Source organism: Lutra lutra, chromosome 17 (assembly GCF_902655055.1).
Source record: "Lutra lutra chromosome 17, mLutLut1.2, whole genome shotgun sequence".
NCBI lineage: Eukaryota > Metazoa > Chordata > Mammalia > Carnivora > Mustelidae > Lutra > Lutra lutra.
This window is the reverse complement of record NC_062294.1, coordinates 18,237,304-18,736,530: the sequence shown is the minus strand read 5'-3', so window position 1 is coordinate 18,736,530 and position 499,227 is coordinate 18,237,304. Positions and strand designations below refer to the sequence as shown.

The 499,227-nt window shown below is 49.8% G+C and overlaps 30 protein-coding genes, 5 long non-coding RNA genes and 1 other non-coding gene across 101 annotated transcripts; 18 read left to right on the top strand and 18 right to left on the bottom strand.

Moving 5' to 3' along the window:
• Positions 1 to 2,407: 2,407 nt before the first annotated feature.
• Positions 2,408 to 16,408, bottom strand: LOC125088857 (uncharacterized). Its single transcript, XR_007123799.1, has 3 exons — positions 15,085 to 16,408; positions 6,561 to 6,709; positions 2,408 to 2,431 (listed from the first exon to the last, which is right to left on the bottom strand). It is a non-coding gene; the product is annotated as an uncharacterized LOC125088857 (long non-coding RNA).
• Positions 15,070 to 22,923, top strand: PDP2 (pyruvate dehydrogenase phosphatase catalytic subunit 2). Of its 5 annotated transcripts, XM_047710410.1 has the most exons (4): positions 15,070 to 15,207; positions 16,446 to 16,579; positions 18,890 to 20,708; positions 20,744 to 22,923. In XM_047710410.1, exon 3 carries the CDS (start codon positions 18,944 to 18,946, stop codon positions 20,537 to 20,539), a length of 1,596 nt encoding a protein of 531 aa, XP_047566366.1. In that variant the 5' UTR covers positions 15,070 to 15,207; positions 16,446 to 16,579; positions 18,890 to 18,943; the 3' UTR covers positions 20,540 to 20,708; positions 20,744 to 22,923. The 5 variants fall into 5 exon arrangements, with proteins under 5 accessions (XP_047566366.1, XP_047566365.1, XP_047566367.1 ...); XM_047710409.1 differs by lacking the exon at positions 15,070 to 15,207 and having other exon boundaries at positions 16,435 to 16,579; XM_047710411.1 differs by lacking the exon at positions 15,070 to 15,207 and having other exon boundaries at positions 16,562 to 16,697.
• A 664-nt stretch (positions 22,924 to 23,587) lies between these two features.
• LOC125088858 (uncharacterized) lies at positions 23,588 to 26,301 on the bottom strand. The gene is made up of 2 exons (XR_007123800.1): positions 26,107 to 26,301; positions 23,588 to 24,557 (listed from the first exon to the last, which is right to left on the bottom strand). It is a non-coding gene; the product is annotated as an uncharacterized LOC125088858 (long non-coding RNA).
• Positions 26,302 to 37,771: 11,470 nt separating this feature from the next.
• On the bottom strand, positions 37,772 to 47,333 carry CDH16 (cadherin 16). Of its 2 annotated transcripts, XM_047710227.1 has the most exons (18): positions 47,160 to 47,328; positions 46,117 to 46,174; positions 45,749 to 45,832; positions 45,177 to 45,332; positions 44,969 to 45,107; positions 44,457 to 44,615; positions 43,510 to 43,706; positions 42,793 to 42,915; positions 42,434 to 42,584; positions 41,985 to 42,212; positions 41,828 to 41,904; positions 41,564 to 41,752; positions 41,223 to 41,461; positions 40,512 to 40,645; positions 39,498 to 39,734; positions 39,247 to 39,354; positions 38,898 to 39,014; positions 37,772 to 38,131 (listed from the first exon to the last, which is right to left on the bottom strand). In XM_047710227.1, the coding sequence occupies exons 1-18, from the start codon at positions 47,309 to 47,311 to the stop codon at positions 38,034 to 38,036; spliced, it is 2,646 nt and encodes an 881-aa protein (XP_047566183.1). In that variant the 5' UTR covers positions 47,312 to 47,328; the 3' UTR covers positions 37,772 to 38,033. The 2 variants fall into 2 exon arrangements, with proteins under 2 accessions (XP_047566183.1, XP_047566184.1); XM_047710228.1 differs by lacking the exons at positions 37,772 to 38,131; positions 38,898 to 39,014; positions 39,247 to 39,354 and having other exon boundaries at positions 39,581 to 39,734; positions 40,512 to 40,686; positions 47,160 to 47,333.
• Positions 47,334 to 49,835: 2,502 nt separating this feature from the next.
• Positions 49,836 to 53,181, bottom strand: RRAD (RRAD, Ras related glycolysis inhibitor and calcium channel regulator). The gene is made up of 5 exons (XM_047710243.1): positions 53,023 to 53,181; positions 52,384 to 52,768; positions 51,650 to 51,723; positions 51,314 to 51,518; positions 49,836 to 50,491 (listed from the first exon to the last, which is right to left on the bottom strand). Exons 2-5 carry the CDS (start codon positions 52,751 to 52,753, stop codon positions 50,214 to 50,216), a joined length of 927 nt encoding a protein of 308 aa, XP_047566199.1. The 5' UTR covers positions 52,754 to 52,768; positions 53,023 to 53,181; the 3' UTR covers positions 49,836 to 50,213.
• A 2,232-nt stretch (positions 53,182 to 55,413) lies between these two features.
• Positions 55,414 to 60,602, bottom strand: CIAO2B (cytosolic iron-sulfur assembly component 2B). 5 transcript variants are annotated; one of them, XM_047710249.1, is made up of 6 exons: positions 60,255 to 60,602; positions 60,016 to 60,095; positions 59,666 to 59,790; positions 59,164 to 59,209; positions 55,564 to 55,668; positions 55,414 to 55,455 (listed from the first exon to the last, which is right to left on the bottom strand). In XM_047710249.1, the coding sequence occupies exons 1-6, from the start codon at positions 60,394 to 60,396 to the stop codon at positions 55,429 to 55,431; spliced, it is 525 nt and encodes a 174-aa protein (XP_047566205.1). In that variant the 5' UTR covers positions 60,397 to 60,602; the 3' UTR covers positions 55,414 to 55,428. The 5 variants fall into 5 exon arrangements, with proteins under 5 accessions (XP_047566205.1, XP_047566206.1, XP_047566207.1 ...); XM_047710248.1 differs by lacking the exons at positions 55,414 to 55,455; positions 55,564 to 55,668 and adding exons at positions 58,494 to 58,704; positions 58,936 to 58,975 and having other exon boundaries at positions 60,255 to 60,473; XM_047710250.1 differs by lacking the exon at positions 55,564 to 55,668 and having other exon boundaries at positions 60,255 to 60,583.
• Positions 60,603 to 65,877: 5,275 nt separating this feature from the next.
• On the top strand, positions 65,878 to 71,538 carry CES2 (carboxylesterase 2). Its single transcript, XM_047710236.1, has 11 exons — positions 65,878 to 66,033; positions 67,022 to 67,163; positions 67,764 to 67,897; positions 67,979 to 68,237; positions 68,495 to 68,593; positions 68,859 to 68,999; positions 69,127 to 69,207; positions 69,459 to 69,603; positions 70,018 to 70,155; positions 70,666 to 70,738; positions 71,186 to 71,538. Coding segments are annotated over exons 1-11 (1,401 nt in total). The 5' UTR covers positions 65,878 to 66,031; the 3' UTR covers positions 71,373 to 71,538.
• LOC125088787 (uncharacterized) lies at positions 67,112 to 72,109 on the bottom strand. Its single transcript, XR_007123786.1, has 3 exons — positions 72,097 to 72,109; positions 70,637 to 70,925; positions 67,112 to 67,209 (listed from the first exon to the last, which is right to left on the bottom strand). It is a non-coding gene; the product is annotated as an uncharacterized LOC125088787 (long non-coding RNA).
• A 4,664-nt stretch (positions 72,110 to 76,773) lies between these two features.
• Positions 76,774 to 88,669, top strand: CES3 (carboxylesterase 3). The gene is given in 13 exon segments (XM_047710256.1): positions 76,774 to 76,903; positions 77,979 to 78,183; positions 78,287 to 78,425; positions 78,592 to 78,725; positions 79,162 to 79,315; positions 79,419 to 79,523; positions 80,097 to 80,201; positions 80,572 to 80,709; positions 85,445 to 85,525; positions 86,579 to 86,726; positions 87,372 to 87,521; positions 87,673 to 87,751; positions 87,856 to 88,669. Coding segments are annotated over 13 exon segments (1,716 nt in total). The 5' UTR covers positions 76,774 to 76,821; the 3' UTR covers positions 88,052 to 88,669.
• Positions 88,670 to 91,908: 3,239 nt separating this feature from the next.
• LOC125088529 (translation initiation factor IF-2-like) lies at positions 91,909 to 100,809 on the bottom strand. Its single transcript, XM_047709747.1, has 4 exons — positions 100,714 to 100,809; positions 98,208 to 98,465; positions 92,928 to 93,131; positions 91,909 to 92,415 (listed from the first exon to the last, which is right to left on the bottom strand). The coding sequence occupies exons 1-4, from the start codon at positions 100,807 to 100,809 to the stop codon at positions 92,251 to 92,253; spliced, it is 723 nt and encodes a 240-aa protein (XP_047565703.1). The 3' UTR covers positions 91,909 to 92,250.
• On the top strand, positions 95,516 to 177,559 carry CBFB (core-binding factor subunit beta). 2 transcript variants are annotated; one of them, XM_047710253.1, is made up of 7 exons: positions 95,516 to 95,519; positions 110,853 to 111,108; positions 111,335 to 111,421; positions 116,233 to 116,349; positions 147,046 to 147,162; positions 159,438 to 159,533; positions 175,300 to 177,559. In XM_047710253.1, exons 2-7 carry the CDS (start codon positions 111,031 to 111,033, stop codon positions 175,366 to 175,368), a joined length of 564 nt encoding a protein of 187 aa, XP_047566209.1. In that variant the 5' UTR covers positions 95,516 to 95,519; positions 110,853 to 111,030; the 3' UTR covers positions 175,369 to 177,559. The 2 variants fall into 2 exon arrangements, with proteins under 2 accessions (XP_047566209.1, XP_047566210.1); XM_047710254.1 differs by having other exon boundaries at positions 159,438 to 159,564.
• Positions 177,560 to 184,139: 6,580 nt separating this feature from the next.
• On the top strand, positions 184,140 to 214,237 carry PHAF1 (phagosome assembly factor 1). Its single transcript, XM_047710238.1, has 16 exons — positions 184,140 to 184,433; positions 190,731 to 190,813; positions 195,764 to 195,847; positions 199,603 to 199,646; positions 203,027 to 203,106; positions 203,378 to 203,472; positions 204,104 to 204,201; positions 204,288 to 204,400; positions 208,477 to 208,610; positions 209,042 to 209,125; positions 210,440 to 210,522; positions 210,904 to 210,947; positions 211,418 to 211,461; positions 211,613 to 211,671; positions 212,245 to 212,317; positions 213,057 to 214,237. Exons 1-16 carry the CDS (start codon positions 184,370 to 184,372, stop codon positions 213,141 to 213,143), a joined length of 1,269 nt encoding a protein of 422 aa, XP_047566194.1. The 5' UTR covers positions 184,140 to 184,369; the 3' UTR covers positions 213,144 to 214,237.
• Positions 214,129 to 217,587, bottom strand: B3GNT9 (UDP-GlcNAc:betaGal beta-1,3-N-acetylglucosaminyltransferase 9). Of its 3 annotated transcripts, none has more exons than XM_047710233.1 (2): positions 216,919 to 217,587; positions 214,129 to 216,585 (listed from the first exon to the last, which is right to left on the bottom strand). In XM_047710233.1, the coding sequence occupies exons 1-2, from the start codon at positions 217,115 to 217,117 to the stop codon at positions 215,345 to 215,347; spliced, it is 1,440 nt and encodes a 479-aa protein (XP_047566189.1). In that variant the 5' UTR covers positions 217,118 to 217,587; the 3' UTR covers positions 214,129 to 215,344. The 3 variants fall into 3 exon arrangements, with proteins under 3 accessions (XP_047566189.1, XP_047566191.1, XP_047566190.1); XM_047710235.1 differs by having other exon boundaries at positions 216,953 to 217,048; XM_047710234.1 differs by having other exon boundaries at positions 216,923 to 217,046.
• A 1,079-nt stretch (positions 217,588 to 218,666) lies between these two features.
• TRADD (TNFRSF1A associated via death domain) lies at positions 218,667 to 228,628 on the bottom strand. 3 transcript variants are annotated; one of them, XM_047710242.1, is made up of 5 exons: positions 228,607 to 228,628; positions 220,984 to 221,142; positions 219,866 to 220,143; positions 219,579 to 219,783; positions 218,667 to 219,473 (listed from the first exon to the last, which is right to left on the bottom strand). In XM_047710242.1, exons 2-5 carry the CDS (start codon positions 221,132 to 221,134, stop codon positions 219,163 to 219,165), a joined length of 945 nt encoding a protein of 314 aa, XP_047566198.1. In that variant the 5' UTR covers positions 221,135 to 221,142; positions 228,607 to 228,628; the 3' UTR covers positions 218,667 to 219,162. The 3 variants fall into 3 exon arrangements, with proteins under 3 accessions (XP_047566198.1, XP_047566196.1, XP_047566195.1); XM_047710240.1 differs by lacking the exon at positions 228,607 to 228,628 and adding an exon at positions 224,369 to 224,494; XM_047710239.1 differs by lacking the exon at positions 228,607 to 228,628 and having other exon boundaries at positions 218,667 to 219,113; positions 219,147 to 219,473.
• On the top strand, positions 223,954 to 228,222 carry FBXL8 (F-box and leucine rich repeat protein 8). The gene is made up of 3 exons (XM_047710237.1): positions 223,954 to 224,580; positions 226,188 to 226,384; positions 226,919 to 228,222. Exons 1-3 carry the CDS (start codon positions 224,425 to 224,427, stop codon positions 227,889 to 227,891), a joined length of 1,326 nt encoding a protein of 441 aa, XP_047566193.1. The 5' UTR covers positions 223,954 to 224,424; the 3' UTR covers positions 227,892 to 228,222.
• Positions 228,371 to 233,637, top strand: HSF4 (heat shock transcription factor 4). Of its 3 annotated transcripts, none has more exons than XM_047710229.1 (13): positions 228,371 to 228,931; positions 229,606 to 229,714; positions 229,805 to 229,932; positions 230,033 to 230,157; positions 230,427 to 230,502; positions 230,618 to 230,682; positions 231,206 to 231,308; positions 231,577 to 231,704; positions 231,825 to 232,052; positions 232,576 to 232,681; positions 232,807 to 232,872; positions 232,990 to 233,059; positions 233,324 to 233,637. In XM_047710229.1, exons 1-13 carry the CDS (start codon positions 228,809 to 228,811, stop codon positions 233,473 to 233,475), a joined length of 1,479 nt encoding a protein of 492 aa, XP_047566185.1. In that variant the 5' UTR covers positions 228,371 to 228,808; the 3' UTR covers positions 233,476 to 233,637. The 3 variants fall into 3 exon arrangements, with proteins under 3 accessions (XP_047566185.1, XP_047566187.1, XP_047566186.1); XM_047710231.1 differs by having other exon boundaries at positions 231,563 to 231,704; positions 231,929 to 232,052; XM_047710230.1 differs by having other exon boundaries at positions 228,790 to 229,121.
• Positions 233,638 to 234,188: 551 nt separating this feature from the next.
• On the top strand, positions 234,189 to 237,862 carry NOL3 (nucleolar protein 3). 4 transcript variants are annotated; one of them, XM_047710245.1, is made up of 4 exons: positions 234,189 to 234,423; positions 236,700 to 237,002; positions 237,291 to 237,632; positions 237,717 to 237,862. In XM_047710245.1, exons 2-4 carry the CDS (start codon positions 236,708 to 236,710, stop codon positions 237,722 to 237,724), a joined length of 645 nt encoding a protein of 214 aa, XP_047566201.1. In that variant the 5' UTR covers positions 234,189 to 234,423; positions 236,700 to 236,707; the 3' UTR covers positions 237,725 to 237,862. The 4 variants fall into 4 exon arrangements, with proteins under 4 accessions (XP_047566201.1, XP_047566200.1, XP_047566202.1 ...); XM_047710244.1 differs by having other exon boundaries at positions 234,193 to 234,367; XM_047710246.1 differs by lacking the exon at positions 234,189 to 234,423 and adding an exon at positions 234,461 to 234,616.
• Positions 237,863 to 238,260: 398 nt separating this feature from the next.
• Positions 238,261 to 245,974, bottom strand: MATCAP1 (microtubule associated tyrosine carboxypeptidase 1). Of its 9 annotated transcripts, none has more exons than XM_047710596.1 (8): positions 245,808 to 245,973; positions 243,770 to 243,993; positions 242,624 to 243,249; positions 242,398 to 242,541; positions 242,020 to 242,152; positions 240,760 to 241,065; positions 240,563 to 240,660; positions 238,261 to 239,638 (listed from the first exon to the last, which is right to left on the bottom strand). In XM_047710596.1, the coding sequence occupies exons 3-8, from the start codon at positions 243,191 to 243,193 to the stop codon at positions 239,474 to 239,476; spliced, it is 1,416 nt and encodes a 471-aa protein (XP_047566552.1). In that variant the 5' UTR covers positions 243,194 to 243,249; positions 243,770 to 243,993; positions 245,808 to 245,973; the 3' UTR covers positions 238,261 to 239,473. The 9 variants fall into 9 exon arrangements, 8 of the variants coding, with proteins under 8 accessions (XP_047566552.1, XP_047566553.1, XP_047566555.1 ...); XM_047710597.1 differs by lacking the exon at positions 245,808 to 245,973 and adding an exon at positions 245,191 to 245,733; XM_047710599.1 differs by lacking the exon at positions 245,808 to 245,973 and adding an exon at positions 244,396 to 245,169.
• On the top strand, positions 245,695 to 246,908 carry LOC125088952 (uncharacterized). Its single transcript, XR_007123821.1, has 3 exons — positions 245,695 to 245,731; positions 246,355 to 246,604; positions 246,713 to 246,908. It is a non-coding gene; the product is annotated as an uncharacterized LOC125088952 (long non-coding RNA).
• On the bottom strand, positions 246,306 to 251,749 carry EXOC3L1 (exocyst complex component 3 like 1). Of its 5 annotated transcripts, none has more exons than XM_047710587.1 (14): positions 251,608 to 251,749; positions 251,257 to 251,350; positions 250,870 to 251,045; positions 250,572 to 250,791; positions 249,424 to 250,036; positions 249,223 to 249,340; positions 248,962 to 249,087; positions 248,760 to 248,860; positions 248,442 to 248,552; positions 247,381 to 247,510; positions 247,136 to 247,258; positions 246,903 to 247,058; positions 246,687 to 246,811; positions 246,306 to 246,585 (listed from the first exon to the last, which is right to left on the bottom strand). In XM_047710587.1, exons 2-14 carry the CDS (start codon positions 251,300 to 251,302, stop codon positions 246,396 to 246,398), a joined length of 2,235 nt encoding a protein of 744 aa, XP_047566543.1. In that variant the 5' UTR covers positions 251,303 to 251,350; positions 251,608 to 251,749; the 3' UTR covers positions 246,306 to 246,395. The 5 variants fall into 5 exon arrangements, with proteins under 5 accessions (XP_047566543.1, XP_047566544.1, XP_047566546.1 ...); XM_047710588.1 differs by having other exon boundaries at positions 251,257 to 251,409; positions 251,608 to 251,746; XM_047710590.1 differs by having other exon boundaries at positions 251,257 to 251,310; positions 251,608 to 251,732.
• Positions 251,101 to 259,863, top strand: E2F4 (E2F transcription factor 4). Of its 2 annotated transcripts, none has more exons than XM_047710594.1 (10): positions 251,101 to 251,330; positions 253,917 to 254,026; positions 254,168 to 254,329; positions 254,658 to 254,701; positions 255,442 to 255,503; positions 255,723 to 256,020; positions 256,512 to 256,706; positions 258,521 to 258,568; positions 258,775 to 258,819; positions 258,924 to 259,863. In XM_047710594.1, the coding sequence occupies exons 1-10, from the start codon at positions 251,301 to 251,303 to the stop codon at positions 259,037 to 259,039; spliced, it is 1,110 nt and encodes a 369-aa protein (XP_047566550.1). In that variant the 5' UTR covers positions 251,101 to 251,300; the 3' UTR covers positions 259,040 to 259,863. The 2 variants fall into 2 exon arrangements, with proteins under 2 accessions (XP_047566550.1, XP_047566549.1); XM_047710593.1 differs by lacking the exon at positions 251,101 to 251,330 and adding an exon at positions 252,856 to 253,476.
• Positions 259,864 to 260,030: 167 nt separating this feature from the next.
• Positions 260,031 to 264,655, top strand: ELMO3 (engulfment and cell motility 3). 4 transcript variants are annotated; one of them, XM_047710585.1, is made up of 20 exons: positions 260,034 to 260,331; positions 260,460 to 260,500; positions 260,582 to 260,654; positions 260,864 to 260,914; positions 261,104 to 261,273; positions 261,360 to 261,459; positions 261,563 to 261,714; positions 261,806 to 261,884; positions 262,022 to 262,072; positions 262,161 to 262,283; positions 262,381 to 262,512; positions 262,617 to 262,718; positions 262,809 to 262,917; positions 263,026 to 263,162; positions 263,259 to 263,422; positions 263,532 to 263,644; positions 263,759 to 263,863; positions 263,972 to 264,054; positions 264,146 to 264,232; positions 264,321 to 264,655. In XM_047710585.1, exons 1-20 carry the CDS (start codon positions 260,254 to 260,256, stop codon positions 264,531 to 264,533), a joined length of 2,163 nt encoding a protein of 720 aa, XP_047566541.1. In that variant the 5' UTR covers positions 260,034 to 260,253; the 3' UTR covers positions 264,534 to 264,655. The 4 variants fall into 4 exon arrangements, with proteins under 4 accessions (XP_047566540.1, XP_047566541.1, XP_047566539.1 ...); XM_047710584.1 differs by having other exon boundaries at positions 260,031 to 260,331; positions 260,864 to 261,273; XM_047710583.1 differs by having other exon boundaries at positions 260,123 to 260,331; positions 260,864 to 261,273; positions 263,532 to 263,599.
• A 2,292-nt stretch (positions 264,656 to 266,947) lies between these two features.
• Positions 266,948 to 281,973, bottom strand: LOC125089620 (F-box/LRR-repeat protein 20-like). 8 transcript variants are annotated; one of them, XM_047711950.1, is made up of 8 exons: positions 281,861 to 281,973; positions 277,970 to 278,071; positions 269,754 to 270,746; positions 268,389 to 268,610; positions 268,115 to 268,258; positions 267,689 to 267,906; positions 267,475 to 267,606; positions 266,948 to 267,287 (listed from the first exon to the last, which is right to left on the bottom strand). In XM_047711950.1, the coding sequence occupies exons 1-8, from the start codon at positions 281,882 to 281,884 to the stop codon at positions 267,029 to 267,031; spliced, it is 2,094 nt and encodes a 697-aa protein (XP_047567906.1). In that variant the 5' UTR covers positions 281,885 to 281,973; the 3' UTR covers positions 266,948 to 267,028. The 8 variants fall into 8 exon arrangements, with proteins under 8 accessions (XP_047567906.1, XP_047567909.1, XP_047567912.1 ...); XM_047711953.1 differs by having other exon boundaries at positions 266,948 to 267,185; XM_047711956.1 differs by having other exon boundaries at positions 266,948 to 267,149.
• Positions 281,974 to 281,996: 23 nt separating this feature from the next.
• Positions 281,997 to 284,770, top strand: TMEM208 (transmembrane protein 208). The gene is made up of 6 exons (XM_047711969.1): positions 281,997 to 282,116; positions 282,736 to 282,831; positions 283,887 to 283,946; positions 284,025 to 284,161; positions 284,328 to 284,412; positions 284,512 to 284,770. Exons 1-6 carry the CDS (start codon positions 282,111 to 282,113, stop codon positions 284,647 to 284,649), a joined length of 522 nt encoding a protein of 173 aa, XP_047567925.1. The 5' UTR covers positions 281,997 to 282,110; the 3' UTR covers positions 284,650 to 284,770.
• A 115-nt stretch (positions 284,771 to 284,885) lies between these two features.
• On the bottom strand, positions 284,886 to 300,911 carry FHOD1 (formin homology 2 domain containing 1). 2 transcript variants are annotated; one of them, XM_047711930.1, is made up of 24 exons: positions 300,632 to 300,911; positions 292,897 to 293,003; positions 292,468 to 292,532; positions 292,075 to 292,142; positions 291,896 to 292,001; positions 291,724 to 291,818; positions 291,345 to 291,456; positions 291,166 to 291,260; positions 290,909 to 291,052; positions 290,650 to 290,795; positions 290,309 to 290,566; positions 290,163 to 290,186; positions 289,733 to 289,786; positions 288,737 to 288,852; positions 288,046 to 288,650; positions 287,565 to 287,720; positions 287,158 to 287,340; positions 286,948 to 287,067; positions 286,709 to 286,870; positions 286,108 to 286,298; positions 285,823 to 286,015; positions 285,579 to 285,741; positions 285,303 to 285,503; positions 284,886 to 285,229 (listed from the first exon to the last, which is right to left on the bottom strand). In XM_047711930.1, exons 1-24 carry the CDS (start codon positions 300,830 to 300,832, stop codon positions 285,147 to 285,149), a joined length of 3,648 nt encoding a protein of 1,215 aa, XP_047567886.1. In that variant the 5' UTR covers positions 300,833 to 300,911; the 3' UTR covers positions 284,886 to 285,146. The 2 variants fall into 2 exon arrangements, with proteins under 2 accessions (XP_047567886.1, XP_047567887.1); XM_047711931.1 differs by lacking the exons at positions 289,733 to 289,786; positions 290,163 to 290,186.
• SLC9A5 (solute carrier family 9 member A5) lies at positions 291,183 to 322,384 on the top strand. Of its 7 annotated transcripts, XM_047711943.1 has the most exons (17): positions 301,068 to 302,642; positions 305,645 to 305,947; positions 308,145 to 308,308; positions 308,499 to 308,577; positions 308,859 to 309,036; positions 309,604 to 309,824; positions 310,052 to 310,254; positions 310,473 to 310,562; positions 310,655 to 310,725; positions 311,434 to 311,563; positions 312,051 to 312,139; positions 312,301 to 312,427; positions 316,602 to 316,772; positions 317,273 to 317,342; positions 317,997 to 318,131; positions 320,249 to 320,294; positions 320,927 to 321,069. In XM_047711943.1, the coding sequence occupies exons 1-17, from the start codon at positions 302,450 to 302,452 to the stop codon at positions 320,934 to 320,936; spliced, it is 2,280 nt and encodes a 759-aa protein (XP_047567899.1). In that variant the 5' UTR covers positions 301,068 to 302,449; the 3' UTR covers positions 320,937 to 321,069. The 7 variants fall into 7 exon arrangements, with proteins under 7 accessions (XP_047567898.1, XP_047567899.1, XP_047567896.1 ...); XM_047711942.1 differs by lacking the exons at positions 301,068 to 302,642; positions 320,249 to 320,294 and adding an exon at positions 291,183 to 291,295 and having other exon boundaries at positions 320,927 to 322,384; XM_047711940.1 differs by lacking the exon at positions 320,249 to 320,294 and having other exon boundaries at positions 301,074 to 302,642; positions 317,276 to 317,342; positions 320,927 to 322,384.
• A 4,385-nt stretch (positions 322,385 to 326,769) lies between these two features.
• On the top strand, positions 326,770 to 337,586 carry PLEKHG4 (pleckstrin homology and RhoGEF domain containing G4). Of its 4 annotated transcripts, XM_047711932.1 has the most exons (26): positions 326,770 to 326,865; positions 327,061 to 327,112; positions 327,492 to 327,566; positions 327,740 to 327,838; positions 328,012 to 328,122; positions 328,426 to 329,136; positions 329,290 to 329,385; positions 329,463 to 329,586; positions 329,674 to 329,767; positions 329,854 to 329,928; positions 330,007 to 330,123; positions 330,286 to 330,384; positions 330,476 to 330,624; positions 330,767 to 330,905; positions 330,998 to 331,114; positions 332,730 to 332,912; positions 333,173 to 333,687; positions 333,763 to 334,009; positions 334,679 to 334,768; positions 334,852 to 335,073; positions 335,167 to 335,337; positions 335,417 to 335,594; positions 336,013 to 336,129; positions 336,274 to 336,510; positions 336,596 to 336,711; positions 336,883 to 337,586. In XM_047711932.1, exons 6-26 carry the CDS (start codon positions 328,626 to 328,628, stop codon positions 336,886 to 336,888), a joined length of 3,603 nt encoding a protein of 1,200 aa, XP_047567888.1. In that variant the 5' UTR covers positions 326,770 to 326,865; positions 327,061 to 327,112; positions 327,492 to 327,566; positions 327,740 to 327,838; positions 328,012 to 328,122; positions 328,426 to 328,625; the 3' UTR covers positions 336,889 to 337,586. The 4 variants fall into 4 exon arrangements, with proteins under 4 accessions (XP_047567888.1, XP_047567889.1, XP_047567890.1 ...); XM_047711933.1 differs by lacking the exons at positions 326,770 to 326,865; positions 327,061 to 327,112; positions 327,492 to 327,566; positions 327,740 to 327,838 and having other exon boundaries at positions 327,851 to 328,122; XM_047711934.1 differs by lacking the exons at positions 326,770 to 326,865; positions 327,061 to 327,112; positions 327,492 to 327,566; positions 327,740 to 327,838 and having other exon boundaries at positions 327,851 to 328,182.
• KCTD19 (potassium channel tetramerization domain containing 19) lies at positions 337,539 to 365,697 on the bottom strand. Of its 3 annotated transcripts, none has more exons than XM_047711938.1 (16): positions 365,551 to 365,629; positions 361,859 to 362,155; positions 350,504 to 350,654; positions 349,316 to 349,507; positions 347,959 to 348,036; positions 346,001 to 346,211; positions 344,658 to 344,818; positions 343,246 to 343,349; positions 342,616 to 342,758; positions 342,329 to 342,412; positions 341,947 to 342,061; positions 340,925 to 341,549; positions 339,471 to 339,662; positions 339,139 to 339,293; positions 338,708 to 338,809; positions 337,539 to 337,758 (listed from the first exon to the last, which is right to left on the bottom strand). In XM_047711938.1, exons 1-16 carry the CDS (start codon positions 365,560 to 365,562, stop codon positions 337,645 to 337,647), a joined length of 2,736 nt encoding a protein of 911 aa, XP_047567894.1. In that variant the 5' UTR covers positions 365,563 to 365,629; the 3' UTR covers positions 337,539 to 337,644. The 3 variants fall into 3 exon arrangements, with proteins under 3 accessions (XP_047567894.1, XP_047567893.1, XP_047567892.1); XM_047711937.1 differs by having other exon boundaries at positions 337,540 to 337,758; positions 347,959 to 348,090; positions 365,621 to 365,697; XM_047711936.1 differs by having other exon boundaries at positions 337,540 to 337,758; positions 347,959 to 348,090.
• An 81-nt stretch (positions 365,698 to 365,778) lies between these two features.
• Positions 365,779 to 412,946, top strand: LRRC36 (leucine rich repeat containing 36). Of its 5 annotated transcripts, XR_007123995.1 has the most exons (16): positions 365,779 to 365,860; positions 380,483 to 380,610; positions 383,131 to 383,323; positions 384,332 to 384,428; positions 387,129 to 387,217; positions 395,569 to 395,696; positions 397,671 to 397,716; positions 402,036 to 402,476; positions 403,052 to 403,341; positions 405,706 to 405,871; positions 406,829 to 406,974; positions 407,762 to 407,885; positions 408,585 to 408,699; positions 410,702 to 410,868; positions 411,119 to 411,261; positions 412,767 to 412,946. XR_007123995.1 is itself a non-coding variant. In XM_047711947.1 (15 exons), the coding sequence occupies exons 1-15, from the start codon at positions 365,791 to 365,793 to the stop codon at positions 411,133 to 411,135; spliced, it is 2,217 nt and encodes a 738-aa protein (XP_047567903.1). In that variant the 5' UTR covers positions 365,779 to 365,790; the 3' UTR covers positions 411,136 to 411,279. The 5 variants fall into 5 exon arrangements, 4 of the variants coding, with proteins under 4 accessions (XP_047567903.1, XP_047567904.1, XP_047567902.1 ...); XM_047711947.1 differs by lacking the exon at positions 412,767 to 412,946 and having other exon boundaries at positions 411,119 to 411,279; XM_047711948.1 differs by lacking the exons at positions 411,119 to 411,261; positions 412,767 to 412,946 and having other exon boundaries at positions 403,106 to 403,341; positions 410,702 to 411,032.
• LOC125090038 (U6 spliceosomal RNA) lies at positions 396,907 to 397,013 on the top strand. The gene has a single exon (XR_007124149.1). It is a non-coding gene; the product is annotated as a U6 spliceosomal RNA (small nuclear RNA).
• A 2,555-nt stretch (positions 412,947 to 415,501) lies between the features above and the next one.
• Positions 415,502 to 419,210, bottom strand: TPPP3 (tubulin polymerization promoting protein family member 3). Its single transcript, XM_047711968.1, has 4 exons — positions 419,003 to 419,210; positions 416,409 to 416,602; positions 416,140 to 416,293; positions 415,502 to 416,038 (listed from the first exon to the last, which is right to left on the bottom strand). The coding sequence occupies exons 2-4, from the start codon at positions 416,594 to 416,596 to the stop codon at positions 415,850 to 415,852; spliced, it is 531 nt and encodes a 176-aa protein (XP_047567924.1). The 5' UTR covers positions 416,597 to 416,602; positions 419,003 to 419,210; the 3' UTR covers positions 415,502 to 415,849.
• Positions 419,211 to 420,112: 902 nt separating this feature from the next.
• Positions 420,113 to 437,949, bottom strand: ZDHHC1 (zinc finger DHHC-type containing 1). Of its 8 annotated transcripts, none has more exons than XM_047711959.1 (13): positions 437,664 to 437,947; positions 433,804 to 433,922; positions 431,690 to 431,736; positions 430,096 to 430,338; positions 427,005 to 427,180; positions 425,344 to 425,445; positions 424,862 to 424,986; positions 424,605 to 424,763; positions 424,207 to 424,319; positions 421,230 to 421,312; positions 420,896 to 420,989; positions 420,678 to 420,756; positions 420,113 to 420,585 (listed from the first exon to the last, which is right to left on the bottom strand). In XM_047711959.1, exons 3-13 carry the CDS (start codon positions 431,696 to 431,698, stop codon positions 420,302 to 420,304), a joined length of 1,467 nt encoding a protein of 488 aa, XP_047567915.1. In that variant the 5' UTR covers positions 431,699 to 431,736; positions 433,804 to 433,922; positions 437,664 to 437,947; the 3' UTR covers positions 420,113 to 420,301. The 8 variants fall into 8 exon arrangements, with proteins under 8 accessions (XP_047567915.1, XP_047567916.1, XP_047567914.1 ...); XM_047711960.1 differs by lacking the exon at positions 433,804 to 433,922 and adding an exon at positions 431,510 to 431,614; XM_047711958.1 differs by lacking the exon at positions 433,804 to 433,922.
• On the top strand, positions 435,416 to 447,833 carry LOC125089631 (uncharacterized). The gene is made up of 7 exons (XR_007124001.1): positions 435,416 to 437,052; positions 437,269 to 437,572; positions 438,426 to 438,669; positions 439,221 to 439,377; positions 440,378 to 440,540; positions 446,791 to 446,907; positions 447,295 to 447,833. It is a non-coding gene; the product is annotated as an uncharacterized LOC125089631 (long non-coding RNA).
• A 1,852-nt stretch (positions 447,834 to 449,685) lies between these two features.
• Positions 449,686 to 455,417, top strand: HSD11B2 (hydroxysteroid 11-beta dehydrogenase 2). Its single transcript, XM_047711966.1, has 5 exons — positions 449,686 to 450,113; positions 453,505 to 453,717; positions 453,845 to 454,030; positions 454,138 to 454,275; positions 454,459 to 455,417. Exons 1-5 carry the CDS (start codon positions 449,849 to 449,851, stop codon positions 454,878 to 454,880), a joined length of 1,224 nt encoding a protein of 407 aa, XP_047567922.1. The 5' UTR covers positions 449,686 to 449,848; the 3' UTR covers positions 454,881 to 455,417.
• A 470-nt stretch (positions 455,418 to 455,887) lies between these two features.
• Positions 455,888 to 495,114, bottom strand: ATP6V0D1 (ATPase H+ transporting V0 subunit d1). The gene is made up of 8 exons (XM_047711967.1): positions 494,897 to 495,114; positions 470,425 to 470,596; positions 461,841 to 462,019; positions 460,444 to 460,523; positions 457,043 to 457,120; positions 456,723 to 456,899; positions 456,547 to 456,624; positions 455,888 to 456,445 (listed from the first exon to the last, which is right to left on the bottom strand). Exons 1-8 carry the CDS (start codon positions 495,024 to 495,026, stop codon positions 456,284 to 456,286), a joined length of 1,056 nt encoding a protein of 351 aa, XP_047567923.1. The 5' UTR covers positions 495,027 to 495,114; the 3' UTR covers positions 455,888 to 456,283.
• Positions 495,115 to 495,867: 753 nt separating this feature from the next.
• On the bottom strand, positions 495,868 to 497,814 carry AGRP (agouti related neuropeptide). Its single transcript, XM_047711970.1, has 5 exons — positions 497,771 to 497,814; positions 496,819 to 497,316; positions 496,573 to 496,705; positions 496,321 to 496,406; positions 495,868 to 496,106 (listed from the first exon to the last, which is right to left on the bottom strand). Exons 3-5 carry the CDS (start codon positions 496,700 to 496,702, stop codon positions 495,924 to 495,926), a joined length of 399 nt encoding a protein of 132 aa, XP_047567926.1. The 5' UTR covers positions 496,703 to 496,705; positions 496,819 to 497,316; positions 497,771 to 497,814; the 3' UTR covers positions 495,868 to 495,923.
• Positions 497,815 to 499,227: the final 1,413 nt, after the last annotated feature.

Genomic DNA, 499,227 nt, shown 5'->3' with positions numbered 1-499,227 from the left:
AAAGAGTCTGGGGTAGAGGCAGATGTAGAATCGGGGAAGGTCCCTGGGGGCTGTGAATGAGCACACAGGAGTGGCAGCAGGGAGGAGGTGGTGGCCAGTGTCCAGGAAAAAGGGGACAGGATGGTAGAGGTGAGGAGCAGGGGGCTAGATGAGAGAAGTTTAGGAGGTGGAGCCCAAGGACAGGGTTTGGCTACAGGGAAGGAAAGGGGACCCAAGGGTAGGGCCTCCACCTGGACTGGGGAGCCTGGGCAGGAGCTGACCAAGGTGAACGCAGCATTCCCAGGGCCCTGGAGGAGAGTGCTAGGAATTAGTGGAATGTTGGGGTCTTAGCCAGGAGAAAGGTAGAGAGTTGGGCTGCGCTGGCATATCTTAATTCAAGGTGATTGGTCTAGAGGCTGCCCCGGAGGGGTACACACGAAAGAGGGGGCCCAGGATGACCGGAGGAGGAACAGGAGGGAACCCTGAGCAGGAGCCGCTGAGAGGTGGGAGAAAAGCCACAGAATGGGGTCCAAAACACCAGGGGAAAGGGACCCACTGGGGGCTGCTGAGGAGTCTGAACGGGGCTGGGGCCAGGCCCGGCCCTGCATTTATAGGAGCCTGCGAGTGGGCACTTCCTTAAGTTTGCACCCTAAGTGCCTCCTTGCCTTGCCCTAGTCCAGCCAAATCTGGAGGGCTCCCTAAGCAAAGCCCCAGCTATAATGCCAGATGATGTGTCTGGGAGGTGTTTGTAACCCAGACAGATGGGCAGGGGGTTGAGGACTGAGGGGAGGTGACAATTGGGACAGCAACTGTGAAGCAGAGAGATACACTACTGAGGGGGCACTGGGTCAAGGCCTTTGGAGAGCTGGGTGGGGGCCTGTCTGAACACCGGTGGGAGGGAGGCTGAGCTGCAGAGATGGGAGGGGCTGCTGGCATGTCTGTTTGCTCACTCCACCACAGCTCCTGTCACTGTCACTATTACCAGACCTGTGTTACGGGGTACTTCTGAACTTTGGGTGAAGCCACAGGAAAAGGGAGGAGTTGGGTCTGAGATGTTTAGCTTCAAGCCAGGGGTGTGGGGAAGGGAAAGCCTTGTTCTGGTGGGCCTTCTCACTCCCATGCTCAGGACGAACCTGTCTCCAGAGTGGGCCTGAGGCTGGGGGACAGAAGGGACAGGACCCCTCGATGACAGGCCAGGCACCCCTGGCCTGATATAAGGGCCATTCTCTTCCTCTGTATTGCCAGAGACCGTCTGAGGACGGCGTTTGCTTAGCGTGAACACAGGCAGCAGCAGAGAAGTAATGTTAGGAAAGCTGCCTCCGAAGGCAGGCCAAGGGCCCTGGGCAGGTGCCTGACTCTCTCCTGAGGATCCAAGAACTGTCTTCACCCCCATTTTACAGATGAGGATGAGGCTGAGGGAAGGTAAGTAGGCAAACAGCAGAGTGGGATTTGAACCTGGATCTGTCCTGTAACTCTCCAGCTCTATGCCACAGCAACTGGGCCCAAGGGAGGGAGTGGTGGGCATGGTGGTGGCCATATGGAGTTGGAACAACAGGCCGATGCTGCTGGCCATGCCAGGGACCTTGGCCAGCCCCTCCCAGGGATGGTGGCACGACAGGCTTGGCACCATAGAGGACTTGAGAAATGGGAGCTGGTTTAAGAGTAATTATCCCAAGGCAGCCAAGAATCCTCACCCATTAAATCCTTCCCCTTAACTCATTTTTTAAATATAAAACTATTTTAAAATCAAAAGTAGCCTCTTTATAATCGCAGCCCAAGATCTGACCCTTTTACCTCCAAATGGGGTGCCCCAGCAGGATCCCAAAGGCCTCCAGCAAACCTAGCCTCAAGGGACCCAGGACCGTGTCCTCAATCCTTAGCCAGGGCAAGACTGCCTCCTGGAGCTGGCGCAGGGCACATTTGGAGCGTTGAAGATGAGATCGGCTCTGCTTGCTCCCAAGATCCCAGAGAGCCCTCCCTGGCAGCCAGGGTGGCCCTCAAAAAGATCTGGGTTGGTGGACCAGGCCAGTGGCCACAGCTTGCTGAATCTGTAGTCTAGGGGCACTGTCTTCCCTCCAAACCTGGAGGAGCCAGGCCCTGGGTCTCAGAGCAGCTCTTCTCTGGACCTCAGGAGATAGGGCGGTTGTAAAGACCTGGCCCCCTGGGGTTCTGTCTACAGAGGACCTGCTCCCAACCTGCGGGGTCCCCACAGGGCTAGCCAGGGACACCCATCTGCCAAAGTGCTTGTTTACGAGGAAAGTGGCCTGTGGCCTGAGCAAAGTTTGGGAATACAGACAGAAATGGATCTGAGGGGGCACCTGGGTGGCTCAGTGGGTTAAAGCCTCTGCCTTCAACTCAGGTCATGATCCCAGGGTCCTGGGATCAAGCCCCACGTCAGGCTCTCTGCTCAGCAGGGAGCCTGCTTCTCCCTCTCTCTGCCTACTTGTGATCTCTGTCTGTCAAATAAATAAATAAAATCTTTTTTTTTAAAATGGGTCTGAGGTGATGGTTGCAAGGTATGCTGACGGCACTGCTGTCAGAGTTCATGTCTGGGAGGGCGCCCCACTGATGTCCAAGCTGAGAGGTCCTGGAGCAGGACAGAGGCTTTCGCCGCAGCTGGGGCTGGCCTGAGGATGGGGTCACACGACAACATCTGCCCAGCCAGGACACCTTAGGAGTCCCCCATGTCCATGGCTCACAACATCAACTCTGAGCTTACTTTTGAAGGAAGACTAAACTGCTGGTTGGTCATAATTCCGAGGGGAGTGGGCAATGTGATTCTGGAGCCTGGAAGGTTCTGGTATTTGTCCTGCAGCCAGAGGCAGGGCCTGGGGCATGCATCCCTTTTGGAGCCTTTTCTGCTCACAAACTTGGGCAGATGCATGGGCACCTTCATACCTGGGCATTGTACCACATGTCACTCAAGTCCTTGGAAGCTTGTGTTCTCCTCTGTAAAGCAGAAATGATATAATGTGAGTCACATATGTAATTTCAAGTTTTCTAGCAGCTCCATTTTCAAAGGTAAAAAAAGGGGGGTGCCCCTTTTTTTTTGGCTCAGTTGGTAGAACGTCAGACTCTTGATCTTGGGGTTGTAAATTCAAGCCCCATATTGGGTATAGAGATTTAAGTAAATAAATACACTTTAAAAAATAAAGTGAGGAAATATTAATAAATAAACAAATAGTAAAAAAGAAGTAAGTATATTTAATTTGAATAATATATTTAACTTAATTATGTCCAAAGTAATTGCCATTTCAACATGTCATCCATATGAAAAAAATAACGAGATATTTCACATTGCATTTTGTGCTCAGTTTCTGACATCCAGTGTGTACTTTACACACTTACAGCATAGCTTGATTCAGAGTAGCTACATTTCAAGTGCCTAAGAGCACATGTGGTCAGTGGCTACCACATTGTATAGCACAACCCAAAACGGATGTTTCCCTTTGCAGGGACGTCTGCTAGCAAGGTGTCCAAATAGGCCCTCCAGCTGAGCCGGTAGCCAGGCAAGGTGGTGGCAGGAATGAGCCAGATCTGCTCCAAGCCTCTGTCCTCCACAAGGGCAGTTTCAGAACATTTGATGCCAAACTGGCTCCCTCTGTCGGGGCCTGCCACCTCCAACCTGGCTGGCCCTGCCCCAGGTCACTCTGCAGGACCTTTGCTGTTCCTCCAGGAGAAAAGCCAAGACCCTCAGCGAGGAGCTGACTACAAGATACCATCAAGAGTGGGGGAAGGTGGTCGTGTCCCCGAGAAGGGTACTGGCTTGGTTGAGGAGACTTGATCAGTCTGAGAGGGCTTCCTGGAAGAGGGGTCCAAAGCCAAAGTAGTTGGCATCCCAGCAGAGGCACAGAAGCCTCAGCAGTAGTGAACATTTACCAGACCGAGAGGAAGGCCTGTCTATGACCGAGCATGTATCAACAAAAAGGGGATGTGTGGCTGGGGCCACAGGGCTCCCCAGGCTATGGAGGCCTCCAGTGCCAGGGAGAAGTTGACCTTATATATCCAGGTGGCGTGAGGAGCTTCTGGAGGTCTGGAGCAAGAGGGGGGCCTCCCAGATTAGAGGAAGAGGACGCTCTCTGAGGCTCAGAAAGCACTAGGCATCATTTGGCCTGACTCCACCTTCCAACACAGGCTCAAGTGCAAATTCTGACAGGTATAATTCATCAGGCTCTCCCGCTGCCCCTCCTCAGCCTGGTGGAATGGACGAACACCTGGGCCCTGGCGGTTCTTGGCTTGGCAGTCTCTGAGTCTAATCTAAATCCCTTTAGTTGCAATTCAAATATTTTTGTCTTCAGAGGCTTGGTAGGGTGAGCAGGTGGCTCTTCGGTCCCCCTGAGTTGTTCTTTTGGGACAGGCATTGTGGAAAAGGTAAAGGAACACAGGGCTAGAGGGTCATCTGGGCTCCCAGGGGTCCCTCAGGTTTTTAGGAAGGAGCTCTTCCTCCTCCTCCTCCCCCTCTCTCAGCTCCTGCTGTGAGCGGCAAGTCCTTGGTTGCTCTGGGCATGGTGCCTCCAGAGGGCACACCATCCTGTCTCTCCAGCTTCCCAGGCCTCCCCAGGGAACTGGGAAGCAGGTCCTTGCTGCTGCTGCTACTGTACCCACATGTTCAAGAGTAGAGTTTGAGGGTGCCTGGGTGGCTCAGTGGGTTAAAGCCTTTGCCTTCGGCTCAGGTCATGATCTCAGGGTGCTGGGATCGAGCCCCGCATCGGGCTCTCTGCTCAGTAGGGAGCCTGCTTCCCCCGCCCTCTCTGCCTGCCTCTCTCTGCGTACATGTGATCTCTGTCAAATGAATAAACAAAATCTTAAAAAAAAAAAATAGTAGAGTTTGGAGGGTATAACTTTTTCAGCTTGAGGAAGCCATAGTAAGAATCAGTAAGCTGCTCAGAGACTCCCAGAGGATCTGCACCAAAGGATTTCCTGTTCTGACCCCTCTATACAGACAGAACAACTGAGGCCCAAAGAGGGAACAGAGTCTGTCGAAGTGAACTGGGGGGAGAGCTGGGATTTATGACTCCTGGTCCAGTGCTCTTCACTCCTCAGGAGAACATTACACAGCAGGAAGACCCATACACAGAATAAGCATGTGCTTGCCTGTCATGGAGCTCGGAATCTCGCCACTGGAGCTTCAGTGCTCAGTTGACGTGGTCCCCTGATGAAATGCAGTACCACCTTCTGGGGGAATGATTTTATTATCTCCCTTTCAGTCTGCCCTGTGACTTCTTCTCTGCATCTCAGTTCCACATCTGTACAATGTGTCAGCAGGAGGGCTGAGGGGTCTAAGGTAAGACTTGAGGGAGGAGAGAAAGCAGATTTCCCAGAAGTGGAGGTGAGCTGTGGCTGAGTTGGGGGCCAGATGACAGCTCTGGATCTCAGGATGTGGGTCACCCCCTGTGCCCCCAAACTACAAGGGGCCAAGGTGCTGGGCCCAAACCAGCAGGGACAGATGAACTGGAAGTGTCTCCCAAACCCCCCAGACCTATGCATATCAGTGTAATGGGATTACCTTGGCTGAATTTCCAGCCAGCCCAGCTAATGTGGGCTCAGAGCTTATCTGAAATGGTTTACAGGAAATAAATACATTCCCTGTGTTTCACATATCGAAGTCCATGAACTATGCCCAATACAACAACGGCATCTGTACTTCAGAAGTCAGTGCTTGGAAATGATTTCTCTCCTAGGAGAGCAGAGCTCTAATGGTTTAATTTCAGGCAGAGGCAGGTGAGCCGAAAAGATATTTTGGGGGCAGCCAAGCCTTTGAAGCCCTGGCCCCAGTACTAAATCTAGAAGCCTGTGGTTTCTGGGGGCAGCAGAGGGGACCAGGAGGGAAGCTCTTCCCTCTTGTTACTTCTTGGGTCTACTAGGTGCAGAGCTGCTCACATGGACCCTATGACCCCAGGTTGGGGGTAGGGGAGCCCTCCGTCAACCGGGCTACTTTATCTGGTGCCAGTGGTGGCTCCAGCAACTCCACGGGCTCAGATCAGGGCAGCAACAGCCAGCTCTACAATCTTGGGGGCGCCTGCTTCAATCTCAGTGCCCCCTGAGGTTAGATGTCACACTGAGGAAAGAAAGTCAGGTGTCTGGCAGTAGGCAAAAGCTTGACCAATCTCAGCCGACTTTCCTAAGCCTTTATTGTAAGCTGAGACCCCCAGAGATGGATCCTCAGTGCCTGTAGCCCGTAAGACTTGGAATGTCAGGAAATGTCAGGCTTGGGATTATTCACACTGACACCCAGGAAAACCGCGGTTGCAGCCACAGGAACAGAGAGATAGGGATGGCTGATGTTTAGGGCTCTGCTAGCAGATCCAGAATCCATTACCCCAAAACCTTTTCAGTTTAGCATAATTTCAGACTTCAGAAAAGTTTAAAAAAATAATAATACACTGAATATACTGTAGACTTGTCAACAGACCCCCCCCATGTTATCGCATTTGCTTTCTCCCTATCCCTCTTTCTCTCCATATATATGAATTTTCCCAGTGCATTTCCTAAAAATGAGGACATTCCATTATGTAATCACAGTATGAGAATCAAAAGCAGGAAATTAACATTGTTATGTTACTATGACCGCATCAACATACCTTATTTATATTTTGCCAATTGTCTTAATGATGTCTTTTGTAACAGCAATGACAAAAACTCCCAGATCATGTACTCCATTCGGTTGTCCAGTCCCCTTAGTGTCCTTTTCTCTGGACAGTTCCTCCATCTGTCTTTGCCTTTCATGACACTGAAACAGTCAGAGAGGACAGGCCAGTTAGTAGTAGAAAGTCACTCAGTTGGGTTTGTCAGATGTGTCCTCAAGGAGACTCGGGTTATCCACTTTTCACAGACTGAACACACCTATGGAACTAGCATCCAGAGCAGCAAAGGTATGTTTCCAGCATTCCCCAACCCCCATGTCTTCATCAAGTTCCTACCTCCCAAAACTAATCACCATCTTGACTTCTAAGAGCATAAATTACATTTGTCTGGTTTGGGTTCTTTTTTTTAAAGATTTTATTTATTTATTTGCCAGACAGAGATCACAAGTAGGCAGAGACGCAGGCAGAGAGAGAGAGAAGAGGAAGCAGGCTCCCTGCGGAGCAGACAGCCCGATATGGGGCTCCATCCCAGAACCCTGGGATCATGACCTAGCCAAAGGCAGAGGCTTTAACCCACTGAGCCACCCAGGCGCCCCCATTTGTCTGGTTTTGAACTTCAAATGAAATCATTCATTTCAGAAACCTTCCTAGCTTCTGACTTTTTGGCTCATATTATGTTTGTGAGATTCTCGGCACCAACTTTTTTTTTCAGAGCCTACTTTTTATAATATAAATGCAATACCTCCCATGATGAGCCTTCAATGGAAATAAAAGAAAATACAATTTATCTACGTACCTGATTTTTTAAAAAATCACTTAAATGCCTTAGTTGTAATATAAAGGACAGCCCTTTATATTAAATGTTTATATATACAAATAACATACTTTTCAATAAAATAATACGTGTATCAGGAATGTAAATGCTAGCTCACAAGGATGTGATGAGATCTTTTGAGGTTTATACCCATATACAGAGGCCTCACAACATGGCAGCTACAAATTCATTCCAGGTAGAGGGACATGAGTATTTTGCCACCATGGTGTGATTTTCCTAGATGGTGAACAACTCCTATATTTTTCAGAACAGACATGAAAAGATTCCATCTACTCACTGAATTTGAAAAGCATGTTTATCCACTGTACAATGTTTCATAAGTCATCATATTTTAACTCATAGGGGGTGAAATTTGTCTCACAAGATTATGAGAACAACCCACAAATTAGACATAATTGGTAAAATTCCAAACAACACTAAGTACAATAATTTGTTTTATATTAAAACTGTGCAAGCATTACTCTGTGTTTCTAAATAAAATGGAACCGGGTTGTATGAAGTGAATAAGTCATGGGGATAAAACATAGAGGACAGGGAATATGGTCAATGGTATTGTAATAGTGTAATATGATGACAAATGGTCCTACACTTGTGGTGAGCATAACATAATATATGGATTTGTCCACTGTGCTGTACACTTGAAACCACTGTAACATTGTTTAGCAACTATACTCCAACTGAAAAAAAGGAACAAGGCTGTAGGCTCCAAAGAAGATAAACTGATTCTTTACCTGTCTAAACATCCAGGTGAGACATTCAAAGGTAGGGCAGGACTCGGACAATTCTTTGTTGTGTCTAACTGCTCTGTAGGATTTCTAGTACCACTGACAACCCCGAATGCCAGGAGTCTCCCCAACCATGTGATTGGTGCCTCCGAGATGCCCTAAATGCTCTCCAAGGTGGTCCCATGAGTGGAGGACACAAAAGAGGAGGCCATCTGGAGGTCAAAGGACCACAGGGAGAGGCACCTGAGTAGGTGAGAGGGTAGAGGGTTGGGCATGGCCTGAAGAAAGTGGGGGCCCAGGTGAGAGCACTAATGAGGGGTTCTAAGGGGCCTCTCCAAAGTCAGCTCCAGAGAGAATAGGTTGCTTTCTAAGGATGGAGGGTTGCAGACCCCATGTGAACTTTGCTGCCTCTCACCCAGCTCTTCCCTCAGAGGATGCCACCGGATCTACACTTCCCTGGTTATCAACTACTCTGGGCCCCCTCAAGGACTGCACCCAAGCCACACACTGAAAGGATTATGGGATCCTCACATTGGTAATTAAGTACAAAAACAGTGCAAGATGTTACTAAAGTGGTAGGTAACTATAAAGAAGGTAAACATAATTCTGATTTCTCTCCTCACACTTATTTCAATAAAATATTAACTAACAAATTCTTTTAAGGCACCTTCCTTTGGATCTCCTCTGAGACAGGCTCCATGTGCCTGTGGGGTGACCCACCAGTGAACACAATCTATGAATTAACTTTTTAATGAATAGACTCATTAAATTAACTCATTTCATTAATTGACCCACGACCTTTTGAAGTGGGTACATTCTTATTTCCATTTTGCAGATGAGACACTGAGGATCAGATTGATGAAGACACTTGCTCTAGGTCACATGGTTGGAGCTGGGGCCAGGACTGGCCTACCTTGAGCCAAGACTGTGCACCACTCTCTAGGCCCCTTGAAAGGCATTGGTCAGGGGATGCCTGGGTGGCTCAGTCAGTTAAGCCACAGCCTTCTGCTCAGGTCATGATCCCAGGGTCTTGGGATCAAGTCCTGAATTGGGCTCTCTGCTCAGCAGGGAGCCTGCTTCTCTCTCTACTTCTGACTGCCACTCTGCCTACTTGTGTGCGCTCTTTCTCTCTCTCTCTCTCTCTCTCTCTCTATCTGATGAATAAATAAAATCTTAAAAAAAAAAAAAAAGAAAGGCATTAGTCAGCCTCCCCACTGATGACAGTTTTGTGGAGGGATGTATATGCATGTAGACACACACACACACTCTCTCTCTCTCTCTCTCTCCCTCCACCAGCTCTGGGAAGTGAGAGATGCTTAGGTGCTTCCAGCAGTATGTTTACGCCCCCTTGTGGCCACATGTGAGGCTGTAGCTCGGTCTAGATTGACTAGTCCATTCTAGTCAATATCCACCAGCAGGAGCCCAGCCTAGCTACTTAGCTAGCTAGCTAGCTATGCTAGGAAAGAACCTTGGGAGCGAAATGGGGGAGTAACTCTTGTTAAAATATTTAAAATATTGTGGGGCGCCTGGGTGGCTCAGTGGGTTAAAGCCTCTGCTTTCGGCTCAGGTCATGGTCTCAGGGTCCTGGGATCAACCCCCACATCGGCCTCTCTGCTTAGCAGGGAGCCTGCTTCCTCCTCTCTCTCTCTCTGCCTGCCTCTCTGCCTACTTGTGATCTCTGTCTGTCAAATAAATAAATAAAATCTTTAAAAAAATTTTTTAAATATTATTGCTGCTGTTTGTGCTCCTGCTTTGCTGGGCACCCTAAGCTCTTGCTTCCTCTGCTGTCCAGGGACTCCCGTCCTGGGTGGAGCAGGAAACTGGTCAGTGCCACCAAGCACCACTGGGCTATTGGGAAAAGGGCATATAGAGGCCTGAGGCAAAGGCCCCACTGTTCATTAAAGGTATGGAGGATTGAGGAGGGCATGCCAGGCAGGGGAACAGCGGGGGCTTTGCCTTGGAGGTAGTTACATGAAACTGAAGTTAAGTGTGAAAAAAAAAAAAAGCTGAATTAATTTTGACCCAGTCTCCAGCATAGCCTGGGGATGGGGGTGCCCTGATTACAGTGATGGGTCCTAGTTCTTCAGACAGAAATAGCTCCAGAGCCAAGGAAAGGAGGACAGCTCTGCTTCAACACCCTCACATACTCCTTTTTGCCCCCATTCCATAGTCACTATACAGCTAGGAGGAGGGATATGACCCTGCAACAAACATGTGAATGACTGCCCCCGTTGAGCAGATGGTGATACAGAGACTCTAAATTTGACTGATATCCCTTGCTCAAGTCATGCATCCAACTGACGGCAGTACTGGGGTTCTCATGTCTGCCTGACCCATAGCCCAGCCTCTGAAACCACCACATTACCTGGGGTACCTCGTGCTAGAAGAGGCTCTTGTCTTTTGGAAAAGCAGGTATAAAAAATGCTCAAACAACTTCATAAATGAGCCCTGAGGTCACAGTGCCACCCTGTCCCTAGGCAGGGAAGAAAAACTACCCAGTCCTTGGGTTCTCAGCCTTCTACAAAAAGTAGGGTGTTGAAGTGGAAGTTTAGATTGTTGCTATTGGCCGATTAAAGTATCTTTGGTTTTCCATGAGTGTGTTTGCAAGGCACTAAGAGACCAGGCTCAGAAAAGACACATATGTCTTTTCACATATGTCATGGAGATGAAGGCCCAATTTAAATTAGTCTTTACCTAAAGATGCCTAAATAAGGGGTGCCTTGCTGGCTCAGTCAGTAGAGCATGTGACTCTTGATCTTGGGATTGTGAGTTCAAGCTCCACATTAGGCCTAGAGCTTACTTAAAAATAAAAATAATAATAAGATTGACTAAATAAAATGACAGTATGGGGAGAGAGTAACTGTCTTTCCCTCAGGGGAACTCTTCCTCTGGCTTCAGAGAAGCTCCAACAGGCCCCTTAGGCTATTAAACATGGATAAAAAGCTTCTAGAAGAGTGGCTTGACTGTGAGTCCAGAGAGCAGGGCTTGGAGCCTTCTTAGCCGCAAGCATGAAAGTGGGACCCCTGGGAACCTGGGTAAGTCAATTCAGGTCTCTGGACTTCATTTTGCTCTTCAAAGAACAGCTATCTGAGCATTTCATAAAGTAATGTGTTCTGCCAGATGTGACTAGATTTATAGCAAAAAGGAAGACCATGGTGAAATATTTAAAATTGCTCCAAGAAAGTTGGATGAATTCCTTTTACTGCATGATTTCTCAGTGCCTTGACTAAGTCAGTGTCATTGTGAATCTGTTCCAGGGGTGGGTAGTACAGATGGGACTCTTTATCTCTTGGAGCTTTTTCTGGGATGCTGCTCCACGAAGCACACTTTTAGAAAGTGAGATGCTTTCTCCTGTTCTTTCCAGCCCTGGCACAAGGGTTAAAGATGGAGAAGGCAGGCCCTGCCATAAAATTCAAGTCCAAGACCTTTGTCCTTGCTGTTTTTTCTTCAATGGAATGCTCTCTCCCAGATAGGACAGGCTTACTCTCTAACTTCCTTCAGGTCTCTCTCCAAAGCCTATCTTATCAGAGGAGCCTTCCCTGATTTCCCTGTATAAAACAGCCTTGGGGTCTCTGGCCCTCTCTCCAGGTGCCTCCATTGTCCCAAGGCAGCCCACTGTGCCTTCTCCTCTCCCAGTCCTACATGTAAGGGTGTAGGACAGACATTATTGGGGATTTTACTGATTATTAAATAACGTGATGCATGTCAGAAAAGAAAAAGTGTATAAAGAAACAAATGGAAAAGGAAAAAATGTGAAAGTTTCATGACCCAGAGATAAGCATTGTTAACAGCTAGGTGTGGGCCCTGCTGTTCAACTTTTCTCTGCACGCAAAGATATAGGCACAAAGGGAAGAAGAGTAGGAGGAAAAAATGCATAAATAAATGTTATTATCACACACACACACACACCCAGTTGTAATCTGGCTTTTCATCTGATGTTCTCTTCTGTCCTAGCTAATAGCTCCTTCCTGGCCTTTCCAACCACACACTTAGTGTCTTGTTAGATGTCGGCGGGGGGGGGGGGGACCCCTGCTCAGGTGACACTGTACCCCCTCACCCCTTAGCCTAGGTCACTGTGTCCCTCAAGGAATTGCCCCTGGGGCTGAAAGGGGTGCTCCAGGGCCTTGGGGTGGGAGCCCCACAGGAGCAGCACAGAGCACCTGTTGGGCACCCTTAGTTTCTTAGGGAATTTCACAGGGTAGCATAGGCTACCCGCAGGGACATTGTTTGCTGATGGAGCCTACTCCACACCCTGCAGCTACAAGAGAAGGCACGAGAAGCATGGAGGGGCTCCAGGGCTGTCTTCCAACTCCCTCTTGCTTCCTCTTACCCATACCAAACCCCAAGAGCGGTTCTTCTGCTCCACTCCAAACTTACTTTCAAGAAAAGATATGAGTCACTGGCAACTTGAAGTGCCAGTGCCAACTACCAGGCCCACAAAACTGCCCCTTCCAAGCAAGGAGTTCTACAGAGGCTCAGAGAGAAGAAGTGACCTGCCCAAGACCACTCAGCAAACAGGAACAAGAGCTGGGCCTCAGGCGTAGGACTCCAGGATGATGGAAAATTCTGGGCCTGCTGGTGAATAAGTCTGAGTCAAGATGGCTGTGGGATGGTGGTGGCCAAGGGACTGATTGTTTTGGGGTTACACGAGATGACCTCTGGCCTAGGTCATCACAGCCTTGGGTGCAGCTGATCCACCAATCAGGTAAAAGAGATTGATCTGTGTTTGGAAAAGCCTTCAAGAGACAGAAGTACCAAATGAGTTTTCCCCTAAGGGGTCTGCCCGTCTGCCTCCAGGGAAGGCCAATCTTTAGCTTTGGCTCTACTACCTAGGAGCTTAACACAACCACTTTGAGGCTTCCTGATAACCTGGTGAGATCTGTTGCTTCGGAGCAAGTTTGAGGAGAGGGCTGAAACAAGACCTGTAGTTTTAAAAAATTCCCAAGCCTTTGTCACTAGTGTCCCCAAGACTTGCTAAATATGTCCTTGAGTTTGCTACTCTGTATGGATTGTTAACCATTCCCTCTGAAGGAGAGAGGGCCCTGTGTGTGTGTGTGTGTGTGTGTGTGTGTGTGTGCGTGCAAGCACACACGTGTCCATGTGTGTGGTCAGTTTGGGAGAAAATGGCACCAGGAAAAGCCACCTGCTTGGACAAATGTGGTGAAGCTGAGTTACTTGATTTGGGATGGCACCAGTCTGGGATACAATTGTCTGAGAGCACAGATGTGCTCAGAGCAGTGGGAAGCTTTTTCTGGGTTTATTCAGATGTGCTGAGGAGTGATGATGCCTCAGAACCTCTCCACAGATAAGCGCATCTACTCGCTGGCAAAGAAGAAAGATACCTGAGGTTTCTACAGATTCTCACAGATATCAGGCCTAGACGTCATAATTTTGGCAGTTGGGGAAAAAAAATGGCTGTACCATTTCAGTTCCCCCGACACAACATTATCCTCAGATCCAGCTTTCCTAACATTCCGTAGAAACTCTTATCCGTGTAGCTAGCAACTCAGGGAATTTCACCAAAATCATCCAAGATATCTAACTCCCTACCCAGGTCAGGCTGTTTTTTAAAATACAGTTTTGCTGCTGCTGCTTCTCCTTCCTCTCCTTCTTCTCCTCCCCCTCCTCCTCCTTTCTTCCCCTGATTATACAAGATAGGCCAGATGGAGTGATATATATGTATGCTTACTGTAGAAAATTCATATTGGGGTCTCTTGGGTGGCTCAGTGGGTTAAAGCCTCTGCCTTCAGCTCAGGTCATGATCCCACGATCTCTGCTTAGCAGAGAGTCTGCTTCCTCCTCTCTCTCTGCCTGCCTCTCTGCCTACTTGTGATCTCTGTCAAATAAATAAATAAAATCTTTAAAAAAAAAAAAAGAAAGAAAATTCGTATTGTTTACCTTTGACTGTCTCTCTCTCTCTTTTTTAAAGGTTTTATTTACTTATTTGATAGAGAGCACACATGCAAATGTGGGGAAGAGCAGAGAAGCAGATAGAAGGAGAGGTGGAGGGAGGAAAGGGAAAGAATCTGAAGCCCACTCCACACTGAGCACTGAGTGTAGAGACCAAGTTGGGGCTGGATCTCACTCTGATCACGACCTGAGCAGAAACCAAGAGTCAGATGCTTAACGGACTGAGCCACCGAGCCACCCCTACCTTTGACTATCTCTTTAAGATAAATTAAAAGAAGTAGAGTAAGTGGATCAAAGATCTGTCCATTGGGTAGCCTCAATTTACACTCCCAGCTGCCTAGATGGCAATGCCTACCCACCAGTATGAAGTACTCATCATGTTTTAATGTTTGTCAGGCTGATTGACAAAAACCAGTATCTCATTTTAATTCATTTGCTCAGTTTGGACTGAGGCCGAGTATTTTTACATTTCCTCAGAAAACGATAGCTGATCTGCTGCTCTTCCCTTCTCCAATTTTTAGTATATGTGCTGCCGAAGCGAGCACTGCTCTTCCCTTCTCAAGGAGAGTAAGTCCTTTTCTTTCATTTGTCTTCTTATAAGGCCTTGAAACAAAGAACCACTAGGAGACTGGCTGGAGTTCTTGGGCTGACCATCGTATGTCAGTGACTGAGCTACTAGCTATAACCCTTGTAGGAAAGTTCCAGTGCACACAAAATTATCAAGGGTATATTTTTATTTTGGAATTGTTGTTGTGTGTGGTAACTTAGAAAAACTCTGTGGTTTCAGAGTTAACAGAGTGCTATAATTTTTCTCAGGAAAGTGTGGTAGGGGCAGCCAGCTGTGTGTCTCCAGCAGTCACCTCAGGCACCCATAAACACCTACAGATGGAGTAATTAAGCTGTGTCACCCTTTGTCACCCCAAATGAATTATCTATATGAAAAATAAAAATAAAACTGCACCATTTCTTTAGAATGCCTTGGAGCTACTTTTAGTTTCAGTCTGAGTCTTCTCAATATCCAGGAAGAGAGATAATGCAAATTCTGACTTACAGATAAAACTTCCGGAAAGGGCCAAGGGTGAGTGGCAGTATGTCATACCAGAAGTAAGTCTGACAGGAGCTGTCTGATGGCACACACGTCCTTGGGTCCAGGTGGGCTGGCCAGGCTCTCTAGGTAAGCCGGCATGTCTTCCTTCCCGAAGACCACATTCTCAGGGCTCTCTAAGTGGCCTCTCTGGTCATCTCCTAGTTTTCTTTCCTCCAGGAAAGGATTGCACTTGCTTTATGACAGTTAGTAGAAGAGTTTGAGTAAAGCCATTAGTAAGCAAATGGGATAACCGGAATCCCACAAGGCGAGGGACTGAGGGATTATCTGGTATCTTGGTTCTCAGCCTTTCTCAACCTACCAACTGCTAACCATTCCGGGTAACTGTCAGTGACCAGACCAATGTAATTGTCTTTTGAAGGCCCAATGGTCCCTAGGGAACCAATGAAGACTGTAGAGCAGGAATTTAAGTTTTAGAAGTGTCACTGCATATTCTATGGAAGAAAAGCTGCTAAATTGTTAAGTGGAAGGTAGAGAGCCAGATGAGAGGATTGGAATAGGGCCCTGAAGTCGCTGGAGACAAATGTCTGGATTGGAGAGATACTTGGGAGATAAAGCGAACGGGATTAGATAACTGACAGGAGAGGGGGTGGAAAGAGGGAGAGTAAAGACTCAAGACTTCCAGGGGCACCCAGGTGGTTCAGTCAGTTAAGCCTTCGAGTCTGGGTTTGGGCTCAGATCATGCTCTCAGGGTCCTGAGATCCAGTCCCAGTTAGGTTTCCGCGTTCAACGGGAGTCTGCTTAGGATTCTGTTCCTCCCCTCTCCCGCTACCTCTCTCTCTCTCTAATAAAAATAAATAAAACTTTAAAATAAAAAAAGACTCCCAGGCTTCTGGTTTAGGCTTCCACTGGGAAGACAGTGGGCCCATTACTGTAGGTTAGGGCAGGAGAGCAAGCGCAGGCTTGGCAGGAAGGCGTACCTACCGCCCCCGCGAAGGAGGTGTACAAGTGGTTGAATATAAGTCTGTGGCGCCTGGGAGAGGGGTCTGGACCGGTCGGCAAAGCAATGGAGAGGAAGCCGTGAGGTATTATTAACAAGAGTAAGAAACTGAAGAGGCTTCTCGGTTTGGGGTGTGCAGAGTGTGGGAGGTAAAGTGGTGGGGTTCCAGCCGGGCGCTCAGCCCACTCAGCATTCAGAGCCCAGGAGACTGGTGGGGATGGGTGGGGAGGAACCGGATTTGGTCCCTCCTGCCCTGCTCGCCCCCTTGTCCTCATCGGCTATTGGACAATTCCTCTGTCCGTCAAGAGCCCGCCTCCGCAGGTGAACCAATAAGAGCCGGCGAGAGGATGCTTCCTTCTCCATCTAGATCTGCACAAGGGGCCGCTTCAAGGAGGTGAGGCTGGAGGAGTGGCAGCCGCCGCACTGTGCGCAGGCGCGGAACTGACGGGACGGACCCGGCGGCGGTGGCGCAAGCTGGTGAGAGGAGAGCGAAAGTCCGAGGTAAGGAAGGGGGGCGATCGTGGGATGCGGACTTTTCCTCCAACCCCACTGGGTGTCGCCTGCGCCTGGCTCACCCCGGCCCGCAAGATCGGATCAGGTGATGGGGTGGAGAGCCGAGGTGAGATGAGGTGAGGGGGCGGACCCGCAGCTACGGTCACCCCACCGCGCGCACGCGCCACGTGGGCTCGCGGACTTGCCAAGGACCCTTGGCTTCGGACCCGGGCACCGCACGAGCTGCTTTAGCCCTTGGAGCACCCCTGTGAGCTAGGCGCCTGACTGAATTTGCCTGTTTCGCAGGCTGAAGCTGGGGCTCAGGGACGTGGCCGGTGCGGGCTTGAGGGAGATCGGGCTCGGTGGACTCCGGAGCCCGAACTCTTCTTTATGAGGCTGTGGGTCAGAGACTTGAACTTGGGACCTGTTTGGTTTTTTGAGGGGCGCGAAATTGTTTGGATCCCGGCTGCGGCGGACCTTCTTGGGCTGGAAAGGGTTGCCTGGTTTCTCTGCAGGGCCCTGGAGGAGTGGGAGGTGCCAGGCGCCCTCTGTACTCCTTGACTTACCACCGCGTCCCCAAGTTCAGCGGGGTGGGCTGAGGGGAGGAGGACGATCCTCAGTTCTGTAAGCTCCCAGTGCCTCAACAGACAAACTTGTGGAGGGCTGGTCTTCTGAACAAAATCCGAAAACACGTGGGAAACGCTCCTGTTAGGTCATCTGAGAAAATAAAATAGAGCAGGGTTTTTTTGGTTTGTTTGTTTCTTTGTGTTTTTTTGGTCTAAGAAAAAATGCCATCAGAGTCTGTTGAAGCTGCTAGGAAACTGTTCCTTTCGTGTCCTTGGGGAGGCATGTGAATCTTGTGGAAATCAGTTTGGCAATATGAGTCTACACCCTTTGACCTACTGATTCCGGCCTTTGGGAAATAAGTAGGTTAAAACCTAAATAGGGAAAAGGTTGGTGTGCAACACAGTGCAGTTTGGTGTTCATAAATGTTAGCCAGTGGAAATGATCTCTAAATCTACAACAGTGGAGAACAGTTAAGTAAATTGAGATTGTTTATGCCAAAATGGGGTATTGCACATGCATGGAATGTAGTATTGTGAATAAAATACTCTTAAAAAGAAAATCACAGTGTAAGTTGTGGTTTCAACTATATAAAAATGTATACAGAAGGACTAGAGGAGTCACCTAATGATAAAAGTAATTACTACCTTTTTGGAGCAGAAGAGTCATATTTCATTAAATCCTCAAAAAAACCTCATGAGGCTAGTGTTCTCATCCCACCGTCAGACAGCTGGAGCTCAGTCAAGTGAAGCAGTGTATCTGATGTTAGAGAGCTCATGTCATACCTAGTTTGCTCTTGGGCCTTTGGCAATGCCATGTCGACCGGTAGTTGAGGGCCTGTTGTGTACCTTGTGTAGGGCTGGGCCCTGGAAAGCCACTGGTGAGTAAGGGAACCTGGGTTCCTGATTTCATGGAGCTTATAGAACAGTGGAAAAGCAGATATTTAAATAAACACTTACAATCTGCTGGGGGAAGTGAACATGGGAGCTAGATCCTGGGCTCTGGCAAGGGCAAGGATTCGGGAAGGAAAAGAAAAAGAAGGAGCCCCTGCGTCAGTTGTGAGGGATGAGTGAGCCCTGTGGGGAAGCCTTCAGTGGCTCTCTAAGAGTGGAGAGCATATAAAAACCCTGTTTTCTCCACTTTCTGGAATGTTACTTATGTGTTGTAATGGGAGGTAGGGCAACTTACTTATGTATTTTGAATTTAGTCAACTCTTGAAGTTTAGCTTAAACTGCATTTGTTCAGGATGGTAGCACATGTTTTCAGAAGTCATTGTTTGTTTGTTTTTTAAGATTTTATTTATTTATTTATTTGACAGAGATCACAATAAGACAGAGAGACAGGCAGAGAGAGAGGGGGAAGCAGGCTCCCCACTGAGCAGAGAGCCCGATGTGGGACTCAATCCCAGGATCCTGGGATCATGACCTGAGCCGAAGGCAGAGGCCCCAACCCACTGAGCCACCCAGGCGCCCCCAGAAGTAATTGTTTTTAAGAAATTGAATTTGAGGGACGCCTGGGTGGCTCAGTTGGTTAAGCAGCTGCCTTCGGCTCAGGTCGTGATCCCAGCGTCCTGGGATCGAGTCCCACATCGGGCTCCTTGCTTGGCAGCGAGCCTGCTTCTCCCTCTGCCTCTGCCTGCCACTCTGTCTGCCTGTGCTCACTCTCGCTTCTCTCTCTATGACAAATAAATAAATAAAATCTTAAAAAAAAAAAAAAAAATTGAATTTGAGCTTTCTTCAACTCTTTAATTTTCAGGTCTAAAGAAAGCCCCTTTTGCTGAAGGAACACATTTGCTAGTATAGTTTCATAATGCCAAGTACTTTGCCCTTCTGGATCTTAAAAAATTCTGCAAGGAGCGGCATTGCCACGTTACAGGGGGGCAAACGTTTATATTCAAGGTGGGCCTCAAATGGAAATGAAGCAAGTTGGAGACTCTTTTCCCACCTACCAAACACCAGAAAAAGCAGTGTCCCGTGCAGTGGCTTCACTCTGCAGAAAGCCTTCAGACATACATCAACAGAGGAAGATGACTTTCAGTTGCAGCTCAGCCCTCAGCAGGTAAATGAAGTTCTGAGAGCCGGCGAGTCCGCCCACAAAATTCTTGACCTTGTCAGTGGAGTCCCAAATTCGGTGTTACGGTTTGAGAGCAACCAGCTGGCTGCCAATTCCCCAGTGGAAGACCGTCGAGGTATCGCTACCTGCCTGCAGACCAATGGTCTGATGTTCGGCATCTTTGACGGACATGGTGGCCATGCGTGTGCTCAAGCAGTGAGTGAGAGGCTCTTCTACTATGTGGCCGTGTCACTGATGTCCCAGCAGACCCTGGAGCGGATGGAGGGAGCTGTGGAAAGCATGAAGCCCCTGCTGCCCATCCTGCATTGGCTCAAGCGCCCAGGGGACAGTATCTACAAGGATGTCACGTCCGTGCACCTCGATCACCTCCGTGTCTACTGGCAGGAGCTGCTTGACCTGCACATGGAAATGGGACTCAACATTAAGGAAGCATTAACGCATTCCTTCCAGAGACTGGATTCTGACATCTCGCTGGAAGTCCAGGCGCCCCTGGAAGATGAGATGACAAGGAACCTTTCACTCCAGGTCGCCTTCTCTGGGGCAACAGCTTGCATGGCCCACGTGGATGGAGTTCACTTGCATGTGGCAAATGCTGGTGACTGTCGGGCCATCCTTGGGGTCCAGGAGGACAATGGCATGTGGTCTTGTCTACCCCTCACCTGCGACCATAATGCCTGGAACCCGGCCGAGCTGTCGCGGCTGAAGAGGGAGCACCCTATATCAGAGGACAGGACGGTCATTGTGGACCACAGGCTGCTGGGCGTCCTCATGCCCTGCAGGGCCTTTGGGGACGTCCAGCTGAAGTGGAGTAAAGAGCTTCAGCACAGTGTCCTGGAGAGGGGCTGTGACACCGAGGCCCTCAATATTTACCAGTTCACCCCCCCACACTACTATACTCCCCCCTACCTGACTGCCAAGCCTGAGGTCACCTACCACCGGCTGAGACCCCAGGATAAGTTCCTCGTGCTGGCCTCGGATGGTCTGTGGGACGTGCTGGGCAACGAGGAAGTGGTGAGGCTGGTGGTGGAGCACCTGGCCGAAGCAGGTCGGCACAAGCCAGACCTGGCCCAGAGACCTGCCAACCTGGGACTCATGCAGAGCCTGCTGCTACAGAGGAAAGCCCAGGGGCTCCACGCAGCCGACCAAAACGCGGCCACACGTCTGATCAGACACGCCATAGGGACCAATGAGTACGGGGAGATGGAGCCTGAGCGGCTGACAGCGATGCTGACGTTGCCAGAGGACTTGGCAAGGATGTACAGGGATGACATCACTGTCACGGTGGTGTATTTTAACTCAGACTCAATAGACACCTATTACAGGGGGGGTTGAGAGGCTCCCGTCTGGCCAAGGTTAACTTAAATGCTTTGCTAAGACATTTTTCATTTATCCTTAAGCTGGCTCTTCAGACCTTACTGTTAAAAAGGCAGGCAGATGTCGCTTGCTTAAAAATAGACTGACGTGAGCGAAAAAAACCAGCCTTGGTTTAAAAACAGTAGCAGTAAAAAAAAAAAAAAAAAAAAAAAAAAAAAACAGTAGCAGTGATTTCATGTCCCCGTGTGTTTTGGTCACCTTTTCTAGGTAGAGAGGGCCAGAGCGTGGAGAGCATATGGGCTTGGGCCCATAGCCAAAGCCCTTTTATAAAGACACTGTTGTTAAACTGTCAGCCTGAGCCTTCCGAGGGTAGGTTTAATCATCGTTCTGAGAATGTGAAGAACTTCAGGATTTTCTGAGGTTATGCTGCAAAATCGGCACACTTGGCAGTTTTCCTCAGTTCACAGTCGTGGACAGCTAGACTATGAAGGAAGGTTTTGTTTAGTTTTTATTTTTAAATTACTAAGACCTAGGTTTACAAAGCATATTCTAGAATACTTTTCTATGCAACATTCGAACTTTTTTGTGTGACTCTACTTGTGATGCTACACCCTCGTTGTGTTTTAGTTTGGCCTAAAACCGAGTCCTCAGAGTTGCAAACGGGCCTGCTTGTAAGCATGCTTGGAATGACTCGTCTTGGTTTTCAGCCGAGAGGGGTGAGGGTGGGTAGGCCTCTGCACCAGCTGAATTCACTTGTGCAGCTGGCGAGTGCTTCTGCTGTGTCTCACCCCTTGAACCTTGAGCCATACTAGGAGGTAACTTCTGTCTAAGCCTTAATTCCTGGCCTTCCCTGCATTAATAAAATACCCTCCGGGGCTTACCCTCTGGACAGGTTAATTGAGAGCACTTAGCCTTTCTGATTATACCTCTCAAACGTTCTTCTGTGAATTCCACCTAATCCTCCTACCTTTGCTCTGCTGACTGCCTCGCTCTGCAGCTGCTGGCTGCGCGGTGCTGTCCCGGAGGAAGGCTCCCTCTCCATAGGGTTGCAGGGAAGGAGAAGATGTGATCATGTACTATGATAGTTGGGACAGGTCAGTGGGCAGGACTGGCACGTGCTATGGATTTTGGACTTAAGACTAGACCTGAGCCTGCACTGTGAAAACACAAAGGATTTGAGAAGTCACAAGCGAAGGCTGCCTGTTCACCTCCTGAAAGGCGGGAGGGAAGGGGGAGGAGTGAGATTGGTCAGACAGGACACTTGCCTGGAGACTGTGGGCTGAACGGCCTCAGCTGCTCCTTGGGGAGCAGACCATATTTAGTATAGGAGTCGGGGCAAAAATAAAAATGTGACCCGTAATGGCTTCTGTGGGCAGCACAGTCTTCGTGTTTATTTCAAATGAAGCCACGTGCCTCCTTTCTCGGGGAACGAATTTCCTGTTCTCGTGAATGGCGGTGGCATTTAAACAACAGGAAGTGTATCCCTAAACAGAAACACACATATAATCCCACAAAGCTGACCATTCTGTCTTCCCACGCTACATTGGTTGAACCCTCTCTTCGTCTCCACCTTGTGCCATCCACTGAAAGAAAAGAGAGTTTGACTTTTCGTGTCCCAGTGACATTCATTCACGTGTTGGGGGACTTCTAGCTGGGAGACATTCCTCTGTCTGCTTTCCAGTGTAACTTTTTGGTGACAGGGGCTTCGTCTCTACTCAGTGCTTCAGCTTTGGTCATTCTATTCCAAAACCATTAGTGTTCCTTTTGATCTCCTACATCTTAATTGAGAAATGAAACGTGAATCACTGCTATTGTGCTTGCAGGAAGGTTTTTGCTGGAGCTGAAGACTGCTTGTCTGTCATCCTTTGTTCTTGATGCCAGCTCAACCCTGGCCCACCTCGGGACATTTACCGTATTACCCCGACTGTCTGAATCCTGTTTGGGAGCCTAGCGTGGGTCACAAAATATATCTGATGCAGTAACTCATGGGACAGCTGAGAGGACACAGACTTCCTGCCTGCTTCTCCAAGCATATCTGTGTTCTCTCTCTGCCTAGTATATTGCCCGCTTTCTAGTCGGTATATTGAAGTGGAAAAAAAGGCTGATTTGTTGTCTGCCTTTTCCACAGTGAACTCTCTCAGGCTCTCTCAGCTCTTTCCCTGAATGCTCCAAAGAGAGCCTCCTGGTTAAGCCCCAGCCCGACCTAACTTCTGGTGTTACTGGCCTTTCTGAGAAAACATAGGCTATTGCTGGAGGACACTGGAATTTGAGAGGGGGTTGGTGGTACTTGTCAGTCTTCCAAAGCATTTATCATTTCTTTTATGTGAAGCTTTCAATTTTGAGACATCTAAAACGAACTAAGAAATAAGATGGACCATTTAATATTTTGGATATAACTTGAAGATAGTATGCTTTGGTTCTTTAAATTGCGTCTTAGTTTAGGTAAGAAGCTTTGGTAATATTGGCATAATTTAGATATTGTTTTAGGTATAAATAATACAACCCTGCTGATTCCGGGGATTGGTCAAAATAGAGAAGATGGTATAGTTCTAGATTCAAATTAGAATGCTAGGTCAAGGGGTGCCTGGGTGGCTCAGTTGGTTAAGCAACTGCCTTCGGCTCAGGTCATGATCCTGGAGTCCCAGGATCGAGTCCCACATCAGGCTCCCTGCTCAGCAGGGAGTCTGCTTCTCCCGCTAACCTCTCTCCTCTCATGCTCTCTCTCTCATTCTCTCTCTCTCTCAAATAAATAAATAAAATCTTAAAAAAAAAAAAAAAGAATGCTAGGTCAAGTTACTTAGATTCAGTTTTTCTGAGGTAGTATTTGTAACAGTCAAGCTAATTTGTTATTTTTTAAAAAGATGATTTGTTGGGGCGCCTGGGTGGCTCAGTGGGTTAAGCCGCTGCCTTCGGCTCAGGTCATGATCTCAGGGTCCTGGGATCGAGCCCCACATCGGGCTCTCTGCTCAGCAGGGAGCCTGCTTCCTCCTCTCTCTCTACCTGCCTCTCTGCCTGCTTGTGATCTCTCTCTGTCAAATAAATAAATAAAATCTTTAAAAAAAAAAAAAAAAGATGATTTGTTAAAATGAAAATGTGAACTTTGAGGTATGTTAATATATAAACAGTTTTCCCAGAAGTCGGATTGGCCTAAAAGATCATTTGCATCAGACACACTGGGTAAAAGTTCAGTTTAGACACAACTAAGCTGCACCTTGTGTATGTCAGTGCAATAGAAACAGCTTGAACTTGAGTCAACTAAAGAAGAGAATAATGAATTGTATGGAACAAGAAAATGTGTTCAGAACGAGTCTGGCTTGACTCTTTGGTCTCTCAGTTCCTGGTAACCTATCTTCACTTGACAGCTCTTGGGAGAACTCTGCTTCCCAGGTTAAACCAGAGGATCCTGGAATGGAGCCATCATAGTTTCATTTTAAAGTGGTGCATTTGTCTCTGAACATGACTCCTTCCCCTGGCAGAAAAAAAACCCTGGTGTAGCTTTGGAGCTGGGCTATGAAGACTGGTGCTTCTGTCATCGTGTGGACTGCCTGGTGTATCACTGAGCGGGAACGTGGGCTGCTGTGCCATCATCTCCTGAGCTGGCTGAGCCTCTGTCCCTTATACCTGGGGCACCTGCTGTGTAACATGCTTCCTGGAAAATAATTCTTATCAAGCATTGACTTGGAAAAATGATTAACCCTGTTCTTTCATATTTACTGACATTTGTATTTTAAGATGTATAGCAATGTTCTTACTGGACATTGATTTTCTAACTGTTAGAGATGTTTAAATGAAACTTGTCAATAAAAGAGGCTAAATGAAATTTGGTGTGTTTTGGTTTGAATAATAATTTCCTTCGGTCCTTAGGGTACTGGATAGACCTGCCTTTGAGTCACCACCCTTATCTGGCCAGGGAAGATTTTAGTCTGTTCAAGGCTCCCCCTCCCCCACGCCCCAAAAGAAGTTTTCTGTGCAAATTTTTTATGGCTGCTGACCACACAGGAAGTCCTCATTTGGTGTTAACTCTGTGTGCAGGGACCTGAAATGAAGGAAAAGGAAGTGAAGGCTTGTGTTGTAAGGGTGTCCACACACCCAGTGCCAAGTTCTGCTGGGGTTTCATATTATTTAACTGAGTTCATAAAACCAGCTTGTGTTCAATGCAGAGCCAGCGTTAGGGAAAATTTCCAGGCAGTTACCTCCAGTGTTGAAGAGCCCCCTCCTTCCCATTCCTACTCCCTGAGCTCTGTCTTCCTGCCTCTGAAGAGAGGAAGCTCCTAAGGACTGCCCCCCCCAGCCCCCGCAGGGTGCTTCTTGAAAACAATCCAACTATTAAGTCATTAACACTTCAGTGTGGGCTAGGTTGGTTCACCTGGGCTTGAAGAGAAGCAGGTTTGCTGGAGGGAAAGGTGGAAAAGGGAATGTCTGAGGTCTGATGAAGATAAGAGGAGGAGCTATTTCCCTCTTTAATATCACAAAACTGAAAAATTTGCCCCCGACACTATGGTAGGGCTGAGATTTGAACCAAATCCACAGTCCATCCACTTGTCCCAATAATGACCCCTTCAAAAAGGGAACATAATGCATGAAAACTCTTTCATTGCACAGTTTCAGCCCAGGGTGGGTGGGGATGGGATGGAGAAGTAGGTGGTGCTGAAAAGAAGCAAATATACTTAACACATGTGTTCCAATATTCCGTCATTTTGGAACATGATAAAAATACAAGGGGAAAAAATACAAGGGAAACGGAGAATTAAATTTTAAAGATTGAGCTCTTTGGACTCCTTCCAAGGGGAAGAAATAAATTCATGTCGTTTCCTCCATATCTAGAGTTTTTGTTTTTATTTCACTTGATGCTGTTAAATCCCCTATAGTGGTTCCCAGGCTCGTGGCCCTCTGAATCCTGGGTGGCCAGTGCTCCAAGCAGCTCCCTCTGGAACGGGTGAGTCCCTACCAGACTTCTATGGGTCAGAGTGTCTTTGTTCCACGAGCCCTTGACCTTATCTGTCCTGTATGGGAAACTGCCTAGCTGCAAGGAGCAAGGCGGAAGTAGGCCAGGACACATTCCTTTCCCTCATGTCTGGAAAAGTGGTCTGTGGAGGGACTTTCCTAAACCTGCTCTGTCCCACGTCTTCACTCTTCCTGCCTTTCCAGAATTCTGGAAAGACCTCACTCGCCCAACCTCATCCTCCCTACAACAGATGAAAAGAAAGAACGTCTGCCACCAAATGCTGCTCTGTCCGGTCCACCCTGCACACACCTCATGCCCTGGGTCCAAGGCTCCGGGGATGGCCCCTCCCAGTGGGGGGCTGAGAGGTGTGACCTTGGGCACAATGGCCATGAGGATGGGCCAGACAGAGCAGGGAAAGGAGCATGAGGAGTGAAGAACAGGGGTGGATCTGGTCCAGTGGGTCTGAGGACAGACTCTGGGGTCTTTATGGAAGCAGGGATGAGAGTGCAGTGAGGGTTGAGGCGGGAGGTAGCCAAATGTGGCTGGGTGGGCAAGGGGGACGCCTTCGGGTGGTCTCCTGGGAGAGGAAAGCGAGCGCAGCCAGGTAAGGAGCGCAGAGCGGACTGTGGGCGTGGCTTACTCGCGGTCAGCGGGAGGTGCGGTGGGCGTGGCTTTCTCCTTGTCCGCTTGGAGGTGCGGTGGGGGCAGCACCGCAGACCCCACCGCTCCCCTTCACTTCCCCTGCAGCGCTGAAACCAGGTGCTTTGGGGCGTTGGTTCTTGTTTTTCTCCTCTCCACTCCACTGCTGTAACATCAGGCCTGGCCCCCTGTCCTGCTGATTGTAGAATGAACGAGGAAGGATGGGGGGATTGACAGTGGGAGGGATGATTGGGGGGAGGGGGGAGCAAATGAAGAGGAATCAAAGAGAGGTCAGAGAAGTAGTAGCAAAACCGTGAGCGGTGGTGTGAAAAGGTGTGAGAAAAGGGGGTGAGGAGAAAACTGGTGGGTGTGGATAGACGAAAATGCACAAGTGATTTTCAAATCATCGCTAAGGAGAGGCAAGGAATTCTCATGTGGAACTCAGGACACAGGGTGGGCCTGGATGGTGGGGGCTAGCTCTGTGATACGAGGCGGGCTGAGCTGCTGGGATGACCCTTCCTCTGAAATAATGTGGCGTGGTGGGTAGCGGATGGGGAATGTCATGGAGCTCACAGGTCCTTGGCTTGTAGGAAGGGAGAGTATCCCTGGGTTCACTTGGGGCTCCAGCGGCTTTGCTGACTCTAAACTGGACTTTGGCACGGAGGGACGGAGGAGCCAGCTCTTTTCTGAGCTCTGCCTGGTGGTTGGTCACTCAATCCGGAGGAGGACATGACAGGAACACCAATGGGGAGCGCTCGCGCCTGGCACCGCCTGTCCAGGCTCTTTGCTGGGGGATTCTGCCCAGAAGCAATGTGAGACAGGAGTCTGCCTCTAGATGTCACCATCTGGCCATGTTGGTGCCAGCCACAGCTGGAGGGAGTGGGAGGACAGCATGCCTGAGAAGAGACCCTGAGGCATGGTTCTGCCAGAGCAGGGGGTCCCTGGGACTGCAGCCTGGGACACCCTTCAGGGAGCCTCACCAGACCCTGGACTTCCCTGGGGCTGGAGTGAGTGTGGGGTAGGAGAAGGACCCTGTCCTGTGATCGCTTAACCCTGCTTTGTGGGGATGGGGAGGCTGAAGTCCCAAAACAGCCAGAGCCAGGTGGTGGCTGTAGGTGGTGGGGGATCAGTTGCCACCTTTTCCAGTCTCCCCCAGTGTGGGTGCTCCCCTCTGTGGACTGCTCTACACCTCTGAACCCTTCCCACCTCCTCTTCCTGCTCCCTGAAGCTGGGCCCCACAGCCAGCTGCCCAGCTCTGGAGTCCACTGCCCCATCCCCTGTCCCAGCCCCAAGAGCAGTTCAAACCACCTTTACCCGCCCCCCCGCCCCCACCCGCGGTCCCCAAACAACAGCGGCCCCCTCCTGTCAGCTCCACCCAGCACACAGCAGCGGGAGTGACCAGAGTGACCGTGGTCAGACTCAAATATTATGCATCACTCATCAGCTCCACACCTTCTAGGCTCCCCCTCACTCTTGGGAGAAACCTCAGAATCTTCCTCCCCAACTTCCTCCACTCCTCCCCAGGTGTCACACAGGAAGAAAGAAGTGAGGAGAGAGAAAAAGGCCTTTCTTCCACAAGCCGAGGTCACCTCTTCCAAGAGTCAGGCTGCCCCCTGGTCACCCCTGGGAGGGAGGCTGGAACCGTCCCCCCTTTTGCTCCTTGTTGTGATTTTAAGGATGACCACAGATTCTTTGCCACCCCTCCCATCAGGCTGTGGGGTCTAATTCTCCTCCTCTTGAATCTGGGCTGAACTTAGCACTGTGATACTAGGGATTGATATTCGTGTGTGGCAAAGTCTGGATAACTGGTCAATCTGAGAGATGGCTGTGATGGTTAATTTTATGTGTTAACCTGACTGGTCTAAGGGATGCCCAGAAAGCTGGTAAAATATTATTTCTGGGTGTGTCTGTGAGGGTATTTCCAGAAGAGATTAGTATTTGAAACAGTAGACAGAGTAAAGAAGTGGGTGGGCATCAGCCCAGGACTGGCACAGAAAAAAGAGGCCAAGGGAAGAAAGAGAAAAATGTGCTGTCTGTTGAGCTGGGACATTCACTTGTGCTCTGGGACATCTGGCGCCCCTAGTTTTTAGGCCTGTGGACTCTGACTGGAACTTAGATCATTGGCTCCCATGGTTCTTTGGCTTTGCACTGGAACCACACTGCTGCCTTTCTTTGCCTCCAGCTTGTAGAGATCAAAGCATGTGGAAGAAAGGCCTTTTTCTTTCCTGCATAAGCACGTGAACCAATCCTTCATAGTAAATCTCACGATTATATGAAGCAAGTATCATGAACCCATTCTACAGATGGTGAAACTGAGCCTGGAAAAGTAAACCAATGTGCTCAAGATCACAAAACTAGTAATGTGGAGCTGAGTTTTGAACCCTGGTATCTGACTTCAAAACTTCCTCTTCACTTTCATGTGATTGCCTAAGCGTTCATGTGATTCTGTTGAATATCCACTCATCTGATTAAAAAAAAAAACAACTAACATGCCCTCTTTGCTCCCTTAAATTAAAGTCAGGCAGGGAGGAGTGAGCTATCTGTGGAAGCATTCTAGCAGAAGCTAGAGGAACGTTTGGCAAGATGTGAATTGGATGGACGGTCAGGGGTCACACCCTGAGGCTGGGCCTCTGCCTCTGCCTGGAGCAGGGCTGTGTGGGTGCAAGACAGGACGCTCTGTGTAGGGCCTTTACTTGTGTTCCCAGTCGGCCTGGCCTATGGGGTTGGGAGGGCAAGAGCAGGTGGAAACTGGGGGAGGGGTTGCTTGCCTCAAGCAGGTGGGAGGGACCCGCAGATCAGAGCCTCCCTGGCTTTCCTGACCTCGGCACCCTGGACTGGTCTCCAATCCCCCTCCCTGCCCTGGGCTTGGCACCTCTGGCTTGGGGGAGAGCCCAGAACTATTCTGCCACACAGTGAAACCTGCTCTCCTGCCCAGCACCTGTCAGAATGTATCAGAGAGAGAAACAGAGAGAGAGAGAGAGAGGGACAGGACCAGGCAGCTGCAGAAGGGGGGTTGGACAAATATGGCCATGACCCTGGTGTCAGTAAGAAAGAGAAAGTGGACACCGCTGACATGGCCTTGCTCAACATACTGGACAAAGAGATTCTGGTGCAAAGTTGGGTGGACTTTAAAGTGACAGTGAAAAAAAGTGATGGTGGAAGACCTTTATTATTAGACGGGAAATTGCTAAATGGAGATACTGTAAGTTGGGGGGTAGGGTGGGAAATCACATTATGAAACTGAATGTACGGTGTGACCTCAAGCTGAAATCTTTCCCCAACCCCCCAGCCCTCACACACGCCCCTCCACCAGCTCCCTCGTGACTTAGCCCACAGGACAGGGGCTGGCAGTGGAGGAGGGGACTGTGACTATATTGGGAAGGGGATGAGATCACCCAGAGGCTGGCTGATTTAGAACCGGGTAACTTTTTCCACCCGTATGGCTCTCAGAGCCTTCTGCACTGGCTCATAAACCTTGGCGCCAGCCTGCAGGGTAGAGGGGAGCCACGATCCCCTCCCCAGGGGAGGAGATGGTGGTTGAAGCTAGATAGGGGACAGGTGCTAGGCTGAAGTTAAGATAAAAATGATAGAGTGTGGGGCGCCTGGGTGGCTCAGTGGGTTAAAGCCTCTGCTTTCAGCTCTGGTCATGATCCCAGGGTCCTGGGATCGAGCCCCACATCGGGTTCTCTGCTCAGCAGGGAGCCTGCTTCCCCCTCTCTCTCTGCCTGCCTCTCTGCCTACTTGTGATCTCTGTCAAATAAATAAATAAAATCTTTAAACAAAAAATGATAGAGTGGGCCTAGTTGTGCCCACGGCCCTGCTGGGATCCTACAAAAGCTTTGCTCCCAGAGAGCTGAGTGTTCTAGCACCACCGGGGACCTTTGTGGGCATTTCGTGGGTGCAGGAATATCCCAGAAGGTGGCGAGGGTGACCACCTTGTGGCAAGCTGAGCCAGGTCCCCTTGGGTCCAGCTGTAACACCTTGTTTTGTCTTGTGATTCCTATTTGCCAGCCTGGCTCTCCCCACCGAGAAGACCCCACCCCCACCCTACCCCCATTCCTGGCCAAACCCAGGGAAAACCCTGGTTGGGGGTAGCTGTGAAGAAAGAGGCCCAGGCTGGGAAAGCAACCGGGTTCCAGTTCCAGCTCAGCAAATAACTAAGTTCAGTTCACTTCCCACCCTTGACCATGGTGCCCATCAGTCACCCTCAAACCTGTGCTCCAGCCTCATGGAAATGTCACATTATGTCACAGCATGTCCCAGTCCTCTGAGATTTTGCCCATGCTGTTGTCCCACCTTGGTTATCCTTTCCTACTCTGGCTGCCTTTGTCAACTCCCACCCCCCGAGCTGGGTCAAATGCCATCTCTCCCCCAGTCAGTGTCCACCACGCTGGCTTATCCATTTCCATTGGGGTTGACCCTGAAGGCAGGGGCTGGTTCCAGGGAAAATGCTCAGACATGTTGGATGAAGAAAGGGGAGGAGCCTTGGAAGGGATGAGGGGTCAGAAGAGGACCAGCTGTGAGCCCAGCACCGTCCTGTGCCAGGGCCTCGAGTGGGACCTTGGGGCCTCAGGACCCTCACCCATAGCAAACAACAAAAGCTTATGGTTTGAGGCACCCTGACCTGAGCTTTGCAGGCAAGGAGCAGGAGCTGGACAGAACCAGAATGAGCCAGAGCATCCCCTCCTTAGCCCAAGCCCTGGGCAGCAGGGCCAGGAATGGAATTCTCCAGTTGGATGGAGTTTTTCCTGGAAAATCCCCACAAGCCCTTCCAGAAACATGCTTTTGTGCCTGACTCTGACTCCTTCAGACTGGTGGGTAAGAGGCCTGTTGGCAGGTGGGCTATACAGACAAGGCCCTTGCCTTCTCTGGACCCCTGGGCTTGCACTCTGGGACAGCCGAAATAGAGATTCACACATCAATTGAGCACCAACTATCAGCTTCAGGGATTGAGGTCCCTATCATTGAGAAGGATGCTGATGCTTGGAGATGCCAAGCGACTTGTCCAAGATCCCATGGCCAAGTCAGGATCTGAAGCCCACCTCTCGAGGGTTGGCCTGCATACGGCTCCAGTCCCCACACCCCATTCAGGATTCCTGAAAGGGCAGGGTGAGCCTGCAGACCAAGGATGCCACTTCCAGCTCAGTTCCATTTGAGCAAGCCTGGCCTGGCTCCGTGCCTGCCACTCTCAGAATAACGCTGGTAGTTCTGGGCATGGATCACTGGCCATCACCTGAGATCTATTTCTGTCCTTCGGGTAACAAGGAAGTCTCACCTTATGCAGTAACCACTTGGGACGAGGGTGGAACAGGTGACCCCCAGCCCTAGCTGACCTTGCTGCCCTGTTGGGAAATGACCCCAGAGGGGAAGTGGGAAGCCTGGATTAGCCACTCTCCCTTCTTCTCCCTTCCCAGTCACTTCCCAGAATCTGGCTTTCTACCCCATCTCCTCTTCCCCTCTTCTTGGCAGTCCACACCCCCTGCACACACACACACACACTATGACCAGGAGGCCAAGAGGATCTTCATTTCTCCTCATGACCCATTGCCAAATCTTTCACATCTGAACAGCTGGAAAATTCCTCCTCACATCTAACTGTGGAAACAAGCCCATTTCCTTAGGTTCTAACCGGAGGGTTCTAGAATCTGGAGCTATCTGGGGATCCAGCATGCAGAACTTGACCTTCGGTATCTGGGACCCTGAAACCCTACAGGGGCAGGGGTTGATGGCATTTGAGATGACAGAAGCTGCAGGCATATCAAAGACATTCTGAAATGTCAGGTACAATCTCAGGAGTCCAGAATACAGAGAGGAACACCCCAGCCGAGTTGGAGGAGCTCCTTTCTACCGAAACCAGTTGTGTTCCTGGAGGAATATTATTGCCCAAACTCAGCAACATAAATCAATTTTAAATAAAAAGACTGGAAGGAAACCTGATTTAAAAAATGTTACTGTAACAACAAAAACAAGAATGACCATCGCTGTAATGACAACATAAAAAATAGTCGTTCTTCCCATTTTCTGAGGGCGCCTGATGTGCCAGCCCCTGCGCTAAGTAAGCGCTTTGCTCATACTATCTCAGTTAATCCCTGCAACGTGCTCTTCTCTCCACAGCCCTAGCCAGCGGCCTGCAGGGTAAGCCCAATAAATGAGGTTGGATTTTGCCAGATTTGCAGCTTTCCCAGAGGTGGATGGACAAGCCATCAGCCCAATACACAGGGGATGCCATGCTTCCCCCAACAGGCAGTGCTGGGTGTCAGAGGGCGGGGCTGGCCCCCAGAGGCTGCCTTCCAGGAGCCAGCCAGGCCCACCAAGCTGACCGCAGCCCCCACTTGGCCCTACTCCTGTAGGCACTGGGGCTTGAAATAGTGGCCGTTTGAGAGCTGACAATCAAAGGCAGCTAAAAAAAGTCCCTTCAGTCTGGGCTCTGTCGCACACGGCTCTTAGGGCCTATTTTGGGGGAGAGGGTGCCGACGTGCCAATGGAAAATCCATGAGGCGGGAGTCTCCAGGGTGGGGGACCTGCGTGCCTCCCTCTCCCCATCCTGGCCGCCCACCAGAGCATATGTGCGTGCACACGTGCGCGCGCACACACACACACACACACACACACACACACACACACACACATCTGCAGCCCTCAGGCCGAATTCCTTACTGGACTTTGTTCTTACAACAGCCTAGGAAAGGGATGAAGAAACTGAATCTCAGAGAGGGGAAGCAACTTGCATAAAGTCACACAGCCGAGACATGGGCAGGACTGTGGCTGACCTGGGCTTCTGCAGCTCACGGTACAGTGCTCTTCTCCTAGAGGAAGCCCCTGCCTATGAACTCACCAGGGAACCCAACACATTGTCTTCTGGGGCATGAGAAACTCCGGGCTTGTGTCTTATCATTGGGATTGGGTAGGAAGCTGAGGACAACCTGTGGGTCTTGATGACCACATGGGAAGATGTCCCCCTGGAAGTCCCACTTCTGATGGGACCTTCTGATGGGACCTCTGCCGGGCTGTGCAGGCAAGAGGCAGCTGCTGCAGACCTTGTCCCAAGTCCATGTGACCATCTCACTGTCCCCCTACCCAGGCCCCCAAAGCTGGCAGCCCCGGCCAAGTTTCCAGAGAATGTGTCAGATAAGGGGCTGGTGCTCATGACTCCCTCCCACCCAGCCACTATCTCTGACCCTGTGGCCTCCACTAAGTAGGTAAGAATAGCAACAACCCCTGCGACTGGGCAGGCACACAGGGACAACACAGCGACATCTTCAGGCAAGCACCAGGCCCCCTGAGGCAGTAGTTCTAGCTCCATCCAGCTCCCCTCACTGTCCTGGGCCCGAAGTCCCACAGCATCTTAGGAGACAGGGCCAGGCCTCAGCCTCTGCTGCCTCAGTGGATGGGCTGTGGAAGGCAGCTTGTCACCCTCCGCTGAGGAACCGTGTGACCTGGAGCTGCACACTCGTCCCTCTCTGGGTCCAGAAGCAGGACAAGGTGGCCGAACGGCCCCCTGGAGACTGGCAAACATCCCGCAAGGCTAGAGCCCTTCGTTGTCCTGGTAACCACAGCCTGACCCGGCTGTCAAATACCCCCACGAACCCTGACCCTCTGACTTCCCAATCAGCGGGGATTTGGATGGAGTAACGCTGTGGGAGTCCCTAGGACATGATTACAAGGTAGGGGGGCATGTTGTGACTGAGTCCCCTCTTCGAGTCTCCCTATGACACTCCTGTGGGTGTGCTCCACTGTGTCGCACGAGTGTGCGAGGGTGGCAGAATCACTCAGAGAGAAGAAGCTGTTGTCATAGAATCCAGGGTGAGCGTCACTGTGACACCAGAGTGAGGAGATGTAGGGAGCTTGGCGTCCAAGTTCCTGAGTCACTGTGATACCTGGGGGGTAGCGGGGAAGGAAGCAGCCCTCTCCCCGCCCCCACCACCGCGTCAGTGGCCCCTGCAGCTCCCACAGCCTGACTCACTGCGTAGCTCAGACCTGGCCCAGGCCCCTCCCCACAGCCCCCTTGCCCTCTTCATCTTCCCCTGGAGCCTACCTCCTGCCAGCCTCACCTACCCCCCCCGCCACCCCCCAGTGATCCAAGCAGTCTTGGGGAGAGGGGCCAGGGAAGGGGAGGAAGGTAGCGGCCGGGTGAGTTCCGGCACACTCCCACACTGTGACACCATGCAGATCAGACTTTAGTATGAACTTACACACCCACAAACATTCACACACACACACACACACACACACGCATGCATGCATGCATGTGTGTGCACTTGGTGGAGTGACAGGGCCACCAAGGGGTCCCTAAGCTCAGTCTCTCAACACTAGCCCTGCCAGGTAGGCCCCCCATAACCCTTGAAATCCTTTGGATCCTCCCATATCTCTTAGGTCCCCTCATTAGAAACATGCTATCCCAGGGGCGCCTGGGTGGCTCAGTCAGTTAAGCGGCTGCCTTTGGCTCAGGTCATGATCCTGGGGTCCTGGGATCGAGCCCTGAATCGGACTCTCTGCTCAGTGGAGAGCCTGCTTTTCCCTCTCCCTCTGCCTGCTGCTCTGCCTACTTGTGCTCTCTCTCCATCTCTCTAATAAATAAATAAAAATCTTTAAAAAAAGAAAAGAAAAGAAACATGCTATCCCATAGCAGCAGGACCTCTGGAGGTGTGATCAGAGGAGGAACTGCCCTGAGGCCCAAGCTAGGGTCCTGGGATGGATACAGGTAGGTGTGGGTGGTATCAGAGTCTCTGAGGTCCCCAGACTGTTTCTCTGTGAGTGAGGGCCAGACTGACTTCTAGGCCTCTCCCTTCAAGAGCCTTAATCTCTGGGGCTGGAAAAAGTTTAAAAATATCCTCATGTTTACATTCTTTCCAAGCCCGCCTCCCAGTCCTCTCCTCAGTGCTGGGTCCCTTTGATCCGGTCCTGTGCCTCTGAAAGGGGCCTGGGAGAGGGGGAGCAAGAGCTCCCCACTGGGGCAGACCCTATGACTCCCTGAAGCTCCAGACAAGTCTGAACCCCGTGAGACCCCTCAACGTCTCCGCAGAGAGAACTTTAGATCTGGCAAGGAGCCAAGGCTGGAAGGGGTGTCTTGCCCAGGGTCACCAGCAGGGCCATGTGGGGGCTAGAGTTGGGGTTCCCCTTCAAACTCCCTCCCAAAAGCCTGGACCTCATGGGGCCCCTGGGGAATGTGGGAGTAGGGGGCTGCAGTATGGGCCCCCACAGTCTGTGTAGCAAGGAAAGTCATGTGTACTCAGCTCTTGTTGTGGGCCTAGTGCTGTGCTAAACACAGTTTAGTGGAGATCATCTCATGGAGTCTTCTCAACAACTCCATTTTTGTGAGTCCCGTTTTATTTTTATTTTATTTATTTTATTTTTTTTAAGATTTTATTTATTTGAAAGAGAGAGATCACAAGTAGGCAGAGAGGCAGGCAGAGAGAGAAGGGAGTCCGATGTGGGGCTCGATCCCAGGACTTTGAGATCATGACCCAAGCCGAAGGCAGAGGCTCAACCCACTGAGCCACCCAGGCGCCCCAAGTGAGTCCCGTTTTATTAACAAGTAAACCAAGGCTCAGAGAGGTGAAGTGACTCGTCTGGGAACACACAGCAAAGATGAGGCAGGGCATGGACCCCATGTTTCTCTATCCACACTGAGCTCTCAGTTATTCCTCACCTTGGCTTAGCAGCTAGGCCCTGCCTGCAGAATGAGGCCTGCCTCCCGAGGGTAGTCTCTACGAGCACTCACTGACCCACGGCCAAGTCCACAGACCAGTACTGGCCCTGTGTTTCTGACCCTCTGGGACCCAGGAGGAGGCCTGCCCCCTCTCTGATCCTCACTTTCCTCTATAGAATGGGCTGCAGATCATGGAGAGGCTTCTGTCCACAGACTTTCAGGGAAAGTGAGCCTGCATCCCTGGGGATTATAGACCTTCTGGTCAGCACCAGAACTGACACAGTCAGAGGGTGGCCTGGGGCCTGGAAGCCAAAGCAAAAAAGGCCTCAAGCTGGGGCAGATGCTTTAATTTGCCCTGTCATCATCCACTCCTTCCTTTGTTGGTACCCCACCGACCTCTTTACCAACCCATCCACCTATCCACCCATCCACCAACCTGCCTGCCCACTCATCCACTCACCCACCATCCACCTTACTACCTGTCCTTCCATCCAGAATAAAGACCCAGAGAGTGGGGTGACGCCAGGGTCCCAGCTCAGGTGCTGTTGGCTGGACTTGGGAAGGTCCCTTCACTTCTTCATGATTCACTTTCCCATTTTTACAAGAAGGAGCTGGCCTGTTGATCTCTAAGCCCCTTCTCAGGGATCTCGTGGGAGCAGAGGCCTGCTGAAGGCTGTGGACACTTGAGAAGTAATTCTAACCTCGGCCAGACAGTCCCACCTTGCACTCTGCTTCCAAGACTCTCAGCAGCAGCCCTTCACCTCTCTGACTTTCAAGAAACTCCAGGGGCAAATGGGGCCAATAATCCTGCCCTCACAGGTTGGTGGGAAGATCAGATTAGATGCTACCTTTGAAGAGCTTTGCACCCTGGAGATTTCTAAGTGGATGCAGGCCGAATAGAGGATCCTGGGAGAGGGGCAGGAAGCTCTGCTTGAACCGCAGTAGTTAGCAGAACCTCCAGTTAGGGTGTGTGTGTGTGTGTGTGTGTGTGTGCCACACACCCTGGGCTCAGGATGGGGAGGACTGGCCTCAGAGTTCATTCTTGGGCTGGGGATCCTCTGTGAGTCTCTCAGACTCTCAGACCAACCAGGATGCCCACCCCATCTCTCTTGGTTGGGCTTGGCCCCCATCCCACAGAATCTGCCAGGAACAGAGAGATTATCTCCTAAAAATAGGGTCTGGGCCCCACAGAGGTTGTTTTTCTCCCTTCCCCGTGATTTACCATCATCAGCTCAGGGTGCCTGGGACAGCAAGTCCCACCCTGGCTCCCCAGAGACCGTTGGGATGGGTGCTTGGAGGATCAGCGTGTATTTAGGGTCAGTCAAGGGTCAGGGATTGGAGCTCCGCCCAGGGGTGTGGTCAGGGCTCAGCAGAGCACGGGGTCATGGTTTAATCTTGGGTCAGGGGAAAGGGTTCACTAGGGGCAGGGGCAGGGGCAGCTCCAGGGTGAGCCATGGGGTTTCCTGCCCATCTGAGTGATTCCCCCTTCTCTGACTTTCTGCAGACCCTGCCCCCATACACTCACCATCATGTATATGAAATCCAGAGGTGCCCTGGGGCCTGTGCTGGGGTAGAGGGACCCATTCCCAACCTCACCTCTCCTGTTTCAGTCCGATTAGACCCTCATGATTCCCATGCAGACCCCTCTTAAAATTATGGGACCTCTGCCCACCCACATGCAGGTGACCCAAGCAAATACAGCAGTGTGCTCCCACATAAGCACAGGAGCCCTCCCCTAGCAAACAGTTTTCTGTGTCCCGGAAAACACAGAATGCACTCTCAAGGACACCGTCCTCAACTTGACCCATCCAGGGTCTGCAGCCATGGTCTCCAAATGCTCAGAAAAACGACCCACCGTGCTCCAACCTCACGTTCTCACCAAGAAGCAACGTGATGCCCCCATATCCCTCCTCAAAGGGGACCCAGGCTTGTCCCTCAAGCCCCTGGACCCTCTGCACAGTAGGAGATGTGAAAGGAATGAAGGTTGACACGAGTAATGCACACATGCACGTGACTTTGAGTAGCAGGCACAGCCCCTGCCTGCTCTCTGAGACTTTATTGGTGTACAAACATGGCCCCATATGGAGCATTCCCATGGGCAGCCCATCAAGTCAGTATTCAGGCTCTACAGACTTGTCTGGTGATGTTGGCTCCACCCCAGGCAGGGGAAGGGGCTCCAATTCTGTCCTAGCCCCCAGTGATCCATAGTGCTGGGCCCTCTCCCAGGGGACCCAGATGGAGGCAGAGGCCAAGCTCCTGGCTGGGGCTGCCTGGACCATTCAGACAGCTGCCTTCAGGGGCACGCTGTCCACTGGCTGATCTAGATCCTTCTTCCTCGCCAAGGTCAAATGAGTGAAGATGAGGATGAGGAAGATGCCTGAGGGGCCCAAGAAGGATGCATCAGCTCTCAGGAGGAGCCATGGGATTTGTTCACCACCCTGCTGTTGCTATTGGTTTAATAAGGTAGTAAAATTTCCTAAGCAGCATCTTCAATGCTGGGTGCGTATGACTGTGGTCCTGGGCCCAGAAGAAGCCTGACTGCTTGGACTGTGGCTATCCAGAACACCCCAGCCTCCTTCCCCTTCTCTGGAGAACAGTTTGGTGGAAGTCATCTGGGAGCCACTGAGCTGTTTCCATAGACTCAGGAAGCATTGTGCTAGAACCACCACCACCACCACCACCAACAAAAAAAAACAGCTAAGGGAAATCCAGAGGGCCAAAGAAATCAAGGGGACAAAGAGGGAGGCTTGGACTAAAAGGATTAGGCTAGGAAGACCTGGGCTCTGCCACGTTCTGGTTGTGTGACCTCAGATGAGTCACTTGACCTCTCTGAACTTCAGGGACCTCATCTGGAAAATGGAGAGATGCCACAATCTACCTCACAGGAACCTCACAGGGTTGTGAGGACTGACTCTGATAATCCTATATTACACAGTCAACGTATAATCACAGAAGAGCAAATGCTGTCATCAATCATGATGATGGTGAGTAGGATAGCACGAAGCAGGAACAGATGACTCGGAGAGCTGTGGGGTTCCTGCTCCAGCCCGGGGGAGCCCCGCAGGACAGGGCACTGTGCACCCGGAGGCTATAACTCCGAGCATCCACCATTCTCCCCTGCTAGCGAGCCCAGCACCCATTACCTATCGCCATCAAGGTGCCCACGAGGATGCCCACCGCCGACAGCTTCGAGGGCATGCCCTTCATGCGGCCCACCTTGCGCATGCACTGCCCCTCCACGTTGCAGCGACACACAATCACTGGGGGACAGGGGACAGGGGAAGGTAAGGGTGCTGGGGGCCAGAGCTCCAGCTGCTCAGAGGCTCCTGCGCAGCCAGCTGATAGACGATTTGGGGCACAAGTGTGTATTTATGTGTGGGGGTGGGCGCCTACTCCTCTGCATGCAGTGCCTCTGTGAGCTGTACCCAGCCCCTCTCCCTGCACCCCAATGGTCGCCTCAGGAACTGCAGGCACACAGCGCCCCGACCTTACCTCGGACCAGGAGCTGCCACGTCCCAGCGTTGTGGCTGACAACGACCGGCACTGTGTGCTCACGTGGCTCCACCCAGTGCAGGGCCAGGGTGAGGTAGGCATGGGAACCTGCGGGACCGCAAGCAGTGACCCTAGTCCCTAGTCTGGGCAGGCCCGAGGCCCAGCCCCACCACCACAGCACAGGGCCATCTCAGGGCCATCCCCCCGCCTCCCGCCTTGGCCACGGTCTCCCGCCTTTCCCAATCACACACCGTTGAGAGCCTGGAGGTGCCAGTCCCGCTGCACAGTAGGGTTGGGGCCAAGGGCAAAGCTGTAAGGACCATGCCCACCAGCCGGGTCAGGGTCCTCTCTGGGTCCACTGATAACCACGCCATGGTCCTGGCGGGGCGTGCAGAGGTGGCGGGTGGGAACAGGGTTCAGGGTTGGGGCAGACGGGGCCTTCAGGAAGTGGATCACGAGGGTTGCAGAGGTGCTCAGTGTCGGCTGGTCTGCGGAAGAGGCCGTGCGAGCTAGTCCCAGGCCAGGAGACCTCACCCTGCAGCATCTAGGCCACACCAGCTCTACTCCCCGCCCCCCTCCCCCCGCCACCCCAGCCTCATCCTCGCATCTGTCTCTTCCTCACCATGCACCTTGTCCCCTTTGCTATCCAAATGGCTTCCAGGCCTTTCTGTGCCTTTCTGGATACCCTGCTTGCCCTCACCGCCCCCCGCCCCACCCCAGCCACCAGTGTCAGGGCCCAACAACGTGGAGATGCCCTGACTATAGGGGTACTCGCTCTGCTGGGTCTGTCATGCACCACGGGACAGTCCAGCCCAGAGCAGAGCTGCCTCCCTGATATACCCATGCCAGGGCCAGCTTTTCATCCAGTCAGTGTGGCATTCAGAGTCCTCCATACCTGGCTTCAGTGGCCCAGCCTGGCTTATGTCCTGGCCTGCAGAGACACGGCCCCCGGCATTCCTTCCACCTGCCTGGCCCTACAGCCTCTGCTCCTAGCCTACATCTGAAGCCAACACCTGAGAGGCCCTCCAGGGCCGAGGGGCAGGCTTGGAGGATTGTAAGTGTCCAGTGAGGAGCGTGGTCTGAGAGGGGATGTGGATGCCAGGCATCTCAGAGACAGACGTTGGCCCCAGCCCTCATTCCTCTTTCCTGCCTGGGGCAGAGTGGATGCCAGGAAGGACCCCAGAAGGAAGCTCAGCCCTGTCCATCTCTCTATCTCCCCAAGACTTACTGTCCCTCGCGGAGGCCCCACGAATGTCCGGCCATACCTTCGTACTGGGCCTCCACGAGCACTGTGTACATGTCCCCAGGCTGGGCGCCCTGCAGGGGCCGGGCTGTGCGCACCTCCCCAGAGACCTCCTTGATGCAGAGCCAGCCCTCTGAGTCATTGAGCAGGGAGAACCTGAGGCCCAGAGAAGATGTGGGGGTGGGGGCAGGGAGGCACTGGGACCATATATGGGGTTTTACTCAGAGACACCACCCCACCCCCGGGCCATGTGACCTGCTCAAGTTCCACATCCTCTCTGTGCCTCAGGGGTGACAGAAGCACCCAGGGTGCCCAGTTTCTCTCCCCATCTTTAGGGACTTGCTGAGGGACAGGGCTTGAATCTTGGATACTGTGTGTGGGGGGAGGGGAACTATCAGAGCCTAATGCAACTCCACTAGTCTCAGGTCACCCCCTAAAGGGACAGGATGGGGGCAGGGAACAGAACTTGTCTGCGCTGCAGTATGGGTGAGGGATGGGGTGGTTGGCATCCAGGACAGTGCAGGAGGCAGCCTCTGAGCTTGCGTGGAGTCTTAACTCTCCGCTCCGTGCCCTACCCAACTCTTCCAGCTCTGACCCACCCTCAGGACTCACAACCTCGCCATTAGCATTGGTTAGAGGAACATTCCAGGCCGTAGATAATGTGAGGCCCTGGAGGTCATCCCTGGGGAGCAGGGGAGGTCCAGCCCACCTAGGGGCTGGGCTTCTGGCTCACCTGAGGGGACTGCTTACGGGTTCTGAGGGTTGGATGGTCAGCAGGAGGGAGCCAGCTGGGGTGCTGACTGGAACACTGGCCTCGTAGCTCTGGTCCAGCCTGGGGGGTGGCACCGGCTTTTCCACCAGCACAGTCACTGTGGCTGTGGCTCCAGGGCCTGGGCCTGGCCCCACCAATTCTGCCACGCTCCGGACCACTACCACCAACCTGTGACTGGAAGCTGCCTCATAGCTGAGGTTCTAGAACCAATGGGGTCCGGGTCACTGTTTTGGTCCAGGGCACACTTGTGTATTCACGTGGGTATACCCACATGTGCCCCTTCCCCAGCCCCAGCCCCTTACCTTGAGGAGTCGGAGTTGGACATGACTGGAGTCTGGCTCCCAATCCAGGCCAAAGGTCCCCTCCACATCCCCTGCCTCAATGGCAAAGTCCATGAGGCGGAAGGCAGGTTCAAGGTCAGCATCAGTGGCCATGAGCGTGGCCACTAGAGTCCCTGGCTCTGCATCCTCAGGAAGGCTCACAGGCTCAATCTGGAGAGATGCAGAGGGGCTGTGAGAGCCCCTCATCGGTACCTTCCCAAGGTCTCCTCCCCTGTTCTTGCTTACCTGGGAAACAGTGAACTCGGGGGCATGGTCATTGATATCTGTGATTGTGACAGCGACCTCACACGTGCTGCTGAGGCCTGAGGCAGGAGAGGGCATGTTGGAGAGACCAGGAAGGGAACAGAGAGGGAGAGCGCCTGGGTCAACATCGGGCACTTACCACCCTCAGCTCCGCCTTGGTCAACGGCCTTCACTCGAAGCAGGACGTTCTGGCCAGCCCGGAGGGGGGCATCCCCCAGTGTCACACTGCCTGAGGTGAAGTCCAGCTCAAAGGCTCTTCCATCTGCTCCCTCCTCAGGCTCAGGGTTCAGCAGCTGATACACAATGTGGGAATTGGGGGAACCGGGGGCATCCATGTCCTCTGCCAACAGCCTAGTCACCTTGGTGCCTGTGAAGATAGCACCCACCTAGGTGGGACCACAGCCCAATCTGGAAGCCCCATTCCACCCACTCCTCTGTAGTGCTGGACCGAACCTGAGCTCGTGGGAAGGTAGGGGCATGGATGGAAGGGCCCGAGGCTGGCCCCATCCCAGAGAAGAGCAGAATGGGACGGCTCCCAAGGACTCAACCCTCCCCCATCCCCATGGGCTGTCAAGACGCATAGCTCACCTGGGGGGCTGAGCTCAGGAATGCTGACTGGGGAGTTCCGCGGAGAGCAGACAGGTGCATTGTCATTGTCGTCCATCACCACCACTTGCAGCCCTAGAGGTTCTGTGTAGTCCTCACAGTGGGTGTTCTGAGCCCGCACCTGGAGCAGGTACTGAAGTGGGCAGTGGGGGGCTTCAGATGAAGGCCAAGGGCAGTTCCAGCCTGGCTGGGGTCTGCGTTCCCTTCCGGTGGCCAACTCCAGCTTTCTGGGTGCCCTTCCACTGCTTCAGTGCCTGCGGGGGATGTGACACCCCCAGAAGCCAACCGGACAGTGACCGGGCACCCCTCAGCCTGCCCTCCTGGCTTCCCCCTCATCTCACCTCAGCCTGGGTTTCTCGGTCTAGCTCCTCGGTCACGTAGACTTTCCCTTCTGTATCCACATCAAAGGGGCCAGGGGGCTGGCTCTCCAGGTGATAATGTACATCTCCCCCATTCCAGTGTACCTGGGAGGGGGACACGGAAGGAGGGCACCCCGGGATGAGGGACAGGGGCTGTCAGCTCTTATGCCACAACTCGTCCTGCTGCTGGGGGACCTCAAGCGAGTTGCTCTCTCCCTGGAGCCCAGGTAGGGTCCTCTTGTTTGCCACACTTGTAGCAAGTCCCTGGTGGCCCTGGTCCAAGCCTGGTCCCCGCCCAAAGTGCCTCAAGGACCAGGCTGTATTATTCTCTGCCCTCCCAGGCCAGGCCTGACCCCAGGGCATTCCTCGAGGAAGTCTGAGACATTCCAAACCTGGGTGACAATCCCCATGGCAGCAGGGAGGTGGCAGCTGTTCTCCCTAAGGAGGCCTGGGGCAAGGTCAGGTCAGGGCCCAGAGCCACACTGGCCAGAGGATAATAGGTGAGGGGCTGTGGCCCTGGTCCCAGGGCCCTGGAGACCCTATTCCATGATGGGAACCAATGAGGACAGTAGAGGGAGGAACATAGGTAGGGGAGGAACAGGGGTCAAGCTGGGCCTCAGACCCACCCCCCAAATCTTGAGACTCAGGCCCAGCTGTACCAGCCATGGGGTGACTTCAGCCCCTGGAAGCCACACTCACCTGGGCTATGGGGTGTGGGTATGGAACTTTGAGATTCTCTGGCACGTGGACAGGATCTAGGGGAACCCAGGTGTTCTCTACTATGAAGACATCTACGGTGGCAGTGGCCTGGTGGCCCGAAGCCTGGTCACCCATGTCCTTGACCTGTACCAATAGCTGGTAGAGCCCTTCCGCAGCCTGGCCTAGGCTGGTGCTTCCTAGAAGGGGCAGGGTGGCCAGCTGAGCAGGAGTCCAGGGCTTCCTTCTCAGTGAGTAACAAACACAAAGCCAAGCATATGGCAAGTGTTCAGGTGCCCTCTGGGCCCAAGGGCAAGAGGGACTTTGAGCACCGGAGTGAGCACCCAAGCAGGGCTTGGAAGTTGCAAAGTCATTTCCATATCTATGCACACGGTGAATGGCTGATGGACTGGATGACTAGGAGGAGGGTGATGGTCCATGGGGGGATGGGGAGATGTGTAGATGACCGGCTGGATGAGTGGATGGCTGGCTAGGTAAATGGATGGGGAGTTGGGTGTGTGGATGCATTCGTTTGGAGAGCTGTTTGAGCAAATGGGCAGTGTATGTGGTTGGGTGGCAGATGCGTGAATGGGAGACTGGCTGGGTGGGTATATGGCTTTTTCTTTCCATCCCCAGCCTGTGCCTCTGGCCTGAACTCCCTTACAATCAGTCCAAAGTTCTCCTGGCAACATCCTAGGCTATAACCCCCCAGGTCTCTCCTATCCTTGCCCCTTAGGCTTGGGGGTCCAGAGTGTAGGGCTGAGGCTACTCCGTTCATACAATTTTTTCTCTCCATGCATGGTTCAAGTCTTTTGCTTTGCCACTCTCCATCTAGAATGCTCTTTCTTCTTCCTCTCTCCAGCTCCCACCCCCCTACCATGGCAGCTCACATGCCGCCTTCCTCAGCTTTCCCTGACCCTCTCCCCTCATCACACCCAGCCCAGGCTCACCTTCAGGGCTGAGGGCCAGAGCCCCCAGCTGAGGCTCCAGCTGGAACATGTGTGGGGAAGGCTGGGCTGGGGCCTGGTTCAGGATGTAGAATCGGAGATCTGAGTTAGCTGTGCCTGGCTCATCCTCGTCCGAAGCCTCAAGGAAGAGGAAGGGGATGCCTGGTGTGTGTGTGGAGAGGGCAAGCCGTAATGGGTGCAGGGGCGTGGGGAGAGTTTCCCCTGCCTCCCCCATCTCTCCCTGGTGCTTCCTTCCATATCTATCATTGTGTCAGGAAGCTGGAGGTGAGCCACAGATTTTCAGCCAACTCTGCAGGGGAGCAAACTGAGGCCAAGAGTGGATGGGACTGGAGGACTCTCAGTGGGGTGTGGAGCAGGATGGGACAGAAATGGGAGGGGGCAGCTTGGCCCCTGGCTGCCCTGTCCTTATGCCGATGGCTGGCCATCTCTTTACTCTCTGTTCTCTCCTCAGGGCCCACCTGACCTGTCTTTCGCTGGTGGCCCTGGGCACTCACCAGGCTTGGTGCCCAGGCTCAGCTGAAATTTGTAGACGAACTGAGAGAAGTGGGGCACCTGGTCATTCTCATCCTTCACATTCACAAGCACAGGCTGTGGGCCCCACAAGACACGTCCATCCTCAGTCTCCAGGGTGACCTGGAAAGGAAGGGTTGTCAGCGCCCCAGCCCACCTACACCATTCTCCCCGACACTGGCCCGGTCATACCTGCAGCTGGTACTCCGACTCTTCCTCTCGGTCCAGGGCCCTGGTCACCAGCAAGAAGCCAGACTCTGGATCCACAGCAAAGAGGCCCTCAGCTACCATGCCTGGGGTCCCCGACAGCACAATCTTGCCCTCTGTTTCCTCAGGGGGCAGTGGCAGCTATGGAGGAGAGCAGAAGTAAAGGCAGTGGGAACCAGGCCTGGGGGATGCCCCTCCACCCATTGGCCCCATTTTATATGTGGGGAAACTGAGGCTCAGAGAGGGCTAGCACTTGCCTGAAGTCACAGAGCCAGTAAATCACAGGACCAACATTCAAAGCCAGAGCCCTTTCTCCTGTACTTGATGCGCCCCAGTACTCCCCACCCTCCTTTCTAAAGCTTGAAACCCCACCACCAATAGTTTATTAAAACTCTACTTTCTACTGGAATTGACATTTTGTTAGTCTCTCACACTATATCACATTCTGTTTGGGAACCAGGATTGAAAGAAAGGCACAGCAAGAAAGAGATAGAAATGCTGGAGGCAGGGGAAGCGTGACCTGGGGCGAGGGCAGCCCACCCAGTTCTTAGGCTCACCTTGATCAGGTACAAAGGGAAATTTCCACCATAGTTTTCGGGGACTTCCACATTCAGTTCTGCATACCAGTCCTCGGGGAAAACCTGAAGGAGGATTCTCTCCTTGTCTCCAGGCTTTACCTTCCTATCATGGGTGCCCAACAAGGAAGTGGAATTTCTGCCCCTTCTAGGGGCCTGGCCATACCTTAGCCCAACCACCTTCTGGCCTTTGACCTCCTGATCCCACAACGAGATCTATAGCCAGCTCTGCACACCCTCCCACAACTAGTCCCTTCCATGGTCAGTGCAACTGGTCCAGGTGGAATGGGAGAGAAGGGTGTCAACTCCCAAGGCCGGGGTCTGAAGGAGACGAGTGGGACCCAGCTCACCTGGGCTACGGAGAGGCAAAGCAGCAACAGCCAGGCAGGGACCATGGTCAGGATGGGCCTGAGGGACAGGGTAGTAAGTTAAGGATCCAGCCAGGATCGGTGGGCAAGGATTCCCTCCCAATACTCTCCTCCTAGAAAGTGTCCCTCCCTTCGCTCCCACTCAGCCCAAGCCATGGCTTCCACGGGCCCCACAGGGTGCAACTGTCCTTTCTTCCAGCCTTTTCCAGAAGCTGGACCTCCTGCTACCTGTCACTATGGGAAAGGCAGCCAGGTCTCCTCCTGCCCCTGTCCTTCTATACTCTCAGAGCTGCCCCTCCCCATCCCACCCACTTGGACATTGTTCCCCACCGTCATCCTTGTCCCCTGTCTCAACCCATTCCATACCAATAGCCAGAGGGACCTCAAGACAGATTGGCCTCCTCTTCCTTCCCTTAGAGGAGTCCATGGGTCCCCATCACCTGCAGGGTTGAGGCCCATCCAGCTCCTCAAGCAGGCCCACCCAGGCCCCCAGGCCCAGCCATCCTGTCTCTTGGTTCTTGCCTTCTCAAGAATCTCCACTGGAGTTTCACCTCCACACTTTTGGCTCCTTCCTGACATAGCCTCCTCAGTTTGTACGGAGATCCCAAATGGTAATTGCCCAGCTGCCCCAAATATCACAAAAGTCTGAAGCTGGAAAGACCCTGACGACTCTGAGGGTCATTTTCTGCAGCCACCTCATGCTGGAGGCGAAGCCTGAAGGGCAAGGCCCGACCAAGGTCACACAGGACTTTACCACAGGACAATTCCTCCTGGAACAGAGGACCCACGGTTCAGGGTCTTGCGCCCTGTTTTCCCACCCACTGCCATCCTTCAGACACAGAGTCCCCTCGGGGAGGGAATCCTGCCCTTGTCTTCATATTTGCCAGCACACAGCATGGAGCTGGGCCTGCAGAGCAATGGACAACCACTCCAGCCATTCCTGGCAATTCTTCCCCTGAACGAAGGCTGGATAGGACAGGGTTATTCCTTCACCTACCACCGACCCCAGCCTCAGCCCTGCTCACCCCTCCACTCCAGGGCACCCTCCGGTGCCTAAGGCGGGCTCCCTTGGTCCAGCTGCCAGGTGAGAGGGCTCCTTCTCCAGGGAGTGCTGGCCAGGCCGGGATGGGTGGGGTAGGACAGGGCGGACACTTGAGCAGGTAGGCGGTCCAGCCATGCTTGCTCAGGAATGGAAAACACCACTGGGCCCACAGCAGCAGGCCTGGCCGTGCCCAGCCCCCCAAGTTACTCATTGACTTTGGAAAGCTGGGGGCTGCTCAGCATCCGTGACTGCCAGCCCCAGGAGGTGGGGAGATCATTGTCCTGGCACCGCTCCTGTTCCTATACAGCCCAGTGGGGACTTCTTGGCTCTCAGGCTTGGACATGACTTCTTTTTCTGTGGTTCCAGACTCAATCGCACTTCTCCCCTGTGGATCAGCATATGCAGCTCTACCTTGGCCCACTCTGTTGCTTTTGTCTGGAATGCCCTTCCCTCCCTTCCTCTGTCTAGTGAGCACCTACTCAGGCTTCAGTACTCAGCTCAAATGTTCCCTTCTCCAAGAAACCTTCTGGGGCTCCCAGGCTGGTTCAGAATCCTTTTTTTGGGAATACCCTCTACTCCATGCCTTGTGCTACCACAAAGCAGAAAAGACACCAGATTGTCATTGTCAACTCTTTCATCAGACTGGAACCCCTCCAGGGCAGGTCTCAGGAACCCGGTAATGACCTTGCCCTCCCTTGGCCTTGCCAGCTTCTAACTTGATCAAAAACAAGGAGCTGGAGGTTCCACATAAAGGATAAATGAGCATGGCCTGAACTGGGTATTTGGGGCTCTAGACCACTCACCAGTGGGACCAGTGGGTGGGAGGCACAGCAGCCCGTGAGATCTCCTGAGGCTCCCTGAGGGCTCGCACCGGCTGCTAACACAGACAGCCAGGGACAACAGCCTGTCTCGTGCCTCTGAGAAGGAAGAGCAGATTGAGCCAGCTCAGGTGAACTTGAGAGAATCGCAGGGCTTGCCAGAGGCCCCCTCCCCCACCAAGGGCAGCCAAGTGGAGCCAGGAGAAGCTTCTGGGGCCTGGGAGTCCCACAAGGGGAGGGGTGTGTGGGGGAAGGGTCAGGGATCCCGTTGTCAGTCCATCCTTGTCCTTGGAGTTTCCCATGGTCTTCCCTGAGTCCTTCCCACCTCATATCTGGAGGATGGGCAGGGACCCCTCAGCTGCCTCCAGCCTTGTCTGCCACAAGCTCAGCGCACCTGCCTCAGGGCCACTCAGTCTCCCCAGGCACCTCAGCCTGGAGCAGGGCACTGTGGGGTTGTTGAAGGGGTCTCATATGGGTTGAGCTCCTACCGTGCACCCCGTACTGCTCTAAGCACATGCCTTCATTATCCCCCCCACCTCCATTCTGAAGGGGCACTGTCCCCATGTCACACCCTAGGGCACAGAGATGCTGAGTGGCTTGCCCAGGGTCACACAGCCAATAAATAGCAGGGCTGAGAAGGCCTAGATTCTTCTTTAGGCCTCAGGACATTCACCTGCTCTGAGAAAACCATGCCTTCCACATGCCTCTAAGTATGTTGCAGACTGGGAATGGAGAGCTGCAGCAGCTTGGAGCAGTTAACATTGCCCTGGGGGGTGTGTGGGTGAGTCAAGAGAGGTCCTGCACCTTGAGGAGTGGCTTTGACATCTTCTGCCATTGAAAACTGCCATCAGTGTTCTAACCAGGTTGCAAGAGCTCCTAGGGGTCTGTGGAGTAAATACGTTGAACCAATGAAGGAAATGTATGGACCCTTGCCCAGAACCTTCTCAGAAACTGTCCCATGCCTCACCACAGGCTGCCTTCGGTTCTGGAGACCAGCAGACATATATACCAGTCCCTACTCAGCCACTTCCACCTGTGTGACCGCAGACAATTGCTTCAGTTTCCCATGTGCCATTGCTAAATGGAGCTATTCCTTCCCGAAACAATATGGGGAAAGCCCCAGCAGTCACCTTTGGCGGGTGTGGGTGGCAGGGAGACAGGTACACCTCCAGCTATCAGCGAACATACACACATTCCCACACAAATGCAAGGCCTCTCATTCTAGGCAGGGAGGGCCCCGGAGAGGGGTTCCTGCCAAGACCACATTACCCAACATTGAGCATGGGAATGCTCTCTTCTGGCCCCTCCCAGAGGAGAGAACAGTGAGGCCCTTGCTCGGTAACCCAGCCCCAGCCACTCACCTCCTCCTTTCCCACCTGGGGAGTCTCAGAAGTATTCCATAGCTACCCTACCTCAGCAAATTTCCAGCCCCTCGGGAGGAGGCAAAATGGAGACACCAGCCCAGAAGTCAGACCCAGGGTTTTTGTTTGGCCTTGAGACTGGGGAAGGGCATGGTCCCTCAGACAGCCTAAGTTTTCCTTATATATAGCAGGGTGACTGAACCCTTAATTAGCTAGGCAATGCCAGGCCCCAGGGCAGGAGAAAAATCTGGAGAGCGGGCTGGAAGGGGCTTTTGTCTCCTCCTACTGCTTGGATCTCCCGTCAGGTCACAAGCCACACCTGCCCCTCTGGTGCATCTGGCTAGATCGGAGCCCAAATATTAGGAGAGTCAAGGCCACACGCTAGGGTAGGGCAGTGAGGCCCCGTCCCTCAACCCCAGGAACGCCCCCTACTCTTACAGCCCCCTTCGGGAGGGAAACACAGAGTCAACAGCTCTGATCTATCAGGAAATAGTCTTTATTACAAAAATTTGCATGTAAACAAATAAACACTGCACTGAACAGCCTCCTCTCAGAGCATGCACACCCCAAGTGTGCAGAAAGATGGAGTTCCATCCCCACACACGGGCCTGCCCCACAGGCTGGGCTCGGGCTGCTGCTTGGGACACATACACACTGGCCTGTACACGTATCACTGTAGGCCCAGCCCTTGATGGCCCGTGGGAGCTGCCTGGGCAGCACCATCTGTCTGTCTGTCCATAACCATGAGGTGGGGTATGCCCAGAGTCTGAGCCAGCCCTGAGGCACCTAGGGCAGTTGGGTGGGCCAGCCCACCAATCTGTCCACTTGTATGCACAACATGGTATGGGTCTGTGGAGTCTAGAGCACCGAGAGATCATGGCAGGACTTGGACTTGGCACGAAAGGCCATCTTGCGGCTGTTGCGTGCTACGATGCGGCCCAAGAAACGCTTTGCCTTCTTGCCAAGACTCTCTCGCCGCCGGGTACCTGCTTGTCGACGTGCATTGGCCTCTTTGCTGTCCCTGCGCAGGCGTATCTGGCGCACGACACCCTCGAACAAGGCCTGGACGTTGTGGTGCAGCGCCGCTGATGTCTCAATAAACTTGCAGTCGAAGACCACGGCACAGGCCCGGCCCTCTGGTGGGGACAGGGATGTCCCGGTTAAACTCTAGCCACCCCATAGCAGCTACCACTCAGGAATCGAGGGGTCAGAGATGGAGCCCTGGTGGTCCCCAGAAACACAGACCCCAGCTCCCCTACAGAGGATCCAAGGCATTGTTGGGTCACCCAACTGGCTGAATGTGCCCACCTTTAAGGAGCTCACAAAGGCTCACAAGAGGAAACTCATTTATGGAAATAATTTGAAGCCTGATATTCAAATGGCAATGCCGTAGCAGTCAACACAAGACAAGGAGAGCTTTGATGGGGACCTTAATATTTCATGGTTTGATGTTATATTATGATGAATAACCAGTGAAATTGGGAGGAGGATGTCACCAAGTCACTGCTAGGTTCCTCTGAGGGACTCAGTTCTGGGGGTCACAGAGGAGAATACTGAGCCCAAGAGGGGCAGATCCTCCCCAGAGTCAAGACCATGCCGAGACCAGCCCCAGCCCTGAATCCATGCTCTGACCTCCCTAGCCCAGTTCCCTGCACTCTCCTCACGCCTCATCTGTCAGGCCAGGGCCAAAGGATACAGGAGAGGAGGGCCCTGAGGTGGCCCAGCTCAGTGCCCAGCAGCTTCCTCCTCCCACCCCCAGCGCATCTGGTCCTTCCCCCCAGGCCTCTCAGCCCTCTGGGAGTCCTGTGGGAGGGCAGCAGCTTTCCCCCTCTCCCCGTCAAGTATTCTTCCTGAACATTTTTAGCCACTTATGATCCCCAGGGACTTGAGCTGAGCCAAGACTTAATGGACCACAGACCTCAGGATGTCCCTCCCTTTCCGACCCACTCCCTGCTCACCATCCAAGGAGACCTCTCGAGAGCGCACCAGGTCGCTCTTGTTGCCCACTAGGATAATGGGCACGTCGTCCATCTGCCGTGCCCGCCGCAGCTGGACCCGCAGCTCTGAGGCTTTCTCGAAGCTTTCCTTATCTGTCACTGAGTACACGATGACGTATGCATCCCCCATAGCCATGCAGTGACCAGGTAGCCAGCGGCTGCTATCCTGGGAAACACATACACATGCATATCTACCAATTGGTCTCATGCCCAGGCTACAAGGCTGTCCCTCTAAGCAGGCCCCTAACCCTAGGTCAGCTCTCCCACCCGGGGCCTGGGTCTCAGCCTGCAGCCTACCTGCTCCCAAATGTCATAGACCATGAGTGATGCCTCTTCTCCATCCACCACGATGGACCGATCATACGTGTGCCCTAGGCAGGAGACTAGCAGTCAGGTTACCTGCTGGTTGCCAAAAGCCACCCTCCCACACCATGTGCCAGGTTTCCTATTTTGGCCACACCCTCCAACTGCACCAGAGAGTCCTCCCTCCCCACCCCCCAACCCCCCCGCGCCAACTTTTCTCTCCACTGATGGTCACTGTGTAACAAAGAGATGACAGGCTGAGAAGCAGGATGTAGAGGACATGGTGTGCCTGACCTCACCTAGACAACTCTTCCCCAAGCTGGCCATGTCCTGGGTTGCCCCTCCTGTGTTCCCCGCCCTCCTGTTGCATGGGCCCCAGGGTAGCTCTGACCATAGCAGCCTAAGTTAGAATAGTGACTGTCACATTCTTTGGGAGCCTCGGTCACCTAGGGCTCTTCTCCTAGAAACTCCCTCTGGCTGTGTTCCTGCCACCCCTGGCAAGGAGGGCTGTCCTATCCCCATCCTACAGAGTTGCCTCAGGTACAGCCTGGGACTGCTACTCTGGGCATTTCTTCCCCTACCAAGGGCTGGAGGTCCCTCCTCCCTTAGTTTCCCCATCTGTGAAATGGGTAGGTAAGGCATGACTCTGAAAGTGCCATGATATGCGCTGCTTTGAATTCAGGTCCCCAGCCCCGTCTCCCCTCCCTTAAATAGTCCCAGCCCCTCACCTGCGGCCTCTGCTTCAGGCCCATCCTCTACACCACCGAAGATGCGCGCCAGAGCGCTCTTGCCCACGCCAGGCGCCCCCAGCAGCAGCACCTTGTAAACGCTCTCGTCTGAGTCGCTGCCCCCTGAGCTGAGCGACTCGGAGGAGCCCTCGGGCCAGTCGAGCGCCGCACCCTGGGCCCCGGTCCCCGCCGCGGCCGATGCCAGAGCGCTCGGAGCCAGCGCCGCCTGCAGGTCACGCTCGTCCACGGGCATGCTTCGACGGTGCAGCGGGGGCGCGGGGCCCCAGGGTGTGCTGCCTCGACGGCGCTCGCGCTCCCTGCCCCCGCCGCGGCTCCCGCCGGCTCCGCTGCCGCCGCCATTCAGAGTCATGGCGCCCGACGCCGTCTGAGGAACGGGAGTGGGGACGGCAGAGTCAGCCGTGGGACAGACGGTATGGGAAGCTGGACCCCGGGCGCGCCTGCCTGACGCCGGGCTCAGGCTTGACGCTCGGGCCGGGCCGAGGACCTGCGTCAAGGACACAGCGGTCCCCTCCCAGCCGTGGAGGTCCTGGCGCCTGACTCGTGAGTCACCCTCCTGACTCGTCCATCCGTACCTCGGACGGTGCGACCACCTGCACCCCGCTCCGCCAGGACACTCACCCAACCGCACACGGACACGGTCAAGAGAAGTAGGTTCCAGGCCTCGACACAGTCCCCTCGAAGACCCTGGCCCGGACACCCAACGCTGCCGCAGCCGCCGCCGCCTCCTCAGTCCGCTCTGGGTCCCGGCTCCAGAGTTGACTATTTAAGTGTCTGCCCGCCCCCGCCCCCACCCCCGCCCTCACCCACGTCCCGGCTGCTGCGGGGGCTGACGTGTCGGTCCTCCTCCCCCTCGGGGGAATCCCCCGCCCCCCTCCCAGGACCTCGCACCCACCGAGACCCCGCCCCAACCGACTGGACAGACAAAGCCCGGGCAGAGCATGTGTGGTGGAAGGCAGGGAAGGAGGGACCAGGAGGGGGACTAGGTTGAGTGGTATGTGGGAGGGGCTTGGAGTTGGGGGTATCAACATGGCTGGGGTCAAGGGGCAAAGCCCGACAAGCCAACTGTGCCAGCTCCCCTCTGGGGAAGAATTCGTTCTGGCCCTTTAACAGTGAATTCTTCCTTTGCTCTCCCCCAGCCCTGGCCTGCAGCCCAAGCAAGCCGACCAATACAGGCTGGACAAACTTCACCCTTCTCTGTTCAGGACACCCACTCCCGAAGGGGCCCATATATGAGCTAGAACTGAAGGGTCCTAAATCTGAGCTTCAAGTCTTGGCGCCAAGTCCTGCCTACTCCCCTCCCTGCCCTGGGGAATTGAAGGTTCTACCTGATGAGCCTGCCCTTCAGGGTGAGGGTTAGTGTCACCATGTGAGCTTCTGGGAGCACGTGGAGAACTTTGGGGTAGGGGGTGAAGGAAGGGAGGTGTTCTGGCAGCATACTGCAGGTAGAGATGCATGCTTGATTTGGGGGGAGGGAATAGAGGTCCAGAGAAGGGAAACGATGAACTCAGCACCACCTCACCTCCCAGCACCCTCCAGACAGCTGCCAGCAACTCTGCTAAAAATACCTGGTCCTGGCCCTTCCTGGCCTTTCTGCTCCTGGTCGTTCTGCTCCTGGGCTGGAGGTTGCCCAAAGTTGGGGAAATCCTGGCAGATAGGTGTCAGATGGCAGTAGGAGTGGCTAGGGGTGGGACTGGACCAGGGCTGGATCCAGCTGCTGTAAGTCTTCAACGTCTGTTTCCTTCCCTCTGGTCCCAATGGGCCTGTAGTTCAGGGCATATGCAGGGCCTGGAAGTTCAGACTCCCATCTAGGAGCATAGATGTAGAGTGCAGCTGGGGCAGGGCTGGAGCTGGTGGGTGGGATGAGCCACCATGTGGAGTCCCCATTGCCCAGAGCTCACCTACCCCTTAGAACTAGGGTGGGTGCCAGGGCATAGAGGGGAGGAAATATAATGAGGGAGCTTGGTTTCTAGACCTGTCTCTGCCTCCAGGCTTCTGTGTCTTGCCTCCTCTCCCTGCGTCAGGGTGCCCAGCTATAAAATGACCTGTTCCCTCCCTGACTCATGTCTGGGTGTGTGAGGATGGGGGGCGAGGGAGGCTATGAGGTGCTTTGTGACAGGGATCTGTTATCAGACTCTGATGTTTAATTGTGATGAGTGTGGTGGGGGTGGGGGTGGGGTGGGGTGCCCATTCTGGCTCAGGTGACATCACTGATGGAGATCCTGGTGGGTTGTGGTAGGTTGCTATGGAGACCTGAGTGGGGATCTCTGGAGGCTCTATCAGTTTCCTTGGCAACATCTCAGAGGGCCTTGGGATGAGGAGGGCCTGGCTAGGTAAGTAGGAGGCAGTTCACACAGGACCCTCTGGTCTTGAGATCCTCAAAGTAGGCAGGGGCTAGACATAGGGGTGACCGGGCCACTATTGTTCCTCCCATGGTCCTGTGTTCTTGGGGCCTGGGCAACCCCCTGCTGGCCCTAGCTTCCTGGATGAGATCCAGTGGCAAGAATCTCATCTTGGTGGGTGGAGCCTCCTGCTAGGACACAAGCCTCAAAAGCCAGCAAACCACTTCCCATCAGGAACCCTGGCCTGGGCCGTTTATGACCCCTCCTACCCCTGAAAATAACTCCCCAATGTCCAGCAGAAGATAGGTATGTGGCATAGCTGTGACACTTCCCAGCAGGGAGCTGTGCGAGGAATTAGGGCTGGGTTTCCCCTCCAGTAACCTGAACCCTCGACTTCAGCAGTGTTTCTTCATTGCCAAGGGAACTGCATCCACACTGGGCTAGTCAGGCCCCAGGCATTCCCCAACAGGCCAGACACACCACAAGCCTAGGTATGGCCAGGGGCCCCAGGAACCAAGACCAGGACATGACCTTGAGACATCCCCACTCCCACCTCCTGGTCCTCCCAGCTCTGTGGGCTGAGCTTGGCTGCCCTGGAGCAAACTGAATCTGTCCTATTAACACACCTAGTAACAGCCCAGGCTTCAAATCCCAGCTCTGCCACTTACTAGCTGTTTCTGTCCATTTATTGTGGGTGAGCCTCAGCTTCCTCCTGTGTAGAACAGAGATAATGTTTGTATGGGGGTTGTTGTAAGATGCAAATAACAATATGAAATGCAGAGGTAAAATGCTTGGCATATAGTCGTATCTCAATACGAACACTTTTAACATTCTTGTTTGGATGGGACAGGTTGAATGAATCTGTGTCCCCCTCCTGCTGCTTCTTTCTTGCTTCTGTTCCATTCTCTCCAAAACAGTGGTTTGCCTAGGAGAGGGGCGATGCAGATACCCTTCCCCGCCCCTCCATACCCACCTTCCCTCTGTGGGATCCCACACCTTTCCCCCTCCCTCTAGTAACAAAAATTTGCAAAGAGAACTTAGCTGGGTTTCAGTATCCCCAGCCCTCCTCACACAGCTGCTATGCCCCACTTCCTTTGTTCTAGGGCTCATTTCATTCAGGAGTACCTGGCTGCCTCAATCAGTAAAGCATATGACTCTTGAGTCGTGAGTTTTGAGCCCCACACTGGACATGGAGGCTACTTAACAAAAAAAGTAAAAAATTAAAATATAAATAAATAAATAAATAAGGCTCCATTCATTCATTCATTTCATTCATTCATTCATTCATTCATCTCATTGACCTGTACTTAGTACCTACTGTGTGTTAGGCCCCTGTGCTATGGGCATGATAATAAGCACAAATGGACATAGCTGGGCATGTTCATACATGTCATCTAATCCCTGGGCCAATCTCTCCAGCTATGATTTGTTGTTCCCATTTTGTAGACAGGGTAACCAAAGCCTGAGAAGTCACGGGCCAGAAATAGCAGAGCCAGACACACCTGACAGAGGGCTTCAGAGACCTCAAAGCTCACCCCATCTCATACCCATATACAACAGATGGAGTTCCAGAAAGTTCCCTGGGCCCTAACCCAAGATTCACAGATGGTGTCCTTCCAGGCAGCCAGGGGCCACGCACAGATGAGTCAAGACTGACAAGGGGACTATCTGATATGCCAGCTGTGATATGAACAGCTTGATATCCCTTGTCCATCATGGCCTGGCTGCCGGGAAGGCCAGCTGAATCACTCAGTGACACCTACGTCCCTCCATGACCTCCCACCCCAGCAGACTTTAGACAGAAGGGGTAGGCAGTGCAGAGGTACACACATGGTGAAGCCCACATGTGGATATAGGTGGTCGGGAATGCTCCCTGGGCCTGAGGGACCCTGGTTGGTCACCTTGCCTTTTCCCTGGTAATTGTCACAACTATGCCCACATTACACATGAAGAAACCAGGGAATGTGGACTGATGACTTCATCTGTCTGAGTGTGGGCAGCCAGATCTTGGTCACTAGGTGGCAAAGCCCCTCCTTCCTGGAATGGGGGTTGGCAACTGTGGGGGGGAGGGTGGGAGCCTAGGCCCTTCCATCCAGGCAACAGCGCCCCCTGCCAGATGAGGAGTATGAGCCAAACTGCTTACGTTCCTCTTTACTCCCTGACTGGAAGTCTTGGGGTGAATTATTTCAGAAGCTTGTTTCCTCATCTGTGAAATAGGGATAATAAAGGGTAGAAACAGCCACACAGGGCTGGGTGGAGGACTGACTGACTAGGTAGTATATGCAAAGCTCTCAGCTAGTGCCACTCTCAGGACAGGCTCAATATTTGTCAGCAGACCCTCAAGAGATCTGCAAAGAGCCTCTGAAAGTCTCTGCCCACAATCACACCGGAGCTTTTGCAGGGATGAAGTGGCCAAGGCAAGGCTTCTTAATATCCTTTGTATCCTCAGAGAAAGAAACTGAGGCAGGGAATCATGGCATTATAGTTCCTAACTGGCTGATCCTAGATCCAAGCCCCATGGACCATGCTAGTGACAGACTGTGCTTTGGGAACAGGGTTGGGGGAGGCAGAGGCCCAGACCCCAGCATCTGAAGTGACACACATCTCTGGGGATGCTGGTGGAGGGGTGCTTCAGGGTCCTTTCAATAAAGAAATTGGCTGTCATGCCCTGACCAGAGGGACCAGACTGGGCATCACCAACAGTGAGACAAGCGGGCATTACACAGCTACTGGTGGATGCTAAAGGATACATAGGAAATTCTTGAGTTAATAAACTCAAAACCTGAACTCAATCAATTTCCAGTTAATAGGAAACACAGCCGACAAAGAGAAATCAGATTGCAGGACTTCTTCAGGACAATCATCTTTCAAAAAAGTCACTGTCAAAAAAAGATCAAACATGGGGGGTGGGGAGACAGTTTTAGAAGAGGCTAAAGAGAGATACCAATGCACATGAAGTTTCACTGGAGCGTGATTTTTTTTTTTTTTAAATAGGCTCCACACTGAGTATGGAGCCCAATGCGGAGCTTAAGCTTATGACCCTGAGATCCAGACCTGAGCTGAGATCAAGAGTCAGACGCTTAACCAACTAAGCCACTCAGGTGCCCCAAAGCCTGATTAAAAAAAAAATTACCAACTATGAATGACATTTTGGGGATATTCATAACAACTGGATATTAGATAGTGTTAGGAATTTTTCTTTTCTTTTTAGATTTTATTTATTTGACACACAGGTAGAGATCACAAGTAGGCAGAGAGGCAGGCAGAGAGAGAAGGGAAGCAGGCTCTCTGCTGAGCAGAGAGCCTGATGCGGGGCTCGATCCCAGGACCCTGAGATCATGACCTGAGCCAAAGGCAGAGGCTTTTTAACCCACTGAGCCACCCAAGTGCCCCGGAATTTTTCATTTTTGGGCCAGATAACAGTACTATGGTTATAGTACTCTTAGGAGACCAGGTTGAAATACTTAGAAGTGAAGAGTCATTTATCTGCAGTTTACTCTCAATATATTTATAGTATGAGACCGGTGATATAACATATTAACAACTATTCAATATAGATGATGGGTATACAGGTGTAATCACTACACTACTCTCTCAAAACTCTCGTATGCTTGTAACTTTTCGATTGGAAGAAATTTTTAAAATGCACTGCATCTCATCCACTCAGCCTGTAGAGGAACTTGCACTCATGATCACCATCTCCTCTCAAACCTGGAATGACCAGATGAAAGATTCTGAGACACACTGGAATGAATATAAATTAAGGGTTTATTACAAAATGTAAAGTGTTAGTTAATGACTTGTCAGTGATTCAAAAAACAAGGCCATGAGCCCTGGGTGTGACTGGGGGCAAAAAAGCCAGGTTCAGGAGCGGGCTGACAGGCACTGGTCACAACCTCCAGCAGGTGGGTATTCTCTAGAGCAGCTGCTACCCTTTCCTTATCTGCAAGCTGCTTGTTCACTGGATGGAAAAAAAAGAAGGCATGGGGAAGGAAGATCAAAGCCAGGCTCTGGCCACTGTGCCAGCCAACCCCACTTCTAACCTTTGCATATATACATACACACTTGCACCAACCTCCTGTCACCTCCTTCCCGTGACCCCAAGCCTCGACCAAGCCACCCAAACCACCTGAGCCAACACCTACCCCCACCCTATTAGGATCCCTCCCACCTGGAGGCCCGTGTCGGCTACCTCCTGTACTATCAAGTCTGACACACCCTGGTGCTGTGTCCTTAGGCGAGGGAGAGAGCAGGAAGGGAGAAACATGGTAAGCACAGGAGACTTAAGCCAGCTTCACTCTAAGCTGCCGCCTCCCCTGAGGAGTCACCCACCCAGGCCCCCTCCTTCCATCTTGCCCTGCGAACCACCAAGGCAAGAGGGAAGCCTCAGGGCCAATGCCTCAACATCGGCCACACTCACCTGCATGCTCCGAGGCATGAGTTCCTGGTGTAATGTGCACATCCATCTGGGAGGGAGGACAGGTGGGGCCTGAGCGTTTATCACCTGTCTACCCCCCTGACCCCTTCCCCCCACTCACCACCTTCCACTGATCCTACCTCCTAATGGTGACTGTGGACTCTGGACCTTCCATACGCCCCAAACCCACCCAAAGCCACTCCATCTCTACCCAAAGAACTGGCTGCTACGGTTTGACTTAAAGGCCTGCCTGTGCCCTATCCCTGCTCCAAATTTAGCTACAGCTTCCAGTCCCCTTCCTGCCACACTCACTACTTTTCTGCACTTTCCACCTCAGGCCTTTATCCTTGTTGTCCCATTCAACGGGAAAGGCTCCTCCCAGTTTCATCATTGTTAGTTGGGATCCTTGCAGGCCTCACTCTGATGTCCGTGTTCATGCTCTCGGAGGCTTCCTCAGTAGCACAAGCTCACCCTGCCCTATCCATGGGGCTCAGTTCCAATTTACCTTGAAACGCTGGGAAGGGATCGAAGAAGCTTGACTTTGATGGACAGGCCGATAAGAGTGGCCATGCTGCAGTGTGGAATGGTGGGTGTGAAGGCCACAGCCACCGTACTCTCGGGGTCGCTCACCTGGTTGGAAGAATGAGATCTCAAAAGGACTGCCTTCTCCTTCGCCTTAGTATTTTGCTTCAGGATAATCGTCTAGCCTCTATAGGCCTGTTTCTTTATCTATAAAATGGGCACAGCAATCCCCCCCTTCCGAAGATATCCTGACGAGTCCGTAAGCTCCGGAAGTCCGTAAGCTTTCTGACTCTTCCGACCATCTGCCCCCCTAGGACGCAGGCAATGACTCACCTGAACCCGGACTTGCTCCACTACGTTCAATTCTTCCAGTGTCAGTGGATGCTCCGGGTCATTGATAGAGCGAATCAGATGTGGCAAGTGAAGGAAAAGGGACTGTGTGCGCTGGCCCACTCAGAACCCTCAGCGGGGAATGCCCAGCCCCGATACAGCTCCACTAACTACTGGACAACATCACTTCAGCCCCCTCCCAGGCCCCAGAGAACCCGCCCCCGCGCGGCAGCGGCGGATATCGAAGATCTCGCGCGCGTCGATGCTGTCTGGAACTTGCTCGTCCTCCTCACCCGCGGTCACCGGTCGCTCCCCAGAGCGCTCGTAGATGAGCGGGTTAGCGTTCTCCAGGAGGCCGCCCCCCATCCCACCGCCGCCCACCATCGCGAAACTGCTGCCGGCCGCTGTAGGCGTGCACTTCCGCTCCGGCCGGAGCACTTCCGGGGAAACGGGCAGGGGGCGTGGCGTGGCGACGGGGTCGCTAGAGGGACAGGCTGCCCCGTCGGACCTCAGCCTGGGGTTTGCGGGGAGCGGTGGTCTCGGCGCCTTCTGTAAATTAATCCGGGAACGCGCAGACTGCCCCGACGAATACACAGAGAAGCCACTCGAACGGTACGGGGCGTTCGAGCGCGTAGGTGCTGGACCGCGGAGGTCACGGGCTGGCTTTCTTCGGTCAGGCGTATCTCCGGGCACCACTCCCTCCAGGAAGTCGGCCCTCAGCCTGGCGCGTCGCCGCGGGCCAAGTGTCCTCTGTCCTGCACCGTTTACAGCGTTTCGGAGCCTCTAGGTGACGCTCCTGCATCGCCCGTTCCACTAGGGCCCCAGAGTGCCCGCGGAGTCCCTAGCACATGGACCAGCAAGCCCACTCTGTAAACGTTGCCAATCTGTCAGTAAATGAGTTTGAGCTCGATCTTTGCGGAAGGTGGGGGGAGGGAAAGCCATAGGATTGGGTTGAGGTGTCACAGTCATGGGTGCATTGGCAGGCTGTGGCTGAGGAGGGAGAAGGCCCACAGAGACCCTCAGATTAGGGAAAATAGGGCATGAGGGACCTTGAAGGTGGACCCAGAAACTGAGTCCTGAAAGCAAGGAGGAGCTCTCAGGATGGGCAGTCACACCTCCCTGCTTTTCCTCACGCAGTTCCCCTTCACCCTGAACGAAGGTCGTTCCCATTTCTACATCTGTGGGAATCCTGATGGCACACCTCCTCACGGAAGCTCTCCCGGGTTCCCCAATCATAGCTTATTGCTCCTGCGCTCCAGAGCCGAACACCCTTATCAGGCCCGTGACCATGAGGACAGCGAACCCAGTGACTCCAAATTTGAGGAGACGGTTGTGGGTATTGTGGAGGAGCTGCAGAAGCCTCCAGCCCCTTCTGAGGAAGCCCCAGAAGCTTGGTTTTTGTGCCCGCAGGCACTGGTGTTTGCCTGTTCTGTCTCAACCCCCTTTCCCTTCCCAGCTTGTCTTTCCCTTCCCAGCTTGCCCCGCCTACTCCCAGCCAAGCCTAAACTCCAGACCTGGTCAGGACACTCCCTGAACTGCAGCAGGAAGGGCCCCTGGGCAGTCTTTGGGTGAAAAACAGCGGTGTATTGCGAGTAGACAATGCTGCTGGGACCGACTTTGCCTGCGGCTGAACGCTGTGGTCTGTGGGCTCCTGCTTTTCCTCGTCCTGGGCCAGGGTGAGGCTCTTTCACGGGGCGGCAAGGACTGTGGGTCATCTTGCCAGATTCCTGCAGAGGCAGGATGTGAAGCTGCCGGAGGGAAGGCCCCAGGGAGGTGGGTGAGAGTGGAGAACTATAGTGTGGGAAACTTGCACATGACCCCAATGCTTTGAAAGCCCTAGATGGGCCCCCTGAGGTGCATAGGTCATGTAGTACGGAAGGTCAAGGAGACCAGAACTCTGAGCACAGCCTGGCGTGGTAGGTGGAAGTGGGGGTCGTATTCAGAGCATTTCCTCCTTAGTGTTTGTGGTAGAGCTAGCACTGCCTGTGAAAATAACAATAAGAATCTTCCTGCCGCAGTTTGGCCCTGAGTGTTGTGCCTTGGCTAGAGGGATGTCCTGGCACCCACCGAGTGTCCTTCCAAAGGGGCCCCAGTCAAGATTACTGGCTCTTGGGGAATCTGGTTGCATAAGCCCCTACCCTTGCATCCTACAGCCCATGTGTTGGAGAGACTGTCATATCCTTCTGTTCACCCATGCACCATCCTGGTGAGGGCGCTGTTGGCCTTCAGAGCAAAGGTGACTGCACTTAGTGTCAACTTCCTGGCTCCCCCTGGCTGTTACCAATAGCTTAGGCTATTCCGGCACCATGCCTGAGGCCTCCACAGCAACTGTGTCCCCTCTTGACAGTGTGATCCTCCCACCCCAAATGGCCCAACCATGAGCCCTGACTGTCCTTCCCTTCCCAGGCCAATTTACTTGGGAGACATCTGCATTAATCCGTTCCGCATGGCCCACCCCAGAGGCTTCCGCCCTAGTAGCCACTCACCAGGCTCTTAGAGGTCACCAAGACCCTCCAGCAGGACGATTTGCTAGGCCTTGCTGATACCTCCATTTGAAAAATGTTTAATATTTCAGATTGGACCTATGTTCAAAAAGGAAAAATGGACAAGGCGTTAGAGGGCACAGGTGATATGTCTGACCTTCTCCTGTCCCATCCTAATCCTGGCTCCTTCACAGGGACCATTAGGATCCCCAGGGCCTTCTACACACCACTCAAGAGTTTCCTCAAGAATGAGTGTGTGCCATCCTTGGTTTTTCACCTAAATTATCACAAACTCCCCTCCCTTTCTGGCACACAACTTTTCCACTCCTGGACATAGGGGGGCAACTTCCCCACACCTGTATGTGCTAGAGCTTTTCGTTACTGTTCATGCAAGGGTTTCTCTTCAAGGAGGAGGTCCTGATGTAACTGGCTATGATCAGGGACATCAGGTTGGTCCTTTGCCATAACAACCTTCAGGCATTGGAAGCCAATGGCCACAGTGAGTTACATGGACAGATAACCCAGCTGGCAAGGAACTGTGTGTAGATAGATGTTACTGGGGAGAGGGGTGGGCCTTTGACTTGGAAAGACATTGCTCGGTTACCCTCTGTGGAACCTGTGAGTGGCTGTTGACTCTGACCAAATCCACCTGCTATGGCATCAGGCATGGCCTGATGTGCATCAATGTACATCAGTGTTGACCCAATAGGTGATCTGAGCAGGGAATGGGCAGGCGAGCTGGGAAGGGAAAGGTGGGTCTGGCAGGAGAGTGGGACTTAACAGGCAAAACCCAGTGACAGGCGGGCACTGGCATGGCCACTTCCCCTTTGCCAGGGGGGCCCCCTTGGGCTTCCTCAGAAGGGGGCTGGAGGCTTCTGTCACTGTGTTCTCTGTCCTCATGGTCAGTGGCCTGATAAGGGTGTTCGGCTCTGGAGAGCAGGAGCAATAAGCTATGATTGGGAACCCGGGAGAGCTTCTGTGAGGAGGTGTGCCATCAGGATTCCCACAGATGTAGAAAGGGAACGACCCTTCGCTCAGGGTGAAGGGAACTGCGTGAGGAGAGGAGGGAAGTGTGACTGCCCATCCTGAGAGCTCCTCCTTGCTTTCACGACCCAGTTTCTGGTCCACCTTCAAGGTCCTCATCTTCGTTGTCTCTGGTCTGTGGGTAGTATAGATCCTGAAGCTGGGTTTTTTGTTTGTTTGTTGTTGTCTGGTTTGGTTTTTTACCTTCTTATTATGGGCCCAGGCTCAGATTGGCCAAATTCTACAGAAGCAGGACCTGAAACCGCAGAAAGAAAACTTCAGGCAGGCAGGAGCCAGTGGAGGACACCAGAGGAAACTGGGAGCCTGACCACTCACCTCCCTGCACCCTGAGGGATGGAGAGGGTTGGGGCTGCCCGCAGCCACACAGCACCAAAGGGTTTTCCAGTCTGTGGTAGAACAGTATAACACATAAGCTTTTTTTTTTTAATTTTATTTATTTATTTGACAGACAGAGATCACGAGTAGGCAGAGAGGCAGGCAGAGAGAGAGGAGGAAGCAGGCTCCCCACTGAGCAGAGAGCCCGATGTGGGGCTCGATCCCAGGACCCCAGGATCATGACCTGAGCCGAAGGCAGAGGCTTTAACCACTGAGCCACCCAAGTGCCCCAACACATAAGCTTTTTAAGGCTCACCCATGTCGACGTGTTCAGTACTTTTTTCTCTGTATTGCTGGATGATATTCCATTGTACAGATGCAATACATTTTATTGCTCCGTGTATCAGTTGATGGACCTTTGGATTGTAAATTATAGATAATCCTGCTATGAGCATTCATGTGCAAGTTTTTGTGTGGTTGTATGTTTTCAGTTCTCACAGGTTTATACCTAGAAGTAGAATGGCTGGCTCATAGGATAAGTCTATGTTTAACTTTTTGAAGAACTGCCAGATTGCTTTCCGAAACACCTGTACCACTTCACCTTCTCACTAGCGAGGTGTGAGGATTCCAGTTTTTCTATGTCCTTACCAACGTGTGTTGTTAGCAGAATCTCTTACGTGAATCTCTTTGAATCTATTTTCCTTGTAATTTTGTTTTTCCATGGAAGAAACCAGTTCAGTTCTGGAGAGGATCCCAGAGTTTGGGCTTTGCTTATTATATCCATATGGCGTCTTTAAACTATTTCTCTGCCCCTGGCATGCCTGTAAACTTATACTCATTTATTTGTATTCTACAGGCTTGATCGGATTTCGGTTTCAGGTTCTGCTTTGTTATGTTTTGGGGCAAGACTACTTTGTGTAGGGCTATGGACTTCCATTAGAAAACATACATTGTCTGCTTGTCTTGCTTTTTGTGGCAAAGTAAGTTGTTTGACGTCACAGTCAGATTTCCGCAAATGTTTCTCTTAGCATGAATGAGGTGAACTTTTCTTCCTTAGCGTATGAGCCATTTATTAGTATTCCTTACTCTGTCCCTCATTATTTCATATTCTTTAACCAAGTATGCGTAGCTGGCACATTTCTTCGTCTTTTGTAGAAATTCTTTGTGTGTTAAGAATATCACCAGGGCTCCTTGTGTCAGGTGACTTTCAGTCCCTTCCTCCCCTCCCTGATTCCCCTAGTAAGGCAGGGGTGTTTCTTACCTTCTAGTTACAGTGGTGCCTCGCTTTTGTAGTTCTCCTCACCATATCATCACTCTTGGTTTGAAAGATGCTCTCTCTTTAGTTTTTTAAGATTTTGTTTATTTATTTGACAGAGAGAGATCACAAGTAGGCAGAGAGGTGGCAGAGAGAGAGAGGAGGAAGCAGGCTCCCTGCTGAGCAGAGAGCCCAATGTGGGGCTCGATCCCAGGACTATGGGATCATGACCCGAGCCGAAGGCAGAGGCTTTAACCCACTGAGCCACCCAGGTGCCCCTGAAAGATGCTCCCTTTATGTCATTTCTTGCCACCTAGAGCATGAGATCCCTAAGGACAGGAGCCTTGAGTGTCCATTTCCCACAGTTCTACTGCCTCATGTGACCCACACAGTTGAGAGAAAGGATACTCCCACCCCTTCAAGCTTATGTGACCCATTTGTTTGAAGCTCCCGGGGCTAAACCGTGGTGCCAGGTCCCTGGAAGCCTCACTGAATGTGATGGGAAAGGCTGGGGCCAGACCCAGGGAAGAGAGTGGGGGGAGTGGGCGGGAGTTGGGGGGACAGTGCACACACAGGGTTAAAGGCAGGAAATTTGTAAAGCAAGTGTTTGTAGATCAGAGTCCCTTGAGCTGAGGACAGGAAGCGTCAGGCAACATCAGTAGCCTGGGAAGGCCGCTGCTGGATAGACTCAACCCTGGTGTCTGTTTCTATGCTCACAGGCCAGGATTCTGCCAGCCTCGTCCGGACCACACACACAGGGCAGGTGCGAGGGAGCCTCGTCCATGTGAGAGACACTGATGTGGGGGTCCACACCTTCCTGGGAATTCCCTTTGCCAAGCCGCCTCTAGGACCCCTGCGATTTGCACCCCCCGAGCCTCCCGAACCTTGGAGTGGTGTAAAGGATGGGACCTCCCACCCAGCCATGTAAGTGGGGAGTCCAAGGAACTCCAGTCCCTGGGGTGGAGGGTACCTGAACCCCAGGCCAGGCTGCAGTTGTCATTTCATCTAAACCCCCACGGCCAGTCTCCCCTCTGAGTTTGGTGGCTCCCCACATGCATTTTTCCCATGAGCATGCAGATGCTTGGAAGGGTAAAGTAACTTGCCCAGGCTCTGGGCTTGGTACTTAAAACAGGGATACACACCTGCCTCACTTCTAGTCATGTCAGGAGTTCTCTGCCACCAGCGGAGGCTTGGGTTGGCTCCATGAACCCTGTAGGAGCCCTTGACTCCAGCAGCAGATGCTGAGATCCCTGAGGGGTGGACGACCCCCGCTGTTTACAGTTACTGGGCTAGGGCCAGGGCCAGCTGCCTGGGGCCAAAGGGCATGTGTGTGTTCTTGCATCTGGAAACAGTGGAAGAGATGCGGTTCCCTGAGAGCCTGACTTGAGATGAAGGCTGTCCCATTGCCCTTCTTCTTCTTTTTTAAAAGATTTTATTTATTTATTGACAGAGATCACAAGTAGGCAGAGAGGCAGGCAGAGAGAGAGGAGGAAGCAGGCTCCCTGCTGAGCAGAGAGCCCAATGAGGGACTTGATCCCAGGATCCTGAGATCATGACCTGAGCCAAAAGCAGAGGCTTAACCCACTGAGCCACCCACGCGCCCCCCGCATTGCTCTCCTTACAAGGAATTAATCTCCATTCGTTCGGGCAGCACACAGATGTGGGCTGCTCCCTGGTTCCACGCTGGTCCAGGTACAGGAATACAGTGGTGAATGTCAACATGTGCAGCCCATGGCTCTCACAGAGACTCCGAAGAGTCGAGATTTCCCAGCCTCGGGGGGATTGGTATCTAGGGCCTTCATGCCCTTGAGGCCTCCCTGGAAGACTGGGCTCCATCCCCTGTGGGACTAAGGGCAGCGGGGAGAAAATCTGGGCCCAGGATCTGGTTTTGACCATGGCACGGCCCTACTAGGTGTCTGCAGAACATCACAGTCTTGAACACGATGGCTCTGAAGCTGATTAACTTGAGCCTGCCCTTGATCTCCGTGTCCGAAGACTGCCTGTACCTTAACATCTATACGCCTGCCCATGCCCGTGAAGGCTCCAGTCTGCCGGTGAGTGCCAAGCCCCTGCCACCTGGGGGGTGAGAGCATGTTGCTTCTGCAAGAAGATCAGAAGGGACAGGATCAGCCTGGGCCCCCTGCAGTGTGACCCTGTTGAGAAGCCCCTCACCACTGGGTCTAAGAGTGTTTCTTACCCAGCATGAGTGCTGACCCTTGGGCCTGGGGTCAAAGAACCCTGGCTGCTCCCAGAGGTCAGAAGCTGGATGGACCCAAGACTCACCCAACCAACTCATGCCCAGGAGACCCACTCAGGGGCTGGATCTGTGGAAGCAACGAGAATGGAGAAACTTCAGTAATGCACCTGTGGGATGATCAGGAAGATGCCCCTTTCTTCCAGCTCAGAGAGTGCCAGGAGAAATGAAGCCAGACTTCGGTACATAGGGTGGGACCCAAAGTATGGGAGATCTAGTTTTCCTTATAGAAATTATGTCCCTTTCAGTCTAAGTCATGAAGAAGGTCACCCTGTCCTGCCTGAGTTCTATTTATGTGGCTCGGCACTTAGAGCCAAAGTGGTGGAGAATCCAGCTAGCAGCCCCAGTGGGGTCTGGGCAGGGTGGGAGCCACATGGTGTCTGTGCCTCAATTTCCCCAGGTGTTGGTGTGGATCCATGGTGGCGGGCTTGTGATGGGCATGGCTTCCATGTATGACGGCTCGGTGCTGGCAGCCTTTGAGGACGTGGTGGTGGTCACTATCCAGTACCGCCTGGGTATTCTAGGCTTCTTCAGGTGAGACTGGGGCTGGGCAGGGCAGCGCTGGTGGAGAGAAGCCAGGACCGCCCTGTGACCCCTGTTCTCGCTGCCTCTCAGCACTGGAGACAAGCATGCCCCCGGCAACTGGGGTTACCTGGATCAGGTGGCCGCGCTTCGCTGGGTCCAGCAAAATATTGCCTCTTTCGGAGGAGACCCTGGCCGTGTCACCATTTTCGGCCAGTCCGCAGGTGGCACAAGTGTGTCCTCCCATGTTGTGTCCCCCTTGTCCCAAGGACTCTTCCATCGTGCCATTATGGAGAGTGGTGTGGCTCTGTTGCCCGGCCTCATTGCTAGCTCAGCCGATGTGGTGTCTGCGGTGAGTGCCCCCAGCTGCGGGAAACCAGACCACTGCCTCATCTCAGACCTCTCAGCCTCCATCACTCTGCTAAATGAGGATGACGAGGGGCCCCTTCACGGGCAGGACTGTCTAGGCAGCCCCTCTGGCTGAGACCTCTGAATCCACACCTAATACCTTGTGAGATTTGGGGTGCACCTCCCCCCAACTGCAACCCTGGGCAAATCCCTCTCCCCTGTCTGGAAGGATGAGGCAGCCCCTGCCTGGTCTCTTTACAGATGGTGGCCAACCTATCTTCCTGTGGCCAGGTTGACTCAGAGGCCCTGGTGGGCTGTCTGCGGGGCAAAACTGAAGAGGAGATTCTGGCCATCCACCAGGTTGGGCCAAATGGACATGTGTATGGCAGAAAGGGACCGGTGGGGGTGGGGAGCAGGTCCTTTACATTCTCTGGGCAAGTTACTCCATCTCCACACCTTGGTGTCCTCACAGCCCTGGGTGGGAAGTTGAGGCCAGACCATGCAAAGCCAATGGAGGATCTCTTGGGGGAGGGGGTGTGAGCATCCTGGATGAGCTAGGAGGGGGTGAATGGGACTCAGAGCCCATTAGAAAATGTCTGGGACCTCACTTTGTGGACCCTCTCAGCCCTTCATGATCATCCCTGGCGTAGTGGATGGGACCTTCCTGCCCAGGCACCCCCAGGAGCTGCTGGCCTCCGCTGACTTTCAACCTGTCCCCAGCATCATTGGTGTCAACAACGATGAGTATGGCTGGATCATCCCCTCGGTGAGGCCCAGCCCCAAGCTCCCAGGTGCCGGGGGGCACAGGGCAGGAGAGGGGATTCTGGCAGGGCTCAGAGCATCATAGCTGTAGGCCCACCCTTCTCTCAACTGGAGATTCCCCCACTACCCAGGCCATGAGCAGCTCTGATACCTGGAAGGAAATGGACAGAGAGACCGTGAAGGCCATTCTGCAGCAAATGTTCACAATGTTGGTGAGGCTTCTGGGGTCCTGCCCAAGTGGACAGGGACTCCTCTCCTGTCCAGAAGAAAGGGAAAACCTATCCCCAAGATAGCTTGTCCATGCATTGTCCTCCATGAGCAAAGGCTGGGGTCACCCCAGAGCTTGGCCTCTTCCTCCCCATTCCCTGTACCATCCCAGGATCTATCTTCCCAAACCTGACTCTGCAGCCTCCCTGCTGCTGCCCGCTGCCTGACCTGCCTATTTCTGATCCACCTGGGCTAGATGTTGCCTCTTGAGTCTGTTGACCTGTTGATGGAGGAGTACATGGGGGACAGTGGGGACCCCCAGACCCTCCGAGCTCAGTTCCATGAGATGATGGGGGATGCCATCTTCGTGATCCCTGCACTCCAAGTAGCCAATTTTCAGCGTGAGTACATCTATAACTAAGGCCACAGCAGTGAGGGGGCAGCTCTGTGGGTCCCACGTGAGGTCTGTTGGTGTCCAGGTCCCAACCCATGCCTGTGTATTAGGTCCCTAGGTGCCAGGCACTTAATGTCCCTCATCTCAGTAAATCCTCGAAGCTAGTCTAAGAGATGGGCATTTTCCCCACTTTACAATGAGGACCTTCAGTGACTTGCCCAAAACCACATAGCTAGGAAGTTCCAAGGTCATCATTTGAACCCTTGTCCTTTCCACTGCTCTTGCTCCAGCCAGAGGCTCCCTCACCCCACTGTTCAGATTTCGACCAGCTTTGGACCTAGCTATCTTGTCACCATGGGTGATGCAGGAGAGCCCCAGGTAAGGGACCACCATGTCACAGCCTGTGCTCCCCACCCTCTAGGCTCACACGCCCCAGTCTACTTCTACGAGTTCCAGCATCGGCCCAGCTTCCTCAAGGACATCAGGCTGCCCCATGTGAGGGCAGACCACGGTGATGAGTTACTTTTTGTCTTTGGAACCATCTCTTGGAAAGGTTACAGTGAGTGTTCCTGGGCGGAGTCCCTCAGAGACTCCTTGTTTCCAGAATGTGGGATGGGACCTTGCCTGGGTCCCTGCGTGAGGGTGATTGTCCTCTCTGTACAGATGAGCAAACTGTGGCTCAGAGAGAGGGTGAAATCAGGTGCCCAAGATCTTACAGCTAGAGAGGCTGAGCTGGAACTCGCTTCCCTCCACCCCAGACCATCCCAGCCGTGGATGCCTGGCAGGGGTGCAGAGGAGGGTATTTTGGAGGCATATTTGTTTCTTAAGTGACTTCCTGGTGTCAGAAGGAAGAAGGGATACTTTTTGGTCAGGATTGAGCCTAGTTGGGATGAGGAGAGGGCCTGGCACCCCAGGGCTGTGGGGGGAGTGGGCAGAGAGCCAGGCCAGGGAGGGCAGAAGAGGACCCAAGGAAAAGCTGCACATGGGCTGGTGAGTGTGGTGGGGGCTGACCCGTGTGCTGGACTGGGGTTGACCCCCACCTAGACCCTTGTCCTCTTGCTCTCTGTAGTTGAAGTCACAGAGGAAGAAAAGCTGTTGAGCAGGAGAATGATGAAGTACTGGGCCAACTTTGCTCGAAATGGGTAAGATGTCATACCCCACCTCAGCTTCGGGGGTGGGGCTTGAACCCACTCCGGGGTCCCCCTTTTCTGTTGTGATCTCATTAGCGTACATGTATCCTTAATTGCAAGGTGGCTCCTTCCCCAGTTCCAGGTCCCACATAGACCTGGGGCCTTGTGGGTGCGGACGCTCTGTCCATCTCCAGGTGACCTGGAAGAGGGGGACAGTGCCATGTTACCCACAGAGCCTCTCTGATGGGAAGCAAAAAAACAATCCAGGTAACCCTGCCCCCTGGTGACACTCTAGTGGGAGGTAATTTCTTTCCTAGATTTAGAAACATCCCCCTGTCACTCCCTAACCCCACCTGGCCTGTTGGATGCCTCACCTGGCACCCATTTGGGGTGCCAGGCCTGGGCTCAGTGGGGCTCTGAGTGACTACCCCCTGCCCTGCCGGGAGGGCATGTCTACAGGAACCCTAATGGCGAGGGTCTGCCACACTGGCCCGTGTTGGACCAGGAAGAGCAGTCCCTGCAGCTGAGCACACAGCCTGCAGTGGGCCGGGCCTTGAAGGCCCACAGACTTCAGTTCTGGACGAAGACCCTACCCCAGAAGATACAGGAGCTGATGGAGACAGAGGAGAAGCACACAGAGCTGTAACTCCCTGTGTCTGGGGGTGAAGGGCCAGGGAGGGGGGGCTTGGGTATAGGTGGGGGTCTGCTGAATATACCCACGCACACCCACTGAGGAGCCAGGAGCTTTTCCTTCCTTCCTACAGCCATTCATTCATCCTGCCAGGCAGCCAGCCAGCAAACATTTATTAAGAACCTAGTGCATTGGGGTGCCTGGGTGGCTTAGTTGTTAAGCAACTGCCTTCAGCTCAGGTCATGATCCCAGGATCAAGCCCCACATCGGGCTCTCTGCTCAGCAGGGAGCCTGCTTCCCTTCCTCTCTCTCTGCCTGCCTCTCTGCCTAGTTGTGATCCCTGTCTGTCAAATGAATAAATAAACTCTTAAAAAAAAAAAAGAACCTAGTGTATCATGTTAGTTGCCAAGCCCCCCCATAGGTCCTCTCGTGTTAGACACACTCAGTGAATCCCCCACATGAAGCTGTGAATGAGCAAACCTCAATGGAAATTCACCCCGGGCTGAGCCTCAGGTCCCATCCCCTTTTCCTCCCCTCTACCCCACCCCTACCCTCCCTCTCCTCTCCCTTTGAAGAAGGGTTCTTTGGGAAATGTTACCCACATCTGGCTCTCAGCGAGCTCCAGGGGCTGTCATATCTGTAAGGCGCCAGTAGAAAGCCTGGATGCCAGGAACCCAGGAGTTCTGAGATCTTGGCCACTGGGGCCACCAAGTACTGAGGACAGAGTCCCCATCCCCACCCATTGTCCCTGGGAGTAAATGTCATCTACCACTGACATTTCAACACCCAACCAGTCTCTTACCTGTGTCCCATGAGGTGACCGACTCCATTTTTGTAAGAAGACTGAGCTTGTCCCTGGGCCCCTGGAGCCTGGACGAGCTGTTTGGGGGCCAGGAGAGCCAGCTGGGTCCCTCAACCTACCACAGGGTTGGGGGGAGGGGTGCGGGGGGGAGGCAGCGCAAACCTTATACAATTGTAGCACATCCATCCAGATCATCATCCATATCTGCGAGATGGTTCCTGGAAGTTGGATTGGGAGACCAGAAAGTCCAGAATAAGGGACTCTTTTGTTTCCAAAGTTCTCTCCATCCAAGGAGGTGTCTTCTCTTGCCTTTTGGAATTCTCCTTGCCAGACATGCCCCCCACCTTGCTGAGCTTCCCCCAACTCCCCATGGGCATCCACATGATTAGTTTTCCTGCTTACCCCATTGCTTTCCCTAAACTTTTCCTTCCCTCACCTTGTACACCCTCCCTGCAAAGGAGTATGCAGTATTTGATCTTCGCAGTATTTGATCTCAGCGCACAAAGATACCGAACTATGTTCACTCTGCCTCTTTGTTTCACCAAAGCACTTTTTCTCTGTCTCTCAGAGGCTGTATCCTTCTTCTCATAGACATAGGAGTCCTGCTATGCCCCCGCCTCTGACCAACTTGCCCTCTCCAGGCACTAGATTTTCCAGGAGGAAAGTCACCTTCTTTCCCTCCACTGCATGTGAGCCCAACCACAGAGCCTCCTGAAGAGGGGCCTGAAGGATGGAGACTGGCCACCAGATGGCAGACAAGGATAACCTTAAAACTAGGGAGAGGGAGGCGCTTTCCTGTTAGCAGCCACTGCTGTATAATGCAGCTCCTGCATCCTGGAAGCATTTACTGAGCACCTACAGCATGCATGCCTCTGTATGTTTTTCAGTCCTGCAGATGCACGATATACTTTCCAAAAGTGGGTTCCCAGTATTAGTTTCTTAGTCATCTTATTTTTTAAACAGTTTTATTGTGGAATAATTTACATATAATTAAATTCACCCACTTTAGGTGTATGGTTTCACAAAGCTGGCTAAATATTGGAGACATACAACCACCATCACATCAAGTTTTAGACTATTTCTCTTTTTTAACATTTTTTTAATTTGTCAGAGAGAGCACAAGCAGGGGGAGTGGCTGGCAGAGCAGGCAGAGGGAGAAGCAGGCTCCCCACTGAGCAAGGAGCCTTACGCAGGACTCCATCCCAGGACCCTGGGATCATGATCTGAGTTAAAGGCAGATACTCAGCCGACTGAGTCTCCCAGGCATCCCTCAAGTTTTAGAATGTTTCTGTTGCTCCAAAGAGTTCTTTCGTGCCCATTTGCAGTCAGTCACTGCCCTGACCCTGGTCCAACATAGCCACCAAATTGCTTTCTGTTGCAATAGTTTGCCTTCTCTAGAATGTCATAGAAGTGAAATCATTTATTACCGGTTTCTGTCACTTAGCATAATGTTTCTGAGATTCAACCAGTGGTTTCCTTTTTATTGCAAAGTAGTATTCCATATGTGCCATGCTACATTTTTTCTATCCACCAATTAATGGATGTTTAAGTGATTTCTATTTTTTGGCTATTTTTATTAAAGTTGCTGTGAGGGGTGCCTGGGTGGCTCAGTGGGTTAAAGCCTCTGCCTTCGGCTCAGGTCATGATCCCAGGGTCCTGGGATCGAGCCCCACATTGGGCTCTCTGCTCTGCGGGGAGCCTGCTTCCCCCTCTCTCTCTGCCTTCCTCTCTGCCTACTTGTGATCTCTCTGTCAAATAAATAAATAAATAAATCTTAAAAAAAAATAAAGTTGCTGTGAACATTTTCAGACAGGTCTTTGTGCAGACATGTTTTCATTTTTTTTTTTAATTTTATTTGTTTGAGAGAGAGAGAGAGAGAGAGCACAAAAGCTGGGGGCGGGGGAGGGCAGAGGGAGAGGGAGAAGCAGACTCCCAGGATCATGACCTGAGCTGAAGGCAGACACTTTAGCGACTGAACCACCGGGTGCCCAGTGTTTTCATTTTTGGGGGGGAAATAGCTGAGTGGAATTGCTGGGTTATATGGCAAGTGCATGTTTAACTTTTTTTTTTTTTTTAAGATTTTATTTATTTATTTGACAGAGACCACAAGTAGGCAGAGAGGCAGGCGGGGGGGTGGGGAAACAGGCTCCCTGCTGAGCAGAGAGCCTGATGCGGGGCTCCATCCCAGGACCCTGAGATCATGATCTGAGCCGAAGGCAGAGGCTTTAACCCACTGAGCCACCCAGGCACCCCGCATGTTTAACTTTTAAAGAAAATGCCGGGACGCCTGGGTGGCTCAGTGGGTTAAGCCGCTGCCTTCGGCTCGGGTCATGATCCCAGCGTCCTGGGATCGAGTCCCACATCAGGCTCCTTGTTTTGTGGGGAGCCTGCTTCTCCCTCTACCTCTGCCTGCCACTCTGTCTGCCTGTGCTCGCTCTCTCTCTCTCTCTCTCTGACAAATAAATAAATAAAATCTTAAAAAAAAAAATAAAGAAAATGCCAAGCTGTCTTCCAAAGTGACATGTTTATGCCCCCACCAGCCATCTATGGGGATTTTAATTGCTCCCTAGCCTTGTCCACACTCGGTCTTACCCGTCTTCCACCATTGATTAATTGTAGCAGGTGTGTAGTGGTATCTTAGTGTGCTTGTTCCCTGTTTCAGTGTCTTTCTCTGTCTCTGTCCCTGGCTCTGTCTCTTTCGATTCCTTGTTCCTGCTCTGCTGCATGTACCAATGGATCAAGGTGCAGGGTGAGAGATGGGCCCCACTTGAGAGGCTGCCAAAGACAGTCCAGGGAGGTGCACTGGTTATTTTTCACGGAGGGAAGTTTGACCCTGGGCCTCTCCAGCTCTGAATGCCAGCTGGAACCCCAGGAGAGAATCTGGCATCTTGTCTAAGCATGACCCTCACCCAGCTCCTCACTGAGCCAACACTTCTATTTGAATCAGTAAATACTTACCAGAGCCTCGCACTCCCACACATCCCCCACACCATGCCGACTCCTGGCCAGCCATGCTACTGACACTAAGGCCCAGAGGTAAGTCCTGCCTTTACTTGGGCTAGAGGCTGTCCCAGAGAGACGGACCCCCTGACAGACCGCCCGGCCTGTGGCAAGAACAGGCTTCCATGGGTTCTGGTTCCGTGTCTTGTGTTTTCACACATGTAATCTCACACCCTGTGAGGTGCTTCCTAGGATCATCACTGTTTCACAGATGACAAAACCAGACCTAGGGCTCTGGGTAAAAAGTGGCACAGCTAGCCCTCGGCAGGGCCCGGATTTGAATGCAGGAGGTCTGGCCCTTCAACTACATCATCCCGGGATTCGGAGTAGGATTTGAGTTGTGAATAAGAAGCTTCCAGCTCCTCTTACTCCATTCTCTCTGCAGACCTCAGAACCTCCTGCCAGGAGTCCGGGGGCCCCTTGAGGGCAGTGCCCCGCTTCTTCCCTGTTTCTTGGGGAGCCTCAAGAGAGGGGGGCTGACAGGAGAAAATCACGCCCCAAATACACCCTGGGCATCCTTGGACCTGGAGCCCCATGGCAGGGCCACCTAGGCCCAAGGTCCTGAGGCTTTACAAGAGTATCAGTGCAGCCAATAGAAATGAAAACCTAGGAACTCAGAGAAACTGGTACACTGGTGTCTGCGGCAGCATTACTCAGAATAGTCAAAAGGTACAAACCACCCAAATGCCCATCCTTGAATGAACAGAATAACAAACTGTGATAGAGCCATACAGTGAAATATTATTATTCGGTCAAAAATGGACAGAAGTACTGATACGTGCCATAATTTGAGTGAACTTCAGAAACATTACGCTAAGTGAAGGAACCTGGACACAAAGGGTCACCTATTGTATGGTTATTATGGGCTAGATCCTGGATAGGGAAATCCAGGGAAGCAGCAAGCAGATGAATGGTTATCAGGTTATCAGGAGATGGGGGAGCGTGTAGCAATGGGAGTGATTACTGAACAGGTATGGGATATTTTGCAGAAGTAATGAAAGAGTTTTGTAACTAGAAAGATGTGGTATTTGCACAAAATTGCAAATACACTAAGTGCCACTGAGTTATATACTTTAAAATGGTTAATTGTATGTTATATAAATTTAACCTCAATTTAAAACAAAACGAAACAAAACAAATAATATCACCTTCAATTCCCTGTATCCAACATCAGGGGGCTCAGGCACCCCCTTGACAAGTAGGACTGGACACTAGCCCCTGCCCCAAGCCATGGGCTCCCTTGGAACTGCAGCACGGTCCCTGGCCACCATTCCTTTGGATATGGGTGCTGTGTGTCTCTTGCAGTGAGCACACAGGACCTGGTGGAGCTCACTGGGTCAGGAGAGCTGGAATTTGAACCCAGGGCTTCAGAGCTCCAAATCTCAGGCTCTTTCCCTTCCCCCCATGCCCGCCGCCACCCACCCACCCCACCCCACCCCCCGCCCCTGGGGAAATATCACAACATCCACCCCCTCTGCAGTGGATCTCTGAACCCTCCCTCCCCAACTTGGGTAGAGGTACTGGGTCCTAGGACTGGCCACCAGCCAGATGGGGAGGTCCACTGAGGTTTTTATAACATAACCCTTCAGAGATTGGTTGTGCCAAAGGGTGGGGCCTTACCACACCTTCCACCACTTCTGCTCCCAGTTAGTTGTGAGGAGCATGGGGACAGTGGTACAGAGTGGGTCCAGGGTCCTACCCTGGGTGGCCTGGCTGCTCCTGGTGTTCCCTGTCACAGCCACTGGTAAGACATGCAGGCAGAGCCTACCCAGGTGGGAGCTTCGGGGTTACTGAGAGGACTTGGGTGGAGGGGACAAGAGGGAGGTAGGGACGGGGAGGGGTGGGCAGCCCGCTCGGGGAAGAAGCCCTCAGTTCCGAGAAATGGCAGGGGTTGTACTCATCATCTCTGGGCAGATCCGCTGCCCTTGCAGTCGTGTGTGAGCTCCAGAGCAAACCTCCAGAGGACATGTTCGTCCTTATGTTTTCAGGGCACCCAGGATTTGATTAATCAGTAAGACACAGCCGTAGGAATGAGGGTCAGGAAAGATTTCCCCACAGCTCTAGAAACAAGCAGTGTGCAGGGAAGCACTGGGTCAGTCAAGAGGCAGAAGAGGGGAAGGGAAAACGTGGGCAAGAGCCTTTATTGTTTGCAGAAGGAAGAAGCTAGGTGGCTAAGCAGGTTCTGGAGAGGCTAATTCAAATATTCTCGGTAGGCTCTGGGGCAGGGGATGTCCTTCCTTATCTGGTATCTGGCCGTGGTGTGATTAGGGTAGGGGTTATTGATGGGAAATCTGAGAAACCCAGAGGAGGTGGCTGGGGGCTCAGGCTCTGGATTGGTTGGTTTGCATCTGAAAGACACCTTTCCGGGAGTTGTTTATTAGCTCTAAGAACTGGCCAGCCCTGGAACGTGCACAGTCCCTCCAGAGTCTGCAGCATCAAAATAAAGAAAACAAAATGATGTGGTTATTACACTTATTTAGCAGATGAGAAATCCGAGGGTGAACGGCTAGCCTGATGGCCCAAAGCCCCATGGCAGGTCTGTGGGTCCCAGGAGAGCCTAGTTCGCCCTCCGGGGACTCGTTGGCCTAGAGGAGACTGGCAGAACTTCGAGGCGGGAGGAGAAAGTGAGGGGTCATCCTAAGGCCCATCTCCCAGGCTTGCTGGGAAGGCTAGTCACAGCGCTGGGTGCTAAGTGCTCAGAACATAGCTCACAGAGCAGGTACTCCAAGAACCAATGTTTAGTGAGTCCATTCACCTCCCTCCCACCATCACCTGTGGAGGCTGCAAACTCATTCACTGGCCCTCTGTCCTGTCCTCAGGGCCTGAGGTCACACAGCCTGAAGTGGACACCATCCTGGGCCACGTGCAAGGCCGGCAGGTGGCCGTGAAGGGCACAGACAGCCTGGTGAATGTCTTCCTGGGCATCCCGTTTGCCCAGGCACCGCTGGGACCTGGCCGGTTCTCAGCCCCACGCCCAGCACAGCCCTGGCAGGGTGTGCGGGACACCAGCACTGCCCCTGCCATGTGAGTAGCCCCTTGCAGGTGGACAAGCTGGTGGGTGGCAGGGGTCTGGATGTCGGGGCTGGTGGGCTGACCCCCTGGCCCTCGGGCTCATCCCTGGCTGCAGGTGCCTGCAAGACCTGGAGAGAGGGGAAAATAGCAGATTTGTGTTGAATGGAAAGCAACGGCTCTTCCCTGTTTCAGAGGACTGCCTCATCCTCAACATCTACAGCCCAGCTGAGGCCGCTGCAGGGGCCGGCCGGCCGGTGTGTGGCCCCGAAGGCCCCGTCTGTACCTGTAGCTCCGCCTGGCCTGTCCTCTCCCCAGCCCTGTTCTCATACTGCCACAGGGGTCCCAAGAACACCCTGGGTTGATGGGAGGGCAGCTGCTGTCCCAGGAGCTGGCGGTCACTGCCCCATGACCTCTCTACAGGTCATGGTGTGGTTCCATGGAGGCTCTCTGGTGGTTGGCGCTGCCACCTCCCAAGACGGGTCAGCCCTAGCTGCCTACGGGGATGTGGTAGTGATCACTGTCCAGTACCGTCTGGGCTTCCTCGGCTTCTTCAGGTGAGGTGGCCAGCCCGGGGGAGCGCCTTGCTGGCACTGGGCAGAGACCAGCTTGGGAAGCCCGTCAGAGAACTGGGGTAGGGGTGCAGAGCTTGAATGCAGATTTCTCATGCAAGCGGGGTGGCTGGAGAACAAGGGCTCCTCCCCCATGCCCAGAGTTATACAGAGAACTTGGTCCTTTGGACAGGAAGTGTTGACTCCTGACCTGGCGCCAGGATCCCAGCAAGGGATGGGGGCAAGGAGCACTGAGCTCTGGCAGGCTGTCCAGCTGGGCACACCCACACCACAGGCAGGGCAGGGGGCTCCTGAGCCTGCCTCCTACCCAGGCCAGACTTAGGGAAAGGGGAGGGTCTGCCGTCCTGAGGGTTGGTTAAAGGCTGAGGACAAGCCAGACAGCCTACCCTAATGACTGCCCCCAACCCCCCCGGCTCCCTAGCACTGGCGACGAGCATGCACCCGGCAACTGGGGCTTCCTAGATGTTGTGGCTGCTCTGCAGTGGGTGCGGGGGAACATCGCCCCCTTTGGAGGTGACCCCAACTCTGTCACCATCTCAGGCACCTCTGCTGGCTCCTGCATCGTCTCTGCCCTGGTGAGTCTTCACAGGGGGCCAGCAGCCATATCTCCCGTGGCCCCAGACCTCCCAGGGTCTCTGCCCACCCCTGACAGCCCCCTGTCCTCCACACGGCACCCAGGTCCTGTCCCCTCTGGCCACAGGACTGTTCCACAGAGCCATCGCACAAAGTGGAGTCATCACCACCCCAAGGTTACTGGATTCTAACCCAAGCGTCCTGGCTCAGGTCTGCATTTCTTTCATTCTCTTTCACCAACATGGGCCAGCCCCAGCCCACCCTGTGCTTGCCCTGAAGTCCCAGAGGGTGTCACTGGTAGGGAGCTCCCTACCTCTGTGCCTTGCTTTCCAGTGCCTCCCTTCCCACTGACACCCCCCAGCCCGGCACCCCTATTGTCCCCTCCCTGCCACACTAGCCCTGCTGGAATCCCTCCTCTCTGAACCCTGTCTCATTTCCTTACTCACTCTGAACAGCTCGACTGAGCCCGCTGCCTCTGGGAATAGAGTTAACTAGATAATGATACCATTCTCAGAGGGGTAAGGGGACTCGGCTACCCACATGAATAATGACAGTATGATGCAATGGGAGACACACGGGGTGCCTGGGGACCACCCAAGCTGGTGGGCAAGGAAGCCTTGGGTTCCTTGGGTTGATGGCAGGTCTCTGGACAGTCCCGAGGCCTCATCTCTGACATCACTGCCCATCTTTCCTACCGACACACCCTGTGTGTACAGGAGGCAGAGGTCTGGAAGGTGGGGGTTGTTGGGGGAGGGAGAGGCAAAGCTCTTGTCTGTCCCCAAGGGCTTCGCAGACTCCCTGGGCTGCCGCTCCGCCTCCTCGGCTGAGATGATGCAGTGCCTTCGGCAGACGCCAAACGAAGAGCAGATCCTAGCGTAAAGACGGTATGCCCACCTCTCAGAGGGCGGTGGCAGGCAGTGGGACAGAGGGGTCCGTCCAGCTCTCGTGGGAGCCGAGAAACTGTCAGCAGTCTGGGGTGAGGCTCAGGGCAGCCTTCCCCTGAGGGGAAGGCTCCCCTGGCTGTGGAAGGCCCAGCCAGGCCTGGGAGCATGAATGGAGGGCCACCTCTTCTAGAAAAGAGGTCTGCTTGGAAGCATCCTTTGCTTGGGCTCCCTATTCCTCCTGGTCCTCCAACCCTGGTGACCTCTATCTCCTCTAAGGCTCAGCCACCCAAGCATGCAGCTGGGTGAGCCCCAGATGCCATCTTTTTAGGGCATAGGCCTGATTGGGAAGACCTGTGCCTTGCTTTCTCCTGCAGAACATGACAGCTTTCTACACTGTTGATGGAACCTTCTTTCCCAAGAGCCCCATGGAACTCTTGAGGGAAAGACACTTCCACTCTGTGCCCTTCCTCATGGGGTTCAACAATCATGAGTTTGGCTGGCTCCTCCCCAAGGTGAGTGTCATCTGGCTCTTGTGCTTTCAAGGCCCTGCCACAGCCAGTCCTCTGCTGCCCCAACACCATCACCGCAGCCTGTGAGCTGACACTCCCATTTGATAGGTGAGAAAGTAAAGCTCAGGGAGGGTTATGGGACTTGCTTAAGGTTACCCAGATTAATTTTCCAAAAGCAAATGCTTGGGGACGAGGCTCTTGCACAAAGTAGCCTTCTGGGCAGCACTGATTCGCAGCATATTCTTGTCTTGGTGTCTGGTTTATACATCAAACTCTATGAGACTGGTTAGTATGTCTCTGTGCCTGGGAGTCTAATTACCTGAGACTTTCAGGTTCCAGATAACAATAAGCCAGTGGGGGACATCATGGCCCAAGTGCCTTACAGTCCCTTCCAGGTGAACAGAACTCCCCACACAAAGTGTTAACATGATGCTTTCCTTCTGTGCTTCTTTCCTATCATTCTCTTTCTTCTACCCATCTTTATGATGATGGACTTTAATGACTTCAAAACTTACAAAGGGAGGGTCTCATTGTAACATTCCTTAATTTCCAAACTTGGGCACTTTCTAGTTTTTATGACCGAAGCAAATAAGCCAGTGAACATCTGCACGTCCGTAGCTTTTGTCCTTTGATTTCTTCCTTTGGAATTCCTCTCCAGGAAGGACATTTGGGTGTTTGCTGGATGACAGGCTCATGCAATCTTGACACTCAAGGACAAAACTTCTAGAAGTTTCCAGGCCAGGTGTGGGGGAAACAGTGCCCTGGACCCTGGCAGTCAGCCTTGGCCCCACAACGTCAACTTAGAGCCATGAATTAAATGGTGAGAAAGAGCCAAGCTGGCTGGCTCCCAAGGCCCCAGGCAAGCCTCCCTGGTACAGAACCCTGTGCCTGGGACTTTGTAGCCACAGATGCTTCTCAGGAATTGGGTGGCTCAGGGCACTGCTCACCTTCTCACTGGTGCAGGCATTCTCTTCACTCTCCTTGTTATCTCTCTGGGCACAACTGTATATTTCTCAGCCAACTAGACATTTACTGGATGTCCATGGTAGAAGCTTTAGCCATGGAAAGTAATCCAGACCCCTTATGGAGCCCTCTCCAACTCTTAGGCATTGCCACTGGCATAGCACTTGGCGAAGTTGCTACGCCAGTTTCAGTTGCGGCCGGCAACTTGAGTACCCAGGTTTTGTTGCAATTTTACCAGCATTTGCAGACTATAATTTTTAAAATATCAACTTTATTGAGATGTAATTTCCATACCATAAAATTTACCCTTTTAAAAAGTATATAATTCAGGGGCGCCTGGGTGGCTCAGTGGGTTAAGCCGCTGCCTTCTGCTCAGGTCATGATCCCAGGTCCTGGGTTCGAGCCCCACATCGGGCTTTCTGCTCAGCAGGGAGCCTCCTCTCTCTCTGCCTGCCTCTCTGCCTACTTGTGTTTTCTCTCTGTCAAATAAATAAATAAAATCTTTAAAAAAATAAAAAAATAAAATAAAAAGTATATAATTCAGAGGGCTTTAGTATATTCACAAAATTGTGCCACCATCACCACTATCTTATTCCAGAACCTTTACATCACCCTAAAATGCAGCCCATACCTGTTGGCCATCACTTCCCATCCCACCTCCCCCAGCCCCTGGTAACCACTAATGTACTTTCTGTCAAATCTGTGGATTTGCCTATTTTAGACATTTCCAGCAATCTCTACACAGGAAGTGGGGCTCAGACTCACAGACCTGAGATCAAGAGTCACGTGCTCCACCAACTGAGCCAGCCAGGCACCCCCTAGACATTTCAAATAAATAGAATTCTACAATGTGTGGGGTTTTTTGTCTGACCTCTTTCATCTAATAGGATGTTTCCAAGTTCTTCCATGTTGTAGCATGTATCAGCACTTCCTCCTCTTTTATGACTGATCGGTGCCTAGTTTGGATATAGTACGATTTGTTTAGCCATTCATCAGTTCATAGGCATTTGGGTGGTTTCCACCCTTTTGGCTATTATGGGTAATCCTACCCTGAACATTCATGTACATGTATATGTTTTAATTTCTCTTGGTTATTTACCTAGGAGGGGAACTGCTGGGTCCTAGAGGAACTCTGTTCAATTCTTGGAGGACCCATCCGTCTTCCAAAGTGGCTGCTCCATTTCCCATTCCAATACTCATTAGTTCTCATTATAGTCATCCTAGTGGGTATGAAGTGGTATCTCATTGTGTTTTTGATTTGCATTTCCCTGATTACTTAGGATGTTGAGCATCTTTTTATGTGATAATTGGCCATTTTTATATCTTCTTTGGAGAAATGTCTTTTAAAATCTTTTGCCCATTTTAAAATTGCATGGCCTTTTTATTGTTGAGCCGAAGAGTTTTCCATGTATTCTAGATACAAGTCCCTTATCAGATATATGATTTGCAAATCTATTTTTCCCATTCCATGGGTTGTCTTTTCACTTTGTTATGGTATCATTTACAACACAACAAACCTTTCATTTCGATGACTTCTGATTTATTTTCTTTTGTGCTTGTGCCTTTGGAGTAATATCTAAGAAGTGATTGCTTAATCCAAAGTCATTGAGATTTACCTCTATGTTTTTCTCAAAGAATTTTATACTCTTAGCTCTTATATTTAGGTCTGTGATTCATCTGAAGTTAATTCTGTATATGGTTCAAGTTAGTGATTCTTTTGCGTGTAGTTATCCAACTGTTCCTGAATCATTTGTTTAAAAAACTTTTCTTTCCATATTGAAATGGAAAGAAAATAATATTAATATATAATATTAAATTATTTCATTAATTTATATGTCTATCCTTATGCCAATACCACACTATCCTGATTACTACAGTTTGTACTAAGTTTTGAAATGGGGAAGTGTGAGCCCTCCAACTTTCTTCTTCTTCTTTTTTTTTTTTTTAAAGATTTTATTTATTTATTTGACAGAGAGAAATCACAAGTAGGCAGAGAGGCAGGCAGAGAGAGAGGAGGAAGCAGGCTCCCTGCTGAGCAGAAAGCCCGATGTGGGGCTCGAACCCAGGACCTGGGATCATGACCTGAGCTGAAGGCAGCGGCTTAACCCACTGAGCCACCCAGGCGCCCCTCTTCTTCTTTTTCCAGATGGCTGCATTACTTTGCTAGAGTTACAACAGAGGACTACAATGTGGGGCAGGGTGGGGCACTTAAAGAACAGAAATTAATTGTCTCACAATTTGAGAGGCTAGAAGTCTGAAATCAAGGCGTTAGCAGGATTGGTTCCTCCAGAGTACTGTAAGAGAATCCATGCCTCTTCACTAGTTTCTGGTAGCTTCAGGCATCCATAGCTCTTGGTTTATGGATGGCATTCTCCCTCTGTCTTCACATAGTCCTCCCTTTGTACCATCCATCTCTGTGTCTGAATTGCCCCTTTTTACAAGGACACTAGTCATATTGGACTAGGACCCAGCCTAACGATTACCTTTGTAATCATCTTGACTACCTCTCTAAAGTCCCCATCTCTAAATAAGATCACATTCTGCAATACTGGGGGTTATGATTGCACATATCTCTTTGTGGAGACCCAAATCAATCCCTAACAATTGTTCTGGTTATTCTGGGTCGCTTGCATTTCCATATGAATTCTGACCAGCTTGTCAATTTCTGCTCAAAAAAAAAAAAAAAAGGTGGCTGAGATTTTGATAGGGATCATGCTGAATCTATAGTTAAGTTTAGGAAGCATTGCCATCATAACAAGATGATGTCTTCCAACCCATGAACATAGTCTGTCTTCCCATTTACATAGGTCCTCTTTAATTTCCCTCAATTATATTTTTGAGTTTTTAACATACAGGTCTTGCACTTAATTAATGAAGTGGATTTCCATGTATTTTATTTTTGATGCTATCGTAAATGAAATAGTTTTCTATACATCATCTTCAGATTGTTCATTGCTGGTGTGTGGAAACACAACTGATTTGTCTGTTGTTCTTGTAGACCATCATTTTTTTTTTTAAAGATTTTATTTATTTATTTATTTGACAGACAGAGATCACAAACAGGCAGAGAGGCAGGCAGAGAGAGGGGGAAGCAGGCTTCCCGCTGAGCAGAGAGCCCGATGCAGGGCTCGATCCCAGGACCGTGAGATCATGACCTGAGTTGAAGGCAGAGGCTTTAACCCACTGAGCCACCCAGGCGCCCCTAGACCCATTTTTAAGACATTTGCACCTTTAGCTACTGTGGCCTTTAGTTTAGTCCTTTACTTTTTAGTGCAATTAATATCCTCTTTTGGGTATACAGTCTTTGTGTTTACTCATCTGTGGGTTTTCTGTTCCTATTTTCCCAAAGATTAGCAAAGAGCCTTGTAGCCATGAAACTAACTTCAATAACTAATGTTTCCGTAGTGTTTACTGTATGTCAGGGTCCTTATATTTGCAACCTTGGTGTTCATAATCCTGTGAAGCAAGTTATTGTCATTTCTTTTTCACAGATTAAGAAACTGAGACAGAGAGCTTAAGTAATAGGCCTGGGTCACGCACCTAGAAAGTAGCAGAGCTGGGATTTGAACCCAGAGACTATGCCCTTAAAACTGTAACATATAAAGACAACATTTCACTTTAAAGACAGCATTTTAACTTCCCCTGTGGGCCCTCGTATGACACCTGGTCACACTTGGCTCTGTTCACAGGGCCGTGAACACCTGTCTGCTCCTGGTTTTGAGTGGAGGGTGGGCGGTGATAAGACTGTGATGAGAGGACCTTGATGTTCCCACAGGGCTGGGGTTTCCTGGATAGGATGGAACAGTCGAGCAAAGAAGAAATATTGGCCCTAGCGAGACCCTACTTGGCCGATTTGGTGAGTCAAAAGGGAGAAAGAGGCAGTCCAGTGGTATCCTATCCAGAATAGTAGGGCACCCTCCTCTTCCTCCTACCCTCCATCCCCCACAGCTACCCCCACACTGCCAAACCCCTTGGTTCAGCTGCTGAATTTTAGTTCCACCTAGAAATCCCCTTGGACATGAGTCAATGTGGTTCTCAAAGAAAGATGATGATCATCATCATCTTCATAGACCACCCCCTAATGAGCCCATACTGTGTGCCAGAGACTGTCCTGTGCTGAGTCCTAGGACACGCATTCATCTCCTTCAATCCTCATTATAACCCTGTGAAATAGAAATTTTCATTATTCCCATTTTGCAGAAGAGGAAACTGAGGCTCCAGGTCTCACAATAAGTAAAGGGCAGAGGCAGAGCTTCTGCCAGCTCTGTCTGATCCCAGAGCTTCCGCTGTTAAGACCATCCTGTCAGAGGTGGAGCCACTTGGACCTGAAGTCCAGTCACAACCCTGGCTACTTGTCCACAGTTAGCCTTTGAGCCCATTTCTTCATCTGTCAACGAGGATAAACTTCCCACCTGAGGAAACTGGATGCCGTATTTGAAAAGTCTGCCAGGAAGCTAGTATTCAGAAGGTGCTCAATCTATGCATATTTCCCTCCCTTCTTCAGAACCCTCAGAGTCCTCCCCATTCATACCACCTCATCCCTGTTCTCTGGAGCTCTGGGGGAGCCCCCATGACTTGTTCTTTCACTAACTTCCTGGTTAAGTTCAACCGGTCAGTCCCTGAACACCAGAACCCTTAGCCAGGAACATCACATGAGCTGCCAGGCAGCTCTGCCAGGCAGGAAACAACTTTCAACCTATTGGAGATCACACAGCTAAGCTGGCACTTTGGCTCCAAATCTGACCTGATCCTGCCCAGACACTATCTAGCACCCCCACGGGAGGCAGGGGCACCCAGCACATGAGTCCTGGGATATGAAAGAGGCCATGCTGGAGGGTTTGGGGCTTCTTGGGAGGGTCTGCTGGGGCCATGGGACCAGAGCAAGCCTGAGCCTGGACTTCTGTCCCAGGATGTGCCCCCTGAGGTGATGCCCAGCATTATAGACGAATACCTAGGCAGAATTTCCGACAGAGAAGCCAAACGCAATGCTTTCCAGGAGTTTCTAGCTGACATGATCATCATCTTACCTGCCGTGAATTTCTCTAGAAGCCTACAAGGTGAGCCTATCCCTGTTCCCCTGCCCCACCCTTCCCATTTTGGCCCAGGAGCTGGGTTATCACAGGCTACATGGCCCACACCAGGCTGCTGCCCCCATACCCCGCTTCCTCCCCAGGACACAGACATGACTCTGGCAGGTCACTCTGCAGGCCAGTAAACCAAGGCTCAGAGAGGTGCAGTGACTCATCAAAGGTCACCCAGCAGGGCTCATCACCAACTCTCAGGGATTCACCTGACTCATGAGTGAACTTTTCCCACATTCAGCACTTCTCCTGGGAAAGAAGTCTTGCTTCCTCCAAGCCTGGTGGCTAGTCCCTGACACAGCATTAGAACAGCTCCAAGCTCTTATCTTCATGACCTTGAGCAAGACGCCTGCCCCCTCTGTGCCTTAGCTTCCTCATCGGTAAAACGGCGACAGTAACAGTCTAATTGGTATGTTGCCAGGAGGGTGAAATGAATGATGACACAGAAAGCGCATGGCGTGGTGAGTGACAACCAGCAAGTACTCAGCACGTGCTTGCTGACAGTGAAGTTGTCACCATCAGAACCGTTACTGGATTGGTGTTACTACAAGCCCAGTCTGCCAAAGGCAGGACCCCATCAGGCTGAGAGTACCTAACCCTGAGGCAGCCCTCTCTCCACAGATTCCGGAGTCCCCATCTTTTTCTATGAGTTCCAGCATCGACCCAGTTCTTTCGCGAAGATCAAGCCGGAGTGGGTGAGGGCTGACCATGGTGCTGAGATAGCCTTCATGTTCGGGGGTCCTTTCCTCATGGACGAGAGCTCCCTGCTGGGTGAGGACACAGAGACAGGCAATCCTTGGGCTACAGGCTCCAATGGGCTAGGCTGGGGCTTGTAGGCACACACGTCTCCAGTCTGCACTGGGGACCCTTGGGTCCTCTCCAGGACCCACCTGACCCCGATCCAGGTCTGTTTCTCCCATAGCCTTTCCAGAAGCTACAGAGGAGGAGAAGCAGCTGAGCCTCACCATGATGGCTCAGTGGACCCAGTTTGCCAGGACAGGGTGAGTGATGGGCAGGCACACCTGACTTTGGGCCTAGATGACTCGCATCTTCCCCCAGTGGATAGTGCGGGAGGCCTTAGCCTTCATTCATTCCTCCCTCCCAGGGACCCCAATGGTGAGGGGCTGCCTCTGTGGCCCTCCTACAACCAGCTGGGGCAATACCTGGAAATCAGCCCGACACCACGAGTTGGCCACAAGCTGAGAGAAGCCCGAATGCATTTCTGGACCGAGACGCTTCCTGCCAAGATCCAGCAGTTGCAGCAAACACAGAAGGGCAGGAAGGCCCAGGGGGAGCTCTGAGGGGTGGCACAGTCCCAGCAACGCAGCTTCTTCCTCCCTCTGCTAAGAAACTTTAGCTTAAAGCAAGCTGATGTACAGACATGTCCCTGAAAGAATCAGTCCCTCCACGACTGGCATTGTGCTCTGTTGAAATGTCACCTGCTGCCTTCTGCAAGGGCCTTTGTACAGACTCTTCCGTCTTCCTGAAGTGCCTTTCTCCCTTACTTCCTGGTTAGTCACAGCTTATTCTTCAAGCCGGGGATCCCCCCCTCCTCCAAGAAGCTTTCCCTGCCTTCTTTGGGCCTAAGTCTGTGTCCATTACTGTATAGTACACCCCAGACTAGCACTGTCTGTGTCTCTTTCACTTCTCTGAGGGTGGCAGTCAGCCTGACCCTGCTCTGTGTCTCCCACACAAGGGTCAGGCAGGACCTGGAGTCAGAGATGTCTGATGAACGAGTAAAAAAGAGTATGAGAATGGCGGCTGCTGGATGTGAAACCAGGCTCTTCAGCCACCAAAGCTATGCTCAGGGGTGCCTGGGTGGCTCAGTGGGTTAAGCCTCTGCCTTCGGCTCAGGTCATGATCTCAGGGTCCTGGGATCGAGCCCCGCATCAGGTTCTCTGCTCAGCAGGGAGCCTGCTTCCCCTTCTCTCTCTGCCTCCCTCTCTGCCTACTTGTGATCTCTCTCTCTCTGTCAAATAAATAAATAAAATCTTAAAAAAAAAAAACCAAAACTATGCTCAGTCCTGCACAGATGTCCTCCTTGGCCAGGAGGATGGATGGACAAGGCAGTCCTGGGGTATAGGGGAGTCCTGAGACCTCAGGGGATCCAGCCTAGAACAGATCTTACCCTCCCAAGCAGCAATCACCCCCAAAGCCTGACTCAGGTTGAGGGAAGTCACTTTCTCTGTGCTGTGCACACCTGTCTCTTGCATAAGACAAAACAGAATCCAGCTAGGCCAGAGCCTGACTCTTAGGATATGAGATGTGAGATTACCAGCCCTAGCACTTCGACCCTTGCCTGGGCTCCTCCCTCCCCTCCCAGATGGGGGAGACCAACATCTAGCGGAGCTCAGCACAGTCCCCACAGCACCTACAAGGACACAGGAGAACAGGTTGGAGGAGGGTGTCTGGACTAGTGCATCAGTCAGGCTGTTGTCTCAGAGAAAAGAAAAGACCTACCCACTCAGGCTATAACAGGTGAAAAGGAACCAGAGATTTTTGAGTGAGGACAAACATTTCTTTTTTTGAGGACCAATGCCCCATTCCCTTGAAACATCTGGATTTTAATACATACCACAAAAACTTTCCCTGTCCCCACTAGCTCATCCTGCAGGTCCAATCCCACATATACGCTTCCTCAGTCAAAATTCCTGACTGCTTGGGGCACCTGGGTGGCTCACTGGGTTAGGCCTCTGCCTTCAGCTCAGGTCATGATCTCAGGGTCCTGGGATCGAGCCCCGAGTCAGGCTCTCTGCTCAGCTGGGAGCCTGCTTCTTCCTCTCTCTCTCTCTGCCTGCCTCTCTGCCTACTGTGATCTCTGTCTGTCAAATAAATAAATAAGAAAAAAAAAAAAAAGTTCCTGACTGCTGAGAGTTACATGAAAAGCACTTGCAGTTGGGACCAATGCTGTTCAGAGAAGTCCATTTCGGGCAGGAAGGAAAGACACAAAGCCAGATGGGCCCTGAGTCATGCCGCTCCCCTGCTCAAAAGCTTCCAGTGATTCCTTGCCACCCTTAGGGCAAGTCCAAGTTCTTCACCTAGCATCCAAGGCCTCCTGTTCCCATTCCCTTCTCATCCCCTGGGAAGTTTGTACCCACAAGCCAGTAGAGAGCCTGATAAATAAACAAGCCCCAGTCACCACGTGCCACTGGGGACACAGAGGACAGTAGCAGGAGCAAGGCATAGGCCAGCCCTGACTTGGGGGACATGGGAAGGAAGAAGGACATCTAAGCCAAGACCTGGAGGACAAGCAGAGATTTCTCCAGGGTGCAGGCTGCAGCATGGCCTTGAGGGATGGACAGCAGCGGGAAAGGGTGTTCCTGGCAGAGGGAACAGCAGGCACAAAGGTCTGGAGGCTGAAATGTACTAAGGAAACAGTTCAAAAGGCTGGAGAGGTCAACAAAGACCAGTCTCTGAGGGGCCTTGTGGGCTACAGTGAGGGTGTGTGCTTGAGAGGAGTGAAGGACCTTGGAAAGGCTTTAAGCAGAAGGTGACGTGAACTGGTTGGGGGTGGTGGTGAACTTGGGCATAGCGAGAACAGGGAGGGGACCAGTGTAGGCTTCCAGCTAGGTGGAAAGGCACTGGCTGGCTCTAGATTTAGAGCAGACAGATAGACCTGCTGACTGATGGACACAGAGGTGAGGGGCTGCCTGGAGGCGAGCAGACCCAGGCTGGGAATCAAGGGTCCAGATTTGACCGCGCTGAACAGGGAGTCTGCTTCTCTGTCTCTGCTGTCCCTCCCCACCCCTACTTGTGTTCTCTCCCTCTCTCTCTCAAATTAATTATTAATTAATTAATTAATTATTTTAAAAAGAGAAAAGAACTGGCCAAGTTGCTGTACAGCTGAGTGGAGTAGTGTATATGGGACAGGCCCCCATGCCTGGCAAGTAGACACACAGTCTTATCTGCCTTCTCTACCACCCTCTCCCTCTCCCTGTCCTCCATTCTCTGGCTTGCCCCTTGCTTTGAGGGACACAAGTTTAGTGCATTAAGATAAACCAACCTTGTCAAATCCTAGGCAAAAGAAACAAGCAGCTCTGTCACCTCCCTCAAATGGGGCTCCTTACTCCTATTGATGTGGCCACACACAACCCGTAGGGTAAGCTGGTAGCGTGAGGTAATGAGGAGGGGAACGTGGTCCAGAAAAAGGATCATGGAACAGACCAGACGGAGCTAGAGTAACCCCTGCTTCCTTGGTCCTGCCTTCCCTGTCCTCCCATCCCTAGTCTCTTGAACCGCACATTGATGGTGTGAACTCTCCACTAATGTTTTTTGTTTGGTGGGTTGTTGTTCTGCCGTTTGCTTGTTTGTTTGTTTAAATAGGCTCCACACCCAGCATGGAGCCCAACATGGGGCTTGAACTCACAACCCCGAGATCAAGACCGGAGATGAGATTAAGAGTTGGTCACCGAACCCAGGTACCCCCTCCATTACTGTTGTTAAAGAAAATATGAAAATACAGAAAAGTAAAAGAAAAAAAGCAAGGTCACTAATAACTGCAACTCAGACGTCATTTTGACATTAATACTTCCTGTTACTTTAGACATCTTTGGAGTGTTTTGGTGTGCACTCTCTATGGCCAATATATAATTTCAAATCCTGCCCTTTTCAAGTTGTTAAACCACATCAGCCTTTTCCCAAGTACTAATAACAACGAGTGACATAATGGGTTTTCCCTGTTTTAAGTGCTTTCCCTACATTAGCCCATTTAACCCTCACTACAACTGTATGAGTTAAGTACTACTATTATGCTGCTTTTACAGATAGAGTAACCAAGGTTCAGAGAAGGCAAGCGATTTTCCCAAGGTCACACAGCTTAAGATTGGCAGTGCTGGAATTCAAACCCAGCAGCCTGGCTCAGAACCACCACATTAAGCCATCTACTGCTATCGAGTCTTACAGAACATACCATTACTGACCGTGTAACCAAAATTATATAATGTAGATATAACACCCCTTCCTCACCCATCCCTTCTGGTCATGTTGAGGGGAGACTGTTGCCAACAAGGCTACAGGATAGTCATCACATATAGAATATTTTTTTTTAAAGATTTTATTTATTTATTTGACAGAGAGAGATCACAAGTAGATGGAGAGGCAGGCAGAGAGAGAGAGAGAGGGAAGCAGGCTCCCTGCTGAGCAGAGAGCCCGATGCGGGCCTCGATCCCAGGACCCTGAGATCATGACCTGAGCCGAAGGCAGCCGCTTAACCCACTGAGCCACCCAGGCGCCCTAAAACAACTCCAACCCAGTACTATAGTCCACATGGATAGAGCTTTGGGGAAGCACAGAGGGGAAGTGCCCAGCAGAGGGGGCACCACTTGAGCAGAGCCTTAAGCATGAGTAGGATTTTGCCAGGCAGAGGACAAAACATTTGGCAGAAGGGACAGAAGCAAAGGGGCTTAGAGGTGAGAGGGAAGGGTCCATGTGTATCTGGAGGAAAGGGTGGCCAGAAGACTAGAGGGAGAAGGTCTGGGGCAGTGCAGGTTGAATCTGGATCTTATCCTGAGCACAGCCGGGCCCAGGAAGGTTTTAAGGAGGGGAGGGAAATGGTCAGGTTTCTGTTTTCTCTCAATCCAGTGTGGAGGATGAGTTGGAAAGGATGTAAAGAGGCTGGGGCAGTGTCCTGGCCAGAGGTGGTAATGGCCTTTGCAGGGCACCAACTCTGGAAGAGAGGAAGAGGGCTATTTAAGAGCTGTTTGGGAGGCAGAGCAGAGACTGAAGGGAGGAAGGGGACATGAAAGACAGGGAGGTGCTCAGGGTACCCAGATTTCTGGCTTGACAACACCAACAGGGTCTCCAATAGGAGCAGGGAGCCTCTCCTGCACAGACTCATGAGGGTAGGCTCCAGGCAGAGGGGAGACCCAGGGGAGCCAAGCCGCCTCCCACCCCTGGACCCTAACGCTAGTGAAAGCCACTCGAACACAGGCAGATACGCAGACACACACACACACACACACACACCCCACACACACCCCTAAATTTTGCGTTTGGCTCTATTCCCTCAACTGCGGAACCTGGGTTTGCAATCATTCTCCCCTCTATGGCCATCCCATTGGGCCCAAACTCACACGGTGTCCGCAGGGATCTTCAGGAGGCCTGGGGCCGACCGCTTCCATGTATCTCAACACTCAAAAACAATACAAGTGGCTGAGCTTCCGGGAGGACGGTCTGTACCTGAACTTGTCTGCGCCAGTGCACGCGCGCAGGGACGCTCTGCTGCGGGCGAGTGTTCATCTCCATGTGCGCCGCCCCTTGCTCAGGCCTTGGCTCTCCCCTCCCAGGTGATGGTCCGGTGCCCAGGTGATGGTCCGGTGCCCAGGTGATGGTCCAGTGCCCAGGAGTCGCCTTCCTCGTGGGCTCCGCTTCCGCATACTGTGCCTATGAACAGGGCGCCGGCGAGAAAGTGGTGCTGGTGCTGCTGCAGCCGAGGCTCGACCTCCTGGGCTTCCCGAGGTAGGCGAGGCCGGGGACCAGCACGAGGAACCAGGGACCCGGCATCCTCCGAACTCTGGCTCAGGGAGGAGGAGGTGCGGGCCGGATGGAAGGATAGGGGAGGGGGCCGTGGGGGCGCGGCTGTGAAGCGTGCGTGCTGGGGCGGCGCCTAACTTCACAGGATGCTCCAATGGAGAGGGACCTAACTCTCGGGAAAGAGGTATGGTCCCAAGACCGGGTGTCTCAGGGACGCGCCGAGGCTAGGCGAGGCGAGGCGGGGCCAGGCAGAACCAGGCAGGATCCCCTGAGCAACCAGACGGTCGGGGCTTCCGGACCCTGATTATCCCAGAGGAGATGAGATGCAACAGAGGCAGGAAGAAAGGAATGTGGAAGGTCGCAGCAGAGGGATGCAGGAGGCCAGATGGGCAGGATGGGGCAACTGGGTAGATGGGTGGGCAGAGCTGATAGGAAAGGCCCCTAGGGCTGGGTGGATAGTGCGGGGTGAGGGACACCACCGCTCCATTGACCAACCATAAGGCAGTTCCTAATCTAGAATGTTCCTCGAAATGAAAGCCTTTTGGTATGGAAGCAATAGTGGAAGGAGCAGGGTGGGATGTTAGCATTCCACGTTCTTTTCCAAATGTCACATCCTATTCTGGCCCCCAGACATTTCACAGATGAGGAAAAGGTGCTGAGTTGCCAAATGATGAAATACTGGGCCAAGTTTGCCCATACAGTCTGAGTCTGGTCCCCTGACATGTCTGGGCAGTCCTCCTGCTCAGTGCTGGACCCACTGACCAGCTGCTTAGGTATTTGTCCCTGTGTGTCCCAAAGGAAATGCATGATCAGCCCAAGCAGACTGCCCCCTCTTCCCCAGTCACCAGGTCTTAAATGTCCCTAGAATGTGTTTTTCTCTGTCGCATGACCACACTCCTCATTCACTCATGTATTCATAATGCTCTGCGTTTTGCCCAGCCCTATACTGGGAGCTGGAATTCAAGAATCTTGCAGACATGACACACATCCTCCAGCTGCTTGTTAATGTTATAACAAAAACAGTAAGTTGCTGTACTGGGGGGAGCAGAAGGTGCTTTGAGAGCACGGAGGAGGTGTCTGACTAAGCCTGGATGGGAAGGAGCAGCTTCCTGGCAGAGGTGACATGTGGGCTGAGCTTTGGCTAGTCTTGTGACTATCTCCACATTCTCTCTTCTTCCTATCCATCTCCCATATGACACTCAAGGGATCTTTCTGAAATATCATCAGACCAAATCACTCACCTGCTTAAAACTCTTCATGGCTTCCCTCTGCCCCCATACTAAAGCCCCAAACCTCTTAGCCTCTTGGCATGAAAATCTCCAAAATCTTTACTATGACATCTCTCCACATCTTCCCTTCACACACCCCCATGTTTTTCTGTAACCTTATAATTGTGCTTCCTCCAAAAGCCCTGATCTTTTGCACATACTATTCCCTCTGCCTGGAAGCCCTTTGCCACCACATATTTTTTTTTTTTTCTTAAAGGTCTAAATATCATCTCTGTAAAGACTTCTTGGACCCCAATTTCCAAAGAGAAGGTGAATCAGGGAAGGGTAAGAGAAGGAGGCATGGTGAGGACAAATGAGACTGCACCAGCATTGCAGACCTGAGAAACAGAGGCATTTCTGAGGCTGGTTATGCAGGGAGGGAGTCTGAGGGATTGTCCCTCCACCCAAGCCTTGGGGAGACTGGCCATGGACTCATTTGAAACAAGCAACCTGCCTTCCCCAACGTAAGCCCTGCAGAGGCTCCATCCTACCTCCTGCCAGAGCTAGAGCCTTAGCCTGTTGTTTGGGGCCCTGCACTCCCTTCTTCAGCCTGACATCCCATGATGCCCCAGGTCTCACTGATGCCATCAGGTTAAGGCCAGATCCTTTTACTGCTGTGCTATGCCCCACTACCCAGCCTCAGGGCAAACCCTACTCTCCCTTCTCCAAATCCTCCCTACCCTTCGAGGTCGACTTGAAGCCACTTCTTTTGGGAAATCCACCCAGACTGCCACTGCCCCTAGCATTGAACCCAGCTTGTCATTTACCATTCATCCTGCTCAGCCTTGTGCCTGTTCATATCACATTAGCCTGAGGCCTTGGGCAGGTTTCTTATTACATGGAGTGAAGCTTTGACAGCTTAGGATCTTCTCTCCCTCCCCTACTCACCTCCCCTCCAACCCCCCCCCCCCAAAGCCTGGACACAGGATTGGTCCTCAATAAAAACCTGTTGACTTGTGGCACCTGGGTGGCTCAGTGGGTTAAGCCTCTGCTTTCAGCTCAGGTCATGATCCCAGGGTCCTGGGATCGAGTCCCGCATTGGACTCTCTGCTCAGCAGGGAGCCTGCTTCCCCCTCTCTCTCTGCCTGCCTCTCTGCCTACTTGTGATCTCTCTCTCTCTCTCTGTGTCAAATAAATAAATAAAATCTTTAAAAAAAAAACCTAAAAAAAAAAAAAAAACCCAACCAAACAAACAAAACTGACTTGACCTGACCTTCTCCATCTGTAAAATGGTTGAGTAAAGCAGATGGTGTCTTGATTTGAGCCCTCAGAGGAGGGTGCATTGCTGCCTGCTCCTCCTTGGGCTGAGTCTGCTTTGCTACACTCAGTGACAGGGGCTATGGCAATTTGCCTGGATTGCAAAACATCCAGCTTTTTAATTGTCTCAAGTATGCCCCTCAAGGACATCCATACTCCATGCTCACTTGTCCATGGGTTTAGATTTTTGTGCTGCAGTCAGACTCCTCACTCTGGCCTCTGCTACAACTGGATCTGGGCATACCCCAACCTGTACCACAAGTTTTATTGGTTTAGTTTAGTTTTTTGTTGGTTTTTGGTGGTAAATATATATATAACATAAAATTTGCCCTTTTAGTCATATTTAAATGCCCAGTTCAATGGTATTAAGTACATTCATATCGTTATGTAACCACTGCCACCATCCATCTCCAGAATTTTTTCATCATCCCAAACTGAAACCCTACATCTATTAAGCACTGACTCCCTATTTCCTCTCATTCCCAAACCTTGGTACCCACTATTTTACTTTCTATCCTGTGAATGTGACTATCCAGGTACCTCATAGAAATGGAATCATACAATATCGGTCCTTTTGTGTCTGGCTTATTTTGCTGAGCATACTGTCTTCAGAATGCATCCAAGTTGTAGTGTGCATCAGAGTTTCATACCTTTTTAAGACTGAATAATATTCCATGCTATGTACACACCATATTTTGTCTATCCATTTATCTGTTGATGGACCTTTGGTTTGTCTCCACCTTTTGGCCCTTGTGAGTAATGCTGCTATGAACAATGCTGCTATGTAGTGTCCCACAGGTTTTATGCCCCAAACTACAGTGTTGCTTAGTCTCTATTCCTAGGGCTTCCGGAGTTCCTGAGACAACTAGAAGCTGCAGAGAGTGGTGGGGGGCAGGGGTCCCCAATCTTCCATGCCCCAGCATCTAAGCCCCGAAAGCAAAGGAACGGTTGGAAAAGGGAGACAATACCCCTTTCCAGCAAATATTTATCTTCACAAAAACCCTGTCTCGGATTTTATTACCTCTATTTTACAAGGGTAACATTTTATTGCCCCTATTTTACAGATAAGGAAACTGAGACACAAGACATAAAAGACCTCGCTCAAGGTCATGACCTAGTAGCGGCAGAGTGGGAATTTGATACAGGCCTGTCTGACCCACCCTGTCGCTTCCATCCAAACCTGGAGCAATCCCTGAGGGAGGATGGCCCCTAGAGGAGGTGTGGCAGCCCTATTCTCAGGGGACACATAGGCAGCAGAACATCCCCACCCACCTCTAACCAAGGGACAGTCAACCAAACAGCCATTCAGTGGGACCCTGAGTGAGAGCTAGGAGCTCAGCCCCCTGGAAGGTGGTCCTGGGCCACCCGGGGCACAGCTCAGCAGGGACTAGCTGGGCTTGATTCACTTCAGAGCCTGCAGGATACCCTGACCTGGAGGTCCCAAGGTCTGACTGCAGGTTAGTCCAGGCCTGCTCCTGAAGGTCTCTCTGTTCCCTCCTTGGGCTCTCTTGCATGTCTGGGGAAGAAATGTGCTCCAAAGAGCCACCTGCTCAGAGGCTATTATCTCCCAAATCGGAGGGTGTGCCGCTGAGGAGGAACTAGGATTCAGTCAGGGCTCAGGCAGGCTGCCGCAGATGCCAGGCTCATAAAGGGCTCCCAGGGATACCCTAGGACCTTCTCTCAGATTTGGAGCCTGGAGGAATTCCAGTGGGCAACCAGGATGGTTAGCTGGCCCCCTGCCTCCCGCAGTCCCTGCCCCACACCCACCCTGTCCTCTCAGGAAGACGTCCCTCTTCTTGTCTACTCCTCCTGAGGTGGCACCACTGGATGAGGGAGGCGGGGAAGGCTGCCTCCCGGCCTGCGTCCACCTCAGCTTCCTGGCTGCACCCGAGTCTCCGACGGCCACCCAGAGTTGTTCCTAAAGTCTCTGCCAGGCCCCATCCCGCAAGGAACGGTGCACAGATCTTGGTGAAGTCCCCAGGACACTTGGGTGGCTTTTCCCTGGGTTTACCGCGGCGTGCCAGGGCCGCCGCGAGGGCGAAGGCACAGCGGCGCAAAGCCCGCGTCGGAACAGCGCGCACACGCGGCTGCCGCCCGCCCCGCGGCTCAGCTCGGGCTGAGCCTCACGCCTCGCTCCGGAAGCGGCGCCCCTTCCTCCCCTCCGACACCCCGCCTGCCACTTCCACCCGGCCAAGCAGCAATTACCCGCGAAGGCGGCGGAGGGAGGGCCAATTAGTGCGGAAGACGCGGCGGATCCGCGGTGCCCCCGCCGACCGCAGCCCCCGCAGCGCCGCCGCCGCCGCCGCCGCCGCCGCTCTCTAGGGCCCAGCAGACAGCGCCGGCGGCCTAGGAGCCCCGTGGGGCCCGCCGTCGCCTCCCGCCAGCGGCAGTGATAGATCTAGTCGCCTGGCTCCGGGCCAGAGCCCGAGCGGACGCGAGGGCGCCTGGAGCTGAAACTCACCGCGGTGGCGGCTTGAGGACGGGGTCGGGAGTCGGGGGCGGCAGCGGAGGGGGGTCTCCCTCCCCCGAAGGGCTCCTGCGCCTGTGACGGCCCGAGCCCAGGCGCCAGCCAGCAGTCTCCCGGCGGGCGGGCGGCGGGCGGCAGGCGGCGCGGTGGAGCGGAGCGGTCCCCGGTGTCTGGCAGCCGTGGAACGGGTGAGTTCTGCCCAAGCCCCTTCGGTCTCGTGGCTCTCCTGTCTTCGGGCTCTCCAAGGCCCCGCTAAGGCTGCCCGCGCACAGAGCAGGTCCCTCCTGGTGCCCCCATGCTGGCTCGTGCCCACCCCCCGGCCGGGAGGTGGGCAGGAATTTGGGCAGCGCAGGGCCACAGGCGTTCATCACCGATGAATGAATCATGGACTTTCTTCCTTGGGTCCCGTGCCGTGACTGGCCACCTGTAGGCTCTAGAAGACCCAAAAGGGATCAATCCTGCCTTCCAAGAGCCCACAGGCTGCCAGGGGAGGTGCTCCAAGGGCCTGGCCAGGATCCCAAGTTTATAGAAGCTCTGAGGTCCAGGGAGGCATCAGGTGAAGGAAAGATGGCCTGGAAGAGGAGCAGTACCGTCAGGTGCCACCACTTCAAGGCTTTGTCTTTCCCAACTGAGCCCTTTCCAGCCCAAGCTGGACATACTGGGGTCCTGCAGTGAGGGACAAAGTAAGCTTATGCCCAAGACACGCTAGATGAGGCTGAAGTTTCTAGGAGAGAAGATGCAGCAGGGAGGGTTCAGGAGGAAGGTTCACAATTCTTCTGTTTCCCCCATCAGTGCCACAGGGGGCTGTGTTAAAGGTGCTGAGGCTCCTGACCAGTGCTGGATGCAGTGGCATGGGGAGGGCAATGCAGAACCAATGAGTCCTTCGTGGGAGACAGCAAGCAAGTTCATAAAATAGTTGCACAGGACTAGGTGACAGATGAGGGAAGGGGAGGTAGAAGTTGAGAGAGACTCCTAGATGTCCTGTTTTTCTAAGGAGTTTTAGACAAAAGCAGAGGCCTGGTCTGACGACTCCCTCTCCCCTATTCACTGGAGGGCTCCTAGGGCACTCTGGCTGAGTGGTCTCCTACCCAGCCCAGCCTGGGGCTGGCTTTCCCCCACCCCCAGGGCCTGGGGGACCTCAGCCCCTACCCACCAGATCCATGAAAACCCCAAGGGGATGTGCTGTCCATGGTGGGAACATAGGCAGGGCCCACTGTTGCTGGGGAAACCTCTTCTCTCCCCAACTCCTCCATGGAAAGCTGATCAGGACAGGACTCTAGCCTCCTACTACTTACTCTCTAAAATCACATTGGTAACTCCGTGGCCACAAGGAGATGGGTTTGGGCCCATTGGTCTGTTGGGATAAATGGGGAGAGGGGGAAGACTCACTTGAAGCCTGAAAGAACTCAAGATCAGATGGTGTCACAGAGCAGAGTTCAACATGCCTCTTTTCTGACGAATTTGGAAACTGAATATTCCTGTCTTTGCCTATTCTTCTATGGGTGTCCTCAGGCAAGCCACTTGCCTCTCTGGGCCTGGTTCTCCTCATCCGTACATCTGGTAACAATCCCAGGAGGACCGTACTCCAGCCCCAGTCCCCTCCAGCTGTGGCCCAGGACTCATCCCTTCCCAGCTTTTGGCCACAGGTACTGGTGGAAAAGCATGCCAGTGACCTCACCAAGGAGCCACTGCATTATGGACCTACTGCTAAGGAGCAAGAACCCTTTTGAGGGGGAGCCTGGAAGTGGAGGAAAAGCCTTTCAGGAAATAAGCAGCAGTGGCAGAAAAATTCATCCAAAGCTGATGGAGGCTCCTATGGCTGATTTATGTCTCTTGACTAAGGAACAACTCTTCTGGCCTGGAGGAAGGACTATAGCCTCCAGATCGTTCCAGAAACCCCAGACCCAAGACTGAACCTCTGGCTCTGTTGCTGGGCATCTCCACATCTGCCAGGAACACCACCATCAACTTGCTACTCCTGAAACATGGAACTCTGCTGTGCCAGGAAAGGCCACCAATGGACAGGGATCTTGAGTTTTAATACAACTGTTCCTCTGCTGTGTGACCTCAGACATTCAAGTGGCCTCTCTAATCCTTCCTGCCAGGAGAAATCCTAACTACCTAGCCTTTAGGCAACCAATACATCTAAAATACTCAGCATATCTGGGAAAAGAATAATTTTTTTTCAAACAGAGAGGATGCAAACATACCCAAACAACTCTTGGTAGTGGGAGTCTAATGTGAGAAGCATGGAAACAGTCAGGAACCCATTGTCAGGAGGAGGCACAGGCCTCCCTCCCTCTCACAGAGCCCAGGTAGGGCAAACGGAAGAGCTATTGCAATGTGCACCTCCAGGGGGCACCACTTACCTGGTTTACCGCGTGAATGAGAGCCTGGCCGGAACCTCGGCTCCAGCTCTGCCTCTTCTGGGCTTGCCACCCACACACACCCTTACACCACACATGCCTTTCACTGGGACATTGCTTGGTCACCACCTAACCAAAGCATCCACACCGGGCAGTCTTTGCAGCCCAATGGACTCCCGCAGCCCATCCTCGGCTGCCTTCAGCTCCCAGAGCTGGTGCAGCCAAGTCATTTGATGCTAAAAGAAGCCGAATCCTTTGAAAGATCTTTGCACACAGCAGCCCCAGAGCCTCAGGAAATCCCCTTCCAGGGCCACACCTTGATTCTGTCATTGCCCTTCCCCTGGCTCAGCTACAAAAGGAGGCAAGGCCCAGGCAGCTACCCTCTGCTATGGGAGAGCATGTGCTCCTTTTCTAGAGTTCCTTTTCTGGCCCCTTCTCAGCTCATTTTATGGTATTTTAAATTGACCTTGTATGAACTCAAATTGTTACCCTGTACTTTCCTTGACTGCCAACATTTATAGTTGGCTTTGTATCAAAGTATGGAGTTGGAAAATCCTAGAATTTCAAAACCAGAAGGGACCTTTAAGATTGCCATAGCCACTGTTCTTTGAGAGCTTGTAACTTTGTGCCAGGCACTAACCCAGGTATCATCTAGTGTTTTTGCCTGCCTAATACATCCGTTCGTGCAATGTTACCCTCTCGACAGCAGCTCAATGTCCACAGGTCAGGGATGAACAGGTAACCCAAAGTATTAAAGTCTATTAAAGTCAAACCAAGATTTTTTTTTTAAAGATTTTATTTATTTATTTGACAGAGAGAAATCACAAGTAAGCAGAGAGGCAGGCAGAGAGAGAGGAGGAAGCAGGCTCCCTGCTGAGCAGAAAGCCTGATGTGGGGCTAGAACCCAGGACCTGGGATCATGACCCGAGCCGAAGGCAGCGGCTTAACCCACTGAGCCACCCAGGCGCCCCCAAGATTTTTTTTTTTAAAGATTTTATTTATTTATTTGACAGAGAGATCACAAGCAGGCAGAGAGGCAGGCAGAGAGAGAGGAGGAAGCAGGCTCCCTGCTGAGCAGAGAGCCCGATGCGGGGCTCGATCCCAGGACTCTGAGATCATGACCCGAGCTGAAGGCAGCGGCTTAACCCACTGAGCCACCCAGGCGCCCCCAAAGTCAAACCAAGATTTTTGTGGGAATATCGGGAAAGAACAATTTTCATCATTGGAGGGTAAGTCAGCATGTGAATAAAACTAAAACAGAGAAACAGAACCAAGAGACCAAGAGAGACAGAGACACAGACAGACAGATTTCTGGTGCCAGTGCTTGAACACCTAGATCCAGCCATGTCTGGTCACTTATACACCCAGAGTTTTCCGCTAACTGAGCTAATACCTTCCCTTTTCTATGTAAGCCAGTTTTTAAAAAATATTTATTTGTTTATTTTAGTGGGGAGGAGCAGAGGGAGAGGGAAGAAAAACCCAAGCAGACTCTGTGCTAAGTGCGGAGCCTCATGTGGGACTCGGTCCCACAACCTTGAGATCATAACCTGAGCTAAAACCAAGAGTGGGACACTTAACTGACTGTGCCACCCAGAAACCCCTGTGTAAGGCAACTCTAACTGGGTTTCTGTCACTTGAAACCAAAACAGTCCTGACAGAAACAAGTAGATGCCTTTGTCCTTAATTTACGGATTAAAAAACTGAGTAGCCAGCTAGCTCTGGGATCTTAGACAAGCCATGAAAGGTCTCTGACATCAAGTTACTCTAACAAAGAATAAAGAGACTGAATTTCTTTAACTTCAGGACAACTTTGCTCTTCTGGGATCTCTCTCTGTGCGTCTTTCTGGCCGTTTGCCTTTAAATAAGGTAGTCACTTATTCTGAATCCCAATTTTCTGAATTGCAAAATAGGACAGTAATTCCTTTCCTCCTTACTGGGAAGGAATTTAGGAAAGTCCAATGAGAGAGTGTTTGGAAATTTACTTTTACTAAAGCAAAGATTACACAGTGTCCGTATTTTACAAGTGAGGAATCTCAACTCATACCAGACAACCACTGATGTCCACAAATGGTTCATGTCTCTTCCAAAACAGTTTTTAAAAGTTTTTTAAAAATAAAACTTAACAATGGGGCACCTGGGTGGCTCAGGGGTTAAAGCCTCTGCCTTCCGCTCAGGTCATGATCTTGGGGTCCTGGGATCGAGCCCCGCATGGGGCTCTCTGCTCAGCGGGGAGCCTGCTTCCCCTCTCTCTCTGCCTGCCTCTCTGCCTACTTGTGATTTCTGTCTGTCAAAAAAAAAAAAAAAAAAATCTTAAAAAAAAAAAAAACTTAAAACAAGAGCTCCTGCTTGGCTGGCTCAGTCAATGGAGTATGTGACTCTTGATCTCAGGGTAATAAGTTTGAACCCCACACTGGGTGTAGAGATTACTTAAAGATAAAATCTTTAAGCATCTGGGTGACTCAGTCTATTAAGCATCTTCCTTCAGCTCAGGTCATGACCCCAGAGTCCTGGGATCAAGCCCCACATCGGACTCCCTGCTCAGTGGGGAGTCTGGTTCTCCCTCTAACCATCCCACCTGCTTGTGCTCTCTTTCTTCCTCTCAAATAAATAAATAAAATCTTTAAAAACATAAAATAAAATCTTTAAATAACTAAATAAAACTTTGCAAGACCTTAAAACACATTTATAAAGTGACTTCCCCACAGCGCCTCATCGTCCAGACTCTAAGTCAGGTCGCACCCAGGTATACTAAGGGAGATGGCCCTGGGTGAAGCTCTGTTGGGAATAACTCTTTGTCACTGTCACAGGGTCAAGTTCTCTAGGAAGTTTTGCTTGCAAGATGTTTATTAAGGAGTGCCTTTGGGATCAAAACATGTTGATGAAAGAGGAAAAAGCAAAATTGGGTAGAGGAAGAAGTGAAGTTATACACCACCCAACAACAGCTTCAGGTGACTCCCCAGGGAGCCTGAGAGTTCATATGGTCCACCAGCATTGCTCTGCTGGGCCTTTATACACCCATCACTGGGGCGCCTGGGTGGCTCAGTGGGCTAAAGCCTCTGCCTTCGGCTCAGGTCCTCTCAGGGTCCTGGGATTGAGCCCCGCATCGGGCTCTCTGCTCAGCGGGGAACATGCTTCCTCCTCCTTCTCTCTCTCTCTCTCTCTCTGCCTGCCTCTCTGCCTACTTGTGATCTCTGTCTGTCAAATAAATAAATAAAATCTTAAAAAAAAATGTATACACCCATCACCAGTCATTGGATATAAGGTGCCTAGAAAGGAAGAATGACTTGCAGGTAGCTCTCTGTAGCTCAGGGAATCTCAGAAAGGGCTGAGACCAATCCCAGCTGCTCAGGTAACAAGTTCTTCACTGAAGAGGGATCTAGGTGCCTCATCTCTGTGTCCATCTCAATCACTAACACTACCTAAGCTGCAAGGCATTCTGGGAGTTCCCCTGGGGTAGGAGGAGCATCAGGTGGGCTAGGGAAGCTATCAGGTGCCTTTGAGGAGGTTGGGTCCAGTCTCCATCAGGCATTGGTGTGTGGCAGTCATTCTCCCAGTGTCGTTCTCAGAGGCCTCTGACCCCACATTTTGTTGTTTTTTGTTTTTTTAAGATTTTTTATGTATTTATTTGAGAGAAAGAGAGTGAGCATGAGAGAGACAGAGAGCACAAGCAGGGGTAGGGACAGAGAGAGGCCCAACGCGGGGCTCAATCCCAGGACCCTGGGATCATGTCCCTAGGGCAGACGCTTAACATACTGACCCACCCAGGTACCCCTGACTCCACATTTAATGAAAGAGTATTTAAAAAAAAAAGAGAGAGTATTAATTTGCCTGGTTGAGAAAGGGAGGGAAAAAAAAAAGCTAAACAGAGGAAGCTAGCTAGGACTAGAACAGTCTGAAGCCAGACAAACACATTGCCCATTTACCCAGAAGTATCATCTAGAAGATGAGAATTATTGTCTGCTTTATTTGTCCCTCTTGTGTTCCTAGAGGGAAGGCAGGCTGGTGAGGAGGCTGTGGGCTAGTAATTCTGTCTGTCTATTTGCAAGACACTATTACAACATGATGGGAAACCCTGCTTGCCAGGATGGTTTAGAGCTTGGGAAATTTGGGGAAGAATCCAAGAACAGGACATCATCAGCACGGAGACAAAAGGAGAGAAGGTAAAAGAGAATGTATTTGGATTCCAGAGTCGATAATGAGCCAGAAGTGAATGTTGAATTATTCAACCTCCTTTATTGATCCATTGATCTCTATCTGCAGGTCTTGGTTTATTCTTGGTTGGCACTTCCTGTGTCTGAGACACTGAGAAGAGAAATGGGGGAGGAAGGATTTTTAAGACTCAAGAAGAAAGAAAATTCACTGCCAAAGAGAAATTTGGCAACAGATATCAGAAACCTTAAAATGTCTGTACTTTATGACACAATGGTTCTACTTCTGGAAATTAACCCTAAAAACACTATCCAAAACTTTTAAGAAAAGTCCTTAAGCACCACGATGTTCACAGAAGCCAATTTTATACCAGCGAATAATAGGAAACAACCTGAATAAATGCCCAACACAGGAGATCAGCCAGGATGTCATTAGGATTTTTATATGATTACATGAGAAGATATTTATGCCATAAGGTTAGATGATAACAGTATCCAAAACTGTTCCTTTTTTTTTTTTAAGATTTTATTTATTTATTTGACAGAGAGAGAGAAGGAACGAGAGAGGAAACACAAGCAGGAGGAGTGGGAGAGGGAGGAGAAGGCTTCCCACTAAGCAGGGAACCCTATGTGGGGCTCAATCCCAGGACCCTGGGATCATGACCTGAGCTGAAGGCAGATGCTTAACGACTGAGCCACCCGGGTGCCCCCAAAACTGTTCCTATAGAACACCATAACTATGTAAAGAAATGTAGATGGAGAAAGGCCAAAGAACATATGCTTAAATGTAGCAATGATTCTTCTGGAATGGTGAGACTCTCTTTCTATATTTCCTAAGTTTTCTACAAAAATATGCGCAAGTTTTAAATAATTTTTAAAAAATGGAAGGGTGGGGCAAGAGACACCCGTATGAAGGCTGCACAGTAGTAAAATGAACACAAATTAGTGGGGAGCCAAATCTTGCCAGGGTGCTGCTATGTCCTATGTGTGCTGACCATCTCCCTGATTCGTCTATGTGTTGTATGGACCCAAATGATAGAGTGAGGGACGCTGTGGGTAGTGAGTCTATGGAGGACAATCAAAGGTCCCTGAACTTGTATTTAAAGAAAAAGTGTGAGTCTTCACAGAAGAGAAAGGGGAGGAAGTCATGCTAGACAGAAGGTACAATAAGAGCAAAGGCAATGAGGCATGTGGAAATGTAAACAGGTCAGAACAGCTGGACTATGGTGGCCAATGATGGGAGATGGAATTGGAAAGGAAAGGAAGTTGTGAATGCTGGGCTGAGAGCCCTAGCCTTCCTGCATAGACAAATCAGAGGCTTGGGGGAGGGGCTTGGGGGGATGGGCAGTGCAGTTAGGGCTCGCCCCTGCCATTCTCTAGTCCCCTAGTCTCCTCTGTTTCCCATCACCAGCCAGAAACTCAGAGAGCAGGGGAGGAGAAGGGGAGCAGTCCCAAATAGCCCTTGAAGACTGGTCAGCCTGGCCTCCTGACCCCAGTCTGGCCCTCTTCCCAGTATGCGAGGCTCGGTCCCCATCCCCAGGCATCCAGACAAACCCCTCCGCCTCCCACGACAAAGAGGCTCGCTTGGAGCCTGGGCAAGATTTGCAAACGTCAAACTTGTAATTACAAGGATGAAATCATCTGGTTCCTTTTAAGCAAACGGGTTTATTGATCCCAACACTGAAGAAATGCTATTCTAGGGAAACTTGCTCCTCTTGATTTTCCTCTCCCTCTGGGATGGCTGGGCTGGTGGGGGAGGGTAGCAGGGGAGCCAAGAAGGGGGAGAACCTCCTGGGAGGGGAAATTCTTAAGGGCTTAGGGGTAAATTTTACAGTGTAGATAAATTATATCTCAAAAAAAGAATTCTTTAGGGCCCAGGAAACTGCCTGGCGGTTTGGGCAGATTGAGTCCCTCATCCTGGACTTGGTCCCTTCTCCATCCCCAAACTAGAAGCTAGGTAGAGCTGGGGTGTTAGGAGCTGTGGCAGCCACTGATTTCCCTTCTTTCCCCTCCCACCGTCAAGTCTCATTTGCGGTTCCAGATCCTATTTCAGCTTCAAGATGGCACAATATTTCCTCAGTAACTGAAAGGAAACTCTTTCCTTAGAAAAAATGTACTAGAGGCTCAGGGGCCTGGGAAGACCTCACCCTCTGTATGAGGCGAGGCAGATGTGGGGAGCTGCCAATACCACACCTGGATAAAGCCATCCTTTCTGCTCACTTAAGGAGGCAGGATGTCTAGTCTAGGCTTTGACCTTCCAAGCCAACAAAGGACAAACAGATGGGCTCAGGGGACAGGAATGCATAATCATCGAGGTCAAGAAACACATCCTGCCACAAGGCCCACAATAGGATCCCTTCATTCAGCCTGTCGGGGACCCTTTGGGAACATGGTAGGGTGCTCCAGGAGGAATGACCTCCATTTGCCACTGTCCACCAGCTCGCAGTTCAGCCAGAGAGAGGAGCAGTACTTTCAGCAGCTCCACCAGCAGATGTCTTAGGGCAGAACAGTTAAGAGCACAGCCCGGGGATTGCTAGCCCTTCTGAGTATCAGTTCCTTCATCTGTAGAATAAGGTCAATCATACCAAACTTGTGAGGAGTGAATGAAGATGATATACCCCGATGCCATTTTGTTATCTCTACTGAGTCAAGGACTTGTCACTGTCCTATGATCACTTATTTATTGTTTCAAAGCCTCTATTTCCTCATCTGTCCAATTAGGACAAGAAAACTTGTCTTAGAAAGTGGTTCTCTGAATTAACTGAGATAAGGGACATAAAAGCATCCAGCTTCACAGGTGAGCCGAACGATTGAGGGTTCCCATTCCCTGCTCAGTGTTACTGCGCATTCTCTGCCCATCCATTCAAGATGGGTCAGGGAGTTCCGTAGGAGCAGCTATCCACCCAGGAAGATAGGAAAAAGAGGCCCTGGGCAGGCTGAATCCTTAGGAAAGGAAGGATCCAAATGACAGGGCTTCAGAGACAATTCAGCCTGGTTTGGGGTGTTTCTAGGCAAAGAACGGACAGCCACAGGCTTCCATCTATGGACTAACCCTACTAGAGCTGGCTCTTAGCAAACCCCTCCATGGGTCATGGCTGGACCAATCCATACCCAGCTGGACAGAAACACAGAGTTAAATATACCTGACACGGGTGATATTTTCCATTATTAATTTCCTTTCATCTAATTTTTATTTTTATTTATTTATTTTTTTTTAAATTTTTTTTTTTTTTTTTTTAATTTGACAGACAGATCATGAGTAGGCAGAGAGGCAGGCAGAGAGAGAGAGGAGGAGGAGGCAGGCCCCCCGCTGTGAGCAGAGAGCCCGATGTGGGGCTCCATCCCAGGACCCTGAGATCATGACCTGAGCCGAAGGCAGAGGCTTTAACCACTGAGCCACCCAGGTGCCCCTCTAATTTTTAAAATAAGTGAAAAAAACTTGCGCAACAACAACAAAAGGCATACAGAGGTCAGCCGAGGAGATGGCCTCCTCCAGCCTGCGGCTGGTTTCCCAGTCGTCCTGGCTGGTTGGATGCCAGACAATGCCGAGTGGGTTATCCTGTGGCCTGGAGTTGCCAAAGGCTGTCTGTGGTGCTGCTGTTCTGGATCTGCCTGGCAGGCTTTCTCAGCCCTTTCCCTCAGGACATAATTCCCCACCCCCATGAGGCTGACGGTTCATGTACTCTGCCCCATTCTGTACTCCCACCCCTCCACCAAGATCAGCAACAAGTTCATGGCCCTACCTGGACACACCGAGGAGTAAGAGTGCTGCCTTGTGGATCATTCTTTAGAGGCAGAAATGGAATTTTTTTTAAAAGATTTTTTACTTCTTTACTTGACAGACAGAGATCACAAGCAGGCAGAGAGGCAAGCAGAGAGAGGGAGAGGAGGAAGCAGGCTTCCCACCAAGCAGAGAGCCCAATGCGGGGCTCGATCCCAGGACCCTGGGATCATGACCTGAGCTGAAGGCAGAGGCTTTAAACCAATGAGCCACCCAGGCGCCCCAAAATGGAAAATTTTATACTAATGTCTACCTTAAAGGAATATGAGGGTGTCGAATGGTGTGACATGGGATATACTATATGAGGCTGCCCATCCCAGTTCCCCTAAGTGCTGATGGGAGAGCATGTGACATAAGCTGGCCCATGTCATCATATCAGCCTGCACGTGGTGATTTGGTAGAGGGAAGAGTATGTGACACAGACTGGGCCAATCCAAGTCCTTCCCAGAAATTTTATGACTTGGAGAAGTGGCTGCTCCCATCCTTTGCCAGGAAATGGACACCATAGAAGGATGCTTGAGAAAGGTAAGCAGGTGAGAAGAAATGGAAAAACGGGGGGGAGAAACCAGGAGACTATCCCTCCCTCTGTGTGATTTATTTACTTAAAATAAAATGAACCCCTTTCTACCTTTAAATTTGTTTGAATTGGGTTTCTGTCACTTGCAATTGAAAGAGAACCGAAGTGGGGGGAGCAGCTGGGGGGGTCGGGAGAGGGGGGTAGGGTTATGGACATTGGGGATGTTATGTGCTATGGTGAGTTTTGTGAAGTGTGTAAACTTGGCGATTCACAGACCTGTACCCCTGGGGATTAAAATATGTTTATAAAAAATTAAAAATTAAAAAAAAAACCTAGAAAAAAAAAAAGAAAGAGAACCGAGGGACTATTTAGAGATAGATGGAGGCCCAATGGTAGTACTTGGTGACATCCACATCTGTACCCTTTCTATTTGTGGCACACTCATATATTCACACAGGTTTGATGTGGGCCAGGCAAGAATGCCCTTGGAGAGGGTTGATTCTATATTTGCGATTCAGAAAGTGTGTTTGTTAAAACCACCAGCTTACACATTTGACTTTGCTGAAAACTCCCTCCCTGACCTTGGGCAACTGATCCATCTCTGGATCTCAGTTAGGGTGACCAACCATCCCAGTTTGCAAGGGGCTGAGTGGTTTCCTAGGATATGGGACTTCCACTGTAAAACCAGGACAGTCTCTGGAAAACCCAACACTTGGTCACCCTAGCTCAGTTCCGCATCTGCAAAACTGAGATTGAACTAAGCAGGGGTAGGAAATTCTGCCAAATCCTGCATTCAGGCCAGCATTGTATCCTCATAGTCCTTTGCAATATGGCCAGCTACTGTCAGTCAGAGTTGGCACCTATTTGCCATCCTTGCACTGAGTTTTTGACACGCTGGAATTTTAAGGATCAGAATTTATTGAGGATCAACCTTTAGTCAACCTCTGCCATAAATCCTATGTCAAACTCTCTCCAGTTGGGCCAAATGACTTCCCTAAAACTTGCGGATCTTTTTTAGGGTTTCATTGCACATTTGGGTAAATAGATGGACTGGCATTAGGTTTACATACAATTCAGCTTTTCTTCTTTGGAGACTTGTTTATTGAGTGCTCATTATGTGTTGGACTCTCACGCTAGCCCTGAGAGCTTGTGTCTGCATTTTGCAAATAGGCAAACTGAGGCTGAGCGTCCAGGGCTCGTTTCAGGCTCGTGTAAACAGTGGAGTGAGATCCCAGACAAGTACCGTATGACTCCCAACAGCTTTCCACCACGATGTGGATTCAGTTAGATTCTGTGGTCTCTTATCACCTTTAGTCTTTGCTAGGAGCAGCCTACATCCCTCCCCGTCGGTTTTGGGACACAAAGTCCCCAAGGACCCAAGTTTCTTCACGTTCAGGTGACAATCTGGGGTCACTCCGAGCAGCTGAGGAGCCCCAAAGTTCCATACAGTCGACAGAAAGGACCAGCGCGGGCCGCTCCCCGTCTCTAAGGTCCGGGCAGATGCCCGCAGAGCGGGTCTACACAGAGCAGCCCTCGGGCAGCTAAGGGAGCGAGAGGGCCGTACAGCGGGAGGAGCTCTGGTTCGCCGCAGCCCAGCCGCCCCACAGGCGGGCGGGCGGCGCATGCGCGGCGCGGGTCGCAGAGTTGTGAATGGTGCGTTTTGTTTGCCGGAGTTTGGGGCGGGCGGGCGCGCGAGGAGGAGGGGTGGGGCCGACCGGGGCGGGGCGGACAGGCGGGCTTGCGAGGTGGGCGGCGAGAGGAAGTGGCGGCGGCGGCGGCCGGGGGCGGCGAGTGCTGGGTTCGCGCGGGCGGTAGGCAACGGCTAAGGCGGCGGCGGCATCTCAGACTCCCGGGAGCGGGAGCCCACGCGGGCGGGCGCCTGAAACAAAGGAAAGCCAGAGTCGGGGCGCCGCGGGTGGGCGGTCAGTCGGTCAGCGTGAAGCCGGCCAGCGGGTGCCGCGCAAGCCCGGAGCCCGGTCGGCCGGCGCGGCCTCAGGGCGGGAAGATGCCGCGCGTCGTGCCCGACCAGAGAAGCAAGTTCGAGAACGAGGAGTTCTTCAGGAAGCTGAGCCGCGAATGCGAGGTGAGGCAGGCGGGCGGCTTGGAGGCCGCAGCGCGCCCCGAGTGGGCCCGGGCGGAGAAAAGTTTGGGCGGCGCGGCCCCGGGCAGCCCGGCGGAGGTGCAATCTCGCCCGGGCAGCCGCCAGCCCGCAGACTCTGCTTGCCCTTATCTGCGCTGCGCGGGACGGGCGGGCGCGCAGGCGGCGTCGCGGATTTGGCTCCTGATTTCGGGCCGTCTCTGCCTTGCAGATTAAGTACACGGGCTTCAGGGACCGGCCCCACGAGGAGCGCCAGGCGCGCTTCCAGAACGCTTGCCGCGACGGCCGCTCGGAAATCGTAAGTCGGCGGGGCAGGGGCGCGGGGGGCCCGGGGCGCGGGGACCGAGGCGCGCGCGGGTCACTTGTTGCGCGGGGGCCGCCGCGGCCCAGGCCGGTTCCGGACCACGCCGCGGACGCCGCGACTCCCGGAACTGAGCGGGCGCCGTCTCACTTCCTACTCGGGATTCAAAATGAGAAACCAGACACTGGCGGGCCGCGTCCTCGCGGGGAGACGCTTCCCTGCGGCTCTCTGCGGGCGGGTTGTGTTTCCCAGACGCGGCTCGGCAGTTTGCCGCGAGTAGAACTCACACCCGAGCCCAACTAAACAGGGAGAGGTCTTTGTACGGGCTGTGTCACTCATTAAGGGGTAGGGTATTTGTAAGGGAGAAAACACCCATGCGGAAAAAGAATGGGGCTTCATTCAAAGATCTGATTCCTGGGCGAGAGTCAGTTTCTCAGGACGCTAGGTTTGTTGTTAAATCTGTATGTGAAGCTGTTTAACCGCCGGTATAGCTGAGAAGCTTTATACCAGTTCTCTATTGTCCTAATAGAGACAAACAAGCCCTGAAGACTGAGCCATCTTATTTTCTTAGAATGTTAAGGCTCAGGAGAATCAGAAACCATCATCTTTTTTCAAACCTCAGAAACATATCCCGTTTAGTGCCGCAGTTCCTGAAGAATCGCATGGGTTTGTGAAACCCACAGTTGATCTTGAGGCCGTGTTTTAGGTGGTGGATTCAGTGCTTCACCTTCACCAAACCTTACCTTAGGGGAAAAAAAGCTCAAGTGTCTCATCATCTTTTTGGTTTGTCTTATTGGAGGTGCTAACGAGGGGGGAATGAAAAAGCCAAAGGTAAGTAGGAAAAAGCTAAAGAAAAGAGATCTTACTAATTAAAAAACAGAAGAAGTGGAAGTGCTGTCTAATGGAATGCTGTTATCTACTCTGAACTGGGCCCATTGCATTTGCAGAGACTTGAAGCAATGGTGGAGTTTGAATTTGGGTTAACAATAGGAGGACATAATGGAACATTTGCTCCCCCCCCACCCCTTATGGAGAATATATCTTATTGAAAAACAATTCACATACCATAAAGTTCTCCCTTTTCATCACCTAAATCAAATTTATTTTTAAGAATATTTTTTCTATTTAAAATGAAGACTTTTTAGAACTGTATTACAGATCATGTGAAGATACTGGCTAAATTTATTAGGAGCTCTAGAATATTTGGTCATTAGTGTCTGTTATGAAAGTAAAACACTTCCAAGTTTCTGGAGTAGTTATAATAGTTACATGATTAAAATGCCTAAGACATACTTTCGGTTTTGGCCTGAGTGATAGAAGAATCATTCATTAGTTGACCCAGTGATATATTATTCTTTGTCTGGGCTTCCTTTTGCAAAAGGTGGGTGGTATATCTATCCAGTGGATTTCCTGGAGTTAATTGATGTAAGTGTGAAAGATGAGGTACAAAGTACTTCCTGATATTTAGAGCTGAGGGTTTTTTTTTTGGGAGGACCTATACAGTATAGTTATTAGGTTGTTTTCTGTCACATCGGGGACTTTACTAAGTATAACTGTGAATTGGGAGTATAATTTAACCCACAGTAGATCAGAATTGCTATATTATAATATTATAGTAGTATTATAGGTTGCTTGTACTTATCATAAGTTTCTTTCCAGGGATAAATCAGACAGACTTTTTAGGCCTTTCTCTTTTCCAGATATCTGAGCCTATGAATTTTAATAAGTTCTTAATATCTGACAAGTATTAAAAGTTAAAGGAGGGGGTCTTGGGCGCCTGGGTGGCTCAGTGGGTTGAGCCACTGCCTTAGGCTCGGGTTATGATCTCAGGGTCCTGGGATCGAGTCCCACATCGGGCTCTCTGCTCAGCAGTGAGCCTGCTTCCCTCTCTCATTCTCTCTCTCTCTCTCTCTATCTGCCTGCCTCTCTGTCTACTTGTGATCTCTGTCAAATAAATAAATAAAATCTTTAAAAAAAAAAAAAAAGTTAAAGGAGGGTAGGTTGAGTTTTGTGTAATATTCTCACTTAATATAGCATACATGTCTTAATTTGTTGAATAATGTAATTATTTGTAATTTGGGAAGGAATTTCACATTTCCTCCTTTTTCTAGCCCCCCCCCCTTTAATTCAGTATTCTTCACATTTAAATTACAGGATCCCTAGCTCCTAGAGGGTGCAGACCACATTAACTCTGGTGTATACATTAATATACTCCCCTCTAAACAGGTACTCTGCATAACGTCTTTTGTATCATAGCTACTTGATTAATTGAATTTAGAGGTTACCTAATATAATGCCTAAAATTTGTCTTTTTAAAAAGTTAGGAACAGGCTGTGGTTTTCACTTATTTGGTTGTGGAAAATAGGTGTGGAGAAGGTATTATTTTGACTCTGTTTTGGCAGCAGCTATATACAGTAAAAATATGTGTAATTACCAAAACTGTTATCAATCCCCCCCTTTTTACTCTTTTAATTTTGAACATCTCCTTAGTGTATCATTGAGACTAAAGAATTTATTTTGTATTTAGATAGATGTAATCATAATTATAAAACTTACCCAGACTCCTTATCATAGCATGAATAAAAGTGATTATGAGTAAGGGGTAGAATCTATTTGGTCTGTTTTATTCCTCATGTAACTTTTATTGTGGTAAGAGTGCTGGAGAAGTCTTTAACACTAATGGTAAATTAAAGAAAAGAATTCAGGTACGGTGATGACTGTGACAGCAGTAAAAACCATATATTTTTAGTCCTGAAGATGGAAGGATAAAGGTGTGTTGAATTGGCTTAAAGTGTGTTATTCTGCAATTTGTGAAACCTGTAGAATAATCATTGGGACAATCTGGAAGTCTTCCATAAAGACAATGATACCAGTGTAAGCATTTTTGTGTTTTTGAACAGAGTTTTCCCAATTGTTATGTGTGTGTAGATATTCCATTAGAAAAAGAGTTCTATGGTCAAATTTGTGAAATGCTATTGTAGAATGATCTGTTTTTACCACTTCTCCTCTCTCAGAGAGAGGGATCTTGATGAGATAATGGGCATGAAGTGATGAAGCAGGAAATCTCTTCTGAGGTTGGTCTTCAGACGGGAGGTGAGGTAATAAGATCTGTAGGTTGTTTTTACTTGCACAGAGCTGATTTGGGGTACACAGGGAGTGGAAGGATTTATTACTAGGTGAATACTAAAGAAACATGCCCTGGGGATTTTGACATAAGGCATTCATTCATGGGCTGAATCTCTTAACTGCCACCACTCTACACTGAGAATTTATTTTATTATCTAAGGCTGAAAAAGTTAGCTCTCTTATCCAGCTCAGAACTATTTCTCTTATTTAGCAAATACTTAAATGGCATTTACATGGTACTATTATAAGCACTTTACAAATACTAATTAGTAGGGAAACTGATGTACAGCTAAGTAAATTGCTTCATCCTACAGCCTAGGCACTGTGCCTTCTAGCGTCTGCTTTTCATTTTAACTATTGTTGGTTCATTTCAGTATACTTGATTGTTTTTTAAACTTGGTATTAATGGGGAAAGATTTTTTTTAAAGGTTAATGTTGTAATATTGATGTTTTTTCAGTCCCCGTTCATGTAAAATACCACAAGAAAGAGTATCCCTGTTAATTAGGTAAATGGCATCAAAGATTTCTTTAGGTTGGCAGTTAGGTTGGCAGTTGTACCTACAATACCAATAGTAGAAATAAGAAGAATACATTTTTATCTCTAAGGAATCTAAGCTGTTAATCATTCAGGGGTACTAGTGGATGGTTCAATCAGCTGATGGCTTTAAACAAATTGCCCAAAATGTGAACCCCTTGCTTTCAGATGAAGACTGTTTGATTGGAAACAAAGTATGTTGTGGAACTTTAATTAGTAAAATAAAACAAACCAAAACCTCTCATTTCAACAAAGAAAGTTTACATTCAGATGATGAACAATGTTTCAGGGTTTTTTGTTTTTTTTTCCAAAATGCTTTTTTTGCTTCTTTCTGAATTTCCCTTTGGAAGAGGTACAATGCTAATTCCATTTTTTACTTGGAGGAAATGTAGTTAAATTGCTTATGGGCTACACAGAACTCTTTATCGAAATGGCTTTAGATTGTTCTGTCTGTTGAACCGTGCATCCAAATTTTATTATAAATATTAAATGAATACTCTTTTATATAGTCAGATCCAGTTCTCCTAAAGTTAAATTTCAGAAAAGAAATATATATATATATATATATTTTTTTTTTAGAAAACAAATATTTTTAAATCACCTAAGGTTTTAGAGAGATAACTACTGTCACATCATATTGCTAATGTATCATTTATCAGAAGACACAGTCCTGTGCGTTTTTAACATGGGCTTGAGAACGCAGTATTTCATTAAACAAGGGAAATCAAGAGAAATTAAAATGTCCCATTTATACAACTTGAAGTTGTGGTATGCTTTAAAATTCAAAATGTATAGATCTTTAGTGATTTTCACATTTAAAAATAGAAGTTTTTAAATTCAGAGATGATGTCTTCTGGTTAGACATTAGCAATGCGAGATCCTAACGTCAGCAAAAAATGACCTGAAAGAAAGTATTGATTCCATGTCTGATTTTATATTTAAGCAGCCAATGGCGAAGGTCCTCAAAATGGAATCAGATGTTTGTAACTTAATACTTAAGAAAAATGATGAGTGCATGTTTTTTTACTTTTAAGTATTCTCACTGCTGCATCGCTTAAGACAGAAACTGATGTAAAAATAAATGACTGTCTGCATAATTTATGTAATGTCCTGCTCCTGATCCTGTTTGTATTGATTTTTCTAAAAGGCTTTTGTGGCCACAGGAACCAATCTGTCTCTCCAGTTTTTTCCGGCCAGCTGGCAGGGAGAACAACGACAGACACCTAGCCGGGAGTATGTCGACTTAGAAAGAGAAGCAGGCAAGGTAGGAAACATTTCTTTGCAATTTGAAATACTGTGGATTGTTTTATTAGAGATCATTGGAAGATTTACAGCTTAACGAAGAGATCACAGGTCTGATTATACACACATATGGTCAGGTGTGTTTTCATATTACAAGGATGTAATACGATTTTTTTAAATAACTGTCAATTTTTTTTATGTCATTCCATTACTAATTTCATGTATATAATATTCATCATAGAAACTTCTAGCCCTTAAAGAGTAGTGTGCTTTCTTACATGTAACATTTAAAACTTATTTCTTTTGAAAGTATTGACAGAATATATTTTGTTTTGCTAACCTAAGTGACTACAGTGCTTTAAAAAAATAAAATTAAGAGAAAAATGGGAAAAGGCTCTGTAGGCATAATTTAATAATATTTAGAAATAGCTCATGGGTAACTTTCTACTTCTGTTAATACTGCAAATTTAATTTTCATTAAAAAATAGTGTGAAAACTTGAACTTGGAAATAATTTTTTTGTTTTGAGGAAAAGCTGGGAAAACAAATTGATGCCTTAAAATTTTTATGTTGGAAGTTTAGGTTGAAGATAAGAATTGTTTAAACTGAGAGCTCTATTAAAGCCTAACTTAAATGTATTACATAATTTTGGTGAAATTTTAGTGAATAATGGATTGGTTCATCTTTTAATGTAGAAGTTGACTCTTATGGAAATAAAATACTTAAAGAAAAATATTTTTTGGCCTCATTTTATGCTCAGTATTTCTCCTATTTCCTTTGTGTTTCTATGCCTGTTTTTATGAACTTGCTCACTTACTCTTCTAAGTGTTGTCATGAATACCATAACTTCTCACTTTACTTGCAAAACATAATACATAAATAATACAAAGAATTTTGTATGAGTCTGTATTAGGAAAAATATTCCTGGTTTTATATATATACACAATGAAGTTTTTTGTTTAAACTTTAGGACCTAAGATGGGTTGTTTGGTTTTTTTCCTTAAGATTTACTTATTTTAGGGGTGCCTGGGTGGCTCATTCGTTAAGAGTCTGCCTTAGGCTTAGGTCATGATCCCAGGGTTCTGGGATCTAGCCCCGCATTGGGCTCCCTGCTCAGTGGGAAGCCTGCTTCTCCCTCTCCCACTCCCTTTCTTGTGTTCCCTCTGTTGTGTTCCCTCTCTTGCTGTGTCTCTCTCTGTCAAATAAATAAACTCTTTTTAAAAAAAGATTTATTTCTTTGTTATAGAGAGAGAGGGAGGGGGGAAATAATCTCAAGCAGACTACTAGCTGAGCAAGAGCCCAACCCAGAGCTCAATCTCACAACCCTGAGATCATGACCTGAGTCAGATCCAAGAGTCTGGTGCTTAACTGACTGAGCCACCCATGCACCCCAGGGTTTGATCTTTTGTGGGTGACAAACCAACTAATCTTTGGAGAAGGAGAGGGAAAATAGACTATAGAATTTTTAAAGTGAGTCATAAGGGATTTGCTTTTCTATGTATTAGCTTGCTTGCTTGGAAGATTAAAAGCAAATGTTGCAAGTTTTACTATTTTGTAATTCTTATATATAAGGAAGAAGTTGGGAAGTCATTGTGGGATTATGCTTTTTTGGTCTGTTTTGTGCATGTATGTGTAAGTGAATGAAGAAATTATTTTTCTCCTTGTTCAGAACACTTTCTTAATGTTTATTTAACATGGTGGCTCAGATACTACAGACATAAACCAAAAAGTTTTTTTTCTCAATTTTAATGCTAAACTACTTTAACACTTCAAAGTGCACATCTCAATGTTACTCAAGTCTTCCAGTATTCAATAACTAATAAATGGGTGTTAACTCTACTAGAAAGTATGTTTGCTTAAATTAATGTAATGATAACTGTTTACCAGATCGAAGACCAGATTACTCTTGGACTTAAGCCATTGACATTTTTTTAGTTACATGACCACCAAAACCAAAAACTTTGTGTGACTTATTTTAGTGTTTAGAGGGTATGTTTTCAAATACACCTGGAAAATTGATAGAACGGATATAAGTGAGTTATCAGGAAACTTTTATTAATATTTGTTTTAGAAATTTTTTTCTGTAGAAGGCCATATATCAAATATTTTTAGTTTTGCAGGCATGTGGTCTGTGTTGCAGCTGCTCAGGTCTGCTGTGAGAGTGGAAAAGGAGCCATAGACAATATGTAAACAAATGAATGTGGCTGTGTTCCAAGAATAGTAACAGTGGCAAACTCAGTATCTTTGCTTCAGATTTAAATCTGCAAATGTTTATTTATTTATTTTTTTTTTAAAGATTTTATTTATTTATTTGACAGAGAGAGATCACAAGTAGACAGAGAGGCAGGCAGAGAGAGAGAGAGAGAGAGGGAAGCAGGCTCCCTGCTGAGCAGAGAGCCCGATGCGGGACTCGACCCCAGGACCCTGAGATCATGACCTGAGCCGAAGGCAGCGGCTTAACCCACTGAGCCACCCAGGCGCCCTAAATCTGCAAATGTTTATATGTAGATCCTATACTTTCTAAATACACTTTTTCAACACCTGTGCCATATCAGGAGGATCCAGAGGAAAGGAAAACCTACCTGTTACGGCACAAAAACAAATAGGAAACTGCTAGTATATTGCTCTTTTCCAGTGGGATAAAGGATACCAGTGAATTTAGACAAAAGGTACTGACCCATGTTTTCTCAACCATGGAACTCCAAGCTATGGAGTCTCGTATTTTTCTTCCTCCTTTTTTATGGTTCTCTTTTTTTTTTTTTAAAGATTTTTATTTATTTATTTGACAGAGAGAAATCACAAGTAAGCAGAGAGGCAGGCAGAGAGAGAGGAGGAAGCAGGCTCCCTGCTGAGCAGAAAGCCCGATGTGGGGCTCGAACCCAGGACCTGGGATCATGACCTGAGCCGAAGGCAGCGGCTTAACCCACTGAGCCACCCAGGCGCCCCTTTTATGGTTCTCTTTCTGATAGTTATTAGCTTGTATTTCTGTCCTTCCAGGACTAGAAGCAAAGAATAATCAAAGGGATTTCTCCAAATGTTAATAGTTTGCTTCATATTTTGGATCTCAGATCTGCATCTTTTCTTCAACATGTTCTCAGCCTAGTCACTTTCTGAAGCAGCTTAGTTCTCTTCTTCATTCACACCCAACTTTGAGGAAACTACTGTTAAGGCTTTGGAGTTAGGCATAAGTAAGTCCTGGCATCATTCACTACTATATAACTTTGTGCAAGTCACTTGACCTTTATGGTCCTCAATTAGAACATGAGGTTAATGCATACTTCCCAGGGTTTCCCTAGTGATTAAATGAAATAGTGGATGTAAAGTGCTTAGCCCAGTACCTGACACAATTGCTGAAAAATGCATTCATTTGGAAGGTTTTTGTTGGATACCTGTTGTGTATGCTGAGCATTGTCCTAGGCATTTGAGATGCATCAGTGAACAAAACAAAGATCCATCCCTAAAGGTTGTTTTATGGAAGGAGTGGAGGTTAGACAGTATTCAAAATGAATAAGAATAAGGGTGGTCAAGCACCAGAAATGTTTGCAATTTTAAATAGGTTGGTCTGGGTAAAGAAGGTCATTTAGAACAGAGACCTAAAGGAGGTTAGGGAATGATGAGCCATGTAGGTATCAGGGGAAAGACAGAGGGTTCAGTCACTGTGAAGGTCCTAGAGTGTGAGCATATTCTGTGTGTTTGATAAGTAGCAAGCAGCCCAGTGTGCCTGGAATAGACTGAGCAAGGAGGCGGGTAACAGGAGATGAGATCAGGGACATAACAAGGAGCCAGTTTATGTGACCTCACAATCACATGGATTTTTATGGTGAGTGAGATGGGGAGTAGTTTCAGGGTTTTGAGCAGTTGAACAATATGATCTGCCTTGGGTTTTTGAAAGGATCACTCTAGCTGCTGGGTTAATAATAGGCTGTAGGAGGGCAAGAGTGAAGTAGGGAGACGAGTTTGGCTGTTGCTGTGATCTTGGCGAGAGGCTAGGGTAGTAGCAGTGGAGGTGGTGAGAAGTGATCATAGTCTGGTTATATTTTGAGATAGAGCCAACAGGATTTGCTTATGGATTGGATGTGGGGTGTGAGAGTCAAGAATGACTCCAGCGTTTTTGGCAAGAGCAACTGGCAGTATGGGATTGCTGTCATCTGAGATAGGAAAGACTGGGTGGAGCAGTTTTGAGGAGCAGTTTAGGACATGTGTGTTTGTGGTGGTGGCTTGTTAATGCACTTCTGTTTTCTCACCGCCCACCCTTTACTTCGTAAGTTAGGGCACTGCTTTCTCATAAGTGATTCTTGGTCTGCTTATCCCAAAGGTTCAGTGGCCCGTTAAAAAGAATCAACTTTATTGAAGTATACTTTACATACACTAGAATGCACCCATTTTCATTGTATAAATTTGAGTTTTAACAAATGTACACACGCATGTAAACACTGCCCACAATCAAGGCAGAGTCTTGGTCACCGCCAGGAATTCCCTTGTGCCCTTTTACAGGAGTAGGGCAGTGGTTTGACTGGATGGTTCTGGCTCAGGGCTGGGACTGAGCAGTCTCTGGAGACTTGACTGGAGCTGAAGAATCCGATTCTAAGCTCACTCACGTGACTGTTCGTAGGTGGCTTCACTTACTAGTCATGTGTGCCTCTCCACAGAGAGAGAAACAGAATGAAGTCACCATGCTTTTTATGACCTATTCGCCAGTCACTTGTGTTTTACTCTTTTCATTAGAAGGGAGTCACTAAGTCTAGCCCACATTTGACAGGGAAGGAGGAGTATTTATTCACATACATGGGTGTGAATACCAGGAGGCTGGGATCATCGGGGCTATCTTTGAGGCTGGCTGCTGCAATATTCACTTAAATTTAGTGAATTCTGAAAATATTGGAATGCTGATAGGAGACAGAACCTGCATATTCTCTTTAGCTGTATGATCTAAGAAAGTTGGCTCAGCAAAATCAGTCCTTTTATTCATTCATTCTGCCTGTGTGTTTATAGGAATATATTTTTTTAAGGCATCTAATTTTTTTTTAAAGATTTTATTTATTTATCTGTCAGAGAGAGAGAGAGAGAGCGCGCGCCCAAGTAGGCAGAGCAGCAGGCAGAGGGAGAAGGAGAAGCAGGCTCCCCGCTGAGCAGGGAGCCCGATGCGGGGCTTGATCCCAGGACCCTGGGATCATGACCTGAGCTGAAGGCAGCTGCTTAACCGACTGAGCCACCCAGGAGCCCCAAGGCACCGAATTTTTTTTTTTTAAGGTTTTATTTATTTATTAGAGAGAGAGAGCACAGAGGGAGAGGAAGAAGCAGATGCCTGCTGAGCAAGGAGCCTGAGATCATGACCTGTGCTGAAGGCAGCTGCTTAACTGCAAACCAGAGGTCTTCAGTAAGGAAGTCCTGTTAATGGATAACTGATCATAAATAGGTATTTTATGTAAGATCAAATCAGAGCACACAAGTTTATACCATCTTTAAAATATATTTGAGGGGTACCTGGGTTGCTCAGTGGGTTAAGCCTCTGCCTTTAGCTCAGGTCATGATCTCAGGGTCCTGGGATCGAGCCCCGTATTGGGTTCTCTGCTCAGCGGGGAGCCTGCTTCCCTCTCTCTCTGCTTGCCTGTCTGCCTGCTTGTGATCTCTCTCTCTGTCAAATAAATAAATGAAATAAAAAAAAAAATTCCAAATATATTTGAAACTTTCGCACCCAGGTTTCTAATGAGCTGTCTGCATTGGCTCTGACAATCTTTTTTAGAAGAGGTTTAAAATAAGGGGTGCCTGGGTTGCTCAGTGGGTTAAGCGTCTGCCTTCAGCTCAGGTCATGATCCCAGGGTCCTGGGATCAAGCCCCATATCTGGCTCCCTGCTCAGTGGGAAGCCTGCTTCTCCCTCTCCCACTCCCCCTGCTTGTGTTCCCTCTCTTGCTGTGTCTCTCTCTGTCAAATAAATAAAATCTTAAAAAAAAAAGTTTAAAATAACACAACGTCGTAGAGAGAGTTGTCAAAAGGCAATCATAGCTATTTTTTTTTTTTTTTTAAATCTGGAAATGGGAATCAGAATGTCTGTCCTATTCATATACCTCATGGTGAGGATTAAATGAAGTACCTAGAATATGTGAAAATGCCTTTTAAATTGTAATACCCTGTCCAGAATGGGCTTTTTGATGGTTTTGTAGGGTGAAATTATAGGTAACTTAATTACGGAGTTTCGTGCTGTGCTGTGCCTTAGGTCAGCTTCACTTGTAGCTATACAGTGTTGGACACCACGTATTTCCCAAGTGGTCCATCCTGGTGTATTTTAAACCCTGACAGCCAAAATGTTTGTAGTTCTTCCTGAATCTAAACTGCTTTTCTCTCATTTTGCTTTGAGAAGACAAGGAAAGCAACCAGTTGGAATTTAAGTCATTCTTAGTTAAATTTTTGTAGGCCAAGCAACTTCCAGTTCTTTGATCTTTCCTCTTAGGACCCATTTCCAATTACTTTTTATTTCAAACAAATGCAAATGATTATGGTTCACCAGAAGTTATTAGTCTTGAATGTTCAGATTAATGGTTTTTGCATGTATTCTGTGTTTTGTAAAGCCTGGGTTAGGGTTTCAAATTAATTGTATGTGATTATTACATGATCCTAGTTTTTGAGTATAAAGATAAAGGATATAAAAAATATTTTATAAACTGAAAAAATGAACTTTACAGTGCTACTGTTTATCATTTTTTCTATAGAAATTGAATGTACTATCTAGTGTATTACGTTGGCCCCAGAGGGAGGTTAAACTTTTTAACAGTTGTTGCATTTCTATTTTTTTTTTTTTAAAGATTTTATTTATTTATTTGACAGAGAGAGATCACAAGTAGACGGAGAGGCAGGCAGAGAGAGAGAGAGAGGGAAGCAGGCTCCCTGCTGAGCAGAGAGCCCGATGCGGGACTCGATCCCAGGACCCTGAGATCATGACCTGAGCCGAAGGCAGTGGCTTAACCCACTGAGCCACCCAGGCGCCCTGCATTTCTATTTTTAACTTCTGATTTTAATTGATAGTCAAATAACATTACTAGCAGACATTGAGAAGTAGTTATGAAGTATATGTTATTAGAGCAGATACTTTTTTTTTTTTTAAGATTCTATTTATTTATTTGACAGATAGAGATCACAAGTAGGCAGAGAGGCAGGCAGACAGAGGAGAAAGCAGGCTCCCCGCTGAGCAGAGAGCCCGATGTAGGGCTGGATCCCAGGACTCTGAGATCATGACCTGAGCTGAAGGCAGAGGCTTTAACCCACTGAGCCACCCAGGAGCCCCTAGAGCAGATACTTTTAAGAAATTTTGTTGTTTTATTTTCTTCTCTGAACTTTTGTACTTAAAACCAAAATCTTTTATCATTCATTTTCCTGAGCATAAATAGAGCAAAATTTAACAGCATTTGATTGAATGAATGAGGATGGACTCTTGTTTTAAATGGTTTTTCCAAAGGTCTGTGATTCTGGTGCTTATGGAGCATTTTGCTTACTTGCCTGCAGGATCTTTGTCCCAAAATAAATATTGTGTCTGTTTATATACCATCCACAATTTGGCAGGGTTTAGAGGATTCCTTGATGTTAGCTTTGAGAAATCCCTATTCAGGCTCAACCAGTTCCTTCTCCTCCTCAGACAGCCTAGTCACTCCAAATAAAAGATAGCTGTGGTAAAGTTTTGGAATGTGATTCTCCCCCCCCAAATTGAGACTTAACAACTAGTTTGTCAGATCTAGATTTTAAATATCTCTATTCAACTAAAATATGAAGTATATTTTCCAGCTTTTAGTTACTGACATTTTAGTGCAGTGGAATAAGTAATGTTTTTTGTTTGCTTCTTTTAAAGTAGACTTTTTTTTTTTTTAGGATTTTATTTATTTATTTGACAGAGAGAGATCACAAGTAGATGGAGAGGCAGGCAGAGAGAGAGAGAGGGAAGCAGGCTCCCTGCTGAACAGAGAGCCCGATGCGGGACTCGATCCCAGGACCCCGAGATCATGACCTGAGCTGAAGGCAGCGGCTTAACCCACTGAGCCACCCAGGCGCCCTAAAGTAGACTTTTTTATTTATTTATATTATTTTATTTTTTTCATTATGATATGTAATATGTATACTCTTTAATCCCTATTGTCTATTTCACCCAAACCCTGCCCCCCGTCTTTTTTTTTTTTTAAAGATTTTATTTATTTATTTGACAGACAGAAATAACAAGTAGGCAGAGATGCAGGCAGAGAGAGAGGGGGAAGCAGGCTCCCCGCTGAGCAGAGAGCCCGATGTGGGGCTTGATCCTAGGACCCTGGGATCATGACCTGAGCCCAAGGCAGAGGCTTAACCCACTGAGCCACCCAGGTGCCCCTGCCCCCCTCATCTTTGATAGCCATCAGTTTTTTCTCTGTAGTTAAGAGTCTACTTTGGTTTGTCTGGTTTTCTAAAATATACTTTAAGTATACTATAATATTTTACTTCTTTTTTAAAAAAAGACTTTATTTGAGAGAGAGAGAGAGATCATGAGATGGGGGAGGGTTAGAGGGAGATGCAGACTCTGCTGAGCATGGAACCTGACATGGGACTCAGTCTCATGACCTCAGGATCATGACCATTGCCAAAGGCAGATGCTTAACTAACTGTGCTACCCAGGTACCCCTTATTATATATATGTACCTCAGTACCAACTGAAAAAACATCAATTATGAGGGAAAATGGGAAGCACTGAAATTAAGATACGGCAATCCTACCCCAAAATCATAGTTGATATAATATTTCAGCAGTCTTTATCCTTGAAATCTTTGAATTAATCATTAAAAAAATACTCGGGTAAGAAGCAGAAGGAAATCTCTGCTTAGCAGGGAGCCTGCTTCCTCTTCTCTCTCTGCCTGCCTCTCTGCCTACTTGTGATCTCTCTCTCTCTGTCAAATAAATAAATAAAATATTTAAAAAAAAAAAGAAGCAGAAGGAAGCAGGGGAAGAATTAAGGATTTTCCTCAGACATATTATTTGTCTTTTTTTTTTTAAAGCATTTTTTTTTTTAAATTTTATTTATTTGACAGACAGAGATCACAAGTAGGCAGAGAAGCAGGCAGAGAGTGAGGAGGAAGCAGGCTCCCCGCTGAGCAGAGAGCCCAATGCGGGGCTCGATCCCAGGACCCTGGGACCATGACCTGAGCCGAAGGCAGAGGCTTCAACCCACTGAGCCACCCAGGTGCCCCTGTTTCTGTCTTCTTTAACTTGGAGTATATAATTCAGATAAGGCCAAAACTAAAATTTTACCTTTATGCTAAAAGGTAAATCCGAGCAAATAATGTAATTCAAGAGAAGGGAACTCATGATCTTCAGATACCTTGGAGGTACATTTACGTATAAGCAAATCGGTGTAACTCTAACTGGAAGGTACTGACTTTTAAACTATCTTGTTTATGTGTGGAGTCAGTCAACTCTCCCTCTTGGATTTAAAAATATTGAAATAAAACCTTTTCTTTAAAAATACAAGTGTATTGGGGCACCTGGGTGGCTCAGCGGGTTAAGCCTCTGCCCTCGGCTCAGGTCATGATCTTGGGGTCCTGGGATTGAGCTCCGAATCGGGCTCTCTGCTCAGCGGGGAGCCTGCTTCCCCCTCTCTCTCTGCCTGCCTCTCTGCCTACTTATGATCTCTCTCTCTGTCAAATAAATAAAATCTTAAAAAAATATATACAAGTGTAAGGCTGACAGTTCTAAACTTTATAATTCAGTTATTAAAATATTGTAGTAGGGGCGCCTGGGTGGCTCAGTGGGTTAAAGCCTCTGCCTTCAGCTCCGGTCCTGATCTCAGGGTCCTGGGGTCGAGCCCCACATTGGGCTCTCTGCTCAGTTCTCTGCTCTCTCTACCTGTTTGTGATCTCTCTCTCTCTCTCTCTCTGTCAAATAAATAAATAAAATATTAAAAAAAAATAAAATATTGTAGTAGGTGGCTCAGCCAGTTAAGCATCTGTCTTTGGCTCAGGTCATGATCCCAGGACTGTGGAATCCTAGGGAGTGCGAAAGGATGGTTTTATTAAAACATGGGGACAGGATCTGTGGGCAGAAAGAGCTGCACCAGGGTCATGAGGAGTGGCCAATTATATACTTTTAAGTTAGGAGGGGATTAGGGATAGTGTCTAATTTTTGAATTTTTGAAAATTTTTTTGGAATTTTTGGAACCAAGGAATTTTTGAAAGCAAGCTTTCCAGGACCTTGAGGGGGCTAGCTATTTTTAGGAAAAGGTCATTTATATGATCTCACTGATACATGGAATTTAAGAGAAAAGGCAGAGGATTATAGGGGAAGAGAGGAAAAAAGTGAAACAAGACGAAACCAGAAAGGGAGGCAAACCATAAAAGACTCTTAGGAAACAAACTGAGGGTTGCTGGAGGGTGGGGGAGTGGGGGTGGGCTTTGGGGAAGGGTATGTGTTGTGATGAGCATTGGGTATTATATAAGACTGAATCACAGACCAGACCTCTACCCCTGAAACAAGTAATACATTATATGCTAATTCATTGAATTTAAATTTGAAAATAAATCTCTTTTTTAAAAAAGGTCATTGGGGTGCCTGGGTGGCTAAGTGGGTTAAGCCTCTGCCTTCAGCTTGGGTCACGGTCTCAGGATCCTGGGATCGGGCCCTGCATGGGGCTCTCTGCTCAGCGGGGAGCCTGCTTCCCCCCTACCCCTTGCCTACTTCTCTGCCTACTTGTGATCTCTCTCTCTCTATGTCAAATAAATAAATAAAATCTTTAAAAAATTTTAAAAAATAAATAGGTCATTTATTACTGTCTAATAAAACCCTAGCCATGAGAGTCTTCAAGATGCATATCAGTGGGCCATATGCTTGGAGGGTGATTGCCAACATGTATCTGCGTGGGGGAGGACAGTGAGATAAAGGAAATTCCCAAAGGAATTTTTTTTTTTTTAAGATTTTATTTATGTATTTGACAGAGAGAGATCATAAGTAGAGGGTCAGGCAGAGAGAGAGGGGGAAGCAGGCTCCCCGCTGAGCAGAGAGAACCCGATGCGGGGCTCGATCCCAGGACCCTGAGACCATGACCTGAGCCGAAGGCAGAGGCTTTAACCCACTGAGCCACCCAGGCGCCCCCAAAGGAATTTTTTTATGTTAAGACCTATTTTATATAGCATTTACTTATTTTATTTTATTATTTTTTTAAAGATTATTTATTTATTTATTTGACAGAGAGAGAGATCACCAGTAGGCAGAGAGGCAGGCAGAGAGTAAGGAGGAAGCAGGCTCCCCGCTGAGCAGAGAGCCCGATGCAGGGCTCGATATCAGGACCCTGAGATCATTGACCCGAGCCGAAGGCAGAGGCCCAACCCACTGAGCCACCCAGGCACCCGACTTTTTATTTTATTTTTGAATTTTCTGCACATCTTGTTAGTAATTGCTGAATGCTTTTTTTTTAAACCTGACTTAAAGAAAAATGTGTTATCTTTTTTTAAAAAGTTTTATTTATTTAAACTCTGTAGGCTCAAACTCAGGACCCCAAGATCAAGAGTTGCATGCTCTTCCAAATGAGCCAGCCAGGTGCCCCTATTATCTTTCTGATCTTATTGTTATTGACTATGAAAGGATAGAGAAACTGGAGATAAATAGATAACTTTGTATAAGGGAGAGGCAACAAAATTAATTGTCAGTATAAAATTTTTAGAATAAAAAGATAAGCAATGTAGACATTGATGTACTTTATGAGTACACACACAATTTCCATCTATCTACGAAATCTTTGCACAATCATCTAGAAAACAGTAATCATACTGTACAGGTGGTGATCATGAAAACTCTTTTTCATTCTTATAGAACAGTTTGAGTGTTTTATTCTAGTAAAGACATTTTGGGAGGGCAGAAAGTTTACAACTATCTCAGAATCGATGGGACTCGCTTTGCTACTGTGTACATTTATTTCCTCATTTAAGAATTAGAATAATAGCTGAGCAATATTCTATTGCATATATATGCCATTATCATTATCCATTCATTGTTGATGGATATTTGGGCTGTTTCCATAATTTGGGTATTGTAGATAATGCTGCTGTAAACATGAGTGTGCATGTATCCTTTCAAATTAGTACTTCTGTGTTCTTTGGGTAAATACCTAGTAGGGCAGTTGCTAGATTTTAGGGTAGTTCTATTTTTAATTTTTTTTTTTTTTAAGATTTTAGTTATTCACTTGACAGAGATCATAAGTAGGCAGAGAGGCAGGCAGAGAGAGAGGAGGAAGCAGGCTCCCCGCTGAGCAGAGAGCCTGATGCAGGGCTTGGTTCCAGGACCCTGAGATCAGGACCTGAACCAAAGACAGAGGCTTTAACCCACTGAGCTACCCAGGCGCCCTATTTTTAACTTTTTGAAGAAACTTCATACTGTTTCTAGAGCGGCTGCATGAGTTTGTATCCCCAAAAACAGCCAAGAGGGTTCCCCTTTCTCCATGTCCTTGCCAATACCTGTTGTTTCTTGTGTTGGCGATTTTAGCAGAGGGGAAGTGAATGGGGAGATGGGTTAAATTGGTGATGAGGATTTAGGAGTGCATTTGTTGTGATGAGAACTGGGTGTTGTATGGAGGTATTGAATCACTGTATTGTACACCTTAAAGTAATAGTATATTGTGTGCTAACTGGAATTTAAATTAAAACTTTAAAAAAAAGAATTAGAATAAGAGCAAACACTTCTGTACACTGGCTATATGCCAGGTGCTGTTTTAATGGATGCATAGGTAACATACAGTGATACTCTTATAATTTCCATTTTACTGGTAGGAAAACATTTGTAAAATTTATTTATTTATTTATGTTTAACACGGGTATATCTGTTGTCTTTTTTTTTTTTTAAGATTTTTATTTATTTATTTGACAGAGAGGTACACAGGAGACAGGGAACAGAAGCAGGGGGAGTGGGAGAGGGAGAAGCAGGCTCCCCGCTGAGCAGGGAGCCTGACAACATGGAGCTTGATCCCAGGACCTTGGGATCTTGACCTGAGTTGAAGACAGATGCCTAACCAACCGTGCCACTTAGGCGCCCCAACCTTTGTAAATTTTAATAGTGTTTAGCTTGAGCAGGCTCAGAGACTTTATTTCTCTGATAACACTTCTTGTATACTTAGTTTTCTACAGAGGATTAAAAGCCCTGGCCTTGCTAACAAATTTTTCATGTTAGATTATAGACTATGGTAAGAGTTTAATTACTATTACCTTCTTTTTTTTTTTTTTTTTAAAGATTTTATTTATTTATTTGTCAGAGAGAGAGAGCGAGCAAGCACAGGCAGACAGGGTGGCAGGCAGAGGCAGAGGGAGAAGCAGGCTACCCACAGAACAAGGGGCCCGATGTGGGACTCGATCCCAGGAAGCTGGGATCATGACCTGAGCCGAAGGCAGCAGCTTAACCAACTGAGCCACCCAGGCGTCCCCTATTACCTTCTTTTATGAGAGTATACAGTGTACACATTTGAAAATTATTATATCATAAGCTTTTCAGTTTAGGATCAGTCCGTACAAATGGATGTATATTTAGAAACCAAGGATTTAGGGGCACCTGGGTGGCTCAGTGGGTTAAGCCGCTGCCTTCGGCTCAGGTCATGATCCCAGGGTGCTGGGATCGAGCCCCGCATCGGGCTCTCTGCTCAGCAGGGAGCCTGCTTCCCTTCCTCTCTCTCTGCCTGCCTCTCTGCCTACTTGTGATCTCTGTCTGTCAAATAAATAAATAAAATCTTAAAAAAAAAAAAAGAAACCAAGAATTTAAAATAGTACTTAAAATGTGCCTTTTGGTGCTTTAGTACTCTGGAGCTGTGCTATACTGTGTGGCTGAAGAAAGAAAAGGCCAGGTTAGGGAATGTTTGACAGGTTTTTTGTGTGTGTGTGGATGAAAACCTTTTTTCCATGTGTACAACCACTACTGAACCCTTTTGTGTTTTTATTTTATTTTTTAAAAAGATTTATTTATTTATTTGGCAGAGAGAGACACACAGAACACAAGCAGGGGGAGTGGGAGAAGGAGAAGCAGGCTTCCTACTGAGCAGGGAGCCCGATCAGGGAGCACACTGTGGGCCTTGATCCCAGGACCTTGGGGTCATGACCTGAGCCGAAGGCAGCTGCTTAATTTTTAATGACTGAACCTCCCAGGCGCCCCCCTTTTGTGTTTTTAAAACTTCAAATATAAAGGCAGGTTAGTCTTCAGATTAAAACAGAAGGATAGGGACGCCTGGGTGGCTCAGTTGGTTGAGCAGCTGCCTTCGGCTCAGGTCACGATCCCAGCATCCTGGGATCGAGTCCCGCATCGGGCTCCTTGCTCGGCGGGGAGCCTGCTTCTCCCTCTGCCTCTGCCTGCCACTCTGTCTGCCTGTGCTTGCTCTCTCTCTCTCTCTGACAAATAAATAAACAAAATCTTTAAAAAAAAAAAAAAACAGGATAGCTTGGAACATGTGACCAACATTTCCATTAGGAAAATTTAGATGTTTTTCAAGCAAACAAAATATTCCGCCTGTATTAAATAATTTTTAATAAGTATCTGACCTCACTTATAGAACTCTTTTGGAGAATCCTCCAGATTTTTTAGGATATTGCTTATTCATGATAGCAGCTTTTCAGTCCTGGCTTGCCATTCCTTTGCTATCCAGAACGTGTCTCGGTCATTTTGAAAATTGAAATAAAATTCACTTAACAAAATTTGCCATCTTTCCCAATTTAAAGTGTACAATTCAGTGGTATTTAATATATTCACCATGTGCATCCTTAACCACCATCTAATTCCAGAACATTTTCAGAACTTTAGACTATTTTATTTTTATTCTTTTTTTAAGATTTTATTTATTTATTTGACAGAGAGAAATCACAAGTAGGCAGAGAGGCAGGCAGAGAGAGAGGAGGAAGCAGGCTCCCTGCTGAGCAGAAAGCCCGATGTGGGGCTCGAACCCAGGACCTGGGATCATGACCTGAGCCGAAGGCAGTGGCTTAACCCACTGAGTCACCCAGGCGCCCCTTTTTATTCTTTTTAAAAAGATTTACTTATTTGGGGCAGGGGGCAAAGAGAGAGCATCTTCACGAATCCGCTGAGCTCAGAGTCCGACTCAGAGCTCATGGGGCTGGTGCAGCTTGATCTCACCACCCATGAGATCATGACCTGAGCTGAAACCAAGAGTTGGACACTTTATGAATTGAGAGCCACCCAGTCACCCAGAACTTTAGACCGTTTTAAATACATTTTGAAAATCTGCAGACCAGTTTTTAAGGTGATCATCACCAGGCAGTGTGGTAGATGATTTCCATTATCACTGATTCTCTTAACCCTGCACTATATAGTGAAATCTTTTATTTGATTTTGGAACATATTTGGTGATAGCTTGATTTTACAGCTCAGGAACCTGAGGCCCAAATAAATAAATCTTCAGAAGTCATGTAATCTGTTTCCTAGGTAGAGCCAGGATCCAGACCCAGGTCTTTTTTACCCCAGAATCTGTGTTGTTTGCAACATACCACACTGCTGCTAATAAATAATCATTAGGTAAGTTCCAGAAACTCCACATCCTACCTTCTAAGGGCTTATATTACTTTAGCACACTGAGTTATTCTTTCCATTACTCTGAATAACCACTAATATTTTAATGTGGTCCCTTTAGAACTTATTTTGATGACTTCACAACAACCTTTAACCTTTTTCTTAACCTTTTCACTTGATTTGTTTTTCTATTAATAGTGCGAATGATGTTCACTATGAACAATTGTGCTGCTAGACAATTACACATAATTCTTCTGTATTAATAGTATATTCACGGGGCACCTGGGTGGCTCAGTTGGTTAAGCATCTGCCTTTTGCTCGGGTCTATCCCAGGGTCCTGGGATCAAGCCCTGCATCAGGCTCCAAGCTCAGTGGGGAGCCTGCTTCTCCCTCTCCTGACCCCCCTGCCTGCGCACTTGCTTATCTATCAAATAAACAAATAAAATCTTTGAAAAAGGAAATAGTATGTTCATAATTTAGTACAAGTTCCAGTAATTCTTACAGAGTTGACTCGAGAATGGATTACAATAAACAGCATGTGCCCCTTTTGTTTCATTACTGGGTTGTTTGTTGTTGTTGTTGTTGTTGTTGTTGTTGTTGTTGTTTGGTCTTAAGTGAAGAGTTTTGTCATTTAATAAGCTTTTAATTGAAATTGTACTACTTCGGTCAGAACATTCCAGAACTCTCTTAAACATGCATTGTCATGCATTGTTTATTTAGTTTTATTTTATCATTTTGATTTTTTAAAGATTTTATTTATTTATGTGAGAAAGAGGGAAAGAGCATGAGAGGGGAGAAGGTCAGAGGGAGAAGCAGACTCCCCATAGAGCTGGGAGCCCAATGCGGGACTCGATCCCAGGACTCCGAGATCATGACCTGAGCTGAAGGCAGTCGCTCAACCCACTGAGCCACCCAGGCACCCGCATTGTTTATTTTAAATCACAGAAGGAAGATGGCAGAACTAGTAAATTATTTGGGGGGTAGGGAAAAGTATTCATATATATTCTATAATCATATAGTGTTCATGATATTTATTTTTCTGGGTGCTGTAGATTTAAGAATTAAATTGAATATCCAGACTCTGTTTGTTCTTTAGGGAAATAGTCTATTAACACACTCCTTGAAATGTTAGAAAATATTAATAATGCAGTTCATTAATGCCACGGTTGTTTAAGTGAATGTATAGTCCCGAGTTCTGGATGCTAACTTCTGCCACCTAAGTTTATGACCTACAAGTGAATTATTTAATATCTCCTACTTTATATTAATTTTTTTAATTTATGTAATCTCTGCACTCAATGTAGGGCTTGAACTTATGACCCCAAGATCAAGAGTCACACTCTACTGAGCAAGCCACCCAGTGACCCCAATATCTGTCACTTTTAATTTCTTCAATTAAGAAATGGGTAAAGAGAATACTGTTACGCTGAAAAGAAATTAAAAAAAAGAAAGAAAGAAAAGAAATGGGTAAAGGACTCAAATAGACATTTCTCCAAAGAAGATAAACAGATAGCCAATAAGCACATGAAAGATGCTCGACATCACTAATCCTTAAGGAAATACAACTACAGTGAAAAATACTACCTTACACCCATTAACAGGGGTACTATCAAAAAAACAAAAGGTGTTGATAAGGATGAAAAACTGGAATCCCTGAACAGCGCTGGTGGGAGCGCAGAAGAGTACAGCTGCTGTGGCAAACAGTGTGGCAGTTCCTCAAAAAATTACAAAGAGAATTACCATGTGATCCAGCAATTCCACTTTGGCGTACACACTCAAAAGAACTGAAAGGATCTCAAAGACATATGTATACCCATGTTCATTGCGGCATTATTCACAGTAGCTAATAAAACATAGAAACAAAAAAAAATAAAAAAAAATAAATAAAACATAGAAACAGTCTAAGTGTCCATCAACAGATGAATGGACAAGCAAAGTGTGGTATATAACATACAAAGGAGTATCACTGAGCCTTTTGAGGAAGGAAATTCTACAATATTCTACACGATGGATGAATCTTCAGAACATTATACAAAGTGAAATAAGCCAGTCATAAAAAGACAAGTACTATATGATTTCACTTATATGATGAGGTACTTAGAGTAGTCAAATCACAGAGAGTAGATTGGTGGACACCAGTGGCTGGGTGGAAAGGGGAATGGGAAGCTGTTGTTGAACGGGTTTAGAGTTTCAGTTTTATAGAATGAAAAGAGTTATGGAGAAACTCCTGTGAAAAGGCCATAGACTCATACAGTAGAATCAGAAAATACAGAGCAGCCCAATCCCAACCATTATTTCTCCAGATCTCCAGCGAACTTTGAACACTGGCTCACACTGTGCCACATGCCCCCAAACCAGTGTGAGCTTTAGGTTTTCTATGGCCTACTCATGACTCCACTCACAAACTTCCCCAGAGGGGCCCTTCATATTTGCAGGGAATCTGAAAGTCCAGACTTGACTCCGAGACTCTGGTCAGCTTATCTCCTAGGAGCTTTCATGTTAAAAGTGACGTTTACAGTCCTTTACTGACACTTCCATTGCTTCTTATGTTCAGTCTTCAAAACTAAACAATGCATTGTTTTAGAAATATATGCATAGGGGGATGCCTGTGGGGCTCAGTGGGTTAAAGCCTCTGCCTTTGGCTCAGGTCATGATCTCAGGGTCCCGGGATCAGCCCCATTTTGGACTCTCTGCTCAGCAGGGAGCTGTTTCCCTTCCTCTCTCTCTCTGCCTGCCTCTCTGCCTGCTTGTGATCTCTGTCAAATGAATAAATAGAATCTTAAAAAAAAGAAATATATGCATAGGAGAAAACATACATGCTTAGGAATAAAATGATAAAGTGAGGGAATAAATATAATTGAATTATATTGAATTAATTGAATTGGTTTTTTTGTTGAGCTTTAGGAGTTCTCTATGTTAATTTTGGATATGAATCCCTTAACAGATAAATGATTTGCAAATATTTTCTTCCATTCAATGGGTTGCTTTCTTACTCTCCTGACAGCATCTTTATTTTTTTAAAGATTTAATTTTTTTTTTAAGTCATCCCTACACCCAATGTGGGACTCAAACTCACGATCCGAGATCAACAGTCACATGCTCCACCACCTGAGCCAGCCAGGCGCCCCAGTCAGTAGTGTCTTTAGAAGCAGAAAAATTTTAAATGTTCATAAAGTCCTATTTGTGTATTTTTTATTCTCGTTATCTGTGTTTTGGGGGTCATCTCCAAGAAATCATGTCAGGGGTCGCCTGGGTGGCTCAGTGGGTTAAAGTCTCTGCCTTCGGCTCAGGTCATGATCCCAGGGTCCTGGGATCAAGCCCCGCATCGGGCTCTCTGCTCAGTGGGGAGCCTGCTTCCTCCTCTGTCTCTGCCTGCTTCTCTGCCTACTTGTGATCTCTGTCTGCCGAATAAATAAAAAAAATAAATTAAAAAAAAAAAATCATGTCAGACCCAGTGTTGTGAAGCTTTTGTCCTGTGCTTGCTTCTAAAAATTTTATGATGTCAAAATAAGAAAAAAAGGGGGTGCCTGGGTGGCTCAGTGGGTTAAGCCTCTGCCTTCGGCTCAGGTCATGATCCCAGGGTCCTGGAATCGAGCCCCGCATCGGGCTCTCTGCTCGGCAGGGAGCCTGCTTCCCCCTCTCTCTCTGCCTGCTTCTCTGCCTACTTGTGATCTCTCTCTCTCTGTCAAATATATAAATAAAATCTTTAAAAAAAAAAAGGCAGAAAAATTTTAAATGTTCATAAAGTCCTATTTGTGTATTTTTTATTCTTGTTATCTGTGTTTTTGGGGTCATCTCCAAGAAATCATGTCAGACCCAGTGTTGCGAAGCTTTTGTCCTGTGCTTGCTTCTAAAAGGTTTATAATGTCAAAATAAGTAAAAAAGGGGTTGCCTGGGTGGCTCAGTTGGTTAAGCGTCTGCCTTTGGTTCAGGTCATAAGCCCAGAGTTCTGGGATTGAGCCCCATATCGGGCTCCCTGCTCAGTGGGGAACCTGGTTCTCTCTCTCCCTCTGCCTGCCTTTCCCCCCCGCTTGTGCTCTCTCTCTCTTATCTCTGTCAAATAAAATAAAATTGTTTTTAAAAATAAAGGTAAGGGACGCCTGGGTGGCTCAGTTGGTTGGACGAGGTGCCTTCGGCTCAGGTCATGATCCCGGAGTTCCCGGATCGAGTCCCGCATCGGGCTCCCAGCTCCATGGGGAGTCTGCTTCTCCCTCTGACCTTCTCCTTGCTCATGCTCTCTCTCATTGTCTCTTTCTCAAATAAATAAATAAAATCTTTAAAAATAATAATAATAATAAAAATAAAAATAAAGGTAAAAAAATAACATTTAAATTAAAAAAATTAAGTTTTGGGGTGCCTGGGTGGCTCAGTCATTAGGTGTCTGCCTTCGGCTAAGGTCATGATCCCAGGGTCCTGGGATCGGGCCCGAATTGGGCTCCCTCCTCAGCAGGGAGCCTGCTTCTCCCTTTTCCACTCCCCCTGCTTGTGTTCCCTCTCTTGCTGTGTCTCTCTCTGTCAAATGAATAAATAAAAATCCTTTAAAAAGTTTTAAGTTTTGGGGCGCCTGGGTGGCTCAGTGGGTTAAAGCCTCTGCCTTCAGCTCAGGTCATGATCCCAGGGTCCTAGGATTGAGCCCTGCATCGTGCTCTCTGCTCAGCGGGGAGCCTGCTTCCTCCTCTCTCTCTCTGCCTGCCTCTCTGCCTACTTGTGATCTCTGTCAAATAAATAAATAAAATCTTAAAAAAAAAAAAAGATTTTATTTATTTATTTGACAGAGATCACAAGTAGGCAGAGAGGCAGGCAGAGAGAGAGAGGAGGAAGCAGGCTCCCCGCTGAGCAGAAAGCCCGATGTGGGGCTTGAACCCAGGACCTGGGATCACGATCTGAGCCGAAGGCAGCGGCTCAACCCACTGAGCCACCCAGGCACCCCAATAAATAAAATCTTTAAAAAAAATTTTTTTTTAAGTTTTATAATTCCAGGTCTTACATTTGGGTTTTTAATCCATTTTGACTTAATTTTCATATGTAGTGTTAGGTAAGGGTCCCGTTTCGTTCTTTTGCATGTGGATATCCATTTTCCCAGCACTGTTTGTTGAAAAGACTGTTCTTTCTCCATTGAATGGTCTTCACACCCTTGTCAAAAATCATTTGACCATATGCAGGAGGGTTTATATGTAAGGAATTGGAGGCTTATTATCAAATTTAAATAATTTGTATCAGACACGTTGATGGAGCAGTATTTAAACACAGGTTTAATCTGATTCCAAAGCACATTTTTTCACTCTTCCTGTACTGTCTTGGGGCTAAGAATAGTGATAATATTCCTTTATTTTAAAAAATAATTACAGTTGGCTCAGTAGAGCATGTGACTCTTGATCTCGGGGTTGTGAGTTCAAGCCCCACATTGGGCATAGAGCTAATTTAAAAAATAAATACATTATGGGGTGCCTAGAAGGCTCAGTTGTTGAGTGTCTGCTTTTAGCTCGGGTCATGAACCTAGGGTCCTGGGATCAAGCCCTGCGCTGGGCTCCCTGCTTGGCGGGAGGCCTGCTTCTCCCTCTCCCACTCCTCCTGCTTGTGTTCCCTCTCTCGCTGTGTCTCTCTCTGTCAAATAAATAAAATCTTTAAAAACAAATACATTAATTAATTTTAAAAAGAAAATAATTATAGTTGATTCTCATTATTTATGGTAGTTATCTTCTATAAAGTGGGTGCAGACACTGAATTAGTATTGAACAGTTTCTACCAGAGATGTCACAGAGTTAGGATCCTGCAAGCCCCTGGTCACAACATATTCCTCAGTCACCCAATATCTAATCTTGTTTCATGTGTGTTTCTGTTTAAGGACAACTTGTTTAATATTTATTATTGATTCGTTAACATTGAACACAGTAAAATGTTGGACAGCTAAGTTATCTCTAACCTTTTGCCATAATTAAAAGAAAAACCCTTGGGGCACCTGAGTGGCTCAGTTGTTAAGCATCTGCCTTTGGCTCAGGTCATGATCCCAGGGTCCTGGGATCAAGCCCTGCATTGGGCTTCCTGCTCAGCGGGAAGCCTGCTTCCTCCTCTCCCACTCCCCCTGCTTATGTTCCCTCTCTCACTGTGTTTCTTTCTGTCAAGTAAATAAGATCTTTAAAAAAAAAATTGTATTAAAAAAAAACAACCCTTATGAGTGAGCATCCTTGTACTTTGCTTACATTTGTGATTAAATTTTAGGATATATTCATAGGCATGACATTGTTGAGTCAAAGGAAAATTCAGATACTGCTTAAAAAAAAAAAAATGCCTTCCCAGAATTGTTAACCAGTTTAAACTCTCCCTGACAAAGTAGTAGAACCTTGGTTTCTTGCCTCGTAGACATTTTTTTAAAAAAATTTTGTATTTGTTTAGATGTAGTTATCTTGTTTTAATTTAATAGATTAGATTGTTATGAACATTTTTGACCATTTTATTTATCTTGCTTTATTTTTAAGATTTTATTTATGATAGAGATAGTGAGAGAGGGAAAACAAGCAGAGGGGAGATGGAGAAGGAGAAGCAGGCTCCCCTCCAATCAGGGAGCCTTATATGGGGCTCAGTCCCCGGATGCTGAGATCATGACCCCAGTCAAAGGCAGACACCCAACAACTGAGCCACCCAGGTGCCCCTTTATCTGGTTTAAAACTCATTTTTTTTGTTTGTTTTAAATTTTTTTTTAAAAGATTTTATTTATTTATTTCACAGACAGAGATCACAAGTAGGCAGAGAGGCAGGCAGAGAGAGAGGGGGAAGCAGGCTCCCCACTGAGCAGAGAGCCTGATGTGGGGCTTGATCCCAGGATGCTGGGATCATGACCTGAACCGAAGGCAGAGGCTTTAACCCACTGAGCTACCCAGGCACCCCTGTTTTAAATTTTTTTTTTTAAGATTTTATTTCTTTGAGAGAGAGAGAAAACACACAAAAGTGAGGGCAGAAGGAGGAGACTCCCTGCTGAGCAGAGAGCCCAACATGGGCTCAATCCTAGGATCCCAGGATCATGACATTTAACTGACTAAGCCACCCAGGCACCCCTTAATTCATTTTTTTCCAAATGTTTAGCCAGTTTTCTCATTTCCACTGGCTAAATATTCTTTTACCATTGATTTGAAATGTTGTCTTTTTCATTTATTAAGGACTTGTAGGGGCGCCTGGGTGGCTCAGTCATTAGGTGTCTGCCTTCGGCTCAGGTCATGATCCCAGGGTCCTGGGATCAAGCCCTGTGTGGGGCTCCCTGCTTGACTGGAAGCCTGCTTCTCCCTCTCCCACTCCCCCTGCTTGTGTTCCCTCTCTTGCTGTCTCTGTCAAATAAATAAATAAAATCTTTTTTTTTAAATAAATAAAATCTTTTTTAAAAACCCCCAAAACAAAATTCATTCTTAGTTGATACTTCTATTGCTATTTTAAAATAGCTTTTTTTCCCATCTTACTTTCCAAAGAGTTGCTATTGTAATAGAAGAAAGTTGTTGGTTTTTGTATATTTTTATAACAAGTCACTTGACTGAATTCATTATTTCTTTTTTTTTTTTTTTTTTTTTTTTATTTGACAGAGAGAAATCACAAGTAGGCAGAGAGGCAGGCAGAGAGAGAGGAGGAAGCAGGCTCCCCACTGAGCAGACAGCCCGATGCGGGGCCTGAACCCAGGACCTGGGATCATGACCTGAGCCGAAGGCAGCGGCTTAACCCACTGAGCCACCCAGGCGCCCCTGAATTCATTATTTCATTTAGTTTTTCAGTTGAGTATTTCGGATTTTTTTTTTTTTAAAGATTTTATTTATTTGTTTGACAGACAGAGATCACAAGTATGCAGAGAGGCAGGCAGAGGCAGGCGGGGGTGGGGGGTGGGGAAATAGGCTCCCCGCTGAGCAGAGAGCCCCATGCGGGGCTCCATCCCAGGACCCTGAGATCATGACCTGAGCCGAAGGCAGAGGCTTAACCCACTGAGCCACCCAGGTGCCCCGAGTATCTCGGATTTTTCAGGTAGATAATCTTCAGTCATTTATATGCAAGTTTATTAGAACTGCAGTCTTTTTTTTTTTAAGATTTTATTTATTTATTTGGCAGAGAGAGATCACAAGTAGGCACAGAGGCAGGTTGAGTGGGGCGGGGGAAGCAGGCTCCTTGCTGAGCGGAGAGCCGGATGCAGGGCTCGATCCGGGACCCTGAGATCATGACCTGAGTTGAAGGCTTAACCCACTGAGCCACCCAGGCACCCCTGAACTACAGTCTTTAAAAGGATGTTGGAAAGCTGATGGATTCAGACTTCTTAAAATTTTACTATCATTGATATATTCCATTTACCTTCAAAGTTAAATGAATCCTACTTATATGTAAGGGGTGAATTTGATTTTAATTCTTATAGTTCTCTTTTTGTGTATTCAGCCCTTATTAAAGACTGTTAACTGATGTGGGAGTCTTTGGGTGGTAGGATGTACACCTCTTTAAAATTCCTGGTATAGTCCCACTGCCCTGGATGATAATAACTTATACAAAATGATAGGTAGTAAACGTTTGTTAAATAAGGTGGATCTTTTCAAATTGAGATTAGAGGGAAGCTACAAGAAACCATTTCTAAATTCCCCTTCTATTTCTCCTCTTCTATTAATCATTATTCAAATATTTACTGAGGACTTAAGAGGCTGGTTATTCCCTCAACTATTTTCTCTAATAACTCAATTTCTAGGTACAAGTCATAAGTGTTTAAGCTCTAGCAATTTACTACAGAGAAGTGAAATATTCCTTCCAATCAACATGGGTTTTTGAGGGTGAAGTATCTGTTTCGGTTTTTGTTAAGAGCTTTGATACTGGGACGCCTGGGTGGCTCAGTTGGTTAAGCGGCTGCCTTCAGCTCAGGTCATGATCCCAGTGTCCTGGGATTGAGTCCCACATCGGGCTCCTTGCTCGGCAGGGAACCTGCTTCTCCCTCTGCCTCTGCCTGCCTCTCTGTCTGTCTGTGCTCGCTTGCTCTCTCTCCCTCTGTCCCTGACAAATAAATAAATAAAATCTTAAAAAAAAAAAAAAAAGAGCTTTGATACTTAATTTTTGTCTATTGATTTTATGGCTTAGCACTCCTGTGCATGGGAATGTTGTTTGCAAATCTGTTTTTCTATTTTAATTATCTTAAAATTATTTTCTTTAAAGTCACCTAGAAAAGGTAGCTCTTTCTGCTGTTCCATTGTAGCCTCAATTTCTATTATCAGCACAGCTACCTAGGTGCTAGAAACACTAAACTTCTATAAATATGTTCGTATTGTAGAAGAAAGGGCAATCGAGGGTGCCACTTCCCTTTTTTTTTTTTAAGATTTTAATTAATTAATTTATTTGACAGAGAGAAAGGGAACACAAGCAGGGGGAGTGGGAGAGGGAGAAGTATGCTTCCTGCTGAGCGGGGGAGCCGGATATGGGGCTCTATCCCAGGACCCTGAGGTCATGACTTGAGCTGAAGGCAGAGGCTTAACTGACTAAGCCACCCAGGCGCCCCTTGAGGATGCCATTTCTTATTCCAAATTTAGATATTCTCGGAATAAGTAGACTCCAGACTCTCAGAGATAGAACTCTTTAGTGCACGTTGGTAAATGAGAAGGCTGGGTTCTCATACCCTTTCTCTGACATTTACATTTTAAAACACAGGTTAACAAATTTTTACTTATTTAGGAAATTTGGCCCATTTACTAAATGAAGGGAATTTATCATCTCACAGGCTCTGTGCTACAAAGATCTTGCTGCCTCTGAGGGAAGAGGAAGAATGAAGTTTTTATTGTCACGATTGAATCGTTTTTGCTTTGTACCCCCTTTTGAGAATCTGATGAAAGTGGTGAACTTCTATAGAAAAATGCACATGCGCTCAAACCCATACATTTTTACATAGAATTTCAAGATGTTTCTAGTCTTTTTGGAACTTAGCCATAAACCCAAAGTCCCGTAGGTTCTTTGAACTCCAGTTAGCTCTTACCTTAAATAAAAGCATTGCTAAAAGTTAAGAGTGACGTAAGATCCTGTAACACAATACTTAGCTATCTGATGAATCCAGTGCAAGGGGAAATTTTTACTTGGGGGCCTATAACTTAACCTTTAGCCACTAGGTTCCTTAATGTTTTTCTCTCTACTCACTGATAATTCATAGCTGGCTGGCTTTGCTGGGTTCTTTTCTTCTACCCAGCATATAAAGGTTGGATTTCCTCACAGTTCTTCCTGGGCCTTCTTCCTTTCTCCTTCTACTTACTGCTTGGGAGGAATCTCTTCCTCTCTCTTGGATTTAAATACCACTGTATTATTGGTGGCTGCCAGATTTGCATCATCAGTCCATATCTTCTCAGAGTGCTAGAATCCTATATGCAACTGCCTACTCAAAAATTGATTTCTATATCTTATAGATATCACCTGTGTAACACCTATCACCTATAATAACTTTATTGAGGTGAAATTCATATGCCATAAAATTCATGTTTTTAGAGTGTACAATTCCAGGATTTTTAGCATATTCACAGGGTTGTGCAACCATTACCACTCCTGAATTCCAAAACATTTTCATCACCCCCAAAAGAAATCCTGTACCATTAGCAGTCACTCGTTGCCCCCTTGCCCCCAGGCCTTGGCAGTCACTACTCTCCCTTCTTTTTCTCTCTGTATTTGCCTGTTCTGGACATTTCAAATAAATGGAATCCTGTAATATGTGGCCTTTTCCTCGTTTCTTTTCAGTTAACATGATGTTTTCAAGATTCATCCATGTACCATGTATCAGTATTTATTCCTTTTTCCTTTTTTAAGATTTTTATTCATTTATTTGACAGAGAAAGACACACTGAGAGAGGGAACACAAGCAGGGGGAGTGGGAGAGAGAGAAGCAGGCTTCCTGCCAAGCAGGGAGTCCGATGTGGGGCTTGATTCCGGGACCCTGGGATCACGACCTGAGCTAAAGGCAGATGCCCAACGCCTGAGCCACCCAGGCGCTTCTGTTTATTACTTTTTATTTTTATTTATTTATTTATTTTTTAAAGATTTTATTTATTTATTTGACAGAGATCACAAGTAGGCAGAGAGGCAGGCAGAGAGAGAGAGAGGGGGAAGCAGGCTCCCCGCTGAGCAGAGAGCCCGATGCGGGGCTCGATCCCAGGACCCTGGGATCATGACCTGAGCCGAAGGCAGAGGCTTAACCCACTGAGCCACCCAGGCGCCCCGATTTATTACTTTTTTTTTTTTTAAGATTTTATTTATTTATTTGTCAGAGACAGAGGGAGAGAGAGTGAGCGAGCACAGGCAGACAGAGAGGCAGGCAGAGGCAGAGGGAGAAGCAGGCTCCCCGCCGAGCAAGGAGCCCGATGTGGGACTCGATCCCAGGACGCTGGGATTGTGACCCGAGCCAAAGGCAGCTGCCTAACCAACTGAGCCACCCAGGTGTCCCCGATTTATTACTTTTTATATCTGAATCGTATCCCAGTATATAGATAATGCCCCAGTTGGCAGTACATACGTGTTCTTTTTTTTTTTTTTTTAAGATTTTATTTATTTATTTGACAGAGATCACAAGTAGGCAGAGAGGCAGGCAGAGAGAGCGAAGGAAGCAGGCCCCCTGCTGAGCAGAGAGCCTGATTTGGGGCTCGATCCCAGGACCCTGGGATCATGACCTGAGCCGAAGGCAGAGGCTTTAACCCACTGAACCACCCAGGCACCCCTACATACGTGTTTTTGCTGAAGCTTTGCTGCCACAGTGATGAGGTACTTAGGGCTACAGAATGTGAGAATAAGGTGCTATTATGTATCATTTGGACTGAATAGAACCTAGCACTTAGTGATAATAAGAGCTTGATGTGATTAAAAAGTATGTAATACTATTACCTTATTTCCCCAAGAAAACACAGAATGTGGTGCTGTATTCACTTTTCACTTTGTGTGAAGTCTCACATTCTCGGACACTTTACTTTTGGAAAGATAAGTAGGCTATTTTGTTGTTTTTGTGTGTGATTAGCTGAATCTGTGTAATACCTTTAAAGACTTTATGGAATACATTTTGTATAAAATGTTTAATTATTCCAGGGCAATGGGTTTAATCCTGAGGTCACGTTCTAGTAATATATTTTCTTTTCACTGTTAGAAATAAGTCATCATTATTTTCAGTGAAGGTACTTTAATGTTTAAATGGCATTTTTAAATTACAAAATGGCAAACTGTTATGAGACAGGATTTTATTTTCTTCATACTTTGAGGTTAGGTATTCATGAATGTATGAAAGCCCCAAACATTTGAAGATCTACATATAAAACTATTTATTTGAAGGTGAACATCTAAATAAACCACCAGGATCATCTAAATATTATTTTACATATGATTCCAGGCATAAGCCTTGACTAAGAATTGTAATCACTTTCTGAATCCATTTAGGAATTTACCAAAACAGATAAATGGTTGTGGTGCCTGGGTGCCTCAGTCAGTTAAGCATCTGCCTTTGGCTCAGGTCATGATCCCAGGGTCCCGAGACTGAGCCCCACATTGGGCTCCCTGCTTGGTAGGGATCCTGCTTCTTCCTCTCCCTCTGCCTGCCACTCCCCCTGCTTGTGTACTTTCTCTCTCCCTCCCTCTCTCTTTCTTTGTCAAATAAATAAATAAAATCTAAAAAAAAAAAACAAACCCAGATTATTGGCTTTCTTTGTCATGAAGGAACTTTTATAAAGAAGTAATAAATGGGCTTTAAAAAAATTCAGTAATTTCATAAGGAAAATATTTTTGACTATAGAATTAATATGAATAAACTGGATTGTGGAATCATTAACCCTCAAAGATATAAATTCCTGATGAAGAACGTAGACTCTGATCTTGAAGGTAGAATAGAAGAACTCTCTTCATGATTAGTGTGAGAATTTAAACTAATGAAGTACTTGGTAGGTGAAATGTTACACCCTCACTGTATGGCACCCTACCCCTGCTAGAAAGAGTAGGTGGAGATCTTGATTACAAGATGTGTTAAGTGGACTTATATTGATAGATGGTGAGGAGGGATATTGTTTTTAGGTTTTGTGAGGTGTTGAAAATGAGATCGTCTTAGTCACTTGTTTGATGAGGTACATATTAGTGGAGTTTTAAATTCACAATGTGGAAGAGAATGAGTACTTATCAGAACAAAAGGAAATGTGTGGTTAAACGGTTTCAGCTGTAACTGTAGACTGTTTCCCTTGGTCCAAATGGGAGGAGAAATGGAACCTTATGTTTTGGGCTTTTTTCCCATTATAAATAGAAATTAGTTCAGCCTGGAGCCTTTAACCAAGAAAAAAAGCTGTGTTTAGTAGTAGAGGGGAATGATAAAAATGTGTATTAAGATGGCATAAATCTTGTAGGTTTTATTTTACAGGTGTCTCAGTTGTCGTTTTTGAGCATATTTACAATTATTGATAGTTATTCTTATTAAACCTCTCGAAAAACAAGAATGCCCCAATATTGTTGAACAAACTGCTGAATCGAATAAAGAAAAAGGTGATGCTTCCAGCTTTTCCTAAGAGTGAAGACTGTCTTAACCAATTTTATATAATTACAGTAATAAATAATGCTAATTTTAGCTCACAGAAGCTCTTGGATTATCGAAATAAAATATATTTGATACAGACAAATGAAGAACTTTATTCATAAAGATACAGTTGATAACCTGGAGTTTTGAAAAATCATGGAAGTCCTGCTTTCTCTGCATTTAAAAAATCTTATTAAGGCATTAAATGATAAGAATCTGTGCTGGTTTTTATCCTGAAGTCCATGTTAAATGAGGTCGAGAAGACCTTTTTTTCTAAAGTTACTATTAGGATAGTGTAGTATTAGGAAAGTGGGGACTGTAGAAATTGTAATAAATTTCTTATATTTCTTACTGTATCATAAAACTTTCATCCTGTGATAGCATTTGCACCTTTCCTTCCTTGATGGATCCTTAATGGCTCTTGAGAACAGTTATATTTTCAGGCACTATGGGAATTTGGTGATTGAAAATGAAACTGGTCTGAAATTAGGAATTATACCTAAAGTGACTTTTGCTTTAGAATTATTTATATTTATTTGACAAATGTTGTATCACTTATATTTCTTTGGTTAAAAGCAGTAGAAATCAACTCTGGCCAACTGAAGTAAAAAAAAAAAAAGAAGAAAGCAGCATTACTTCATGGGAAGCTATGATGGAGCTTATAAAACTGAAGGGAACTATGAGGAACCTGACCCTGATCCAAAGTGGGGATCCAAAGTAGAGGGAAACTGTGTGTGCTTTCTTTAGGGGCTGGTGAATTCCAGTTTTCTATCTTTTTTTTTTTTTTAAGATTTTATTTATTTATTTGACATAGAGAGATCACAAGTAGACAGAGAGGCAGGTAGAGAAAAGGAAGGAAGCAGGCTCCCTGCTGAGCAGTGAGCCGGATGCGGGACTTGATCCCAGGACCCTGAGATCACGACCTGAGCTGAAGGCAGGCAGCTTAACCCACTGAGCAACCCAGGCGCCCCCAGTTTTCCATCTTTATAGCTTTTTACCCAAGGTTAAAAAATCAAGGCAAAGTACCTGATTGTCCTAGCTTCAGCTGGAAGAACCTACTTCAAGTATCATTTTACTACACTTTTTACAAAATCTGCATAACTTTTTTTTTTTTTTTTTTTTTTTTTTTTAAGCTAATTTGAGGGGCATCTGGATGGCTCAGTTGGTTAAGCATCTACCTTCAGCTCAGGTCATGATCTTAGGGTCCTGGGATTAAGTCCCATGGCAGGCTCCCTGCCCACTGGGGACTCTGCTTGTCCCTCTGCCTTCCCCCAGCTTATGCTCTCTCTGTCTCTCTCTCACTCTCTCAAATAAAGAAATAAATAAAATCTTAGAAAACAATTTGAAAGAATTGTGATAAGAAATAAAGTCCTTTTTTAAAAAGATTTATTCATTTTAGAGAACGAGAGCATGAGCAAGTGAGAGGGAGGGGCAGAGGGGGAGAAAGAGAATCCCAAGCAGATTCTCTTCTGAGCCTGGAGCCTGACGTACTGCTCAGTCCCACAACTCTGAAATCATGATCTGAGCCAGAACCAAGAGTTGGATGCTCAACTGACTGAGCCACCCACATGCCCCTACAATTCTTAACTTTATAATTGTATTCATTTTTCCCCCTAAAAAACCCACAGGTTTCCTTAGTAAGCTTATACTTCATTTCTTATGTGTGTGTTGGCTTATCATTGGTTTTTGTCCTTTTTTTCTGTGTCTTAGGTGTATTTGAAGGCTCCCATGATTCTGAATGGAGTCTGTGTTATCTGGAAAGGCTGGATTGACCTCCAGAGACTGGATGGTATGGGCTGCTTGGAGTTTGATGAGGAGCGAGCCCAGGTAGGGTGACGTCAGGCTCCACTGAGCACAGTCCCTTTCTGTACCACTAATCTTGCCTTCATCTGTGTATCTGTTTTACCCCATCTTTAACAGTAAGTATAACAAGTCATGTTCAAGTAGTATTGAAGAATTCTAAAGATAAATGTTGAGACCCATTTTGGTTCAGGTTTGGGGAAGTTTTTCCTTCAGTGGTTCTAAATTTCATTGGATTATTCCTATCTGCTCAGTGGGGCACTTCCAAGTCCAGTACATGGTTCTGTTTAATATTTGTTCTTGACCTCTAATATTTGTTCTGGGAAAAAACAATTCAAAACGAAATACAGAATTTCTGGAGTGGCTCAGGGGGAGGAGTTTGGCAAATCATCTCCCCCAAAAGCAATGATTAAAGTGGACAAAATTATTTAAGGAAAAAAAAAAATTAAGGTCTCTGGAAATTAACCAAAGGCCATACATTGAGAGGCATTTATTCAAACAAAGCTATTGAATTTCAGTAAGGACCTGATAGTCGATGATATTTTATTTTTAATTAATTTACTTTTTAAGATTTTATTTATTTATTTGACAGAGATCACAAGTAGGCAGAGAGGCAGGTGGGTGCGGGGAGAAGCAGGCTCCCCGTGGAGCAGAGAGCCTGATGTGGGGCTCGATCCCAGGACCCTGGGATCATGACCTGAGCTGAAGGCAGAGGCTTTAACCCACTGAGCCACCCAGGCGCCCCAGTCTGTGGTGTTTTAGTAGTGAGCGCTTCCATCCCTTCCCTCATCTCTGTGGTTTCTCAGGCAAGGCAGGCAGGGCAAGCCATGAAGACTGGCAGCTCTGCCGTCCTATCAGAAGGAGCTGACTTTATTTAGAGCAGCGTTTGGAAAAAATCCATACCCAGGGATGGTATCAAAAACAATAGAGGTTTATGGCAAACCTTCTAAGAAGGCAGATGTTGTGGGAAGCAACCAAATGGCAGACTAGCCAGAAATTTATCAGAGAGATCTAGGGAAACGGGCCACTAAAGTGGGCCCTAATAAAATCACACATATTTCTCGTGGTTCAGAAGACTATGTGCATGTGTGAGGCAGCACCCATTCAGGAGAGAACAAAGTGGGCCTTTGCAAGCTACTAGTGTACATAGGGTACGTAGAGTGATGAACTCCCTGCACTTTGGAAGTATTGAAGCTGCACACAGATCCAGTGACAAAAGACAGAAGCCTGTTGGCTCAAGGTGTTTAAGCAAAACCCCTGAACAGTCATTGCCTGATCATTAAGTTAGGATAACCCAGGGCAACCCCCTAGGAAGTTAGGCCTAAGAAGAAAACAAAACAAAACAAAACTAAGCAGTGACACCAGAGGCTAAACATTACTGGGGATACAAATTCTACAGAATTAGTCCAGGTTAAAAAAAAAAAAAAAAGTCCAGGTAACTCACTAAACACATAAAAATAGCAACAACACAGTAGAGTCAGGAGTCAGAACTCAGAATTGCTATAGCATATTATCTAAAATGTTCCATTTTCAGGGGACCTGGGTGGCTCAGTTGGTTAAGTGGCTGCCTTCAGCTCAGGTCATGATCCTAGTGTCCTTTGAGCTCTACGCTGGGCTTTCTGCTCAGCAGGGAGTCTGCTTCTCCCTCTCCCTGTGCCTGCTGCTCCCCCTGCTTATGCTCTCTCTGCCAGATAAATAAATAAACTTAAAAAAAAAAAAAAAGCTACCTTTGGGGGACCCCATTTGTTTGTTCTTAGTGACAAAGCCCTAAAAGCAATTATTTATCAGTTCAAAGAATTATAGGAAAATTCTTCCTTTAAATAATTAAAGGAGAATTATGATGGCAATGACTTACCAAATGGAGAATATCAATAGGGAGATGACTCAACAGCAGATTTGAGCTGGCAGAAGAAAGAAGTAGTGAATTTGAACATAGATTAATGGAAATTATCCAGTCGGAAGAACAAAAAGAAAAGCAGAGTCTAATATACTATGGAACAGCAGCGTGCCTACCAATACGTATATGTGATGTAAGTTCCAGAAGGAGGAGGAGGCAGTTTAAGAAATAATAACTGGTGTGGGATACCTGGGTGGCTCATTTGGTTAAGCATCTGCCTTCAGCTCAGGTCATGATCCCAGGGTCCTGGGATCGAGTCCCACATTGGGCTCCTTGCTCAGCAGGGAGTCTGCTTCTCGCTCTGCCTGTTCTGCTTGCAGCTCTCTGTGCTTCTGCTCTCTCTCTCTGACAAATAAATAAATAAATAATCTTTTAAAAAGAAAGAGAGAGAAAGAAATAATAATTGGTGAAAATGTCCAAATTGTAAAATATTCATTTCATTTTTTTTTTTAAAGATTTTATTTATTTGACAGAGAGAGATCACAAGTAGGCAGAGAGGCAGGCAGAGAGAGGGGGGGAAGCAGGCTCCCCGATGAGCAGAGAGCCCGATTCGGGGCTCGATCCCAGGACCCTGAGATCATGACCTGAGCCGAAGGCAGAGGCTTTAACCCACTGAGCCACCCAGGCCCCCCAAAAAATATTCATTTCCATATCCAAGAAGTTCAGTGAACTTCAAGTTGTATAAAAACGAAGAAATCCACACCTAGATGCATCACAGTCAAATTCTGAAAAAGAATCTTAAAAGCAGAATTAAAAAGGACTCAACACATGAAAGGGAGCCATAAGATTAACAACTAACTTGTCTTTTGAAATTGTGCAAGCCAGAAGGTAGTGGGATGACAGTGACATTCAAAATGCTAAAAGAACATGTAAAAATATCCGATTATTAGTAGATGTTGATTTCTTTGGATTGTTTTATATTAATTCTTTTAAAGAAGTTAAAATAATGACAAGAATAAAAGGAGTTCTCTTTTTGTTGTTTCTTTCTGTTGTCTTCTCCTATGCTCTCCATATATAGAAATGTGAGAATTTTCTTACTGAGGATCAGAACCCAGAACCTTCCTAGTAAAAAATTAAAATTCAAAATTAAAATTCTTGGGTGCCTGGCTGGCTCAGTTGGTAGAACATGTGACTCTTGATCTTGGGGTTGTGAGTTCAAGCCCCATGTTAGGTATAGAGATTACTTTAAAAATAAGTAATAAATAAATAAATACGGAACAGAATTAAAATTCTTAAGAAAGAATCCCTGCTGGGGCACCTGGGTGGCTCAGAGGTAAAGCATCTGCCTTCGGTTCAGGTCTTGATCCCAGGATCCTGGGGTCAAGCCCTGCATCAGGCTCCCTGCTCGGCAGGAAGCCTGGCTTCTCCCTCTCCCACTCGTCCTGCTTCTGTTCCCTCTCTCACTGTGTCTCTCCCTGTCAAATCTTTTTTTTTTTTTTAAGATTTTATTTATTTATTTGACAGAGATCACAAGTAGGCAGAGAGGCAGGCAGAGAGAGAAGAGGAAGCAGGCTCCCTGCTGAGCAGAGAGCCCGATGTGGGGCTAAGAGCCCGATGTGGGGCTTGATCCCAGGACCCTGAGATCATGACCTGAGCCGAAGAAAGGAAGGAAGAATCCCTGCTATCTTGACTTCTACAGAGATAAGGAGTTACCAACTCTTTAAGAAAAATAGTAAATAATCCTCAATTTAGAAGGCTGTTTCTGTAAGAAGTGATATGGCAGATTACATTTATATAAAGTAAAATTTCAGACTTAATTGATTTCTAAAACTGAAGTATTTTGTGAAAATGATAAAGTTTTAAGCTTAATCCACCGTATCTTCCATACTTAGAATTTTCCAAGTCTTGTTTCCCCAGTCTATAAACTGAGCTTTGTCATTACAAAGTTAGTACCATCTGTTGTTATTATAAACTAATAGAATAACAGGTCTTACACAATGTAAAAATTTTAAAGCAGGAGACTCCAAACATTGAATCAGCAGTGAGCACTTCTGTATAACCTTCCCTATCCCAAAATCATCTGTCAGATATGTACAAGTTAGGAATGGGGGCTTCATTGTCATACAATTATGAATCCTAACCCCACTGCTTACATCTGATATGGGCTGAATATTTGTGTTCCCCCAAAATTCATATGTTAAAGCCTCAACCCCCCAATGTGACTGTATTTGAAGATAGGACCTTTATGGGGGGTAACTAAGGTTAAATGAGGGTCATAAGAGTGGGGCCCGGATATGATAGGATTAGTGTCCTGATAAGAAGAGATACACAAGAGAGCTTGTTTGTTTTCTCTGTCGCTGTATGAGGACAGTATTCTTTAATAGATACTGAGGTATCTGGTACCTGGTAAGCTAAGAGATAAACAATATGGTCACAATTCCATTTTAATTAAAGTTTGTGAGTATTTCAGCTGAAGTATTTTCACCAGTATTGTCTTTTTGCCTTTTTTCAGAGTACTTCTGACTAGTGTTGGCAAGGATATGGAACAATAGGTGGTGTGTTGGTTATGTCAAATTGACGTAACAATTGGAAAACTGGCAATACATACTAAAACTGCAAATTACATATACCTGTGATCCAGTCGTTGTAGTCTAAGTCATGGTGTGCAAAGGGATTGAATACAAAATTCATTAAGAGATATGTACTGGACTTGTAGCAGCACTAGTAATAGAAATTGCAAACTGCTCAAGTGCCATTTAACAGTAGAATGAATAAACTGCTCATTCACAAAGAAATGCAATGATAATGAAAAACTACAACTAGCACACCAATATGGATGGATTTCACAAATATTTTGAGTATATCCAAAAAGCACATGCTGCATGAATCTATTCATCTGAAAGTACAGAAATGGGCAAAACTAATAAGTTTTTAGAAATAAGGATAATGGCTTATCCCAGAGAGAGGAGGCTACGTAGTGGAATGGAGCAGAAGGAGACTTGTGAGATGCTATTACTATTCTGTTTCTTCCTATGGATTCTAGTTACATGGAAAGTTCAGTTTGTGGAAATTCATCAAACTGTAATTTAGGACAGTGCTGCCCAGTAGAATTCAGATGTGAACCACATAATATAATTGAAGTTTTTCTAGAAGCCACATTAAAAAAATAAGAAGCAATTGTATTTAATTTTTATATTATATTTTGTTTAATCCAGTATATCTAAAATATCATACTTGAACATAAAATTAATATAAAAATTTACTGAGATGTTTCACATTTTTTCTTTGTAACAAGTACTTGAAATCCAGTGTGTATTTTCCATGTACACACTCAGGCTAGCTATGTTCCTTTTTTTTTTTTTAAGATTTATTTATTTGAGAAAGAGAGAGAGTGCAAACAGGGGAGGAGGGTCAGAGGGAGAGAATCCTCAAGCAGACTCTCTGCTGAGTGAAGATGCCAATGTGGGGCTTGATCTCATGACCCTAAATCATGACCTGAGCCGAAACCAAGAGTAGGATGCTCAACCAACTGAGCCACGCAGGTGCCCACAGATTAGCTACATTTCAAGTGTGCAGTAGTCACATGTGGCTAGTTGCTACCATATTGGACAGGAAAGCCTTAATATAAGTATAGTCTTTTGTATATATAATGTATGACAATAATAAAATGTTTTAAAAGTTTACCACAAATGAATATAATTCTGAGTATAATTGTAGAAATAATTAAATCATGTTTACTGATTATATTTTCATCATTCAATTTATTTTCTGTAATTTGTAGGAATAAAATTCAGGGTTGTCTTTATGCTCTTGGTTTTCAATAATTGTAACTCTCTAAAAGCTTAAAAATCAAATTTTTGACACTTCACCATTGGATACTTTCATCAGAGATTTCCAGCAAATTTTGAACAAGGTATAACTGAATACTCATTTACCATAAAAAGGTCAGTGCCAGTGAAGGACCTGTGTTGATTTCAGAGTCATTGCTCAAAGAAGGCTCAAATTTTCTAAAATTCAAGATGTGGGTTTACTGTTCTGATGAGTTTTTTATATTCAACATCAGCTTTATCACATTCTACAGTTCTGTTACTTTGTAGATACACAAATTTCTAATTTATGCAACTATTACTTCTAAATGATTGGCAGACTATCTTCTTTGGATATAGTTATGAATTACATATGCTACATCTTCCTAGTAAATTTCTATTTCATAGTTTTTAAAAGATATTTATTTATTTATTCATTCATTCATTCATTCATTCATTCATTTGAGAGAGAGATTGCCCATGTGCATGAGGATGGGGAAAGGGGCAGAGGGAGAGAAAGAGAATCCCAAACAGACTCCTTGCTGAGTGCAGAGCCCAAGATGGGCTCAATTCAGATCCCACGACTGGGAGATCATGACCTTGAGCCAAAACCAAGAGCCAGAGACTCAACTGACTGAGCTACCCAGGAGCCCCTCTGTTTGTTTTTAAAAATTCACTGAGAATGTTACTTTTTTTTTTTTTTAAGAGAGAGGAGAAGGGCAGAGGGAGAGAAATTGTAAGCAGGCTCCATGCCCAGCTCAGGACTGGACTTAGGGCTGGATCTCACAACCCTGAGATCATGACCTGAGCTGAAATAGAGAGTCGGACACTGGAGCGCCTGGGTGGCTCAATGGGTTAAGCCTCTGCCTTCAGCTCAGGTCATGATCCCAGGGTCCTGGGATTGAATCCTGCATTGGAGCCTGCTTCTCTCTTTCTCTGCCTCCCTCTCTGCCTATTTGTGGTCTCTCTCGGTCAAATAAATAAATAAAATCTTAAAAAAAAAAAAAAATAGACAGTAAACTGAGCCACCCAGGCATCCTGGGAATGTTACTCTTTATACAGTGTGTGCTCCACCAGCAATTGTATTATCAGTATAAGAGCGAATAATTTTATCTTCCTTGTACTTTTTTTTTTTTTAAAGATTTTATTTATTTATTTGTCAGAGAGCAAGAGCGAGCACAGGCAGACAGAATGTCAGGCAGAGGCAGAGGGAGAAGCAGGTTCCCCGACGAGCAAGGAGCCTGATGTGGGACTCGATCCCAGGACGCCGGGATCATGACCTGAGCCGAAGGCAGCCGCTTAACCAACTGAGCCACCCAGGCGTCCTGGGAATGTTACTCTTTATACAGTGTGTGCTCCACCAGCAATTATATTATCAATATAAGAGCGAATAATTTTATCTTCCTTGTTGTACTTTTTAAATTAATTTGCTTTGGCAGTCAGAAAAAAAGATGTTCCAGGGGCCTGGCTGGCTCAGTCAGTGTAGTACCAACTGGTGAGTTTGGGATTGTGAGTTCAGACCCCATGTTTGGTGTAGAGAGTACTTAAAAATAAAACCCTAAAAAAAAAAAAAAGATATTACACCTTTAATGTAATGAACTTTACAAAGCTTAATGGGGGGGTGGCGCCTGGGTGGCTCAGTGGCTTAAGCTTCTGCCTTCAGCTCAGGTCATGATCTCAGGGTCCTGGGATCTGAGCCCCGCATTGGGATCTCTGCTTGGCAGGGAGCCTGCTTCCCCGTCTCTCTTTCTGCCTGCCTCTCTGTCTACTTGTGATCTCTTTCTCAAATAAATATAAATACATACATATATACATACACACACCAAAATTTAATTTTGTTTCTATGATCAAGTTAGAAAAATGGAATCATTATTTGAATTAACAGACTTCCTATTTAACATACCTGATGACACTGATGTAAAACTGATGTCTTTTTGCTGTTGGCAAGGTTTTTGTTAATTAAATCAGCACATAAACAGCTTTGCTTTTTGTATGTGCATAATAATGTGATTTGAATCATTTGTCATTTGTCAGTGAATTAAATCACTTGATTTAAATGAAGTTGTGTTTTGCAGAGTGATGTTAAATGTACCGGTTGCAGCTGCTCATGTTAAATTGTCGCCTTTGAAGTATATGTTGATGCTTCTTCAGCAGTTTTATTTCTTTTGGTTTTCATGTGATCAGTGATACCATTCTGGTCTTCACAGAGAATAGTAAATGTCGTTATTTTATGCAAATTACGTGTTCCATCATTAGCTTTCTTGGAAATGAATTTGATTCTTAATTTTTCATTAAACCTGTACTTCCAGTTTTTAAATTCACTGCTGCAGAAAGATATTACTAAACTGTAAAATGAATATAGTTAGAGATTTAGGCAATACAATGAAGACAAAATCCCTGTAGCAAGAATGTTGAGAATATTCTGTGTATGCTGTGTGACAGGACTGCAAAGTCTTTATTTGCCATGTGGGTTTCACTACACCCACCTTTTATGATGACTCCACCTGACTCCTTTGGACAGATCTTGGTTAAGACCATAGTGTAACAAGTAGCTAATGGGGACGAGAGTGTCAACAGCTGCTCCCACTGCCATCAGAGATCAGATAGAATGAGTTGTCCCTAGCCATTTTGAGCAGACTTTATGGGTGAGTATGTCATTTTATCAGGAGTTTCCCTGTATGATGCCCTTGAAGGGGGTAGGTGTTAGTTAAGAATAACACTGGCCAGGGCACCTGGGTGGCTCAGTGGGTTAAGGCCTCTGCCTTCGGCTCAGGTTATGATCCTGGGGTCCTGGGATCAAGCCTGGCATTGGGCTCTCTGCTCGGCGGGGAGCCTGCTTCCTCCTCTCTCTGCCTGCCTCTGCCTGCTTGTGATTTCTGTCTGTCAGATAAATAAATAAAACCTTTTTTAAAAAAAAAAAAGAAAGAATAACACTGGTCATTGCCAATCATCTTTAAAATTAAAATGCAGGGGTGCCTGGGTGGCTCAGTGAGTTAAGCCTCTGCCTTCCGCTCAGGTCATGATCCTGGGGTCCTGGGATTGAACCCTGCATCGGGCTCTCTGCTCAGCAGGGAGCCTCCTTCCCCCTTCCCTCTGCCTGCCTCTCTGCCTAGTTGTGATCTCTCTGTCAAACAAATAAATAAAATCTTTAAATAAGTATACAAGTAAATAAATAAAATTAAAGTACAGACTGTTCACTCCACATACATTTCACCTCTTGCTAGAAAGGACTCAGACAGAAGCTGGAGTTAGAAACCAGAGAGCTACCAAATCTCTCTTGGCTTATTTTACTACAACTATTAATAATAATACTTCTTTCTTGTAATTAAATAAAAATCTGTGACCATTGCTAGAATATACATTAGTGGCTAATAACTTCCTTAGGGAATTAGATCACATTTCATGTTATATGCTCTCATTTCATCATGTAATATTCCTCTACTGTACTTACACTTGACATTTATATATTGATTTTTGTAATTATTTGTTCATCATCTCCCTGCCCCACTAGACCAGAGACTGTGAGAAGAAGCACACTTGTTCCCTCACATTGTATCCATGGCACCTTAGCACAGTGACTTGGACATAATAAAGACTCAAACATTTGTAGAATGAATGAAAAAGTGATTGAATGCACAGGACGGGAGTACCCTGTTATCAGTAAATGTGTCCCAGTTGATAACTAAACAGTGGAAAGCCTTGGGAGTTGGGGACAGTGTTCTTTTGCAGGTACCTCAAAAGCTCATATGGTATATTCTGAGAATACAGTAGGAATGTGTAATGATATTTAGTCAGAGGTGTAAATTTGACATACCTGTAAATGGTTGTAAAATAATTGATAGCACTTACTGGATGCTGTCCGTTGGTATGCTTAAGCATGTTTTATTGTTATTTAATCTTTACAGCAGTCTTACAAAGTAGGTATTACTACTATGCCCACTTTACATGTGAGTTTACTGAGGCATAGAGAAATGAAATGCCTTCCCCTGTGTCATAAAGCTGGTAAATGCATCAAAGAATAGAAATTTGATTATACCTTTCAGGTGGTTTGTTTTTTTTTTTTTACACCTTTCAGTTTTGTTTAAGTTACAGATATCTTGTCATTGACAATTTTAAGTATTAAACAGCCATACTAATAGTGACAAATAAAACATGCATCACACAAAACACAATACCAAGCAGTATAGGTATGTTCCAGATAGGTGCAGCACACACTTACATTATAGTGGTTGTGGGTCTTCTCATCTTCCCACTGTGCTATGCTCAATGTGTGATTACATCTCCGTTGTGTTTGCACGATGGCTGCTGTATCTCTGGGCATAGCATCAGCTCATAGGAAGGAGAAAAGATGAAATCTCTTAAATGATTTCCTTAGAAGCCCCATTAGGTGACTTAATGCTTCCGTCTGATTGGTTAGAACTGAGTTACTGGTCACCCCTTGCTGCAGTGAATCTAGGAAGGTGAATATTGATGACTTTAGGGTATTTTTATCTTTTAGTTTCTTCCAATGTACCATAAAAAAATCCTAGTATTAAGAAGTGTGTGACTGCAAAGGTTGAGCATCCTGTGCTATAGACATGAGAGAGCTTTTTTTAATTTGGGGGTATTGTGGTCAGATTGTGCCTCAGGCATGCTCCAACGGCTGTGTGGTAGATTGGGGATGACAGAAGGGAAGTAGGAAGGGACTGGTTAAGAAAGAGACCTTTGCAGTAATTCTAATAAGTGATCTTAGAAGCCTGAACTAGGAAAATGTAGAAAATAAAGAACACATTAAGTTTCCAAAAGTATTTAGGAGATCATATGGCTAGGACTTGGTGGTTGATGAGCTCTATGGAGACAGGAGAGTGAAGAGCCAAAGATGTCTCAGATTGCTGGCAGAAATGAATGAGTGGTGCTGCAAATGGAAACTAAAGGGGAGTAAAAAAGAAAGTTCAAATTGGTTGTCCCTTAGATGTAGTAGGTTTCAGGTATCTGGATTTTCTTCATGTGTAGATCTTTATTTATTGGGAAAGGATTGGGATAGACTTGTTATATCTTTTTTGTTTTATAAGATTTTATTTATTTATTTGACAGACAGAGATCACAAGTAGGCAGAGAGGCAGGCAGAGACAGGAAGGGAAGCAGGCTCCCTGCTGAGCAGAGAGCCCCATGCGATGAGATGCAGGGGGCGGGGGCGGGGGCTCCATCCCAGGACCCTGTGATCATGACCTGAGCTGAAGGCAGAGGCTTTAACCCACGGAGCTACCCAGGCGCCCCTATCTTTTTTTTTTTTTAAGATTTTTTTTTTTAAAGATTTTATTTATTTATTTGACAGAGAGAGATCACAAGCAGGCAGAGAGGCAGGCAGAGAGAGAGGAGGAAGCAGGCTCCCCGCTGAGCAGAGAGCCTGACTCGGGGCTCGATCCCAGGACCCTGAGATCATGACCTGAGCCGAAGGCAGCGGCTTAACCCACTGAGCCACCCAGGCGCCCCTAAGATTTTTTTTTTAAAAAGATTTTATTTATTTATTTGACAGAGAGAGATCACAAGTAGGCAGAGAGAGAGAGGGAAGCAGGCTTCCCGCTGAGCAGAGAGCCCGATGTGGGGCTCAATCCCAGGACTCTGGGATTATGACCTGAGCCAAAGGCAGAGGCTTTAACCCACTGAGCCATCCAGATGCCCTAGACTTGTTATATCTTATACTTATTTTTTCATGATAATATCCTTTGGACTTTTATTTACTTTCTATTGTTCAGTTTCTAACATTTGTATAATAAATTATGTTAATATTCTCTTTTTTATATTTCTGGCTTTTGTGTCCTAATTAGAGGGCCTGGCCTGTCTTAAACCCAAATTATAGAAGTGTATACCTCTGTGGTTTAAATACTGACTTGTTCACGATTTTATTTTGGTGAATAGGATGAGGTAAAGGAAAGGAAGAGCATGTGCAGCTGTTAGAATATGATTGAACACAGTTACTATTACCAAAATGTGATATAAAACATTGATTTGGGGGGGGGTGCAAAAAAGTAATTTTATTAAAGCATGGGGACAGGACCCGTGGGCAGAAAGAGCTGCCCAAGTTTTCTTTTAAAAGTAGCTCCAGGGGGCGCCTGGGTGGCTCAGTGGGTTAAGCCGCTGCCTTCGGCTCAGGTCATGATCCCAGGTCAGGTCATGATCCCAGGTCCTGGGTTCAAGCCCCACATCGGGCTTTCTGCTCAGCAGGGAGCCTGCTTCCTCCTCTCTCTCTGCCTGCCTCTCTGCCTACTTGTGATTTCTCTCTGTCAAATAAATAAATAAAAAATCTTTAAAAAAAAAAATAAAATAAAAGTAGCTCCAGGGGTGCCTGGGTGGCTCAGTGGGTTAAAGCCTCTGCCTTCGGCTCAGGTCGTGATCCCAGGGTCCTGGGATCGAGCCCCGCATTGGGCTCTCTGCTCGGCAGGGAGCTTGCTTCCTCCTCTCTCTCTCTCTCTGACTGCCTCTCTGCCTACTTGTGATCTCTGTCAAATAAGTAAAATCTTTAAAAAAAAAAAAATAGCTCCAACATTAGCCTTTTTTAAATGGTTTTCATATTTGGAGAAATACTCAACTGTTCATTTCCTCCAAGAAGCAAACACTGTCAAATTGTAAGTTTTTATTCTAAATCAAAATTAAAGTACCCTTTCCATGTATTCCCACAGCAGGAGGATGCATTAGCACAACAGGCCTTTGAAGAGGCTCGGAGAAGGACACGTGAATTTGAAGACAGAGACAGGTCTCATCGGGAGGAAATGGAGGTGAGAGGTTCACAGCTGCTGGCAGTAACTGGTTAGTACTTTACCCCAACCTCTCAGGCTCTCTTTGTCATGTTTGTGCATAATGTTTTTTATAAATAATTTAATTTTGTCTTTCATTTGTCAAAAGTTATACTGTGTTTTTGTGTTCATTAAATGTAATTGCTATAAAGAGACTTAGTCTTAATTTTAAGATTGTACATGAATTCATCATTTATTGGTCCTCATAAAAACGATTTACTGTCATGTGTATATTCTCTTAATTGATCCAAATATCTTTCCTCATTTTTGTCTTATTTGTAAAAATTACTTTATCATAGATATTTTTAGTTTAGAACATTATTAAAACTCTTTGGATATAATATTACTTTACTTTTTTTATGAATGTCTTGATTTTATAAGTGTAAGGTTTGACCATTTGTCTATTCTCTTTACTAGAGCAATATTTAATATTTTTGAACTACTCAAAGAAGGGAATTAACCTAAACCTTTTTTTTTTTTTTTTTTAAGATTTTATTTATTATTTGACAGAGAGAGACACAGCAAGAGAGGGAACACAAGCAGGGGAAGAGGGAGAAGCAGGGTTCCTGCTGAGCAGAGAGCCTGATGTGGGGCTGGATCCCAGGACTCTGGGATCATGACCTGAGCCAAGGGCAGATGCTTAACGACTGAGCCACCCGGGCGCCCCAACCTAAACCATTTTTCTTTTAACTTTTTTATGGTACAGAGATAGAAATACTCACAAAAGAAATATGTAGCTTAATTATTGTAAGGCTAACATCCTGAAAACACCATGCAGATTAAAAAAAAGTCAAACTTTGACAGCTACCCCAGCAGCCTCCTCCATGTGGGCATCGAATTATGACCTTCTCCCTCCCCTCGAAAGTACTCATTACCTCAGTTTTTATACTGATCACTTCTTTGTGTCTTTTTAGTTTTATTACCTATGCCTCCCTCAGTTTTCAGCACTGAAGTTTAGTCTTACCCAGTGTTTAAATTTGATAAGACTTTTAACTGACATGGATTTTTTTTCTATATAAAATTATACCCTGGGGCGCCTGGGTGGCTCAGTGGGTTAAAGCCTCTGCCTTCGGCTCAGGTCATGATCCCGGGGTCCTGGGATTGAGCCCACATCGGGCTCTCTGCTCAGCAGGAAGCCTGCTTCCTCCTCTCTCTGCCTGCCTCTCTGCCTACTTGTGATCTCTCTCTGTCAAATAAATAAATAAAAATCTTTAAAAAAAATAAATAAAAATTATACCCTGCTTTAAGCAGAGTTTAAATATAATAAGATTTATATTTAAAGTATCTGTACATTGTTCAAAACTCCAATTTGTATAAAAAGTATTCTCTGGGGCGCCTGGGTGGCTCAGTGGGTTAAGCCTCTGCCTTCAGCTCAGGTCATGATCTCGGGGTCCTGGGGTCGAGCCCCACATCGGGCTCTCTGCTCAGCAGGGAGCCTGCTTCCTCCTCTCTCTCTGCCTGCCTTTCTGCCTACTTGTGATCTCTGTCTGTCAAATAAATAAATAAAATCTTTTAAAATAAATAAATAAATAAATAAATAAAAATAAATAAATAAAAAGTATTCTCTGACAAAACAAAAATAATCAAGATGAGAACTAATATGTTTGAAAAGGATATTGTTAAATGTTAATATATTCTTCAAGTTTATAAGCTTAATTATCAATTTCATATAAGAATAGGAAAAAGCACACATTCATCTTTGATAATCAGAAGAAATGGAATTAAAATATAATTATAGTACATGAACTAAATAAAATAATTTCCAGGCATTAAAGAGTGTTCTACAAATTGGTTGCACAACATTGTAAATGTACTTAACACTATGAACTCTGCACTTAAAAATAGTTAAGATGGTAATTTTTTCTCTCTTTTTTTTTTTTTTTTAAAGATTTTATTTATTTATTTGACAGACAGATCACAAGTAGGCAGAGAGGCAGGCAGAGAGAAAGGAAGGGAAGCAGGCTCCCTGCTGAGCAGAGAGCCCGATGTGGGGCTCGATCCCAGGACCCTGGGATCATGACCTGAGCCGAAGGCAGCGGCTTTAAACCACTGAGCCACCCAGGCGCCCCAAGATGGTAATTTTTATGTTAAATGTATTTTAACACATTAAAAAATTTTTTTAATCGGTGCTACAGAAAATTTGTGGGTTTTCCATTCACGAAATTATATGTACACTATTATTTAAATTAACACAGAAGTGTGTGTGTGTGTGTGTGTGTGTGTGTACAGAGATAGTGGTGAAGAGCCCAGACGCCAGAGCCAGCCTGCAAGATCTGAATCTACTTTGTCACCTTTAACAACCTATTTCGTCTTTCTGTGGCTGAGTTTCCTCATTGATAAAATGAGGCTAATAATTGTGCCTATCTCATAAGATCATTGTAAGGATTAAATAAGCAAATACATATGAAAGCACTTCTTGAGTATGTGGCTCTGAGTAGGTGTGTCATCTGCTATTATTAGCGTTATTTTGTGTGTGTGTGTGTATGTCCCTCTATGTGACAATATATTTTTTAGAATAAATGAAAAAAATCAAGCTACTTAGTGGTCAGTGTATAAAATAGAATTATCTTTTAATGATTGAGATTTCCCTTTTCAGTGAATGAATTAATCTAAACTGGTGGTACCCCCAAGAATATAGTACTTTTTAGCTAGGAGAAGAGAAAGGAGGATATTTTGCAATGCATTTATTTTCTTTGAAGCTTTTTGATTCTTGTGATAAGACTTCCCATGACATTTTCTTGCAGATTGTTTATATCTGTAGTAGTAAGTTTTTAGACATAAAATATGTATTTATCTTATACTTCTGAACCTTTTTGCTCAATGCTGTTTGTTCCCTGACTGATAATGTACCTTTGCACCCATTTGTTAAAATCCAGCTTAAACGTTCTGTCAGTCCCTTCTCCAGCCTGCTTCACTGTTATTAGCCTTCCACTTTGTAGTTTCCAGAGCACTTATTATTGCTATTGTTCTTACAGAACAGTATGTTGAAACAATTAAAAACATGTCTGTCCTCTATTGTAGATTCCCAGTGAGATGGGGGGGCCCTGATTTTTTAACCCTCACATTACCCACCACAGCATTTTGTTTTGTTTTGTTTGTTTTATTTTTTAAAGATTTTATTTGTTTATTTGACGGAGAGAGAAATCATAAGCAGGCAGAGAGGCAGGCAGAGAAGGGGAAGCAAGCTCCCCACTGAGCAGAGAACCCAATGTGGGGCTTGATCCCAGGACCATGAGATCATGACCTGAGCTGAAGGCAGAGGCTTAACCCACTGAGCCACCCAGGCACCCCAACCACAGTGTTTTGTGCGTTTTGTTTAGTTGTCTAATGGAGATCTTCAGAAAATAGTTCTTATTCTGGCTTTCTGAAAACTAGAGTTACAGGGTGGACTAGAAGTTAGTCAAAGTAAGAATAATACATGTTACTGGTCTCTGGAAAAGTTTTAAATGTTTGTAATTTGCTGGTTTGTATTAGGTAAGTTTTAAGTAACAAATCCCAACTATGTTGTCCTGCATTCTGCATTAGGGACTGGTAAATACATAGATGAAAATGCACAGGGGGCGCCTGTGGTGGCTCAGTCTGTTAAACTTCCACCTCTTGATTTCAGCCCAGGTCATGACCCTTGGGGTCATAGGATCGAGCCCCGAGTCGGGTTCCATGCTAGATGTGCAGCTTGCTTAAGAGTCTCACTTCTTCTCCCTCTGCCTCGCACCCCCTCATACCCTGCTTGCTCTCACACTCTCTGTTTCTCTCTCTCTCTCTTAAAAAATGGAAGGAAGGAAGGAAAGATGGTTTCTGTCCTTGAGCAACTGTCAATCTTGAGGGAAGATAGATATATAATCATTGGAGACTACTTAGCAGCCCCTGTATGTAATGGAGGTTCAGAAGGGGAACAGTGAACAGTGTAGACGAGGAATGAGTGCTTATGTCTGTCTCTGCCCTGGGGAGTTCACAGGAGAATACCCTTGCAGGAATTTGAAGGAAGAGTGGGAGTTTGCCTACTGGACAAGCTAGGGAGAGCATTCTGGGCAGAAAGAACAGTGTTTGCAAAGGCTTGAAGCAGTAAGAGGTCTTGTCATGTCTGAGAACAGGATTGGTCAGTCTTTCTGGAACAAGCCAATGTGGCTTTAAAGGAATATAAGAATTGTTTTATAGGGGCGCCTGGGTGGCTCAGTGGGTTAAGGCCTCTGCCTTCGGCTCAGGTAATGATCCCAGGGTTCTGGGATCGAGCCCCGCATCGGGCTCTCTGCTCAGCAGGGAGACTGCTTCCTCCTCTCTCTCTGCCTGCCTCTCTGCCTACTTTGCGATCTCTGTCAAATAAATAAATACAATCTTTAAAAAAAAAAAAAGAATTGTTTTATAAAAACTGCTCTTTGGCTACATTATATTTGAAAAATAACTTGGATAATTGATGGAATAATTAAGTTTTTGCATATATTTTGCTTTAAATAAAATTATAGATTAGTGACACTAAGAGTTGTCATAAATGCTAGCTTGATTATTCTTATAAATAATGCTACTTGGGGGTGCCTGGGTGGCTCAGTTGTTAGGTGTCTGCCTTCGGCTCAGGTTATGATCCCAGCCTCCTGGGATCGAGCCCCTGCATTGGGCTCCCTGCTGTGCCAGGAGTCTGCTTCTCCCTCTCCAGCTCCCCTGTGCTTGTGTTCCCTCTCTCGCTATTTCTCTCTGTCATAAATAAATAAAAATATATTTTTTTAAAAATCATGCTACTTGGGGTGCCTGGGTGGCTCAGTGGGTTAAGCCTCTGCCTTCAGCTCAGGTCATGATCTCAGGGTCCTGAGATCAAGCCCCGCATGGGGCTCTCTGCTCAGCAGGGAGCCTGCTTCCCCCCTCTCTCTCTGCCTGCCTCTCTGCCTACTTGTGATCTCTCTCTCTCTCTCTCTCTCTCTCTCTCTCTGTCAAATAAATAAATAAATAAATATTTTTAAAAATCATGCTACTTGAAGAAAAACATTCTGGTGTGTGAATGTATATGTATGTATGTTTATATTTGTGTATGAACAAAAGCATAGTCTGTTGATAGAGGTGTTAAATAATTTCTTGCTCAGATTGTTTTCCAGTGAGTTTTGTTTTATTTATTTATTTATTTATTTATTTATTTTAAGATTTTATTTATTTATTTATTTGACAGAGATCACAAGTAGGCAGAGAAGCAGGCAGAGAGAGATAGGAGGAAGCAGACTCTCTGCTGAGCAGAGAGCCCGATGCGGGGCTCGATCCCAGGACTCTGGGATCATGACCCGAGCCGAAGGCAGAGGCTTTAACCCACTGAGCCACCCAGGCGCCCCTCCAGTGAGTTTTATGTCAGTGATTTGAGAGCATGGGCTTTGGAGTCAGGCCTAGTGGAGATTCCTTCTCTATCACTTGCCAATCTCTCTTAAGCTTATTTTCTCATAGAAATTGTTGTGAGAATTAGATAGGAAAATGCTTGTAAAAGCACTTAGTGTGGTGGTTGGCTGCTGTATACGTACAGTAAATAATAGCTCTAAAATACTTCTTTAGCACTAAAAGCTCTGCCACAGTGCTGTTTCCAGTTAATTGAATTACCTGGCTAAGAACAACCTTTTAGTTCTCTAAAGTGTATCAGGGCATGTTCCCTGCATTATGACCTGGAGCATGGAAATAATGGTTAGATTGTCATCAATAATTTAAGATGCCATAGTCCCTTGAGGCAATAATTTAACATCAGTTCTTATAGAGAACTGCCATCTACAAAATTGGGCTGGAATCTGACTCCAGAGCTATAGCGGCAGTCATTTAGGGGAGTTTTGGGTTTGCGTGTCTTTTGGTACTTTGTTCATGTGTATTTTGCTTCCTTTTAAAAAAAATCCATAATGGGGCGCCTGGGTGGCGCAGTCAGTTAAGTGACCAACTCTTGATTTCGATTCAGATTGTGATCTCAGGGGGTTGTGAGGTCAAGCCCCATTTCAGCCTCCCCGCCCAGTCTGTTTGGGACTCTCCTCCCTTCTGCCCCTCCCTACCGTGCTTTCTCTCTCAAAATAAATAAATGAATAAACCTTTAAAAAAATTTTTTTTAAATCCACAGGAAATTTCTAATCTTATTTTCTTACAGTTTACCTTCTTTTTCCTAAAAGGGGACGACATTAGGAAAAATTATTGTCCATAATATTGTCCCTCCCCCCATAACTGAAACATATACAGGGGACATGATGTCGTATACTCTAATGGTCTTAATATACTTGAGGAACCTGAGACTTCAAGGAAAATTAATTGACTTACTCTCTTTCAAGTAGTTGATGAATGGAAAGAAAAGCGAAGACTTAAACCAGTTTCCTAATCAAAAGACCTCTACAAATACAGCCTAGCACTGGGAAATGAATTTCCACATCACCCATAAAGATGATTAAGTTGAAAAACAAAACCTGCCAGGAGAGGTTAGAAACCATTTGCCTGGGGCGCCTGGGTGGCTCAGTGGGTTAAGCCGCTGCCTTCGGCTCAAGTCATGATCTCAGGGTCCTGGGATCAAGTCCCGCATCGGGCTCTCTGCTCAGCAGGGAGCCTGCTTCCCTCTCTCTCTCTGCCTGCCTCTCTGTCTACTTGTGATCTCTGTCTGTTAAATAAATAAATAAAATCTTAAAAAAAAAAAAAAGAAAGAAAGAAAGAAACCATTTGCCTGGAAAAGAAAAAACTGAGGCAAAAAGAATAATATTGATTCCAGTGGGTGGTCCTGATGTCTGACTGGAGGTGAGGGCCGAGGAGCACTGGTAACTTGTGGGTGGCAGTAACCCAGTAAATGGTCCTTGGAAGTGTGAGATGCTAGCAGGTCAGCGGCTTAGAGATGTCCCACCCCTGTTTGGATAACCTCTGAAGCCTCTGGCCCCATGGTACTAACCTTGCAGTGGTAGCGCTCAAGCATTTAATACATGTGTAAAGGTTAACGTTACTAAAGACTTTGATTTGTGCCAGTGTCTTTGAACCTGAAATCAGTTCTAAAACTCCCTGAGCATGTCTATTTTACCATATGTAAAATTTAGAAAGTTTTTAATCCATCATTTAGGGATGGCTTTCCATACCCAACCCATCATTAGGGATTTAGCATTTTCTTTCTCTGATTTTCTGGAAAAAGGTATTTTAGTAGTATATTTTTCTTTACCTTTCAGAGGTGATAGCAGCTTATCATTAATTTGGCAAGTGAAAAACTATAGTAAGATGAAGAAACATTGTATATTTTAGTAACCTTGTTGAAATACTGTTAAATCTTTGGTGTACATCAAAATGGTATGTAAGAGCTACGTAACACTTTGTATAATATTTTTACCCTCTGGGTGGTTTTTAAAAAGGAGTACATGCACATACTTGTCTCTCTAGTAGGAAATGTAGGAAACTAATTTGAAAACTGTGGAAGCGAATCAGGTATCTAGGGGCCACATGGGAGGGTGATTACTTTTCACTGTTTATGTTTTAGATCTTTTGAATTTTTTTTTAAGATTTTATTTATTTATTTGACAGAGAGAGAGATTACAAGTAGGCAGAGAGGCAGGAAGAGAGAGTGGGGGGAAGCAGGCTCCCTGCCGAGCAGAGAGCCTGATGTGGGGCTCCATCCCAGGGCCCTGAGATCGTGACCTGAGCCGAAGGCAGAGGTTCAACCCACTAAGCCACCCAGGTGCCCCTGAATTTTGTGTCCTGTACATCTTTTACATATTTGGAAAAGAAAGAAAATTTGTTTTCAGTGTTAACACAGAATGATGGAACTAGAAGATGCTAGAACTTGCTATCTGTATCTTCTGACATACAGGTTTTTTCTTAATATGTGAAATCTTCCCTTCATTTGAAATTTTATAGAGAACCCCAATGTATATAATGGATAAAAGGGGCACTGCTCTGAGTGAACCAGTAACTGATAGAATGTAACTTAAGAACCTTTGATGTAGTAAAATGACCATGAGGTTTGTAATAGATTGCTCTGATTTTAAATCCTGGCTCTCCTATTTGTTGCCTTGTGGCATTAGGAAAGTTACTTATCCTTGTGAGCCTCGTCTATAAAACCAGGGCTAAGGTCCTACCCAGGTTGCCGCCAGCATAGTATCTGACTCTTAAAATGGGCTCACTTCCTCTTTCTATTCCCTTTGGCTCACAGTGTATCCGGAGCGGCAGTAGAAGCAGGCATATCTAACTTTAGACTGTGAAAGTCAGAGATTTTTTGCCAAGGTATTTTGTATTCCGGTGTTGGTTGTTTTCTTTGTTGGTTTGGTTTTGGTTCAGTTTTTAACAACAGTAAAGGGTTTTGAATTTTTCTGGGTTCTGTTAGAAATGGAGATAGCAGTTACCCAGGGGGTGAGTAGTGACTAGGGAGAGGGGAGAGCACAAGGGGAGCCTCCACAGTTTGGGTAGTATTATATTTCTTGATCTGGGTGCTAGTTACATGGGTGTGTTCACTTAATGGGAAATTCATCAAGTTACATATTTATGATCTGTGCACTATTATTTTAATAAAAATTAGACATTAAGAAAATAATCATAGACATTTCTTCTGCCAAGTGCCTGCCCATTGCTGTCTCTTGCCACATAATAGTGCCTCTTTCCATGATTTGAAAATGTGGACACATTATTGATGGCAGTTCTCTTCAGGTCACACATCTGTATAACTGTAATTCAAATGCCTTACTTCAGGATTTTGTAAGAGATTGAGGTTAGTAAAGGACAGAATGAGTGCCTGGTCATAAATATATTGGAAAGCTTCTTGTGTTATTGATAGCAGCTCATGTACACTCCCTATGTCTAAAGACTGCCTTCAACTTGATTGGCCTCTTAACTTTCTAAAACTGTAATATCGTACTGTTGGCTCTTAATTTGTCTGGATGGTGACAGCGTGCTGAAAGAGATTTTCTCTGTCATTATGGAGAAAAAGCTTTCATCTGGTTAGCTTATAAAGTATTAGCAAATAAATTCTTGTCTTTAATGTCAGAGAATGGGTAAATAATTATTGCTTATTTTACTATAGGCAGTTTTTTTTATATAATATTTACTTTTTTTTTTTTAAGATTTTATTTATTTATTTGTCAGAGAGAGAGAGAGAGAGAGAGATCACAAGTAGGCAGAGAGGCAGGCAGAGACAGAGGGAGAAGCAGGTTCCCTGCCGAGCAAGGAGCCCGATGTGGGACTCGATCCCAGGACGCTGGGATCATGACCTGAGCCGAAGGCAGCCGCTTAACCAACTGAGCCACCCAGGCGTCCCTAACTATAGGCAGTTTTAATACAATTCAGCAAATCATAGGAGAATTTTAGGTGGAAATTGTTTAGAAATAAAAACAGGCAAAAGGCTTTATGTGGTTTTTGTATTTGTGTTTTGTATGTTTTTGGAGCCTTCGATTCTGTGTGGTCCGAGAAAAAAAAAAATCTCAGCCACTATTTTAAATTCCCACAGACTTCAGTTTTCAAATCATTTTAACTGTACCAACACTCATTTTTGTGTAAGGACAAATTAACATAAAAATCTGTCTAGGGGCACCTGGGTGGCTCAGTGTGTTAAGCTTCTGCCTTCAGCTCAGGTCATGATCTTGGGGTCCTGGAATCGAGCCCCGCATTGGGCTCTCTGCTCAGCAGGGAGCCTGCTTCCCCCTCTCTCTGTCTGCTGCTCTGCCTACTTGTGATCTTTCTCTCTGTCAAATAAATAATTTTTTTTTTTTTAATCTGTCTATACTAGGCCTTCCTAACATGTCTTTTGGGTAAAGGCAGTAGATGAGAGTGAAGCGGAGGAATATGAACTCAGGCTAAGAATGAGGACCGGAAGAGGATTGTTGAGGGAGGTGGAGGAGGATACTAGATCTGCATTCTCCCATACTAAGAGAAAAGGAGAGTCTGTGTGGTGCCTGTGTAGTCATGATCCCAGGGTTCTGGGATCAAGTCCCACGTCAGGCTCCCTGCTCAGCAGGAAAGTCTGTTTCTCCCTCTTCTGTCCATCTGCTCATGTGCTCTCTCACTCACTCACTCTCAAATAAATAAATAAAATCTTTTTAAAAAAAATCTTTGCTCTCTGTCATAGATGCAAGCTTCATTAAAATTTGTTTTGTTCTTTGTTTTAGTTTGTAAAAATTAGTCTTATTGGGAGGATGTGGGTTTTTTTTTTTTTTCCTTGACATTTCAAATGTTCATATACATAAATTGGGAAGTGATGAGCAGCATCTTTGTTGTAATAATGACAGTGTGAGTACTTTCTAGATGACAGGCAATATATACCACAGTGTTTGTTTTACATTTGATTCTTAAGACACTGAGGCTGAAAGAGAATAAGAAACTTATCTAAGATCACATAGATAAAGTGGTAGAGCCTTCCCAGTCTCCAGCTGGAAATGTAGATTATTTCCACTATCTCTTTTATTTTGAAATAACACTTTATATGTCAGGTTTTCCTGAAGTTGTGTGCTTTATAAGAACTATATTTTTTGACATGACCGTTAGACCAGCTCTTGCAGTCTCCTTACTTGACAGGTGTTTATGATTGTCTGCTGACCTGGTTTTTACCTTTTTGCATTCAGGGAAAGTACAATCTTCTGTCATATTAGGACTTAAAATATCTGCTTTTACTCCTCCAGCTTTAGTAGTTGGGACCCGCTAATGATGAAACCTCGGGGAATCACTTAACCTTTTTGGTTTCAGGCTCACAGTTTGTAAGATTAGAGTTGAGCTAAAGGTTTCATGTCCTTTGCCACTTTAAGATTCTGTAATTCTGTGCTTTGATGTTTAGTCAAGTGTCAGACATAAAGTAGTCAGCACAGTGTGTGAACATAGTATACACTCAGTAAGTTGGAGCTATTTTTAAGTGTTAGGGCATTATCTCATAAAGAGTTTTCAGCAGTTTGGTAATCTGGATAACAAGAGTGGAAAACAACCCAAGAAGTCTTATTCATTTTCATTTGGGCATCCCTGCTCTTGGCTACTTTTGCACAGCCCTAGCCAGTAGGGAAAACTCAGTGCCTAGTGACTGTTCTTTGTCACTCCATTTTGGGCTCTTCTCATGACTGCCTCCTCAAAACTGGATTTGCCATGATTCTGGGCAATGATATATTGAGAGAAAGAAAACAGGAGCAACGGGTACTAAGAGGTCTGTATTCTGTAGTAAAATGTCTAGATTAAGGGTACCTGGGTGGCTCAGTCAACTGGGCTTTTGCCTTTGGCTCAGGTCGTGATTCCAGGGTCTGAAGATTGAACCCCACATCTGCTTCTCCCTCTTCTGCTCCCCTGCTTGTGCTCTTTCACTTGCTCTCTCAAATAGATAAAATCTTTTTTTAAGTGTCTAGATTAATTATATATATATATATATATATATATATATATATATATATATTTTTTTTTTTTTTTTTTAAGATTGTATTTATTTGTCAGAGGGAGAGAGAGCACAAGAAGCAGGGGGACCAGCAGGCAGAGCAGGCAGAACAGGGAGAGAGGGAAGCAGGCTCCCTGCTGAGCAAGGAGCCTGCTGTGGGGCTTGATCCCAGAACCCTGGGATCATGACCTGAGCCAAAGGCAGCTGCTTAACCGACTGAGCCACCCAGGCATCCCAAATTCTTTATAAATATTAAAAACAGATTTTTATTCTGAACAGACTTGTTGGTGTCTGCTTTATATTAAACCCCTATTCTGAAATAGCTGTTAATAAGTTAGAATTTCCTCTGTGTGGACCGACAGAGGAAAAGAAACTAGAAATCATGGACTTTATGCTTTTATAATAATCAAGTTCAGAGAGTTTCTTAGCCACCATTTAGTCTAGCCAGTTACTCGTAGAATTCCTTCTAAAACATCCTGCTTTCATTAGAAATCTCATCCAGTTGTTGAATACCAGTCCTGTGGAAGCTATTTCACTGAACCTAAGTCTGTTTCTGTGTTTGTTTTTCTCACGTGACAGCCTCTACATCTTCCCTCCAAACAATAAATTTCCTCCCCATCTCCCAGCTTTCTTACTCCTCCTCCTGCTCACACACTCTGAAGTTCTTCGCCAGCTCTCTCGTTTGTCCTATTTTTTATTTTCCTTAACAGTGTCTTCCCTTACATCCTCCTAATTCCTTCTTCACAGTGTAAATAAACTGCAAACACAAGCAAATAACAAGGCAACTTTACCTTCTCCATGCCTTTACCAAAGTACATTTTAAACAAAGAAACCCATAGCAACTTCTGCACAGCCAAGAGCAGAAGGGAGACCTTCAGCTGCTGATCACTGCTGATGAAGGCCATCACTCATATGAAGTCATCCCATTATTATTAAAATAATTTGAAAATTATTCCTATCCCAAGACAAAAGCTGAACTACCCTTGTGACAAAATATTATTGGTAGGTTAGTAGTGACCTGTAAATACATAATTAGGATTGATTTTTCTGAGTGTTTCTTCATAGCTCAGCCCCTTTCTAACCTTCATTGACTGAACCCAGATGCTTATATCACCATCTGTGATTTTGCAGAATTGAGCTGTCCTTAAGCTACGATTTGGCATCGATTCTGTATGGAACTTAAATTGTTTTGTTTTTTGGTTGTTTTGGGGGGAGTTGGTGTTTTGTTTTGTTTTTAAGATTTTATTTATTTATTTGACAGAGAGAGATCACAAGTAGGCAGAGAGGCAGGCAGAGAGAGAGAGAGAGAGGAGGAGGAAGCAGGCTCCCTGCCGAGCAGGGGCTTGATCTCAGGACCCTGAGATCATGACCTGAGCTGAAGGCAGAGGCTTAACCCACTGAGCCACCCAGGTGCCCCTTGTTTTTGTTTTTTGATGAATATGCATTCCATAGCTTTTTCAGTCTGTACATGCAACATAACTTTAACATGACTGGTTAATTTTTAAAAATAAGGTAAAATTTAGTTAGTGAGCAGTATGCTGATTAAAAACAGTTAAAATCTGCTAGAGGCATGTGTCAAAATTTATAAGACTACAGAAGTTAGTGTTGGGTTTTACCTGATTTGTTTCAAAGTGAACAAGGTGCAGTGTTGTTTCTATCTAAACGTAATGCTCTTGAGAAATGACAACATTGCTGGAGTTTCTGACCAAACTTGATCATTCAGCACAAGTGTGACTTGTTGAGATGTTTCTTTGAAGGTCAAGGATGCTTTTTCTGTAACTGTGTTAGATCTTAAGAAGTGCAACCAGAATGTTTCAGTCTTTGGTGAGATTTGTTTCCGAAAACTGACAATTGACATAGACAATGAAGAATCAGTTGGCGATTATAATACATTATTCCATTTAGCTAAAGATTGCACAAGTGATTTCAGGATGGTATCAGTTACTGGCATGCATGCATATATATATATATATATATGAATGATACCAGAGGTGACTACACACAAGATCCAGATGAAGAACAGTCATGGCATGAACTAGGGTAAGAGGTGGAGGCAGTCAAAAGTGCTCAGATTAGGGCGCCTGGGTGGCTCAGTGGGTTAAGCCACTGCCTTCGGCTCAGGTCATGATCTCAGGGTCCTGGGATCGAGTCCCGCATCGGGCTCCCTGCTGAGCAGAGAGCCTGCTTCCCTCTCTCTCTCTCTGCCTGCCTCTCTGCCTACTTGTGATCTCTCTCTGTCAAATAAATAAATAAAATCTTAAAAAAAAAAAAAGTGCTCAGATTCAGGACATGGTTAATGTAGACCTGTAGGAGCCCACCATTGAGTATGAGAGAAAGAGATCTTAGGGTGACTTCAAGCTTTTTTGCCTGAACTACTGATAAAATGGACTAGCCATTGTCTAACATGAGAAAACCCTTGCTAAAAGAAGCAGGGTCTTTTATATGATCAGTTGCTTGTGCTTGACTCCCATTTATAGTCACTAAAGAAAGCTTATGGAAGAAACACTTGTTGGAATTTGTGAAAGAGACTGAGAATTAATGTATATGGACCAAAGGGGCACTAGTTTACATTAAAATTTTATAGTAGCAGAGAGTGCTACACAGGACCTGTTGTTAGATGTTCCCTATTAAGAAATTTGCCATCAGTAGTTTAACTGGAAGTGTTTATTCTAAAGTGAAACTTCAAACTCTTAGTATCGGAGCACCTGGGTGGTTCAGTGGGTTAAAGTCTCTGCCTTCGGCTCAGGTCATAATCCCAGGGTCCTGGGATCGAGCCCCCACATTGGGCTCTCTGCTCAAAGGGAGCCTGCTTCCCCCACCTCTCTGCCTGCTTGTGAGCTCTGTCTGTCAAATAAATAAATAAAATCTTTAAAAAAAGAATAAAAAAGAAAACCTCAGTGTCTATAATTGTCAAACCTCTTACTCATTAATTTTGTTGTAAAAATAATTCTAGGTATATAAATGAATCAAGGACTGTGATTTTTTTTCCAGTTTTGCTTTTTTTTTTTAATTTTATCTAAATTTATTATGAATTTCTGTTGGTTTTTTGGGAGGGTTTTGTTTGTTTTATAAGACTTGCACTTGTTTAGTAACAGATTTTCATGTTGTACTCCAGGTCTTTCTTCCCTCCATAATTGTATAAAAGTATAAGATTTTATTTATTTATTTGACAGAGAGAGATCACAAGTAGGCAGAGAGGCAGGCAGAGAGAGAGAGAGGAGGAGGAAGCTGTAAAGTACAGTCATGTCCATTATTTCTACTTTGGAGAAATAGAACCTGGCCTCTCACTTTTATGTATATAACCAAAAGCAGTTAAAATTCTGTTTATTCTTGTTCTTAGATGGTGTCCTCCCTGAAGTGGCTTTTCTTAATGGAAGCTCTAAGAGCATCCATTTTTGCTTTTTTGAGACAATACTTTATCCATAGTAATGATTTTATTACATGAGGTAGAGGTTTTTAGTTAAAACTTGTTTGGTAGAGATGCTCTTCTGTAAAATGAAAGTCACTACTGCATTTTTCAGTCCTACCATTAGTAGACTGTGTTCTTTTGTGTGACTACAAAATAAACAGTAGCCCCTATGTTACAGGTTGCTGACCTGGTTTTAAGATTTTTTATTTTTTATTTTTTTTTCAATTTATTTGTCAGAGAGACGGAGCACACAAGTACAGGGAGGGGCAGGCAGAGGGTGAAAGCAGGATCCCCACTGATCAGGAAGCCCAATGTGGGACCAATCCCAGGACTCTGGGACCATGACCTGAGCTGAAGGCACCTTCTTAACCCACTGAGCCACCCAGGAGTCCCGCTGACAGGGTTTTAATTAGTTCATCCATGCAAAGTACTTTGAACAGTGACCAGCATATAGTTGGTGCTCAGTATTTAAAGAGAAATTTTGGGGCACCTGGGTGGCTCAGTGGTTTGGGGCTCTGCCTTCAGCTCAGGTCATGATCCCGGGGTCCTGGAGTCGAGCCCCGCATCGGGCTCTCTGCTGAGCAGGAAGTCTACTTCCTCCTTTCCCTGATGCCTGCTTCTCTGCCTACTTGTGATCTCTCTCTCTCTCTCTGTCAAATAAATAAATAAATAAAATATTTTTTAAAAAGTAAATAAATAAAGGGGAAATTTTGATGCTAAGGTGAATAAATGATATGTTTAACCCTGTAGTCCAAGAAATATAAATGTAGATTTGTTCTTTTATGCATAGCACCTATTTTGATAATGCTCTTTGGAATATAATGAGATTTTTATTCTTGGTTTTTATGGAAACTTCAGCAAAATATGTAATACATCATTTAAATTGTTTTTCCTCTTACATGTGGAGATACTGGCTGAAAATTTTTTAGTTGTAAACTTTTTTTTAAAATGCTACTGTGTCTTATACTTTATTTATCTAGCACTTAGATTTTCAAAACATGTTTTGACCCCCAATTATGATTTTGTCATTGCAGGCAAGAAGACAACAAGACCCTAGTCCTGGTTCCAATTTAGGTGGTGGTGATGACCTCAAACTTCGTTAATTAGCAGCACAGCAGATGTGCCCCCCCATCTTTAAATATACATTGTGTCTAGTTGGCAGAAATAATCATTATTAAAAGACCAGAAACTGTGATAACTGGAGGTACTGCGATCTGTTTCTCAACCTTCGGCAGTAACAAGACATCACAAACTGCCGTGGTTTTGCACTATGATTATAGAATACCTGCATTTCTAATTTTGTATGCGTTAGCCAGTAATTTGAATTTTTTCCTATGCAAGCTTACTTTGTTGGCATTATTTTAGTGAGTTGAAACTATCCACTTGTAAAACTCTTTTTTTCCTCCATTTTAATTTAAAAGATTCTGTCATTTAAAAACAAATTAAATTTAAATTTTTATCAGAGGGTTTCCCCCAATCAGTTGTTCTAATTATTTTTGGAATTTTAGATGTGTTGGTTATATAACTTCATTTTAAATAGACACTCTTGGTCATTTGTTTTGTTTCTGTGTTTTTATAGTTTGTGGCATTTTAAAACTGCTGATGTGTTTGCATTATTTTAAACAAGCTAAAAACCTAGTAGCATAAGCTGTCTGCCACAGCCTTTTAACACAAAGTTTACAGTTGTTAAAGTTGCAGTATCCTTTTAAATGTTGATAATCAGTTCCTTTTTCTTTTCTCCTTAAACATAAAAATTTTTAATTGGTATTAACTCTAATCTGCCCCAGATCTGTTTTACATTTTGTTCTGTAATCATGTGTTTGTGTGGAGATATTCTCCACAGATGGTAATAATATTCCACTGAAATGCCTAAAGAAGTCGCAGGCTGGCTTCTGTTTTATTCAGGGACTTTTTTTTTTTTTTTTTTTAAGTCAATCTGAAAAGGGATACTGGAGCTTCTTCATGTATGTAACAACATATTAAACTGGAGACAGTGATGAATCAGCTACCAAGGTAATATTGTATTAAAATCATGTTTAAGATAGCTGCTTTTATGTGTATTTCATAATGCATGCTTTTGTAAAAACAATGCTGGGTGATGAAAAATTAGTCTTAGAAAATGTTCATCTGTGCAGAGGATACATTTTCTTCATTTATTATGGAAAAAAACTCACAGGTTATATATATGGTATTTTCCAAAAGGACTATAATAGAACCTTTTGAGATGAATTAGTATAAGAATATTTTTTAAATAGGCTCACTGTCAAATTGGATGCAACTTTGTTTTTCATACAAGACTGGAAAAAAGTGCTAAGTCATTTGGTACCTCCTTACAAATATTTTTCATGTCACATTCATTAAATGTTACTGCATTTCTGAATTTTTGCAAAAATGTGTTTTATCATCATAGAGTGGCATTATTTTAAAGAGTTTGAAAAACTGACATGGTCATTTCAGAAAAGAAACTGAAGTCTGAATAAGGTCATCGCATTTAAAACACACACACACACACATATACTTTACTTGATGAGGGAGGTGTGACTTTCATTGTATATAGGTCTTATAATTCATAAACATATCCTGTATCTCAGAATAAAAATATTTGTTATATATTTGAAGTCATGCATGGTAAGGAGTGTGTTTAAATCGTTATGAACAATAATGCATCATAAAAGACCATGCTGATCTTGTGTAACGAAGTACTATGAATGAATTTGGTTGGTATTAGTGTTGTGCAGCTCACATGTTTACACACTCAGTGCCCTAACTTCCCCTGAGGGAATTGCCTTTTAAGTGGCCCTTAAAGTGTTGTTTTAAGGTTCCTTTATCACAGAGCTCCTTGGTTTTTGACTTCTGCACTTAATTTTTTTAATAACATGATGATGATGATACATTTTTCTCTACAGCTTCTAGCTAAGGGCTCTCATTCCACCAGTAACTAAGATCAAATGTTATTAAATGTTCATATTGCCATCCTTCTGTAAATACTCGATTGTTCCTGTCATTCAGCTCAGCACTGTGCTTCTGTCTGTCTTAATGCTGGCATTAAGATCATGAGTCTTTTTTCTCCAATAGTGCAGGCTTTGGAAACTTTTATTAAGTTATTGATGCAATTTGATATTTTTCCATAATCTGTATTTAAACAAAATTACATCATTGCATCATCTTTTCTAAATTCATCTCCATTAAAACTTGCCTTAAGCTACCAGATCGCTTTTGCCACCGTTAGCCATACTGTATGTGTGTATGTTTCATTTACTTTCACAATAAACTTCTGTGTAGTGGAAAAAAAAAGGTCTTGGTTCTTAATTGACATAACCCAACAATTTCTGTTCTGGTGCTCGTTATGATATGAAAATTGACTTTGTTGTTTCCAAAATGTCCTTTCATCCTTTTTTTTTAACCTTTAAACAACAACAGTGGCATCTAGTGGTCATTTCTGCTCATTCCAAAGAAAACCTTCAATGTAAATATCACAGTATCAAACATACTTGGGACTTGCGCTCCTTGGTGGCAGAGTAGGTTGAGCGTTTCAGCTCAGGTGGTGATCTCAGGGTTTTCATCAAGCCCTGCGCCTGACCCTGTGCTTAGCATGGACTGAGCTTGGGATTCTCTCTCCCTCTCCTCCTGCCCCTCCTGCTCATGCTCTCTCTCTCAAATAAGTAAATCTTAAAAAAGAAAACATACTTAGGCATTTTTCCTATACCAGCCTTTTTCTTTAGAAACATGCCTTCAGCTTGATTTATAATGCAAAAAACTTACTTATTCACCACCGTATTTACTGCAAATAACAAATAAAAATGGTGAATTGGCACCATTAAGCAAAATTCCAAAGAATAAGATTCATACTCTGAGGGTTAATTTCAAAAGTTGTTCCGGCATCATGGTTTTAGGTAAGTGTATCATCTCTAGAAACAGTTATTTGGATATGCTAGTTTGGGGCTGCTTGGGAAAACAAATACCTTAATTGGTTTATGCCTCATTTGGCAATGGGGAGCTTTTTCAAGCTTTGTATGAAGCTTGTATGAATTATGCATTATTGTATAACACATTGCTCCAAAGCCTAGCAGCCTAAAACAGTAAACATCATCTCACGGTTTCTGTGGCTCGGAAATTTGAAAGAAGCTAAGTTCAGTGGTCTGGTCCAAGGTCTCTGCTGAGGTTAGAGTCAGGTTGTTAGCACAGCCAGGCTACCGTCATCTCAAGGATTGAGTGTGGCTGAAAGACTCCCTTCTAAACCCGTTCAGTTGGTCATTGACTAGCCAGTTCTTCAGAGACCTTTGGGTGAAAGTCCTTGATTTCTTGCTAAGTTTTAGAACAGAGACCTTCAGCTTCTTGCCATGTGGGTATCTCCATAGGGCAGCTCACAGCTTGGCAGCTGGCTTTCCCTAGAGCTTAGTGATTCAAGATGCAAGCCACAGTCTTATTTAAAAATCTAGCCTTGGGGGTGCCTGGGTGGCTCAGTCGGTTAAGCATCTGCCTTTGGCTCAGGTCCTTGGGTTGAGCCCCACATCAGGCTCCCTGCTCAGTGAGGAGCCTGTTACTCCCACTCCCCTGCTTGTGCTTGTTCTCTCTCTCAAAATCCTTAAAGAATAAAAAATAAATAAGAACCTAACCTTGGGTGGGGGCGCCTGGGTAGCTCAGTCAGATAAGTGTCTGACCTTAGGTTCAGGTCATCATCTCAGGGACCTGGGATGGAGCACCACCCCCATCCCCCTCGGGCTCCATGCTCAGCAGGGATACTTCCTTTTCCTCTCCCTCTGCCCCTCCCCCTATTCATGCTGTCTCTCTTGGGAATAAATCTTTAAAAAATAATAACCTAATCTTGGGGTGCTATGGTCTAAGTTAGAGGTGACTCACAGGGTCAGGCCCACACTCAAATGGAGGTGAATTAGGCTTCATCTCTTCAAGGGTAGTGTGTCAAAGGGTTTGTGGAAATATTTTTTAAAATCACCACAGTACACTGCCACATCTGTGTGTGTGTGTGTATTTACAAGACAACATTGGTATTTTCATCTCCCAAATAATTGTCTTTTGCAGGCATTTTCCAAGGCATGATTACCCATAGATAGCATCCATTTTTTTCTTACAGCACCACCACACGTACATATATGGCTTTTTAAAAAAGATTTTATTTATTTGAGAGAGTGCAAGCTAGTGCGAGCAGTGGAGGGGTACTGGGCAGAGGGAGAGGAGGAAGCAGGGAGCCTGACAAGGGACTCCATCCCCTCTCCCTGGCATCTGGACCCCAGCCAAGGAGCCCAGCCAAGTGGAAGGCAGATGCTTAACCAACCAAACCACCCAGGTGCCATATATGGCATTTCAAAAATGTGTCAAGACCAGAAAATTAAAATTGTAGGGTGATATCATGGATGAGAATGGTAGTTTGGTTTTTTTTTTTTTTTTTTTTCAATATAGGATACTTTTAAAACAGTTGCTATCTTAAGTTAAATCTCAACTTTTGGGTTAGAATATAAATCTCGGGGCACCTGGGTGGCTCAGTGGGTTAAGCCTCTGCCTTCGGCTTAGGTCATGATCTCTGTCGAGCCCCACATGGGGCTCTCTGCTTGACAGGAAGCCTGTTTCCACCCCCCCTCTCTCTGCCTGCCTCTCTGCCTACTTGTGATCTCTGTCAAATAAATAAAATCTTACAGAAAAAAAAAAAGAATATAAATCTCAACTTTTGGTTAGAAAAATTTAACCAACTTTGGGGCACCTGGGTGGTTCAGTCGGTTGAGCATCCAACTCTTGATTTTGGCTCCGGTCACAATCTCGTTCCTGGGATTGAGCCTCACGTTGCGTTCCCCACCGAATATGGAACCAGTTTGGGATTCTCTCCCTCTCCCTCTTCCCCAATCCTCCCCCAACCCTCTGTGCCGCTTGTGCTCACTCTCTCAAATAAATAACTTAAGCAGCTTTGCGTCATTATCGGCCTTATTCAGGTTTCAGAAACATCACAAAATGTAAATAGATAAGATACAGAGGGGAACTTTTGATTACAGGAGATAATCTATTTCCACAATATCTCCCAATATGGTAGATACTAGCCACATGTGGCTATCAAACCCTTAAAATGTGGCAAGTACAACCAAGAGACTGATTTTTAAATTTTTTAAATTTTTATTTTTTTATTTGACAAGTACTTACTGTAAGCCAACTATGTGCCAGGCACTTTTCTAGAGATGAATAAAATGGGCAAAGTTCCTCACCTAGTGAAGTTTACATCTCCTGGGAACATGAACAATAAGTAATTAAGTGGTGAAGTGATAGCTGCGAATTAACTAAAATAGCATCATGGGATAAATGGTGATGAGGTCAAATAAAGGAAGAATTAGGGAAGATGTGGCAGGAAGTAACGTTTTTGCTGGGACCTAAATAACAAGTGAACAGGAAACATTTCCATTCAGAAAAGGGGAGAATAAAGTCACTATACTAACAATTATGAAATGTCACTGGGGAGAGAGACAGAGTTTTCGACCCTGAGAGAGGGGAGTGTCTTTTGTAAGACTGACTGGGAGGGATTCCCCAATCCATTGTTTTTCACAGCTCTTGGGCCTGCCCATTCCTGATTTGCAGGATGCAGTTACCCTTCATTTCTGCTTTCAAACTGGCTGTTGGTTCTTCTCTTGACAAATATAACCAATAGTAACCATGGTAACGAGATTCTGTTTTCTAAGCTTTTCACCTAGGCTTCAAACATGTACATTTCCAGCCTTCTAAGCTATTACATGTGACCATTTTAATAGGACTGGTATCCTTCCAGCCCTCCAATTCAGTTCCCCCAGCCGTTGTCCTGAGGAATGCCATCATCCATTCAGCTACCCAAAGTTGGAAACCGTGTTTTTATTCTTTAATCCTTTTCTACCTCATATTCCGCATTCATAGATCCTGCCAAAGGATTCCATCAATTCTGTCACTATCAGATTTTTTAAAAATTTTAGTCACACACAAACCATTTACTATGAGTCAGACACTCTTGTAAGTGCTAACCAATCTGTGAAGTATGATCATTTTACAAATGAGGAAACAAAGGCACAGAGAAGCTAAGTAACTTGCCCAAGGCACAAAATCATTATATGGCAGAATTAGGATTCAAACTTCCAGCAAATGTGTTTGACCAATGTTAGCCTTCAAAATAAGTCTGCCAGTTATTTTACCAAAAAGGGGCTTGTTTAGGAATAGAGAATTTCAAGCCAGGACAAACAAGATACAGGAAAGCCGTAAGTAAACTCCCAGAATAAAAGAGAGGACAGCTCTTATATAGGAAAGGGATAAGTTGGGAAGGCTATTAAAAACAAAAGTCAATTAGGGTAAAATGTGAGTTCAAAGTATAGTGGCTTTTCATTGGCTGAGCTGTGACATTGTTTCATTGGCTGGGCTGTTCCCCACAAAGGAGGAAACCTTGCATCCACCTGGCCCGTCAGTAAAATGTTAGTTATGGTAATATGGATCGTATTGCATATGCCATCCATCACCAGGAGTAGGATGTCAGCGCTCCTCCTGCTGACCTCCAGCTTCCATTCTAAAGTTTCTGCCCCCCCCCTTTTTTAAAGATCTTATTTATTTATTTAATTTTACAGAGGGAGATGAGAGAGCACTTGGAGGGACAGAGGGAGAGAATCTCAAGCAGAGATTGGTGAGGCCCGATCTCATGATCCCAAGATCATACCTGATCCAAAATCAAGAGTCTGCTGCTCAACCAACTGAACCACCCAGGCACCACCCAAAGGGAATTTCTTACAGGCTTACCCACCCTTGTTCTTCCTGTTACTTGGATTTTCCAGACTAAAAATTATTTTCATGTTGTTATCCAGTGTGGCTTTCTCTGTTCTTTCTTTCCTCTCCCACACCCCCACATGACCTAACCCCAACCTCTTTGTTCACCGAAATAAGTCCCTCTAAGTGTTTGTTTGTTTTTAAAGATTTTACTAATTTATTTGACAGAGAGATCACAAGTAGGCAGAGAGGCAGGCAGGGGGCGGGGGCGGGGGGGGGGGGAGCAGGCTCCCCGCAGAGCAGAGAACCCGATGCGGGGCTCAATCCCAGGACCCTGAGATCATGACCTGAGCCGAAGGCAGAGGCCTAACCCACTGAGCCACCCAGGTGTCCCTGTTTGTTTGTTTTTTATATAAGAACCAGTCCTAGGGGCACCTGGGTGGCTCAGTGGGTTAAAGCCTCTGCCTTCGGCCCAGGTCATGATCCCAGGGTCCTGGGATCGAGCCCCACATCAGGCTCTCTGCTCAGCAGGGAGCCTGCTTCCTCCTCTCTCTCTCTCTGCCTGCCTCTCTGCCTGCTCGTGATCTCTATCTATCAAATAAATAAATAAAATCTTTAAAAAAAAAAAAAAAAAAAAGAACCAGTCCTAGTCTGGTTGGATTTGAGTTCAATTCAAACATTTTTAGATCAACTAAGATTACTCCTCATCAATGCTAGATTTCTTTCTAGGTCTACTCCTATGCTATTTAGGCCAGCTGCCCAGCTAACCTATCCTAAACCTATCCCATCCACATATAAATGTCTTTAATGCTTTCCATGCATAGTAAGAAGTAAATGTCCACCTATTCCTGCCCCCTGCCCCACTCCCTGTATTAGGTATCACTGGTATTTTTTTTTAATCTTTCCACAAAGGTTCTTTTGGTATGAACAATGTTTCTTTTATTTCCGTTTGTATATACTATACAATTTACACATAGCTTTTTTCTGTTAGCACTCCTTCCACATTAGCATACAGGGATATACTTTGTTTTTAAACGTATTCTATTACATATATCACACTTTGGTCAGCCACTTCCCTACTGATGGACATCTCAGTGACTCAGTTCTATTGTTTTGGCATATGATGTGGCAATGGACATCCTTCTCTGTGTTGTTTTACTGCCAGTAGCAGTGACTTCAAGTTTTGATGAGCCTCCCAAGTTACATTCCTACCAAACCAGTTTGAGAATTTAGCATGTCATGCTCTCCCCTGCTAAAATCCTTCCTCCAAGGGCAATGTAATGGAAAGAACTTGGGTTCCACCACTGAGGACCACAAGGCCATTTACATCTCTGGGCCTAATTTTCTTCACTTGTAAAGTGAGGTATAATCTGACATCTCAGGGTGGTTGTAAGAATCCAGAGTCGGCTTCCATGAAGGCTTGGCTCTAAAAGAAGTCTGGTTGCCTTTTAGTTTTTCAATGCCACAGGCCATGGGCCAAAAGCTCAGGCTGAACAGGCTAGAGGAGCCCCTTTTCCAACCTGTAGATGAGAATGGTTTGGTTAAGACCACACACCATTGGCAGCAAAGCCGACTCTTAATGGAGGCTGAGCTGCTGCCAACGATCTCTGGATACCGGCCCCAGGGGGCTGTACACATCTGGACTAGGTCAGCGGAGGTCTGGTCTAGCTGCTCCCCATTCTACCTATTCCTCTCCCCCAGCTCCCCGCGTTCCTACGCAAAAACTCGAGTACATTCCGCACTCACTGAAGTCGGTGTCTTCCCTCCCCGCTGGGCCTCAGACGTTGCACCTCGGAACTTTTGCACCCAGTGAATGTGAGTGGGACGTACGTCCGTGCAGAGGGCAGACGGATTTACATAACACGTCACATTCGTGTGTTACGTGGTATGCACATCCTTGTGTAGACATATGAAATGTGTGCAGTGTGGTGTGCAAATGTGACGATTCACGGAGTGTGGAAGCCCCCTGCCACCAGCACCCACCCTTCCGGGCGGTACTATCTTTCCTCAGCCTTCGCTCGGACTTTCACAGCATTTTGCGCGTGCCTGACTCCGCCTTGGGCTCCTCCCTCCCCGCCGCCCCGCGATTGAAATCCCGCCTTAGCCCCTCCCCCACCACGCTTTACGACGCCGCACGCCAGTTTTGCGGCAGACGCTTCGGCTGCTGCAGCTGGCCCTGCTACCGAGGCTGCTACCGGTGAGGTGAGCTGAGCTGAGCTGAGGTCTGCTGACCTGAGGTGTGGTTTTGGGCTGGTGCCGCCGGTGGCCAAGGAGTAGGCGGAGAGCCAGGCCAGCGGGGACGGCAGATCAGTCGCTGCTTTGTCTCCCCAGCTTCGGTCCCGTCTGCGTTGCTGCAGCGAGGCCGCCCCGGCCCCGCGAGCTGAACCAATGCTGGATCTGGAGGTGGTGCCCGAACGCTCTCTGGGGAACGAGCAATGGGAATTCACGCTGGGTGAGTCTGGGGCCCTACTTCAGGACCTTGCTCTGCTTCTTACTTCCCTCCAGGCCTTTCCTGTTTCTGGTCTCTGCCCCTTATTTCCCTGCTCCCGCTGCTTCTCGCCTCTTCCATCATCTCGGCTCTTTGGGCTCCGGGCACTAAGTTACCCATTCCTACCTACCAGACCCGCCAGTCTGTCGCTCGTCCTGGCCTTGACGCCCTCGCTTCAGGCTTCAGAAGAGCTCCTTCTGGGACAGTGGTACAGTAGAAATAATAACAACAATGGCCGACACTCCCCAGACACTTATCAAGGCCAGACCCTGCTTCTGTGCGTAATTATCTCGAGTATGCCTCCGTGGGGTCTGAGCGTCCGTCCTGTTGTTTTTCCTATTTCCATTTTACAGATTTAATAGCTAAGAAGTGACTGACACCCTTAAACGCTGCAGTAGTCGGTCGCGTTTTGTTTTTCTGGGCTGTGGGTTCCCTCCTCCCTAGGGGAAAGCTAGGGTCAGATCCTTAATCACATGTTAGGGATCTAGTCAAGGGAGGTGAGAAGAGTTTGTGTATTCAAGGAACTTGTGACTTGTTTCCTTCTCGTTTTTAATGTGGTCGATGTGTGGTGTAATCCTAAACCCAGACCTTAGCAGAGAGAGTTGAAGGTTTAATGAAATAAGAATTCAAGAAGAGTAACATTTAGTTTGTGTAAAATGCAGTTTGGCCCAGTATTAACTATTCCCAATTTCACTACCTTTATATATACAAGTACGTGCATCCGCTGACTCTAGTGTACGTTTACCTTGGCAAAGGGGGGTATGGAGCAGGTGTTGGTGCTATTTTTTTGTGCACACTTCATCTTCTGTCCCACTAATTTGGGCTACTGGACTGAGTGACCTGCTTGTTTGGGCTATAGCTCATCCTTGAATCTGAACACTCTTTTCAGTGGAGACAGGCTAGATGAGAAACTGCACAATAGATGCTGGTAGGACCATGCTGGTGCTCCGTGTCTCCATGAATGAACTGAACTACAAGCCTCTAGGTTATAGGAGCCAGTTTTATGGAGAGGTCTTAGGCAGTTTCTCTCATAAATTACACCACTCCTGCAGAGTTCGTCTCAAAATTTTAGCTGGTATAAAACAGTTTGGCCTCTTGTGAAGCACCACGAGCTTGATTGGGAGGCCAGTGATACATTTGCCTCCAGACCCGTTCATATGCTGATGCTGTTTGCCTTCTATTTAAGAACCTCCCCTACTAACAGCTTCTCATACCAGTACTTCACAGGGAAGAGAACCACAACCATAGCTTCAAACTGTGCTTGATGATACATCTAGTTTGTGGATCGCAGTGGTAGAGTCTCTTGACAGAAAGGAGTGATTAGAATGTCATTTGAGGGATGGCTGGCTGGCTTGGTCAGTAGAGAATGCAACTCTTGATCTCAGGAGTTGAGAGTTGCAGACCCACATTGGCAGGTAGAGTTTACTTAAAATAAAAATAAAAAGAGGGATGCCTGGGTGGCTCAGTTGGTTAAGCAGCTGCCTTCGGCTCAGGTCATGATCCCAGCGTCCTGGGATCGAGTCCCACATCGGGCTCCTTGCTTGGCGGGGAGCCTGCTTCTCCCTCTGCCTCTGCCTGCCATTCTGTCTGCCTGTGCTCGCTCGCTCTCCTCTCTCTCTGACAAATAAATAAACTCTTAAATAAATAAATAAATAAATAAAATAAAAAGAATGTCACTTGAGACCAGGATTTTAATTTAAAAAAGAAAAGAAAAGAACAGAAAAGCTGGGTGGAAGAGCAAGGGTTCTTCTGTCACCTGTTGTTTAGATACCTTAACCCCTACTTCTAACTTCACCAGTTTCCAGAAGTCAAGGTTTTGGGTAGTTCTTTCAGACTGTCTGAATATCTAAATGACAACAACAGTGAAAAGAGCATTTCTGTAGAGTGGCCCAGAATTGAACTTTGAGGGAAACCTCATAGAGGTGGCTTGGTCTTAATGATTCTCTTGTGGGTCTTAAAAATCTGCATTTCTAGGGGCCTATGGCTGGCTTACTTGGTAAAGCATGTGACTCTTGATCTCAAGTTGGTTCAAGTTCCACCTTGGGATAGAGATTACTTAAAAGTAAAATCTTTTTTAAAAAATCTACAGTTTTAAAGCATGTCTTCCTGAAAGATTATGATTATTTAAAAAAAAAAAAAAAAAGGAAGAAAAAGATTTTTCCCTCTGTCAGTCTTCTCCCCCAACCCTCAACATATCTAAACTGCAGTTGGAGCTGATAGGTAAAAATAGGTCTAAGAAGTGGATCTGTGCTTTAGAATTACCTTCCTAGGCCAGAGAACCAGGCAGTACTTAACTAAAGTCACCACAACCCTACAAGGTAATCTCCATTCGCCAGATGAGGAGCAGGCTCAGAAAGGTAGAGATAATGAAAAGTTGGTACCTGAACAGGGAAATCCTGCTTCCCACCGCTCTGCCCTTCTGACAATTGGCTCAGCTTTGTCTCTGTTCTTTTTGGAATCTCTGCAAATGCAGATGCATCTAGCCCTTGCCATCTTCTGCTTGGCATCACAGTGGGGAGCTGCATCCAGCTTCTTGGCTGCCCTCCTGGCCTTTGTGTGATGTTGGGACATTAGGGAAATGGCAACAACACAGGGACAGGAAAACCTAGGCAAAGAGGAATCGCTGAAAATGCCACTGATGGCTTGACTAGTGAGTGAATAAAGGCAGTACAAACTTAGAATGTTTTCAGTAAGACTTGGAGAATGTATTGGTGTGGGTGCATGTGTCTGAATTGTTCTAGAGAAGCTGAAGGCTCACTCCATTGAAGGCAGCATATATACCTCTGTGGACTCTGCTTACAAACATCAAAAAGTGAATAAGAAATGGTCATGTGCCCTGAAGAGTTTCGTGTGAGGGAAGGGTTACAGCAATAGTACATTTTATTAAAATGAGGTAGAGGTTGTATAAGGTGCTTTGGAAGGGGAGAAAAGACTTGACCTGACCTGGAGATTCAGGGAGGGCTTTTTTTCTACTTACAGTAGTCAGTACCATTCCTGGAGCCAGTGAGCACCAGGAAAACCCAATCAGAAATCTGCCAGGTTTCTCTCTACAATGTCTCTATAGATAGGAATTTTCCAGTCAAATTCAAAACAAAATGAAACAGTGGGAAAGATTGTGTGTGTAGGGAACTATAACCAGTTTGGTATTATAATTAGAGCATGATATACTAATGGAAGAAAAAATGGGTTTTCCAAATTCCCAGTGCTCTATAGTGGTAGCTGCCTGGGTTACTACCAAGGACTTTGGGGTCCAAGGGAAAAGAAGGTGAAGTGAAGATTAGTGAAGTGTGTTGTGTACATGGGTTTAGAAAGAAAGAGAGTAGATTTGGGGAGGTACAAAAGGAATCTAGAGGCTTCTGGCTTGAGTGATTGGGTAGATATTAGAGGTATTAAGACTCAGAATACAGTGGAGAACTGAGACTGAAAAGATGATGAAGAGTTACTGTTAATCTGTCTACTTTTTATTTGCCTTTAGATTTATATAGAAAACAGATTGAGATGTGAGTCAGAAACCAGGTGGTTGGTTGGATGAGTGAATGAGGGATAGGCAGAAGGAAACATTGCCCATCATAGAGACCTGGGAAAGTTAGGGGAACAGCAGGAAAGACTGTGTGTGTGTAGAGGCAGGATGAGAGTGCTCAGAGTGAGAGAGTGGTCACTAGGGTCTATGGTACAGGATTTACATGTCCCCTAATTGCTTTGTTTCACTCAATCAAAGTTCAACAAACACATGGGACCACCTGCTTTGTGCCAGGCACAGTGACTGGGTGCTGGGGATATAGCAGTGAGTAAGATAGATAGTATAGATAGTGGTTCTGTCCTCGAGGTATAGAGGAGACTAACAGATAAATAAACTGAATGGGAGGCTTTATTAGATAAGGCAGTTGGGGAAGTGAGATGAGAGTCAAGAGCTGAAGAATGAGAAGAAACCAACTATGGGAAGAACATTCCAGCAGAGTCTGAGCTAGCACAGAGACATAAGGTAGGAAAGAGTTTGACATGTGCCGGGAACAAAGGGAGGCACGATGAGCCGTGGAAAGAAAGATGGAGGTGGACAAGATCCAGAATATTCAAGAACTTTAGGTGATGGCATGTTGTTTGAGTTTTATTGCCCTATAATGGGAAACTCTTGAAGGGTTATAAGATAAATGATGAGATCTATAAAACATGATGTATACAGTTTAGAAGGTTGACATACCCTTTCTTTTTTTTTTTTTTTAAGATTTTATTTACTTATTTGACAGGCAGAGATCACAAGTAGGCAGAGAGGCAGGCAGAGAGAGAGAGAGAGAGAGAGGAGGAAGCAGGCTCCCTGCTGAGCAGAGAGCCCAACGCGGGGCTCGATCCCAGGACCCTGGGATCATGACCTGAGCCGAAGGCAGAGGCTTTAACCCGCTGAGCCACCCAGGCACCCCGACATACCCTTTCTTAGGCTAGGTAGCTCTGTTAGAAGTAGGACAGTGCTCTAGTTTCTTTGCTGTACATATGTTTGGTTCCCTTTAGAGAACTTTTTTAGCCTTCCTTTATCAATAGTTGTGTGACAACTGGCCGTTGTAGCTGCTTTGTCTCTTCCAGATGAGTTCCTCCCCAAGTGACTCAGGACCTGAGGACCCAAGGATTCCAAGGCTATGGATTTGATGTGGTTAATTGGAAAAGAATCCTCTCTTGAGAAACTGATTTATGCCATGTGGGCCAGAGAAGCCATGTGGCCTTCTGTTCCTCAGCACCTAAGTGGGCACCTAACACATGGATGTTTTCCCACTCCTTTTGGGAGAGACAGTGTAGATGCTCCTCCATTTCAGGAATGGCAATGCTGAGTGATGTGTGCAGTTTGTTCATATTTTCAACAAACATTTATTAAGCCTTTACTTTGTACCAGGTTCTATGTTATAGAAGGCTGGAAAGTGCCTTGTGTTAAGGTCTGGTTTCCTCTAACTTTCTTCAAACTGTAGAATGGACCATCAAATGAAGGCAAGGTTAGATCATTGTTTAAATATAGATAGACCATGTGTTTTTATAACCATCTATTATTTGTGTATAAGGTCTTTTCTGCACATCTCTCCTGGAATCAGAGGAAACTGATCTTGAATGTGAGCCACTATGTTTACCTGAGGTCATATGGTGGTCCCTCCTTCACCCTTTCTCTTACTACCTACTCCATTGTACATCAGCATGGCTGAATAAATATTTATCCAATAGCCACTATGTGGTCAACCCTGTGCTGGGTGCTGGGGATCAAGAGAATGGTGAATAACACACACTGTCCTTGGATTCATAAAACTGTGAGTCTTGATTTTGGATTTTGTCTGGGACTTGTTTTGGATTGTCTCTCTGTAAGATTCTTCTTGTTTGAAATATAATGGACTCTGAAAACTTACTTTTTGGTAGTCCTTGGGATCTTGGAGATATTGTTGGGATTTGGATTTCTTTTTTTTTTTTTTTTTTTTTTAAGATTTTATTTATTTATCTGACAGAGAGAGAGGAGGAAGCAGGCTCCCCGCTGAGCAGAGAGCCCGATGCGGGGCTCGATCCCAGGACCCTGAGATCATGACCTGAGCCGAAGGCAGCAGCTTAACCCACTGAGCCACCCAGGCGCCCCGGGATTTGGATTTCTTAAATTGGCATATATAAATTTGTTTATAATGGGCCATGAGTTAAAAAATCAAGTATTAAGACTTAGGGGATTTGTGGGTTGATAAGTAAGGATCCAGTGAAACCCTTAGTAAAATAAGTTGGTTCTGATAGATGTGTGATTTTTAACTTTTTAAATGAGCCCTTACAAGTCATGTGCTTCTGCAGACTCTTCATTTGAGAGATGAGGAAACATGCCAGAAAGAAAGAGATGAAGGAATCTGCCCTAGGTTATATGTAATTCATGGTAGAATGAGAACCAGAACCTTGGTCTCCAAAGCAAGTCATGCAGTCTGTACTTTTCTCATTGTTCTTTGGTTCATGCTGACTTTGCCTTCTCTGAGTCCTTTTCCTGCTTGGGATCAGTGCAGTACTTCTCATTTCCAGGAATCTCTTTTGTATATTCACTTCCTCCCCTTATACAACCCAGTTGTTCCCTTAGTGCTTGCTGCTAACTTTATTCTAGCCCTTGCTGCTTACTGAACTTTTATTTACTCATATGTTTATAGACCTTGGTGGCCCCCGCCTCCCATCCCAGGCTTTACTGCAGGGACTGATGCCTATTATGAAGATAGATGTCAGTAAATGGATAGCCCAAGTAACCACACAGGTGTCCTTGCTTTATTTCAGGAATGCCTCTGGCTCAGGCAGTAGCCATTCTTCAGAAGCACTGTCGCATCATCAAAAATGTCCAGGTTCTCTACAGTGAACAGGTGAGTGGTAGCTGCTTTGTTTACTGAAATAGCATTCCTCATTGTTGAGTCACCTCCAGATGCTGATGCTCTGGGAGAGGCAGACTGGCAGAGATTGCTTGGTCATTGTGTTTGAATGGGAGAATTTCTAGCACTAGTCAGTTACCAAGTACATTTTCTTCAATTCTGAAACTTTTCATCTTGATAATCTAGTGCCGCCAGGTTTGGAAGAGCAATAATAACTGCTATTTTTTTTTATGTGTTTTGACTTACCAACTGGTCCTTAGACAGGAACATTTCAGTGGGAGGTCACCTCTGGGACTGTCTTGTCTTCTAGGGTGCTTGTCTTCCACTTTTTTATTTAAAATAATCTTTTCTGCTCTGTTGATTGGTTTGTGTTCAAAGTTGTTGAATACAAATTTCTAACCAGCAGAGCACTCCAGACTTGAAAAGAAGCAGGTGTAGCTCACTACTTTAGTGAGAATGATCTGATACATGAGATCATATATCAAAATATTGGCTCCAAATTAATGGACATAGTTCATATTTTGCTTTTTTTGGTCTGATTTATGGTGGTCTCTATTAAATGTTGGTCAGTTGTGCCAGGAATTAACCCCTATTGTAAAATGTTACATGTATCTACAAAGACCTTTTCCATTTCCAGAAAGAATGTATATGTTACACCAGAGTACTTTCTGATCATCAGGATTTTTTGTGCTTGGTTTTATACGTAGTTAGAGACTATTTTTTATGGGCTTTTAGAAATAAGATTATTTATCGCTCTAAAAATACAATCTACCTTCTACTGAACTCTCTGAAACCTGTGATTCTTCTGTGACACAGACCATGTATTGCTGTGTGGAGCAACCTTTATGGTACCCCATGTGTCACAAATTTCAGGGAATAAAGATGTTTTGTGTTGTTTTGGTTTTTTAAGTATTTTATTTATTTGACAGAGAGAGCACAAGCAGCGGGAGTGGCAGAGGGAGAAGCAGCCTTCTCGCTGAGCAGGGAGCCTGATGCAGGACTCGATCCCAGGACCCTAGGATCATGACCTGAGCTGAAGGCAGATGCTTAATGGACTGAGCCACCCAGGCACCCCAGGGAATAAATAGTTTTGAGCCTATACATGCTGCAGGATGTCCTCACTCACTTCTCTGAAACCTTCAGAGTACCATTTTGATCATTTTAGTTCCCTTTGTTCTAATTAGTTTCAGATCCTAAAGCACATGACCGTTTATTTTTGACGTGAAGAATGTTGTGGATTAGAAGTGAATGAGATTCTGTGAGGCTGTCCAGTTTGGCCTAGTGTCAAGGTTGAGCCTCTCATCAATGTCTAGTCATTACACTCTGCAGTGCAATACTCCTCTTGCAGCCTAGTGAGAGAGACCCTATAGAAAGGGTCTTCCTGAGACAGGGAATGCATAATCTTCAAGCAAGAGCTTAGATATTCTTGTGGTGCCTACCATGGAACAAGGGACTTCTAAGAGTGGGCCAAGGGGTTCCTTGAGCCACAGTGTCAGTGTTTTCTCATTTATAAAGTGAAGGATGGTGACTTTTCCTCTTTATCGCTCTCAGATGATCGCTAACCTACTCTGACTTTCAGTGTTAGCCCATGAGGGAATTACTCATGACAACTAGCAACCATCCAAACAGGGATAATAGGCTTGCTAACCCTAACCCTTGAGCATATAACTCCTGCATATTCAGTTAAATCAGATTTGAGCACCCCCAAATTAGATGCATTTGAAAATAGGTTTAATTCATTTTTTTTTAAGATTTTTATTTATTTATTTGACAGAGATCACAAGTAGGCAGAGAGGCAGTCAGAGAGAGAAGAAGGGAAGCAGGCTCCCCGCTGAGCAGAGAGCCCAACTCGGGGCTCGATCCCAGGACCTTGAGATCATGACCCGAGCTGAAAGCAGAGGCTTTAACCCACTGAGCCACCCAGGCGCCCCGGTTTAACTCATTTTTAAGAATGAAATTTATTTCTTATTTCACTACCTTTGTTGTCTGTTGTTCTGATCTTTAGGTACACATAATAGTTTTAGCTTTGAGCTCATTTCCCCTGATATCTTCTAAGCAACTGGCATCAGTTAGAAAACATAGGTTTTTGAGTCCATGGTTCAGATCCTTGCTCTTCCTATTTCTTAGCCATGCAACTTTGGCAAGTTACTAACCAGTCTGGTTCTCCTTCTGTAATGTGGATATGGTTTTCTTGTAATAGAGTAATCTTTTTTTTTTTAATTTTATTTATTTATTTTAAGTAATCTCTACACTCATTGTGGGGCTCAAACTCATGACCCCAAGATCAACAGCCGCATGCACCTCTGACTGAGCCAACCAGGAGCCCTAGAATAGAAAAACCTTTTGATGAGGATCAAGAAGAGATGGTGTCTCAGAGCTCTGATGTAGTGCTTCTTAAATTGGGTCCCGTCCTCCTCTGCAACTCCTTCCCTTCCTTTCCCATCTGTCTCCTTGCTCCCATCAAGTGTGAAGAATAGTTTCGCCCCAATAGATGTTTCAGAAATATCTTCTTTTTTTTTTTTAATATTTATTTATTTGACATGCAGAGATCACAAGTAGGCAGAGAGGCAGGCAGGCAGAGAGAGAGAGGAGGAAGCAGGCTCCCTGCCGAGCAGAGAGCCTGATGCGGGGCTCGATCCCAGGACCCTGGGATCATGACCTGAGCCGAAGGCAGAGGCTTTAACCCACTGAGCCACCCAGGAACCCCCAGAAATATCTTCTTATCTCTAGCGTATCACACCTTGGAAGTTAAATGTGTATATCAAGTAGGTCCTATCTTTCTTAGTGGGAAGAGCGTTAACTAAGAGTGAACAGCTTTACTAAACTCCTTCATGTGGAGGACTGTATAGTTCTGGGTCACTGGAAGGGACTGCTTAAACATCATATGGTAAAGGTATACTTTGGTTCTGGAGATATAAAATACTAATAAAATAATGGTTGTTAGGATAAATTGCTTGCTTTTGAAAATTATCTAGTTATGTCCTGAATTGTAATGATGTTGGGAGAAAAATGATCAGATCTTGGGAGAGTGTAAGAAAATTGAGATCCTCCCATCATTCCTCCTCCAAGCAAGGATCTTGAAGGATGCTATAATACTGCTTCACCCTGCTTACTGCCATGGAGTAGCCCTCTCAGAAATTTGTTCTGGGTTGAGAATAAGTGACCCAAGGTCAGGGTTCATTTTTGTATTATCTTGATTGACACCTGATGGTTTTAGACATTCATACATGCCTCCTGGAAAATTACAACATTCTTTCTTCTAGTTTGCCAGGCATGGTGGTGCCAACTGGGCCTGCTACCTTGTGAAGATCATTGGGGTAGAAGGGGACAAATAGTCTGAGCTAATCACAGAAGGCTCTTTGGAGAGATTTTTTTTTTTATTTTATTTTCTTTGCTTTGCTTTACAAGATTTGTTTTATTTTATTTTTTTTTTTAAAGATTTTATTTATTTATTTGACAGAGAGAGATCACAAGCAGGCAGAGAGGCAGGCAGAGAGACAGGAGGAAGCAGGCTCCCTGCTGAGCAGAGAGCCCGATGTGGGACTCGATCCCAGGACTCCGAGATCATGACCTGAGCCGAAGGCAGCGGCTTAACCCACTGAACCACCCAGGCGCCCACAAGATTTGTTTTAAAGAGTGACAGAGGAAGAGGGAGAAGCAGGCTCTCCACTGAACAGGGAGCCCAAGGTGGGGCTCGATCCCAGGACCCTAGGATCACAACCTGAGCCAAAGGCAGACGCTTAACCGACTGAGCCACCCAGGCGTCCCTGGAGAGAATTTTCACAGTGACACCGACGCCAGTGACACCTGGCCTTGTTTCCTACATATCTGTCTCTGACAGCCACACTTCCGTCATTCATTGTGCCTACCTTGGGAGGCTCTATTAAAAAAACTTCTAAACTCTTTTGAGGGCTGTGTGCCAGTTTAGAGGAGGGGTAAGGTTTTGGATTTTGGGTTTTTTTTTCTGCTGGACAGCTTGCTTCAGGGCTCTGAAATGGCTTCAGATGTCAAGACCTTGAATTGATTGCATTGGGGCAGAAGCAGGGTGGTGATGCAGAATTGATGAAAGAGTGCTGTATGCTAAGTGCTGTGCTTGGTGCCCTGTCTCCTGCTGTCTAGACTTATTATCTCTGTTCCCACAACAGCCCTGAGGGGAAGGGATGATGGTATTCCCATGAAGAAACTAGAGCTCAGAGAAGTGTTGAGAGTCACTTAAGGTCACCAGCTAACCAGTACTCAAGGCCGGCTCTGTCCACTGCTTTGTGCTGCTACTCCCCTTCCCCCAGGACTCAGAAGGGGCAAATATAGAAATATGACTCCTTAGATCTTAGATTTGGGCTTTTCAGAAGGAAGCACATGTGATAAGGGATGGTGGGGTGAGGGAAAGAAAGAGTAAGGTGTTATTTCATATATAAACAGCACAAGGTATTTATTTGTCTTGGAATATGGCTTAAAGAAGTCAAAGTATAGAACGTATTTCCTGTGGATGGCACAAACAGCCTGGAAGTGAATGGACATAGGTTCAGCTGACATGCATTGAACATCACCTGACAGATTTGAGTCATAGCAAGGCCCTTTTACCTGGCCTGTGTTCCTCACTGATTGCTCTGTGGGTTTGATAGATAAACCCAGGCTGTATAGATGTGGACCCCAGACCTTCAAAAAAAAAAAAAAAAAAAAAAAGGCCTGTATATTCACATAAAATCTTGGCCCTTTCCCTTAGGTATTACTGCTCAAAGCCTAGAAGAAAGAGGCTCTTTTCATCCAGTATTAGGAAGCGGCAGCTTCAGACTGGAAGCAGAGGACGCTGCATTTACACAACAGTTTGTTAGTTGGGCAAGGGAGAGGCTCTCTGCACTTCCATAATCCCTGTGCATTGCATTTGGATTTGCAAGGTTTTCAGTAGTGTAAATTGTTCGGTGTGCTTTATTTTTTGTTTTTCAGTCTCCTCTAAGCCATGACCTCATCCTTAACCTGACTCAGGACGGGATCAAACTGCTGTTTGATGCTTTCAATCAGAGACTTAAGGTAACTATGAATGACAACTAAAGTTGCCTGTCAGGCTGATTAATAGGTGCTATTGTGGGATGTTTCTGAAACTAATGAGTCGGAGTAGACTCCTGTGATTCAGTCTACCACGGTCTAGGGGACTGAAGCTGTGCCTGTTCTCCTAAAAAGAGGGGCTGGGGTGGTTGGAAAGAGGCTGGGAAGGACTCCAATCCAGGCTCCAGAGGTGAAAGGGAAAAAGTGTTGAAGATTTGGGGAATATGCTATGGGGACGGGACTTAAGTTATTCAACTTAAGGAAAGCGAGAGAAGAGCTAACTCTCTGGCACACATTATTCCAGATCTTAAAAAGGATACTAAAAATGGGACCTAACTGCAGAATAGGACCTAAAGACTTGTTTTTGTATCTTGTTTTACTTTATTCTTGGATCAGACAGTATGATTTAGAAGATGAAAAATGGAACTCTTCTTCCTGAAATGCTGGGGCTTAGGGCTTGGTACCACCAGCAATGAGTTGATTCTTTAACCCCTTCAGGATATGTAAACAAACAACTCAGTGGTGTGTAGGGTTTGTCTTAATTGCTGTTCAAGGGCAGTTTACTAACACCTGTTTTCAGTCCAGGATGTTTTTAATACACTATTTACAAATGCTTGAGCTGCACAGATTAGTCATGTGGCACCAGACTCATGCCTCAGAGTCACAAGGTTGAATGTGGCTCTGGGCAGTGGCATACCAGAGCGGTTATCCTGGTTAGGTTGTGCCTTTCCAAAAGACTTGGGCACTTCCTAGTTCTCATCATCCTAACACAAGTGAGCTGCTAAGGAGACAAGACAGAATGTGGAAAAGGAATCTGTACATTAAATGAGAATGCATCGTTTATGATGGTTTTATCAGAAAGTAAATGTGAATATTCTTAACCCCACAACTACCTTGCCTCTCCTTGTGGACCTAGTCATCCTGTCTTCACTGACCAGAAGTTTCACAGTGGGAAAGGAAAGAGGATGGTCATTAGTGTGGCTTCATTACAAATTGGGGGGAAAATAATCTAGAAACATCTTTACAAAGAATTATTTGTCTCAGATTGGTAAGTCCACTTTAGGAAACATAACCCAAAAAGATTATGGGGAAGTAATGTTACCTTTACATATGTTGCCTATGTAGCAGGACTTTCGTAGTAATAAAAGGCCAGAAATAACCTAAATGGACAAAAGAGGGGGATGGCTAGGCAGCCCATCATTGAATCACAGCCTGGTGAGGATGGTGTCATGTATTTAGTGAATACTTGGTACAGGTTAGGCACGTGGCTAAGTGCTTCCCATACATTTCTAACTTAACAAGCTTGTGAGGAATACTGTTTACCAGTGAGATAATAGAGGGACAGAGGATGCATGCTCTGCTAAGCTTTTGACCCTAAATTACCAGTGTGTGGTGGCATAGAAATCAGGAATAGAAATGACTGAGCTTTTGTGGAGGGGTATGGGAAATAAATGTGATAAAAGCTGAAGAAAACTGTGAGCACATTACGGAGAACTGTGAGGAATGGGAAGTACATTTGAATGGGAAAGGCAATAAGTAGAACCTTCTCTTCTGCTTTCTATGGGGTGCCTGTGAAATGAGGGAGGGGGCTGGGGCCCTGTCAGAGCCTCTGGAAACTGGGGAAGCAATTCTCAGGTGCCCTTGGTCAGCATCAGGTTTGACATACCCCTTCTGCCCGCCCTTCCAGCTGAGCACTTAAGAATCCACATCTCCCTGATGCCTTGACTGCCCTGTGGGATGAGGCTTCCCAAATCTCAACCTTTACAGCTACCTCTCTTTGCTTTTCCTGCTTGGCTGCTGTCATGGCTTCTTTGGGGAAATCAAGGCCTTTTCCTGCCCAGATGGTGGTAAATCATGGACTTCAGACTTCCCCAGTTGCTTGTTCCCGTGGCCCGGAAAGCTCCATGGGCCAAATCTGCTTGTTGATTCTCCTGGTGACATGAAGGACTCGAAGATGGGTCTCATGCCACAAGTGCTATCCTACATAGGCCCTGTAATTAATTCTGGTCCACTGCTCTCCCAGTATGTGGGCAGGGTTGAAACACCCAAAATGTTGGTTTGGATTATTGGTAGGTGGGTGACAGTGACACAGAAGGAATATCCTCGAGACCTACCCCCACAGCATGAGTTTTGGGTCATTGGCCAGCTTCAGGGATGGCAATCAGGGAGGCAGGGTGCCTGCTTCTGCTAGATAAGCACGGCTTCTGGCTAAATGTTGAGGCTTTCTGCCAGCGTGGGGCCTTGGCCTTGGTGAAATGGCATACCAGTTTGGCACAATACAGGCTTTCTGAAGGGGACACTAGGTATCTTATGAATCACAGCTGTTCCCCTGTCCTTCCTTGTATGACCTCTGAGGGCACCTCTTTTCATGCTTTCTAGCTTCATATTGCCCGTAGCTAGCTTCCTGACAGTCAGACTTGCCTGACATTTTAAGTACCTTTCCTGTGTGAACTAATAAGGCAAGCCTAAAGGGCTTAATTTTGTGGGCCTGGTGAACAGTATATGCAAGTAATGTAAGAAAGAGTTGGTTGAAGTGCTATGACAGCCCAGCAGAGGGAGTTACTCTTAGCTTCAGATAGGATCCAAATAGCTGCATTATAATGAAGAGGTGCCCAGCTTGTGGTTCGGGGTTAGGATCATGAAACAAGGTTGGGGTTAAGTTAGGGATAAGGTCTGGCCAGGAGTAAACTACCTGTTATGTCTCGTTTTCTGTGGCAGTGCCAGATGCTTCTACACACAGGACCCCACAGCCCCTTCTAGTTTGAGGCCCTCAGGACAGGCGGACATTGAACCAGCTGTGCTTGTTCCTCCACAGGGAAGGCCAGGACTCCCAACTGGAGGATAGTAGCTGGTTCTCCACGCCCCAGCCAGCCTTGCTTCTGGCTCCCAAGCCCCTGACACCAATGGCATAGACTCCATAGTGCTCATTAACTTGGCTCCACTAGTGACCGAACATTCAGTACTTTTGTCTCTGCTCTGAGTTCTTGGCATTTAATCCAAGGCTGAACCCCTTGACATGACACAAGGGTCCTGAGGTTCTTCAGGTGCCCTTCAGCAGAGAGAGATTTATGTATGAATATTGTCATACATGTCCTAACCTAATGTAATATGACTTCTTTTCCAGCAGGATAGACCTCCCCCAACTTTTTGTTTTGTAAACTAAGTGTTTTAAAACTTTTAAAGTATTTTAAAGTGATTTGATTTGGGGTCTTACTAATGCAGCAAAGTGTGAGATAAGGCAGAGGGCTCAGTATCCAAAGGTACAGCTTTAACTTTTAAGCTACATTTTTTGTTTCTGTGGAGGGTTTCATGGTTTTATATGTGCAGTCCTTTGTATGACCCAGTAGTAGATTAGATAGAGGAACCTTGACCCACAGCATCCGTGGACATCTGTTGAATGCTCACTGGAAGAAGGAAAAGGAGAGGTTATGCTGTGTGTTTGGTATGGTTTTTCCTCCAGATTTAAAAATGAGAGCAAAATATAATATGTCGTACTTCAGGAGAATTCTAGCTAGTGATAGATTTTTTTTCTCTTCACTATGCTGTAAATGTCTTTTTTTAAAAAGATTTTTAAGTGATCTCTACACACAACAAGGGGCTCACACTATACCCGAAGATCAAGAGTCACATGTCCTACCAACTGAGCCAGCCAGGCGTCCCTCTATAAATGTCTTTTTAGTCAATCTTTTTCAATTGCAGAGCATTATCAATGCTTAAACATTTGATTTTTTTTTTTATAGGTGATTGAAGTATATGACTTGACTAAAGTAAAGTTAAAATATTGGTAAGTTTACTTCCCTGCTGGTATCTGTCACAGGATTGGTACAAATGGAGTTTATCAATTACCCTCATTAAGTTAGTAAAGGATTCCCATCCATAGTGATTCTAAGATTACAGCCTAGTGCCATGATTTCCTCAGGCAGCCTCCAAACCTACCCAGCTTTCCGGGGAAGAGAAGGAAACCTTGTTAAGGACATGCTGTGTTTAAAACATTTCTCATATATGTCAGCTCATTTAATCCTCACAACAAAGCAGGACCTCAGCTCAGAGGTGATGTGACTGTCTTATGGGTCACAGCTGCCAACCCCCCACCCCCATATGTCTGACTCCAAAGCCTGTGAATGCTAAAGAGAATGCCAAAGGAACTGCTGTTTGGGGGCCAAGAATCTACCTTTTCTTTTTTTTTTTTTTTAAAGATTTGTTGAGGTGCCTGTGTGGCTCAGGTGGGAAGCCTGCCTCTCCCTCTCCCACTCTCCCTGCTTGTAATTGCTCTCTCTCTGTCAGATGGATAATTAAAATCTTTTAAAAAATTTACTTTTTTTTTCCTTAAGATTTTATTTATTTATTTGACAGACAGAGATCACAAGTAAGCAGAGAGGCAGGCAGAGAGAGAAGGGGAAGCAGGCTTCCCACCGAACAGAGAGCCTGATGTGGGACTCAATCCCAGGGCCTTGAGATCATGACCTGAGCCAAAGGCAGAGGCTTTAACCCACTGAGCCACCCAGGTGCCCCAAGATTTACTTATTTTAGAGAGAGAGTGCATGCAGTGGGGAGGAGCAGAAGAGAGAGAGACAGAGAGACCTAAGCAGACCCTATACTAAGAGTTGAGCCCGGGGACGCCTGGGTGGCTCAGTTGGTTAAGCAGCTGCCATCGGCTCAGATCATGATCCCAGCGTCCTGGGATCGAGTCCCACATCGGGCTCCTTGCTTGGCAGCGAGCCTGCTTCTCCCTCTGCCTCTGCCTGCCACTCAGTCTGCCTGTGCTCACTCTCGCTTCTCTCTCTATGACAAATAAATAAATAAAATCTTTAAAAAAAAGAAAAAAAAAAAGAGTTGAGCCCGACCCAGGGCTCATTCTCACAGGCCTGAGATCATGACCTGAGCCAAAACCAAGAATCAGATGCTTAACCAACTGTGCCACCCAGGCACCCCTTTTTCCCTTTTTTTCCCCGTTCCTCCCTTCCTCCCTCCCTTCTGTCCTTCCTTCCTTCCTCTCTCTCTCTCTCTCTTTCAGATTGTATTTATTTATTTGAGAGAGCAAGCACATGTGATGGGAGAGGGGCAGAGGGAAAGAGAGCAGCAGACTCTACACAGAGCATGGAACCCGCCGTGAGGCTCAAGATCACGACCCGAACCAAAACTAAGAGTTGGACGCTCAGCCAACTGAGCCACCCAAGGGCCCCCAAAATTTGCTTTTTAGAAGGAAAATGGGAATAGCCTATATCCTAAAACAAATATTTGAACTCCCATTATGGCAAGACACTGTGCTAGCGTCCAGAATACTCCATATAGTAAGCTTCTTTAACAGGCTTCCCTCCTTTGTGGGCGCATGAAAGGGCCCACTTCCTGGGGCTGGCTGAAGCAGCATTTACCAGTAGAGAAGTAGATAAAGCAAATGTGTAACAGCACTGGCCCCTGCAGATTCTTGTCTTTCAGTTCTGTTGGAGCCCTTGTACCTCAAGGTCCAGCTTCTCTTTTCCCTCTTAAGAGTTAGTGGTGAGTAAAAGCATGGGGTCCAGGGTCAGCCTGCCCTGCGTTCATCATTCTGTTACCTCTGTGACCTTGGAGAATCATTTAACCTCTCTGAGCTTGTTTTCCCATCAGAGGAATGAAGCCAGTAATGTGGCTGCTAGGTTAGGAAGATGACATGAGACACTGCTGGCAAAGCATATAGCACCATGCCTGGTTTAAAAAGAGGTGTTCTAGAGTGCCTGGGTGCTGCAGTCGCTTGAGCGTCCAGCTCTTTGTTTCAGCTCAGGTCTTGGTGTCAGGGTTATGGGATTAAGCCATGAATGTGGAGTCTGCTTTAGCAGAGACTCTCTCTTCCTCTCCCTCTGCCCCCTGCCAAATGAGTAAGTAAATCTTTAAGAAAAATAGAGTTATTCCACAAGTTATGCTGATTTAAAAAAATATGTTCTTTTTAAAAAATATTTTATTTATTTATTTGACAAAGAGACAGAACACAAGCAAGGGGAGCAGCAGGCAGAGGGAGAGGGAGAAGAAGGCTCCCCACTGAGCAAAGGGCCCAATGCAGGGCTCGGTCCCAGGACCCCAGGATCATGACGTGAGCTAAAGGCAGACACTCAACTGACTGAGCCATGCAGGTGCCCTTAAAAAATATTCTTAACCTTTAAACATTGTTCTTTTTTTTTTTTTTTTTAAGATTTTATTTATTTATTTGACAGAGAGAAATCACAAGTAAGCAGAGAGGCAGGCAGAGAGAGAGGAGGAAGCAGGCTCCCTGCTGAGCAGAAAGCCCGATGTGGGGCTCGAACCCAGGACCTGGGATCATGACCTGAGCCGAAGGCAGCGGCTTAACCCACTGAGCCACCCAGGCGCCCCTAAACATTGTTCTTAAAGTCATACATGCCATATCTTCATGCTCATCATCGGAAATCACGTGCTCCTCTTCATTCCCAAGCCCCTCCCCGTCAGGTGTTTCCCCTTTGCATGGGTTCCATGTCCCCACCCCCACCATTCACCCAGTCCTTGAGTGCTGGCTTTTAAGAAAACAAGCTGCTTGGGGCACCTGGGTGGCTCAGTCAGTTAAGCACTGGACTCTTGGTTTCAGCTCAGGTCATGATCTTAGGGTCCCATGTGGGGCTCTATATTCAGAATGGATTCTGCTTCACATTCTTTCTCTCTCTGCCCCTCCCTGCTTGCTCTGTCTCTCTCTCTCTCAAATAAGTAAATCTTAGGAAGGAAGGAAGGAAGGAAGGAAGGAAGGAAGGAAGGAAGGAAGGAAGGAAAGAAAGAAAGAAAATAAGCTGCCTTGCTTGGCTGTACTGTTCTTTTAAGATGTTTATCCCCTTTTAAGAAAGTTCCTTTTCAGGCCAAACTATTAGTAGGCATCCTAGGAAAGCACATTAACACTTTCTGTTCCTGTGGCCACTCTTCATCCAAGTGCAAATGCCATGGGGCTAAGACTGAATTTCCTTCTAAACTGCCTGAGGACCACACATGTCTTGGGAGGCCCTAAGGATCTATTCTGTCTATCAGCCTCAGGAGACTTGACTTGTTCTGACTTCATTAATTATCCCTCACTTAAAAGTTCTTTAATTAAACTTGTGTTTTGGCGTACTTGTAAACTCGCCTGCCTGTGTTTTAAGAATAACTATTCCAGCCACCATTTTTAGGGATTTGAGAAGCATCTTTGTTTTTCAGTGGAGTGCACTTCAACTCTCAGGCCATAGCTCCCACCATTGAGCAGATTGACCAGTCTTTCGGTGCAACCCATCCTGGAGGTAAGCCAAGTCTGTCTGATTCCTCTCATCCTCTGTCGCAGCTCGTAATGATAAGCCTGGCCAGTGGCACCATCCCCAGTGCCCCCCAAAGCCAGGTTGCTGTAGAATTTAAGGGTTGATAGTTGGGTGTGAAGGAAAGCTCCTCCCCCTTGTTTTCAGCCTAGTAGGTCAGTTTGGGAATCAAACACAAGGAAGGTGTTGCCGAGCTTGTTTGTGTTCACATCTCCTGATGCCATTCAGCCATGTCATTTTCTCTTCCCCATTCCCACAGTGTACAACTCCGCTGAGCAGCTCTTCCACCTCAACTTCAGAGGACTGTCTTTCTCTTTTCAGTTAGACTCATGGACCGAGGCTCCCAAGTACGAGGTTAGCCCTTCCCTTCCTCTGGTATTTGTCACCCAGTATCCAGGTAATACAGCAGATGATGCTACTGGGGAAGCTGGATAGGTAGCCTTTCTTTAGTTTCCTCATCTCTGAGGTCTTCAGAGGCCAAGATGGGTACAGTGGGTGGGATTGATAGCAAGAACAAAGCCCAAACTGGCATTCCCAGAAATAGGGCCCTTCCCACTGCAGAGTGAGGTCAGGCTCACTTTTCAGAGAGAAATTCAGTTGTGCCTTGCTTTAAGCTCCAAATCACTGTTCTTTTTTTTCAGTGGCCTAGAGTTTGAGAGTCCCTTCTGGATTTTCAGTTATCTATTGCTTTTAGCAAAATGTTTCATTCATCTTTAGGTAACAACATCCTTAGGGTCATGAAATGATAGATGTTTGTAAAGCTTACATTTTATTAAAGAAAGCATTCCTGTAATTTTTTCTTGATGAAGGAAAGAAAAACTAAGTAAAATTAAAGATGAACCTGTATGCATGGGGTGAGTTGATTGACCTGGAACCAGGTTTGACTGTGTGCTTTGACCTGGCCCGTGAGGGCTGGGGAAATGGCAGCGCCTGGCTCCCATGAGCTGCGTTGTGCTCTTAGTAAAACTTTGTCCTGTGTTTGCAGCCCAATTTTGCCCATGGCCTAGCTTCTCTCCAGATACCCCATGGGGCAACTGTGAAACGAATGTACATCTACAGTGGAAACAGCCTACAGGATACAAAGTATGCGTGGGGAGCACAAACTTCTTGGGCCATGGGCTCCCTGGGAGGGAGGGCAAAGCCTCTGCTCATTCTGTGCCTGCCTCCAGGGCTCCCGTGATGCCCCTGAGCTGTTTCCTTGGCAATGTGTATGCTGAGAGTGTGGATGTTCTTCGAGATGGAACTGGACCCTCAGGTTTACGACTTCGGCTACTTGCTGCAGGTCAGTTACTGGCCTTGGGGTGTTGGATTCTCCATTATATCCATGTTGAGACAGTCTAAAATCCCACATGCTTAGAGATAATTTTTACAAGACAATGGAGATATTTATGGTTAAAGCTTTCCTTTAGATTTGTGAAGGGACAAGACACAGTTTTATCATTAGCAAATCTTAATAAATGACAGTAGCCTTGCTTCCCGAACCTCGCATATGCATAAGCCTTCTGTGTGCTTATGTGGTTTTACAGTGCTTCCCAGGCTATTTATTGGAGATGTGTCTTATGGCTGTGATACTGGTCTGCTTTTCCCTTTCCCCCTCCTTTTTTTAAGATTTATTTACCCATTTTAGAGAGCGCGCGTAGCAGGGAGGGGCAGAGGGAGTCTCAAGCAGACTCCGTGCTGAGCATGGAGTGGGACACAGGGCTCACTCCCACAACCCTGAGATCACAGCCTCTTCCGAAACCAAGAGTCAGATGCTCAAGTGACTGAGCCACCCAGGTGCCCCATCCCTTTTACCACCCTTTATGCCCAGTTCTCAGTAGACTGGCGGTAGGGACTTGCTGAATTGTGGTTTGGCCAGACTCTGCTATGAGTTTTGCTGACTATGAACAAAAACCTGATGCCTTCAGTGGCTGGTCTCTCCAGGATCCATTCCTCATTTGTGATTTACTTGTATGTGACCACTTTCAGCTACTGTGGACCTTGGGCCATGTTTAGTAGTACAGGCCATATCTTTGGCCTGGGAGCCAGCACAGATGCTGTGTCTTCATGGAGCTCATAGTCTAGCCAGCGTTTGTTCATAAATTGGGGTCTTATATCAGTTTCTAGGGCACTGGTTCTTAACTATGATGAATCTGGTATATAAACTGTGAGCTCACTGTCCTGAACAATTGGATGGTTTACAACCTCTAGGTTAGAAATTTCTTAAAATGTGGTTTTCTAGCCAAGGCAGAAAATTCTATTTAAAAGAATGTTGCACTTGAGCTACAGTGTTTAAGAGACTTGAGATTGAGAATTGAGATGTAGACGGTCAAGTGATTTGGGGTCTCTCTTGTTGGGAGGATCATACCTCGAAACAGCAGGGTAGTCAAGGATGATACAGTTATCCCAGGTGACAGCAGGAGGAGTCTGTCAGGGCTGGGGAATCTCCAATTTTGACTGCCACCCTGAGCAATCACATCTCAGAGGGTCAGTGGGGGAATCACTTGAAGTCAGGGACTCATCAAATTACTGTCCAATCCAGTACTCATTAAGAGTTTCCTTTGGCAAGCAGAAAGGTAGTTTGTCTCATCCAACCCATGTCTCACATATTTCCTTATGGAGTATAACTACTGGGATTTTGTTGTTGTTGTTGTTGTTGTTGTTGTTGTTTTAATTTTTTAATAAACATATAATGTAGTTTTAGCCCCAGGGGTACAGGTCTGTGAATCGCCAGGTTTACATACTTCACAGCACTCACCATAGCACATACCCTCACCAACCACCCTCTCCCTCCCCAGCTCCCCCCAGCAACCCTCAGTTTGTTTTGTGAGATTAAGAGTCTCTGATGGTTTGTCTCCCTCCCGATCCCATCTTGTTTCATTTATTCTTTTCCTACCCCCCAAACCCCCCACTTTGCATCTCCACTTCCTCATATCAGGAAGATCATATGATAGTTGTCTTTCTCCGATTGACTTATTTCGCTAAGCATAATACCCTCTAGTTCCATCCACGTCGCAAATGGCAAGATTTAATTTCTTTTGATGGCTGCATAGTATTCCATTGTGTGTGTGTGTGTGTATACACACCACATCTTCTTTATCCATTCATCTGTTGATGGACATCTAGGTTCTTTCCATAGTTTGGCTATTGTGGACATTGCTGCTATAAACATTCAGGTGCATGTGCCCCTTTGGATCACTACATTTGTATCTTTAGGGTAAATACCAAGTAGTGCAATTGCTGGGTCGTAAGGTAGCTTTATTTTCAACTGTTTGAGTTGTATTTTCATACTGTTTTCCAGAGTGGTTGCACCAGCTTGCATTCCCACCAACAGTGTAGGAGGGTTCCCCTTTCTCCGCATTCTCGCCAGCATCTGTCATTTCCTGACTTGTTAATTTTAGCCATTCTGACTGGTGTGAGGTGGTATCTCATTGTGGTTTTGATTTGTATTTCCCTGATGCCGAGTGATGTGGAGCATTTTTTCATGTGTCTGTTGGCCATCTGGATGTCTTCTTTGCAGAAATGTCTGTTCATGTCCTCCTCCCATTTCTTGATTGGATTACTGGGATTTTTTTTTTTTTTTTTTTTTTTTTGACAGACAGAGATCACAAGTGGCCGAGAGGCAGGCAGAGAGAGAGGGAAGCAGGCTCCCTGCTGAGCAGAGAGCCCGATGTGGGACTCGATCCCAGGACCCTGGGATCATGACCTGAGCCAAAGGCAGTGGCTTAACCCACTGAGCCACCCAGGCGCCCCGGATTACTGGGATGTTTTTAAGATAGGAAGTCAGTTCAACTCTCTCAGTCCCCATAGTAATTTATAGCAAGATTCACTCCAGAGAATCAGAAACTAAAATAGTCTCCTAAAACTAAGGTATTTTTTCCCTGGGTAGGCTTCAGGTAGGGTGAGACAAGAGAGAAGACTCATACATGACGAGTGCCTTCCCTGTGGCCCCATTTGGACATTTGCAGGTGTCCGGTACTTGGAGACTTTGGGCATAGAGTCTAGCTTGACAGGACTTTTGGTGTGTTCAGTAGATCACCCAGGCTTGCCTGAGCAGCAGGATTTATAGACAGAGGTTAATGTGGGCTGCGCTTTCCCTACGACCTAGTTAAACACAACCTTTATTTGCCACTTGGTGTAGATGTGCTGTGGCTAAAGACTCTTGGGTTAGTTGAAGAATTCAGTACCAGCTTTTTTCAGATGTTGGATTCCTGAAGTCTTCCCTGTATAACAAATGGATTGTTACACATGAAAGAGCTTTGTCAACTATAAAGCTCTGTGCAAAGTTAGGGGAAGGTGATTATGTACCAGGAAATGCAGTCTTCCTCTCGTTCTTGGCTGTATGTGGGGGGGCGGGGAGTAAAACACTTTTTCTTCCCATCCACAGAGTTGGTGTGTCTGTTGCTGCTCCACAGCTACTGCTATGTGTATGTGTTTAACTGGAACTGTTTCCAAAATGTATTAGACAGAGTCAGGGTTTAAAGATTCTTCCCAAAGAAGAAACTTTTAGCAAATCGGATTTTCTTATCCTCCCACTTTTCTGGTTTGTCATTTTTGAGTATTAATGGGTCTGTCAGTGTTTGTAGCATCAGGGAGTGGGTTAATAGATGTTTCACTCTTGAGGTCCAGTCTCTGGTTGGGGGTTACCATTGAGAAGCCCCTCTTAACATAAATTCTTATATCTTGTCAGGACCTGGAAAGTGGCAAGAGATAATAGCACCTCATTATATACTTCCGTAGCGTCCATGCTGCTGTGTATTGTACACGGCTGTGTGGTGCTGGTTTGGGATCTTCACGCCATAAGCTCCATTGTAGGCAGGGACTGCACTTGTTTTGCTCGGCATGTTTCTTCAGTGTCTAACAGTCTAGCCCTTGGTAGCCAATAAGTGAATATTTGGTGAGGGAAATGAATGCAGTTTTCGGAGCTCTACATCAGTTTTGTGGGATTGAATGAGTCTCTGGGATTATTTCTTTTCTTTTCTTTTCTTTCTTTCTTTTTTTTTTTAGGTTTTTTTAGAGAGGGACAGAGGAATAGGGAAAAAGAGAATCTCAAGCAGGCTCCATGCCCCGCATGAGCCTGACTCGGGGCTCAATCTCATGACCCTGAGATCATGACTTAAGCCGAAATCAACAGTTGGATGCTTAACCAGCTGAGCCACCCAGGTGCCCGTCTCTGGGATTATTGCAAGTAGATTGTGATCTCTTGTAGCATTGTAAGTGCTTGTGACTTGGTATTTCTGCTTGCATGCAGGCTTGCCCTCAGCCAGAGCTAATAAAGCAACATTCAGCCATTGGCCTCTTTGGGGCCCCCTTGGCCCTAGGTTGTAGGATCTCAGGCTCTGGGTGGGAACCTGACCACCTTTCCCTTATTCTCTGTAGGTTGTGGACCTGGTCTATTAGCAGATGCCAAGATGCGGGTATTTGAACGTTCAGTGTATTTTGGTGATTCCTGCCAAGATGTTCTTAGCATGCTTGGTTCTCCACACAAGGTCTTCTATAAGTCAGAAGACAAGGTAGGGGAAATGTGTTCATAAAGTCAAATAGGCAGTCTCCTTTTAAGTAAACTGTACACCCAAGGTGGAACTCGAACTCACAACCCTGAGATCCAGAGTCACTTGCTCTACTGACGGAGCCAGTCAGGCGTCCTTCTTTTTAAATCAATATTAACTTAATATCAAATAAATATAAATTGTTTGTTATTTTTCCATAGAACCTGTTCTGTTAAAACTGATAAAGAGTTAAATTTAAAGCTCTTTCCTGATGCTATTGGTCAGATTGTCCTGCGTTTTCTTGGGAGACCAGGGCCCATCTGTGGTTGGCTACATTATTCAGCACCAGTAGCAGGGACTTTGACACACTCTTGCTTAGTTTGTAGACTTTTAGTTAATCTGAGAACCATATTAAGCAGTTGGGATTTAATTTGTTGTTATTTTTCTCCCAACAGATGAAAATTCATTCTCCTTCCCCTCATAAACAAGTTCCATCCAAGTGCAATGACTACTTTTTTAACTACTTCACTCTTGGAGTGGTAAGTTGTGATTCCTTTGAGAAATATTCCCTTTCTTTGGTGGCGGACCATGTACTGGGCACACCTTTGTGTCCACATGGAGCTGTAACCATGCCTGGCAGCAGGGAAACTAGCCCCAACTGGCTTTGCCCAGTGGTCTTGCAGTGGTACCCTAAAGTGGGCCTTCCTCGCCACTGAGATTACTCAGAAACACTGGTTCCCTGGTATGTCTTGGCTTCTTTATTGAGGGTAACATGCTGCTCAGATGGAGGCTGTGGGATTCATTCAGGTTAACAGTTTGGGATCTGCACATTTGTAGAACATAGGAACCTCTTATGGAGTCACAAAACAGGGAGACTAAAAAAGTGGGAATGGGGGCACCTGGGTGGCTCAGTCAGTTAAGCATCTCCCTCCTGCTTAGGCCATGATCCCAGGGTCCTGGGATCAAGCCCCACATTAAGCTCCTTACTCAGTGGGGACCCTGCTTCTCCCTCTGCCTGCTCTGCCTGATGCTCCCTGCCTCTCTCTGTCAAATAAAAAAAAAAAAAAAAGTGGAATCCGGAGTAGTGAGGGAACAGCAGTGAGATCATAAATTCAAGGGTAGGCAGGAGGGGATGGCACTTTGTAAGCTGAACCTCTCAAGTTCAAGGGGCAATGATTGTAAGGGACAAGGAAGATGGAACAAATGGACCAACCCTAATAAGACTTACGTAGCTAATGTAGGAGTGGAGTCAGAGGTAACCCTGGGGTCACAGGCCTGAACAGCTGTCAAGATCCGAAACTGAGGAGGGTGTGGGGGATAGGAAGAAGCGTTCGGTGGCAGCATCAGATCCAAGTCTGAGCCCTGGTGAGAGGCTGGACTTTCGGTTCCAGGGGTTGCTGACTCCCACGGAGAGGGCCTAATGGCCAGTCATGACATTCGGAATAGTTAGGTGCTTTGAGCTCCTGGAAATTCAGGTAGTCTCTGAATCTTCTTGGTAGCCTGTAAGCAAAAATCTGTGCTCAGTTAGAGTTTTTAATCAGGTGTTTGTTAAGAAAGGTCTCCATGATGTGTTTGAGTTCCCAAGCAATGGGAGTTGTAGCCCATGGGTCTGCTGGGCCTGCTGCTACAAAGTTTGGAATGGGGGGCTTGCAGATGATTGGGTGCCCCCTTCACTGAAAATGTCTGGTTAAGGCTGCTTGGCCTCAGCTGTCCCCTTGACTGTTGTTTGGGAGAAAGCTATTGCCCAGATGCATCCCCCTTATGGAGTGGCTATTTTTGAACATGCCTTTGCAAAGGCCCTTGCCCAGCCTCAGTAACTCTCCCTACTTGGACGTCCTTGTTTTCTGTCCCAGGATATCCTCTTTGATGCAAATACACACAAAGTGAAGAAGTTTGTCCTACACACGAATTACCCTGGGCATTATAATTTTAACATGTGAGTATACCTATAACTGCCCCTCCCAAGAACTGAGCTTTGGGTTGAAAATTCCCAAGAAAAGAGAGCTTGTGGCTTTGAGTGTTCACTAATTTGTACCTGAATTCTTATAGTTTCGTGGGAAATGAACATTTCCTTAGCGTTTGCTCTGTTCCTGGTACAGTGTTAATTCCTTACATCTCTCCACTTGTACCCATTTTACAGATAGGGAAGTAGGTTCAAAGAGCTTGGTATCTTATCCAAGATGACAGGGTCTTCAGACCCCAGAGCCAGGGCTTCGGGGGTAGGCTCATTCTGTGTTTGATGGGGTACGGGGTTGAGACGCGTGGGTAGTCAGGCCTCTGTGGGCCCAGCCTTTATCCATCTGGCTTCTCTCTCTAGTTATCACCGCTGTGAGTTCAAGATCCCACTAGCCATAAAGAAAGGTGAGTAGTGAATTTATCCTCAGAGTAAGAAAAGGGTTTTGAAGTTAGTCTTTCATAATGTAGAGACACAGTGATCCAAACAGAAATGGTAGCAGGAGCCTTTGCCCACCTGCTTTGCCCATACCCTCAGCTCCTCTGGCTTGGGCTCTGTGTTTTGGGGGCTGCATTTTGCTTGGTCTATGGTTTCCTGGAGGCTCTCGTGGTTTTTTCCTATGATCATGGGATTGCCGGTCCCTGATGGGGAGAATTTCCTACACATGATTATCCAGGTACTCCCAGATCAGCCTTATGACTACTGTTCCCTGCTGGTTCTCTACCCTCTTTCATTCAGGAACTCTGAAATAGCCCATCCGTCCTCCTTCTGAACTCCCAACCCCAGTGCACAGGGTGGCCAGGTTTGGATTCTGCCTAGGGCTGGGGTCACAGGTAGGCTAGGCCAGATACCATCCCACCCGGTGTTCTCTTTTCAGAAAATGCAGACGGTCAGACAGAAACATGCACAACCTACAGCAAGGTGAGCTCCTATTTTCCCACCTCGTGTAGCCCCAAACTGAGGTGGGTGTGAGCCTGCCAGCAGTCTGGGGCCCATTTCTTCTGGGCCAGCCATTGGTCACGGGCATGACTAGGTCCCTGCTAATCCCTTATTGACCCCATCCCTTTTGCAGTGGGACAACATCCAGGAGCTCCTGGGCCACCCTGTGGAAAAACCTGTTGTCCTGCACAGGTGAGTGGGAGGTTGCCAGCTCTGACCACCCCATCCTGCTCCTCACAGCCCAGAAGACTTAGGGAAGCCTAGCAGTGCCTGGGGCTTAGAAATGACAGAAGTTTCTGTTGTTGCCACACCTATATTTCCCCCCCCCCCCCCCATCCTGCACATTACCACCGGGCCAGCTATTCTGCATGTTCACCTGCACCAGAGAGGTTTCCCCCTTGGGGATAGCTCGCCTCTCCAGGTAGGGGGCGTCTTTCACCCCTGGTTGTTCAGAAAAGGAAGTTTTCACTAGCTGTCCTGGGCTCTTTTTTTCCCATTAAAGTTGCCACATGCTGTAGTCTACCCAGCTCCTCCCTCCTAACTTGCCACTCCAATCTCACTGTGTAATAACTTCCTGTGCCTCATTGGACTGTGTAGGATTCAGAGCTTGAATGATACCTATCACTACCCCTGGTACCTCAAGGGCCATGTGGGAAACAGTCATGAGAGACCACTGGCCAGTATCCCCCATCCCAAAAGGGACTGGATGCCCTGCCTGGCCTCAGCTTCTGTCTGCCCCTCTAATTCTGGCTTCTCTGGCCTCAGGTCTTCCTCCCCAAACAACACCAACCCATTTGGCTCTACATTCTGCTTTGGTCTTCAGCGGATGATCTTTGAGGTAAGCCCTCTGGGTTGAGGGGTTGATGGCCATGGCAGGGACAGGCAAGTGATGGAGAAAGGTTGGGGAGGGCCTAACAGCCCTGCTGGATGAGTTAATCCTTCCCCAGTAACCCTGTCTGCTAAGATCTGACCTGCCCATAATGAACAGTAAGAGTACGGAAACTATTTTGGGGAAACTCTAGGTCATAGAGGCTAAAGCGGTAGTCTGTATCCAACAAGATGAGAGGTAACAGGGATCCCACGTATGTGAGAATGTAAATATGGTAGGAAAGAGAACTCCAGGGAGCAAATGGAGCTCAACATGGGAATGTTGGGGATCTGTGAATGCCATGTGAAAGAGTGTGCTATGGGTGAGTAGCCTTAGAGGCCCCACTGGCTTGGCAGAATGGGCTGTCCCTCTTCTCCCTTTTGGATGCTACACCTTCACTAGGCCCCCAGCAGCTCCAGAAGGACTGGATCAGTAGGTATGGTGAAGTTTATGTATCCCAGGAAGAGCAGGCAGTTGCTGGACCAGAGGTGACTCCTGGCATGAGTTGGGGGATGTTGAGGGATCAGCCCAGCCCTGTGCGCAGGTGTGTTGCACACACAACATCCATCCTTTACACACAGGAGCTGCCCCAAATCCCTTATCTGCAGTCACAGCCCTAGTACTGGTGGTTTTTGTGGATCTGATTGCCTACCATGCCTACATCCCTTCTACTCCTCCCCTTTGACTCATTGTCTGCTTCCCACACCAGGTTATGCAGAATAACCATATTGCCTCGGTGACCCTGTATGGCCCCCCCAGGCCTGGTGCTCACCTGAGAACAGCGGAGCTCCCCTAAGGACATCTCCACCCATGACCCTCCGCCCCATGGAGCTGTGCTTCGCATCCTATTCAGTGGGCCTCCATGTGCCACCCTGTGGGTTTTCTTGGACACCTTGCCAGTGTTGAAAGGCTGTTGTGATGTTCTGAGGTGGGGCTCAGACTGGGTGCTCTGCCATGGGGTGAGAAGCCCAAATATTCCTCTGTCCGTCCTCAGCCTGCTGGTGCCAACAGAGGACAGAGACTGCAAAGAGAAGCACAAACTCTGAGCCTTGATACCTGGACCCAGGTGACCTCGACTAACACGTATGGAGGCAGAATTCTGTCTCTCCTGTTCCACACACATTGGGAAAAGTTTGGACTCTCTGTGACTAAGGACACAGGCACCCGGGACGAGGACGAGGTCCCGCCTTTGGCCCATCATTGCCATGTGACCCTTAAGGCAAGCAGGTAGCATGTCCATAGTACTTGGTTGCGACTTTTGCACTACATCCACTTTAGTTACTTGATGAGCTGGCTGTGGCCAAGGTGGCCCACCTGCCCTTCCCTGTTCCTTCCTTGCACGCGCTCCCTACCAGGCCCAGTAGGCACGCCCAGCTCATTGAAACACACCTTTTTACCATCCAGATAGGTGCCCAGCCCTGGGTTCCTACCCCTCTTGGAGCCAGCCTTCAAGGTCACCTGTGCCCCTGCTCTGCCCCAACCTGGCTGGCAGGCTGCATGTTTCCATCCTGTTTGCCTCTTTTATTTAATGCCAAAGTTTTAGCCAAAGACATCTTCCTCCTTTTATTGTTTCAGCATTCTGTTCTGCACTGTGGGCTGGCTCTCTTGCCCCAACCCTGGGCAGTGTCCCCTGGCCAGGCCCATTCATGGGTCAAGGCTTCTGGGGGCTCAAGGAAGGCTGAGCTGCTCAGTCTTTTCATGGGTCTTGCTAAGGAAAGTAACATATGTGCTTTAAAAATAATCCTTTTGAAAAGAATTGAGAAGAGAAATGTATAATTTTATCTCATTTTTAATATTTTGGTCTAGCAACTTGTGATACATAGATGACAATTTTGTGAGTTTTTCAAATGTGTGTACAGATTTTTGTAAATATGACTCTTTTGTAATTAACTCATGTACAGCCTCATCCTGTAGAGTTTAACAATGAATGTGCAGGGGACCTGCCCCAGGCTTCTAGGTGGTTCCTGGACTTACAGCCAGGCTTATGTGGCGCTCCCATAATTTTGTGACTGACTGGTGTCTTCCCATTTGGACTGTGGCCTGGCCAGAGACCCCACACACACACACATCCCACTGTAGGGCCAGCCAGGACTATCCCCATCTTCCTAGAATAGGGGAACCTTCCTCATGCCCTGCCCATACCCCTCCAATAAAGACCTGTGCCCTCAGCAGCGGCTCGTCATGTGCTGTTGCTGGGATATTTGTACTAAAATAAGCATGGAGGTGTTGATTTTTAAGAAAGTGGGTGAAGAATATGGGAAATTTTATGGTGGAGTCATCTTAGGTTCCTTGTTTCTTCTGAGTGGGGCAGCACAGCCCCTGGTAGGAGACTAGCATTGTTGTGTGTGTAAATTCTTAGGTGGTAGAGAAAGACTTCAGGTAGGACTGTGCACTTGGTTGTCCCTGTGTTCCTCCATCACTGGTGTTCCAGCCAGACCAGGGCCCATGAGGGGTTGGCTTTGGGAAAGGAGACCTCTAGAAGAAGATCTAAAGATCAGTACAGGGCTAAAAATCCAGTTTGGAGGGGCAGGTGGGAAGCACAGTGCCTACCTTCAGAGTGAGTTGTAACAAAATACCTGCCAGTTCCAGGCTCCCACACCTCCTCCAGCCTTGAGAGAGACCCGCATTTGGATCACTCTAAGACTTCCAAATCAAGCAGTATGGTCAGTTGCTGAGCCTCTGCAACCACCCATTCCCAACCCCCAAATACCTACTTGGTACTAGGAGGATCAAACATGTCTGATTGGCAGAGCCTGGTGCCCTAAGGCCTCAAACCTAGATGTCTCAAAGGGCTACCATTCAGTTGGTTCTATATCAGATCCCAGTAAGGTAGGTCAGCAAGAGCCAAGCTCAATCTTAACTCCCTGGGGACTTATGGAGGCAGACTTCCAGGGACATGGGCTAGATTTTGAAATATTCCACCTCTGGGAAAGAACTACATACACGGCAATAGTCCTCCTGGGTCTGAGGGAGGGGAGCTTGGGGCCATGAAGGTGGCTAGGGGCCCCACTGGAAAGAGCCAGCAGCGACAGGCCACGGACGGGCACAGGCTGGCCCTTGGGGCCCATTCAGTAGGCGCCACATAAGCCAGATGTCCGCGGCTGAGAGCCCGTGCACTACAACCAGCTCCCGGTAAAAGCAGGGGTCAAAGGTGCGCAGGTGCGGCGCTGCTGAAGGACGGGGAATGCCAAAGGTGCGGAAAGCAGGGTGGGGCTCTGGTGTGAGCCGAAGGCGCTGTAGACACATGCCCAGAAAGACGTCGTCAATGGGGAAAAGCTCAACTTGTGCGCAGGCGCCGGCTAGGCGACGCAGCGTGGCTCCTGAAAGCACAAAGCCCCCACCACCAGCGTAGGCCGGGTAGGCGGGCAGGCCATACACCGCCTCAGGGATGTAGTATTTACTGGCCCGCGCACGGATTGGCCGCGCCTGCACGATCACGTCACCCGCGAGCAGGTCCTGCGCCGGGTCTCGCGGCGCTAGGAACTCTAGCAGGTTCCCCACGTGCACGAACACGTCTGCGTCGCCCTTAAAAACAAAGCGCACATCGGGGCAGTAGGCTGAGGCCCAGGCCAGAAAGTGGATCTCCTTGAGCGTTAGGTTGAAGAAAGTGTCGTCGAAAGCCCAGAGCAGGATGTCCGCATACGCCCGGCTCTCAGCACGCAGCAGGGCAGGCCAGTGGGTTCGCGTGCCCTCCCCCTCCGCTTCTGCCCCGTCTGTGCCCGCGGCCCTGGGCACGCCCATCAAGAACACGCGGCGCACGAGCGCCCCCTGCACGCGACCCTCAGCACCCCACGTCTGGCGCACCGCTTGGCGCCGCTCGAAGTCCGCCGCCACTGACTTGACCGCGATGAGCAAGTCGGGTCCACCTTCAGGTGAGCCATCTCCTCGGCACTTGCGCGGCTGATTAATGAGAAGGGGGAAGCGCCGCTGGTCCTTGGCGCGCAGATAACGGCCAAAGTCAAAGGGTCCCGTGGGTGTGGGCGGCTCCGGTGTGTCCCCTTCGTAGGCCGGCGGGGCTGCGGCTGCGCCTGCGTCCGGTGCCTGGAAGACGCGGAGTCCGGGGGTGGGCTCCGGCGCTGCCTTCCTGTGCGTTCGCGGGGCGCTTGTCGTCGGGGCCGCGCCTTCGCGCTGTGAGTAGAGAAGGAGACCGAGGGCGGCGCCGAGGAGCAGCGTGAGCGACGCGTCCCCGCGGAGGCGCAGCCTCCGCCTCATGTCCGCGTGGCAGGCGCCCGCGCCCCCTGCGGAAAGAGTCGGGCTCGCGACGCGGAAGCCATTGGCCGGGAGGGGCTCCCGGCCTCCATCTCCCCTAAGGGAAGGGCAGGGGCCAAACGCCGAGGGTCTCCGCTACCGGCCATTCATCCCCCTCCAGCGTTCTCCTGCTCTGGGCCGTGGCACACCCCCATACACTGGGTTGGGTACCCTGAAGGGGCTGGAAGTTTCTCCTAGTAGCCAATCCCCACCCCCTCAGCGCCGGCCCAGACGGTTCCCTCAGGCCGGGAGACGCGGAGCTCGGCCCTGTTCCCCGCCCGCCCTTCCCGCGCTGAAGCCGAATCCCTTCTACCCCTCCCTACCCACCACGTTGGTCCTTGGGATCCTGACACTCACGCTTGTCCCTTGGGAGCGGCGCAGCCCCGGACGCCAGGGCCTCCGGGGCTCAGCGCAGGGTCCCAAGGGCAGCCATGGACGGGGCCTGGGCCAAATGCAGCGTTGGCAGGAAAGGGGGGCCGGGGCTGCTACCACGTGACCCTCCAGCTGTGCGCGCCTGGACATCTGGAGCTCAGCTCCGCCCTGGCGCCGCGGGGAGCGCTGTCTCCAAGTAGAGACTAATCTCTGAGAGGAATCCCCACGGGCAGCTCTCTGTGGGAAAGCCTGAGGGGGAGGTGGCTTCTGGTCTCGGTGTGGACTCAAACTCCCCAAACCTGCCTTTTGGTGGGGCAGGAAGAAACATTAGCCTCTTTGTTAATCTCCGCACCCCCACCTCTCCGGAGTGAGGCAGTGCCTGGGCTAGCCGGAGTCCAGGGCTGGCTGGTCCCAAATCCCGGAGGCTGAGCCTCTTAGGCATCTACTTGGCCACGATCCCAGGCTATCCTTGAAAGCACCTATCCTCACCTCACCAGCCGCCCAGGTTCAACCAGGCAGGACCTATAATCATAAATGGCCCCGGGTACATGGTTGCCTCCTTACTCCTGGTTCTGTCATGTCCCCCTCCCACCCCAGCAAACACACACACACACACACACACACACCACACACCAACAAGATGGCTTATTCAATTCTCACAACTCTGGTAGCGCTCTCATTGCTCATGCAGAGGGGGACACTGCCCCTCAGGGAGTTAAGTGACTTGCCCAGCAACAAACAGGCAGAAATTCAGAGCATTGCCCTAGGTCTTCTGGAATTCAGTCTGGGACTCTTTGCTCTGTCCTCCCTTGCCACTCTCCCCATCTGTCCACTAGGATACAGGACAGGGGCCAACCCTCTCTGCTCTAACTTCATAGGGGAGCACTTCAGTCTGTCTCCCCAGAGGTACCTCTGGGCCCCTGGTCCCTTGTGCTCCAAACCAGCATAGCCTCCTACAGGCAGAAAAAACCAAGCCTGGGTCACTGCAGGCCAGTCTAGACTGGCAGGGACGGTGCCACTGGAGGGATTCTGAAGTAGGCCTGTGAGTAAAGGGTCTGATCTGGGACCCCAGTGGACAGAAAGTTGTTCTGGAGATCGAGGGCCCCCTTACCTGAGCAGGGAGCCCCATCCTCCATCAGATTGAAAAAGGCAGAAACTCTGAGGTCCTCCTGCACTCTCACTGCTCATCCAGTGTCACTATGCCTGTTATCTTTCATTCTAAACAGCTCACAGTCAGTGTTCATCCCTTCCCTCCATCTCTGCAGCCACTGCCCTAGCCTGGGCCTCCTCCCTTACCCTCCCTCCCTCCACCTCTCCCTCTCCCTCCTCACCAGCCTCCCAACCTTAATGCCCCAGACCCTCTAAATGCTTCTCACTGGCCTCAGTATAAAATCCAAAATCTGTCAAATGGCTTACCAAATCCTGAGCTGTCTGCCTCCCATACTCACAAACTCTGCAAGCCCACCCACCACCCCTAGATCTAGTCACTCCAAACTTTGTTCTTCTAACATCCTTTGTCCTTCTAACTTTCCTCAAGACCTCACCAGAGGCTGGCTATGCCCAGAATGTTGCCATTCCCTCAACACCCCCCTCTCTCCTCTATTCACACTCTTATCTCTCCCTGGAAGCCCAATCCCTAACCTGGGTTAGGCACCTGCTGCTCAGTGCCCCCATAACTTTTTGTATTTTTCACATTTTAAAAAAACGGGGAATATTTTATTGCTGTTGCTTACAATTTGCAGTCCGACACAGTATAAACTGGGGGCAGGCAGGTTTCATGTATCTTGTTCACCACAGTATTTGCAGCACCCAGCATGATGGCTAGGACACAGCAAGTGCTTAATGAGTAGTTGTTCAATGAGTGAAGAGGTAAGGGCTGGCCAGAAGCCCCTCATTTGGGGTGGGCAGACTGCTGCAGCAGGTCACCCATGCACCCTGTTAATCTCACAGTATCTGGGGCCAAACCCCCAATGGCACTGCAACAGGAATGGTGGGTGCTTGTCCAACTCCTGGAGAAGGCAGTCGACAGTGCCCAGGAGCTCCAACAGCTGGGCTAAGTGGGGTTACAAGTGTGGTCTCAGAGTCCCATGGATGGACAGGAGCTCAGCAATAGCAGCAGAAGGAGCGGAGGGTCATTCGGGCGCTCCAAATCCTGCTGGGCAACTGGCCAATCCCCCCTTTTTCTGGTACCCAGGTTAGGCCAGGCTGCCATCGGGATTTGTGAGGCCCAGCAAGTCCTCTGCCAGGCTGGTAAGCTCGTTCTCCTCAAGGGCCTCTACCAGGCGCTGCAGCGTGGCCCTGCGGCCCTCTGCTTGCACGAAGCGTCGCAGCATCTGGAAGGCCTGCTCGTACAGCCCTTCGCGCTCATACTCATAGGCCAGTGAATCAAGCGCCGGGTCCCGCAGCGCACGACAGCCTCGCTGCAGGGAGCGCCCCACTTTGCGCCATTTAACACCCACTGAACGCGCAAATGTCTGTTGGTCCTGCAAGCTCAGCGGCCGGTTCACTGCGGGGAGGAGTGGGAAGCAGAGTGAGCTCGGGAACACCAAGACCGTCCCAGACCCTGCTCCTCCCAAACTCCCTCTTCCTGAGGACTCTGCACGCGCCTCACCTATGGGCTGACCCTGGAACAGAAAAGTCTGGACAGGCGGCGGCGGCGGTGGCGGCAGCGGCTTCTCCTCTGAGAGAGAGGTGGCCAGGGACTGCGAGGGCGCTGGAACGACCTCCGTGTTGCCACCCTGGCTCCCCGAGCGGCACGCCAGATTCCGGAGCGCCTCCTCCAACTCCGAGAGTTCCTCGTCCCGGAGCCGGTCAGGCTAGGGAGGGGAGTGCGGCGTCGGTGGGCGTCTTAGCCGCAGATCCCCGCCCCACCCCAAACTAGCCCCAGCCCAGCCGCACCTTCTGGGAGAAGATGCAACTCAAACAGCGTTCCTCATCCGTCAGCAAGGTGTCCAGCCTCTCCGCGCCGGCCCGCAGCTCCAGTTGCAGCGGCACAGAGTGCAGGGAGAGAGCCGCCGCCAAGCACTCTTGCAGTGCGGCGCGCAGCGACCCCTCGCGGTAAGCGCGGAGAAAGCGGCTGCAGGGCTGGCGCCCGCGGAAACGCACCTGCACAATCAGCTGGGGCTCGCTGCGGTGGATCTTGAGCATCTGCAGTACGTCTGGGCTCCCGCCACTCTCTGCGGAGGCGGACAGTCAGGCGACAGGCGGTCCCCATGCGGGGCCATTTTTCCAAGCGGCCATGGTGGGGTGAAGCCCACACAGACTCCCTCCCTGACCCTAGCTCCCAGCTGGGAAACAAAATTGGGAGGCACACAGCAACAATCCAAAATGAAGGTCAGAACCTATCACAGGGAGCAACGGAGTGGGTGCCTCCCCAGACCCATCCTCGAAGCCCCAAATGAGGGTAGGCAAAAGAGATTGGCAAGAAGCTTTGCAGCAGAGAGAGGGGCCCGTGCCCAGGTCGGCCAAGCCTTCTGGTAGGAAGCCCTCAGGGCAGCGGAGGAGCGGAAGTGTCAGGTCTTCGGCCTCTACTAACTGTGGCTCCCGCTGCCCAGGAAGGAGGCAGATCCCCCAACTGGCTTCAGTTTCCTGTGGCCTGTGCCCTGAGATGGGAAAGGGGGGCTCCCAAAAGGTAGGTACTGGGGAGGAGTTTTGGGCAAGGAGTGCTGCAGTGAGAGAGGAAAAGAGAGAGAAGCGTAATTAGTAGAAAGCAGTGAGCTGATTGGTCTGGGGAGTCTGCGGGGGCATAGAGAGGTGGGGGCGTTAGTGCATATATAGGTAGATAATACACAGACACGGGACACACGTCTACACCCAAGGGCACACCTGTGTAAACAGAGAAAACAAAGCCAGGCATCCCTCTCCTCTTCTCCACCCTCCCCGTAAAATCTTTTCTGTACCTCGGTAGTTAAGCACAGACCCAAAGAATTGAGGAGGTGGGGCCTCAGCCCCTGGTCCCGCCCACAAAAGGCCCAAACCTTCCCAATTCCTTTCCAAGTACCGGCCTACCCACACACCTGTCAGTGCAGTCCGCAGAGCTCTGTACACCGGCACCTTCTGCTGGGCCTGAGCATAGGCATCAGATAGGACCACCTTGTCCAGCGAGGACTCCACAAACAGGTATGCGCTGCCCACCCACTCATCGAGCCCATTTGGCCCAGTCGCCATCTTGTCCCCTGGAGACACAGATAGTCAGGCATCCAGATCACCCCCCACCCAGCCCTGGAGACAACTGTCCAGTCCTGTGTGGTTCAGCTGCTCCACTCCACCACCACCACCACCCCCCCGCCCAGCCGGCACACTTGTGAGGGGAAGTTCATCCTCTTATAGGCAGCCCCTTGTGCTTCTAAATCTGCACAGCACAGCCCAGCTCAGCCCAGACTTGCAGTGAGGACTGTCGCGCCATTATCTTCCCAGAGAAAGCGCAGGGTCACAGTGGCGGAAAAAGTGAGGTACTCCCCTGTGGTGGTGGCAGAGAAGGTCTGCCCTCTCCTCAGGCCAGGAGATCACTCTTTCAAAGCTGACAGGGGACATCCTTATCCTGGATAGTGCCCATGCCCCATAGCCAACAGAATCCATATCCTGGTATGCCTTCAGCTTAAACTTGAACCCCCATGATCACTTCGGGACAATAGCCCTCACTAGGTTTTGTCATCTGCATTCCTACTACATACCTCCTGGGTCCATTTCAAATGACACCTGTAGTTTTCACCTGCCCAGATTCCCTCTCCTAATCCTGATTCACCTTTGGGTCCTTCCCTCTTCCCTCTTCTCAATCCATGTGCCTGTTAGGAGCCCTAACTCCACTCCCTAATTCCAGGTGTGCACAAGTGAAATAGGCCTGGCCAAATCCACATATTCTACTCCCCTTTCTAAAGTGATTAGTTCAGAATTGGGCATAGGATTTAGGTTGGACCAACCAGTCAGAACCAGCCTGCAACTGTGGCTGGACCTATAAGGAAGAGAGACACTAGTTTCCCTTCCCATGGGACTGAGCTGGGAGAAAGGACAGGACTCCTCTGCCACTGCTGGAAAGAGCCTGGCAGAGAATAAAACTGGCACAGAAGGATACAGAGCCAAGAGAGAAAGAGGTGCACGCCTAACCATGCTATGCTCTTGGCTCTAGCTGAACCCTGAACTCAGTTACGTCATTTAAATCGTTCCTTTTTGTTCTAAAGTCCTTGCAGTTGGGCTCTTGTCCTATGCAACTCAAATCGTTCTATTACAGATTTCCTCCCTGTCCAGACAGAGCCAGAGCCCCTTGGTGCTCATATCTCCTCTATCTTCTGACAAAATCCTAGCCCCTAGATCATGGTGGGAGGGTGGGAAGTTCCCAACCAGGAAACCACTTCATTGACCCTCCTCAGTTTAACTGCCTCCCAGTTACTGCACTGTGAGGCTGTAGGTGGAGAACTGCCCTGCCTCTTCCTCCCCACCCCTCCTGAGGCAACATTCCATCCTTGTCCCAAAAATGTTGGCTCAAGACCTCACCTCTTGCCCCAAGAGTCACACTTCTTTATCTCTGATCTCCAGCGTTTATATATAGTAGGCTAGGAGAGGGTAATGAGCCCTAGCTGTGAGCACCCTGGATGTCATTGCTCTGGGCAGAACAGATGGGGTGGGCCCCAGCTGTCACCCATTTACATGAGGGACAGGGAAGGAGGGGATTGCTGCCACAAGGAACTAGGACCACAGCCTTGGACCTTGTTGAGGGAGGAGAAGGAATCCTGAGCTAAAAGTAGAGGCTGCATTTCAGATCTGCTGCCACACCCTAACCCAAGAGCCAGTTACTGGGCAGGGGCTCCCCAGCATCACCCAGACCTGGCAAGAGAAATGGTACCTAGTGATGGTCCATCCCACCCTCTGTCTGCGCACAGAGGACATGCCTTTTGAGTGCCCCCCCATAACCTTTCGGTAGAAAACATATTGATATTTGTGTAGTTACCCAAAGCAGTAGTCTGGAAATTAAAAGGAAGCTAGCTAGCATTGTTTACCTCTGCAGAGGGTGGAGAAGAGAGTGGGAAGAAGGGAGATTCTTATTTTCATTGTATTTTGCAACAAACAACTTTATGTAAAATAGACCTATGTCCCTTGTATTAAAAGTCAAACATAAAGGGGCATGTGGGTGGCTCAGTGGGTTAAGCCTCTGCCTTCAGCTCAGGTCATGATCCCAAGGTCCTGGGATGGAGCCCTGCATTGGGCTCTCTGCTCAGCAGGGAGCCTGCTTCTCTCTCTGCCTGCCTCTCTGCCTACTTGTGATCTCTGCCTGTCAAATAAATAAAATAAAAATCTTTTTTTTTAAAGGCGACATAAAATTGAAGCAAAAAACAAAACATAAATGGGGTAAGACTCTATAGGTGACAAGTGGGACCAAGAGCAGTACAAGACAAGTGAAAGGAGTTAGAGCCTAAAGGGAGTGGACCAGAGGGTAGAAGAGTGTGGGAACCTGTTGTGAAACATTTCCCCTTCCTTGTCTTCTTAGCCCCGTGACTAGAAGTTGCTGACCCCATCATTGTGATCGGCCCCAGGGACGGAAGTGAGGGCAGGACCCGGCCAAAGTCTGCCTGTCAGGACTGTCAGGGCGGGCACTGGAAACCTGGAGGAAGAGGCGATGCTCCATCACACTCACTAGTGGACAAATGGGAGAAGTCAAACGGGTCTGCCGGCCTGGAGGTTCAGTGGGTCAGATAACTGGGACAGGGACCTTCGGCTCGCTTGGTCTGCTGGGGAACTCCTTCCCTATGTGTCCTACAGAAGCCCCTCCTCGGGAAGCCCCGCGACTTACCCCCCCCTCCCCCCGGGAGTGCGCCTCTCTGAGGGTGGAAACGGGCCAGGTCCTGGGGACTCTCGGCTGAGCTGAGACTGTGAGCGACTAGCGGGTACCGACTCAAGAAAATAGGCCCCTACCACCAGGGGCCAGCCAGGCACAGCGCGCCATTAATATAGCCTAACGATCCCCTGGCAGGTCCGCCTTGGGCCGGGTGGCCCCTCAAGGGCTGCATCCATCCTGGAGCGCCCCCTACTCAGCTGGCCTGCTCCCAAGCTCCCGAGGGAAGCTCCCCTGACTCCAGTTGTGCCCACTCTCATGCTGGGGTCGCATGTTCATCTGGCTGGGGCGGGAACAGGTTTTTGTCCACAGACCTTTTCAGAACCAGGCCCAGCCCGCCCTCCAATCAGCAGGAACCTGACACCCCCTCGAAAAACCTCAGCTGGGACAAGGAACCTGCGAATGCCAACGTCCGTACGCTCTCTGTCGCCTCTCACGGAAACAGCCCAACAGGCCGACGCCACCAACTGGCCCGGGCAGTCGCGGATGACAACTGAGCTGCGCCCACCCTCCTGAGCCAGGAATCGCCTCTGCTCGCGCCAGCACCGGGAAGCCCACCCACCCTCTGCACTAACCTGGCGGCCTTGGCCCAGCCCGGATTCACACGCCCGCCGGGCTCCACTGGACTAGGATGCTTCCGGGTGTGCGCGAAGCGCAGGGGTGGTGCCCCAGCCGCAGCAGCCCAGTCAGCCCCGGCGTCCCGCCCCCAATGCCCCCATCGGTTTCTTCCCGCCCTTCGCTGCCAGTCCCCAGCCTCTGGGCAAAGCCCACCTGGTCCGTTGAGCAGGTAAGACATTGGCTCCCGAGGTTAGACGGCGTAAAGAGCCACCGGAAAAGACTTAGGGCGCTTTTCGGCTCTTATGATCCCAGGGGTAGGGGGCCCAGGGTGAGAGCTACCCCGCTTTCTCAAGCAGGGAGCGGACGAATCAACAAAGAGGCACCGCCTGGGCACCACAATTTTCTAGTGACGTCTGGGTGGGGAGGGTTTGAGCGAGATGATCTCTGACCTCAGAACGGGGTGCCGGTGAGTCCAAGTTCAAGCCTGGCCGCGGGTATCTGAAGCCCCAGTATACATGAGGTACAAAGTGCAGTAAGGGACCGTTAGCCTGGAAAATATGGGGAACTAGAAAACTGGCAAGTGGTGTGAAACGTTGTGTAGGAAAACTTTCAAGCACCCTAAAATGGGCAACTTTGAAGAGGACACACTTTCCGATAAAGGCCTCGCTCTGTAATGGGTCTGCAGAACTCCAGCTGAACCGAAACTGCCCGACCTGAGCCTGGACTGGTCCGGAGTCAGGATTGAAACTTGAACCCAGGGCCTCTCAGGCCCCAGAACCCGAAGCTTTTCTCCACCCAGCCGGCCTTTCTTTGGAAGCACCCGGTACGTCTCCCCAGTGAGGTGGAGGAAAGGAAGGAGCCGCCCCCTCTTCGAGCGGATTCAGCTGTGCCCCACCCCTCCCCCGCTTCCTGATTGGCTGGTGGTCCCCGCCAATTAGAAGTCTTCTCCAGTGCCCCCGCCCTATTAACCCTGGAGTCACTTTCTAGTGACTGGCTTGGGATGAGGTCTCTCAACTCCGGACCTGTAGAGTCAACTGGTACTTGCTGAAATTCAGATTCCTGGGCCCCACTTTTACCGGAGAGCCTGATTTAGTAGGTGGGCGGTAGACTCTGTATTATGAACAAGTGTCCGGATTATTCTGATATCCCCCGCCGTCTGAGAAGCCCTCATTTCAATGGCCCTTGAGGCGAGGCTTGGGTCCAGTACTAACCTGGAACTCAACAGAAGCTGGGAAGAAAGCAGTTCTGGAAGGTGTCTGGAAGACTAGTCTGGGTGGTCTCGGTGGCTCTGAGTGTGTGTATAGGGAGACAGGAGGCTCTCTGAGCTGCGGTGGGGTGGGTAGGGGAGGACAGTTTTGTCCCAAGTCAGGGCAGGTGCAGCTGCCCTCCACCTTCCCCAGGGAAAACTTTAGGGGCGAAGAGAAAAATCCAACAGCATTTTCCAAATCCAGATGTTTGGCTTTATCAACCTCGTACATAGATCGTGGTTGCATTCCTTCTAGTATAGCATAAAATGTAGATAGATTTGTTCAACAAGTGAGAAGGTAGTATAAAGGAGAATCAGAAATCCTTCAGCATCCAGGGGTGATGATGGGTCTGAGACCTGTGCAGTAAGTGAAACTGGGCCTCATGCTTTGTTTAATAATTTGGTTAAATGTTTTGCTGTCACTTGAAATTATTAATAATATTTTCAGCGAAGAGTCCCCCATTTTCACTTTGCATTGGGCTCTGCAAATTATGTAGCAGTTTCTGGGCCACAAGCCTTTGCACACATAGGCTCTGGTGGTCCCCTCAACATTTTGGCTTTCTGGAGCCCAGAGACGCCCCTCTCTCCAGGCAAGAGCTTCTGGAAGCGGCAGAGTTCCCATCTCTCGCAGGGCCATGGCCGAGCCTGGAGAGCAACTGCCAGAGGAGGTGCTGGCGCTCATCTTTCGCCACCTGTCTCTGAGGGACCGTGCAGCTGCTGCCAGGGTCTGCAGAGCCTGGGCTGCCGCTGCTACCTGCAGCGTGGTGTGGCATGACACGACCATCAGGTGAGCAGGCTCCTCCCTCTCCCTCCTTCTCCCTTTCTCATGGAGTCAGGGGTTGAGGATATCTACATGTAAAAGCATAATCATTACTAACATTTGTTGGCCACATACTATGTACCAACCGGTGTTCTAAGTACCTTACATTTATTAATTTAATCCGCACGAAAACCTTATGTAGTGATAGGTAGAATTATCTCTATTGCACAGATAGGAAATTGAGGCAGAGAGATTTAATTACCTCGTACAGGTCACTCAGCTAAGTAGTAGCAGAGGCAGAATGGGAACCTGACAGTCTAGAGGCCCCGCCTAGCCCCCTGAGAAAGCTGAGTTCCTGAAATATCATTGGCTCTCCCTGCCAGGGCTTCAGCTCACGGCATCTTACAACGTCCAAAGGAGTTCCCTCCTAGTATCAGTGGCTATTTGGAGGAAACCTGGCATGACCAGGACTGGGAGGTATATGTGTGGGGTGTCAGGAAGTGGGGATGGGCAGAGGCTGCTTGCGGCCAATGCCTTTTTCACCACTGTTCTAACTGCAAGTTGCGACTGTGAGCGAGAAGGCACGCTGCTACCATACCTGTCTGCCTGCCTGGACCATGTTCACAACCTACGACTGGAATTTGAGCCGTCGAGGGAGCCGAGCCGCCGGGCGGCCACTGAGTTGCTAACCGCCCTGGCGGTCCGCACCCCGGGACTTCGAAGCCTGCGCCTGGAGTGCCGCGGAGAAAAGCCGCTCTTCGATGCAGGCCGCGACATCCTGGACGCCGTGCACGCTATATGCCGGGCCGCCTGCGCGCTGCGCCACCTCGACCTTAGGCGCTTGCCTTTTACGCTGGACGACGCGTTGGTGCTGCAGGCGGCACGCGGCTGCCCGGAGCTCCGCAGTCTTTTCCTTGACAACTGTACGCTGGTAGGCAGCGTGAAGCCCGACTCTGTGCTCGAGCTACTAGAAGCCTGCCCGCGCCTGCGCGCCCTCGGCCTACACCTAGCTAGCCTGTCTGGCACTGCCCTCCAGGTGCTGGCAGCGCCGCACCGCGCGCCTTTCGCTCTCCTGGCCCTACGGTGCGCGTGCCCCGAGGACGCACGCGCGCCACGCCTGCCCGAGGAAGCCTGGGCCGCGGTGCGCCGCCGCCACCCGGGACTGGCCGTGGAGCTGGAGCTGGAGCCAGCGCTGCCCGCTGAGAGCGTGACGCGCGTCCTACAACCTTCCGTGCCAGTGGCTGCGCTACGCCTCAGCCTCTCTGGGGATACCGTAGGCCCGGTGTGCTTTGCAGCGCGCCACTACGGCGCAACCTTGCGCGCGCTTGAGGTGCGCGCCGCTGCCTCAGCGGAGCTGGACGCTGCACTGGAGTTGCTGGCGGCGCGCTGCGCGGGCCTGCGCGAAGTACACTGCTTCTGCGTGGTACGGCCCTCTGTGTTGCACGCCTTCCGCGCGCACTGTCCGCGCCTGCGCAGCTACACGCTCAAACTAACGCGGGAGCCCCATCCCTGGCTGCCCACGCCTGTGGTGTGATGGGGTGGTCGCCTCTCCAGCATATATGTGGCCGCTAAGATGCTGGATGCATTTGTCCAGGCGTGCACCAACGCCAGCCCGCTCCTTCGGGTCTCTGTTGAGTCTTGTGCCTCTGGAAGATGAGCGCATGTAGGATAGCGTCGGGACCATCCCAGGGCGTCTTGAGTCCACTGGACGGATCTCCATAATGGGATCATCCTCCCCCAGTCCCACTCCTCTGCTGACGCTGCGCTAGCTCCACGGCCCTGGCGCGTGAGGGGGGCGGGTAGAGAGAGGACCCTGGCTCCTGTGGCGACTCGGGTGTGAGTGTGAAATAAATCCTGTAGCAACACCGCGTCCTCTGGAAGGCGGGGCCGGCTCTGAAGGGGGGGGGGCGGGAAAACTTCAGAGGCCCAAGCACCTGACCCGGCTGGCGTGGATCGATCAGTTGTACCGATGGGGCTACGGAAGTCAGGGGCAGGGCACTCCGCATCCTTGGAATAACAATGCCCCAGAGTTCTGCGGGATGGTGCCAGCTTCTCTCCGCACCCGCTCTCCACACCCCTTGCTCCTATCTGCCCTCCCTATCCAGGCAATGGCCATCGCCTTCTAGGGCTTTTCCAGCCCACACCGGGCCGCGCATGGGTGATTTCTCCCGAAGAGCAAAGGAGGAAACAGCCTGAGAAGGGTGGAACTAGAACCCCGGTCTTCCTCCCCACCGCACCCCTCCACTCACATTAGATCCCAGCCTTCCCTTTCCGTCTGCTGGTGCGGCTGCCGAGGTCTGAGCCCCGCCCCGCGGTTTCGCACGTGGTCCCCACCTGACCCCGCGCCGGGAGGCGGAGTAGGGCGGGGCGGGCGGCAAACGCAGCACTTTCCGCGGCTTTCACAAGCCCGCGGCACCCGGCCCGAGCTCTTAGCCGGGCCGAGACTGCGCCATGCAGGAAGCGCCAGCCGCGCTGCCCACGGAGCCGGGCCCCAGCCCAGTGCCTGCGTTCCTCGGCAAGCTATGGGCGCTGGTGGGAGACCCGGGGACCGACCACCTGATCCGCTGGAGCCCGGTGAGGGCTGGGGCCCCGTGACTTCCCCAGGGGTCCCCAGGATCCTTCCAAGTCAGTGAACATCCACGCCCACCCAACCCCTCTCTGGGACAGGGCTATGGGTCTCCCGATTCAGCTCTCCAGTGTAGTTTAACTTGGAGGGGGTTGTGCGAGATGAAAGTGAGGCGACTTCCTCCGGACCGAGGAAAGGGTAGGCGCCTTCTGGAGACCTAGAGCCTGAGGGATCTTTGAGGTCATTTAGTTCCCACCCCACCCCAATAGACAGGAAAACAGAGTCTTGGAGAAGGGAACAACTAGGTCTGGTTCTGGATCGGAGTGGCGTCTTGGGTCTGGGACCCGTCCAGGGTTGGAACCCAAGTCTGGCTTCTGCTCTTTCTTTCCCAGAACCCAGTACGGAGTCTGGGTCTGGCTAGGGTAGGGACTGACTGTGGTAGCTCCAGGCTGGGCCGCACAGCTGGTTCTGGCCTGGCCTTGTCCCATGTCTTCATGAGCGGCACGGGTCTCCAGCGTGAGTACGAGTGTGTGTGCGTGCGTGTGTGTGTGTGTGTGTGTGTGTGTGTGTGTGCGCGCGCGCGCGCGCGCGCCAAAGCGCGGGCCTGGCCGAGGGCGGCACGGCTCACTGTGTCGTCCGGTCTCCGCCCGCACCGTGGGTGGGCGGGCTGCGTTCTTGGCAGAGCGGGACCAGTTTCCTCGTAAGCGACCAGAGCCGCTTCGCCAAGGAAGTGCTGCCCCAATACTTCAAGCACAGCAACATGGCAAGCTTTGTGCGGCAGCTCAACATGTGTGAGTCCCTAGGACCAGGAGGGAAGTGGGTGCGAGGGCCTTGGTGAGCGGGTGGTGGGGCAATTTACGCTCCCACTCCCCCCTCCCTAGATGGTTTTCGGAAGGTGGTGAGCATTGAGCAGGGCGGCCTGCTTAGGCCCGAGCGCGACCACGTCGAGTTCCAGCACCCGAGCTTCGTACGCGGCCGAGAACAACTACTGGAACGTGTGCGGCGCAAGGTGGGGGTGGCCTTCGGGAACCAGCAAACTCGCGTGGAGGTGTCGAGAAGGCTAGCCCTGTTCTCGAAGACTCCGAACTGATGGTGCCTCCCACTTGCAGGTGCCTGCGCTGCGCAGTGACGACGGCCGCTGGCGCCCCGAGGACTTGGGCCGGCTGCTGGGCGAGGTGCAGGCTTTGCGGGGAGTGCAGGAGAGCACCGAGGCGCGGCTGCGGGAGCTCAGGCAGTGCGGGGGGGGGGGGGGGGGCGTAGGAGGGTTGGGAGGGAGAAGGGGAGTCGGCGAGAGAACACTGGCTGCCAAGCAGTTCTTCTGGACAGCTCCTTCCTCTTTCATTTCTTAGTGCCTCCGTCCAAAGAGGCTGAGCTGTGGAACTCAGTTCTGGACGGATGGATGCTCCTCGGAGTGGTCGTGGGTTTAGACCTGCCATTCTGTGGGGGGTGGTGACCGGGAGGACTCTCAGATGCCTCAGCACCTTCCCACGCCTTCCCCCACAGGCAGAACGAGATCTTATGGAGGGAGGTGGTGACTCTGCGGCAGAGCCATGGTCAGCAGCACCGGGTCATTGGAAAGGTGTTCCTCTCCCCCTACCCTTCTCTCTACCACTCCTGAACAAATCCACCTGGAAGTGCCTTGTTGGGTGGGGACAAGGTCCTAAGTATGAATTAACTCTTTGCTTCCTCTTTAGCTGATCCAGTGCCTCTTTGGGCCACTTCAGACAGGGTCCAGCAGCGCAGGAGCGAAGAGAAAGCTGTGAGTGAGAAAGTCAGGGACGTCCACACGCCCCCCGCCCCCCCTTACACTTCCAGGAACCTCCCTGCCAGTGGTCCCATGCAGGAACTCCTTCTCCTCCAGCAGCTCTCTCCAGGAATCCTCATTGTTCTTCCCTGCACTACAGTGTTCCTCAACCCATGGCAATTTCCCCAAGGTCCCCCCTCCAGGACTTTCCCTCTCTCCCTCCAATCCTACCAAGTACTCCCATTCCCAGATCCCTGTGTTCCAGGACCTTAGCCCGCAATTCCCACACCCAGCAGTCCCTTTCCCCTCACCCCAAAACATCCCCACAGCAGAGGGTCTGGGGCTCAAACCATGCTCTCTCCCTCCCCTTTCCACCCCCAAAAGGCCCCCATTTCTGGGGGGAGCCCCTTCTGCTTCCAACATGTGACTGATGCCCTGGCAACAGGCCTCAGCTCTGCTGACTTGGCTGCTGGGGCCTGAGGGAGGGAGGTGCAGGCTGAGAGGCCTGGGGGATGTAGCTGCCCTGCCCCCTGCACAGGTCCCTGATGCTGGAGGAGGGGAGCTCATGCCCAACACCGGCCAAATTCAGTGCTTGTCCCCTACCTGGTGCCCTCTTGCAGGACCCCTACTGTATCCAGTCGGTAAGTTTTTTCTTCTCCTCCCTTCCCTAGGGCACAAGTGGGCTTATGGAGAGCCTATTCCTTTCCCCCATTCTCTAACGGGAAGAGAACGGGAAGGAGGCCAGCCTTCCCCCCCACCCCGCCCCACCCCAAACCCAGGCTCCCCAGCATGGACTAAGCCTCCCCCCTCAAATCTTACTCCTCAGACCTGGTGGATATGGGTACTGGTTAGGTTCTGCCTCTCCCTGTTGCTTGAGAGGAAGGACTGGGCTCAGTCATCTATTTACAGCCCCTCCCAGAGACCGGCTCGGGCCTCAGCAGCTCTCACAGGGCCAGGGGCCCTATCATCTCTGACATCCATGAAGACGCTCCATCCCCTGATGGGACCAGGCTTTCTCCTTCCAGAAGTGGCAGGAGGTAAGACAGACAGGGCTGCCCTCTGGGGAGCTTATAGGGGAGGGCCTGGCAGCCCAGATGGCTGTGGAGATAAGGGGGAGGTCAGTGCTGGAGTCTGGTTGAAGCTTTTCTCTGGTACAGGGAGAAGGGCCTGGCACTGCTCAAAGAAGAGCCGGCCAGCCCAGGGGGGGAAGGCGAGGCCGGGCTGGCCCTGGCCCCAAACGAGTGTGACTTCTGCGTGACAGCCCCCCCGCCACTGCCTGTGGCTGTGGTGCAGGCCATCCTGGAAGGGAAAGGGAACTTCAGCCCTGAGGGGCCCAGGAATGCCCAACAGCCTGAACCAAGGGGTCCCAGGGAGGTACCTGACAGGTGAGCAAAGCATCTCTTCTTGCCTGGGAGTCCTGGGGGCCTCTTCTGCAGGTAGACCTCCGCTAACTAACTTCCCAGCCTTGCCTACCCCTTGTGGCTGAGGGGGAGGTAAGGCAATATGATGACCAGATTTCTCAGAGTTGTTCTAAAGAGTACCAGTACCAAAATGCCCTGGAAAGTAGAAGCTCCCATCAGGTCAATCAGTCTAGGGTAGAGCCCAGGAACCTGTATTGTAACGGAGTTCATTTCGGTGATTGGAAACATTGAAAAGTACACTATAGTTTAAGAACCATGGGTGCTGACAATTCCAAACAAAAGGGACATGTATCCCAAGACCCCAGTTTCATAATCCAAACCTCAGGTCAAACCTAGGAAGCAGAGGCGCTCCTTAAGCACCCTCTATGTGAGGGAATCCTCTCCTACCATCTTGTAGTTGTCCTATTCTGATCCCGATGTATCCAGGTTCCTTAGGAACCTAATGCGGGGTGAACACTGCAGGCCAACAGCAGTTCTCTGTGTGCAGGGGAACTCTGGGCCTGGAGAGGGGGGTGCGGAGCCCAGAGCATCTGCTACCTCCCATGCTGCTTCAGCCCCCCACTGAAAGTGTGGACCCCGCAGGGCCCCTGGATGTGAGTATACCTTCAGCAGGGCAGGGGCACAGGGCAGGGGCGGGGGGGGGGGGGGGGGGGGGGGGGGGGCTGGGTGTGGTCTGTTTGGAGGGGGAAGGGCACCACTGGCTGAGCGCTTCCCCCAGGTGCTGGGCCCCAGCCACCAAGGGCGAGAATGGACCCTGATGGACTTGGACATGGAGTTGTCCCTGGTAAGATGAAGGTGGGGAGGGCAAGGGTTAGAGTTACTGAACCAAGCCCTCAGCCAGAGCCCCAGCTCCCTTCCTCCACTCCCCTCCCTAACTGCTTCCTGGGGTTCTCCTCTGCAGATGCAGCCCTTGGGTCCAGAGAGGAGTGAGACTGAGCTGGCGGTCAAAGGGTTAAATTCTCCAGGGCCAGGTGAGAGTTGTGGTGACTCGGGACCTTGGTCTGAGCTGCCAGGATTGGGTGGGCTGGACAGTTTGTGTTTTGAAGGGAAGTCCCCTGAGTTCAGGCTGCCCCTGGGATAGCTACTGAGGCTACCCATGCTCTGGCCGGTGGGTGAGAGTGGAGAATGTATGTTTCATTGTGACTGACCAGCAGGCAGGACAGGTGAGGCTCTCCTTCCTCCAAGAGAGGAGGAAGAGCTGTCTCTCCTTGCTGAGCACAGCCCAATCCTCCTAGGGAAGGACTCCACCCTTGGAGCACCACTCCTGCTGGATGTCCAAGCGGCTTTGGGAGGCCCAACTCTCGGCCTTCCTGGAGCTTTAACTATTTACAGCACCCCCGAGAGCCGAGCCTCCTACCTAGGCCCCGGGGCCAATCCCTCCCCCTGAGACCTGCTTTGCTCTGAAGCCAGCCTACCTGAGGGGCTGGCCTGCAGCAGCACCCCCTTCTGGGCTTCCTGGTGCCCTTGGAAGAGGCAGAACCAAGACCCTGCTACTTTGTGGTCCTTCTCCATTACTGAGCCCTGCACATAAACTGCATTTTTTTCTGTGTTTCTGGTCTCTTTTCTCTACGGACCAGGGAGCACAGAAGTCATGGGTGGGGGTGGAGGGCGACTTTGCATTCATAGAAATTTCCAGATGCTAAAGCTTTAGTAGCGGAACCCCTGGAGAGAGGAGGTGCTTGGGACACTAGGCCCTAGTTCTGCTTAGGCTCCTGCCCAGTGGCCGGTTCCAGGGCTGGCACGTGGCCACTGCAACCTCAGGGGCTTTTGGGGTCACATCCGGTTCCACAGTGCATCTGCTCTGTGATCCTGGATAAGCTTGTCCCCTTCTCTGAGCCTTATCTGGGATAAGCAGAGAGAGTTCAAGGAGAAGATGGATGTAAATCTGGGAATTGCCGGGCGCCAGAAGGACCCCCTCCCGGATTCATTCGGTGCGCCTGCGGTGGGGAGGGAAGGCGGACTATGCCTAGAAGCCCAGGGGTGCGCGGCCCCCGAAGCCTGCCTCCGGGTGTCCCCAGAACAACCCCCCCATTCCCCTCCCCCCTCCCAGTTCCCGGCAGCCCTGGCCGCCCCGCCCCCGCCGCAGCAGCTGCTCCCACCCCCACCCCGCCCTGCCCTTTCTGCCTCGTCATCTACTGCCCCGCGGAGGCTCGACCCATGAGTGGGGCCGCTGGGAAAGCTTAGAACCGGGAGCCCCACCCCACCCGGCTGGGGGAGGGAAGAGATACTGAGATTGGGCAGAATCCGCGCCCGACCACCACCAGCCGAGCTCGAAGGAGGTCTGTGAGCACCGCCCCTCCACCGGGTTCAAGCGGTGGGACTGGGTGTGGGGGAGGTAAGGGGAGCCTTGTGATCGCTCTTTTGTAAAGCCTCCCGCAGTTTCCCACAACCGTCGCTCTCTAGCATAAAAGACCGCGCAGAGAAGTGGGAAGGAGGCCGAGATCTCCCTCGATGCCTCGCACCTGGAGCCGCCTGGAGCTCCGGATTTGGCCTCTGATCCTTGAAGGACTGGCCGGGACTTAATTTCGGTATTTAGTTCCGACCGTTGACTTGCCGCTGGGGCCTGTGCACCCCACACAGGACAAAGTGCAGCACTTGGCATACTGCAGGGAGGAGGCTAACAGGAAAATAACTTGCAGAGCCATGAGGGAGAAGGGGCCAATCCAATCTGCCCCCACCCCCAACTTGTACTGAGCAGGTCATGCACCCGTGACTGGGAGACAGTCTTTGGAGGTCTCCGCTGAAGAGGGCAGAGGGTCCCTGAACACAGTGAAGTGATGTCAGCGTGGTGGTGAGATGCTGCTTCTGGGGCACACAAGAGAAGGAGCCAGTCTGCCTTGGGGACGCTCAGGCACTGGGGTGGACAAGGGGACATTTGAGTCTTGGAGAATGGGCCCCCAGCGTGGAGGGAGGGGAAGGATATTCCAGGCTTAGGGAACAGCATCTGCAAAAGTCCACATGTGCCAGAGGCTTGCACGGTTCTCCCAGCACTGTGTGGTGGAGGGAAATAGGTGGTGGTGGGGAAACCTGGCTGTCCATAGGGGTGGGAGTTGGTTTGAGTGGCCAGGCCACATGATCTTAATTCTCTTTGATGGGCAGTGGGGAAAGGCGACAAGTAGTTGAGGCTGATATTCTGCTTGGCAGGAGATCTCAAAGTTCAAGCTAGACCAAGTCAGATTCCAATTCTGCCCTCTGGTCTCTCTGAAACTGTCTCCTCATCTGTAAAATGGGGACAGTAAATCCTGCCCCAGAGACTTGTCAAAGTCACTATGCTTTGAGGGTGATGGGACTGGAGTGAAGGGTACTGAGAGAGACTGTCCCAGGAGATGAGGTGATGATGGGGGGCTGAGGGAGGACGCTGATGGAGACCCAGGGAGAGGGAGGGGCAGGGGATAGTTCTGGTCTCTGCTCAGTAGTCTGGGGGAAGCGCTGACAATGTGGTATGGCCAGGAGTGGTGAAATGACCAGGGAGGCGTAGCACGACACCAGGTGGTAGTGAGAGAGACCTCGGAGGCAAGATGGGGCTAGGACCACAACCACTATCCCAGACCTAGAGCCAGAGAGAGAAGTAGGGGAGTGACCTCAGAAGGAGGATGAGACCCAGGAGGGTGCTGTGTGGACAAAGCCAAGGCTAGGAGAGATGAGCTGAGAGAGGGAGTGGTCTAGGGCCTGACCTCTTTGCCGCTTAATCCCAGGGGCCTTACTGCCTGGGTCAGGCCACCCCAGAAGTGATGGGCCATTGTCCTTCCTTGTTAATAAATGGACAAAGCAGATTAATTTCTGCCCAACACCCACTGCTTGCTAGAGACAGGCTCTCAAAATAGGAAGATCCATGGAAGAAAACAGTGAAAGTTCAGCAGCATTTGTGGCAGCTTTTATGAGTTGGGTCCATGGCACTTAAGGAAGCAGCAGGGAAACAGTTGGATCTCAGGTGATGTCAGGAGATCTTGGTCAGAGCCAGGACTTAAGAAAATTCAGGTAACCCTGCTCAGGTATTAGGGAGGTGGGACATACTGGGGGCATTGGCGAGGGGCTGCAGGGGCAGCGCCTATCCTCGGGGTCAGAATAAGGAGCCCGGACTTCCTTCAGTCGGTGAGGGGAGGCCCTCAGCACTTGTGCTCTGGGTGCGGAGGGGATTCAGTGCTCTGCAGGGTCTAAGCTGGACAGGAAACGCCAGACTAAGAAAGAGGTTAGGATGACAGAAATAGTCAGCGGATAGACTGGAAAAGACGAGGCTGCAAGCTGGGTAATGGGATTGGTTGGGATCGTCTTTCTTCCTGTTACGGTGGGAAAGCAGGCTGGGAAAAAGAAGTTCGTTTGGATAAATTAGGTCTGAATAGAATATGAGATCCACAGGCAGCGGGGGCTCAGGAGGGACGTGCTGACTGGGGAGAAAGGTAGAAACCCAGAGGAGAGGAGAGCCACATTTGCCATTTAGGGGAGGAAGAGAAGCCTGAGAAGACTGGGGACAAGCCCTCTGCCGAGCTCTCCGGCCGCCCGGGCTGGAGGTGAACTTAAATCGCAGCCATGGGTGTTCACTGAGACCCTGGGGGAGAGGTCGAAAGTGGGGAGTCCCGGCTCCCATTACCTCTCTCCCTCTCCCCCTTGCAGCCCCCACCATGGGCAATGCGCAGGAGCGGCCCTCAGAAACCATCGACCGGGAGCGGAAACGCCTGGTGGAGACGCTTCAGGCGGACTCGGGGCTGCTGCTGGATGCGCTGCTGGCGCGGGGCGTGCTCACCGGCCCCGAGTACGAGGCGCTGGACGCGCTGCCGGATGCAGAGCGCAGGGTGCGCCGCCTGCTGCTGCTGGTGCAGAGCAAGGGCGAGGCCGCCTGTCAGGAGCTGCTGCACTGCGCGCAGCGGACCACGCGGACGCCCGACCCCGCCTGGGACTGGCAGCACGTGGGCACGGGTGAGCGCGCAGAGGCGGGGTCTGAGCCAGAGCGCGGGGCGTGGCGTAAAGGGGTAGAGTGGGAAACCGAGTAGTAGTCTCCCCCACCCCCAAGCGGGGGGGGGGGGGGGGGTGTGTGTGTGTGTGTGTGTGTGTGTGTGTGTGTGTGTGTGTGTGTGTGTGTGTGTGTGTGTGTGTGTGTGTGTGTGTGTGTGTGTGTGTGTGTGTGTGTGTGTGTGTGTGTGTGTGTGTGTGTGTGTTACTGCAGCGGCAGAAAATGAGCCTCAGATACTCCCACCTCCGCCCCAGGCTACCGGGAACGCAGCTACGACACTTCATGCCCTGGCCACTGGACACCTGAGGCACCTGGCTTGAGAACCACTTGCCCCGAACTGCCCAGAGCTTCAGACTGCGACGAGGCTGGGGTTCCCGGGGGCTCAGAGACAGTGCAATCCGGAACGCCTGAGGAACTCAATCCGGAGCTGGAAGCTGGGGCCTCTGAAGAGGCTGAGCTGGATGGGGAACCAGAATCAGAGGCAGAGGCAGAACCCAAACCTGAACTGGAGCTGGAACCCGAACCCGAGCTGGAGCCTGAGCCTGAGCCCGAGCCCGAGCCCGAGCCCGACTTCGAGGCTGGTGACGAGTCTGAAGGTGTGAGGCTACCCAAACCCGGTGCGGGATTGGCGGGAGTGTGGGCCCCACATGACCGACCACTTTTTTCTTTGTCATCTCTAGATTCCTGAATGCTGGAGGAACACTGACTGGCCGCCCCTGCCCAAGCCACGTAGGACCTGGGATCCTGCCCTGACATGTGTTGGGAGTTGCCACCAAGTCTCCACCTGACCCAGTACCACTAGAAGTGAATAAACTCTAGAGGGTCAGCCTGGGCTGTGTGACTTTGGCTTTTTGCCCAGGAACCAGGGTGTGGGTCCATGCCCTTGAGGTTCAGCAACCTGGGCAGCCTCATGCCCCACTGTCCAGTTCTTAGCCCCATTTCATCCTCAGTAGCCCAAGCCACACCCCCCTGGAGCCCTCAGTCCCAGGCCCCTAGTGTGACAAGGGCCAGACCCCTGGGCGCTGCCCCCCGGTCCTTTTCCCCTCATGAACCAGTTGCGGGGGGTGGGGCTGTGTAGTTACCTGCCCCCCACTTCATGGAAGTTCTTGGGCCTGGTACAGGGAAGGGAGACTTCTCTCCACTTAGGGCAGGCTAGAGCTCAAAGCCTTGAGAAGTGAGGAGAAAGGAAGAGGAAAGGATCTTGGGTAGACAGAGCCCACACGCTTCATTGTAATTGTTTTAATTGTCTGGCTTCTCTCTGGACTGGGGACTCAGGGAGGGTTCTGACCAGTAACTGGCACACAGAAGGTGCTCTACACACATTCACTGACTAGATGAATAAGGACTTTCCAGTTGCATTTCTGAGTTTTACAGATGAGAAAATCAAGGGCAAGGGTGAGAGTGGGAATGCGTCAGCATCACACAGCTGAGTCTGAGGTGAAACCAGAAGCAACAACCACCTCTACACCATCTTGATCTGGGGGAGGGGTGGCTCAAGACGGGACAACAGCTAGGGGCCTGCCCCTCAGTCTCAAATGTGGCTGTTGCCAGCCTATGCCACCCTCGGCCAGAGGCCAGCTGTGAGGGTGTGGGCAAAGACACAGGAACAGCACAGGCCAATGGAGGGGCTGGGAGCTGGGGGCAAGGCCAAGTGAGCTCTTGGACTTGACTCACAAGGCCTAAAGGACTGTGTGTGTGTGTGTGTGTGTGTGAGAGAGAGAGAGACAGAGAGACAGGAGAGTGGGGCTAGGAACAGTTGGTGCCTTCCAGAGGAGCACTGTTCCCTCCACCACACCTTCAGAAGCTGCTGCCTCCCAGCCCCAGGAAGCAGAGCACATAAATAGGGTATAAATACATGAGCAGTGGGAGAGGCAAAATGCCAGAAAGCACACCCCAGCCCAGCTGGGTCTCTACCACCAGGACCCCTGGCCCTTGAGCCTGTGTGAAAGCCAGACCCTCATGCTCAGGCCGTCACCCTAGGAGAAGGGAGATCCCCACCAGGACCCAGTGAGAGGTAGAAAGCGTGAAAGCTGAAGGAGCACCGAGGGGCCAGGTGGGGGAAGGGAGACACTGGAGTATGCAGACACCCAAAGCCATCTCATGCAAGAACAAGTTTCTACTCCCAAACCACCCCCCATCCCCATCATGCTCAGCCTCCCTCCTGCCCCCAGGCTTCCCCTCTGCTCAACAGAGAGCTGGACGTAGGAGGGCAGACTCAGTTTGCTTGACATGCTACTACCAGTCCCTAGGCCCCAGAGAGGCTAGTGAAGGACACAAAGGCTCTGATGTTGCCACTCCTACCTCCTGGGATGCTCCTGCCCTCCCAGTTCGCCAAGAAACACCCAGGCCATGGAAGCACAGAACAGTCATCCTCATGTTCTGAGAGCTGATCTGGAGCCCTCTGTCCACGGCCTCCAGCTGTAACCCTCAGCCGGCCTCAGTCAGGCAGCAGGCGGCCCAGTTCTGCCTCATCCAGCCGGTTAGTGGCCATGATGTGCTCCAGCTGTTGCCGGTAGCGTGCCAAGTCTTGCATGAAGTGGGGCACCCGGGTATTGTCCAGCACCCCATGGGGTCGCAGGTGGTCTACATCCTCATAGGACACCTGCAGGAAGGAAGCTGGTCTTCAGGGGGAGCCAGAGGTAGCCATGGCTTTCAGGTAGCTGGTCACTGCTCTCTATCAGTGTCTCATTGCCATCTGCTCCTCCAGATCCACTCCCAATGTCATACACTCTGAGGCTTAGTCCTAGGTGTGTTTGCTCTCCTAACCCCAACCCAGCTTCTTCCCTCACCTCCAAAACTAGGTATCTAACTGCCTCCTGAACACCTTTCCCGCGATCTCCCTCAGGCACCTCAGACCCCACACCCAATGCTGAATGCCTGGGTGCCAGCTTATGACAGCCCTACCGGCCTCATAGTTCCCTAGGTCAGCTTGAGGGAAGGGACCTGGAATGTCACCCTCCAACTCAGGGTGGCCACTGGGCTGGAGGAATTCCACTCTCTGAAGAGCTTCCTCTAGCTTGCTCCTCCCACTGCATGGCCACAGGAGACTAAACTGCCATAAGTTCCACAGGAGTGACTGGAAAGGCAGCTTCCTCCTCCCACTGCACTCCCTTCTCTAGGCCTCTCTCTCCATTCCACCTTCCACTGAACATCCACAGGGAGCCTTCTAAAGCAAAAGTGACATTTCTGAAAGCTCTCCTGATTCTTTATTGCTTCAGGTGAAATTCACCTTCCTTAGCCTGGCACAGATACCCAGAGCCAGACTTGGTGTCTGGCGGTTTCTCCAGCCTCCTCCCCGCAACCTTCCTGACTGCTCCCCTGGCCTGAATGCTCATCTCCTTTGAGGTGTGGTATCTACACATATACCTGCAGCCTAGGTCAAGTACTCTTCGTTCACCTCCCCCCAGGTCTCCCCACCAAAGAAGCCTGGCCCCTAATCCTCAGTTGGGCAGCCATCAGAGGCTCAGGGAACACTGCAGGGACGAGGAGAGCTGGCTGGGATCCCTAGAGGTCCGTGGCCCCTCACCTTGCCCAGTGAGGTCAGCAGCGGGAAATCGATGGTCTGGCGGTGCCGCAGAATGCGCACGATGCCGTCCAGGTACACCTGATCCTTGCTGAAGCAGCCTGAGGGCGCAAGAGGGTTTGTGAGCCCCTGGGCCGGAGGCCTGCCCACCCCCAGGCCTCCTTCAGGGCACCCCACCCCAAAAACGCGCGGGCGCCCACCGGGCAGCGAGGTGTCAGTCTGGCCGCGCTTGGCGCGCACGCAGTATTCCCAGCGCACGTCAGCGTCCTGCACGTAGCGCGCCAGGTCCTGGAAGAGCTGGCGGAAGGACATGCGCGAGGCGCGGTGGATGGTGTAGTACAGCAGGGCGGCGCGCCACAGGAAGGGCTGCTTGCGGAACAACACGCTGTGCAGGCTGGCCAAGCCCTCCTCCGTGGGGTTCGCTGGCCGCAGTCCGTACTGCAGCCGGCCCTCGGCGCTGTGCCACGGCTGCCGCGCGTTGTTCACGCCCCGCAGGTAGTGAGTGCCTACGGAGGAAGGCGCCACTGGGTAGGTCATCCTAGGGGACCAGCCTGTGGGGCCACGACCTGCTACCTCCTACAGAAGCTCTAGCCGGTGACAGCAAAGGTGACTCATGGTGACTCACGCGTACTCTAGCCCCTAAATTCAGCCTCTCACGCAAATTCTTGCCCCCAACCCCCGCCCCAAATGCATACTCACCCAACCCCAGGCAGTGGGAAGACCCTCCTCAGGTGAACTCACACCCAAGGGCTTAGAGTCCCACACACAAGAATCCTTCTCCACCCATCCAGGGCTACACACACAAGCAACTCTCCCAAACCCACACTGCCCCCCACGCCCCTCAGAGAGGGGCAGGAACTCCCAAACCACCACAGCCCCACATCCCCAAAAGCCCGTATCAATTTGACAGTCATGCTGATGATCCCAGTGAAAAACATCTTTTGCCAAGAGCTACAGGATTCTTAAATAGGAGAAACAGACAGAAAGGAATAGTAATTCCCATCCCATGCTCTCCTTTTCAGCTCAACCTATCTCCTCCTAAAACCTGGCTTTATGTCCTCAACTAATTCCATTCCTAGTATCTGGCCTTCCACCCACCCTGGAGGGCCTCCATGTTGGCTGGGCTAGTGGGACCCTCAGGGTACTCCCTCTGGCCTGTCCGGGCCTCAGCAGCCTTGTCCCCACTGTCAAGGGAAATCAGAGAGGAAGTAGAGATGTAGAGGAAGAGATACCCAAAAGGAGCAAGAGATGAGGGTGAGCCCAGATAGTGGGCAGGCATGTTCTGGCCTACCTCTGTGAGCCAGAGGGAGGAGGTAGCTGCTCACGAAGGGAAAGGGCCCGTCCTCCGGAAGGAAGGGGAAGAAAGAGAGGGGGGTGGGGTTACTGGGGCCCCTTGCTGCCCCCCACCCTATCCCAACCCCCCTCATCCTACCCACCCACCCACCTACCCACACCCTGACCTATCTCGTGCCGCAGCATGCCCTCCAGCCAGTACTGGCGGGCTCCCGTCAGGTTGATGGCCAGTGTTGGTCGGCTATTCTCCACCATCATCACTGCCTGGGACAGCAGGTCTTCACTCAGCTGCACCACAACCTGCAGGTGGTAGTGAACCTAAGCCATGGCCACCAGCCCTGAGACCAGGATACAGGTGGATCCACTGATGCCACAGGGCAGCCAGGCCACACACCCTTCACCACCTCTGCTCAGAGCCAGCTCCCACCTTATTAGAACAGGGACGGGGGCTTGCCTGGGATCCCAAGCTGGCCAGGTGTGGAGCTGGGCCTGGCAGCCTGGTTTGAGGCACAGAGAAGAGGGCCTCGAAGGCAGGGCTAGCTCACCTCCCCAACGCAGCCCTCCTTCTGCATGTATTTGCGAACAATGGACCAGATCTGGCACTTGGTCAGCAGCTGGCCCCCCGTTGCAGCTTCGAAGTGTTCATAGGTACCAAACTTCTCCAGGACAGCCTCAATGATGCCAACTGCCTGCACAGAGGGTTGTGGTGGCTGGTCAGACCAGGCCTCTTGGGTGATCAGGACCAGGACGAGGCAGGCAGGCTGGACTGACCTGATGGATGAACTGTCCAGAAGCCTCACAGTACTTCTCCAGCACAGCCGTGGGCATGGGCTCCTGGTACTCGAACTGTGGGTTGTAGGTGTAGTGGGACTGGAAGAACTTGTCCCGCTCTCGGTCCATATTGGTTGGCCTCAAGGCCACCAACATGCAAGGGCTCTTGCTGGCACCACGGCCTGCATCCTTTCGAGTCTTAGCAATGTGAGGCAGGGAGGCTGCAGGCCGCAGGGTTCCCCCACCTGGGTCCCGTCCCCGTCCAGGTGGGGCCCGACCCTGGGTGCCACCCCCCCGCCGGCCAGTACTATTTACAGTATAGGTGCTCTCACTGCGACGCATGTGGCCACGGAGGCCCAAGTGCAGCTCTGAGTAGGGCTGCAGCTCAGGCCGGGGCCGCAGGGCTGAGGGGATTGACAGAGCCAGGGGCAAGGCCAGGGACTGAGGCCAGGGGTACAGCAGTGTCCCATCTCGGTCTGAGGGCTTCAGTCTATGGCCCAAGGATGAGGGACTGGCTGGTGGGCTGGGGGGTGCCTGTTCATACACCTGAGCCCCTGAGTCCAGCACCATTCTGTCCTGGGGGTCACATCCAGCCGGGTCACTCCAACTCCCCACACTGTCGACTTCTGGGGACACAGAAGGGCATGTGGAGGCCAGTATGAGTGGGTGTGGCCTGAGCACCAACAGGCCTTGTGCTCCACAATGTCCTGGCTGGGTGCTTAGTGGGTTCGGAGCCTGCCACCAGGGATCTGGGTAGCTGCCCCTTCATCCCCATTCCCTCCACCAGGCTCACCCAAGGAAGCTGGACTGGGGGGAAAAGGAGGCAGAATTAATACACTCACCTAGATGGTGGTACTGGAACCCCTTAGCCTGTGAGCTGCTGAAAGTGAGGCCTGAGCCCCTTCATGACTTTAATCCCTGTGCTCAGCACTCACCCAGACTGGGAGCTGGTATAGTGTAGCCCCAGCAGCTGGGAGGATGGCTGAGGGAGCCTCACTTCCTTTAACCTGCCTTCCACCTATGGCATTTTTTCAGTCTCATCCCTCCCCTCCCACCTGGCCCCACCACCTCCACCAGCCCAGTTGGCCTCAGTCAGGTTGAGTGCCTGCATGCCCCTTGCTTATGGTCTGGAATGGTCTCTCTCGCCTCTGGGTCATATGTTCAAATCCCAGTTAGAATTAGCTTTGTGGGGAGCAGAGGGAGACTTCAGCAAATTCAAGCCAATCCTTGATCTGTCTCCTATCAGAGGCCTCTTTCTAATGGTCATCCACGGCCGGTGTTGGCACGTTCACCCCTTGTACTGGGCTCAGAACAATCCAGTCTCTCCCCAGAGACTGACTGTGAAGGCTCCAGATTCTGAACTCCTTTGCCTGTTCAGGGACACAATTCCAGTATTTCTCCAACATCATCAATCTCTTCCTCTCTACTGTATTCTTGCCAACAGCATAAACACATACTGTTATTTCTGTCTTAAAAATACAAAACCAAACCCTCACTTGACCCCACACTCCTCTAGCCCCACCGCATCTCCCAGCAGCTGCTCTCTGTTGCAGCACAACACCCATCTGTATGCAGTCTGATTCCTTCTTTTCCTGTTTTCTCTTATGTTTCACTCCAATTAGGCTTCTGTCCCGACTCTCCTTTGAAACTGATCTGACCAAGATCATCAATGATCTTCATATTGATCGGTGCACTTGACATCATTAATCATTTCATTTTAGAAACATGTTCTCCACTTGGCTTCTCCAGCACACTCAAATATATTCTCCTACCTCATTGGCTGTTAGTTCTTGGTCTTTCTCGCTCATCATTCCTGTCTTCCTGATCTTTTAAAATTGTAATGCCTCAAGACTTGGAAATTCCTATAGAAACTTCTCTCTTTCTTTTATGCTTACTCCCAGGGTGATCTCATCCAATTTCATGGTTTTAAGTACACCACTCCAGACTTCTATAAACCTCCAGCCGGTGTTGCCAGATCTCAGTTCAACATCTTTACTTGAATGTACAACAGGCATCTCAAACTGAATATGTCTCCTATCTCGAATGCTTCCCCCCAGATAACCACAGGGCTCACTCTCCCATTTTCCTTAGATTTCTTCACAAAGATGTTATCAGACAAGTCTCCCTAACACACTCTCTTTAAAATAGTAAACCTCCTCTTTCCTCCCCACCACAATCTTCTCTTCTCCATATTATTGGTTTCTAAAGCAGTTATCACCACATGAAGTACAGTATATGTCATTGTTAGTTATCTGTTTTCTCCTTTTGAATGTTCACAGCTGTGTCCCCAGAACCCTGAACAGTACCCGATCCAGAGCAGTTGCTCAATAAATAGATGAACCCAAGAGCCCTTCTCCTTCTCAGAACTGGAATCATTCCTTTCAAGCACTATGTTTCCCTATCAATTTCTGATCCCCTACCCCACCTCTCTTCCCTCTGCCTAGTGACCAGCAGTTTGAAAAGATTTCAGGCCTCAGACTTCACTCTTCTCAACTTTTCTGGACTCCTCACTGGTCTCTGGGTCTCTACCTCCATCCCCGCCCCCTCCCTTTTTTCATTCGACCTACCTCTTCGCAATTACCAAGAATACGCCTGTTTCTTTCACGTCTCAGGTTCTTTTGCCAAGAATGCCCTCCCAATTGCCTCCCTGTAGCAAACTCCTAACCATTCCTAAGGGCTCGGTTTAGGTCTCACCTCCTCCAGGAAGCCTTCCTGGCGTCTTGGAGGCTCCCAGTGTCTAGGGGGCTTCTTTACCACCCTAAGCTGTCACTGTCGGAGCCTAGATCCGTGTCCCCTAGATCCGTCTACCCCCTTAACTCCCTCCGGGCAGGGACGAATCTGATTAATACCCGTGTCCCAAGCACCCAGCACTACAGGCGGAATGAATGAAAGATGCAAGAGCCAGACACAAGGTGGAGTCTAGTGACAAATGAGAGGGTGTGACCTACGCCAATAGAAAAACTCCCAGAGAGGAAAACGTAAAAGAGGAGCCAATGGGGGGGGGAGGAGGGGCGTGACCTGCAGCCAATAAGTGGCGGAGGATGGAGCAAAGGGCGTGACCAATGGGGGGCGGAGCCAGAGGACAATGGAGGGGGGGTCCCTGGTTAGGTGAGTAGGGGTCGTGTCGCGCGCCTTCGCGACCTCTCGGGGGTGGGGGGGTTCTGTCCGCGTACCGCGCCCCCACCTGTTCGCTCCTCTTCTCGCCGCCGCCGTTCCCGCTCCGCAACACCAGTCGCCGACAGCCCAGCCCGCGGGAGCGACCGCTGGTGACGCACGCACTCGGGCGCGCGCACGCTCACGGGAAGGCGCGCCTATTCACGTCAAATTCGGCGGCGGCGCGCACCCGAGAACAAAGCTGGGGGTGGGGCCAGGCAGAGCCGAGGGGGTGGTGTCCGCACCAAGTCACGCCCCTGGGCGTGGCGTTATCTTAAGCCCGCCCCTTCCACGAGGACCCCGCGGGTTTCAGCGCTTCACGTTCTACTCGGCCTTCAGAGTCAGGGCCTCGACACGCGCTCACTGCCGTGGCGCGGATAGGTGGGGCTGTAGTCCACCTATGGCGGCAGAAGCGCGGGTACTTGCGAACGCAGTCCATACCGGGCTGACGTCAGGATAGGTGAGGTGCAGCCCATATATCAGGACTGGAGCCAGGATACCTTAGGCGTTTCACTGAGCGTGAACCCCCTAATCATCGCACTTTTATTTTATACCCCCTTCTCCAATACACAATTCAGGCGTCTGGGGGCCATCCCTGTATCCGGAGGGCAGCTGGGCGTCAGGCACAGGGCCCCGAGGGAAGGCAAGAGGACAGCGCAGGAGTAGGTGCTGGGACGAGGCTGAAGAGTGCGCGGCGACCGGCAGAGGGCGAGGGCTGAGGGCCGGCCTGTAAGGAACTGAGTGCGGCCAGGCGCTGCTCCCGCGACACGTCCCCGCGCAGGTCCAAGAGGGCAGAGATATGATCCTCGCTACGGGAACACCACAGAGGTGTGTGTCAGCTCCGTCCCACTCCGCCCGAATCCATCCTCCCTCGCCCCGCCCCCGCCCCAACCAGAACCAGTCTTCGAACCTCACGTCGGGAAATTTTTGTCGTAGACCCGCCACCTCGAGGCCAAGCAGCATGGGGTCGCGGAGGTTCAACAGATCCCGCAGAGCGAGGAGCACTGGTGCGCACTGAACACTCTCCTCCAGGCCCTGGGCACCGCAGAGAAGGTCTCACGCCCGCCCTGGACCTCCACCTATCCACTGAGACTCCCGCCCATCTTCTCGCCTAACGAACTCTCACCAAACCAAGGAAAAGCTCCCGAAGCTGGGCCGCGTCGTGCTGCAAGCGCTCGGCCACCTGGGTCCTCTCGTGGGCTCCTCGGCACACTAGGCGGCCCTGCATCAGCGCACTTAGGTACTGCAGTACCACCATACGTTCCGCCTCGGCCAGGAGAAGCTGCGGAGAGCGCAGTGGATTCAGCACGCCTTTCCCATGAGCGCTTCCCTACTCCCCAGCCTTTCCCTTAAACGCACCTGGGCCGCAGGATTCCGCACGGGCCTAAACTCCTGGCAGAAGCGCGCTGTCCGCTCGCACACATCGTCCAGTAGCTCTGGGCTCGACAGCCACCAGCGTGAGGGCAGAGCCGCGAACAGGGGCTGTGAGTGGTGGCAGAAACGGGGTTGAAAGAACGATCCAGACCTAGCATTCCCCCTGCAAAGACGCACATCCAAATATGCTGTATCTCCTCTCCAACCCGCATCCCCACTTGAAGCCTTACTTGGAGCTCTGCCAGCAGCGCCTCCAACACCAGGCGGCAGATCCTCCTCTGTAACTCGTCCAGCGCTGTCTCCACCGGAGCCAAAGCTCCCGAAGCCGCCCCTTCGGGCTGCAGGCCTGACACGGAGGAGCTGGACCGACCAAAAGTTAAGGCTTCAGGACCAAGGCCAAGGCCCTCGCGGCCCTCGGTTGTCTAGCTACTCTGTCGCCACCTAGTGGTGCAAGTGTGTGGCGCTAGGGGACCAGAATGGCGGCTCTCTGCTTCTGAAGATCTGGGGCTCCCACCAAGGAGCTGTGGACTCGGGCATCTAGAAGGAACCCAATCAGACCTGCCCCTGGTTTGCAGTGAGACTTCGAGCAAATCATGCCTTTTGGTTTCTGTCTAGGTAAGGAAAGAGTTTAATCCCAGTCAGGAGGGATTCAAACTCATCATTAACTTGTTTGTTCTCTCTGTCCCCCACCCCAAAGAACATAAGACCCAAGAGGAAGGGAATTTTTTTCTGTTTTGTTCACAACTGTAGCCTCAGACATTATGTGGCACAGAGTAGGGCCTTGATGAGTATGTGTTGGATAAATGAATGAACGAATAATTGATACTGGCAGGCGGGCACTGTGGTAGGTACATCTGTCATAGGATTCCCAGAATGTACCATTATTACCCAACGTAATACTGAGAAGAAAAACAAGATTCAGGGGCACCTGGGTGGCTCGATGGGTTAAAGCCTCTGCCTTTGGCTCAGGTCATGGTCCCAGGGTCCTGGGATCGAGCCCCGAATGAGGCTCTCTGCTCAGCAGGGAGCCTGCTTCCCCCTCTCTCTGTCTCTGCCTGCCTCTCTGCCTACTTGTGATCTCTGTCAAATAAATAAATAAAATCTTTAAAAAAAAACAAAACAAGATTCAGAAAGATCAGGTAACTCATCCAAAGTCACACAGTTAGCAATCAGTAGAACTAGGATGGGATTCCCAGGGCTATGTGAGTCTAAAATTTCTGATGACCTAGTGTGGACTGGGTGCATACCTAACTGGGGTTCAGACAGGGGTTCTGCGGGGGGTGTCTGGTACCTGAGTGCTGACTGGTGGTTGAGGGTGGCCAGTAGGTAGGGCACGTAATGAGGAGCCGTTGCTTCCCCACTGGCGTGGTCTCGAGAGAATCGGATCAGAGCATCACTAAAGCTGCAAAGGGCAGAGGTAATGCCTGTACCTGTCACTCTGGAGCCCCCACAACCTAAGTCACTGCTACTTCAGCCCCACCTCAAAGAAACCCAAGAGCCTGTTTTGAAGACACCCTTTCCTCCTAGTGTGTCTAATTCACTCAGATCCCCTTTGGGCTGCCCCAGGAGCAGGGCTAGGGGTTGGATGTGGGTCAGTGCCTTGGCAGACCTCCTCAGGAATGTGCCCAGTTCTGATAGTGCCATGCCATGCACCCGCTGCTGCAGTGACTCGCTGACCAGGCTGGTCACGCGAATGTTCTCTTCCAGGATCTACAGGCAGAAATGGGTGGCCATCAGCAGAGTCCTAGCCCTGCTCCCCGCCCCCCTTTCTCTATGGGGGCTTCCTACCTGTCTGGCCTTTTCCCACCCACCTGCAACACTATGGCTGGCATAGGTGAGTGGTAGAAGCCAGAAGAGTCTGTGCCAGGTTCCTGCTCTCGGTTCCACTCAGCTACCTCCCCGTCCAGTGCCCTCTGCAGCCACTGGGTCACATTTGCCTGGAGGAAGGGGCGAAGAGGGCCAGGATGTAGCAGGGCACTGATCCTGCTTGAGACGGGTAGACATTCGACTCTACAGATACAGGCCCACAGCTGGTGGCAAAGCTTCTCTGTACCTGGGCCCCAACTACTCACATGGATTTGGGCCACAAATGTTGCCTCCAGCTGTTCAATGTTCTCCAGGGTCAGGAGGGGCTCCAGCTGAGATACGTCAGCCTCAGGCCCCAACTCTAGGCTCCCCATCATTTCTGGCCTGCAGATGGGTAGCCCAGGGTCACTCTGAGCCCCCAGCCTCTGATCCACCCACTTCCCATTGCCCCAAGGGGACGGACTGACCCCAGGTACACATGCAGTGCCCAGTGCAGCAAGGTGAAGGCATCAGCAGCTCCTAGTCCAGGCCCTTCCAGGAGTTGCTGCAGGCAGCGGCGGAGTCCACTGTGCAGGGTGTGGGCCCACAGCTGGACCACTTTGTAGTGTGGTGGGCAGCAGGGTGCTACTAGTGCTTCAGCTATAGCCAACTCAGCTGGTAAAGCCACCCGCAGGGCTTCCAGCCACCCTGCCAGGGCCCCCGGCTCAGGAAGAAGAGGTGTCCCAAAGTGGGTCCTCTCCAGGCCCTCCTGTAAGGCCTGCAGACAGCGCTGCCGCCAGTCCCTGGGGGGCAGTTCCAGGGAGGCCATGTACCCAGCATCCACCTCCGCCACACGCACAGCAGCCACCAGCAAGGCTGGGTCCTCCCGTGCCAGCTGCCCTGCGGCCCCTGCAGCTGCTTCCACCGCCCGGCCGAGAGCCTCAGCCAGAGGGCCCAGCCCCTCAAAGACTGGCAACTCCAGGCCCTCCAGAGGGGCCCATGTCTCCTCTTGTAGCTGCTCCAGCTCCCGAAGACACACATATGCCTCCAAGAGCCGCTGGGCATCAATCAGGGTCTGCGTGTGGGCCACGGCAGCTGGCACTAAGCAGGGAGAAGATGAAACTGTCCTGAGTCTCAAACCTCCCACCTGTACAAGGGGTACAGCAGGGGCTGCTCAGGCCCTAGGGCTGGAGTGATGTGTAAAATGTTTAATAAGCAGTACAGCAGAGCACTGACCAATCTGAAAGGACCCAGGGAAGGGCCTAGAGACCTGGTGGGCCAAGTGTAAATTTTTGAGCTGATGGAACACAAGAAAGTCAGGGATCCTGGAGGCAAGACAGTGAGGAATTCATGGGGCCATGCTAGCGGCTATTTACCCTGTTAAGGAATTATTTCAATAAATTAGCAACCAGGGTGGTCAGAGCCACTTGGCTGAGTCTCAGTCCTGATTCAGACAACTCATGCTTGAGAATCCCAGAATCCCAATTTGTATCCTGCTTCATATGCCATTTGAAACCTGAATTACTCTCTGGAAGGTCCCTGCAATCTCCCACTAGTGCCCCAGCCCCTCGATCAGTGATGGGGGTTTAGTAACTAACGGTTGGGGGGCTGAGGCCCAGGACCCCTGAACACTTACCTGCCCATAGCCGGGGCAGCAGCTGAGACAGGACCTGCAGCCGCTTGTGCTGTACAACCTGTTCCCGCAGCGGTTTCAGGGTCTGTGTGGTCTCTGCCATACCCTGTAGCAACCCATGGGCCTGGCCCAGGGCCTCACGAGCTCCCTGCACGGCCTCAGAAGCCTGGGCCAGCTGCCACACGCCAGGCTTCACGCCTTCCAGGTAGGACTGCACCACTGACTATGGGAGGGAGGCAGCCAGTGAGGCCTGGCAGTCCCACAGCACATCGCCAGCACTCCTTTCCCGACCGATGCCCACCTTGATCCGTGCTTCCAGGGAACAGGTACGCTGAACCTCACGGCTGTGGTACTGGCCCAGTCTGGCCAGCTGCTCTGGCCGGTAGAAGATACCTGAGGCCCACTTGAGTGCTGCTCCTCGGGCAAGCTGCTCCGCCCTCTCCTGCTCTGGCCACTCAGGCCCTGGGCAGGAAGAGCCTGGGCAGCCTCGTCAGTTGGGCAGGGCCTACAGGAAGTGGCCCAAACCTGCTCCCCTTCCTACTTCTCAGCCTGTCCCCTAGGGCAGTCCGATCCATTCCTCCTGCTGCCCTGCAGAGCTCCAGCCAGACCGGGCAAGGGGGATCCAACCCCCCCATTCCCATCTTTCTTGCCACGATCCCTCCCTTAGCCCACCCAGAAGGGCTCATACCGGGGGGAAGTGAGGGCCGCATTTCATCCTTGGTTGCGGAGTCCATGGCAGTCCCTGGAGGAGCCGAAGATGAGGTAGGAGTGGGGGCAAGAGTCTGAGTTCAAGCAGACAGAATGGATGCTCCTGTGAGCTGTGGCCTCAGTCTAGGGCCCTCTGAGAAGGAAGAGGGGGTGTTCTTGGAGGGTTCTTGCCCAATCCCCTCAGGAAATGAGAAGGAGGTGAGTGTGATGGGGAGACTGGGTTTCTTAGTTTTTCCCCCTGTGGACGCCAAGTGAGGGAGGGTAGGCACAGGCCTCTGCTGGCCCCCGCTGCTGCTCTGAATTGCAGAGGACGGTTCGGTATGGAACTCACCAGACTTGACCAGGCATCCAGTTCTTTCTCCTCTGAAAACAATCTTGGCCTTGAGGATGTCCCTCTCCTCCAGTCTTCAGGGCAGAACTGGGTGTTCTCTTCCCCGGCTCACGAGGCCTGGGTAGTTCCAGCCCACACCTCAGCACGCAGCAGACTTCTCCCCAAGGAAGCCTCTGTACCACCTCCCTGCCCAGGAGCACACTCCTCTGTCCAAGGCCCTTCCTTCCAATGCCAAATGCTGGAAAGGAAGGAAGCTGAGCCTCTGGCCCTTTATTCCCAACAGGAAAGTGCATCTGCATTGTGGAAAGGGCTGGGCGCCACTTCCTTGGGGGGAGGGGGCATACTCCCTGTGAACCCTGAGTCCTGCCCAATCCATCCAGGACTTTTTGGTGCTCAGGACACAGACATGAACTAGATGGCCCCAACTTGGGGTGGAGAACAGGGTACGCAAATATGGGTGCAGACATCACAGTGGGAAAACTGTGTTGATGGCTCTTCAGAAGAGGGTATGCACTTCTGCAGAGAGGTGAGAGGCCACAGGCTGTTGTGAGGAAGGTGTGTGGTGCGTGATGATGAGAGAGGGGCAGAAGAGCTATGAAAGCTGTGTTTGTCTTGAGAGTTAGAGAGGGCCATGGAGAGGACCACTGGCTAGTACTAATATAGTGGACCCCGGTTACCACCCAAATCCACCTTTCAGGACAACACCACTTGTTCCCCTAGCTGCCAGTAGTGTAGGTTGCTGAGATGTCACAGCCGAGTCTCTCACTTGAAGTTAGGGCACAAAGGCCTGGTAACCTTGCCTGGACATGGACCACCTTGGAAGGGCCACCCCAGTTTCAGTGCTGCTAATAGGATGGCCTGAGGCCTCGATTATAACTGTATCATGGTTTAATTCCCCCTTCTGCCCAATTTTGCACGTCTTACTCCCTCACAAGGGAGGATCCTGAATAAACTCCCCTGCGGGCAGATCCCTGTCTCAAAGACAGCTTCACAGAGATCTTGACCTAAAATAAATGACAAATAATGATGGTATCAAACATAACAACATGGTATTAGCCAACACACGATCCTTCCTACCTTCCAGGAACTGCTCTAAGTGCTTTACATATATGTACACATATGAGCATGTTTGCCTTGGTGGGAAAATGGTTATAACTCCCTGGTCTCTGAGCACTGCAGTATGGAGACAAGAGAAAGATGAGGCTGGGATCAGGGATGGGGAATGGGAATGGAGACAAGTGAGCAAGCTAGATGGAGTTAGTGCTTGCTGTTTTGGCAGGAAGTTGAGGGACACTAATAGGGTCAGTAAACCCAAGACACTGGGACAGCTTCTAGGAGCAGGTTTGGGGAAATACATTGGCCTCATCAGGCAGCGTGTTCTCCTCTTCTGAAATGGGGACAGGCTGGGCAGCCAGGAAGGTTGTTGTGGCTCTCCCTTTACTACTGCCGGGGCTGTCCACTGACTCCCTCCATCTCCCTCTGCATTCTGTCTTCTCGCCCGGGATCCACGGATTGTTTTCGTCCTCTTCGGCGGTTGGACATTTGCTGATGGTCCCCAAAGTTTTGCTGCCGAGTCCGCAGAAAGGAATTGCGCCGGGTTCCCCGGAAGAGCGCGGAGCGGAAGCGGAAACGGCGACGCTGGCGCCGGCGGCCGGGTGGCCAGGAACGGAAGCGGAAGTGGCGGCGGCGCCGGCCTGGCCTGGCCTGGCTGAGGGGAGGCGGCGGGCGGGAGCGATGGCGGAGGCCGGGCCACAGGCGCCGCCGCCCCCGGGCACCCCAAGCCGGCACGAGAAAAGCTTGGGACTTCTCACCACCAAGTTCGTGTCGCTTCTGCAGGAGGCCAAGGACGGCGTGCTTGACCTCAAGCTGGTGCGGCCTGAGCTAAGGGGCGACCGGGAGGATAGTGGACCAGGCAGGCCGGGACCGGTAGTGGGAACCCCCGGGGCCGTCCAGTTGAGCCCTCAGAGAGCAAGCCGCCATCGGTGCGCTTTCTCACGGGAGGGAGGCCGGGAGCTGTTTCATTCATTCGACCGAGGCCATTGAGCGTCAGCTATGTGACAAGCTCTGGGCTGCAGGTGCGGGTCCTCGTGGCCCTCCTCCGCTGGTGTGGGAAGAAGAGCATCAGAAGATCAGTTCAGACTGTGCCAGGCCTCTTCCTGCCCCGCGGTCCTGATCTGCTATGGTGCCTGGGAGAAGGGCTGGGACTCAGGACACCCCCTTTTCAGATCATTGCCATACTGGGTTTCGAGGTAGCTGGGGGGACACCGGAGAGTGGGGCTGAGTATCCTGCGCTCTGTTCTGTCTGCCAGGCAGCTGACACCCTTGCTGTGCGCCAGAAGCGGCGGATTTACGACATTACCAACGTGCTGGAAGGTATCGGGCTGATCGAGAAAAAATCCAAGAATAGCATCCAGTGGAAGTGAGTGGGGGCACCTGGGAGGGCAATGGCATCTTTTACTCAGAAGTGTCAGGGGTGTGGGGAGGAGGACACAGGAGAGAGCAATGGCCATGGGACCCAGAGTTCCTGGCAGCTCCTCTAAGCCTCACTCCCTGGGCTCAGGGGTGTGGGGCCTGGTTGCAATACTCGGGAGATTGCCGACAAGCTGATTGAGCTCAAGGCTGAGATCGAGGAGCTGCAGCAGCGGGAACAAGAACTGGACAAGCACAAGGTGTGGGTGCAGCAGAGCATCCGGAATGTCACAGAGGACGTGCAGAACAGCTGATATCCTCCTGGCGGTCCCTGCTCCCGGGGAGTGGGCGAGGGGCCCTCTAGTCTAGCTGGGTTTGCTCTGTGGTGCCCTAGACACTGTCCTTCTTGGGAGGATGATCCTGCAGCTCCTGGCCAGGTCCCTGCCTTGGCATCCCTCCTCAAACTCAAAGCCCTTCCCCAACCATTCTTGGTCTGAGATCCTTCTCCATGTAGATCCCAAGGCCCAGGACTTTCTCTGAGAGCTTGTATGTCAGATCTCTGCTAAAGGGATGGGTTTTCTCTGTGGTCTGCTGTCTGTCACCATAGGCAGGGCATCAGCCGTTCTCCTTAACCCCCACACCTTGGCCTACGTGACTCATGAGGACATCTGCAGATGCTTTGCTGGTGAGCAGAGCCTGGGTAGGGGGCAGTGGGGGTGGGGCCACGCTGAGCCACAGCCCTGAGCAGTGGGCTCAGTGCCCAAGAAGAGTTTCTCTCTTAAGAGGTTCCTTGGGCTTGCCTAAGAGGGTTCCTTGGGCTTGCCTAAGAGGAACCAGGCAAGGTAAGTCCTGGATTTAAGGGTCATTGGGACCCCACGGAGGCAAATCATACTGAAAGCGTACAAGAATTTTGGGCTGGGTTCCTGGGTCAGTCCCCATCTGCGTTGTTTCCTGGATCTGGCTTCTCAGGCATGACAGAGGCATAAGGGGTCTCAGAGGATGTGTGTATACTCTTGCATGCTTCTCTCCAGGGAACAGTGGTGCTCACTTGCAACCTGTATAGTTAGTTGCATTATAGATGTTCCTTCCTCCTTCTCTGCCTTGCATTCTCTGCATTGTTTTGGGGAAGGAACATTGGCCTTGGCTTGAACATCTACTTCTAGGTAGCAGCCCCATCAATCAGGAAGTGAGATGCCCATGGCCAGCAATCCTTCGATACACATGTTTGAACCCAGATTTTCTGGTTCTGACCCTTGGGCTCTTGGTAGGAGAAGAGCTTTAGTTTTCTTCCCCGACCAGTATGGGGTTTGGGTGAGGTTTACTGTCCTAAGAGACTATATTTTCCTTTCTTGCTCAAAGGGATAGGCACCCCCATTCTCAGATTAGATTGAGCCCATGGGCCCTGACCCATCCTTGTCATTCTAGGAGATACCCTCCTGGCCATCCGGGCCCCGTCGGGCACCAGCCTCGAGGTGCCCATCCCAGAGGTGGGTGCTAAGCCCAGGCAGGCGGGGTTGATTGAGGGCGGGTGCTGGCTGTGGAGCCTGATAAGTCCCGGGTGGGGCAGGTAGGGGGAGGCCTGGGTTTGGGGTTTATCTAGAAGGACGGGCATCTAGGGTGGGAGAGAACGCTGTGGTCCTGGCCCAGGGTCAGGCAGGAGCCAAACCTGCTTCTAATTCCACCTGTCCCCCATCCCCCACCTCTAGGGCCTCAATGGACAGAAGAAGTACCAGATTCATCTGAAGAGTGTGAGTGGCCCCATTGAAGTACTGCTGGTGAACAAAGAGGCATGGAGCTCGCCGCCTGTGGCGGTACCTGTGCCACCACCTGAAGATCTGCTCCAGAGTCCGCCTGCTGTCTCTACCCCTCCACCTCTGCCCAAGCCTACGCTGGCCCAACCCCAGGACACCTCACGTCCAAGCAGTCCCCAGCTGACCAACACCACCCCTGTCCCTGACATCACTGAAGCCCAGGGGGTGCCTGGTCCAGCAACTGAGATCACAGGTGAGATATAATAGACAACTGGTGATGGGGTGATTTCTGGGGCCCAAAAGGCAATGCCTCAGTGTTGGGGGAGGTATACTCAGAGTTGGAAGAGACCCTGTGGGGTTGTCCTTTACCTGGCCTCCAGCTGGCCTCCCCTTGCTATGGTGGTGAATGAGCTCTTTTTAATAGGGAAGCTCTCAATGTATGAAGGGGTGTCAGTGGGTATAGTTCTCCCCAGGTCCACCTGTGTCTCACTTTCCTGGCAGCCACTCTTAAAGTGTGGCCACAGCAGCCATGCCATCCTTGAGTCTCCCTCCTGCAGGCCTCATGCCCCTCTCTCCTTCGGGGGCTCATTTCTAGGTCAACTCTTTGGCCTGGGGACTGGCCATGCCTCTGTCCTTGGGCCTGGGAACCGGGGCTGTTGTCATCCTGACTATAGGTTCTAGCACAAAGCTTCTGTATCCTACTTCCTGCTCCCAAGTGACTGGGTTCGGGGGATCTGGTTGCAGTGAGTGGCGGCCCTGGACCAGACAGCAAGGACGGTGGGGAGTTCGGCTCCCTCCCCCCGGTCCTGGCAGCCCTGGACACCCGGCCACTGCAGTCTTCTGCCCTGCTGGACAGCAGCAGCAGCAGCAGCAGCAGCAGCTCATCTGGACCCAACCCTTCTACCTCCTTTGAGCCCATCAAGGCAGACCCCACAGGAGGTGAGTGCGTGTCCCCTGAGGGGCAGGGAGAACCCAGCCGCAGCCACTCCTAGGTCCGAAACAGCTGGAGCTGGAACCCAGCTCATCTGTCTCCTGAGCCAGACCAGAGCTGGCCAGCCCAACGGCCAGCACCCCAGCCTCAACCCTTGCCTCGACCCCAGAGCTCTGCCAGCCTGAGTGAGGAGCCTGCCACCAGCTCAGCACCGGTGCCCCTTTGCTTCCCTTCCTGGGCTACCCAGAACTCTCGGGACCCTCTCATGCCTTGCCTACCTCCCCTTGCACTTAGGGGTCAGGAAGGCATAACCACCATCCTGGGGAAGGGGCTATGGTAGGGCCCTCAGGTTCCAAACGTGGGGGCAGTTCCTTATTGGGGGGGGGTGACATCATTTGCCTGGAGTCTTCTTTCCATCCTGCCATTTGGGTGTTTGTTTCTTCTAGGACTCATTCTCCTTGGCCCACAGGCACTGCTCAGTCTCTTCTCACTAAGTGACCGTTTGTTCTCTCTGTTTCTTCTCACATGTTCACTGTGTCGTTTCTGTCTGGGCTCCACATCTCTATTCCATTCTGTGTCTTGGTCTCCTCGTCACCCTCCAGGTTTGCAGCATTCAGGACCCTTGTACTCCCCACCCCACAGGATGCCGGTGCTGCTCTGGAGAAATGGCCTCGCCCTGACTGCTGGCTCCAGCAGGTTTCCGGGCTGATGCGCTCTGGTGCCCTCTTGCTCCTTGGTGTTGCTTTCTAGCTCCTTTGGCATTTATGACGTCAACTTTGGCCCTTCTCTCTCGCTGGCTTTTTCTGATCTTTCCCTTGCACGCCTTTTTAAATGTGCTTCCCAGGTCTCTGTTGCACACCTGTGGAGGGTGTCCATTCTGGGCAGATTGAATCCCCAGCCTCCAGCTTGCCTAGGTCTTTGTCTAAACTCCACACCTGTGTCCTCATGCCTTCCTCTGTGCATCTGATGAGCACTTCATTCCTGTGTCACTAACTGAAGCTTACTTTTTTTCTCTGTGTGTACCCTCCTATTGGCCCTGGTGCCCCAGGCCTGATACCTGCCTGTCACTCCACTTTGCATTTCCTTCTTGCTTCTCCTGCTCTCCACCTCACATTAACTAACTTGAGTTTTGTCTCAGACATCTCCCATCACTGGCTTCATGTATCCTCAACACTCAGGGTCACTGCCGGCTACCTCTCCCCTAAATTCTTCAGCACCCTCCTCTTTACCCTGCCTGATAGGGATCTGTCTGACACACAGGTTAGGTGGGGCATTTCTGTGATTGAAAAGGACCTTTAATGCTTCTTAAGGCCTGCTGGATAAAACCAGAGCCCTACACCTGGCCTGTGAGATCGTCGTGTGCCAGCACACCTCTCCACTTTCGTTTTCCTCTGCTTCCCATGTGCCTCCTCCCAGTCAGACCTTTGTAGCAGACTTGTCACCCTGTAGCACCAGCCCCTATTAAGTGTCTGCCTACTCCTCTGTCCAGTCAGCATGGGCAGGCATGAGGGGGCATCTGCCATCGGACAGGGCATACCTACTGAGTCCATAAAGGGAAGGGGTCTGCTGTCCTTCTGTAGCACTTCTGAGTTAGAAGGGCTGTATCAGTCTAAGATGGGCCTTTAGTACCCTGGGCTCAGCACTAAGGAACTCACATCTAGCAGGGGAGACTGCCAATGCCAGCTTGGCCTGGGGCAGGGCCTCCATTTCCTCAGCTGTGTGGAGCCCCAAGACAGGTGGTGTAACATCTGAGGAAGGTGGAGCCCAGAGTGGGATCGGACTGGATCTCTGTGCCTCTGAGCATGGCTTTCTTGTCTTTCAGTTCTGGAACTCCCCAAAGAGCTGTCAGAAATCTTTGATCCCACACGAGGTAGGTCTGCATTCTTCCATGGGGTAAGGGCACAGCTCATTGGGTCTTTTGGTTGTTTTCTTGCACTTCTGAGGACCTTTGATTGTGCTTGGTACCTGGGCAAAGAGTAAAGTTCCTGATGGGTGGCTGGCGGGGGGGTCTTCATGGGCTTTAGTAGGTGCAGAGCCAGGAGCCAAAATGTAACTGAGCTTTCCTTTCCTCCCCAGAATGCATGAACTCAGAGCTGCTGGAGGAGCTGATGTCCTCAGAAGGTGGGTGGCCCAGGAAGGTGAGGGGTGGGGGGTGGGCAGGGGGTTGGGCAACTGCTGGCGGTGAAGGGTCTTGGCCCAGAGCCTCAGGCTGGTGCTCTCTGCAGTGTTTGCCCCCCTCCTCCGCCTTTCTCCACCCCCTGGAGACCACGATTACATCTACAACCTGGACGAGAGTGAAGGTGTCTGTGACCTCTTCGATGTGCCTGTTCTCAACCTCTGACTGACAGGGACATTCCCTGTGTGGCTGGGACACAGACTGTGTGACCTGGGGGGCTGCCTGAGGACCTCCCCCACTCTACCCCTACACAGCTTGAGAGCCACAGACTCCTGGCTTCCCCAGCCTTCCCTCACTGCAATTCTGAAAACTCCCACTCCTCCACGAGCACCTGTACCATGCTAGGAAAGCAGGGGCAAGGGGCTCAGCCCTCTTTGCCATGGAGCCAGAGTGTTTGCCTCTCCTTTTCTGGGGCTCTTCCCCCACCTCATGCCCTCTCCGAGCCCTCTCAGAGCCCAGGCTCGGCTGCCACTCAGTGGCACAGAACTGAAGACCTGCCATCACCTGCATAGGGCAGCTTGTCCAGCCCCACTGCCCTGTTGTAGCCAATGCCTCCCAGTCTGAGGAGGGAAGCCTGGGGTGGAGCCAGAAGCTTGCCAGCACCACCCCTAGCCTCCTTCACGTCTCCCCACCCCTGACCCTGCAGCTCCCCCTGGACCTCTCCCATGTACTCCCCCATCTGCTGGGCCCTTAGCCCCGGGACCTATAGGTGGTGGGGTTGGGGGGTGCTGCTAACAGGAAGGAACAGAGAGGTCTTTAGCTAGAAATTTGGGTGGATAAGCCCCTGAGGATTGGCCCAGTCTGCTGCCCTGTAGGTCCCCCGCCTTGTTTATTCATTTACCCTCATTTAGAGCCATTTGCAGAGATTTAGAAAGATTTGCAGTAACGAATGGATTCCTATATAAAGATTATTTTTATACTTTTTGCAGCAAAAGGAAATTGTAATATTTGTACAGTATCCAAGTGAATAAAGACCATGCCTAAGGCTATCTCTGATCTGGTTCTTTCAGGGCCTCTCTCTGGAATTCTGCTGGGTTGGTGGTGGGGCCGGGCGGGTTACCTTTCCTGGAAAGGGAGGTGTGGCTGCTCTGGCATCCCGCCCTCTGCGTCCTGACCTGGCGCACCTTGGGGCGGGGCCGCGGGAGTGGGGCGGGGCCGGCGCCTACCCAGAGGACTCCAACCCGGAACTAATCTCGTCTCCCTTGGGAAGGCCGCGCGGCCCCTGGCCAGGAGCGGGAATCAGACCCGTCAGTGCGGGCCTCGGGGTCCAAGCCTTGGACAAGGGACGTCCTCGTTTTCGGAGACACCAGACCAGGCGCCCGCCTCGGCTGGAGCTTGGATGGTCTGGAAACTACAGGCGCCCTTGCCCTGGTTGGACCATGGCGCCCCCGCGAAACGTGGTGAAGATCGCGGTCCAGATGCCTGACGCCATCCCGCAGCTCATCAGGCTGGACCAGGTCACTCGGCCTGTCTGGCCTACATTCACCCCACCACCCACCTGCGGGTCGACCCCTTCCCCTCGGAACCCCCAGGGTCCTCCCCATCTCCTCCCCACACCTGCCCCATGAGTGACCTCCACTTGCAGGCAAAGCCTCTGGCCGCTGTGCTGAAGGAGGTGTGCGACGCGTGAGTGCTGGCTGGCCAGGCTGGGGAGGGGCATGGGGGGCCGCCCTCTACCTGTCTCACTGAGCCTTGGCCTCCTCGCAGGTGGAGCTTGGATCACTCGGAATGCTACGCCCTGCAGTTTGCTGATGGGCACAGGAGATACATCACTGAGAACGTGAGTCCCCCCACCCGCTAGGCCCATACCCCACTGTGCGACACCCCCACCCCTTCTAACCCACCTGATCTTGATCCCTCAGACTCATCCCCATCTAGAATGTGATCTTTCTTTTCCTGACTCCCAAACCCTCCCTCACCAACAACCCGGATTAACCAATTCTTAGAGCCCTTCAATGACTTCTCTCCCTTTCTCTCTGTCTTCTCCAGAACCGCGCAGAGATCAAGAATGGCAGCATCCTGTGCCTCAGCACTGCCCCAGTAATGCCCTTCTTGGCCCTCCCCTCATTCCCTGCCCTAGACTATGCCCCTTTGCCTCCCGCCTTTCTCTCTGCCCATAGTGGGAGGGCCCAACCCCAGCTCCGCAGTGCCCCACCTCGTGGGCATCTGAGTCCCCACACTTCCAGTTCCTGTTGTCCAGCCTCCCTCACCTTTCCCACCCCTGCCCAGGACCTTGAGGCTGAGCGGCTTTTGCATGGGCTGCAGAATGGGAGTCGTGAAAGGCGCCGGGAAACTCTGCACCACCTCGTCTTGCTGGCTCCAGACGTGACCTTTGCCCAGGAGGTTATCAGCCGTGATGGGCTTCAGAGACTAGGCACCATCATTGAGGATGGGGATGAGTGAGCACAGGACTGTGGTTTGTGGTGGACATGGCGGGGCTGGGGGTCCTGGCCTGGGCCCCACTCAGCCCCAGATGTCCCCCCAGCTTAGGGGATGTGCTGACCCTCGCACTGAGGGCCTTCTTGGAGCTCATGGAACATGGCATGGTGTCCTGGGAGACACTCAGCATCCCCTTTGTTAGGAAGGTGGGTTGGCTTTTCTAGGGGCAGCAGGTCGGGCTGTGGGGTGGTGTCAAGATCTGGCCTTCCATGGCGGGGAAGTGATAGCAAGCTCCTACCCCTATTACAGGTGGTGTGCTACGTGAACATGAACCTGATGGATGCATCTGTGCAGCCCCTGGCCCTCAGGCTGCTAGAGAGTGTGACCTTGAGCAGCCCTGCCCTGGGCCTGCTGGTCAAGAGTGAGGTGCCACTGGATAGGCTGCTGGTACATCTACAGGTGTAAGTGACCGGGGGTGGGGGTGGAACACAGGTGAGGAGCATGGAGCCAGACCCTGGACAGCCCGCTGATAGCCTCCTCTTCTTGCCCCAGGATGAACCAGCAGCTACAAACCAAGGCGATGGCTTTGCTGACAGCCTTGCTGCAGGGGGCCAGCCCTACTGAACGTAAGGTGAGTGTCCCATCTGGAGAGGACTGGGGGGTGGGAGGAAGGGCAGGAGCTGGTGGGTACTGCGCTCCATCCTGGGACTGCAGGATGGCTGCTCATGGGGGGCTGAATCATCTAAGCCCCCTTCCCACTTACCCCAGCACATGCTTGACTACCTGTGGCAGAGAAACCTTCGCCAGTTCATCTATAAGGTAGGAAGGACTGGGCTAGGCAGACCCCTCCCCACTTTTCCTCCCCCAGTAAGCCTCCATTCACACCTGCGGACTGGCCGTTCTCCAGAACATCATCCACAGTGCGACACCATTGGGCGACGAGATGGCTCACCATTTGTATGTACTGCAGGCCCTTACGTTGGGGCTGCTGGAGCCACGCATGAGGACGCCACTGGACCCCTATAGCCAGGTGGCTGCACCTTGGGGGTATACGAGGCTGGGGAAGCTAGAGCATGGCCTTGGATCTGTGATCCTGACACCCCCTTACCCCATGACGACGACCCCAGGAACAGCGGGAGCAGCTGCAGGCCCTGCGTCAGGCTGCCTTCCAGTCAGAGGGGGAGTCTCTGGGCAGCGGGCTTAGTGCCGACCGTCGCCGCTCCCTGTGTGCCCGCGAGTTCCGAAAACTGGGCTTTTCCGTGAGTGACCCCTCCCTAGCTCCCCACCCTCGCCTCAACCCGGGGCTGCTGTTGTTCCAGAGGCTGGGGGCTGTTCCTGAGCTGCCGGTCCTGCTTCCCCCCAGAACAGCAACCCCGCACAGGATCTAGAACGCGTGCCCCCCGGCCTGCTGGCGCTGGACAACATGCTCTACTTCTCCAGACACGCACCCAGCGCCTACAGCCGGGTCAGTACTTGGTTGGGGGGGGTGGGAGATGGCAGGGTCCCCCAGATCTTAGCTCTGCTCCCATCCCATTTGCTTTTTCTCCCACCCCAGTTTGTGCTGGAAAACAGCAGCCGTGAGGACAAGCACGAGTGCCCCTTTGCCCGGAGCAGCATCCAGCTCACTGTGTTGCTGTGTGAGCTGCTTCGTGTTGGGGAGCCCTGTGAGTGGCACTGGGCACAGCGTGTCTGGGAACGGGGGACGGAAGGGCAGAGAGGGCCAGGGGCTGCACACGCTTTCTCCCTGAGCCCCGCCTGCCCCCCTGCTCCAGGCTCCGAAACAGCCCAGGACTTTTCGCCCATGTTCTTCGGCCAAGACCAGAGTTTTCATGAGCTCTTCTGTGTGAGCATCCAGCTGCTGAATAAGACCTGGAAGGAGATGCGAGCCACCCAGGAGGACTTTGACAAGGTGGACAGGGTGGGAGGAAGGAGACCCGAGCCAGGGCAGGGGCTGTTCTCAGTCGAGGTCCAGAGTGCAGCGCTGAGCAGAATTTGGTGGCCCCAGGTTATGCAGGTGGTGCGGGAGCAGCTGGCCCGCACACTGGCCCTGAAGCCCAGCTCCCTGGAGCTTTTCCGAACCAAGGTGAACGCGCTCCCCTATGGGGAGGTGCTGCGGCTGAGGCAGACAGAGCGGCTGCATCAGGAGGGCACGCTGGCCCCTCCCATACTGTGAGTTGGTGGGTGAGGTTCCCCTTCCAGCCCTTAATCCCGTGCCCCACGGGGCCTTGCCCCAGGTCAGTCCCAGTCGGCAAGGCTTCCTCTTGTCCCCCACCCCCAGGGAGCTACGGGAGAAGCTGAAGCCAGAGCTCATGGGCCTGATCCGCCAGCAGCGTTTGCTCCGCCTCTGTGAGGGGACACTCTTCCGCAAAATCAGCAGCCGGAGGCGCCAGGGTGGTGGAGCCCGCGGGGGGTGGGGGAAGTGGGGTGTTGGGGGCGGTGGGCAGAGTGTGGCTGGGTTGGGGTCAGGGCCCCTCTCATCACTCCCCTCTTCCTTTCTGCTCACAGACAAGCTGTGGTTCTGCTGCCTGTCCCCCAACCACAAGGTGCTACAGTACGGGGACATGGAGGAGGGCGCCAGCCCACCCACCCTGGACAGTCTGCCTGAGCAGCGTAAGGAGGACAGGGCAGGGGTCCGGGTCAGCCACCTGCCCTCCCCAGACCACCCCCTGTGTGGGGACCGCCTGGGTCCCAGTGGTCAGCCCAGCCTTTTTCCTGCAGTCCCTGTGGCTGATATCAAGGCACTGCTAACAGGCAAAGACTGCCCCCACGTCCGGGAGAAGGGTTCAGGGAAGCAGAACAAGGTGAGTGCAGTGGAAGCCTGGGGCTCCTTCCCACCCACACCTGCCCTGCTCTTTTCCCCGCTCAGCGGTCTCCACTCCCTGCCTTCCCCAGGATCTCTATGAGTTAGCCTTCTCCGTCAGCTATGACCATGGGGAGGCAGAGGCATACCTCAACTTCATTGCCCCATCCAAACGGGAGGTGAGTGTCTGGGGCAGGCTAAGCCAAGTTGGGCAGACAGGCCAGGGCAGAGATGGGCAGGCCCTCACAGAGCTGGCTCTGTCCCCAGTTCCACCTGTGGACAGATGGGCTGAGTGCCCTGCTAGGCAGTCCCATGGGCAGTGAGCAGACTCGGCTGGACCTGGAGCAGCTGCTGACGATGGAGACCAAGCTGCGGTTGTTGGAGCTGGAGAATGTGCCTATTCCCGAGCAGCCTCCTCCCATCCCCCCGCCCCCCACCAATTTCAACTTCTGCTATGACTGCAGCATCGCTGAACCTTGACAGTGAGGTTGGCTGTGTGCTTCAGCTGCTGGCATTGGTGGCGGTGAAGGGTGGGAGGTGGAAAAGCCCAGACACCCTGACCAGCAGAGGCTGCAGCAGAAATAAAGTCTGCTTGACTCCTGGGTGTATGTCGAGCCAGTTCTCCAACTGTGGGCCAAGCCTGCCTTCAAATTTAGCTGGCAAATGAGACGGGGCATCAGGTCAAGATCACTGCCTAGGGCCACAAACCTGGGCGGCTGTGGTTGAGGCTCTTCTCCAGGAGGGGCTGGAGACAAGCTGACCCTCCAGTCCTTCCACCAGATGAGCCCTCAGCCTGTCTCAGTGCTGGGCCAGTTGAGGGAGAAGTGGCAAGGCAGAAAGTATTGCCTAAGTGGATACCTTCCTGGGCCGCATTAACAGGGGCCTAGTTTCCAGAAGGCTCCTGACATCTGAACTCAGTCCTGCTTGGCCACACTTTGTGTCCTTTTCAAGACTAGGAGGCCCTCTGATGAGAGACCTAAAGGGACAGATGTAAAGCCTGGTCTGTTTGGTGATGAATGGCAAACTCTGAATTCCAAATTTATGCCCCCAGGTGGTGGTGGGATGGGGCTGATGCTAAAAGGAGGGTATTCAGTGCTGGAAGCCTGGCATTCTGATCCAAATCTAGCCAGGAACATGGGTGTGGAGGGGGCCACAGCCAGGCAAGACCCCTGGGGGTGGAAGTGGAGAGGGGTGTTGGGCCCAGCTGGAGGTCAGTTTCAGAGGCTAGTACACCAACCCACGGGCCCCACAGGGCATGCTGGAAGCTGCCACCACTCTCTAACCTCCTCCATGCCCTTCAGTACTTCTCTTTCTCAGCACCTTCACACATATATTTTAAAGTGTTAACCATCAACCTGTTACCTTGAAAACTGGTGAAATGGCATCTCCTTTGGACAATATCGCTTGGGGGAGCACCTGCTTCTGACTCAGGCCTCCAGGGCCCGACATGCCCACTCCTATATTCGGAGCCTTCCCACCACACTTGGAATAGTTCAAGTTCAACTTACTGAGTTCAAGATGGCAGCTAGGAGCGTGATCCCACCTGCAGTTAACTCTTCTAATACCATCAGTTCTTCCTCCCCAGTGTCTCCACTCCCTTGTCCAGGCCGCCAGCATCTTGGCAAGAATCTTCCTGGCTTCCTGCCTCCTGTCTTGCCCCTACAGTCCTTAACACCCCGAGTGCTTCTTCAGACATGAAGCTGATGCGATTACACATTCACATGCACACTACCCCTATCCTGTATTTTTCAGTGTCTCTCTGTTGTCTGTGGAATGATGGTCAGTTACCCACCTGAGCAGTAGAACTAGATGTGTTGCAGACATGTTGTGGTTTAGGACGTCTAACAAAAGGCCTGTGGCAGGGGCGCCTGGGTGGCTCAGTGGGTTACAGCCTCTGCCTTTGGCTCAGGTCATGATCTTAGGGTCTTGGGATTGAGCCCTGCATCAGGCTCTCTGCTCAGCAGGGATCCTGCTTCCTCCGCTCTCTCTGCCTGCCTCTCTGCCTACTTGTGATCTCTGTCAAATAAATAAAATCTTAAAAAAAAAAAAAAAAAAAGCCTGTGGCATGCAGAGTTCTCCAGAGTTCTCTGTGCTTGATTCGAGCTGGCATCCTCCCTGAGGCCCAGGGGCCCCACCCTCCCCTCCCTGGCACCAGCTCTGGCTTGCCATGTGCACGTCCCCGGTCCTTTCTCGTTGCCCTCTTCCTTCCCTGCTGCTCCTTTTTCACTGACTTGAGTCTTGCCTTGATCTCCCAGCTCTTCGTTGCTCTCCTAGGCTCCCAGTTCCAGGTGCTTATTTATGCATACCCTGCACACTGGACTGTCCCTCTCTGCTGGGTCATTTGCCTCCCCACCTGACCTGGGGACTGGGAGAGCTTTGGCACCTCCGAACCCCACATAAAGTGCAGTGCCTGTGGGCACTTGGGCAGCCATGCTAGCTGCTCCTAGAACTGATGGACAGATGGACAAAGAGGGTGGACAGATAGTTTCTCACAGCTGCTGTTGAGAAGTCACTGGCACCGTTTAGGAGGTTGGACTAGGGGACCTCTAATATCCCTACCCAGAGATACTGTCCTCTTTTTTTCTCCCTGATGACAACCTTACCATATCCTTAATAAGTGTGGTCCTAGGGCCTGGCTGGGGGACATGCTTGGAGGCTCAGACAGGGGGAGGCCTCTAGGCTTCTAGTCTCCCACCATACTGGGCAGGAAGTTAGGACTTGCTGGGGGTACCTGTGGGGCTTTGGGTCAGGTGTAAGGAAGAAATTGGCTATGTGCCTCCGTGCCTCTGGTGTTTGTCCACATTGTCCCTGGGCTTGGCTGGGCTGCTTCAACAGAGGTTGGGGGGAGGGGGCCTTGTAGTCTGAGAACTTCAGACAAGGAGGTAAGATCTGGAATTTTTAATTTTGTTTGGGTTTACAACAAAGTCTGTGGCTTGGCTTCTAAACTTGGTGCTAGTAGGGGCCGGGTGAGCTGCTTACAGGGGACGAGACGAGGTGAGGGTGGGCCTTGGGTGTGAGAAGTGGGCAGGGCAGGAGGCACAAGGTCTCCTTTGTAGCCCCTGATGCATCCTGGGGGCCTGGCCTCCAGACCCAGGCCTGGCCAGGAGAGCAGGAGCTGGCATTTCCAGAGGCCTGTGGCAGCGATGTATAGCTGGGAAGGGCTCCTGCTGGGCTCTAGGGCAGACTGGGGCAGAAAGGCCCCTGGGCTGCCCTGGATTAGCCCTATACCCAGTCCTAGAAAAAGGGGTTTATAGCTTGGGGAAGGGGCTTTGGGGTACGTGGCAGAGTGGGGCAGAAGCACAGCGTCAAGCCAGGTCAAGAGGCCAGGGCTGGGTCTTTGGGGGCAATGGAGGCTGAGGCCCAGGGTTGGTTACTGACCTGGCCCTAGAGCGTTAAGGTCAGGTCAGCCCCTCCCACATACCGGGACTGGATGCAGGTCACCTGGGGCAGCTGGGCTTGGAGGTGCCTGACGGCAGCCATGCTGATACGAGGGCACATGGCCACATCTAACATCCGGAGCTGCTTGCATGCCTGCCCGATGGTATCCAGGGTTCTGTGGGGAGGCCTCTGATGAGCGCAAGCCAGCATGGGGACCCAGCCCAGCCCCTGTACCATGGCATCATCAGACAACTCACTGCTCTGTGAGCTGTCCGCAGCTGGCCAGGTTGAGGTGCTGCAGCCTGGGCCAGGAGCGGGCTGCCTGGGCCCAGCCCTCATCGCTGAGGAGGCTGCAATGACTTAGCACCAAATGTTCCAGGCTGGGGCAGCCCCTGGCCACGGCCACCAAGCCCTTGTCTGTGAGCGCTGGCAATAGGCTCAGGGACAGCCGCCTCAGCTCGGGGAACTGGAGCACCTGCAAGGATGGGGGTGAGGAGTGGGGGTGGGTAGAGTATGGCACCGGAGCCCAGAGGCCTTCTAGGCTCTCCCACCCCTAGCCAGAGGAATGGCCATACGTAGCAGAAGCCAAAGAGAATGGGTCATTTTCTAAGCAAAAAACAGGTTGGCCTGGGCCTGGCTCTGGTGCCAGGATCCTTGGTCTATCCACACCCCAAGGCCCACACCTTGGCCAAACTGGCATCAGTAAGTTTGCTGCAGGCTGTGAGGTCCAACTCCTGCAGGGTCCGCAGCATGAGCAGTGACGGGCCCTGTGGCTGGGCAGAAGGGTCGTTGGGGACCGAGGCCTGATGGTCCAGCTCTTGATGTAGCTGCGGGAAGAAGCACCTGCTTCTCAGGTTCCTCCTGAGTTTGGCCCTCAAATGCTCCTAGAGAGAGACACTTAGGAGGGGCAGGAAGGCAGCTGAGCCCAGGGACCACCCGCCCCCCCGCTTCCCTGACCTGCATCTGGGGCTCCTGCGCAGGCTCCTCACTTGGTTCTCCCAGCCCCAGTAGACCCCAGTCTTGGAGCTCCGTGCACCAGGCCAGACGCAGGACAGAGAGGTGGGTTAGGCAGGTGCAGATGGCCTGCACGGTCCTATTGGTGAGGGCCACACAGGAGGACAAGTCTAGCACCCTAAGGCTCAGGCCCAGCACTTGGATCAGGCAGAACACTGAGGCATCCTAGGAGGGAAGTGGAGAAGGGAGGGACCAATGGGAAGGCAGCTTGTGCAGGTGTCCCTAGGAAGGTTCTGCGGACGTTCCAGCCCCACAGGCAACAGGGAGCTACCAGATGGTCCGTGGAGGGAAGCAACCATGTCTCTGTTCTGGTAACAGGTAGGTGCAGGACACCAGGAGGAGTTTGCCGGAGGCCCAAGGCCTAGACTGTCTGCAGTGGGAAGGGTGCAGGTGCAAGTTTCTAAAGTATCCGTTGTGCCTGTGCGCCCAGGCCCTGCGGAAGTTGTGGGCGGAGGCAGCTTTCTGGCCGAAGCTTAGTGGATCATGGATAGACACCTGGCCCTAGCTGAGCCAATCAGGTATGCTCCCTCCAGAATTTGAAGCAGAACGTGAGGTCACAGTGGGGGTAGGGCTGCCACCTGCCAGGAGCAGGAGCTAAAGGCAGAGTAGAGAAAGCTGGTTTTTAAAGAGGTTTGCAAGAGACACAAGAACGCGGGGCCCCGGGGGGGAGCAGCTAGGAGACACATCGTGCTGATGGGAAAATGAACCAGGTGCAAGGGAAACGGTTGTGGAGGAAAGAATGAGAGACGGTTTTCAGGCTGGGAATGCCCTGTGCACACTGAGAGGTTGAAGGAATAATCCCCTGAAGAGGGAGGGGACTGACACTGTCAAGTTAGGGACTCCACGCAGAGGGACAGGGCTGAGCCCTGTTGAAGGGACTGGCCGCAGCCAGGACATGACCATGACTCCCACATCACATTCCCTTCTGTCAGACCGTGCCGAGCAACCTCCTTGTGTAACCTCAGTATCCATTCCCTGCAGAACCCCCTCTCGTCTTCCCTGCCTCCAGAACACCCGCCATCAGTGCTCCTACCCAGACTACAGGGGTCACAGAGCACTTAGTGTGCCAGCTCGTGGGCTGGGCCAGCCTGGTCCCTTGGACCTCCTCTGTCTGGGCCCACAGTAGGGGGTGAGGGGAGGAGTGCCTGCAGGAGCACTGTCTTTCCAGGCTCCTTTCCCCTTGTGTCCTCAGTTCCTTTCTCATCGCTGTTGCTTGGACATCGATACTGGGCAGTGCCTCCCTGCTGCCACGGGTGCAGCTCCCCCAGCCCCAGCCCTGCAGAGGAAGGAAGGGGAGGGTGTGCTCACCTTGAGAGAGGAGCAGTAGGCCAGGCTGAGGGAGGCCAAGGGGGCTGGAGCCCTGTGCCCTGAACCCAGGGCCTGGGCCAGGCCCTGCCCGCTCACCAGACAGCACTCTGCCAGGTCCAGGCTGCGCAGTTCCCGCAGCCCCCCCAGCGCTGTGCATCCCGCGTCCGTCAGCCGCTGCAGCTTCCTTAGGCGGAGGCACCACAGGTGCCCCAGGCCCCGGCTGATGGCCAGGAGTGCGCCGTCGGCCAGTTCTGAGCAGCCGCTGAGATCCAGGGAGGTCAGGCCCGACTGCAGACAGCACAGGGCGGTCACAGCCTCTGTGGAGAGGTCCTGGCAGCCGTGCAGCCTCGGCTCCTGCAGCCGCAGCCCGGCCACCCCGCCCAGGGCCTTCAGGGCCTCGGGGAGCAAGCCAGTACCGCTCAGGTCCAGGGCGTGCAGCCTACCAGCTCTCTCCTTCACGAATCGCAGCAGGTTGTGGAAGGAGAGCTGGGAGGGGGAGGAATCTGGGGGGCCAAAGGAGCCCCGGGCTGGGCGTAGTTCAAAAGTGAGGTGACAGTAGGCCAAAGAGAGGCGCTCCAGGTTGGGGGCACAGCTGCTGAGCCTGTTGAAACTGAGGTCGGTCAGGTCCCGCAGGCCAGCCAAGTTGAGCTCACACAGGCCACGCAACACCTGCCGGACCCGCTGCGCCGTCTCGGGCTGTGCGAGCAGTGTGCCCGATGTGAAGAGGCTATGGCAGCCACTGAGGTCAAGGCTACGCAGGGCCGGGCAGCCCAGGATCAAGGCCACAAAGGAGGCCTCCGTGGGGCTGCCCCCACTAAGGCACAAACTCTGCAGGTGGGGGCCCAAGTGGTAGGCGACAGACTCCAGCACCTGTTGCGAAGCTGGCGAGCCATCCAGGCTGGTCAGGCCGATGCAGGTGACGCCCCTGAGGCCCAGGCTCTTGATGACTGGGAGGGAGGCAGAGGACACGGGGATGTTGTACTGCACATTTGTCTAAGGGGCAGCAGCAGGAATGGAGTTAGCCCTCTTGCCTCAGAGGGGGCTGGCCATCAGGTCTGGCGGCCAGTCATTGGCAGGTCAGGGAAGGGCCCTGTCACAGTGAGGACCCACTGTGGTGTGCGGTGTCATGTGTGGTTGAGGGGGTACTGGTGGGAAGTGGGAGGTGGGAAGACAAGTCACTCTGGGGCTCAAAGGAGGTGACTGTGAGGGGAGGGCAGGAAGTTATCAACAGATGGGACTGGATGCCCGTGGACGGGTGGGGAAGGGTGGGGAGCTGGCATGCTGGGCGCAGGGGGCTGGGGTGGCCTGGAGGAGGGCCAGCAAAGCTCCCTGGGGCAGAGGGACTAAGTGTGCTGGATCCCAAACTTTGGGACCTTCCAAAGGTGGCCCTGAGACCCGTGGCCTCGGTTCCTTCTGCAGGGAGTCAGCTCAGCATTATCTAAGCAACCAGCCTCCCCCCACTTTTTCCAGAGACTATAAATAGCCCTCAGAACAGCTGAGGGCATTAAGAAGCAAAGCAGTTGTCACTTCCCACTACCGTGGGTGGCCCAGGTGCCAGAGGCCCAGGGCAGGCAGTGAGGCCTAGGTCCCCTGGTGGCCTGAGTAGCTCAGCCACTTGAGTGTTTGTGAAAAGGGGTGTGTGTGTGTGTGTGTGTGTGTGTGTGCACACGCACGCGTGTGTGCACATAGGGGTGCACCAATGTGTGTGGGCCCTGCAGGCTCCAGAGTTCAAGATGTGCTTGTGATTCCTGGGGCTTGTCTCTGGGGAGTCTATATTATCTGTCCAGGGAAGCAAAGAGAAGCCTTCCATTTCTGTGGGCAGAAGCTAAGGGAATGAATCTTGAGGTGCCAAGAGTATGGGGCTGGCCCTGCTGTAGGGCAACAGGAGAACGAGAGTGGGGTGGGGGGTGTCCATGACTGATGTGGGGTGGAGCCTGGTGGTGAGCTCAGGGCTAGGTTGAGGCGGGGAGAGCCTGGCTTGTCTAGGAGTTTGGGGAGCCCCCGTTTCCATAGACTTGTCCCTGATTTTGTGCCAGAGGGAAGTTATAGCAGGTGTGGGGGAGGTGGAGGAGGGTTTGGCTTCTTCTCTACCCCTGACGGATGGCCAGGCCACAGGCAAGCAGTACTCAAAGGCTGTTTCAATACATCATCGTGATCCTGACACAGGAAGGCAAGCTCTCAAAAAACCTGTCCTGTCGGTTACTGCGAGAACAAGCTGGTGTCCCCTGCTTCTGCCCCACGAAACGTCATCAGAAGGGATTCAGAAAGGTAGGATGACACATAAGGTGCATGCCTGCAAGATACTTATCAGCAGGATTCTCCCAGGAAGACACATGAAGCCCATTCCTGGGTGGAGAAACCAGGCTGACTTCTGCCAGAGAGAGAAGCAGCTCCCTGTGGCTGTCATCATGGGAAGGAGTGTGTGGTAAGAAATGCGGGCCAGCTCCTGACCACTTCCACGGGAATGAGGGGTCAAGCCAGGCCCCCTGTCCAGACCCCATTCCCATTCCCAGGATGTGGTCATTGCAGACTAAAGGTGCACTTGCCGCAGCTCCCCCTCGTGGACACTGGAAGGCAGTGGGGGTGGGAACCCCAGGGGCTTGGCTCAGGGAGGGTAATTGAAGGGGATGAAAAGATCAGAGGGGAAAGGTTTGAGAAAGAAAGGCTAAAGCTGGCTTCCAACAGAGGGGCCAGTCCAAGGATGGAGAGTGAGCCGTGGCTGCAGGTGCAGAGCAGGTCCCGTTGCTGAAGCAGCACTGCCCCTGCCCTCATGTCGTGTCCCCCACTCCCATCCCCACCTCCCAGGCTCCACCAGCTGCTGTCCTTCTTTGCCTTCCTTCCTGAGCCTTGGAGGCCAGGAAATGTTCTCATGTTCTCTCCCTCTCCCACTGCCTCCCTATGAACAAGGTAGGTGAACAACTGAGGGGGAGGGCGCTGGCAGTCAGCCTAGAGGCCAAGTCCAAGGGCAGACTAGTGGCAGGAAAACCCACCAAACTCAGGGGCGGGGCCTGGTCTGAAGGACTTCCAGCGGCTATTGAGAGATGTGTGTGTGTGTGTGTGTGTGTGTGTGTGTGTGTGTGTGTGTGTGTGTGTGTGTTGAGATCTGAGACCGCCTCCCTGCTCCCCATTGTTTTTCTTGATGGGGAGGGGGCAGCCTCTAAGCCATCAGCCAGGTAGTCTGCCCTGGACTCAATGTGCAGCGCCCAGGAGCAGCCCTTTAGGGATATTGATCGTCTGTGGGGAGCAGAGCAGCAAGCAGAAGCAGCACGCTCCTGGGTCACTGCGGTCTCTAGCCCCAACGTAGGAAGGTCCCCCTCCCTAGGCCCTAGGCAGATGCTTCTGGAGCTCCAAAGGAGGACTGCAACGTTATCTGCTCCAGCTTCAGCTGCCCTATTCACAGAGAAGCCAACCAGCCCCCATCTCGTCCTTTTCCAGAGCTGGCCTCTTAGGACTAGATGCTAAGTCATTTGGGGAATGCCCCAAATCTGCTAAAATGGACACATAGCCCTTGAATATGAGAGGCCAGGCTTCCACTGCACCTCACGAAGCCCTGAGCTGCGATGGCAACCTTGTGTGCAGGCTTGGAAAGCCATCTGCTAGAGGAATGGCTCTCCTGTTTGCTGGCACAGGAATCCAAAGCTAACATGCCTGTTCTCCAGAAGAAAATATATGCCCTGGAACCCAGGGGTTTTGGTCTCTAGAGAGGAATTAGACCTTGGGGGTCATTTCCAGAGGCTCCTCTGGGCCTCTGTAAATACCCCAGGCAGGAGAAGGGAGTGGAGGGCAGAAGCTGAGCTGTCTGGAGTTCTTCACAGTGACCAGCCCAGTGGCAGGCAACCAGGGCTCTCCCTGAAATGGGCAGAGCGCGCGCGTGCGTGCGTGCGTGCGTGTGTGTGTGTGTGTGTGTGTGTGTCTGGGGGAAGATTCTGCCTTTGTCTACCTTCTTATTTGAGAAGAGATAGGATTAAGTGGGAGCAAGTCAGGGGGACTAAGAAGTCACCCATCCAGCATCCTAGCCTGGCCTGGTGAGGCGCACACCCCAGCCGTGCCTTGGTGAGCCGGAATCCTTGGCGGCACCGAGGAAGTGCTAATTTCTTAACCACCTGCCCATATCTGGGCCCTGGGAGATGGTTCCTACTAGTAAATCCTACAAATTGCTCTCTGGGACATGGTGGTGGTGGGATGTCAGCAGAGCCCCAGATGCCCTGTACCTGTGGCCTGTCCTTCGAGGGCTCCCAGCCCAGGTGGGGCTGAGTTCTGCTGAGACACCAAACAGGTCTCCATGTCTGGAGCTCACAGTTAGCTGGAACAGCCTGAGGGCTGAAATGGTAGTGGACTCTACCATCTCAAACTCCTCCCTTCACCTCACTCTCCTATCCCATTCCAGTCTACTCCTGACTGCCCACTTTGGTTTTCCCCTCTCCTTCTTGGCTGGACTCCAAGAATCTCTCTCCTGATTCTCTCCTCTTGGGGTCCTGGGCCCTGCCCCTGTCATGCTGCTGTGCCCATTCTTCTTGCCTTGCCAAGATGAGACTGCTGCCTCTTCTGGGTCTGTGCTAAGCGTACAGAATTCTGCCCATGGAAGCCATAGTCTTCCCTCTTGTCTCCCCCACTACCACCCCCTACCCTGGCTCTCTTCCCCTCTGTCTCAAGGTTTCTCTCCAAGCCCACCATTCTCTCCAGTCCCTGATGCAAGGGCAGCCCCGTCCCCTTACTCTGACATTCTCAGAATTCTCAGAGACGAACTGTTCTGTTTCAAAAAGAAGCCAAAGTCATCAAGTGGGGAAGGCCCTCCCTTTGCCATGTTCACATCCGCCAGCCAGCTCCCCTAACCACCTTCCCTCTCCAGGTCCTGGTCCTCTTCTCTCGACCTGCTGGGCCTGCTCCCGGCTTCTGGCATAGGAACGGGCAGCCCTTGCCTTTCCACTGCTTCTTCCTCAGTTTACAAATACCTCAGGGTCATAACTAACAAAAGGCTTCCCTTGATCCTGCCCCACCCCCCACCACTCCTGCTTCCCTCCTGGAAGCACGTGGGCCTGCCCACACCACGCTCACCACCTTGTTAGACCTCTTGCCTCACCCACTCACCCCTCCATCACTCCCCCCATGGGACCTCTCATTCCTGGCAACAGCTCCCCCTCAGCCAAGTCACCAACATCTGGGGGCTCCTCTGCAGACCTCCCACAAGTGTCCTTTCTGCCGTGCCACCTGCTGTGGATGGCCAGTCTCCCCCACGCTCTTTCCCACTGGGTGTTCTGTGGCTCTGCCTGCCTGGCTCTCCTTCCTACCTTCTAGCCTGCTCCCCATCAGCCTCTTTTGGGGCCACCAAAGAAGAGAGAGACCCAGTCCATAGAGGAGTGAGTTCTTTACTGTACATTCTGCCCCACCACACACACACACATACATACACACACCACACACCCCGCCCTCCCTGATCTTTTCATTCCCTTGAATCACCTTCCCTACCCACTGGGATGGGTCGTCCCACTCTCCTTAAATCTGAGACAGGGAGCCAGGCCCTTGGGGTTCCCACACCCCACTGCCTCCCAGTGTCCACACACACGCGCACGCGCATGCACACACACATGCGCATGCATACACTCTCCGCTGCACCCTGGCAGATTGCATTCCAACACATCCCAACTTCTTTATTTGCAGTCCACATCTTTTTCCAGAACACAGAGCCTGGGACCTCGCCAGATACATGGATGCAACATACTTCCTTCTAAATTCACTGTCTGATCCCCTAGTGCAGCACCCCTACTCACTCCTCTTAGCTCAGGCTTCCCTCCCTCTCACTACCTGTTCTCAAGCAGTGGAGGAGTGCCATGCCAACCCCAGCCCTGCAGCCCGAGTGGCCAGCCCAGGGCCCGGCACAGACAGCCAGCATCCCTGTCTGAGGGAGCGAGGCCTTCTGAGTGGCTCTGGTAACTCTCCTGCTTCCTTCTGCCCTGTGACTATTCCAAGCCTCTGTGCTGAGGCCTTGGCCTCTACCTTTCTTGTCACGCCCCAAGACAACATGGCCTCCAAATTCACCCAGCAAAGAGGCCACTAGCCTCAGAGGAACTTCCTCAGCAAACCGTTCCACACTGCCACCCACTCCCCTCCATGTCCCAAGCCAGAGAGCTGCCATCCTCCCTACCCCAGCCCAGGCCAGGCCTTCTATCACCCCAGGTGGCATCTGCCCTTTCTCCTGTCTCTGCTTCCAGCATTCACATTCACCCCTCCTCTGTGACTCTCCTCAGCATACGAACACATTTGAAATTTATCACAACGAAAATCCTTTGTGGAGTCCCCTCAACCTGTCATTACTGCCCTATTTGTTTCCTTCCTCTCATGGGGAAGTTTCTTGCAAAGGAGGTCACTCTCTACAAGCCCTTTCTTATCTCATTCACTCTTCCACCCACCTGGCTTTTGCCCCCAGATGCCAAATGTTGAAGTCACTGGGGACCTCCCTGGACATCAGACATCAGGGACACTATCTGTTCTTTATCTTCTGAACTCTTCATGGGATTTGACACTGTCAGTCATCCACTCACGACACTGTAAATGCTCTCCACTTTTGATCCCTGGGACTTCCTCTGGAGGGGCCTCCTCCCTTCCACGCCCTTGGACTGGTTTACTCTCCTAGGGTATTCTGCAACCCGCTGTTCCTATGGCTTTTCACCTGCTTTCTGGGGGATGTTGCTTGGATCCATGGTTTCAAGCTCCACCCATTCCTGAATGGTACCCAACTCTGCATTTATTACCAAGACCCTTCTCTTGAATTCCTCACACAGAAACCCAATGACCAACTGCATCTCACCATCTAGATATCTCGCACTTCAAATTTTCAACAAGTCCAAATCAAATTGCTTTAAACACTGAGCTCAATGACACTGGATAGATCACGTGACAACAGACCCTACTTATATATACACACTTAATATGTGACAGAGGAGGAGTCCCACGCAGCAGGGAAGGAGAAGAGTGTATACAAATGGTATTAGGGCTCTTTGAAAACTAATCAGTTTAGCTTCTTACCTGAGAGACTAGATCAAAACGACCTTTACAATTAAAAAATTACTATAAAAATTCAAGCCACGAAACAGAAGAAACACTTGTTGTAAACCTAAAACCTGTCTTAAAAATAAGTCTAATAAAAAAAAAGAGACATCTGAGTGTATATCAAATCATGAAGAAGCAAGGGGTCTCTAAATTTAAAAAGCAGTGGAAGAAATAAGAAAGCAAAAGATGTTCAGAATCAACAACATAGAAATTTAACCTCTGTGTCTCAGAAATAAGCTTGTATCCACAACTCAAATACAGAGGCAAATATGTTAGGAATATATTTCAATAAATATGTAAAAGATTCATCTCTTTAATATATAAAAGATTCATACAAACAGATAAGAAAAATACTAAGATGCCAATGGTTAAATGGATAAAGAACAGAAAGAAACAAGAGAGGGAAATATAAATGGCCAGCTAATGAGAAAACTGTTCAACCTCAGTAGTGATCAAAGAAGTCAGAATGAAAATAAGGAGCTGTCACCACTTGCCTTTCAAACTGTCGCAGATGTCTGCATTCACTTCCGAGATGGGCTGTCTCCCCACATCCCAACTCACCCTCCCCAGTCCACTCAGCACTGGAGTTCTAAGACATCACACCATGTCGCTTCTCAGGCTCTCGGATGGTTAATTGGGCCCCAACACGAGTGCCAGCTTGTGGTCTGACCCGCTCCCCCCACCCATCTCCCACCCCTTCTATGCACATCTCAGTTCTAGTCTTAGGGAACTTGTGTGGTCATTTCCAGAACTATTTCACACCTTGGTGCCTTTCCCAGTGCTGTCACTGGTTCCTGGGAGACCAACCTTCCCCCTCATCCTATTCCATTGGGAAGCCTTCCTTCCCTGATGCTGCTGGTCTCCTTTGGACGTCCTTCTTCCTGTTCTTGGTGCACCTTTCATTCCAGTGTCACAGCATCAAGCACACGACATCACCAACCCTCATGTACTTGCTTTTCTCCTTCACTGGACTGTGAGCTCCTTGGGGCAGGGGATTATGTCTTACTCATCTGTAAAGTCCCAGCACTGTACCCAGAGTCAAGTGTGTATGAATGTAACATATGTATATGTATGCATGGATGAATGAATGAATGGACGACATACGAGCAGGGCCATGAGCAAACTGGAGTGAGAGACTGCTGAGAATGGACCAGGTAAGGCCACCTTACCTCCCGAAGGGCATTCTGGGCTGCACAGTACCAAGCCCGGCTCACGAGGGAGGCCTCTTTCTGATCTGACAGAGGCAGAAAGCTCAGAATATGTGTGAGCATCTGAGGGAAAAAGACAGGGCATTGGGAACTATTAGAGCTGGGGGTCCTTGGAAACTTCTCCAGCTAATAGTGCAGTCAGTCTGAGGGGACTGGAACACTGGCTTCTAAGTCCTAAGCTTGAGTCATCTTGAATCCTAAGCTTCATGGGGTCTTCACTTCCCCCTCTCTGGCCTCCAGGCATCTCTACTGTGAACAAACCATTCCTGAGTCTTCCCTGGATGCAAGTTTGTACTGACTGATAAAAAGCAAACTTCCCACTCAGTTTGGTAAAAAGAGCCTGGGCATTAGGACCAGATAAACCTAGTTCAAATCCTTACTCTTATCAACTGACTTCTCTGAGCCTTGTTTTTCCCAATCTGTAAAATGGCAATGGTAGTGAGGTTTAAATGGGTTGTGCTGAGAATTTAATAACATAGTAAAGGGTTGGAGCGCCTGGGTGGCTCAGTTGGTTAAGCATCTGCCTTCGGCTCAGGTCATGATCCCAGGGTCCTGGGATTGAGTCCCAAATTGGGGTTCCTGCTCAGTGGGGAGCCTGCATCTCCCTCCTCCTGCTCTTGTGCTCTAGCTTTTTCACTGTCTCTTTCAAATAAATAGAATCTTAAAAAACGAGACATAGTAAAGTGTCTTGCCTAAGACCTAGGCCAGCAAGTTAGGTATCCTCCTCTGATCTTTGGAAACCATATCCCTTCCTCCTGCCCTCAAAGGTCAGGCTATGGGTCCTCCCTCTTCCCCCATTTTTTCCACTGTCAACTCGCCTTCTCAGCTGGCTGTTATGATCCCCAATAGGACCCAGCTCAGGCCCTCACTGCACCTATGCTCTGTAAGGCTGGGGGTCATGAGGTTGGAGGCCCTACAGGGAACTGGGGAGGGAGTCACTTGTGAGGCCAAGAATGATCTAATATTAACTTTTCTTCTGGAATTTTCCCTCTTGGACTCTTGTGACATTGTTTTTTCTAGAGCTCCACTCTCCAACCCCAAATGCCCTGTTTCTGGAGTCTTCTGTGGCTCCCATGGCTCAGACCTGGTCTTTCAATCTGTTTACTTCCTAGGATAATAAGTTCATTTGCATGGCTTCAACAGTTACCTCTACAGGAAAAACCAACAATTCAGTATCCCCGTATTGTCTCACCATTCATGTGCTAGTCTAGTGTTGCCAATTGTCCACAGGATCCATCATCTAAATGTTTTACTATCACTTTCATCTCAACCAAATTCACATTCTCAGTCCAAAACATCCCTTGCTCCCAACGTTCCAGCACCTGAGCTTCAGTGCCACTAGTGCATCCTGCCTGAAGATCCTGATAATACTGCGGACTCTTCATGCTCTTCTGTCTCTTGCTGTCAGATACAGGTGTACAGCGCAGGCTTAGGCCAGGATAACTTAGACTCATTCAAATCCCAGCTCTAGGAGCACCTGGGTGGCTCAGTGGGTTAAGCCTCTGCCTTCGGCTCAGGTCATGATCTCAGGATCCTGGGATCGAGCGCCGCATCAGGGGCTCTGCTAAGCGGGGAGCCTGCTTCCTCCCCTCTCTCCGCCTGCCTCTCTGCCTACTTGTGATCTCTGTCAAATAAATAAATAAACCTTTAAAAAAACAAAAAACAAACAAATACCCGCTCTACTACTTCCAAGCTGTGGGACCTATGTGACCTCAGGTAAGGTAACCGACCTCTCTGAGCTTCCGTTTCCATTATACACACACACACACACACACACACACACACACACACATATTATGATGTGCTTGACACTTAGTAGATGTTCCATAAATGCTTGCTGGACTGCTGTTACTAATATTTCTACCTTTGAAATTTTAGCACCTCAGTAGCCCAGATCTTTATCACCACACACCTGGATTCCTTCTACAATCTTCCACCTAACCTCCTTGCCTCCAGGCTCAGCCTTGCTAGTCAATTTGCACACAGTGACAAGGTTAATTTTCCTTAAAAAACAGCTTTTACGGGCACCTGGGTGGCTCAGTGGGTTAAAGCCTCTGCCTTTGGCTCAGGTCATGATCCCAGGGTCCTGGGATTGAGCCCCATGTCAGGCTCTCTGCTCAGAGGGGAGCCAGCTTCCTCCTCTCTCTCTCTCTCTGCCTGTCTCTCTGCCTACTTGTAATCTGTATCTGTCAAATAAATAAATAAATAAATAATAAAAAACCAAAACAGCTTTTAGTCTTAGCACATCCCTGATGAAAACCTTCAGGGTATCCAGTACTCTCAGGACAAAATCTCAACTATTGGGTCAGCGAGACCCCAAGCAAGACCCTGCCAGGCCCTATGCCTGACTGGACCCCTGACCCCAGAGCTTCCCCAGTTCAGGCTTCCCATTGTCCTACAGCCATACTATGCCTATTAACTTTTGCCTATGTAGGCCTCTTTCCAGGAATGCCTTTCCTTAACCTTGACGTCACCAGCCCATTCTAACCTCTTCTTCCTTTCTTTGATCCCTAACACACAGAAGTTACTTAGCCAATAGTCATTAGATTGAATTAAAGATGGATAGTGCTCTATCTCTATTTTCACCAAAGCCCTCTACCTCAATTTTCACCAAAGGTTTGCCCAGGGAAGGAGTGGGGAAGATTAAGCAGATCACTACTGAGAAGATTGGGGAGAACCGCCTTCTGGGTCAGGAAAGCTAGGCATGGGGAAGAGAACACTGATGAGATTGGGACTGACTAAGCCCCCAACCCCAGGGGGAGGCAGGGAAGCCTGTCTGAGCCAAGTTAAGACAGTGGCCATCCTGTCTTCTGGGGCTCAGCAACCAACCCAAAAAGCAACAGGAGAGGGCAATAAACTGTCCTCACTGAGGGGAGGGAGCATGGCTCTTTGAGTTGAGAAAGGGGGTAGCTTTTCTATAGGAAAGAGGAGGCAATGGTAAGGATGGAGCCACCATCCCATTAACCCTATCCTAAGGGGCTACTACTAGAGATATGACTGGTTATTCCTGGGATCTATGTAGTAGACATCCTTTGGTGCCCAGGAGATAATGGATGCCATGGTAGGTGGCTAAAGGAGGTAGAAGCTGTCCTATTCTTGCTAAGGGGAAGAAGCACCGTTCCAGGGCGGATGAGGAAAGGGTGACTTGTCTCCCGTGGACCAAGGGAGGGGGCTGCCAACTTTCAAGGCAAAAGGGACAGAGAGGCCATCCCCAAGAGCCCCTGGGAACAAACATCTATTCTCTCTCTCTGGCCAGTGGCGGCAGAGTGGACTTGCTCCAAGCTAAGGAAAAGGAGCAAACATCCCATTGGGTGAAGGAGGTAGGGACAGCCATCACTACGGACTGAGGGAGTGGGGAGCAGCCCTGTCCTAGGCGAAGTAATCCAGCGACTGTGCCCAGAGTTGATGGAAGGGTCAGTCTGTCTCCCACCGCCAGGGGGATGGGGCAGCCGTCTTTCTGGGCAGAGGGAATGGAGTGATCATCCCAAGGGGCCAAGGAGGATAAGATCGGTTACCCTTCGGGGACAACGGGATGGAACGGACATCTTCCAGAACTGAGGGGAAGGGGTGGCCATCTCTTGAGAAGGGGGTAGGCAGAGACACTGTCCTCGCTGAGGTGACACGGCAGCCATCTCCTGGGGCCGATGGGTAAGGAGAGGATGGTTCCCCCAAGCTCGGGATGGCCCTAGGCGGGGCCGTTACCCACAGCTTGCAGGTCCTGCGATCTCGACCTCTAGGGCAAGTAGTTTCCGCCAGGCGGGCGGAGCCAGGCGAGCCCCTCCCCACAACCTGGGACCCCCCCCCGAGGGCGGAGCCTGTCCCAAGCCGGGCCTCAGGGCGGCCTCCTCTCACCTCCAGGGGCAGCGACTCCGCCATCGCATCCCTGCCGCCTCCGCCCCCATGCAAGGCCTTCTGGGAAGTGTAGTCTTACCGACTCTGGGTGCGGGGAGGGACTGGGAAGGAAGTGGACCCTCCCCACTTCCGTCACGGTTGTGACGATTTGCGTCTGCACCGGAAGTGCCTGTACTGCCGATGTGGTACCTACTGACCGCGGTTTCGGTTGCTCTCCCTTGTTTTCCTCGCTGGTTGTTTGCGTCGCGCCATGGCGGTAAGGAGGGCGGATAGGGCGGAGTTCGCAACGGCAGAGGATTCCTGGGTCCGGGAGACTAAAAACAGAGGAAGGACATCGAAGGAAGCGGATCTGCCAGAGGGGGGCGCCATGCAGTGGCCAGACCATTCTAGAGCTAGCGGGGTAGGGGGAATGGAGCGGCCCACTGCCATAGCAGAAGTAGTGCGGGAGGGGAGTGGGCGTTAGTACCAGATTGTACCAGACCTGATAGGAGACCTTAGGGGCTTGTGAAACGGGTGGGCGTCAGTCAAGATCTGGAGGGGCGCACTATTCAGTGCCACTCAGGAGCTCCCCTTGAAGGGGTAGTCAGCCCAAAGCTGGGTCTCAGCAGGAGAGCTGGGAGATAATCAGCCTAGTGTTGGATTGTTCCAGGGTGAGCAGGAGGCGATCATCGGTAAAGGTGTTGCACAGATAGTGTCAGCCCTAAACAGGGTGGACTGGAGGAGGGGTGGGCATCCCAAGGATTGTGCTAGATTTAAGCACCATGGGGACCTGGCTTAGGTGCAGGTTTAATTCTGTACCTGACCAGACTGGGGAGGAGGGTGAGGAGGACCCTGGCTGAGGAGGGCTCTGACAGTATCTTACCATCCCTCTGCAGCCCAAGGGCAAAGTGGGCACGAGAGGGAAGAAGCAGATATTTGAAGAGAACAAAGAGACTCTGAAGTTCTATCTGCGAATCATACTGGGGGCCAATGTAAGTACCTACCTCTTTGCCTACCCTAGATCCCACAGTCAGCTCTGATGTGTGGGGTGGGGGTGGGTGGTGTGTGACAGCCATGTGTAGTTTTCAAAACTGGAATTGAAAAGAAATGAGAATGGGCCACCTGGGTGGTTCGGTTGTTAAGCGTCCGCCTTCAGCTCAGGTCATGATCCCAAGGTCCTGGGATCAAGCCCCGAGTTGGTCTCCCCACTCTGTGAGAAGCCTGCTTCTCCCTCTCCCACTCCCGTTGCTTGTGTTCTTTCTCTCGCTGTCTCTCTCTGTCAAATAAATAAAATCTTTTTTTATTTTTTATTTTTTACTTTTTTAAAGATTTATTTATTTATTTGACAGAGATCACAAGTAGGCAGAGAGGCAGGCAGAGAGAGGAGGAGGAAGCAGGTTCCCCACTGAGCAGAGAGCCCGATGCGGGGCTCGATCCCAGGACCCTGAGATCATGACCTGAGCCGAAGGCAGAGGCCCAACCCACTGAGCCAGCCAGGTGCCCCAATAAAATCTTTTTTTAAAAGATTTTATTTATTTATTTGAAAGAGATCACAAGTAGGCGGGGGGGGGGGGCAAGCAGGCTTCCCGCTTAGCAGAGCCCCCAATGTGGCGCACCCTGAGATCATGACCTGAGCCGAAGGCAGAGGCTTAACCCACTGAGCCACCCAGGCCCCCCTAAATAAATAAAATCTTAGAAAAAAAAAGAAAAGAAAAAGGAAAAAAGAAATGAGAATGGATCCGGGTACAAAGAAAGTGCCGAGTAGTCAAAACAAAATAAAATAAGAAATGAGAGGAGGGTTTGAGAGTCAGATGGACTTGAGCCCAGTCCATCCCACCCCAGATACACAGGGCCTTCTTTCTTGGGCTGACATATCAGAGGGGATTCTGGGTGCTCAGAACTCAGGGAACAGACCCCTTTCACCCACCAACCCTAAGAGAAACAACTGTCTCTTTCCACAGCCTGGCCTAACTCTTGGTCAGAGTCAAGGAAAGCCCGTGGTTTAGGGTATCTTTTGATCACAGCCTGATCGTATATCTGCTTACAGGCCATTTACTGTCTTGTGACCTTGGTGTTCTTCTACTCATCTGCCTCATTTTGGGCCTGGGTAAGTGTCCCCTATCTTGGGAAGTGGATAAGCTTATAGGATTTCTGGTTGGCCTTTGATACCATTCTTTTTCTGCAGATGGCCCTGGCCTTTAGTCTGGCAGTATATGGGGCCAGCTACCACTCTATGAGCTCGATGGCACGGGCAGCCTTTTCTGAGGATGGGGCCCTGATGGATGGTGGAATGGACCTCAACATGGAGCAGGGCATGGCAGAGTGAGTGTCCCCCGCTGCCAGCCCAGGTGAGCGGCCCCAGGGCTGGGGTGTTGGGGCCTAGATAGCCCAAGACCCACAACTGCCTGCAACTTGAAGAGGGTAGAAGGGAGATGAACTGGGGCCCATGTACTATTTTTGGCCCTTTCAGCCTCCCTTCTATCCACAGGCACCTTAAAGATGTGATCCTACTGACAGCCATCGTGCAAGTGCTCAGCTGCTTCTCCCTCTACATCTGGTCCTTCTGGCTTCTGGTGCGTGGCTTGTAGGGCTTCCAGGAGGGGGCTGGAGCATCTAACCCTTCCCTTCTTTCATTTCCTGTGCCTGGCTTCAAGTTCCCTTTTCTGTCCTAGGCTCCAGGCCGGGCCCTTTATCTCCTCTGGGTGAATGTGCTGGGTCCTTGGTTCACGGCAGACAGTGGCACCCCAGCACCAGAGCACAATGAGAAACGGCAGCGCCGACAGGAGCGGCGGCAGATGAAGCGATTATAGCGAGTGACATTTTGGCCACAGGCTGCATGGCCCCCTGCCAGGAGCAAGGAGGGCCTAGTCCAGGGCCCAGAAGCAGTCTAAGGTATAGGATTGTTGAATAAATGGCTCAGAATGTGGCTAATGGCTGTGTGGGTGATAATGGAAGGGCGAGGTAGGAAGAGCCAGTCCTTTGGTACTAGCCTCCAGCTGCAGACCGAGTGTGGTGGGTACCTTGAAAGAAAGAAAAGGCGCTTGGGTTGACTATGAAAAGTTTATTATACTCCATGTATTCAGGGAGCTTATACAAGTACGTGTACAAGTACACACACACACACACACACACACACACACTTGCACACAGGCACGCATAGCTAATACTGCTCAAGGCATTGTCCACTGGGCACAGAGTGGCCCTGGGGTTGGAAAGAGGCCCAGAATTCTGCCGATCCCTCCTCACTCTCTAGTCTCTTGCACTGCAGGCTGGGGCCCCAGTAGGTAGGTGTCCAGAGGCAGGGCCTTCACACCTCCAGGCCAGGACCCTTGCTCAGTCCCAGGGCCTGCACCAGGTCCTCTCCGAGCCCGCTCTTCAGTGTCCGTCTCACTGCAGGGACAGAGCAGGGTTGGAGGGGGTTGATGGAATAAAGGTGGGTGGTGGGCGTTTGGGAAATACTCACAAGACTTGCGGTTGCCCCGGGAACGTTTGCGCTCCCGAGCAGCTAAGGCACGAGGACTGCTCTTGGTCACTGACTGCACCAGCAAATCCATGATCTCATCGGAAGTGTCACTGGGTAAATTGGAGCCTGGGGGTTCTTCTGGGGGTGCAGTAGAGGGCCCTGTTGCTGTCGGCGTGACTGGGGAGCTGCTCTGGACCATGCCTAAGGGAGGCCAGACGGGGAAGTCAGGTCACAGTGACTGCAAAGCCCATTGCTCCCAGTGGCCACAGGTCCCACCTCTGCTGCGGCGGCCATGTGTGGTGTCCTCCGGCTTGCTGGTCAGCAGACTCTTCATGCTGGCGTGACTGTCGGCATCACCCCGCCCTGGCCCACTGCCCACAGCCACTGGGACAGATGGGTGATTGGGGGCTTCCCCAGCCACCCCTGAGAACTTCTCTGTCTGCAGAAGAGAGAAGGAGGAGCTGGGAGCAGGGGAAGGGAGCCACAGGGCGCGGTGGGCCAGACCCGGAAGGGTGCCCACCTCCGTGATCATGCGGCCCCGGGTCTTGTTGCGCTCCCGGTAGGTGGCACGCTTCTGCTGCTGCTGCAGCACCCGCTCCCGGCACGTGCGGTACTCCAGGGCAAACTCGCGCAGCGTGTGGCAGAACTGCATGATGCGCACTTCCCGGGCCGCGGGTGCCGTGTAGCCCAGGTACAACAGGAAGGCGTGGAACCTGGGCAGGGTGGGGGAGGGAGGGATGGTGAGTCCCGCGTGGGGTTTGACGGATGGCGGTGGCGGTCCTGCCTCTCTGGCCCACGTGCCTACCTGTTGCAGACACGGCGGTGTACTACCCGCAGCATGGCAACACGGCGGCCACACTGGGCCAAGAAGTGGGTGAGGCGGGCACGCAGGGCTGGGGACAGCTCATGCTTGGCCAAGCTCCGTAGGCTCTCCTCAGTTGCCCGGCTCCGACGCTCCAGCTGCCCCAAGTTCTCAGTCAGCTGCTCGAAGTCCACCTGGAAAAGCAGGGGGTACACGTGCTGTCCCCCCACAGAAAGGCACCACCTGTGCCTGCCTCCGTCAGGTCAGCCGGCTTGGGCCCTGATAGCCAACACCTGCCTCCTGCCCTCCAAAAGCACACAGTCTACTGCAGGAGACAGACAAGTCCATTTAATCTAATGTGGAACAGAGAAGCTTTCTTGGGGGAAGTGGTGGCTGAATGGAGACCCAAAGACAGTAGGTGTGTGTAGCCAGGCCAATAGAGGAAAGAGTGTTTCTGGCCAAGGACACAGCCCATGCAGACACCTCTAGCTGAGCACACTCCGGCACAACAGCCCAAACTGTTGGGGAGGGAGAGCCAGCCCCAGGAAGCAGCACGCCCTCGTTTCCACGGCTGGGCTTAGTCAAGCCTCTGGCTGGTGCTAACCTTGGCACAGCGGGTCAGGGCAGGGATTTCTGAGTAGAGGTCCGAGGAATCAGGCCGGGTCTGGAGCACCAAGGAGCAGAGATGGTGCAGCAATGACTGCCGGCGCACTGTGTCCTTCACCTCTGACACCTTCTCCAGGTAGCTCAACTCGAAGCCGCTGCTCTGAAAGGGCTCCATCTGAGCCTGGGCCCAGCTGGCTCCAGGGCCCTGGCCCCCAGCCCTCGTGTGCTGCCACTCACCTGGGAACCGTTGAGGAAGTTGCCCACAGCCAGGAGAGTGGCCAGGATGCAGCGGAAGGTGGCATTTTGTACCAGCTGTGCCATGCCCACTTTCAGGTCAAATAGTGGCTCTGCGATTTCCTGGAGTGGGAGGTGATGGAGGGACTCTCAAATTACCTGGTCCTCATGCTCACTGGGCCCAGGTTCTGCCCCACCCCATAATCCAAGTACCCGCTCCATGCTGTCGTAGTCCAGCTTGAAGGCCCAGAGTTGTAGGCGGGCGGCCAGGCCCCCAATGGAGGCAAGGGTCATCAGGAAGTTCTCAGCTGGGCCCAGGGGTACGTCGGGATTGGCTAGCTGGGCCTCCTCGATCTTCTGCCGTTCCTCCTCCGTGGGCATCATAGTCAGCAGTTTCTGAGGATGTAGCCACCACCCCAGAGTCCCTTCAGTCCTGGCCTGAGGCTTTAGGCATTGGTTTGGACTCGTCCCTAGGTCATCCAGGGGATCCCCAGGGTCTGAGGACTGCTCTAGAAATACCAAGCCCATGCCCACCACTGGAGGGACAGGAAATGCCCACTGACCAAAGGAGAGGGCCAGACCGCCCACCTCCCTCCCACCCCCCTAGCTGGTATCCCCACCTCAATGCCATCCTTGCTGACAGCAAACTCATCAAAGTTGAGCAGGGCAGCCTTAATGACATGCACAGGTGGCAGGGTGGTTAGGCCAATGTTGATGGCGTTGCTGCGCTTGGGGTCCAGCACTGTGGTCATTGTCCGGCGGCCCTCACCAGCTTTCTTTAAGGTTGGGGAGAAGGGTGGTAATGAGATTGGGAAAAGAACTAGCTGGGGCAGCAACTGAAGAGGGCACTCTTAAATCCCCCTTCTAAATGGCCAGATGGTGGGGTCACCCCACAACCAGGGACCTGGGATGTGTAAGGCCTTGGGATGAGTTGAGATTCTAGTTAGGGCTCTGCTGATTCCTTGTTGAGAGACCTTGGACAAGACTCGCCTTTCTTTGCCTCGGTTCCCCCATGTGGGAAATGAGCGGCAGTTCAGGCCCTTAAGCTCTGATCGCCTCCTGTCTCCACTGGGGTTACCCTGCAGATGAGGGTGGGTTTACCTTGGAAGGCAGCACGTCCTTGGCACGGGACTCAAACAGGTGTTCCAGCCTGGCTGTGTCCACTGAGACAGGTTCCAGCGAGGCCCACAGGGTGGGGCAAGGCCCAAAACGGCTCCCAGAGCCTCCGTGGCCCCCAGCCAGCTTTAGCTCCCGCCAGAAGAGTTTTACAGTCTTCCTCTTGCTGGGGAGGGCTAGACCATCAGGTGCTGAGGGAGGAAGTGGGGCGGCCGCAGGTGGAGGTGGTGAGAGTGAGCCTTTGATGGGTGGGGGAGGTGGGGGTGGAGGAGGCGGGGGGCCTCCAGAGAGCGCAGGCAGTGGGGGTGGTGGGGGTGGGACCCCTTTCACAGCCTCCACAGCCTCCACATTCAGCATGTCCTCGTCTTCCTCCTCCCCCAGATCTGAGAAGTCCAGGTCTCCAATGCAGAGCTTGGGTACACGGGTAGGAAACTCCTGAATGGGCTCAGCCTTGGGGCTTGGTGGGGCCAGTGGCACCTTGGGCTCTGGCTCAAGGCTCCGCTGGGCCCGGAGCAGACCTCGGGGGACAGGGCTCTGGGGTGTTCTGGGTGCAGGGCCTGGTTCTGGGGAGCCCCATAGTTCCCGGGTATCTAGAAAAGAGAAGCAGCTGTTAGCATCATGCCCTCTGTGGAGCAACAGGGCAACACGAGTGGATTCTACCCACCTGCCTACTTACCTGGGTGTCCATCGGCCTCATCGGCCATGGCCCCAGCCAGTGTCTCTGCCCGGCCCTGGGCCAGTGCAGCCTGCTTCTCTGTTTCTGCCGCTGCCACATTCTCCAGGAACCGGGCTCTGGAGGGAGGCACTTGTCAGTGAGGATGTCCGACACAACCTAGCCCAGGGTGGTGTACATGCCTTACTGGGCCCCTGGGCACTGCCCCAAATTGCAGGCACACACAGACACACAGGGGAACAGTCCATGCGCTGAGCAGACCCAGGACTTACCCCCCAAGGCCAGTCCCTGTTCAGTCCTCCATATCTGGGGAGGGTCAGTACCAACAAAACATCCTCAGGTCAACATATGGGGAGAGGTTCTGCTTAACGTCTAACATGCAACCTTGCTGCTGTTCATGTTCACTGTCTTGATTCTAGACAAGGACCCTCAGAGCAGGGGAAGGGGACAGCTATCTCATGCCTGGTAGCTCAGAGAGCTATGACCCATGCCCGGAAAAGGGCCTAGTAAACAATAGGCTTTAGCTTGCGAGTCTTATGCTTTACTGACTGAGCTACCACAGCAGGAACTGAGTTTATGTGGGAGCAATGAACGCGGTCCAGGTCCAGTGTCTTTTTTCGGCCCCTCTAGCCTCTTCCGGCCCTTGGTCCCTGCCCTTCCCTCAGTCCGAGGTTGTTTCTCTTCCCCAGAGATAAGGGGAGATAAGATAAGACATAAGATAGCTTATCCTGCCTTCTTCCTGGGAGAATGGGCTCTAGGTTGGGAGTCTGTATCCTCATCTCTGGTTGAGGCTGTTAAGGTGTCACTATCAAAGCACAGGGACCACTATGGAATTGCTTCCCTACCCCTAGGATAACCGAGGAGGCATATATCTGGGAGAGGGTGGGCCTGAGAGTCCCCCAGCTCTGCGGCATGAGGCACATGGAACCCCCGCTGGGGGAAGCAATGCTGAAGCCCTGAGCACGTGGCAGGCCTGGCGGGGTTGGCCTCTGTACTTACTCCAGCCTGGCCTGCTCAGTAGGGGACTGAGGGACAGGTGGGCTCTCTGGGGCCCTGGGTGGGGGGGATGAGAGGAAGAGATGGTAATTGTGGTGCCTGCTCCACTCCAAAGCCCAGCTGCTCATACCCACCCAGAGCTGGGCGGTAATACCAGGGGTTCTTTCCCAGCCCCCGCGGGAAGGGGAGGTATGGAGGAGGCAGGACATGAGGAAACTGGAAATGGATGGGAGAGACACACGAAGCAGGACAGGGAGCGATAAGAGACAAAGAGCAGAACAAGAGAGTCAAGGGATAACAACAGAGAAACAAAGAAGAGGGGCCAGGGGATAGATGACAAAGGGGCAGGGACAGGTAGAATGCCAGAAAGAGATGAAGACAAGCAGCAGGAGGAGGAGAGAGAGCAGAACCCCACCCCTCAGCAGTCACTTACCAAACAGGAGCAGTTTGGTGAAGTCTGGAAAGAAAGAGAAAGCACGCGTTTGGGCAGAGGAGTTTGGGCAGAGGAGGCGGAGGGGCTCAGAGTGCAGGGACAGCTGGAGAGAGGACTCTAGGGGCAGTCTCTATCTCCCTGCTTACTTGTAGATGCTCCTCTCACTGGAGCTGTCGGCTGAGGGCCCCACAGAGATGGCAGGAAAGAGGTTCACCGAGGTACAGAGGCCAGAAGCTGGGCCCGCAGGTTTAGGGGCCAGGCTGGTCGACAGGGCAGGGCCAGCAGAGTAGGTGGAGATTACTGCCGAGGAGGGGTCCCCGGGGCTCGAGGTGGGGTCCCCTGGGCTTGAGGGGCCTGTCCGAGGTGAGGCAGGGCCTGTGCGGCCAGTTGCGGGGCCTGCAGGGCTAGAGGCGGGGCCTGTCAACTGACAAGGCCACTGCTGGGCGGATCCACCCTTCCCCATGTGCCAAGGCAAGTTCTCTCTTACCCAGGCTCCGAGGGGCGCACAGGGCAGCCCCCGCCTTCTAGAGACCGGCGGCTCCTCTTGCCCTCCTCCGAAGAGGGCTTTCTGCGTTCCCGCCGCCCGCCTGCAGCGGCTTCCTCAATGTCTCCATCCTCCAACCGCAGGGCATTCTAGTGGAGGTGGACCCAGATGTGAGCCGCTGAGACCCGCATAGGTAGGGTGGGGTGCTGGGGAACTGCGCCTCTTCCCTCCCTTCCAGCCGCGCCCAGATGGCCCAGCCTACCTCATAGAGCACAAGCTGTGTGCGCAGGTCAAAATCAGTCCCCGATGCGCCCAAGTGGCGCTGGACCAGAGCTTCCATGCCCTGCTGCTCCAGTGCATCTGTCACATCATAGAAGGAGTCCTGGTCTGGAAGCGCTGCCAGTGTCTAGAGGGTGGGGATGGGAGGGCAAGGCTAAGGCTGATGGAGACAGGAAGTTAGGAGCTTTAGGGGCCTAGAATTGGCACCTGGTTCTCCCTCCTTCTCAGGGCCCCTCCCACCTTGTTGATGAGGGTGACTGTGTACACCAACAACTCGGGGTCAGCGCCATTCTTCTCCTCCAGGATGGACACCAGATTGGCCCAAGGAAGAGAGCCTGACACAGAAAGGGGAGCGATCATGCAGGGACAGGTAGGAGAGAGGGCTCTGAGTGGTTGGAGAGGAAGGGACACTCTCTCACCTGTGGAGCTGGCCACAGAGTTGACGGCACGGATAAGCAGCGGCGCATTGCTCTCCGAGTACTCCACAAATACCAGCAGCAGCTTCAGGGCTGTTTTCACCACCAGGCGGGACTGGGGGGAGGGGTCACCACATATGAGTGGGGCTTGGGCCGGACTTGTGCCGGCTCCTGGTGGGGAGGGTTAAGGGCTTCTGGGGCTGGACCCAGAGAGGAGAGTCTAGGGACAAAGACCCTGGCCCCAGACCCAGGTCTTGGAGAGCCTTCTAGGCTTAGAGGAGCCTTAGACTCACTCCATTCCAACCCATTTTGAAGAAGAGGAGACTGAGGTGAGAGAGAGGCAGTGGGAGAAGGGTGCATGGCTGTGTGGAGGGCCACTTACCACGCTGGCACACAGTGTGTACAGCCACTGCACAGTCTCACTGTGGGCCACCACCCCCAGCATCCCATCCACAAACAGCATCAGCTGGCCTAGTGCTGGGGACACAGGGACAAGACAAGGTCAGGTAGGGGTTGCCAAAGGCAGGGGTCATGAGGGAGGAAAGGCCACTGACCTCGGAGGATGTAGCTCTGGTAGTTGTGGTCGGCAGCAGCACCCACACGGATCAGGCAGCTCAGCCCCTCTGAGTGCACAAATTCTGGCACCAGGTCCTTGTCCTCCTGGGGACACCATGGGGGAGTTTAAGCAGGGCTCAGGCTGGACACCCAACCCCAGCTCTCTTCTGGGCCTTACCTGGAAGATCTGCTTTAGTGAGAAGAGGGAGCGACGCAGCTCAGGGCCACTGGAGCCATACAACTTTTCTGCAAGGAGTAGGTGGACATGGAAACCTCAAGGGGGCACAGACACCCTCTTCTACTGGAACACAATCCCCCACCAAAGAGTATTCTAGTACTCTTGAACCCCCAGCCTCCTCCTCTACTGCCTGACTCTGGGCAACCCCCATTGCGGTTTAGCTGCAGCATCAGCCCTTGGCCCTGGAAGGAGAGGTCAGGATAGGAATGGGGAGGGGCTGCACATCTTGTCTCCCATGTGCCTTGTCCATTGTCCAGCACAGGCCCGAAAGAAATTGAGCCAGTGGGGCTGGGGAGGGGGGATTCCTGGACTCTAATGCCCTCATACACTTACCCAAGATGGCATTGACCCTCACAGAGAGTTGAGTACGCAGGATGAGTGTAGGCTTCCGCCCTTTGCTGGAATCAAGTAGCCTAGTCAGCAGTTTCCAGGCCATTCCTCAAGGGTCCCTGCCCCCATACCAGAGCAGCTAAAGACCACTCCACATCCCAACCCTGGCCCAACTCCTTCCTTCCTAACAAAAGGATGTGTGCAAACATAGGTATCTCAGGTATGTGCAAGAGCCCCTCCCCCCCAGTCCCGGGCATCAGGTAACACTGGCTAGGTCTTGGGATTCCCCTTGCACACAGTTCCCTGGGGTGGCAGAAGGTAACCCATACCCCAGGCTAGAGATCAGGTGTCCTGGCTGCTGACACCTGAGCCAGCCCCTGGTGGAAGCAAGGTTGGGGGCCAGCCTTGCTTCCCCTTCCCATCAGCTCTGACCTGATCTCTTCATAGAAGCTCTCCAGCATCTCCCGCTGCTCTTCCAGAGACAACTCGGGGTCCAGGTAGTATCCAGAGGGAGACACTTGGAGGGCACAGTCCTCCAGCTGGGGGCAAAGGGAATAGCTGTCAGGGCTGGGAAAGAGGTGGTAGGGGTATGTCCGAAGACCCTATGACCTCCCGACCCCCACTCAGGGAGCTGGCAGAGTGGCAGACCACAGGGTGTGCTGCAGCCGCGCATTCCTCCAGCAGCCGTTTCTCGCAGGCCTGCCACATGCAGTGCACCCCCCCAAGATGCCAGGCTTTCTGGCCCTTAGCACGTGCTGTATCTTCCAGCTAACACCTACCCAGTCTGTAGGTTTCAGATCAGGTAATGGTTTTTTGGAACGCTCTCCTCCACTCCTCTAACCAATGCTATGCAACCCATTCCATCCCATGTGTGCGGCTCCGTGTGAGGCCTTCCGCAGAGCATGATAATATCCTAGACCCTACTCTTCTTCCCCACTAACCATGGGTTCTCTGGGTTCAGGCACCATGTCTGTCTTGCCCTATGCCATATCTGCAGAGCCCAGCACAGCATTTGGCTCACACTCAGTGCTTACTAAACACTGTTGAGCTAATGAACATGAATAAGGAAGGGGAATAGAGAGAAGATGGGAGGAAGTTCCTGCTTTCGAGGAAGTTCACAGCCCTGGGGTGATAAGCTGCATCCACAAAGCATTCAAGCCCAGGGAGAAAGTGTAAACCAAGCTGGGAGAGGTGTGTGTGTTGTCTCCCTGAACCGAGGTGGTGAGGAGCTGCAGGTAATACATGGGGGTAAGTCCCTCTAAGCTTCAGGGTCTTTGCCCTGCCCCATGGGAGCTGGACCTCAGAGGCCTCCAAGGGGCCTCTGAAAACCAGGTTTTAGGGTCTGACTCAGTCAGTCTGCACTGGGTCCCTGAAATCTGCATTGTACAAGGCACACGTTCTACCCACGTGTCTGCTTCCCACATATCTCCGCTGCGCCCTGAGCCTGGCTCCAATCTGCCACTACCAGGTGTGACACTGGCCTCTTGAGAAGTACCTGTAGAGCGGGCTAGTGAAGTGACTCCAGAGAGTCTGAGGGCAGCAGCACTGGGCCTCTTCTGGACACCCCTCCGGTAGCACAGAGCCGGAATGCAGGGCTCAGCAAAGTCCCCTTGAACTGAGTGGTCCTGCTCCTTGATGTAACATAACATGGCCCAGGGAGAGCCCATCTCTGGAGGGTGTTTTCTGGCTTCCCTCTTACTGCGAAAGTCAATTCCATCATTTGTCCTGTTGTTCTGTCAGCCCTGCCCTGCTCTGGGCCCAATCCAAAGGCTTCCAGCTGCCCTTGGTCCCCTGGGTGGGGGAAGGGAGTCCAGAACCCGCCCCTACCCCTGTTTCTGCTTTGCACCCCTGCTCACGCCTGAGAACCTGACCCAGCTCCTTCCTGGCAGCTCAGCCTTGAGGCGCTTGGGTGACACCCCCTCTCCCCCCCGGCTCCCCTCCTCCACCCTGTCTCGCCTGGGACATGGGACATAGGACAAACACTCCAGCCTGTTCTCTGTCCCACTTCCTGCCTGGCTGCCTGCCCTCCCTTGGGCGCCTTGGGCGGGCCTGGCCTCTCTCCCCTCCCTGGGAGCGGAGTCATCTTCTCCAGGGCCTACTAGCAACAGGCCTGAGATGGGGAGGCAAGGCCCCAGGGCTGGGGTGCTCCGTCTTGGGCCAGCTCAGCTGAGGGCAACCCCACATTCTTCCTGATCCCTTTTCCCACATGGTGACTCAGCAGCCTGCCTTCCCCACCCCCATCCAAGCACAGCTGCATCTCCTTCCACCTTGGACTAGAGGATCCTGGGACCCTAGAGAAACATATCCACACACCCTGCCCCAGCCCCAGAGCAACAAATTCCTTCAGGGATCCCCCAAATCACACATCTATAGAATAGCTCACTCATTCAAACATTTATGGACCAGGCTGGTTTGAAGTGCTGAACACACAGCAGGGAAGAAGATAACTGCTCCTTCTCTTCCTGCCTTCCAGCAGAGGCAGGCAGGCTCGCCTCAGGAAAAGGCTACAAATGAATGTAGAAGTATAAGTGCCATGAGTGCAAAGCAGAGGGGTGGAGTGCTATGAAGGTAAACACTGGGGGCGATCAGATTATGCCTGGTATGTACTTCCACACCTAGGTTCATGGTCCGGTGTATATATATATATGCTCTGCTGGAGCACGGGTCCAAGAAGCACACCCCCACAAAACTCAGCTCCAGCAGGCTCTCCTCCCCTCCTGCAAGCACGTTTGTGTGCTCTCATCCCAAGTGAGCAGAGAATGGCTCTCTCCTTCCAGAATGCCTGCATATACTTGGGGTAAGGTCCTGAAGGCCAAGTGCTCCATCATCAGTGGCCTCCCTAGAGAAGTCCTGAGGTAGCAGCCAGCCCAAAGCCTCCAAGGATGGTGCTCCCTACCCCCAACCCAGCTGCCTGTCCTGGTGGAGATGGGGGAGAGTGGCCTAAGGTAGCAAAGAACAGAGACTTCCTGCCAGCTGGGTGGTGCCTGTCCCTCACACCCCTGGCCCCTTGCTTGGGTCACCACTCTGAGAGCCAAACCTCTGGGGCTTGTTTCTCACACCCTGGGGCTGAGCCAGGCCAGAATAATCCTGCTGACAGTGCTTAGGGTCCGCACAGGGCCCACGTGGGCCCACATCCTTGACTCCCTCCTGGTTCTTGTCTTGCACGCTTCTCTGTGTCTGTCTTGGAGTCCTCTCCCTTCTTCCCAGGCTCAGCCCCTCCCTTCAGCATCCAGCCCACTTTTCTCTTGGTTCTCTGCGCTTAGGCTTTTCTGACAGCCTAAACCAACTCATTCCATATGGGTTTTTTTTTTTTTAAGATTTTATTTATTTGTTGGAGAGATAGAGAGCACACAAGCAGGCAGAGTGGCAGGCAGAGGCAGAGACAGAAGCAGGCTCCCTGCTGAGCAAGAAGCCTGATGGGGGACTTGATCCCAGCACCCTGGGATCATGACCTGAGCTGAAGGGAGCCGCTTAACCGACCGGCTTTAAATTCAGGGCCAAACTTAGAGGACCATGGTGGTCTACTACCCAGTATTTTTCATTAACTACAAACCAGGTGAGAACGAACACTAGGGGCAGGGAAAGAAGATGGAGCAGAGGGCAGAATTATACGCTGAAGGACTCCTCTTCTAGGAAATAATTTTGCTAACTGCTTTTTTTTTTTTTTTAAGATTTTATTTATTTGTTCATGAGATACAGAAGGAGAGAGACAGAGGCAGAGGCAGAAGGAGAAGCAGGTTCCCTGCTGAGCAGGGAGCCCGGGATGCGGAACTCGATCCCAGGACCCTGAGACCACGACCCAAGCCGAAGGCAGACACCCAACCATCTGAGCCACCCAGGTGCCCCATTGCTAACTGCTTTTTTCTTTTGCTTTCCTATAAACATGAGACCCTTGTGGCGCCTGGCTGGCTCATTTGGAGAACATGCAACTCTGGATCTTGGGGTCATGAGTTTAAGCCCCACACTGGGTGTAGAGATTACTTAAACAAACAAACAAATAAACTTTAAACATGAGATCCTCCTTCTACTGTTATCTTGGGTTTCCAACTAGACCATGACTTCCTGGATGAGACACTATGGATGGGCCTTGATGAGGGAAATCCACATTAGTTATGCCTCCTCTGTGTCACATACCAGGTTGCTTAGTTGTTTGATTCTCCTGCTATTCCTTTTTTTTTTTTTTAAGTTTTATTTATTTAAGTAATCTCTACGCCCAAAGTGGGGCTCGAACCCACAATCCTGAGATCAAGCATCAGATGCTTTACCAACTGAGCCAGCCAGGTGCCCCTCTCCTGATAATCCTTTTACAGGTGAGGAAACCAAGGCTCAGAAACTCAGTGAATATGCCCCAGGCTACACAACAAGGAATGGAACCAGGGCTAACTGACCTAGATCTTGGGAGCATGTAGTGTTGCTAAGGGCTGAAGACCACCCCTCAGCTTTCTGGACTCTGCAAATACCCCAAACTGGTCTTCCCAGTTGTAGCAAGGGAACACAAAAGAACACATACGCATCATACACACCAAGGTAACCGTGCCTACATCTGCAAGGACCTAGGTCCTGGGGTCCCTTACCAGGCTGCATCTCAGGCTCCCTAGCCCAGAATGACCAGTAAATTGGACATGGACAGTGGTCCCAGAGAAAGCTGGGAGAAGCCATGACTCATGTCCATATCCCAGTCTTCTAGTTTCCCCCAAAGACCTCCATATCAGGGAAATAAAGGGCTCAGTTCATCACCAGAGCACCCCATCTTACCCTTAAGACTCATCTGAGGGGGCACCTGGGTGGCTCAGAGGGTTAAGCCTCTGCCTTCCGCTCTGGTCATGATCCCAGAGTCCTGGGATCGAGCCCCATATCGGGCTCTCTGCTCAGTGGGGAGCCTGCTTCCTCCTCTCTCTCTGCCTACTTGTGATCTCTCTCTGTCAAATAAATAAATAGAATCTTAAAAAAAAAAAAAAAAGACTCATCTGAGACCCCTCCAGTTGGTCCCTGTCCCAGCAGATCAGGTTCACATTTTAGCCCCCTTGCCACATTGCTCCTGAGAGGTAAACTAAGGCTGGAGTACGGAGGGTGCAAGGGAAAGAAACATTCCAGGACAGTGCCACCCCTGTCCTCCTCTAATCTTTAGCCATGGCTGGGGAAACAGAGTTACTGGTGATGGACAGATTTCTAGGGCTATCCCTGCTGCTGTAAGTAGGGGGCTCCTGGGGCCTTTGCATCAGGATCAGAGCGGCGCTCAGGTCTCTCTGCCCAGAACCCACGGAGAAGTCAGTGCTGTCTCATATGTGGCAGGGCCTTTAGGTGTCCAAGAGGGGCTCCTGAGGCACTGCCCAGAAGACCAAAATGTAGCAGAGCTCTGGGTAGAGATGAAATGCAGGGCCAGAGGGTCAGGTTCTCCCCTGGGCAGGGGCACGTTCCAGGGCTGAGAGGTTTCTGCACTGAGGGAAGACAGATACTCACAATATTCCCCTGCGGACACCCAGCGTGGCCCAAGGCACTGCCAGGACCCTCCCCACCCCCCTCACCCCTCCCACTCCCACCCAAGGCCAGGAGATGAGTCAGAGGCTGTGGCAAGGAGCTTCCTCCTAGACTAGGAGGAAATGAGCAAGGCCTTCTCAGATCTGAAAGCTCTAAACGGTTTAAAAAGGAAGCCCCCAGGGGAACTCTAGTGGCTTGGCCCAGCCCAATGGGGTATGTGGGGTGGAGCTCCAGAGAGAAAGTGGGCTGGGCCTTCCTACATTCCCAGGGAGGGAGCAGGGTCTGCAGGGATGATGAAGGTCAGTGCCCAGAGTGGGAGGGCAGATGTCATCTCTTGACTGTGTCCTGTTTCCCTGTTGGACACATGTACAGAGGATAAAGTATTGAGTGGAGACCCCCTCCTTATTATTTCTGCTCTAGGCCTGGGATGGGAATGCTTGGGTTTCTGGGCCACCTCTTCCCTCTTTAGGGCTACGTAGGCAGGCTTGAGTCATGTCTGTGCCCTTGGGGCATGTGCTTATAGGAGCAGGGGAGGAACCAGCTGTTGATATTTCCTGCAAGGAGCAGCCCTGCTCCCCCTCTCTCAACCCTCTGATGTCCCTGCCCCTACCCTATTCTCAGCCCTTCTTCCTCCAGCCTTCTATTCTGGGGCTGTGGTCACAGTTTATATTTGGGATGAGCACATCACAGTGTATCTGACCATTCCTGGCAGAGCTGCCAGCCCCAGGGAATCCTGGCTGCACAGTGGTAACTCAGTGTGCCCACCAGCATATCCTGCCTGTGGCGGATATGGTAGTCCTTAGGTACACCAAGTGGGAGATCCTAAAGGTGGGGAGACCAGGAATGCCTGAGGTGGGGAGTTTATACTTAACACATTCTACATCTGAGCTCTGTAGTGTCTTTAGCTATGAAGTACAGAGCACCTGGTGCAGGAGGGAGATGGGTCCCTAAGTGAGGGGAAGAAAATGGGGTGGGTTCTTTTCTGTTGTTGACCTCCCAAATCTGCCTCTAATTGGGAAGAGGGCTGTTAGGGCTAAATCCTGTCCTAGAGTGGGGAGTGGGAGGATTACTGTGTTTTCTGTAGTGCTCCAGGCTTCCTTCAGCACCAGGAGCTCCAGGAGCCCGAAGGCAGGAACCTAGACCTGGTTTAACACCCCTCTCCAGCGCCCATCCTGAATTGAAGGTGGCCTCGGGCTGGACGTGATCCTTCCAGGCCCACCTCAGGTTGCCCCCTTGAAAAGGGCAAAACAGGGAAGCCTGGGTGGCTCAGTTGGTTGGACGACTGCCTTCAGCTCAGGTCATGATCCCGGGGTCCCGGGATCGAGTCCCACATCGGGCTCCCAGCTCCATGGGGAGTCTGCTTCTCCCTCTGACCTTCTCCTCGCTCATGCTCTCTCTCACTGTCTCTCTCTCAAATAAATAAATAAATAATCCTTAAAAAAAAAAAAGAAAAGGGCAAAACAAAAGGGGTTGCATCCAAACTCTAAAGTGGGCAGTGTGCTGCAACCTTCAAGCCGTGGCCTTGAAGCCCGGGCTCTGCCCAGACACGCGCCACTCCCCAGGCGGATAATCTCACCAACTCTCCCGCCCGCGCTCAGAGGCGGGGCCGGCCCGCAGAGCGAGGAATGCAGGCTGGGGGCCTGGCGCCCGGGGCACATTCCAGGGGAGACCCCGGGCCTGGAGGGCAAGTTTGCGCAACTCGCCTCAGCTAAGGCTGATAACAGGCAGGGCACCCCCGCCAACTCTTTCTCCTTTGCCTCACCACTCGGTGTATACTGGCTGGCGGGGAACCCCGGTGGGGGTGGTAGTGCGCCTCCCAGAGTCCTGGTCCGGAAACCCAGCGCGCCGGAAAGCGCTGCCTGCAGGGGGCTGAGCGCAGGGAGCCGGAGGGGAGGTAGGGCCAACCATCTGGAAAAGGGCCTCTCCCAGCGCTGTGCACGAGTCTGCTCCGGGACGCAGGCAAACTAGGGCAGGCTGGCGGTTTAAAATTAGCCCGGCCCGCCCCCTCCCTTCTAGCGGTGGGCCGGCGGCGGCGGGAGTACGGGATGGTGGGGGCGGTGACTCAAAGGGCTTTTCCACCAATGCAGATACCAGCTAGTTCTCGGTGTGTCCCGGGCCGGACCGGTTCCCCTGGACTCATCTCTCCCCGAGAAGCCTCTCTTCTACTGGCACTCCCAAGCAGGGTCCCCACCTAGGGAGGCAACACTCTACCCGGTAGGACCCAATCCAGCCTCCAGAAACCGCTGGAAGCCTTGGCCGCCCCCAGTGGCCCGCCCCCGGATCCGCCCCTCCTCTTGGTCCCGCCTCACCTCACCTGAAGCAGGTGGAAGCTGGTCCTTCCCCGGCTCCAACTTTTAGTCCGCTACTACCCAAACACCTACTGTCCCTTTATTCAGATCGGTTACCCAGGCAGACAGGCCCCCAAGAGACCCCGAACAACTCCCCAGGTGGGCCTCACTTCGAGGGGCAGCCAGAGTGGCGCAGACCACAAACTCCCATCTCCCTTCTTCAGCTTCCCTCAACTTGAGAGGCGTCCCGCGAAAGCAAGGCAGCGTGGATCTTGAGTCCCCAGCCCAAGGCTTTCCCGCAGAAGCGCACCCGCTCCAGCCTCTCCCCGAGGGTTACTTCCCAAAGGCTTTCATGGCGCCATGAACCTTTGATCGCCTCCAGTCTCCCCGAGTCCCCTCACCTTCAGTGGAGCCGCCAGCAGGCGGTGCAGTGCGGGTATCTGCGCACCCAGGGGCAGCGCCCCGTCCAGGCTGCAGGTGGGGGCCCGGCGCGGCTCCGGGAAGTTGGCACATGCGAAGGGGTCGGTGTCCTCCAAGTACTGCACCCGCACGGTCACCACTGATACCGGGTCCCCGTCTCCGCGGTCCTCCTCGCCCGCCATCGTTTGTCACTGGATCACGCCGCGCCTCCGGGACTGTCCCAGCCCCGCGGCGGCGTCTGCTCAACTAGCTCCGCTGTCAGGGCCGGGTCGGACCGGACGAGGCGAGGAGGGGCGGAGCCAGACGGAGGCGGGGCCTAGAGAGGGGGTGGAGCCAAGAGTCTTCCCTGAAAGCGCGGGGAGGAGCAACCACTGCCAGGCTTGCCGCCAGCCACTCAGAGGGCGCTATCGTGTTCCCGTTAGCTCACTGGCTCCGCCGGCGGGAAAACCCGAGCTCGAGCCCCGCCTTTAAGAACGTGCCCAGTGCTGAGAGGTTTTCTTTGGGGTTCTTGGGGATGAGGCTGCCTTCTTGTTGAGGGGTTATTCGGGCGGGTGGGGCGGAAATTTTTCAGCTAATGGCCGGCCAGGTCTCCCTGAATTTAGGGAGGAGATGGTCCCGATTCCTTCAGTTTGAGGATGAAGTGGATAGGATTCCGTCATTTGGGGAAAGCAGGGAGATGGGTCCCTTTCAGTTTGGAGCAAGAAGTGAAAATAGGTTCCACTCAGTTTTAAGGAAGAAATGGGATCATTTCCCTTTAGTTGGGGGTAAGAAAAGAGACGGGTGGGTGCCCCTCGGCTCTGGGAAAATTGAGGAGGTAGAACGTTTTTCTCAGTTTAGGGTAAGATGTGGGATGGATGCCCCTCTGCTTGAATGAAAAATGGAGACGGTCCTCCTCAGTTTGGGGTGAGATAAGCCAAATGCCTCTCAGGTTTGGGGGAAAAGGTGAGTGGATCCCTTTTAGTTTGAAGGTAATCGATAGGCTGGGTTTTCTCATAGTTTAGGGAATGAAGATAGGTTCCCTTCTGTTCATGGAAAAGGTGAGACTTCCTTGTACTTTGACCGAAAGGGAAGCTGGGTGCTCCTCGGTTTGGAAGAACAGCTTCCTTATCAACCTCGAATGAGCTGGGTCCAGTGTGGGCCTTGGAGTTTCTGGGGACTTGAGGAAGGACAGCGTTGTCCATCACATCTTTCTGGGAGTGCCCAGTGCGCGTGCGCAGCACTGTTCTGGGCGGGGGCCTGAAGGGGGTCCTAGGCTCTGGAGGGCGGCGGCGCACTGCCCCCTGCCGTCTGCACGCGGCAGCGGCGGGGCCCGCGCCTTCAGTACCAGCTTCGGGCTCCTCGCCGCGGGTCTGCTCTAGCTGTGAGGGAGATGAGCACCTCCGGCCCGCACCCCGTCCCCCGCAGGCCCCCTCCCCTTCTGCGACCGGCTACCGCCTTCGGCCGGTGGGAAGCGGACGCGCCTCCGGAGGGCTGGGGCACCTCACAGCTCTGAAACCGGGTCAGAGGAGCTTTGGGGAAGGTTTGGGGGATTGGACTCGAAGGAATAGGTTTCGGGACTTGGAGAGCTGGACTGGGGGGTTTCCAGAGCTCCGACTGGTCAAGAGCGGGAGGAGCAGGGGTCCAGAGTCCGGACGCCCGGGGCACGGTCTCGGAGTCCGGACCCGGCTTGGGGGTTTCGGAGCTGGGATTGGGGGGAGCGGGCCCCACGTGCTTGTGACGCGGGGGCGGCCGGTAGGCGCGGCGGCGACGCGGGGCCGGCGGCGGTGCGGTGCTGGGAGGGCTGCTAGGCAGGCAGCAGGATGCTGCTCGCCTCACTCCCGCTGCTCGGGCTGCCCCTGGCGGGGGCGGCCACCACTGAAGCTCCCACCCAGGAGCCGGGGTCGTCCGGCGAGCCTCCCCCAGGGCTGGCGCTCTTCCGCTGGCAGTGGCACGAGGTGGAGGCGCCCTACCTGGTAGCCCTGTGGATCCTGGTGGCCAGCCTGGCCAAAATCGGTGAGTGCGTGTGTGTGAGCGCCAGGCCAGCGGCCGGCAGCGGACCCGCCCTCAACCCCTAGTCCCCAGATCTGGGTCGGCTTCTTGCACAGTGCCAGGACTCAGGTTCCGATTCCACAAATCCGGGCTCTCAGAGTTCCTGCGCCCTCTTCCTCCTCCCCTCCCCGCGGTGGAGGTCTGAGGTTTGGCCTTCTCTGAGGGCTGCCCCAGCTCTCTCCAGCCTCATCCCTACACTCCTTTGCTCTCTCAGCCCCCCTCCTCCGCGTAAGCCCTTTGGTCTGGCCTCTTCTCCACCAATCTCCAGGCTCCTAGAAACCTCTGTCAGCAACAAAGATGTGTGGGGATATTGTGGAGATAGTGTCCTCTAGCAAATCCAGGCATCCTGGATCTGCAGAAGCAGTCTTCCCAGGAGACCACGTACAAGTGTCCACTTTCTTGGGATACTAGACTGCCACTTTTCCTCTAGCTCCCCTCTGCTCTTCTATAGAGGCACCGTTCTTTAGGTGTGCCTAGCAGGATTCGCCCCCCCCCCCCCCCCATTCAGGTCTCCATTCTTTCCATTTCAGGGTAAAAAAAAAAAAGAAAACCTTCCATTTATTAGGGCCTTACTCTCTGCTGCCTACACAAGGTGCTTTCACACATCCGACCTTCTTCAGTCTGCACAACATTGAAGGTTGTTCTTCACATTCCTTACCTTGAATAGAGCTGCTTTTCCTTGTCTTTGCCCCTTCCTCCCCACTTCTGAGCAGCCACTGGTCCCTCCTCCCACCAGAGACCCTCCCCCTTCTCCCTGTTGTTCAGGCTCTGCTGTGGGGGTGACTAATTATAGCTGAGCATTGCTACTCACTCCCCAGCTATGCTGGCACAGGCTGTACTCCAATCTCACCAATACAGTCTTCCTGTAGGAATCACACAGCTTAGAATTTGCCCCTCTACTCCCCCAGGGACTCTGCTGGGGATGAGGGGAGGCTGGGCAGGAACAGAACTACTTTCCACTCTGTTCTGGCAGCCCATTAATAACGGAAAATGGGGCCTGAATGCCTTCAGGGAACCTAGCTCTGCCTGAGAACAGGATTTGGTGATGGGTTTTTGGATTGCAGTGCTGGGGTTGATGCATGCCCTGGAAGTGAGAATGGAATGGAGTCCCTGAAGGAGAGGAGAGGGGAATTGAAGGTAGGGATGTGTGTGGGCAGATCTATGACTGAATTTACCTTAGAGCCTGGCAGCAATGGGAGCTAGTGGGAGGAGCCTAGATTTGGGAGCTGAGAATTGGGTTTGCTGAGGAATCTATGAGTTGCGTGAAAGTTCCTGTCTTATATGGGGTTTATATAGCAACAAATGTAGTTGCCCCCGTAAATTCCAGTGTTTTGGCTAGGTTGGAAGTCACCTCCCCTGGAGGTAGAAGAGAGCCTCTTCATCAGCACTGCCCCCCCCCCCCCCGACTCTCTCTCTCTCTCTCTCTCTCTCTCACACACACACACACACACACACACACACACACAAATCTTCACAGAGGATGGGAGAGATCAGTAGGACAATCAAGGATACCTTCCCTCAGCTTCATTGCTAGGAAGTTTTTTCCCCTTTTATTCAACAGAACTTTATGTAGTTCCCATTATGTGCCTGGAATTGCTCTAAGCCCTTTGGGTACAGCTTCCAAAGGGCACACTGTCTTAGCATTGGGTCTGACATACGCTAATGTGGAGGCCACTTCCATTATCTGCCACTCCAGGTATGGGTAGAGGTGTTTACTTCAGATCTCAGGGCCCAGGGGAAAGCCAAAAGAGTTTATTTTAGTGGGGAAAGATAAGAGTGGCGATAATGCTAGACACCCATTTCATACTTCTCTTCTTTTCCTGGGGACAGGTCTGTCATCATTTTCCCACAGAGCCATTTTTTAAAAAATATTTTTTATTTTTAAGTAATCTCTATATACAACTCAAAGTCACAACCCCGAGATCAAGAGTGGCATGCTTCACTGACTGAGCCAGCCAGGCACCCTTTCCCTAGAGTCATTTTCAATCAACATTTGTTGAGAACCTACTATATATCTGATATCCTGCTGGACACATTCACACTGTATCTTTTTATCCTCACCCTGGGTGAAAGGTATTTTTCCTATATTACAGGAGAGGAAATTGAAGTTCAGGTAAATTAAATAGTTTGAGATCACACATTAGAAAGTGATGGAGCCAGAAGAACTGGAGATCTTCTTGCTAAAAATCCAGTGTTTTTAAAACTATTGTTTTAATTTAATTTAAAGCTATTGTGTCATTAGTTGAGCCTATATAATGAGAAGCACATTGGATTAGGATGTATAATATGTGTTATGGTCTAGTTAGGAAGCAGGACACAATATATTAGGTAATGTTTACCAAGTGCTTATGATAAAGCACTGGGTTAAGTGCTATCAAGTAGATTGTTTTACTTAAACCTCCCAGCAACTCTATGAGATCATGACTATTTTTATTCCCATTTTGCTGATGAGAAAACTGAAAGAGAGGTGAAGTTAAGTGCTCGGAGCCCATGGAACTAGGAAATAGAGGAGCTAGTTTTCAAACACAGACAGCCTGACTGTAGAGGCCCTGATTTTTATAGCTCTGTTATGCATAAAAATATACCAACTAACATTTGCTGAGGCTCAAATAATAGCTATGAATAAGGGAGATCAGAGAGAAAGGTGAGGTCCCCTGAGGATGAGAGTAGAGAGGAGGGGACATTTCCAGAAATGGAAAGAGCAAGCAAAGGCCTATGTTACCATGACAGAAGCACTAAGAGACAGACAACCTTAGCTGCAGCGGAGGGCTTGTAGCCATGCAAGCTGGAGGTTTGAGCAATCTTGCCTTTCTTTTTTCCTCCTTGGTCCCAGGGTCAGGTTTCCTGACCTTGGATAACCCTCTGAGACTGGGAGGTTAAAGACCTGTGTGTGTGTGTGTGTGTGTGTGTGTGTGTGTCTCCCCGTCCCATAAGCTGATAGATCCTGCCCTCTTCTTGCATTGTAGTGTTTCACTTGTCTCGGAAGGTGACATCGCTGGTTCCTGAGAGCTGCCTGCTGATTTTGCTGGGACTGGTGCTTGGAGGCATTGTCTTGGCGGTGGCCAAGAAAGCTGAGTACCAGCTGGAGCCAGGCACATTCTTCCTCTTCCTGCTGCCTCCTATTGTGCTGGACTCGGGCTATTTCATGCCTAGCAGGCTGTTCTTTGACAATTTGGGTGCCATCCTCACCTATGCCGTGGTGGGCACGCTCTGGAATGCCTTCACGACAGGTGCTGCCCTCTGGGGCCTGCAGCAGGCTGGACTTGTGGGTAAGTGACCCTAGGACCTGGACTGGTAGAGGGAGACTTTACTAGATTCGTCACCCAACTCCCTTCTCCAGCTCTGGAGATCCCATATTGGCAAGAGCCATGCCCTGAGAGCTCCATCTTAGGTCGCTCCCACCTGAAGTGCAAGGCAACACTCCAGATGGGCTTTCAGCCTTCATTTAGGTCTCTGCCAGTTGAGTCTGGGCTCCTGCAGCATGACAGCTGAGCAGAGGCCTGGCTCCCAGCTGTGTGTGGGCTGCCGAGGCTGGGAAGCCTGCATTACTGCTCTGCTGCCTCCTGCCCTCTGTTACCACACTGCCACTTGCCAGTCTTGCTCCCCTGAGATACGATTCACTGTTCCATGAGGGCCAACCATCCTGGCTCTGCCCAAGTCACGTCAGGGTGGTTTTCTGTTATTATTATTTTTTCTTAAAATTAAGATTTTTTTTTAACTTTTTAAAAAAGATTTTATTTTTAAGCAATCTCTACACCCAACATGGGGCTTGAACCTACAACACTAAGATCAAGAGTCACATGCGTCATTCAATGAGCCAGCCAGGCACCCCTTTACTTTTCTTTTAAAGATTCATTCATTTATTTAAGTGAGTACGCGTGCATAGTAGGAAGGGGCAGAGGGAGAAGAGAATCAAGCACACTTGCTGAGCGCTGAGCCCGAGGCGGTGCTGGATTTCAAGCTGCTGAGATCAGGACCTGAGCCAAAACCAAGTCGGGCGCCCAACCAACTGCCACCTAGGGACCCCTAAATTTTTTTTTTTTTAAGTAATCTCTACACCTAACATGGGGCTTGAACTGGTAACCTTGAGGTCAAGAGTCACATGCTCTTGTGACTGAGTCAGCCAGGCACCCCTATTGTTGTTATTATTATTATTACTATTATTATTATTATTTTTTAAAGATTTTATTTATTTATTGAGAGAGAGACGGAGAGAGCATGAGAGGGGAGAAAGCCAGAGGGAGAAGCAGACTCTCCAAGGAGCAGGGAGCCCAATGTGGGACTCGATCCCAGGACTCTGGGATCACGACCCGAGCTAAAGGCAGTCACACAACCAACTGAGCCACCCAGGTTCCCCTATTATTATTATTATTATTATTATTAAATCCACATTATACATCCACAGAATGCAGTACATTACACTGAGCGTTCTCTCTTTACTTATCCCATGGACTCTTTACAGCAACCCTTTTGGCGTATAATTTGTCCCACTTAATAGATGAGGAAATAGAAGAAGTCCTTAGGTTCATTTGATAATAGGTCCAAGGTTAGTAGGAGAGGTCTGTTTTACTGGGGCTCTTTGCCCTCAGGCTGCCTTCCTACTCCCTTCCTCCTCATTTCCTATACCCAAATCCATTCAATTCTGAATTTTGATAATTCAGACTTCTTCCAAGGCACAAGGGGAGGTTTGCAATTTCTACTTGAGGACTCCAACCTGGTTTTCCGAATGGGTGAGTGAACTCTTTGGGGCAGGAAGGGAAGGGAGGACATTAGATAAGAATAAGAATAAGTAATATCTATTAGGTGCTTATTATGCATGAGGCTCTGGCTAAATAAAGCAGCTTTTGAGGTAGATACTGTTACTATTCTCAGTATATACATGAAGAAACTGAGGCTCACAGAGACTCTATGTCATATTCAAGTTCTCCCCACGGTGGGTGTTTTCCTGGCATACCGAGCTCTCATAGATGGGCAGCCCCTCCCCCTCCTGCCGAGAATTGTGTCACATCCCTTAGACTGAGAACCACAGATGTGGGAGAAAGCACTCTCTTGTTCTTGTCTCTAATAAAGCCGGTCAGCAGCCAGTTTCCACCAGCTAGTGGTTCTTATTACCGTAGTTGAAATTTTTATTCTCAGCGCCCCCTTAACTTTTCAGGTTACTTAGAGCTTTCTTAGCCATCTCCTGGGTTGATTTTGCAGCAATCTCGTGAGGTAGGCAGATGAGGAGGCATGGCTTAAGAGAAGTCATGTGACAGTGACAGCGCCAACATCACGGAGCTGGTAAGTGGCAAAGCCAGGCCTTAGGCTCAAGTCTCCTGACCTGCGGGCTGACACTCTTCACCATCCCAAGTCCTGTCTGGGCATCCTTGTTTCCACAGTGGGGTGGGGAGCTAGGGCTTGTCACGGGGAATGCTGTGGGAGACTGGATACCTCACCAGCTGCTGTCCCCCATCTATCCCTCAAAAGCCCCTCGAGTGCAGGCCAGCTTGTTGGACTTTCTGCTATTCGGGAGCCTCATCTCAGCAGTGGACCCCGTGGCTGTGCTGGCTGTCTTTGAGGAGGTGCACGTCAACGACACTCTCTTCATCATCGTCTTTGGCGAGTCCCTGCTCAATGATGCTGTCACCGTGGTGAGAGTGCTCAGTTGGCTGCCATTCCCTGACCCCCGCTGCCATGCTCTGACTGGTCGGGTGTCTAAGCATGCTCAGACCCTTCCCTGGGTCTCCTGGGGAAGAAATGTGGCCTCAGTTTTCACCTTCTCCTGGCAGTCCCAGTTGGGGCTTCCCTCTCCTTGCTCCTGACTCTCCTCTTCTCACTCAGGTGCTGTACAAGGTCTGCAACTCCTTTGTGGAGATGGGCTCTGCCAACGTGCAGGCTGCTGACTACCTGAAAGGAGTCGGTCAGTATTTTCCCCTCTTGGCCGGGTTGCTGAGTCCCTGCCCCCCCAACTGCGTCAGGACAGAAGAGGCTGTTGGGTTGCCTCATTCCCTTCCCTCCACTATGGAGAAATGGGGTCCCAAAAACCTGAGAAAGAGTGGCTCTCCCGGGATCCTGGCTTTGGGGTCCTGACCCCTGGGGAGTACAGCGGGCATTGTCCTCCGCTCCCTGCCAGGCAGCAGTCTCGTCTGCCCGGGTGGGGTCCGGGCCAGGGGTCATGCTGACAGCCCGCTCCTCCCCCAGCCTCCCTGTTTGTGGTCAGTCTGGGCGGGGCAGCTGTGGGCTTAGTCTTTGCCTTCCTCCTGGCCCTGACCACACGCTTCACCAAGCGGGTCCGCATCATCGAGCCGCTGCTGGTCTTCCTCCTCGCCTATGCAGCCTACCTCACTGCTGAAATGGCCTCGCTTTCTGCTATTCTTGCGTGAGTCCTGGGGGCCTTGCATGTAGGCAGCTGGGAGGGGGCATTGGAGATGGTTGCCCCTTACGTGGGCAGAAGCAGGACCCTGAGGAGGCAGTAGGCTTCCCTGAGCCCTTGTGGTAGTGGGAGCCTCAAACTCCCCTGGGGAGATGGCAAACCTCAGGTAATGTTTCAGGATCTGCCTCTAACACTGCCCTGGGCACCTCAGAACCCAACCTTCCTCTGCCTGAAGCACTCTCTGGGGTATAGGCTGAGCTAGAAGTGGACCTCAAGGCTTGGTGCCACCAGCTCTAATGGCCGCAGCACTGTTAAAGGTGTCTCAGAGAGGATGCTAGTCAGAGCATGTTTCTCCCAGCTTCCCCTCCAGGAGGCACTGAGTGGGAACCTGCGGATTTGGAGCCTTATCCCAAGACCACCCACCACTAGCTATCCGGAGATAATCTCTATGTCTCTGGGCTCAGCTCTAATGGCCTGACGTCCTGTGATGGGCAACACCCCTCCTGTGGCACGCTCAAACCCCAGAGGTTGCAACCCCTCCTTACTTGCCTTGTCTGTCCATTCCTCTCCCAGGGTGACTATGTGTGGCCTGGGCTGTAAGAAGTACGTGGAGGCCAACATCTCCCATAAGTCACGCACGGCTGTCAAATACACAATGAAGACTCTAGCCAGCTGCGCTGAGACTGTCATCTTCATGCTGCTTGGCATCTCGGCTGTGGACTCTTCCAAGTGGGCCTGGGATTCTGGGCTGGTGCTGGGCACCCTCTTCTTCATCCTGTTCTTCCGAGCCCTCGGTATTGCCAGTACACTCTGGTTTCCCACTCTCCTTCCTGCCCTGCCCCAGTGCATCCCCCAGTTTGAGTCCACATCCTTGTCAGTTCCTAAGCCCCCCCCCCCCCGCCAGCCCCGTTGCTCACCTCTCCCAACCCCTGTGAGACCCTAGCCCAGATACTTGGTGCCATCCACTCCTGGGTCCTCCACTCCCAATGCCCTGCTCCCACTGGCCTCCCTCCTGCTGTAGGCGTAGTCCTGCAGACGTGGGTGCTGAATCAGTTCCGGCTGGTCCCTCTGGACAAGATTGACCAGGTGGTGATGTCCTATGGGGGCCTGCGGGGGGCTGTGGCCTTCGCTCTCGTCATCCTACTGGACAGGACCAAGGTCCCTGCCAAGGACTACTTTGTGGCCACCACTATTGTGGTGGTCTTCTTCACAGTCATTGTGCAGGTGGGAGAGCCCATGAGGCTGGGTAGGGAGAGGGTCCGGCAGGCCCTGGGGGAGGCGTGGAGCCTTTGGGACCGGGGCTCCTCTCTTTGGGGAATAGGGATCTGACTTCCCAGACCTTGAGTGCAGTGAGGTGGAGGTACAGAGCTGAGGTCTAATTACGGGGAGAGAAAGGCAGCAGGGAACTGGATAGGGCAGGGCTCACCTCTGCCTGTCCATAGGGCTTAACCATCAAGCCACTGGTCAAGTGGCTGAAGGTGAAGAGGAGTGAGCATCACAAACCTACCCTGAACCAGGAGCTGCATGAGCACGTGGGTACCAAACCCCATCCCTCCACCCATACCTCTCTTCCTTCTGTTTTGAGCAGAGTCCTGATCCAGTCCCCCTACCCACCCCCTTCTAGACTTTTGACCACATTCTGGCTGCAGTGGAGGACGTTGTGGGGCACCATGGCTATCACTACTGGAGGGACAGGTGAGGGAGCTCCCCCAAGGCTCCTTCAGCAGCACCAGCCCCACCAGCCAGGGCAGCATTGGGGATGTGCCACACTTCTGAGAAGAGACACAGCCAGACTTGGGCTGGCTGACCTCTGCCAGGAGCTCTTCAGTGGCATCCCAGTACTCTCAGGATAAGACAGGTTTTCCCAGGGAGGCCTGCTTGGCCCTGTGTCATCTGGCACCTGCCATACTCCAGCCTCATCGTGCTCTGCTCTGCCTTCGACTCTCTGCTGGCTCATTACACAGATCTGGTTTAGAACCTCAGGACCCACTGTGCTTCCCCCACCCTGCCACTGGGACCTTTGCCCATAGTCTATATATTAGAACATTCCTTGCCTCCTTCTCAACCTACTTAACCTCTGTTCAGCCTTCAGATCTCACCATAGGCATCAAATCTCTAAGGAGGACTTTCCTGACCTCCCTGACTAGGACAAATCCCTATCATACTCTATCCTTTGTAGTTCTTGTTTTGGTTGCAATTTTAGTTATTCTCAATAATGTCAGTCTTACCCATAATGCTGTAAGTTCCATAAGGGCCGGGAATAGCTATGAGATGCTCCATGGCTGAGGCCCACACCAAGAGAGCCAGGCCAGTGCTGGCAGTGCCCCTGCCCCATTTGAAAGAAGGGCCAGCCAGCTGGGCTTTGGGAATGGCACTCAGGGCTGGGCCTGACATCCTCTGTAGGTGGGAGCAGTTTGACAAGAAGTACCTGAGTCAGCTGCTGATGCGGCGGTCAGCCTACCGCATCCGGGACCAGATCTGGGATGTGTACTATAGACTCAACATCCGGGATGCCATCAGCTTCGTGGACCAGGTGGGCCAGCAGCCAGTGGCGGGTTGGCAGGTAACCAGTAGATCAAGACAGGAAGGGGTGACAAACAGGCAGGACCTGAGCAGGCAGTTGGGAATTCCCAGCTGACTCCATGGTCTGATAAAGTGGTAGCTGCAGGAACCAGCCTGACCTGATGCTGAATTCAGAGTCTGGCAGGCAGTAGAGAAAGCTGAGAAAGAGCTGGACTCTAGAGTCAGCAGATGCAGTTCAATTCTTATTGCTTACAGGCTTGTGATCTTGGGTAAGTCCCTTATCGTCTCTGAGTCTCAGTTTCCTCGATTGTAAGAAAGCAGGAATAAGAATATGTATGTAACGGAGTTTCGTGGATTCAATATTTAAAGTGCATAGCACAGTACCTAGAAGATCAAAGAGCAGAATAAGTGTTAACTATTGTTTTTTTTATTACCCTTTGACTGTCTGGGCCACCCTCCATCTGACTGCCGTCTGACCTCTGTCTTGGCCCCTGCAGGGAGGCCATGTCTTGTCCTCCACAGGGCTCACTCTGCCCTCTATGCCCAGCCGCAATTCTGTGGCAGAGACCTCTGTCACCAACCTGCTGTAAGTCCTTGAGCCCCCTTCCAATTCCTCAAGCTCCTCTCTACTGGGCCCTCTCTCTGCATCCCTTTCAGGGAAGATGTGTGGGCACCTTTGCCTTTTGCCCTCCCCTGGCCTGTGCCTCCTGGCCCCTCCCCAGCACATGTGTTCCCTGCCTCCTGCAGGAGGGAGAGCGGCAGTGGAGCATGTCTGGATCTGCAGGTGATTGACACAGTGCGCAGTGGCCGGGACCGGGAGGATGCTGCGATGCACCACCTGCTCTGTGGAGGCCTCTACAAGCCACGCCGCAGGGTGAGAGCAGGCAGGGTGTGAGAGTTCCAAGGGAGAGCTGGGGGGTGGTTGGGGGAGGGTGGTCTGGGGAGGCCATGACTATAGGTGCAGGAGGCAGCTGGTGCCAGCTAATGGAGAGCTATAAATGCCCAGTTGAAGAGAATGGGCTTCATCTTGTAATAACTTTTAGCCTTTTTTTCCTTTTCTTTCTTTTTTTTCCTTTTCTTTTCTTTTCTTTCTTTTTCTTTCTTTTTCTTTTTCTTTTTTTTTGTTGAGAAAGGGTTGGCCTGATACAAGCACTATTTAAAGATGTCTTCTTCGGATAGCAGAGCACAGACCAAATTGGAGGGGTGAGGTGAGAGACAGGGAGAGTCAATTGGGAGGCTGGGGTGAAACACTAGATCAAAGCTGGGTGGTAGTAAGGGAGAGGAACACATAGGATTGGGTGGTTGTCTTGAATGGTATAGGAGGGGACAGACTACAGAGGGCTTGATGGGCTTGATGTCCCTCCAGAGGAGACAGAAGCAGGAGTGCTGAGGAAGCCTATGGGACCAGCTCAGTACGGGGGAAGGCAGACATCTTTTAGGTAATGTCAGTCCAAAGCCGGTCAGGAAGCTTTGGGGCTAGAAGGCCCAGCCCATCCAGGAGGGAATCTGCTGCAATCCCACAAGGGGGCAGCAAGCCATTACATTGAACTTTTCTGAACCTGGAAGGCAGCTGTTACCATTCCTGGCAGTTTTAACAGTCAAGGTTGTTTCTATCATTCAGGCAGAACTGGCTTCCCCTAACTCAGTGGCATTAACTGGCCCTAATTTGACCCTCTGCAGCTCTGCAGAATAAGCCTTCAAAGGTTTCAAGACAAGTTCCCTTTCACATAGGATTTCTTGCCCTCAAGCCAGCATTTCCTCTCCCTGGTGTGTCTTCTCTGGTCATAAGAAACAAGACCCAGAATGCTTCTCTAGCTGTGGTTGGCCAGGGCATGGCATAGGTTCTCTCTTACCTTTCTAGTTCTAGAATTTGCTGTTCTCTTCCCACTGCTCAGAATCTACCCAGCTTTGTTTTACCATTCTGAGGCTTCGTATTGTCCTTACAATCAGGCACCCCCCGCTCCCCTCCCCCCCACCACGCCATGTCTTCCTCAGTTAATGGCTGTTAAACACTCTTATCCTACCTGTGGGTTTTTTTGTTTCATTTTGTTTTCACTTTTTCTTAAGACAAATTTTACTCATTCACAAAACTAGACAATAAAATAACTCTCATATATCCATCACTCAGCTCCTCTAATTATCATTGCTTGGTTAATCTTGTAACATTCTGTACCCCCACCTCACTCCATCCACACTTTATTATTTTAAAGCAAATTCCAGACATATTACCTCTAAATATTTCTTTTTTTTTTTTTTGAAGGTCAAGCAAAGCTTTATTTCCACCTCTAAATATTTCAATATGTATCTCTATGTGGCAGAACTCTATATGTATTACATGTATATATACATATATTTTATATATAGAAAATCATAGTACTATTATCACTTACAGCAAATAATAATTCCTTCTTACATGAAATATCCAATCAGTGTTCATAAACATCTTTTTTCCAGATGGTTTCAATCAGAATCCAAATAAAGTCCACACTTTGCATTTGGTAAATATGTCTCTTTATTAAAGAAAAAATCTCTAATATATCATTCCTTCTCCTTTTCACCCACTTGCTTATTTATTGAGAAACTAGATACTTCGTCTCGGAGAATTTCCCATTTCATGGATTTTGCTGATTATATTCCAGGGCCGGTGTTTAACATGTTCCTCCATCCCCTGTATTTCCTGGTAGCTAGATCTAGAGGCCTGGTCAGATTCAGGATCATTCAGTAGGTGTGCTGTGTATTTCTTCCTGTATCACATCAGGATGTATGTAACAATTGGTTGTCTATGGATGTGTGTGCATAAGATTGGTCAATGGGTGCAGTTCCTGTATAGTCAATTAAAAAAACTGGAGTAAGATTGTGCTTATCCCTGTTAAATGTCATCTTACGTGATTTAGCCCATCATTCTATCATTTGGATCCCATGTCTGGCACCAAATACCTGTTCAGATTCACATGATGTGAAAATTTGCTAAGCCTGCTAACTTTGTGTTCATCCAAATCAACATAAAATGTTGAACAGGATAGAGTTGAGGACAGAGCCCTGTGGCCTGCTGCTAAAGACTTTCCTCCAGACTGACATGGACCAAGTATTGTTGGGTATGGTTACTCAACTAGTTCTGAATCCACATAGGTATACCATAACACAATCTATGATTCTTCATGTTCTTCATAGAAATGTCATCAGAGAACGAGACAGAATTGTCATCAGAGAGAGACAGGAGTGTTTAGTATGCAGTTACAAGTATGAGATGATAGTTTGAGAGAGAGGTGAGGGCTAGAACTTAAGATTTATAAGCAGTCTTTATCATCAGAGGTTTCCTCACCTGGTGACATCAGAATCCCCCATGGGAGTTTGCTAGAATAGTATTCCTGACTTCACCTCCTGGAGATTCTGAATTTATAGTATGGAACAGACTAAGAATCTGGTGGGCTTAGTCAATTGTCCAGGTGATTCAAATGCATATGGTCTGATGGCGCCCTGGTCTCATTCAGGAGGCTGGCTAGCTGAAGCTGGGGGAGGTGCTAGTTCACTCCAGAGAACATTTGGAAGGGAGAGAGGAGGGCCAAGGACAACACGGTGAGGACTCCACATGGGAGAAAAGGAAGGGGAGCCAGCAAAGGAGGGGAGAGGAACAGTAGCAGATGGTGTGTCTCGGAGGCGTGGGGCAGGACAACTGGATGCTCCACAGAGGTCAGGCCAGCGCCTAACCAGAGGCCAAGCCTTGGTACTGGTGACCAGGGAGAATGCAGCATCATGGACTCGTAGACCCTGGAGTTGTATTTCTGGCTTTTAAGAAAGTAATGCGTATGAGGGAAAGTGTCAGAATCAAAGTATAAAAGTTTGGCAGCAAAAGGGAAGCCGTGCCTTCAGTGGAAAGCTTTCTTTAGGGGAGTATGGGCAGGAGCATGCTTAAAAGCAGGGGTTGGTCATGGTGGGGGAAGGAGTGAAGGTTCTGGGGCAGGGGGAATAGCAGGGAGCCAGGAGCTGATGGAGGCAGGGAGGAATAGGCTGAGCAAGGGAGAGGCCAGGGTTCGGGGGAGGCCTGGGAGAGAGCTGATTCCTGCACCACCTGGAGAGAGGGGTCCCTCTGGGTGATTAGGTCAAGGAGGGCTGATGGGAGACTTGAAGAAAGCTCTTAGAACCGGCTCAGGGCAGCAGAAAATACAAGGCATAGGAAAGGATGGTACTGGGGAGGTGAGCCCAGATGAGATGATTCAGACCAAATGGCAGTACTTCTATCTGGCGGTCTAGGTAGGTATGTAGTGGGCTTGGTCTTTGTGAGGAAGAGTGGGAAGGAACAGATGACGGGCTGGTGCTGAATTGGTTGCAGGTGGCTATTGGACCGAGAGGGTCCAGGTTGTCAGGAGAGATAGTTCTGGAAGTCCAAAGTTTTTGCAGAAATGGCTGGCTAGAGAGTTCCTCGTGGAGGGAGAATCCTGTGTACCTTGGGGGTGGTGTGGGCCAGGCATGGGGCCAGGCTCCTAAATGGAAGTGCAAAGAAGGAAATAGTAGTAGCCCTAAGGGACAAGATACAGGGTCCCCTGCCTCTTTTTACTTCAAGTCAGAGAGGATTGGGAAGGGCAGTAGAGGATAGGGATGCCAGATTTGGAGGGAATAGGTTCGTGATAAAAAGAAGTTTTTTTCCCCCAGTGAATTGAGAATACAGTCTGTCTGGGTTCCTATTTTTTCTTCTTCTTCTTCTTTTTTTTTTTTTAAGATTTTATTTATTTGGCAAACAGAGATCACACGTAGGCAGAGAGGCAGGCAGAAAGAGAGAGAGGAGGAAGCAGGCTCCCTGCCAAGCAGAGAACCCGATGCGGGACTTAATCCCAGGACCCTGAGATCATGACCTGAGCCGAAGGCAGAGGCTTAGCCCACTGAGCCACCCAGGCGCCCTTATTTTTATTTATTTATTTTTTTTTAATCCATGGTTCGTTCTGGAAAAACTGGGCTAGCAGGGCCTATGGTGCACATGGTGGCTGTGGCCTGGGTTCCTGTGGGAGGCCAAAGCTCCCAGCCTCATGGCAGGGTGGGGCTGTCATTGCCAGTACAAAGCCAGCTGCAGCCGCCACTTCATCTCAGAGGATGCTCAGGAACGGCAGGACAAGGAGATCTTCCAGCAGAACATGAAGCGGCGGCTAGAGTCCTTTAAGTCCACCAAGCACAACATCTGTTTCAACAAGAGCAAGCCACGACCTCGCAAGACCGGTCGCAAGAAGGCATGTGCTTTCTCTGGGACTTCTGTTTGGGGCTGGACGCTGATGGTGCGGAGTTTTGAGATCCCAAGTATTGGAATCCAGCCCAGGGGGCCCCCTAGTTGGATAATCCTCTAGGTCTTGGTGGGTACAATAGTTTTGCGTCTTCCTGGAGTCACAGAAGGGTAAGGTAAGGGTAAGGTGAGGCCTTCTGAGGGAGATCCACCTCTTGTCATGTGGGTGGTTACCTGCTGGGATGCAGCAGGACCTTTTACCAGAAATGAACCCAGCAAGAGAAAGGCAGGTTCCTGGGGGCAGGGGCAGGGGGAGCTCCGTGAGTCCCTAATTCAGCCCAGGCTGAGGCATCCAGAGCCCTTGCCAGAGCAGAGGTTACTCAGACCCCAAACACTTGCCTGGGGGGCCAAGGGCAGATGGAACCAGTGGGATTGACATAGATTCTGACAACAGGGCTGGGGTTTTGAGCTGGGGTCAGAGGCTTAGGGTTTTTTTTCCTTGGTCCTCAGAAGGATGGCTTGGCTAACACTGAGGCCACAAATGGGAAACCTCTGCGAGACCTGGGCTTTCAGGACACAGGCAAGCAGGGAGTGGGGGTGGGGCTGGGGAGGAGAGATCTGGGAGGGCAGATGCCCATCAGCCAAAACCGGGAGGATCTCCTCTGTGCTGCATTCAGAGCCATGGACTGAGGCTCCTCCCTTCAGCGACCTGATGGGCTTCCTTGATTTTCAAAGCTGGACATATTCTAGGCAGATCTCCGTTTATGGCAGGAGGCGTCTAATGGCTACTAACCACAGGGTATATAGGCCCTGAGGATTTGGAGAAGGTGTCATGGAGAAGGGGGGAGCTTGAAGGGTATGCAGCCCCTGAGGCCCAGTGTCTTGTCTGCAAAACCAAGAGTCTGGATGAGCTGAGCACTGATGGGCCTTTCACCTTTCCAGATGGTCCTATTTTCAGTTGATGAGGGGCTCTGGGGCTGAGAGGACAGGATGGAGGAGGTGGAAAGTAAAACTTCCCCACTGGCTTCCTCTGAGGAGGGGCTCTGCACCCCACCTCCCTTCCTCTCCAGCCTCAACCCCTAGGCCAGAGCTGAAGTAGCCAGAGGAGAAGGTGGGGGGCTGTGCCAGCTGGGGGCTCTTGCCTGGGGGGGACAGGGAGCTGGCTTGGGATTATGGGGCACCAAGAGGCAGCCGCTAGGCTGGCCATCCCCACTTGCTTCTTGTCCCCGTCCAGCTGCTGTGATCTTAACTGTGGAGTCTGAGGAGGAGGAGGAGAGTGACAGTTCAGAGACAGAGAAGGAGGACGACGAGGGGATCATCTTTGTGGCTCGGGCCACCAGTGAGGTTCTCCAAGAGGGCAAGGTCTCAGGTAATGCTTTCTTCCCAGCCTCCCTCCTTCTCAGGCAGGCCGGAGCGGTGCAGCTGCCTTCTTCCCTTTTTGCTCATGGCCTTTCCTCCAGACAATTCCCTTTTCCTACTCGTTTATTCCCCAGTCAACATTTACTGAGCATCTCCTTTATAATCAGACGTCTTACATGCCTGATCTGCTTCAGTCTTCACAACAACCACAACCAAGGTGGGGGAACTGAGCTCATAGGGCCAAAGGGACTTGGGACTTGCCCAGCATCCCACAGCAGAACCAGAATTTGAACCTGACCCATCTGACTCCAAAGCCTACAGCTTTGTCACCACTTCCCAGCCTCCCTTTACAGTCTGGCGAGGCATATGAGGTGACAAGCAAACCTAACACTAGGCTCTGTTGTGACCCAGGCTCAGCACACCTGCCCTCAGGTAGAGCCCCTGTTGAGGGTGGCAGCCTGCCCTGGGGGAGGAGTCTGAATTCATCAAAATGGCATTGTTGTGGATAAAAAACAACATATACGTGTTTCTTTTTTTTTTTTTTTAAGATTTTATTTATTTATTTGACAGAGAGAGATCACAAGCAGGCAGAGAGGCAGGCAGAGAGAGAGGAAGGGAAGCAGGCTCCCTGCTGAGCAGAGAGCCCGATGCAGGACTCGATCCCAGGACCCTGAGATCATGACCTGAGCCGAAGGCAGCGGCTTAACCCACTGAGCCACCCAGGCGCCCCATATACGTGTTTCCATATGTGGAGACCTAACTTCCTCATAACATCACTGTAGTTGGCTCTGCAGAGGTCATTTAAAAATTTTTTTATTATGGAAAATTGCAGAATATACGATAGACAGAATAATGAAGTAAACTTCCATTTACCCATTACCCAGCTTCAGCAATTACCAACTCTAACCAATCTTATTTCATCTATTCCCTCACTTATGCCCCCCTCTTCTCTGGGTTCTTTTGAAGCAAATCTCAGATAACATATTATCTCCTCAATAAACACTCAAGCATGTATCTTTAAAAGATACATAGTCTTCTTAAAAAATATTAACCACAATACCGTTATCATATCTAAAGTCTTTATCATGTGTTCAAATTTCCCTGATTGTTGTAATTTTTTTTTTTTTACGGTAGATTTGTTCAAATAAAAACCCATACAAGGCCCACACATGACATTTGGTTGCTAAGTCTCTGTAACCTACAGCAAGTGGTCTCAAGGGAGTGGTAGTGGAATGACTTTGCCTGCAGGAGACATTTGGCGATATCCAGAGACATTTTGGTCGCCACAACTGGAGAGGTGCACTTGCATGTAGCAAGTAGAGGCCAGGGACACTGCTGAATGTCCTCTGATGCATGGGACAGCCCTACAACAAAGTATCTGTTCCATCTTGTCAGTGGTGTCAAATTTGAGAAACCCTGATGTATAGGTTCCTCCCCTTTCCTTTCTTTCCTTCCCATGTATTTATTGAAATAATCTGGTTATTTGTCCCACAGTCTTCCCTTGTCTGGATTTTGCTGACTGAATCCCCTAGGCATCATTTTCGTATGTTTCACTGGGCCTTATATTTCCTTTAAACCAGTTATTACATCTCGATCAGACTTCGGTTCAGATGTTTTGCTAAGAACCCTTCAGAGGCAATGATGGTGTACTTTGTATCACATCACATTGGGAAACACATCCCCGGTGGGGTCTCTCTTCTGGGAGGTTACCGCTGATCACTGGGTTCAGGTGGTAGCCTGACCCCTCCATAGTGAAGTTCACCCCCAGCTGTTCAGCCATCTTCAGGGCCGCTGACGGTCATTGCCAGTCCCAGCACTGCATCCAGGACTCTCCATCTCTTGTCTGCATTACCAGCACCACTTCTACCAAAAACTTCTCCTCCGTGACTTCATTACTTTGAGGTACAGCTCATACAGGAAAGAAGAGATATATGCTCATTTTTGTCCCTTTCACTTAATAGTTCTCAGACCAATGAAGCCTCCTCCAAAGTTGAAGAGTGAATTTTGTTGTTGTTTTCATTTGGTGGTGGTGGTGGTTAAAAATTTAATATTCTGGGTCTTTCAAGAGAGGGAATTTTACTTCCAATCACAGCATCAATGCATTTCATAATGTACTCGACTGCGCAGGACTTTTCAATGAGTGGGTACAGACCCAGCACCTATTATACGCAAGGTATTGTCTTGACTTGGGAGAGCAGGGGGCGGGATGTGGCCAGGGAGCTTCTTTTCCAGAACCTTGGACTTCCTGTCATGCAATGGCCTGGCCTTCTATGCCGGCTGCCAGCAGTGTGGGGCCTCTTGGCCCAGGTCCCCTCTGCAGCACAGTATCCAGCCTGCTATGGGGTTTGCATGAGCTCAGGCTCTGGGCTCTGTCCCACCCAAAGCTGTGGTGGAGGCTCAGGCAGGGCATCCAGCACCAAAGCCTTTGGCGTGGAGCCTCACGATCTCCCTCACCCTTGCTGCTGTCTCCTCTGGGACAGGGCCTGGCAGGATGTGGTTTCTGAGGCCAGTGCTGCAAGCTGGTGAGGACTTGATTGTAGATGGGCTTTTATCCCTGCCTGGCGCCTGCTTTCTCTTGATTGAATTATCTTCTTTTGTTCAGTCAGTATTTGCTGAGCAACTACTGGGTGCCCAGCCCTGTGCTAGGTTTTGGGGATACAATGGAGAGCTTTCCCTCATCCACGAATCGCACATATGGATGTATTAGGGCAACTGTGGAATGAATTTATTTATGAAAATGTGGTGATACTTGAGAAGGATTCCACTGTGTTACTCATGAGTGCATTATGTACTCTCTGTCCCCAGGGAGCCTTGAGGTGTGCCCAAGCCCACGCATCATCCCCCCCTCCCCAACCTGTGCAGAGAAGGAGCTACCCTGGAAGAGTGGGCAGGGAGATCTGGCAGTCTACGTGTCCTCGGAAACCACCAAGATTGTGCCCGTGGACATGCAGGCGGGCTGGAACCAGAGCATCTCGTCCCTGGAGAGCCTGGCATCCCCGCCCTGTACCCAGGCCCCAACTATGACCCGCCTGCCTCCTTGCCCACTGGCTGCTGAAGAGCCCCAGCCCCCTTTCGACCTGCCTTACGATCCACGCCCTAGCTTCGCCTTTCCACCAAGCCTGGCCAAAGCCGGCCGCTCTCGCAGTGAGAGCAGTGCTGACATCCCCCAGCAGCAGGAGCTGCAACCCCTCATGGGACACGAGGACCGCACCCATCTTAGCCCACGCACAGCCAACTCCCACTGGTGCATCCAGTTCAACAAAGGTGGCCGGCTGTAGCCCACAGGCTCAAGGAGGAACAGGAGGCTGGAGCCCCCCATGGGAAGTCTTCCCTGGGCAATGGACAGAGGAGCCCACTTAGCCTGACAAGGGGCCAGAGGAGCCTGAACTAGCAACTGGACTTCCTTGGGGCAGGTCAGAGGGGTATCCTGGACTGGTCCTCAACAGGGGCCCTTTCACCACCTTTCCTGCTCCTAATCCCTGCCACCTTCCCTTTCAATAAGGCCCTTACCCTGGCTCAGGACCCTGTCCAGAACTTCTAGGTCTTAGGCCCAGCCACTTGGGAAGCTGATGCCCTTTCCTCAGTGGGTCCCCCTAGGGTCACTCTAGGCAGCTGTTCCTGCCCACAAAGCGAGGGCATCATTCCATAGCTGATGCTGGCCTTTCCTGCCCTCCACCCACCCCCCAGCATCAGCTCAAGGACAGTGCCCTGGCACTGAGGCTATTCTAGGGGCTGGTCCTCAGAGAGATGGGGTGGGAGGTGGAGCAGGCCTCAACCTTAGGCTTTGCTGCCCTGTTGGGTCCGCTACCTATAGTCAGTTGTGCGGGGCGGGGGGACAGTGGGAACCTGTGTCCAATTCTTGCTTTATTTCCTTCCCTTTGCTGCCAGTTATTGGGGCTGTAGTTCTTCCTTTTCCAGGATCAAGGCTACAGGGCTGGGCCAGGCTTCAGATCAGGGCTATTTCTTGGCAGGGGTCACTCTGAAGATCTGCTGCTCTGTATCCAAGTCTGGATCTTTCAGATTCCTGGGTCTGGATTTTCTGAGGAAGGGAGATAGTGGCCTCTGGGCCAAGACCACCTTGACATTCCCCAAATAGGAAAGGAGCCAGGTATTCCAGGGCCACCGTCCCACTGCTCTGGGGCTGGGATACCTGGCTGCAGTGGTAAGCGGGCTGACTGAGTGGCAGGAAAATTTCCTGGGGTTAGCACCTGCCCTGTGTCTTGTATCTTGAACCTAAGACACATTAAACATCTCTCGGATGAATGGGTGTCCTGTGTCCATGTGTCTGGGGGTCCTAGGGCTGCAGGGGCAACTGGGGTATCTGATGAGGGAAATACAAACTTATGACTGTCTGCCCTGGGCTTCCAGGAGAGAAAATAGAGGGGGATCCTGGGAAGGACTGCTGGGCCCTCTGGACCTCTTTCCCTCCTCCCTCATACCTTCCAATATGGTTGGCTGAGCACGGGGCCTGCAGTGGCAGTTCAGGGATCACTATTTGGGCATACGGTTACAGAACTGGGAGCCCACTCTAAAATGGGGGAGGCCAGTGGGAAAAGAGACTCCAGGAGATAGGTCCCAAGGTAACCTAAAGATGCAGCCAGCACATCCAGGGACCAGATAAGCCTTCCTTGAAAATCTGGAGGCAGGTATAGGACAAATAAACATAAGTCCTCTGCACATGGCAGGTGGGAGGCAATCTCAAGGGAGCTGGTTACCATGGGAGTTTACACTCTAAATTGGGTAGTGTGGGGTCCAGAAACATCTAGGGACCAAAACCCTTAGATAACAGCAGCCCCAGATTCAATTCCCACTGTCTGAAGCACTTAAGAAAACATCCATCTTTATTGAGATACAACACATATACTACAAAACTCAACGGTTTAAAATGTATATAGTTCAGTGGTTTTCTTAAATATATTCACAAAGTTGTACAATCCTCATCACAATCTAAGTTTAGAACATTTTCATTATCCCCAGGAAACCTTGTGCCTATCGGCAGTCATTCGTCATCCCCTGCCTGCCCAGCTCTAGGGAATCACTAATCTACTTTCTGTCTCTGTAGATCTGAAGGACTCTCGACACTGCGAAGGTTACACAGGTAGTCAACAAGCACTTCCCTTCTCTGGGCTACAAATGGGAAAATGGGAAGAACTGGGCTTTGTCCTCACATTGTTTAGAGTTTGAAGTGATAGGACCTTAGAGTTAACAGTCCAGCTGTCACTAACCAGCTACGGCAGCTCAGGCATGTTACATACTCTCTGTGAGGCTCAATGTCTTCATCTCCAAGACAGAAAAGCAGGTATACTTATTTTATAAGTTTGCTGTCAGGATGAAGTGAAAAAGTGAGAAGAATCTAGTAAACAGCATGGCCTACAGTAAGGGATCACTAATGTTCACCATTACAGGTTTTATTTTTTTTTCAAAGATTTTATTTATTTATTTGTCAGAGAGAGAGAGGGAGAGAGAGCAAGCACAGGCAGACAGAATGGCAGGCAGAGGCAGAGGGAGAAGCAGGCTCCCCGATGAGCAAGGAGCCCGATGTGGGACTCGATCCCAGGACGCTGGGATCATGACCCGAGCCGAAGGCAGCTGCCTAACCAACCGAGCCACCCAGGCGTCCCATCCATTACAGGTTTTAGACACAAGGCGAGGATCGAGGAAAGTGCTGTGGGGCTCTGAGGAGATCTGGGAAGGCTTTGTGAGGACGTAGTGGATGTGAAAGTGTGTGTATATAAGGGTTCAGACAATACAGGCAAAGTTGGGTGGGTGGGTGCCTTCCAGGTAGAAAGAACCACATAAACGAAGGATGCCCAGAGCACACGTGGCAAGATGCTAGGAGCAGTGGCTGATGTGCTGTGAAGAGACCAGCCAGGGACACAAAGGCTGGGGTTGTGGGGGTTGGTGTGGGAAACACTGCTGAGTTGTGGAGGGGGCAGAGAGCTGGCCTGGGAGAACTGTGATCTGGGGAGTGGTGTGGGCAGTGATATGCTTCAGGGAGCTCAAATGCAGTTAGTGCCAGATGGAATGAAAGAAACCCCCAGTGGAGGATGGACTGGTAGAAAGGAAGGCTGGAGACGGGAAGCTTGTTCTGCTCAAGCAGTCTAAGGACATGAAGAGGCTGGAGGCAACCATTCTCAGACTTAGGGTCGCAATCACCAAGAGGTGTCAAACATGCAGGTTCCTGGGGCGCCTGGGTGGGTGGCTCGGTGCGTTAAGCATCTGACTCTTGGTTTCGGCTTAGGTTGTGATCTTGGGGTTCTAAGATCGAGCCCCATATCAGGGCTCTGCAGTCAGTGGGACGCCTGCCTGAGATTCTCTCTCGGCCTCTGCCCCTCCCTCTCCTTGCTCCTTTTCTCTCTAAAAATAAACCTTTAGGGGCGCCTGGGTGGCTCAGTGGGTTAAAGCCTCTGCCTTCCGCTCGGGTCATGATCCCGGGGTCCTGGGATCGAGCCCCGCATCGGGCTCTCTGCTTGGCAGGGAGCCTGCTTCCTCCTCTCTCTCTCTCTGCCTGCCTCTCTGCCTACTTGTAATCTCTGCCTGTCAAATAAATAAATAAAATCTTTAAAAAAAAAAATAAAATAAAAATAAAACTTAAAAAAAAAAAAAAGCCATGTAGATTCCTGGGCCTGCCCCAAGGTTCTGACTCAGCAAAGCAATGGGGATGCAGAGATCTGTAATCTTAAGCAGCTCCTCATAAGGGAGATCACAGAGACGACATCCCTCGAGAATTTGTAGATTAGAAAGGTGGTAGAAATCAAAACCACATAATCAGGCAACTAAACGTGTAGGAGGAGGGGGTACAGAGGGACTCCTGGGCTTGGTGCTGGGTAACTGAGGATGGTAGAACAGATGGGAAGACAGGGTTAGCCAGAGATGGAGGGGGAGAGGCAGGCATGTGGGATATAGGAGAGTGAGCAAGTCATGGGTTGGGCAAGATGGTGGACAGGGCCTTTGGGGTGACCTAAGTTGCATCCAGGCTTTGAAGGAGGAAGGAGTTTGACTAGGGGAGATTAGCTTTCCAGGTAGAGGACAGTTTGCAACAAAATTTGCAATCAGATGAGTTTTCCAGGCCAGTATGGAGTCTGGAGTTTATTTAGGCCAAAAGCGAGAGCAATCTGGAAGGTTTGGGGTATTATCACACTTGCTGTCTGGGGCAGTACTGAAGAGAGTGTGCAAGGTTTGGGGTAGAGTAAGAGCAATGACTTTGGGTCTCTTATCACTAGGCCCACAGCCCCCATCGTATTTTTTTTTTTAAAGATTTTATTTGTTTATTTGACAGAGATCACAAGTAGAGAGGCAAGCAGAGAGAGAGAGAGAGAGAGAGAGAAAGAGGGAAGCAGGCTCCCTGCTGAGCAGAGAGCCCGATGCGGGACTCGATCCCAGGACCCTGAGATCATGACCTGAGCTGAAGGCAGCGGCTTAAACCACTGAGCCACCCAGGCGCCCCGCCCCCATCGTATTTTTGATTGATTCATGTTGGCAAGGAATGGGAGGCCGAGGGAGGCTGGGGACGGGGCAGGGGAGGGAGGCCCAACCCCATTTTATGATCTCAGTGGAAAAGGCTGCTATGAGCAGATTTTGCTGCCAGCAGAGCCACAGAGAAGGGCCCCATGAGTCACTGTTCAGTCCTGCAAGCTCAGCCCTGCAGAGCCTGCTGTGGTCAGCGGCCTGGGTTGGTTCCAGGCCCAGTTCCCAGTATTCCCCCACCAGGTCTCTGTGTGTCCCATTTCTATCTGTATCTTTGCCATCCTAGGGCTGTGCATCCGGCAATTCTCTGCCTTTTCTGTTTTCCCTCTGTGACTGTGACTCTAGTTCACAGCTGGCTTAAGGATGGGGAGCCTCAGGAGGGCAGGTGTAATGTGACCACTCTCAGGGACCCCTAGGCATTTATTCTATGCCAGGCCCTATGTTAAGTGCTGGAAGTACAGAAGTGGACAGTACCCTCTGTTTCCATGAAGCTACAAGGCACATTCTATGTGGAGTGATAAACCAAGGCCTGACCCTGACCCTGAATCTGTCTGCCCGCCCATGCCTGGCTGTGCTGGGGTCAGCTATGGCCTGTGGCTTGAGGCCTCTTACTTGCCTCTGGTATTGGGGGGGGTATGTATGCCTGCCATAGGTCCCCCCAGATCTTAGCACTCCTAGGAGGCCTGGCTGGTGGCTGGGGGTGGGCAGACAGTGGGCAGCAGAAGGAGAGGGAGGGAGCAGGAGGCAATGACTCAATGGGGCGGCCCTGGGACAGCTGGGGAGGGATCCAGGGTTGGTCCTGATGCTCACAAAAGCTAGAGGAGGGTGGGACCAGGTCCTGGCTGGGGGTTGGGGATGGAGCAGGACAATTCCAAGGCTCCTCTGACAGCCAGATCAGCTCGAGAAGAAGGCTCCTAGGTAGCTGGCCTGAGAGGCTGGACTTGGGGTGCTGATGTGGCAGCTGGGGTCGGGGGAGCCAGTTGCTGTTGTTACCACTGTGCCTGCTTCGGAGGCTCAGGTCTGCTCCTCTGGGAACCTCCAGGCTTCTGAGAAGGTGCCTGCTTTAGAGCCAAGGAAGCCATAATACCCACTGCCCCCTCCCCTCCCAGGAACCAAGGGCCTGAGCATGTTGTGGGGCACCGTGCCTTCCTCTGGCTACATAGCCTATCTTCTTACAGTCTTCCCACAAATTTTGGGGAGTGTCAAGCCAGGCACACATGCCCTAAAGGCACCTCACACCTCAGAGCTGGGAGGGATCTCACAGGTCAACTTTCCAGGTAACTTTCACCAGTTCAGGATCCCCTGACTGACGGTGAAATGATGGGGAGGGCATGAACACAGCCCAAATGCTGGCAGCGATGGAACATCTAACACATGGGGTCTTCCTACTCCTATGGACAACCCCAGAAAAATAAAAGGAATGACTTACTTTCTTTTCTTTTCTTTCTTTCCTTTTTTTTTTTTTTAAACAGGTGAGTAAGGTGAGGCTTAAAGGGAACTGAGTTGCTGGAGTTCACCCAGCAGGTAAGTGAAAGAGCAGGCCTGGGTTAGTGTCTCTGGTTCCAGGACCCTGACCTCAGTCCCAGCCTCCTTGACGGGACTTTGTGGGGAGGGGTGGTAGGTGAAAATGCACCAGAGTGGAGGGTCTGGGCCTGGTAGATTCTGGTAGGCCTGAGTCAGCTCCTACCCCAGAGGCCTCCATGCTCCCTCCCTCCCTCCAGCCCAGACAGCAGTCCCCAGCCGGGCATGGAATTAAACAATCTGCCTCTTAGTGGCCCTGCCTGGAAGGAAGATTGAGCGCTGCAAGGGAGAGGTGCCTTCCTCCTACCCTCCACGAAGATACCCCTATTGGTTTCCAGCAGCCCAAGCAGCTGGTTTGGGCTTAGAGAGTTTCTCTTTCTAGGGACCTCCTGAGACCGTGGGCTCACACTTTTCTTCTCCCGTGAGGAGTGAATGCTCCCGGTTTTGAGGAGAGAGGGTGAGGTAGTCCCCCCCCCCACCCATACTGCGTGCATTCAAGAGCAGAAACCTCACCAACCCCGTCTCCGCCCCCGCATGCCCCACTCCCCACCACGCAAGTCCCTTCCCTCGACCCCCACGCCGCCCACCGGATCACTCACCTCGGGCACTTAACACCTCCTTCCCCAGCAGGGGGCCGCTTCCGGCGCTCCCAGGCAGGCCCGGGGAGTGGGCACAGCAAAACGGCTGGTAGTCTCTGCCCCTTCCGGGCTACAGAAAACCCAAGACAAAGTAAGGGGGCCCTGAGGGTGGGAGTGGAGCGGAGCCGCCTGGCCCCAAGGGTTGGGGTGGGACGGCGGCTGGCAAGGGGCGCTGCGAGGGCCGGCCCCTCCGCGCTTTCCTGGGGGTCCGGGCGGCTGCCGTCGGGCCTGGGGTGGGATGCAGCTCCGTCCTCCGGCCCCCAGGGGGCGGCGCGGCGCCGCGTCCTCTGCCGCCCTGCGTTCCTAACCCGCGGCCAGGAGGCGGCGCCCGTGGACGCCGGGCGTTTCGCTGTACCCGCCGTCGACGGCGGTGCGGTAGGTTCGAGGGCTCGGCAGGTTCGAGGGCTCGGCTACGCGATTCCGTGTCCCGGGGACGTGAGTGAGGCGGGCGGGCGAGGGGCGGGGCGTGGAGTCTCGTGGCGAGACAAGGCCCGGTTGGGCGGGTGTCGGCACTAGGCAGCACGGCGTCCACGCAATGGCGGCGGCCCATCTGCGTAGACCGTAGATCGGCAAAGTGTGGTGGGGAGTGTGCGTCCAAGCGTGGGGGCCCTCATGGCTAAGGCCCACGTGAGCGCGGTCGCGTGGGGACTGACCCCTGCTGTTCTCCCCTCTCTTCAGGTCTGAACTGCCGCTGCGTCTGTGCTCCCTCGGGGCACCAAGACCAGCCCCTCCTCTGGTCTAGTGCCTTCTGCCTGTCTCACCCACGGAGCTGTACCCCGACCATCACCAACCCATTCCCTGGAGGAGCAGAAGCCTCACACTGAGGGCCCAACCCCCTCTTACTTGGTCTGAGCAGGCCCACTCTTAAGGAGGGGGTGATGGAAGGGCCTCTGGAGGTTGGGGATGAGTCCCCGGACTCCCAGGGTCACGCCACTGACTGGAGGTTTGCAGTGTGCAGCTTGCGGGATGTCTGGGATGAAGGGGAACCTGTTCCCCCCATGCGGGTTAAGGACCCCTATCCTCTGAGACCAACAGCAGGGACAGCTGAGGGAGAAGGGCTACAGGGCAGCCTCCTGCCTGGGGAGCCTCAGTCACCCCCAGGACAGATGGCTGTAGATGGGTCGGGGGATGGCCAGGGTTCCACATTAGGGGGTTCCTCACTCCAGTTAGAGGGACCAAAGCCCTCTGGAGTGGAGAGCCTCCTGTGCCCAATGTCCTCCCACCTCAGCCTCGCACAGGGTGAGAGTGCTAGCCAAGGGGGAGGCTTGGCAAGGGACCAAGTTCCAAGCAGATTAATGCCAGCCTGCCTGGGTCCTGAGGGCTTAGACAGTGATCCTGTGGACCCTGGAGGCCCATTATCTCAGATGTCATCAGAGCTACTGGAGGCAGGTAAGGGAGGCAGGGCCAAGGAGGTCTTGGAAGGGAGTGGGGCTTCCTGAAGGTGTGGAGGGCTCTCACCCTACTCCAGCTGGAGCCCAGGTCTGAGGAGGGGGTCTCTGGGTGGGTAGCCCAAGGCAGACCCAAGCCATTTTCCTTCCGAAGACCTCAGTGGATCTAGCCTCCCTAAGCCTGCTGATTATCTCCTGGCTCAAGACCTGGCCTGGGAGCTGCTGGCCAGTGGCATGGCTACTCTGCCAGGTAGTTGGGAAAGACTGGAGGCAGGGGCAGAGGGGGGTGACTTGATTGGGCAGGTGTTCACCGCCTTCTCCCCACAGGGACTCGGGATGTAGAAGGCCGGGCAGTGCTGCTTCTCTGTGCCCATAGCCCTGCCTGGCTTCACCCCAAGTGCAGTAACCATGAACTCATCCGTCTCCTGCTCTACCTGCGCAGCATCCCCAGGTTGGGGGAGGAAGTTTGAGGGGTGGAGCTGAGCTGGGAGATGGCAAGTTTGGGGAATTAGATACTGAACTGAAGCCTCTCCTTTAGGCCCGAAGTACAGGCCATGGGTCTGACCGTGCTGGTGGACGCCCAAGTTTGTTCCCCAAGCTCTTCTCTCTTCTGGGGGCTCAGCCAACTGCAGGTGAGTACAGGATTGTAGCTTCCGCTGCCTTCAGTCATTCCTTTTGTGTAGGGTTGGGAATGTGGTTGAACTCAAATGCCTTGCAGGAGGCAGCCCCAGGGTCAGTGTACCAGGTGCTGCTACTGGGAAAGATGCCAGAGGATGTGCCTTCCAGGCTGCAGGTACTGAGCCATTTTGGCCAGGGGTGGAGATGGGCTGTTTCTCCAGTAGGCCTCTGTCACCACTTTCTTTTCTGGCAGCTGCAGCAGCTGCCCTCTCATCAGAGCCTCCTGAACCACGTCTCCACCTCTGGGTTGCCAGCTTCAATGGGAGGAGGCTTGCCTTACTGCCACCAGGCCTGGCTGGACTTCCGGATGGTCAGTGCGGTGCATGGGGCATAGGGTGGGTGGCAGGCAATCTGGCCAGCAGAGGGGCCTCTTTGGGGTTGGCTTCAGCGGTGCAAAGCTGGCCCAGGGTCCAGGATGCGTGGGACCAGCACTGCACTACTCTGGTTATGCCTGCCCCTCCCCTGCTCACAGCGTCTGGAAGCCCTACTGCGGAGCTGCCAGGTGGTTTGTGCCCTGCTCCAGGGGGCCATCGAGAGCATGAAGGCTGTGGCCCGGCCCATGGAGCCTGGGGTGAGTGTTCGCTCGACACCTTTCCAAATGCTCCTTGACTCCCTCATTTTCCCCCATGGCCATCTCCACTACCTGTTGCCTTAAATCGCAGGAAGTTGGTCGGCTGTTACGGCAGGCACGGGTCCTGATGAAGCACGTGCTAGACTCACCACGGCTAGCGTGGCTACAAGGCCAGGGGAGTTTGGAGCTGGCATGGCTGAAGCAAGAAGTCCCAGAGGTGACCCTGAGCCCAGACTACAGGTAGATGCAAACTCAGGTCCCAGATCTTGCCCCAGCTCACCACATCCTATGCTGGCTCAGAACCAGCCTGGATTGTGGTCCCAGGACAGGGTGGAGTGGAACAGGATAACTAAGAGCCCTAAGACCATGTACCCTGTACCAGGCCAGCAGTGGATGAGGTTGATGAACTCTATGGCCGCGTAGATGGACTGCTGCACCAACTGACCCTCCAGAGTAACCGGCGGGTACAGGCACTAGAGTTGGTCCAGACTCTGGAGGCCCAGCAGGGTGGACTGCACCAGGTGGGAACTCTGCCCAGATGGGCCCGCCCTCTCATCTCAAGCATGACCTCCACCCCACAGCAGCATTCCTTTCCCCCCTTGTCCCCCTCCAGATTGAAGTGTGGCTGCAGCAGGTGGGCTGGCCAGCACTTGAGGAGCTAAGGGAGCCCTCCCTGGACGTGCTGCTCCAGGCCCAAGGTCCTTTTCAGGACTTGGACCAGGTTGCCCAGGTGAGTTTGGTCACCTGTTTATTCCATAAGTATCGGGTCACTTTGCTGGGGACAGGGAGTGCGGGTGGGTGAAAGTACATCTATTCTTTTCTTTCTTGGAATGTATAGTTTAGTAGAGAATAGGAGTTGTAATCACAGGTTCAAAGTTATGTATGTGTTTGTAAACAGGCAAAAGCTCTGGAGAGAAGTAACACAGGTGGTTCTATCTGAGTATATTAATAAAGACCTCACCCAGAAGGGGCGTTGGGCTAGCTTTCTTGAGATAAGGACTTTTTTTTTTTTTTAAGATTTTATTTATTTATTTGACAGAGAGAGAGCACAAGTAGGCAGAGAGGCAGGCAGAGAGAGAGTGGGGGAAGCAGGCTCCCCGCCAAGCAGCCCGACGCAGGGTTCGATCCCAGGACCCCGAGACCATGACCCGAGCCGAAGGCAGAGGCTCAACCCTCTGAGCCACCCAGGCACCCCTTGAGATAAGGACTTTTGAACTGAAAGCTGAAAAATAGATCTGGGTTAATCAGGAGGGAGAGGGGTTGGGGTTAAGAGACATTCCAGGCTGAGGGAGCAAACAGCATGTGCAAAGATTCTGTGGCAGGAGGGAGCATGGGTTGCCTGAGAAGCCATAAGCAGGACAGTGAGGTTGAAATGCAATGCAGAAAAGGGAGGGAGAATGGAGTGAGATGAGGTGAAATGAGGCTGGAAAAGTAGTGGCCAAGTTTCTGGGTTCTGTCACAGTGTAAAATCTAAGTGGGAAGGTCACATAACGAGATCCACATTCTCAGATTATCATCTTAGTTTCTGGGTAGACAGTGATGTGAATGATGTCTGTGTAGAGTCCACAGATGCAGTCGCATTGGCCCACAGAGAATGATGCTTTCCCTGGCCAGATGGTGGCAGAGGAGATTGATTTGGGAAATTGCTGGGATTTGATGGTGGATACATAGAAGGAGAGGGGGGTTGCAGGGGTGAATGAGTGCCATTCCCTGAGAGAGGGGCCGGGAGACAAGGACATTCTGGGGGAAGGGGATTCATCAGTGCAGTCTTGGGTGTGCTTTGGAGATGGCCATGAGGGAATGAGGCCCATAGGTATTGGCCTAGAACTCAAAGAACAGGGTGTAGAGGGTCACTTGGTGGATGTGGGTGTGTGGATGACATTTGAAGTCGGTCACACAAGATTGCCTGAGGCGAGAGAGAGTGGACTGTGTTCAGGAGCATCAGTGTTTAATGGCCCAGGTGAGGGATGGGGAGCAGAGGAGGAACCACCAGAGAAGGATGAGGAGAGTCAGGTGAGTGGAGAGTTGTTGGGGAGCTAGCAGAGAGAGGACTAGAGGCTGCTAAGCGGTGGTCAGGTGAGGCCTGAGAAGGGCTGGGGATGGAGGTGGCACTGAGGTTGCATTCGGTTGACAGGGTGAAGAAGCAATGGCACCAAGGATAACAACCTCTCTAGGAAGTTTGGCTGTGGAGAGGGGCACAGAGACAGAGGGGAGTTGGGGGGTGGGCAAGGGAAGGTCTTCAGTCATAGGAGAGACTTGACAATGATATATACAGATGTCTGTGAAAGGACTGCTTTGGGCTAGACTACCAGGCCCAGATCGCTGAGCCCAGTCTCTGTCTCCAGGAGCAGGTCAGGCGAGGGGAGAAGTTTCTACAGCCACTGGCTGGCTGGGAGGCTGCTGAGCTGGGCCCTGTTGGGGCCCGCTTTCTGGCCCTGCGAGCCCAGCTGACTGACTTCTCCAGAGCTTTGGCCCGGCAGCGGCAGCGGCTGGCAGATGCTGAGAAGCTCTCCCATTTTTTCAAGCAGGTAGGTGGGGTGTCCTGACCTTGGCTGCAGGTGGTCAGTGAGAATGGAGGGGTGGCTGTCTAACCCCAGCACAGCCTGGGCTCTTTCAGGACATTCTGCCTGTTCTCTCTCCTTGTCTTCAGGTTGACCCCAAAATCCAACCACTGGGGGGGGATATGGCCTGAGTCATTATCCTGTGGGAATGGGGAGTGGGTTGAAGGGAAGGCTCGGTGGTCTTGGTGGGTTCCACCTTCACTGCTTCTCCTGGCTTGGTGTTATAGGCCTCGACCTGGGCTGAGGCAGGGCAGCAGGTGTTGGCAGAGCTGGAGCAGGAGCACCCTGGGGTCGTGCTGCAACGGCTGCAGTTGCATTGGACCAAGCACCCTGACTTGCCTCCTGCCCACTTCCGAAAAATGTGGGCTCTGGCCACAGGGTTGGGCTCTGAGAGCATCCGCCAGGAGTGCCGCTGGGCCTGGGCACGATGCCAGGACACCTGGCTGGCCCTGGACCAGAAGCTAGAGGCTGCACTGAAGCCACCACTGACCACGACCACGACGGGCAGCACAGCCAGCCTGTGTGTCAGACGCATCCCACCTGCATCTGCTACCCCTCCCTTGAGGAAGGCACATAGCCTTGATCAGAATTTGGGGCAGAGTCTCAGAGAGCCTGCCCACCACTGCCACCATGTGGCCACTGCGGCTACCTGCCACAGACCAGAGGCTGGAGGGGGTGCCCGGCCAGGGTCATCCCCTCCCATGCCTCTGCCAAGCAGCTCTGACCCCAGGAGCCCCAGCAGGTGCAGCCAGTGGGCAGGGCAGGGAGGGCAGTGGCAGGAGAGAGGTCTTGAATCCTGATTCCACCTTTCTGGTAGGCTCCAGCTGGTGCTGGCGGAGATGGTGTCTACAGAGCGGGAGTATGTCCGTGCTCTTGACTACACCATGGAGAACTACTTCCCAGAGCTGGAGCGCCCCGATGTGCCCCAGGGCCTCCGTGGCCAGCGCGCCCACCTCTTTGGCAACCTGGAGAAGCTGCGGGACTTTCACTGTCATTTCTTCCTGCGTGAGCTGGAGGCCTGTACCCAGCACCCATCCCGAGTAGCCTATGCTTTCCTGCGTCACGTAAGCCTCCCACAGGCCACATGGCCCCTAGCCGATTCTGTCACACTCAACAAAGAGCTCCTGGGTACATGCTTGGTTCCAGGCTCTCTGATGGGTACAGCTGTGAGCAAGACCAGCAGGGTCCCTGTCCCTTTGGATGCTCATATTTTAGTAGAAGAGACATAAAAGTAAAAAAGGGAATTCCAGATTATAGCTGGAGCTAGGAAGAAAATAACCAGGATCGATCGATGATAGTGAATTAGTGGTGGGGCAGGAGTGGGGCAGTTAGAGGCCTCTTTAAAGAACTGATGTTTAAGCTGGGGCCAGAGGGCAGGGTTGGAGTTGGAGTTTTCCATCCAGAGGAAAGATGAAGTTTAAAGGAAGAGGCCAGTCAAAGCGGCCAAGTGTAGTGAGCAAGAGAAGGGGTAGTCTGCGGTGAGGGATCCCGGAGTGGCGTTCCCAGAGCAGTGGGGGGAGCAGAGGCCCTGTGGGCAAGCGCCGCTCTGCACAGTGCCTGTTCTTGCCGCATTTACCTCTCATTCAAAGCCAGGCAGATTGGGTCGGGGGAGGCTTCCCTGGGAGATGTTTGTTGGCATTTTGGTCCTCTCAAGCTGAGGGCATCTGGCCCATGGGGGCCAGACTTTGGGAGCTGGCCCCCTTGCACCCAGGCTGAGCTGTGTGTCCTCACAGAGGGTGCAGTTTGGGATGTACGCGCTCTACAGCAAGAATAAACCTCGCTCCGATGCCCTGATGACCAGCTTTGGTCATACCTTCTTCAAGGTAGATGGGCCTGAGACTGTATGGGAGGAGGGGCTGGAGGAAGCACCCCAAAGCCACCTAACGGTCTTCCGTGCACCCATCAGGACAAGCAGCAAATGCTGGGGGACCACCTGGACCTGGCCTCCTACCTGCTGAAGCCCATTCAGCGCATGAGCAAGTATGCGCTGCTGCTACAGGAGCTGGCACGGGCCTGCGGGGGCGCCGTGCAGGAGCTGAGTGCCCTACAGGCCGCCCAGAGCCTCGTGCGCTTCCAGCTGCGACACGGCAATGACCTGCTGGCCATGGATGCCATTCGGGGCTGTGATGTGAGTCATGCCAGGCTGTGGTGGGCAGGTGCAGTGGGTGTGGAGGGGAGGGGGCGGCAGAGGCTGGGCACTCACTGGGCACCATCTTGGCAGGTTAACCTCAAGGAACAGGGGCAGCTGGTGAGACAGGATGAGTTCATGGTGCGCACTGGGCGCCGTAAGTCCTTGCGCCGCGTTTTTCTCTTTGAGGAGCTGCTGCTCTTCAGCAAGCCTCGCCGAGGACCCACAGGCACAGACACATTTGCCTATAAGCGTTCCTTCAAGGTAGGCCCACCCGACCCCTCCCATGCTCCTTGCCCCCACCTCTCCCGTGCCTCATCAAGCCTCTCTCCTGACCTCGTAGATGGCAGACCTGGGCCTCACAGAGTGCTGTGGGGAGGGCAACCTACGGTTTGAGATCTGGTTCCGCCGTCGCAAGGCCAGGGACACCTTTGTGCTGCAGGCTGCCAGCTTGGCCACCAAGCAGGCTTGGACAGCTGACATTTCTCGTCTGCTCTGGAGGCAGGCCATCCACAACAAGGGTGTGTCCCTGCCCCCTACTTCAATATAAGATCCCCTCTCTGGACAGCTTACAGTGTCCCACAGGGGCCCAGGCAGGCCTAGGGGCCTGGAAATGCTTGGGAGCAGGGAGGTCCAGCAGCAGCAGCCAGTGTAGGGGAAGAACTTCCAAGTCAGGCAGTCCTGCTATCACTGTACCTGACTACAGGACACATTATAATCTCTCTGAGTATCAGAGGCCTTATATTTAAAAGGGCAACTGTGATTGTTGGGAGGATTGTTGGGAGGAGAACATGGCACCAAGAAAGACTCTGTGCACAGGATAGCTAATCTGCAGGGTATGGATGTACAGGAAAGACTTACTCAAGGGAGTGGGTAGACAGAGGCCAAGGACAAGGCTGATGTCCAGAGAGCCCTCACCTATGCCCCCTCTCCACCCAGAAGTACGCATGGCTGAGATGGTGTCCATGGGTGTGGGGAGCAAGGCCTTCCGGGACATCGCCCCCAGCAAGGAAGCTATCAGCGACCGCACCGTCAACTACGTCCTGAAGTGCAGAGGTAGCGGGAAGCCTGGTGGGGGTGTGGAAGGAAGGCTGCATGGGAGGCAAGGTGGACCTTTGTCAGCCCTTTCCTGTGCTCCCTTCAGGACCCTGGCCCAGGTAGGCTCTGCTCTGTCCCAACCTGACCTTCTCTCTTATGCAGAAGTTCGCTCTCGGGCCTCTATTGCTGTGGCCCCGTTTGACTGTGACAGCCCCTACCTGGGGGCCTTGAGTTCCCTTCCTGGAGACCCTGCCTCTTGCTCTGTACTGGGGTCCCTCAATCTGCACCTGTACAGAGACCCGGCTCTTCTGGGACTCCGGTGGCCCCTGTATTCTGCCAGCTTCCCAGAGGAAGCAGCACTGGAGGCTGAAGTGGAGCTGGGCAGTCAGCTGTCTTTGAGTAGGTCTGGACTTAGCCAGAAGCGGGATGGTATCGTGTAGGGTCTGGCCCTCCCTTGCTGACAGCTAACCTTCCTCCTCCCTAGCTCCTGAGGACTCAGAGGTCTCATCCCAGTGCCCATCAGCCAGTGGATCCAGTGGGTCTGACAGCAGCTGTGTGTCAGGGCAGGCCCTGGGCAGGGGACTTGAAGACTTGTCCTGTGTGAGTACCATTTTGTCCTGTATCTACCAGCCCCAGCCCAGGCCTATGGCTGCCTTTCCTTTAGGTGGGATTGGGGGTGGGTGGGTGGGTGGGCCAGGGCCATACCCCAGACATCCCTGCTGGACCCTGAGTTGAGGAAACAGGCAGTCATGCCTAGCTTGTCAACCACAGGTCTGAGCCCGGGCTGAAAGTCAGGCAGTGGATCCAGGAGCTTTTGCCCAAGAAACATCACCTCTCTCAGGATCTGCTGTGACCAGAGTGTGGTTGCCACCTGGGCCACCTCCAGCCCACATGCACTGCCCTATTGACTACTCTTTCTGATGTCTGTGCCCACTGGCAGACTGGCAGGGACCTCTCCTAGGGAGCCTGGCCACAAGCCTGAGTGACTACCCTGATCCTGAGCTTCTGGTCCCATGTGTCCTTCTTCTGTTCCTTCTGCAGTTCCCACCCCAGTTATGAGTTAGGATTAGGCTGGAGCAGAGTGTGGGTGTTTCCCTGCTCTAGGCTGGTGAGGCACCAAGTGGCTCTGGGCAGCGACTAGACCGCCCCCACCCTCAGGAGGAACATAGGTGGGTTCCCAGCAGTTGCTTCCCGACTCCTAGTCTCAAAGCCAGCCTTCTCAAACTTAGGGGAAGCCCACAGCTGCTGTGCCTTAACCCTTGACTGCCCTGGCTGCCCATGCCCAGCTCTTCTTTCCTGGGTCAGTTTGGTTATAATGACTCCACATCTTTTGAATAACTTTTAGTTAGAGTGTTATCTAAAATTATTTCACTAGTTCTTAGGTCTTTGATGTCTCAGAGAGTCCAGGCCCTTGACTTGTAAATTGCTCTTTATTTATAATAAAAATAGACTGATACACCCTCAGTTGGGGACACACATTCTTAAAATGAGCCTTGCAGGTGGGGGTATGTGAAGGCATCATTTCTGGTCACCCTAGCCCTCTTGTAAGTACTTGCCCAGGATAGAATAAGAGACAGACCTAGACAGGCCCCTCTGGATGAGCAGGTCCACGCAGCGACCATATTTCCTGGCGAAAGGCAGTGTGAGCTAGAAGGAAAGGCTCGTTTTATCCCCTACTTCTTGGCTGGTTGTCTACCCTAGCTCTGTGGGTATGTGTGGGGAGGGTCCTCCCATCTGGGAGTGGGGTAGGGATAGGGCAAGGCCTGTTAGTGGGGACCTTTGGTGCTCTCGGGCTCAGTTCTGCCCAAAGGCCTCTCACAAGGCTCTGGCTGGGAGTGGCTACCAGAATGACCAGAGGGTCAAAAATGTATGTTTCGGGCCACTGGTTTTCCATTTTCTAGCTGTAGATGCTGACTTCACCATTCTAATCAATACACCAGCCAGAGGCCTAATAGTAACTGAGAACCAGTGTGTGTAGGGTGAATGTATTATAATAATGTACTTGACTGCAGAAATAACAAATTAAGGAGACATAAGCTGAATCTTTTTCGCCTACAATGTTAAAAACTTAAAACTCTAAAATTATTTTAAGGAATAAAAAAAACAAAAACAAAAAAACCTGGGTCAAACCTGGGTCATTCCTTTCACCTTATTGAACATTTTTTTGGTAAAGAATGCTTTTAAAAGCAGCTTATACATGAAAGGAATGTACGAAAGTGAGGATATAGTGAAGTAGGTGAAATTGGTATCACCCATCAAAAAGGTCTGACTCCTACTAGTTTCTCTGGCTTCAGCACCCCCAAAACTTGGGCTCATGTGATGTGCTTCCCAAGCATGGGCAGGGTATTAGTAATGAAGGCAAAATTGGTATCATTGGAGGAAATCTACAAAAACCAGTGGCCCGCATACTGCTTTTTGATCACTCTGGGCTGGTTAATTTCAGCCACTGTTTCTCCCTCCTTGGGACTGGGGACCAGAGGTTAGCTGCCTGCCATGCCTTCTGGGCACTGCTGGCTTGGCCCTCATGCAGCAAGACAGTGTCCATTTGAGGTGTCCACAGGGTCAGCATTCCCAGTGGGGTACAGGTGGCCCTCACCTCCACCCAGCTGTACAGGCGTTCCTGGGTGTGCCGGTCATCCTTGAAGCCGGTGATGGCCAGCAAATCCACCACAAACTGCTTGGGGCTGATGTGCAGGGTCTGCCAGAAGAGCCCCTGGTCAGGCAGGGCTGGAAGCAGCTGCCTGACACACATTTGCTCCCTGCCTTTCAGAGTGGGATGCAGAACAGGGCTTCCCTTGGTCTGTAGGAGCTACAGGGATCAGGGACCACTGTCATGCCAAACTCCTCTTGGTCAAGGCTTGGTTCAGATGACACTGCCCTGTCTTCCTCTTTGTGTGCTTCTTGCCCCCCTTGTGCCCCTCACCTATTCCCCTTGACTTGCTTCCCTTTGCCTGGCACCACTTACTGTGGGGAAAGGGGGACCAGACAGGTGAAGAAGAAACAAGGTCTGGGGCCTGGCAAACATACCCACAGCCGGTTGGTCAGGGAGACCACCTTGGCTGTCATGGCTTTGGGGTCCTTTTGCCTGATGGAATCCAGGATGATGTCAGTCAGGAAGCGGTGACATTTTTGTGCATAAAACATCTCTTCCCAGGACAGAGAGAAACTCAGGAAAGTCACCTCTGTGGAGGAGAGAGTGGATATGGCCACACTTGCCTGCAGCTAAGGCCTTAGAGCCCTCCTGGAGGAAGGGGAGAAGCGTAGGGCTCCTGAGGGAGACTTTTCCTGAAGTACCCTGGGTAGGGGCTCAGGCATCTCCACAAGGAAGCACAGGGCCAGCTATGGCTTCAGTCTCTTACCTCTGGGCTGAGGGCTGGATGTAGTTGGTGTATGCCTGAGGTTGTCCATCTGTGTGGTGTAGATGATGCTGTCCTCAAAGAACATGCAGGAGCCATCGCTGCCCACCACGGGGGGATGGGTCACTTTGAGGATGACCCCTGCATTATCCACCTCACTGGCCTCAAGCAGAGGCTGCTCAGGGCCAGGGCTTTCTGTGAAAACAACATGGGATGGGGATCCTCCTTAAGCCACTTTGGAGACCAAGCAGGGAAGGGTTCTCTGGTGTCAGACCAGCACAGTCAGTCACCCCAGCCTTCTAGCAGCTTCTGCCTCCAGCTTCTCAGAAGTAGCACCCTCTGCTGGTAGGGACCTGTCCTGGCCTTCCTCTCTCCATTGTTGTAGAAGCTTTACAAGCCCAACCCTACATTTCAGAACTCCAAGGAACTCTCCGAATTCCTCTTGAACTAAGGCTAGTATTAACTAGAGTTGGTAATACCCTACCTGGGGGACTGGAAATTGTTGGAAAACTGTAAAATGAGAGGAGCTTTTTGGGTGAGCTTTTGATACATGTCCACTCTGAAGAGTATGTTTGACAGACCAACTCAGGCCTCACAGGCAGGGCCCAAGGAGGTGCCTCGAAGGAGGGCCCTAAGCCTTTAAAAGGGAAGGCAACAGAATACTGTAGAAAGACTTTGAGGGAGCAGAGGGAACAGCCCAACATGGCATTTCTCAGCATACTCCCCTAGGTTGTCTCCACACTGTTCCACCACATATAACATGCCTCTCTTCAGCTCCTTCTCCTGTCCATTCCGCCTTAGTTATCACCCACCCTCCTGCAGTCACACAAGCCAGAAACCTGGCCTCTCTCTTGCTGGGTCCTTCCCTACTTCCTCCCCCAACTGCCTAGACTGTTTGATCTAGAATGACCTTACACTTCTAACACTCCTGCTTCTGCTGCTACATTTCCTCTACTCCTGGAGCAAACTCTCTGAATGCACATGTGACTACTTGCTCCCTTGTTTAAAATTCTTCAGTGGCTGCCCACACCCCATAGAATCAGAATAAAGTACCAGGTCCTGAACTTGGCCCATAAGACCTGTCCTGATTAATTATGTCTTCAGCCCTATTTCCGGTCACTTCCCTACATGAAACCTGGCCTCCAGAGCTAGACCAAAGACCTGTGTTTCCACAAGCACCCAAGACTTTTCCTTCCTTCCCCTGCTCACTCCCCAACCCCCAGCCTTCTTTGTGCTCCTTTTATTTCACAGACACACTCTTCCCATATGCTTCATGCAGGCTCTTACCCCCACAAGGCATGCCAGTGTGCTGGTCATCTCTGCTGCTTGGCAGAGCTGGTGTCCGTGAATAGAGTGTTCTAGTCCCCCTTTGTCACTAATTCACTCTACGATCTTGGCCAAGGTTTGCCCTCTCTGTGGTTAAATGAGACTTAGGTCAGTGATGGGACAGGACTCACCTTTCTCTCTTGGCTTCTTGCCCCAGTCCTTTAGCGTAACAGCTCTTTTCACAGGGAAGTATGGCTTAAAGGTTGGCTCTGGCCCCTTGTCTTTGGCTCCAGCTCCAGCCCCTGCCAGTGGGCCCAGGTCCTTCTCTGAGCCTGTGGAATGGCCTTTCCAGGAAGCTGAGGTGCTGGGCTGGGAAAGAGCCTCACTTCCTGAAGGGAGCTGCAGGGTAGCCTCCTCCATGGAGCTGCTCTGGGCGACTGGCAGTGGCTGGAATTCCCACTGTTTGCAATTGACCATGTCCCATTCCCTCACCAGGGAAATGAGTTTTTGCATGGGGGTGACAGGAGGGTCTTTGGTTTCAGATTTCTGTGTGAGGTTGACTGTGGTGCATTTCTTCTTGGGAGGACTCTCGGGGTGGGCCCCCCAGTATCTGGGGTTGGCACATAGGCCAGGACACTGGGAGTATGTGCTAGGATTGCCCGCCCTCTTGGCACCTCGGCACAGCGACACCTGGATGGTCCGGGAGTACTGCTCAGACTCCTCCGTCTGGCTGGATCTGGCCAGGGTCCCCTTGGCCTTGTTCCATGGAATCCTGTCATTGCAGTCTTGGAAGTCCACGGGCATGCAGGCTGTGGTCTGGGGAAGGAGGACACAGCAGTTCTGGGAATGCTGTGCTTCCACATTGAAGCTTCACCTGAGAAGAATAATCTGGGCCTCCCAAGACCTTACTTGCTCACCCAGATCAATCCTATCCTCCACATAGGCCAGCCACTTGATCTTTGCTCAGCCTGAGCGGGGGTGATACCAGCCCAGGGGTCTCTCATATTCCAAAGGGACATATCATCAGCATCCTAGGCCACAAGTGGCCAACACTTCCCTGTGCTTCCTTCAATGTTCGGACATAGTTATCATGCTAGGAATCCATGTGGGCCCTGCTCTTTAATTCTGCCATGCCCCTCAGTAGCAAGCCTACCCCTGAACCCTGTGATAGCACTCTCAGGATAACAACAAACCAAAGAAGGCCGGGGCTTACTTCCTTGGCATCTCTACTGAACTCCACCAGTGACCCTGGCCCTTCTGTCACCACATGCAGCCTCCTGATGGGAAAAGCTTCTTCATTTTCAGATTCTTTCTCCTGGGTCCATGACCTGCAGACTCCAAGAGGGAGTCAGTGAGCAGAAGCTTCTACTAATTCATCGACCAGTTGGTCAGGTCTGCCCTTTGGCTAGTTAACTCTAAACAGTGGTGGAGAAGGGTTCTTAAAAGGTTTCACTTAGGTCATTAGCCAATCCTGGGCCTCCTCCACCCCCTTAGCCCCAAGGAGAACGGGGAGGTGGGACCGAGGACAGGAATCTTAAGAGGAATATAAAAGGTCCAAACTGTAGAACATGGTGCCTAGATCAAAGTTTCCTTACTTGTATGCCTCACATTGGGCAAGAGCTTCTGAGAGGGATGGGATGTGGTATTCCTCTACCTCCTGGCAGAATAGGGGCCACTCCCTGCAGATGACAAGATGTCGTCAGCCTGGGCAGCTGCAGTGGGAGTGTGGTTGGAGGCATAGCCTTCGGAGCTGCTGCCTTGAACAGCAGTTTACATACATACTGTAAATAATACAATCTCCTTCCCAAAGGCTACAAACTCAAGATTTTTTCATTGCAGAAGGAAGGGGTTTCATCATGATTTCTTTCCATTTGTCACTTACTTGAATTCAGATGGCAAAAACAGTTTTCCAAGTCTCAGGAAGTTGAGAACGTGTCGGAACATTTGGCCATCCCCGTGGACCAGCAGGGTCTGCCCGTAAGTGATCCAGCACACTCTTTGCGGGTTGGATAGAAGTTCTGGATACTGCAAGGGGTTGTACGCCAGACTCTGTTAGTCTGTTAGTTAAAGGGCTGGGTCTTTAGTAAGAGGCAGGTCCGTCTTCTCTTACTTCGTTTTCTCAACCATTCTAGAACAGAGGCTTTGGGATTTCCATCTCCCCATCTTGTTGGCCACAGGGAGCCACAGTGGGGAGCAGAGCATCCAGGGACAAGAACATCCCTGCTTGAAGTTTTGCTGGCTTATAGACTAGATCACCCTCTCAAGGCATTCGTAACCCCAACCTGTGTCTTCCTTGGTCCAGACCCCTCAGACTGGTCTCCTCCTAACCCAAACTCTTGAGGGCCTTCCTAGTGTGCTGCTCATACAGTAAGAGCACTTTGGGCCATGGAGCAGGGGGAAGGTCTTATTCTAAGCAGAGGCTAGGGGCTATGTGAGGGTCAGGTGACAAGCTTCTATAGCTGCTCAGCCACAGAAGCCGAAAGGGAAGGAGGGCAGCCTAGGGCCGGCATACCTTCAGCAAGGTCTGCAGGGTGGTTGCATACCAGTGGCTTCCAACATAAACTTTGATGATCTGTTGGGGGGAATACACAGTAATTTCTGCCGTCCACTCCTCATCTGAAGAAACCAGTGAAAAGGAACATGTCACGTGACCAGAAGGGAAATTGGTGGGATATTTTGGTTAATAATGCAGGTTAAGACTCAATATCTTCATTAGTCATGTTGTGTTGCCTCCTCTGAGAAGCAGCAGGAATCCCTGAAACCAACCTTCTCTCAGGCCTTCCCTGCAGCTCACCAGCTCACTTTCCTGGGTGGTAAGATGGGTTTGGAATGGCAGCTTGGAGGGTCAGCTGGTAACTCGGGGTAGGAAGGGAGAACCCTCTAAAATCTCAATCCCAGGGACACTGCTGCTCTTCCCCGACCCACCTCTCTCAGGAAAGCTGCACTGATGTTTCTGTCCACCTACATTGCCAACTGCCTCTGGTTTCTGGCTGGTGTGTCCTGGGTGTGTGACTCTTCATGTGGTGAGGAGTCCCTCTGTATGTTTGTGCTTATGGTTTGGCAAATGTCACATTGCCAGCTCTCATCAAATCACTTCACTGCTAAAGAGACCAAGCCTCTAGGCTTGTCTAGAGAATGGGGCTTTATTTTGAGAAGATGAACCCATGACCCTTTTCCTGGGGGAGGTTAGACTTAGGCTTTGTTCTGATGTTTGGGAACCAGTTTCCAATGAGCTTTGTTAAGGAGTAAAGGGCATATACCTAGGTTATACAATCGAAAGGTAAGAGGTATATCATTAGATTGTGAACTCCATGATAAGGACTGGGTCCGTTTTGCTCATTTCTATACTCTAAGTGTCTACTTCTTTCCTGGTATATGGTAGGTGCTGAATAAATTTGATTATTGCTGAATGATAGAAATACAGTAGAAACTTGATCTAAGAGCTTGTTGGTAATAGGTTGTTTATTAGAGATTATAGGGCAGCTGGTGAAAACAGCATTAGTTTTGGACTCAGATTCAAACTCTAGCTCAATCACTATCCCACTGTGTAATTTGAGCAAGTCACCTCCCCGAGCCTCTGCTTCTCTGTTAAATGGACCCAGAGATTGTCCCTCCCTGGATGGCTATGAGGATCAAATGAGCACAGCATGTCAGCTCTCAGAGCCAGAGCAATCATACCCTTGGAGACCCATGCAACCCCATACTGAGATCAGGCCCAGTGTATACTACTCAAGACTACTCCTGGGCTTGAGGTGAGGGAGGGGTACCTTAATATGAAAGTTTCCCTCTAGGAAAACCTACAAATGTTGGCTTTCCTCTCCTCTTCCATCTATAGTTCCTGGGTCTGGCCAGCCTTGACTTTCCTTTATAATGCCCAGGCCCTCCTCTGATGCTAAATTCAAATAAAGAAGATTTCTCATTTACTGAGCACATCCACAGGTGCCAGAGTCCTCGGCTCCAGATGAGTCTTCAGGGCCACTTTCATTGGCTCATAGGTGATGTCCCTCTTGTCCAGGAAGGCACAGAGCTCGTACACCTCAGAAATAGTTTCAGTCAGGGGCAGCCGACAAGTCCCCAGCCAGTTCCTGCCCAGAAGAAAGGCCTGTTAAAGAGAACCTCAGCACCACACTCCAAGGGAGTCTAGCCTACCAACTTTTCACTCTAGAATGCCTTGCCCCTACCACTGCCTCAAACCTGTGCCGACTACGTCATTTCCTGCTTGAACCAGAAATGTGGTGATGTCTTGTGGGAGAACGAACTTGGACACACAAGGCTCACCATGTTGGAGCTGAGTCTGACCTACTTTAGCAAAGCCCTCTAAATCAACTAACTGTAAGCTTCTAGGCTATGCCTAAGGTTCCAGAAGCCAGGCCAGGGCCCAGCCACTCCCATCCTACCCCCATAAGTATCTGCCCATGTCAAACCCCCATAAGTATCCCTAAGACCTGCCATGGTCTTAGGAGATTACTGATACCCTGTGTGCCTAGGAAAGAGGCTGGGGGTCTGAACATCACCCCCCTGCCTCCAAAGGCACTTGTCTTTGCCTTCTGTGACATCGGGGATGGGACATCTCTGGGAGAGATGGATGGTGTGGGCCACAAAGGCCCAAAATGCAAAGGACTGGCTGACCTTCCTAGGGGCTCAGGAAAACCCAGTTCTATGTTTAGGTGTGGTATCCATGTTTTGTGACCCTAAGAGAACTGCTTCACTCTGAACATCAATTTGCCTTTCTATAAAACAGGATTAGAATCCATGCTCCTGCTCTAATGGGGACATTCAAGAGCTCATCCCCCAAGCCAAAGGCCAGGTATTGCCTCTTTCAGAAAGCCTGTCTGGCTTTGCTTCTGGAGCTCACCCCCAGTTCTGGCCTTTCTGTGTCTCCACCAAGCCTCCCAAAGGTTGAGGGGCATGGGGAGGACCTTCGTAGAAAGGTCTGCATGGCGGAGGAATTATCTAGCACCCTGAGGGTTGTGACCATGGCCTGGTCACCTCAGACCTAGAACAGGGCTAAAAACAGCAATGGATTACAGAAAACAGAAGTATGAAACTGTCTGAAGCCTTTGAACCCTGGGAACCCTTCTACTTAGCACCAGTCCTCTCCTTTAAGGCCTAGGTTTAGTGGTGGTGGTGGGTGTAGCTAAAATTATGGGTTTGCCTCCAAGGACACGTCTTCCCTCTGGCTCATAGACAGGGCCCCAGTTTGGTTCCTGAGGAAAGGCAAAGACCAGCCTGAGTGGAACCAAGCTTCTCTCTGAGGAGGGCCTTACTTGACATGCTGAAAGAGGACCCCGTTCCCCGTGATGTACAGTCTACTGCCGTCCAGCGTGCTCTCGATGCGGAGCTGTCCCAGTGCGGAGTCTGGGTACTTGACAAGCAGACCCAGCGCCATCATGTACAACGGCTTCACAGACTCCTGGCCTGCTGCACGGCCCCCCTTCCCAGGGCTTGGGGGAGGACAAGAGGTCCGGGAACAGCCACCTGTGCCGGAGAGAATGGGGTGACTCCTAGACCCCTCATGGTCGTATCTCTATTAGAAGCTTTGGGTCTTGCTTCCTACTGCTGCCTTGAATTAGTACCAAAGAAGCTTAGAGGGAGCTTATTTCCTTGCACAGCCAAATCCGGATCCTCTCAAAATCAATATAATTTTGTGAATACTTAGTTGGGGTTAGAGGTCAAAGTTATTTGTTGGGAGGTAGCGGTTGGCGGGGATTAGTTTGCTGTATCATTAACACTTGATTTTCAGAAATTTCAGTAGAGCAGTAGAGATTCCCTCTTCAGGAATCTCCTTTAGTTCTAAGCTCTGCTCTGACCATCTGTGGGGAAGGGTCGGCAACCATAGCACGGAACCTGCTGTGCATCACAGCCCCTATCACTCCTGGGCAGGATGTTCCCCAGAGACGCACCATGTGGTGTTAGTTTCAGACTGGGTATGGGTTGCTGGCTCTTGGGCAGGCCCTTGCTCTACTGCAGTGGGCCCAGTGCACAATCTGTAGGATCCTATCCCAGTGGCAACAGTGGGCCAGCAGGCAAGCTGCTGGGTGATTTTCATGGATCATTTCCAACCCTCTGAGCAGCCCTCCAGGAAGGGTCATGCCATCCTTGTATCACAGATGAGGAAGCTATCCTGAGAGGCTAATTAAATAACTTGCCCCAAACCACAAAGCTAGGTGGGGCAGAGCTGGGATTTAAGGGCAGCTTGGCCCCCCTCCAAGGCTACTGGAGCTGTTTCCTTTAGTTATCTGCTTAATAAAAGGTGAAAACTATGCTTTGTCTTTGAGGGCTGCTGCATGGTTTACAGAGCCTGACTGAAACTCCCAACTTCTCATGGCTCTGGGGGAGCAGGCACCCCTACAGCTCATCTCTCACTGGCCCACATCCTCTGAGAAATAGGAGCCCCTGAAGGAGGGATTTGAACTCACCCCCGCTTGAGAGGACTGTAAGACCCTAGAACAGGCTCCTGAGACTTGCTACAGGATGCCACTACTTGCAGATTGGGTAGAACTCCCATTTTGCCTGGGAATGAGGCTGGGAGAGCTGGGCCTAAGCACAGGGAAAGACCTTATTCCCATGAGTAAATGTCTGGTGATGCACAGGCCAGATTCCACCTGGGCAAGACAGTTCTCTACACTCTTAGCACGTCAGCTGAGGCCACACCGGGGTAGCTGGTTCCCTGCAACATGCACAGTAGCTTACATAGACGTACGGGATTTGGGAGATGGGATGATGAAAGGCAAATAAAACACGCGAGGAAGAAACTAGAATGAGGCGGGCTGGGAGCATGAAAGCCTGCTTTGGACCTGGTCAGGAAGTGTCAGAAGCAGGCAGACAGGCACAGCAGCCAGAGGTGGTAAAGGAGGGAAACAAGGGAATCCGGGGGTGGGTGGGATAACTGAAGCACTAGTGGAGAAACTGCCCGAGAGACTCCCATGCCCTCCAGCTGTGCCTGAAGGAGGAAGGACGGCAGTGGCTGTCAGGTGCTTCAAGTTCCCAGGTGCTCACCACTTCCACAAGCAGGGCACACCCACTGTACCCCCAGGAAGCTTGCACTTGGGCCCAACCTCCTTCCCCAGGACATTCGGGCCTGGTTTCCCCACCCAGGCTGGGCTGAGCCAAAGCCCAAAGTGGTTGTGGGTGGGAGGGGAGACATTTGATCTTGGCTTTTCCAGCTCAAGCCTGGACTGCCCCAGAATGTCAAGGGGAGGGCAAGGTCCCCCCGGTGACATACCCATGTTCATCCGGTATAACCTTACAGCCTCAGTGAGCTCGGGGATTTCCAGAATCTCCACTTCTGCTTCTAACACATCTGTGTTGGAGAAATTATCTGGTAGTAAAATCTTCTGTGAGCGTAGAAAATTCACTTGAAAAGCGAAGGGAAACAAAATGGTTAAGGAGGTTATTTCTGATTCAGCTGTAGGTCTGGATTTTGGCAGGTTTGTGGTTCTGCAACATATCCTAGGTTCTCCTTGTTCTGAAACAATTTCTAAACATATTTGGTTAGATTAGCTTCAAGTCTGTGGTTTCAAGTGAAAGACCTCAAGTTACATTGTTTTCCTGTGTTTGAGTCCATAGGTGTGGCCTCCCTTGGTCTGGCCTGGGGCTTTCAGGCCAAGACTTCCTGGTGAACTTACTGGCCTTGAGACTTACCCTGTGAGTCTTGACCCAAGAGCAGGTCATTCCAAAAGAGGGAGTTGTCTTGCCGCTTACAGAGGAAGGACCCAGCTGAGCTGGGCTGGCAGGTGGCACTTGTAATTTGTCCCTGCCTGGATTGCAGTGTGGGAGGCAGAGATGGAGTCAACACTAACGTCCTGTGTGAATCAACTTGGAGATTCAGAAGCACATCAAGACAACTTTCAAGGTGACTACAAGGAATGGCTGGGGTTCCAGGAATTTGGGCCCCAGTACATTTTGCGTGTTTCCTGTCCTATTCATTTAGGCGGCAACAGCATCTTGGAATCAAAGAGCTCACTCAGTTCACACCCTGACCAGAGCGTATCCTGGGGTGGTGGGGGGAAGGAGGTTCTCTCTGTCCAGGGTTGAAGATCTCCCTTCTTAGGCCACTAGCTCAAGCAGACAATTTTACAATGATTTTGAGGAACCTTTCACCATATGCTCTCCTTCTCTTTTGTTCTGGATTTAGTGGATATAAGAGCAGGTAGGGACCATTCTTTGAAACAAAGGAATAGGAACAGGAAACCATATTTCCTCATTTTATGGTGAGAGGAACTGAGGCTGGGAACCCACCCAGGTAGACACATAAAGGCAAACTAGAGAGTAGCTGACTTTTGAGCCCAGCTCAGGGCCTTGCCCTTCACACCAACTCCTGTGGCCCCTCATAACTTCAGGCACCCCCCTGTGCTCCTTTATATCCAGGCCATCCCCAAATGAACAGAACAGCTCTGAGGTTTGTGGGAGTCTAATGCTGGGAATCTGCTTGCCTTCCAGAAGGCTCTGTTATGCCTCCACGACCTCAGCCCAAGGAAGCTCCTGAGGCTCTAAGCACCAAGCTGAGCCTCCATGGGATGTGGGATGGGGAGAGGTGGATAGGATCTACCAGCCCCCCTTTCCCAGGATAGAGCAATCACCAATGAAGCGGAACTCGCTGCACTCGCACTCGATTAGGGCCACAGTCTCGGCCAGCCACAGCAGATTGTCTTCAGTCACCAGGCTTGGGTACTTGGCCACGAGGTCTAGGGGCAGAAAACAGTAATGCACTTCCTCTTCCGTGTCTAACAGTGGTGTGTCCATGAGTCCCAAAGGTGCCTTATCATGTAGGCCTGGAAAAGAATGTTCAGAGTGGCATCACCACCTCTCAGAGGCCAGGGTTCTCACTTATCCCAGGGTCCTGGAGAAAGCTGGGGAGATCAACCCAGAGATGGTCCCTGCCAGGTGCCTCCTTTCCCCATCTCCCTCTCTCCAGATGTAACCTTAACACCAAACGCAGAAGTACGGTGGGAAGAAGGACACAGAAATCTAGTTTATCTACAATGAAAGGCAGTAGGACATGTTGTAGCAGTTTGGCTTATAGACTCAAAGTCATTAAATTCATACTTGTACCTACCTGGTTTTTTCTTTTTTATTTTAAAGGTTATATTTATTTATTTGACAGAGAGATAGAGAGTGCACAAGGAGGCAGAGCAGCAGGAATGGGGGGCGGGAGGAGAAGCAGGCTCTCTGCTGAGCAGGGAGCCTGATGTGGGGCTTGAGCCCAGGACCTTGGGATCATGACCTGAGCTGAAGGCAGACGCTTAAACGACTGAGCCATCCAGGCACCCCCCATCTGGTTTTTTTCTAATTGATCAAACCAACCATTGTTAGCCACAGACACAAAACAGATGCTTTTGACTCACTTGGAAGCTCAAAACCCATCAATAATCATGAATGGCTGCATTGGTGTCTCGGGCCAATCTATACCTCAAGTCACCCATCAGACAGTGATCATTTGGGGACTCTTCTCGTGTGGTAGTTAGAGGTGCCTTGAATGATTGGTGGAGTTCTCGGACTACTAGGAGGGGCAGAATACACTACAGCCTTGCCCAAATGAAGCCAGTATGCAGAGGAATGAACGTGGAAAAGGATGTTTAGTTCCAGTGGGTAAGCACCCTTGGAGAGGACATGTGCAGGGTACAAGATCAAAGAAGATGATGGAGAGGTAGAGAGATCATCCAGAACTACTTCAGCAATCAGACTGCTCTCCAGAGGAAGCTACTCTGTTAGGGTGAGGAGAAGGGAAGCTGGTGTGGGCGATAGTAACAATCAGCCAGTGGGTATACCTGTGAAGGCGGGGCTTTTTATAGGAAATTCTGAGGGTTTGCTGATACACTTCCATGTTCGCCAGTAGTTCAAAGATGCTCTCTCGGCAACAGGTATGTCCGCAGGCCGTACACGCAGGTGGTGTTTCCCTTCCTTCAGATTATCTAGAGTCTGTGAGATACAGAAAATTACTGCCTTGAAAATTCTAAATTGCATAATTATCAGTTCTAGGGCAAATACCAGGAAAAATAGCATGTGACTCACTTTGGTAAAGTGTTTTGAAATAAATTTAGACAATCACACAAAAATATAAAAATTTAGTCTACAAGATGATATGATGATATTCAAAATTTCAATGACCATCTTCTGATTTTTGAAACAATCCTTTTGGGTTATAATTTTATGTTGATTAATAGAAATTTATCTTACATAAAGCTAAAGAGTAATTTATATTTAATCATTAAAAACTGGAGATTTTCTACCATTTCCACTCAACAATTTGTATAATTGCTGTGATCTGCTTATCGTTTGTGTTCATCCTAATCCTGGAACGTGAGCTTAGCAGGGAATTGAACATGGCAATGGGTACCACAGTTTTCAGAGCACTTTCATATACATTTGCTCATTTACCCTGACACAACTCTGTGAGACAGATGTGGTAAATGTCTGCATTCCCATTTTACTGATGAAGCAATTGAGGGTAAAGGATGTGTGACTTGCTCAAGCAGTCTTCCACGTCCAGAGCTTCTCCACTTGAAGGAGCAGGTGACCAGGGTCGGGTACATAATCTCGAGCACACTAGGTAAGCAGGGCTGAAGCTCAAAGCAGAAGGTGGGTTGGTGCTACCCATCACTCAAGGACCCATTCTCCCTTGAAAGTTCTGTATAAGGGGCAGATTATCATAACAGCAATCCCATTTTTCCTGTCCCTACTCTAGAAGAAAAAAGTATTTTCCCAAGAAATTTCTGGAGATAGTTAGAAAAGTAGTTTTTGAAAGGCATCACATGACATCTTTTTCTTTCCTCTAAGAGCCTCAAAATCAACAAAACACCTTAGACTCAGTATGAGAACCTGCTTCTAAGCTGAACTACACAGGTGAGGCTCTTGTGAAGCCGCTCATAGAAGCCCAAGCTTTGAAAGTGCCCTCTGGTGGCCATGGCTCTACACTGCACCCACATAATAGCTTAGCGTCTGTAAAAGGAGGGGACTAGAAATGGGAGAATCTTCCTCACTTTGGGTGACTGGTGGATTTGTGAAGGACTGGGAAAGATCAGGGTCATGGGGAGTGCGTTCTGGGAGCACTGAGTAACGGGAGGGAGGAACAGGTGTGTGTGAAACATCAGAAGAGAGTCTGTCATTCATTTATTTGAGAAATGCTTGTGTATTACTAGGACCACAGATACCGTGTCTAGACTCAAGGAACTCTCAGCTTGGAGAAAAGCTGAGAAAAGATGAGAAAACCAACAATTTAAATATACTGAGATTAAAAGCCAGCATCATTTTTGAAGTTTCAGGAGCTCCAGGAACCCCAGAATTTCTTTGCACAGCGTTGGAAGGAAATGTAAGCTTTTTCTCCCCCTTTGCTCAGCATTGCACACGACTTTAGCTTCTATGTCAAGCTCTCAGCCACCCTGAGGAGGGAAATTGGTGAAAGATGGGTTTCTGTATAAGGGAGTTAGTTAGCCTCGGGCAAAGAGAAATAAAAACGAGGTGTAGGAAGGTAACAGAGAAACTGGAACAGTTTCTGCATCAGTGGGTGAGCAGGATTACTGAATTAAAATGAGATGATAATGAGGATGATGGTAATAATAATAATAAATTATTATAATGTGGCAGTATTTATAAGTGGAATAAAGAAAAGAGTGACTGCACAGGAAGGATAGGACAGGTGAGAGGATGATAGGTAGAGATATATACTGAGGCCACCTGCCCCTGTGCCTTGATTGTAGCCTTAAGGTGTATGAAGGTTGGGGCGCCTGGGTGGCTCAGTCAGTTAAGTGTCTGCCTTCAGCTTGGATCATAATCTTGGGATGTTGGACTCTCTGCTCAGCAGGGAGTCGGCTTCTTGACTCTCCCTCTGACCTCTCCCAATCTCCCTCTCTCTCTCAAATAAATAAATAAAATCTCAAGAAAAAAGTTTTGGAGGTTGAGGGAGTGAGGGAGATGAATCTAGAGCAGTAAACAAGAGCCAGAGAGTGAAGAGCTCTGTAAGAGCTCTATTCACATGCTATGACCCATAAAGTTATTAGTAAGCTGGCCTGAGGAGTTTGATATCTCCCTTGGTTAAGAGAAGACATTGAAGGATTTCAAGCAGGGACTATGACTTGACCGATAGTCACACCAGTCAGCCAGCAAGCCCTAAGACTCCATGCCCTGCTCTCTGTTCCACCTTCTTCTTTCTATCCCCTCCCCTAGTCCTGGTCCTCTCATCCCCAGGCCCTCTCCTTGATCTTTCAAGCATGCAAATGAGTCCAATCCACTCTCCATCTTAAAAAACTTAAGTGCTCCCCACTACTTATGGGACATCCAAATTCTCCTTGGCATTGAATGCAAGGTCCTTCACAATCAATAGAGGCAGCAGGATATATACAAAAAGCACAAGGGCCTCAGACAGACTGGGCTTTGAATCTTGGTCACTTGAGAGCTGACATTTATTGCCCAGGCACTTTTTTTTTTTTTTTTAAGATTTTATTTTTAAGTAATCTCTACACCCAATATGGGGTTCGAACTCACAACCTCAGGAACAAAAGTTGCACATTCTACTGACTGAGCCATCCAGACACTGCATCCAGGCATTTTTAAACTGAATCCTCCTAATGTCCCACCTCCCCCACATACCAAGTAGGCTTTGCTATTATCACTCCCTTTTAGCAATGGGAAACAAGGCCCAAGAAGGGAAAAAGTACTCAGTGCCCCAAATAAGTGGAGATGCTAGGAATGGAACCCAGAATTCCAGATCCATGCTCTTCACCATTGCTCTTAACAAGTTGCCTCCCATCTGTTACTTAACCTCTAGAAGCCTCAGACTCCTCACAGGCAAACTGGAGATAGGAAAATCTGGAAGGTATTGTTTAAGGATTAAAGGAAGTAATATAAATGTTAATTTCCTTCCTCTTAGGGGTCAGATCCCAAACTACCTTTCCAGCTTCATCTCCTACCATTCTTTGTCTGCCTCCCATCATCAGTGACTCTAAACTCTGTAAAACTCCAAAGACACTGTAATGCCTCCTCAACTTCATATATGCAATTTCCTCTTCCCAGAACACTTCTCTCCTCCCTTCTCTGTCCGAAAAGCCTGGAGCCTCCCCTAGCTAGAACTGGTCATTCTCTTTTGTTCCCACAGACCCCTCCAAACTTCTCTTTCTGGGTCCCTAGCTTGGTTTCAGGCCTGTCTTTTCAGGCTTTGGGGGGCGGGGAGACAGCCAGCTTGATGGATCCCCGGCTTCTAGTCTAGAACCTAATATGTAGGAAATGCTCAGAATTGATGTGTTCAATGAAAGAATACATGTAGGGCGCCTGGGTGGCTCAGTGGGTTAAGCCGCTGCCTTCGGCTCAGGTCATGATCTCAGGGTCCTGGGATCGAGTCCCGCATCGGGCTCTCTGCTCAGCGGGGAGCCTGCTTCCCTCTCTCTCTGCCTGCCTCTCCATCTACTTGTGATCTCTCTCTGTCAAATAAATAATAAAATAAAAAATCTTTAAAAAAAAAAAAAAGAAAGAAAGAATACATGTAAATGGAGAGAGAGAAAACTGAGTCCTCTGGAAAGAAGAGCAAAATGAAACACGAGGGAGCTCAAAATGAGCTGGCCTAGGGGACTGCATTCACAAAAAAAACTGAGAAAGATGCCGAGGAAAAGCCAACACAGGATTACAGTGGGCAGAGCCCAGAGAGTTCAGAGGGTAGGGAATGCAGTGATTCCAACTTGGGACTTAGAGTCCAGAGGGAAGATCTAGCGGGGAGAGGGACAAGGATATGAAGAAGGAGAGGGAGACAGGATGACAAGACACATGATCTCAACTTGGGTCTGATTGGTGATGGATCAGAAGATGTCGGGTGAGGGCGCCTGGGTGGCTCAGTGGGTTAAGCCTCTGCCTTCGGTTCAGGTCATGATCTCAGGGTCCTGGGATCGAGCCTTGCATTGGGCTCTCTGCTCAGCAGGGAGCCTGGTTCCCTCTCTCTCTCTCTTTGCCTGCTTTCTGCCTACTTGTGATCTCTGTCTGTCATATAAATAAATAAAAATCTTAAAAAAAAAAAGATGTCTGGTGAAGTAGAAAGAAAAGAGAGTAAAACTAGGGAGAGCCTGCAAGAGACAGCAGACCATCTGAAACCCATGCTAAGCTGACTGCATCAGAAGAACTTGAACCTGTCATTTATTTCACTTGCAGATTCAAATCCTGAAATTCTGTCCCAGTGGAGGAAACAACAGTGCCCTTGAACAACTCTAAATTGGCCACTGTGGAAAGGATGTGTTGCAGGAGGGAAATCCCTGCCTGGGAAAACAGCCCGGAGGATGGGCCTGGACTCCCTTTTTGGAGGTGCTGTTTGATATCCAAGTATACCCTGTGGGGTAGGTGGGTAGGACAGTCCGACCAGCTTGAGAGATATACTAGCTGAGAGGAGAATAATCTATTTTGAAGAAATGAAATCTCCATTTCTTGCTACTTCTACAAATGTAAAGTGTGAGCTGTACCATTCTCTCTAAGAAAGGTATGTTTTGTTTTGCTTTGTTTTAAGATTTTATCTATTTAATTGTGAGAAAGAGAGAGAGAGAGAGCACAAGCAGGGGGAGCAGCAGGCAGAGGGAGAAGCAGGCTCCCGCTGAGCAAGGAGCCCGACTGGGACTCAATACCAGGACACTGGGATCACAACCCGAGCTGAAGGCAGATGCTTAACTGAATGAGCCACCCAGGCGTCCCCAAGAAAGAAGGTATGTTTGACAAATCTTAAAAACAAAAAACATATAAATCCCAAAAGATCACAATTCCTGCCAGTCAAGTCATGCTGCATGCACTGGGCCCAGAAACCTTAATTACGTTGTTTTCTAAAACTCTGCTCTGACTTCTAGAAACACAAAGCCTTCTACTCATGGGAAGCCATTTAGGGGCTATATGAATCAAAAGAACACATTCCCTAATTCCCTCACTTTGCTTTATTGTTCTCAATAACACCTACTTATTTATTTACCATCTGTTAGTCTCCCCTAGTAGATAAAACCTCCCAAACCATGAGGATCTCCTTGCCTGTTCTGTTTTCTGCTGTATTTGCAGCAGCCGCAATAGTTTGTGGGATCTCAAGTCATTGTTGTTTTAAAGATTTTATTTATTTATTTGACAGAGATCACAAGTAGGCAGAGAGGCAGGCAGAGAGAGAGGAGGAAGCAGGCTCCCCTCGGAGCAGAGAGCCTGATGTGGGGCTCGATCCCAGGACCCTGGGATCATGCCCTGAGCTGAAGGCAGAGGCTTAACCCACTGAGCCTCCCAGGCACCCCTCAATTCATTTTTTCAAATGATTTTATTATTTAATAGAGAGAGCGAGGGAGCAAGCACGAGTCGGGGGAGGGGCAGATGCAGGCTCCCTGCTGAGCTGGGAGCCCAATGTGGGACTTGATCCCAGGACTCTGAGATCATGACCTGAGCTGTAGACAGATGCTCAACCGACTGAACCACCCAGGCACGCCTCAATACATTTTCATAGAATGAAAGAGGTAATGAATTAGTGAAGGGAATTTCAGAGAGCCTAGCTTCCAGCTGTCCTTTGGCTTCATTGACTAAAGTTGCCACAGAGTATATGGCTGCTCTCTATGAAGTTCAATTCCACTTCTATCTGCCTGAATACTACTTCTATGAATTTTACTATTCACATGCTATGACCCATAAAGTTATTAAAGGGAGAATTTCTTTTTTTTTAAGATTTTATTTATTTACTTGACAGAGATCACAAGTAGGCAGAGAAGCAGGCAGAGAGAGAGAGAGGGAAGCAGGCTCCCTGCTGAGCAGAGAGCCCGAAGTGGGGCTTGATCCTAGGACCCCGAGATGATGACCTGAGCCGAAGGCAGAGGCTTAACCCACTGCCCCGAGGGAGAATTTCTTTAGGGAAATATAGACCCGCATTTAGATGGCTAGTTACTAGCACAAGGATAATTAATGTTACTTTTGGCCTAGCCAGTAGTGAAGAAACACGTCAGTCAGAAGCAGTCAGAAGCAGTTTAAGACTAATAGCGTGGGGGCAGTTGTGTATGTGTGTAGGTATGACCACCACATGATGGCTCACGAATGTACTACTGGCAGAGCTCAGGGACTTAATGGAGGTTTTACAAAGCAGAATCAGTGCTCAGAGATGCCTAATGCTCTGATGTGGGCTGCTGGAAGGAGCTTGGAGGAGCCCACAAATCTCCAACTGCCTTATAAAAACAAGGAAGGCCAGCATCAATGTGAAACTCAAAGGAAGCAAGGCTAGTAGAACAAGAGGATGCAGAAGAGCTGCTATCAGCCAAAGGAGCCAAATAAGAGACAACTATCAATATCTCTAACCCGCCTCTCCCACGACTACCTCCCGTTCCCTGACCCCGCAGAAGTAGATTCAGCCTTCATAGGTCATCTTGGGTACATCATTCAGTGTTCTCTCAGTGGATGCTAAACACCTGTTACAGGCTGGATGCTGTGAGAGGCTGGGAATGCAAATATGAAAAGAACACAGGCTAGTGAAGGAGGAAGATACACGAATACCTGAGCCAAACAGAATAGCACTGATCGGTGACGGGAATGAACCCTGAGAGCAGAGAAACAAAATGCCACCTGGAAACGTCAGGTAAGGCTTCCCTAGGAGCACATGTAGGGGATCATTCCAGGAAGAAGAAATTGCAAGTTAAAAGGTGTGAGGAGAAGTCATTTTGGGTGCTTAGGGACATGGTTGAACTTCAAAGTGTGTGTGAGTGTGTGTGTGTGAGTACCCATGCATGCACATGGCTGTGTATGTGCTGGGTGGGACAGGACAGGGCATGCAGACGACACGTCAAGGGTTGTCCACTTACCCATACATCCACAGTCAAGCAATGCTGTTGGGATGAGTATCTACTGGTTTTTGTTGTTGTTGTTGTTAGATTTTATTTATTTATTTGACAGACAGAGATCACAAGTAGGCAAAGAGGCAGGCAGAGAGAGAGAGGAGGAAGCAGGCTCCCCACCAAGGAGAGAGCCCAATGCGGGGCTCGATCCCAGGACCCTGGGACCATGACTTGAGCCAAAGGCAGAGGCTTGAACCCTCTGAGCCACCCAGGCGCCCCGAGTATCTACTGTTGATGTAATCTTGCTTTCCAGGATTACAGTGGTAATCTGTCTTCACATCATGAGTAATAGGAAATGTGAGACCTATTACTTGTCTGTTTTCATAAAAGCATCATTTGTGTGATCAACATAAAAACTCCCTGGCTCCCTCGAGCACAAGGAATGCAGGTATATTTGGGTTGCTTGCTGGTAGCAGAATGCTCATAGGCAGAATAATTTTAAGTTTCTAAATTTAGAAGTTCCCAGAAGGCAATGGAAAAGGAAACACAAGTAGCATGCACTGTCATACTAAGTCCTCAGTGGGCTTCAAGGGGACAAGTAAAAGGGAATCCATAGTCTGCCAAAAACCTTGAACCCTTGTGGGGGACCCTGAAGAGAAATTTCACACTGCAGTAGCAGCTGACTCTCAACCAGGCTGATGGCTTGTGAGAGGCTGGAAGCAGCTTACATTTATTTAGGCAAAGGGGACTTCCCAAATCACATAGAAAGCTCCAGGATACACTGTAACGTTAATGTACAGGCCTGGAATGACTACTCTGTATTTTCTCTGTGAACATCCAGGCTCATGGATTTACGTAGCAGCTTTGATGACTCCCAAATTTATACCTCCAGATCAGATTGCTCCCATGAATTCCAGACCTTATACATCCTGCCACCTTTTCACCATTGCCACTTGGATATTTAATACCCTTTTCTTGCCTCTCAAATTTAACACATTCAAATCCAAACCCCTGATTTTTCCCCCTAGACCTGCTCATCCCTTGGAATCCACCATTCGCTTACTGCTCAGGATACAAAGGAGTTAATCCATTCTCTCTTACCCTACCAACAATTCATACCAAGAATTCATTAGCAAACTCTGTCAGTTCTCTTACAGAGACACATCCAGAATTTGGACACTTCTAACTCTACTATTACCACCTTAGGCCAAACTACCACTATATTTTATCTGGATGCTACAGGAGCCTCCTAACTGGTCTTCTTGCTTTTCTTGTGACCCATTAGAGTGTAGGCCAGGGGTTGACACATTGTGGGGCTTGAACTCATGACCCTGAGATCAAAATATGAGCTGAAATCAAGAGTTGGGTGCCTCACACATTGAGCCACCCAGGTGCCCTGGAAAACTTTTTCTGTAAAAGTGCAGATAGCAAATATTTTAGGCTTTGAGAATTTGGTCCCTGTTGCAACTATTCAACTCTAGTAAAGCTAAAGAGCAGCTATCCACAATATATAAACAAGTGAGCATGACTGTGTTAAAATAAAACTTAACGGGCACTGAAATTTGAACTTCATATAATATTCATGCAACATAAAATATTTTTCTTTTGGTTTTTGTTTGACCATATAAAAACGTAAAAACCATTCTTAGCTAACATGCTGTACAAAAAAAGGTAGTGAGCTGGATTTTATCCAAAGGGTATAGTTTGATGACTCCTGGTCTAATATTAAGGTAGAAGTCAATGATTTTTTATAGTTTTATTAAAATATATTTAATGTGAAATGCATTATTATATATAATATGAATGATAAAATCTCTAATTTAAATTGTACAGTTCACTGATTTTTAGTATGTTCACAGAGCTGTGTAGCCATCATCACAATCTGTTTAAACATCCTAAAAAGTAACTTTGTACCCATTTACAGTCATTGCCAATCCTCCTCACCTTATCCTTCCCCCACTGTACCTCAGCTCTAGGCAACAACTAATCTTTCTGTCTCTATAACTTTGCCTATTATGCACATTTTATATAAATTAAATCATGCACAATATGGTCCTCTGTGTCTGACTTCTTTCTCTTAGCATAATGTTTAAAGCTCATCCTTGTTGTTACATTTATCAGTACTGCATTCCTTTTTACTGACAAAAAATATTCCATTGTATGGATATACATTTGTTTGTTATTTATCAGCTGATAAAACATAAGGATTGTTTCTACTTCTTGGCTACTATGAATAATGCTGCTTTGAACATTTGTTTACAAGTTTTTGTGTGGACATAAGTTTTAACTTTTCTTGGGTATAGACTTAGAAGTGGAATTAATTGGGTCGCATGATAACTCTAATTTTTTTGAGGAACTGCCAGACTGTTTTCCAGAGAAGCTGTATGTATATATTGAAATGCAATCTTCTGAATCTGAGATGTATTATAGGTGTAAAACACACCTCAGATTTTGAAGACTTTGTACAAAAATGTAAAATATATCAGTTTTAAAATACTGATGACATGCTGTAAAGATAGCACTTTAAATATGTTGAGTTAAAGAAAATATTATTAAAATTAATGTTACTTTTTAATTTTTTAAAAATATAGCTACTAGAAAATTTAAAATTACTTGTGGCTTACATTTTATTTTTGTTGGTTCATTCCATGTTTTCCTTAAAGCCCACAGGAATAATGCCTGCTACCCAAAATGTTTTCAATAAGTACTGGCTGAATGCATTAAGTTGGACTGCCTAAAAATAGTCTTTAGACTAATAATTGGAAAACTCCCGTTTTCTCCAAGGAAAGCATTCATACTTTTATGCAAGAACCTGATTTTTGGACAGGACTTAGCAGTGGGGAAAGTGATGGAAATGTGTGAGGCTGTTGATTTGCTTGAGATGGCTATTGATTCTCCACCTGTATTTATACTCTGCTTCAAAGAATGAACATCACTTCAATTAGACCAGCTTAAGTGTTTATTTCTTTGAAAACACTATTTCCAAAACATAAGCACTTGTTTTACTGTATCTTTAGGGAGGCAGATCCACATGATTCTTCAACTACTTCTACTGCTCACACAACTTGGAACTTTGGAATTGGACCAACTCATTGGCCTGTGAGTTGCTACTTCCTATTCTGAAGTTGCTTCCCATATAGATTTTGTTTCAGTTTGGAAAGTGAGGATAGGAAAGGAATTAAAGGGCTTAATAAACTATTTGTATAATGCACTTGTGTTCTTTAAAATGGTTCTTCAAAAAATTGCCTTGATCTCTTTGATTTTCTGTAATGAACATGTGACTCCTTCCTTTTCCCCACAGAATCAGTGCTTTGGCATAGAGTCATCAGCAATCTTGAAATGCCAGGGTATGTAAGTATTTTTGAAGCCACTTGTAATTATTCTAGCACTCCATTGCAGAGGTAGTTGAAAAAAATTTTATTTCAGGTGGGTAGCCTTAAAAAAATAAAAAGAAAAGACCACTACAACAACTTGTGTTGGGATATGGTAAGAGTTTTGATTTCCAAATATATAATAACTTTTAAGAAAAAACATTAAGTTATTTAGTAAGGAATACCTACAAAAACACTCAGTGTGAAATGTTCTCATTCCTATATGACCCAGATATGCACGATCTACCTCAATTTTCTTCTAAGAGGTGTTGGGGAGGCACAGCTGGTAGTGCACTGAGATGAACTGTGACTTATCGGGTCAGTGCTTATGGAGATGGATCCCATAAACAACACTTTGTCCAGACAGTGGGATTAATATGGAGCATGGCCAATGGTCTTTCCAGTCATAATATTTAGCTTTTCTAGGTTAAAAGGAAAATCATTGTCCAAAAACTAAGAATAAACTACTTAAGATAAGCTATAGAAATGGTTTCTGGGGGCACCTGGGTGGCTCAGTGGGTTAAGCCTCTGCCTTTGGCTCAGGTCATGGTCTCAGGGTCCTGGGATCAAGCCCCGCATCGGACTCTCTGCTCAGCAGGGAGTCTGCTTCCCTTCCTCTCTCTCTCTGCCTGCCTCTCTGCCTACTTGTGATCTCTGTCTGTCAAATAAATAAATAAAATCTTAAAAAAAAAAAAAGAAATGGTTTCTGTAGTCTGGAGAAAAATCAAGATTCAAGAAGAATGTTAAAATACGATTTCCAAGAGTCAAGGAACCAACTCCGCAGCTGGTTAAGTTCCATCCTGGAAATGTGGTGGCTACTGGTAGAGGTAAGGCACAGTCAGGATGAAATCATTTATTCAGTTTATTTATTACTTTAACTCATTCATCATACTTCCCCATTAAGAGGGTCATCTCAGCAACCAATACATGAGAGGACCCAACACTTAGTGATTGATATAAGTCCTATGTTTCTGCTCACTCTTAGAAGACAAGAGTATCTTACCTGCAACAAAGGCATCAGCTGCAAACCCAGTGCTTGCTCATAGAGTAAGTTCAGTTCTGCACAACTGGAGAAGGAGAGTTTGGAAGTGTAGAGGTAATAATGCACATGCCTAAATGTGGAACCATCTCTGTCGATGAATAGCCTCTGGCTTTCCAAAGAGGTCAAGGCTGAAGCCTCTTTCCATAGCAGGGAGTCTGGAAACTGAGCGAGTTTGCTTCTGGGAACTGAGAAATGCCAGCCCCCAACGTTGAAATGAAACAAATCCTCTGCTGATTCATGAGGCATGCCAGGTTCCTCCTAAAAGAAGAATGAAAACAGAGCTACGCAAGAAAAAGAAATAAAAAGCATCCATATTGGAAAGGAAGAAGTAAGACTATTTGCAGATGAAATCCCAAGGAATTCACTAGGAAATTATTATAAATGAGTTCAACAAGGGTGAAAGATATATATCAATTGTATTTTTATTTTTAAATTTTATTTATGTATTTATTTGAGAGGGAGAGAGTGTGTGTGTGTGCAAGAGTTGGGGGAGTGGGCAGAGGCAGAGGGAGAGAGAGGATCTTAAGGAAGCTCCACATCCAGCATGAGCCTATTGAGGGGCCTGAACTCACAATCCTGAGCATGAACTGAGCTAAAATCAAGAGTCGGATGCTTAACTGACTGAGCCACCCAGGTGCCCCACATCTGGATTTTATTTTTTTTTAAGATTTTATTTATTTATTTGACAGAGAGAGATCACAAGTAGACGGAGAGGCAGGCAGAGAGAGAGAGGGAAGCAGGCTCCCTGCTGAGCAGAGAGCCTACATCTGGATTTTAATACACTAGCAAATGAACAATTCAAAAATGAGACTAAGAAAACAATTCTATTCCAACAGTATCAAAAAGAACAAAATATTTAGGAATAAATTTAATAAAACAAAGGTAATACTTATACTCTGAAAAGTTCAAAATATAGCTGAAATAAATTTTAAAAGACCTAAGTAAATGGAAAAACATCTCATGTTTACCACTCAGAAGATTTAATGCTGTTAGGATTGGAATACTCTCCAAATTAATCTACAGATGGAACACAGTCCCTATGAAAATTCCAGCTGCCTTTTTTTGGTGTGTGTGCAAAAATTGGCAAGCTGACATTAAAATTCATATGGAAATAAAAGGGACCCCAAATAAAAAAAAAAAAAAAAAACCTCTTGAAAAAGGAGAACAAATTTTCAGCTCGTGATCTCAGGGTCCTGGGATCGAGTCCCGCATCGGGCTCTCTGCTCAGCGGGGAGCCTGCTTCCCTCTCTCTCTCTCTGCCTGCCTCTCTGCCTACTTGTGATCTCTGTCAAATAAATAAATAAAATATTTAAAAAATAAAATCTTGCTGTTTGCAATGATGTGGATGGAACTAGAGGTATTAAGCTAAGTGAAATAAGTCAATCAGAGAAAGACAATTATCACATGATCTCACTGATATGAGGAACTTGAGAAACAAGACAGGATCATAGGGGAAGGAAGAGAAAAATGAAACAAGACGAAAGCAGAGAGGTAGACAAACCACAAGAGACTCTTAATCTCATGAAACAAACTGAGGGTTGCTGGAGGGGAGGGGGGTGGGAGGGATGGGGTGGCTGGTTGATGGACACTGGGGATGGTGTATGCTATGGTGAGGGCTATGAATTGTCTAAGACTGATGAATCACAGACCTGTTTCCCTGAAACAAATTATACATTATATGTTAATAAAAAAAGAATTTAGGGACGCCTGGGTGGCTCAGTTGGTTGGGCAGCTGCCTTCGGCTCGGGTCATGATCCCAGCGTCCTGGGATCGAGTCCCACATCGGGCTCCTTGCTCGGCAGGGAACCTGCTTCTCCCTCTGCCTCTGCCTGCCTCTCAGCCTACTTGTGGTCTCTCTCTCTCTCTCTGACAAATAAATAAATAAAATTAAAAAAAAAAAAAGAATTTAAAAAAAGATGACTTAGCTTATCAACACTATAGAAAAGTAGAACATGTGAACATACAAACCATCTGTATCAGATTTTAAAATAAACACTCAAGGACCACTACCCTTGTAAACAAATTTTAAATTTAAAAGGTGGTAAATAGCATAAAAATTGCACCTTAAAAAGAACCATTAAATAATTTTGAATTCTAAGTAAAAATTATGCATGCTGAAGCAATTGGGGTGCAATGTACTGATGTTTATAACATTTTGAAATGCATCAGCAAACCAATATGGATTGGTAAAGGGATGGAAAGATGGACATGTGATAAATACAGCAAGATGTTCACTGTAGAATGCAGGCAGTGGGTATATAGTTCTTTCACCCTCTCTGAATCTTTCAAAATTTGCATTAAAATGTTGGTGTGGGGGGGGGGAAGAGTGTTAAAGAGGTGGTTGCTAAAGAGAGGAAAGGCCTACTTCTCCAACAAAACCTGTATCTTCCATTTTGACAGCTGAGGAAGGAAAATAAATGCATACAACAAAGAAGTGGGTGGAGTTCCTTTCTCTTAAAATAACCTGGTCTATATTCAGATGTAAAGAAGGGCAATTATATATGCCACATTTGAGGCTAAAAGAGTTAAAGGGGTCATGAGAAAGATTACAGATTTTTAAATGGTGTCATGATTCACGGAAGTTCAGGAAGAAAAGCCAATCTAATGAACTAATCTAGGTTTTTGAGTCCTGGCCCTCTTTAAAAATGGCTACAGCTGAGCATGACAAGCTGATGGTAAATAAGAGTTCCACCTAGACCAGAAAGCATAAATATGCAAGGACTCTTGATTTTGCTTTCTGTTTTTCTTAAAGGTGACTAGCTGGTTGACAGCTCAGTGTTAAGTGCTCCTACTATGCAGATTTTGGCTGCTAAAGAAAACCCACTCCTGGAAGGTGAGTCACAGCTCTGTTCTCAGTCCTCTTTTCTTATTAAGGATAGGCTTTGACAAGAGTGTCTTGGCTCAAGAGTTTGCCTCCTTCTTACACCTACATGACCCATCCACAGGTGGGTTCTCAAGAGATGCCTGCTGGAGTGAGGGTAGAGATTAAGAATGTGGCTGCTCTTTCTAGAGTTTTCTTTCCAAAGACTGCACAGGAGTTTGCTAGCATAGAAGTATCCCAGCCTGGGGTGAGTCTTCGGTCAGAGGCAAGCTTGGGGACCTGTAGCAATAGAAGGACAAGAGGCTTCTTGCCAAACTGACTATAGGAAATGGGGTAGGTAGCCTTAGCACAATCATCTCCAGCCCATTCCAAAGAGTATTTCTCCTTTCCGCACTGCTCCTCCCTCCCAAAGGAGCACTTCCAAATCAATTTCTAGAGCTAGAACCACCTCATGATCTAAAGACAGGACTTCAACTCCTCCGAGCCAAGTTCACCAACGGTCCGATCTGGGGCTCCCTCCCTATCATGCCTCAGAGAGCTGCCCCCGCCCACCTCCTACCCCACTCCTTCAGATCTGGACACCTCCCCACCACTCCGCCGCTGGCCACCGCCTCGTCTCAGAGTCAACAGCTCCAAACGCTGAGACATCAAGAACTTCACCTCGTTAAGAGGCATACCCTCCACCTCTCAGACCTGAAGTCCCCCAGAACCTCAAACTAGAACACATCATCCTTCAAAACAGGCGCATTCTTCCAACCCCACAGAGCCAGACCCCAAACCCTTCAAAGCTGGAGCCCTATCCCATCCCGTGTCCCAGAGCCAGGTCCCTAACCCTTGGCCACATCGCCTCCCCATTCGCGGCTTTGGTGTTTTTGGCGCCCCCGCCAGGGCGGGATCCATACCATAGTCGGGACTCTGGAGGCAGGCGGGCAGGCGCGCGATCAGCGCCCTAACGGCCGGGGGTGGTCGGCAGCACGCGGGGGGCGGGGGGCGTGGGGCGGGGCCTGCGGCGGGGGGGCGTGGCGTGCGCTAGTCAGTCTCGTGGACCGAGACAGGTGAGGGGCGGGCGGGGATGGCGGAGCAGTGGGATCTGGACGAGGAAGGCATCCGCCGCCTGGGGGCGCTGAGTCTGGAGCAGCCCGGTAGGGCCAGGACGGGAGGACCTGGGCGGGGAGCGTGGGGCCTGAGGCTGAGGGGAGAAAACTGAGGTAGAGGTGGGGGAACCTGAGGTTGACTCGGGGGAATGGCGGCAGAGGAGCGGTCCCTGAGGCAGAGGAGGGGTTATTGAGGCAGAAGAGTCGTGAAGTTACCTGAGAGTGTGGGGGGGAGAGCGAGGAATTGAGGGAGACGAACGGAGTCTGAAGTGGAGGAGAAAGTAGACAAACAGGACACTATGGCCGGAAACCAGGAACTGGACAGAGTCTGAGCTAATGGAAGGAAACGGAGCCCCAAGAGGGCCATTGGCGGGAGAAGGGACAAGCTGAGAAGCGCTTTGGAGGTCGCGGTGCGCTTGAGGAGGGCACGAAAGGCGTTCGTATGGCATTTTTTGAAAATTTCAGACCCAGGAAGGCTTTGCGGTAAAATGAGAAAGGGTGTTTGGGGTAAAATGAGAAAGGATGTTCTCGTATCAATCCCTCTCTTCGTCTAGTCTCTGCCTCAAGAACTTGGCCATTTCTTTGATCCATCGGAATGGTGCCCTCATTTTAAGAGACTCTCCGAAAGGGGCCTCGGTTGTGAAAGCAAGGGCAAGCGGCTGGCTTCTCAAGGCGCTGGAGAGAACTGGCTGAGGAACTGCGTAGCCCACCTTTGACCTGGGCTCTGATTCGCAGAACTTGTTTTCTTTCTTTCTTTTTTTCTCTTTAAGATGTTATTTACTCACTTGACAGACAGAGATCACAAGTAGGCAGAGAGGCAGGCGGAGAGAGAGGAAGGGAAGCAGGCTCCCTGCTGAGCAGAGAGCCTGATGCGGGACTCGATCTAAGGACCCTGAGATCATGACCTAAGCCGAAGGCAGAGGCTTAACCCACTGAGCCCCCCAGGCGCCCCAGAACTTGTTTTCTGAGTGTCTAAGGAGTAGACCTGTTGGGAAAGTTATCAGCATTCCTAATTCAGCTTTTACCCTTATTAAATTTACTCTATCCTTTTTTTTTTTTTAAGAATGTATTTATTTTGGGCGCCTGGGTGGCTCAGTGGATTAAGCCTCTCTCTTTCAGAGAGAGAGATCACAAGTAGGCAGAGAGGCAGTCAGAGAAAGAGAGGGAGGAAGCAGGCTCCCTGCTGAGCAGATCCCAGGACCCTGAAATCATGACCTGAGCTGAAGACAGAGGCTTAACCCACTGAGCCACCCAGGCGCCCAAAATTTACTCTATCTTTAATGCCAGGCCCTGAGTTATATGCTCCCACCCACCCCCTTCCCCCGCAATATTTAATCCCCTTAACAAGCCTGTAAAGCAGATGTTGTTATTGTGCCTATTTTACAGATATGTTAAAATTAGTTTCAGTCTCCTGCCCAAAGTGACCAGGGTTTATTAACCCAGGACCCTTGAGTCCAGAGCCTGCGCTCTAACCATAACAAAAAGTTGTCTTTCTTACTTCCATATTTGTGGAATATGAAATAATTCAGGTTTATCTTGTTTAAAAATTATTATTTAAAATTTATAAAAACTAGTGCATGCTATAACAGACATTACATAAATGAACAAAGAGGTTATTAATCTTTCCTTCCTCTGGAAATCCTTCCGCCCCAACCAAAGTTAGTGGTGTGGTGTGTATATGAGTAGACTGATGCAGATATTTCAGGTTTATTTTTTCTTTTGCAAACTACTTTGAGCTCTCTTATTTTACAAGCTAGCTAAGAAAAGCTTTATTGATTTGACACACTTTTGTTCTTTTCTTGCTTTTTGAAAGAAGAATATTGATTCAGTTTTTTTCTGTTGGGGGTGGGGCATGTACTTCTTACATTCTCCAGCTATAATGGCACATGGCAGATATTTTTTGGTTGTTTTTGTTTCCTTCCTTTATTACAGTCATCGGAGTAACAAAATTAATTGTGCTCATTCTGACAATTCAAGCAATGCAGAACTATCTAAAGTAAAAATATGTTCGTCCCTCTCCCTCTTTCCATACCTTTTCCATTACTTATACAAACATACACACATAGGTATTTTTTTTAAGGTATAAGAGCATATCTATTATTTGGTAATTTGCTTTTTTTAATCAATAAAACAGGTACTTTCAATTAAATTAATGAGCTGGTATATGCATTATAAAATTAAGTAAAACACAGTGGTCATCTTTGGGGAGAAAGGCTTTCACTTTTATTCTCTACTTTACTGTTGGAATTTTCTGGCTAAGTAAAAAGCATTTCTTTCTTTTTAATGTCCAAAGGGATACTCTTGTGAGCTTGTGGTGTGGTTATAGACTGTTTTTTTTTTTTTATATTTTATTTATTTATTTATTTGACAGAGAGAGAGAGAGAGAGACAGTGAGAGAGAGCATGAGAGCGAAGAGAAGGTCAGAGGGAAAAGCAGACTCCCCATGGAGCTGGGAGCCTGATGCAGGACTCGATTCCGGGACTCCAGGATCATGACCTGAGCTGAAGGCAGTCACTTAACCAACTGAGCCACCCTGGAGCCCTATAGACTGTTTTATATATTTGTTGGTTGTCATACTTCCCTGTACTAAACAATTCCCATACATGTTTTTTTTTGTTGTTGTTGTTGTTAAACATTTTATTTATTTATTTGACAGAGAGAGAGTGAAAGAGCACAAGCAGAGGGAGCAGTAGAGGGAGAGGGAGAAGCAGGCTCCCCACAGAGCAGGGAACCCAATGTGGGACTCTATCCCAGGACCCTGGGATCATGACCTGAGCTGAAGGCAGACGCTTAACCATCTGAGTCACCCAGGCACCCTTCCCCATGTTTAAATTATCCTTTGTCATGCAGAAAATTTTCATCTTAAGGTAGTCAAGTTTATTTTTCCTTATCATTTGTGATTTTTTGGTCTTAATTTTGAAGTTTTTCCCTATACTAATGAATTTTTCCCCCTAAAATTTCTGCTGCTTTGCTCTTCCTTAAGTCTAATCAACCTGGAATTTATTTTTATATACAATGTGTGATTTGATATAATTGTATTTTTTATACTGGTAGCCAGTTTCCTTAGAACCTATTTATAGTATCTCTGCTATATTCCAAGTTCCTTTGTAAATCTGTTTGTATGCCCTCTGTTCTGTTCCACTGTTCTGTTTGTCTATTCCTACACCAGTATCACGCTTTTTTAACTACTATGGGTTAACAGTAGGTTTCGATAACTGGTAAAGTCAGTGCCCTCCTTCACTTTCCTCTTTCTCCTTTAAAGTTGTCTGGGCTATTCTTAGCCCTTTATTCTCTTTTAAAATTTTAGAATCAGCTTGTCAGTTTTCATGAAAGCATTTTAAGCAGGGATGTGTCCTGATCTAATACTTATTTTTAAAATATGACTCTCACCCATTAGAAGCCTGTTATAGTAGTCCAGATAAGAGATAATGAATGGCTTAGACTAGGAGATGACAGTGGAGATAAAAAGAAGTGGACAGAGTCAAAGTGTATTTTGTGGGTAGATAAGTGAAGACTTACAAAAAAAAAATGGGAGATGATGGGACGCCTGGGTGGCTCAGTTGGTTGGACAACTGCCTTCGGCTCAGGTCATGATCCTGGAGTCCCGGGATCGAGTCCCGCATCGGATTCCCGGCTCCATGGGGAGTCTGCTTCTCTCTCTGACCTTCTCCTCGCTCATGCTCTCTCTCACTGTCTCTCTCTCTCAAATAAATAAATAAAATCTTAAAAAAAAATGGGAGATGAATATGGGAGGTGAGGAAAAGGAGGCTTCAAAGATAACACTTAGATTTGGTTTCAGTTATTACTGGGGGGACAATGGTGCTGTTTATTTAGAGAGAGCACAAAGACTAAGGGAAATATTGGCTTGGGGGAGGGGAATCAAGAGTGCTGTTTTGAACATGTTAAGTTTAAAATACCTGCTAGACATTCAAATGTAAGATTTTTAGTAGGCAACTGGATATACAAGTCCAGATCTCAGAGGAGAGAGGTCAGCATTAGAGTTGTAAATTTGGGGAGACATTGACAAATAAGTAATATTTAAAGCGATGGAAATGGGTAAACTCACCTAACTAGAGAATGTGAATGGAGAATAGGTTTTTGGGTTTTTTTTTAAGATTTTATTTATTTATTTTAGAGGGAGACAGTGAGAGGGAGCATGAGAGGCAAGAAGGTCAGAGGGAGAAGCAGACTCCCCATGGAGATGGGAGCCCCATGCAGGCTCATGACCTGAGCTGAAGGCAGTTGCTTAACCAACTGAGCCCCCCAGGTGCCCTAGAAGAAGGTTTAAGACTAATCTTGGGGTATTTCAATGTTTAGACTTTGAATAGAGAAGGAAAGACATGGTGTCTTGGAATTTAAGAAAGGGAAGTATATCAAGGAAGTAATGGTGAACTGTGGCAAATGCTGTTGATAGCTAAGCAAGCAGAAAAATGTCTGTTAGATTTGGCAACATGGAACTCATTGATCACTTTAACTAGTTTAGGGAAGTTTCTTTCTTTTTTTAAAAGATTTTATTTATTTATTTATTTGACAGAGAGAGAAAGAGAGAACACAAATAGGCAGAGAGGCAGGCGAGAGAGCAGGGGGAGCAGGCCCCACTGAGCAGAGAGCCGGATACAGAGCTAGATCCCATGACCCTGAGATCATGACCTGAGCAGAAGGCAGAGGCTTAACCCACTGAGCCACCCAGGCACCCCTGTTTAGGGGAGTTTTGAGAGAATGGGAAGGAGGAAGCCAGACTGGGCTGGTATGAAAAGGGAATGATATATGAGGGAGAAGAGATAGTGAAGGTAAGACCTTTCCTGAGAAATGTGGCTGTAAAAGAGAACACAGAAGTGGAATATTAGCTGGGGCATAGCAAATTAAATAGGATAGAATTAGATGTGGGATCAAGAACAAGTTTTTTAGTGGGTTTCTTTTTTTTTTAAGATTTTATTTATTTATTTGATGCACATACACACACAGGGAGAGAGAACAAGCAAGGGGACATACACAGACAGAGAGAGAGAACAAGCAGGGGGAGGAGTAGAGGGAGAGGTAGAAGCCCCTCCCCACTGAGCATGACCTGAGCCAAAGGCAGATGCTTAACTGACTGAGCCACCCAGGTGCCCCAAGAACAAGTTTTATTTTTTTTTAAAGATTTTATTTATCTATTTTTTGAGAGAGAGAGAATGAGAGAGAGAGAAAACATGAGAGGGGGGAGGGTCAGAGGGAGAAGCAGACTCCCTGCAGAGCAGGAAGCCTGATGTGGGACTCTATCCTGGGACCCTAGGATCATAACCTGAGCTGAACACAATCATTTAATCAACTGAGCCACCCAGGCATCCCAAGAACAAGTTTTTTTAAAGACACAATATACTAGAACATATTTGTATGCCGATGATAATTACTTGGTAGAGAGAGGAAATATATAACTATATATTTCTTTGGCTTTTATTTTTTTTAAAGATTTTATTTACTCATTCGACAAAGATCACAAGCAGGCAGAGAGGCCGACAGAGAGACAAGAAGCAGGCTTCCCGCTGAGCAGAGAGCCTGAAGCGGGGCTCAGTCCCAGGACCCTAGGATCACGACCTGAGCCGAAGGCAGAGGGTTTCACCCACTGAGCCACCCAGGTGCCCCACTGCTTTGGCTTTTAAAAATAATTCACTTAATTTATTATATGGGTAATATAAACAGTGAAAAGTAAGTCTTGACCACCCCCCCTTCCCTGACCTGGCCAATTCTCCTAAAGACAATCACTCTTAGCAATATCTTAGATAGTTTTCCAGAAATATTCTCTACATATACAAGCATATATCACTTATTTTCCAATTTTTTAAATTAATGGCAGTATATAAATATATATAAGAGTAGAGACAACAGAATAATGAACTCCCATCACCCTACCTCTGCTGGTATTGTCAATTCATGGCCAATCTTCTTTCATCTGTACCTCACCTAACTTCTACCCACCTCTAAACCCCTGCACTATTTATTTCGAAGCAAATCACTGTCATGATTTAACCCATATATATTTTACGTATATATCTTCAAAAAAAGAGAACTCTTTTAAAAATAATCACTTATGGACACCTGCGTAGCTCAATTGGTTAAGCAACTGCCTTCATCTCAGGTCATGATTTTGGAGTCCAGGGATTGAGTGCCGCATCCGGCTCCCAGCTCCACAGGGAGTCTGTTTCTCCCTCTGACCTTCTCCCCTCTCATCTTCTCTCTCTCACTCTCTCTCTCAAATAAATAAAATCTTTTTAAAAATAAAAATAATCACTTATAAACCTAAAAATACTTAATAGTAATTTCTTGATATCATCAAGTGTAACTTGATATTCACCAACTGTCCTATAAAACTTTTCTGAATCAGGATCTATGTGCCGTCTACTGTAATCGGTTGATATTTGTCTTTTTAAAAAATTTTTAATTCCAGGGACGCCTGGGTGGCTCAGTTGGTTAGACGACTGCCTTCGGCTCAGGTCATGATCCCAGAGTCCTGGGATCGAGTCCTGCATCGGGCTCCCAGCTCCATGGGGAGTCTGCTTCTCCCTCTGACCTTCTCCTTGCTCATGCTCTCTCGAACTGTCTCTCTCTCAAATAAATAAATAAAATCTTTAAAAAAATTTTTTTTAATTCCAGTATAGTTAATATACAGTGTTATATTCATTTCAGGTATACAATATAATGATTCAACAGTTTCATGCCTCACCCAGTGCTCACCATGACAGTTGCACTCCTTAATTCCCATCACCTGTTTCACCCTTCTGGTAATCATCAGCTTGTTTTCAATAGTTGGAAGAATTTATTTCTTGGATTGTCTCTGTTTTGTTTTGGTTTTTTTTCCCTCTGCTCATTTGTTTTATTTTTTAAGTCCACATTTAAGTGAAATCATAAGGTATTTGTCTGTCTTTGACTTATTTCACTTAGCATTATACAGTTGAAATTTGTCTTAAATACTATTTGATCCATAGGTCCCCCATTCTTTTTTTCCTTGCATTTTCTATTATCCTCAAAGAAACTATGCCATTTGCCTTGAATAGTTTCTTACAGTCTGGATTTTGCTCATTACATTCCTAAGATGTTTAACATTTTCCCCTGTTCTTGTTCCTATGATTTGCTAGTTAAGTGAAGCTTGATTTGATTCAAGTTTGTTTGTTTTTTACAAGACTACTTCATAGGTGAGGGTATATGTTCTGTCATGAAGTATATAATTATCTGGTGATCTTTTTGTGATATCAGCTATTAAACATGACTATGTAAAGTTCACTAATTAGGGATTGCAAAATGATAATTTTCTATCTTCCATTTTTATTAGTTGTAAGACGTATAAAAAGACATTTCCTGTTAACTATTTGGTTATCTTGAGGCACAGTTTGTACGGAAAGACAGGATAAATACTTTGATCTTTTTTTCAGCTTATTTTGAATTTTTTGAAAAATTAGTTTTTTTCTTAATATCCTCTAAAGGTGACCAATAAGCTATTTTGTTTTGTTAGTGTCATTATAAATTCATGGATTTAAGTGTTTTTGGTGTGTTCTAATCTATTGCAATTATTACCATAATTGCTGCTGAATTGTCCCAACTTTAGCTAGTGGGAAATCTTTCAGGTTGACTCTTGAGAGCTTTTTTATTTTTTAAAGATTTTATTTTTATTTATTTGACAGACAAAGATCACAAGTAGGCAGAGTGGCAGGCAGAGAGATAGAGAGAGGAGGAAGCAGGCTCCCCAGGAAGCAGAGAGCCCACTGTGGGGCTCAATCTCAGGACCCTGGGATCATGACCTGAGCCCAAGGCAGAGGCTTCAACCCACTGAGCTACCCAGGCGCCCCTCTTGAGAGCTTTTTTGATTTTATTTATTTGAAACTCTTTCATCATTATAAACAAGTTTTATTTATTTATTTTTTATAAACAAGCTTTTTCACGAGTAAAATATGTTTTGAGCCATTGGGATTCTGTAGCTCATATATTAAAACTGGAGGGTTATTCTGTTGTTCTTGACATCTATGACAGGCAGTGTTTGATTCTATCTCTGATCTATTTGTCTTTCCCTCTCTTTTATAATCTCTTAAGAGATTATGAATGCATAATCTCTTAAGAACTTGCACTTCGTATGAATCATAAAAGAATATCACTGTGGCAGTTTAACATTTGAATGATAATTCTGGTTCCTTTAAAAAAAATATTAAAATGTCTGCTCTTCTACACAGACTACAGTGAAAGGCATGAGAAATGCTGCAGGGCACTGATAGAAATTATAATTGACCTTAGCTTTTGTCCCATAATAACACATTCTTAGGGTACCAGATCATTGCATACTACAGGACTACCAATATGCTGCACTCAAAGTCAGGAAAAAAATTTTTTGAGATACAATTCACATACTACAAAATTTATTGTATATAATCTAATGTCACTTAGTTCATTGCTTAACCATTACCATTGTCTAGTTCCAGAACATTTTTATCAGCCACAAATGAAACCTTATACCCATTAGGCAGGCACTTCTCATTTCCAGCTTCCCCCTGAGCCCCTCCCTGGCAACCACTAATCTGCTTTGTGTCTCTCTGGATTTGCCTGTTCTGAATATTCCATATAAATATAATCATACAATATATAGCCTTTTATATCTGGCTCCTTTCACTTAGCATGATATATTTTTTTAAAGATTTTATTTATTTGTCAGAGAGAGAGGGAGAGAGAGCAAGCACAGGCAGACAGAATGGCAGGCAGAGGCAGAGGGAGAAGCAGGCTCCCTGATGAGCAAGGAGCCCGATGTGGGACTCGATCCCAGGACGCTGGGATCATGACCTGAGCCGAAGGCAGCTGCTTAACCAACTGAGCCACCCAGGCGTCCCTTAGCATGATATTTTTAAGGTTCATCCATATTTTGACACGTATGTGTACTTCATTTCTTTTTTTTTATTAATAGATTTTATTTTTAAAGTGTTTTTAGGTTTAGAGAAAAGCTGAGCAGAGTATAGAGAGTTCTGTAAAAGTTCCCTCTTCACCCCTCATACTTCTCCTACATCACCCCAGTTTCCCCTATTATAAGTACCTTGCATTTGTATGGTACATTTGTTATGATTGATGAACCAATACCAATATATTTTTTTTAAGTTTTATTTTTATTTATTTGACAGACAGAGATCACAAGCAGGCAGAGAGGCAGGCAGAGAGAGAGGAGGAAGCAGGTTCCCCGCCCAGCAGAGAGCCCGATGCGGGGCTCGATCCCAGGATCCTGAGATCATGACCCAAGCCGAAGGCAGAGGCTTTAACCCACTGAGCCATCCAGGCGCCCCCCCCCCAATATATTATTATGAACTGAAGCCTGTTGTTTACATTAAGATTCACTCCTTGTGTTGTTCAATGCTGTTGATTTTGACAAGTATATAGTGACGTCGAGTATACCATTAGTTCATAGGTGAGGGTATATATTCTATCATGAAGTATATAATTATCTGGTCGTCTTTTTGTGATATTATCAGTTAGTATCGAATCGAATAGTTTCACTGCCCTAAATATCCCCTGTGCTCCATCTGTTCATCTTTCCCTTTCCACTTCACCTCTAGCAACTACTCATCTTTTTACTGCTACTCTCTACAGAATGTCATATAGTTGCAATCATTTAGTATGCAACCACTAACTTTTTTTTTAAGATTTATTTATTTATTTGAGAAAGGGAGTGTGGATGCATGCAGGGGTAGGGCCGAGGGAGAGGAAAAGAGAGAATCCCCCCCCCCCCCCCCACCAGCAGTCTCCCCACTGAGCACAGAGTCCAGCACAGGGCTTCAAGGCTGTATCACAGGACCCTGAGATCTCAACCTGAGCCGAAATCAAGAGATGGATGCTTAACCAACTGAGCCACCCAAGCACCCCCAACCATTAACCTTTTTAAAAAAAATTTTTTTAAAGATTTATTTATTTGACAGAGATCACAAGTAGGCAGGGAGAGAGGGGGAAGCAGGCTCCCCACTGAGTAGAAAGCCCAATGCAGGGCTCAATCCTAGGACCCTGAAATCATGATCTGAGCCAAAGGCAGAGGCTTAACCCACTGAACAACCCAGGTGCCACTGAAATGACCTTTAATTTTTTTTTTAATATGAGTTCTATCTTTATTTTCAAATCTTCCTTTTCTTTCTGATAATTTTTCTGATTTTGTCTAATTTACATTTTTTCAGCAATTTTCAAACCCTTTGGTTTCAGAATATTAAAAAAAATAGAGTGACATTGTTTTATATTCTTATAAATATCTTTAATATCTTAATTGGAGACCTCTAGAGTCTCATATCTGCTTCTGTATTAAATTTCTTAGGATATGTTGTATTGGTTGAAAAAAATATATGTATATATTAAAGATTTTATTTATTTATTTGTCAGAAAGAGAGAGAACCCGAGCACTGGGGAGCATCATTGGGAGAGGAAGAAAGCAAGCTCTCTGCTGAGCAGGGTGCTCAATGGAGGGCTCGATCCCAGGACCCTGGGATCATGATCAGAACCAAAGGGATATGCTTAACTGACTGAGCCACCCAGGCACCCCCGGTTAAAATATATTTTTTAAAAATGATGCCTCACACCAATAAGAGATTCAAAAAGGGAGGAGTGCTTTAATAGCATTTTCAATGAATTGTGGATATTCTTTTTTGATATGACATGAAAACTGGGCAATTGGTAGTTTCTTAAAGTTTAGTTGTATGTGGAATCTGAAACCATACCAGCATACTTTTTGTACTTTGTTGCATTAAATCCATTTTGGCACATCTTGCATTTATTTTTTTTAATTGTATTTATTTTATTAGATTTTATTTATTTATTAGAGAGAGAGAGAATGCGCACAAGCAGGGGGGAGGGCAGAGGGAGAGGCAGGCTCCCCACTGATCAGGAGCCTGACATGGGACTCCATCCCAGGACCCTGAGATCATGACCCGAGCCGAAGGCAGACACTTAACAACTGAGCCACCCAGCGTCCCACATCTTGCATTTAAATGGATCTTTTACCCATGCATGATTTTGTGACGTCATGCACTGGTCATTTGAAAAATATTAACTTACTGAGTTATGTAGGTCTTTCAAATGCTGATAAATTTCATTCTGGATAAATAAAAATTCTAGATAAATAAAAATTTCATTTGTTAATGTCCTCAATCTTGGGGCACCTGGGTGGCTCAGTGTCTTAAACACCTGCCTTTGGCTCAGGTCATGATCCCAGGGTCCTGGGATTGAGCTCTACGTTGGGATCCCTGCTGACACAGGGAACTGCTTCTCCCTCTCCTCTCCCCTTGTGCTCGCTCTCACTCTCTCTGTCTCTCTTTCTCAAATAAATAAATAAAACCTTTTTAAAAAGTATCAATCTGGGGCGCCTGGGTGGCTCAGTGGGTTAAGCTGCTGCCTTCGGCTCAGGTCATGATCTCGGGGTCCTGGGATCGAGTCCCACATCGGGCTCTCTGCTCAGCAGGGAGCCTGCTTCTCTCTCTCTCTCTCTCTCTCTCTCTCTCTCTCTCTCTGCCTGCCTCTCCGTCTACTTGTGATCTCTCTCTGTCAAATAAATAAATAAAATCTTTAAAAAAAAAAAAAAAAGTATCAATCTCATTAAAAAGATCTTTAAAGGTCTATCACTTGTTTTCCTGAAATAACAATCTCACTTTGTTTTCAAGAAAATGTCTCCAAATATTCAAGTCTGACAAACCATCATGTATCAGGGTTTTTCAAGTAAAAATGGTATTCCAGATAAAAAGTAGCTAGTTAAGCTGGCATCTCAAAATCACAGTGGGGCTCCTGGGTGGGTCAGTCAGTTAAGCATCCGTCTCTTGATTTCAGCTCAGGTCATGATCTCAGGGTGGTGAGATTGAACCCTGTTGGCTCTGTGCTCAGCTCCATGCTCAATCTCTTGAGCTTCTTCTTCTCTCTCTCTCTCTCTCTGCCCCTCCCTCTGCATTTACTCTCTCTCTCTCTCAAATAAATAAATAAATCTTCTAAAAAATTCACACAAATGTTTTCCCTCAGAGCATCCACCGTACTTCAGTATGCAGCAGAAGTACTTTGTGCATATTTCTCATTTAGTCACACAAATAAAAAGAACATGTGCTCAAGTTTCAAAATCAATAAAATTAACCATTTTTACTGCTTTTTAAAGGGCATTCTTGGGGCACCTGGGTGGCTCATTGGTTAAGCCTCTGCCGTCGGCTCAGGGCATGATCTCAGGGTCCTGGGATCAAGCCCCACATTGAGCTGTCTGCTTAACTGGGAGCCTGCTTCCCCCCGCTCTTTTTTTTTTTTTAAAGGACATTTTTAAGTGAAACTGGCTATTTTTTTAAAATTGCAAGTATGTGATGGTAAAGAACACTATGACTATGAGTGTTCCTTGGTCATCCTAAGGCCTAGTAGTTTTGCTTTTACACCATAGGTGCAACACTGGAAAAGCTAATTAATATTTTAATATTACTATGAAAGTTTTTTTTTTTTTAAATAGTTTTGATTTTGTGGACCCCTGTGCATGTCTCAGGGACCTTCAGCAATCTGGGGACCACACTTTGATAACTGCTACATTTTGTTTTTATATCTTTTAGCTTGTTTCAAAATATTAAGTTACAGTTTTCATTTGTAATGTATCTTTCTAGAGTGCTTTCATTCTTTAGGGATGTTGCTCTCTCTCTCTTTTTTTTTTTAAGATTTTACTTATTTATTTGACAGACAGAGATCACATGTAGGCAGAGAGGCAGGCAGAGAGAGAAAGAGAGAGAGAGAGGAGGAAGCAGGCTCTCCACTGAGCAGAGAGCCCAATGCGGGGCTCGATCCCAGGACCCTGAGATCATAACCTGAGCTGAAGGCAGAGGCTTTAACCCACTGAGCCACCCAGGTGCCCCTGCTCTCTCTTTTTTTTTAAAGATTTTATTTATTTATTTAACAGAGATCACCAGCAGTCAGAGAGGCAGGCAGAGAGAGAGAGGGGGAAGCAGGCTCCCCGCCAAGCAGAGAGCCCGACGTGGGGCTCAATCCCAGGACCCTGAGATCACGACCTGAGTGGAAGGCAGAGGCTTTAACCTACTGAGCCACCCAGGCGCCCCTCTTTTTTCTTTTATTAACTCATAGTAAAGTGACTGTAATCCTTTCCTGTGGCTCTTTAAGTGCGGTTAAGTTTTCCTATATTTTTACATGATAAGGGTAGGCCTGAATAGCTTTTCTAGTTTCAGGGTTTTAGAGCTCCCTCTTCTGTTATGTTCACAAAGTGCTAAAAAATGGAGCTTTATGTGTCCTGATATCTGCCATCTTTGCTTTTCTCCCCACTTGTACCTGTACCTTCTCTTTCCTTTGAACCTGTTGTTTCTATCCCATTCAATGTGGATTCTATTCCCACTAATTTCTCCCTGATGTGGGTCTTGTCTTGAAAGCGATCTTCAGTTTATTACTTTTCAGAGTTTTAGGGTCCAGACTGCTCTAGCACCTTAAACCTCATTTCATTGCAGTCTCCTGGCACTCGCCTACAAATTGGATCTGCAGAACCTCCTTCCAGTTTTGATTGCTATTGTATTTAGCCCACCACACTTGCCAGTGAGTTTCTATTGACAATTTTGAGATTCTCCTCTTTTTAGTGTTAGAAGTCTAGTTGACTTTCTTCCATATATAGGATATATTATGTAAATATATATTATATTCTTTAAAACGGTTACACACATACGTTTTTCCTTTTCCACACATACCACAACTACCTTTCCACACATACCTTTTCCCTCACTGTCTTAGAGATCTTTCCATATGATCACCTACAAATCTACCTCATTGTTTTTAATAACTTTATAACAATAATTAACACTTACATAGCAATATGTATCAGGAACTGTTCTAAGTTTTGTATATATGTTAATTTAATCATTACAGCATCTTATGAGTTAAATACTATTGTTATCCCTATTTTACAGATAAGGAATCTGAAGTACAGAGAGAGTAAATTACTTACAGAAAACCACAGATCTAGTACTTTGTTCATTGTATCCATCTACCGTTATCTAGGACACTGGGTTCTACGCTTCTGTGGGTAGACCCTGTGATCGTTTTCTTTTCCTTTTTTTTTTTTTTTTTTTGTTCTCTTTTTTAAAATGATCCTCAAACCTTTCTGCAATTGATACCCACATGTATATATTATATATCCTGGCAAAGTTTTTTTGAGTGTGATTTATAGGGCTAAATCCCAGCCGTGGGATTGCTACATTTCTTCTTAAATTTGTTTTGAGAACTTTTGAAGACATATTACATTGTGCAGGATGAATAGAGAAACACAAGGGTGCTATAAAATCAAGGTTTGGTTTCATTGTATTAGGTGATATCACTGCTTTTATTTTTTTAAGATTGTATTTATTTATTTGACAGACAGAGATCACAAGTAGGCAGAGAGGCAGGCAGAGAGAGGGGAAGGGAAGCAGGCCCTCTGCTGAGGAGAGAGCCCGATGCGATGCGGGGCTCGATCCCAGGACCCTGAGATCATGACCTGAGCTGAAGGCAGAGGCTTTAACCTACTGAGCCACCCAGGTGCCCCAATATCACTGCTTTTAAAGGGAAAATCTGATCTTATGAATCTTGGATGTAGGTCCTTTCACAAATGGGGTATGGGAAGAAGGAAGAGCTATGTTCTCTGACTCTGTTGTTTAAGCAGAGTTCATAATATATCTACTGGTGATCTCTTTTCAGAATTGGTGGAGTCTCTTTCATTGCAGGGATCTTATGCTGGAAAAATTCATTCCATTGGTGATGCCTTCAGAAATTTTAAAAACCTTCGATCCTTAGATTTATCAAGAAACTTGATCACAAGCCTGAAGGTAAGTTCTATATTCTATGACTAGTCAGTTCAACCCAATTTATTTTAGCAGTACTACTAGAAGTAGTAGTCGTAGTAGTTTTGGTGGGAAGAAATAAGAGATAATGTCAGCCTGGGGGAATATAGGATCTTCCTTTTAAGTGTTTCCAAACGAAATTTTATTATTTGCTGAAAACTCACTCAGCTTTATTCTATGTTTGAAATTTTCTGGTATAAAATATTGGGGAAATTTTCTTTTGTACTCGGGGAAAATTATATTAAATGATAACAGGCTAAGGCAATAGGATATATTTTTTAATGTGTGTAAAAAATTATAAGGAGCACTTGTGAAAGTACAGATTCTTAGTTGCTACTCTGAGAGAGATTCTCAGTTTGTAGGTCTGGGGTGGGCTCATGGTATACCTGGAGGATTCTGATGGTGTTGGTACATGGCACGGAAACATTGACCTAGATTATTACTGTGGGTTTTTTCAAGAAGGAGGAAATGGTGGTCTTGGAAACAAAGAAAAATCTCTAGATCAGGGGATGGAAGAGCAGAGGGCAAGATAAGAAAGTGGACAGGAGCAGGTTTGAGCAGTGTGAGGATTAGCAAATACACAAAGAGCTCTACAAACATAAGTGTGCACACACGGAGGTGGAAGTTCTGTCTTCTTTGTGGTGGACCCCCAAATGGTATTTCTCCTACGTGTTCCCGTTTTACCCACTTATATGCCTGTCTTGATTAAGCCCTTCTTTGCGAGACTCAAGGTGAAAGACTCACAAATGCTATTCAGGATTAGTTAATGATCTCCTGGATTATCCTGCCAGTTCTGTGCTTTTAAGGGGATACTTATTCAGCAAGACAGGCCAGACCCAAATCTAACACAAAGGACCCTAAAAGAGAAGTTCAAGCAAGATTTCCAGCTGGGACTGGAAAAGCAGAAGCTGCAAGTTAAACTAGGTCGTTAGACTCTTTGGTAGCAGCCATTTGTAGTCGGCCCATAGTTTCCGAAAGCATTAGTTCAGGTTTGCTCAGGTCTCCTCTTTTCACCTGTATGTATGCATGTTTGCTTGTTAATTTTCATGCTAAAAAATTGAGTGGACGTTGCCATAATTTGTTTTTATACTTGCATTCTTTCTACTTCTATAAATTGGGCAAAAAACTATTGTGAAGATTAACATGTGTACACTGTTTGGCATATAAGAAGCACTTAGTAAATGTTTTCTCCATTTTTTTGCATCTATGATTTATCTACATATGTTCATCTCTAGCAGTTCTGAATCATTTTACTTAATTTTCTCAGGGGATAAAGGTTTTGTGATTATTTCTAGTATAATTTTGGGGAAAATGTGAATTCATGCCAAGTGGGAAAAGTGAGAGGAAGATAGAAGTCATTTTCTTGACTTTTACACTGAGAGACATTAAAAGATTACCTGATCTGGGCCATTAGACACATTTAAAGAGAGTTCTAATGGTGTGCTGCGCTGAGAGTGGGGCCAAAGTCACTGACAACTATTCCTAACTACTGACCATTTCACAATGCAGAAGTTAATGGAATCCAAAAAAGCCAGAAAGAAATGAATCAATGTGTAAACTGGGTTCTTTATTCAGAAATGCTTTGTGTATATCTTTGAGTTTTTTAAATTTTCTGTAACAAGAGAATAGTGGTTTTGAATAACAGAAGAATAAAAAACATTATTTTATAAATTCATGATGGAAAATAATTTTACTGAAATTATTCTCAATGACAGAGTTCCTTCTATGGTATGCAGTTTTACTATAAAATGATGTGATTGTACATATATGTACATGTTCTAAGTTACTGTCCTGAAATTTAATGTTGGGCAAAAGCAGAACTAACCAAATGCATGAAAATTAAGCAATTATTTTCAATAGTAGATTTCAGCAAAGAAGGTGTATTGTGGCTTTTCCTCTCCAGTATCCCAGAGAAATGGAGGAGTGGGGTAATTCTGGAAGGGGAAACAAGGACAAGAAGGGTTCTAGACTGTTCCAACAAGGAAGACTTAGATATAGTGTTTTTTTGTTTTCCCACATACTTCATTGACCCTAAACATGAGGCATTGAGATACAAGAACACACAACATACACACACTTAATTTTTTTTTAAATCATCTTCTTCCTCAGGACTAGCTTTTTTGCCTATCTCCTTTCCTCTTGAAAATTGATGTGTTTCTGGGGTCAGGAGAGTGGATGTGGCAAGGGTGAGAGAAGGGCAAAAGTGACTTAGCTTAGCCACTGGAAGGGAGAGTGATCGGGGAGCAACAGAAGTAGATATCTGACTGCAAATACCTGACTGCAGATATTTCCATGTCAGGTTTTTAAATATACAATACATCTAGTGCCTGTGGGCCGATTGTTCTTATTCTTAGTCATCTAAATAAGAGTTTCAACCTGCCTTTCTCATGGATGATTCAGGTAACATGTTTAAGGATGGAAGTAATAGTTATATTTCCACCTTTATCTGTGAGATTCCTAGTCCTTACCTATGTGCAGTTTCATAATGTGGTCTTTTCCTTGCAGGGCATCCAGTATTTATGTTCACTCCAAGACCTGAATTTATATTATAACAACATTCCTTCATTAGTGGAGGTGTCCCGCCTACAGCCTTTACCCTTCCTCAGAGAACTAGATTTGAGACTCAATCCTGTTGTCAGGAAAGATACAGATTATAGGCTCTTTGCTGTGTACACGCTACAAACTCTGGAGAAACTGGGTGAGACCCTCCTCCCCTGTTCCTTGCCCCAGAATTTACATTAAACCAGCTGCCTCCTATCCTTTTGGGTGTTGGCCCACAGTGTGCACTGGCAGGATATATTTGTCTATTAGTCAATATTTATGTAATTCTTTTGTGTTGGCAGGATGTATGACGAGTCCTTTTTTTTATTGAATGACAATCTATGATTTTATCAGTTACTTCCAGCTTTAGTTTTCTTCAGTTGATGGTTTCACCACCACTTCCTCCCCAACAAAGAGTTTCCAGGTTGAGATTTATTTTTCCAGGTGCCCCAAATTTGCAACTATATTAGCAATAGAAAATGAATACAACAACTCTTTGGGGCTTCGTTGACAAGGAACAATAAATATCCCTTCAAATGAGCTAGTCTGTATTTCTTTATAATTTTATTGTTGAGTATACATTTCTTATTGATATAAACTTGAATTTATTCTTGGAGAAAGATTTCTCTTGCTTAGTGGGGAAACTAATTTCTTTCAGAAACAGTGTAACTTTTTTTTTCTTTTTTTTTTAAGATTTTATTTATTTATTTGACAGAGATCACAAGTAGGCAGAGAGGCAGGCAGAGCGGGGGTGGGAAGCAGGCTCCCCACTGAGCAGAGAGCCTGATACAGGGCTCTATCCCAGTACCCCGAGATCATGAATCAAGCTGAAAGCAGAAGCCTAACCCACTGAGCCACCCAGGCGCCCCATCAGAAACAGTGTAACTTCAGCAGACTACTAGGCCATTTGGATTGTTTGCTGCCTAAACTCTACTTTCCTGCAGTGGTAGCCATACCTATGTGGCAGTTGTTGCTATGGTATCCCTGTAGTCTCCCTGAGTTACTACTTGCTCCAGTGACAACATAATAGCATTATTTTGTGACCTGTCTCTAACAAAAGAATATGAGACTGATCTTTAGTTTTTACTCTGTGAATATGGTTTTCTGACCCACTACTGTTTACTCCAAAAAAGAGACATGCTCAGACCACGGTTTTTGCCTCCAGATGACCGAGCTGTGCGGGAAAGTGAGAGAAAAGCTGCCAAGCTGCATTTTAGTCAATTGGGCAACAGTGAAAATTTTCTTTTAGAGGTGGAAAAAAGGTAAGACAATTACTTTAAAAAAAATGTTTTAGTTTGGTTCAGACATAGATAGCAGTGAATTCCTACTTAATGTCTTCATTTTCAGCAGAAATCTCCACAAGTTGTAAGAATCCTCAGATCAGGAAAAAACGTATCTATTCAACATATTGAAATTTATCCGGGATGAGAATCTGGCCCTCAGAGGGAACATTTCTGCTTTCTTGAACTATTGGGTCTGCTTTGGGTATAATTATTATTTTTTAAGATATTATTTAGTTGAGAGAGAGAGGGAATAAGCTGGGGGTAGGAGCAGAGGAAGAAGGAGAAGCATATTCCCTGCTGAGCAGGGAGCCCGATGAGATGTGGGGCTCAGATCACGACGTGAGCCAAAGGCAGATGCATAACCAACTGAGCCACCCAGGTGTCCCTGGATATAATTATTGATAATTCTCTAAAGCTGCTGTTCAAAGCTTACAGGTAGGGATACCGTGAGATATCCTCCCCATAAATGCTTACCAACTCTTTCCTGAAGTTATAAATCAGTACACAGTCTTTTCCTATTGAATTAGAAAGTTTACATTACCAGGGAGATTAATTTCTTAAAAGATAAGGGAAACATTTTTCTACCAAATCAAAAGTAAACAGACCTTGAAGATCTAAAGTATCTGAATGGTAGATTTTTATACTTCTTGTTACTAAAATCTGATCAAAATAAGATACCATGTATTCTACTCCAAAACTCATGCTCTTTATTTTTAAAAAGTAGCTTTATTATTTTTTAAAAACAACTCCATTAAATTTTACATAACAGAAAAATGCAGTGAAAAAAGTGAAAATCACCCCATACTCTGTTACCAAGAGTTAACTACTAGTAACGTTCAGTAGACATCCTTCTAGACATCTGTGTACCTACCAAAAGACAAATGTACATGTGTCTGTTAGTATTGCTTTCTGGTGGTATAAGTAAAGCATTACTTATTATTGAGAATTTGGAAAGTACAGAAAAACCACAAGAAATAAATAAGCAATTCATATTTTCACCAACCAGAAGTAAACATTAATTATATTATAGTAAACATCCTCTTTGTCTTAGGTATATGTGTGTGTGTGTGTTTATATACAATATTCTATGTTATATAATTGATCTCTAAATATACATTAATAATAAAATAATACATATATATTTATTTTATAGTAATTTGCTTCCTATACGTAACATTTGTAGCTTGTTAAGATATGAACATATCTCCACAACATTAAATATTCCTCTCCAGAATGAGTTTTTTCTTTGTTTATTGCCATTCTTATTGCCATGAGAATTAGGACCTTGCTGGTCTTATTTGTTGCAGTATCCCTAGTGTCTAGAACACTGCCTGACACATATAAGGTACCAAAAAAATAATTTGTTGAATGATGAATGAATGAAGTCAATAACTGTTCTTTTGGCCTGGGATCTTTCTCTTTGTCTATCTCTGCCCTGATCCTTTAGATGTCTTATAATGTAACACTCAGAGAGCATTTTTAATTCCCTATATGTATATTTTTATTTATCTATTTTTTTAACCCAAGTTTATTGAGGTTTTTACATAGAGTAAAATTCACCCTGCTATAAAAAGAAATGGAATGTTCCTTCAAAATTATTTGTATATGTATTTTTTCAAGTAATGCTTATTTTAATTCATTCGGGGTACCTTGTTTATTACAGAAATACAGAGATGAATTAATTGTAACTGAATACACTTCCTAATAAGGCAGATAATTAGCACTATCATATTTCTGTTTATCATAGTTACCGTATGATGTGATGATTGCAAAAGCAGAGGTAAAATGTTACTCAAGTGCCCAGTCCTAGCATTAATATCTTTTAAGATCTCTAACCCTGGGTAAAGACTTTTTTAAGTCTTTCTGAATCCCAGTTCCCCCAACCTATACAGTGGTAATAGTGAATAATAGGGGAGCTTTTACGATTAAATGAAATGGTGGGTGTAAAGTGCCTGGCTCATAGTCTAGGCTGTCTGTACTTCCAGTCTGTAGTTGTGTCTTACTATACTATATCAATCAAGAGCAAACGTTTGCCTCTCTTGTCTTTTTTTTTCTTTTAACTAATGGCTGTAGTTGCTCCCAGTACAGTTCTTGGCAGCAGAACTTTCCTTTCTGTGTCCTATGAATTTTTTAATTCAAAAGAAAATATCTTATTCCCTTAAACACTTATACCTAAGTTTGTATCAAGAAAACAGAGTGTCTAAGTCCTGAATTTTCTGGCTTTCATACTTTATTATTTTTTTTTAAAGGTTTTATTTAGAGAGTGAGAGAGAGCACACATACCTGCGTGAGCAGGGGGAGGGGCAGAGGGAGAGAGAGAATCTCAAGCCGACTTCCTGTTAAGCCCAGAGCCTTACACAGGGCTCAGTACCACCACCCTGAAATCACGACCTGAGCTGAAATCAAGAGTCAGATGCTCAACCTATTGAGCCTGATTTTCATACTTTAGAGGCTGAACTATATAGTGCCTTCTCTCTCACTATTCCCAGTAACAATATTATGGCTTTAAAAAATGGGTTTAACTGAAATATTTGTGAAAATAATATTTTCTAGAACATTTTAAAAATCTTATTACCATGAATTAATGTTTTCTAAATAGCATTTACTGGTGATCTCAGAAAGCTCCTTTTGAGCTTTTTAAAATATTTTTAATTTTAAATAAATTATTCTGTGTGGCAGCTCTAGGGAGAAGACAATGAAAAACTGTGTGACCGATGAGAGCTCTGCATCAAAAGTCAATGCCAATGTTGATAACAGAATTGAAACTGGTAAGTTTCCTTTCTTTGATCACAAAATGCTTAGAACATTAGTTATTTCAGCTTTTGTGGCTCATCTTGAGTAGGATGAAGACAAAATAGTTGAGAAATAACAGATCTGAAGTAAGCACTAGATTTACTGTGTTTTTCCTCCTTTCTCTCAATGCCAGAAAAGGCCCTATTTATTGAACAGGCCTAAACCAGAACCCATCAAGTACAATCTGTACTCAGAATTCAATTTCATTTACATCAATTTACATCATTAGTACATTCTGAAAATTGCACTACCAGTCCCCATGGTCCCTGAGCATTGCTAAGGTGATTGATCCATTAGCCAGAGATTCATGACTCATCTGTATCAATGCAGCTCAGACCCTGGCCCTTCTGGGTTTCTCTACCTTGAACTTTTGCAGCTGAAGAATCTCTTGTGTTTGTGCTATATTCCTGGTGAGTGTTGCCTGTAAGTACTGTTGGTAACCTAATAGGATTAAAATAGTTATGCCACATTTAATGATTGTGGCACAGGCAAGGAGAAAGCTTTCCTTGGAGGAATAGCATACAGTGGACCCTTATGGATTAATCTGGCCCTCATCAGATGACTTTTTACTTGAGGAAACTTTATTCTTCAGAGCCCTCTGTCCCTTTGAAGGATACACCAAATTATTTACAATCTCTAAAAATTAATCCCTAAAATCCCAGGAATAACTTTAATAGATGGACTATGTAGTTCAGACGTTAAGAATTTCCCATTTATAACATAAAGTATTTTGTTTTCCTTACTACTTATCTATCTGTGTGGACACATACTGCAAGTCATTTTCATGTGATTTTTATGGTAACATAAGCCATAGTGAAGTATGATTTTTATTTTTCTTTCTTGGAAATCTCAGTGCACATATGTCATGGAGCATGAATTGCCTTATTTAATTTTAAATAACGTTTTTTATATTTAAAATTTGATGACATTTTGGGGTACCTGAGTGGCTCAATCAGTTAAGTGTCTGACTCTTAATTTCAGCTTGGGGTGTAGTCTCGGGATTATAGGATTGGACCCCTCTGTCAGGCTCCGTACTCAGTAGGGAGTCTGCTTAAGATTCTCTCCCTGAGCGCCTGGGGGACTCAGTCGGTTGAATGTCTGCCTTCAGCTCAGGTCATGATCCCAGGGTCCTGGGATTGAGTCCTGCATTGGGCTCCCTGCTCCGGAGGGAGTCTACTTCTCCCTCTCCCTCTACCTGCCACTCCCCCTGCTTGTGCGCTCTAACTCTCTCACTCTCAAATAAGTAAAATCTTAAAAAAAAATAGAAGATTCTCTCTCCCCTGCTGTCCCTCCCCCAATCAAGCACTCTGTGAAGTGGTTGATTTTAATTAATTAAAAATAAATAAAAACATGGTGGGAAGTCTGCTTAGGATTCTTTCAATCTCCCACTGCCCCTCCCCTCCCTGCTTAAGTGCTTTTTCTCTAAAATAAATAAATAAATCTTTTTAAAAATTAAATAAAATTTGATGAAATTCTATTTTTTTAAGATTTTATTTATGAATCTATTTTGGAGAGAGAGTTCATGTGCATGTCAGGGGCAGGACAGATGGGGACGGAGAAGGAAAGAGAATCTCAAGGGGACTCCTTGCTGAGCATGGAGCGTGTCACAGGACTTGATCTCATGACCCTGAGATCATGACCTGAGCAGAAACCATGAGTTGATGCTTAATCTACTGAGCCACCAAGACATCCCTGATGAAATCCTATTATAACAATTTTGGAAAATACTAAAAAGCATGAAGAATAGCATTTTAATCACTCATAAGCCTGTCCCCTAGAGAGAATCCCAATTAATAATTTTATATACAGCCTTCTTGTATTTTTTCTAGGTAAAAACATTTATATATCCATTTCCAGAATGATGAAGTTACATTGAACTATAACTTGACTGCTTTTTTTGTGTGTGAACTTCATTTATGTCATATTACATCATTAGTACACATAAACGTTCACCCCACGAGCTAAAATGTTTTAAAGTGCATAGTCTCAGGGCATCGGAGTGGTTCAGTCGGTTAAGTGTATGGGACTCTTGGTTTTGGCTCAGATCATGATCTCCGGGGGTGTCTGGCTCGGTTAAGATTCTCTCCCTCTGGCCCTGCCCGCCCCCTCTCCCGCCCCCTCCACTCTGACTCTCAAATAAATAAAAATCTTTTTTTTTTTAAAGGTGCATAGTGTCGGGGCACCTGGGTGGCTCAGTGGGTTAAGCCTCTGCCTTCGGCTCAGGTCATGGTCTCAGGGTCCTGGAATTGAGCCCCACATCCGGCTCTCTGCTCAGCGGGGAGCCCACAACCCCCTCTCTCTCTGCCCACCTCTCTGCCTACTTGTGATCTCTCTTTCTCTCAAATTAGTAAATAAAATCTTAAAAAATTAAATTAAATTAAAAGGTGCATAGTCTCAGGATGCCTGGGTGGCTCAGTTGGTTAAGCCATTGCCTTCGGCTCAGGTCTTATCCCAGGGTCCTGGGATTGAGTCCCTCTTCGGGCTCCTTGCTCAGCGGGGAGCCTGCTTCTCTCTCTGTCTCTGCCTGCCACTCTGCCTGCTTGTACTCTCTGTCTGTCTATCTCTCTCTCTCTTTGACAAATAAATAAATAAGATCTTTTAAAAAAAGAAAAGGTGCATAGTCTCTACTGAAAACAAACTACCAGATACAGGACCCATTTCTAAATGTTCTTGGAAGCTCCAGCTGTTGCCTGGATTTTTTTTAATATAAAATTTATGTTGCTACTTTGAAACGTGAAAGAGCTTTGCTTTCCACTGAAAATTGTATTTGTGCTAGACCCCTGGGAGTGTTGCTTGTAAGCACTGTTGGTAATCCAATATGACTAAAGTGGTTATGCCATGTTAATGGTTATGCCACAGGCTAGAAGAAAGCTTTCTGGAGAATAGTTCCCACTGGCTCAGTTGTTCCAAACAGTGCTTTCCCACCAATCATTTAGAATGATACTCATTGGCATGGCTACTATCAAAAAACTGGAAAATAACACATGTTGGCAAGGATGTGGCGAATTTGGAACTGCTGGTCCAACTGTCTGGTGGGAATATAAAATGGTACAGATGCTATGGACAACAGTATAGCTGTTCCTGAAAAAATAAAAATAAAATTACCATATGATGCAGTGATTCCACTTTGGGGCATATTGCCAAAGAAGAGAAAACAGGGTCTTGAAGAGGTGTTTATGCATGTTCATAGCAGCATTATTCACAAGGGCTAAAACATGGAAGCAATCCAAGTGTCCACCAACAGATGAATGAATAAGCAAAATGTGGTATACACAAACAGTGAAATATTATTAACCCTTAAAACAAAAGGAAATTCTGACATGTGCTACAACATGGATGAACTTAAGGGCATTTGCTAAGCAAAATTAGCCAGTCTCAAATAGACAGACACTATATGATCCCACTTATTTGAGGTACTTAAAGCAGTCAAAATCACAGAGGCAGGAAAGAGAATGGTGTTTGCCAGAGGCTACAGGGAGGGGGATGTAGAGAATTATAATTTAATGGATATAGTTTCAGTTTTATAAGATGAAGAGTTCTGGAGATGATGGTGATAGTTGCACAACATTATGAATGCATTTTTTAAAAAGTTTTATTTAGTTGACAGAGAGAGAGTGAGCACAAGCAGGCAGAGCAGCAGGCAGAGGGAGAGGGAGAAGCAGGCTTCTCCCTGAGCAGGAGTCTGATGTAGGGCTCCACTCCAGGACCCTGGGATCATGACCTGAGCCGAAGACAGACACTTAACCAACTGAGCTACCCAGGCGCCTTATGAATGCATTTAATACCACTGAATTGTACACTTAAAATGATAGATGGTATACTTAAAAATTTAAGATGGCAAATTTTGTGTTATGTATATTTAGCTACAATAAAAGTAATTGAGGGGGGGAACCCAAAACTATGGAGACAGTAAAAAGATCAGTGGTTGCTGAGCTAGAGGGGAGGAAGGGATGACCAGGTAAGGTGTACTGTACCTTCATTCTTTTGCATGAAGGGTGGGACATGGGTAGCTGTTACTGATATTGCCAAGAGATGAAATTGACTGAAGTTAATTTCAATTAACTTCCAGGTCTTCCCCTGGACTTGCAGGCCTTCAACAGACTCCAGAATCCCAAAACAGTTATATCAGACAGATTCTGCCAGTGTAATTATTGCCTAGGTGGAGGACAGGTGCAGCGTGCTGCTTCCTCTGCTCTCTTCCCATCTCCATGGTTTTGTCTTTTCCAGAATAGTATATAGTTGGAATCATTAAGTATGTAGCCTTTTTAGACTGGCTTCTTTACTTAGTAATATCCATTTAAGGTTCCTTTATGTCGTTTCATGGTTTGATAGCTCCTTTCTTTCTAGTACGGAATAATATTCTGTTGTCTGGGTGTACCAAACTTTCTTTTATCTGTTCACCTACTGAAGACATCTTGGTTGCTTCTAAGTTTTGGCAATTTTGAAAAAAGCTGCTATAAACATCCATGTGCAGTGTTTGTGTGGACATAAGGTTTCAACTCCTTTGGGCAAATACCAAGTGTTTGATTTTGTAAGAAACTGCCAAACTGTCACCCAATACAATCTGCTTTTTAAAAATATTTTTTTATATACTGAGCTTCTTAAATTGAAGTTTTTCGAACTGGATTCATATTCTCAGAGTTTGTGAGAATATTGAGTTTGAGAAACACTGATAAAGATGGGCATATGCTATAGAAACTCAGACTGTGCTAAGAGCATGCGTGAAAAGGTTTTGTGGCCAGTGTGGAAAAAAAGTCCTTAGTCATTAAAGGCTGTGGAGCCCTGGGATAGCCTGAGAGCTTGGTGAGATTGGTGTGAATAGCTATGTGAAAGTGGTAATGAGTATAGCAGGTCATAGACTGTTGAGTGACCATGTGACTTGGATAGAAGGTCAGATTATTGGAGAACAATGAATGCCTTACTAAAGATAATTTACATGAAAATAACACATATATACTCTGTGAGTTGAAAGGGGTCCTATTCACTCTTTTAGCCAATTCCTTTTACCTTTTGGCAGAATTGCACCTAAAATATATTTGTCTAATAGGTATCTTATTTTATTTTATTTTTTTTAAAGATTTTATTTATTTATTTGGCAGACAGAGATCACAAGTAGGCAGAGAGGCAGGCAGAGAGAGAGAGGAAGGGAAGCAGGCTCCCCGCCGAGCAGAGAGCCCGATGCGGGGCTCGATGCGGGGCTCGATGCGGGGCTCGATGCGGGGCTCGATGCGGGGCTCGATCCCAGGACCCTGGGATCATGACCTGAGCCGAAGGCAGAGGCTTTAACCCACTGAGCCACCCAGGCGCCCCTAGGTATCTTATTTTAAAACAGCAAAGAGAGGTAGGCACCTGGCTGGCTCAGTTGGTAGAACATGTGACTCTTTGTCTCAGGGTTGTGAGTTCAAGCCCCATGTTGGGTGTAGAGATTACTTAAACTAAAATCTTTAAAAAAATAAAATAGTGGGATGCCTGAGTGGCTCAGTCGGTTGGGCGGCTGCCTTCGGCTCGGGTCGTGATCCTGGTGTCCTGGAATGGAGTCCCACGTCGGGCTCCCTGCTCGGCGGGAAGCCTGCTTCTCCCTCTGCCTTCGCCTGCTACTCTGCCTGCCTGTGTGCTCTCTCTCTGACAAAAAATAAATAAATAAATAAAATAGCAAAGAAAAATTCATCACAGTCACCCTTGTACAGGAATGAAAGCAGCATTATCTATAATAGCCCAAAAGTCTATCAGCTGATGAATAGATAAAGAAAATATCTATTTTATTTAAATAGAATACATAAATAAAATAATAAATAAATAAAATAAATAAATAATAATAAATAAATAAAAAAGAATACCTCTATAATGTATATCTTGAAAACATCATGCTTAGTGATGGGAGCCAGACACAAAAAGTCAAATATCATATTATTCCATTTATATGCCATGTCCAGAATAGGAAATTCCATAGAGACAGAAAGTATACTGATGGTTGTCAGGTGCTGGCAGGAAAGAGAATTGAAAATGACAGCAAATTGAGTTTCTTTTGGATAATGAAATTAGATCATAGTGATGGTCGATAATTTGGTGAATATACTGAAAATGGACTAAGTTGTACACTGTGAAAGGTTAATTATAAGGTAAGGTAATTATTATAATTATTATATAATTATAATTAAATATTATATACTTATTATAATTATAATTATAAGGTAAGTTAAAGATTCCTTATTCCCCCTCAAAAGTGATTCTATAATCATTGGTAACTGATTGAAATTTGAGGTGAATGAGAATCAAAGAATTAATTTCTATCTTGAGGGATTGATTGAGTAGTAATAATGCCAGGACTGAGATGTGTGTTTTTTTTTAAAGACTTTATTTATTTATTTTACATAGAGAGAGATCACAAGTAGGCAGAGAGGCAGGCAGAGAAGGGGAGAAGCAGGCTTCTTGCTGAACAGAAAGCCTGTTGCGGGGCTCAATTCCAGGACCCTGAGATTATGACAGCTGAAGGCAGAGGCTTAACCCACTGAGCCACCCAGGTGCCCCCTGAGATGTGGTTTTGAAATGGGTGGGGGACATCAGTAGCAGCAGGCCTGGAAATGAAGATAATGAGTTTGGTTTAGAAAATACTTTTTATTTATCTAGGACAGGGGCACTCCCTAGAGGCAGTTAAAAAAAACTTAGGTTTGGAGATGAAAAGAGAGGAGAGTTGAGATGGAGATTTTGGGTCATTCAGGGTGCCTGGGTGGCTCAGTCAGTTAAGAGTCTGCCTTCAGATCAAGTCCTGATCTCAGGTCCTGGAATCAAGCCCTGCATTGGGATCCCTGTTCAGCAGGAAGCCTTCTTCTCCCTCTCCTCCTGGCTTTTGCTCTCTGTTGCTATCTCTGTCACTCTTTCTCTCAAATAAATAAATAAAATCTTTAAAGAAAAAAAAGATTTTGGGTCATCCAAATTTAGGTGATAAAGAGAAGATATGGGAGCATTTAGCAAAAAATTTGGATATTGGGGAATTTGAAAGAAAAAGAACCGGTGAATCTGGAGAAGAATATAAACACAGTAGAAAAAAACCAGGATGGAGCAGGGTCTTGGACACCTGGGAAGTATAAGTTTGTTCTGTAGGATGAAGGCAAAAGGAGGCCTGAACCCAAAATTGCAGTGTTCTACCATCCTCATTTTTTTTTTTTAACAAAGAATCAGGTTAAGACCAGTAATTTCTGCTTTACTTTGTTTGCTTTGTTTTTTCTATGTTACTAGTGCAATAGGAGCCAGAGAATATAAACTATGAGAGCTTGAAAGTAGTTCTGTCAAATAGAATCATCTAAGAGAATTTTTATATTGGAGTAATAGGAAATTTCAGTCCCAGGAGGCAACTCACAAGTAGGAAGCATTTTAGAGCCCCAATTGGACTGAAGGGCTGGATTTTCAAAAGCTGGCTTTATTCACTGTGTATTCTCAGTTGCCCTGGCTTACAACAGCTTTCTGTTGCCAGAGCCTACAGATGAGAACTAGCAGAAGAGCACATTGTTTGACTAAGGCCCAAGTTTTTAAAACTATCTTAATTCTTACACAATCCTGCTAGGGAAACAAACCTCCCTAAACAAGAAACTTATTTTCATCCAAATTCCCCCAGAAGATTCCAGATCCCAGAATTGTACAATTAATAAGTACTGATCAAGGATGTGCAGGGGCGCCTGGGTGACTCAGCTTAGAGACTGACTCTTGGATTTGGCTCAGAACATGGGGGTGGAGCCCCATGTTGGGCTTCATGCTCAGCACAGAGTCGGCTTGAGATTCTCTCTCCCTCTCCTTCTGTCCCTCCCCCTGCTCTCATGTGCACACACTTTCTTTCTCAAATAAATAAATCTTAAAAAAAAAAAAAAAAAAGAATGTGCAAAAACTTCTCTACAAGCGTTCCAATCTAATAAAAATCTTAACTGGCTCTTTTTGATAACAGTTTCTAGGGTGACCAGGACTAGGAGATAGTTCTGTTTGTTTTTAAGATTTTATTTTTAAATAATCTCTGTACCCAGTGTGGGGCTTGAACTCACAATCAGGAGATCAAGAGTTGCATGCTCCACTGACTGAGCCAGCCAGGAACCCCCGATTACCTTGTTTCAACCTTACCTCAACTCTAAGAGATAGGTAGTTTAGATTTGATCATCACTATTTTACAATGGAGAAAATTAGAGAGGTTAAGCTGTTCACCCAAATTCACATGGTTTCTAACTGGTGGCACCAGAATTAGCTCTCAATCTTGTGACTTCCTTTCTAGTATCTTTCCATAAGACATATTGTCTTTGAAGTCTGGTCAGTGCTTCATTGTATTCCTTTTCTTTTAACACAGACTCAAACAAAGGACTTTTTATTCCCTTCCCCAATCGGGAAATAAAGGATTCCCTAATGAGTACTTCTGCAACCCCGGGCAGTGGTATACCAGATCAGAAATTAGACACTTTCCTGCTGGGAACACAGGTAATGTATTCATTTTCCTGTTGATCTGTTGACTAGTCAATGATTAATACTAACAGTTCATTGGACTTTCAATTATTTATGAAGGTCTAGGTGGACTTGTTTGATTTATCAAAGAAAGAAGGGCAAACAGGATGCAGAGGACCTTCTCCATTAATTTCAACCTGCCTTTTCCCTCTCCCCTACTATCCCATTATCGAAAGTGGTATATTTATACATACAAGTTTTAGTACTTTTTATGCCAGGTATTTTGGCTCTCAAACAGGAATACAACAATTAGAGGTTTTGGCTGGTTTTTAAGTTTCTCCTCTCTACCCAATGTCTCCATCTCCTGTTACCTCATTCCTTATATTTTCCACCTCTGACTTTTTTTTTTATGATTTATTTATTTATTTGAGAGAGAGAGAAAGAGAGCATGAGCTGGGGGGGAGAGAGAGAAGAAGCAGACTCCCCACTAAGCTCGGAGGCCCACACAGGACCCTGAGTTCATGACCTAAGCTGAAGCCAAGAGCCAGAGGCTCAGCTTACTGAGCCACCCAGGCGCCCTTACCTCTGATTTTTTAATTACTCAATCTCAGCATCTCAAGCGTGGCTTTCCCAAAGCTGCCTCTTCATTGGAACATAAAAGAAGAAAAGTTAAGGGGTAAAGATGGCATAGAAGTTGTGGGCAGTGGGGAGGTAGAGATTGTGCAAGATGAGGCAAGAATTAAGAATAAATTTTTAGGGGCACCTGGGTGGCTCAGTGGGTTAAGCCTCTGCCTTCGGCTCAGGTCATGAGCTCAGCTGAGGTCCTGGGATCAGGCCCCATATTGGGCTCTGCTCAGTGGGGAGCCTGCTTCCTTCTTTCTCTCTCTCTCTCTCCCTCTGCCCGCCTTTCTGCCTGCTTGTGATCTCTGTCAAATAAATAAATAAAATCTTTAAAAAAAAAAAAGAATACATTTTTAGGGACACCTGGATGGCTCAGTCAGTTAAGCATCTGCCTTTGGTTCATGTCATGATCCCAGGGCCCTGGGATCAAGTCATTCATCAGGCTCCTTGCTTAGCAGGGAGCCTACTGCTCCCTCTGCCGGCTGCTCCCCCTGATGGTACTCTCTCTTTCTCTATGTCTGACAAATAAATAAATAAAAATCTAAACAAAAACAACAAAAAAGTATGAGTTTTTAGTGAAAATAATTGTTGGGAGGGTTATACAACCATTATATAAGACTCGTGTGTGCTCACTTTGGCAGCACATATACTAAAATTGGAATGATACAGAAAAGATTAGCATGGTCCCTGCACAAGGATGACACGCAAATTTGTGAAGCATTCCATTAAAAAAAAAAAAAAAGACTCATGTGTATAAGTATTATGCAGGAAGCAGAATTAACTACTTTATATTCTACTTCTCCTTTTGTCTGCATTTTCTGTGATAAATTATAAGCAATGAAATTGCTGAAAATAGCCAGAAGGAGAAAGAAAAGAAGCAAGGGCTCTGATTAATCCACATTTGGATAGTCAACACTGTACTAGTAAAATGTTAGTAAGATTTTTTTTTTTCAGTTTGAGTTTACCATACTTTCATCTTATAAAAAGACATATTTAAAAAAAAAAGACAGATTTGTATTTAGTTGATTCCTTTGTTTTTGGAGATTCTCTTTAGGTAACTTAGAAACTATCTCAATTACTATTTTAAAATATCTTAGTATTTATTTTTTCTTAAAGATTTTATTTATTTGTTTGACAGACACAGCAAGAGAGGGAACACTAGCATGGGGAGTGGGGGAGGGAGAAACAGGCACCCCATTGAATAAGAAGCCCAAAGCAGGGCTAGATCCCAGGACCCTGGGATCATGACCTAAGCCGAAGTCAGACGTTTAACAACTGAGCCACCCAGGCGCCCCTTAGTATTTGTTTTAAAGGAAATGTCTTGTAAGCTCATGTCTCGATGCCCATCAACTCTGTTTTCCTAAACATTCAAACTTTTTTTTGTTGTAGGAAGTGGCAAGAAGGGAGATCCCAAGTGACAATCACCAGGAAGATGGTAAATATTTTGTTCAGGAAGTATTTTTGTCCAACTAATCAGAGAAATCTAGATGAGAAGATGGAGATATCTCAGCCCTGGGGCCCTATATGGTCAACTAACTCTTTCTGCTTTTGTTGGGGCTCCCCTGGATGCTTAGTGACCTGTGAGGCCTTTCTGGTTGAAGAATGGATATTCTGACTTCCTTTTTGACTTTTGCGCTGGCTGGCTGTTCCTTGTTTCTTTTTTCTTACCTTTCTTGCCCTCTTTTGGATTTACTATGTCTTTATTCATCCATTTGTTCTCTCTATTGGTTTATTTATAAGTTATATACTGTTTCAATACCTTTATTATTATTCCCCAAACTACAATATATGCCCTTAACTTATATAATTAAAAAAAAATTTAATCAATACCTTAACTCTTCTCTTGGATAATTTAAAGACCTTAAAATACTTTACTCCTTTTAGTCTTTCCTGATTTAAATATTATTATTACAGATTTTAATCCTCACTATATATTTTTTTTTAAAGATTTTATTTATTTATTTATTTGACAGACAGAGATCACAAGGAGGCAGAGAGGCAGGCAGAGAAGCGGGGGGGAAGAAGGCTCCCTGATGAGCAGAGAGCCCTATGTGGGGCTCAATCCCAGGACCCTGGGATCATGACCTGAGCCAAAGGCAGAAGCTTTAACCCACTGAGCCACCCAGGCGCCCTATCCTCACTATATTTTTAAAGTCACATAAATTGTTATACAGTCAATGTTCATCTAAATTTATCTTTGGGGATGCCTGGGTGGCTCAGTTGGTTGGACGACTGCCTTCGGCTCAGGTCATGATCCTGGAGTCCCGGAATCGAGTCCCGCATCGGGCTCCCGGCTCCGCGGGGAGTCCGCTTCTCTCTCTGACCTTCTCCTCGCTCATGCTCTCTCTCACTGTCTCTCTCTCAAATAAATAAATAAAATCTTTAAAAAATAATAATAATAATACTAAATTTATCTTTGTATTTACCACTTTGCTCTTCATTTCTTTTTTTCATTCTAGATTTCCCTTCTGAGATCAATTTTCTCCAACTTATAGTATGTCTTTTAGAATTTCCTTTAGTGTGGGTTTATTCTGTTGAACACTTTCAGTTTTTGTTTGTGTGAAAATGCCTATATTCCACCATTTTTTTAAAGATTTTACTCATTTATTTGATAGAGAGACAGTGAGAGAGATCATAAGCAGGGGGAGTGGGAGAGGGAGAAGCAGGATCCCTGCTGAGCAGGAAGCCCGATGCGGGGCTCAATCCCAGGACTCTGCGATCATGACTTGAGCCAAAGGCAGGTGCTTAATGACTGAGCCACCCAGGCGCCCCATCCACCATCACTCTTAAGGAGTATTTTGGCCAGGTATAAATTTCTAGATTGGTAGTTATTTCTTCCAGAATATTGAAGGTATTCCACTGTATTGTTTTGGTTTTTGCTTTTGAAAAATCAGCTGGAGGTCTTTCAGTCCTGCAGGGATAATTTGTCTTTTTTTCTCTGGCTCCATTTAAGATTTTCCAATTGTCTTTGATTTTCTTCAATTTTGGTATGACATGTGGTTTTCTTTTTATTTATCTTGTTCAGTATTTATTACACTTGAATCTGTGAATTGTGTCTTATTAATTCTGGAAAGTGCTTCAAATATTGTTTGTGTCTCATTCTTTCTCTCTGTCCTTCTGGGACTCTTGATTAAATAAATATATAGTAGAGATTTTTATTTTGTCCTCTTTTTCTTTTATTCTTTTATATTTTTCATTTTGGGGGGGTTTCTGATCTGCATCCTGGATAATTCCTTCTGACCCATCTTTCAGCTCACTAACATTTTCTTTTTCTTTTTTTTTTTTTAAGATTTTATTTATTTATTTGACAGACAGAGATCACAAGTAGGCAGAGAGAGAGGAGGAAGCAGGCTCCCTGCTGAGCAGAGAGCCTGATGCGGGCTCGATCCCAGAACCCTGGGATCATGACCTGAGCCAAAGGCAGAGGCTTTAACCCACTGAGCCACCCAGGTGCCCCTCACTAACATTTTCTTCAGCTGTGTCTAATCTGTTATTAATCTTTTTCTTTAAAAAATTTTTTTTATTTATTTGACAGAGAGAGATCACAAGTAGAGAGGCAGGCAGAGAGAGAGAGAGGAGGAAGAGGGTTCCCTGTCCAGAAGAGAGCCCAATGTAGGACTCAATCCCAGGACCCTGATATCATGACCTGGGCCGAAGGCAGAGGCTTAACCCACTGAGCCACCCAGGCACCCAATCTGCTGTTAATCTTGTCTGCTAAGTTCTTAATTTCATAACTTTTATTTCTCAGTTCTCTAAATTTTTTTTAAAGATTTTATTTATTTTTTTGAAGGAGAGAGAGAAATAACGAGACAGAGAGAGAGAGCATGAGCAGGGGGGTGGGGAGAAGCAGGCTCCCTGCTGAGCAGAGAGCCCAATGCAGGACTTGATCCAGGACCCCAGAATCATGACCTGAGCTGAAGGCAGATGTTTAACCAACTGAGCCACCCAGGTGCCCTACAGGTCTCTAAGTTTTATTTTGTTCTTTTTCAAGTCTGCTGGCTCAGTTTTTATAAACAGAAAATTTCCTGCTTGTTTTTTATTTTTTTTCTTAAGATTTTATTTATTTATTTGACAGAGAGAGAGAAAGACAATAAGAGCAGGAACACAAGCTAGGGGAGTGGGAGAGAGAGAAGCAGGCTCCCCTGCAGAGCAGGGAACCTGATGTGGGGCTCGATCCCAGAATCCTGGGGATCATGACCTGAGCTGAAGGCAGACACCTAACGACTGAGCCACCCAGGTGCCCCTGTTTTATATTTCCTGATGCATAGTAAACATAGCTGTTGCATAGGCTATATCTGTAAATTCCGATACCTGAAGTTTATTGTCTTCTTTTTTTCTATTCATACTTATGTTGTCTTGTTTCCCTTTTTGTTTCTTTGCTTTGGTTATTTGCTATGTATTTGAAAAACTATTTAAAGGAATTATTTAAAGTCTTACATAAAGGTATCTTTTCCAGATCAGATTTTCATTTGCTTCTACCAGCACTATCATTCTGGGATCACTTAAATCCAGGCTCAAAGCTCAAGGTTCCCTAGACCCACTCAGATGATACAAACCTGAATTAGTCAGTACAAGGGCTGGCTTATTTCCAGTTTACTTTTACTCTGAAGGTTGCATTCTGCTTGGGGTTCCATCTTAATGTGTAGGTGGGGGTGGGATGGGAGGTAAGGATGGTTTGTCATACTTCTCACTTTGGATAGATGTTGAACTTCTGTCCCTGTTATCCTAAAACTTCTGAGGGTAAATGTGACTTTCAGTGCTAGACTTACCTATGTGTGTTCTTGCTGTTTCCTAGATTTTCATCCAGAAAATCCTTACCAGCTAACAAGCTCTTTGATGCTTTAAAGAACATGTATCATCCCACTTTTTTAATGTCTTCAATAAGAGGCACAGTCTGAATTATCTAATCATATCACTTGTTGTTAGATTCTTCTTGTTGCATAAAAATACTGTTCCTTTCCCTCACTGTGTAGGCTGGCCCTGGGTAAAACATTGATATTCTATAGGTGCTATAAAGATAAAAAATGCTTGGTTCTACTTTTTTTAAGTTAATGTGACTAATTCAGGTATGCTTCCTAAGGAAGCCCTTTAAGCACATGAAACTCTGAAAACTCCAAAGAGCACAAAGACTTCTACTTGCCGCACTCTGACACTCTTTAACAATGACATACAGCTGTCTGAAAGAAATGCTTTATAGCTGGTTAGGGATTTTCATAGGTTTTTGATTCCCTGCCTTTTGATTGGCTTAGGATGCTGGTTCCCAGTGTATGAATATAGGACCTCTGGCTGGAGTTTCAGGGTGGGGTTGGGCTTAGCTTTATTGTGAGGAGTCTGTGAAATCATAGACCTACCAATTATTGTGTATAGAGTGAAGACATAAGATCACAACTATTGTCATATGGGGTACACCAAAATTTTTGCATGAAAACAGCATCTAGAAAACTCTGATACTATAGTTTTAGGAGGAAATTCCTAGGGGATTAGGTTGACATGAAGTTTATCTCCAGAATGCTAAAGATTCTTTACTGTTCACACAGCATCCAACACATTTTGTTGTTGTTCCATGTAAAAATCTTTTATCATTTTATGCTACTATTTATCAAAATTATAAACCATCGCTTCCTAAGAACTTTTTCTGGTACACCGAGGTATGTCTAGTGAACATAGGTACCCTAGTGAACAGAGGTACCCTAACTGAGCCAAGAAGAATTCTCATTGTATTTTGTCTTTTCTTTTCTCCTTGGTGGTGGTTAGAATTTAGACGCTACTCTCCTCGTCAGTCTACGGTCCGATCCCCAGAGAAGATGGCTAGAGAAGGGTACCGACTATCTTTTTTGGACAATAAGTCTTCAGGTTCTTCTCCAGAAAAGGATTTGATACTAAAACCTGATAATCACCAGCTTACCCATGATGTCTCATTGGGTAAACGTCTGGATGTGGGTGATTCTAGCCAGATCCATCCCTATCAGTTACCTTCAGATGCTGGTCTAGAAAATTATGATTGTCATTATTCTCACAATCTGTCCCTGCATGGAAGTCTTGGAAAAAGGCCTCAGAGAAGCAAGAACTACCGTGAATATAGCATAAAGCCTTCAAATGACATGAAGGCCACCACATCCCATTCCTGTGGAGACTTACTGACTTCTCTGTCAAACCCTGACTCTAGCACTGGAAGGCTTTTAAAGCTTAGTTCAGGTAATAGCTTCCTGTGAGTATATAGGCCTTTTTCCTAGTCATGAGATAGAGGTATAACTGAAGATCTTGGAGTTAACATTTCTTAAATTGCATTAGCATTTTTTAAATTTGATTTTTGGATTGTCAGTAGCCAATGAAACTTCCAGAAATCTGCAGGATATGAGTTTAACATATAGATATATTATTAAAGAAAATATGCAGAAATGTAAGCTTCATAACTATGTACTCTTATAGCTAAATATCATGCCAGGACATATTTCTAGTAACGTCTAGCCTTCTCTGGCCAGTCGGAGCAATACACTTCACATACTACTTCATAGTAGTGAAGACAGAAGAGATGCATGTTATTCTCCACCCGCTGCTTACTGCTCTCATGTGGGCTTGGAGTATGTGGACAGTAGGATTTATCCAGAGTAGGATTTTTTCAGATGGCGGGGAGGATCCATAGAGTTGAAGGTGTATAGTATAGTAGGGAGAGGTTATTATGACCATTGGACTCCTGGTGGGGTAAGGTTGAAAGTGAGACATGAAGGAGCTGAAAGGCAGGGTCATCTCCCAGCCTCTTTCCTTCACAGATCTGTATGCCACAACACATTTCAACAGTGACCCTGCTCTGCTTGTTAATGTAGAGCAACAATTATCTACCAGTCTCAGTGATATAACACCAGCGCATGGTTCTTTCCCAAACAACTCCGCCCTGGGAGACTCTCTACGGACACTACTGTTGCCTACTGGGACCTCCGAACACAGAGAGAATCTGACCAAGAGGTCATTAAGCCCATCGAGGAGAGGATTCAAACGGAAGGACAATATCCTTGCCACCTTGAATCCAAAGACTGGTTTCAGAGATGCTATGGGAAGCGAGGCAAGTATTGGTTTGTTTGTGCTTGTTCATCAAACACATCACATCCAAGACCTGTTGAGGGTGGTAGTGATTCTGACCAAGGGTACTACAAATTCAAAGGGATTTTCAGAGGCCAGTGGTTAATACTACCAGGCCAAAGCCTGTGCTCTATTGTCCTTAGGAAAGGCATTCCCCTTCTGCTGCATTTTCTCATTTCTGTTACAGTGAGAACATTCCCTAATCTACTTCCAGAGTATAAATTTTGTGGGGACATACTCTGATAATAAGAAGTAGCAGACAGAGTTTACCACAGCAGGGAATGCAGAAGTTGCCAGAGGCTCTGAGTTGGCTGAAGAGTGAACTCTGTAGCACTAATGTTTATAATCTTAAAATCTTAAATTTTTTTAACCTTTTTAAAAAAATTTTATTTATTTATTTGACAGAGATCACAAGTAGGCAGAAAGGCAGGCAGAAAGAGGAGGAAGCAGGCTCCCTGCAGAGCAGAGAGCCTGATGCGGGGCTCAATTCCAGGACCCCGAGATCATGACCTGAGCCGAAATCTTAAATTTTAAAATTATTCACAGTTGCTTTTTATTCATTTAGTCATAAATGAATAAACATATATATATATGTGTGTGTGTATATATATATATATATATATATATATATATATAATATCTAAATAAATACAAAATAATTGTGAATTTTACTGGGCAGATCTACCTGTACATATTTCTATATAAGATTCTTACTAAATAAAAAGTGTCTTTAGTAGTAGGTCCAACACTAACATTTAACATATAACATTTAAAATATTACAGGGGCGGGGGACCTGGGTGGCTCAGGTTAAGTCGGTTAAGCCGCTGCCTTCGGCTCAGGTCATGATCCCAGGGTCCTGGGATCGAGTCCCACATCAGGCTCTCTGCTCAGCAGGAAGCCTGCTTCTGCCCCCCCTCTGCTGCCTGCCTCTCTGCCTACTTGTAATCTCTGTCAAATAAATAAATAAAATCTTTAAAAAATATATATTACAGGGGCATCTGGGTGGCTCAGTTAAGCATCTGCCTTTGGCTCAGGTTGTGATCCAAGGGTCCTGGAATCCCTGTGTCTAGCTCCCCACTCAGTGGGGAGCTTGCTTTTTCCTCTTCCTCTTCCTTTCCCCTGTGGCCATGTTGTCTCTCTTTCTCTCTCTCTCTCTCTCTCTAATAAATCAATAAAATCTTTCAAATGTTATAGAACATTATGTTTACTATATGTTAACATACTAAATATAAACTTATGAGTTACAATTTTTAAAATACTCCCCAGGGTGCCTAGGTGGCAATGTTGGTTAAGCATCTGACTCTTTATTTCATCTCAGGTCATGATCTCGGTGTCATGGGATTGAGCCCTACATCGGGATGCATGCTGAGCATGGAGTATGCTTGAGATTCTCTCTCCCTCTGCCCTTCCCCTCATGCTCTCTCTTTCTAAAATAAATAAATGTCTTAAAATACAATAACCCGCATTTTTGGGAGGTCTCTTTGGTTCAGTCAGTAGAGCATGTGACTACTGATCTCAGGGTCATGAGTTCGAGCATCATATTGGATATAGAAATTACTTAAGTAAACTAAAAATTTTTTTAAATGCTCCCCATTTTGTGATCCGTAAAATGTTTTTTTAAAGATTTTATTTATTTGACAGAGAGAGATCACAAGTAGGCAAAACAGAAGGCAGGTAGAGAGAGGGAAGCAGGCTCCCTGCCGAGTAGAAAGCCCCACGCGGGGCTTGATCCCAGGACCCCGAGATCATGACCTGAGCTGAAGGCAGAGGCTTAACCCACTGAGCCACCTAGGCGCCCCTGTAAAATGTTTTGTTTTTTTTTTTTTTAAGATTTTATTTATTTATTTGACAGACAGAGATCACAAGTAGGCCAAGAAGCAGGCAGAGAGAGAGAGAGGAGGAAGCAGGCTCCTTGCCAAGCAGAGAGCCCGATGCGGGGCTCGATCCTAGGATCCTGGGATCATGACCTGAGCCGAAGGCAGAGGCTTCAACCCACTGAGCCACCCAGGCGCCCCTGTAAAATGTTTTTAAAATGTTCTGCAAGTTTAATCTTTTTATACTACATAACTTAATATACTGAGCCATAGTTCTAGGTGTCAAAACTTAATGTTTTCTTCTAAAAATCTCTACTGATTATGATAGAGTATACTGTTATCTCTGAAATTATCCTTGAATATACTACTATATTTGCTTGGACATAAATAACATTCTTTTCAAATCCAAACTGAGAGATGAAACCACCTTTTTTTTTTTTTAATGTTAACACTTTAAATGTCCAGAATCTTACTTCCCATATTGTATAAGAATGACAAATGGTTGGTGGTGTTTTCTTTTTTCTTTCTTGAGCCTCTCTCCAGTGACCTGGGCAGTTTGCATGGTTTGCCAGGAAACCACAGTCCGCCGATCTCTGCCAGAACCTCCCATGTGGCCACTGTCCTCAGACAGCTCTTGGAGCTTGTGGATAAGCACTGGAATGGCTCTGGCTCTCTTCTTCTTAACAAGAAGTTTCTCAGTAAGTGAATGCATTCTCAGCTCCTGAAGAAGGGTCAGAACCTTGCTTCTGCTCTGTGTTCCTATAAAAGCCACTCAGCCCCCTTAACTCGCAAGGAAAAAATTGTTTGCATGATCACCAAAATTTGTCAGTGGCACAGTAGTTGACAAATCTGCATTTTTCTCATAGTCGTCTTCCCTGTTTATCAATATTCTTCCCTCATGTACCAATTGTTTTATACCTTTTATGACTTTTTTTTGCTAGTCTTTGGGTAATATGTAGAGTGATGACATATGTAAAACAGAGCATTGTGGTGTTAATGATTATGAAAGGATTTTATGATCCTTGGGACAGTGCCAATAATAAATACAATAAAAATTTGGGCTTGATCATCAGAATTCTAAAATGCCTATTAAAATGTTATGATTTGAAAAACATGAATGAATAAATGACTTGGACTTTCTTAGGGCTTCTTTTTTAGGAAGTTGGAGGAAAAATAGTACTGCAAATGTTGCCGCCACGTGTTTATTTGTTGTTAAATGGAAAGAGTTCAAGGAGATTTTGGTGGTGGTAAACGTTTAGGAACTAGAAACTTTAAAGTTGCTTGGGCTTAATTTTTTTTTTAATTTCTAAAGGGACACATAAGAGAAAAAATCTTAGTATAGTTTCTTTCCTTCCCACATTGACTCTTTGCTCTCATTTTTTAGGAAATTATCCTCAGGAGCCACTCATCAGTGACTAGAGAATAATAGCACAGGGCTATTGAGGGTGTACTCATGAAGGTCTACTGTTGTTTCTCCATAGAAGGCATGGGATGGAATTTCTTATCCATTATGAAACACCTCTTATACTTAGCAAATTCTTGTAAAAAGGAAATAGTAGATTATATTTGTCCTACCAAGCTGGTAGTTGTTGACTAGGAATTCTGTGCTTTAGCTTTTAAGATTGGCCCGTGTGCCCAACCTGAATTTTTGGCAGGTCCTGCCCGAGATTTACTTCTGACTTTGGTAGTCCCTGCTCCTTCCCAGCAGTGGTGTCACTCACATCCTGAAGATACATCAAAAACCTTCCGCAGGAGAGAGATGGAACTGAAGGAAGCTGGGCATGTGGTCCCTAATGACATGGTATGTCTCTCTCATCTTCCTTTCCTACTCTTTCTTTACCAGAAAAGGACAGAGCAGCAAAACTAGAACAGCTTTGTGCCATAAACATCATCATCACCATGAACCTAGGTATTGGAGAACCAAAATCCAGAGAAGTCAGTCAAGGCAAATCAGGAACACAAAACTTGCCAGCAGGAACAACTTGGAGGTTCTGCAAGGATGACTCCCTAATCTTAGCCCTATTCCAAAAATTCTAAAGACTTGGAGAAAGAAAAAAATGACTTTAGAATGAAAATACTTAGGTTCGCATTTTGGAAGTTTATGGTTTAATTCCAATGAGGGAAGGCTAGTGTGTCTGGGATTGTGTCTTTCCTCCCTTCTGATGGAACAGAGAGCCCTGAAACAGGAGCCATTCCTAGAGGATCAGGCTGCTGACTTTGGGAAAGGAAGAAGGGACCCATATCTGTAGGCTTTTCCCCTCTTTTCTTAGCATAAGAGGATTTTCACACACCAACTTACATTTCTAGAACTTTAGAGAGGTGACTCAGAATTGCTGGCCACTGTCAGAGAAGCACTTGTCCTGCAAGAGTAGTGAATAACTCACAGGAAAGACTGCATCTTCTTGTGCTGTTTGTTTGCTGCACTTGAGCTATTTTTACCAAAATTAAAATTCTAATGAGAAAGTCAGAGAGATGCTGAGCTCCATTTAGTTTATCACTAAAAGAGAAAAATGTTTTTCAGTTTTCTAAAAGCCCTCCACAGATTTTGAGATTCTTAATGTATTTGTATTGTGTTTTCTCATCTAAAGGAAAGTTTGAAGCAAAAACTGGTCAGAGTGCTAGAAGAAAACCTCGTTTTGTCAGAAAAAATCAAGCAGTTGGAGGAAGGTGCTGCTACCTTGATTGTGAGTGGGCACCAGTCACACACTTATGGTGAGTTCAGGAAAGCAACATGTGGTGTGTCCCAAGACAACTGTTTGTTTATAGATGACCCATTTAATAAGCTTCATCAACTGAGGCTTCACCTCAGACCTACTGAATTAGAATCTGTTTTTAACAAAATCCCCAGGTGATTTGTAAGCGTATTAAAGTTTAAGAAGTACTGTTCTATGAGACTGACTTCCTTAGGACCAGAGTTCCCGTGCTTCATTATTGCAGGCAACGGTAACATTTTGGGGGAACTAGGTATGAGTGCCTCAACTACAAATTCAGTTTCTGTGCATACTCATTGAGTTATTACTATGTGCCTAACACAGTTCCAGATGTTTTCACAGATTCCGTAAGCACTGAAGGACCTACATTCACAAACTAAAATGGAGAATATAGAGAGGCCTAATGTGTTGACTCTGCTAAATGAGGATTGAATCCTCATAACCATGGTGGGGCAGGGTTATTAACCTTAGTGAAATTCTGAAAAATAAACTAATGTGCAGTATTAAATGATTGAATTTTAATTCTGATATCTCTGTTCCTAAGCCCCATATCGGCTGTCTCTGAGGGAATGGTGAATGGAGTGCAGAGATGGAGGCAGTGGGGCCCTTAATTCTTTAGATGGCTACCTGACTACTTAAGCTCTGCTCAAAGATAGTGGCTTGGAATCCTGTTCATGCCTGGCTACTGTACCCTTTGTAGATGATCTTCTGCGCAAAAACCAACAGCTGAACATGCAAGTGGCTTGCCTGAACCAGGAGCTTGCCCAGCTGAAAAAGCTGGAGGAGACAGTGGCCCTTCTCCACGAAAGTCAGAGGTAGGAGAGGGCCTATCTAGCTAGCTTCTGGAGGCAGATACTTATTTTCCTTTATCAGCTTTGTCTTATTTGATAATGTCTATATCCTTTTCAAAATAACTCCATTCTGTGTGTAAACCTCATGTATGTAGGTGTATCTGTGTGTAAACCTTCTGTGTTCCAGGACACATGAGTGCTTAAGGTGGGTTGCAACACCTTAAAAATAAGTAGTTTCTCACTAGATCCAACAGGATCCTTGTTTGAGTCAGCTAGCTTTCCTTGGTCACTGCGTGCCCCTAAAATCAGCCATCTGGCTCTTCTGGGAAATGCCTGCCTCCTAATGATCTCAGGAGAGACATCAAGCACTTAGGGAGAGTGACGAAGTCCAATGTATTTGTTCTCTTCAGAGGAGCTCGACAGTATCCGCCTCTTCAAAAAATGGTACCCTCAGAATGCCAGCCAGACAAATCAGAAGCTTCAAGACTATTAGTACATTTACAGAAGCTCTTGACATTTTGATTTGCAAAACACCTTTGCTATGACTTTAATTGAAGTTTAAACATAAGAACCCCATCCCCATACTTGCATCCTCACACTTTACTTCATGAATACCTTGTGAATTAGGATAGCTTCATATTCAGAGAATTAGACCCAGACCCATTCTAGATGGCTTTTTTTTAAACTATTCATTATAATTATTTCAAACACAAAAGTAGAGGGAGCAGCATAAAATCATCCTTCTCAAACAGGGTATCAGAATCACCTGAAAAACTTAATGAAATGTAGATTGCTGGGTCCCCAGCCTGAGTTTCTGACTCAGCAGTTCTGATGGGTACAGAGAATTTACATTTCTAATAGGTTTCCAGGTGATGGCTGTTGCTGATTTGGGGACCGCATTTTGAAAACTTTAGGGTATATCTCTTTAAGTGATGTATAGTCAAATTGCTATATATTTAAAAGATTTTATTTGTTTATTTGACAGACAGAGATCATAAGTAGGCAGAGAGGCAGGCGGAGAGAGAGGAAGCAGGCGGAGAGAGAGGGAGCAGGCTCCTTGCTGAGCAGAGAGCCTGATTTGGAGCTCGATCCCAGGACCCTGGGATCATGACCTGAGCGGAAGGCAGAGGCTTTAACCCACTGATCCACCCAGGCGCCCCTCAAATTGCTATATTTTAAAGTAACTTGAAATAATTCTTGTGTGTGTTGTTAAACCATCAATTCAATATACAGCCTCAACTTGTTTCATTTTGCCTTTGATTCATAAGGAATTTAGTTGTTTTTATTTACTCTTCTTTTGTAATTATGTAAAACATTTATTTACATGGTCTCAAAGTCAAATCTACAAAATGTTATCTTATTCAGACAAATATAAAAAGCATAATGTTGTTTTAACGTTTTTTTCTTAGAAATCACTTCACAGCAGTATATAGAGTTAATTTTCCTTCCTTTTTATAACTGCATAGGACTCCAACTGTGATTAGTCTTCTATTGATGGACATTTAGGTGGAAAGTATTTTTGCTGTTACAAATAGTATTACAATGAACAACATTGTGCATGCTTTTTTTTTTTTTTTTTTGTTAGCCTCTGATAGCTTTTAGTATTACATGGTAATACAGAGTCCAAGAATACAGTCATGACTAGCACCATTAGTTAATTAGGATCAATTAGATGAAGTAGAAGTTAAGATTTGGGGGTAGAAATTGGAGGCCTGGTCAGGTGCCAGTCTTCCAGTACTTCCACTTACCTCATCATGAAAGTGCTTTGGAAAGAATAGAACAATTACTATATAAAATGTGAACTTATGTTATTGCTGCAGTCAGTCTGGAACATAATCAAACAGAACTGTAATGAAGAAAGAAACTGTCAGCCTGCTTTTAAAATAACCCACTCATAAATCGGTCATTTCTTTCTATTTAAAGATGTTACTTCATTTTACATTTGTCTTTAGTAAATATTTCAGGTCTGAATAGCATCTGCTTTGCTTTTATGATTTCATGACTGTCTTTTTCGCCTGTGCCTCAGATCCCTGGTGGTAACTAATGAGTATCTGCTGCAGCAGCTGAATAAAGAGCAAAAAGGTTATTCTGGGAAAGCACTCCTGCCTCCTGAGAAGAGTCATCATTTGGGGAGATCGTCACCCTTTGGGAAAAGCACGCTGTCTTCCTCCTCACCAGTGGCACATGACACGGGTCAGTATCTAATACAGAGTGTCTCAGACTCTGTTCCAGAGCCTAGTTTATGGAGCTAGTGCTGAGCACCTTCTCTGCAGCTTCCCTCTCAGCCCCAGGGGGGCTCTCGGTGTCATTGCCACTAGTATGGTGGTATTTACCCACAAGATTAAGAAAAAATCTTATTCTGATTACATTGTATTGGTCCTTTTTATTTCCTTTTTTTTTTTTAATCTCCTCCCATTGGGTCATTCTTTCTCCCTGCCCACAGAAATAGTTGACACTTAATCCTACGCATCATATCACATAGAAACATTTGGCTGAAAATGTTGAAAGGAAAAAAACATCAGACATTTTTTTGAGTGTCACTTGAAACTATGTAGTCGAAGGTTAAAAAAGAACATCAACGGCCAGGTATGTTTTGTGTTAGAACAAATTTCAGAGATTCTATATTGATTGGTCCATCAAACATGTTTTGAGTTTCCTCCTATGATAGTAAAAAGGTGACACTGTCTGGGGTCAGCTCAGGAGAAACCAACAGTTTAGTTGAGAAAAGCAAAACTCATGTGATGGTATTTGGTATTGGTATCAAACAGGTCTAAATACAAGCCCAAAGATGCCCTGGAGAGAGAAACAGAGAGGGAGAGAGAGAGGCAGAGGAAGGAATTCCCACTCTGGGGAGTTGGAGAAGGCATCACTGAGGACCTGTCATATGAGTGGAAGTTTGCAGAATTATAGTGGTAACAGATAGAGGGGGCATGCGGAGTCTCCCAGGCCAAGAATGCAAGAAGAGTCTGAAGCCCCTAGAGGGATTGCAGGGCAGGAAAGATGTGGGTCATGATCCTGGGAGAATATATATATTCTCCTGGGAGAAAAAGTATATATATGTATGTATGTATATATGTATATATGTATACATGTATACATAAATATACATGTACATACATATATACATATATATGTATATATATATAGGACCTGTCCTAGCCTGGGAGATATGGTGTCAGGAAATGTCTGCTAAAGAAATGATCTTTCTTTTCCTTTTTTTTTTTTTTTTTAATTTTATTGTAGTTATGTTAAGGAATCTCTGTGCCCAATGTGGGGCTCAAACTTTTGACCCCAAGATCAATAGTCACATGCTCCTCCCACTGAGCCAGCCAGGTGCCCTTAAAGAAAGGATCTTTTTTTTTAAGATTTTATTTATTTATTTGGCAGAGAAAGATCACAAGTAGGCAGAGAGGCAGGCAGAGAGAGAGGAGGAAGCAGGCTCTCTGCCGGGTGGAAAGCCTAATGGGAGCTCAATCCCAGGACCCTGGGGTCATGTCCTGAGCCAAAGGCAGAGGCTTTAACCCACTGAGCCACCCAGGCGCCCCAAGAAAGGATCTTTTAACTGAGACCTGAAGAATGAATAAGAAGTCTTCAAGCTAAAGCATAGGGCCAAGGACAGAGGCAATGGGAAGGAACATGGTCCATTCAGGGAACTGAGGTGCTGAGAAGAGATGAGTAGGAACTAGGTCGCACTGGTCCTTGAAGATTTTAGATGGGAAGACAAAGGAGTGACATTTGTGTTTGAGAAGCTTTCTATGTAAAAGGAATGTGTTGAGGGCCATGTGGAGTAGGGGAAACCAAAGAGGAGGCAGAGATGTGAGCAAAGACTGGTGTGGTGCAGACCAGAGATGAAGCTTCCAAATGTTAGCTTTGGGCTCACTTTACACAAGTACCCTGTATTTTAGCCCCGAGGCATTATTTTTCCAAATCCCGATTGGTTGGACATTTAAAAATCGATGGGAAAGATAATGAAAATGGCTTTAAGTGTGTTTCTGCTTCACGGTAGTGCAGGCAGCTAATGTTGCCAGAGAGCATGTAGAAGGCAAAGGACTGTCAACCTAACTCCGTGTTGTGCTTCTCTCCATCTCCAGGGTCATGTCAGAGAGAGAGAGAGAGACAGGTGGAAAGATTATACACTTATTTGCTCCCCTGACCCAGGTACTCTGCAGGGAAGGAGAGCTATAGCCAAAATAATGAGACATGAAGATCACAACCAAGATCGCACACCTCTAAGTTATAAATAAAATCCACAGATCTCTGAATTTTATGTGGGTTCTCAAAAGGAGCATGTACAAAGGAGCCATAAGTTTCTTTGAGGAGCATGGCCCTGCAGGAACTCAAGTGAGCTTGTACTCTGTGGAAGTAGTGAGAACAGCTCCCCTCCTGACTTTCCTAGGCCTGCCTTGGCCCCATTAAGAGGACCCCAAAGAGCATAAACCTTGCCCAGGTAGGGTAGCCTCAGCCAATAGCCTTATAGCCCTGAGTAGTCGTATTTCAGTGTCCTGGATCAGTACACAGGCCAACTTACTGGGTAGACCATTGAGGGAAAAATAATGAACTTCTCAACCCCAGCTCTCCCTTCCTTGCCCTATGGACATCTAATAATGCTAGACCCAAAACACATTTAGGGTACCTCTAAGGAGGAGCAGACTGAGTCAATCACCTTTCACCCTATTTTCTATTGGCACTGAAAGTGACTGGTCCTGCCCCAGGCCAGGCACCTCTCTAGGGTTGCTGGCCATGTCTGGGAGAGTCAACTGTGTTTCCTAATTTCCCTTGGTCCAGAGGGCAGGGACAGGGATGGGGGTGTCAAAGAGAGGGCCAAAGAGTTGTTGCCCTGTGGGGCTAAGTGGGCTCAACATGGAGTGGGAAGGTTCGTGAAGCAAGTAGAAAGTCAGTGGAGAGGGATTTCTCACCATAGGCCTGGCACTGTTGGGTGGAAAAAGGAAACAGGGCTGGGATGGAAACTGGATTCTCAGGGAAGTTCTACGTCCAAAAGGAGGAGCAGGGCCAATCTGACAAGTGTAGCCTTCTTGCCAGCCATACATAGAGTTTTAATGGCTCTGTCTCACAGAACCTAACCTCTCTTCCTTGCCTATCTGGTTTGCTAGCCAGGGTACCCAAAGCTTTCCACCATGAGGAGACTGTGGAGGATGGAACAGTGATAACTGAAGGGCTGAAGTGGCATTATTTGGGTGGTCGATGCCACATACCAGATTCTGCTAGATCCATCAGTCCTTAAGGAGTTTACTGGCTCCAGGAGGGCCTTTATTTCTCTCAGGTTCTGTAACTACTTTTCAAGAAGAGGTGCTTTACTCCTATAAAGTAGAGTTTTGTGGCTCAGCCTTTTCTCTCTCTGGACTCCTCTAAGCCATGTTGCTAGTCATAGGAGGAGCTGAGCTGCTGCTCCCCTATACATTGGATGGTACTCACCTGCTTAATAGCCTGGACCAATTTGCAATACAGTTAAATTCTTTTCACCATGGGAATTATTTTAGTAAATGCAAGCCAGAAGGATTTGGGTTTCAGTCTTATTTTGCTCACTTAAGTTTGCAATTCAACAAATTCCATAAGACTGAAGAAATCATTCCTTTTACTGTCTGATGATGGGAGAGATAAAGCTCTCTGAAACTCCTCCCTGGGCGGTGATGTGGTCAGCTGAGTCAGGAGGAGCCCATAGCTGCCAACTGTTAGGCAAGGCTCTGCTGTGGCCAGGTGCTGACCTCCCCACTGTAATTCCCATCTCATCTCCCTAGTGTCCCTGCCCATACTATTCTTCTCCAACCCCACTCCAAATAGAGTTGGACTCAGGGACTCTAGGCTTACCTGGGGAAGGAACATCCCAGAACAGTCTATGGGATGAGGGAATAAAGAGCTATAAGCTTTGCTGCCTTATCCACATCAGAAGAAAAAAAAAAAAAAAAGGCATTTGTGGGTGTGTATCTGTTAAGCCTTTTCTAGCATCCTTGGGAGTTGCCCTCTCCTGGGCAGGCCCTAAGTTCCATCTAGTCTGCTTCTCAGCGGGAAGGAAGGAGAGTTGGCCCCAAAACCCTGGGCTTGGAAATAGCTATGGCCTAATACCCAGAGCCTCAGAGAAGAAAAAAGGTTGATCTCAGGCACCAGAGATTTCCCCTCTCCTCTCCCAACCTGGGATGTTGAACAAATGCGAGGGAATCAGTAAGCAGCCCCTTCACTGTTGGACATCCTGCTCACCTGCCAAAGGCTGGTGTTGGGTGCCAGGCTCTATCACTGGCCATCCAGCACCATTTTTGGAAATCAGTGTTAGGGCTTGCTGTTAGAAAAAGCCTGGCCTGGGGCAAGAAACATGGTTCTGGGCTCTGTTCTGCAGAAGTCCCCTCACTCTCTGGGCCTCAGCTCTAAAATTAGGGAGTTGGACTATCTACTCTCTAACATTCCTACTGGTCTTGCATTCTCTGACCTTCTGAGTTAGACCCCAAAATGACTAACCTTGGTGGCCCCATTGAGGTAGGGACCTGTCAGCAGACATAAACCTGAGGCCTGGCACTGGGCCCTCCCCAACACCTGGCCCAGGCCTAGTCTGCTATCTCATTCCTCTTTCCTGGAGAGGTTCAAGACTGAACCCTAATAGGACAGCAAGCTGTGATCTTAAGATTATGGGTAAAGACTGAGGTGAGAGGCCATAGAATTTCCTAAGGAGCATCCTCAGGCAGTCTGGCTCTGTGCTAATGGAAGGGGCCTGATGTATGTCTTTTTCTGGGCAGAGTGTGACATGCAAGTGAGTGGCAACAGAGGTCATCAAGGTGTGAATGTCAATAACCCTATTATTATAAACTTGACCAGGCCATATTGGTACAAAAGGTGACTTTATTGAGGTCTGGGTAAAAATTAGGCACTTGGCCAGAGCAGCAGCTTAAATATGAGGCAAGCACGCAGGGGTTAGCCATGCCTGGGGCTAGGTTGGGGCAGTGAGGCAATAGGCACAGACTCTCCCCAGATAGCTGAAGTCAGGGAGGAAAGAGGAAGGGGGAAGGGGATGCAGAGCAGTCTGGGTCAGAGTCCTGGTGGGGCTGGGCAGAAAGCGCTGGGTGGTAGGTCCAGCAGGGAGGGGACAGGGCTCTCTTGCTCCACATGCCCTTTAGGCCCAGGCCTGAGCATCTGTTGGGGGCAGCCGCACTGGGGGTCTTCCCAGGCATCACTTCTTGACCTTGGCATCATAGGTGCCCGCATTCTTGTAGGCACTCACATAGCCGCTGTCATCCAGGATGTCCTGACGCCCAGCAATGCCCTTGCCCTTGCCGCTCTCATCGAAGCGCTCCTTATGGGAGCCTGTGTACTTGCTGGTGTCGGTCAGCCGTTCCACAGCACCTCCTGTCTTTGCTTTCTGTTTGGATAGAGTAGTTCCCCCAGGGATGCCTGGTTAGGGAGCCCAGCCCTCCACACCCAGCCATGATTCCCCATTTCCCCGTCAGCCAAGGTACTTACGGTGACTCCCACATTGGCTGGCTCCTTGCCTGCCACCAGCTGGCAGATAGCATCAAAGGCTTCCTCCTTACTCTTCCCTTTGAATCGCTTCATTGCCAGCTCTTCTAGGGCCTTCTTGAACTCCTCATAGTTGATAACCCGAGCAGACTTTCCCCTGCCAGGTATGTAAGCACCATTAGTTTCCCCCCTTCTCCATGTCTTCCCTGGTTCCAGCCCCCCAGTTCCCCACCTTCTGGGAACATCAGAAGCAAGGACTGCCTGAGGCTCACTTGACTTTGGAGAAGACGATGTCGACATCCGTCCCTGTCACCGCCTTTCCGTCAGCCACCTTGCAGTCCTTACACAGCTTGGCCCAGTTCTTGCCATTCATCTCTTGCCCACTGGCCTTGGGGTCACCATGGATGGCAAATTTGCGGAAGCTTTCCTCCAACCCAGCCACATCGGTGCTCGTTGCCATGCCACCCTGTGGTGGTGGGGGGAGACATGACCCACCTCAGTCACCTCTCAGCCAAGCTACCCCTCCTCTCCCCAGGGCACAGAACATCACTGCCTCTACCTCAAAATCTACCAAGGTCTGAGTTATGGGCACTTATGCCATAAACCCTCAGAATCATAGATGGAGCTGCCTGGGGAAAGGGGCTAGCATTCAGTATGTCCCTGGGCCTCAGAGCCCCAAAAGGAAAGGTACTGTCACTTAATGCCAGCCCTGGCTTAGAGTAGAGTTCAAAAGATGAAATCATGATCATGATGCCCACACTAGGCTGGGAACAGAGTGGCACTGTCCAGAAAGACTGTGAGGGCAGCAGCTGGGGCCATGGCTTTGTCTGGCTCTGGCACGAGGCCTGCTCGGGTGGAAGTGAGGCTGGCAGGGCTCGCCTCCCTCCCTGGGAGTTCCGTGCCTGGCTGCTAGTTGGGCAGGTATTTAGGACAGGGTCTCTGTCAGGGTCATCAGGACCCAGCAAGACACAGCCCAAGCTGAGAAGGGAGCCAAAGCATAAGCAGGGGTTATGTGCCTTAGGCAGGGGTGCAGCTGGCCCAGCCAGGACCTTGTTACTATTTGCTGTTAAACAAAAACATGAGGGGAGCAGGAGTTTGGGGCTGGCCTGGCCACAGTTTGTGAAGCCTGGAGACAGTTGCTAAGGGAGGGTAGTGCTACTGGGAGAATGTTGCTAAGGGCAGGATGGTGTCAGAGTGGTTCAGAGAGAAGCTCCCAGTGCTGCTGGGCTGGGCTGGGCTAGGGAACTGGGGCCCACGGGTGCGGCACACCAGCACTCCCAGCGCCTGGAGCACAACCATGGCCGCCTGGCCCCTTGCCATCCACTGGTGCTGTAACCTCCCAGTGTGTAGAGCTTAGGAGGAGCAGGTGATTTGGGGACTAGCATGGGTACAAGTTGTAGAGTTATGAGCCCCCAGAGGCATGTTGGTGACTGGAACTATGGCCTTGGTCCTATAATCCTCACACCTATACCCTATGCTGAAGCATACTTCCCCAGTGTCTACACCTTCAATCTTCCATGGAAGCCCCTGGCCACACCCTGAGCACTGTCACACCAGTCCACACTGCCATAGCTGAATGCACTCAACCCTGGCACTCAACATTCTCAGCCTTATTCCCCTGACCGCACCCTTAACCAGCCCTGGGACTGAGGGCCTAGACCTTTACCGAAGCACCCACCCCCACACATCCACTAACAGCTCAGTACAGAAACCCACCAATAATACCCTCAGCCCTGCACTAAAGTGTCCCTACTATACCTTCACAGTCCCCCTGCAGTCCCCTGAACATAGCTACAGCCCTGCACTGAAACTCCCTTCATGTATCACAACCCAGTACTGAGGCCTCCTTGATCATACCTTCAGCCCTCCACTACAGCTGCCTCCATCCACACACGCCCCAGTCTTGGGATTAGGACCCCCCCCCCAACATACCCACAGCTCTTACTGAGCCCCCTAACCAGAGCTTCACAACTCACCCCCTCTCCATAAACCTGTAGCCTTTGACCTCATCCTCACACCCACCATTGTCTGCAACCCACAGTTTTCTGGCCTCATGCTCAACCCCGCCCTGAAGCTTCCCAAGTGTCCATACCCACAGACTTGCATTTCCAGACTCCTAGGTACTGCACTGAGAGCCCCCATGTCGACTCCCCTATCTCCACTGCAGGCGCCTGACCACACCCTGTCATGTCCTCAGCAAACATCTACTTCTGCCTTTTATCCTAAGGCCTCCAGTGACCACAGCCTGGGCCCCTAAGGAACTACACCCCCTTTATATTTACCACTGGCCTTAACACTGAAAACCCTCTCCCAGTAACCACCCTCACCCGTCCCTAAGCTGCAATTTCTGGGACTGGTCCCACAGCCCCTACATTGTAATGACTCTGTGGGCCCACAATCCCAGGACATACAGCACTCCCCTTCCCTCCTTCTACACTGCAGCCTCCCACCAGGGATCCAGAGACCCAGACCAAGGGTAAAGTCTGGGGGAGCTTGCGGGCCACAGATGCTTGTCCCAGGTGACTGGCAGGATTCTGCATCCAGTGCTCACTCTTGTCTGTGGGAAGGATTCTTGGTACTAATCAGGTGGAGTCCGGTCGCAGGCCGTAGTCCCAGGAGTCTAGTAGGCCAAGGATGCAGCAGCCACGCCCAAGAACGGAGGCCACCCGCTGGCCCCCACTGGGACAGCTGGAGTCATCAATCAGCCAGGCGAGGAGGTGGGGGAGGAACGCCTGGGGCCCAGGGCTGGGCCGCTCAACTGGCTCGGTACCCTCTGGATTGGAACCCCTTCCAGAGCGCTCCCACCCCACCTCCTTCCTTATCATGCAGGATACGGATTAGGGTGGTCGGCGCTCGGGTCTCTTACCTGCTTCCACCTGGTGGCTGTTCCTGCAGTGCGTGTTCAGTGACAGAAAGACGCAAGAACGGACCGACGGACGCGAGACCAGGCGGCTCCAAAGCTCTGCTCCCTGCCGGCTCCAGGGCGGGACTGCAGCCCGGGCGGTTCCGCCGTATTATCCCCTGTTTCTCGGTCTCCATAGAGACAGCGAGTCCCACCCCGAGGGCTGTCTCGGCGGGAGAATGACCAAGGTCACGCTGGCCCCACCCACCAGACCCCGCCCCCTCCGTGCTCCACGGGGCGGGGCGGGGTGGGGGGCGGAGCTACTGCTTAAGCCTCATCCAGTAGCTCCAGGGCAGCTCCAGGGCTTTCACGCTGGGAGAGACCCGCTCCCTGCAGCTCTGGACAACCTCGGATGACCCCCTAATGTGAAAACAGCCTCATCCGGAGCTTCTCCCAAAGTTCAAAGCAGGTCCCCACCTCCACGGGGGAGATGAAGCTTCTCAGAGCCACAACCCAAGGCCATTTGGGAGCTGGAGTGGGCGGGGGTTGGTGGAAGGGTACAGAAGGTCGGGGCAGGGAGAGTTAGGTTGGGGAGAGGAGCGAGAAGGCCCCTCCCTCAATGGCAGGGGGGTCTAGAGCTGGTTCAAGACCACAGCTTTCCAATTAACGTGCAGCATCCCCAGGCCACAACTCGGGAGCATTGAGAGCAAGAGGGAACAATAAGCGAATCAAGTGGCCAGCCCCAGAATCCTAGTACACCGACTGCCATCCCAAATGCAGGAAAAAGCTCCTGGACCTCTGGCGTCTGCGTACTCCTTTATTCCCATCCTACCCCGGTATCAACCTCGCAGTCTCTGCTCCTGCCTCCGGATCCAAAAGCCTGCTTTCCCTCTTCAAGTATAAACCCTAATCTTCAAGAAAAATAACCTCCAAGCAGCCTTCCGAGTACTTTCCACAACCAGGAGCCTTGTAGTAGAGCGCCTTCAGTCCACGTGTACCTTTCTACATGACAATCTGGGTGCTGAGTCAATGTACGAGCCCCTGCCACCCCACCCCTAGGCCTACTGACAATGGTCCAGCTCCAGGATGGCCTGTGGACCTTGCCATTAAGAAAGTATGCAGTAAGTCCACAAAAGCATTAAAAAAAAAATTTTATTGGAGCATGATGGCCGGTGGGGCGGGTATTGCTGAGTCGTGGGGGAAGGGGTCCCATCCGGCCGACAGCAGGGGCTCCTAAAGTGCACTCGGTGCGGCGAGGGTGGGGGTGTTTGCATAGAGTAGCGGCCAGCCGGGATTCTCTCGGCCCTCCTGCCTCTCCTCCGACTAATCCAGGCCGGCCTCCGGGCTGCCCCGAGCCCCGGGCTTGCCGCTGCTCGGGCTCACGAAAACCGCGGGCGCACGCACCTGCAGCGCCAGCCCAGGCTCTCGGTCCCTGCCCCCTGGGGCGGCCAGAGCGGCGCTGCCCAGGCGGGTCTGTGCCACTGGAATCTCGTCCATGGACTCGGCTGATGCCGAGTGGTAGACGCCTGCAGACCCAGCAGCGTGCACTGGGCTGGCGCCGGCGGAATCCGACAAGGAGCTGGAGCTGTGGCCTGGGGCCCGGGGCCCTGCAGGGATGGAGGAAAATGTGAAACTGGGGACTGTGACACTCTCGGGACCCTACCTTTCCTTCCCTCAGAGCTCAGGAAGAGACACTCACCTGGCAGCCTAGGCAGCTGCGATTCAGGGTCCAAGGTCCCAGAGGTTGGCACCTTATACACTCGCCGCTTCCTCTTTTTCTGCAGAGAGAGGGGAGAACTTGAGTCCCCCTTCCCTAGACTTGCACATCCCCCAAAGAAGCAGAGGAGTGGGGCAAATTAGAGGGTTCTTTTCCATCCCCTTCCTCCTGGGTAAGGAGGCCAGCACAGTCCCCCTTACCTGGGGTCGGATCCGGGGGGACAGAGCCCGAGTCTCTGGGGAAGAGGGTGGCAGGGCTTCCACTTGGCCTTGGGTGGCAAAGAACTGGGAAAGACTGAGGGGGAAGAGGAAGGATGATCGCTGGATGGCCACTGTTCCCTCAAATCCCGCCCCACAGGAGGTCCTCAAATAAGCTGCTCTTCCTAGCACACAGGGGCACTGATTTGTCTAAGGGCATGCCAGTCTGGACCCAGACCTATACTTTGGCCTTGGTCTATCCCCTTTCCCCCACCTCAGATGTCCCTGCCATGCCAATGAGAGATGTCCAGGTGGCACATGCCCAGGTCGCACTCACTTGGCATTCACTGTGGCAGGCCTGGCCTGGCCAGGGGGTTCTGGGCGCACATGGCTGAAGGTCCTCATGTAGAACTCCATCTCCTGGGGAAGGTGTGGGTCAGGGAGGCTGGGGGGCCAGGTGTGGATCCAAGGCCTTCTGGGTCCTGAGCCCATCCCATCCTGTATACAATACCCCATCCTATACAGAACACCCCCTTCTCACTGGTCTCTCTGGCAAATCTGCATGCAGAGATCTATGACAATCCTCCAAGCTTTCCAGCTATACTGGGCAAATCCCTCTTGTAGGCCAAGGCTTAAAACACCCATTTCTGGACCTTACCCCTCCCTACCATCTTCTTTACTTCATCTAGTCAAACTCCTCCTCCAGGAAGCCCCCAGCCTCATAGGTTCAATGCACCCAGTCTGCTCTGGCCAAAGTGGGTGGTGGGGAAGAGGCTCTCAGAGTAACCCTCTCCTGTTCCTCTCTCCTCCCAGGGCTCCAGTCTCTGAACTGATTTTTTCCCTGGCTGGGAGACTGGCTAGCCGTTCATATGCCAGAGTGTGGACCCAAGGCTGTGTGCATGGTGGACTGGAGCTAAGTCCTCAAGGTACCAGCCACAATCCTGGCTACCTGGGAGGGTGGGAGGGGGTGCAAGGGGGGCAGTGATGGGACTGGTGGGACAATGGGAGGTCTCCCCCACCTCAAAAGAGGAGGCATTAAGATGTGGAGAAAAAACAGCACCACAGCCCCATCTGGGATCAGGCTTATAGGCAAGTTCTGTGTCTACTTTAATCACTGATCCTCACAGCCACACTGGGAGTGGCAGACCCAACCCCTGAAAGTACAGGGACCTGGGGCCAGGAGGTTACAGAAATGGGCTGGGCTACCATCCAGCACACAGGACGCCCACGAGGATGCAGATGAGGAGACTGAAAGCTAGGAAAAAGCCAACCTGGGTATGGAGGGTGTAGGGCAGAGCCAGGACAATGATGCCCCACCCCCACCGGGTGGGGGAGGGCAACGGGACAGCTGTCGCCTGCTCTGAAGTCGTTTCCATGGAGACCCAGGCGTCCTGACTAATGCAGAGATGACACTGTAACAGCAACACTGTCTCTAAAACAAGCCTATGTTTGGGGGCAACGGCTCCAGAGTAGGGCCCCTCCCTCATTCCTGCTCAGGGTGGGGGTGGGGAGGCTGCCTTCAGGGCCCTGGCAGATCTGGGGGACAGAGCCCAGCTGGTCCCATGCCGGCTGCACAGATACAGAGATTGAGGCCCAGGGTAAGCCTCATCCCCAATCAATGTCCAGGCTAGCCCTTTGAAAAGTAGTGTGTGTGTGGGCGGGGGGTAGGGGGGTGACAGCCTCATCAGAGGACACTAGAAAAGGGGTCAGAGGCCAGCTGTGAGACTGGGGCCTCAAGGCAATGACTAGGACCTTCAGGTAATACTCAAGTCACATCTTTCCTCTTCCCCAGTGTGGACTCAGCACCCCTCCAGGGCCCGGCAGAAAGGGGTAAAGCCTACCCTAGTGCCCCTGGGCTCCAGAAGTGGGTGGGGCAGGAAGGGTGGGAGAAGCAGTTTCTGGATGGTCCCAGAAACCTGAGGGGCCAGGATGAGACAAGAGGCAGGCCCTAGCCAGCTGGGGAAGTTTGAGGGTATACCAGGGTGTGCCCACTCAAACCCCCTTCCCCTCATCACAGCTGTTCCTAGGATCCTCTCACAGAGCCCTTCAAAATGTGCGCATTCAGAATGGTACCTCTTACCTCGGCACTGTCCTCTCTGCAATGGGACAAGCATATCCCTCCTCCCCCTGGGGAGGCCTCTCTCAGGTCACGTGCAGAGGATATTAAACGCCCTTGTTGCTTTTGCTGCCACACCTGACTCCAAGCCTAGGCAGGCAGTGACTACAGGGCAGGGGTCTAGAGCCCTCCAGTCTAAGCATCCTAGGGCAAGTCCTGCCTCAAGGGTACTGATTATGAAGCTTGAGAAAGTCCCTGGCCTATGTTTCTGAGCCTGTCTCCTCTGTGAAGTGGGTATGGAGAAGATGCCCACTCCCAGGATGGCTGCCACTGCACTTAGATGGGTTCAGTGCCAGGCACCAATTTATGTACACGGTGGTGTGGCAGGGGGGCTGCCACCAAAAGTCAGCACTCCCCCAGGCCTCCTACGCCTGGGAGCCTGGCCCACCCCTGTTGGCAATGACAACAGGAGAGGCGGGGTCCCAAGCCTTCTCCCAACCCGCCCACCAGCCTGTGTTTGTGTCTAGTTGCCATGAGGACTTGGGATCCAGAGTTCAGCCTTCCCAGCAAGGCCTGCCTGGGCCCCCTGCCTTCCCAGTCCCTGGGGGCTCCAAGAACTGGACCACCCTCTCCCCCAGCTACTAACCTCAGGAAGCCATGGGGCGTGGGAATGGGGATAGACTGGTCAGGAGCTAGGCTGGAGGGTTCCTGCTTCAGAGTGCAAAGACCTTAACTCTGCCCAAACCCATCTTGTTTAACCCTTCTTGGCCTCAACAGATTCATCTGCAACATGGGTACAGTTACATTACCTGCCTCATGGGCTCTTTTAAATATTAAATAGGGTAGTGGGTACAAGGGCTCAGGGGCATGGGGGTGGGAGGGTATAGAGAACTGATGGCTCCATCCTAGTTACCTATTTGCTAGTCCATCCCTCTCCTTTCCTCAACCCCAAGATGCTCACTTTCAGGCTCCCACATTCCATTACCTCCAATACATGCTTGGAGCCTGCGCAGGAGTGTACATGGGGTCAGGGAAACACAGAGCTCCCTCTGGCTGTGTCCACTCTTGAGCAAGCAGACACATGCTTAGTATAGGCTTGGCCTCGCTCCTATTGCCTCCAGCATCCCCTAATCCAGCTGCGGTTCCAGCTACTTCCCTTTGCCCTGTCTCATCCCTGCTGCTTGCTACACAGCCCACAACCCCTCCCACACCCAGGCCCCAACACCCACCCCCTTAGCCCTCTGAGCCACTTCTATACCTGAATGGGCCGCATCTTGGGGGGACATGACTCGAGCTCCCTGTGGGCCCCCTTTGCCTCCTGTGGCAGGCGATGCTGCACGATGTACTCATAGGTGGTGAGCTTGTGCCACACTGAGGGGGTGAGGAGAGGGCTCAATGCAGTGGAAAGGGGATCCTAGAGTTCAGAAGGTAAGGGAGGGTACCCAGCCCCAGCCTAAAACCACTGTCCCCAAATACACTAACCCATGAAGTGAGACCAAGGCACCACAGAAAGGCAGTACTGAGAAGGCTTCAGGGTTCTACAGCACAGCTGGTACCTCCTTGTGGCCTAGGGACCCCTATCCCCTGTAAGGCAGGTGTAGGTTTAGGGGTGTGTGTGTGTGTGTGTGTGTGAGGGCAGGGGAGGGGGTAACTTACTGAGATAAATGTGGAAGCAGAACAGGTGGCCCAGCAGGGCTGTGGAAAGCAGGCCCAGAAGGATGAGTAGGGCCGCCAGGGCCAGGATGGCAGGAGCCTGCGTCTCCACAGGGGCAGCGGGCAGGAACACAAACCATACATCTGTGTGATTCTTCAGGACTGCAAGGCACAGGCAGACTGCTCATCTGGGGCTATGACCAGTGACCGGAACAGACCCAGGGTTGGAGGGTGAGAGTGGGCCAGGAGCTGGAACTGACCTTCAAAGTGGTGATTGGTGCGCAGCTGCATGGGGTTGACAAAGAACTCCACAAAGACGTAAGTGGCCACCAGCACGAGGAGCAGGACACCCAGTAAGGCAGATGCCACACTGTGTAGAAAGAGCCTGGGCCCAGCCGTGGGCAGCTGTCAGCACCCAGGTGCTCCAGCTGGGTAAGGGCCCAGAACTCAGAAGGGCCCATGGATGGGAGGGGGACCCAGGCCTATAACCCCACAGCCCCAACTCCTCATGCAGTCAAAGGCTTAGGGCAAAGATTAATTTGGGCGGCTGCCCCAGCAGGAAGAAGACCCCAAACCCACCCTCAGCAGTCCCAGGAGGCAACCATCAGGAGCATCACCCTCAGACCAGCCCACGCTAATGCACACCACCCCTGCCCCGCTGCATATGCAGACTCAGGGTCCCTGGCTCACACTCAGACCCATGCATCCCCAGGCAAAGGTGCGGCCTGCGTCTCGCTCTCACCGGTAGTTCCTCTCACCCACGCAGTTGTTGAGCCACTTGCAGTGGTGGTCAAAACCGCATACACACTTGTTGCAGGCGCTGCAGTGCTTGGAGCGAGCGCTCCTGCGGGAAGGGGTGGAAGGGGCACAACGCAGTTGGCTAGCTTTTTCCGCACTTTCCCGCAGACCGCTGGGCAGCGGAGCGGGCGGCAGAGGGACCAGGGACCCAGACACCAGATCTGGAGCAGGTTATCCACCCGGCCCTCCGCTCCACCACGGAGCGTGGCGACAGGTAGCGTGCACGCCCTCTGGCGGCACTGCGAAGCAGAGCACCCACAGGAAGCCTCGCTTCTGAAAGGCCTGGGGACTCCAAGGCAGGAAGGAGTGGTTGAGAGGCTACACTTTCCCACTCTGGGACTGCATACCCGCATGACGGTGGTATGAAATGGAAATGGGGGTTCCTTTCCAAGCAAGGACCCATGAGCCCTGCCAGGAGACGGTGCAGGTCTGGGACCAGGCAACGCTGCTAGGTCCAGGGCGTGCACTGGTTTTTCTGAATTCTCCATTTTTTGAGTCCCTGTTTCCCTGCCAGTCTATAGGAATTTTACTGGCATTCTTCCAGAAAACCTCAGTCTGTCTGGGCTACCCAAAGAGAGCCAAAAGAAGAGGAGCAAGCTGACATCTAGGTGAGCATTTCACCGCAGGGGATGCAAGCCCAAAGGGGTGTGAAGGAGTGAGCTGCAACCCTTTCCCTCAGAACAAAATGGAGTGGGTGGCCACTGCCATAGCATCCACTAAAGAACAATGCACTGACTGGTGCCTAGTGAAGGAAAGGACGATTGAACACCAAACTCTCCGGTGTCTTAATGCCATCAGCTCTTACTCTGTCCTGTGGACACACCCCCTTCAACAGGCTGCTAGATCTCAAGATTAGAACTGTGGAGCTAGCCTTGGACCATACCCCCATCCCCAAACCCCTGCCTGAGGCTGGAAGCTCCAGCTTCCAGCTAGGGAGGGGCCTGGGGAGGCAGTCCAGGACAGCCAAGGGGGTATGGGCTCTGCACGTTCTGACTGCCCTTCCCACTAGCAGTGTGATCTGGAAGAAGTTACTTGGCATCTCTGGGTCTCAGATTCCTCATGCGTAACTGAGGATAACAGTACAGGCTTGGGGGCCAAGCAGGCTGGGTTGTGAATCTGATTCTGCTATCCAACAGCAATATGACCTCAGGCAGGCCTCTCAGCCTTTTGCAGCATTGGGCTCTTCCTCTTCTGTGAGCTGATGAAGACGCTGCCCACCCTGCAGGGTTGTTCAGAAGCACTTAGCACATGGTAAGTACTCAAGCATTAATTCCCCTCCTGCCCCTCTCTGAAAATGCTTGTGAGAATTGGGGGGTGAGGTTTGGGGTTGCTGGCAGAGTTAGTCATTAGGAAAGTCTGTGGCAGTGCCAAATGTTTCCTGTTTTAACTGTTGGAAATGCCATTCCTCATCTTCTGTTTCCAATCTCTTTCTCCACCCAGTTCTCTGTCACTTTATCAAGATTCTTGACTAGGTAAAACACAAGGGTTCTGAGGCATCAGGATAACTCTAAAGCCTTGGGCCTGCCCCTCTCTGCATTGAGTGCCCACTGGCAGTTTCCCGGGGCACACTCACCACCCACACACCCTCAGCCCACACTCACTCACACATCTACGTCGCACAAGTTGCAGTGCAGATCTTCAATGACATGTGCGTGTTGGCTGCGGTTGAAGACGGGCAGTGGCCCTGCATAGCTCTTGTCCCGCACATTGGCATCTGCTGGATCGATGGAGACAGCAGTCAGGTGAACCACGAGGTGGCCGGCAAAGATGGCGCCCATGCACTGGCCCAGCAGGTTAAAGACTCAACTCCGCACTCTGCTGGCTGGAAGGCCCCTCCCCAACTTTCTGGAGCTAGACAACAGCTGGCTCATGTGACTCTCTCTGCCTGTGCCACCTCCTACCTCCAGCCCCACAAGAGCTTTCTTGTCAGACCTCTTCAGCATACCCATGCCCTAGATGGAAGAGAGGAGCCATCTGGTATCAAAGCTCACAAGCCACTGCCTACTGCTGCTGAGGGGCCCAACCACAGGGCTCTGGCCTCACTCCTCCAGGACAGGCACAGGGGCTGGCTGATCTGATCTCAAAATCCAAATGATCTAGTTTCAGATTCTAAATGATGAAGTGAGACTGAAGGAAATTATCCTCTAAGGCCGAGGGACCCAAAATATAAATTCTAATTTTGTTGCTCTTGCTTTCATAGGAAGTCAACTCTGAGAGGGAAGCAGCCATCCTTTCTCAGCAACTGGGCCAGATGGAGAATCACTTGTAAACAGTGTCCCATATACCCAGCACCTCCCCTACTGGAGACCAGCTACTTGGAGACTAGGGCTGAGGGTGCTAAGGTGACCTGACATATTCAGGGCCTGACCAGGGGCAGCATGGCTAATTCTGGAGCTAAAACACAGATCTTCTAGGACCTATCTGCTCAATGACTAGACCAAATTCTGGGGACAAGTATGCTGACAACTTGCTTCAAAGTCTAAATTAGTAAAAATTCGCCAAGAGACTTTACCCAGGCACCCATTCACCATCTATCATACATCCAGTTATCCATCCATCTATCCATCCATCCATCCATTCTCTTGCTAACCAGGCAGACACCTTCCTTCCACCATTTATCCTCCATCCATCCGCAGCCCAACCTCCTTTTTCTTTCTTCCTCCTCCTCCCAGTGGCTAAACTTCCCTACATGTCTGCATGAGCAAGGCTCTGCCCTAAGGTGCTGTACCACAACTGAATTCGAGTCCCACAGACTATCACAACCTCTCTGTCCCTATGGCCCTTGCTGTAGGTCAGGCCTTCACCCCTTCCCTGGGTTATTCCATAGTTTCTTGACTGTTCCTCCTGTCTGTGTGCCCTTGAGCCGGCCCTTCACTTGGTCCAGAAGTGAGCTTTGAATAGCTTAAACCTAAAACCTTGCCTGCTTCAATTTCTACAGTGGCTCTCAATGGCTCTCAAGCTAAAGTTTACTATTCATATCACCAACCTCTACTCCTCACCATTCCAGCCTCTCTTCACACACACGGAATATTTAGCAAACATTTAGCTTCCTGCCTGCTCCAACACTCTTTCCCCTCCCCACCCCTTGGTTCATTCATTCAACTCTTCACTGAGGTCTTTCTCTACACCCAGCCCTAAGGGCAATAGGAAGAGCAAGACAGACTTAGTCCCTCACCCAAAGGAGCCTAAAGTCAGGTGGGACATAATATGTTAATCACATAATAGGTTGATTACAACAAAGGAAGTTCATAGGAATAAGTAACTGTGGCCTCATTTAGTCTGGTGGGATCCAGAAGGCTGCCCTGAGGACATATCACCTCAGCTGAGACCTCGAGAGGAACAGACAAGAGGCAGGCACCTGGTAGGTAACGAAAGGAAAGGCGGGGCTTGGCTGGGTACTGGGAGCAACTGTACTTACTCCCACCATGTGGTTATTATCCTGGCTTCCCAGGTACCCTGGTGGCCAAAACCCAGGTAATCCTGGGTGCTGGGTGTGCCCATTGCAGATCATGGGAGGAATGTTTCATGAAGCATTCTACTTAAGAGCACTGACTAAAGCCTATTAGTCACCTCAGGGAAAGGCCAGTTTTCACAGAGCTGATGGCCCTGGGCCCTAGTGAACCAGGAAGCCCCCCGGTGACATTGCTGGTGTCTGAGGACAACCTTCTCTAGAGTCCTTCTCCATACACCTGTCCTTGTCACTCATCAGCCGACGGCTCTGCAGTTTCCTAACAAAGCACACTTACACTTCTAGCTCACACATTCCAGTGCTCACACGCACACTCCTGCACGTTCCTTGTCCTCTGGGACGCTGGCAGGACTCTTCCTGTCAGACAGAGGACGAGGCCGAGAACCGGTGAGCTGGCAGAAGCTGCTCAGCCTGGTACAGCCGAGAAAGGAGCTGCTGACTCTATGCTCGAAGTTTTGAGGTTCACAGGGATGAACTTGAAAAGGGCCTTCTGGGGCCTTCAGGGGCCATCTCCCAGCTGGGGGGAACTAGCACCCTAGGATGAGGACGATGAGGGGCACATGGCCACCCCGATCTCCCAGCCTTGTAGCCATGTCCCCTGCTCCCAGTTGTGAGTTGTGGCCACAACTGGGGCTGTCATACCAGCAGGCTCAGGCAAGTTTGTGTTTGTTACTGTTCCCAGGAGCCTCCAGGGCATCTTTATCCCTCCTCTTGTCAATTCAACCTCACCCTAAGAGTACGATTTACAGAACCAAGGAGCTCCTAAACAGCCCCCCGGGTACAGCAAAATTATTTGACCCTATATAAAACCACATTTTAAATATACCAGGAAACTTAGTATGTAAAAGAATTCTACCATGACTCTTTTTGAAAAGTCAAAAAGTCTTTTGTAAATGTAATAATTACTCCCTAATTTATCCTCTGTCAAGCTCTGGATATAATTAGCTTTAAGGCTTTCTTCTGTGATCACTCTTGTGGTACCTCAGTTGATGAGGTTCCCAGCTGTGTGGGCTTTAAATGCTCCAAGGCACATTAGGTCCATGTGCTCACCCCATCAGGCCGAGAGGTCAAATAGGGGTTGGAAGCCAGGCTGGCAGGCAGCTGGTCCTCCCGGGCAGTGAAGGGGCCTGCCTACACTCTCGGAGGCTCCAGAGCACAGCCTCTGGCCCCTGCCATGCCCTGTCCGCTGCCCCAGTACTTCCAGATACTACATTTTCCCAAGGATACAGCATAGCCAGCGGGCACCCAGTGGTGAGGCAAGAGGGGAACAAGGACCCCAAAGCCAATGACAGCGAAGAAGAGGTAGAGCAGCCAAGCCACAATCTGGAGCGGGTGAGGGGGCCAGCTCCACCCATTCCGACGGGACCGCTGGCCCTGCAGCTCCGGCGAGGGTCTGCTGGCCTGTGCGGGCGCCGTCCACACACTCTTCTCAGGAGCTGTCTTGTTGGAGGGCTTGTTGCAGATGTTCATCTCCAGAGGAAAAAAAAGTAGAGAGAGCATTAACCTGAGGCCCGGGATGGAGCCCAGAACCCCATGCCTACAGCCAGGTTTCAGCAGGGGAGAGCAGGCTGGGACGTGAAGCCATCTCCCAGCCGGGGGGGAACTAGCGCCCTAGGATGAGGACAACAGTTGGTGGGGGAGGGTGGTAGTGTAGCACTCTTCTCAAAGCCCCAGAGCAAGCTCTGGCCCTGGCCCCCAACAAGACAAGGTAGGAGGGTCCAGGGTTTATTCAGGACACAGTGGGCCGCCTATTACTCGAAGCGCTCCGTCTCCACAGTCATCAAAGTTAAACCCAGTAAGACATGTTGTCATCTGTTAACAGTATCAGGCTGAGGCCAGAGCTGTGAGAACACATGCTGATTCTGTTAGTCATCTCCGTCCTGAGGCCCAAATGCAAGTGTCAGAGAGGGCCCCCTTACTCTTTGCAAGGGCAAACAGGGAGTAGGGTTGCTCAGAAGGGGGTCTGGCCTCTGTCCCGGGGCCAGGACATACTCCCTTTAGGGGCCAGTGGGAGACCCTAAACGATCTCTCCTATGCCTCAGAAGGGCTGCCTGAGACTTCTTAGCTGGAGAGGAGCCAGCATGCAACCGAGAAGGGAGGATCCCTCCTTGCTTCACTCCCAGCAGATGACCATGTTTCTCCAGGTAAATTGGGGCCTGGTGCACTGGGAAAAGGAAGGTGAGCTAACGCTCTTTGACTCACTTGAGATCTCACGGAAGGCAGAGCCTCCTTCAGAGGCCGACCACCAGGTGGCAGCACTCCCCCAGCCTCCAAGTCACCATCCTTCCATCTAAGAGGTGGCCTCGTGGCCAAAATTACAAGCAAGGCAGGCAGGGTGTGCAGTCATTCCAAAAGGAAGAGTCCCACCCCCACTATCTTCTGGGACTGAAGCGGGACTGAGCCTGGGCAAGCAGTGCCACAACTGGGAGAACTCGTGGTGGGAAGGCCAGGAGCAGGGGACAAAACCCAGGTGGCTGGACTCTACTTTTAGAAGGCCATGCCCGTGGGTCAGGAAGTCTGACTATGCAGAAAGTACAGCAAACCCCTCAGCACATCTGCCAAGAACATCTTCCTCATTTCTCAGCCCAACAAAATGTGACTTGACCCTCAGAGCCCAGCCTAAGCATCCAGGAAGCTTTACCTGATGCTCCAAGCAGAGTCATGGGGCTCTCATGCTTAGTCTTTATTGGGCAAGTCACTCCGCCACTCGGAACACTGAGTCATCCCCCTGTTCTGCCAGTTTCTCCTAAGGGTAGCAACAATACTGTGATTCATTCACCCCTATTCCCCACACGCCTTCCCGCAAGCATCTACAACATACCTTGTACATAGTAGGTGCTCAGTAAATGTTTGCTGACTTGAAAACATCTGAAATAAAGGGAGATGTGGGTGCAGAAAATGATGTGGAATCCTAGCCCACACGAGACCACGGCTCACTCTGCCCTCAGTCTGCACAGCCACCATACAGACACCCCTCCTGCCCCAGCGCCCCCACCACTGGCTCTTACCCTGAATGGTGGACATTCGCACTTAGCCACTGCCCTTCATCGCGCCTGAGGCTTAGAGCCTCCTGCAAGTCAAGTCTGGCCTGTTCATCTCTGAGCTAAATGGAGTGGCCTTAGTTTTCTCTCAGGGACTCAAGTGGAATCCCTGGGTCATCTGCTTTGTCTTCAATAAGAAACAGTGAAAAAAATGGTGAATAAAGAGCCCCAGCTTTGGAGGAAACAGATTTAGGTTCAAGTCCTGGCTGAGTGGCTTGAGTTTCTTCATCTGGAAAACGGGGGGAGGGTAGGGATGGCTACCCAGGACTGTGTGTAGATCAGTGACCCTGTAAGAAAAGCCCTAACACATAAATGCTCCCTAAATGACAGATATTGTAATTACCCTTAAAATAGCCCTCTGGCTTGTCCCCATTTCTCCAAAGGGAAGCAGCTGCATCTGATACTCTGTGAGGTTAATTTTCAAAGTGATGGTGTTGGTTGAAGCTGCTTTCTTAAACCAGTGGTCCTAAGGAACATGTTACCATGAGTTCTAGGCCCCTGCATGGTCATTCTAACTATCTCACCTTTGATCAAAGGGACAAAGATAATTAAAAAAAAAAAAAAAACTGGCACCACTTCATTTTCGATGTCCTCAAAGGGCTTGCACCTCAGTTCTCCAGTGACATCATCACCAGGGTAACTACTACAAAGAGAACTACTTCAAATCTCTGCAGCCCTACTCCTTAAGGAAGTTTCTAAAGAAAAAAGCAGAGACACATGGCTGACATGTCCCCACTGCCCAGAGTGGGCAGGCAGTGGCCATAGGCATCCCCCAGTGCTGCTGCCTCCCTGATTACCTGAAGTGGGAGGAGTCACCATCTGAGGCCTTGAGGGTGGCTCTGACTCCAAACCAAGGGACCCTTGGCCCAGGGAGGGTGCTGCTCATATGAGACTGTGGGCACGGGGATGCTGCTACTGGGCCTAAAGCCCTTGCTCTAGTGGCAGCACTCCAGAGCAGACACCCAAGCTGGCACACCACCTGCCCCAAAAACCTGGTACCTTGTGGGGAAATTCTTTGGGCCCGAAGGACTTTGGTTAAAAGGGCTGAGAGGCAGGAGAGAATCCAAGATGGGGCCTCAAGCAGGGATGGAACCGAGTACTGTCACCAGACCCAGGAACTTCTCTGTCCCTTCCCTCTCGGCACTTCTCTAGGAGACCAGACTGACGATGCATGGCTCTGCTCCCGGACAACTTGGCCAGCCTCTGCACTCACACACTGGCCCAGTCAGCACTTTGGGGGCCCAGCCCCCTGAGTGCGCTAAAGATGTAAACACAGATGAGACCAGGCTCCTGCTTTCTGGGGGCCCAGACAGGGCAGTGGGTGAACGGGTCCTGCAAGGGCCAGCCATTCAGTGTAACAGAATACAGGGTGGATGGGGGAAGGGCGGGGGGTGTGCAGGGGATGGAGCCAGAGAGAGAGTTGAGTCCTGAGAAGCTGCAGGGTCAGATTCCATGGGGCCTAGGAGGCCAGGCAAGGAAGCTTGGGTACTACTAAAGAGCCACCAGGAGTCAAAGGAACTTTAAAGCAGGGGAATCACATAAAGGTGGTGGGTGTTTTACAAAATGTCTAGTCCTAGTGGGGAAGAGGGCATGAGCAAGAGGGGAAAGGTGACACCACAATAGGGTGGGCCAGGGAAGGCAGCAGGCTTATGCTTTGGGAGGAATTGGTCAGGAGATGGAAGTCAAGCCACAAGGTCCCTTCGACTACCCAATGCCCCCAGCTGCATCTCTGGTGGGCTGAGAGGTATATATGGGCCTTAGTAAAAGATTTTTCATGTACCTTCTGCAGTCACAGAAGTTAAACTGGTGGAGATGGAGGAACGACAAGAGCGAAGAGGCCCCATGGAGTGTTATGGGCAAAAGTCCCCACCACCTGGATAAGCCAAGAACCCACCTGGCTTCTTAGGTGACTTGGAGGGGGCTGTACAGGCCCCTCCCAGTTCTCCCAGTAAGGTGAAGGTCATTGTCCGGATGACAACAGTCTCTTCCTGTTAACACTCACTTGCTAAAACCCTAAAATAGCATTTTCTTTTTTTTTTTTTTTTTAAAGATTTTATTTATTTATTTGACAGAGAGAAATCACAAGTAGGCAGAGAGGCAGGCAGAGAGAGAGGAGGAAGCAGGCTCCCTGCTGAGCAGAAAGCCAGATGCGGGGCTCGAACCCAGGACCTGGGATCATGACCTGAGCCGAAGGCAGCGGCTTAACCCACTGAGCCACCCAGGCGCCCCTAAAATAGCATTTTCAAAAGAAAGTTAGGTGACCTTAATTTATATGCCTGATTTAAATGAGGGAACTCTTAAAAATAAATAAATAAATAAATAAATAAATAAATAAATAAGGGAACTCTTAACATTTCAAGTCCTCACTATGAACTGAAGAAGAGTTATGTGATTGATCCACCTCCCTCTTGCCCACCTCTGCTCTCACCTCCCCCCCCCCCAAAAAAATTTTTTTTTTGGAAATGCTGTTCTGAGATTCATGAATGGCACCCTCAAAACAACCAGACTGCGGTGAAAAGTCCCAGCCCTGGAGAGGTAGTGGGCAACCCTGCATTCCTGCAAGATGCCTTAGAATTTCAGAAAAGAATCAACTTAATTACTAAAGAGGATCTGTAGGAGGAGGCCACTGAACTGGGAGGGTAGAGTGATGGGGTCAGAGGAGAAGAAACTGGGCTGTTGGGGGGTACTGAGGGCCTGGGAGCCTGAGCCACCAACAGAGAAAGTCAGGTTGGAGCTAGGCAAGAGGACTAGGCCTGCAGACAGAGCCAGGTTCTGGTTCCTGCCCTACCTCTCTCAGATCGGGCAACCCGGAGGCAAATTTCAGACACACCTCTTTGGGTGTCTCCTTTACTCAGCTTTTAAAAAAAGCTAGCTTGGGTTGGAGGGAAGGCACCTGGCTTCAATAGAGCATGCAACTCTTGATCTCAGGTTTGTGAATTCAAGCCCCGTGTTGGGCTCACAAAGAAAAAAAAATTAGCTGGAAGGCAATTTGGCAATGTCTACCAAACTTAAGAACACATACCCTTGGGCCCAGTCATTCCATTTCTAGATATTTATCTTATACATATGGTCACAAAGTACACAAAGAGTCACTGCAGTCTTGTTTGTAATAATAAAGGACAAAAAACAATGTAAACTGACTGTGGGACATCCACACAGTGAAATGCTGTACAACATCAGAACAGGGAAGAATGAAATGACCTTCGATACACAGTGAAGGGGAAAAGCAAGATGTGGGACAGCTAGTTGTAGAGTGTGCTACCAAGTGAGTAAAAACAAAACAGGATAGAGAGATGTTTAAGTTTCCGCTTGCACAGATTCTCTCTGGAAAGAAATGCAAGAAGACAGACACAGGGGCAGCCAGCCTCTGGGCAGAAGAGTTAGTGGCTGGGGTGAGAGAGATTGGCTTTGTGCACCATTTGAAATTTTTTTCTAGCACGTGCATTTAATGCTTTTGAAAAAAAAAATTATGTCAAATAATTGAAGAGTGTCACCTCTTACCCTCCAGGCCCCATTGTGCTGCCATGCGAACCAAATGTGGGCTCCAGAGCCCTGTACCACGCCTGACAAGCAAGGAAATCCCACCTAACGACCATGCAAAAAGAGTGCCCGGTTTTAGTTCAATGCTTTCTCACTCTCCAAAGCAATTCCGAATGGTTCATCTGCAAAGCTGTGAGGAAGGGTCTTGTCAAAGCTGGAACCGGATCACCAGGCAGCACAACAGAGGAGCTGCTGGGCAGGACCTTGGTCCAGTCCTCAGCCAAAGGCCAGCTTAGCTTCCCATGACTCCAGAACCCAAAGGGAAGGTACACACCACGGGATAGTTTTGCTCACAGCCATCTTTGCTTTTTGCTAAGAAAAGCTAGAGGATTTATGGTTGCCACCGGAATGATTTTCCATGGATACTTCTTACCATATTTTCATCTTTTTTCCCCCTGGATCTGCCTTTAAAATAATTTTCACTAAGATTTAACAGATGCCCAATTTCAACCCAAACAGGAGCTGGAGAAAAATGTGGCATGGTGCACACTGTTTTACGATGTGAAAAGTCATTTATAAAAGAAGTTTTGAGGCAAATACTTTGTTTACAAAAATTCCTCACAGGTGCCAGATAAGTCTCCTGCCTTAAAATTCTGGGAAGTGGCACCAGTTTGACTAAAAGATGCACATCATAACAAGGCCCAGAAAATAAACTGGAACTTCAAGCTGTTCTCATAGTCCTCGCCGATCACTGATCTTAGATCTAGCTGGGCTCCTCACAGAAACAACATGCAGAAGTTTGATGCTAGAGCAAGAAAAGCCTGAAACCTCAATCACTCCTGAATTGACATGGTCCAAAAACATTGTCTGTACCGTTCTCCTCCTGAAGCAACCACTGCAAACTGTTTGGGGTTCAAGTGCAGCCAGGGAAAGGGGACAAGAAGGGTGGAGTAACATGGAGTGAAAACAAGGCCACTGAGGAGCCAAGGGTTGTTGATTTTAACCAGGAAATCAACTCACATGATTGTAGGAGCAAGCCCTAAGGAACACCCACCAAGAAACAGTCGTTAAGAACAAAGTTGTGTCAAAACAAAGTAAGAAAAACAGAAGGAAAAAAACAAACAAACCTGGCTAATTAAGCACCAATGTTGCCTTTACTGCAGCTCATGCGATTATCTGTTTACAAACCCATCTCCCACAGCGAACCACCAGTTCCACAAAAGCAGAGACCACCCTTCACCTATCTCTAAATCCAACTCACCTTCAATAAGAAAAATTACAGCATTTCTTACGATCTGTGCAGCCATCAACCTAATCCAAGCCTCCATCATTACTCCCCTATCGTTTCAGTGATAATACTAGCATTTAGAGGGTACTTTTTCAGTGTGGGGGCACTGCTTTAACTGCTTTGACAGAATTCACTTGTAAACCCTCACAACTCAGAGATCTCAGAGACCTCCTCCATCACTGGTCTCCATGGGCTGATCCATCACTTTGTCTCTCATAAACAACATGCAGAACAACATCTCCCTTTCACAGATGAAGACACTGGGTCTCAGAGGGACTAACTTCTAGGAGACACAGCTAGCCTGGCAGAATTAGGATGGCCCTCAACTGACTTAGTGTGTGGTCATAAGGCGCTGCCTACAGCAGCCAGAGGAAGGTGAGCTTTTCAAAATTTCAGACTCCTCCAAACTTTTCAATGGTTTCCTCCTGCTGCTGGGATAAAATTGAAACCCCCATTACACCCTGCAATGCTCCCCTCCCCCTTTCTATTCCTTAATGGTACTTTGCTGTCCCTGGACCTTCGCATTTGCTTTTCCCTCTTCCACAAACACCCTTACCCTACTTACAATGCTGGTTTCTTTTCAACCTTCAGGTCTTTGCTTCAAAGTCACGTTTTACAGCAGACCCTGCCTGACCACCACCCCCGCCCCCTCCATTACATCACCAGAGCACTTATCTCGACCTAAAATCACTTTTGTCTTCTATCTGGCGCCAGCACCCCCCCCCCCCCAAATACTCTGTGGGTTCTGGAGATAGCCGTTTCTTGGAGTCCTCCGTGGCCCGGCGTCTGGCACACAGTAGGCGCTCAACTCAGTTACGTGAACCTGATGAATGCTGGAAGGAAGCCCCGCGCTCTGCCCGGTCCCTGGAGTCCAAGCCACCGGCTCCAGGCCGAGGTGAGCGCAGAGCACGGAGGGGCGGGGGGCAGCCATAACCCTGTGGCTCAGGCCAGACCTCCAGGTGAGGGCGGCGATGGGGGCTCCTCACCTGCGCGTCTCGGAGACCGAGCCAGATTGGCCCTGCCAAGGTCACCCAGTGGTTCAGCCCCCGCGCCTGGACGTCCACCCTCCAGGGCGGCAGCACTTCACACCCTCGCAGCGGATATGATCCCCGGGACCAGACGGCGGCGCAGCCCGGAGCAGAGCCCCATCCTGGGCCGCGCAACGGTGCCTGGGCCAGCAAGTCCCCGGGATCCTGCAGGAGCGGGCTGGTGGTGCGGCCGGGCCAGGCCGCGGCGGGCTGGAACTCTTCAGGCGCTGGGCCCGTTCCCCTGGCAACCGCGCAGGCTACGGCGCCCCACAGCGGCCAAACCGCGCTGCGTTGCTTCGCACGGGCATCGAGCCTGAGGAGGGGCCCATCAGGGACCCCCAGAACCCCAGCTGACCCCTTTCCCCATTCCCTTTCAACTTTTCTCCTCAAAAACCCATCCCCGCCCCCACCCCACCCCGTTCCACAGATGTCTTCTCGAAATCCTAACTTGTCCCCAAAACGACACCCTTCAGTTAGACCACCACTCTCAGGGAGAACTCCCCCCTCCCCCCCAGTCAGCCTGCACACTTTATGAGCATGTGCTGAGCACTGGACATTCCATGGGGAACACTCATGAGATCCCTGCCCTTCAGGGAGATTATTGGGTAAGGGAAAGACAGGTACAGCCAATATGCAGGTTTCCCCATAATATAAAGTGTGAAGTGTAAGAGCAAAATATATAGCACAAAATATCTCCTTTTTGTATTTCTTTTAATCAAGTATATATCCTACTGAAAGCCCCCCTCCTCCAGGCTGGTAGGAAATGCAGTCTTGGTCTCCACTGGGCTCTTCTTAGCCAGGTTATTCCAAGGACTCAGGATCTCCTGCAGCAGCAGTCTGAGAAGTCACGAGCTCTCTCTGATGCTGAGGCCATTGTCCCAATCACAGGACTTCCAGGGTCGGGCTCTGAGGGGCCATGCCTGCTGCCCCAAGATTGACAGGGGCACCTGAGTGGCTCAGTCAGGTAAGCCTCTGTCTCTGGATTTGAGCTCAGGTCATGATCTCAGGGTCTTAGAATCAAGGCCCACATTGGGCTCTGCACTCAGCAGGAATTCTCCTGGAGATTCTCTCCGCCTCTCCTCTCACTCTCTTAAAAAAAAAAAAAATTAATAAATCTTAAAAAAAAAAAAAAAAAGATTGCCAGGGACAGGTGCCTGCTTCCTGGGTCCCAGGGCCTGAAGACTCTCTTTCCTGGACCTGACTTCCCCGAAAGCCAGGGAGCACTGGAAATGGACTCTCCCATGAGCTCAGGCTTTCCCCCACCCCTCAAAAAACAATGAAGAAACTTTGTCTTCTGCCAGCAGTCCTATGCATATCTCCAAGGCCCTAAAATGGTGAGCAGCTAGCTGGCTACCTGCTCATAACAGGTTGGACAGAAAGCATCCCTATGCCTAAAATGTATGAGCCACATGTGTACAGTAAAAGCAACATAACAACTCCTGCTTTGTCAAAAGTCAGTTGTGAGTCATTGTGCAAGTGATTTAATCTCTCTACTATATAAATTCTTGTTTCCAGGCCTGATAAACTCAAACTCGGTGTGGAATAAATATCACTGCTACTCTGGCCTCAGAAATACAAGATAATTTCTCTTGTTAAGATGTCAATCAAGATGACTCTTACCTGGAATTGAAGGACTTTAGGGTCCAACAGAGATGGTGACCCAGAAATCAATGTAGAGGATGAGCCCATTTATGCCCACAGAGAAGGGAGGGAATCTGAGAGTCACAGCCATCTAGGCCCTGGGTCCACCTGCCTCCCAGGCATGTCTCCTGGATGTCCCATGGGCATCTAAATGCAACATATCCCTATATACCCTTTCTGTCTTTGCCACAAAGTTGTTCCTTCGCTCACGCCCTCCAAAGGGCACCACTAACTACCCAGTCTCCTCCTGGTCCTTGCCCATCTAAACCAGATAGTTCCCAAGACTAGGCAGCATGTCCAGTGTCCATTCCTCCCACTCCACTCCAGTCCAGACCACCAGCATTTTACTGCCCTAGCTTCCTAACAACTCCCTGCCTACATCCAGACCATTCTTCTCCCAGCTGCTGGGCTTATCATTCTCTCCATATTTTTTTAAAGATTTTATTTTGGGGGTGCCTGGGTGGCTCAGTTGTTAAGCGTCTGCCTTTGGCTCAGGTAATGATCCAAGGGTCCTGGGATGGAGCTCCGCGTCAGGCTCCCTGCTTGATAGGAAGCCTGCTTCTCCTTCTCCCACTTCCCCTGCTTGTATTCCCTCTCTCGCTGTCTCTCTCTGTCAAATAAATAAAATCTTATAAAAAAAATTTATTTTTAAGTAATCTCTACACCCAACATGGGGCTCTAACTTACAACCCCAAGATCAAGAGTCACATGCTCTATTGACTGAGCCAGCCAGGTTCCCCCTTTCTCTTTATTTGTTAAAGTGGGTTGTAGTCTGAATAATGGCCTCCCAAAGATGTCCACATCCTAATCTCTGAAAGCTATGAATATGTCACTTTACAAGGCAAAAAGGACTTTGATTAAATTAAGGAGATTGAAATGGAGGAGATTATCCAGGATTTTCCAGGTCAGCTCACTGTTGGTCATAGGGCCCTTATGAGAGGGAGGCCCAAGGGTCAGAATGGGAAAAGGTGATGTGATAATGAAAGCAAAGGTCAAAGAGATATGACAACACTGTGCTACTGGCTTTGAAGGTGGAGGAAGAAGCCAGGACCTGAGGAATGCAGACGGCCTCGAAGCTGGAAAGGGCAAGGAAACAGATTGTTCCCGAGAGCCTCCAGAAGGAACAAGCCTGCTGACACCTTGACTTTAGCCCAGTAAGACCCACTTCAAACTTCTGACGTCCAGAACTGTAAGGTAAAAAATGTGTATTAGTTTTAAATATGTGTTGTGGCAACAGCTTATTGTAGCAATAGGAAATTAATACAGTGGGTTTCAAATAGGGTTAAATACACATACAATGAATTAAAACAGGTCTCATTTGAAACAAAAGTCCAAGGGGCAGCTCAGATTCCCTCCATGCCTGTCTGCGTGATTCCAAGCCAGTCTCTCTGAGAAAAGGACTCCCTCTGGCCAAATTGCTTTTCATTTTATTTATTTATTTAATTTTATTAAGCTCTACACCCAATATGGGGCTCAAACTCATGACCTCAAGATCAAGTGTCCATGTCTACCAACTGAACCAGTCATGTACCCTTGGTCAAACTTGCTCTTTAAAAGCACAGGCAGTTTGATCATATTCTTCCAGAGTCTGTCAACATAGTGAGGTCCCCAGTCCAGAACCTGACACCACCCAGGGCATCACCTACTAAAGAAAGCAACACATTGCCCGCTCCCGTAGCAGAGAAACCTTCTCAATATGAAAATAACATCTGATAGGTCTTCTGTGTAAGATACTTCCAGGGGTCCCTTTTGCATTTAGGATGAATTAAAAGACCACAGCATGGCTACCAAGGACTTGAAGAACAAGTTCCTGTCCACCTCCCCAACCCTGTCCTCTCTGAGGATTACGCAGCTCCTGGAACCTATAGCACTTGCTGCCACCCCCAGGCCTTTCCCCACAGGGTTCCCTTTACTTGGAGTGTTGTCTTAGCTCCTCCTGCCCCTTTGGCCAATTTCAATGAAAATGTGAGGCCCACTTTTCTGGAACAGAAGTCAGCCCCTGGGGCAGAACTTGTTCCTGTCTGCAATGGCTTCCCCACAAGGTCTGTCCGCCCAGGGTGGAAGAGCCCAGGCTACAGGGAGAAAAGGCCTAATTGTGGTTTTAAGGGCTTGCACACCCTTGAAGATTAAAAAATCCCCATGCCCTGTGCCAAACCAGCCCATCCTTCCTTAGAGCCATTGTGCACCTGGGCCCCCCCAAGACCTGTCACTCATCCCAGGGCAGGTCCATAGTTTACCAGTTTCAATCCCAGCTCTGCCATCGCCAGCTGGGCAAACTCGTTCACCTCTGTGAGTCTCAATTTGCTCCTTTGGTGAAACGAAGGTAACTAGCTATAACACAAGTGTGATGAGGACTGAAATTGTGCTTGTACTACTAAAGCACATGGAGTGTTCAGCTGGTAGTAGACATCCATACGTATCATCTAGACCTTGCTTGTCTTTCCATCAGGAAGATGATGCTATCCATTTCATCAACTAGTAAAATTAAATTTTAATTGTCAAATTAGCCCGGGTGGGATGTGGCCAGCCATAGCTCTCATTCTCTGGGTCCACTTTGTCTGGGTCACAGTACCCTTTCCAATGAACCCTGGATGAACCGGCCCCTCCACTTGGCTTGTGCCCATGGCCACCAGAATTTCTTGCCCGGGCAAGCTCAGTAGCCTCCAGACTGGTCTTAGTGCTTCCATTGTGGGCTCCCATCCCCCTCAGTCCATTCTCCTCACAACTTGTGGCTGTCAAAAAAAGGTTTTTTTTTTTAAGCCAAACTGATTATTTTACTTCCTACTTACAACCATCATGACCCTCCCTGCTCCCCAGGGAGCAATAGTTCAATATACCATGAAATTAGAATCAAACCCTTCTCCTCACAGTGGCCTCCAAGACCTCCGGTGCCCCCTGGCTCCGGGTAATTCCTACAGCCTCATGGGCCTCCTTTCCCTCAAAGGACCAGGCTCGCAGTCATACTGAGACCTTTTGCACTGATGCTGTTTGCTACCTGGAGCATCACTTCCTCTAGGCTAGCTTTCCCTGACCCTCAGAAGACACTGTTACTCCCATAGCACCATGGGACTCTGGTTTCCATTCTCAGTGGCTCCTGATTATGTACTGATCTGATTAGGGGCTGTCCCTCCAGACAGCCAGAGAGACCCCAAGGGGAGGAATGATGCTTATCTAACTCCTTAGTACAGAGCTTGGAACACAGCAAGTGCTCAATAAATGTTTGCTGAAGAAAGGAAGGGAGGGCAGGAAGATGGAATAAATGAAAAGATAGTTCTTCTTATAGGAGTTCTTTTGTGAAGCCTTTTATAAAGTAAATGATACTTGTTGAATTATTTTTGGTGCAAAAATTGTCTTTCCTATATTATCCCTTCAATGTAGTACATCTATTTTTTTTCTCTATGCCTTGTAAAGATTTTTTTAATTTGCTACATTAAGGACATTTTCCTCCCATTAGTTTTTCCGTGTTAAATGGTTTTTATGACCACTTTGTGCTTTAAGGAAGAAATACTGCTAGGTATTCAGAATATTCTCTCAGCTTCCTTGGTGAGAAGATTCTGGAAGCCTTCCCACTGTTGACTATAACCAGTGCAGCTTGGAACACGATGTCACCCCTCCAGAACTCTCTCAGACCTAGATAAAACTTATTCTGTGTGTCTCGTTGGGGACAAGGTGTTTGGAATCAGCGCCTTATGCAACAGAGCTGCTTGCAGGGCAGTCCCTTGGAGGCAAATGTAATAAAAATCATGATGTGTGAAAAATGTGCCCACAGAGTCCGAGGAACTAAAGATTTTAAAGCTTCTCTGCCAGTGATTCAGTTTTTATTTTATGTTTCTTGGAAAACTGAAGGCTTGTGTCTACCACATGTGTTACCTAAGACGCAGGGGAGGGTGGGGGGTGGTAAAGGGTGTTTTGTGCTGGTGAAAATATCTATGGCCACCTGGTCAAAGCAGTCCTCTTTGTAAATGACCTCCTCTCCCTGGGGCCTGCACATGCTCCCCAGGGAGGGGTATTTTCATCCTGCATGAAATTGCTCTCTTTGCTTGCTCACTTCTATGGGCCATGGTACATGCTTGCAAAGCTGCTGACTGTGGTTACTTGATTTCAGAAATGTGCAGGCCTGAAACACCTGAATTTTTCCTGGAATACTTGAAAGCAAATTATGCGCCCGGAACCTCTCAGGCCTGTTCCCAGCGGAATTTCCTTTGAGTGCTCATATCTCGAAACCTTATGTAACCTGACACAATTATCTGAAAAGGCTCGGAATCCAAAAGAACAGTGTTCTGAGCTAGGAATGAAGGTTGGAGCTGGGAAAGACGTGTCCTCCCCCTGCCCGGGGACTGGGTCATACTTCACTGCGACAATACCCAATTCACATTCCAAAGAAAAATGCTAACCCTCTGACACTGTGACCAGGGGGAGGCTTTGCTTCATCTCTCCAAGCAAGGAATCACTTAACGAGGTGCTCGAGGGACATTACAAAAGCCCTAGACCTGGCCGGTGATTAAAAATATTTCGATAACCACCATGAGCAAGTGGTCTTCCCAGGATGGAAGCCAGAATGGCTTGGGCCCCTTTTGGGGAATATACCCCCCCCCACCAACTCAAAAATCAACCCATTTGAAGAGGTGGCGTCTCACACCAGCAGTTAGCAGTACAAATGGGATATATACGGGGAGTCTGGAATTCTTATTTTCACCAGGTGATGGGTCCAGGTGATTCTGACTCAAGCCCAGCCCAAGACTCCATCTCCCCAGGCCAACCCCCAACTCCAGGGAGAAGGGGGGAATGAGGACACAAACTCTAAGTGCAGACCTAAAATCGGGGCTCCATGAGGAGATGACCCCGCATTCCAGAAAGCCCCTGACCCAAGAAGCTTCCTTTGCCCCTGATTTTGTTTCACTTTCAGAAATCCCCATCCTGCTCACCATTTGCATACCAGCGGTGAGAGACCTCCTAGGAGAACAGGCACCACTCATAGGTGGTTGGCTTTTCAAGGAATTTGCTGGAGAAAATTGTAGGCAAGGCTGTGAACAAAACCCCCCTCCATCTGGTTTCAGTTTATTTAAAAAAACAACGCACACAGGCCTCCCCACCAGCAATCAGAAAACAGCCACAGCTTCCCCAGGGGGGTATTAGCCACCAAGGGTGGGGTGAATTTTATATATGCAGATAAAGTAAATCAGCTAGCCAACAGCAACTAATTTTTGTATCTTTTGCAGTTGTTCTGCCAAAAAAAAAAAAAAAAAAAAGGCCTAAATCAGCCATGATGGAATTATAAAGAAGCAAGTCTTGGAATTTGTTTTAACAACTTGCCTTAATTCTACCATTGGGTGACATGTTTCTAGTCTAGAAGCAAATTTTATTTTTTTTTATTTTTATTTTTTTAAAGATTTTATTTATTTATTCGACAGAGATCACAAGTAGGCAGAGAGGCAGGCAGAGAGAGAGGAGGAAACAGGCTCCCCACCAAGGAGAGAGCCCGATGCGGGGCTCGATCCCAGGACCCTGGGATCATGACCTGAGCCGAAGGCAGAGGCTTTAACCCTCTGAACCACCCAGGCGCCCCTAGAAGCAAATTTTAAAAAAAGGTTGGTAGTCTTTCACCCAGGTATTGCCAGCCCCCTAGGCTGAAGGCCAGGAGGCAGTGTGACCAGATGGTTGGGAGCCTAGCCTCTGGATAGCTGTGTGACCTACGGCACCTCATAACCTCTCTGGGTTTCCTTTCTTTCTTTTTTTTAAAAGGTTTTATTTATTTATTATTTGAGAGAGAGAGCAGGATGGGAGGGGGGAGCAGAGGGAGAGGGACAAGTAGTCTCTGCTCGGAGACACCCACCCTGGGGCTGGATCCCAGGACCCTGGGATCATGACCCCAGCAGAAACCAGGAGTCGGCTGATTAACCTACTTAGCCACCAGGTGCCCCTGGGTTTGTTTTCTCATGTATAGTACCTGCTTCACAGGGACTATATGAGCATAGTAAATAAAATAAGGGACAAGGAAACCACACACAGGACTGGTATATGACAAACACACAGGAAATGTGGCAGAGGGTTACAAATGACTCAAAAACCGCACTGTGGGATCCGAGATAGCCGCTTTCACCTGGAGTCAGCCAAGCACTCCTGGCAGGTGTTCTCAATTGGGCTTGCCTCCCCCCACCCCAGGGCTGGTCTAGAAAACGCTTCTGAGCACATTCTCTTAGTGTTTCCCAAACTCGAGGGCCCTAATCCCCAAATATCTGCCTTCAATCCTGGAGGCAAAAGAAAAGTTCTGAGGAGGGTGCAAGACGGTTTGAAAATGCAAGTGATATCCCAGGCTTCCCCTGCCTCACCCTTCCCCACTAAACAAAGGGCCGGATTTCCAGATGCACAGCCTAGACAGCGTACCTCTGAAAACAGGGATTTCACTTCGTGCCTAGGGCACATGAAGGTGGGTCGGTGATCTCCTGGGTTCCTGTGCCACGGAGCCGTGTTATGTGTCGGAGACGGCTGGCATCCAGGTGCCTCTGGGCTCAGCTCTTGCATATCCACGAGCATCCTGGACTCGCTTAGCCCAAAGCAGACCTCTGCTTCTGTCCCTTGTCTGGATGCCACAACAAGACTCCCAGCCTCCACTCTCCCCTCATCCCTAAATCCATTTCCTGGCAATTGGGACAGGTATCTCATTTGCTCAAGACCATTCCCAGCTCTCCTTTGACCCACAGAATGAAATTTTATGAGGCCGCGTGTGGCAAACGTGGTCCCGCATTAACACAGTTCTCAAGATCCCAGACTTTGGGCTCAAGTACCCCTGAGACTGAAGCGAGAGCTCACGTACACCTGAGCAGAGATGTGTCTGTGGTATTTGGGAAATGGGATGTAGTCCTCTGGTGGCCTTTGATGAGGTCAGGAGGGGGAGCCATGCAGAGCTAGAGTGGGGGTGGGGAGAGAGTAGTAAATTTAAAGAAATGTGGCTGAGGAGAGGGGAGCAGCAAGAACAGTGCTGGAGGGGAGTTGTATGGGATTGAGGTGAAAGACTTTCTCTGTTGCGGCCACCAGTGGAAGAGGCCGGTTCTTGTTATGAACCCAGGACACCCACCACAGGGGGTGGCATCCAGTAGAAACTGAACAAAAGTTTGCTATCTCTGAGGATAGGGGCGATGGGGTCTGGAACCTCAGTGGGGGTACTGGCCATTGCCAGAAAGATGGGCCGCTCTGCCATGTGCTGGAGGGAGGGGTGGTGGGGTGCTGGGAGGGACCAGAGAGCAAGGCAGGGCCTCCTTGGGACTTTGCTGCCCCTGAGCTGCACCACCAAGGGAGGAAGACATGATGAAGGAGTCTTGGCTCCAGGAGCCCCAGTGTGGCCAGGGAACAGAGGGTGAACTCTTGGAGACTGTGACGGCACCCCACGCGTGTTTCTGTTCCCCCATCCTCAAATCCTGCCTTCAGCTTCACTCTATCCCCTCAGAGCCGCGCCCTTCCAGCGAGGCCAGCAGATGGTGCCAGTGAGCTGCGAGACTCACCTGGAGCAGACTGGAGCCAGCCTGCCAGCCCCCCACCAACCAGTGACCCTCTAGAGCCTGGGGTAAGCTAAGGGTTTGCCTCACCAGGTTTCTGACCAAGGGGGAGGAGAGATCATGGGTGGTGGTGGGCAGTGAGGGGGATGTCAGACTGAGGACTCAGGGAGACAATGGGCTGAGGGCTTAGGGGTGGGGTGACTAGGGGGCTCTGATCCTTCTGGTTGCTCTTCATTCCATTGACCCTGTCAGGCCCTGCCTTATCAGTTGGGGCTACTGCCCTCTGCCTCCCTTCCTTTCTCTTCCTTGGAGGCCCCTGCCAGCCCAGACTCCTGGTTCTGGCAGAGGCTGGTTCTCTGCCCCTGGGCAGGCACAAGCTGGCAGCAGGCCTCAGACAGGGTTGGGCCAGCCCCTCCCATCCATGACTGCCTGAACCACCTTCTTTCTACTTCCAGAACTTCTCCACCTGATGAGGGCTAAGGGTTCAGCTGCCAAGGAGGCCACAGAAGACTGCCGCATAGATCCTAGGAAGGAGGCCTGGTCTCTTGGCCTTGGAAGTAGGGTGAATTTGGGTGAGCTGGGTAGGCACATATAAAAATGTGGCAGGTCACCCAGTCCCACAAGACCCAAATCACACAAGACTAATGGTTCTGTCCAAGGTGGCAGAAAATCCCAAAAGATGAGCTGGAAATACCCCCTCCCCATCCTAGCCATCCTATACTCTGCAACCAAAGGCAATTCTCTATACCCCCTCTCAGCAAGTCTTTCTCCCCACCATAGGCTTCCCAATAAGTCAGGATTCTTCATGGTTCCTTCTCAGGACAGTGTAGGATTCTGCTTCTCATTCTGTGTTCTCACTTTGCTGTCCCACTTCCACTTCCCATAGTTTGGGTTCTAGTTCAGCAAGTGCTAAGGACTACCTGTGTGGCCTTGACCTTGAAAACTGCTGGGACCCCCACCCCACTTCCTCCTCTAAATGCCTGTCCAGCTCCCAAGGAAGCCCTTTATACGCCAAGGCCAGACTTTCAATAGGGTGACAAAGTGGGGTGGGGGTTCCCACAAATCCAGGGTCTACAGCTCAGGTCAGGAAGCTAGGCCAAGGCTTCTGTGTCTACCTGTGAGCTTGGGCCATAGATTCAGAGCAACAGGAGTCAGCAGGTTTTAGAAAAGGAATGTTTCCCTGAGTTTCCAAAGGATGGCCCAGACAAAGGAAGAGTCAACAGAAGCACACACAACATACACAAGTGCACCCGCAGGCACTTGCAGGCCATGGCACAGGACATGGACACAAGTGTTTGCAAATACTGGCACAAACAGGTACGCAAGGTCATGTGCTCAAGGTAGTCACACATTTCCTCCCAGGCCAGGGCTAGCCTGCCGTCTGTGCTGAGAGGAGGAGGAATACTTAAAGGCACAGAAGTGGCTCTGAACAGGAGATGGGCCCTCAACCCAGAGGTCCCTTCCTAAATGGCTCCCAGCCCCCTCTCTGAGACTCCCCTGGCCCAACAGGGAGCTATGCCTGGGTGGCAGAGAAGGCTTTGAAGGAGACATTGCCTCTAAGCCATGGCACAGAGCCTGAGCACCTAAGATAGAGATTGGTCACAGGGCTAGGAGGGGTCCATGACCTCCCAGGACCTAGTTTGGGCATAGATGAGGCAGTGGGTAAGATCCAGAGGCCCACAGGAAGCAGGGACTCCTTCTGCCATGGGGTGCACCTACTGCCCTCAAAATCAGGCCTGGCAGCCAAATGCTGGCACCAATTCCTAGTGCCTGGCAGAGCCCTAACATGGATGCCAAATACAGGGTGCCAGACACGGGGGTGGGCAGGATGGGGGGCCGCTGGGCCACACACAAACACAGATCTTCATACATACAGGCAGGGAAATGCACCCACACTCACATCACTTATTTTATACCTTGCAGGATCATGGGAGTAGGACAGGGATCACTTCATCCTAGAGGCTGCCCTCACTGACTCTCCAGGTGCCCCCATTGGCCTGGAGTATGGGTTGGAGGGTGGGGTGGAAGTAATGGGAGGCCTAGACACTTTCTGTGAGCCCCCGCCTCCGCCACACACACACACCCGCACTCCCACACACGTACACTTGTTTGGCAGAAGGAGGTGGGGTTAGTGCATCCCCAGGACTGGGCCCTGGAGGGAAGGTGGAAGGCGGGACAAGAGACTCCCAAGAACCTGGGCAGTCATCTTGCTCCCCCCAGCACCCGCCACAAGACGGTTTTGTGGCCGCGGGCAGCTTAGGTGTGAGCGCGCGTCGGGGCGTGTGTGTGTGTGTGTGTGTGTGTGTGTGTGTGTGTGTGCGCGCGCGCGCGAGGGACCTGCGGCCGTGCATAGCGTGGGAGTGCGGCGCGTGTGCCCGCTGCGGCTGCGGCGGCCGGCCGGGCGAGGGCTGGCTGCTTCTCCAAGCTGTTCCGCAGGCCAGGAAGCCGCACAGGTGCTGTGGGTATGGGAAGCTGATGGTGGTTCTAAGTGTCCTTAGGTGTCCCAAGCAAGTGTGAGGTGGGTGTGCTCACCTGGGAGCGGCGGGTCAGCGGCCTTGGGAGCGTGGGGGCTGTGGGCGAAGGGGTGAGTAGATGCAAGGGACGAGGGCTACGCCGACCGGCCCTGTTCCCGGCACGGTCCGCGGCTAGGCGGCTCCTCCTCTAGCAGCAACTTTGGGACTTTGTTCCGGCTTCTTAGAAAGCAGATCTGGCCGCAGGGGCGGGGCGGGGGGGGGCACCTGCCCCGAGGAGGGTGCGGGTGAGAAGTGGAGGAAAGCCCCGCCCCCTTCCCCGCCTCAGCTCCGCCCTCTCCCCCGCCCCCCCGGGGCTCTTTATAAGCTCGGCCCGAGGGCGAACAGAGAAAGCGAGTGTCCCTCCCGTCCTTGGCCGGTGTTCTGCTGCACCCCGCGCCCCTCGCCCCGGCCCCCAAGTCCCTCTCCCTTCTCCCCAGCCCGGCCCCCGCCCCGGCCCAGCCCGTTCCCCGCCCCGGCCCAGCCCGGCCCAGCCGCCATGGAGCGCTGGCCTTGGCCGTCGGGCGGCGCCTGGCTGCTTGTGGCGGCCCGCGCTCTGCTGCAGCTGCTGCGCGCAGACCTGCGTCTGGGCCGCCCGCTGCTGGCGGCGCTGGCGCTGCTGGCTGCGCTCGACTGGCTGTGCCAGCGCCTGCTGCCCCCGCCGGCCGCACTCGCCGTGCTGGCCGCCGCCGGCTGGATCGCGTTGTCCCGCCTGGCGCGCTCGCCGCGCCTGCCCGTGGCCACTCGCGCGGTGCTCATCACCGGTGAGTGCGCGAAGCGCGGGGACTCCAGGCTCGAGGGCGGGACCAGACCCCCAGAGGGCTCCCCTTGAGCACGCCAAGGCAAGGCGGGACCCTAGCGCAGGAGTGGGAGTGTCGCCTTCCCTTGGGTGCCGAGAGTGAGCCAAGTAGGAAGCGCAAGGCACCTCCCTAAGTCCGGGTTAACTACCTGCCGCTGTGGAGAGCGTTGGAGGGAGAATGAGGCCGGGAGTGGGCAGGTGCGCAGGGACAACTGCTGGATGAGAAAGACGGAACCTCCTGGAGTTTGGGGTTTATGCTATGCCCCTCCTCAAGACAGCAGTCTCTGGACAGGGGCGTGCTCCGAAGGACTTCAGAGGATGGTTACCCCTTGACCTCTGCCTAACATCCCCACATGGGATGCCCTATCTTTTCTTCCCTGGGGTCAGAGGAAGGCGCTTACATGGGGAGTTGAGCCACCCCCCCCCCCCCCAGTTGACTGGGATCCTTAGACTCCAGAAAAGGTTGAGGTCACCATGAGAGGCATCCGGGCATTCAGCTGCCTCTCAGAACGTGCCACCCATCCCCAAACTGCTGAGGTAGCCATCCAGAGTCTGCAACCAGCACCCCACCCCACAATTCCTCCTCCAGTGCCCAGGAAGGAGGTCTTGGAGGGCTGTACTCAGGTGCCTCTTGCCTCCTGGCAGAGTTCCCTTTGTCTAGAGCAGGGAATAAATCTGTCACCAGAAGGACAGTAGTGGGGAGGCAGGGGGGGTGACTAAGGCTTAGCCGGAAGTGGGGAGGGGGAGAAAGGCCAGGGGGCACTGGTTCTGTTGTATGGGGGGAGGGGCAGCCTAGTTCTCCCCCAACCCCCATGGCTTTGGACAGGTTCTCAGAGCTCTGCCCTTACATTGGGCCCTGCCTCTGAGGGCTGCCTCTAGACCAGCTTCTTAGAGGCTCTGTCCAGTAGCGGCCCTTGCATGATCAGATGGACCTGGGAGAACTTCCCAGAGGCCATCCTTGTGCTGGGCCTGGGAGGATGAGTGAAGATAGATGGAAGGTGTTTTGGATCAGACAAAGCGTGGATGTGGGAAAAAGGTTTGAGACAGGAATGAGCGTGGCCTGGATCGGGGACAGTCCATAACTAGCCCGGCTGCTGGGATGTGGTGGGATATGAGGTTGTTTCCTCAGAAGAGGCCCTGAATGCCAGGTAAGAAGCCAGATTGCTGAGGCGGGGTGGGAGTAAGGATGGCATGAGGGCTTTTGGGCTTCAGCAAGAATGTGGAATTAAAGCAGGGTTCAGGCTGGATGAGTGGGACCTGAGTTCAGGGTACAGTATGAAATTTCAGGGGATTGGGGAAGGAAAGATACAGACCCTCCTGGTATGAAGCAGGAACTAGGTTGTGAGCTCTGCCTTCTAATATGTGAGCTGCCTCAACAGGACCCGGGCTATCAGCTGGTACTGGTGACCCAGTGGGCAGTCTTTCCTGAGATCTCCCCTCAGGCCTTCATGCTGCTGCTGTTACTTCTCCTTGCCTTGAGCCTGAGAGTGAGGGGAGAGGTGGGATGCCAGCTGAGGCTTGGGCTCCCGCAACTCTGGCTGTAAAGCCCTGGAATGGGAGCGCTGCCCAGCCCAGTCCAGCTTCTCTGCAGGTTCCTCTCTCACCACCTGACTGCAAGACAAAGAGGTGACCAGGCCCTGCCTCACCTGCCAGGAACAGTGTCTTGAGCCTGCCAGAGCTGCCTGAGAATTCCCCTGAAAACCGCTGCCCAAGGCCACTCCAAGAGCTCAGCCATGGGGTCAGAGTTTGGGCTGAGTGGCTGAGTGCCTTGTGTGTACATCTGTGTACCGATGGTGGCAGGGGGTTTCCTGGGCATGAACCCCCGTGTGAATATGCAGGCAGGTTGGAGGTATGTACAGGTGTCTGTGTGTGTACAGGTGAACAAGAGGGTGTGCAAGGCATGGGTGACTGTTGGGGCCACAGAGCTGAGGCTCTGGAAGGCTTCCCTCTCCCTGTGAATGGCTTGTCTGCTCCGGGAGGGAGCTTATTCGAGTGGGCATGTGCTTATTCAAGTGGACATGTGCTCCCTTGCCTCCTGGAGCCACACTGGCCCTGGAAAGACCCATCAGCCCAGGGCTGTCTGCAGTCCCCCAGCCACCCACGCAAAGCCCAGCTCACAGCCCCCTGCTCAGCTTTGTTCTCTGCCTCAGCAGAGGGGGCGGGGCTGAGGTGAAGAGGGCTTCCCATCCCAGAGTGTCCAGAATTGTCCAGAACTGGGGAAGCAGGGCTCCTGTGAAGCTTCTGTTCAGCAGGACCTCCAGGGAGACAGGCTTCAGAGAGCCTCAACCCTCAAGAGCCTCTCCCTCTCCTTGCTGGCTGCCCAGGAATCGGGATCAGAATGGGAACAATCAAGGAACGGGGCATTGCTTATCAGACCTTCACTCTGGCTCTGCCTGGCAGTTCCTCTCTCCACATACCAAAGACAGGAAATTAAGTCTCTAAAGTGGTAACTGACCTCAGGTCACACTTGTTGGGTGTGGGAAGGGATTCAAATGCAGGTCTGTTCTCTTCTCCATCATCTTGCCTGTCCTGGGGGCAAGTGGTCTGAGGCTCAGAGAATGCCCCACTGTTGCCACTGATTGGAATTCCAAGACTAGGGGTCAGGGGTGAGGTGGGGATTGGCCTCCCGCTTGCCTGCAGCCTGGAACAATAGTAGGGGTGTTGGCCGGGAAGGGAGGTGGAGCTCAGGTTGTGATGACATGCAGGGAGAGCTTGGGCTTAGTCCTGAGGGCTGGGTGGTGGGGGGCGGGGGGGGGGGTGCTTGGAAAGGTTTTCAGCCGCAGAGTGATACTGTCATTTTTGGAAAGATCCCTCTGGCTGCTTAGGTAGAGAATGGATTCAAGGGGGCAAGATGGGACAGGACCAAAGAGGGGCTGCTTCCTAGGCCAGGTAAGAAGAAGAAGCCCAGGCAAGGGCAGCGAGAAAGGGAGAGGCTGTGCTACTGTACACGCAAGCTGAGGCCTGAAAGCAAAGCAGACAGGACAGGGGGGCTGAGATAGGGTCTCCCACTGACCTCCAGAATCCTGACCTTCCTCTTTGCTGGCTAAGTGACTTCGGGAAACAACTTTGAATTCCTCCGTCTTTGTGTCCTCATCTGTAAAGTGGGACTTGTAAGCCATGTTTGGGGCAGCTACGGGGAGTCAGGGAGTTGGCAGCTATGAGAGAGCTGGGGCCTAGGTGCTCAGCCAGAGGGGCGAAGCCTGCAGAGGCAAATCTGGGAAGGAGGGAGGGCTGCTGACTGCTGAAGACTGGATATCCAGGGGCCTGGATCCTGTCTGGACCCTGGTGAATCCTAGAGTTGTCTTGGGCTGGACTGGGCCACAGTAGGAGTTGACTGGCTGCTCTGTCCTGGCCAGGCTGTGACTCTGGTTTTGGCAAGGAGACGGCCAAGAAGCTAGACGCCATGGGCTTTACGGTGCTGGCCACCGTGTTGGACTTGGACAGCCCCGGTGCCCTAGAGCTCCGCACCTGCTGTTCCCCTCGCCTAAGGCTGCTGCAGATGGACCTAACTAAGCCAGCAGACATCAGCCGAGCACTGGAGTTCACAAAGGCCCACACTGCCAGCACAGGTCAGTGGCTGTGGCTCCTCCAGGAGAGGGTGAGCTTGGGTGGGAGCGAATGGGCAGGAGTTGGAGGTTTGCTGCTGCCGCTGACCCGGATCTTTGGGCTCTTCTTTCATCCCTTCTCTGACCTCAGGCTTGTGGGGCCTGGTCAACAACGCAGGCTACAACGATGTGGTGGCTGATGTGGAGCTGTCTCCAGTGGCCACTTTCCGCAGCTGCATGGAGGTGAATTTCTTCGGTGCACTTGAGCTGACCAAGGGTCTCTTGCCACTGTTGCGCCATTCTAGGGGCCGCATCGTGACTGTGGGCAGCCCAGCAGGTGAGTGCCCTTCCCCACTAGAGTAGAAAAGGTACTGCTGCAGAGTGGGGAGGGATGCCGGAGCCTCTGGCCCGGGCTGAGCTGCTTCACTCCCAATCCCTCTCCAGGAGACATGCCATACCCGTGCTTGGCGGCCTATGGGGCTTCCAAAGCGGCCGTGGTGCTGCTCATGGACACATTCAGCTGTGAACTTCTGCCCTGGGGGGTCAAGGTCAGCGTCATCCAGCCTGGCTGCTTTAAAACAGGTGGGGGTTGGGTTTGGGATGGGGCATGTGGGTGTGGTCCTATCTGGGGTGGGATCAGGGCTGAGGAATGGGCAAGGCTCTGGCTGGAGGCGGGGATCAGTTTGGGGGTAGATGGACCTGAGTCTGGCTTTGGCTTCCCTAACTGGCCTCACCCCGACCTTGCCGCTCACTCCCTCCCCGCAGAGTCGGTGCGCAATGTGGGCCAGTGGGAGCAGCGCAAGGAGCTGCTACTGGCCAGCCTGCCCCAAGAGTTGCTCCAGGCCTACGGCGAGGACTACATCGAGCACTTACACGGGCAGTTCCTGCACTCACTGCGCCTGGCGCTGCCAGACCTCAGCCCGGTGGTAGATGCCATCACTGATGCACTGCTGGCGGTTCAGCCGCGCCGCCGCTACTACCCGGGCCATGGCCTGGGGCTCATGTACTTCATCCACTACTACCTGCCTGAGGGCCTGCGGCGCCGCTTCCTGCAGACCTTCTTCATCAATCACTGTCTGCCAAGAGCACTGCGGCCTGGCCAGCCGGGCTCCACCCCAGCTCAGGATGCAGCCCAGGACCGGGGCCCGGACCCAGACCCAGGCCCTTCCCCCGAGGCAGCCCAGTGAGCAGTGCCCACAGATGGCCTAGCTGCTTCGGCAGAGGAGGTCCCAGGAGCCCTTGGCCCTTCCCGGGTATTGTGACCCCCAAGCCTGCCCTAGAGCCTGGCCTTAAGGACCCTAGCCCTACCCACTTGATCAGTGCCCCAGGCCAGGCCTGGTGAAGCTGAGGCTTCCCAATAAGCCTCCAGGCCTCTCTACTGCTTCATGAGCCCACACAGACCCTCCTGGGCGCAAGGTTCCACCATGGAGCTGGGAGAACCCAGCTGGATGGGGAGCTCTGTGCTAGACTTAGCTGTAGACTTCGACAGGATCCCGCAGACAGTGTCTCTGCAAACTAAGGAGTGACTGGGTGGGGTGGGGACCCCCCTCAGGATTTTTTCGAGGCACCAGTGTCTCAGTGCTGCAATTCAAAGGGTGAATCCTGGTTCTTGACTGGCTCAAGAATTAGGGCCCTGACCACCCACCCCAATCCCCCCAGCCACAGGCAGGCTGCTGCCCCCACTTGCCTGACTGCCACCTTTTAAATACAAATTTTTATTTCTCCTAGAATGGAAAAATGCTGTGTGGGGATGGGGTGACTACCTGGATGACAGGTTGTGGTTTGGTGACAGATGGGGGGGGACAGCCTGGGCAGCCCCTGCTGGTTAGCATGGGCTGAGGCTCTGGGCACAGGGCCTGTGGTTCACACGGAGTTCCCCCTTCACTGACTCGGGGAAGATCATTTATCCACAGATTTGGGCTTCCTCATAGTGAAATGGTGGTCATGCCCCTGGCCTAGGGCATAGTGGGGCTCAGTAAGGCAAATATGCCTGGGACCATCCAGGGCCAGGACCCAACTGCATAGGCCTATCGGGGCCTCCAGTGACTTCCCCGACCTTGCAGAACCTGGCTGCACAGGGAGAGGGCCAGCAAAGGAGGTTGGAAGCTTTGGTAGGGGCAGGCTCAACAAGGTGGCACCTGAGGGAAGTTGGGGTCTGGGAGAGGTACTGGGCCCGAAGGAAACAGCAGACAGCTAGGCTCAGGGCGGTTTATTGTCTCAGAGGGCAGGGCTGAGGGACAGGCTTGCAGAGTTATGCCTCAAGGACAAACTATCCTTCCTTGGGGCCAACCACAGGGGTAAGAGGAGGCTCCCACTGCCCCAGGGGTTCTCAGGAATGACCACATGCTTCTCAGACATGTCAGTGGCTGTAAACAGAGGGCTGAGGGGGCCTCCTTCCGGGGGGGGGGGTGTCCATCCTTGACAGGGGGAGCAGGTGCCCAGCCCCTTCTTAGGCCCAAGAGCCATCTCAGGTTTGGGGAAACCAAAAGTCACTAGGACAATGTGCTACCCCCAAGGGAAGGCATGTGAACCATGGGCTTTATGCCAGTGCACGCAGACACACACTTGTGGGGAGCCTCGGGCCAGGGCACTAGAAGATGGGGATATAGTTGTCGATCTTGGCGCGGTGGCGCTGGGCAATGCACTCGGCGATCCATACAATGTTGCGACACTCTTGCTCCTTGAGCTTCACAAAGGCATAGAAGATACCAAAGTGGAACTGGTTCAGGAAGGCCAGCTTGTTCAGTTTCACCTACAGACAGAGGCAGGCGTGGTGTACAGGTGGCCGTGACAGCAGCGTCAGGCCCAAGCCACCAACCTCTCCCTACGAGGGGCAGGGAAGCAGCCCCTCACCTCATGCTCGAAGAATCGGTCCTCCAGGGTCTTGTCTCCAGGGTTGCTGCCTGCGCCCTCGAAGAGCAGCTTGTACTCCTGGCCCAGGGGAGGGAAGGACAGCGTGAATGGGAGCGTGCTGTCAGCCATGGGTTGGGCATGCAGACCTGCCCATCCCCTGTAGCCAGGGCACTCACCGGGTAGTAGTCGGCTACGCTCTTCACCTGCTCATAGTCATCAGCCCGAGCCAGCTGGGCCAGGCCCTCCGGGTAGAGCCTCCCACAGTGCGGAAAGAGCTTGGCACGGTCCTCCTTGGACAGCTCTGTGTCGAACGAGTTGATGGTGATGATGAAGGCTCGTCGGTCGGCTTCAAACTGTGGGGCCGGTGTACAAGCAAGGCGAGAGGGAAGGGGAGGGAGGGAGGGAGGGAGGCAGTTGCCAGTCAGCCAGCAGGGCTTCCCCCAAGCCCAGGCTCCCAGGGACTGGCAGCTTGGGGGGAGGAGAGGGAGGCACTCACCTCCAGGATGGGGCACATGGCATCAGCCGTGGTCCCGCCCAGCAGGGTACAGAACTTGTAGAAGGACTCCAGGTAGGCCTGTGCAAAGCAGGGGGCTTGCTCAACCCAGGCAGGGAAGTGGGGCACGTGCCAGGCCTCCTCTTCCCCAGACCCTCCCCAGACCCTTGCACCGTGAGTCCAAACATCACATGTGGGCCGGGGCAGCCCCCAAGTCAGAGCCTCAGAATATCCACAAATCCCAACTGTTCATCAACTGGCCTGCTGCCTCTCTGCACCCAGGAGTGACAGAGCAATTTCTGGCCGAAGAGCGTCAGCCTCATGGTGTGCTGCCCCTTCCATGCCCTTCCACGCCCCTCCACCATCATCCCACAGGAGGCCAGGCTCAGAGAGGGGCTCGGTCCGCCCCCAGCTGTTCTGCCTGCCATTCCCCCAAAACTCCCTCCTCAGCCTCACCAAACCACATGTTGCTGGGCTTAGTGAGGGAAGGTTACTCCTGAGAGTTCACCGAGTTCACCTGGACTGGGCACCCTGGCCCCTCTTGGCCCCCCACCTCACAGAACTCCTTCTATCCCTCAGGTAGCTCCCAGGCACCGTTAAGCAGGAAGCAAACTGCCACCCCTACTCCTGCTGAGGGATGGTTACTGCCCTCACAGACGTCAGCCCTACAGTGCAATGGCTGGACACGTGGGCTGTGGTGGGAATGAGTACTTCTTGCCCAGGCAAACTGGACCTGCTGGGCACAAGGAAAGGACAGGTCATTTCAGGCCCTAGTTCCGGGCCAGCACTCACTCATAAAACCAACCAGGGACATGTCAAGGTTGGGGGCAGGGGGATGGTCTTCGGGACCCCGGGGAGCTCCCTTCACTCAGATCCTCCTGGGTCCTTTCTGGTGGCATGGTCACAGCGACTGTGGCTCCACAGGCTAGAGATGATCCTTCAGGGTTGAGGGTGAGAGCTGGGAAGCCTAGAAAGCTTTCAGCACTGAGGTCTTCCCTCCAAGGTTCGGAGACTTTTCCACCCACTACCAGCTGACTTAAGCCATAGGGTCTGCTGCCCCAAAGGGGTAAAATGAGACCTAGGAGTCCACAAGCAAAGACAAAACCTGGCCAGCTGCACTGGGCAAGCTGGGCTCAGGAGGAGGCCTGTGGTGACCACTGGGGTCAGAGGAAACAGAAGTCTAGGATAGGTCAGAGAGCCAGAATCCTGGAAGGAGAGAATGGACCCCAGCACAGCAGATCCCCAGGAATCAGAGGGCTTGGGGGGCAGAAACCTCTGCCAATCCTACCATGGCTTAGTGATAATTTAGTCCCTCTATGACTGTCCCCAGCCACTCTTCTCCTCGCGGCCAGCCAAGGTGGCTGTACTCAAATCTCCAGGCTTGTCCCAGTGGGGGGCCTGCAGCTCCAGTCTATGGGGAAGCCACCAGCCTTCCCCAGCCATACCAGTCCCTTCAGAGGCTGAGCCCAGTGTCAGGGGAGATGGTGGGACAGGCCCAAACTCTCTTCTGGAGGCAAGGGCAGCTGAAGAAACTGGCAAGACCCCAAAGGCCCAGGTACTGAGGTTCTCTCCCCACCCCCACCCTGTCCCCTGGAGCCGGCCAGCCCATGGCTGCTGCACCAGCTGCCTACAGTTCCCACCCGCCAGGTGGTTGAGGGTCCGTCTAATCTCCCATCTGTGGCCACTGGGCTGGGACATTGCCTGACGAGCTGGCGGTCCTGGCAGGGTGCCCTCAGCCTTGGATCGGTGTTTATGAGCTAGTGCCCGAGCAGCCCTCACCAGTGACTCCAGCTAGAACCAGTCAGGCCCGGTGAGGGTGTGGGTGAGGCTGGGGGGACAGCCGCACCCCTCACCCAGTCTCAGGGCAGGGATCCCGGCAGTGGGCCAGCTGGGGGCGGGCAGGAGCACTCAGATGGTGAGCGCACAGCCTCGGCTGACGGCCTGGCTTGCCTCCCTGTTAGCGGGGCAGAGCAGAGCACGTGCTGTGTGAACAGGCTGAGCGAGGTTGTGATCCAGGGCTGCTGGGGTCTAGCAAGTGGCTTCCAGCAACTGACTCTGCTTCTTGGAGCCCTCCGTTTCCTCCTCTTACCTGTGTGGATACTGATGCCCTCCTAGCACCTAAGGCAGTCCCGACGATTAAAGAAGTCGGCAATCATCCTATCTGAACCTCACCTCTCCGCTCTGTCCTCTCCACACTGCAGCCAGAGGGGACTTTCTGATGATACTCTGTCCTGTTGCGAACCTTCACGGGCTAACCCCATCCCCAGAAAATAGTTCAAACTCCAGCCTGGCACTCCAGGCCCTGGGTGACTTGATCCTGTGCCTCTCTTTTTCCAGACCTATGTCCTGCTGTCCGTCTGAAACCTGCGCTTCCACAGCAAACTGCGTGCCACTTGGCCCATGCTCCCTGCTTGCTTCTGCATGTGCTGCTCCCCGCCTACACCCCTGCAACTCACAAGCTGGCTCCTCGTCGAGCCCCACAGCCTCCCTTGCACTCGAGCCCGGACTCCTGGAGGGAGGCTGGAGGGCCTTAGCTCAGGCGGCAGCTGAGTGTTGGGCCCCTAGCTCTAACCCAGGTAGGAGAAGCCCTTCCCTGGAAAGACCCGACCAACAGATGTTCTCAGGGTTAGGTCAGCAGGGCCCTTGTCCTGGGGTCTCTTTGGCCCCCACTTCGGAGCCTGATCCATGTTCCTAGCTGCAGCCCATCAGGGGTCCTGGCACCACAGCTCCGTGCCTCACTATAGCCAGAGCCCAGTCTGTCCCAAATGTCCTTCACTGGTCCCTAGCCAGCCCCCCGCCTTGGCTCACAGCCCTGCTCCTAGCCTCTCTGGGCCAGGGCAGTGCAGACCCACGAATCCTGTGCTCACTCTGTCTCCAGGGGTCACCAACCTATGCCACAGCCTTGGGGAGGAAGCAGACAGTGGGAGCGGATGTTGGGATGTGACTCTGATTCTAGACCTAGGAACCCGAGAAGGACGTGGTGACCCAGCAACACCTGGCTGGGTCCCTCCCTCCACCCTGAGTGTCCTGTTGCCTCTGCTCAAAGCCTGTCCTTGCTGGCAACAGTCCAGGCAGGGTAAACCTAAAAGCTATGGCCTGGATGGCAGCCTGTGACCCTCCTGGCTGCAGGAGGAGCGACCATCCAGAGGCCAGCTCCAACAGGCCAAGCTATGGGGCACCAGCCACTCCTGCTGATCTTATCAGGGCCCGCTGCAGGCGCCGAGACGGAGAACCTGTTCCATGCAGCCTGCGCCCATCGCGGGAGCCAGCAAGGAAGCAGATAAGCCCCCGGGATAGGAGCCTGGTACAGCTGCGTCCTGTCCCAGCAACCCCCCAAACCACCAGCCCACCACGGCAGGGGCCCCCGCCTAGAGGCCAGTCTCTGCCACCGGCCAGGGCCCTACCTTGTAGAGCGTGTTGCGGATGATCTCAATGTTCATCTCATCCAGGTCCTGCTCTGAAATGCAGTCCTGGAAAAAGGCCGCTGGGGAAGAAAGATGTGGGGGCGAGGGTGGGCGACTGGATTCAGCCAAGGCAAGAATCCAGCTGCTGTTTCAGCCACCCCTGCAGGGCACAGGGGGCTCCTGTCACAAGCCTGACTGCCCAGGGGTTGGGGGCCTCCCAACCCAGCCTGGGCGATTGCCTTGGAAGTGGCAGAAGCAATCCTTGGGGCCATGTGCACTGACCTGAGCTTCTCCTGCATCCTTGCTCCTAAAACTGATTTATAAAGAGGCGGCCAGCCATAACATGATCTAATCGCCTCTGGGGCAGACCCAAGCTCAGACCATGCCAGAGACAGACTTGCATAAGAGGCCATGACATCCTCCTTCCTTAAGGGGCAGCTGTGGATTTGGGGCCTGATGCCCACAGATCTGCAAGCCCTGGGAGGGCCTGGGGCCCACATTTGGAAAACCAGCCTCTTTCTCTTCTAGACAAAGGATGAGCTGGGTGGGCATGCACCAGTGACCCAGAGGGCCACTGCTGGGCTGAAAGTGGGAGGCCAGAGCAGGACAGAGCCCCCTTCCCTGATGGGCCCTCAGACTCACCGGTATGTCTCTTCTTTAAAGATGAACTAGTTCAGAGTTACTGAGAGAGCCTACAGCAGATATGCCCAGCAGGTAGGGCTCAGGCCTCTTAGTACAGAAACAAGTACAGCTTAGAACCAGTGTTTTAACCTGGAGACTTCTTGGAGGTGGTGCCCTCAGGACAAGGATTGTGGCTATGAGGGCACTTGCTGCTGACAGCCTTAGTGCCTTCTCCCCAGCCTCCAAGACAGGCAGGAGCCAGCACTGCCTAGGTGGGGCCCTGCAGGAAGCTCCCAGTTCCCCTTCCTTTCTTGGCCTCTGACACGAACCCTGCATCCTGCCGGACACTGCCTGACTTGGCCCCTGGGACCTGCTCTGTGGAGGCCAGTGAAGCTATTTGCTTCCCTCCTCTGCCTCACAGGCAGCCAGCCACTCTGGCCCCACTTGGGGCCACAGGCGAGCACAGTTTGAGGGACCTGGGCCTCTCCCCTCTCCATGAAGTCAGCCCTCCTCTGCATCCTGAGAAATTGGCCAGTTTCACAAAGTTACACGCTCCGAGGCAGGCCCTGGGGGGTAGCCTGCCTGGCCCAGAAAAGCAACAGGGAAGGAGCAGAAGGCAGAGTGAGAGAATGAGAGGGAAGCAGAGGGGAAGATAAAGATAAGCAGCAGGGGGCAGGCCTCCCTTTTGGGCCCAGCATCAACCCCCCGCAAGGGGTCCACATGAACCCCATGCGGAGGCACTGCCCCCCTGCTCCCGCTCAGCCCCAGTGGCTCACCCAGGGGCGTGTCCACCAGAATGGCATTGTAGAGCTCAGCAGGTGTCTGCGCGATGTTCACAGCTTCCATCTGCTCAAAGCTGCCTAGCGGGTGGCACTTGGGCACAAGTTCGGCAATAGAGCGCTGGTGCAGCGTGCCCGTGATGAGCAGGATGACATTGTCAATCATGTAGCTGTAACTGCAGGGGGCACACAACGGCATGGAAGCCCGTCAGGGAGGAGGGTCTGCTGGTCCTAGTCCAGCACTGTGCCCTGCCCGCATCCCACACAGGTCCCTGGCTCCTCCGCGGTGATGCCACCTTGAGGACGCTGTAGGCCACCACCACTGGCTCACCTTGCTGCCCAGGTGCACCCCTATACTCCAGCGCCAGGAGTATGGGACACATGCAGCCCCTCCCTTGGCGGATGTGGCACGGATTCACGCCCCTTCAGTGGTTGGGAACAGGTAACTACCGCACGGTGTGAATAGTTCCGGCAGGGCACAAGGGGGGTGGGGTACAAGGCCAGCCTGGGGGATGAAAGAAGTAGGAGATGAAAGCATGTTCTGGGAAGAGGGAACAGTATGTGCAAAGGCCTGGAGGCATTCACCAAGTGCCCACTGCATTTGAGGAACTGAGCACAGATCAGGGTTGGCAGAAGGAGGGAAGCAGGGCAGTGCTGCTAGCGGGCTGGGGCCTGGACACTGGTAGTCCAGGCCAGCCTAAGGGTCCTGACTGAATTTCAAGTGCTAGGGACCCATGAGCAGGATGTAGGCAGGGAGTACCCAGTCCCATTAGGGTCAATCTGGCTTCTAGGTGGGGAAGGCTAGGGGTGGTTAGCAAGGAGAGGAAAGGCTGAAGGGTAGGGTGGGAAGAGGCCAGAGAAGGAGGAAAGGCCAGAAGGAGCCAGTGGGGGGGCCCCTCTGGAGGAGGGCCCCAGGTTGCGCAGAGATGGAACAGGTGGATAGCTGCCCCTGCAGCCCCACTCCAAAGGCGGAGCATGGCCTCCTCCTGAGGGCCGAGGCCTACGCCAGGTATCCAGCCAGAAGGCCTGGAGGTGGGGCTCAGGTCATCCCAGGCCGAGGCTCCCCTGGCTCTTGGCTCTCTGCTCTGAGCGCATGGGCAGCAGAGGGGGCTGTGGAGCTGGAGAGGGCGGGCGGCCCGCTTCAGACTTGGTGGCGGGGTGGGGAAGTGGGGGGTGGAGCTCTGCCACTGACCTGTAAGACAGTGCCACAAAGGAGCAGTGGTAGAGCTCCGCGCAGTCACCCATGTGGGGACAGGGTGAAGATGGGGGAAGGCCCCAGGCACAGTCAGGTGGCAATAACCACAACATTCCTGCAGCCTGTCACCAGTGAAGAACTCAGGGTACGGGGGAGTGGATGAGGCCCGGGGGGAGGGGCACCACTGAAGGGTCAGAGACGAGGTGGAGGCTGCTGCCCTCAATGGGCACTAAGCCCAGGCCTGGCCCCAGCATTTGGGCGGCCCACGGGTAGGCCCCTGTCCTGGGACAGTATTTTGAGCACTTAAGGCTGAAGCTGTCCACAGAGGTGGGCAGTGACCCTAAATACGGAGAGAATAAAGGGAAAGGGGTAGCCCAGGCCTCAGCTCAGAGGGCCAGTGATGCGGGGAGCTCCCACAAGGCCCTCCAGGAAGGTAGCAGGAGTTAAAAGTCACTATTCCTGTCCTGGCCTGACCCCCACGGCCCCTGATTGCCGCACCCTCCCCAACAACCACCCAGCCCAGCGCCCTGCTGCGACCTCTGCTCTCCTGGGCTTGGCGCCAGGCAGCTGCCCTCTCTCCGCCCCCAAACCGGCTGGGTCAGCGACAGGATGTGCACTGAGAAGAGACAGCAACCCCCTCCCCCTTCTCCAACTGAGGGCTTCAGGCCGGGCCCATGTGTAGCTACAAGCCAAGAAGCCCAAATGGCCAGCCTTCTGCCCTTGACCTGACAGAGCTGGCAGAGCAGAAGGACCGCAGAGAAAGCTCACTAGAGCTCTGTGCCTTGGCCTCCAGCCTGAGCCTGCATCCCCTCCACCCTGGACAGCATCCCTCGTTCCCAGTGCCTCCAGCATTTCATGTAGCATGGTACCACAGGGCTACCTGTCACTGCCCGCAGCCCTCTGCCTGCACTCCATCCAGCCCCACTCCAGCCATCCTGTTCCCCGAGACAGCCAAAAAAACCCCTGCCCCCACCCAGAAGATGCTTTTCTACATTCTCACAACCCTTGGACAGGGACAAGGAAAAGAACATACTTCTTAGGCCTACATTATCCTATCGATCCCACAACCACCAGCATCAGCAACGCCACTGGCCAAAGAAGTAAGAGAAAGTACAGGCACTCGGCCCTGTCACACCACCGGGCAGATGAGCTCTATGTCCCCATTTCCCGTGCCCTGGCACAACACTCACCATCTAGTCTTGTCTTTTCAGAGGGATCCCCACAAGCCAGTTTTCTCTTTCTAAACCTCCCCACTCCTTGTGTCCACAACTCAGGGTATCTGTTTTTGTCGGGGATGGGCCAGGGTCAGGGCCCAAGGGAGGAGCTGGTACTCCTCAGAGTCCTGGCTGGGACTCAGAGGAGAGTCCTGTGGGAGGACTCTACCGTCCAGCTTTGCCGTTACCCCTCCAACGATGTGGAACAGGCCAGCTATGATTCACGTTTCAGCCCTAACAGCAGATGTGGGGGCCAGTGGTAGCAGCCCCTAGCTACCCCCAGCTTCTCTCGCTAGAAGTCCTGGCGGGGACCAAGGAAAATGCTGAGCCAATTAAGGGTCACTTATGATCACATATCCCCAGCCCCCTCCAGGGCCCCATTCTAACCCAGGCGAGGCCAGCCTTGGATAATCCCATGCCAGGCCCCGCTCTTCCCTCTCCCTGAGTCAACGACAAGGTTCCTGCAGAAGCAGCCCCTGCGTTTCTCCCTAGCCCAGTGAGAGCCAGAATTGTCTTTCCTGGGAGAAAAGAGGCAGAGGAGGCCTGGTAGAGATGGTGCTGGCTAGGTTGTTTGCTTCTCCAAGGCCAAAGCCTTCAGCAAGCAGGGAAATCCTCCTCCTCCTCGCCTGGCTTCAGCAGCTGCCTCCCTGCCCCCAGAAAGCCACACCACCAGTCCTCCCCTCATTTGGCCTCAAAAAGAGAGAATGAGGTTCCAGCTGGTCAGCGTCTCCCTCCAGAGGAAGACAGCTGGGGAGTGGACAGGCGGCTGCCCGCCAGGCCAAAGAGGCCCTTGCAGAGTGGGAGTGGGGAGTCTGTATTCCTCTTCCCAGAGGCCCTCCCTCCCCCTGAGCCTTTAGGACTCAGCTTGGGCCCACAGAAGTCTCGAGTTGGGGTTTAGGAAGCCCCTTCTTCCAAGAAGTCTTCAGAGCCCCTAGCCAAGAGCAGTCCCTCTGCTGTGCCCTTTGGCGCCACCTGCTGGAGAAGCGTGGCTTGCTTCCCTGTTGTCATCTTGGCCCTGGGGGGGCACGCCCCGATGACAAGGTACCTGGGCCAGTCTGTCCATCCTAGGGCTCCCAGAAGAGGTTGCTCATAAATAGTATCTGTGCTCAATCACATCAGAGTCCTGCAGAGCCCTGCCCAGGGCAGAAAGTGAACAGAGATATCAAGTTCTGGCCTCAGTACACTACCAGTCAAGCCTCAGTTTCCCCTCTGCCATCAGGATAAGTGAAGTGCAGCCCACAGCAGAACTGGTGAGGCCCCCAACTTATCATTAAAATCCTGACCCTCCCCAGAGGTGCAGCTGGGTCTTCCCGCTTGACCTAAGCCTTCTGGGCCTGGAAGTGCTCCTGTGGGCTCTCCCTCAGTCTCCAGAAAAGAGTGTCACTGCTGGCTCTCCCTAAAGGCAGGAGCCAGATCAATTGCAGGACCCAGAAACCATGGTAGGTCTAGACCCCCAGCCTGCACAGACCCTGCTGGGACCCAAAAACAGTGGTTGTGGAAAGAGAGGGCTAAAGGGCCAGGATAGGGAGGCCTAAGGTAACCTGATACCTCTGTGGCCCATGGTGCAAAATGTTCTGGGGAGAATGGCAGGTATGCTGAAAGGCCCACTGGGAACTTGAAGCCACTGTCCTGGGACAAAGCCTCCATCCAGCTATCCAGTGCGGCCACCAGTGCTGGTGGCACTGAAGTCCCTAGTACATAAGAAAGATTGGATCTCACCTCTCCCTCAATGGTGCAGCTTACCATACCCAGGCTCTGCCAATGGGTACCTGGCTGCTCCTCAGGGGGGACGGCACCCTCCAGGGAGGCTCACTCATCTAAAGACAAAAGCCTCTGAGGCCCACCTGAGACTCCCCAGAGACCAGACTCACCTCCCAAAAGCAAATCCCCCAGCTATCCTTTCAGGGCCCATTCTCCTATGGGAAGCCATCATGGAATGGCCCAGATCAAGATTCCCCCCCACCCCATGCCAAAAAAACCCTGAAAGAGGCTCCATCCCAAGTCACAAAGCAAGTTAATTTCTGGGCCTGGAAAGGACCCTTGGTACAGTGACATATTACCTTTATTGCCATGAAGCTGAGCTAAATCATTTCAAGACCAGGTGACTGACTAGAGCCTACTTCACAGATTCTCACTAGCTCAAGGCCTGTCTGTCCCACACCAGGCTGCTGCTGCTCTCACCACCCATTCTTCTGAACAGCCTCTCTAACCCCACCTGATCCTGGAGTCCTCTTAGTGCTGGGAAACCTCCTGTGACCCCGGATCCATGTGTAGCAGCTGCCCACAAGCCTGTCCAGGAGCTGTCTGCACCACCACTGGCGCCCATCCCACTGCATTCATCCGCCCCCCTCCCTCCTGGAGCCAGGCCTAGCCCAGAGCTGATAGCGGTCATGTGTGCTGGCTGAAGGCTGGCTGGGCTCTACAAAACCACTGGATGCTGTCTTTCACCATGGGAGGGCAGAAAAGGCCTTGACCACCTCCTTTTTGCACACCTTCAGTGACAAGGAACCCATCACCTCCTGGGGAAATCCTGGTCCAGCCATCCAGGGAGAACTGAGTGGATCTCTCGTGGTGGTCCCAACCTCCACCCCAGCTGGGCCACCTCTGTCTGTGGGAAGCGATGGCACTGTTCCGTCAAGTACTCACGCTCAGGACAGAGCCACTAACAGATGCCTCCCCTCCCTGGGAGAGCCACACTGTCCTCTCTGGTTACATTCCTCTGGATAGCCCTAGGATTTGAGACTCCATGCTCCAGCTGCTCAGGACATACACGGTTCCCGCGGGCCAGAAGCCCCCTTCCTCCAATTATTCCTTTAAATACCTTCCCCTCAGCCACATAGCCACCTCCTCAGAAAAGCCAGGTGTGAGTTCCCAGTCTGGAGGAGCTGTGCTGGACGGGCCCTGGCTCCAATGGAAGGGGCCCCTTCTTGCCACAACATGGTGGAATGACCCAGAAAGGAAGAAGTAGAGGAGGTGGAGTGGAGGACAAGAGCAGACGGGGAGGCAGGAGTGAAATGGCAGAGATGCCGTGAGAGGGAAGAGACTGCTGGAGGGTGAGAGGGCCGCGGCTCCCGATGAGGCCCGGAAACCCTGCCACATAAAGGTCAGCGGTGACCTCGGTCAGGACCCTGTGGTGAGTGATGGGAGGGCTGGAAGCAGACTGGAGACATGGGATGGGCAGGCATGGGGGCAGGGCTGAGAGGACAGATAGTGAGTGTAAAAGCCGAGGCCCCAGGAGATGGGTTTTTAACGCTGTGAGAGATCTGTGCTTTTTCAGGTGCTGATGGGAAGACTCTGGAAGGGGAAGGTGGCTGTACAGACAAGTGAGTACAGGTAAGTGGCCACTCAGGGTCCAGGGGGTGGGGTGAGGGCACTCAGGACTCTGGAAGAAGGATCCAAGAGAAGAGGGAGCCTCTGCCTTTGAATCAGGGTTGGGGACACAGATGTGGTGCCGGGAGGTGACTGGTTTCTACCATCTCCATGGAGGAGGAAGGTGGGCCATCTGCCCAGAGAGAAGGCTGGGGGCAGGACGGGGTGTGTTAAAGATGGTGAGGTGCTCTCCCAACCTGGTGGGGGGCTGCAGGGTGCTGGGTAGGGAAGGCATACAGCTGGCTGGGCAAAGACAAGCCAAGGCCAGCTGTGCTGGTGAGCAGCATGTCCGCTGGGCAGCAGGGATCACCGCCCAAGGCCGGCTTCCCCAGCTTTGCTCCAGGCTGTGGAGGTGGGGGAGGGCGCCTCCAGGCTGGAGGCTGCTGGGATTCCTCCAGGGCTGGGGGGCTGCCAGCCAGGGCGGGACCAGAAGACGGGCGGCCAAGAGAGCTGCGGATGCTGGCAGAAGAGTGCTCAAATGATGGACCAGGGAACCTCAGCTGGGGAGGGAGGAAAATGAAGACAGAAGGGGCAGCAGGGGAAGCAGCAAGGCCCAGTGTCCTGCTGAGTCCGGAACCCGCGTCCCACAAGGGACTGAGAGTGGGCTGGAGGGCCTGAAGACTGTGGGTAGGGGGGGGGACCTGACTCAGCGACTCTGGGGTGGAATGGTTCCAGCAGTGACACGGCCTTGGGTAGCCACCGGTGGGGGCGGCTAAAGTGGAGAGCAGAGGAGCGGGTCACTGGAGATGACGAGGTCATGGAACGAGCAGCCACAGGCTCAGACAGGCTGACACGTGGCTGCTGAGCTCTTCCTGAGTAAGGGCAGGAGTGAGGAGACGGGAAAACTTAAGCCACGATCACCCATGAATGGAAGGGGCGGGGAAGTGACGGCCTGCCACACAATAGCGCTTGGCTGCTTTAAGCACACTTGGTGCTCGCAGCCAACCTCCAGCAAAGAGCTGGCGGCTGTGCGGGCTCAGTCACGCTCAGAGCCCTCTCCGGTTTCATGGCCTGGCAGGCTGCAACCAGGCCTCTAAGGGTACCAAGAAAGGCCAGGAGCTAGCTGCACAGGCAGGTGGCCAAGTGGGCAGTGGGATGGATGACAACTGCCCTCTGACCACTGGCGTGGGTCAGGCCTCCTTCGGCCAGCCTAGCTGGCAAGGCCAGAACACCATCAGGAAGCTGAAAGAGCCTTGTGCAAACAAGGTGAAGGCTGTGCTTTGGCAATAAATCCATTGCTTCCTGGTATGTCCCCAGCTCTGGCCTTGGAGCAAGGGATATGCAAGCCCAAGCGAGGGGTTGACTGGCACATGGGATGCTCCGGCGTGACCCCCAACTCAGCAACACAAGACGTGCCCCATCTCTGGCCTCCTGCCCCAGAAGGACCATGTAGCCTGTACCTTGACCAAAGCCAGGGAGGTGTAATTACAGGCCCAGCCAGGATAGCAAGGAGGCCCCCAGAAAGGAGGCCTGTGGCCAGGAAAGAGGCTGCTTCCCAGCCTCGGCAGGTTCCCTGAGCCCTTCAGGGTTCCCAGTCTGTGGTGTCCACCCAAGGGGGGAGCCCTTCTGGCTGCCACCCCTCCTTGAGCAAGTGGATCTTGAATAAGTGGCTGCTCTTTGTCAGGGGTGGGAAATAGGACAGGCAGGAAGCACCAAGGTGGGCAGGTGTGCCAGGTCCCAAGGAAGAGAGTAGGAGCACCAAAATCAGGGAATGGTCAAAGCTCGACAGTACCCAGAACAGTATATGGAAATGCTTCCCCACAACATGCATTTGCTCCACTAACACAGAGCACACTCATTTAAACTAGCCACAAATCTCACCTCTGGGGCCACCTCTTTGTTCACCAGGCCCTGGCTCATGGCTCATGGGATATCCTGGCAGAAGGAGCATCTCTATCTCCCTGTTTCTTTCTTTCTTTCTTTTTTTAAAAGATTTTATTTATTTATTTGACAGACAAAGAACACAAGTAGGCAGAGAGGCAGGCAGAGAAAGAGAGGGGGAGCCTGTGGGGCTCGATCCCAGGACCCTGAGATCATGACCTGAGCCGAAGGCAGAGGCTTTAACCCACTGAGCCACCCACGCACCCCTCTATCTCTCTGTTTCCACTGGCAAGCAGACATACCTGGCTCAACCAAGTGCCCCCACCCCCCACCTGCAGGTCTCAGTGGCCTTTCCTCTGCTCAGCTTCTCCAGGGATTCAGTGGAAGCAAGGCTACACCCACGGGATAGACAGTGGAAAAACCAGGCAGTCAAGGGTCATAAGCATGGGGACCTGGGGAACTGGGAAAGGCTGCCAGGTGTTCAGCCTTCCCCTTCTCCCTAAGACCCAAGGCCATGGACAGAGAAGATAGAGAATGGGCCTCAGCCTAGACGGGGCCAGAGGGCCTGAATCGTCCATTTCAAGGACCTGGCTCTCCAGAGCTCTGCCCATCCCCTTAATCCTGATCCACCAGGATGGGAAGTGGGGACCTAGCGAGTATTCAGTGGGGATGCTATAGGGTGAGGCAGGAGAAGTGCTCCCATCATCCCTGGTCTCCCCACCTCAATCTCTTTAATGCCAGGGTTACAGGGAAAAGGGCTTTCTAACACTACAGTATGGAACACCGTTGCCTGCCCTCCAGATTCCCAGGCAGCAGTGAAGTGGCTGGTGGCAGCCTAGAGGCCCAGGGCTGCCCAATGACCAGCCCGGTCACACAGCCCAGGAAGACTGCTGGCAGCTGGCCTGAGCCCATGCTAGGCCAGCTGCGGCAGGTGCAGCTATCCTGCCCAGTGGGAGGGGAAGGCCCTGTAGGGTACACTTACGTAATGAAGTCCAGGAAGCTGGCGAGTGGCTCATAGGCGTGGTTCCTCATGTGGCGGAACTCCACCACCATCTTCTCCTTAAGCCGGTCATCAATAACTGACACCGTCAGCGGTGAGGCCTCGTTGGCCAGGAAGTTGCCGTAGTCAGTGCTCTGCAGGTGCAGCTTTAGGTCTGAAAGCCAAGGCAGGGGGTGCAGGGGTGAATGCTGGCCAGGCTGAGCCTCCCCAGGATGCCAAGACCCCATCCCCACCCAGACTCTAGGCCCCAGTCACTCCCCTGGAGTTGTGACCTGCTGCTACCCTGACCTCCCGTCCCCACCTTCAACTCCCTTTTGGCCCAGGGCCTATTCTGGGGCAGTCAGGCCACGGCTCCAGAGATATCCCAGACCCTTGGGCCCCAGAGTCCAAGCACAAGTAGCACAACTGTGCCTCCAAATGACAAGAAGCCCTGGGAAACCCCAACAACCCAAGTTGCTATTCAAAACCCATTGCCTTTGAGGCCCTTCTGTATGGTGGGCTCTGGGATGGCCTTAATCTAGAGCAGGCAAAGATGCGGGTCCTGCCCTCCAGAGCCTCAGGGCTAGAAAAGCAAGTCAACACACCCCGGGCAGAAACAATCCTATAAAATAAAGTAGGCAGGAGTAGAGTGGACAGCGAGATAGGACTGAGAGGATGAGAAAACATGCCAGGCTAGGCCACAGAAAAGGGCAGGGACAGGAACATACAAAGGCCAACAGCCAACAGGATAGACTGAGTGACAAGTGACCTGGAGGGCAAGTGAGTACCATGGCGGGTAAGGAGGATGATGCTGGGAGGGAAGACTGGCCTTGCTATAGGAGTGGCTAGAGACAGACAGGCCAATACTCCAAGCTCTTCTGAACAATTAGGGACGGGGCCAGGGAAAAAGGGACGAGAGGACAAGCAGTAGGGCCCCAGTTGGGAAGGTCAGGTGAGAACCAGTAGGATCATAGCAACAACCTAACAACTGTCTGGCTTTTGCCTTTGTCCCCACCACCACCCCCTCCCCATGCAGTCTATTCTCCACCAGCAGCCAGACTGATCGTGACACAAGGCAGAGCACGTCACTCGTCTGCATGTCCTCACATAAGGGCCTTCCCTGTCCCTCTGCCTAGATGTCTCCTCAGACATCCCCTCTTCAAAGACCTCTCACCCTGTCCTTCACTTGTGCTGCCCCTCTTTGTAACACTTGTTCCACTCATCACAGGACCCGTGATAGCAGGTATCTGAGGTCATGGCAGTGTCCTAGGGCCTAGAACAGAGTATGTTCTGGTCTATTTTCATGCTCAATAAATAACTGGGGAATGGACAAAAGTCTGGGGGGAGTGTTGGTGAGGACAGCAGGTGGGTTTAATCCTGGATTTTGAGATGGGGGACACTGCAGCAGTGACAGCAGTACCAAGGACAGTGGCTGGGAAGGTACCCGTGCGTGCGTGCATATATGAAGGCCCAACAGCCAGCCAAGGCTGGCTTCTGCTGTAAGGGACGCCATGTTTTCTGTCCCCTGGAGAGGTTGCCCAGGGGAGGACAAAAAGGGTCACAGTCGTGAACATTTCCACGAGCCCCCCGATCAAGCTTCCCTGAGTCTGTGGGCCTGGAGGGCCATGCTAGCCAGGGCTGCTTCGAAGGAAGGCTTACTGTGGCACCTAATCCCCCATGAGGCCCCTAACCCTGCACCCCATCTAGAGAAGAACATTCCCAGCCTGGAGTGAGGAGTGCTAAAGGAGAGACGAAAGAATATGTGCGAGGGAGGTGAGAGGGAGGGAGGGGCGCGCACACCCCTGGGTGAAATGCCTTCTCCCTGCAACTCTGCGAGGCACCGGGATGGCCACCAGTGTTCATGTCTCCTATGGCTCCCAAGACCTCACCGAGTGCACTTTGACCTCGTGAGGCCTACAGGAGGCCTTCACCATCTGCTCCTCTTGCCATTGCCCTGCCACTCACACCTCCTTCTCTTCACAGCCACGCAAAAGTGGGACAGAACCGACGGCAACGCGGGGCGGGAAGAACAACCAGCCCCCTGCTCTACACCACGGACCTTACTGCCTTTGGCTGAACAGGTACACACACTCTGGTGTCCTCACCCCAGGCCATCTGCCATGAGTCCCTGCCCTGGGTTCCATTCTTCCTCATCCCTATCATGGTCTGGCCAAGGCCCACCTATGCTTAGAATAAGGTATGGGTGACAGAAGGTGTTTTGCCTAGTGGCACTCAAATTGTTGCAATGCTTTATTACCCATTTGGCTATCAAAGGAAAATTCTTAACCGGAACTAATGGTTAGAACTGATGGCTGCTGGAAGAGTATATCACCATGTTTTCCTGCCACTAGTAATGGGCTTTATGTGCCAGATTTTAACCAACTCGACCCTAGAAAAAGCACACAATTCTTTTTAAAAGAAACTTGGTTTACTTGCACACAACTGATAAGTTTTGAGAGATCATTAATGTCCTCAAAGTGGTTTCTGTGGGTATGAAACAGTGAGAATATGAACTGATCCCTCTTATTATAGTACTGAAGTTAATTCCACTTAATTTATCAAGTCATATTTGTGCCTTGATTCTATATACTTGTATCTCTCATACATTGTGAGGCTTGAAAGACAGAGTGAGCAGGGGGTTCCGGCCAGGGCACAGCGGGTGTTCAAATCCCCACCAGGGGAAGCTGCAGAGTGGACAGCAGCTGGAAGCCGGGGCTGGAATGTAGTGTTCTGGGTCAGACTGTCTACTGCGGTAGCTGCCAGACCAAACCTGTTCGTTGATCCACTCAGCCACTGCAGACAGCAGAGAACCCATCGCAGGCCCGATAAGATTCCTTCTCCTCCAGCTCACAGCTGGGCGTGGAGGCCAGGCCAGATGTACAGGGCAAAACTCAGTCCCCTTAGCAGGGCCCCTCATGCCAGTGACCCCACTATTCTCGGCGACAGCAAGTCCAGGCCCAGGCCCCAGGCCAGCCTTCTGCCTCCTACCCTCCAAAGCACCGTGGATTGGGCTGCTGGAGGCTTCCCTAAATGCTGTCCCCCTGGCCTCGGCTCTCCCGCAGTGTGCCCTGCCTCTGCCTTTCTGAACAGGGCATCTCTTCGCTGGGAAGGCATGCTCAACAGCTTCTGCACTGCCAAGTACCGTCTCTGCCCTCCAGCTCCCACGGACTCTCTGTCCATCACACTGGCCAAGTGGGGGTCAGCATCCCAACACCAGGGGAAACCCAGGCCCACCCTAACTGGAAACAGAGGGGTCCCTGCGGTGTACTCAGCCCCGTGCCAGGGCAACCTGTGTGCTGGACCTCCCAGCCATGCCTGTTTCACAGACTTAGAAAACATCAATCTGAGGGAACATGAAACTTATCCAGAGTCCTAGTCAGGTGTACAGGGGCCGGGATATGGACCAAACCTGGTGAATTCTGCCATCTCCAATTCTGGCCTCCCCTTCCTCCCCACCCTGTACATCCTTGAGCACATTCTCCCATGGCCGTTAGCCCAGGGTGGGCCTTTCAGTTATGGACCCAACCACCTAGACAGACTCTAGTCCCAGAAGAGCTGGCAGGGGGCAGAGGAGTGAGAGTAGCCAGGGCATGCCCTGTCCATGACCTTGGAGGCAGCCTAAACACTCGCTGCCCACCTGACATCATGCCTCAGCAAGCCTCTCTTGTCTCACCTGTGACTACGTGTATTCCTAGAGAAGCCAGGAACATGTACGTGTGTGAGGGGGGCAAAGCTGAGGGGTGGGCTCTTCTTTGCATGCTCCCACCCGTGGGGCTCAGCACAGGCCTGACAGCAAACCCCCCTGTGACTTGGCCGCTGCGTTCTGCTGACGCTGCATCTGGGGAAGCCACGGCTCCCAGCACTGCTGGAGCACAGACGGCTGGGTGGTTTCTGCTGGCTTTTGTCAGATCCGAGCAAGCCCGGGAGACTCTACTGAGAATCCTGCCCAAGGCCCAAGGAGTCTTTCTTACCAGGAAACTCATTTTTAAAGGCCCCCAGGGATGATGTCAAAGGGCCGTTCCAGACCACTTTCCCTGGCCAAGCCCTGTGTCTCCCTGCGACCCAGGGAGAGGGGACAGCCTGCCAGCCATGAGGGCGACTTGGAGGCAGGCAGGCTAGCTGATCCCTTTGCGTGGACCACACAGGGCTTCTGAACCAGTTCTGACCCTGTTTGAGCAAACTGGTGCCTAGGACCAGTTATAGGCAGCCCCAAGCCCTTTAGACTGTCCTCAGGGCTGGGAGGAAGCCTGCTAGAACAGCCCCGGTACCCCCCCCCGGCCTCCTCCCCTGCCCCCCTAGCAGCTTCCTGCTCCCTCTGAGGGATGCAGAGGAGGGGGGTGTGACTGGGGGTGGGATCTAAACGCAGAAGGAGAGGCCTGGAACTTGTTGAGAACATCGTGGGAGACCCGGCCACCCAGCCCTGGCCCAGCCCCCAAGGGCAGCCAAGGACGCCAGGGGCTCTGGGAAGGCAGGGGCTAGTTCTGCTCTGCGCTTTGAGCTCAGCAGCCTGACAGCCTCGGTGACAGCCCCTGAGAGCCCCAGACGTGCCTGGGCTGAGGCATGAGCAGTGTTCTGGTTAGCACACACTCAGGGGACCGCTCTGGTCTACCCACAAGCCCAGCTGTCTACCCCAAATCCTCCCATCCGTGGCCCAGCACCAGGAATGTCTGGCCAGCTTGGGAGCTCTCATAGCAAAAGACTTCCTCAGAGGCGGATTTCTCATGTCCAAGAGGATGCTGCTGCTATCAGGAAGTTCTCTCTGCAGTCTGACCTAAACCCCTCCTCAGAGGAAGCCCACCAACTCAGTTTCCCAGTGCCTCCAGCCTCCCGCTGAGGGCTCTGGGCTTGCTTCCCAGCACCCCTCCCCCAACCCAGGACCTTCCCTACCTCCTCTGCTTCCTAGGGTCACTAGTCCCAATATTACAGTGACTCTCCCCACAACTCCCATCTTCCGGTGCCACTCAGGCCTCCTTGCTACCACAGTGCCCTTTCGTTGGCCTCCTGCCCCACGTTTCGGCTCCCTGCTCCCAAGTCTAGTCTCACACCATCACTAGAGTAAAGTCGTCCACCTCCAGGGTGTTGTTGTCACCTTTACCCAGCGGCCTCTGTGGCCCCGGAGCTCGAGGCCTGCCTCCTCCCCACAGTCTGTGAGGTCCCACGCCCTCCACCCTAGCACCACCTCAGCCTTAGTTGGCAACTCTCTGCTCTGCTGGTCCCATGCTCTCTCTAGGGCGACCTGCCTATGAAATCTGGCTCAAGCAAGTGCTTCAGGGAAGTCTACCCGATGCCCCAGGGGAAAAGCCCCAGAAGTGCAGGAAATGGGGCTGCTTCCTCAGCCAGAGAGGCCTCTGCCCTCCCTGTTCCATGGGCCCCCACTGTCTGCCTTGAGTTTGCCCATGGCAAAGATCACTGGCTCCTGCAGGCTTCTGTAAAGCTCTCTGAAGGCCCCGGCAGGCTGCAGCCCCCACCCACACTGCACGGCGCTCCTGCCAGGCTCACCGGGTACACCAGAATCGAGCTGGCTCCACGGCTTCCCCTGCCTCTTCACCACCTGCCCCCCCACCGCCTCCCCCTCAGCCCACGCCTTCAAGGCCAGGACCCCTCAGCAGCAGAGCCCTGGCCTCAGCCGGCACCTCGGATTACCAATCAGCCCCTGATTAGCAAGAGGGCTTGGGGACGCCTGGCCCAACCAGCACTCTCCTCTCTGGGTGGGACAAAGTGTGGGCTTGGCAGCCAGTCCCAGCCAGGCTTTGAGAGGTGGCAGCTGGGCAGCCCTATTCCCCATCCACTTCCTGAAACCCTTCCCAGATCCTGCCAGCGCCGAGAGTGATCTTTCAGGCCCTCCAGGACTCCCAGGGGCAGGCAGCACGTGGCCCTTCCAGCCCCTGAGCCCCGGGAGCTCCTCCCCAAGGGCCCCAGGGAGACAGGAAGGGAGGGTCTTGGCCTGTGCCAGGAGGTTGGGCCCACACTGCCCCAGGGGCCCAGCAGGCACAGAGGCAGCTCCTGGCACAGTACACTAGGCGGGGCGGCCCCCTGCTCTAGACTCACCCATGGCCTCATGGCCCACGGAGGGGTCCTGCTGGCCAGCTGGCCACGGCACAGTGTGAGAGGACAGTGTGTTCCCAGACTTCACTTCTGCTTTTCCAGAGGTCACTCAACGATGCTCTCCTGGGGAGCTCAGGGGTTTTCAGGAATTGAGGCCCACTGAGTAAAACCAGATGTGCAAATCTGCTCCCTGGAGCCCAGCATGCCCACCCTGCCACTCCCTTCAAGGCTGGTGGGGCCCCTTGGAGCTTGTCACACCACGCCGCTGCACCCAGGTGAGGGGTCTCCTCTGAAGACACTGAACTGGCTTCTGCCTCCAGTGCTTGCTCTGCCCCAGAGGCTCTCTAAAGCTGCAACTTCCAGGGGTTCCAAGCAGGCAAACTCAGACAGATGGACAGATATGGACAGATGGCCAGGCTGGTGGCCCAACGGAGCCACAGCCCCGCCTCAGCAAATGTGCTATGCCTGAACCTCCTCCCCAGGCTCTGGGGGTGGCTGGGACCTCTCTTCATATCAGCTCCAAAGCAGATGTGTGCACTGGCTGGCTCTGCAGGGTCAGAGCACCGCATCTGGAACTCCCAGTGTGGGAGCCACAGCACGGAAACCGTTAACCCTGGTGTACCTGCAGCATAGACTAAGCATCATTTTCACCCCCAGACCTCTGTCAGGGCCCAACACAGGCCCCCTGTGAACCTCACATAACACCAACCAACTAACCCTGAGTTCCAGCTCATCCTGTCAAATGCTCCCTCAGGTGCCGCCTGCCAACCCCCTTCTAGAACCTCCTCACTGCCCACCCCTCCAATTGAGATGCCCCTGGTCTCCTGCCCTGGCCAGCACAGATCAACCTATCATCCATCAGCCGGAGCGTGCCTCAGCCCCTCCCCCTGCCCCACTCTGCAGCCCAATTTTGCCAGATCACTGGTTTTGGACATTGTTCCTTAGGTGTCTGAGTGGGGCAGTGGAGTGAGAACCTGAGCTTTGGAGCCACAGTGAGCGGGCTCCAAATCCTACCTCACAGCTTGGCTCTGAGCAGCTCGTGCCCGTGGATCCCTCTAGACCCAGGGATCTCCTGGCTGGTCACCGGGAGAAAGGCTGTGCGGTGCCAGCCTTCCAGGGCACCGGTGACAGACATTGAGCAGAGGCAGTGCTAGAACTGAGCATAGTACACCACAGTCCATCTCTCTGGGCAGAGAGGATCCCACCCGGAGCTTCTTAACCAAGCCCCTCAGCGCCAGTCAGGTGGGATACGTTCTCAACCCTAGCCTAGTCCTCAGGCAGCCCTACTCGGTACTCTGAAGGGTGCCCCTACCCTTCTCCCCCATGGTCTGTCCCGACCCTTTCCATCTGGCATGTCCTCCTCCTTACTGTACAAGGCGTGGGGGGCCTTGCGCAGCAGGAGCTTGCAAACACAGTCTGCTATCTCCTAGGCTCAACATCTGGGCCTCCTGTTGCCAAGCCTATGTCCCGCTTCACCTACAGGCAAGATACTACAGAGCTTTGGGCAGCCCCGCGGACACAGACAGAGGCTAGGACCCAAGCCGGCACCACCCCACCACACCCTGAGCTGCTGTCCTGGGGGCCCAGGGAGCAGGCAGGAGGTGGCCCGGCCAAGGGCAGCTCCTGCTCTGTGGGAAGCCCCCAGGCTGGCGGGCCAGCAGTCTCGGGAAGAACCTGGAGTCCGCTGCTGGCATGGCCACATGCAAGTTACTGGGTTTCAGCCGGCGTGCGGCAGAGCGCCTGCAGGGAGAGGACAGAGAGTTCTCCTTCCTTGGTCCCTGGACCAGCATTTTGTTTCATGCTGGAGGCCTTTCAGTGAGGTGATGCATTTGCAGCGGGGGATGGGGCTGATCCACAGAGGAGGTCTGGCTGGCACCGGGGCCCATAGCACTACTTGCCAGCATACCAGATACAGGGATCAAATGGGAGTGTCACTCTCCACGTCCTGGAGGCAGCAGGGTGTCCAACCCAGGTTTACTCCCCTTCTCTCTGCTCTGAGACAGGTGACAGGTGATGACAGAGACACATTTAATTGCCCTAATGCTCTCAGGAACACCTCGTTCCTGTCGCTAGGAGAATGAAAGCATCCCTCCTATCCCATGAGGAAGTCAACCTATCCGACAGTCAGAAAGGTGCCAGGCAGGCGACAGTCCCTGTGCCAAAGGGAGGGGCAGAACTGGTTACTGCTGCACCCAGGGCAAGTTCCAAGAAACTCTCCTCTGACTGAGCGGAGATCCGCCTGGATATCCCCTCACCAGAACATCCCCACCCAGCCCCTAAGGCTCCATGGGATGGCCTGGCCCAGGAGACACGGGGCTTAGAAGGCAGCTTCCCTGTGTTTCCCTGCCACAGCCCAGCCTGAGAACCAAGCTGCCCAGCCTCGCCCTGGGTGGCGGGGGCCACACCTCAGCTGCTGCCCTGCACTTTGACCTTGAGCCAGGTCTTTCTTGCCACCACAGTTGCAGAACCCGGAGGTGGGAGTGGATGTGGGGCTGCAAGAAAGAGCTTTTCATTTCACTGAAGCTGTGAAGTTTGCCTGGGTGCGAGTGAGAGAGGTAAAGAGGGCCGACACAGCCGGGTGCCAGGCAGCCCATACAGGGCCAGCTGTGGCGGGGGGGCCTGCTCAGATGCCGGCCCACGCCCATGTCTGCTTCTCGGGCCCACCCGCCTGCAAGGCCGAGCCAGCCCTCCAGCCCTTGATGCTGGGCTTCTGTTCTACACGAAGAGACCTCTGGAGGAAGGACAAGAGGGAAAGCTGGAGCTCACCTGGATGAGGAAAGGGTAGTTTTAGGACCCCCAGCGGCTACTGTTCACGGTGAGATTAAGCCAGGTCGGGCCTGATCCTGGCTGGAGCACGCTGCCAGCTCCACAGGCCTCAAGCCAAAGCTATGGAAATACTCATTTTGCTTAGAATTGGGCCCTATGGCTGGGCTCACTGGATCAAGTCTCATTTGGGGTTATGTCCATGCTGCTTTTAACACAAAGCCTCATTTACTGCAGCATATAGAAACTGGACTGAACAGCCCAGGCCAGAAGCAGAGTTGACGCATCCCATACCCATGACCAGCAGAGCCCAGAGGCTCGGGCCAGGCAGGAAGTGGGAGGAGCAGTAAGCATCCAGGCTGATCCTGTATAGTACCCTCAGACCCCTTTACGCAGCCTGCTCAAGGGCCTGGCAGGACGCTTACAGGGGAAGCCCGACTTGGGGCATGCCCGACTGAGCATGATCAGTTCTGTGGACTTGGGCCAGCCCCTGGGATAGGTGGTCACCCACTCAGGGAGCCTCACAGCAGAGGCTAGATCCCAGTGATGGAAGCCAATGGAGAAGACGGGTGACAGTGAGACATGGAGTATGAGCCAGGCCTGAAGGGTAATATCCCAGGACCCTCACTTCCCCCAGGTCTTGTCACATGGTATCTGCCTTGGAGCCTAAAGAGGTTAAGTGGGTGGAGAGGATGGGTGAGCTGCGAGCCACGCCCCGGCTGCTTAGGACTCTGTGCTAGGTCCTGTGCATGTGGTGCAGCTCTTCTGTATTCCTCGACTCCCAACCCTTTAATCTCTAAGCCGGATACCATGTGGCAAGGCCTGGGGGAACGGTGAGGGGCCTCCAAAGCAAGGTCTCTTTCATCTGACCCCCACTCCCTGAATCAGGGGCCAGGCACACAGAAGCATAGTTCAGGCATCCTTCAGTGAACATATGCAGGGATAAGAAGGAAACAAGCAAAGACTGTAAGCTGACTGGATAGGAGGAGCCAACACAGCTGTCAGGAGATTGTAAGCAAGCCCTTGACCCTCACCTGGACCCAATCTCCCAGGTAAAATAAGAGGGTTGGATAAAGCTACCTCCAGGAGTCTGGCTGGCTCTGACGTTCTCTACCCTGGTCAGGCCTCAGTCACACTACCTCTCCACAACTCAGCCCCTAAGGGCCACTCCAGGGCTCAGGGTGAGTCTAGAGGCCTGGGTACCCATGGAGCAACCTCGGCAGAACTGACAGCAGGTGCAGGGGAGGCCCTGGCTTGTGGAGCCTCTGAGCAGCCAGCAGATCAAGGGAAGTCAAGAAAGGCTGAGTTGCAACAGTGAGGACACCAAGATAATTCCTCAGAGGGGAAAGCCCCATCCATCAGCCACTTGCAAAGCCTCAGCTGAGGTTAAGGCCTGAAAAAAACCACTGCCTGAGTAGCCAAGGAGAGACAAGGTCTGGGCAAGTGCCCAGGGCCAGGCCAGAGTTGGCCAGGAAAGCAGCGTCCAGCACCCAGTCAGGGCTGTTCCTCCACATACCCTTTTTCCCTGCCACAATCTGCCCGCTGCTCTTCAGGACCACTCAAGTTCCTAGGGGGGCAGCCCCAGTCCAGGCCCTCAAGCTACAGGGTGCTGGATGCAGACAGGCAGAGCGCATGTCAGGCTACAGAAAAGCAGCCACACCTACTAAGTGGCCCTTCAGAGTCTTGATCTTCCGGCCTCTAAAACAGGAGGAAGGCCAGTGCAGAACAGATTAGAAAAGAAAAAAAAAAAAAAAAAAAAAATCTGCTAAGTTTAAGTGTTAGATGAGGGAAGGTCAACGGAAAGGTCCCCCAAATTGGGGTGCAGAGTAGAAGAGAAGATTGTCAGTCACCTGCTAGCAACCCCCTTCCAGCATAACTGTGTGGACCTACAGTGCCTGCAGAGTTTGGGGTGCCTACTTTGGACCTTTGCCAAAGTCACCCTACCCACGTGCACCTGTATGTGTCCCCTAGAGCACTGAAGGAGACTGGAAGAAAAGAAATCTGCCCGAGGATGAATTTTCCCTCTTTTGAAGGGACCAGGGTTGCAGAACAAGAGTGGGCGCCACGTGGAGAAGAGTGGTACCTCTGGGAACCTGGGAAGTATGGCCCTGACCCCTCGGCAGCCTCAGCGTCCTGCTTGGAGCCCCTCAGATCCCAGGTTCATGGCTCATACACTGTGCTGCAGCCACTGCTCCAACACAGAGCCACCAGCACGGCCCAGATAGGGGGAAAAGAGGACAGCCTGAGGGGTAAGGCAGGAGCAGTGAGCACTCAGCACGAAGGTGAGAATGGCCCCGGCCTTCTCCTTCCCAACCCAGGAAGCTGGGGCACAGGGAGGTGAGGACAGGAAGAGATGGACAGACAGGAGACACTGAGCCGGGAGTCCTACTTAATCTGAGAAGGCCAACTGGGGCTTGGGTGAGGGAGATAGGGCCCAAGACAGAGTCCCAAGAGACAGTGGCCACAGGCAGGTGCTGGGCAGAGAAGGAGAAGAGAGGCAGCCTGGCTGACTCACGAGCTCAGCCACACATCCCTCCCCTGCTCTCCGGCAGCCGAGCGGTCATGGCACACCCCCTTGTGGCCACAGGGAGGATGGCTTTGTAATGGGCGAGGGGATCCACTCTTCTTCCTCTCAACACATCCCTCCAATCTAATCCCAGCCTCAGACTTCTGGTTCCTATCTCCCCCTCAGGCAGCGATCCCTGGGGAAGGGGGCTGCAGGCACCAGCAAAGCCGCACAGGAATGTGTCATAAAGAACAAGGAATAGGCCCGAGATAGACATGAGTTTGGGAAAGCCAGAATGGAGACAAGGTGGGCTTGCCTCCGGTCACAAGGGACTGGTCTGTCTTGCATCACTGAAGACAGAACCTTCTAAGTAGCAAGACTGGAGAGCCTGCAGAGGAAGCCTGGGGATCCTCAGTCCCCTACACTCTTGTTTCCCAGCTCATCCAGCCAGACTCTCTCCAAATCCCTTGATCCAGCTTTCCACCCCAACCCCACCCACCTCTACTGCCTAATGCCAGATCTAAAAAAAGCAGGAGCTGCCTTACCGGCTGGCTCAGTCAGCAGCACACTCGATTCCTGATCTCCAGGTTGTGAGTTTGAGTCCCATGCCAGGTGCAGTGATTACTTAAAAATCAAACCTTTAGGGACAGATGCCTGGGTGGCTGAGATTATGGCTCAGGTCATGATTCCACGGTCCTGGGAGCAAGCCCCAAGATGGGCTCCTGGCTCAGCAGGGAGCCTGCGTCTCCCTCTCCCTCTGCCCCTCCTCCCACCCTCACCCTGCATGCTTGTGCACACACACACACATTCTCTCTTACAAATAAAATCTTTAAGCTTTTTAAAAAGATTTTACTTATTTATTTGACAGAGAGGGAGAGAGCGAGCATGTGCAAGGACCCTGGGATCAGGACCTGAACCGAAGGCAGCTGCTTAACCAACTGAGGCTACCCAGTCACCCCTAAATAAAATCTTTTTAAAAAAAATCTTTAGGGAAAAAAAAAAATCTTTAGGGGCAGCTGGGTGGCTCAGTCTGTTAAGCATCTGACTCTTTTTTTTTTTTTTAGATTTTTTTGTTTGTTTGTTTGTTTATTTGACAGACAGAGATCACAAGTAGGCAGAGAGAGAGGAAGGGAAGCAGGCTCCCCGCTGAGCAGAAAGCCCAATGCGGGGGGGGGGGGGGGGGGGGGGGACACACGGACGGACGACTCGATCCAAGGACCCTGAGATCATGACCTGAGCCAAAGGCAGAGACTTTAACCCACTGAGCCACCCAGGTGCCCCAAGCATCTGACTCTTGATCTTAGCCCAGGTCTTGATCTCTGGGTCATGAGTTCAAGCCCTGTGTTGGGTTCCATGCTGGGCATGGAGCCTACTTAAAAAAAATTAAATCTTTTAAAAAGTTTTCAGGGTGCCTGGGTGGCTCAGTTGGTTGAGCGACTGCCTTCGGCTCAGGTCATGATCCCAGACTTGCAGGATCAAGTCCCGCATCGGGTTCCCGGCTCCTTGGGGAGTCTGCTTCTCCCTCTGACCTTCTCCTCTCTCATGCTCTCTCTCACTCATTCTCTCTCAAATAAATAAAATCTTAAAAAAAAAATAAAAAGTTTTCAAAAAGCAGGTGCTTAATAACCCAGAAACAGAATAATCTATGACATGGCACAGCCCTCCAGGATCAGGGCCTTAGCTTTTCCTCCCCTGTACACCAAAGCCTAGCAGTCTGCCAGGACCAATACTGAGTCATTATCATCTAGTCATATGAATATCTACTGAGCCTTCACTCTTGCTAGGCACTCTGTTGCTGAATCCTCACAGCCTGCAAATGATTTCATTTCTCAGGAGGGCAAACAAGCTCCGAGGTATGAAATCACATGCTTAGCCTCACACAGCTAGCCAGAAAGGAAGCCAGGGTCTGCCTGATGTCCCCCACCCCCAACCGGAGCTCAACAAAGGTCCTGGTGACCTAGGAGGACCCTGAGGCTCCTGACTCTGAGCAGGCACAGGTAATTTCCAGGAGAGGTCACTGCTTCATTTCCTCACACCTATTTGTTCTGGAAGCAGACCCTCTAACAAGTTGCAGTGTGTCTGACTGCTGAGCCCAAAGCCCAAGAACAACTACGAGTTAGAACAAGGGTGTGGGGTGCTGTAGCAGGCACTGTGGTTGTGGGGGGTGGGCGAGTGGGCAGTCTGACAGGGGGCCAGGAGCCAAACCATCCCAAGCGGACTTGGGCCCTCAGGAACTTCATAGTTCCTTCCATGCGAAGTCAACCAGCCCTGATGCGGAACAAGCTCTCCCGTGCTCAGTGTGTGCCACTAAGAAAGCAGGAAAGGGAGATTAACACATTCCAGAGGGCTTCCCTGCAACATATTTAAGTTAAGATGTTGGGGCATTTCCTTCTCTACCATCCAGAAACCCTGGCCATCCAGAAAGTCTCTCTTCAAGGGTCCTGGGTGGCTCCCATTTGCCTATGCCAAGGCCACCACAAAAGGCCCTACCTAGGCTTGGGTACAGACACTGGTTCCACCGCAGGAACCAAGCCCAAGAAATCACTGAGTAAAATCCAAGAAAAAGTGTGTTATCACCCAGCAGAGCAAGTTCTGGCATGACCTCTGGGGCAGGGCTTGTGAAACAGGGGCTATCACGTCCTATGCTAAAGTATATACCAGCACAAGATGTAATCAGGAAAGAAAAAGCAAGAAGGGCTGGGGGGGAGGTGAAGAAGAAAAGAGAAAGATGGCCAGGTGAGAGGTGAGCAGGTGAGCTGTACCTGGACAGGAGCCCTGAGGTTCTGGCCTGGTCACCAGCCAGAGGTGTCCAGCCCTGGCCTGAGCCCTCAAGTACCCCCTGGGCTCTGAGTCTTCAGGCATAAAGAGAAGGGACTTGAAGAATCAGATTGGCCCCAGCATCTGGAAGGCAACGTATCCGGGGTCACCAGCAGAGGTCTCATCCAGGATGGCCCGTTGGGTGTAAAGAGCTTCTCTTTGCATATCTATATGTTCTAATTTCCCTTATTTTACATATCTTTATCAGATGTCTTAAATTATAAACTATTTCACCAAATAAAAAAATTATAAACTATTTGTTCACTGCAATAAATCCAAAGAGTACATAAAATAAAAAAGGCACGTATTCCCCTCCTAGCCTCTTCAATTCCTTCCTCGAGAGGCTGCTATTCTAGACCTGTGGTGTCTGTGCTTCCAAACACCTTTTCAGGTACAAAGAGTATTCTTCTAAAATGAGAACATATCAACAATATACTTTTAAATCAGTCCTTATAGAACTTCATGCTTTTGAACACTTGAATAGTACTCCACGGTAAAGACAGACCATGGTTTATTTCACCTGCCCCTGTTGATGAATATTCTATTGGTTCTAACAGGCTGCGGTTATGAACAAGGCTGATGGGAACATCTCCATACAAGCCACCTTGTGCTAATCTAGAAGGACACAGTCCTCTAAGTGGGGCTACGAGGACACACCATATATACACATGCAATGTTTTAACAAGGTGTCCCCCAAAAGGTCTGCACTGAGTCACCCTTCCACCAACTTTCCTTTTTGGAATTAAAAATTATATATATGTTTAGTCAAAAATGAAACCAAACCACCCCCATACCCAGCCATGCAGGAGAACGCGAGGAAGGGATCAGTGGGGAGTCCCTGGCTATTGCTCTCCCTGCACCACTTGCCAAAGCAGGCTCCGTGCCAGGTGTCCTCGTCAGACCACGCTTGTGTCTTGGTCTGTCTTGGCCTGTCCTCCTGGCAGGACTGGGCTTCTAAGGGAGACTCGGCCTGGCTGCGAGCCTATAGATGGCCGACTGTGGGCTGACATGCTGCCAACTGGTCAGCGTGCTGATGACTTCCAGACTGGTATCTTCAGTGCTACCTCCCCTGAGCTCCGGGCCCACAAAGCAGCCTCCCTCAGACACCCCGACTCAGCACATCTGAGCCAGAACACCTCTTCTGTCACCCCATTCATACCCCAAACTATCTCCTCTTCCACTGGTCCTCCTCTCAGAAGCACTTCCAGCACCCACCCATTCATTCATGAAGTCAGAAGCCTGATTGCTAACCCCTCTCATCCCCACACCGAATGAAAATTGACCCAACCTTGTGGGTCTCACCCCCTCAGCTGGTGCCTGATCTCAGTCCTTCATCTCCCCTCATGCTACTTCTGCCCCAGTTCGGCCATGTTTTCTCACTGGGAGAGCCAGAAGAGCCGTCCGCCTCCACCCTGGCTCTGCCTAAATCCAGCCTCCAGAGCCTCAGACCAAGTTTCTGACTGCGTCCTCCTCCCGCCCCTATTCCCTTCACAACCCCTCCCCACCCCATCTACTAAGGGACCAAGTCCAAGCTGGCTCAAGACAGCAAGACCTCTCTCCTGCCCCTCTCAAGCCTCCACCCCCACTCTGGAGCCTCCGCCTCTTGGGGAGCAGCAGCAAGTAGGAGAGGAACAATCAAAGTATCAGGTGGCCACGTCACCACCAAGGACCCCTGCCCCCTCATCCATCACTGGGTACCAGGGTTTTCGTCACTCGGCGACACCATTGCCCAGGGCAGCCAGGACAACATGGATCCTCAAACACCAAGGAGGAAACTGCAGGTGTGTCTGGGGCCAGGCTCTCAGAGCTCAGAATCAAGGTCCTTGGTTCTCTTCGATCCGCGATGCACACTTCTCCAGGTTATCACCTCTGCACACTCTTCTCCCAATGCCCCCAAGCTCCTCTCTCTCTTGCTTGTGGCCAGTGGACTCCCAGTGTTATCTCTTCTTTCGGAATACAGCCGACTCTGAGGAATTCTGCCTGAGTTAAGCTCGTCTTTCTGTCCAAGCCACGGTCCTCTAACTTCACTAATTCAACAGAGCCTCCTGTGACCAACGAAATGCAATATAGGAAATATTTCCAGGCAAGACTATATACTGAAACTCTTCGACATTTCCCACACACTGCCCACAACCTAACACTAAGAATCTCTCCCTTCCCATCTTTTTTTTTTTTAATCATAACATTCATCCCTCCTGAGCTTTGTCCAAGGCACTCAAAGTCTTTCATGAACCAGCCTGATGTACCTGCCCACACTCAGCCCCTGCACGCATTGACACGTGTTATATTCTCTCTTCCCAGTTCCTGAAGCTCCTCAGACATTCTGCAAAGTTCCATGTTTCCAAGATGCTAACGCCATTCCTCCTCGGCCTGGCTGACTTATGGTAAGAGCTTTACTGAGATGGAATTTATATGTCATACAACTTTCCCATTTAAAGTGTACAATTCAATGGGTCTCAGTATAGCCACAAAATTGTGTGATCAGCATCACCATCGATTTCAGAACCCCAAAGAGAAACCCTATACACTTTTGCCCCACCGGCTCCCATGCCCCTGAAATTTATCTTGTGCCTACTATACTTCGATGTTGTCTGCCCATTAGGCACACTTGCCCCTAGGCAAGACCTATGTGCCATGTTTTCGTTACCCATTCAAGGCCCAGTGTGGCGCCTGTCTTTCAGGAGTGATAGGAAGGATTGACCATGGTGACAGCAGCTGGCTGCCCTGACTGTGCACTTGGCACGGGGCCCTGTCCTTACACTTCGTATACATCTCGAAGAGATGCTATTAACATTTCTGATTATACAGCTGAGGACAAACAATTTGCTCAAGGTCACAAAGCCAGTATGTGGCTGAGCTGGGATTAGCTCCCCAGTGAGCTCTGTTCCATCTGTATGTCATCTCTGCCCATACACTCCATGCCCTGCTCTCACCTTTTAGTCCCGACTCTCTTCTCTTCTCATTAGGGTCACTGTGACATCTGAATGGCAAATCCAAGTGGAAAGCTGTCTGACTTTATTTCAATCTCTTGGCCACATTTGGCATTCATCACCCCTTCTTTTTCAGGTTCTCTGCTGGGGCTGCCCACCTTTTGGGGGTGTCTTTCACCTTTCCGACAGGACCCCTTGCTTAACTGGAGCCTTTCCTGGGGGAGGATCTCATCTCGGGCCTCTGCTCTTCCTGACTCGAAGCTCTCTCTTAGAGGCAGCAGCTGCACTTCTACCCTGATTCCCAAAGTTGTCTCCCAAGCTCAGACTCACTTGAGCACCAAAAATCGCCTCTACATTGCTACTCAAATGGCTCACAGCTCCCTCAATCCCATTTTTCTCCTTCTTTCTCCAACCTTCTCTTCTGCATTCCACTATCATTTCACTCTGCCACCGACACAGTTGCCTATACCAGCGGTAACGACATGGGCTTCCTCAGTGCCTTATGCAACCCCTCAAGTTCTGTCACTTCCTCTTCCTAAGATTCCCCCACGATGATCCTTGCCCATGCCAAAGGCAAGCTGGCATCACCTCTGACCCGGATTCCTTATAAGACCCTGCAAGTTGTTCTTCCTCCTTCTGGTGCGGCCCCCACTTCCGATCTCCTTTAGCCACCGCAGGTGCACTCTGAAGTACAAGTCCAATTGTTTCCCTCACCCATCCCCTCACTCAGGACAAAGTACTTCCTCTATGGCTTTTGCAATCCCTCCAGACCTGATCTGTAACGCTCCAGCCACACTCCTTGCCACACCACAGTTAGTGATGAATGACTTGCCACTCCTGGAGGACACCATCCACCTCTGCACCCGCAGTTTCATGTGACTGATGACTGGCCGAGCCCAGCCTGAAGTCTTGCTTTCTTCTTCCCTTAAGAGACAGTCTCTTATGGAAAAAAATGTTGAAATGCAGAAGGAAATGTTGTAATGAAAAGAACACAAGCAACTCAGAACAGAGAAGGATAAAGAGTTCTGGAAGACAGCCAGCATACCATACATGTGAACCCTCCAACCATGGTCCCCAAGCATTTAATTTGCTGGCTCTCCTGGTCCTGAATGTTAATTATATTTCTTTACAACAGGAAAGGGATGTCCTGACTGGCCTAGTTGTCAGATAGAGGCTCCATTCCAAATTAGGAAATGAGCATCAGCTGAATTGTGGCTGAATTATCCAGCTAGCCATGTGCTTTTCTCCATTTTCTGTGTTTCTAAGTAAGAAGAGAGCTAATCCATAGAAAAATCCTGGAAACAATGACCAACCCAGTAGCAATGAGACTTATTATGATCTCTCAATTTCATTTTTCTAATAGAAAGAACAAGGTCTCCTAAGAGAAATGAGGACTCTAGGTCTGGGTCAGGAAATGTATAAGATAAGATCAGAAGATATCGTTATCTCTGAAATAAGGAAAGCTCTCAAAGGCCACGGGATTGTGTCAAAAAGACTCAACAGCCTATTGAATAAGCTCCCACTGGCCAAGGGATAGTTTGAACTTCAATAAAAAGATTAAAAGACAAAAATATATCAAAATCCATTTGTGCCTCATGATACTATACCAAGAAAAAGAAAAAGAACAAGCCTCATTTGTCCTCTGAAGGATGCTGGAGAACCAACTCATTATTTTCAAAACTAAGAAATACAGGAAAGAATCAAGCATTTATCCTACCTCAGACCGTATTTCAGGGTAACAAAGCAGTTGATTAGTGGAAGTCTCCTTATATAGAAATATTCAAGCTAGCAATCAAAGAAGGAAACAAGGAATTAGCATATCACCATTTTGCAACACCTAATGAAATCATGATTCTAGGCGATAAATGTCGATAATTTTTATGTCATAAAAAGAGAAACAACTAGATGTTACGTGCTTCCCAATGGAAGTACAAAATCGCCTATTAAATATTCTTTTTTCCAAAAAAGCTGAATTAGACTCTAATCAAGCCCCTACATCTAACTACCAATTTACAGGAAAAACACAGGACAGAGGTATATGTCTAACTATACAGCAAGGGTATCAGCAAAATTGAGATGGTGGGAAAAACTGATAAATCAAATGACCCAGTTTCTTCAGTAAGTGAAAGGAAAAATAAGAGAGACAAAGAACCTATGTATTAAAAGACCCGAGGGGTGCCTGGGTGGCTCAGTCAGTTAGGTGGCTGCCTTCACCTCAGGTCATGATCCCAGGATCCTGGGATCGAGCCCCACATCGGGCTCTCTGCTCAGTGGGGAGCCTGCTTCCCCCTCTCCCTCTGCCTGTTGCTCTGCCTACTTGTGATCTCTGTCTGTCAAATAAAATAAATAAAGTCTTTTAAAAAGGCAGAGGCTTTAATCCACTGAGCCACTCAGGTGCCCCACGGTTATTTTTTTTTTTTTAATTAGTCATGACCTTTTTCAGAGATATTGATATATTTACAGCTGAAATGATGCATTGTCTGGGATTTACTTCAAAATAATTTAGGAGTTGGGAGAGTAAGTGGAGCTATTTAGTGAAACTAAAAGCTATTTAGTGATAATTGTAATGACAAGAATTGATCATTGTTATAGTTAAGTGATTATTAGAGACTCGTGATACTATTCCTTCTAATTTGTATATATTCGACAACATCAGTTTAAAATAGTTTTAGGGATGCCTGGGTGGCTCAGTGGGTTGGGCCTCTGCCTTCGGCTCCGGTCATGGTCTCGGGGTCCTGGGATCGAATCCCACATTGGGCTCTCTGCTTGGTGGGGGGCCTGCTTCCCTCTCTCTCTCTCTCTGCCTGCCTCTCTGCCTACTTATGATCTCTCTCTGTCAAATAAACAAATAAAATCCAGGCGCCCCTAAAAAATAGTTTTAAAGAGGAAAGAGGAAGGGAAAAATTCTGGAGGGCAGAGCTGGAGCCTCACTCATGCCTGAATGCCCCACATCCAGTCAGACAAATTACTAGCCATGTTCTTAGGCTGAACCCTGGGTCAAAGCTGAGAGTTAAGGCTCAGAACTATGGTAATGCCTGAAATAGCTACTTGGCTCACCTATAAAGCCCAGGAGCTGGCACACAGTAGGCCTTTAGACAATGTTTCTTTAATGAGCGAACAAACATCTGAACATCAAAGTAGCATACATATGCTCCTAATGACTGAAATACATTAGAGAACCCCAAGGCTGGCAAGCCTCTGTGGAAGGCGGTGCTCCAGACCATCACGTTTTCCACTATCACTCCTCAGTCTGTAATTATATATTTAGTCCACTTTAAAATAACAGTATGTGCCCGGCTAGCTCAGTCGGTAGAGCATGAGACTCTTAAAATAACAGTAATGGGGCATCTGGGTGGCTCAGTGGGTTAAGCCTCGGCCTTCAGCTCAGGTCATGATCTCAGGGTCCTGGGATTGAGCCCTGCATCGAGCTCTCCACTCAGCGGGGAACCTGCTTCCCCACCCTCTCTCTCTGCCTGCCTCTCTGCCTACTTTTGATCTCTGTCTGTCAAATAAATAAAAAAAAATCTTAAAAAAAAATAACAGTAACCTTGGCTGGCTCAGTTGGAAGAGCTAAGTGCTTTATATGAATTATCTTGTTTAACCTTCATAACCAGCCCATGAAGTACGTGCCATTATGATTACCACTTTACAGACAATAAAACTCTGGACAGAGGTTACATGGCAGTGCCAAGAAGTAGTAAGCCCACATTTGTAACTTCTATGCTACACTGATCTCTTAATGTCTTCCCCCTGCCCACACTGACCTCCACCACAGGATTATGAGGGTCAAGAGGACATCATTCAACAAAATATCTCAGCCCCTATCACAGCGCCTGGCAGAAAACAGGTGCTTCCTAAGTATATACTGGATGAATAAAAACATTCAAAGTAATACTGCAGGATTTCTCTTTGTGTCTCTCTGACCCACCTCATCTTCCCCACAATTTCCAGCATAAGACTCAGCCCCCAGAAGGTACTCTACATATCCAGAAACGCTCAGAGTTAAACAGTGCTCTTGTGACCACCCAACTCTGTTCCCTCTATTAACCTTTCCAGGTTTTTTATCCTACCTCTGAGTTTAGACAATGAAGCAAGATGGACTACGGAGAATATATGAACTCTGAAGGTCCTCAAAGACTGAGTTCTAGAAGAAGAGGTGAGTAGCAGATGCCTTGCTCAACTGGGATTCCGGGAAGAAAGCCCAGGGTGTGGTGGAGGGTCTGCATCTGCCCTTCCTTGAGGAACATGACCCTCTCTTCCCAGTATCCTGTGCCTTCTGGGAACTGTCCAACACCTGAAACATCTTCTTTGGAAATCTTGTCATTTCAGGACACACAGAGGCAAAACAACAACAACAAAACAGCACCAAAGGCCTCTGGTGTCACCCTCAGAAACAGAGAAGGACTTTCTGTAGAGGATAATGGGGTTTCTGGTCACTCCTCCTGCTTCTGGTTATCCCCAGCCCCTGAAAAGTCTTGACTATCTCCAGCATATAGGGTCCCCCCAAAATCCAAACTCTACGCCAAGAAACTTCTAGGAAAATAACACAGACAGCCACAGGAGCTGTAATTGGTGGAGGGGACAACATTCTAGCCTACCATGATCACCATGGGGGCTCTAAGATGGGATGCTACTGGGCCTGGGCCTTGAAGGGTGGGAATCACTGGGCTTCGTGGGGAAGAGATGGATACAGAAGGAATGGCAGGTGCAATGTAGTGAAAGCAAGAGCTAACATTTATTTAGCACATATTCTGTGTTTATTGCTGGGCTAAGTGTTTAAAAGCTTGCTGACATCTCACAACCTTATAAAATGGGTGATGATACTATACCAGATGAAGAACCCAAGGCCCAGAAGTGTTGACTAGCTCGTCTAAGATAACCCGGTAATTGGCAGGGCTGGGATTCAAACTCAGATTTTTCCAACCCCAGGGTCCACCACACTATGGGCACCAAGAGTTGAGGGGGATGGCTTGTGTGAGGGAAAGGAGTATGTGTGGAAGAGCAAGGGAATCCTTGAATGTGACCCAAAAGGTCTAGACGGGGTGCCACAAGGCAGGCCATGTGCTGAGCAGGGCTGCAGGAGGAATGGCCTTACACATTTATGGAGGATAATGATGGAGGGGTTGCTGGGGAGATGGGAACCCCAAAAGCTCTACAGGAAGAGGAAGGACAGGCTGCAGCATGAGTGAGGAAAACCTAGAAAAGAAACAAGTTTACCAAATGCCAGTTGGTCATCAACTGTGTTCACCTTCAGATTTAAGCAAAGAAAGATCTCCAGTCCCAGTCAGCCCACAAAACTCATATTAAATGCCAACTGTGTGCCAGGCCCTGCCCAAGGCAGCCTTCCTCTGTTTCTCCTCCTTTTTCCAGTGACGAAAGTCAGATTGCTGGCAGGCTCCTACAACCCGGTACCCTAAGGTGCTCTCCTCTCCTTCCCATTTCCACTTTTATAAGGCAGACAAATAGCTTTTCTCAGATGTTTATGTTAAGATCCAGAATTATTGCATTTAATTTCAATAAGTTTTAAAATTTTAAAGTATCTATTTTCCCTTTACTGGTTCAGTTTACAAGATAAACAGCTGATTCTTAAAAATTGAATACTTGGGGCACCTGGGCAGCTCAGTGGGTTAAAGCCTCTGCCTTCAGCTCAGGTCCTGGGATCAAGCCCCACATCCGGCTCTCTGCTCAGCAGGGAGCCTACTCCCTCCTCTCTCTCTGCCTGCCTCTCTGCCTACTTGTGAGCTCTGTTTGTCAAATAAATAAATAAAATATTTTTTAAAAAATAAATAAATAGGGGCACCTGGGTGGCTCAGTGGGTTAAAGCCTCTGCCTTCAGCTCAGGTCCTGGGATCAAGCCCCACATCAGGCTCTCTGCTCAGCAGGGAGCCTTCTTCCCCCTCTCTCTCTCTGCCTGCCTCTCTGCCTACTTGTGGTCTCTGTCTGTCAAATAAATAAATAAATAAATAATCTTTAAAAATAAATAAATAAAAATTGAATCCTCTTTTTTTTTTTAAAGATTTTAATTATTTATTTGCCAGAGAGAGAGAGAGCGAGTGAGCACAGGCAGGCTGAGTGGCAGCAGAGGCAGAGGGAGAAGCAGGCTCCCCACCGAGCAAGGAGCCTGATGTGGGACTCGATCCCAGGACGCTGAGATCATGACCTGAGCCAAAGGCAGCTGCTTAACCAACTGAGCCACCCAGGCTTCCCTTGAATCCTCTTTTAACCTCAATCAGTTTTTTTTTTTTAAGATTTTATTGATTTATTTGTCAGAGAGAGAGAGGGAGAGAGAGCAAGCACAGGCAGACAGAATGGCAGGCAGAGGCAGAGGGAAAAGCAGGCTCCCCGCCGAGCAAGGAGCCCGATGTGGGACTCGATCCCAGGACGCTGGGATCATGACCTGAGCCGAAGGCAGCTGCTTAACCAACTGAGCCACTCAGGCGTCCCCCTCAATCAGTTTTTGATGAGAAAATTTTCTCCAGAGGGCAAGTCGTCTTTCCCTCCAGCTGCCAACCATGGAGCCAGCAGTACCTCTGCTCAAGGGTATCTCTTGAGGGTCAGAAATGGGAACTTACATTCCAACCACAATGCCCTTCACTATTACCAGGGGAAATGGGGGCTCAGCGACATCTCTAATTCAGTAAGTCTGTTGCAGCTCTGCCTTAGGGAATCAATCCCACTTTGGAGCTGAAGAAAGAGGAACTTAGCTTCTTATCATTCTTGTGCTTCCAAAAAAAAAAAAAAAAAAAAAAATCCTGTTCCAACAGGCAACCTTCTCTCTGAGAAGGTGGGATTTATTAGCCAAATACAAGTGTAGGAACTTCCAAACTTGGAGGGCCACCTCTTGCTCTCCAAATTACTGCCTTCAGGAGACTCTGCTCAGCCAGGGGTTCGGCGATGGGAGCAAACTCTCACTAGGTTAGCTCAGCAATTCCCCAGGAAGGCTCACCACGCCGGCCAAGGCTAAGACACAGTGATCCCAAAAGCCTTGGTTATGTTAGGTGGGAAGCGGGGGCTTTTCCGCTTAGCTTCTCTAAGCATTGCCACGGGGCCTTTCTTGGACTACGTCAGGGTGAAGAGTCTTGTATGGGCACTTCTCGCACCACCGATCAACAACTCTCGAGAAACCCTCTTTTTCAAACTACACGGCAGGCTTAAGGGGAAACGAAGGCCTCAGCAGACGCCAACCACCGCGGTTCCCAAAGCCTTGGTTACGTCTGGGCTTGTGCGGAGCCGCATCTGGAGGGAGATTCCCTTCCTGGGCGCCCGCCATCGGCCGCTGGATTCCCAGCAAGGCCTCTTAGGCCCTTCGAGAACCCCCGCCTCCGGCTTCCCCGCCCAGATCTCGGAACCCTCAGGCCCGGGCCAGTCTCCTTGCCAGCCTTTCAAGGCCCAAGCTCCCGGCCCCGCGGCTCACCCTCCAGCGTCTCGCACTGCACCAGATTGAGGTAGTCCGCCTGGCTGAGCACTCCGGCCTTCAGGCCGCGCACCAGTCCCTCCAAGTAGCCATTGTCCACGTTGAAATAAAGCTCCGGGAAGAACGACATGGCTGCGGCGGGGGAGGCGAGATCGGAGAACCCCGATCGCCGGGTGGACAGCTTGATTCCAAGATCAGCTGACTCTGCGCCAGCAGCGGGCTGTCAAGCGGGTCAGGTGACGCGCGACCGCCTCACGTGACCACAAAGGGGCGGGGCTGTGAGTGGCGCCCGGCTTCCGGGTGGTTTCGTCCGAAAGCATTGCGCAGGTGTGGGCCTTCTGGCGCCTGCGCGGTTGGGTAGGCGTGCGTCTCGCTACCGGCCTTAACCAGCGTGGAGTGTCTGAGGTCGGCCGCGTGGTGGCGCACGTGGCCGCGCGGATTCGATTGGGCCCTCTAGCTTTACACCACCGTCTAGGGTAGCTGACCCTGAGGCGCAGGCCGAGTAAAGATGGGAATAAGCGGTGCTTCTTATGCTTGGAAATGTTCCAGACTGCTGAGGCAGTCTTCCCTCAAGGGAAGTCTTCCCTCGAAGGGAACTACGGATCGAGGGGCAGGCTTCGCTGAGGTCACAGGTCAAGTTAGCCGCAAGCAGGCCCTGGAGCCTAACGCTTGCTGGCCTGCCAGGAGTTCCAGGCCGTGTATGCACTGCGCGCTGCACCCGCATTTCTTGTACGAGATTCTGGAGGGCTGGAGTCCGGCCTTTCTGCCTCCCCACCGGCGCCTGGCACCATAAGACCATGCATGTAAGTGATTCAGATGATGGGTAGCCTAGACCCTGGGGTAGGTGCGTGTGTGTGTGTGTGTGTGTGTGAGAGAGATTTCTTGGCTTGGTGGCAACCCCATCCCTACTGTGACCTCCATGACCTCCCACCTCCGACGGCCACGTTTGAAATAATGCCACAGCCTTGGGGTTGGTCCCAGCCTTTATTCACTACCCCATGTAGACCCCGACCCGGACGTTGGCCCACTAGGTACGGCTGCAGGGGTTCATGGCAGTACCCAGCTTCCGGCAGTAGCAGAAGGCGTTGAAGAAACGGCAGTAGCACGTGGCACATGGGTCGCAACACGGTACCTGGTGTCCCAGACAGGATTCATGCAACCTTACGCAGCGACGTGGGGAGCGTGGCTCTCGGCCCTCCGGATCTAGTACCTACAGGAGTGAGGGAGCAGGATTGCAGGCATGGGCCTTTGAAGGCAGGTCCAGGGATGTCACCTGCCTCAATCCGAACAGGATGGCAGTGGAGTATGGAGACAGTAGTCTGCAGCATCACCTCAGGTGAGGGGTCATGTGGTGGAGAGAGGGGATGACACCTGATGTCCCCTCCCAAGGCCTGTGGCCATCCCCCCTTCTCCTGGGCGGTTACCTCTGCCAAGGCCTCAGCCTCCTGCAGCAGAGCCTCTCCTGACTGTTCTGCAGCTGTCCTTTTCATCGAGGACTGCAGGCCCAGGCCTGGAACAGGTGATGTGAGGGCAAAACCGCCTCCCTCCCCATGCATTAAACACCCACCTCCAAGGTCTGGGATTGGGAAGGGGCAAGGAGGGCTCATACCAAGCAGGATACTTTGTGGCCAGAGGGTATCCAGGCTCCACCCAGCTTCACCCCTGCCCATACTGACCTGGGAGCTCTGGGAACAGGGCCTGGTCAGGACTTCTGATGCCTTCCAGAGGGGCCAGGCCCATGTCGGCCCCCTGCATGGGGGGCAGTGCCAGCAGCAGGGCACAGCTCAGCAGCACTGCAGGCAGCATGACCTGGCCAGCAGTAAGACCCACCACTTAGTCCTTCCTCATCCTTGCACCCTCCAGGTGCCCAGCCCCAGAGACTTCCCAGAGAACAGGGGTCTCTGCCCAACCTGAGGACTTACCTCTGCTTGCTGGATCCTTGCCTGGAGAGTTTCTGGCCACTCCGTGCCCTCAGCTTATATGGCAGGGTCTAATGAACGCCCCACACGTGACTGCTGCCTGCAGCTAAGACATAAGGGGCCCTCGCCAGAGGGTGGGGGCACAGCTCAGGCCTCTCTCCCTGCAACCTGGGTTTTTGGATGCTCTATAAGAGGTGTGCCCAACTCCGATTTGGGGTGAGGTCCCCAGGTGCCAATCAAAGTTTGGGAGCAAGGTAGGGTGCCCAGAACCCCCAAATTTCTACAGGACAGGGGCCTGGGTAGGGGCGGGGAGGTGGTACAGGCCAGAGCCATTAGCAATAACAAGGCAGGCAGCCCTGAGATCTTAATTTAATTTGTGGCCCCGGAGATGCTCACTCAGACCCTGTGTGGCATGTTGTTTCCTTTGCTTCCAGGAACTTTAGTCAAGGGCACTGAAGAGGGTGATGGGCCAGTGGCCAGAGTGGGGTGCAGACCTAGACCCTGGGGTTTTTTGGAGGGAAAGGGGAGGGGAGAAGTCCACTTAGCCAAAACCAAGCCCTCCTGTCTCCATCCCTAGTCCTTTCTCCCTCCCCTTTGTCCTTCCAGACTTCTCTAAGACCCCCACCCCTGCTCCTTCTCCCAAACCCTTTTCCGCCTGGGCTTCCTGGAAGCCAAGGAAGCAGGACGGACTGTTCCCTGGGTGGGCGAGCAGCTTCAAAGTAAAAAGCTTTCAGGCTGCCTGTCTCATTAGTGCTAATGGCTGTTCCCATCCGCCCTGTGTTGTCAGGCCTGTGCCCACGCCTGGTCTCATCAGCAGGAGGCCAGGGTGAAGACTGCCCTTTTGTGAAGGTGGGAGGACACACAGGACTCCACTGGCCCCTGCCTGCCCTCTCCCTTCTGGGGGGCTCTCTAACACACACTTGCCCATCAGGAAAAGGGGTACAGGCTGAATTACCTTCAAGGCCTCAGTGTACAAACTGAGCTGGCCTGAGACAGTAGAAGTTTGAAGAGGCTGTTGGGGTTTTTGGTCTAGGTTCACACAGGCTATTCTGCCCAGGATGAGGAAGTCCTCCCAGCAACGGGTGGAAACTGTACGTTGTCGTCTGACAGCCTTTAGCCTTCAGTACCAACAGTCAGTCTTGGGGTTCAGTTGCATGGGGAGGGGCTGCTCTGCAGAGGGCGGGGCTGTAGCAGCTGCTTTCACAGATGGGCACTGATGTCTGTTCTGGTAGCAGGCTAGCACTGGGCTCACTTGTGGCTGGCACAGGGTCACAGTCCTATGAGCTCCCAGGATCACATACTACTTCCCTGAGGAGATGGCTCCAGGATAATCCAGCAAAGGGCTATCCCCATTTCTCCCCCGACAGTGCTTCTGGCTATTTTGGTGACAAATAGCCACAAAGTAGACCTGGTGTCAGGGCCTCCCTGGCAACTGACATTGACCCTTCTTTTCCAGAGGCTAGAGCTGGGCCCTGTTGTCCACCCCAGGGCTTTCTCTTCTCAGAGTGGTGCAGGGTGAAAATATCAGGCACTAGATATCCTTCCATCTTGGTGGGGCCAGTTGGGGTTCAAGTGTCCCCGAGACACTTTCCCCCAATCCCTGGCCCCTGGCCCCATCCTTGGAGATTCTGGCTGAGGAGTTGGAGGTGGGGAACAGGGAGTGCATGTGGGTTTTGGAAAAGCACCTCAGGTCATTTGAGGTGGAGAATGTGAGCACTTGGCTGGGCCTGGTCCACATCCATGCTAAGAACAGTTGTCCATGTTCGGGGGCCGTGCTGGTGCCATCCCACCCTGGCACTCAGTGTCGCTCATCTGCAGAGCAGTGCCTGTCTTCCCCTGTGTGTGTGCAGGTGAAGACCTGGCAGTGATGGGCAAGGGCTGAAGCTCTCCCAGGGGCAGCCCCAGTCCCTCGTCAGGTCCGATGGGTGAGACATTCAAGAAAACCAACTATTAACACAGGAGGATAATGAGAGAAATATAAACATTGGATAGTTGATGGCATCAAGGAATACTTGTTCATTTTTAAAGTTGTGATAATGGTATTGTGGTTTCAAGTGGCTTATTTTCAGAGAAATATAATGAAGTATTTGCTGATAAAATGATATGAAATCATCCAAGGGAGAAGGAGTAACAGGACATGATATGGATGAAATAAAACTGTTCATGAGTTGGTAATTTGTTGAAATTGGGTGATGAGTACGTGGGCTCCGTTATCCCATGGCTGCTCTCCTTGTTTGTGTTTGAAAATCTTTGTAATAAAAGTTAAAAACAAAGAGAATTATTTAAAATACAATGGGATAAGGGGCGCCTGGGTGGCTCAGTGGGTTAAAGTCTCTGCCTTGGGCTCAGGTCGTGAACCCAGGGTCCTGGATCGAGCCCCACATCGGGCTCTCTGCTCAGCAGGGAGCCTGC

Excerpts from the sequence above, each read along its gene's own strand:
- PDP2 (XM_047710410.1), top strand. The coding sequence starts at position 18,944 with ATGCCAAGTACTTTGCCCTTCTGGATCTTAAAAAATTCTGCAAGGAGC.
- CDH16 (XM_047710227.1), bottom strand. The coding sequence starts at position 47,311 with ATGGCTGGACCGCCTACCTGCTCAAGTGTCCGCCCTGTCCTACCCCAC. Across the intron at positions 43,707-44,456 it reads TCTGGCCCTCAGCCCTGAAG|GAAGCACCAGCCTAGGCCAG; the intron begins GTGAGCCTGGGC and ends TGCCCCTTCTAG. Across the intron at positions 42,916-43,509 it reads ACCCACACCCCATAGCCCAG|GTACACTGGAATGGGGGAGA; the intron begins GTGAGTGTGGCT and ends TCCCCCTCCCAG.
- RRAD (XM_047710243.1), bottom strand. The coding sequence starts at position 52,753 with ATGACTCTGAATGGCGGCGGCAGCGGAGCCGGCGGGAGCCGCGGCGGG. Across the intron at positions 51,519-51,649 it reads TCTATGACATTTGGGAGCAG|GATAGCAGCCGCTGGCTACC; the intron begins GTAGGCTGCAGG and ends TGTGTTTCCCAG. Across the intron at positions 50,492-51,313 it reads TCGAGAGGTCTCCTTGGATG|AGGGCCGGGCCTGTGCCGTG; the intron begins GTGAGCAGGGAG and ends TGTCCCCACCAG.
- CIAO2B (XM_047710248.1), bottom strand. The coding sequence starts at position 60,396 with ATGGTGGGCGGCGGTGGGATGGGGGGCGGCCTCCTGGAGAACGCTAAC. Across the intron at positions 59,791-60,015 it reads TGGAGCAAGTCCGGGTTCAG|GTGAGCGACCCCGAGAGTAC; the intron begins GTGAGTCATTGC and ends TCTTCCAACCAG. Across the intron at positions 58,705-58,935 it reads CAGACTTGATAGTACAGGAG|TGAACAAGCAGCTTGCAGAT; the intron begins GTAGCCGACACG and ends TTTTCCATCCAG.
- CES2 (XM_047710236.1), top strand. Across the intron at positions 67,898-67,978 it reads GGTATTCTAGGCTTCTTCAG|CACTGGAGACAAGCATGCCC; the intron begins GTGAGACTGGGG and ends GCTGCCTCTCAG. Across the intron at positions 70,156-70,665 it reads CATCTCTTGGAAAGGTTACA|TTGAAGTCACAGAGGAAGAA; the intron begins GTGAGTGTTCCT and ends TGCTCTCTGTAG.
- LOC125088529 (XM_047709747.1), bottom strand. The coding sequence starts at position 100,809 with ATGACTTGGCTGCACCAGCTCTGGGAGCTGAAGGCAGCCGAGGATGGG. Across the intron at positions 98,466-100,713 it reads TGCCCGGTGTGGATGCTTTG|CGGGGCCTTGGAGAGCCCGA; the intron begins GTTAGGTGGTGA and ends GGGCAGCCTTAG. Across the intron at positions 93,132-98,207 it reads GTCCTCAAGCCGCCACCGCG|GCACAGTATGCGGAAGCGGA; the intron begins GTGAGTTTCAGC and ends CCCTGTTCATAG.
- CBFB (XM_047710253.1), top strand. The coding sequence starts at position 111,031 with ATGCCGCGCGTCGTGCCCGACCAGAGAAGCAAGTTCGAGAACGAGGAG. Across the intron at positions 111,109-111,334 it reads AGCTGAGCCGCGAATGCGAG|ATTAAGTACACGGGCTTCAG; the intron begins GTGAGGCAGGCG and ends TCTGCCTTGCAG. Across the intron at positions 147,163-159,437 it reads TTGATGAGGAGCGAGCCCAG|CAGGAGGATGCATTAGCACA; the intron begins GTAGGGTGACGT and ends GTATTCCCACAG.
- PHAF1 (XM_047710238.1), top strand. The coding sequence starts at position 184,370 with ATGCTGGATCTGGAGGTGGTGCCCGAACGCTCTCTGGGGAACGAGCAA. Across the intron at positions 204,202-204,287 it reads AACAGCCTACAGGATACAAA|GGCTCCCGTGATGCCCCTGA; the intron begins GTATGCGTGGGG and ends GCCTGCCTCCAG. Across the intron at positions 212,318-213,056 it reads TTCAGCGGATGATCTTTGAG|GTTATGCAGAATAACCATAT; the intron begins GTAAGCCCTCTG and ends TTCCCACACCAG.
- B3GNT9 (XM_047710233.1), bottom strand. The coding sequence starts at position 217,117 with ATGTCCAGGCGCGCACAGCTGGAGGGTCACGTGGTAGCAGCCCCGGCC. Across the intron at positions 216,586-216,918 it reads CCCAAGGACCAACGTGGTGG|GGGGCGCGGGCGCCTGCCAC; the intron begins GTAGGGAGGGGT and ends CTCTTTCCGCAG.
- TRADD (XM_047710242.1), bottom strand. The coding sequence starts at position 221,134 with ATGGCGACTGGGCCAAATGGGCTCGATGAGTGGGTGGGCAGCGCATAC. Across the intron at positions 220,144-220,983 it reads TCTGCGGACTGCACTGACAG|AGAGTGGCGGGAGCCCAGAC; the intron begins GTGTGTGGGTAG and ends CCGCCTCCGCAG. Across the intron at positions 219,784-219,865 it reads GTTGCATCTTCTCCCAGAAG|CCTGACCGGCTCCGGGACGA; the intron begins GTGCGGCTGGGC and ends TCCCCTCCCTAG.
- FBXL8 (XM_047710237.1), top strand. The coding sequence starts at position 224,425 with ATGCTTCCGGGTGTGCGCGAAGCGCAGGGGTGGTGCCCCAGCCGCAGC. Across the intron at positions 224,581-226,187 it reads CCACCTGGTCCGTTGAGCAG|GCAAGAGCTTCTGGAAGCGG; the intron begins GTAAGACATTGG and ends CCCTCTCTCCAG. Across the intron at positions 226,385-226,918 it reads TGGCATGACACGACCATCAG|TTGCGACTGTGAGCGAGAAG; the intron begins GTGAGCAGGCTC and ends TCTAACTGCAAG.
- HSF4 (XM_047710229.1), top strand. The coding sequence starts at position 228,809 with ATGCAGGAAGCGCCAGCCGCGCTGCCCACGGAGCCGGGCCCCAGCCCA. Across the intron at positions 229,715-229,804 it reads TGTGCGGCAGCTCAACATGT|ATGGTTTTCGGAAGGTGGTG; the intron begins GTGAGTCCCTAG and ends CCCCCTCCCTAG. Across the intron at positions 229,933-230,032 it reads TGGAACGTGTGCGGCGCAAG|GTGCCTGCGCTGCGCAGTGA; the intron begins GTGGGGGTGGCC and ends TCCCACTTGCAG.
- NOL3 (XM_047710245.1), top strand. The coding sequence starts at position 236,708 with ATGGGCAATGCGCAGGAGCGGCCCTCAGAAACCATCGACCGGGAGCGG. Across the intron at positions 237,003-237,290 it reads CTGGCAGCACGTGGGCACGG|GCTACCGGGAACGCAGCTAC; the intron begins GTGAGCGCGCAG and ends CCTCCGCCCCAG.
- MATCAP1 (XM_047710601.1), bottom strand. The coding sequence starts at position 243,193 with ATGGTGCTGGACTCAGGGGCTCAGGTGTATGAACAGGCACCCCCCAGC. Across the intron at positions 240,661-240,759 it reads GACTGACACCTCGCTGCCCG|GCTGCTTCAGCAAGGATCAG; the intron begins GTGGGCGCCCGC and ends TTGCGCCCTCAG. Across the intron at positions 239,639-240,562 it reads TGCTGACCTCACTGGGCAAG|GTGTCCTATGAGGATGTAGA; the intron begins GTGAGGGGCCAC and ends TCCTTCCTGCAG.
- EXOC3L1 (XM_047710587.1), bottom strand. The coding sequence starts at position 251,302 with ATGGACTCCGCAACCAAGGATGAAATGCGGCCCTCACTTCCCCCCG. Across the intron at positions 249,341-249,423 it reads GCACTGCATGTGTACCTGGG|GCCAGAAATGATGGGGAGCC; the intron begins GTCAGTCCGTCC and ends ACCCATCTGCAG. Across the intron at positions 247,059-247,135 it reads TGCGGAATCCTGCGGCCCAG|CTTCTCCTGGCCGAGGCGGA; the intron begins GTGCGTTTAAGG and ends CGCTCTCCGCAG.
- E2F4 (XM_047710593.1), top strand. The coding sequence starts at position 253,000 with ATGGGGACAGGCTGGGCAGCCAGGAAGGTTGTTGTGGCTCTCCCTTTA. Across the intron at positions 258,569-258,774 it reads AATCTTTGATCCCACACGAG|AATGCATGAACTCAGAGCTG; the intron begins GTAGGTCTGCAT and ends TTTCCTCCCCAG. Across the intron at positions 258,820-258,923 it reads GGAGCTGATGTCCTCAGAAG|TGTTTGCCCCCCTCCTCCGC; the intron begins GTGGGTGGCCCA and ends TGCTCTCTGCAG.
- ELMO3 (XM_047710584.1), top strand. The coding sequence starts at position 260,254 with ATGGCGCCCCCGCGAAACGTGGTGAAGATCGCGGTCCAGATGCCTGAC. Across the intron at positions 262,918-263,025 it reads GCTTCGTGTTGGGGAGCCCT|GCTCCGAAACAGCCCAGGAC; the intron begins GTGAGTGGCACT and ends CCCCTGCTCCAG. Across the intron at positions 264,055-264,145 it reads GTTCAGGGAAGCAGAACAAG|GATCTCTATGAGTTAGCCTT; the intron begins GTGAGTGCAGTG and ends TGCCTTCCCCAG.
- LOC125089620 (XM_047711950.1), bottom strand. The coding sequence starts at position 281,884 with ATGGCGGAGTCGCTGCCCCTGGAG. Across the intron at positions 268,259-268,388 it reads CGCAGGAGCCCCAGATGCAG|CTACATCAAGAGCTGGACCA; the intron begins GTCAGGGAAGCG and ends TTCTTCCCGCAG. Across the intron at positions 267,607-267,688 it reads TGCGGACAGCTCACAGAGCA|AACCCTGGATACCATCGGGC; the intron begins GTGAGTTGTCTG and ends GCCTCCCCACAG.
- TMEM208 (XM_047711969.1), top strand. Across the intron at positions 282,832-283,886 it reads GAATCATACTGGGGGCCAAT|GCCATTTACTGTCTTGTGAC; the intron begins GTAAGTACCTAC and ends ATCTGCTTACAG. Across the intron at positions 284,413-284,511 it reads TCTGGTCCTTCTGGCTTCTG|GCTCCAGGCCGGGCCCTTTA; the intron begins GTGCGTGGCTTG and ends TTTCTGTCCTAG.
- FHOD1 (XM_047711930.1), bottom strand. The coding sequence starts at position 300,832 with ATGGCGGGCGAGGAGGACCGCGGAGACGGGGACCCGGTATCAGTGGTG. Across the intron at positions 293,004-300,631 it reads TGCTGGCGGCTCCACTGAAG|CTGGAGGACTGTGCCCTCCA; the intron begins GTGAGGGGACTC and ends CTTTGCCCCCAG. Across the intron at positions 291,261-291,344 it reads CTCTGTGGCCAGCTCCACAG|GCTCTCTTCCTTGGGCCAAT; the intron begins GTGAGAGAGTGT and ends TTTCTGTGTCAG.
- SLC9A5 (XM_047711939.1), top strand. The coding sequence starts at position 302,450 with ATGCTGCTCGCCTCACTCCCGCTGCTCGGGCTGCCCCTGGCGGGGGCG. Across the intron at positions 309,825-310,051 it reads CCTGTTCTTCCGAGCCCTCG|GCGTAGTCCTGCAGACGTGG; the intron begins GTATTGCCAGTA and ends CTCCTGCTGTAG. Across the intron at positions 317,343-317,996 it reads CCTGGGCTTTCAGGACACAG|CTGCTGTGATCTTAACTGTG; the intron begins GCAAGCAGGGAG and ends GTCCCCGTCCAG.
- PLEKHG4 (XM_047711932.1), top strand. The coding sequence starts at position 328,626 with ATGGAAGGGCCTCTGGAGGTTGGGGATGAGTCCCCGGACTCCCAGGGT. Across the intron at positions 329,386-329,462 it reads TGGCATGGCTACTCTGCCAG|GGACTCGGGATGTAGAAGGC; the intron begins GTAGTTGGGAAA and ends TTCTCCCCACAG. Across the intron at positions 331,115-332,729 it reads ACTTGGACCAGGTTGCCCAG|GAGCAGGTCAGGCGAGGGGA; the intron begins GTGAGTTTGGTC and ends CTCTGTCTCCAG.
- KCTD19 (XM_047711936.1), bottom strand. Across the intron at positions 343,350-344,657 it reads GGCACCTGTGGATGTGCTCA|ATGAGGAGTGGACGGCAGAA; the intron begins GTAAATGAGAAA and ends TGGTTTCTTCAG. Across the intron at positions 342,413-342,615 it reads TTTTTGCCATCTGAATTCAA|GGAGTGGCCCCTATTCTGCC; the intron begins GTAAGTGACAAA and ends TGTCATCTGCAG.
- LRRC36 (XM_047711946.1), top strand. The coding sequence starts at position 365,791 with ATGGCGGAGCAGTGGGATCTGGACGAGGAAGGCATCCGCCGCCTGGGG. Across the intron at positions 380,611-383,130 it reads ACTTGATCACAAGCCTGAAG|GGCATCCAGTATTTATGTTC; the intron begins GTAAGTTCTATA and ends TTTTCCTTGCAG. Across the intron at positions 395,697-397,670 it reads CTTTCCTGCTGGGAACACAG|GAAGTGGCAAGAAGGGAGAT; the intron begins GTAATGTATTCA and ends TTTTTGTTGTAG.
- TPPP3 (XM_047711968.1), bottom strand. The coding sequence starts at position 416,596 with ATGGCAACGAGCACCGATGTGGCTGGGTTGGAGGAAAGCTTCCGCAAA. Across the intron at positions 416,294-416,408 it reads ATCGTCTTCTCCAAAGTCAA|GGGAAAGTCTGCTCGGGTTA; the intron begins GTGAGCCTCAGG and ends CATACCTGGCAG. Across the intron at positions 416,039-416,139 it reads CAGCCAATGTGGGAGTCACC|AAAGCAAAGACAGGAGGTGC; the intron begins GTAAGTACCTTG and ends CTATCCAAACAG.
- ZDHHC1 (XM_047711959.1), bottom strand. Across the intron at positions 424,764-424,861 it reads CACCAATCACCACTTTGAAG|TCCTGAAGAATCACACAGAT; the intron begins GTCAGTTCCAGC and ends TGTGCCTTGCAG. Across the intron at positions 421,313-424,206 it reads CCAAGATGCGGCCCATTCAG|GAGATGGAGTTCTACATGAG; the intron begins GTATAGAAGTGG and ends CACCTTCCCCAG.
- HSD11B2 (XM_047711966.1), top strand. The coding sequence starts at position 449,849 with ATGGAGCGCTGGCCTTGGCCGTCGGGCGGCGCCTGGCTGCTTGTGGCG. Across the intron at positions 454,031-454,137 it reads GACTGTGGGCAGCCCAGCAG|GAGACATGCCATACCCGTGC; the intron begins GTGAGTGCCCTT and ends ATCCCTCTCCAG. Across the intron at positions 454,276-454,458 it reads GCCTGGCTGCTTTAAAACAG|AGTCGGTGCGCAATGTGGGC; the intron begins GTGGGGGTTGGG and ends CCCTCCCCGCAG.
- ATP6V0D1 (XM_047711967.1), bottom strand. The coding sequence starts at position 495,026 with ATGTCGTTCTTCCCGGAGCTTTATTTCAACGTGGACAATGGCTACTTG. Across the intron at positions 462,020-470,424 it reads AGCTTCCTGGACTTCATTAC|TTACAGCTACATGATTGACA; the intron begins GTAAGTGTACCC and ends TGCCCCCTGCAG. Across the intron at positions 457,121-460,443 it reads TCCGCAACACGCTCTACAAG|GCCTACCTGGAGTCCTTCTA; the intron begins GTAGGGCCCTGG and ends TGCTTTGCACAG.
- AGRP (XM_047711970.1), bottom strand. The coding sequence starts at position 496,702 with ATGCTGCCTGCAGTGCTGCTGAGCTGTGCCCTGCTGCTGGCACTGCCC. Across the intron at positions 496,407-496,572 it reads CCTGTTCCCAGAGCTCCCAG|GCCTGGGCCTGCAGTCCTCG; the intron begins GTCAGTATGGGC and ends CACCTGTTCCAG. Across the intron at positions 496,107-496,320 it reads AGGCTGAGGCCTTGGCAGAG|GTACTAGATCCGGAGGGCCG; the intron begins GTAACCGCCCAG and ends TCACTCCTGTAG.